General features: G+C 44.1%; 8 protein-coding genes and 1 pseudogene across 26 annotated transcripts; 5 read left to right on the forward strand and 4 right to left on the reverse strand.

Annotated features, from left to right (window-relative positions):
• Positions 1–3,528: 3,528 nt before the first annotated feature.
• Positions 3,529–8,294, forward strand: LOC129833173 (zinc finger BED domain-containing protein 4-like). Its single transcript, XM_055897532.1, has 3 exons — positions 3,529–3,645; positions 4,209–4,553; positions 4,671–8,294. The coding sequence occupies exons 1-3, from the start codon at positions 3,609–3,611 to the stop codon at positions 6,281–6,283; spliced, it is 1,995 nt and encodes a 664-aa protein (XP_055753507.1). The 5' UTR covers positions 3,529–3,608; the 3' UTR covers positions 6,284–8,294.
• A 2,216-nt stretch (positions 8,295–10,510) lies between these two features.
• LOC129833174 (gamma-crystallin M3-like) lies at positions 10,511–11,439 on the reverse strand. The gene is made up of 3 exons (XM_055897533.1): positions 11,376–11,439; positions 10,950–11,189; positions 10,511–10,795 (listed from the first exon to the last, which is right to left on the reverse strand). Exons 1-3 carry the CDS (start codon positions 11,400–11,402, stop codon positions 10,520–10,522), a joined length of 543 nt encoding a protein of 180 aa, XP_055753508.1. The 5' UTR covers positions 11,403–11,439; the 3' UTR covers positions 10,511–10,519.
• An 11,665-nt stretch (positions 11,440–23,104) lies between these two features.
• Positions 23,105–154,840, forward strand: LOC129833175 (protein TANC2-like). 5 transcript variants are annotated; one of them, XM_055897535.1, is made up of 29 exons: positions 23,106–23,484; positions 53,592–53,693; positions 88,791–88,887; positions 108,949–109,131; positions 127,693–127,841; positions 129,598–129,793; positions 130,318–130,557; positions 138,369–138,494; positions 139,730–139,765; positions 140,194–140,475; positions 141,294–141,415; positions 143,255–143,486; positions 143,686–143,930; positions 144,122–144,325; positions 144,490–144,821; positions 145,020–145,128; positions 145,250–145,372; positions 145,469–145,705; positions 145,915–146,100; positions 146,191–146,284; positions 146,381–146,514; positions 146,674–146,797; positions 147,017–147,192; positions 147,406–147,538; positions 148,164–148,193; positions 149,043–149,134; positions 149,252–149,398; positions 150,368–150,468; positions 150,977–154,840. In XM_055897535.1, the coding sequence occupies exons 3-29, from the start codon at positions 88,824–88,826 to the stop codon at positions 152,943–152,945; spliced, it is 6,066 nt and encodes a 2,021-aa protein (XP_055753510.1). In that variant the 5' UTR covers positions 23,106–23,484; positions 53,592–53,693; positions 88,791–88,823; the 3' UTR covers positions 152,946–154,840. The 5 variants fall into 5 exon arrangements, with proteins under 5 accessions (XP_055753512.1, XP_055753510.1, XP_055753511.1 ...); XM_055897537.1 differs by lacking the exon at positions 139,730–139,765 and having other exon boundaries at positions 23,105–23,484; XM_055897536.1 differs by lacking the exon at positions 148,164–148,193.
• A 70-nt stretch (positions 154,841–154,910) lies between these two features.
• On the reverse strand, positions 154,911–166,337 carry LOC129833176 (transmembrane ascorbate-dependent reductase CYB561-like). Of its 2 annotated transcripts, none has more exons than XM_055897541.1 (6): positions 165,913–166,337; positions 164,767–164,980; positions 162,627–162,725; positions 160,561–160,664; positions 160,197–160,354; positions 154,911–159,267 (listed from the first exon to the last, which is right to left on the reverse strand). In XM_055897541.1, exons 2-6 carry the CDS (start codon positions 164,975–164,977, stop codon positions 159,072–159,074), a joined length of 768 nt encoding a protein of 255 aa, XP_055753516.1. In that variant the 5' UTR covers positions 164,978–164,980; positions 165,913–166,337; the 3' UTR covers positions 154,911–159,071. The 2 variants fall into 2 exon arrangements, with proteins under 2 accessions (XP_055753516.1, XP_055753515.1); XM_055897540.1 differs by having other exon boundaries at positions 164,767–164,984.
• Positions 166,338–194,943: 28,606 nt separating this feature from the next.
• On the forward strand, positions 194,944–278,535 carry LOC129833177 (histone deacetylase 5-like). Of its 4 annotated transcripts, none has more exons than XM_055897542.1 (26): positions 194,944–195,126; positions 209,739–209,985; positions 226,606–227,551; positions 254,876–255,162; positions 255,332–255,476; positions 255,720–255,828; positions 256,162–256,295; positions 257,382–257,513; positions 258,519–258,631; positions 261,503–261,622; positions 265,178–265,415; positions 266,600–266,805; positions 266,967–267,269; positions 269,799–269,952; positions 271,170–271,303; positions 271,540–271,660; positions 273,568–273,617; positions 273,851–273,958; positions 274,195–274,250; positions 274,472–274,559; positions 274,692–274,909; positions 275,079–275,197; positions 275,524–275,657; positions 275,848–275,932; positions 276,055–276,220; positions 276,433–278,535. In XM_055897542.1, exons 3-26 carry the CDS (start codon positions 227,401–227,403, stop codon positions 276,470–276,472), a joined length of 3,411 nt encoding a protein of 1,136 aa, XP_055753517.1. In that variant the 5' UTR covers positions 194,944–195,126; positions 209,739–209,985; positions 226,606–227,400; the 3' UTR covers positions 276,473–278,535. The 4 variants fall into 4 exon arrangements, with proteins under 4 accessions (XP_055753517.1, XP_055753520.1, XP_055753519.1 ...); XM_055897545.1 differs by having other exon boundaries at positions 269,829–269,952; XM_055897544.1 differs by having other exon boundaries at positions 261,506–261,622.
• A 4,859-nt stretch (positions 278,536–283,394) lies between these two features.
• Positions 283,395–298,194, forward strand: LOC129833179 (protein LSM12 homolog A). The gene is made up of 5 exons (XM_055897547.1): positions 283,395–283,562; positions 294,842–294,975; positions 295,646–295,755; positions 296,316–296,442; positions 296,546–298,194. Exons 1-5 carry the CDS (start codon positions 283,436–283,438, stop codon positions 296,636–296,638), a joined length of 591 nt encoding a protein of 196 aa, XP_055753522.1. The 5' UTR covers positions 283,395–283,435; the 3' UTR covers positions 296,639–298,194.
• A 6,368-nt stretch (positions 298,195–304,562) lies between these two features.
• Positions 304,563–307,240, reverse strand: LOC129833180 (slit homolog 2 protein-like; annotated as a pseudogene).
• A 2,811-nt stretch (positions 307,241–310,051) lies between these two features.
• LOC129833181 (myocardin-related transcription factor A-like) lies at positions 310,052–357,619 on the forward strand. Of its 6 annotated transcripts, XM_055897553.1 has the most exons (19): positions 310,164–310,253; positions 311,184–311,333; positions 312,144–312,194; positions 323,384–323,580; positions 336,147–336,212; positions 346,394–346,449; positions 346,599–346,674; positions 346,900–347,115; positions 350,630–350,907; positions 351,053–351,306; positions 351,418–351,583; positions 351,684–352,130; positions 352,254–353,066; positions 353,212–353,421; positions 353,528–353,644; positions 354,008–354,157; positions 354,264–354,353; positions 354,499–354,556; positions 354,657–357,619. In XM_055897553.1, exons 4-19 carry the CDS (start codon positions 323,421–323,423, stop codon positions 355,250–355,252), a joined length of 3,753 nt encoding a protein of 1,250 aa, XP_055753528.1. In that variant the 5' UTR covers positions 310,164–310,253; positions 311,184–311,333; positions 312,144–312,194; positions 323,384–323,420; the 3' UTR covers positions 355,253–357,619. The 6 variants fall into 6 exon arrangements, with proteins under 6 accessions (XP_055753524.1, XP_055753525.1, XP_055753528.1 ...); XM_055897552.1 differs by lacking the exon at positions 311,184–311,333 and having other exon boundaries at positions 310,165–310,253; XM_055897549.1 differs by lacking the exons at positions 311,184–311,333; positions 312,144–312,194 and having other exon boundaries at positions 310,052–310,253.
• Positions 357,620–367,259: 9,640 nt separating this feature from the next.
• On the reverse strand, positions 367,260–465,404 carry LOC129833182 (protein shisa-8-like). Of its 6 annotated transcripts, none has more exons than XM_055897556.1 (6): positions 462,464–465,404; positions 421,187–421,302; positions 384,871–384,987; positions 375,764–375,901; positions 369,036–369,113; positions 367,260–368,837 (listed from the first exon to the last, which is right to left on the reverse strand). In XM_055897556.1, exons 1-6 carry the CDS (start codon positions 463,003–463,005, stop codon positions 368,257–368,259), a joined length of 1,572 nt encoding a protein of 523 aa, XP_055753531.1. In that variant the 5' UTR covers positions 463,006–465,404; the 3' UTR covers positions 367,260–368,256. The 6 variants fall into 6 exon arrangements, with proteins under 6 accessions (XP_055753531.1, XP_055753530.1, XP_055753533.1 ...); XM_055897555.1 differs by having other exon boundaries at positions 367,260–368,840; XM_055897558.1 differs by lacking the exon at positions 375,764–375,901 and having other exon boundaries at positions 367,261–368,837; positions 462,464–465,400.
• Positions 465,405–510,358: the final 44,954 nt, after the last annotated feature.

Below are 510,358 nucleotides of genomic sequence, written 5' to 3' on the forward strand. Positions count from 1 at the left end.
AATTAGAAGGGTTGAAGCCAAGGGGTGGGGAGCGTCTTTAAAGTCTACAGAGAGAAGTGCGAACAGGTATAGAAAACACACACATAGTTGACAGTTACAGAAGAGCAAAATGAGATAGTCTGTAAATAACTAGCAATAGCATGAAGCCCACTGAGATGGTTATACACACTCAGGAAATAGATGAAACCACACCCGCCCCTACCAAAACAAGTCACAAATTGCCCTGCCCCTTGATCCTGGTCAATGTGTCAACAACTATCTGCAAATTATGAGCATTCAGTAGTTCACACACCAAGTAGGACACTGGGAAGACAGGCAGCACTTAAAGTTGATGGCCCTAGCTAGCAAAAAGACAGTACTAGACACCAGATAAAGACAACATTTATAATTATCACTCCTGGAGATATCAGGAGTTATCTAGAAATAGAATGAAGCACTTGACTCTAATAGGTAAAACCATGTTTGAAGGGTTGTGTACTGTGCTCAAGTGAGTCATGTATGGAATAGCACTGCGTAGGCGTATCTCATAGGTTATTAGAGTATGCAATAAAAAAAATAGGATTTTGATAGCGCAGTGAGGGTGGGGGAGATTGGTCCTCAGAGGGAACCCTGAGCGCTGCCTCCCGAACTTAGCCTTAAGATGCTTTTGGGAAACTGCCCAGGTTAGTAGAAAAATATAGGGCAGCGTTTTCCATTAGCCAATCTGTAACATTGACTACAGAGCCATCATATATCGGCCTTACAAGGCGTAGCTTTAGGGCATATCCATCTAAAAGGATCCGTGAGCACCAACATGAAGTTCATAGGAGCATATCAAATTGGGTGTCAAATGAAAGCTACACTACATGGCCAAATGTATGTGGACACCTGCTCGTCAAACATCTCATTCCAAAATCATGGGGGTTAATATGGAGTTGGTCCGCCTTTTGGTGCGATAACAGCCTCCACTCTTCTGGGAAGGCTTTACACATGATGTTGGAAGACTATTGCGGGGACTTGCTTCCATTCAGCCACAAGAGCATTAGTGAGCTCGGGCACTGATGTTGGGCGATTAGGCCTGGCTCGCAGTCAGCATTCAAATCAAATCAAATCACATTTTATTAGTCACATGCACCGAATACAACAGGTGTAGACCTTACAGTGAAATGCTTACTTACGAGCCCCTAACCAACAATGCAGTTAAAATCTGGATAAGAATAAGAAATAAAAGTAATAAAAGTATAATAATAAAAGTAACAAGTAATTAAAGAGCAGCAGTAAAAAAAATATATATATATTTTTTTATTTAACCTTTATTTAACCAGGTAGGCAAATTGAGAACACGTTCTCATTTACAATTGCGACCTGGCCAAGATAAAGCAAAGCAGTTCGACACATACAACAACACATAGTTACACATGGAGTAAAAACAAACATATAGTCAATAATACAGTGAAAAAAAAAATAAGTCTATATACAATGTGAGCAAGTGAGGTGAGATAAGGGAGGTGAAGGCAAACAGATATATGTATAAATAAATAAAAATATAAAAGGCCATGGAGGCGAAGTGAGTACAACACAGCAAGTAAAATAAAAACTAAAAAAAACACTGGAATGGTTGGTTTGCATTGGAAGAAAGTGCAAAGTAGAGACAGAAATAATGGGGTGAATAACAATAGCGAGACTATAGCGAGACAATGTGCGGGGGGCACCGGTTATTTGAGGTAATATGTACATGAATGTAGAGTTATTAAAGTGACATTCATCAATGATAACAACAGAGAGTAGTGTAAAAGAGGGGGAGGGGGGGGGCAATGCAAATAGTCTGGGTAGCCATTTGATTAGGTGTTCAGGAGTCTTATGGCTTGGGGGTGGAAGCTGTTTACAAGCCTCTTGGACCTAGACTTGGTGCTCTGGTACCGCTTGCGGTGCGGTAGCAGAGAGAACAGTCTATGACTAGGGTGGCTGGAGTCTTCCTCTGACACGGCCTGGTATAGAGGTCCTGGATGGCAGAAAGCTTGGCCCTGCCTTGCGGTCGGAGGCCGAGCAGTTGCCATACCAGACAGTGATGCAACAAGTCAGGATGCTCACAATGGTGCAGCTGTAGAACCTTTTGAGGATCTGAGGACCCATGTCAAATCTTTTCAGTCTCCTGAGGGGGAATAGGTTTTGTCGTGCCCTTTTCCCGACAATTCATCCCAAAGGTGTTCGATGGGGTTGAGGTCAGGGCTTTGTGCAGGCCAGTCAAGTTCAACCACATCGATCTCAACAAACGGTTTCTGTATGGACCTCGCTTTATGCACGGGGGCATTGTCATGCTGAAACAGGAAAGGGTCTTCTCCAAACTGTTGCCACAAAGCACAGAATCATCTAGAATGTCATTGCATGCTGTAGCATTAAGATTTGCCTTTCCATAATAATGCATTTCTGTATAGTACAGATCAGGGACCCATGATGTAATTCTGTTACCTTAATACCGTTACCGGATGTAAATCCACTTCACCTACTGTAATTCAATAACCAAAATAGATGTTTTCAAACTCAAGGTGTCATGTCATAGCTGACATCCCATTCTTTCTGCAGACATCTTTGAATTTTAATTCAGAGCAGATATATATTTTTTAAATCTGGTCGCATAAAAAACTGGGGGAGATTTTACCATAATTCTGTTACTTTGCATCTGCACAGTTATTCCAGTGAATGTGCTTTTGTGAAATGTTCTGTGCAAATTGTTCAAAGTTGTCCTTGTGCATAGAATTGTATGGTTTGTTAAACTTTGAAATCAATGATTTTTGTTTGGAATACATTTTAAAGTGAAAAATCTTAGTCAAAGCCTAGCCTAATTGCCCAGCCTATATGGTCTGGGATGAGCGGACCCAGCACATAGACTAACTGTGACAAAAGTTTACAATATAGACTGTCAATAGATGTCAATAAATGAATAAACTTGAAACTAAGATTTGAAACAACTTTTGCTAATGTTAGAAAAGACACTGGGCACGTTTGAGTAGTAAGGCGAAAGACAAGTCAAGAAGTGAAGTCAGGGGAGGCGCATCTATCACATCTGAAAGTTGGACACTAATGTGGTTTTCAACAGCAAGGCTCAGATCAACATGTAAGTGTGAATAAAGAAAGTTTTCTTGACAATGTCGAAATAAACGTTGTTCCAACCCCCATATTACACCCACAAACTGAAATCATATGTGTGTTCATTGTACAATCAATTACTGTTTCAGTCATGTCTTTGGTCACATTCAGGTGGGTTAAACAACAACACTGTAATGACTGGTTGACACGAGAGCCGCCCATAATTCATGCGATGGCTGCAGGATGAAATTGGTGAAGAGCAACTGCAGAAACTTGCTGTCGACTGCAGTCAAAACTTAATGACATTTGATCACATTATTTCTGTAAAGTTCATGCAGTCGACATGTAGGCGCAAGTCGGACAATGTTATCCCCATAATGTAACTCACTTTGAAAGGCGGTGACCATCGGACTTGACATGAGCTCGAACGCAACCACTCAATCGGTAAAAACAGCTGGCAGTAAACCGGTTCGAAAATTGGAGGTGACGTAATTCTGCGACGTACATCATCAAATCGCGCGCTCAGAAGCACACAGGGCTCAATGACTATATATTTTACATTACGAATAATCAAAGAAGGTAAGTTAATATTTGCAAACATGCACTCCTGTTGTTTTACAATAAAATGACGATGCCAAACACAGACACTACGCTAGCTACTTGTCCGACATTTACCTTGTCCAGCAGACCCAAGCCTTGCTCAACATACCCACACAGCTAGCTAACGTTAACTAGTTACTAGCACCATAGCAATAGAATGGATCTCTATGGCTAGTACAGACCGGACGTGTGAACCCCATCATGTCAGCTGAAGGTGTAACGCTATGTGACTTCCAATCCTGATCTTTTTATTTCATTTTCTGCCCTGTTTGAAGTTTATGTGTCTAGCCAACTAGCTAGCTACACACAAGCGCTGTTCAGATTCGTAGAAATGTAACGTTAGCTAGATTTCCTGTTTTTCCTTCGTATTGTAAATCACGCCCACTACACGTTGTCTAATAACGTTACCCTATGCTCACACAAGCCTAATTTTTGCACCTATTGTAACAGTTGTTTCCCATCAGCAACCAAAATCATTTCGATCTGTTTACTACATTGCTGCGGCAAAATGATTGAAAAGTTGTTTCTTTTTTATTTTGCAGGTCCTACGATGACTGAGTTTAAGAGAGCCTTCTCACTGGTGTGGGATCACTTCACTCTAGTGACACCCAATAAGGTCCAGTGCGCCCTCTGTTCACAACGGCTTAGCTTCAACAAAAACACTTCTGCCATGTTAAGGCACCTACGATCAAGGCACCCAAGCGAGGCTTGGTACAGCAACTCAACATCTGGGGCCCACTCAAGCACAAGCAACTCAACATCTGGAGTCCACTCAACGTTCTCAAACTCAATAATTAGTAGTTCTGGAGTCCACTCATCGTACTCTGGTACTACAGGACTAAACTCAATGTTTACAAACAATGCTGCTGCTGGACACCACATCCAAGGTATGTTTCCTTTAGGATTGATAGTTTTCATCCTGTTTCAATCAATTATTATATTTAGATTAGCATTAATTGTACATCTAATTCAATTTGAATTGATTATACTGTTTAATTTCATAGTCAGGACCACCAGACAAGAGGACCTGGATGATGCCCTAGTCAACATGTTGGTTAAAGACACCCAGCCATTTTCAGTAGTCGAGGAAGAGGGATTCACTGCTTTCATCCAAAAGCTAGACCCAAGCTACAATCTTCCAAACAAGCAAGCACTGAAGAAAATGGTGGGGTCTCGGTGTGAATTCATCAATGATAATGTTGTATCTCAGATGGTAATTTCTGACTTTGTCAGCCTGACTTCGGACATGTGGACATCTATAGACAAGCACAGTTACATTTCAGTGACAGGGCATTTGGTAGCAGAAAATGCCCAGTTATCCACTTTCCTCCTTGGGATTTCTAAGCTGCCTGAAAACCACAAAGTTATCCACATTGAGGAGGCCAAAAACCAACTGGTGGCGAGCTGGGGCCTCCACAGCAGGGTCGCTGCATTTGTCACAGAGAACAGCGAAAATATGGTAGCCACGGTTCAGAAATTAGGAATCCTCCAGTTGCCCTCTTTTGCACACGTCCTGAACCTTGTGATTAAGAGGTCCATGGAGTCTACTTTGGAGCTGCAGGACATCCGCTCCCAAGCGCGGGCTATCGTGGCTTTCTTCAAGTCGAATCAGAACGCAGAGATGAGGTTAGCCGAGGTGCAGGGGCAGCTAGGCAGGCCGGAGCAGAAGTTGATCCAGGAAGTGGACTCGAGATGGAACAGTAGCTTTTCTATGCTGGAACGCATCTTTGATCAGAGGGAGTCGGTGGCTGCTGCTCTCAGCACCCTGGACACGGACATCATCCCTCTGGGATCTGCTGACTACGAGGTCATCCACCAGTGTCTCGGAGTGCTGGGTTCCTTCAACCAGGCCACAGCTGAGCTCGCCTCAGAGAAACGCGTCTCGGCCTCCAAGGTCATTCCTCTTGTCCGGATGCTGAAGATAACCCTTGAGAAGAAGCACGGGGCCATCATACACCCTACGGCTACACAGCTGGCGTCTAACCTGCAGAGGGAGCTTCAGGCAAGCTGCAGTATGGTGGAGACCGAGCAAATCCTGGCTCTCTCTGCTCTCCTAGACCCGCGCTTCAAAATGTTGGCCTTCGGGAACCAAGGCTACGCTCAGGAGGCGGTGAAGCTCCTCACCTCCGAGTGCGCCTCATTAATCCGGATAAATCCGGACAAGGACGACATTCTACCGCCGTCCACCACCGGGTCAACGACACCCTCCCCGACATCACCCCACACCTCCTCCTGGGCAATGGAAACCGCTTCCATCTCCATGGCAACATCTCCGTCTAAGTCCCACGATGGGGGTCTGTGGGAGATGTTTGACAGTAAAGTGGGCGAGACACAGAGCGTCCAGAGCAGCACGGCGGATGCAGCGGTTGAGGTACAACACTACCTCAGTGACCCGTACCTGAACCGAGTGGAGAACCCCATGCACTACTGGGAGAAGCACTCCAAGGTGTACCCGCACCTGTTCCAGCTGGCTCGGAAATACCTCAGCGTTCCCGCCTCGTCTGTGCCATGCGAGCGCATATTCACCAAAGCTGGAGATGTGTTCAATAAAAAGAGGAGTTGCCTCAGTATGAAGGCTGTAGAGCAGATAATGCTGTTGAATAAAGGTCTAGTATAGCACAAGCAGCATACTATCCACAGTGCTTCTCATGCTGTTTGGCCTGTATGTAACATAGGACTATTAAATATACCGAATGCATTGTAATGTATTCTTCCTGGTTTGTGTATAAAGTATGTTAAAATGGCCTTTTTTTTTTTTTTTAAAGAGAAGCGGTCTTACATTTACATTTTGAACATTTGTCAGGAGGCCATTTGACCACTAGAGGACAATGCTGCACTGCCTAACAACCTTGCACACTTGGGTGTACGTTTATGGCTCTCAATTAAATTTTATTTATTACTGGGTGGACTGAATTAAATATTGCCATAATCACCATAAGTGTTAAAAAAATATTTTAAAACATTTGTAAAACTCACTGAATACTATTTTGCATTGTCATGTAATCGTGATGGTTGTTGTGCAATTTATGTTATTTCACATTCATATCACCACGTATGGAGTTCTCTTGATGTTTTTTGAGTGCTTTTTAAGGTCAAGAAAATATTATTTAACTTCTGATGGTTTATCCAATGCCTATTGATGCAGGTGGGGATGATGCTAAATGGCATTTTCATTGAAGGTACAATAGTGATGTATGCAAGTCAGACAAGGATGTCTGTAGCTGGTATACGACTTACAATTGACACTTACAAAGGGCAATGTGCATTTGAAAAGGTTCATGCTTGAAAATTATGGGGGGAAATTGCTTGGAGGCATTCCACAGTTTTTTTTTATTTCACTAGGAAAGTCAGTTAAGAACACATTCATATTTACAATGATGGCCTAACCCAGACAACACTGGGCCAATTGTGCACTGCCCTATGGGACTCCCAATCACAGCCAGATGTGATGCAGCCTGGTTTTGAACCAGGTATTGCAGTGATACCTCTTGCACTGAGATGAGTCTTAGATCATTGTGCCACTCGAGAGCCCAAGTTTGAATTGACAACAGGTGAATAAATGAAGTGGTTGCCAAGGAGACCTCAAATGGCTACCCAGACTATTTGCCAATGGAACAGTTGTTGAGCCAGTCATTAAAAAGTAAAGAGCACACATTAATACTGGATTTTCAATTTACTCTTAAAACGATACATATTTCACTGTAATATGTAAGCTCAATGGGAAGGCCACTGTAAAATGTGTACAAGGATACTTAGCATTTTGGTTGGGGTGATAAGTTTTTACTATGAATTTTTTACTCTGAATCCTGTTGAGCTTTTGCCTTTCAGTCTTATCAGAGATACTTCTTGTCGAGTTTTTGCCAATTTATTTTATTTTTATTTATTTTACCGTGTAAGTTGACTGAGAACACGTTCTCATTTGCAGCAACGACCTGGGGAATAGTTACAAGGGAGAGGAGGGTGATGAATGAGCCAATTGTAAACTGGGGATTATTAGGTGACCATGATGGTTTGAGGGCCTGATTGGGAATTTAGCCAGGACACCGGGGTTAACACCCCTACTCTTACGATAAGTGCCATGGGATCTTTAATGACCTCAGAGAGTCAGGACACCCGTTTAACATCCCATCCGAAAGACGGCACCCTACACAGGGCAGTGTCTCCAATCACTGCCCTGGGGCATTGGGACATTTTTTAGACCAGAGGAAAGAGTGCCTCCTACTGGCCCTCCAACACCACTTCCAGCAGCATCTGGTCTCCCATCCAGGGCCTGACCAGAACCAACCCTGCTTAGCTTCAGAAGCAAGCCAGTAGTGGTATGCAGGGTGGTATGCTGCTGGCCAATGGTGTGCCTGATATCACTGCAGCAAAATCTTGTTATTCCACGCATTTTTAGGTTTTCTCCCTAACACCCACGATTTTGTGGATTGAAATAAGCTCTATTTTGAGCTAATTTTCTTTACTTGGACTGAGAAGAAGTACACAGTTTTCCAATGAGGCGAGGCCATTAAAACATCATCATATGCTTTGGACCCACAATCAGTTGCACGGTGGTGATTTCAACTAATGGAGCATGTCCTTGTGTTTTGTATGTGAACACAAAAACAATTAAATTGCCAATGAGAGCTTTTGGAAGTCTTCATGAAATGTAAAAAGAAAATCAAAAATATGTAACGTGTAGCGCAACCACAAACAGGCTGTCATAAGGATTATGTTGAAAACATACAGAGGGGGATGTTCTCCATGAACAATTATCGTTCTATGACTTACAACATGAGCTTCATAGAAATCACACCAATATTGCTAATGTTACATATTTTAATATTAGTAATAAAATGCCATTTAGCAGACACTTTTATCCAAAGTGATGTACGCTACAGTGAGTACATACACTTCGGTATATGTAATCCCTAAGGGAAACAAACCTAGCGCCACAATATTTCCAACTGAACCACACAGGACCAATAATATGGCTGGAGGGTAATTTATCAAACTGAAGTCTCTATTTTAGTCTTTTGTGGCTTCATTTACATGTATTTACTTCAATGCTTTTTGACAGTAAATACGTAATGCAAAAACCAAAATGTGCACCCAGGTGGGTCCCAGGACCGAGTTTGGGATACCCTGGAAGAGGGTAGAAGTTAAATGTTAGGCATATCTTTCAGGTAGAAATGAAAACAACTATTAGGAAATAGACGTGTCTGAATGATGATGATGAATGCCCCCTTAACATCAGTTATCGAATGGAAGGTGTCAATTGTATTATACTACCGGTCAAACGTTTTAGAACACCTACTTATTCTAGGGTTTTTCTTTATTTTTACTATTTTCAACATTGCAGAATATTAGTGAAGACATCAAAACTATGAAATAACACAAATGGAGTAACCAAAAAAATGTTAAGCAATCAAAATATATTTTATATTTGAGATTCTTCAAATAGCCACCCTTTGCCTTGATGACAGCTTTGCATGCTCTTGGCATTCTCTCAACCAGCTTCATGAGGTAGTCACCTGGAATGCATTTCAATTAACAGGTGTACCTTCTTAAAAGTTAAGCCAATCAGTTGTGTTGTAACAAGGTAGGGTGGGTGTACAGAAGATATCCTTATTTGGTAAAAGACCAAATCCATATTATGGCAAGAACAGCTCAAATAAGCAAAGAGAAATGACAGTCCATCATTACTTTAAGACTTGAAGGTCAGTCAATACGGAACATTTCAAGAACTTGGAAAAAAATTTAAAGCGCGGTCGCAAAAACAATCAAGCGCTATGATGAAACTGGCTCTCATGAGGACCGCCACAGGAATGGAAGATCCAGAGTTTCCTCTGCTGCAGTTACCTCTTCATTAGAGTTAGCAGCCTCAGAAATTGTGGCCCAAATAAATGCTTCACAGAGTTCAAGTAACATTCACATCTCAACCTCAACTGTTCAGAGGAGACTGTGCGAATCAGGCCTTCATGGTTGAATTGCTGCAAAGAAATCACTACTAAAGGACACTAATAATAAGAAGAGACTTGCTTGTGCCAAGAAACACGAGCTTTGTGAGAAGCCGTGTGGGTGAACGGATGATCATGTGTATTTCTCACCGTAAAGCATGGAGGAGGAGGTGTTATGGTATGGGGGTGCTTTGCTGATGACACTGTCTGTGATTCATTTAGAATTCGAGGCACACTTAACTAGCATGGCTACCACAGCATTCTGCAGAGATACGCCATCCCATCTGGTTTGGGCTTAGTGGGACTATCATTTGTTTTTCAACAGGACAATGACTCAACACACCTCCAGGCTGTGTAAAGGCTATTGTACCAAGAAGGAGAGTGATGGAGTGCTGCATCAGATGACCTGGCCTCCACAATTCCCCGACCTCAACCAAATTGAGATGGTTTGGGATGAGTCGGACCGCAGAGTGAAGGAAAAGCAGCCAACAAGTGCTCAGCATATGTGGGAACTCCTTCAAGACTGTTGGAAAAGCATTCCAGGTGAAGCTGGTTGAGAGAATGCCAAGAGCATGCAAAGCTGTCATCAAGGCAAAGGGTGTCTATTTGAAGAATCTCAAATATAAAATATATTTTGATTGTTTAACACTTTTTTGGTTACTACATGTTTCCATATGTGTTATTTCACAGATTTGATGTCTTCACTATTATTCTACTATGTAGAAAATAGTAACAAATAAAGAAAAACCCTTGAATGAGTAGGTGTTCTAAAACTTTTGACCGGTAGTGTTTATAATTGGCCTATATTATATCATACCTACATATGTAAACACAAAACACCAAATATTGAAATTATGTAGAACACTCAATTGTTATGGATTACCAATCACTTTTATTTGGTCAACATAACATATCTAGCACATATCAGTGATACGCCTCATGCTCATGATCCTCATGCCACTCAAGCCCATATCCCTGAAGTTCCTGTACTCTCCGGGCCTCATGTAAATCATCCTGCCTCTGAAGTGGGGCTGCTCGTACATCAGCCAGTGGCCATCCATCACGTTGCAGGACTGGCAGTCGGACATACGGTAACGGTCCATGATGGAGTCACAGTCATCCATCATCTCGTGCATCTGACCTCCGAAGTTATCTCTCTCGTAGATCCTCATTCTGTAGGATCCTCTGTGCTGTTAGTAGGAAATAAGAATATGTTGAATGAATTACTGAATACATCAGACTGTTGAAAAGCTCACAGAGCCAATATGATTTGTGTGATTATGGACTTCACAAAGCTACTTGGAGTGGGGCTGTTAACAGCAGACTAAATATCATATGGCCTACCATGGGGATCGTGCGGCAGGACCTGATATCAGTCATTCCCATCATACTCTGGAAGTCAGAGTACTCTCCCCTCCTCATGAAGTACTGGTTTCCCATGTAGTTGTTGCGGTCGTAGACCATGAAGCAGCCGCTCTGAACCCTACAGGAGTGGCACCTGCTCAGGTAGGAGGACATGTCAGCGCAGTCGCTGCTGCACTCATAGGAACGACCCTGGAAGTTCCCGTCCTCGTAGAAGACGACCTGAAAATAAAAAAGGATAATTTCTAGGAATTAAAATGTTTTATGAAACAAACATTTTTGAGACATTTGCAATGCTATTCAGTCACACTTCAACTTTAATGTTGTAGTTGGGGGTGCTAGAGCACTAGAGGTCTTTTACATTACAATATATGAAAATTAAAGTATATATTTTGGTTTTAAACTTACCCTGCCCATGTTCATGCTGGTGGACATGTTTGCTCACTGTGCTGCTGGTTGCTGCTCCTGAACTGATTCCTACCTGGTTTAACCCTTTCTTTTATACCTGACCAAACCTAAAGAATTCCAATTCCATTGTTCAAACCCCTGACCCAGCAACATGCTATAGAAGCCTGCAGAGGCCATTGAGGTTACGTCCACATTTCCAGTGACTGGATCCCTCAGTGTCTTTAGAAAGACTGTTTCTCAATTGTCTGTTTCTCAAACAAAGTAACCTATAGCCTTTTGAGAGTTTACAACAGCTAGTAACAGCCTTGAAATTGAATGTTCTCCATACAATACATTGCACAATACTTCCCTACGTTTTGTTATATTATTTTATTAAATATTGGTGATACATGGCTCAATGTTATATTGTAAGCTCATTTTTAAAAGACATTTAGCAGAAATCACATATATTGAATAGAGTGAAAATCTGGGGTTAACCTTTTAGGTTAAACTATGTATTATTACTCATCTTTGATTCAGTGTGCTGATTTAACCGTTCGTAAACCTCAGTGGACTTCACGTAGACTGACATTCCTAACCAGTGAATACATCATCAAAAGTGAGTTGTTACTTAACTAACATGTATGGTTCATAACACGATACTACAGAAATTGTTACAAAACTTTCAATTGTATTTAAAAAATATTTCAAATACATACATTTGTTAATTTCTCTTGATTTACAAAAACTAAAAAGAAAATAGTTAACACTTATTTTAAAGAAGCCTTTATAAAGGGTTTATAAAAGGGTATGTAACTAGTTAATAACAGTTAATAATACTTTATAGACTGTTATAATACTTTATAGATTTTGCAGTATAGTTAATTCGCACACCATTTTACTCTCTGCCCCCAAAAGTCCATATTAAGATAGTTTTTACAATATTGATGTTATGAATACATAATATTTTCCCCTGATCTACATTCTGAGCTCATTTAGGCAAAGCAATCATACACATACACACACACACACACACACACACACACACACACACACACACACACACACACACACACACACACACACACACACACACACACACACACACCTCTCTACTAATCCATCTCTATTAACCACTCCCTTCTTAGATATCCCACCACTTTCTGTTAAAAATGAAAACAACTATTGGGAAATAGAAATGTCTGAATGATGATAATGAATGCCCCCTAAGCATCAGCTATCGAATGGACGGTGTCAATTATGTTAAACTACCTGTCAAAAGTTTTAGAACACCTACTCATTCAAGGGTTATTCTTTATTTTTACTATTTTTAACATTGTAGAATAATAGTGAAGACATCAAAATTCGGAAATAACACATATTGAATCATGTAGTAACCAAAAAAGTGTTAAACCAATCAAAATATATTTGAGATTTGAGATTCTTCAAATAACCACCTTTTGCCTTGATGACAGCTTTGCACGCTCTTGGCATTCTCTCAACCAGCTTCATGAGGTATTCACCTGGAATGCATTTCAATTAACAGATGTACCTTCTTAAAAGTTAAGCCAATCAGTTGTGTTGAGACAAGGTAGGGGGGTTATACAGATCCCTAACACATCCCTATTTGGTAAAAGACCAAATCCATATTATGGCAAGAACAGCTCAAATAAGCAAAGAGAAACGACAGTCCATCATTACTTTAAGACATGAAGGTCAGTCAATATGGACATTTTCAGCATTGCAGTCGCAAAAATACTTTATAGACTGTTATAATACTTTATAGATTTTACAGTAAAGTAGTTCATTCACACACCATTTTATTCTCTGGCCCCAAAAGTCCATATTAAGATAATTTTTACAATATTGAGGTTATGAAAACATACTATTTTCCCCTGATGTACGTTAAACAATCTGGGCTCATTTAGGCAAAGCAATCACACACACACACACACACACACACACACACACACACACACACACACACACACACACACACACACACACACACACACACACACACCTCTCTACTAATCCATCTCTCTATTAACCACTCCCTTCTTAGATATCCCACACACACATTGTGATGACAGAGAAAGGCATGCTAGAAGGGATATCTGCCATTGCCTGCATCTTTCACATATTCTCTGTGTGGGCTTTTTATAGGGTGGAAATATTCTGCTTTGCATCAAGTACCAACTATTTTTAACATCGCACATTCCCAAGATACTTTGGAGTACCAGGCGTGTTGCATTGTACCGCGGAGTCTGGGTTACCAGCTGGGAAGGTTCTTATGTAAAAACACCCGCCTGGATTGACCCGGTGCTAGGCACCGATCCAGTTAGAGATCCAGTATATAGATACTGTAGATATTTACAGGTGTGGTGTGGAGCTAAATTTGTCACCTATTGTTTTGCTATGCCAGGTCAGGTCATCACTCTACTGTGCTGATAAAGGCCTCATGCAGTCCTTCCTCTTCCTCTGAAGGGGCAGTTAGTTCACTACTAAATCAATTATTTGCCGGCCAAAAGCAACATTCTTCCCCAGTAAGGTAATCGTTGTTTCTTTTTTGTTTTCTTTATTTTTATGATCTCTCTACACATTGCACAATCAAACAATAGCTCCATACATGATTTTCCCTCTCAAACAGAACCCCATGTTTGGATGTGGAGCTTGATGTCCAGATAGGCTTTTACAAGAGCCTTTTCATGGACCTGACTGACTAACATACAATTGGTTGAATTTGGTGGAGGTTTTCGGCACCTGTTCCTCTTCATGCCAGTGGAGGCCAGCAAAGGGTCACCACTTCTCTCCTCCTGTCCTGGTATAGGGATGACAATTGTCCTCTTACCTTCCTACCACTGACTGTAGTCAAAACTGAAACAAGACTTCAATGGTAAATGTACTGTACCACCAAACAATCAGTGGTTTGAACCTGTCTAATAGATGCATTTACACAGACACTACTGTATGTGTAGAGGGAAAACACCAAGCATTCAGAAAGTACAGCCCTGTAGATAATTCACTATTCTCAGTGTTGATCCAAAAATAAACCCAAATCCACCTGGCTGCTGTCCTGACATTTGCATAATAATTGTTATCAGTGTGAAGTCAGCCGTGCCAATGGAGACTGGGTGGTACCTAGAAAGGGTGTCACAATTACCACACCCTCACTTGTGTGTGTTGACCCTCACTTGTGTGTGTTGGCATCTCGCCCTTCAATGAGACAGACGCCCACATCCTACCCCCCTCCAGGACCCTCTTCCACTGAAGCTAATGGTCCCCGTCGTCTGTACCGTCAAACTCCATATGCTGGTCACCATGGCAACAGGGAAGTGGCATGCAATAGCCCACTGTCCATGGGAATTCCTCCTTTTAATGGTTCGCTTGCCAGAGACTCACGTCAGCACCACTAGTCCCTAGCAACTAGTTGCTATGCTGCCCCGTTGCCATGCGGTGAATGACATGTTTTTTAACAGTTGGTGGTGGTGATGATCACCTCTCCAACAAACAGAATCACACATGCACTGAGCACACACACTGTCATTATTGCATACCATTCAGAAAGAAGACACCTTGTGTAATGGATGTGAAATGGCTAGCTAGTTAGCGGTGGTGCGCGCTAATAGCGTTTCAATCGGTTACGTCACCCGCTTTGAGACCTAGAAGTAGTGGTTCCCCTTGCTCTGCAAGGGCTGCGGCTTTTGTGGAGCGATGGGTAACGATGCTTCGTGGGTGACTGTTGTTGATGTGTGCAGAGGGTCCCTGGTTCGCGCCCGGGTCGGGGCGAGGGGACGGACTAAAGTTAAACTGTTACACTTGCCCCTCTTTATTCTTGTGTCACAGTAGCAAGACAGCAACTAAAGTTCCACTGATCAAGTTGAGAAGACACAAAGTGACTGTGAGAGACTTTATGGACCAGCGTGCAGTATGACCTGACCTGACACTCTTCAAATGAAACCATTTTTGCATGCCTTATTGGATGATTTGGGGAGAAATCTAGCCTCCTCTCCATTCACACTGAAATGACACAAGGTTGTCATGATGAAAACCGTAGTAAATAAATAAATCATATGGTCAAGAACTGCATTCACAATGACCTTCACAATGGCAAAGTCATATGCCTACACAGGCTACATAGTGCATACCATACCAATGAAGATACATTTAAGGACAAGATTTTTTTTAAATAACAAGACAGTGCCTGCTGAAGAGAGATGATTTAGCAGTTATACCCATTTCAATCACAACTTTTGATGTGACACTGATGGCTGGCCCAAATTCCTCCAAAACAGATATACCAGAGTGGGATAAAATGATTAGCAGGATCAATTGGCATGTGCCCCCAGTCTCTGATGGTGCTTACCTGGCATGGACCAATAGGAAGGATGCTGCCTGGAGCTCAAAATAAGCCTTCTATCTCCAGCACCCACAAAGGGGGGCTCCACCAATGTCACCTCAACCACCCCTGAGGTTGGTTCTTCCAAGGAAGAAAGAGAATGCCAACAGGATACGCAACATCCGAAACTCCCCAAAATATTCAACCTCCCTTCTGCTATCTTGTGGCTAATTCTGCAAAATGTTGTATAACCCACTCAGTTCAACATGAAGAGTAATGTTGTCATGAGAGTCAACCTGATTGAATTGAACTGATTTAATTTTCCTGATTAAGGGCACACAGCCTCAATACAGTGAGCAAAAGTAATCATAAGCATTTACTAACTAGCTCCTGAAGCTAGGAGACCTCTTGTTCCTCTACTCATCTGATAGACATGCCTTAAATCCCCTAACTAGATATTGGCATTAGATCAATAGTTTATGGGAATGTTTACATCAATGTTTTAAGATTTATTTTCATAGCCCTTAAATCTGACATAGAAACATGACAGATGATGTTAGATACATGACAAATCATTGACAAATAATGAATCAAACTGTGCTTGAGTGAGTCTTAAGGTTTGTTTATATTTTGAGCCTGTTACCAAGGCTACCGTACTGTTTAATCATGGACTCAGGAGAGGTTCAACAGGGGACAGGAAGGTAACAGCAGCAACCTGCTTTGCCATGTTGCTTTGTTGAATCCATCCAGGGAGGGCTGGCAGGGTTTCCTCTCCAGGGGCCAGGGCAAAATAAATGAACTGGGCGGGCTAGATTAATAGATAGTCAGACACCCAGGGAGATCTGACTCGGAGAAGGGGATGAAACGTGCATTCTTGCAGAAAGGACATACAATTTATATTATTGCAGTAGTCCCCGATACCCACCTGTGGGACCTAATGGCGCTAAAAATGGAAATGCTGAAAAAAAACATAGACCTTAAGAACGTGTGTGTAATGGGACTTGGGGTCTGGAGCATGTGTAATCTGTCCTGTGATCAAAGGAACCAACAAATGTAATGTCACGACTTCTGCTGAAGTCGGTTCCTCTCCTTGTTCGGGCGGCGTTCGGCGGTCAATGTCGCCGGTCTTCTAGCCATCGCCGATCCACCTTTCATTTTCCATTTGTTTTGTCTTATCTTCCTGCACACCTGGTTTACATCTCCTACTAATCACATGTGTATTTAACCCTCTGTTCCCCTCATGTCTGTGTGGGGTATTGTTTATTGTCAAGGTAGGCACGCTTCCGGCTGGTTTGCGCCGGGTTTTGTTTTATTACCCGTGCTTTGTGGCGGCCGGTACTGTGTACTTGGGTTTTGTACTTTGCTCCCTCTTCTTGTTCTTTGGGCATTTTGTGTTGTGACGCGGTTGCGTTCTGTATTATGATTGCCTAAGTAAAGTGCTTTGTCCATTCATCTCTGCTCTCCTACGCCTGACTTCCATGCACCAGCTACACCCACCTTTGACACATAAACAACTTCATCATTTTGTGTGTTGCAGATGTGTCTCAGAGGAATGGAGAGGCCTACTGTGTGTGTGTTGTGTTGTGTGAGGAGACTTACATGTAATTCAATTTGGCCTCAGGTTGTATTGATGTGGGAGGATGGGTCGAAGATTCCTTAAACAGCCCATTCAATTTTTCATCAGCGTTTGCCTTTTCATTCCACGCAGGTGGAAAGTGACATTTTGTTAGGGCTCCCTTAACTAGATATATGGGGCTCGTGACCTTCTCAGGTCTTACTTTTATTAACAGAAGCAACTTAAAACAATAAGTCAATGTCAACCGACTGACGTTGATGGAACGGCTGCCTACTGCGTGCTGGCAGCCATTGTCTGTTGAGCGGAGTTGGACTCCAGGAAATTCTAGTATCAATTTCAAATCAAGATAGGTTGAATTTTGGACCTTTTACAGTAAAACGGAGAACAATCTATTGAAATCTACAGGGAAATGCACAATGTTTAACATATCGAACAAATAATATTTAAGTAAGCACAGTTTATTCCCTGTTCTCTCTAAGTCACTACCATGTTATGGGTGTTTTTATTTATTTATTGTAATTATCTGCCTGCCTGGCTCCATAATCACATTTAATGCATTCCTCTTTTCTATAACCTGTCTCTGTACTTGGCTATACTCCAGGTTATAGAGCAGAGATGCAAATGATGCATTGACATCGTAATAAACAGAATTTGACACATTCAATACAATGTTTTGGGTGTACAGAAATGTTAAGACATGTTAGTGTAGGCAGCTAACAAACAGCACAGCTTGGTAATCATAAACACAATTTGAAGGTGCTAAGAGCTGGTTTGGGACTTTCACAGAGGAACTGGTCATCAGTCTAAAGCAAGAAATGGTTTGGAAACACTGTGGTAAAGCATTAAAATCCCATCCATTCTCTCAGGCCAGTTCAAAGCCTCAGCCAGCAAACCCGACTTATCAATCACCGCTGTTTTATTCAATTAAGCATTGGCACCGAACAACTGAGAATCTAATCTATTTTGCATTAGGCTTTTTTCTTACTTTGTCCATTACTTTGGCCCGGCACAGTCTTTTGACTCAACACATTGCATTTTAAAAGGAATGTGTCTTTGTAAGTCTGTGTTCGCATGTAAATCACAGATGGAAGGATGTGTGTGGATACTTTGACCAGACATGTCACATGATTCACTTGATTTACATAAAGAGTAAGATTGTAGGCCACGGTATTGTCAACGGTTCATTTGTGTGCTGAAGAACTGGTTCAGTGGGTTTGCAAAAATGGCTTCAGTCAGTTATAGTGTCTATTTTTTTGGACAGCATGGCATGTGTGTGGTCCTTGGAGGACTTACAAAAATATAATAAAGGCATTCTAGAACAGAACTATCTTTTGTTTGAGTCCACTGAGAGGGAATAGGCCATTGTTAGGTAATTAATGTCCAACCCCAGATGTATTTCGTACACTGTGTTCCCATGAACGATTGGCATCTCTCAAACATAGTCCAGAGACCAAGAGAAAGGCATTCCCATCTCTGGTTTGTGATAAGGGACTCATACATTTGCATTATGATGAGAAGATAGCACAGAAATGCATCCCAGCCTCATCTGCATGTCTCTCTTCACCTTACCTCTGGGTGGAGGCCTTCAGAAACCGTTGTTTGATCAGCCCCTAGGACTGATCCAGATGTTTTCATTCTTTCCAAAAATAAATCATTTGATTTCTGTCTTTTAGATCTGTAGGCTACACTTGGCATAATTTCTCTACCCTCATTATCTTATCACATTCATTCTGGTAATATATAATAAGTAAGAGGTAGTTGAATCAAAAGAAAAAGCAAATAGTTAGGAAATAGTTAGCTTAATGTTCCAACTTGTGACTGGCAAAGCAAGCATTTCACGGTAAGATCTACACCTGTTGTATTCGGCGCATGTGACAAATAAAGTTTGATTTGATGGGTGAAAGGATGTTCATTTCTTAGATTGTACATGGTAGTATTCCATCTCTACAGTATGTGGGTATTGCAATATGTGAGTATTATAGTATTTCCCACGCAAAGATTCACAGAGATTACACACTTCTAAAGCAGGAGAAAGCAAGGTATGTGGATCTCAGACAGATATCATCATCTTCGCTATGAGAAATCTCCATGACAAGTCAAAGCAAGGATGAACCAGAAGTCAAATGAATGCCTGTATTTATCAAGAGGTAGCTTTCCTAGACAAAACAAAGCTCTGAAATTGCAGCAGTGTGTGTGTCAGACGAAGCCAGCATGACCCATTCCGAGATTGGAGACACTGGCTACGTAACCCACCAGACCTCCCTCCACTTGTGTAAATAACCTCAATTACATAGCAGGTTCTATGTACATACAATGCTGTTACTACAGAGTTATTCTGTAAGTAATGTACATTTGATTGACATGACCTTGTATTTTACAGTGGGTTACTTTGACAATGCTGCATTCATAACCAAGTGGGAAGGTGGAAATGACCAGTTGTGAAGTTGTAAGTACTAGTTGGATGCGTGCACATTTTTTTTTATTTTTATTTAACCTTTATTTAACCAGGTAGGCTAGTTGAGAACAAGTTCTCATTTGCAACTGCGACCTGGCCAAGATAAAGCATAGCAGTGGGAACAGACAACAACACAGAGTTACACATGGAGTAAACAATAAACAAGTCAATAACATGGTAGAAAAAAGAGAATCTATATACAATGTGTGCAAAAGGCATGAGGTAGGCAATAAATCGAAATATTACAATTTAGCAGATTAACACTGGAGTGATAAATCATCAGATGATCATGTGCAAGAAGAGATACTGGTGTGCAAAAGAGCAGAAAAGTAAATAAATAAAAGCAGTATGGGGGTGAGGTAGGTAAATTGGGTGGGTAGTTTACAGATGGACTATGTACAGCTGCAGCGATCGGTTAGCTGCTCGGATAGCAGATTTTTAAAGTTGTTGAGGGAGATAAAAGTCTCCGACTTCAGAGATTTTTGCAATTCGTTCCAGTCGCAGGCAGCAGAGAACTGGAAGGAAGGCGTCCAAATTAGGTTTTGGCTTTAGGGATGATCAGTGAGATACACCTGCTGGAGCGCGTGCTACGGGTGGGTGTAGCCATCGTGACCAGTGAACTGAGATAAGGCGGCACTTTACCTAGCATAGCCTTGTAGATGACCTGGAGCCAGTGGGTCTGACGACGAACATGTAGCGAGGGCCAGCCGACTAGGGCATACAGGTCGCAGTGGTGGGTCGTATAAGGTGCTTTAGTAACAAAACGGATGGCACTGTGATAAACTGCATCCAGTTTGCTGAGTAGAGTATTGGAAGCTATTTTGTAGATGACATCGCCGAAGTCGAGGATCGGTAGGATAGTCAGTTTTACTAGGGTAAGTTTGGCGGCGTGAGTGAAGGAGGCTTTGTTGCGGAATAGAAAGCCGACTCTAGATTTGATTTTGGATTGGAGATGTTTGATATGAGTCTGGAAAGAGAGTTTGCAGTCTAGCCAGACACCTAGGTACTTATAGATGTCCACATATTCTAGGTCGGAACCGTCCAGGGTGGTGATGCTAGTCGGGCGTGCGGGTGCAGGCAGCGAACGGTTGAAAAGCATGCATTTGGTTTTACTAGCGTTTAAGAGCAGTTGGAGGCCACGGAAGGAGTGTTGTATGGCATTGAAGCTCGTTTGGAGGTTAGTTAGCACAGTGTCCAGGGAAGGGCCGGAAGTATACAGAATGGTGTCGTCTGCGTAGAGGTGGATCAGGGAATCGCCCGCAGCAAGAGCAACATCATTGATGTATACAGAGAAAAGAGTCGGCCCGAGAATTGAACCCTGTGGTACCCCCATAGAGACTGCCAGAGGACCGGACAGCATGCCCTCCGATTTGACACACTGAACTCTGTCTGCAAAGTAGTTGGTGAACCAGGCAAGGCAGTCATTAGAAAAACCGAGGCTATTGAGTCTGCCGATAAGAATATGGTGATTGACAGAGTCGAAAGCCTTGGCCAGGTCGATGAAGACGGCTGCACAGTAATGTCTTTTATCGATGGCGGTTATGATATCGTTTAGTACCTTGAGCGTGGCTGAGGTGCACCCGTGACCGGCTCGGAAACCGGATTGCACAGCGGAGAAGGTACGGTGGGATTCGAGATGGTCAGTGATCTGTTTGTTGACTTGGCTTTCGAAGACCTTAGCTAGGCAGGGCAGGATGGATATAGGTCTGTAACAGTTTGGGTCCAGGGTGTCTCCCCCTTTGAAGAGGGGGATGACAGCGGCAGCTTTCCAATCCTTGGGGATCTCAGATGATACGAAGGAGAGGTTGAACAGGCTGGTAATAGGGGGTGCGACAATGGCGGCGGACAGTTTCAGAAATAGGGGGTCCAGATTGTCAAGCCCAGCTGATTTGTATGGGTCCAGGTTTTCCAGCTCTTTCAGAACATCTGCTATCTGGATATGGGTAAAGGAGAAGCTGGGGAGGCTTGGGCGAGTAGCAGCGGGGGGGGGGGGGGGGGGGGGGGGGGGGCTGTTGGCCAAGGTTGGAGTCGCCAGGTGGAAGGCATGGCCAGCCATGGAAGGCATGCTTTGAACTCATTGAGTAACGCTGATTGGCTAATGGCCAACAAACTGCGTCAAGCATAAACTAAAAGTACAACTATCATGCTTGTAAACAAATTATAGTGTTCAAAAACCATTTTTTATAAATAATATTTTGTTGTTGCATTTAACTGCTGAAAATTCTGTTGTCGAGGTAGCCTAATTTTCTTAGTAGGTTAGGTGAGAGGTCAGCATGTGGGAGAAGTCGGAGCTCAGGGATGATAGAGTTGGAGGAGCGTTCAAGTGGATTTTTCCCAGTCAGTATTTTGTAAATACCAATAGTGTGCAACTGCAGCCCGCAATATGGGGCATTCCTTCATGTGGGCTTTCCTGCATCTGCAGGAACACCCCCCCCCCCCGATCATCACTCCCGCCTACTGGAGTCCTCCTTGCTAGCTAGCGGGTAAACAGTGTCCGAACAGAACACCATGTGCTAGCTTACTAGTTAGCTTGCTGCCTGCTGTGTTCCGGAGAAAACTGTGCCTGACAGGCGGGGGCGAAGGACACTGTCTACCGGTCACCCCCGCCTCCCGCTAGCAGAGCAGATGGGAGGCTAGGGTGACAGCATGTGCTAGCTAGCTTTCTAGTTAGCAACACTGTGTGCTAGCTTGCTAGTTAGTTAGCGCACAGTGTTGCGCTTGCCTCCTGTCTGCTGTGTACTGGAGAAAACTGTGTCCGACAGGCGGGGGCGAAGGACACTGTCTACAGCACAGCGTACGGGAGGCTAGGGCGACACCGTGTGCTAGCTAACTAGCAAACGTAATAGTTAGCAACACCGTGTGCTAGCTTGCTAGTTAGCTAGCACACGGTGTCGCCCTCGCCTCCCACCTGCTGTGTACCGGAGTCCTCCTTAGGACTTGCTGGCTAGCACACAGTGTCCTTCACTTCCGCATCCCGAACACCTGCCCTCGCTTTCGTCAACAGAACTGCAGGAAAACAGTGCCCGCTGTCTACCACTGTTGTATGGCTAGCTAGCTACCATTGTCGCCCCCCCCCGCCCCTTCTTCTGTGGGGTTTATCGGCAGCTGGTATCCAACGTTATTGTGCATTAACGCCACCTACTGTATTGGAGCGTCCCTGCCTCCCGCCTGTCCTAACTTAAAAATGGACCAATAAAAGTATAGAGAGGAGTTCCTGTAGATTCAGGAATGCCCACATGCAGGAACGCCCCCACACTGTGGGCTGCAATTGCACCCTTCTAAATACCACCTTCCCACTTGTATTTGAACGCAGGATCTGAGCACCCGCCCCCTCATGAATAATTCAGCAGCCCCTCGCGCCTCATGCTACTGTATGAGAGCGTTTTCAACACACACAAACATCTTCGTAGCAATGTTTGGTTCTTCTCATGCTGTCGCGTAATGAAATAGTTATTTTTTCTTTACTGGGTGGTTATTATTGGCGGCAAATTGAGCGCAATTCCGAATTTTTTTCCTTCCTCAAAACCTGGAGTAGGAGGTACCTCAGTGGGAGAAGGACGGAACGATCGAATACGTCGAATCTTTACGCACGCTCGCTCGAAAAGTCTGTGTTGTGGTCCAGCTGCTTACTGGAAATCTTGCTGAAACGTTAGCTAGCCGTTGCACTGACGTTTACATACGAACTGACACGGGTTTAATGGTCAGTGGGACGTTCTTGCCTCGGCTTATTTGACAGTGGAGGAGGTGAAATAAAATCAAGGTACGTAACAGCGAATGACAATTATAAGGTAATCTTACATTTGAAACACGAAATTCGAATGAGTTGGCTGAATAACGTTAGTCCTAGCCAAATAATGTGATGTTCTTTAGCGTTCGGTGTCTTCTGTGCTGCACTGTCTTAGCTAGCGCTTGCTATATATCCGCATCGCAGAGTCCCAAGCATCTATTGTATTGCAGGTAGCTAGCAAACTAACATAGTTAGCATTCGCTATTTGACAACCATGTTCTTTTCGAACATGTTTTTTACTGTAGTTATATTTAGTTGGACTACCTAAAGCCACACAGTGAACAATGTGGTCATTCAGTTACACAAAGAAACCCCTTTTGTGTATTTCTTATTGACGAATATCCCATCGCCATACGCCTCAAACTGGCTTACTGGACATCTTTGAAGTTAGAATGACAGCTACCCCCCCGGCTAACGTTAGTTAAATAGAGAAGCTGTGTAACGTTATTAAGAGTCATTATACCCTTGATGAATTATACCATGGCATTTGCTGAATTACTTTGTAAACCAAATGTATAAATTATTAATTTCTGTGCATTCAATGTCCTAGCACCAGTTTACTTTAAAATGCATGGAGGTTGTGAATGCATTACTGCCATGATGGGTTGTGTGTTAATTATATTTCCAGTGGTGACAGAACTGTTTCCCAAAAGCATCTTAAAAGAGATATGTAAAAATAATAATAATCTTCATAATCTCTAGCACCAGACCAACATCAACATATGTCAAATGGCGTGTTTCTATGTTTTCTTGATGTTCGGGTGGTGCTGGAGATTATGAAGTTGAACAATTTAGTAATGGCCCTTTAAGGCTAAATTCGTCGTTAGAACCTTCGTAGGAGCATAGTTAAATCTCTGAGTTGTTTCCCAAAACCTTCCTTAATAACGTTGCGCTTCAAAACGATTAATCTAACATGCTGACCAGACCGCATGTGTGTCTGCGCTATCGCGCGCATGTTTATTTTGTCCATTAAACATTTATGGCAATTTAGAAAGCCTATGTAAATTACGATCGACAGAACGGCCTTAAAAAAAAAATGACTGCCGTTTTGGGCTCTAAAATTTGTTTGATCTCCATTGTGAAATCTTTTATATTTTGCTCTAAATCGAGATATTAAATATTGATCCATTCTAACTACTACATTTGTGGTCACACAGGACCACGTGCTGACACAGAACTATTACGGACTGGCAGGCCAAAGGGAGGCTCACACCCTCATGCATGCACTTTGCATGTGCACCCAGCAGCGTTGGGTTGACTCTCTCAGGCAGGATGAAATCGACTACATCGGCCATGATCCTTTGCTAGTTACTGCCACTTTCACCATGATCCTTCGCGTTTTTTTTGTTGCCATTCAGCCCAATTCAGCAGTCTGGCGCACTTAAAATTCAAGTACTTCTGGCTTCATGCGTCATCGGGAGTTTTGCATAGCAATACACGGATGATGTCAGCTCTTACTATCTACTGGTTTTAATGTCTATGCAAATGATTGACAGGTGGAATGCACGCTCAACAGTGAATTCACCTGCGCACATGCTTGATGGCTTGACCGTGTGAATAGACCTAGCAGCTGAGAATGCTTCAGTAGGCTACTGTACAATCATTCTTTGACGTTCAGTGATCAATTATTCACTCAAACGACTCTGCGACCTCCTTTATTCCCAAAACTTTTCCTCAATCACTCGTCACAACTTTTCCTCAATCACTCCTCAATCTTTCTTGAAGTGACCGTTATGGATAGGCTACCTACAGTAGAGTAGTCCATGGACACTGACACAGGGACCCACTATTTGGGTTTGTTTACTTATTCTGCTAATCCCGTTTCCTAACAGCAGTCTTCAAACAGCATGGTCAAAATGAGCTAGCCTAAAATCAATAAGATGAGGTGAGTTTGTATTTTGGGTGAACCATCCCTCTAAACATATTAAGCCCCCTTTCTCCTACTTATAAACATTGTTGGGTCATGAATCAAATCCTGTCAGACAGCCTACTGGCTAGGCTATTTTAACTAAAACACAACCCAGATTAAATAATCACAGTTGGCCAGTGCCTCCAGGGTGAGATTTCTTTATGACTGACATGTAGCAATTTCTTTGTAACTTTCATTTACATGCCGGAGGGCAGCTGTGGAAAAGTGATTAGGGAAATTGCTGTGCAGTCTGGGTTCTAGGGTTGGGGGCTTTATCAAGGTACTTCACAGAAATAGAGCCAGCTGCAACAGCAGACATCAGCAATGATGAAATTGTCCCAGATTGGGCTGTCTGTTGAGGAAATAACAAAATCATAATTATGTTCAGTCAATTGATTTACCGGCAGGAGTGGCTGCTTGGCTCTTTATGATGAATGAGTATGGAAGGGCCTTAGCAAAACAACAGTGAACTGGGACCCCACTAGACCAAGTGAAAGGTTTTATGACATTGACTTACTTTTATTAATTCTACCTTTTTAACATGCAATGAGTGAAAATATTTTGTACGGGCTGCTGGGGGAAGCCAATTAGATCTGACCTAGAATAAATGTGACTTTGGCAAGTAACCTACTTCCAGCAGTCCTGAGCAGTGTAATTTCTCGAAGGTGCTAGTCTTGATGCCATAGGCCTACTTGTATACGGGAAAACAGGGTAAAAAATATATATATATAAAATAAAGAAAATAAAGTCTTTATTTTATATATATATATTTTTTACCCTGTTTTCTCCTCAATTTTGTGGTTTCCAATTGGTATTTACAGTCTTGTCTCATCGCTGTAACTCCCGTACGGACTCGGGAGAGGCGAAACACAACCCAACCAACCCAACTGCTTCTTGACACAATGCCCACTTAACCCGGAAGCCAGCCGCACCAATGTGTCGAAGGAAACGTCGTGCACCTGGCAACTGTGTCAGCGTGCACTGCGCCCGGCCCCCCACAGGAGTCGCTAGTGCGCGATGGGACAAGGTGTGCCGCCCCATGGGTCTCCCGGTCGCAGCTGGCTGACAGAGCCTGGACTCTAACCAGGATCTCTAGTGGCACAGCCTGAGACAACTGCACCACTCTGGAGGCCCTCCTACTTGTATACTTACAGGTTTACAAGGTTACCTTAGTTATGTTGAATATACAACATCTTAATTATTTTTTTCTAAGCTTATTGCTCTAATAAGCTCTTCTGACTGAGGTTAAATGGGGTTTCCTTAAATGTCTGAAGAGAATGCAGTCTCAGGAACACCTCTCCTGTGAAGAGTGCACTACCACTAACACCTGGCTGCTACCAAGATATACCGCTATGATGGGAAAGTAAAGTCAACACAACTAAGAATGTTGTGCCAAGCAATTTAATGCATCGTTTTAAAAATGTCTGAAACCATTTTCCAGTAGAATGTTATGAAACAATGTAAGATTGATTTAGATGTTTTTAATACCTCCGATGCAGCCCAATCATTTAGCCTAGTAGAGTATTTGATTGATAAATAGCTTCTTTGCACAACATTATTAAGGGGGGAAATGTTATGGATTTGTTCTGGCTTCGTTTAGGTGAACCTTGATTATTAAAAACAGTCACACAGTGTTGTCTGTCTGCAGTCAGATATGTACATTTATGTCTGTGCCTGGTGAGCTGCTGACTCTCGCATGTAGTAAATCCCCATAACTGCCACACCTCCAAAGCTTAGAGGAAAACCTGAGCTGCTGCCATGCCTTTACTGCAGGGTCATTAAAGGCCATGCCATGAAGTGAAGCTGCATTCACTAACACCATCTCAATTCATCCCTTTGCTCCCAAGCCTCCCACTTCAGGTTTATCTTACTGGCTGCCTGTTTGTTAGACTCACGCACACCTTTCTCCCTTTGCTTTGATTGGGGTGCGATTATCAATGGTCACAGCTGTTTCACCTTTTGGTGTTTGCTGCAGCGAAAAGATGGTTGAGAATCTGACATGCAAGTAGATTTTCCTCTTGAGTCACATTTGGAGATGGCATATTGCTGTGCTCAGCGCAGTATGACGGACTGTATGTTCGAGCAGCAGGTTTGGCTTGTCCTACTCTTCCGAAATGGGCTTTCAATATGTTTGGCTGAATACTGTTATAGGACAGTCTTTTTCAGATGTTTTCCCATTTATGTCATTTATTACAGAATGTTATTACAGAATTGGGTGCCTATGCATCCAAACTATGGAAAGGCGATAGACGTCTCTCCTTAAAAATGTTTGTGTGGAATCACAACAAAGGGATTGCAACTGACTGTAACCATCAACATAACCTAAAGAGGTCCTTCAAGTTCAAAAAGCAGCAAAGTTGTTGTAAGTGACTGTTTTTTTGTAGTTGAATCCAGGCCAACTTGTGAGAGCCTGACCCCCTGACTCTCAATTACCCACAACCTCTTACAGGTGGGCTCTCTCTGCTGTCGCCTGGCTCTTATCTCCATGCCCAACTTTACTTTTTACAGGACACAATTCAGCTGGCCCCATAGACAGAGTAGGAGGGGGGAGGTTTTAGGCATCTGGCACTTTTTCTCTCTCTGGTCTAGGGCTATGCAGCATGCATTCCTGTGGGCTAGATTTAATTGTCAGTGCCACTCAACTAGTGCTAATAATAAGGAGACAAACGAGGAGGCTTAAAGTTCCTGTTGAGACCACACATCAGGGTCAGTAATGCTTTGTTTGCTTTGGCTGTGTGTGTGTGTGTGTGCGCGCATGTCTTCCGTTTTTTTGTTTCTTTTATGTGGGCCAACGTCGATCTGGTTCCAAGATACCAACAGACAAGACTTTTGGTTACAATGGCGTATTATTTCCTGATATCGAATCCTGAGTCACCATCCTGAGGAGAGAGAGAGAATGTTTGGATTATTTGGGGTTACTAAAGCACAGACCAATACCCCTCCCTTATAATAATATCATAAGAACTGGCCCTAGTCAACCAAACTCGGTTTCTTGTTTCAATTGCCAAAGATTTTTATGTTGCCACACAGTCAAGGTGGCATTTCTCAGTAGTAGAGATGACCAGGGACGTTCTCTTGATAAGCGCGTGAATTGGAAAATTTTCTGTCCTGCTAAACATTCAAAATGTAAAGAGTACTTTTGGGTGTCAGGGAAAATGTATGGAGTAAAAAGTACAATTTTCTTTAGGAATGTAGTGAAGTAAAAGTTGTCAACATTTTACTTGGGGGTCATGTTGTGGATTTCAAGAGAATGCTGAGTTACCTTGCATGTTGACATATAAGTGGTTCCATTGTATCCTCTCCTTCCTCAGTAAGCAATATCAAAACAACTTGATTTGAAGAAGTGTTGACTTGCACCATAAGAGCTCAGCTGAATGATGGGGGGAAATAATTCAGCTAGCGTCAGACAACCAAGTCTCTGGTGCAGTGCAATTTTGTTTTTAGCAAGAGTGAAATAAATACATCCCTCTATTTATTTTTCTCTTCCACAGCAGTTTAATTTAAATGGACCACTGAACAATACTGTCTACACTACAGCAAGCAATGTGTCACCTGCTTTCAGAGGGGAAAAACAGCTGTGAATGCAGCTGTTTTCACTGGACCGCAGCCTTTGCCTAATGGAATGGATTTGTAAATTCTCATAAATGTTATCAGTGAGGGATGACAGCAGTCACTCCAGGAAGCGGCCCTTGTCACCTCTCATCATCAGGAGGCCAGTGTGATTCAACCATGTTGAGGTGACAAGACTGCCGGCTCCATCATGGAATTAGCCTAATTTACATCAGCTCAAACGTTCACATCTTTCAGTTTCACAAATAATCTGTTTGCTTATATTCTACTTTTTGAGACCAATTTCATCCAAGTTTCCTCATTAACAAAGCCATAATTGTTCTCCTTTTGTCTTTTTCCCATGTTAAAATTAAGCCGACTCAAGCTCAGGATTAGAACAAAAATAAACGGTATTGTCATCTGGCATATGTTGCACCTAGTACTGCAGGTAGACTGAAGAGGAGTATCTTACAGATCCTTTCTGGCAACCTCACCCCCAGGTTTATTCAGTCTCCAGCTCAGACTTCCAGGACTCCACTGAAGTCCCCGTACATGTCGTCTCCAATGGAGCGTGCCACCAGGGCCTTCTGATCCGATCAGATGGCTGTTTTGACACCATTCCTCCCTTTTCTATTCCCCTCTGAGGCCATCATCTCGTTCCCGCCATTCATGCATTGGTGCCACCTCGTCTTCAGAGACCTCGTACATATACTGAACAAAGATATGATTGCAACAATTTCAATGATTTTACAGAGTTAGTTCATATAAGGAAATCAGTCATTTGAAATACTATACATGTACATGTAGACTTGGGGTGGAAGCAGTTCAGGAGCCTTTTGGAAGAGGTGTTGTCGTGCCCTCTTCGACTGTGTTGGTATGTTTGGACCATGATAGATCCTTAGTGATGTGGACACCGAGGAACTTGAAGCTCTCCACGGTCAAGACTGTTGTATCAACATGACTACTTCCTCTCTGATTTAAAAAAATTTCATTAGAGAATGACATCCTAGCTCAAGTCCTGCGTTTTCTCACACCAGAAAGAAATGGCTAATATGACTATGTCTCTAATAATATCTCAAGCTAATCTGGCTCCTGCTTGTGAGTAACGAATGACTGAGGGTACTGTTTCTTAGCTCAATTGCAGCCACTGTTTCAATAGACATGGTCCTGCAGATCCACCATCTGAACTCAATACAAAGGAGTCTGAGGGAAGAACAAAAGGGACAGGTCTTAAATTGTCGTCATCGGTCTTTCTAAGTTGTTACATTGGACAGTTCCCTCCATTTTTCTTTTACCAGACATATTGCTTTCACCTATGAGCACATTTGCCCGAGGGGGTACAGATTGTGATTTGCATGGTGGTTGGCATTGACATATTTGAATATGTCGCTTGACCAGATAGGCTATGTTGGATATTATTAAAAAAATTCCTGGAGTGCATAGAATTTGCTTCTAGGTGTATATTGGCCTAGCCTACATTTGAACTGAAGCACTTCAGTGCCTTCCTTTCCCCCTGCACTTGAAAATACAGCCTCTCCATGGCTCGGAATTACTTCCATTTGAAAAGCTGATTTATAGATAATCTGTCATTGATTTCATAACATCATGCACCGGGTAAGGCTGTGTGTGTGCGCACATTTTATGTGTTTTTTTATTTTTTGAGGCTACTCAGACGCTCCGCTTCCTGGTAGAACCAATCAAGACTGACCATTAAAGAGCAATTTCTCACAATGCAGTGCATTCATGTATCTGGAGGCTACAGTAATCTGTGATGATTGGTCGTACTCAGTATGAGAACACAATCAGTTTTGAATGCTGTTCTAGAGAAGCATCTAATCCAATAGCCTATTTCTCTTTTGGGTGTAAGTTTCAACCTCTAATATCTCCATTTGTAAATATGTTCTCCAAATGGGTAATTATGAGCTCATGTATTGATTCTTTCATCTGCACCTCTCTAATTCTCTCTGACGAATAGGCCTGAACAGCAAGCATTTAGCCCATGTTTGTTGGTGTTTGCGGTCTTCGAAATCTGAGCTTTTCGACCTTCACCCACCTTTACATCCCCTTCAACCTTCTCCTGAAGTAACAAAATAAAAAACACTCCTCAAGACGGCCATGGTTTATTTTCCCCTCCAGTTTTATAGAGTAGAACCTGAATATCTGTTTTCAAATCAAATTGTATTGGTCGCGAACACATATTTTGCATATGTTATTGCAGGTGCGGCGAAATGCTTATGAGTCTAGCTCCAACAGTGAAGTAATATCTAACAATACAATACACACCGTTTCAAAACACTGGCTGGAATATAAATATACTCTTTCCATGACTTAGACTGACCAGGTGAATCCAGGTGAAAGCTATGGTCCCTTTATTGATGTCACCTGTTAAATCCACTTAAATCCGTGTAGATGAAGGGGAGGAGACGGGTTAAAGAAGGATTTTTAAGCCTTGAGACATTTGAGACATGGATTGTGTATATGTGCCATTCAGAAGGTGAATGGGCAAGACAAAAGATTTAAGTGCTTTTGAAAGGGGTTCAGTAGTAAGTGCCAGGCACCCGGGTTTGAATGTGTCAAGAATTGCAATGCTGCTGGATTTTTCACACTCAACCGTTTCCGTGTGTATCAAGAATGGTCCACCACCCAAAGGACATCCAGCCAACTTGACACAACTGTGGGAAACGTTAGTCTACATGGCTAGCATCCCTGTGAACCGCTTTCGACACCTTGTAGAGTCCATGCCTCAATGAATTATGGCTGTTCTGAGGGCAAAAGGGGTTGCCACTCAATATTAGGATGGTGTTCCTAATGTTTTGTACACTCAGTGTATACAGTTGAAGTCGGAAGTTTACATTCACCTTAGCCAAATACATTTAAACTCAGTTTTTCCACAAATCCTGACATTTAATCCTAGTAAAAATTCCATGTCTTATGTCAGTTAGGATCACCACTTTATTTTAAGAATGTGAAATGTCAGAATAATAGTAGAGATAATGATTTATTTCAGCTTTTATTTCTTTCATCACATTCCCAGTGGGTCAGAAGTTTACATACACTCAATTAGTATTTGGTAGCATTGCCTTTAGATTGTTGGGTGAATTTTGGCCCATTCCTCCTGGTCGAGCTGGTGTAACTGAGTCAGGTTGTAGGCCTCCTTGCTTGCACATGCTTTTTCAGTTCTGCCCACACATTTTCTATAGGATTGAGGTCAGGGCTTTGTGATGGCCACTCCAATACCTTGATTTTGTTGTCCTTAAGCCATTTTGCCACAACTTTGGAAGTATGCTTGGGGTCATTGTCCATTTGGAAGACCCATTTGCGACCAAGCTTTAACTTCCTGACTGATGTCTTGAGATGTTGCTTCAATATATCCACATAATTTTCCTTCCTCATGTTGCCATCTATTTTGTGAAGTGCACCAGTCCCTCCTGCAGCAAAGCACCCCACAACATGATGCTGCCACCCCCGTGCTTCACGGTTGGGATGGTGTTCTTCAGCTTGCAAGCATCCCCCTTTTTCCTCCAAACATAACGATGGTCATTTTGGCCAAAGAGTTCTATTTTTGTTTCATCAAACCAGAGGACATTTCTCCAAAAAGTACGATCTTTGTCCCCATGTGCAGTTTCAAACCGTAGTCTGGCTTTTTTTATGGAGGTTTTGGAGCAGTGGCTTCTTCCTTGCTGAGCGGCCTTTCAAGTTATGTCGATTATAGGACTCGTTTTACTGTGGCTATAGATACTTTTTTACTCGTTTCCTCCAGCATCTTCACAAGGTCCTTTGCTGTTCTGGGATTGATTTGCATTTTTCACACCAAAGTACATTCGTCTCTAGGAGACAGAACGCATCTCCTTCCTAAGCAGTATGACAGCTGCGTGGTCCCATGGTGTTTATACTTGCGTGCTATTGTTTGTACAGATGAACGTGGTACCTTCGGGCGTTTGGAAATTGCTCCCAAGGATGAACCAGACTTGTGGAGGTCTTGGCTGATTTCTTTTGATTTTCCCATGATGTCAAGCAAAGAGGCACTGAGTTTGAAGGTAGGCCTTGAAATACATCCACAGGTACACCTCCAATTGACTCAAATGATGTCAATTAGCCTATCAGAAGCTTCTAAAGCCATGACATAATTTCTGGAATTTTCCGAGCTGTTTAAAGGCACAATCAACTTACTGTATGTTAACTTCTGACCCACTGGAATTGTGATACAGTGAAATATTCTGTCTGTAAACAATTTGTGTCATGCACAAAGTAGATGTCCTAACCAACATGCCAAAACTATAGTTTGTTAAACAAGAAATTTTTGGAGTGGTTGAAAAACGAGTTTTAATGACTCCAACCTAAGTGTATGTAAACTTCCGACTTCAACTGTATGTAGATAATGGTGTGTATGGACAGTATATGAGTAGAAAAGGTGTGTACGGCAGTAGTTATATAGGATGAGTGTTTTACCACTAGACATCTGTTTCCTTTTGCAGATAATCAGAAACTGATATGATCCCCAAACAGACAGCTGTTATAGTTTTCGGTAGCACCGTCCGGGTATCTGCTTTGTTGGTCCCCTGCAGGATTGAGTTGTATAGAGCAGGGCAGGACGATACGTCTCTATATTACAGAATACGCTGCACTATGCTAGACACAGTGCACACATGGGATTCTTGTCTGTTCCATGAAGGAAAACCATATCATAGTGCTGAAGACTGGATAGAGATAAAATGTCTTCAAATCAGGTTCATTGAGTGGATGCGCCACCAAGCCATCCTGTTTTAAGGTTTAATGCCTCACATGGGCATGGAACCTAATTGCTTTATACGGCGGCCTTGCGAAAGCGGACACCACTTTTAGCCCATTACCCTGCATAAAATGGATGATTTTGCCTCCTTTCTTTTCTCCCACATCTACATAATGTGACCATTTGTGCGTTGTGCTAGGAGATGGCCTTTTGTTATGCATTAGGCTAACACAGTGCTATTGCTACCTCTGATTGTGTCCATATACACTGGTAACCCACAGTGACCACTGCTCCCCATTCCCTGCCCTCATTACAGAGGTAATATAATCAGCCTCTGTCCCCTGAGCACACAGCCTTCCATACGTTTCTCATCAGCTCATTCCCACCAAGCCTTCCATAATCCTCCAGTGATCATTGACTTTGAACTACCTCCAACGAGCCCATGTGATCAGCACGGTCCTGTTTATTATGCAGGTTTATGGGGGAGTGAGCTCCACCATGTCCCCATTCTGTCGCTTCCGCTGGAGACGGGGAAGGAAAAAAGGAGACAATCTACTGAAATTCAGAGTAGAGGGAGGATCTGGGCTCTTTCAGAAGCCTTTGTTTTTTATTGCTGCATTTCTCTCTTAATACCATCTATACCTAACACTAGATTACAGAAGAGTGGTGGTTTTAATCTAGGCTATATAACTGCTATTGCTAACGTATGTAGCGTCTCCACCGTTTGTCTATATGAACGGAGGAAAGCCAGCCAGTATCTCCTACTGGTGGAGTGGAGCAGTGACCTCCCACTGTGGGGCTGGTGGATTCCTGCACCCTGCTGGATCATTAATGAGATTGTAGCAGAGAAAGGGCAGTGACAGGGAGGGGGCCAACATACAATACCCAGACAGAGAGACAGAACAGAGAGTGACAGAGAGAAGACTGGCAAATATGGACTGAAAAGAATGGGAGAGGGGTTAGGAGGGAGAGAGTAAAAAGAAAACAGTCCCAAAAAACATGGTGGAGGAGATGGAGAGCTTAGTGCTGTAATGGAGGTTCATGGGCTGAGTTACAATTGGCCTACACTACATGGCTCTTTAAACAGTGGAGACTTCTCCTCCATAGACTGCAGGCAGGTCTGACCACAGCCAGCCCCATAGGCAGAACACTATCTTAAAGTATTCACCAGGTGTTTATACAAGAAGACACCCTTCTGTGTGTCACCTGTTTCTGCTTTAGGGTGTGGCCCTCCTACAATAGGAGACAAATATAGACAAATATAGGCTTTGCCCTCTGTTTACTCTACCTGTTCCTAAAACCGGCTTCTGGTGCACTGCACAAAGAGGCCTATGTTGTCCTTCTACTGTTTACGTAACAGCTGCTACTTTTATCAGTAATTTATTCCCTGTAATAGCCTATAGCCTACTTTGAAAGAAATCATACAGATTTCAAAGAAATATATATATTATTAATTAAATAAATAAAATTGGGGTGCAAAAAAAAAACATGGACGGTTTTGGTCCGTGGGCCGCCTGCTGCCGATCTCTGGTAGAGATAGGCATACACCTGCTGCCATTTCAATGTGACATAAAAGGAAGCTAGATAGTGGATCATCATGACATCGCTGTTAGTCTGAGGGAGGCTCACATCTGGAGTTCCTCCTGTTATCACAATCAGGGATCTCACCTGGGACTGCAACTCGGATGGATGGATGGAGATTGCTGCCAGGCAGATGTGAAACTCCAGCAGGTTCGTCCCAATCCAGAAAGAGCTACAGCAGCAGTGTAATGCATGACCACGATGAGAGCTCTCGGATTCTTGTCTCTCAGCCTGGTGGGATGATGGCAATGGCTTTAGGAATCAGCCCTGAATCACCCTTCATTCATCTCCAGGGTGGTTTTCGATAATTTCTCAATCAACTGGCCCGCGGCCGGTCTGCCCAATCAGCTCTGAATCACCAGGTTTTGTAGCTCTGGGATACAGAGTGCCACTGGTGCATTTCCTTCTCTTCTGGATCAATATACTGTTGTTATGAAAGTTACCTCCAATGAATATCCTGCTTGTATTTATCAGATCCTGGTCTTGGAGGCCTGAGGCTGAGCTTAAGATGTAGGTCAGCAGCATCAGCATTACAGTTTGAAGAGATATTTTCCCAAGACATGAAACCATTATGTAAATGAGGTATGGTCAATTCATCTGAAACAGCAAAAATTAAAGCAGGAAGCACCAGTGACTTGGTCTATAAAAAAATGGTCAGATGAAGCAGATGCTAAACTACAGGACTGTTTTGCTATCACAGACTGGAACATGTTCTGGGATTCTTCTGATGACATTGAGGAATACACCACATCAGTCACTGGCTTTATCAATAAGTGCATTGAGGACGTCGTCCCCACAGTGACTGTATGTACATACACCAACCAGAAGCCATGGATTACAGGCAACATTTGCACTGAGCCAAAGGGTAGAGCTGCCGCTTTCAAGGTGCGGGACTCTAACCCGGAAGCTTACAAGAAATCCCGCTATGCCCTGCGACAAACCATCAAACAGGAAACGCGTCAATACGGGGCTAAGATTGAATCATACTACACCGGCTCCGACGCTCGTCGGATGTGGCAGGGCTTGCAAATTATTACAGACTACAAAGGGAAGCACAGCCGCGAGCTGCCCAGTGACACGAGCCTACCAGACGAGCTAAATCACTTCTATGCTCGCTTCGTGGCAAGCAACACTGAGGCATGCATGAGCGCATCAGCTGTTCCGGACGACTGTGTGATCGCTCTCCGTAGCCGACGTGAGTAAGACGTTTAAACAGGTCAACATACACAAGGCTGCGGGGCCAGACGGATTACCAGGACGTGTGCTCCGGGCATGTGCTGACCAACTGGCAGGTGTCTTCACTGACATTTTCAACATGTCCCTGATTGAGTCTGTAATACCAACATGCTTCAAGCAGACCACCATAGTCCCTGTGCCCAAGAACAGAAAGGCAACCTGCCTAAATGACTACAGACCCGTAGCACTCACGTCTGTAGCCATGAAGTGCTTTGAAAGGCTGGTAATGGCTCACATCAACACCATAATCCCAGAAACCCTAGACCCACTCCAATTTGCATACCGCCCAAACAGATCCACAGATGATGCAATCTCTATTGCACACCACACTGCCCTTTCCCACCTGGACAAAAGGAACACCTATGTGAGAATGCTATTCATTGACTACAGCTTAACTTTCAACACCATAGTACCCTCAAAGCTCATCACTAAGCTAAGGAACCTGGGACTAAACACCTCCCTCTGCGACTGGATCCTGGACTTCCTGACGGGCCGCACCCAGGTGGTGAGGGTTTGTAGCAACACATCTGCCACACTGATCCTCAACACTGGAGCTCCCCAGGGGTGCGTGCTCAGTCCCCTCATGTACTCCCTGTTCAGCCACGACTGCATGGCCAGGCACGACTCCAACACCATCATTAAGTTTGCAGATGACACGACAGTGGTAGGCCTGATCACCGAAAACGACGAGACAGCCTATAGGGAGGTCGGAGACCTGGCCGGGTGGTGCCAGAATAACAACCTATCCCTCAACGTAACCAAGACTAAGGAGATGATTGTGGACTACAGGAAAAGGAGCACCGAGCACGTCCCCATTCTCATCGACGGGGCTGTAGTGGAGCAGGTTGAGAGCTTCAAATTCCTTGGTGTCCACATCAACAACAAACTAGAATGGTCCAAACACACCAAGACAGTCGTGAAGAGGGCACGACAAAGCCTATTCCCCCTCAGGAAACTAAAAAGATTTGGCATGGGTCCTGAGATCCTCAAAAGGTTCTACAGCTGCAACATCGAGAGCATCCTGACCGGTTGCATCACTGCCTGGTACGGCAATTGCTCGGCATCTGACCGCAGGGCACTTCAGAGGGTAGTGCGTACGGCCCAATACATCACTGGGGAAAAGCTGCCTGCCATCCAGGACCTCTACACCAGGCGGTGTCAGAGGAAGGCCCTAAAAAATTGTCAAAGACCCCAGCCACAGACTGTTCTCTCTACTACCGCATGGCAAGCAGTACCGTAGTGCCAAGTCTAGGACAAAAAGGCTTTTACTTTTACCCCCAAGTCATAAGACTTCTGAACAGGTAACCAATGGTTACCTGGACTATTTACATTGTGTGCCCCCCCAACCCCTCTTTTACACTGTTGCTACTCTCTGTTTATCTTATATGCATAGTCACTTTAACCATACATCCATGTACATACTACCTCAATTGGCCCGACCAACCAGTTCTCCCGCACATTGGCTAACTGGGCTATCTGCATTGTGTCCCACCTCCCGCCAACCCCTCCTTTTACGCTACTGCTACTCTGTTCATCATATATGCATAGTCACTTTAGCCATACCTACATGTACATACTACCTCCAATAAGCCTGACTAACCGGTGTCTGTATATAGCCTTGCTACTCTTTTTTTCAAATTTATTTTTACTGTTTTTTTTTTTCTTTACTTACCTACACACACACACCTTTTTTTCGCACTATTGGTTAGAGCCTGTAAGTAAGCATTTCACTGTTGTATTCGGCGCATGTGACAAATAAAATTGTATTTATTTGACCAATCAGGACCTGAATATGACTGCACTTCACAATTTAACACGTTCATCAATTTTTTACGTGGTTATTACACATTGATTACACTCACTCGTATTTCATATGTCACAACGATTCATCGATACGTATGCTATGATGCTGGTAAAGTTGTCTCACATACCTAAAGTGCTGGTCCCAAAAAATAAGCTAGCTAGCTCATGGATGCAAACAATGTTCTTCCCCAAAAACATAGCAAAATGATCTGTTTCAGTAGCTATAGTTAGCTAGCTAACTATATATCTAGGTGTCATCATCTAAAATAACCCTAATTTATAAGACTGTTCTCATTTGATTAATGGTGGTCGGACCCATCTATGTGAAGCTAACCACAATAAGGATTAGCCACATTAGTGGACTTTGCGGTTAGCCTTCAAAATAGAAGTATGGTATAATTTGCTGTGATATACTTACAGAGCTCAATGCAACTTTAATCAGAGGCCTTTATCACATTCATCACTCTTCTTGCTCACTGTTGTCTCGATTACTGTTTGTTATGCTTACTTTCAATCAGCTAGGCCCATTTTCTATCATTGTCACACTCCCTGTTAAATTTGTCCACAAAGCTTGGAATGAAATAATTGCTCACATAAAGCTGACTGAAAGCAGTTTAGATGGGAACATTTGTCTGTGGTTTTTCAGGTCTGTATTTACAGTTTCTAAAGGGTCTCTTGGAAGACCAAGCCCTCTCAGGCACTTAAGACCTATAGATACCATGCGCAGACCTGTAGGATGAGTCATACAGTGGATTTTTTGTGTGTGTGTGTGAGTGAATGTAGGACTGTCTATTGTCTACATAAGTGCAGGAAACACTGCCTGATAAGTAAGAAAGATAAATTAATAACCTGGGCCAAACCATGCCCCCGCACTCCACAGTGAGAGAAATCATAATGTTCCTACCCATGTCGGTTTCCTGGAATCTGTTTATAAAACAACCTGCTCCCTGTCTCTCTTTAACTCCTCTACCCTCCTCTCATTTCCTCACCATCCTCTCTTCCTCCTCCTCCTTGTGGGCTGACAGTAATGGAGAGAGGCAGTCACTCTGGTTTAAAACCACCTCCAAACAGAGAGATGGGGATGAAATGAATATTAGAGGAGAAGGAGAGGTAGACAGAGAGGACACCACCGGTCACAGGCTGATCCTTCTGCCTGGACTGGAATCAGTAGGGTAATAGCCAGAAGGGACCTGGAAGACACCAGCATGGAGCCGCTGCAGCCTGTACTGGAATTGATCTCCCAATTTATTTAATCTCTGCTTTATGGTGCTGGCTATATCAACCCTGGGTGAATTTGCTGATTCTGCAGCGTGCTCAATTCATCAACACTGTAGTCAAACAGCTGACCAATCTCTGATACGAAGACGTATTAGTGTTTATCTGTCTTTGCCAGACCGCATTGAACCTCTTTGATATGACAATACATTAACTTTGAGAGTATGCATTTATCATAACTAGAACAGAGAAACGGAGGGCGCTACCGCAAGCTGTCACTAGGAATCTTTGATGGCTTTCTGTTGTAGGCACAACATATTTTTTGATAATGTGCAAACACCCTTAGGCTTATGTGCGTTATGGGGGTACATTTGTTTTGGCTTTTTCGTAGCTGTGTGTAATGTGTTTTACTGGTACGACAAGAGAAAGACAGACATGCAGTATCTGAAGCCAGCACTATAAACAACACCCTGTTGGCCCTCAGACACATTGCTCCAATAGAAGCAGAGCATAGACATGGCGGGCAGCATATCTTCGTGTGTGTGAGAGTGCACTTTAACAAGATGGTAAACCTGAAGTTTCTTACCAAGGCTTACAAGCAGCATTAGCCCCAGGGCAGATAACAACATCTGGAGTGGCTCAAGTCACCACTCAAAGGCTGCCTTATATTCTCTCTCTCTCTCACAAAACAGTAGCTCATAAGAAGCTCTAGCTATGGTTCTGGTCAGGGGAATCGACAGGCTAACATGAGGCCAGGGCTTTTTCATTTGGTTTTTACTCGCTTCAGGCTACATCCCTAATTTTCTTGGCCATTGTTCTCTGAGCACGAGTGAGGGATTGTTCAGCATTGTACCCAAGGGATTTTAGAGCTTGGTTTAACTCGGAGTCAAAAAATAAAATTATACAGGAGGACAAATGATCTGTTATGAAGGCAGATGGATGGAGCCTTCCAACCAGGCAGACACAGAGGGCCCTGATGATATTCTCTGGCCATACATAATAGCTAGGCCTATTTCCATTGATATGTAAAAGCGGTTTTGTCCTGTTTTGGAACATAGACTAGTATTAGATTAGTATTACTGTTGCTTTGTTCCCTCAGCCACTAGCATTGGGCACAGGCTAAGAAGGCTTAGAGGCGCGATCCTATCATCCCTACTCTCCTCTTGTATGCAGAGATTAGCACACTGACACACATTGGTGGCTTGCCTCGTTTCAGCTATAAGCTCAATCAATGAGGGCTGTTTACCTTGACACACACTCCCCTACGTATTTATTTGGACAGTGAAGCTAAAACATTTTAATTTGGCTCTGTACTCCAGCATTTTGGATTTGAGATCAAATGTTTCATATGAGGCTACAGTACAGAATGGCACCTTTTATGTGAGGGTATTTTCATGTATATCTGTTTTAGAAATATCATAACCTCCTCTGTTATTGTTAATGGTGCGGTTAGCATGTCTTGGGGGTATAATTTTGTGTCTTTCGCACTCATCATTATTCAGGATTCATTCATTTATTTATTGAACCTTTTTTTTAACTAGGCAAGTCCGTTAAGAACAAATTCTTATTTACAATGACGGCCTACCCCGGACAAACCCTAACCTGGATTACGCTGTGACAATTGTGCGCTGCCCTATGGGACTCCTAATCACGGCCGGTTGTGATACAGCCTGGAATCTAACCAGGGTCTGTAGTGACCCCTCTAGCACTGAGATGCAGTGCCTTAGACAGCTGCGGCACTCTGCATTCATGATTATAGCATCCACATTAAGTGTTCAAAAACATATTCTATTCACAAAAAAGTGACTCCAAAATGAACAAACTTCAAATGAATCTAACAAGTTTGTAGAGTCACAAGCTTGATGTAGTCATTGCGTGCTAGGAATATGGGAGCAAATACTAAACTTTCAACTATTTTAATACACATTATAAGTGAATTTGTCCAAATACTTATGACACCTTCAGAAGGTCAAGTGCTTTCATTTGTAAATGGTTAAACAGATATGTATGAAAATACCCTAAAATAGAAGGGGACATTATGTACCCTCATATGAAACATTTGATCTCAAATCCAAAATTAAAGTTTTTGCTTCGCTGTCCAAATAAATACGGAGTGTATCAACAGAAATGAGAGGCACTCAAATATAGAAAATGGGTTGCTGGAGACTGATATTGCAGCTTTCACTCTTGCTGATGTGCAAGTCTGCGCTATCATAGGCCATTTATTTATAGACATATTAGCATAAGATATTTCAGACTTCATGGCTCTTCTCAGAATGGTTTAAACATTAGAATCAAGGCAGATGATGTGATTTATGTGTGCCATTTTGGAGGCATAAATATAAATTGGATTAGGCCTACATTTTCCTCTTAGACAAAATGCAGTTAAACATCATCCTGGACAGAATATTAGAGATAAATGTATCTTCATCTTTATCGGTGTCTCTAGACGTGACACCGGCTCCCATCTTTAAAGCCTTTTCCTCAGGGGCTACAGAAATGTAATTTTCTTCTGAATATCTCTTTCTCTCTCTTCCAATCTCTCTCTCTCTCTTCCGGATGGTGGATTTTGTCCTTGCTAGGGCACAGGGCTCTCCGCAGTTTCAGCACAGCACACGGTGCTGGCTAAAAATACCTCTCCGCCACTCTGGTCCAGCATCCAATCCTCAGCGTGGGAGTGGGAAGAGAGATGGAGGGAGAGAGAAGCGGTAGAGGAGGAGGAGAAGAGGGTGCGATGGAGGGAGGGGGAGTAGGCTGTGTTTCGCTCTGGGTTGCACCGGAATAGAGACACCAAAGCACTTCCAACGCAGGAGCTCCACAGCCTACTCTGCTAAAGCTCTCCTCTCCGTCAGCCAGAAGCTTAGGTCATTATAGATGTGGGAGTGGAGAAGGGATTGGCCACTTCCATGAACAAGTCAGTTTACACTGTGGATGTGATACAGGCTGTTACTTTAGTGCAGCCATGCAATCAAAAGGATGTTCCACACATGCTTTAAAACTAACTTATGGGACTCCCAATCACGGCCGGATGTGATACAGCCTGGATTCGAACTAGGGACTGTAGTGACGCCTCTTGCACTGAGATGCTGTGCCCTGTAGTGACGCCTCTTGCACTGAGATGCTGTGCCTTGTGTGTTTGTTAACTTTTTATGTGTGTTTGTTAGCTATTTAACTGTACTAGAATTATTTCAAAGGACACTAAAATGTTAAATATCGGTTATCAGTATCGTCCAAAAATGTCATATCGGTGCATCACTAGTCAGTCTTTAGGTGCCTTTTGGCAAACTCCAAGCGGTCTGTCATGTGCCTTTTTACTGAGGAGTGGCTTCCGTCTGGCCACTCTACCATAAAGGCCTGATTGGTGGAGTGCTGCAGAGATGGGAGAAACTTCCAGAAGGACAACCATCTCCACAGAGGAACTCTGGAGCTCTGTCAGAGTAACCATAGGGTTCTTGGTCACCTCCCTGACCAAGGCCTTCCCCGATTTGCTCAGTTTGGCTGGGCAGCCAGCTCTAGGAAGAGTCTTGGTGGTTCCAAACTTCTTCCATTTTAAGAATGATGGAGGCCACTGCGTTCTCTGGGATCTTCAATGCTGTAGAAATGTGTTGGTACCCTTCCCCAGATCTGTGCCTCGACACAATCCTGTATCAGAGCTCTACAGGTAATTCCTTCAACCTCATGGCTTGGTTTTTGCTCTGACATGCACTGTCAACTGTGGGACCTTTTTATAGACAGGTGTGTCTTTCCAAATCTTGTCCAATCAATTTAATTTACCACAGGTGGCCTCCAAGCAAGTTGTAGAAACAACTCAATGATGATCAATGGAAACAGGATGTAACTGATCTCAATAACAAAGGGTCTGAATATTTATGTAAATAAGATGTTTCTGTAAAAATGTCTAAAAACCTGTTTTCGCTTTGTCATTATGGGGTATTGTGTGTAGGTTGAAGTACAATTTTTATTCCATTTTAGAATAGGCTGTCAAGGGGTCTGAATACTTTCTGAAAATACTGTATATTAATTTCAGAACAGGTTGAAATGCATGAAACATTCATGGACTAGATAGCTGTTGCTAGCAGTTTGTCCTGGGAGATGAACATTGGGTTATTTTACCTGATCATGCATATGGTCCCTTTTTTTAATCTGGTTATTCTTTATACACCGAGAGAGAAGGACAGGGGGCCTCATGGGCCGACGCCTGCTAATGGATGGGCTAATGAGTTGTTAATTGACTTTGAGGAAAGGATCCTACTTTCCCGCTCCAATCTAGTGCCATCTCCAGGAGAGCACCTGCTCAGCAGTTGTCCCCCTGAGGTTACTGTGGGTTTCATTTGGAGAATGGACCTACAGAAGACATGCCAACCATATCCCCATGCTTTAGGGGCAAAGGAAATGGATAAGGTACTTTTTCCAGGAGATTAATTAGACCTAGTAAAATCTCTTAGCAACATTGGAGCTCAGCTCCAGCTCAATCTCATTTTTAACCATCACTAAAGCTCACTGTGTCTGTCTACCACAGAGTTAACAAAGGTCAATGTTTTTGAAGATATCATCCATTTCCCTTTCCCTCCATTATCCTCACATTTACAGTGAGAAAAATGACAGTGTTTTAATGGTTATTTTATTTATATAACCTAAAAGTAGATTATATTTCTCTTGTCTATTTAAAGAAGGAAAATGCTTGAGCAATCAAAGGGAAAATGAAAAACCATGAATATCTTACCACCGTTATTTTTGGTTTGTTTGTACGCGCTAGCGTGAACAATGCCTTCTGGGGATGGTGGCAAACAAATTGTCATGCAAATGAGAGAAACAAGTTCATACACCTCATCTCATTCAGTGGGTTAGGCCTCACATTAGGGGTGTGAACGTTTAAACGTTAAAACGATTTGACGAAATCGGGAACTTTAACGTTAAGAAAAAACTCAAACCTTTTTTTGCCCACCCCCACAAAATTACAATCACAGTGCAGTTATCACAACTTTATTTTCCTTGTTATAGCCTAACTAGACGATAGGCTATAAAGGGCTGGGGAAAGTTGTGTAATTTAAATAAAACCAGAGAGGAAGAGGTGAACTTGGGAGGCATGCAAGACAGATTACCAAGACATATGCGCTCCGCGTATTTTCTCCCCCCTACTTTTTTGGGGGACGATTTAGATTGGCCTAGTGCATGGTTCTCTCTCCGTCCCTTGCTAGCTCGCTATGAAAGATGCAAGTGTTTTGATTAGTTGCTGTACTTCCGTGAACACTCTCCTCCTTTCCAAAAATATGGAATTTAAGAGTCGATTCCTAGTGGAATCTAATCTTGACACTCTGAAATGGGAGTCGACGTGCAAGGAGTCAACTCTCCACCACTCATTCTTAACAGTTGGGAAAATGGTGGCGAAAGGCAAGCGACAGCAGCAAAGTCCAATATGGCAATACTTTGAGAAGTTAAATGAGAAGGAAACGTAAACTTTGTGTTGGAATTGAGGTACAGTAATGGTAGTACAGGTGCAATGCTTAACCATCTGAAATGGATGTACATTTTTCATTTGACACATCCCTAACACACACACACCCAGTCACGGCCACAGCTTCCCAACATGTGTGCTGCTATCTTGGCTCACAGTGCTACAACTCTCTATAGAGCCATGCGTTGGATTGCTGCACTAATAACCAATCCCTGTGTGTAAGGTCATCCATCTTGTACTGTCGTTCTCCCGGTATGTCCCTGTGTGTGCAGAATGGAAGCATGCACGGGTCTGAAATACAAAAGGATTCTGTTGAAGAAGCACATTATGTTCTTGAGATCAGGAGATCACACTCTGGAGGAGGTTGCTTATCCTGTTCCACAGAAGAGCCACTGAAATACTTACATTTGGAATGGTGGCGAATAGGGCTGGGAATGGCCATGGACCTTACAATACGATATTATCTCATATACTTGGGTGCATGATATGTTTTGCGATTCTCACAATTCTATATGTATTGCGATTCGGTACTGTGATTTTTATGTGATTCGATTTTCCAAACATATTGTTCACCTTGTGTCTGCTGCAGATGGACAAGAGAGCCGTGAAAAAGTCATTTTTGATCAGTCATGGAAATAAAAGTGCTGTAAATAAATTGTCTCCCTATTGTAAAAAGAAGATAGAGAACAAGCTATGAAGGAAAAATACTGGATTTTTGGTGCTGGTACAGCCAACTAGCGCAAAAATTATATTGTGATATTCTCAAAATGATACAAAATATCAAAAATAATATCCCGATTATGTTAATGTATTGATAACCATCACTAATGGCGTAACAGTCGAAGCCTATATGAAAATAATTACATCTATCATGGTTTACTGATACCAAAAACCATTACAATAGGCTGTTTTAATAACCTGGATAACTTCAACCTCGAGGAATGAAGAGAAATCAGAGAAATCATGACGCTCCAGTTTAGATTAACTGAGAGATTGTTCCTTATGGGGGAGGGGGGGGTTATTTTGAGATTCGTCAGTAGAATCCGCTTTTTCCATCTAAGGGCTTTGCATGTCAGGAAATTAACATCTCCCACTTGGAGGGATATCATTATTTTGTTTTGTCTTAGCGTGTGTGGCTTTAAGCCTAGTGGTTAGAGTTGGGTCAGTAACCGAAAGGTTGCTGGATCGAATCCCTGTGCTGACAAGGTAAAAATCTGTCTTTCTGCCACTGAGCAAGGCAGTTAACCCACGGTTGCCCCGGTCGCCGACGACGAGGATGTTGATTTAAGGCCGCCCCCCGCACCTCTCTGATTCAGAGGGTTTGGGTTAAATGCGGAAGACTCATTGAGTTGTACAACTGACTAGGTATCCTCCTTTCCCTTTATATGGCCAGTAGATTTCTTGGCAGCCTCCCCTTTCTTATGCAGCCAGTCTTCTCCCTGACCCAGTTGTCAGACATAGACCATCAGGTGTGAATCCCCATCCTCTCACACTTCCTGTGGCAACGTCTGACTACTGGCGTGTTCTTCCACCATCCAACACCGACTTACTATCCCCTCAGGCTATTCAGAGCAAGACATGTCAAAGTTCTACATGCTTCCTCAGACGTCTTAAACACAGCACCTATGACTTTCCTCATCCTTGACTGCTCACACTGAGACTTCAGTCTCGCCAGGCAGAGTGCTACTCCTCACAGTCCCAAGGGACTGACTGTGAAATTGCAATTTTCTGCTCTGGTGGCACGCCGATGTGTAATTGACTTAATGAGATGGATTTTGGAAGGGATGGTAAAGGATGGGGGATGGCTAATTTTAAAGTAGGTGCCAGTAGAGCTCCTCCAGCCCAAAGAAGGCTCTTATCTCATCATACTCTGGTCCTTCTCTGGCACATCCTGACTTCTTGACCCACAAAGTAGTCTCACGCTATTCATAATTTCTAGGGTCCTATTGTCTACTTGACGTCTTTGGACTGTTGGTCTTGAGGATCACTCAAGGAATGACCCAAGTCCTCAGGATAGACCAGGGATTTATGTTCAGTGTTTGGATATGCCGTCAGTCATGGGACGTTTTTGGTCTGAACACCTCACTGCAAATTTGAGACTGGATTTATGGAGATATCAGATGCATTTCTGACCTCAGATTTTTTTTTTTGCTGTACACTGGAGAACTGGCAGCAACTCAAGACCCCACAGATGAAGGTCCAGGTCTCTGCTTAGGCATCAGCCTTATAGGCATGAGGCAATTCACTGATTTTGAGGTATCTAAATTATGGCTTTATATTAGTTCAGAGCAAACAATGTGTTGTTCAGCAACTCCTGAAATGATTTGTTTATGATGACAGGTGCCATATGCTATTGGAGCTATTGGAGAATTACTGTTGCCCTGATGGGTACCTTCAAGCGCACGGTTGGTATTTTCTGTGTTAACAGTAATTAAGTTTGCTACTTGCATTCTGCTATTGCTGGGTGTGAGAGAAAGATGCTTACTAGTTTTTAAAGTTTTTTATGTAGTTTTTTTTTGTGGGATTAAATTTGCAGGACTGAGCTGTGGTAACTCTTATACTGACAGCCTTTCTCTAGGGGTTTGAAACTACATCTAGCTTCACAACCACAGTGTAGTTAAACGTGGTAACACTAAAATGGTTTGTTTTTGTGCTAGTATTTTAATAGCAAGCTAGGTAATGTTCTTTCCAAAAACAAAACATTTAGAGAATATAATGAGGCATAACTTTATGCAAAATTAAGTAGTTATTATTGGACTCTGAGAGGAGCTCTTCCTTGATTACATCATAATGAAACCAAAGGCACTAAAAAACAGATGGATATAATGCACAGATCCCACTGTGCCACAAGAGACAATGATCTGGGAGAAGGGAGGCATGGCTAAAATGTGGGTCTAAGCCCAGGAACAAGAACCCCCTGCTGGGAAAGACTGAGATTAAATGTGCTCGGTACATACAGACATGGAAAGCTGGTGGAGCGACCGCAGGAAGGTCGGTCCTGACTGACAAATCTGACAGGCGTAACCCTTGGCTCTGTGTTGGGTCCTGGCAGAATGCTAAGAGGATGGAGGACTGGGTGTCTACCTGTCCATTCTCCTTCCCTTCTTTTCTGCCTGTCCTCACGCATCAGCCCTGACAGTTTTTTTTTTTTACTGACCACAGAAAGAACCGGGCTGGCTTCTTTCCAAGCCCTTCCTGCCCCTCTGCCTGGGGTGTTAACCCTGCTAAGCCCCCCTGGCAGGGGCACAGCAGGAAATGAGAGCAGATCAGGCTGCTTTTAAGGGAATGAGAGATGAAGTTGGATGGCTGGGAGGGGTGTCAGGGGGAACATGAGGGGGTAGGAGTGGGGGGACCAATGTTATTTCATACTAAGGGACAACAAATGCAGTCTGCCGAGGGGGCAGTGTGTACTGAATAGCAGCGGTGCTCTGAGGAGGAAGAGAATCTGCTTCATTGAGTTTCATTCTGTGTGGAATGAGTCTTCTCTTATTTGTTTTCTTGTCTGGCTGTCACCTCCGGTCTGATAGCCAAGAAGGCAAGCAATAAATTAAACCCGTTTGAAAAGAAAATCATACAGTCAGAACATGAAAAATAGAATGAGGACCCAGAACATTCTGATGGCTCATCTCTCCAGAGATATTAAAGCTTAGTGTCTCTCTCTGTCCACCACAAATATTTAGTTTTGTTTTTAAGTTGCACAGAAATGATACTTGGCTGAAGTGACTGCAAACACTTACTGGTCTGATTTGGCCATGGTGACAGCAAGGAGGGGGTTTTGTACTCCCCTCTTCTTCTTCCCCATATATTTTTATCCATGTCATGCTTGTCCTCTGACCTTCTGTTGCCCAGTGCCCTTAACACAAACAAAGAATGGCCTAAATATATATAATATGGGTAGCAAGTAGGGGGGCAGGCATTGGGGCAAGTCTCCTGTTAAGAAGATGCAGGACCATTTTTTTTATAAGACAAAAGATATCTATAAATATCAAAATGGTCAACCAGGACACATCGAGGGCCATTCAAATCTGAAATTCACTTCCTGGAGAAAAGGATGCAAGTTTTTGGTGTACGCTACAGAGCATACTATCCTCTCATTGCAAACATGAATGGTACACAGGATGCATTCAACAGATATATTCTATGACCCATGCGTTGTGGGTTATTCAGTAGTGTTTAGGATGAATATCCTAAAGATGCAGGCTGTCCGACTCCCACTCCACATCATCTTGTAATCAAGATTTTGATCAGCTCGAAGACAGATGGTTTGCCTGAGAGCCCCTCCCCCCTTCCCTTCCTCCGATCCTGAGCTCCAGAATGCGTGTCTAGACCAGAGTTATCCAGACTTAAGGAATGACACCCACCTCCCTCTCTCACCCCCCCTACTTCACTGAGCCTTGGAGTCACCATGGAGTTGGGGTCATCCATCTAGCACTCGAGCTGTGCTAAAATTAGTGCAGCACTTGGGAAACTTAAGCTGGCAAAGTGCCATGTCATTGTGCTCTACTGAAACTGTGATATCTACTGTATCTACAAGGTGTTGGGTTTTTCAGATCCCTCAAAACGAGCCCAAAACGGACTGTTTTTAACACATGTATCTAATCCTGGTAACATCTCATTACTGAGCTGTTTTTTGTATCAAAACACAAATGGACTGCTAAGTTTTTTTGCAGCGTAAAAGATCATCCCGGCTTCATTTCACAAAAAAGACATCCAAATGTAGGCTAACCATTGCTCATCTTCTGGAGTGCCACATAATGCTACATCTGGGGACCAGACCAGATACTGGAAACAATTGACTCTTTGCCTCTAACTTCTCCATTCTTCAGTAAATGTCCCCAGTAAGAATGAGGATCTGAATGAGCATCTATTCACTGTTGGCTGTGTGGTTTGGTTTGCCGTACCTCATTATCCTTCTCTCTGCATACCAGTATACAACTCACTTCAGCCAGCTCTACTCTGAGGAAGCCACAATCGAGGCTTTCATACCGTAAGTGCAATACACACACTGCCACCCAAACGTCTGGAACTAAAGTTCTTTTCAGAACTCTGTGTAGGAGTATGGTGAGGATGCCCACGCACAAGGAGGTTTGGGTGTGGCAGCCCTAGAACAGCCTCTAGTCTCCTTTACCTCAGGACTGCTGATGACAACTCAAGAACTGGATAGCCTTCCATAGCCATGTCCCATCTCGTGATGTTAAATTAATTAGCTAGTAGGCCTACATTTGATATGTAGTACGAGTTGACGCTGCTTTTGTAAGAGTTACTTGATTCCGTTGTGAAGAGACTGTGACTGGAGTTGCCACACTTGACTGACTGGAGGTCTTGTGTGCCCTGTGGTCGAGAGGGGCTCTGTTAAACACAGGACAAACAAACACCTCAGAGCTTCTCCAGTGTGGAAATCCCAGTGCTGTGCTCAGCGACTCCAAACCCTCACCCCCTTCTTTCCGATCCTGTCGTTATGGCAGCGCGACCCTGCGGCTGTGCTCCCTTCTCAAATCCCAGGGATTTGAGCAGGATTCATGTGTGTCTGTATCTCACAGCATGTCTTTTGGGTGTGTGTGGGTGGGTGGAGATTTTTTTTCTTCTCCTTTTGACTTTGTCCATTGTGCTGTGTGGCTTGTCTCGTTCTCTGTGGTTTCTTTGAGCATAGCGTTTGTGTGTGCTTCCTGTGTCTTCAGGTGTGTGTGTGTCTGCCCCTTCATCTGGGTCTTTCATCTTCATGTGCAGCCTGTTTTATACCTTCCCCTCGTTTCTTTATCTCCACTCCACTCCTCCTTGCTCTCGCCACCCGAATCTCCCTCTCTCTCTTTCCTATTAGCTCTTCACATAATGTCTGTTTTGTTCAGAGTGCCCAGCGACTCGTAGCCAGGATTTGCATGTGTGACAGATCCCATATTCTCTCCTCCCCGCCCGGGGACAACACCCGCCAGAGCATGTAGGAGTCAAGGGCTGCCCTCTCAGACAAAGTGAATGATCTCTCTATCGCCTCTCAATCCTCCCCCAGCAATTGTCGCCCTCTCATTCAGCTGAATAGGGACCTGCGGATCGCAACCCGCCAACACATCGGCCATTTTGTGGCTCGAGTAAGAATCAGTATGCATTGTCAGTGAGTATTGGTTGAAGCATTCACTGTAATATGGCTAACTCTGGCCCTGCTATTGTCTGGTGGTGGATGGATGATGGTGTAGGCTACTTGAAGTTACGCTGCCAACCAGTTGTACGCTGTCCAGAATTCAACTTGATACAACTCAATTATCCAAGCACCTTCCTTTCCTTTGTCTACGCTGATGTGTGGAGGTGAAAGCAAATTTCCAATAACTTTTAGGCTAAATCCTTTAATCTTTCCTGCTTTTTAAATTCAGTCAGAAAGCTACTTTAGACTATTGAGATGCATCCTCTTACTTTCATTCTCTGGTTTGGATGACTGAACTGGCTGGCTGTGTGCTGGATGGCTGAACTGGCTGGCTGTGTGCTGGATGACTGAACTTGTGGGTGATGTAAATTCCCCTAGTCCAGTGTGTATGCTTTCTCTGAGTGGAGGGGCTCTAAGCTTACTCCCCCAGCCAAAGACAAATAACTTAACTGGAAAATCACGCCATTCCCCTAGTGGATTCAGGGTATTGAATAATATCCCTCCGTGTCTACCTGTGCATGTGTGTTTGTGTCTCCTATTATGTCACTTATTTCTTGGGGGAAATATCTCTTCACTTTGACTAGTATTGGATCACTCTGCACTGTCAACAGCTATAACAAAGGCACTTCTCTCTTGCTCTGTCCTCACTCTTTTCTCTCTCTCCCTTCTGCTCTCTGCCTCACCTGGCCAGTTTAATAGCAAAGAGCACTGCTAAATATTGTTTGAATTCGACTAGTACCTGAATGCGAAAATACCACATCAATTCCACATGAGATGTCAGCCAGTACAGTTTGTGCACGCCTCTTGAGTCTGAGCATTGTGTTAGTCTTCCACATGTAGGTATATTCCCCTTGACCATACATGTGTAACGCAGCCTTTCTTTTGTTATCATAAAAGGCAGTGCTGCAAGAGATTGGGACCTTTGATGCCTTGGGGGAAATTAAGACATCATAGAGGATGTGCAACTTTCTTGCAGTTGAGCAGGTTCGGGTGTCGCTTACTTGAAATCCCTTGACTCGCTCCAGTCTACCGGGCTGCTCCTCCGCTTCTCAGCTGTCATCTCTGGTGTTTTGGCTATAGCTCAGTCGTATCAGTATCACACACCACAATAACGTACGGGGCTTGTGTGTTGCATGCACAAAGGAGCCTAGCGTTGCCCGTAAGTTAACTTTTAGAAAACTGAGGTAAGGCCCCTTATGTCTCCTCTTGTGCGGAACATTTGGCGACTTTCCATGCGCTGTAACAACGTACCCAAACCGTCCGCGCGCCATCGTGCACAAATTGATTTTGTCCCCCCACACCAAACACGATTAAGATACGCAGGTTAAAATATCAAAACAAACTCTGAACCAATTTATATTAATTTGCGGACAGGTCGAAAAGCATTAAACATTTATGGAAATTTAGCTAGCTAGCTTGCAGTTGCTAGCTAAATTGTCCTATTTAGCAAGCTTGCTGTTGCTAGCTAATTTGTCCTGGGATATAAACGTTGAGTTATTTTACCTGAAATGCACAAGGTCCTCTACTCCGACAATTAATCCACGCATAAAACGGTCAACCGAATCGTTTCTAGTCTTCTTTGGACTTCATATGGCGATTGGCAACTAACTTTCATAAAATGTGTATTACCACCACCGACCTCCATTCGTCTTTGTCACCCACGTGGGTATAAGCAATGAGGAGATGGCACGTGGGTATCTGGTTCTATAAACCAATGAGGAGATAGGAGAGGCAGGACTTGCAGCGCGATCTGCATCAGAAATAGAACTGACTTCTGTTTTAGCCCTTGGCAACGCAGACGCTCGTTGGCGCCCGCGAGCAGTGTGGGTGCAATAATTGCATGTCTAAATTTATTTTGTAACGCTCGCGCATGCGACGTGAGCGGTGTAGTCAGCATGTAAGGGGTCAAGGTGCGCCTTCGAATGTTTTTTTTTAATTATAAAAAAATAATAAAAAATGACATGAACACAAAAATGGAGGGAGGAGAAAGAGTAAAATAACAAAGGATGTCCAGGAACGGGGCCAGAATGTTGAAAAAGGATTCTGACAGATCTGAGTTTTATTTTCTTTATGATGTTTTTCATGGCTCAGCCTTGGCAGAATCTCTCCCTCTCTTTTCCCAGGGGAGGAGTCAATCAATCAAATGTATTTATAAAGCCCTTTTTACATCAGCAGATGTCTCAAAGTGCTATACAGAAACCCAGCCTAAAACCCCAAACAGCAAGAAATGCAGGAGTCTGTGGTATGTGTCCTCATCCTGACTTCACCATGTGTTACTGTGCCCCATATTCATATGAAGCTAATGTCTTAATTAAAAATCCCAAACTCCTATGTTGTCTGCTTTGCAGTCTGAGAATATAAACTTTAATCGAAAATGAGACTGTGTTATTCAGTGAGCGGGTTATGCAAAGGTTGGATGTAATGCTGACTGTTGACACTGAATCACGTACTGATGTTTTCCCTTTTGCAGGATACACCAGAGTGCATCAGTTGGGAGATGGGAGAAGGGCTTAGGCTTGAGCCTGTCGCTGCCCCACCCGTCTCACTGTGAGGCCATTGTCTCCCACTCATGGTAAGTCCCCACAGCCTACATCCCAAAAAATTTTTTTTTTCATGTGATGTGTGCGTGTCATGTGCTATTGTTTATATGTCATGGTATACCACAGAAAAAGTCTGGGGACAGTCGCTACAAACAATGCCAGTTTTGTCTGAGCACAGGGACAGTGTTCATGACTGTGAGAAACTGAATATCTGGTTGAAGTTGGTCCATTGTGAGTAGCCTAACTGTCCATCAAACTGTCAACTCTACAAAACCACGTTTTACATTTTTGATAGGAAAGCAACAGCAGGGTATGGCCCCATTTTATACGGTCTGGATGAAACTGTTCAACTTCTATAAATGTACATCCTCTCTCAGGTCCAAACTTCTCTTTCTCTACACTGTTCCAACTACGACCAAGAAATGTCAGAAGTTCCCAGATAAAACTGTTGGCAGAGGTAAGGTAGGCAATGGTAGAAGTTCCCCAGATAGAACTGTTGGCAGAGGTAAGGTAGGCAATGGTAATAGTTCCCCAGATAGAACTGTTGGCAGAGGTAAGGTAGGCAATGGTAGAAGTTCCCCAGATAGAACTGTTGGCAGAGGTAAGGTAGGCAATGGTAGAAGTTCCCCAGATAGAGCTGTTGGCAGAGGTAAGGTAGGCAATGGTAGTTCCACATGTGTTGCAGTTTTATATTCCTCGTGAAAAAGAATGTACTATTTTTTTGCATTTAATCCCAAAAACACTTTTCAATTCATAGAAAGTTACATTCTCTACAGAAACTTCAATGTCAATTGGAAAATTGAAGATACAAATTGGATTTGCTAAACATCTGATGCTGGAGCTGTCAAATGGGTCAGTTGTATATCCAGCCATATACTTAGCATGTGTACATTTGTGAGAGATGGGCTATGTCATTTACATGTACCTGTTATTTCAAAACAGCAGCAAGGCAGGTACTTAACAAAGCTCTCCTTTCAATGTTGCTATAGCCACAAGCTAGAATTCATTGTCCTGATTGGTGACATTGTTTTGGGAACAACAAAATCCAGTCATGTTGCTAATTGATGGGAAGGAAGCAACAAGTGACTGATCAAAACATCTCCACATCTCGCTGCTCACGGATATCAAACGACTCCAATAACGCACAAAACTGCATGGAGCAACATCCAGAAAGACTAACTTCCACCAGGAATTGCCACACATCCCGTACTCGTTTAATGCAATAAAGCGACACGTGAGACCCAAACAAAGCCAGCCCTGTGTTGAGCTCAGTAGCTATCTCCCTAGCCTCTCTTTAGAGAACACTGTCTTGTTTTCTTCTCACAGAGCTGAGGCGAGCATCACCGTGTCCGCTCAAGGCTCATCTAATTATCCAGTGGCCGCCCAGCCGTGAAATTGGCGTTTGGCTGTGAAATTGAGCCAGTGTGGCTGGAGGAGACCGTGGCGTTTTGAGAGACCGTCGCAAGGTCCCTTTTTCTTTAGAACGGACAAGGGCTGGGCGAGGAGGAGGAGACAACGAATGGCGTATCCAGCCCGGCCAATTCAAGGCGGCCATAATGAGCATAACAACAGCGAGGGCAGGCGCACCACAGTGGATTAGCAGAGGATTATTACCTTTGATCTGTTATGAAGAGGGAGGAGCTAGGCGAAGGGCAATTAAAGAGAGGCAGCCAACTGACTAATTTCTTTTGTGGCTGTTGTTAAGGGGAGTAAGAGATACTGTGCTGTTCGCATAAGACGTGATGGTTGAATGGGGTAGTGTGAAAGAAACCGACAGGGACTGGATTTTCATGGTGGTGGTGCATTTGTAGATGGAGATCCATAAAACAAAGACTGTTTTGAATGGTTTCTGGGGTATTTCTATCTTAAATTAATATGTATTAATGTAACAATTCTGATTTCTAGAGGCACTTCTTCTTTTTTTTTAATTCTTTTTCCCCCCCCTTTCTCCCCAATTTTCGTGGTATCCAATCGCTAGTAATTACTATCTTGTCTCATCGCTACAACTCCCGTACGGGCTCGGGAGAGACGAAGGTCGAAAGCCATGCGTCCTCCGAAGCACAACCCACCAAGCCGCACTGCTTCTTTAACACAGCGCGCCTCCAACCCGGAAGCCAGCCGCACCAATGTGTCGGAGGAAACACCGTGCACCTGGCCCCCTTGGTTAGCGCGCACTGCGCCCAGCCCGCCACAGGAGTCGCTGGAGCGCGATGAGACAAGGAAATCCCTACCGGCCAAACCCTCCCTAACCCGGACGACGCTGGCCCAATTGTGCGAACCCAGAGACTCTGGTGGCGCAGTTAGCACTGCGATGCAGTGCCCTAGACCACTGCGCCACCCGAGAGGCCCTCTAGAGGCACTTCTGTAGTAGGCCTATGCTTTATATAATCATACAGGCTAATGGAGAGAATAATTGGGAAAGTCTTTCACTGTGTATTTTCAGTGACTTGTTTTATTGACATGTCAAATGAACAGACAGGCTGGTGCCTAGCTAATTGTTTGACCATTTCTTGGGGATTCCATAATATTAGGATGTAAACCTCGCTCATGATTTGCTTGTGGTTTGATCTGTTTGTTACTCAAAAGGACATGATGGGGCATGGAGGGATGAAAACATTACTGATGTTTTATGAGAAGGTTTAGAGACTGACCTAATGCCTTTTTAAATGGGTTAATAATGACTTCTCAAACAACCTTTACAATCAGGTAAGTGTGATAGATCCCTAGGGTCCACTTCCATGGATAAAATCGCTCCATAAGATTTTGTAACCCATGCTCAAGTGGTCCAACTCAGCGCCACTGCTATATACCTTTCCTTGGTGAGATAGCTTCTGCATTACTTATACTATTAACCTAGTAAATACTTTTGCTAATGTTCATGAAAAGTATCAGAAGGACTATTAATCTGCTCGGCAATTAGCATTTAAAAGCCTTTAAAACATTCTGGCACATTAAAATAATTCAAATCGGCCGTCGAGAACCACTGCGGTGTCTCACTTTCGAGCACCGCTGTGTTTAAGGTGTTAGCTCACCACCTGTGATCAAGTGACTAAGCTATTGTGTGTTATTTTAAGCACAGGCATCTGTTTCTCAAATGTCTGCTGTTTTTAATTGTCTTGAAGCAAGTCAGTTTGCTTTTATGCACATGAATTCATTTAGACGTAACAATTCTGCCCTTCGCTGTTGTCATGAGCAGTTCAATTTAAAATGTTTTCAAACCAAATAATCTTCACCTATGACCTGCGTATCTTGTAGGTAAAGTACATTTTCCCGCCCCTGTATGATTTGCAAAACAAGCCGCCCTTGACACATACTGTATTCCCCCAGCATGATTGTGCTGTCATGTACATTCACTACAACTAACAATTTATTTAGCTCCGATAGCTAATTAGACTGTCTGCATGAGGCCTGGTCTGTTTGCTGAGACCCACTCAGGCGTTGGAGTGCTTATTAGTTATCTGTCTTCTTGTGGGTCTGGGTGGACAGCAAACCAGTTTGGATTGACAGAGCGCCTCAGCCCTCGTTGTCCAACCGTTTACCTCGTGTTATTGGATACTCATGTCATTGGATGCTCACACTGCCACTCAAGATTAGACAGTCCTTCCAGGTCCAGCATTAGTGAGATGTCACTCATTGGGCCGGCAGCAACATGAGCAATTATCATGTTGTTCTTTTAGTTGCAAATCGGAGCAGCCCAAGCCACGGTTAAACTCCCTGCCTCTCACTTCATACAGCAGGCACATTACAACTCTCGTTCCCTACATCTGCCCTCAGGGATAGGAGCTCATGGCGGACATTTTGTCAGACAATTCGTGCCATCATGGCCGTTGACATAGTCACAGCCCTCCTTCTCTTTCTCACACATCTTTCTCTGTATTTTCTCTCACCTCCTTCCATCTCTCACTCTACTTCTCATGATGTAACTCGCTAGTTCTCGGTCTCTGTTCTATCATTCCTTTTTTATTTATTTTAATATCCTCCCTTTCTCTCTCTTTCTCTTCACGAAACTTAACTGCACAGACACAAGTAAGGTGAGGAGGTGGAGGAGAAGTGCAGAGAGGGAGAACGAACATAAGATTGGTGTTACAGAGTGCCCTGTTTCCCATGGTCAGGAGGACTGCGTGTCTGAGTACAGCAATAACCGTAAACAGGCTTTGTTCGTCCTCATGTATTTTTTTGTCCTTTTTTGTATATATTTCAATTTTATTTTCAATCTCTTTTCCATTTTAAATCAATTATACCTTCCGGTAACCTGTCTATTTTTTTATTTATTTATTTTTTAATTTTTTTAGACCTTATAGCCAGAACCACCTAGCCATCAGCAGCTAACCAGCTAATTAGCCACAAGCTATTTAGTCATTGCTAGCTGCCTTTACCTTCTGCACAGATACCAGCCCTTTTTTTTAGCCTTGATAATACCTGCCAGCCTACCAGTATCAGACTGTTTCTCCACTACAACGCCTGATTCCTGCCGTAAACCCTGGACCATTACTCTTGGTCTTCACAGCTAGCTTGCTGCCACCAAGTGACCCAGTACCGAAGCTAGCCCTGAGCCAGGCCAGGCCCACATCCCGGCCTACTCAGTTGTTCACCCGGACTCCACCCAAACACGGCTAGAATCCACTACTCCACCGGATCCTTTCCGTAAGCTCTGGACCTCACCGCTGCTACCGAGTGGCTATAGTGGCTAACGCCCCTGCCCCGACACTAGCACCAGTTAGCCGTGAGCCAGGCGCATCTCCCGGCTAGCAAACTAAATTACTACAACTACAATACCTCTTTGGCCATCTGGCTTGGATCCTTTGTCGACAAGGCGCCCCGCCGCACCACCACGACTGGTCTGCCGACTAATTACTCCATCCGCTGTGCCTTCAACCGGCCTCTATCGGACGTCGGAGCAGACGCTTCTACTAGCCCCGGTCTGCTAACTTTAAACGCTGTGTCGCCCGCGTGCTGGCGTAGTAGCGACTACTCCGCGGCTCACCTGTTTCATCTATTGCTGTACCCTGGACCCTATGATCACTTGGCTACATAGCTGATGCCTGCTGGACTGTCCATTAATCATTACTCCATTCTGTTTATTTTTGTTTATCTGTCGGCCCCAGCCGCGAACTCAGGCTCTGTGTGTAGTTAACTGACCCTCTCTGCCCATTCGTTGCCATTTTACCTGTTGTTGTCTTAGCTAGCTCTCCCAATCAACACCTGTGATTGCTTTATGCCTCGCTTTGTCTCTCAGATGTCAGTATGCCTTGTATACTGTTTAGGTTAGTTATCATTGTTTTAGTTTACAATGGAGCCCCTAGTTCCACTCATCATACCTCCTTAGTCCCACCTCCCACAAATGCGGTGACCTCACTCATTATAACCAGCATGTCCAGAGTTGCAACCTCTCTTATCATCACTCAGTGCCTGGGCTTACCTCCGCTGTACCCGCACCCCACCATACCCCTGTCTGCACATTATTCCCTGAATCTATTCTACCACGCCCAGAAATCTGCTCCTTTTATTCTTTGTCCCCAACGCTCTAGACGACCAGTTTTGATAGCCTTTAGCCGTACCCTCATCCTACTCCTCCTCGGGTGATGTGGAGGTAAACCCAGGCCCTGCGTGTCCCCAGGCACCCTCATTTGTTGACTTCTGTGATCGAAAAAGCCTTGGTTTCATGCATGTTAACACCAGAAGCCTCCTCCCTAAGTTTGTTTTACTCACTGCTTTAGCACACTCCGCCAACCCTGATGTCCATGCCGTGTCTGAATCCTGGCTTAGGAAGGCCACCAAAAATCCGGAGATTTTCATACCCAACTACAACATTTTCCGTCAAGATAGAACGACCAAAGGGGGAGGAGTTGCAATCTACTGCAGAGATAGCCTGCAAAGTTCTGTCCTACTTTCCAGGTCTATGCCCAAACAGTTAGAACTTCTAATTTTTAAAATGAATCTCTCCAGAAATAAGTCTCTCACTGTTGCCGCCTGTTATCGACCCCCACTCCCCCTCTGCTCCCAGCTGTGCCCTGGACACCTTATGTGAATTGATCGCACCCCATCTATCTTCAGAGTTCGTTCTGTTTGGTGACCTAAACTGCGATATGCTTAACACCCCGGCAGTCCTACAATCTAAGCTAGATGCCCTCAATCTCACACATATCATCACGGAACCCACCAGGTACAACCCTAAATCCGTAAACATGGGCACCCTCATAGACATTATCCTGACCAACTTGTCCTCCAAATACACCTCTGCTCTTTTCAATCAGGATCTCAGCGATCATTGCCTGTATCCGCTATGGGTCAAACGCTCCCTAAAACACTTCTGCGAGCAGGCCTTTCTAATCGACCTGGCCCAGGTATCCTGGAAGGATATTGACCTCATCCTGTCAGCTGAGGATGCCTGGTCGTTCTTTAAAAGTAATTTCCTCACAATCTTTGATAGGCATCCCCTTTCAAAAAAATGCAGAACTAAGAACAGATATAGCCCTTGGTTCACTCCAGACCTGACTGCCCTTGACCAGCACAAATACATCCTGTGGCGGACTGCACTAGCATCGAATAGTCCCCGCGATATGCAACTGTTCAGGGAAGTCAGGAACCAATACACGCAGTCAGTCAGGAAAGCAAAGGTTAGCTTTTTCAAGCAGAAATTTGCATCCTGCAGCTCAAACTCCAAAAAGTCTTGGGACACTAAAGTCCATGGAGAACAAGAGCACCTCCTCCCAGCTGCCCACCACTGAGGCTAGGTAACACGGTCTCCACCAATAAATCCATGATAATCAAAAATTTCAATAAGCATTTCTCTACGGCTGGCCATGCCTCCCTCCTGGCTACTCCAGGCAGCTACTCTGTAAAACCTGGACCTGTACAAATCAGCTGGGCTAGACAATCTGGACCATCTCTTTCTAACTATCCGCCGCCATTGTTGCAACCCCTATTACCAGCCTGTTCAACCTCTCGTATCGTCCAAGATCCCTAAAGATTGGAAAGTTGCCGCTGTCATCCCCCTCTTCAAAGGGGGTGACACTCTAGACCCAAACTGCTATAGACCTATATCTATCCTGCCCTGCCTCTCTAAAGTCTTTGAAAACCAAGTTAATAAACAGATCACTGACCATTAACAATCCCACCGCACCTTCTCCGCTGTGCAATCTGGTTTCCGAGCCGGTCACGGGTGCACCTCAGCCACGCTCAAGGTACTAAACGATATCATAACCACCTTCGATAAGAGACATTACTGTGCAGCCGTCTTCATCGACCTGGCCAAGGCTTTCGACTCTGTCAATCACCGTATTCTTATCGGCAGACTCAATAGCCTTGGTTTCTCTAATGACTGCCTCGCCTGGTTCACCAACTACTTTGCAGACAGAGTTCAGTGTGTTAAATCACACAGTTCTGACCTAGAATATGTGGACAACTATAAATACCCAGGTGTCTGGCTAGACTGTAAACTCTCCTTCCAGACTCATATTAAACATCTCCAATCCAAAATCAAATCTAGAATCGGCTTTCTATTTCGCAAAACAAAGCCTCCTTCACTCACGCCGCCAAACTTACCCTAGTAAAACTGACTATCTTACCGATCCTCGACTTCGGCAATGTCATATACAAAATAGCTTCCAAACTCAGCAAACTGGATGCAGTCCATCACAGTCCCATCCGTTTTGTTACCAAATCACCTTATACCACCCACAACTGCGACCTGTATGCTCTAGTCGGCTGGCCCTCGCTACATATTCGTCGCCAGACCCACTGGCTCCAGGTCATCTATAAGTCTTTGCTAGGTAAAGCTCCACCTTATCTCAGCTCACTGGTCACGATAATAACACCCACCCACCCGTAGCACACGTACCAGCAGGTATATCTCACTGATCATCCCCAAAGCCAACACCTGATTTGGCCGCCTTTCCTTCCAGTTCTCTGCTGCCAGTGACGGGAACAAATTGCAAAAATTGCTGAAGCTGGAGACTTATATTTCCATCACCAACTTTAAACATCAGCTATCTGAGCAGCTAACCGATCGCTGCAGCTGTACATAGTCTATCTGTAAATAGCCCACCCAATCTACCTACCTCATCCCCATACTGTTTTTATTTACTTTTCTGCTATTTTGCACACCAGTATCTCTACTTGCACATCATCATCTGCTCATTTATCACTCCAATGTTAATCTGCTAAATTGTAATTCTTCGCTACTATGGCCTATTTATTGCCTACCTCCTCATGCCTTTTGCACACACTGCATATAGACCTTATTTTTTTCTACTGTGTTATTGGCTTGTTTATTGTTTATTCCATGTGTAACTCTGTGCTGTTGTTTCTGTCGCACTGCCTTGCTTTATCTTGGCTAGGTCGCAGTTGTAAATGAGAACTTGTTCTCAACTAGGCTACCTGGATAAATAAAGGTGATATAACTCAAAATAAACAGAGCCGCGGCACGAAGCAGATTAGTTTTTTCGAGGCGGTCGGGTACACAGTGGAAGCGTTCGTTCGGCGGGGTCTCGCCTGATGCAGACTGCAGCAGATCTGTCAGTGGCGTTGTTATTTCACGTCGTTGACGTGACTGTTTAGTTCATGGGTTAGACATATGTACTATCAAGAGGTTTATGCACTCAGGTGTGTAGTAGTAGACTCCCACGAAATATACACACTGTAGACGAAGCCCCCCCATACCAGCACATTTACAAATGGATGCCATTTCCCCCCTCCTGTTTGATCGCTTGAGTGATGAAGCCAATGTAATCCCGCTACCGCTCTTTTCAAACCCTCTCATCACCCTCCATACCCACAGCCCTTATGCATCTATAGGCCAATCAACACCCCCTAGGGGAGGTATAGCGATCCCCTGAATTCCCTCATTTCATGATACATCTTTCCTTTCAGTGCTCACAAAGAATGTACTTTCTCTACATCAAAGTTGTCCAAGATCAGTCACTATTCTAGGTCTCTTCTACTGCTCCTTTCTCCAACTGCCCCTCCCCATCTCTCTTTCTGTTTTTCTTCTTACCTCTTCTCGTCCTCGTGCATCATTCTGACCGGCTGTTTTTTAAGCTGAAACCTTGGCTTCTGTTCCTCCCACACTCCCTGTAAACTCCAGAACACAACTGTACTGAGAGATGGTCTACCAGGCTGCAGAGAAGAACATATTGTTTTCTGAGAACCTGGGCATTCTGTTACGGATTAAACGGGTCTGATGTGGATGATGTTGGTTACATTTGTTATTGATGATGATGATGATGATGGGGATTGAATATACTCTCTGATCTCTACCAGTGTATGGGTACAGAAATATCCGATTTGACAACCCATTGAGCCCCTAAAGCCTCCTCCACCTGAAAACATCATTTCCAGCAGCGAAGAGGAATAATCGAAATCTATGAATAATTTAAACGAAAAATAGAACCCTATCTGTCAGATATTTTTTGTATTTCCTTCTAATGCCCTCGTGTTGCAGCGGATTGAATCAGCCAGTGGCTTGTGTTAATAGTCAAGTCTTACTGACAGACCTGACATGCATTCCTACAGCCCATCTAGTACTCCTCAAAGACCTCTCAATGGAGTGTCCTCTGTGACTCCCACTAACTTGATCTGCTGGTCGGTCACCTGTGCCACTACTACTGTTTCAGTGCCACTACTTAACCCCTATAACCAGTGCTTCATTTGTAAATCGGGAGGTTCCGGAACACATAGTGAGCGAGTGAGGGTGGCCCCCAACCTCACTCGCTCACTATGTGTTCCGGAACCTGATTATCCGGGGGGCTCTGAGGTACCGTAGCAGCGCAGCAGACAAACAGCCAAGTAGCCTGCTGTCTACGGTGGTGAAATGTACAGCACTCTCCAAGGTGCTGATTAATTCAAAGCATTTTAGACATCACTGCAGTATGCCCACATACTTGAGTATAGCTGCTGGGCTTACACAAGTCCAAATTTCTTATAGCCTAATTTTCTAGACATCACTTGACACTGCAGAACACCTGCCATATGCACACATACTCAGCTGTGGGGCTTACAAGAACTGACTTTCATATCATTTTCAAGACATCAATATAGCAGTAGAACAAATAACAGAATATAACTTCAAATAAAATAAATCACTATAGGCTTCCTGCCTATGTGATAATATGAAGCACATATTCAGATTACCTTCACAGTACAGGATTTTTTCCCCCCCTACCTTAGTTTTCAAAACCTCCCACAATGACTCTCCCAATGTCAAGTTCATTTAACTCCTGAGGGTCATTTTTTTGCGCAAAGCCATGAGTGGGCCAGTGGCTGTGACGTTTAGCCTCCTTCTAAGGCTGTTCTGAAGTCTCTGGCTGTAGTGTTAACTATAGTTTTTATTTATTTTTATTTTATTTTACCGTTATTTTACCAGGTAAGTTGACTGAGAACACGTTCTCATTTACAGCAACGACCTGGGGAATAGTTACAGGGGAGAGGAGGGGGATGAATGAGCCAATTGGAAGCTGGGGATTATTAGGTGACCAGGATGATTTGAGGGCCAGATTGGGAATTAATCTGGGCGTCTCTTTAGCCTCGTCTACAAGGCTTGCTGCCACCAAATGCAACTTGGTTCGGGCATGTCCAAAAAACTTTTCTGTGGGCTCTTTGTTTTGTTGTTTTTATTTACTGTACATTCCACCCACTATATTGTTAGTTTAATCCCTCAACTCATTTCTAGACACAAGCTCAGTACCTTTTTGCATGTTGTCCAGCCCAACTTTTTAATTCTGCATGACAAGCCAGGGGTTATACATTTGCTTGTTCTTAAACTGCAAATTGCACCTGCTCTGAGTACTTTGTTGGTGGTTGCACTGAACCCCCCCCCCCCCCCCCAGCTCCCCGTCTAGGCCTATTAGCTAGTGGAGGTGCCGGTGGTGATGCTCCTCTTCTCTGGCACTGACTGTACTCTGGCTCGTTCTGGCTTCGATTAACCATCTTTTTCAGGATTTTTGGACTTGAAAAATGTCATCAAACTCGATTGCCTTTTCTTATCCGTTTTTTAGGGAGACGACTAGCCTAGGCTACGTAACGTGATTACGTAGGGACCTCTTCACTAGCTGACCACCACTACCAAGACCTTCTGTGTCAAGATCAGTTAATTACCCAACCAGCCCTCCCCATAACCTCGATGTACAAATAAGAGAGCAGGTCTGGAATCAGTTTGTTAGAAGAGGATGATTACATGGTTTTTACATGGTCTTTCTGGGGGTGGGATAAAATGAAAAGGCAACTTGATTTAGGCTAGACGTGCCGCTAGCGGCACACCTCGACAACATCCTGTGAAATTGCAGAGCGTGAAATTCAAAATACAAAAATCGTGATATTAAACATTCATTCATGAAAAAACAAGTGTCTTACATCGTTTAAAAGCTTAACTTCTTGTTAATCCAGCCGCTTTGTCAGATTTTCGAAAAGGCTTTACGGCGAAAGCATACCATGCGATTATCTGAGGACAGCGCCCCGCATACAAAAGCATTAAAAACATTATCCAAACCAGCAGAGGCGTCACGAAAGTCAGAAATGGCAATAAAATAAATCACTTACCTTTGAAGATCTTCCTCTGTTTGCAATCCCAAGGGTCCCAGCCACATAACAAATGGTTGTTTTGTTTGATAAAGTCCTTCTGTATATACCAAAAAAGTCAGTTTAGTTGGCGCGCTTGATTCAGTAATCCACCTGTTCCCCTCGTTCAAAATGCATATAAAGGAATCCCAAAAGTTACCAATAAACTTCATCCAAACAAGTCAAAACTTTTCGAATCAATCCTCGGGTACCCTAATATGTAAATAAACTATACAATTTAAGACGTGGAGAATAGTATGTTCATTACCGGAGATAAATAACAACGTGCGCGCCCTCATCCACGCTCGCCACAAGACTACAGTCAAAATGAGAGCAACCTAGAAAAACTACACATTTCTAGCTCATTTTTCAAAAACCAAGCCTGAAACCCTTTCTAAAGACTGTTGACATCTAGTGGAAGCTATAGGAACTACAATCTGGGAGGATTTCCTTTGAGTTCCCCATAGACAGCCATTTCAATGGGTGGTGCCCTCAAAAAAATAATTCTGGATGGATTCTCCTCGGGTTTTCGCATGCCACATCAGTTTTGTTAAACTCAGACATTATTTTTAACAGTTTTAGAAACTTCAGAGTTTTCTATCAAATACTAGCAATCATATGCATATCCTAGCTTCTGGGCCTGAGTAACAGGCAGTTTACTTTGGGCACCTCAGTCATCCGAACTTCCGAATACTGCCCCCTATGCCTAAGAAGTTAACACGGATTGCTTTCATTAGAATGTCTACATTGCGAACAGTGACACAATTAATAAATATTGAGGTACTGGATCCGGGCAAATAGGTGCCGGAACAAACAAAGTAAAATCCGAGAGGTGCCGGATCCTGTTTCGTCAGGATCCGCCTGAAATTAAGCACTGCCTCTAACCCTTTATCTTGGTCAGGGTTGTCTCCCTATTAGTCCTCTCTGTGACCACAGGGAGTTTGTGGTTGTTGACATGCTCGTATAGATCTACTCGTAGGTGGAGAAGGAACACATTTTACCAGGTAGAAAGGCATTGACTTCACATCAAAGGACATACAATGGCAGCTAGAGGATCCTGGGAAGCTCTTGCAAGATACAGAACTTTTGTTTAGTTCCGCATCATAGTGGTAAAAGTAATCTGTTTGTACTCAAATAATGTTTAGGCTAGCTATGAATCCAAACAGTCCTTGTATCTGTGTGGTTTTTGGCACACTGTGTCTATTCCTGCCAAAGACACTTCATTTTTGGATCAACACATGGTTTGCATTAGGAGGTCCAGAAGTGCCAGTGTCAAGCAAGGTTGTTTATCACCAAATGAAGATAGCTTGGCTGTCAGGTAGCCTAGTTGCTATGTCCAGATGGAGACACACCAATTCTGTACAATCAGTTATTCCAAAATCTAGGCTCCTTCTCCTTTTTCAGATTGGAAAAGAAGTCATTCGTGAAGGCTTCTGGTTGGTATTAGCATGTTGTAAGTTTTAACATTAAAAGTAAGTAGTCCCCCTCAGTGTTGTCTTTAACACTTCTGAGTAGGGTACTTTGTAAACAATGTAGCATGTATTTAGCACTTAGAAGCTCATTAGTGAGAAGTTAATTTTGGAAATTGTGCCAATTTCTCCCTGTTAATTTTTTTGTCCACTGGGCAAGCATTTAGTAGCATAATATTTCTTATTTCCTTACCCCATGTAGATTCTGGATCTTATGGTTAAGGCTAATTAATTGATGGCTAATTAGCTTTGTGTTAGCCTCTGAGAATTGACCCTCACTACAACAATGTGTTACCAGGAACCCCCAGACTCATGAGTGATCGACCAAAAAGCAAGGCCCTTTCTGTACCCCGCTGCCTCTTTTCGACGAGCTTAATGTTTTAGTGCTGCTTAACTTTAATTAGAGGTGCTGGCTGGCCTCATCTGGTTCCACTCAGTCACTCCTCTGTCGCACAGCCAGACAGAGCCAGGTCTCTAATAGCAATACGGGAACAGCAGTGAAAGGATGCGATGCGTTTTACGTGCAAACATATTATTATCCCCCTGCCTCGTGTTTTGAATGTGTTTGTGGTTAGCCTATTGTTTGTTATCCACACAAACCCGCACCCATGTTTGGCCTGTAGAAGAAAGAGTCAAATTCTCAGTCAATAAGCCCTTAAAACTACGGTATGTGGGGGTGTGTTAATCTGTTTTGGACGGTTGCTCCCTCACCTCTGAACCATGGTTACCTTGTCTGACTGCAAATGTAATTAGAAGCAAGTTAAATGCAGTTTCCTAAGCAGAAAAGCCAATTCTGTTTCAGAGAAACACAAGCGAGGGAAAGCTGGGGTTATAGTTTTAGCAGTAGATGGTTTGCCTGTGGACAGACGTTTTTCTCTTTCCATTTCCTGAGCTCCTCAAACTGTGCTTAGTGTGTTTGCAGGGCTACTGGACAGAGAACGGAAATGGGGGATTGCTTTTGGAAACCAATTTCACCCCTGCTCCGCTGACAGGAACCCCCCATAGTTTTCAGAGATCCTTGAATAACGGCTTCACTTGCTGCCACACTCTTTTCATCATGTCAGTGGCCTACTTGTTGCTCCACACAGACATCTTGTAAACATGGTTGTCACTCGCATGAGCGGCAGTGTTCAAAGCAGACCCCTCACTAATTGCTAATCACTAAAAGAAAGGAACCTATTTTCTTTTGACTTCAAACCATTCTTGTTGGTAGGCCACAACCATAGTAAGTGCAGCGAAGACGGTCCTTATCCCATACTGTCATTTGTAGAGGTCGACCGATTTAATCGGAATGGCCGATTTTAATTAGGGCCGATTTCAAGTTTTCATAACAACAGGAATCGGTATTTTTGGACACCGATTTGGTCGATAAAAAAAAAAAAAAAAATGTTCTTAGCTGACTTGCCTAGTTAAATAAAGGTGTAAAAAAAAATATATACACTTTTTTTTTTAAACATTTTATATATATATATATATATATATATATATATATATATATATATATATATATATATATAAAATGTTTAAAAAAAAAAGTGTATATATTTTTTTTTACACCTTTATTTAACTAGGCAAGTCAGTTAAGAACACATTCTTATTTTCAATGCCGGCCTAGGAACGGTGGGTTAACTGCCTTGTTCAGGGGCAGACAGACAAATTTTTACCTTGTCAGCTCAGAGATTCAATCTTGCAACCTTACGGTTAACTAGTCCCACCTTGTCAACAGCCAATGAAACTGCAGGGCACCAAATTCAAAACAGAAATTCCATAATTAAAATTCCTCAAACATACATGTATTTTACACCATTTTAAAGATACACTTGTTGTAAATCCAGCCACAGTGTACGATTACGACGAAAGCAAACCAAACAATTATGTTAGGTCAGCGCCAAATCACAGAAAAACACAGCCATTTTTTCAGCCAAAGAGAGGAGTCACAAAAAGCATAAATATAGATAAAATGAATGATCTTCATCAGATGACACTCATAGGACTTCATGTTACACAATACATGTATGTTTTGTTCGGTAAAGTTCATATTTATATCCAAAAATCTGAGTTTACATTGGCATGTTATGTTTAGTAGTTCCAAAACATCCGATGTTCTTGCAGAGAGCCACATACATTTTCAGAAATAGTCGCAAATGTTGCTGAAAATACAAGTGTTATACATGGAATTTTAGATCCACTTCTCCTTCTCTGACCGCTGTGTCAGATAAAAAATTAAAAAAACTTTACTGAAAAAGCAAACCATGCAATAATCTGAGTATGGCGCTCAGACGACAAATCAACCCAAAGAGATATCCGCCATGTTGGAGTCAACAGAAGTCAGAAATAGCATTATAAATATTCACTTACCTTTGATCTTCATCAGAATGCACATCAGAATTCATCGGAATCCCAGTTCCACAATAAATGTTTGTTTTGTTCGATAATGTCCATCATTTATGTCCAAATTCCCCCTTCGCGCGTTCAGTACACAATCTAAACTCGCGCGTGCAAGTGCAGCGGAAAGTACGGACGAGAAGTCCAAAAGGTTATATTACAGTCCGTAGAAACATGTCAAACGAAGTATAGAATCAGTCTTTAGGATCTTTTTAACATAAATCTTCAATAATGTTCCAACCGGAGAATTCCTTTGTCTTCAGAAATGCAATGGAACTCAAGCTAACTCTCACATGAACGCGCATTGTTAGCTCGTGGCACTCTGGGAGAGACCTTACTCAATCCCCTCTCATTCGCCCCCACTTCACAGTAGAAGCATCAAACAAGGTTCTAAAGACTGTTGACATCTAGTGGAAGCCTTAGGAAGTGCAACATTACACCATTTCCACTATCTTGGATAAGCAAAGAGTTGAAAACCTACAAACCTAAGATTTTCTCAGATTTTTGCCTGCCATATGAGTTCTGTTATACTCACAGACATCATTCAAACAGTTTTAGAAACTTCAGAGTGTTTTCTATCCAAATATACTAATAATATGCATATCCTAGGATCTGGGCCTGAGTAGCAGGCAGTTTACTCTGGGCACGCTTTTCATCCCAGATGAGAAAATACTGCCCCCTACCCAAGAGAGGTGGTTGATGGTTGATGATGGTTGATGATATTACTAGTTTATCTAGCGTGTCCTGCGTTGCATATAACCGATGCAGTGGCATTCGCGAAAAAGGACTGTCCAACGTGTACCTAACCATAAACATCAATGCCTTTCTTAAAATCAAAAGACAAGTATATGTTTTTAAACCTGCATATTTAGTTAATATTGCCTGCTAACATGAATTTCTTTTAGCTAGGAAAAATGGTGTCACTTCTCTTGCAACAGAGTCAGGGTATATGCAGCAGTTTACACAGTACACAATACACAGAAGTATATATTTTTAAACCTGCATATTTAGCTAAAATAAATCCAGGTTAGCAGGCAATATTAACCAGGTGAAATTGTGTCACTTCTCTTGCGTTCATTGCACGCAGAGTCAGGGTATATGCAACAGTTTGGGCCGCCTGGCTCGTTACGAACTAATTTGCCAGTATTTTACGTAATTATGACATAACATTGAAGGTTGTGCAATGTAACAGGAGTATTTAGACTTATGGATGCCACTCGTTAGATAGAAAACGGAACGGTTACGTATTTCACTGAAAGAATAAACGTTTTGTTTTCGAGATGATAGTTTCCGGATTCGACCATATTAATGACCAAAGGCTCTTATTTCTGTGTTATTATGTTATAATTAAGTCTATGATTTGATAGAGCAGTCTGACTGAGCAATGGTAGGTACCAGCAGGCTCGTAAGCATACATTCAAACAGCGCTTTCGTGCGTTTTGCCAGCAGCTCGTTGCTGTGCTTCAAGCATTGCTCTGTTTATGACTTCAAGCCTATGAACTCCTGAGATTAGGCTGGTGTAACCGATGTGAAATGGCTAGCTAGTTAGCGGGGTGCGCTCCAATAGTGTTTCAAACGTCACTCGCTCTGAGACTTGGAGTAGTTGTTCCCCTTGCTCTGCATGGGTAACGCTGCTTCGAGGGTGGCTGTTGTCGATGTGTTCCTGGTTCGAGCCCAGGTAGGAGCGAGGAGAGGGACGGAAGCTATACTGTTACACTGGCAATACTACAGTGCCGATAACATCCAATAGTCAAAGCTATATGAAATAAAAATCATATATAGAGAAATAGTCCTATAATTCCTATAATAACTACAACCTAAAACTCCTTACCTGGGAATATTGAAGACTCATGTTAAAAGCAACCACCAGCTTTCATATGTTCTCATGTTCTGAGCAAGGAACTTAAACGTTAGCTTTCTTACATGGCACATATTGCACTTTTACTTTCTTCTCCAACACTTTGTTTTTGCATTATTTAAACCAAATTGAACATGTTTCATTATTTATTTGAGGCTAAATTGATTTTATTGATGTATTATATTAAGTAAAAATAAGTGTTAATTCAGTGTTGCAATTGTCATTATTACAAATAAATGAAAAAATCGGCCGATTTAATCGGTATTGGCTTTTTTTGGTCCTCCAATAATCGGTATTGGCGTTGAAAAATCATAATCGGTCGACCTCTAGTCATTTGTTTAAGCTGCTGAAATACACACACTCATGTGGTTCTGCTGCAATCAGGCTGAAGGTTCGGTCTTCTACTTCATCTTTTGGGAGGCCTGAAATAGTTAACATTTAACCAGGACTCGCCTCGCAACCACAACCTTTCCAGAGCTCACTGCCATTGGGTTCAAGAGTTTTGCCCATAGCCAAAGTGGAGGCTGTCTCACGTAGAGAAGACTCATCCTCCTGATAGGGTTTGACATGTCTCTCGGGGAATGGACACAACCTTTACCAGGCTGTAGGAACCATCTACAGACCCTTCTCTACCCTTGCATTTCTTCTTTGGCTCAAGGCCTAATGGAGGAGCACATCAGACTGACTTACGTCTAAATTATGCATCCATTGTTCTCTGATTACAGAACGGCTAGGGAAGAGATTCTATGCCAAGTCATCCTCAAATGAGACGAGACATTACAGTATTTCCAATGTTATAATTAGCAAGTAGCCTAGCATCTGAACATTTGACAGATTCCATCGTCACCGTAATAAGACACAGCAGTGATGAGAAAGGTCCTCTGTATTCCAAAGCTCCCGATCTGCACATTATCGACAACACTTGCATCAAACCTTTCATTTTTAATTTTCCATTTTCTTGTTCTTTAAAAATATATATTCTCTCTCAGCCCTCTCTTGCTCCATTTACTACTCTGACATTACATGAATACAGGCTATAATGCCACGCAAACTGCCTCAAATTGGTTCCCTTTGATAAGTTATTAATTTAAAGGTTTTTTACATTCTTGTAAATCAGTTCATATTCTGGTATACAGTATAGCATGAGGGTCTAACGCTGCTATACACCTAGTTTCTCACTCATGTCAAGTGTTGTGGGAATCTTTTTGGGGCGATCTTACAGGCGTCATGGATGGTAGGTTATCACCTTAAGGTCAATGTCTGCTTTCCCCCGTGGAAATATAATTAGCATAATAAAAAATTGTCAGTTTACATTGGATGCATCTCAATCCACCGCATCTGCCAATGTCGCACTTATGCAACTGCGGTGAAAGGTGACAGAGCTAGTGGTGTTTGTCAGACCATGAGACATCCCTAAAATCGGTCTTCTCACAAAATCATCTGTAGCGTATGAACAGTTTGGCCTACACACTAATATGAGCCATCTGTGGAAAGGTGATACTCTCACGAGGACGTGAGTCTAGGACGTCCACAGGGCTCACAAGACTCATCTGAGGTAGAATTTAGAATTTGGAAGCATTTAAAGAGTTTGTTTAGTGCCAAAAAGAAGGGGTTAAATACATGTAAAAAAAAAACAACAACTAAAAAACAATGTTTCCTGAACTTTCAGATATAGGACAGACACTTCAGAACAAACTTCCTTTAGATTTTTGGGAGGGACTGTTGTTCCATGTAGTGAATCTGTTATTCAATGCGTTTGTATGGGCTAATAGCAGTTAGGCCAAACATTTGTTTTCATCAAGTTTTTTTAACATATTTTTTGGGATACTTCAAGGGGTCTTAAAATTCCAAATCAAATAGCAACGATTCCATACAGCTTAGTAGTACCCCCAGCTTAGACAGGTCTTAGACTCTTATGAGTTATACACAGAGCATCTCTCTCTGTCTCTCTGTCTCTGTCTCTCGTTCTCTCTCTCTCTGTCTCTGTCTCTCTGTCTCTCTGTCTCTCTGTCTCTCTGTCTCTCTGTCTCTCTGTCTCTCTGTCTCTCTGTCTCTCTGTCTCTCTGTCTCTCTGTCTCTCTGTCTCTGTCTCTGTCTCTGTCTCTGTCTCTCTCTCTCTCTCTCTCTGTCTCTCTCTCTCGGTCTCTCTCTCTCTGTCTCTCTCTCTGCCTCTCTCTCTCTGTCTCTCTCTCTCTCTCTCTCTCTGTCTCTCTCTGTCTCTCTCTCTCTGTCTCTCTCTCAATTCGTTTCAAATCCACTACGGTTATTTGTACTTCGAGTGTAAACTGCTAAGCCTGTAATAACAGGGCCTACGTCTTTAATGACGCGCTTGACAACAAAAACTATTCTGGCTGAAAATGAAATGTTCTATTGTCTGCACACTTCTGAGGCATCTCCATGGCGATGTCACATTTCATCTGCACCTCATTGTTGGTGACATTATAGCATTTCATGATAGGATTCTAGAAGCCCCACAGGAGTTATAGTGTGGTTGTGAGGGACACATAGTGACACGCAATGTATTATCCTTGATATTTTTTAATGAAACACTTACAGTGCAGCAATCAATGTCACTCTGTTTTTACAGTACAGGACTCGGCTACTGCAGATCTGTTGATCTCCATCTGTAGGGCCACTCTGACAGGGGTAAAGATGTTGCCAAATGGCTTTACAAGCTGTCAACTCAATACATACCATAGCACTGTAATGTGCGCAGTGAAGGTGGTTTTTACTTTGCTACTGTATCTGATAGTGCTGTGCTCTGCCAAAGGGTGCTAGACTGGTTGGTGCCAGACTCCAGGGTGCTTTATCAACCTCTTTTGTCATATGCTGGAATAAGGCGTTTTATAGCACATTTTGTGGTAGTGGTTTTGTGTTGACGGCTTGATGACACTTTAGTGGTTGAAGACGCTTTGTGTTACCACCAGACTGCTTAGAGTTCTGAACATATGGCACAGAATTTCCCCTGCCGTGCTCCGTCTCGCCTTACAGATAAAGATCTAAACGGAGGAATACTAAAAACCATTCAATGCTAAATGGAGTTATATTGCCCAAAGTGTGTGGTAAGTCGAGCCATTCTTTGATAACAGCTGATGATATTATTATCTTGTTCTGGCCAGTGCTGCTGGCCTTGCCTTGCTCGGCCGGGTCTAGCTTAGCTGGAACAGGGTGTTGGCTCAACAAGTCAAGCCGCTAAATAGATCACAGCTGAGCCACCAAAACACACCTTCACATTGAGGATAAAGCAAGTGACACTTGGGGAGTCTGAAAGGGAGCAGAAATTTACTGCCGCTATGGTCAGATCCAATGAGGTTGTCTACCTGTCTCCTGTCCTATCCTTTCTATCAGGGGCTTGTGTCAATCCAGACAGCCTGGCTAAAAGGACCTGTTTGCACTGCCTCCCAACATCACCAGCCCTACTGACTAGTATCCCAGTAGACACTGGTTTGGAATTACATTATTTCAATACGGTTTTGCCCTCAGGGAATGTGCTGACCCAGCATAATGTAAAATGCAGCTTTTTGTTTACCTCTCCCTAGTCACTACAGCACACTGCTGCCCATTTATCTTGCTAGACCAAATCACATTATACATCAACCCAGATGATAAAAGGCCCATTCCACATTTTATTCCAAACCCCTGGTTGTCTTGGGGAAAATTTATATTTTTTGTTCTGGTGTAATGAATCAAGACAGTATTATCGATAGCCCTGGATCTGCTGGTTTCCCTGAAGAAAATAAAGTAGGTCAGGCTTCAGAAAATGATGCATTGATTCTGGTGACTGTCCATTTACAGCCATTAGCCACGGGGGGTGGGGGGTTGTTACTCCAGATTAGTTATTACACACATCACCTTGAGGCCACTGACTCCCTATAAACTCGCTTGCGTCTTCACAAAACTAACATCCTCGTTGACTAAACAATTAAGTCTTACTTTCTTTGTTTTCTTAGAGCTAGATTACATAATCTAGTACTGGTAAATTACTGCGAGCCATTAATGCTTTCTGTCTCATTACTGTTATACAGTAATACTGTTAAATTATGTCTAATCCAGGGGTTCACTACACCCACCACTATTGTATTTGTGAGATCAGAGTACGGGGAACCTTCAACCGTCAAGTGTTTCCCGATTTGGTTTTAGGACGTGGTCTTTACTTCCATGTTCTACATCCGCTTGACCGACTGTATCATAAGGGAGTGCAAAATACCCTCAGACCCCCCCATACATTCACATACACACTGCCATACTCCCACTCTCCTGAAGGATATCCTGTCCTTGTGTGTTAGAGGAATGGCCTCATCAAAGAGGCAGCTGTGCCGGGTCTTAGCAGTGTGAAAGGTAAAGAAAACACACAGCAGTTTGATTCAGCGCCAGGCCTTCACCCACTTAGGCTCAATTCTGAATGCATTATGTCAGGATTACAGTGTCTAAAGCCCTCAACCTCCTGCCAACGACGTCGGCACCGTGTTGTATCTGTTAATTGTACTCAAAGTATCTGAATTTCTTCCTGTACGATTGATAGAGCTCTGATTTTCACCCTTGTGTTGTGGCGATGGTAGGTTTAAGCGTATCGCTGCGCCATCCTGACAGCATGTTTAATGGTATAATTCCTCGAACTCTCTTTAGCTGTGTGCTTGGCTGAGAAGACAATGATGCAAAGCAACAATCTTGTCTGGGTGGTACAGACTAAGCTTTAAATGGCTTCCCCCTCGGCCCAGCCAGACACACCTAAATAAAACACTGTCCTCTCCCTTTCATAATCCCATGGGTGATTTTGCAGTCCTTTGTCATGCAAAGCGGAGGACAAAAGCACGTCAGAGGAATTACTCCCCTCTAAAGACCTGGAGCAGCACTCAGGATTCAGGTGGATGGCCAGGGATAATGGAACTAACTTGTGTGGATTTGAAACAAACAGAGAGAGACAAAAGAGCACACCACACAAAGAGAAGGAATGAGACTTCTTGGAAAGTGCCTACACTTCATTAGCTACTTCAATTGGCTATAAGTGTTTGTCGGTCACAAGTTTAGCGGTTCAGAACCTGAAAGGAAAAATGTCATTAGGGTGTCTCATACGTACATGGATAGATGGGTGAACATATGCATGAATAAATGTAATTTCTTATCCTAGTAATGGAAAATATAGTTTTTATCAGAGCCAAATAGAAAGTTGGGCCAATGTGCTTTCTTAATTATTATGCATTTACATTACACTTCAGCATTTTATGGCAGCCATGTTAGTGGCCCATTAACATTACATGGGGAATATTTCAACAATGCTATGTCCCTGAATGTCTAGAAATAGTCCAACATTCAAAATTCTAAAAGTTGGCCTAACTCTATATGGCTCTGGTTCTCATCTGGTGTGTTTACTCTTGCTAAACAAACCTGTTACAGACATGGACATGCACACACATTCATATACAGTGTAGCCTGTATCTTCCTCCATTTTAGAGCAGTCTGGTACCACTGTTGCTATGCAACCATCCACTGTCGCTAACTGATGCATTATAATTAGAGTTTCAGTTTGAATACAATCATTATCGTCCCCTGGAATTGCCTTGCTGGTGTATTTGTATTCCGCCGAAAGGTTGTGCCACGGTAAGTGTGTTATAAACACACCCTGCCCCCCTTCTGCCCATCTATATCTACTGCCATCCACTGCTTTGTAGAAATGCACCAGCTCATGCTCTGTCAGACATGCACTGCTTTCACATTGCAAGGAAAAGAGAGGACAATACAATATCTTGTGGCGTGAGAAACCTATCACAAGAATGGTGTAAAGAGGCTTTTTTTGGGTTGTCATGAAATGTCTCCACAGTCGGAAATATATTCACGGCGGGGCATCTTCCCAACAGGAGCCTTCCCGTGGTGAAAACAGCAGCGCAGAACAAACCCATCAAAACGTATTAAACCAAGACATTCTCGGTTTCCACCCCCTGCCATTTTGTTTGCCACAGAGGCTTGCTCTCCTGCCATTGTAACTGATTACTCTGAGACCTCACAAGGTCGGGGAGCAAAAAGCAGCTCCCCTCCGCCTGCTACAGTAGTCAGCTGTTACCATGTCAGGACTCAGGGGGCATGAGGTGCACAATGCTGTCACTGAGAGAACGACGGTGTCAGAAAGCTGCGTGCTGACATGACATGTGTCCCTGTGAGTAAAGAATGGGTTTGACATGTCACATGAAATGCTTCGGCAGGAAGATAATGTCATTACAACTGTCAGACATTGTCATCTACCAGAGTATGAGTTAATCACAACAGCAGGAGGATTACGAGAGTTCTTCCTGTTGGAGCATCAGGAGCTGGAATGTCCGATATTGTTGACATTTTTCCCAGCCCTCCTTTTGTTTTCTGTAGTCTAGACAATTCTCACCAATACCTTTGCTTTGGGGAAGGATGTGATACTGATGCTGGAAGATAAACTGCCTATTCTAAGTCCTTGGTCATGTACTAACATCATTACCTGGCTAGAAGGCGTTGAGACTAGGGGTGTGAACTTTTTAAACGTTAAAACGAAGTTGGAATTGTTAATGTTAAGAAAAATCCCTAACTGAAAAACTGTTTTTAGTTCCCCCCCCCCCCACCCCTACAAAATTAAAATCACAGAGCAGTTATCACAAAAAATATTTAATGTGTCATAGCCTAACTAGACGATAGGCTATAAAGGCCTGGGGAAAGTTGTGTAATCTAAAGGTAGACTCACTCAATGCTATGAACTCGATGTAGAAAGTAAACCTCATAGTGGGTCAATTTCCACAACTAAGAGTGTTGAAGTGCGAGGTCAACTTCTCCAGGGTTTTGGTGCCCAGGCTACCATGCTGTGAATGGCGTCAAGATAACCCGGGCACATGCGCAGATGCTATGTGTGACTGTGAGAGCTAAGTGTTGCACCTGTACTATTGCAACATACAACTTTTGATTGCCGATAGATGGGCCGAGTACACGGTTATGACTGTCTGCCTGGTGTACGACTTGCCTATGCTGTGCCTTGCTAGCTCGCTATTAAAGATGCAAGTGTTTGTTCTTGGAAGTACAGCAGCTACTCAGTCTCCTCCGTTTAAAAAATAATACATCTTAGGAGTCGATTCCTATTCCTATCAAATCTTGACACTTAGAAATGGGAGTCGTCAACGTGCAAGAGTCGAGGAAACAATAATTTTGGCGTTGACTCTCTACCACTACGTCATCGTCGTTAACATTTGGAAAAATGGCAGAGAAAGGCAAGCGACAGCAGCGAAGTCCTGTATGGGAATACTTTGAGAAGTTAAATGAGAAAGAAATTTAAACTTTGAGAGGTGGAACCGAGGTACATTAATGGTAGTACAGGTGCAGTGCTTAAGCATCTGAAGGGGATGCACTGTGAAACCCAAACTGTTCCCTGGCAGCAGTGCGGCTGCATTGTGAATTCACATTATGAAAATGTCATATCGTTTTAACGGAAAACCAATAAAATAATAGTAGTTTAAACGTTAAGGAACATTTTCTATTTGTCACATTCCTAATTCAGACTACACATGGCTACGTACCAGAAAATCAACATGAGATTGCAGAAACTGGAGTTGTCGTTAGCAACTTGATGTCCCTCTAAAATGACATTCTCTTATCAGCTTTACTGTTGCTCACTGGATCAGGGCCCAAATCCCTGCGCACCTTGATCTTCCCCAGAGCTCATTCAAAAACCAAACACAGGAAAAGGTGATATGACCAGTACTGTAAATTCTACCGCTCTTCGTTTCCCCTCCCATTTCCCTGGACTCTGCACCCGCAGCTCATTTATTGTTTAAGGTTCCCGCAGAATAACAGTAGAGGGCCATTTGTTGTTCCAGTGTGGTCCTCAAGCCTGTGGGCTCTCATTCACCACCTAGTGGCTTCAAAGGTGGAAGTGTGAAACTTGATATCACGATGAGGAGAAGGCAGAATCTCAATATGTTCAGGCTCTTCTCTCCCTTCATCTCCTCTAAAAAAAGAAATAGAGCATTCGTACCAGTGTGGTACGGTAAATGTGTTTCGCTTCAGCTATTGTTAGTACAATGGAAAATGTCTGCGTTCTTCAGAGCCGTCATCAAAAGACCGTAAATATCCAAAAAGATACAGTAGAGTGTCTTCTAGTTAGATGAAGCAAGTTATATTTAGACACTTCCTTACTGCTATTGTTGTCATAACTTTGGTAAATTGACATCCTTGTTTTTATGATGGTTCTCTGCAATGCAGATCAAACTGAAACTTTGCACGCCCATGTTATACAGCGGCTGTAGCTGGGCTGGACGCAGGAATGCAATTATGTGAAATGGACAAAAATCAAAAGGATAGAGATGTGAGATGTTGGAGCTCTTTGAAACCTAACCGAACAAGCACACTCAGTTATTTTTGAAGAAGTGAACCCTTTGATCGCATGCTCTCCATTAAGCCTGCACAACTCAGTGTGCTCTAGTCTACAGAGACAACACCCCAAGTCCCCCACCTAGTTGGGGAGCCCTGTATTGTAGAATAGTCGATGCAAGTTGAGGCCTCTCTGCCATCATATCTCTCCGCAAAGATGTGTATAGTAACTGCTACAGTAAGGTTAAGATTAGATTTAAATTGCTTTCTAGTGTAAACGTCAGCACATTGATTCTGTATTCAATGGTATTTATTTTGGGATAACGATAAGATGACTTCATCCGTGTTTGGTTTTGTGCACAAGTCAAAGATGACAGATAAAGGAGAAGAGGCAGCATTACCCCATTTGTACAATACCTGAACCTTTGCACTAAAGTGTTTGTACACCCCCCGATGACACCCACCCCATTCAGTGCATAGAAACAGAATAACCCATGAGCTCAAAAAGCAAACTGCGTCATGTTGCGACATGCGAGACCCTCCAAAGGGAACAGATCATACGACACACCACAGTGCCTCCTGGGCGTAACAATGACCTGCCATTTTCGTGGGGCGAGAGGTCAACAGTGACATCTTGTTTTCAGAGCTCAAAAAGGCCCCCCCTGGAGAGAGAAATGAGTGGTGTCAGTGCCAGGCTGTTGTCATGGGGATCTCTGATATCACAACCTGACACACGGCCTTGACACGCTCTGCCTCTACTTACAGCACACTGTGGAGGCTGTCCTTTGTTACTTCCTTTATCCTGAACTACTCCTCTCAGTTGTAACACTAAACCATTTACTGTTTTGGATTGCCTTCACAATGAACTAATTTAACACCATCAAAATGGTGGAGGTAATTTATTTTCATAACTTGTATTTGTAATGAACATATTCATATAGAGGAATGAGAGGAGGGACGAGGAGAGTAAGTGTATTACGTTGATTTAATGCTGGTTCTCTTTCTTGGCTTTCTACCAAGCCTCCTGTAAAGCTTCATACTGCACTACCTCCTCCCCCTCTAATGTTATGAGCCGGTGCTTCTCTCCCGGTCTGTTGAAAACAAACAACTTGAGATTGCTGTAACACTCCTGTTGTACTCCCTATGTTCTGCCGTGGGAAGTGGATTGGCAGTGTGAGACGGTCATGCTGAGATAGCAGCTGGGTACTGCAACACACACTGACTCTCTCTCCCACTGCTGTCACAGTCTCTCTGAATCACTTGTGCTTGTGTGGTACACCGTTTTAGGACAGGTAAGCTAGCTAGTTAGGCTAAATAGTTAGATATCTGTTAAGGAAATGTGATTTAAAAGGGAGTACTGTACAGAGCACTACAAGAGCATAGATAGTCAAAGCAATATGCAAGGTTGTGATGCAGGCAGCATACTGGCAAGATCATGACCTTATTTTTCAGAGTCCCTGGGATCCAGCTAGTCACAAACTAAGCTAAATTAGCCTATATGTTTCACTGAGACAACAGTATGTAGCACTCAACCACAAAAATAGGCTTTCAGGGCTCATCTTCACGAGGAAAATCACATGGCTTAAAACTTCCTCTTCAACCAGGGAGGACCCATTAATTTTGATAATATCATATATATTCACATTAGCCCCTGACCCATGATAGCGGATTATCATAAATACTTCTCACCTCTTGTAGACCAATAAACACAACATTGCTCCACAGTCTGTTATAGAAGTCAGATTTGAGTCTGGAGTATAAAGGTCTTATTCAGTGCCTCCCAACTCTGAGATAAGGGCTATATAGAGTTTCGGAAAATGGAATCCTTGAGCTGAAACTAATTTTCTCTCTTGAGCAATTGCAGTATTGAAACCAAAAGCTTTCATCCCATCGATTAGAGGTGATTGTTAGTCACCACTAATGTGCCCTGTACAAATGTGGTGTTATCAGAGATGTAGCAAATGTGTGTGCACTTCACAGCACACTGGCTTTTGTGCGGACTCCCTGTGCTTCTTCTTATTCTTAATAGTTTTGGATATACTAGTCTCCTCAGACTGGAAAGAATCATATTTTTAGGACATTCTGAGTTCAGCATCAAGTCATCCAGCGTACTCAAAGAAAGCGGGGCAGGACTGCAACTTTTTAAAGGGAGAGATGGGGGATCCTGTCTCAGGGTTGTAAACTTCTCTATGTTTGACATGTTTTATACCTCGTTCAAAAATTATTAATATTCTCCAAAACCAAAGCCTTACTGAAAAACGTACTGTGGTGAGTCTGATGTGAACTCGTTGTGCAATACCATCCATTCCATTACTTTCGTTTACTTCAAAGTCCCTGCGGTTCTGCAGGAGTCCATGCCCTCACTCGGTCAAGTTTAAAGCTCGTTTTCTCTTCCCTCGCCTTTTCGAGTGCAGTAGAGCTCGCTATGCCTGACTGGCAGGCAGGTAATGATCGGCGAGCCAGTAAGCCAACTGTTCAAACCAGGCAGTGGTATCGACCACTAGCTCTCCATGGGGGGAGAGATAGGTGGTGTCAGGCGGAGCATTGTCTGGCCCTGAGCTAGCCTCTTCTAAAGCGCTTTCCAATTAGTGTGAGAGGAACAGAGAATTCCATAATCAGGTATAGAGTGGGAAAGATGTGATGTGAGTTGAGCCTAATCTGAAAGGCTGTGTGAGGGGAAAATCTACCCCCCCCCCCCCCCCCCCCCCCCCTCTGGGCAGGGTCTCCAGAATGCTAAAGTGGTGCAGCGGCACGACTGAAATGGACATCTGAGCGGTTGCCAGTGTGCGTGGCAGCTTAGAGACAGATCCTATGTAGGTTTAGCCCCCATCCCTCCCGCCACTCTCCTTCTGCTTGTCCGTTAAAGTGGGGGATTTTACCATGGAGTTGGATGGGTTGTTTTTGTTTCTTTATTTTGTGGGGGTCTAGTCTGGAACGAGGGGGGATTTTGCTGCTGAAACTCTTTTTCAAATATATTTTAGGTAAACATGCTAACAGTGTCCCTTGATTATCATTCGAAAATGTTTGCAGGTGGGCACATAATGCCCTACAACTATCTTCAATCATACAGGTTATCTGATGGTTTTGCCGTGGCCTTTGTGATGTGGTAAAGGAGCAGATATGTTGAAAAACCAACAATGACTAACTTTAATGACTGCCTAAACGGACGGTTCCGATGGGCCTCTGAGCGTGATTAGTTGATGTTGTAGCGTGTATTTGTTAGGATAACAGGGAAAATTATGTCCACTTCTAAAACCTCCCCCCTTAGTTTTCTACAGAGGCCTGTTAAAATATGTACCCTTTCAACCAACGTGGTAGTACTATACACCTCCCTTCACTTTTCACACCCATATCAGCCATGTTTTGTGGCAGCAGCAAATCCTAAAGAATAACAGTATTTATTGCACTATGGAGCAGCGGTGAAAACACAGTCAGCCCGGTCTATTGCCGTTGGTGCTACTGCAGCACGCGAGTAAGCCTCTGAGCAGGCCAGGCCATGCAGCACTGGAAAGATCAAACCTGCCCAGTTCTAAGGCAGTCTTAGACAATTCTTTCAGCTCCAAGGATGCTCTGTGCCCCTCAGCATGGGCTGTGTGGATGGGTTGTTGTCTGAGTGAACACACAATAGCGTTGATGAAGGTTCAGCCTCCAATCGCCATTTTCTCGAACATATGCCTTGCATCTGTGATCAGGCCTTCAAGGGGAGGGAAGAAGGGGCTGCTGATAGCATGTTGCTGAGCTTTCAGGGAAGATGCTTCCTTCTGTACCGCAAACAGACACATAAATACACCTCTGTGTTCAAGCTACCAAACAAACAAGCAGTCTGGTTATGGTCTTAGATTGCTACTCTCCTTGCATGTCAATTACCAGCCACTCATTTTCACTCGCCCAAATGTATCACTGTTAACTTTTCACTTGTTGGGACAGATTGTCAAACTAGCACCTTCTCTTCTCGGATGCTATGCCATTTGGATAAGGTCACATCGCGTCCTAATCTGGATTCAGCGTCAGCTCTCATTTCTTGTCCCTGTAGCCTTGTCGACGACAGGTGCCCGTCTCTGGCAGGCCCTGATGCCGGGCCTGTTTTTCTGCTGACGCTGTCAGCGTAAGCCGCGAAGCTGCTGTGTAAGGTCATGGTGGAGGGCTGCTTCGCCACGATGCGGCTCATTAATTACACAGTACCAGGCTCCAGTGGGCACCCGGGCACCCTTTTCCTTCCCCACATGAAGAGCATAACGGCAAGAGGAGAGAAAAGGCAACACATACGGCATAGACTTGGCTAGGAGGACCATGACATCACATGGCAGTTGACTTAAAGCCTAGACGGCGCTTGGAGGTGTCGAGGTGTGCTTGTCCTGTGGGGCACCAGGTAGTGTTCTTGTAACGGGAGGATTGTGTGAAGTGCTTCTGAATGGCTTCAAGCAGTGTGCTTCTTTTGGAGGTTGCCAAGTAATTTCCCTCCTTCCTCCCCACTCTTCCCCTGTGAGATAGGGAAGGAGGGCTGGGTCATTGGATTGTTGTATGAGAAAAATGGTTTGATTTACTACAAAAATGTGTAGATTTTCCCTCTCTCCACCTACCACCCACCAACCCATGTGTGTTGCATTTGCTGGGCTTCTGCCATAATCAGGCCTGACTAATACCTTGACAAGCATGCCGCTAAAGGCACTAGGCGATTGTAATGTACATAATATACATACATGTACATAAGTAGACTGACAAATGACTCAGTAAATGCACAATGCAAATTACATTTAAAGTAATGAAATCACACATATATACACTGCTCAAAAAAATAAAGGAAACACTTAAACAACACAATGTAACTCCAAGTCAATCACACTTCTGTGAAATCAAACTGTCCACTTAGGAAGCAACACTGATTGACAATAAATTTCACATGCTGTTGTGCAAATGGAATAGACAAAAGGTGGAAATGCGCTACCAGGAGACAGGCCAGTACATCAGGAGACATGGAGGAGGCCGTAGGAGGGCAACAACCCAGCAGCAGGACCGCTACCTCCGCCTTTGTGCAAGGAGGTGCACTAGCAGAGCTCTGCAAAATGACCTTCAGCAGGCCACAAATGTGCATGTGTCAGCATATGGTCTCACAAGGGGTCTGAGGATCTCATCTCGGTACCTAATGGCAGTCAGGCTACCTCTGGCGAGCACATGGAGGGCTGTGCGGCCCCACAAAGAAATGCCACCCCACACCATGACTGACCCATCGCGAAACCGGTCATGCTGGAGGATGTTGCAGGCAGCAGAACGTTCTCCACGGCGTCTCCAGACTGTCACTTCTGTCACATGTGCTCATGTGCTCAGTGTGAACCTGCTTTCATCTGTGAAGAGCACAGGACGCCAGTGGCGAATTTGCCAATCTTGGTGTTCTCTGGCAAATGCCAAACGTCCTGCACGGTGTTGGGCTGTAAGCACAGCCCCCACCTGTGGACGTCGGGCCCTCATACCACCCTCATGGAGTCTGTTTCTGACCGTTTGAGCAGACACATGCACATTTGTGGCCTGCTGGAGGTCATTTTGCAGGGCGCTGGCAGTGCACCTCCTTGCACAAAGGCGGAGGTAGCGGTCCTGCTGCTGGGTTGTTGCCCTCCTACGGCCTCCTCCACGTCTCCTGATGTACTGGCCTGTCTCCTGGTAGCGCCTCCATGCTCTGGACACTACGCTGACAGACACAGCAAACCTTTTTGCCACAGCTCGCATTGATGTGCCATCCTGGATGAACTGCACTACCTGAGCCACTTGTGTGGGTTGTAGACTCCGTCTCATGCTACCACTAGAGGGAGAGCACCGCCAGCATTCAAAAGTGACCAAAACATCAGCCAGGAAGCATAGGAACTGAGAAGTGGTCTGTGGTCACCACCTGCAGAATCACTCGTTTTTTGGGAGTGTCTTGTTAATTGCCTATAATTTCCACCTTTTGTCTATTCCATTTGCACAACAGCATGTGAAATTTATTGTCAATCAGTGTTGCTTCCTAAGTGGACAGTTTGATTTCACAGAAGTGTGATTGACTTGGAGTTACATTGTGTTGTTTAAGTGTTCCCTTTATTTTTTTTGAGCAGTGTATATATACTACAGTATCTACTGCTATCAACTTCCTTTTAGCTTTGCTCGTTTAATTGAACACGTGTAGAAAAATTTGTTTTGCTCATTGTGAGTTCCCTCCTATACCTGGCACCTGCTAGAACAGACACTTCCCGGCGGGGAATGAAGATGTAGCTCTGCCCGTCGAGATAAAAACGTTAAAGGAAGTCTGTTCGGCTCAGAATGGCTGCCTTTGTTTAAGCCAGTCACCCTCGCTGTGCTTTAAGTCCGATCTGGCTCGCTGTGCGGGTTTTTTTAGACACTGAGAGAGAGTGAACCAGAGGAACTCTGGATTGTATCGAACCGATTTAATGGAGTCAAAGTGAAGGAGGCTGTTGGTTTTTATTTCTTCTGCCACGTCACGCTGCTACAGTCATGAGGGTGGTGGTAAAGTAGAGGAGCGAAGCAGAGGCTTCCAGGAAATGGCACCAGGGAGAGCCGACTGCGGTCAGACCACTGCCACAGACCCCCTGTGGGGGAGAGAGAGAGAGACAAAGGGAGGGGGGTCTGAGTTACAGTTGAAATACACATATGGAGGGTACATGCACTGTTAGCAAAAATTGAGAGAGTGCGGAATGGAGGACAAAGAGAAAGAAGGAGATGAATAGACCATGTCTAGAAGAAACCAGACACTAGAGATTGAAAAGAGGATTGACTGGAGTGAGAAAACGGGGGGGAAATGAGGATTTGAAGAAAACATTGGAAAAGAGAGGCTACAGGTGTGGGGGTGGAGGGAGAAAGGAACAGGATAGGGTAGGAGAGACTAGGTCGGGGGAGCTTCACACTGGCTCGTCTTTGTTGATGTTGTTTGGCATCGTGGGCTGCCAGAAGAAGCCACAGGGTCCAGTGTCTCGCTGAGTCATTCCCCAGCTTTAACATGGAACATCTGTTACTGTACAGTTACCTTCCCCCCCAGCGTACAACACAAAAGCACCAAGCCAAACTAAAACTACATTCTCCCTGCAACAGAGTCCTCTCCCTTTGACTCTGGCACTGACTGGCTGACACCAGTTGAAAGAGTTTTTAAAGGTCTCTGGTTTTCCTCAAATATCAGGAACACTCCTGCTGCTAATTGCCTCTATTTGGTGTGCGCTCAGCTCAGGACTGGTTGTGTGTCAGATAGGCTTAGTCGATACACCGTATACCGGGGTATTTCTCAATACCTTTAACTATTTTTTTATTTTTTATATCCATTTCAATATTTGTTGCTACTTTTTAAGGAAATACCTGCAGTCAATTTGTGCAGTACTTTAGGAAATAAAGAAGATTGTGTTCTTCATTTCACCTGTTACATAATTTTTCATTATGAAGCTTACCGTTAGTCCCCAGTCACATGGTGTTTGTTTACAAGCACACCACGAAGAGAGACCGGAGCCTTGTGAGTCACTCACTGTTGTACAGCATTGTGCCAGGTGATCTAGTTACAGTATGGAACTCACAACTAAATGTTTGCCAGCTAGACATCTTCTACTATTAAGTTAACTGTCTAGAATTTGCTGAATGCTCTGCATTTGGTTTGCTAATTTAATAGCTAGTTAGCTACAGTATCTAGTGGTTAGCTTCTTCCAAAATCAAGCTTTGCTTGGTAACAGCAGAGAATCCCCTCCTGGATCAAGAGCCTTGTGGTCTAATAGTTTGTTTTGTGCGTGCAGCAAACTGTGAGTTACTTGAATAGTTTAGGTCAAGAGACTGTATGAAATGTTAGCATTCTTTATGGGATGTTACATGTACTTGTTAGCATTGCTAACCTTTTGGAGTACAGAGTCTCAGTGGGGTTTGAAAACAGCGCCCCTTGTTCAGTGGCGGTATTACCGAATATCCAGGTATTGCTCAAGGTCAGTATGAAGGTATGACAATTTGGATACCGCCCAAGCCCAGTGTCGGCTCAAAAAGCGCCGTGTCTTCTGCCTCGACCTGGATTAGGCGTGGTCGTAGTTCTCCATGTTTGACACCTTGTGTGAAAAATGTATGACATTAGCCAAACACGAGAGAATACCTGAAAAGCCAAAATGGCTAATCCAAACTTTCTAAAGATGAAGTTGAAGAGGATAGGTATGAGAGGGAACCACAGTCGGCTCTTTCTAAAAGCTGTAATGTGACCAAAGAAAGCAGAGGATTTTAACAGCGTGGTACCAAAGATTCCCAAGACACTAAACGCGTGGGTCTACTCGATACTTAGTAAAGGGATTGCTGTTCGAAGCTCAGGCGGCATTTTAGGCCGCCTCTATTTGCTTTGAGGAGAGCCAATGTTTCCACTCATTCCACAACTGCCTCTTTCTCCTGCTTAATTATCATGCAGCGTGGCAGCAAGAGAAAGGAAAGGCAGGCGGACACAATCTTTTTCTCTCTCTCCTTTTATCTCTGTTGGTCTTTCTCTCATATACTCACACAAAAGCACCCGGATGCAAGCTAAAAAGAAGCTCAGAAACATACATATGCACTGATACTACTTTGCACATTACAAAGACACAAAAGAACATGATTTCAAAGCCTGTTGAATAAAGGTACACCTATACGTTACACACCAGTAATTATCAGTTGTATGGGTGTGAACGTTGTTTGACGTAGGTACTAAAATATTCCTTAAGTAATTCAGTGAAGCATGACAAATCTCATGAATGAAGAGTTATTATAACACACAGGAAGGAACAAAATCTCCCCCACCAGGCTGCTAATGTTGTATTCACCTCATCCTCATAGAGACTACGAATATGTCAGTATGTAGAAGAGGATGAATAATTTACCTGTGCGAAATTGCTGTTCTTGTTAAGTACCTGAATTCTGTAAAACCATTTACTAGGTGACAGAATAGTACAATTTACCTTCTGTGCCGTTGTGATGTTCTGTGGTGATCTTTCTGGAATTTGCAACATCTTTACCTCATCTGCCCCTTGCACTATCCCACCACTTGCAATTTAAATCAAATCAAATGTTATTGGTCACATACACATGGTTAGCAGATGTTATTGCGAGTGTAGCGAAGTGCTTGGTGTTTCTAGTTCCGACAGAGCAGCATTATCTAACAAGTAATTGAACAATTCCACAAGAACTACCTTAATAATAATAAGTAAAGGAATGGAATAAGATTATATACATATAAATATATGGATGAGCAATGACCGAGCGGCGTAGGCAAGATGCAATAGATGGTATAAAATACAGTGTATACATATTAGATGAGTAATGCGAGATATGTAAACGTTATTAAAGTGACTACTGATCCATTTATTAAAGTGGCCAATGATTTTAAGTCTGTATGTAGGCAGCAGCGCCTCTGTGTTAGTGGTGGCTGTTTAACAGTCTGATGGCCTTGAGATGGAAGCTATTTTTCAGTCTCTCGGTCCCAGCTTTAGATGCCAAGTGAATACTGCTGACAACAAATAATAACCAACATCAGTAAATATAGCCTACATTAATAACACTCCCTTTTTCTTCTGCAGATTTCTCTATAGCCGCTGCAGACCGGTGCAGTCATGTTCAGGAACAGCTTGAAGATGCTGCTTGGCGGCAAGTCCAACCGCAAAAATCGCAACAGTGGTAAGTCAGTCTGACCAGTGTTGTGTATGTGGTGTGTCTGTCTGTATGTGTGTAAAGCTTGCCACTCACAGTTTAACTATGTGCTTCAATAATACAACATATGACTTACTAACTGTGGTTATTGCCTGCTATTGAAGTCACAGATCTACCAGTGATGTCTCTCTTTGCTGCGAGGAACCAAGTCATTAACCTAAGCACTTGCCTCCTTTCACAAGTTGGCGTCTGCCTAGCTTTTTTTACGCTGATAAAACGTGACTCGCGGTACAGGAGGCATTGCGCTGCGGAGTTCAGAACGAGATACCTGTGACTACACAGCTATGGCACCCTCTCCAGGGACTAGGAGTGGAGCGTGCCACATGATCAGTAGAGACGTGAAGCTTGGTAAAGTACGTCTTTGGGATGCAGCTGGTTATGTTCACGTCTTTATAAATCGGTGCAGCTATACAGTACACCCCAAACACTCTCTTCTCTTACTCAAGTTACTCATCTCCCAGAAACGGAGGTTTGAGGTCATTCACAAAGGGTTTCAGTCCCCATGAAACTGGAGACGGATTGTTTCCCACCATTCGTTCCTTTTAACTTGAAGAAACTTTATACGAATGTAAGTTACACGATTCTGTTACTGCCTTTGTCTGGGTTAGGGTTAGGGTTAGGACATGTTTTGCAGTTTCGTTACAGTAGTTCCTACAGGCTCAAAATGTTAGCAACATAAAAATTAGGGATGCACGATACACCAGTGAACATATCGGAATCGGCCGATATTAGTTAAAGATGCCAACGACAGTATCTGCCCGATGTCTAGTTTAACGTCTGTGCAAAACCGATGTCAAAGCTGACATGCATACCTATATAACGTAGGTACATGACGTAATGATGCCACGTAAAATGTTGTGCTACACGTGCAACAGAGCATTCTTAACTTAGCCAACAATGTCTGATGTGTGGATTGAGCAGTCAAGAAGTCGAGCATCATTTGAAAGAGTAACAACATTTCAGCGAGACAACTCGAAGGTGAAATCCATTAAAGCCAAGATAATGGGATTCATTGCCCTTGACAATCAACCGTTCTCTGTCGTGGGTGATGTTGGCTTTCGCTGACTGGTCAAGCACCAGTACACACTACCAAGTGCGCAATTTTTCAGATATTGCCCTACCGGAATTACACAGTAATAGCATTACTGCTATTAGCTTCACGACTGACATTTGGACCAGCGATATCAGCCCCATGAGCATTATGAGTGTGACAGCACAGTGGGTCGACAAGGATTTCGTACTGAGGAAAGCCGTATTTCCTGCTCATGATTGTGCTGTTTGTCATACCGCTCCTGCCATTTCAATGGCATTTGAGAAAATGTTTGAAATTTGGAAACATGAACACACTCCTAGCTCCATTCGAACAACTGACTGGAGAAATAAGATCATAAACTGCGCCTGCAGCAGACGGGATACCCTCTGTCATGGCATTGAATCGCCTGCTCAACAAAACTGCCCACACAGGCTGTGAACCAGCGATTCAGTGGCATTCGCTCTTTACTGTGTCGCCACCATGCTCGACGCCATGTGCAAGCACCGCTACTTCGATGCAGACAAGAAACGTGAAATGTTACATACACAGCTGGACAAGATGGAAACGGACACAGTGACAGTGCCACCGAGGAAGAGAGGCCACGGACAGACACAGGTGAAACTTCACTGCTGGACATGTATGATGAAATCCTGGTTGAGAGTGAAACGACTGAACAAATTAACAACGAAACAGCACAGCAAGTAAGTGAAATAAATAGGTTTTGATTATGTTTTACTGACAATGGAGACATGCGTAAATGCCAACAAAATAACTTTTTGATGTGTGTGTGTATAACCTTTTATTTAACTAGGCAAGTCCGTTAAGAACAAATTCTTATTTAAAATGACGGCCTACCCCGGACGACGCTGGGCCAATTGTGCTCCGCACTATGGGACTCCCAATCACTTCCGGATGTGATACAGCCTGGATTCAAACCAGGGACTGTAGTGACGCCTCTTACACTGAGATGCAGTGCCTTAGACCGCCTGTGTGTGTGTGTGTGTGTGTGTGTGTGTGTGTGTGTGTGTGTGTGTGTGTGTGTGAAATATTTAACTGTACTAGAATGCTGAAAAGGCATCACTTGTAAAATGTGTTACATTGTGCTCTAGGTTGGACAGTATTGCCAATGGCTTGAGGAAGTAAAGTTGTACCACCATTGGACTCTTATCATCAACTGAGTTGCTTTTCCTCAGGACTCGAGATTCACTGGTGTACATATCTGCTACAGTGTAGCAGTAGGTTCTTTAGGCTCATAAACTGACCTCCTGAGAGAACCTGAGCCAACCAAATACACAGTAACAAAGTGTTTTAAACCATGCCACAGTGTCAAGAGACCCTCTGTTCCACACAAGCCCACACTGTGTCCACTCTTGACACGTTGTCATTTCAATTAAGCTGAAATGTTGCTAATAGCCACCATTTAAAGGGCCAGAAAAGTTTTCAAGGCAGGGGTCCAGCCAGCGATAGTACCTTACGTTTATTTCCATGTCCCTGTAAGTTGTTGAAGTTGCTTATAGCAAAGGCTGTCTTCGTGGCAACGTGCAACCTCAGTCATGACTGTGTTCTGCACCTCAGTGGGGAGGTGTGGTAGATCTTGGCCACTACTCGTCGGGTGTATATGTTTTTCTTCCTAAAGCCAGCGCTGAGAGGAAAGTGTCTGGCTCTACACTATGTTTACCCTCGGAACAGTGCCACCCCAGTGTGTTCAGAGCTCCTCCGTTCCATCCAAACAGAATGAGAAACGTGACTCGGCAAACGGGCTAGTCCATTCAGAGCGGCAAGTGTAGTCCAGGCTCTAAATCTGAAGCATTGGTTTTCCTGTTTCATAACCTCTCCCTTTATCCAGGGTAATTGCGCTAAAAGCCTGTGGTATCTGTTTTACCAGAAAGCCATTTTGGATTTCCTCAGTTACTCGTCTTGTCAGAACAAAGATGGTTATGAAAGGCCATAGAGGGCTAATTAGGGTAATATAAGGTTATTAGAGGTCACAAGATACTATGACTGTGTACCACAGAAGTCTCATGTTGAAGGGCCCGAAAATGAACTCATTGGCCTTATACTCTTGAGGCAGAAAGTACTTTTGGAATACTGTTGAAATAGAGAGAGATCGCAGTTTACAATTCAAACAGAAGAAGGTAATGCACTGTGGGAGAGGCCAATGTGGTTTTGTCGTGGGCTGGCAGAGGGTAACAGGCAGGGGGCGATGAGGTGGGGGGGGACACGGAGCCAGAGGTGTTTGGGCTCTGTACCAAGCCTGGCGTTGATGAGGTGCACTCCTGTCTACTCATTTTCTCTCTTGAGATGTTAGGGGCTCAATCATAGCCAGCTGTTGACCATAATGCTGTACTGCTGCCAACATCGAGGAGCATTTAGAATACAAGATTGTTATGTGACACAGAATCTAACGTGACACCAAACTACCACAACAGTTGGTCTTGGTAAAGCAGTCTTTTTTCCTCCAAGGATGGTCTGTTTAAAATTTCCTTGGGATGCAGTTGCTGCTTTTCTCTTGTTGTTTATATGAAAGACCCCCCACTAGTTCTGGCAAATCATTTATGACTAGCAATCTCTCTTCCCATGTCCTTTTTTATTTTGTTAGTTTCAAAGACATATTATAGGGTTTGTATGCTGCCTCCCTCAACCTGTACGCAAATGAAAGGGAAAGGGGGATACCTAGTCAGTTGTACAACTGAATGCATTCAACAGATATGTCTTCTGCATTTAACCCAACCCCTCTGAATCAGAGAGGTGCGGGGGGCTACCTTAATCGACATCCACGTCATCGGCACCCGGGGAACAGTGTGTTAACTGCCTTGCTCAGGGACAGAAATATATATTTTTTTTTTTACCTTGTCTGCTCGGTGATTCGATCCAGCAACCTTTCGATATCCTCAGCATATGTTTGGCATAAATTAAATCCAAGCAACCAGCACTTGCCAAGTAAACATGAACGATCTCACCACACTGGAAAACACATGTCACCTTGGGATTGATGGTTACTAGCCTCCAGATTCCTTAACCTCTTGGATAAGAATCAAAGCTGACGTTAGCGACAGCCAACTGCAACACTGTGCGATATCGTGTGCAGAGCGAGGGAAAAAACGTGATCTCCCAACGCTGCACAGACTGCGGTAAACATTTAGAACATGTCATAACACGTGTAGATTGTAAGGCAGATCCGCGGGGTTTCCTGGAACAAGCCAAGGCAGTTCTGTATTCAATGGTTATTTCTACACTGCTGTAGAGCTCAGTGTTAAAGTTGTCAGACAATTTTTTTTTCCCAAGAGTAACTGCCTCACCTCACCTACCCCTTCAGAAGGGGTAGGTAGTCACCCACTATATACCACTATATACACATTCTGGTGGATGCTGATTCCTCTCCAAAATGCAGCATACGACTACAGCACTGGGACACGCGGTGTGCTATGGCTAAGCAGCTTGTATGGATGCGGATGATGGAAAGGGGCCAGGGGATGTGTGTGTCAGCTGCAGCAATCTGAGTTTGCTGGCTAACGCCGCTCAATGGCTCTGGTGACTGTCATTGCCAGCCAAACCGTTGTGCCTGTCCCAGCACCGCCTGCTAATTGCAAGCTTTTTTGTCAGCAGCGTCAATGAAATCCAATCAAATTTAGAGGCTCATGCAACCGAGACCAATCAGGCGCAGAGCCACGCGTTATGTAAGGAAGCTGTGCACATCGACAAAATTAGAGATTTTCACGGCAGCTGTGGACCTTAGTTACTAGACAGGCTGTCCCCGCCCATCATCCCCACCATGGCCATTCATTACTTCCCGTTTGGTGATGAGGTTATTTTCCACAGAATTTACTTTACCTCTTTAAATAGCACTTGTGGGAATGATGGTGCTGAAGCCGGCAGCTTGTCAGGTATGATTTACAACCAAGACATGCAGCTCTACTAATGGTTTCTGTTCTGAGGTGCACCATGTTAACATTGTCTGAATCAAACGCATGATATTTTATCCAAAGACTTATCCTCCTCTAAATGATTGTGCTAATGGAGTTGATTTTTGTAATTCAGTGTCCTCGTGTTTGCCCAACAGAGGCTGTAGTAAGACTATTGGACACATTTTATTTATTTTCTCTACCAAATCTCAGGCGCTAATGCGTTTATCTACCTCACTCTTATCAGTCCACACTTCCCCTGATCTGCTTCTCTCCAACTCCCTGATCTGCTTCTCTCCATGGTTCTCTCTCTCCGTCTCCCTGCCCATGCCCGCTGACAGGCTCTGGCCCACTGCCCAGATCCTGGGTGGACGCCCATCCAGACAGGTTCCATTCATCTGGCGGAATGGCTGGCCCCCACCTACATTCCTCTATCCCTCCTACCTCCCACTAGCCGTCTCTACCTCCCCAGCCCTACTCCCCCCCCCCCCCCCCGAGTTCCTGCTGCCTGTGAAAAGAAAGCATCCCTGGAGCGAGGCCAGGAAGATGGGGGCTACTGTGCGGCTCAGGCGCTGCCTGCAACACTACAGAGGGGCTCAGCTGTAAGACAACCTCACTACCCTTCCTCTTCTCCCATACATCACATCAGTCTCTCTCTGGGGTACCCTTCCTTCCACCTTTGTGTGTAGAACCTTTAGATCCCTTGGAATGATGAGTGAAAACGTAGAGGGGTGTGGGGATTATAGGAGCTGAATGCTTTTCAAACACCAGGTGATGCTTCAACACAGGGATCACCTTATGTAACTTGGCAGGTCATCATAGCTTGCTCAAATCCCCAAATGAGCAAGCTACAGGAAAGGACAGAGGAGTGTACTGCTCACTGCAGTCAGTCTATAACAGAGAGAAACTATATTGTAAAAGAATGGGTTTCATGAAAGTCAGTGCCAGCTACATAAAATGGGAGGACTTAGTACAGCCTATTCCCCTGCTAACAATGCCCTCTCTGGGCAGTCTCTACCCTGGTACAATCTTGCACCAAAGAGGCTGCACCAGGAGTCTCCCATTCTAAACCAGTCTAATCTCAGTTCAGTAGTAACGGACACTGACTCTGGCATGGAACTCTGCACCAGGAGTCTCCCCTTCTAAACCAGTCTAAACTCAGTTCAGTAGTAATGGACACTGACTCTGGCATGGAACTCTGCACCAGGAGTCTCCCCTTCTAAACCAGTCTAAACTCAGTTCAGTAGTAACAGACACTAGACTCTGGCATGGAACTCTGCACCAGGAGTCTCCCCTTCTAAACCAGTCTAATCTCAGTTCAGTAGTAACAGACACTAGACTCTGGCATGGAACTCTGCACCAGGAGTCTCCCCTTCTAAACCAGTCTAAACTCAGTTCAGTAGTAATGGACACTGACTCTGGCATGGAACTCTGCACCTGGAGTCTCCCCTTCTAAACCAGTCTAAACTCAGTTCAGTAGTAATGGACACTGACTCTGGCATGGAACTCTGCACCAGGAGTCTCCCCTTCTAAACCAGTCTAAACTCAGTTCAGTAGTAATGGACACTGACTCTTGCATGGAACTCTGCACCAGGAGTCTCCCCTTCTAAACCAGTCTAAACTCAGTTCAGTAGTAACGGACACTGACTCTGGCATGGAACTCTGCACCAGGAGGCCCAGTGTGTGACTGATGTTACACCCAGCCCTCCATGTGACTGATACAGTCATTAGAGACCTAATCTCTCCTTCCTTTCCCCAGTCGAGGCTTTACGCAGTGTCACGTGGCTCCGAGGCTGCAGACGATCTGCCCCAGTCTCGCTTAGCTCACTGGTTTATCAATGTCATCAACCCTAACCTCCTCACACCCAACCAGTAGCAAAGGGGTCTTAAAAGCCCTAGCGAAAACTGACCGAATGGTACCCCTGTAGATTTGTTTCAAATCTGTCTCCACGATTTATATAGAGGTGATTCACACTTGTGTTGTAGATGATTCAGATCTGTCTCCATGAGTTGTGTAAGTGATTCAAACTTGTATAGTAGATGATTCAGTAGGTGGAGACCAGACAAGCTGCTGTTGTAAAAGTGTTATTCCCCTTCTCTATTGGTAAAGGTAGATGTTGCCCTTAACCACAGATCTAGGATCTGATTAGGAGGATTAAGTCCTTTTGCTAGGCAGTTTACTTTGCTGTTGTACTATTGACTCTGATGCCAACTACCTACCATTGTAATCATGTGGTCTGGTAGGATGCCTATAGTTTTCAGTAGGTTACGCATGGCCAGACTCCACAAATAGCGTCTTTGTGTGGTGTTGATGCATTACAGGTTTATAGGGTTGTTTACAGCACTATAAAGCTCCACCATCAGCTTGTGTGTGTGAACCTGTCCTCTTTGGAATTCAGCCCCGTGGGAAAGTGTCACCTCAGATCATCGGATGGAACTCTTCATGGAGTTTACAGATGGATACGTATGCAATCCATATTCACTTTGTGCACGTACACATGCTAAAACACATGTTATCGCACAGACACACACACACAAACATAATCAAAGAGATGCACACATGCGCAAATTTTGTAAGCAAGGGAACTGTCATTTATACTCACATTCAGTGTATAATGTTCACAGCAGACATACTCTGTGTGTTCATCACCATTGTGCCTGTACAGAAACAACCTCTCTAGTTCAGAGGAAGAGCGACCTGGAGAGGAAGGAAAGGCTTCCCATTTTAAAATAGCATTTCTTCTCAACACCTCTGGATACCCGGAAATATGTTTTTTTTAACCTACTACCACTCTGTAGTTCAGTAGAACTATATTCCTATTCACGGCTTTTCTGAATGTGCCCTCACTTGGATTGAAGGTTGTGTTCACAAACACCGTTCCCTTTGATGTGACAAGTTGTTTTGGGAATAATCATGTTTACTTGATTATGCCTGTGTGGGTGGGTCTATCTATGTATCGGAGTGGGCTTACATAAGGATGCATGGATCAAGTATGTGTCTGTACTATTGTCTATATAATTATTAGGATTTCTGTGTTTTGTGAGTGTGATGCTTTTATGTGGTTGTTCAAGGAGGACATTGCGCCTTTTAGAGCTTCCGAGTGTTTTCTATCGCTATCGAGTGGGAGAGGGAAGAGAGGGAAGGAAGGAAGAGGAGGGAGGGCGAGTTTGCCCGCCTGCCTGTTCCTGTGTGTCTGTCCTTGTGTGTGTTCCTACGCGTTGGCCAATACCTGGCACTTGCTTTCAACACTGCAGAGCTCACTCTCTGTCTACAGCTCTCCATCTCTCTCTCTCTTACTCCTCTCCTCCTCTTCCCTCTCCTTTTTTATTCCTCATCATTTGTGTGCCTCTATTGCCATATCTCTATGCCACGTCCTTCAAGTAGTTTACCATGGTACAGGATTTTACTAGCTGGAGACGCAGACTTTTTCTACTAACTGAGGTGAGACTGACTCAAGCTTTACCTGGCTAGGGTACTTACATAGGAGGGTGGAATCTAGGGGCGGGGGGACTCTAGGGGCCATAGAGAAGGGACAGGTAATTGTGGTCGGGTTCAGAGAAGTACGTGTTTACTGCTGAGACTGCTGGGATGACTGTCCTTTAGCTGCTCTGTGATGCACAAACCTCTGAGTACTAGCTAGCTAGTCTAGCGCTGCCCACTGGATGTCAATCAGGATGACTGACAGTTCTGATCTTTTCAGTGTGGTTCTATGCTATGAAATGCTTCTCTCGGTTTCTGATTCTGCCTCATGTACTGCTCTGGTTTTCTCGCTCCAGACCATTATGCACCTGCTCCCCCTCTCTCTCTGGTGTGACAGGTTATGGGCGGGGAAGGGGCTGGGGTGTGTAGAACATGGAACGTCTCTCACACAGAGTTGTGTGAGCTGCATGTATGATTTCTCTCTCTCTCTGGCGAGTCACAGGCAGCCTAATGATGCGAAGTAGCCGTTTCCTCCCCTCCCTAGCAGCACAGGACTCCTGCAGATAAAGGCAGAGCACACACACACATACGCGTTACACACATACGCGTTACACACAGACGCGTTACACACTCACACACTCCCACACACACATACTGAGTATACAAAACATTAAGTACACCTGCTCTTTCCATGGCATAGACTGACCAGGTGAAGGCTATGATCCCTTATTGATGTTACTTGGAGGAGATGGGTTAAAGAAGGATTTTTAAGCCTTGAGACAGTTGAGACATGGATTGTGTATGTGTGCCATTCAGAGAGTGAATGGGCAAGACAAAATATTGAAGTGCCTTTGAACAGGGTATGGTAGTAGGTGCCAGGCACACTGGTTTGTGGCAAGAACTACAACACTGCTGGGTTTTTCACAGTCAACAGTTTCCTGTGTGTATCAAGAATGGTCCAACACCCAAAGGACATCCAGCCAACTTGACACAACTGTGGGAAGCATTGGAGTCAACATGGGCCAGCATCCCTGTGGAACGCTTTCGACACCTTGTGGAGTCCATGCCCCGACGAATTGAGGCTACTCTGAGGGCAAAAGGGGAGGGGAGGGTGCAACTCAATATTAGGAAGGTATACAATTTACTGTCTCACACGCATCCAATCACATACACACACTCATCCCATCAACATGCATTATTTTTCACTCACACACACCCCTCACCCTCCCATGCACAGTCCCACACTCTCATTCTCACACATATTCCCCCTCTCCTTTTCTGTCTCTCCCCTCAACACACACACACATCCCTCCACTGTCAGTATATCTCGCCCACTCTGGGTTCTCGGGAGGGAGGGAGAGAGAGATGCAGGGCACAGTGGGATCAGGTTGCTCTGCTTGTGAAGTTTCTCTGCTGCTCTTCTTATTCTGCTTTAACTCTGCTCTAATGCCTAGCAGCAGGGAAGCACTGATGGCTTCTGAATAGAGAGGAAATGACTTGCTTTAAAATCATCACATCATTAACCACCCAGAGAGAAAATACAGCTAATGGTATTGTTCTCTTCTGGCCAATCCATAGCCCAGTATGAGTGTGTAGAGTATGCGGGTAATGAGTATAGTGGGTGGCTGGTGAAGGTGGGCATGGTTGAGTGTTTGCTGGGGGCGGCTGGTTAGATAAGTGTCCACCACACAGTACAGTGGCTCAGCAGAAACATTACATTCCCAAACTGTTCTTGCGCTTGTACTCCCACAACATTTCTGAGTGATTCCTCACAAAACCCAGACAAAAAAAGACCATGATTTGGAGAATTTTCACAAAATGTAAGCCATAGAATAGTCCTTTGGAGAAAAGATTGTTGACATACACTACCACTCAAAAGTTTTGGGACACTTAGAAATGTCCTTGTTAATGAAAGTAAATCTTTTTTTTTTCCATTTTAAAATAACATCAAATTGATCAGAAATACAGTGTAGACATTGTTAATGTTGTAAATGACTATTGTAGCTGGAAACAGCTGATTTTTAATGGAATATCTACATAGGCGTACAGAGGCCCATTATCAGCAACCATGACTCCTGTGTTCCAATGGCACGTTGTGTTAGCTAATCCAAGTTTTTCATTTTAAAAGGCTAATTGATCATTAGAAAACCCTTTTGTAATTATGTTAGCACAGCTGAAAACTGTTGTCCTGATTAAAGAAGCAATAAAGCTATTATTCTTTTAGACTAGTTGAGTATCTGGAGCATCAGCATTTGTGGGTTCCATTATTGGCTCAAAATGGCCAGAAACATTGAACTTTCTTCTGAAACTCGTCAGTCTATTCTTGTTCTGAGAAATGAAGGCTATTCCATGCAAGAAATTGCCAAGAAACTGGAGATCTCGTACAACGATGTGTACTACTCCCTTCACAGAACAGCGCAAACTGTCTCTAGAATAGAAAGAGTAGTGGGAGGCCCCGGTGCACAACTGAGCAAGAGGACAAGTACATTAGAGTATCTAGTTTGAGAAACAGGCGCCGAACAAGTCCTCAACTGGCATTTTCATTAAATAGTACCCGCAAAACACCAGTCTCAATGTCAACAGTGAAGAGGCGATTCCGGGATGCTGGCCTTCTAGGCAGAAGTTGCAAAGAAAAAGCCATATCTCAGACTGGCCAATAAAAATAAAAGATTAAGATGGGCAAAAGAAGACACACTAGACAGAGGAAGATTGGAAAAAAGACAAATCTAAGTTTTAGGTGTTCGGATCACAAAGAAGAACATTCGTGAGACGCAGAAAAAAATGAAAAGATACTGGAAGAGAGCTTGATGCCATCTGTCAAGCATGGTGGAGGCAATGTGACGGTTTGGTGGTGGTAGTAAAGTGGGAGATTTGTACAGGGTAAAAGGGATCTTGAGGAAGGCTATCACTCCATTTTACAACGCCATGCCGTACCCTGTGGACTGCTCTTAATTGGAGCCAATTCCCTCCTACGACCCAAAGCACAGCTCCAAACTATGTAATAACTATTTGAGAAGCAGTCCGCTGGTATTCTGTTTATAATGGGGTGGCCAGCACAGTCACTGGATCTCAACCCTATTGAGCTGTTGTGGGAGCAGCTTGACCGTATGGTACATAAGAAGTGCCCATCAAGCCAATCCAACTTCTAGGAGGTACTTCAGGAAGCATGGGGTGAAATCTCTTCAGATTACCTCAACAAATGGACAACTAGAATGCCAAATGTCTGCAAGGCTGTAATTGCTGCAACTGGAGGATTCTTTGACGAAAGCAAAGTTTGACGGACACAATTATTAAGGCCTTACCCAGACTCCATAGTGTTTCATCTCTAGGTGCTACAAAGCAAACATTGGTGTCATATGAGTAGTATTTTGATTTCAACATTTGATTGCTATATATTGTTGAACATAATATATTCTACCGGCATTTCAAAGTTCCAGAGTAGGATCTCTCCTACTTTTAGAATTAGGATCCAATATGTAAGCATTAACAACAGAGTGAATATGAAAATTAGATTCTGCTGGTGATTTACTGGTTGTGCAATGATACAAGTAAGAGGAGGGCTGGATTTGTTACCTTGCCTACTGTGGCAATGTCTCTGTATTAAATGGGCCATACTTCAGAACTAACAGAGATCCCACTCTAGAACTTTGAAATGCCCATAGAGTATATTATGTCTGGGTTTTGTGAGGAGTTATCTTCTGTTACACTGATACTGTGTCCGTGTCCCATATCATCTGTATAATAATGTTGTCACAACTTTGCTTTAATGTTCTCACATTGTATCTCTTGGGTCCCGCTAACTCCATATATGTAACATCATGGTACACAAGGTCACTGTGACTCGCTTTTCCTCTCCTCCTCTTCTTTCCCCTCTTCTCCTTCTCCTCCCCTCAGTGAATTATGTCGACGCTGCTGGATTTATGGGCTTTATCATGCAATGCCTGCCGCTGAGCACAGCAGGCAGCACACACTGTGGATCCACACAGCCTCTCACAACATTCATCAGCTACTTACCACCCCTGTTTACAGCAATACAGGCTCATGAAGCTCTATGAAGCTCAAATGTCTCCCAATGTCATCCTTTGAAGCACAGGATTGCTCCCCCTGTCATTAAGCCATGGTTTCATCGATACTCCCAGCAACATGTTGTAGTGTCCATTGAGGCAACCATCTTATGACACTGCATGATACCATCGTCTACACCTCTGCCATTAGCTTTAGACTGTTGCCTGATGCCTTCGATTTAAACTGAATGTCTGGTTACTTCCCTCGCAGTGAATTTTTAGGAACAGGTCAGGTCGTTGGGAAAACCTCTGGGCCCTATTATAACCTTGTCGTTTTCATTGAAGTAGGATAAACAGTGCCCTGTTAGCAAAGCCTAGCTTGTAGCAGACGCCACCAGATGAACTTTAGCATGCTTTGTTTGGAGAGAGAGCCCAGTGGAGCACTTGATGAGAGACAGAGGGACAGAGAGGAGGAACAAAAAAGAACCGATAGAAAACAGGAGTGGAGGAGTGGTGGCTCACAGCCCGGGGTTTTGTCTTGTCTCCTCTCCTCTATTTTCTACTCCTCTCGCTGGCTAACCTACTCCCTCATGCTCTCGTTCACACACAGCCCAGAAACATACACGCACACACAGCCCTCCCCTTGACCAGCCAGAACGCTGAATTATTCAACAGCGCAAGACTACGCCCAAGCATTGCTTCTTTCTCCAGGCCAGAAACACACACAGAAACCTTAACTAGCATCTCTTAGCAAGTCGCAACTGGAAGTGCGTGTTTATAATGGCTGCTAGGCTGTACAAGGCTTTAACATCTGGAACCATGTGGAACACTTAGCTCCTCACATGCTCCAAACAAGCAGGCAAATATTCCCCACAGCAAAGAGAAAACAACAGATGATTTGGAATTGTATGTTTAGTTATGGTATCTCAGGTCTTGTTTCCCCCATGTATAATTAATTCTATTTAGAGAGAAAAATAATGAGTATTTGAAGTAACAAAATAAGCCAGGCAAGTAAGGTTATAGTACGGTACCTCTAGCTAACTCTCGGCTAGGAAAAACTCCAGGCCCTATAAGTCTGGTCTATCGCCTCTGTGTCCCACTCAGAGGGACTACTATCAAGACCGCTAAATAGCTATTCAAATGACTAGCTGCAATGACTCTTTTTAGCACAAACTTTCTTGCACTGACTCTATGGACTCACACTTACAGTACTTACACTGACACCCCAACACACGACATACTGTATGCCCACACACACATAACATGCGCAGCACGTGCATACTGACGCCGCACACCTGCATACTGACGCCACACGCTGCTGCTACTGTCTTATCTATCCTGTTGCCTAGTCACTTGACCCCTACCTATATGTACAGTACATAGCTACTTCAATTACCTCGTACCACTGCACATCGACTCGATACAGGTTCTCCCTGTATATAGCCATGTTACTTTTACTCGTCATTATTATTCGTTAGTCACTGTATTTATTTTTCCTATAATTTTTCATCTTTAACTCTGCATTGCTGGAAAAGGACCCGTAAGTAAGCCTTTCACTGTTAGTCTACACCTGTTGCTTACGAAGCATGTGACAAATTATTGGATTGATTTGGAACTGGAGGAACACAGCTGGTCACCTTCAGCTCAGAGTAGACCAAGGTCAGAGCAGACATTTGTCTTCGTCAGGGGTCTCTGGCCCTGTTCAAATAGCTATAGGTTCACTCCTAATGTGCAATTGGATACATTAAGTGTAAACCCCTACTTCAGAGTACAATTCATAAGTCCACATAATTAGAATAGATTGTCTTGCATACTCTAGCTATGACTGGTACATGCATTTATTATTAAGTTCTAAATCATTTTAATTTTACATGTCTGATTAATGACTTCTTTCAGACACGATGTACACATACGTAGGGTATGGTTACTGCCGGTATTGGACATTTCTTAGAAGAATTCATTCAAATGTTGGGTTCACCCATTTCAAATAGAGACTTCCTGCAGTTTACTAGTATCACATTTACAGTTATTGAATCCCACCTGTCTTGTAAATACGTCATACATAAGGCTTCCACAGAGCCCAGAGCTCCTTTATTGCCTAATTAAGAGTGTGAGTGAACACCCTGTCACTAATGTGTCCGCTTCGTGGATGTCAGGGCCGCTCTCATATTGATCCATGTGGTGTGTCTCACCAGACAAAGTGGAGAGAACTAGAGAATGTCTCTGAATATTAACCTAGCCTAAATGATGTGAAGAGGCACCAGGCATGTTGAATTATTCGAAGTGCCAGAAAGTAACCATTGATACCCCACTATAAGTGTGTAAATAAACTACTAGGTGCCAGCTGAAAAATAGTGTTACCAAACAATTCTTCCTGCCACAGCCCAGTTTCAAGCTGCGACCCAATGTAATTGGTTGGGATCCACCATGTGGGAAAGGCTGCCATAGGGTAGCCTTTCCCACAGGCTCCCAAGCACGTCGGTTGGTTATAGGCAACAGCCTTTAGGGAAGGCTACATGACACCACAGGATGGAACATGTGTTCCCATGACACAAGCAGCTGTCGTAACCGCCCCCTCTGCGCCGTGTGTGTGACTAGGGAGAGTTGCGTCATGTACGTGGCTTTATGCCAGAGCACCGTATGGCGTTCCACTTTCTGCCAATGGCTCTCTGTGGTCCTACTGTTGGCTATGGTGTTAGCATGCTATCATTAGCAGCCATGGTGTTATACTATGATGTTAGCATGATAACCCCCCCCCCCCCCCCCCAGCTGGTGTTGGGGTGGTTGTTCCCATGAATTGGGACTTTGGGCAGTGCCACACAGAGCAAGTTTAGGCCATGCTTTGGGCTTAGGACCCAAGCTGCTGGGTTTTGCGTGGGGGGGTAATGTACTAGAACAATTGTTTTTCAACATGCTGAACCTGATATAATCAAACCTACAGGAGAAATTTGTATGGAACTTTACCAGTCAACCCATATTGTAGGTAATTAGCCTAGATAATTTATTTAACTTGTCCATAGACAACATGGAAATATTTGTTAAATTGTGAGGTTTAGGTAATTAAAAATGATAGGATCAACGTTTCTTTATTTTCTTCATCTTTACTTTCTTCCTCGTTCTCCCTTTCTCTGTCCTCCTCTGCCTCACAATGCTGCTCTCCCCGTGCTATGGTAATAGAGCAGAGAGAGGGAGAGTTGAATGACGTGGGATGATGCTGTAACCCCTGTCCTGCGCTCTATTTCAGACTCAAGGACACTAGGCAGATCGGTACTCAGATTTTAGTGGAGTGATTTTTCATTAGGTGAGCAGTCTCTCGTAAATTGAGATCTCTGCCGCTCTCTATCACTACTCCCCCATCCTGTGGAGTCATTGTTTTCAGGGCTGTGTGTGTGTGTGTGTGTGTGTGTGTGTGTGTGTGTGTGTGTGTGTGTGTGTGTGTGTGTGTGTGTGTGTGTGTGTGTGTGTCAGGACCGCAATGTCCTAACACTTCACCTTAATGTCCTGAAAAGGTAGAAAACCTAACTTTTTTTGAAAAATCAGGTCCTGAATTTGTTCAAATGCTATGTTAAGCTTAAGGGTTAGGGTTTTGGGGAATCAGGTTAGGGTTAGTTTAGGGAAAATAGTATGTTTAATGGTGAAAAGATATTATGCCAAAATGTCCTTACATTTCAACAAAAAGTGTGTTTGTGTGGAACACAGTGCATTATGGGCCTTGGTAGTCCTCCTCATGCTGTTACACGGAGGTCAGCTAGGCCTAATTCTAATGCACATAAATTCATCTGACAAAACCAATACTAAAAGAGGAAATGTGTGACAATGTTTAGGCTACACAACACAAACAGGCAACCAAATGATCAAATGCATGAACAAACACTCACAAACTAGCCTCCTTTCCACCACTTTCAACTGCTCACTCTTTGCTGTCATTTGCCTGTAGTTTGTCAGGGTGACTGAACGTCCTGTCCACTGTCACCCTTTTAAAATTCACTCAAAGTAAATATTTCCCCATAATCACTTATCTAGTTAGGATCAGATAAAACAACCTCAAATCTTACCCCTAACCATTAGGGACATTATAATATAGCTGATCCTGGAACATTCGTTAGGGGGAAAGCTCTCCTGCCACACCACTCTAGAGTCCCTTTGATCTCCCTGAGAGGACAGAAAACACCTCAATCACAGCTAGTGTTTTAACACTGTCATACCGCAAATCCGATTTTCCCTGACATCCTTTGCCATTTGTGTGGTGGGTTATTGATCAAAGCAGTGTATGAATTCCTTCACACAGTCGGTTGCGGTTCCGCTCCGGTGACACTTTTTACCACTTTTTACCTCCTTCCCTCGTGGCATTTCTCACTGGTGATTAGTTTGCTCCCTCCTTGCTCTCCCAGGCTTAGAGCTGCCTGCCTGGGACTCTGAAGTCATTTAGTGACGGGGTGCATTTCCTATCATGTCTCTGCATTCATCCATTCGGGTGGTTAAGGCTCTTCCTACACATTGTGAGAGAAGCTCCAGAAGGCATTTTCATGTGGCGCAAAGGGTGTGACATTTTACCTCCGCAGTAAAGTTAGAGAGTGATTATATTAGTTGCGGACATGGGCATGTGGTGGAAATTGTAGTCTCCATCTCACCCATCTCCTTCAATATCTCGCTCTCTCACGTCATTCACTCAGTCACTCTCTCACTCACACAGAGACACACACACACCACATGGCCCTCCCTCCCTCTTGTGTAACTGGCCATCCGTCCACTCGGTCCATCTGTTGTTTGGAGGCCGAGCCGTTCGGAAGACGAGCTCAACACAACAGGCCAGCTTCCTGTCTGATGCCATCTGATGCACGTGTGTGTGTGTGTGTGTGTGCATGTGGTCCCTTTTACTTTACCTTCCCATGCATATGTACTGAAGAGATCTACAGTAGTAGCAGCCTTAAATAACAGAACATGATGGGCACAGCTTCCTCTCCTCCTCTCTTCCACTCCTCCTCTCATCCTCCCTTCCTTTCCATCTACTGTTTCATAACCAGAGGAGTGCAACCGGAGCTCAAACACTAAAGACAGTTTTTGCTCTCTTTCTTTCTTTCTCTTTCTTTCACCCTCTCTCCCTCAGGGTCGTATTAACTCTAATCTCTGTCACTAGAAATGCAATACTAAGTGTCTGGACCAACCCTCCCCTGTTCAATGTGCATTCCAGACACATGGCTCACTTTGCTCATAATCTACAGTACGATCTCAAAGAAAATAACTTGTGGAACTCATCGTTGTATCTCTGTGATGGTGTGGCCTATTGTATCAATTCATCTGGTGGTTATGTAGTGCTGTCAACTTGGACATTTAGCATGGTGTAGTGTACATACAGTCATCGCCCATATCTGTGTGATATCTCCATACCTTTAACTCCATCACCCTAGAGAGACAGTCATTGCTGTTACATACCGGTAAGATACACTTGGCTCCCATAAGGTTAAAGCTATGCTCTTTATTACACTTTTGCAGCACTGCAAATTCCCCTGGCTGGCAGATTACCTTTCGTGACATTGAAGGGCGTAGCGGCATCATCCGTATCTTATTCCCCCTCCTCTGCCTCGGGCACAGGGACTGATATACTGTCTGAGGGGCCAGAGGGCTAGGAGGGGACACATGACGGGAGGCCTGTTGTGTGTGTATACGACGATACAGTATTGCTAGCATGCCTTCAGTTACCCTACAATGTGCCATTAAGCAGAGAGAATAACTTTTACCTGGAAATGGAGACCTTCACTTCCGCCTCAGACAGCAAGAGCTACTCTGATGAACAGACTGAGCAGCAGTCTCACTCTGCCGTACTATGTCTGTCTGCAGCTATAGAAAACACTAAGCAGCAGGACTACCTACACATGGCCTTGTTTAGTCTGTGTAGACCAGTCAGGTCACATCCAGACACACACCAACATACCTAGAACTATTCACATCAACATGTATCAGATACACCAGCACACACATTCTCTCGCTCTCTCTCGCTCTCGCTCTCGCTCTCATTTTATTTTATTTTTATATATATATCAGTGTGTCCATTTATAGATCATCAGGGATAGAGATCTCTGCTAGTGGCTTATCTCATTACAGCAGCACCGTAATAACATTACCAGTTTAATTGGCTGTGAATTGAAACGCCCAGAATGGCATTTCACCCCCTAACACCACCCCTACCCCCTTTCTCTCAGCCCTCCTCACCATACCCACTCCTCCTAGTGATGTAGAAGCGGTTAGATTAGAGTTAGCCAATAGGCACAGATCCAGACGTAGATTGAGAAGGTGAAAGGCATTAAGGCTTCTGGGAAGGGAGTGGCAGGTTGTTGATGCTGTACGCAGGATGACTCATACAAAGTCTGAAAAGACATCTAGCACAGTCGAACACAGACACACTTAGTCACATCACACACAATTAAAACATCAACAGACGCAAATTGCTAAAACATAATCCAAGCGTGGTGTGTGTGTCTGTACTGTGTATTCCAATCAAACTGCTGTTCCTCTGTGTATAGAATTGTCTGTCACAGCCTGTTTTCACCTTGCTACCCACCTTCCCCTCTCCCTGTCTACTAATACATGTTCATTAGTGTGGCCTTGTGCTGTGTCACATGGGTTTCCAGTGTGACACACTGCTGCTGGTGTCATCAGCCAGTGTCACTTGGTGTCATCTTCAGTGTCCCCGTCTGAGGTGCCTGTCACCTGATATGGTGGCAATCAGGTGCTTCTTGACTGAAGAGTACTGTGATCCCTGACATTATTCATGTTAATTCTGTCCCGTCACATGAGGGAAAGGGGGATACCTAGTCAGTTGCGCAACTGAATGCCTTGAACCGAAATGTGTCTTCCGCATTTAACCCAACCCCTCTGAATCAGAGGTGCGGGTGGGCTGCCTTAATCCACGTCCATGTCATCGGTGCCCACGGAGCATTTGTTGTTTGGGGGTTAACTGCCTTGCTCAAGGGCAGAACAGCAGATTTTTCCACCTTGCCGGCTCTGGGATTTGAACCAGCGACCTTTCCACTAGGCTACCTGCTCTTGCCAGTGGAAACATCTAGTGTGCTGTAGAAAGAAGGAGAGGGAGGATAGAGTGATGCCACATTCAGTCTTTGACTTTTATTCTTGATCAATTGGATACATTTTTACCGATCATCAGTTTCTGCTATGTTTGGATATCTGATACAGTCAGAGCTATTGAATGTTCCAGCTGACATTTTCTGTCACTTTAATATGTGGTAGGATGACATTCCAGCATCCCTAGTGGCTGTGCTATCCTACCCTATCCTAATTAGCCGGCTGTTTCACTACCAGACAACAGGCAGGTGTTTGTCTGGGAGAGAAACAAAATGGACCCATCCGTTAACACTAGGATGACAGTTGCAGAGGATTGCCAGCGTGTATGGTGAAACTGCAGCCTGAACTGCGTCTAAAACTGGAGGTGTTGACACGGCGGAGATGATACTGAGGGTGCTGTTAATGAAATGTGTCAGCGAGCGATGTGTGTGTGTCTGCACTATATTGTGAGTGGTGATAATGTAAAATGTCAGTGTGTTGGTTTTAGGTCTCTTGTGAACAGTAGTTGATGTCAAATGACTAATTCTGTCGCTGTGTGTGAATGTAGTATACATGACTATATGACACCTCTCTGTCTCTCCTTCCCAGGCGGCAGCTCCACAGAGGGTGACGGGCTGTTTGAGGGCGACTACGGGGGGCCTCCTCTCCCGGTGACCGAGGGCATGCAGCACATCCGTATCATGGAGGGCGTGTCACGCTCGCTGCCCTCCTCCCCCCTACTCTCCCACCAGGCCCTCAACATGAGACTGCAGCCCACCAAGAGGCTCCCAGGTAGTTACTCAACCACTGGTCCTAGTTCAGTTTTGGTCTGTAGACTCACTAGGGGAGGTTTGGCATAAACAAACTTACTGCTGTTCTTAGTTCAGTACTACTGCGTGGACAAAGCGAGAATCATCAAGGAGCCTTGTTTGGTGCCTGTTACATGTAGATTTGGTATTGAAGGTGAAAAGATGGTTGCTTAACGCTGACGACATCTCCCACTTGATTCTAACTCCATTTGAACTGTATTCAGGGTCTCAGGAGTCAGACATGTCACACTGAATTACATTTCTGGCCAGTTCATCCTATCCAAGTAGCACACTGTGGCTCCCAGCCCCTTTGAAGATGAACCAATTAGATTCACAGAGGGCTGCTCTCCTTATATCACAACCAACACTTTCATATTATCTGAGAATTGTCCCCACAATACAGTATGCACTATCCTCCTAAGTCTGGTTGTGCCCCCCTGCTGACTCCTCATTATGGTACTGAGATAATGCCCACTGGGTGAACGAGGACCTGTCACCCCCTCGCTGAGCCCCTCTCTTCTTTACCATTCCACTGGGGTAAACTCATACCCCCCCCCCAACAGGATGGTTATGTTAATGCCAGGGGAGCGGCTGTGTGTAATTCCGAGGGAGAGGAGAGATGGTGTGTGTGATGGGGATAGGAGTGGATAAGTGATGGTGTGTATGAGAAAATGAAGTGTGTATGTGCGAGAGAGAGGGAGGTTTTGATGGCATGTCATGTGAATGTGTGGCGTGGGAGTATTTGTCTATGGATAGCAGGGTGCATCGCAATATGACTGAAAGGTGGGAAAGTGTGTGACAAAGAGACTGGCATATTTGGTCCTGGAAAAGCACTATAAAAGTACATATTATTATTATAGCAATGTGTTGGTTTTTTATATTTCAAGTGAGGGATTTCCATGAGAAGCTCTTGTTAGTTCTTGTTTGTCTGAACTAGTTTTCCTCAGTATTATTCATCTCCCTGCAATGTCATAGTTAAGAGGCTTTCAAGAAGCCCAAAAGTTATCCATGTCAAATACTCCATCCTTCTCACAAATAAGCGTTCAACGTAATAAGGGTGGAGTTGGCCCATCTTCCATTTTAGCCCCCATAACCCTACATCACTTACCCCACCCCCGATTAGTTCAGAGTGCATTGTGGGAAATGCATAATGTTACATCTCAGCGGGAAGCTGTGGCTGTTAAAGAGGCTGGTAAGCCGACTGTGACATCGCTCCTCGACACTGTCTGGCCCAGATAACATAACAAGGCGTCTCTCTGAAATCTGCTCCATAGATGGCAACAGGCCACCATTTCACAAGCTGGCCATCAAAACAGGCGAGGACCACAACAGGCTTGTGAAGATGAAAGGCTCTAATTGGATAGTTATTTTCAATACAGCTTCTCCACCAAGATAAGATGGAGCTCACAGTGTAGTTCTCTGTTCAGGCCACCAGGGTGTACTAGTCTGGGTTTTCCCTTTTCTTTATCACTCTCCCTTTTGCCTCTTCCATCCATCCTCAGAGAGGGCGAGACAGCCGGTGAATCATTATGTGGTGGGAATGTTGCGGTGGTGGAAAGCACTCTTAATTGTCCACCAAACATGTGTGAGAATGTCAAAGAAGGGTGTGACGTGTATTTGGAGGAAGTGGAGCAGGACACAGATCTGAATATTAATATACAGTATATGTCTTTAATTTCAACATTCTCTCTCTCTAGCTCTCTCTTCTCTCCCCCTGTTCCACTTCCTCTGAATCCACCAGTTATTGGCAGGCACCCAACATCTACATTTTTTCCTGACCCCTTATCAAGACTCATTGTTCCACTCCAAACTGTTGTTTCTGTTGGGCTTTCCCCCATAAACACTCTCCCTCTTTACAATGACTTGTTTTCAATTATGTTTTGTAAATGTCATGGCGGCTCCCGAGTGGCGCAGCGGTCTAAGGCACTGCATCTCAGTGCTAGATGCGTCACTACAGACCCTGGTTCGATTCCAGGGTGTATCACAACCGGCCGTGATTTGGAGTCCAATTGGGCCAGCATCGACCGGGTTAGGGTTTGGCCGGGGTAGGCCGTCATTGTAAATAAGAATTTGTTCTTAACTGATTTTCCTTTTTAAATAAACATTAAATAAAATACAATTGTGTGATATTGTGTGTTGCATGTAACCTTTTCCCACTCGTGGGAGTGTGTGTGAAATGGTTGCTGCCTGCGTCATACATAACTGATATGAACTGTTTAAGGATTGTTAGGGCATGGAAGGCTTTCTCTGCCGAGTAATGTATGTTTGATTATTTAATAAACATACAGTATGTGACCTGAGAGCTCAGTCACAGATATCATTCATTTCATCTGGTATTTATTTGTTCAAGTCGTTTTGTTGTACATATACTATCCTATATCTATAGGGATTGTTTGACGTTTGGAATGTTTTGAAATGGTCTTGTTAGGCTCATTGTCTTCAGTTTAGCCTATATTAGGGCCGAGCACCACTTTGTATTCGATGCATTGTAGATGGAGCAGTTGTGCCGTAGCCATTGTTAGGAGTTTCATTTTGCCTTGTTTTCAATGTCTGTTTATCTGTCTACGGCTTTCTGTATCCATCTGTGTTCGACAAACATAAAATAGCCTAGTCATATTCTCAAATCGTATTATCTCAAACTACCTCCCATGCGTCCATATCAAATCTAGCTTTATTCTCTCATGCGTGTCCAATATGCGCTGGTGGACTTAAGATAATATCATCTCTTAATGTCTTTGTCCTGGGTCAGGCCTGTTAGGGAGGGAATTAAACAGTGATTACTGATGAGGTTTTAAGTGGAGCAGCTCTCACTGGACACCAGCAGGCAGCTGAGATGGATGGATCCTGATAGCCAATTGGATTTCCTATCCGTCTCACACAAATGTTTTCGAGGCATTATTCCTGCATTTTTCACCCTGGAAACGAAAGGGTTGGCTATATGGCGTGCAAAGACACGCTAATGATGGCAATCAATGGGAAAGATGCCTCCTGCCAGGGACTGAATATTGGCTTTTGACTTCTTAGCCCCTGAAGTTGACCCCATTGCTTGAATTAAAGGCTTTGTCTGTGGTTCTGTTTTGACACAGAGACACACACACAGATAGAGGAGAAAGAACCGAGATAGAACAACATTGTTTTGACTATTTAAAAAAAATCATTCTTCTTACCTCCCTTCCATGAGGAATCTTATAACCACTTACCTGACATGACTGGAATCGGTGAAAACAAAGCTGAAGCTCCTTTTTACTTAATGTTTGATTACTTCAAGCTAGAGAAGAAGGATGGATGCACAGAGTATGTATCTAAAAGAGCTCAAGAGAGAGAAATGAGAGCACAAAGAAAGACCTGTAGAGAGTGTGAGATTCAGAGATAGTGGGTGGAGAGAGATGAGGAGACAGGGAGAACTACTCACCCGGACACCATTAGTGGAGCGGCCGGTTCGCTAATCCAACAGTGTCTGAGCGGAATCAGGGCTGGAGATTCAATTATGAGCCTGGCAGCCAGTCAATAGGCGTGTGGTGCAGACCGCTTGAGTGCTCCCGCTGTTGGTGGCAGTCGGTCACTATGGTGTCGCCGTGTAGCCTAGCCATTCTACTCCCCTGGGAGCTGCCAGACCACACTCAACACAGGCCTGGGTGCCCAGAGCGTGGCAGTGTTTCCCCTTAGTCTAATTTAGGTGGGGCGAGCCTCCCCTCGTAGCTATGCTGCTGTTCCCATTTTCATGTTGCCATCCACCTAAGGAAAAATGGTATTGGGATTTTGATTTGAATGTTCTCTACTCAGTGGTGGTCTATTAGGAATAATCCCTAAAGATAACCTATTGCTATGGGACTGATTAAGTGCTTGAGGAAAGTGAATGATGAGAGAGACTAAGAGGGGTGTCATGTTCCTTAAATAACCACATTACACTTTCTAGTTAACTATCTTTGCCCGGCTCTCTCTTCCCACCTTCCTTCCTGTGCCTGCCTTTGGCTATAGCGTTTAGCGTTCAGCATTGTTTACTCTCTAATTATTGTCCTTTACACCCCCCCCCCCCCCCCCTGTTTTACACCTCCCCCTTTCCTTCTGCCTTCCACATTGTTACTGTGACAACAAAGATCAACGCAAACTTCTTTTGCTGGATTTAGACATCCACTTCCTTCAAAGTATTCATACGCCTTTTTCCACATTTTGTTGTTACAGCCTGAATAAAACATATATTACGTTGAGACTGTCACTAGCCTACACACAATACCCAATAATGTCAAAGTGGAATTATGTTTTTAGAAATGTTCACTAATTAATAAAACATGTAAAACTGAAATGTCTTGAGTCTAAGTATTCAACCCATTTGTTATGGCAACTCTAAATAAGTTCAGGAGCCCTGTTTGGAGTAAGGCGCTAAAGTAAAACTGCAAAGAAATTGGAAAATAAATTAACTTCATGTTCTCAATACTAAACGTTATTTTTGGTGCAAACACGTCACTGAGTACCACTCTTCATATTTTCAAGCATGGTGGAGGCTGCATCATGTTATGGGCATGCTTGTCATCGGCAAGGACTTGGGAGTTTCTTTTATGATAAAAAGAAACAGAATAGAACTAAGCCCAGGCAAAATCCTAGAGGAAAATCTGGTTGTCAGCTTTCCAACAGACTCTGATAGACAAATTCACTTTTCAGCAGGGCAATAACCTAAACCACAAGGCCAAATATACACTGGAGCTGCTTACCAAGACGACATTAAATGTTCCTGAGTGGCATGAGTTACAGTTTTGACTTGAAATCGTCTTGAAAATGGCTGTCTAGCAATGATCAACAAACAACTTGACAGAGCTTGAAGAATTTAAAAGAATAATGTGCAAATATTATACAATCCAAGTGTGCAAAGCTCTTAGAGACTTAGCTGTAATCGCTGTAAAGGTGATTCTGTGTTTTGACTTGGGTGTATATACTTATGTAAATTAGATTTCTGTATTTCATTTTCAATACATTTGCAAAAATTTCTAAACATGTTTTCACTTTGTCATTATAGGGTATTGTGTGTAGATGGGTGAGGGGGGAAAAACGATGTAATCCATTTTGAATTCGGGCTGTAACACAACATGTGGAATAAATACTTTCAGAAGGCTGTATACTTGTTGATTCTCTCTCTCCCTCATTTACCCATGCCCTATACAAACACATACTCTTTTACCACCACCACACTAACCACCACACTAATGACAGCAGGCTCTGGAAATAAAGGAATGTTTAGAGGACGAGTTCCTTTCTACCCCCCCACCTTTCCCTCCATCACCGGCTGGGGGGGTATGACGTGATTGGAGGGATGCTACTGCCTCACTTCCTGCCTCGCCTCCCGTCAGGTGACTGCCATTAAACATGCTCTACTCCTCTCCCTCTCTCTCATTCACTCCCTCTGTGTCCACGTCACACGTCATCTGTGAAGGGACACAGAATTAGGCTTCAGTTTGAGAGCAGAGGAAAGACGCTGCTCAGAGCTGAGGATTGGTTTGAATGGAAAGTTGATTATCCTCCTCTCCCAGGGTTGTTTGTCAACAATTCATGCAGAACGGAAGAAAATGTGGGTTTTATTTTCTCAAGCTTTACTGAGGGAAGGATTTAGTTAAATGGTGAGAACCCTTCCAATAAGTCTGCTTTTCTCTTCTCATTCTATCTCTCTCTTACTCTGGAGGGCAGTGTGTGAGGAGATGCTGTGATTTTTATTTGAATATGTTATAATTGCATGTTTGTTGCATGACTTATGTATGTATATTTCTCTATGACTGTGTGTACGTGTGTGTTTTATAGAAAACATACTTGTGTCTGGGTCTTTGCAAGATAATATACTGTAGTCAATAGACATTCAGAGAAGCCACCACCTCAACCCACAGGTGTATTCCCCTGGGAAATCCTATAGCCAAGCCAATGAGAACCGGTGTGGGCGGTCATGGCAACTCGGGACACACTCTGAGGCACCTTTCGGTCGTCAAGGAAACAGCTTACATAAGAAGAACCCACGCGGAGGAAGGAAGTCAGTGGCACCCTCAGGGACATGGGCAGCTGTCACTCTTTCACACACGTAAACGAACAGTCAGTCCTCGTTAGGGAGACTAATCACGCTACAGCATCTCCGCCACTACTCCATATCATCTCAGATGTATCAACAGTGACACATACTACTGGCAGCAATGGACTGACCAGATGGCCACGGTCAAATGTAAAGAAGACTGTCCCAAAGGAGGTTTAATAAGAAAGAAATGGGCTCTTTATTAAAGTCTAATGCTCAGACAGAACAAAATGCAGACAGTAAGCAGGTTTACGTCCAACCTTTTTTATGCAAGTAAAGTACATGTCGTGAAAATAAATTTGTCAGTAAACTTTCCAAATGTCGGCAAAACAAAATACGCTAGACAAACTGGGATCTGTTTGTGTCGGTTAAGTTAATTATGTGAGAAATGGAGGATTAAATATATTTTTATGTAATAACCATCATATCGAAGTAAACTTTGATTCTTACGATGATATGTTGTGGTCCTCCCACTACGACTGGGCAGTTTATTAGGCTACAGATGAGTTAAGTTATGATGAACTTGACAGGGTGGTGAGCTTGATGCTTCTTTCCAATAAATATCCAGAGTCTTATTCTGGTGACATGATCATCGATGATTGGCTGCCGTTTGACAAATAAAGCGAATCAAGCTCTTTGGTCCATAATAATCTCATCCTGTAGGCTATACCCGCACTGTATCTGCAAGCTGATGGCTAGAGCACACGTGCCAAAACCAGAGTGGAAACATTCGCTATATAACACATTTTAGGAAACACATCAGTAGAGTATAAAATGCAATAAAAACCCACTTAACTTGTACTTTCTATTGGGTACATGGGAATTTAACTGCAAAAGTTATTTTTCTGTGCGCTACGTCATCACGCACAGTGTTTTATCTGCAACAAGTCAATTTGATGGAAACATCTCTGGTGGGAAAATTTGCATATTGTTTTTATGCAGAGTTTAGAATATTTGCATGAAAATCTGTCGACTATTGGATGGAAACCTAGCTAGTGTTGGTCATTTTGCCACTGTGGAGGTCATACCCAACTGGGGTCTTATCACAATGTCATCTGTCATCTTTTTCAGCAGTCTAACACTGTATTTCAGAGTGTTGTGGAGTATTGCCTGTTTTCCATTGTTCACCTTATTGCTTTGGTCGATGAGGGTTTCGTAGTCTTCAATTAGTCTTCTCACTGTAGAAACTAAATCTGCAAAATGCACAGTAGATATTCTGGTATTTAAACTTGACACTTTTTACTCTTGCATTCCCAGGGACCCTATTGGAGATAGAAAACCATAGAAACAGGCCTCTAAAGTCCTATTGAAGTCATACAGCGTGCTATTTATGCCCAATCATAAATTACAATAGGTTTGCCCCGTTTTCCATTATTTTTCTTCAACTTTGTTTCCTGTAAACATTATTGCTATTTAAGAGAGCGTCTATGTCATTGTCACAGCATCCATTTCTTATTGTTATTGTTGTGTTCGGTTTACATAGCCCTGCAATACCCCGTAAATGATGACTCTCATTGTACCAGCCAGGGCTGTTCAATATGACCTGTTATTGTTTTTGTAATATGACCTACCAGAGCTATTCCCGCTGAATGTCTTGTGCTGGTGTTAGTTGCTCTTGTACGTCAACCCAACTAAGCATGCCAGCTAATTGGATAATAACCGCAACAATAGCATTGGACTAATCGTCTGCACTTGCCATCTATCACCGAGCAGGCGCTAGTGACTACTCGCTTGTTAGCGCTTCTCTCGTACTGTAGCATGTATGCTAGTGAGCGTGTTTCTACTGTATTTACGGAGGCCATTATGGCGTTGCACAGTCCAGTACACAATATGGCGGTGACCCTCACAGTCAACTAGCCTGATGGATGATCCAATGCGGGAGACTTCACCTCGTAGCCACCTCTCGAGTAATGGCTCAGTAATGGGATGTGGGGTGTTACCGCGGCTCACATCCCAGGCCTCTTGGAGATGAAGGGTCAGCGTGTGACAGCGGAGGTGTGTGTAGATGGGATTGTGATAGATTTGCTGGCCATCACCGCCATTTTTTTTTTTATCTGCCGTTGTGAATGAGCAATGCTAGATCAAAGAAGTGGAGTTGCTTTTGCGGTACAGTAGCATCATGTCTGCTTTTATGAAGTGCTTTGTTTTTGTCATAGTGTTGTTTCTTAGGATTCAAGACATTGGGTTTGGCATTCAGCATGTCTCGTGGCTAATTTGATCCTGTAGCCCAGTGCAGATGGCAGGTTCTAATTGTGAAATCTATTCAACCCCACCAGTTCCTGTTAATGAATGATCAAGACAAGACTCCTCTTACTCCTAGAGTGTATTATGGATTCAACCCACGCTCTTCCATCTATATTGAAGAGATGCACGACATATGATAAAATATGTGCTGGGCTACATGTACCTATGCTGACATATTTATTCAGAGACACTGGCTTTTTAATCCATCTCTCAACTATGTCTTGACTATAGAAGTCACAAATAAGGAATATCCTACTCTCACACACGCACGATTGCACACCTGACCCGCTACTCGGACGGCCTGTGGGTGCTGTGCAGACCGCTCGCTCACAAACATATTTTCTTACTCTGTAATCTCGTTAGCAGGATTTATGAATCCATCATAGTGACAGCCCATCCCCCTGTAGAGGAGGGTATTGTTAAGCCCCTTCTCTTCCTGGAAAGTGCTGCCGCTGAGAAATGTCATATCTGTCCCTGGAGGGATTTTCTACGCCCGTGATGCACTTACACCATCTTATTAATTCCCCTCGTATTGCCCCCATCCGCTAACCAACACTCTCCTCCTTTCCTCTCATTGGCTTCCTTTGAGTGCTCCAGGGGGAGACCAAAGGGAACTGTAAGCATAAGCTTTAATGGAAGGTGTGTCCTTTGGCGTTCTGGGGCGATGGGGAGGTTCTCTCTGGGCTTGACAGCTGGTGGCCAGAGTCAGCATCTCCATCCAACGAGGAATAGCCAGGAGAGAACAAGGACGTAGCATTGTTAGCAGTGGTTTTTGTAGTAGTGCCTGCGATGTGACTGGTTCAACTCTTTGTGCTCTGCACCAGTGTATTCACTGTTCGGTGGGCTTATGTAAGTTGTTGTTGCATGCCAGAAAGTGGTTCTTAACCCAATTCTCTGTCTCTAAATATCTCACCATGTAAATAGAAATGCAACATCTGGCATTCAGATCTCCTTTTTTGTGATTGTTCAGCTCTTCAGCCATAATGAGGTAGTGCTATTGCAGAGAATAGACACTAAATATGTTATCTTGGGAGTATTAAACAGATTTCTCACATGTCGTTGCCAGACCTTTAAGCTAGGAGAGAGCAAAGATGACAGACCGGATTTGTCACCTTGAAATGTGTTGGTTAGAGTGGAGCATGGAGGAATGTGCCAATCCATCAGGAAGACGTCTCCATGCTGTTCTAACCTGAGGAATGATTTTAATCCTAGAATGACACTTCCTTGGAAAACAAGTAACCCTTTTCACGGTCCTCTCAGTAAACACATTGGTTGGTTCAAAAGCGAGGGGAAGTATCACTTTTTAGTGGATCCTGAGGAGAATTGTCTCACCCACTCCAAGAGTAGTGTTTTTACATGACAGGACTATGTTGTCTTCAAGCTGCAATCAGTTTTCTGGCAACGTTTACCTCACAGAACCTCTCCTTAAACCCCTGGAAGGAGTTGAACTCCAGCTAAACTCAAGCAAGGGACCTTGAAACAGCACATAGTTCTTTGTTAGCTTTTGAGGAGCGTGGCTCCTCTTGCCCAGACAACTACTGTAGCTCTCATGCCAGATTTCACTGTCTTTTTTCTGGCCTAAGGATGATGGAAGTATATGAGCTCTGAACACTTTGAAGTCCTGCCCGGGGGGGCGGGGGTAAACCATATTGCGGTGTTCTCCCATGTAACGAATGACAGCTCGTCCCAGCAGACAGACGGTTTGAGAAATGTTGTATACCCAAGAGCAGATCTCCAGTCAAACTCCAGAGTTCACTGATCATTACATTTACATTTAAGTCATTTAGCAGACGCTCTTATCCAGAGCGACTTACAAATTGGTGCATTCACCTTATGATATCCAGTGGAACAACCACTTTACAATAGTGCATCTAACTCTTTTAAGGGGGGGGGTTAGAAGGATTACTTTATCCTATCCTATGTATTCCTTAAAGAGGTGGGGTTTCAGGTGTCTCCGGAAGGTGGTGATTGACTCCGCTGACCTGGCGTCGAGGGAGTTTGTTCCACCATTGGGGTGCCAGAGCAGCGAACAGTTTTGACTGGGCTGAGCGGGAACTGTACTTCCTCAGAGGTAGGGAGGCGAGCAGGCCAGAGGTGGATGAACGCAGTGCCCTTGTTTGGGTGTAGGGCCTGATCAGAGCCTGAAGGTACGGAGGTGCCGTTCCCCTCACAGCTCCGTAGGCAAGCACCATGGTCTTGTAGCGGATGCGAGCTTCAACTGGAAGCCAGTGGAGAGAGCGGAGGAGCGGGGTGACGTGAGAGAACTTGGGAAAGTTAAACACCAGACGGGCTGCGGCGTTCTGAATGAGTTGTAGGGGTTTAATGGCACAGGCAGGGAGCCCAGCCAACAGCGAGTTGCAGTAATCCAGACGGGAGATGACAAGTGCCTGGATTAGGACCTGCGCCGCTTCCTGCGTGAGGCAGGGTCGTACTCTGTGAATGTTGTAGAGCATGAACCTACAGGAACGGGTCACCGCTCCGCTATCATTTTTCAGGGATTCATACAGTCTACATGCCTTAAAGTAATTGTCCAGTGAAAATCGGACTTTTAAAAGTTAATATTCTGTGAACTTACAGTGCATTCGGAGCCTCGCGAGTGACGCTGCGGTCTAAGGCACTGCATCACAGTTACTACAGACGCAGGTTCGATCCTGGGCTGTGTCGCAGCCGGCCGCGACTGGGAGACCCATGAGGTGGCGCACAATTGGCTCAGCGTCGTCCTTGTTCGGGGAGGATTTGGCCGGCCAGGATGTCCTTCTCCCATCGTGCTCTAGCGACTCCTGTGATGGGTCGGGCGCATGCACGCTGACTTTGGTCGCCAGTTGTAGTGTTTCCCCCGGCACGTTGGTGCGGCTGGCTTCCAGGTTAAGAGAGCAGTGTGTCAAGAAGCAGTGCGGCTTGGCAGGGCCTTTCCAAATCATGTCCAATCAATTGAATTTCTAAACATTAGAAAAAACCCACCTCAAACTTGTATCTCAAACAGACAGTTTCAAAAATGCTCACTATTTCCTCCATAGAGGAGGATTAGCTGGCCAATTGGCAGTCTACTCGCATTAATACTTTTGATGCTCAGTATACGCCCACACCGCTCTGTTGTTGGGGTACACCCACACCCTTCCAACACAGAAAGCTGCTTCTTAACAAACTTAGTTAAAACATTTAGGAAGGAAAACTATTTCACTCATTGTAATGAATTATTATAGGTCATAGTTCATAGAAATCTGGAAACGCTGGACAGTTACTTTAGAAAGAGAGTAGAAAGGACTGCAAAAGCACAACTGGAATACTTCCTTCTTGTATCATTCTGGAGAGGATGATGTCTCCTAACTACATTTACATTTTAGTCATTTAGCAGACGCTCTTATCCAGAGCGACTTACAGTAGAGTGCATACATTTTATTACATTTTACATACTGAGACAAGGATATCCCTACCGGCCAAACCCTCCTTCTAACCCGGACGACGCTATGCCAATTGTGCGTCGCCCCACGGACCTCCCGGTTGCGGCCGGCTGCGACAGAGCCTGGGCGCGAACCCAGCCCAGCCTGGGCGCGAACCCAGAGACTCTGGTGGCGCAGCTAGCACTGCGATGCAGTGCCCTAGACCACTGCGTCACCCGGGAGGTCACTGTTGCCCAATGGAAGCTTAAAGGAGAACGGGCTTTGACCATTAGCTGATATTCCTGTCTGTTTTATTCCCTCATCCATTTAAACATTTTCTTAGGAAGCTGTGTTTGTCATAAAGACATGGCTCTCACTCCAAATGACACTCTCGTCTGAAACAGCTTCCCCACAGCCCAGAGTGTGATTCTCTTATAAGTCTCTCAACTCTCTCCAGCTCCACATAATAGGCCAAGATTTGATGTACTGGCTGGAATCTCCAAAAGCTGCCCGGTGAACTCAGTCTTCACATCTGCTTGTCAAGAAACAAACCGTGGAAGGACTCACTTTGTAATCACTTGTCCCATCTATAAATATTCCTACTATTCTCACATTGTGAAAGCCGGACAAAAACCTGCTGTGGTCAGAATACTGCTACATTAAAACTCAGGGAGCATCTATTCTTAACAGTTTGTGGGCATTCCCCTTTCTTTTCACATATCAAAGAGACAGACATGCTTTAGTTGGTTGCTTTTGTTTTTCAAACCACAGTTAATGGAATGTATGCTTAAACCACAGTTAATGGAATGCATGCTTGAATTGCCACTAAAATGTCTTAAACTTTTCACTTTGAGTTTCATGTTTCCTAATTACTCCCTTTGTTATCCCCACCCTGGGGCAGAGAAACAACATATTTTTGTTTGAATTCCGTGTCTGTTCCTACTAATTTTATACTTTTTTCAAGAGTTGTCTCTAGGCTTGTTGCAACAACATTTATAGTTGCCCTACTTGTGTGTTAACTTATACACATACGCAAACTCCATCAGATGACACCCAGTGCTTACTGTAAGTGCAGCTGTTGTGGCTGGATATAGATGTCTTGGTAAAGCTAACAAACAGCAGGTATGGTATCTTGTTGCATAAACATGACAAGGCCATTCACTGACCCTACCAGACATGCAGGGATGACAGATTGACCATGTCTTAAAAGAAGTGACACATGACCCACCCTGACTCCGACACCCCCTTGTCCGCTGCAGACGGCTCTCGGGGAGGCAAGGTCAAAGGGGTGATGACCCTGGGCCCCTCGTTTTACCGTCCCCGTGACTCAACAGAGTAACTACCCTCCCCCTGCACAGCCTGGGTTGACACTTCCCATAAGCATTACCATCTGTGCTCTGGTCCTCCTCTTCACAAGCCAGCCCTCTCTCTCTTTCGCTGTCTGGTTAGTGGTTCCCTCTCTCCTATCTGTGGCTCCCTGCCCTTTTTCTGTCTGTCTTTCTCTGTGAATGTATGTGTATGGTTGTGGGACCATTTTTGGAGGGGAGGGGGGGTCCTCCCATTCCAGAATTGGAGCTTTCACTGTGCCAAGAATACTGACCTGGATATGCATTGCTTTGGTAAGCCTGACCCCTTCGGTCTGTCAGGACCTGATCTGTCTGAGTGAGAGAGCGCGTGTGTGTGTGACGTTTCTCCCAACTTTAACAGCACCTTTTCATAAAGAAAGGCAGAGAGCAATGCTGAGGTTGCTGAATGAGTTTGGTGGTTTCTGGCTGGCCTCTCCCTCCTTTCTTCCCTTGCTCTGTGGTGTTTGGACTCCAACCCTTTCAGACTCCTTATGATTTCTGTTGAAGTCTCAGCCAGTGGTATTCTCTGAAGCCTTACAGAACAACCAAACCGCCAGCGCAGGCCTCGCCTCCCCCCGCCACCGTCCCGTCCCAGCTCCAACGTAGGAAAAAAGAACCAGGACAAAGCAGCCCAGCTCATTTTACATCAGACTACTGGAACTATACAGACCATCTTAGCAAGGGCTGCTTTTCCGCTCATTGTGGGGGTACAACACTCTTACCTATCATGGATTGCACCGCGTCAATGAGGAATGTCCGCACAGGGGTGAGGTGTTCGCGACAAAAGTGTTTGCGGCGGCACGGGGAACAGGGTTGTGGAGGGGACGCTATGGCAGCAGGAGTCGGTCATGCCTCCTCGTTACTCCAGAGATTGTTGTCGGATATCTGCTGTTTGTCCCATGGGCACACCTCAGAGCTGCCTCGCATTGAGACAGGCCACACTGGAGGAAGTGATGGACAAGAAATGGAGAGAGAAGGAGGAGGTGAGAATACAGGGAAGAAGAGGAGAGTTATTGAATGAGGACAATCGCTGTCTCATTGTCCATCGCAGCTCATTCAAAGCTCTTCTTTCTCTCTCTCCCCACCTGACTCCATTAGACGATCCATAGTAGTACTCAATGATTGACAGCACGTTTGACTAATAACCGCTCACTGTGTTCTGTAGTTCGCAGGCCTCGTTCCTCCCCTCACCAGAGCAAGGTATCAGTGAGAGACAGGAGGGTGTGGATGATAAGGAGGCATCGCATCTGTCTGTAATAAACATATATTTGACCTCCGTCATTATCGCCTCTGTCAGCTCATTACATTTGATCCATTGGAATGCCTCTGTGTGGAGTGTGTGTCACGATGAGAGATGGATCAGAGGCATTGCTGAGGTGTCATCCGTCTCGATTAAGGGATATTTAGTTGGAGATGTGGAGACATAAATGGAGGGAGATCACAGCATAAATGGTGTTCAGAGAGAGAGAATTTTTTTTTTACATGTGGATAGTGTCTCTAGAGAAGGAAGAATATTGTTTTGAACTGAGATTTTATGTAATTTCAGTTCATTTGTGCGATATTGAGTACACAGTTTAACTGTAACACAGATGACTGTAAACAAATGATAGGTGGTTTGTTAACTCTTGCTGGCACAGGAAGTGCAGCATTTAATTGTTTAATTGCTCAAGTTACTGTCGCCACAACTGCTTTTAATACTGTCTCCAACATATGTTGAGGGTATTTATTCCTGGATCTCCATACAGATAGACCCATCTCATTCATCTCCCAGCCTTGCCTCTCATCCACCACCACCACCCTCCCCCAGAACCTCTGAAGCCACTCCACTCTGTGCAGCTCCACTAACTCAAACCAGCTTGCTGACTTATTTTCGGACATGTACTTTCGGAGCATAGCGCTTACGGCATTGTGATCTTACCTCCCCTATAAGTCTGTCTCTCTCTGTCTGCGTCTGCCTGTCTTAAAAATAAAATGTCAACTCCGACTCTCCACCAAAATTGTAATCCAAACAATGGGTGACCTGCCAACAAGTTCAGTATGTGTTGTTAAGATGACCCGCCACTCAAACTGCTACCTATGATGGCATTTCATTTTCAAAACAATTCTTCTTTTTTTTCCAGTTGCGTTACAAGATAGTTGTGATTTGTAGAAGTACAGTAATGATTGCTAAGCATTAGGAACCTACTCCAGAGGAGTTGGAAACAATGTGTCAGTGCCTTAGGAATGATAATAAAATTATTAGATTAAGGGTTCGTGGCGTCAGTCAGCGTTCTGTAGCTATTAAATGCACTGCTGTGTGGTGGGGAGTTCTATTTCAGTGCAACGTAAGCTTTTTTTCACATGCTGTTTCAAAAGGCTTTGTCACTACTGGCCTTGGAAGGAGGGGTCTACTTCCCAGGGGCTTTGCCATTCAAATGTTGGGGTTGAAGCCTGACCACCTCTGCCAGCTATGATATCAAATCAGTCATTGGTTAATATGCCGTCACTCAAAAACCACTTAGCCAATTGCTATCGCCTCTCCTGTTTTGAGACCGTTGCGCATTACAGCTGCTGAGAGAGAAGGCATGAGGTTTCCTCAACCTAACTGATGTTTTTTTGTTGTTGCCGTAAACACAAACAAATAATTAACGGTGTCTCTTACGGGAACCATGCTTGGTTAGAGTAGAGCTTGCTCGGAGATGGAGGAGGCGGGGACCAAGGTACTTTGGGATGTTTACGAGGGGTCCCCATGGGTCTTGTATCCCAGACTGGAATGACTTTAACATCTGAGCTGAGGAGATGCTACTGCTGTTATTTTTTGGATTAACTAGTGAGGAAAAGGGGGGCGTCATGGCAGACCAACAGAACATAGTTAATTTAGCTGTTGTGACCCTCCGCTGTCCAACTCCCTTTACTACAGACATGGCCAGTCACTAGTTAGCACAATGTTGGGCAGCTCATGAGGATGGGTTCTGTCAATGCACTATATTGCCATTTCTGAGGTTTCTTGCAGTGACCCAAGCTTGGCCTAAACTTCCCAGAACAAGCTAGTTCCCGTCTGCAGTGTGTTCTCGGGACCACTGTAACTGTGTTATCCTTGGCAGATGAATGCAACAGGGGTCATTCAAACAGGGATAACCTGTTAGTCATAAATCCATCCACCTCCCCTGCTCTCCTGTTAAAATTCCTGTTGCTGAAATTACCCCCCACCTCTAACCCCCGTCAGTCTCCAGCCCCCTGCAGCCAGTCTGACCTATTTAATGGCCACTGTCTACATCTCTCTCCAGGAGGGGTTAACAGCGCACTCTAGTATAGATGTGTGTTCATGTGTGTGTCTCTTCTGTTCTAGGGGGGGACATTAAGTGTCCATCCTAGTAAGGATCCAACGCTATTCAGTTATAAAGAATGTCATCGTTAGCGGCTGTACTGCTTGAGAAACCTCTAAACAGACATGTTTGATGAACAACATTTTCCAGCCATGTGCCTTGTAGAGATTTACTGTCATAATGGTGTCAGTGGTGGGATCCAGCAGTAATTATAGTCCACCAGTGGAAGAAAGACAGAGGTCTTGAGAGGCTGTGCGAAAGGGCTAGAGCTGGAGAGAGAGATGGAAAGAAAGAGAGAGACGCCCTCGCGCAACCAGGAGCACATTCCGTAGTGCACTGATAGTTGCCATGACGACCATCTGCATTATTGTACTCCTTCAGCAGGGTGAGATTCTGTGGCGTGAGGGAGAGAAAGGAGACCCACCAGAGCACTGTAATGTACGTGCTTCTTTTTCAGGTCCATATGTTTCATCCTGGTGAACGATAGCTGTGATCATACAGTAGTGTCAGGATTTGTATGTGTTTATTATAACAATTCTGTGCCATTTTTAGGCTCACATGTTCTGAAAGAAAAGATAATCTCTAAAGAGCTGTTCTATTTTTTATGTGCTTGTAGTTGGCATATTTAGATCGAGAGAATACATTAAAATGAAGATCAATGATTCTATGCAGTCTCTTTTCTCAGCTGTGGTGCCATATCCCTCTCTTAGGCATAGGTGACTAATCAGCCATTTTATAGCCAGTGTGTGTGCGTGTAGGTGTGTGTTCCAACAGTGACAGTACTATGATGTGTTAAGTAAATAACACTCCCACCACTCTAGAATGTCCACTGCTGGTGTATTTCTTAGATTTGTTTTGAGCCTTTAGAATAAACAAGTGCCTGTCTGTCTGTTGCCATGTGTGCCCATTGTTGAGGGGTTTTATTTTGACACAGCGGAGTAGTCGACACGCAGGGTTGTCTCCATTGATACAAATTGAAGGTCTGTGGTGGTGTAGGGGCGGTGGCTGGTGGCCACAGGTCAAACGGACCAGGTGTCCAGATGGCCGTCTCCTGTTTTTATTGGTTTCCGCTACTTCCTTTGACCTGCTCATAGGACCAACAACATGTTGTCAGAGCAGCAGAAAGTGTCACCTAGCCTACTCCTCTTTCTCTTCCTTCTTTCTCTCCGCTCCACTCCTTCAATGAGACGGGGCGTTGGTCCTCTCCCATCTGCCGTCTTTGTGTTGGACTGACTGCTGCCTCATTTGGGTGCTAAACACATAGTGATGATGAGAGCCATTCTAGGGTTTTCTATTGGCTCGGAGTGCAGACTACACTGACGCTTGTTTATGCTAATACACCTGTCAGCTAGTTAAATAACATCACAGAGGATTAAGCACATTAACTTGATTGCCTGTTGTAATATGAACATGCTGTTTAATCAAGAAGATTAGCCAGATTGTCCTTAGCATTAAGAGATGTGAAAGAGGGGGATATTGAAGCAGGGACAGCTCCTATTTGAACACAAGCTACTAATACGTGGCAGACATTGTGCTTGGAATGCTCATGACCGACCCCTTAACAGTGAGGCGAAATGAAGTCATCTCCCAGACTTATTTTTGTGGAGGGGTCCTGGTCTGAATAATAGAAATGGGTTCTTAATCCTTCCAAGCCCTCCCCTGTTTATTCCGGTCTCCCTCAGTGTCCCAGAGCCAGTTTCTCTCCCCAACTCTGTGCTCACCTCGCTCCATCCCTCTGCTTCTCACATACTGTAGGATCGATGTACAGTCCACCCGACGTCCTCCCGCAGGGGATTGTGGGATAGCTTACATTTTTTGTGAAGGACAGATTGATCGCCAGGGTGTGTAAGGGACAGGAGCTTCCTCCAAGGGGATTTGTTGTAGAAACTGTAGTGTTGTGTCTGGGGGAATTGTTACGAGCTCTGTACATTAATCTCTAAGTTATGTGTGTTTTGTGGTGAGAGATTTGGTGGTTGTCTTTGGTGGTTGAGCAGTGCACATGATTCTTTCAATTCAACTAAACTGAGAGCAAGCCAACGGCTCTTTGACTAGATTAAGGGGTTGCCTCATTATGGTTCTGGATTGAGAATTGATCCCCTCAGGCTTAATCTGCTGCAGATCAATAGATATTTCTTCTGGTATCTGTATCGCTGTACTGCGGTGTTGACCTGAATCCTTTCTCGCTCTCCCTCCCCATCTCCATCTCTCCCTCCATCCCTCCAGGTGAGGAGAGCCAGGAGCTGGGCCCCCCTCCCTCTGTGGACGAGGCAGCCAACACTCTGATGACGCGCCTGGGCTTCCTACTGGGAGACAAGATGAACGAGGGACAGCCGGGCTCACAGTACGACATGGACGACCACGACGACAGCCAGGTAGGTTACACACACGCACACTACACACACACTAGAGTACAGTAAGAGCATAGACGAACACGACCACGGACCGGTAGGTTACACACCCTTCTGTCATGCACTGTTACAGTATATTATTATTAGTTTGTCAATACTTTGGAGTCTTTAAAGACCCATCATGGCATCAGGATACAAAGTGCAGGCTTTCCCCTAGATGAGTGGTACTCCAATAGTCACTACTGTAGGTGGCCAGCACACAATGTGGTCCAGCTTATAAGGGCCCCACAGCTATAGAAGCACACCCCAAATCAGTGGGATGTGCAGATCACTTTCCAAGGCCTCTTAAGCTTCGGAAGCAAGTGTACCATTTTGTAGATTACGTAATTTGTTTACTGCAAACTCAATGGCCCCTGACACCACTATGCGCTGGCTCAGAAGATGTTTGTGAAGATCAATCCTGTGAGTTATGGATAACCTAGCTCGGAGTGAGGGGCGCTAGGCTCTCCTTCACTCCTGCAGAGCAGAACCAACATACCGTAACCTAGGGCAGCTGAGGCCCAGGGGATGGTAACCCGCTACCTCGGTCGTGAAAACTGCCCGCCACATCCTCTTGTCTAAGCAGTGTGCCTCCACAGAGGCCTATCCAATGGCAGAGCCAACGGTGCTGGAGCGACTCCGCCTTAAAGCCTGACCCACTTTCCACACTTCACACGTTGGGTGCACCTTAACTAGTGCCTTCCACCTCTGGTGTCCTTCATCAGCAATGATCTGGCCCATTTTGCCTTTATCGGTCTTTCTGATCTGTTGAGATGAGTGGAAGGAGACGAGGAGAGCTTGTTTAGACTATTGAGATGCACCCTTTGTTCTACACAGCTCAGCAGTATGCCTTTGGTTCGGTCTTTCGTGCCAAACTGCAGTGGTAACAAAAACCCAGCCCTGGTTTTCTCAAGTCCCAGTTTAGAGGCCTGCCACTCCCACGCAAGCAGTCTGGGTAGGCTAGGTGGGAGGGAACCTCCCGTTCTATATTCATTTCTACGGAGCCTCCCTAAACACATCAGAATCACAGCAGAGTTGTTATCATGACCAAGGAGCATTCCATACTTGGATGCCCTTTGTCTTGCGCCAAACCTTCCCTAAGAAGTCACTCACGCCTCTGCTCACATCCTGGTCTCCTGTGAATTTCTATGCTATTCTGACTAATCTCCCGATTTATTTTCAAATGACCAATGTCCAAATCAATTCGTTTTTCATTTAGAGCCAGGGCCATGGATAATTGATGAACAGATTGTCTGGAATAAGAATCCAGCATGCCCGGAGGTGGGCCTGCCTCTCTCTCTCCCTGCCCCTGCTCAATAGATCAAAGTATAACTGGATCTATTCTACTTGCGTGGCTCACTAAACGTATTGATATTCTACTGAATTAGAATTCATTAATTGCAAAAAATGGTTCACTCATGAAAATAATTGCATGAGTCATCAAAAGATATTAAAAAGAGATGACTCTACGGTTACACATGCACTGGAATAATATGGCAGGCAAGGACTGTATCAATGATTGCTGATCCTAGCATTCTTTCTCGTCTTGTCGGTCTATGGTGTGTGCGTGCGTGTGGGTGCACGTGTGTGTAGGCTACTTTGTACATGTGATATGTCAACTGGTTGTGCCTTATCATCATTTAATCATGGCTAATTTACCTGATCATTTCTCATGGGTTGATGCAGTCCGGTGTATCACTGTATTTCAGTATAGACCTGACCCTTCCTCCCTCCCTACCAGGGCATGATGTCAGTGACCCAGCGGATCAGCCCCTGCTCCAGCCTGGCCAGCAGCACAGCCTCCCCCCCTGCAGGCAGCCCCTGCTCCACGCTGCCCCCCGGAGGGGCCTCCGGGAACCACGCCTCCGGAGACTGCGCCTATGGTTCCATCACCAGCCCCACCTCCACCCTGGAGAGCAGGGACAGCGGCATCATCGGTGAGGGACAGACGCTCACTTATTTTGTGGAAGTTATGTAATGTTTCCCATGTATTTCCTGGCATGCCAAACGTTTACACTGAAAGCCATGTTTTCTGTAACTTTTATTTATTTATTTATTTTATTTCACCTTTATTTAACCAGGTAGGCAAATTGAGAACACGTTCTCATTTACAATTGCGACCTGGCCAAGATAAAGCAAAGCAGTTCGACACATACAACAACACATAGTTACACATGGAGTAAAACAAACATACAGTTTGATATACTCATGTTTTAATTCTTTACATTTTGGAAAAGCCAGGTGATGGGATTAGCTGCATTTAAATATGTTTGCTTTATATCCTTATGGGCTCTACTGTTGGGAGATTTTCTTATTGTTATAACATTTACTTTGAGGTGTGTAATTGAATGAAGAGTAAACTCGCCTTGCTCCATGGGCCTTAATCAGTTTTAAACTAAGCAGAGTCTCTAAAGAACTGTAACACGGCTTATATTTGTCTAAATTACCTTTTATCTGACAGCCACGCTGACCAGCTACTCTGAGAATGCTGACCGGGGTGGGGGGAAGCACGGGGACGGCTCGCGGGGTAGCCTGAAGCTGTGGCAGACCCAGAAGTGTTCGGGCACAGACTCGTTCCTGTACCGCGTGGATGAGAACATGGCTGCCTCCACCTACAGCCTGAACAAGATCCCAGAGAGGAGCCTGGAGACGGCCCACTCCATCCCCTTCTACCTCATGCCCCGGCCCAACTCTGTGGCAGGTGAGTCACTGTTCCAGCCACACCTCTTGTTTATTTGTTTACCACATTTCATTGCACACTTTTAGGCCAAAGTGGCATACAAATGAATGTGCCGCTAAAGGTAGGAGATTCATTACCCTTTGAAAATTTGGGTCTGTTCTATATCAATTTCCATTCAGACAATGACCTGAAACTCAGAATTAATTGAAAATCCTTATAGGGTTTGGCTATATTACTTTCATAAATGTGTGATATCTAGTTACCAAGTTGGAATTGACCCCCTTCTCAGCATCTGAGACTGACTGAGTGATCCCACCTCATTTAGGTGCTCTTATTTAACCCCCTGTGCACCTCCGACATTAACTTTAATGGGAATAGGGAACGTTAATATTCTCACAGTACCTGGGGGTGGGGGTGAATACCGCGGATGCCAGGATAAAACATTCCTTCAGGGTGAGGAAAGCCCCACAGATCCCCCTGAAAGTGTTCAAACATGTGTTTTCAATGTCCTCTTTATGTCAGGGCATATAAAAGCAGCATAGCAAGCTGGTTCTAAAAAAGCCTGTAGCTCCTCACATCTGATTTGGCCTATCCAGTGGGATGAATGGAGCTGGGCTAGCAGTGTTTAAGGGATCGATCATACAGGGGTTTACGTTGTTTGGCCTTTTTCTTTTGACTTCTGACACATGCCCTCTAAGAGGCCACTGAGAGGAGTGAAGTGCAAACAAAGCTTATTGAAGAGTCAGGGAAGGAAGCTGGGCATGGTGGGAGAATGGGGGAGGAGACAGATATAGGACAGAGAAAGGGAAAGGAATAGAGATGTAAAGAGAGGGAGACAAACTCATAGAGGAATAAAGAGAGAAAGGGCTACCCGCAGACGGATATACAGTAGGGGGGACACTGATCAAAGGAGAAAGAGGAAAAGCAACAAAGACAAACGCATATAGGAGAGAAGGGGAGAATGTGTGGCATAGATTCCAGTCATCAGGACAGTAAGATGGAAGGAATGAGCAACATTAGTTTAGTGGAGAGAGAGGGGAGTCTGCGTAAGAAAGATGGATAGGGAAAAGGAGGGAGGATAAACCGGGCATGGAGAGGCTTGGCCCAGGCAGCACTGAAACATCAAAGCCATGGGCATAGTCCTCTGGTGACTGGGGGGAGAGACGGAGGGGGAGATGGAGAGAGAGAATCACAGAGAAAGAAAGATAGGAGGGAGGCACCCTGGTAACGAGGGAGCGGAGCGAGATAAAGAAGTGTGAATGTTGGAGAGAACGAGTGCGGCGCCCCAAGTCCCCCACTGCAACATTCAAATCTAATTGTATTAGTCACATGCGCCGAATACAACAGGTGTAGATCTTACAGTGAAATGCTTACCTATGAGCCCCTAACCAACAATGCCGTTTAAAAGAAAATATGAATACGAAATAAAAGTAACAAGTAATTAAAGAGCAGCAGTAAAATAACAATAGCGAGACTATATATACAGGGGGGTACCGGTACAGAGTCAATGTACGGGGGTGGTTAGTTGAGGTAATATGTACATGTGGGGAGAGTTATTAACCTGTCTAGGACCGGAACCCCTCTCCAACAGCCAATAAAATTGCAGGTCGCCAAATACAAATCAACAGAAATCTCATAAATCAAATTTCTCAAACATAAAAGTATTAGGCATCATTTTAAAGATAAACTTCCCGTTAATCCAGCCACAGTGTCTGATTTAAAAAATGCTTTACAGCGAAAGCTCCACAAACGATTATGTTAGGTCACCACCAAGTCACAGAAAACCCAGCCATTTTTCCCGCCAAAGAGAGGAGTCACAAAAAGCCCAAATAGAGATAAAATTAATCACTAACCTTTGATGATCTTCATCAGATGACACTCATAGGACTTCATGTTACACAATACATGTATGTTTTGTTCGGTAAAGTTCATATTTATATCCAAAAATCTTATTTTACATTGGCATGTTAGATTCAGTAGTTCCAAAACATGCAGTGATATTGCAGAGAGCCACATGAATTCACAGAAATACTCATAATAAATGTTGATGAAAATACAGCTATTATACATGAAACTTTAGATCCCGATCTCCTTAATGCAAACGCTGTGTCAGATTTCAAAAAAAAAATACGGAAAAAGCATAATCTGAGAACGGCGCTCAGAGCCCAAACCAGCCAGAGAAATCTCCGCCATGTTGGGTAGTCAACATTATTCATAAATAGCATTAGAAATATTCACTTACCTTTGATGATCTTCATCAGAATGCACTCCCAGGAATCGCAGTTCCACAATAAATGCTTGTTTTGTTCGATAATGTCCATCATTTATGTCCAATAGCTTCTTTTGTTAGGGCGTTTGGTAAACAATCCAAAAGCGCGATCTGGTCCATTTGGACGAAACGTTCAAAAAGTTATATTACAGGTTGAAGAAACTTATCAAACTAAGTATAGAATCAATCTTTAGGATGTTTATATCATATAAGTTCAATAATGTTCCAACCGGAGAATTCCATTGTCTGTAGAAATGCACTGGAACGAGAGCAACCTCTCAAATGAAAGCGCGTGACTGAGAACGAGGCTGTAGGCAGACCCCTTAGTAAAACAGCTCCCATCCGGCCCCCCTTCACATGAGAAGTTAGGAAGTGAAAAATAACCCATATCCCACTGTGTATTCGATAGGGGTGAGTTCAAAAACTACAAACCTCAGATTTCCCATTTCCTGTTTAGATTATTTCTCAGGTTTTTGCCTGCCATATGAGTTCTGTTATACTCATCATTCAAACAGTTTTAGAAACTTCAGAGTGTTTTCTATCCAATACTAATAATAATATGCATATATTAGCATCTGGGACAGAGTAGGAGGCAGTTCACTATGGACACGCTATTCATCCAAAAGTGAAAATGCTGCCCCCTATCCCAAACAAGTTAAAGTGACTATGCATAGATGATAACATCAGAGAGTAGCAGCTCTGTAGAAGAGGGGGGGGGGGCAATGCAAATAGTCTGGGTGGAAATTTAATTAGATGTTCAGGAGTTTTATGGCTTGGGGTAGAAGCTGTTTAGAAAACTTTTGGACCTTGACTTGGCACTCTGGTACCGCTTGCCGTGCGGTAGCAGAGAGAACAATCTGTAACTAGGGTGGCTGGAGTCTTTGGCAATTTCTAGGGTCTTCCTCAGACACCGCCTGGTATAGAGGTCCTGGATGGCAGGAAGCTTGGCCCCAGTGATGTACTGGGCTGTATGCATTACCCTCTATAGTGTCTTGCGGTCGGAGGCCGAGCAGTTGCCATACTAGGCAGTGATGCAACCTGTCAGGATGCTCTCGATGGTGCAGCTGTAGAACCTTTTGAGGATCTGAGGACCCATGACAAATCTTTTCATTCTCCTGAGGGGGAATAGGTTTGGTCGTGCCCTCTTCACGACTGTTTTAGTGTGCTTGAACCAGGCAGGTAGCCTAGCGGTTAGAGCATTGGGCCAGTAACCGAAAGGTTGCTAAGGAAAAAATCTGTGGTTCTGCCCCTGAACAAGGCAGTTAACCCACTGTTCCTAGGCCGTCATTGTAAATAATAATTTGTTCTTAGCTGACTTGCCTAGCTAAAATAAAAATACTTTTTTTTTAAAGTTAGTTTGTTGGTGATGTGGACACCAAGGAACTTGAAGCTCTCAACCTGCTCCACTGCAGCCCCGTCAATGAGAACGGGGGCGTGCCCGGTCCTCTTTTTCCTGTAGTCCACAATCAACTCCTTTGTCTTGATCACATTGAGGTTGTTGTCCTGTCACCACACGGCCAGGTCTCTGACCTCCTCCCTATAGGCTGTCTCGTCGTTTTCGGTGATCACTGTTGTCATCTGCAAACTTAATGATGGTTTTGGAGTCGTGCCTGGCCGTGCAGTCATGAGTGAACAGGGAGTAAAGGAGGGGACTGAGCACACACCCCTGAGAGGCCCCTGTGTTGAGGATCAGCATGGCGGATGTGTTGTAACCTACCCTTACCACCTGGGGGAGGCCCGTCAGGATGTCCAGGATCCAGTTGCAGAGGGAGGTGTTTAGTCCCAGGGTCTTTAGCTTATTGATGAGCTTTGAGGCCACTATGGTGTTGAACGCTGAGCTGTAGTCAATGAATAGCATTCTCACATAGGTGTTCCTTTTGTCCAGGTGGGAAAGGGCAGTGTGGAGTGCAATAGTTTTTATCATCTGTAGATCTGTTAGGGTGGTATGCAAATTGGAGTGGGTCTAGGGTTTCTGGGATAATGGTGTTGTGAGCCATGACCAGCCTTTCAAAGCACTTCATGGCTACAGATGTGAGTGCTATGGGTCGGTAGTCATTTAGGCAGGTTACCTTAGTGTTCTTGGGCACAGGGACTATGGTGGTCAGCTTAAGATGTTGGTTTTACAGACTCTGACAGGGAGAGGTTGAAAATGTCATTGAAGATACTTGCCAGTTGGTCAGTGCATGCTCGCAGTACACGTCATGTTAATCTGTCTGGTCTTGCGGCCTTATGAATGTTGCCATGTTTAAAGATCTTACTCACATCGGCTGCGGAGAGCGTGATCGCATAATCTTCCGGAACAGCTGGTGCTCTCATGCATGTTTCAATGTTATTTGCCTATAAGCGAGCATAGAAGTAGTTTAGCGTGTCTGGTAGGCTTGTGTCACTAGGCAGCTCTCGGCTGTGCTTCCCTTTGTAGTCTGTAATTTTTTGCAAGCCCTGCCACATCCAACGAGCGTCAGAGCCGGTGTAGTCTGATTCGATATTAGTCCTGTATTGATGCTTTGCCTTTTTGATGGTTCATCGGAGGGCATAGCGGGATTTCTTGCAAGCTTCCGGGTTAGAGTCCCGCTCCTTGAAAGAGGTAGCTCTAGCTTTTAGCTCAGCGTATGTTGCCTTCTGGTTGGGGTATGTACGTACGGTCACTGTGGGGACGACGTCATCGATGCACTTATTGATGAAGCCAATGACTGATGGTGTACTCCTCAATGCCATCGGAGGAATCCTGGAACATATTCCAGTCTGTGCTAGCAAAACAGTCCTGTAGCTTAGCATCTGCTTCATCTGACCACTTTTTTATTGATCTAGGCCCTGGTGCTTCCTTTTTTAATTTTTGCTTGTAAATGGAATCAGGAGGATAGAGTTATGGTCAGATTTGCCAAATGGAGGGCGAGGGAGAGCATTCTCTCTGTTTATTGTGGGAGTATAGGAAATAATATGAGCTACAATCCTTTGGCCTTCGGGACTTTGTGGTGGTAGCTGGGGAATAGGCCGCCACAGTTCCTCATCCAATTGGAGGCTGTGTTCTGTTGGACGCCACCAAAATGAATCTAGGGATAGATGTGATTATGTTCTGCCCAACATAACTCAGTCCAGTTGCAAGCCTGGAAGTGATAATGGGACAACTGTCATATCAAATATGACAGTATGTCAGCTTATAAATACAGCCCTAGCATGTGGCATCTTGTAAACTGGGGACATTGTGACATGGTGGATTGAATGACTGTATAGAAAGCTTTGATCATCACACACACGCCACTGACAGGAGAGGAGTGATTCAGTGAGGGTCATTGCTCAGCGGGAGCAGGGGAGCACTAGGTAGGGATGTTCTGGTCTGCTGTCCTGCTACACGCCTCAGGAGCAGAGCAGGGGCAGCCACCCACACTGGGCTCTGAACGAGAAGCTCTCTGCTCTCACTCCATATATCCTCTCTTTCTTTACCTCTACCTCGCTCCCTCCCCTTTCCCTCTAGCTTGTCTATTTTTCTCCTCACCTCTCCTCTCTCTTTCCCTCCTCCTCCAACCACCTCCTCCTCCATCTCTACCTCCTGCCTCTCTCGTCTCCGTCTGCTCTCTTTCATCATATGTAGTCAAGCTCACTTTCAAAATGGCTCTGATCTCCTGGTTCAAATGCACTAGATTACTCCAACTGACAGAGAGACTACCTTATGAGCCTTGACATTCTGTTCTGCAGAAACGCACGCCTTCCTCCCACTTTCCTTCTCTCTCTCTCTCTCCCAGCACATCTCTCACATAGCAATGACTATTAAAATTACATAAAACACAAACCCAACTCCACCTAAGCAACGTGGTAGAGTGTGAAAATGTTTCCATAGCTCCACGTCAAGCCCTATGAGCTATGGCAATGGCTACCCCCATGGACATTTATCATTGATTATGTTTTAAATATGTACAGTACCAGTCAAAAGTTTGGAAACACCTACTCATTCAAGGGTTTTTCTTTATTTTTTACTATTTTCTACATTTTAGAATAATAGTGAAGACATCAAAACTATAACATAACACATATGGAATCATGTAGTAACCAAAAAAGTGTTTTACATTTGAGATTCTTCAAATAGCCACCCTTTGCCTTGATGACAGCTTTGCACACTCTTGGCATTCTCCCAACCAGCTTCATGAGGCAGTCACCTGGAATGCATTTCAATTAACAGGTTTGCCTTTAAGTTAATTTGTGGAATGTCTTTCCTTTTTAATGCATTTGAGCCAATCAGTTATGTTGTGACAAGGTAGGGGTGGTATACAGAAGATAGCCCTATTTGGTAAAAGACAAAGTCCATATTATGTCAAGAACAGTTCAAATAAGCAAAGCGAAACAACAGTCCATCATTACTTTTAAGACATGAAGGTCAGTCAATACGGAAAATGTCAAGAACTTTGATAAGTTTCTTCAAGTGCAGTTGCAAAAACCATCAAGCGCTATGATGAAACTGGCTCTCACGAGGACCACCACAGGAAAGGAAGACCCAGAGTTTCCTCTGCTGCAGAGGATCATATATTATTATTTGTATTATTGTTTCACTTGTCTTTTTGACCTGCACTGTTGGAGCTCTGAGCTTAAGAATTTCACTTTACCCTGCAATTACGTCTGCGACCCTGTGCGTGTGACTAATAAACTCATCTAAAATCTAAGTCTAATACAGCTGCTCGCCCACACCAAGGTCCCTGCAAACCACCGTAAATATGAGATCCCACTCGCCACATGCCTGCTACAGTTTTAGCTGTATTGCAGTGGAAAGGTAGTAGTCCGGGAGGGATCGTTGCCATAGGTAAAACATCACGGGTTGCAGTTTAGGTGAGTGGTGGGTAGAACTTATTTTCTTCCATTTAATTGTTGTTAGCGCCAGCTAGCGCAGTGGTTCACAACTTTGTGGTATGCAGGGTTTTATTGAAGCCCATTAAAAAAACAGGATTAGACTCTTTTCCTGACAGGAAGAAAGGAGGTGCGTTGTCAGTCCCTTCCTGTAGCACGAGGTTATCTCTGTCATTCTCCATAAAGCTCTTATCCTAAAGCTAAAAACTCTTTATTGCATTTATCTTCCTACTCTTTTTTTTCTCCCTATTGAGAGACAGTGGTTTTTGGGACAACTGGAAGAGCTCCAGACTTGGGAATATTGTTAAGAGAGAGGGGGACAACTAAACAAACTATCTGGAAAAGGGGTCGTCCGAGGAAGGAAGTGTGTTTGGTGTGTATGAGGTCACACACTTTCACACAGGCTCACACACACATACACTCTACCACGCTATAGCTACACACATTAGTTCACATTAGTCTGGGACACTGACAGTTTTAAACCACTTCTGTTTGCTTGGGGTTGGATCTCAAATGGGTCTGGTTCGTAGTGGATCTCAATGGTGAGGTATGGAACTGATATGTTTGTCTATTTCCAAGGGTGTCTGTCGTTAGCATTAGCAATTTAGCATTCAGGTTTAGGCGGTTCAGTGATTCCTGACTTAGTTTGACTAACTCTGTTTTCTTCTCTCTCATCTGTTGCACACACACACACCACACACACACACACACACACACACACACACATTAGCCACGAGTTCGGCCCACCTGGAGGACCTGGCCTACCTGGATGAGCAGAGACACACTCCCCTGAGGACCTCCCTCAGGATGCCCCGTCAGAACTCTGGGTCCGGGCGCTCCGGACACGACCTCAGAGGTAGGCCTCATATCATTCTGGGTGGGGGTGTGGGGGATAAGTGGGCTGGTTTAGGATCTGAGTGGGCTTGTTTAGGATCTGAGTGTGTGGGATACTGGTGCGGTGGGGGGGGGGGCATTTTGGGGTGTGGGTCAGGGAGTGGAGTGGAGGTCGGGTGATTTAGGGACTGGGGTTGTGAGGGGTAATTTTGTGGTGTGTGCTAAATCTGCTTCATCTTCCTATTTACTCCCACTCTACCTTGACCATGCCCAAAATCTGTCTAGGGGTGTGTGTGTGTTTGAGAGAGAGATTGTGTGTGTCTTGGAGTATACATGTAAGTCAGTGTGTTAGTAAGTATGATTTGTGAGTGAGTGTATATCTGTGTAGACATACTTGGTGCACTCTGTCCCTCTAAACCCCTATATTGGGTGATGCAACCCTCCCTTTGGGCCTGGTACACCACACACACACACGCGCACACACACCCTGGTACACCTTAATCCGTCTCCCCTCCCAGATCAATGTTATCGACCTTCGCTCCTCACCACTCCCTGGCTCATCTGTCACTGCAGGGGTCCTGTCTGAGGTCCCATCACTCATGGCCAAGGCTTTATAAGGCTTAAATCACACTCACACTAGCAAAGACACACACACACTGAACACACAATGAACACGCACAAACAGACTTGCACACACACACACACACAAGTGCACACACCCTATCTTTCTCCAATTCTCTATACCTCTCCCTCTATTCCTCCCTCTCTATTCCCCACGCTCTCTCTGACTGTATTTTTTAGCCCCCTGCCTGCCACACTATCATGCTTACCACAGCACTTTCTCCCTAAGATCAGACCACACCGGGAATGAAAACTCATACAGAGATATCACGTTACCTTTGCCTTTCTTACTCCTCAGTACAGAACTACTGGACATGCACATTCTCACAACCTCGGCTCTGAGGCATGTACAGAAAACATGGGCTCCAAGAACAAGAAATATGCTCAAACGATATTTGTACGTGTCTGAGGCTTCATCCTAGGATCAGGGATGAAACATTGGGTGTGGCACCCCACCACCCTGCTCCCTCTCTCTCACCATCCCCTCTGCTCTGCTAGCTAGCTGCACCAACCCTCCCATCCATCTTCCCCTTTCTCCTCCTCTTCCCCTGCCCTTCCATTTCTCTCTCTCTCTTTCTCATGCTTTGTCTCTCTCTCCTCTCTTGCGTTGTCTCTCTCCTCTGTCCTCTGCCTCAGCTTCTGCTTACAGCCATGCCTGGCAATCTAACTCACGTAAGTGATGCTCCTCTCTTTCTCTTCTCCCATTATAAGGCATTATACTGTTCTACATCAGTTAATGCCACGTTATAATGATGTGCTTATTAAACTAGTGGTGCTGTATTAGTACAATATCCCTCTACTACAATATGTTATCTAATCCCCTGTCCCCCGCTCTGCTAACCATATGTACTTGGTATATATGTATATATTATGTATCTACCCATACACTAAGTAATTCTGTTTCATTATGTAGTTCTTAGTATGAAGCCCAATGGTGGCGTTCACCCATGGTGTGTGTTATTTTGATGAACATCCCCCTCTATGGGTGACAAGCTGACGTTGCACTGAGGAAATGACAATGACAGTGCAGTGGACTCTACACATCAAGTCCTGTGTCTTTTTCCTCACCTATAATCTGTCCCCTTCCCCTCTCTCTCCAGTACGCTTTGCCCCCTACCGCCCCCCGGATATCGCCCTCAAGCCCCTTCTGTTCGAGGTGCCCAGCCTGACAGCTGATTCGCTCTTCACCGGGAGGGAGTGGCTCTTCCAGGAAGTGGACGCCCGTCTTCACAGCGACGACTCGGCAGCCAATCGAGGTGTGGTTGTCGTGGGCAACGTGGGCTTCGGCAAGACTGCCATCATCTCCCGTCTGGTGGCACTCAGCTGCCACGGCAATCGCATGAGGCAGATCGCCTCGGACAGCCCCCACGCCTCGCCCAAACGTACGCTTAGACCGTCCTACAGGAGTGTGTGTGTATAACAATGATCCATGCTGGCTGCTGCTAGAAGAGCCTGTTGTACTGGGCAGTGGTGGAAAAAGTACCCAATTGTCATACTTGAGTAAAGGTATAGATACCTTAATAGAAAGTGAAAGTCAACCAGTAAAATACTCATTGAGTAAAAGTATTTGGTTCTAAATATACTTAAGTATCAAAGGTAAATGGAATTGGTAAAATATACAAAGGTAAAAGTATAAATAATTTCAAATTCCTTATATTAAGCAAGCCATATGGTACCATTTTCTTGTTTTTAAAATGTAGATAGCCAGGGGTACACTCAGACATAATTTACAAACGATGCATTTGTGTTTAGTGAGTCTGTCAGATCAGAGGCAGTAGGGATGACCATGTGTTCTCTTGATAAGCGTGTGAATTTGACAATTTTCCTGTCCTGCTAAGCATTCAGCATGTAACGAATAATTTTGGGTGTCAGGGAAAATGTATGGAGTAAAAAGTATATTCTTTTTGGGGGGGGGAATGTAGTGGAGTAAAAGTTGTCAAAAATATGAATAGTAAAGTAAAGTACAGATACCCCCCAAAAAAACTTAAGTAGTATTTTAAAGTAATTTTACACCACTGGTACTGGGCATGTGTCTTAAGATGCGTATAAAAAGTATCCTTGTGTCTGTGTAAATAATGCAAACAGTAGATGCACTCAACTTGATCTATAAATGTACTTCTCCCTTTTTCTGTCCCCTCACTTGCTCTCTTCCCTCCTTTCTCTCTCTCCCCCCCTCTCTCTCACACTCTCTCTCTCTCAGATGGGGAGACCCTGCCCCTCACCCAGCCCCAGCACTCCCATGGCACCCTGGGGGGCAGCTGCCCTGGCACGCCCGAGATGAGGAGACGCCAGGAGGAGGCTTTACGGCGGCTCGCCTCACAGGTACAGTACAACTACACCACCACACCACGGCTGCATCTCAGTAGTCTTAAGTACCATTCAAAACCCCCTGACCAGCTGGGTGAATCCTTGCTAAGAGGTACATGTCTGGTTTACACCATGTTCTATTTTTATTTAAATGTTCTACAACGGTGTGCCTTACTGAACGTGGCCCGGATTCAATTAACTGGTCATTGAGACATTGCTAAGGGGGGAGGTGTGTTGATGCTGGTCTGAAGTCAAAGCCTGCACATCTGCTCCTTTGTTCTTCAGTGTCAGCAGCTCTTTCCTACAGTGTCCGGTCTAGTAGCTGTCTCTGCCCTCTAACCTCCTTGTGGCCTTGTCCTCTCCCTTCTCACTCTATTATTCATTCTCTCTATCCGCTGCCACTCTTCTCTCATTCTCTCTATCCGCTGCCGCTCTTCTCTCATTCTCTCTATCCACTGCCGCTCTTCTCTCATTCTCTCCGTTATCTGCATTCCGTTCGTTCTACATCCATTTCTCTCTCCTTTTCTCTCTCCCTATGTCCTTAACCCATCCTGTCTAGCATCACTGATGCTAATGTCTTCTTTTATTCACTTAGCACTCTCTCTCTCCCTCTTCCTTCCTCCATCCACTGTCAACTCCTGCCATCCAATCCGGCTCCTCACGCCGTTGCTCTTTTTCTCTCTCTGTCTATCTCTCTCTCCATTCCATTTTCATGACTGGTGGTGTTGTGCAGACACAGCAGAAAAACAAAGGAAGCTCTCACTCCCCCCTTTCTGTCTCTTGTTGTCTCTCTCTTGTTTCCTCTGTCTCTCTGTGCTATGGCCTAATGAAATATGCATAGGCCCAGGGAGCACTGTTCCAGCCGAGCCATTAGATCCCGTTAGCGGCCACATGCATTCTTAATGATAGTCTGCTCCAGTGGTTGACCCACACACACTTTCTACACATACTTTACACTCACACTTTACACTTTACACACACCCACACTGCACACAACTCTACCACACACAAGCATCACAAATACTATACACATCCCTGTGGATGTCAGTGGCCAGAAGTATACGGCTATGAATCTGTGTATGATCTTCGGAGTGAAGCTCTCTAATCTAGTCTGAAATGTTCCTGAGGGAAGCTTTACGTTGGAGCCAGTCTGTGAAGGCTGCTGGCTTTCTTCAGCACTCCAAGTCCACTCTATCCAAGGCGGCGCTGTATTATACTATACATTCAACTACAGATCTAGGATCAGACTGCCTAACCTTATCCAACAAGGGGGTTAAAAATAATCTGATCCCTGACCATTTCACCACCCCCAGGGTCTTAGTGCCAGTCAACTCCTCTGACACACTAGAGACAAAGACCTGACAGTCACAACAAGCTACACAGCAGTCATCACTCTTCAATGAATAATGTAACATGGTATTGTTTTTCAACAATATTTTAATGTAGCCTCAATCAATAGCTGTGCTTCAGCTTTAACTCTCTTGTGTCATAAAGATAATAGTGGTTAGTTGGCACAGAATGTCACCTAGGCCTGTTTGGTTCGTGTTTTATTTGATTGTTACGTGCTGAAGATTCAAGACTGAATAGATTTGTGTGGGTTGATTTTCGCCCTCTTCCAATCATTTTTTTTTTGTCACATACACGTGTTTAGCAGATGTTATTGCGTGTGTAGCGAAATGCTTGTGGATTCAGTTAAATGTACCTCTCTCTTTGGAAAAATAAAGTGGGATAATCAGAGATATCTAGATAAAATATAAAATATTTGTTCAATTTCAATGGTATCACCTATATAAAAGTAATCTTTTTTTTTAAATCTCCGCCACCCCACTCACTTCCACTCTCTATCGCCCCCAGGTGGTGGCATACCACTACTGCCAGGCGGACAACGCCTACACGTGCCTGGTGCCAGAGTTTGTCCACAACGTGGCGGCTCTGCTCTGCCGGGCACCCCAGCTCATGGCCTACAGGGAGCAGCTGCTACGGGAGCCCCACCTGCAGAGCACCCTCAGTCTGCGCTCCTGTGTCCAGGACCCCCTCAATGCCTTCAGGAGAGGTGTGCTGGAGCCCCTCGACATCCTGCACAAAGGTCAGGGGTGTTCAAGGTTTTATGGAACTGCATAGGAGCTGTGCATTTGATAACTTGTTATTTTCTCTCAGGGTTTGGGCCAGGTCCATTCATGTTTTCAAAAATAAATAAAAAATAAATGCCCCATCTCAGTAGCTAATAGTCAATTCTTTCCACTCCTTGTCCTGATAAACAACCTTGTTGTCTTTGTGTTCATCAGAGAGGAAGATAGCATGTGAGGAGGACCTGATCATTCTGGTAGACGGGTTGAATGAGGCAGAGTTCCACAAGCCGGACTACGGCGACACCATCACCTCCTTCCTGTGTAAGACCATGGAACGCTTTCCTCCCTGGCTCAAACTGGTGGTCACCGTCAGGACCTCCCTACAGGAGATCACACATCCCCTCCCGTTCCACCGTATCTCTCTTGACCGCCTGGAGGAGAATGATGCCATAGACCAGGACCTGCAGGTAGGGTCTGACATCTTTACTCTCTGAAAGTCACCTCTCACTTCAACCTCAATCATTGTAGTAAAAGTAGTCAACCGTGATTTAAAACGATTATCATCAACTATTGTGATAAAAGCAGTCATGGTGATAGTATTACCCCCTCCCCCTCGAGTTATCATGATGCTGATCTCCTTTCTCTTCGCGACCTGCAGGGCTACCTGCTGCAGAGGATCCAGGGCAGTGCTGAGATCCAGAGCAACGTGTCTCTCAACGGGCGTCTGGACAACGCAGCCTTCGCCAAGCTGAGCACCCACCTCAAGGCCCTGAGCCGCGGCTCCTACCTCTACCTGAAGCTGACGCTGGACCTCATCGAGAAGGGCTATCTGGTGCTCAAGAGCTCCAGCTTCAAGGTGAGTCGGTGTCTCGGTCCTGGAGCTATATACTGTATGTCTCTCAAGGTTTTTGCTTGTGTTCCATACTCTGCCTGTTTGTGTTTATCTCTCTCTGTGAAAGTTCATATGATGTTTCCTTACAAAACTGACCCGAGGTGTTTCTCCATGCCCCCTCCCCCCAGGTGGTGCCGGTGAGCCTGGCTGAGGTGTACCTCCTGCAGCTCAACATGCGTTTCCCTACCCAGTCGTCCTTCGAGCGTGCCCTCCCCTTGCTCAATGTGGCCGTGGCCTCCCTCCACCCCCTCACGGACGAGCAGGCGTATGGGGCAGTGAACGCTGGTGCCGTGCGAGGCCCCGCCCTGGACTGGGAAGATTTCCAGGGGAGACTGGAGCTGCTGTCGCCCTTCCTGGTGCGGAGGAGGGACGGAACACGTATGTTCACACACCCCTCCTTCAGGGAGTGGCTCATCTGGAGGGAGGACGGGGAGAAGACCAAGTTCCTCTGTGACCCGAGGTAAGGAGGCACTGGTCCACAGAAAGGAACAAACAGACCCTCTGCAAAGCCAGCGTGTACCTGGAACATTAATGTTTACAGCTTGAATTTGTGGAGCTTTCTGTTCTTAATTTCTCTCCCTCTCTCTACATCTATCTTTCTCCACTTTCCCTCTTTTCTTCCTCCCTTCTCCTCCTCGCCATCTCTCTGTCACTGTAGGAGTGGCCACACGCTCCTGGCCTTCTGGTTCTCACGTCAGGAGGGCAAACTGAACCGGCAGCAGACCATAGAGCTGGGCCACCACATCCTCAAAGCACACATCTTCAAGGTAACGACACACCACCACCACATCACTACAGCATGCTAGCACACCTCCAACATCTGGGTCAATGGGTTCTACCCACTGTGCAGTAACACTGTTGTTGATATTACTGTTATCTTCTCCACAGGGCCTGAGTAAGAAGGTTGGGGTCTCCTCGTCAGTCCTGCAGGGGCTGTGGGTCTCTTACAGCACAGAGGGGCTCTCCACTGCTCTGGCCTCACTGAGGAACCTTTACACACCCAACATCAAGGTACTGGACACACTCACACCAGCAGTGGGCTAACCAAAGCACTATTGCATTAAATGTTTGGTGTATTGGTTATATGTCTGACACTCCTCCCTCTAGGTGAGCCGTTTGTTGGTCCTAGGCGGCGCCAACGTTAACTACCGTTCTGAGGTTCTGAACAACGCCCCATTGCTGTGTGTCCACGCCCACCTGGGCTACGCGGAGACAGCCGGCCTGCTGCTGGAGAACGGAGCACACGTAGACGGGGAGTCGGACAGCGGCCTCACCCCGCTGGGCTACGCCGCCGCCGCTGGACACCTGTCCATCGTCACTGCGCTCTGCGCCTGCAAGGCCAAGGTCAGGGACCAACCACCACTACTGTGCATACTGTCACTTTGGCAGTTGAGGTTTATTACAACAGCAGTATGATGCATTTACACAACACGATATAACTCTCTGCCAGCCATGTTGGAACCTACTGGGCAAAATGTACCAATAGGTCTTTTTGAACAGTGTCTGCATGTGACGTCTGTGTGTATAATGACACTCTCTTTCCCTGTGTGTAGGTGGACCACCTGGACAGGAACGGTCAGTGTGCGCTGGTGCACGCTGCACTGCGAGGACACCTGCAGGTGGTCAAGTTCCTGATGCAGAGTGACTGGAACCCTGATGGACAGCCCCAAGGAGCCTTCACCAAGAGTCACGCTGTCCAGCAGGCCCTTATAGCAGGGGCCAGCATGGGATACACAGAGGTACACACGCATGTGCACACACACACACACACACACACACACATACACACACCGTACACACACTAAGTCTGAATGTTGTCTCCTGTACAGATCTCCTCTTACCTATTGGACCTGCCAGAGAAGGATGAGGAAGAGGAGGAGCGAGCACAGATCAACAACTTTGACACACTCTGGGGAGAGACTGGTACGTGTTATTTTGGTTTGTTTGTGTATGACTGTATCAAAGTCTGTCCAATGCTTTTACCCGCACTGACTCTGTCTTCCCCCTCTCCCACTGTAGCTCTGACTGCTGCAGCAGGCAGGGGGAAGCTGGATGTGTGCAGGCTGCTGTTGGAACAAGGGGCAGCGGTTGGACAGCCTAACCGCCGGGGCATCGTGCCTCTCTTCAGCGCTGTGCGCCAAGGACATTGGCAGGTGGGTGGGCACATTTGAATTTCGCACCCATTTATTATTTCAAGTTACAAAGCCATACAACTTGAATTGGAAATATTAAAAACTACTGGCAATGATAGAGAACAATGGTGACAAAAAATACTATCGAAGCTACATACTATTTGGTTTCTTCCTCCTCAGATAGTGGACCTGCTGTTGAACCACGGAGCTGACGTCAACATGGCAGACAAGCAGGGCCGCACACCCCTCATGATGGCCTCCTCAGAGGGCCACCTCGGCACAGCAGAGTTCCTACTGGCACAAGGTCAGAGTTCAGTTCACCCTCAACATCACCACCACCCACTCTACTACTCTCATTGGTTCAGAGTACCTAGTGTAAAAGTGTAGGTTTGACTTCCACATGGGCAACATGTAGCAGACATAAAGTATGTGTAGTATTTAGTAATGGACAAAAACAGCTGCCAAGTGGCCATGTTATGACCCTGGCTGCCATGGAAACATGACCTTTAACCCGCTCTTGCAGGTGCGTCTCTGGCCCAGATGGACAAGGAGGGTCTGACTGCTCTGAGCTGGGCGTGTCTGAAGGGCCACATGCCATTGGTGCGCTGCCTGGTTGAGAGGGGCGCGACCACCGCCCACGCCGATAAGAGTGGACGCACCCCCCTGGACCTGGCCGCTTTCTACGGAGACTCAGAAGTGGTAAGTGGTCGCTGGTCGCCACGTTGATGACCTCCCCATGGCAGAGCAGCACGGAGAAAGTTTTCACTGTTGTTGATTGGAATAAGTACCTGAAGGTAGAATGCTCTTCTGTTCTTTCTCTCCTCCTCCTCTTCATTTTCCCCCTCAAATTTTCTTCATCCTTTAAACTCCCATATTCCCTCTCTTATCCCCCGTCCGTCCGTCTGTCTCCAGGTGCAGTATCTGGTGGATCACGGGGCGATGATAGAGCATGTGGACTACAGTGGGATGCGACCTCTGGACCGGGCCGTGGGCTGCAGGAACACCTCTGTGGTGGTGGCTCTGCTCAAGAAGGGAGCCAAGATGGGTACGAACTGACTAGAGGTCACTAGTCACACACAGATTTAAAAACACTGGTGTATAGGACTGTCTTCTAATTTTGCAATATTGTTCTACATTAGCTTCAGTGGTTTAGCTACAACTTTAGTCACTTATAGTTCTATTTAATATACTGGTTTTTCCCCTCGGTAGGACTATAGTGGCCATTGACTCCTAGAATGTTGTCAACTACTGCCTGAATCTCTTCCCTATGTGGTTTGGTGCTCACCAAGGCTTCACCATGCCTTCCTCCCCAGGCACCACTAACCCCCCCCCCCCTCTGTTTCCACCATGTTTATAATGGTGGATGTGAGGCCCTTCCCTCTGCTCCTACTGCCGCTGGCATTGCTGTTGCACCTTTTTCTTTTGCTGACACACTTTTTTGGCCACAGCTTCTCACTTCTGCCTCTTTCTGTTCTTTTCTTCATCTCACTCACTCCCTCCTCCCTACTCACTCACTTTTCACTTTCTCGCACACACACATACGCACACACTCTCTCTCTTGGTTCCTCTTATTGGGTTGGTTCCATTATGTTTCCTCTCATTTCACCCACCTAACTCCCTTCTCTAACCTGTCACTCATAACCCTGGCTCCGCCCCCTCTCCGTAATCAGGATATCAGACTCTTCCCAGTCGACCCCGAGGTAACACAGTTTGCCCTCTCTCTATATACATCTCTGGTCTCACGCTCTCGTCCTCTTTTTTTTTTTACCCTCCTTTCTCTTTTATATGTGGCTTTGTGAAGTGAGCTAACCATTCAAGTCATCCACTGCCCGATAAGAGATTGTGACACAAACACCACAAGGCCCACAGTCCATGCATTCCCCCTGCTGGTGGGAAGCCATAAATGCATGTGAACCCCCTCTGCTCTGGCATGGCTTGTGCTTGCCTGTCCCCCTTACACATAGCATGCAGAATAACACAGAATAACTCTGGCTAATAATAAGATATTATTGTGTATTCATGTTGGGTGAGATTGGCATTGGTGAATAAATAAGTTGATCGTTTTCCCAGTGGCTTTACTAGAGATTAAGTTATTGATTCTGTACTTGAGTCAGATCCTTCCTGCACCAGGTATGACATCAATATCTATGTATCCATCTGTTAGTTGAGCGCTTAAATGGCACATGCAGGGGCAAAGAAACCCCAAACCTGTCTGTCTCAGTAAGTCACGCCATATTTATCTTGGGTAGAGCTTCATCATCATCTCGACCTGTCAACTGGTTTCGCTCCACTCCGAGGTGAAGTTACCCCTACATCTAGAATCAGTTTGCTCTCTCCAAATGCTAACGTAAACCATTACTGGAGGGGAAAAACAAAACAGACCTTAGATCAGCGTCTAGGGGCAACTTCACCCTACTCCTTTCTCTCTTCTACTTCTCATTGTCGGTCCTTTTACTCTGAGACATGCCCCATCTTCCTGTCATTGCCACCCTCCTCTCTCCTCTGGTCTCTTCCCGTTACCCATCATGCCCTCTGCTGTCTTCCACCAGGTCCGGCCACCTGGGCCATGGCCACTTCCAAACCCGACATCATGATCGTCCTGCTCAGCAAGCTGATAGAGGAAGGAGATGGCTTCTACAAGGTCTGCCCTTCCTAGAATATAGCAATATAGCACAGTGGTCATTGAGGGTTACTGTTGTGGTGCCAAACCATGCTAGTCTCGCCTTTCTAAGTGTTTTTTCTTCTACCCGTCCTGTAGAAAGGTAAAGTGAAGGAGGCGGCCCAGCGGTACCAGTACGCCTTAAAGAAGTTCCCCCGCGAGGGCTTCAGCGAGGACCTCAAGACCTTCAGAGAGCTCAAGGTGTCCCTCCTCCTCAACCTGTCCCGCTGCCGGAGGAAAATGAATGTGAGTGACACCCCACTGCACCCTCTTATAGCTCCTCATCCCACCTGGCTGTGACTGGAGCTGCTTTTTTTTGCTTACACTCAGCAGCATTACCATCTGCAAGGTTTACCAAGACATTACAATACAAAACAACTTTATTATCCCTCATTGGGATGTATGCTTGTTCATTGTGCTTACAATACAACGATATTTAGCTCTTCTGATAGAGTATAAAACCGCACGTGGATTTAAGCAGTGTAAAAATATTGGTTTCAAAAGGTTGATGACAGCGATATCATTGTGCAAAAATGTACAGTAGATCAGACTTCAACATAATAGCGGAAGGTAAATCTCCCTCAACTGTAGCCTCATCTAACCTAGGCCCATATCCCTGCATCTTCCATTCCCTCTTATAGTTTGCTTGGTTTTGGTTTGTGTTTGTAGCTCTGGTAACTTTAGAGGAGGTGCAAAGGGAGGTTGGTTTGGGTCAGGGCCATAGTGGCCAGGTGAGGTTCTAATGACAGAGCAGTGCAACAGCGGTTTCTGTGTGTGTGAATGTGTGTTTGTCTTTTGTGTTTGTATGTCTCTGAAAGTCTGTGTCCTCTGTTTGTTCATATCAATGTTTTTAATTGCTCAATTTACATGGTTTCGTCATGGGCTCGTGTATTATTTTTTATTTGTCAGTGTTGTACATTTGTCTTTCAGTTTTTTTTTCTTGGGTGTCTTCTATCTGAACCCAAGTTTCCATCGATCTCATCGACTCAGTTATTCACTTCTGTTTTACTCTTTATGGTTATATGTATGGCTGATACAAGACTCCTGAATGACTCATGTTTGACTCTGTACATGGTTCTATGTACGACTCATCTATAACCTTTTTTCCATTAAATCTCTTGACTCATTTTTGACTCACCTCTGACTCATTTCTGACTCATGTACCGCTCCACGCGTGTCTCTGTGAATGACTGTCGGCCCTGTTGTTGCTTGCAGGACTTTGGGATGGCTGAGGAGTTTGCTACCAAGGCGCTAGAGTTGAAATCCAAATCGTACGAGGCCTTTTACGCCAGAGCCCGCGCCAAGCGCAGCAGCAGGTAACTGTAGCGACGGGGAGAACAGGGAGGCGGAGGCCTAGCGCAGAGTGAGCTCAGCCTTAGGATCCAATTGGGCCCTCTCATGTCACATGATCACCAGGTTTCCAATGCGCTGTAGACAGATGACTACAGGGGAACATAGAGTTCATGAGTATTTTGGCCATGTTTTTCACCCTATGTCATGTTCAGTGGTTTTTATGTCTGCTTACACATCCTGTATCCCCTTAGCCCTATGACTTGTTCATTCTCTTGCTCATTGTCATGGCTAATTTTTTTATGTTTTAGTGTAAGAGTGTACTTTGTCTGACTACTATGTGAGGGCAAGTAGTTTGAACAGTTGTGGTGTTGTCATTTTGACCACATGCTACTCCCTCACGGTCTTTGGTTTCATGCTTAGTCGTGCTCATATCTGTACCACCTCTCCTGCTCCTCCCTCATAATGCTTTCTCAATCTCCCTCTTTTCTCTCTTGATATTCCCCTCTTCACCCCCTCGTGTATCCACCTCAGGCAGTTCCACGCAGCCCTGGAGGACCTGAATGAGGCCACCCTCCTTTGCCCCAACAACCGGGAGATCCAGCGCCTGCTGCAGAGGGTGGAGGAGGAGTGTCTTCAGTTCGAGGAGCAACAGGAGCTGGACCCTCCCCCATCCCCTCCCAGAGAGCAGGCCGCGCCCCCTCCCCAGTCCCTGGAGCCCCGCCTGGAGGACATGCAGCCAGTGCAGGACCTGTTGGACGAGGACTACCTGGAGCAGGACCTGGAGAGCCTCCCCATGGGCATGACTCCCGAGCCCCGCTCAAGCCCCTCTGGCCTGCCCCTCATCCAGAGCCTGCCCCCCTCCCCGGGCCACCGCAACTCGCCCTACCTCTCCGGAGGCCCCTCCATGGTCCAGGCTTTCGAGCTGCCCCCTAGCCCCCCTTCCATGTCCTCCCCCACACGCCAAGGCTACCAGTCCACCTCCCCATCACTTTCCCCGACGCACCAGAGCTCCCACTACCGGCCCAGCCCTCCACACACCTCCCCAGCCCACCAGGCTTCCGCTATGCCATACAACTTCAGCCCACCACCTTCGCCTCTCCGCCGGGGGCCTCAGTACCGCGCCAGCCCCACCTCGGAGAGCGGAGGAGGTCTGTACCGGCCACAGTCGGCCTCAGCCCGCTACCAGTCGGAGCAGATACCCGGCCGGCCGAAGTCTCCGCTGTCTAAGATGAGCAGCCAGCGCTCCTTCCAGCTGCCCTCCCAGCAGCAGCCTCCCCAGCAGGGCCAGTGGCTGCAGCCTGCCAAGGCCCAGATCGTACGCACCAACCAGCCCAGCTCCGCTGTGCACTCCAGTGCTGTGCTGGGCACCAGTGCCTACAGCCAGATGGCCCACTCCATGAGCACCCGCCTCCCCCCCGACCTGGCCGAGCTGAGGGACGGGGTGAATATATACCCCAGTGCCCTGGAAGGGAGGCCCACGCTGCAGGTGCAGGCCAGCCTCAGTGCAGGAGCACTGTACCAATATGGTGGGATCCAGATGGTCCCAATGGAGGATGAGCTCCCCCAGCGGCCCTCCTCAGCTTACCGGCCTGGAGGTCTGCGCTACGGCCAGGCCCCCCAGATCAGCCGCAGCCAGTCAGCAGCGTACTACCCTGTCTCACCTCAGATGGAGATGGAGTTAGAGATGGAGCACCAGGCGGCGCTGGGATCACCGGAGAACCCCCACGGCCTGCGCCGACCTGTCAGTGCCACCAGCGCAGAGCCAAAGCCACACGCCCCCACTCCCCGGCCCCTCATGCACTCCCAGAGCGTAGGCCTCCGCTTCTCCCCCTCCAACACGAGCCTGGGTGGGGTCTCTGCAGCTAATCTAGCCCCAGGCTTCCGGGGCTCCACCTCGGCCCAGCAGATGGAAATCCCTCTACAGCTGTCCTACGAGGATGGTAGCGTCTACTGCGACGACCTCTCGCCTGTGTCTCCTCCGCAGGGCAGCGACATAAGGGTGGTGGGAGGGACGTACCCAGACAAGGCACTCCGCTCCAGAAACACACCTTTCATGGGCGTTGTCGACAAGACGGCGCGGACTCACCAGTACCTGCCACCACAACCGCAGACAATAGGGCGCTCCTGGGCCATCTCTTCCCTGGACACGGTGGTGACAAGCTCCGCCACGTCTCCAGGGAACATTGGCCCCCAGCATGGCTACAGCCAACAGCCCAGCCTGGGACACATCGCCTACTACAACCGCACCAACAACGCCCACAACGGACACCTCCTGGACGAAGACTACTACCAGCCGCCAGCTAACAGCTCACGGGATGGCAGGGCAGACGGCATGGGCCGTGTGAGCCAGGCGCCATCCTACCCAGACGTCAAGGTGGCCCGGACGCTGCCTGTGGCCCAGGCCTACCAGGAGAGCGAGTACATGCAGCACTCCAGGGACAGGCAGGGCCCTACGTCCCCTATCAAACCAAAGAGACCTTTCGTGGAGTCAAACGTTTAGGGAGGGACTGAGGGAGAGGACTGATAAGCCTGCAGATATTTTGATTTGCAATGACTTAGAGACAACCTCAAGGGAATGTGATGAGACTGGGAAGGCAACACCTCTGCAGACAAACACATTTAAACTCTCCTCCCATCTTCTTTGCCTCTGTCCTTCACAGCCATTTTCTATGGATGAATACAAGAAAGCCTAAAACTGCAGTTTGCCAGGTGAATCCAACACCTCCAGTACTCCAGAATAGGTTGGCCTTCTGTTTGCAGAGTAGTTTGTATAGTCAAAGTGGAGGGGGCAGGGATGATCCACAACTTTAGGAACTAAAGCCTGTAGGAGGACTAATACCACACACCCTGACCTGGAAACCTCCAGATCTCAAGCAGGGGAGACTGCTGCCTGCCGTTTTCTCCCTGCCCCTGAATGCCTGTCCTGGGATGGTCAGACTCAAGTCCAAACTCTCAATGCCTTCTTCAGAACAACTCAATAGAAGGCCGCCCTTCACTAAGATGACCATGTTCTCTGCTGTAAATGTGACTGAAAAGAGACTTCAACATACTTGTACATAGGAAAAGCAACAAAAAAAAGAAAAGTAATATTTATCATTTAAGTTATGTTTGTAAATACATTATATATATTATTTCCATTGGATTGTATTTTTTTTCCGCTCAAGAAGTGACATGCAGCAGGCTTTGTGAAGCTTTTGGGAAACTGGCATTTTTTAATTTCCAATAACTTGAATGTTTCCTTTTACAGTTGAATTATCTCTACCAGACAAATCTGCAGTTATTCAAACATAACACTGTACTACATACACTTTTGGCCACTAAAGGGTCAAAGATGTTGGCAGCATGCACACATGACTTCAAATGACCGAAGTGGTCATTGAAGGACTATTTTCATCCGTCCACAAAATGCTTTCCATAAAACAATGGTTACACTTTCTTTTACAGCGCATTTTCATGAAACTAGATAAGTTTTGAAAAAATACACTGAAGAAAGTCGTGTCAAGACTAGGCTACATTACATGGTTGGACTAGATTATGATCTATCTATACAAGGTTGTCAATTGTGATGGATTTCATACAACACAATTACAGTGCAGTTTACTCACCAGTTTGGTAACGCCCTTTATCCCCTACTGGCACTTAGTATGAACAACAATCAGTTAAACAGATACTTCTCTTACAAGAACATATGAACCCCTTATCTGTGAAGTTTACATTTTTATTTACTGTAGTCTTCATTCTTGTCTTTGTTACTTTAAAATGTCAAACATTTAGGCTAACAGTTTTATTTGTATTTATTTATAATTATTTACTGTGTATTGGTGTGCTTGGTAATAGGTGGAGCCTCTGCGATCGGATTGGTTCATAAACACTCCAACCAGGAATTTGAAGGAAATTAATGAGCCAGTTGATTGGATGCACCGCTTGTTAATATCAAAAGTTAACCCTACATCTGAGCCTGTTGCAGGAGGGACTTATCCCTACAGTCAATACCCTCTCCTGTCTGGATTAACACCCAAAATAACATTTATTTTTAATAGTTTGTGTAAATAATTGTACATGCTGTGCTGCATAGAAATGCATGTTTGTTCTCTGCTTACTCCCATGCTGATATAAACATGTAATATTTGGAGAGGGAGGCAGAGTACAGGGTGCAGGAACTGATGGAACAGCCATCTTTTTTTTCTCTTGGAAGGAGAAGGCATTTTTCCTTTTTTGTTTTTTTGGGCTTGCTGAGCAGAGTTCTGTAAATTGTCTGTATATGTGAGTTGTGGTGTTTTGAAACGAGAAGGTAATAAGAAACATGCGTTTTTAACCCAGTTAAGCGATTGTAAAATGTACTTATTTAAAAATGGTTACCACGTCAAAGAAAATAAATGTGGGTCGGCTCTTTTAGCTTGTTCACACCATCAGTGGCGACGTCTCTTAAACACATTGACACAGACTATCAAACAAAGCACACCTATTGAGTCATGCATCTTTAATAAGTGATAGGAAGGCAATATAGGTTTAATAATTGTCAGTCAGCAGTGCCTATTGTATAGAACAGGTTTCTAAGTGAAAAGAGGCAGCGATATTGAATCAAGTAATCTTAGTTAAATTATTCTTCAAACTGATTAAATATTAGGACAAGTAGATGCTTTGAACAAAGCAAATTACAATACATTCATACACCAAAACCATTGACTGTTAAATACAATTAAATCCAGTTTGGCACAAATACTATAACTCCCTTCTATTACACTAGCTCTGAGCATTTTACATTTAACACCACAGAAGCATAAAGATCTTTACTGAATACCAAATCGACCCCTTAGCCCAGATACAAATGATTCTGTAAACCCATATTTTGCAAATCAAGAGATCAATTGAGCTGTTTGTTTTTTACAATATTACAGTTTTTTCCAATTGCTAACACACTAAAATGACATGCAAAGCACAATTATTAAAACTGACACACAGAGAGCAGAACCTCTTCAAGTCTAAACACATTTTCTGCTTTACACACATTTTGCAATTCAAAATGGCACTTTTTAAATGCACTGCACACGGTTCTCTGCATAAGACACAATCTGACATAGTCACGTTTGCCATTTTAAAACACTGCCATTCAAAATGACACTACATGAGCTAATTGGCCAATACATGTGCCACCTGGCCAAACACCTCAATGGTTAATTGTTACCACTTCAATCAGGAAGTAAGCACTATGAAAAGACCACAGGTGAGCACCTTTTGTTTTACAACAACAATGGGAAGCCATTGCAGAGAGAGGAAGAGGGAGGGTGAGAATGAGAGGGGGAGGAAGAGTGAGAGGTAGGGGTAGAGCTGGTAGAGGAGTTCATGGCCAAAGAAGACAACTTTCAAATGGAATCAGAGCAACATTAGTTGATCATGTCATCAACCATGGGCTGACAATGTGAGAGGCTGGAATCAGAGCAACCTTAGTTGATCATGTCATCAACCATGGGCTGACAATGAGAGAGGCTGGAATCAGAGCAACCTTAGTTGATCATGTCATCAACCATGGGCTGACAATGAGAGAGGCTGGAATCAGAGCAACCTTAGTTGATCATGTCATCCACCATGGGCTGACAATGGGAGAGGCTGGACAGAAAATGCAGCCCAACTTGAGCCGTTTTACTGTCGTCTGTGTCATCCGGACATTTAGACTGGAGTACAGGTATGTAACCAACATTTCTTTCACACTATGTAGTACACCCCATGTCATAGTGTATCAGTTGGGTGACACCTGTTTACTTCATGAATGGCTGATGTCATACACTAACTGCACAAATTTCCTGTAGAATTTACTCTACTGTGGGGGAAATATCTTTAGACTGCATTGTCCAACCCCTATATTTTTGTTTTTCTAAAAGGACAGAGAGCAACCATGGTGGAGGAAAGGGCCAAATGTTCACCGGGGTACAGGAAGCTGCCATTGTAAACTTGGTTTTGGAAAATAATGAAATCAGATTACGAGAAATTCAAAGCCACATCATCCAAGACAACACCATATTCAACGAGTCAGTCTGTCCACATTGGCTCGCATTCTCAAGCGAAACCAAATCAGAATGAAACAACTTTATAAAGGTGCCGTTTGAGAGAAACTCTCAAAGAAACAAAGAGGTCAGACGAGCATATGTGGATGTAAGTACAATATTGACTGCAGTACACTACACACAACACTGTTTCCCAGTGTACTGGATAACACCATATTGACTGCTTTTGTTCTTAGGGAGTACTGGAAATGGATGCTCATGCAATCCCACATAAGTTCATCTTTATAGATGAGGCTGGGTTCAACCTAGCAAAGACCAGAAGGGGGAGAAACGTCATTGGCCACAGAGCCATTATAGATGTTCCTGGCCAACGTGGTGGGAACATCACAATGTGCGCTGCCATCTCCAGTACGCATGGTGTCCTCCACCGTCATGCCAACCTTGGACCATACAACACAGCCCATATTCTCACATTTCTGGACAGACTCCACAACGTTCTCATACCACCAGAGCGTATGAATGATGCAGACCATCAAAGAACCAGGTACCTTGTAGTATGGGACAACGTGAGCTTTCATCGTGCAGCCCCAGTCCAAAACTGGTTTGCTGACCACCCACCATTTCTCGTGCAATACCTCCCACCATACTCACCATTTCTGAACCCCATAGAATAGTTATTTTCGGCATGGCGGTGGAAGGTATATACGACCCACAGCCCTTTGTGCGCATACCTCTTGTGCAGGCTATGGAAGAGGCATGTGATGAGATTGATGTGGGTGCGATTCAGGGATGGATAAGGCACTCAAGGCGCTTCTTCCCTCAATGTCTGGCAAGGGAAGATATTGCCTGTGATGTGGACGAGGCGTTGTGGCCAGACCCAGCTGTGTGGCAAGATGCTGCCTAATTATTTTTCTTGCCTCTTGTCTTTTCTTGTCTGCATTTTCCTTTTTCAGTTTACTGTTTTGTGAGCATATTTTTGTTCAGTCCAATGTAAATATATCTGCTGTGCATATGTTGCACTGACTTGTTTGATGAAAAAAAACACAAAAAAAACAGCATGTGTGTATTTCTGTGCACCTGAAGAATTTTCTACAATTTGAACTATTTTAGTATTGTGGCAAAGCATACTAAAGATGAGTGCTTTTCATTATGCCCAACAGTGTATGTAGTTGGTTAGACAAAAGTCTGGTAATATGGTGTGCCATTTCATGCAAACATTTGATTTTGATAATGCTATATGTAGTTTTGGTTGCAGTGCTTCGTTAAGTATTTTGCAAAATTGTGTTTTAGCAATTGGGAAAAACTGTAAGATCACAGGATTTTGAGTAGGCCTACACCTTGCCCTCTATAGGTCATGACTACTTCTACACTGTCATAGTGAAACACAAAGTAACTAAGATAAAAAGTGATGTCTGCATATCACAAAAGAACATGCATTTATTTGACACTTCTCAATATAACTGACCACATACCTATACTGCAGTCGATTTAACACAATTAACATTTAAACCTCCCCACCTTGAAATATCTTCCATCCTTCAAGTGTGATCAAAATTTGCCATTTTACAGATGCTTTTTATCCAAAGCGACTTAGTTATGCGCGCATACATTTGATTTCATTTTTTACATATGGGTGGTCCCGGGAATCGAACCCACTATCCTGCAAGCACAAAGCTCTACAGAGTATCCTAATCACTTACTTTCAGTCTTGAAAAACATTTAACCTCGATTGAGAATTTGATTGGGTAATTTTGTTTTGAAATACCCAATGCTAAGATTTAATCCAATTGCCAAGATCTGATCTGAAAAACTGGGCCCTGAAACTATTGGATAGGTGGTAGCAGGTTTCCCAACTCTCTCCTAGAGACCCCCAGAAGTTTCAATTGGCACACCTGATTCAAGTAGCCATCAATCCTTTGACTAATTGAGTCAGGTGTGCTTTAGGGTTAGACTAAAGTATGAAACTTCCGGGGGGGGGGGCCCGGGGAGACTGTTGGGGAAACCCTGAATCAATGGTGAAAATTCAACCCAGCCAAACATAAGGAATGGTGAAGAAATTGCTTCAAGAGTGCCTAAGTGTAATTCAACCCCAAAAATCCAGGCATCGTTCAGTCACAACTTTGCACATCCTTTTGGTCCTTTATCATAAATTAAACACTGCCAACAGATTAATTCAATATTTTGTCACAACGAACTGCAACTACTTCACAAGCTTGGAAGTCGAGTTTGTAATACTGGAAGTTACTTCTTGTTAAACAAAGTATAACCCTACTGCCCTAGATGAAGGCATGACACATGGCGTTGTCCTCACTGAACATATAGCAAAGGCTATTTTAGTTTATAGAGCCCTAATATGGCACTTTTGTGATGGCTAATCTGTGGCAGCAATCAAATACAATGGTCAAATCAGTCCTGTCATACCTCCATTTCACCACAAGGGGGTGTAGAACAGCTCTTGATGTGACATGAAATAAAGACAGCATATCAGCCAGATCTCCAGCTGGTCCTGGAGAGATACTGGGTGTGCAGGCTTTTGTTCCAGCCCAGCTCTCATACACCAGCTATTTTTATTTTTATTAAAGCCTGAGCACACAGTAGCTTTTCAGACCAGAGTGTTTCCTGGTTTAAGGTGAGGTGGGGCTCCCTCCCCCCTCAGTCAGGGTCTTAAAGTGCACAGATAAGGCCTCCTCCTCTGGGTGCGGGGGTCTCCTGAAGTCCTCCCGTGTCACCACGTAGCCTACCAGAATCCCAAATGCTACTAGCAGCAGTCCTAGCATGTTACCAAGGATCCCCTCTGGGACAAACTGTGAATATGTGTGTCTGGGAAGAAAGAATATTTCTGTATTATATCGTGATACAGTACATCATCATGTGAAAAACACTTGTAAAGAATCATTAGTTAAAATATTTCCATGTGACTTATCAAGAGGATCTTAAGCATAACATATGGCACCAAACAGGAGAATGAGTCATAATGTGTAAAGACTCAACACCATTAAAATCCATGTCTGACCACATTGTCATAAAGATAGCCCAGAAAGCCAAAGCCCAGCTTTAACCAAACATACCCTGTACAATAATTAACTCCCCTATGATTTCGCAGGGTAGAGCTGGGCAAAGTAGTATCACTTCAACATCATCCAAAGTGACTGACTTGAACATCTGGCACGTCTCTTAACAAATGCCTTTTTTTAACCCCGTTTTCATGGTATCCAATTGGTAGTTAGTCGTCTCATTGCTGCAACTACCTTACGGACTCGGGAGAGGCGAAGGTCAAGAGCCGTGCGTACTCCGAAACACAAGCCAAGCCGTACTGCTTCTTGACACAACGGCCACTTACCCCTCGGAAGCCAGCCATACCAATGTGTCAGAGGAAACACCGCACAGCTGGCGACAGTGTCAGTATGCACTGCACCCAGCCTGCCACAGTAGTCGCTAGAGCACGATGGGACAGGAACATCCCTGCCGGCCAAACCCTCCCCTAACGACACTTTGCCAATTGTGCGCCGCCCCATGGGTCTCCCAGTTGCGGCTGGCTGCGACAGAGCCTGGAATCGCACCCAGAATCTCTAGCGGCACTGATGCACCGCCTTGCACCACTCGGGAGGCCCACCAAATGACTGCACCCAATAATTATGTGCATTTCTGTATTTTAGCATACCACTTAAAATCCCTGCCATTTGTATACATTTCTTAACTGTACATGGTGGTAGGATATTGGAACTGAGCCCCTGCATAGTAATACTCACTGGATACTGAAGAACAATTTCTCTGAAATGCCCAGTAGGCAGGTGGCTAGGGACATGGCGAGCATGGCCAGGCCAAAGAAGACATGTAGTGGCAGGTACCAGCTCCGCAGCGCCATTAACGTCCCAGGGAAGAGGAAGAAACCAAGCCCCATCAGCCACTGAGGGAGTAGAGGACCAATGTTATTAAACAATTATGCCTATTAGAATGTAATATGAGAGCTACTGCCTGTATACGGCTAGGTTCTCAGTGCAAACAGTACATTAATTGGAATTCTGATACAAAGAAAAAGTTGAAATTATTAGCTTGGTTTTTGTGTGTGCACGTGACTGCATGTGTGCGTGCACAGGAGAAGCGAGGGCTGACCTGTACACAGAAGAGAACAAAGGTGAGCATGCCACACCAGCTGTGGAGGGAGTACATGTTGGGGATCTTGTTATGATTATGGAAGTCAAACACAGCCACGATACCTGGGGAGATACAATGATACATGCTGTCAATATTTCCCATTCATTTTATATAGAACAATGTTGATCAATTATGACTTAGTACATAATCAATGAATGTTACTCTTTTGTGTTTTTTTACCTGCCTCCATGTATGGATATGAGGGCATTTACATGACCCTGCTTGCAAACCAAGTGTTTCTCTGAATCAGTAAGGATTGCCTGAAGCCAGATTGCAGCGTTTTAACTGATGACCGGTTTGGATACACCTGCCTGTTTCCATGACTACGCCAGACCGCAGTACATGACGCAGGCTACTGTGATTCAGCTTTACACTCCCATGCCGCACCACTGATTCGTGGTTAGCATGCGCAGTCTTATCCTATGTTACCTATGTTCATAGCCTACTACATTCGTACATTTTCTTACCTTGCCAGTACCCTTATATTTTTGAGGAGCCATGCCATCACCATTAGTTTCTCCTCACCATCTCTTAGCTAACTTGAACTCACAAAATAATGATGATTCGTGCGTCTACCCTAGCTGTGGGTCTGAATTAGAGGTCGACCTATTATGATTTCTCAATGCCGATACTGATTGGACCACCAAAAAAAGCCGCTACCGATTAGTCGGCCGATTTTTATACATTCGTAATAATGACAATTACAACAATATGAATGAACAACGAACCCTTATTTTAACTTAATATAATACAAAGAAAATCAATTCAGTCTCATAATGAAACATGTCCAATTTGGTTTAAATAGTGTTGGAAGGTAAAAGTGCAATATGTGCCATGTAAAAAAACTAACGTTTAAGTTCCTTGCTCAGAACATGAAAGCTGGTGGTTCCTTTTAACATGAGTCTTCAATATTCCCAGGTAAGAAGTTTTAGGTTGTAGTTATTCTAGGGCTCTCTATACCATTTGTATTTCATATACCTTTGACTATTGGATGTTCTTATAGGCACTACAGTATCGCCAGCCTAATCTCGGGAGTTTATTGGCTTGAAGTCATAAACAGCGCTGTGCTTCAAGCATTGCTAAGAGCTGCTGGCAAACGCAGTGAAGTGTGAATGAATGCTTAATAATTTCTGTTACATTGCACAACCTTCAATGTTAAGTCATAATTATGTAAAATTCGGGCAAATTAATTACGGTCTGTTAGAAATTGTCTTCACACAGTTCGCAATGAGCCAGGCGGCCCAAATTGAATGGATATACCCTGACTCTGCTTGCACTGAACGCAAGAGAAGTGACAATTTCCCTAGTTAATATTGCCTGCTAACATGAATTTCTTAACAAAATATGCAGGTTTAAAAATATATACTTGTATTGATTTTAAAGCATTGATGTTTATGGTTAGGTACATTTGTGCAACGATTGTGCTTTTTTCACAAATGCGCTTTTGTTAAGTCATCTGTTTGGCAGTTGAAGTAGGCTGTGATTCGATGATAAACAGGCACTGCAACTCAGGACATGCTAGTTAACCTAGTAATATCAACCATGTGTAGTTAACTAGTAATTGTGAAGATTATAAAAAACAAGATAACTTTAAATGCTAGCTAGCAACTTACCTTGGCTCCTTGCAGCCACAAGGTCCTTTTGATGCTGCACTTGTGTAACAGGTGGTCAGCCTGCCACGCAGTCGCCTCGTGGATTGCAATGTAATCAGCGTCCAAAAAGGCTGATTACCGATTGTTATGAAAACTTGAATTAATCAGCCAACCTCTAGTCTGTGACTGATCTGGCCCTAGATAACTTATTTATGACCCTCCGATAGATAAGTCCACTTGTTTGCCCCACCACGTAAGACATGTCATATATATATATATATATATATAATATATTAAACTAGCTAGGTTAGGCATTTTCCTTTTATACACAATAGCTACGAATTTAAATTAGTTTAGAATGTTTGGGTTCAAGGGGAAAGGGCCAAAACAACAAGTCTTGCCCTTAGACACAGACACCCACACAGGCCTTACCCACTACGCTGATAATGAGGGCGAGAAGGTGGAGCACAGCATGGAGAACCTTGACGTTGCGTTTGCTTTCATTCCTAAATACTCTGTACACCAGGATCGCTGTGAGAGACAAACAAGGCCGGTTAACATTCACATAAGACTATTCAAATAGAATCATTTCCACAACATGATAATAATAATAATAAAGTCAAGTCTGTCTAAATATAGTGGTCAGACTTGAAAGTTCACAGGTAGTACATGGAATGTAAATTGTAATAACATGATTATACACTAATTTGAAATAAAACAGTTAACCTTCAAACATTGCTTTGGCACCTTAATCTGCTGTAACCATTTAAAAGGTTAGTCATTACTTTTGTCATAGTACCATAATCACACCCAACATGGCACCAAGGGCAATAACAGGTATGATGCTACAAAAGAAAGGGTGAATCAAGGTAGTTATGGGCGTGTTTTAGTCCCAGTGAGCTTCAGGTTAAGGTGAGGCTTTGAGTCTCGCAGAAGTCATTCAACAAGACCACTATAATGCATTTTCAAACACTTGACAAGTAGCTGCCACCAAGATAGGGTTGGTTAGCATAAAAATGTTACAGAAATGCTATAAGAACACAAACTGTTCAACTGAGTTCTTGTATTACAATTATTAAGACATTAACCTTGCAGAAACACTGAAACAATGTTCCAGGCATAAAGCATTTGCTGTGTGCCTCCCGATCCCACTAAGGACAGCTGGTTCCCCTGGAGGGTGTACTCATCACAGCTCCAGTTGGACTGACCGCTCACACTAATGGCTACGAGAACATTAGTTTAATGTCCTAATTCAATTGCTGTAGCAAGGTTAGGAATCGAAAGGCTACAGACTTAACTTAATAACAAGCATCTGTTTTATTTGACACCACAAAGGAGATTTTATTTGTTATTGTCAGTGGCTGAATAACTTATTTTCCTCATTACAATCACGATTCAGGGACCAATGGAAAACTCTGAAAACTTTTGCTTTCATTGCAACTGTTTTCCAGTAAGTGTTTATCCTAGTACTATTTATGGGAACAAATCCCTGCAAAACTCATTTCTCACACAGAGGGGGAAAAACAACAGCCTAGAAACAAACAAAAAATAAAGTCTCGGCTCCTCCCACCCTAATAGCATTAGGGATGTATTCCTGTTGCAGAGTGTGCCCTTAGGCCTGTGCCCTGTGTAGCATTAGCTTTGCATCACACTAATGCAATAGGTCAGAAGACCCCTAGGCTAACAGAGCAGACATCAGAGAAGACAACTGCCATTGTGGCTCAAAGACACACTGTGGCTTCAGCTTCCCTCTGTTCATTTACCTCCATCTCTCCATGCTACCAGTAAATCAAATTGTTTTGGTTGCATACACATTTAGCAGATGTTATTGCGGGTGTGGCAAAATGCTTGTTTTCCTAGCTCCAACAGTGCAATAATATCTAACAATACACACGAAACTAAAAGTAAAATTAAGAAATATTAGGACTAGCAATGTCGAGTCCGGTGTGAGTAAGATACATATATGTAACGGATGTGAAATGGCTAGCTATTTAGCGGGTACGCGCTAATAGCATTTCAATCAGTTACGTCACTTGCTCTGAGACCTGAAGTAGGGTTTCCCCTTGCTCTGCAAGGGCCGTGGCCTTTGTGGAGCGATGGGTAACAATGCTTCGTGGGCGACCGTTGTTGATGTGTGCAGAGGGTCCCTGGTTCGCGCCCGTGTCGGGGCGAGGGGACGGTTTAAAGTTATACTGTTACATATACACCCGTCTCAACATTGTATATAGATATATGTATGATGATGTATAGACCGTATATGGATAGAATATCTGAATACATTGATATTAATAGTATATGTACAGCAATAGTTAAATAGGATACGCCTCGACTAGAATACAGTATATACATATGAAGTGGGTAAAACTGTATGAAAACATTATTAAAATGACCAGCATTCCATGTCTGTGTACATAGGGCAGCAGTAATGAGAGCTACTTTATTACTCTACATTACCAATTCAATCACTGGGACAATGAGCCATTAATTGAGGTGATTTATAAAAATGTGTTATAACTAAATTGCTGGAGGAATGGTTTTAATTCTAATTTTAGTTGGTTTAATTCTACCCTACCATCTCCATAGAGAAAGACCAGGCCCAGGACCATGCAGAGGGGATGTACATTAAACTCCTGTCCCGAACCGTCCCAGGCGTAGCCTCCGTGATAGCTGCCCATCCACACGCCCGTGATCACCACACAGGCCAGGCCCAGAACCTGAGCCCCCCCCACACACCACGGGAAGGAGCCCAGGCCTTGCAAGGCCCGCTGAGGGCTATCTTCCATGGTCTGTCTTGAAGGGATAGAAAAAGGGAGAGAATGATGGTTTAGTCCAGTGGCTCAAAAAATTATAATGATGACTAGTTTCCTGACTTTTTGACTGAACCAACCAGGAAAATCTCCAGGCCCATGTTAAGACCCACCTATAGCTTTCTGAAAAGACCTTTGACTCATGGCTGAACAATCTTTACCTAGTCTCTTACCAGTCACCTCCCTAAAAGAGTCAGAGAAACAACCAAATATTCGATCAGTCTAGTCATGTCTCTGGGATTGAGATAAACATTAGCGTCCTTTCCTGCGCTGCTTCTGGACTCATGTGATGCTGTGCATGTGAGACTGCAGAGCTCTAAACTGGGGAAACTTTACCACATCCATGTGAAAAACACTTACATGACTAGGTGTTTGCTCTTCAGTTGAATAACAGTTTGTTAAAGGCTATGAGTATGACAAAGTTATCAATGTGATTGTGTATTGAGTTTAATATTTGTTATAGGAGTAGGACAGCGTTTTTATTCAAAATGTGTGTATTCAGTTAAAATTGTGTTGCTTAGCTTACACCACCTTGTTTTTTACTAGATGATATACAACTAGGGACGAAAGTTACTCTCATAGGTAAGGGGAACTTATGCAGCAGGTTAGGAGAATTAACCTAGTAGGTTAGAATAAATAGGTTAAGAAAAGAGTTAACGTTAACTAAAATGCTCTCCTAACCTGCTACGAAATGTCACAACCCTTATTTTAGGCTACTGATTGGATTTGAGCTGGATGCATGTCAGAAACAACCAAATATCACGCATGGTGTGAGAAATGTGATTAAATGTACGCAAACTATTGACAAACAAAACACTATTTATAGGCTATCCTCGACTATAATTTTGGGTACCACACGTCTAGGAGCTCTATCCTATCCTCATCCTCATGGTAGTACATGTTCCACTTACCGTTTGATCCTCAAATAACCTGCTTTCACAGCAAGTCTGAGAATGAGTGGATATCCTTGTTCCGTTCCTTTTGTGTTTTGGACTGGTTCTTAGATACGCCTACAATTTTCGTAGTAACCTCATTACTAAAGAAACACCATAAAGTCCTATAGCCTAGGCCTGCCACTAAATATTTCACAATAAGCTTTAGCTTTATCTTACTCGCTCCAGAAAAAAGTCGCGGGTGGGTGGATCTGTCTACTGGTCGTGACAGAAACAGTGGCGCAGCTAAACGTTGAGTTGACAGAGAAATACGTTATACACTCCCCCTCCCTTCAATTAGCATCAAACGTAGAGGAGGGAGGAGCACAAACAGCCTTCAGAGAGGATGATGTCTGGCACCGCACTGACGAAAATGTCCAAAGGTCTATTACCTTGGCTACTCAGAGCGTCCTTGCAGATGCAGACCCGGCATTGAATCAGAACAACCCATTAAAAAGGCATAATGACCAATTAGTTGACTGCTTTAACTGACACTGATGCATATTGGATAAAGATGGGCTGTGCGATCTTGTCTGCTCGTTTAGACAGACAGACCAATTCTGAACTTTTTTAACTAATTGGTCTTTTGACCATCAGATCAGCTTTGAAAAAGAGTTGACGTGAAAAGATCGGATGTGATTGGTCAAAAGATCAATTAGTGGAAGAAACTATCAGAATTGGTCTGCCTGTGTAAACCCAGCCTAAATAGCCCAGCGCTAGATGTTTATGTTGAACAATAAAGATGCAGGAAAGAACTGTTTATTTAATTCAAGTAGGCATTTTTAACATTTCAAAGTAACTACTAACATTTTTGCCCATGCTGCATGTGGCTATATCCATCCGCCAATACAGGACTATTAAAGGCCTACTTTTATTACGATTTTTTTTTATATATATTTTTTTTTTATTGTAGTTTTATTATGATTTTTAAGTGGGTGCTGCAGCACCCTCAGCATCCATACTTCCTGAGGCTATGAACCAATGGTAAAATATGGTGGTAGATCTTTGATGTTATGGGGCTGTTTTGCTTCCACTGGACCTGGGGCCCTTGTTAAGGTCAACGGCATCATGAACTTTACCAGTACCAGGACATTTTAGCCAAAAACCTGGTTGCCTCTGCTAGGTAGAGGCCAAGTGGACCATCCAGCAAGACAATAACCCCAAGCACTAATTAAAATCCACAAAGAAATGGTTCATTGACAACAAAATCAACATTTTACAATGGCCATCTCTGTCTCTGGACTTGAACCCAATTGGAAACCTGTGATTTGACTTGAAGAGGGCAGTCCATAAGAGCAGAGGAAGGATATCAAGGATCTGGAAAGATTCTGTATGGAGAAATAGTCTAAGACCCCTCCCAACATGTTCTCCAATATCATAAAACATTTTAGAAAAAGGCTCAGTGTCATTATCCTAGCGAGGGGAGGGTACTAGAGTATTGAAAACAGGGGTGCCAATAATTATGACTCCAATCTTTTTTAGATTATGCCACTTGTTAAACACTTTTTTTTCTCTGAGCAACTATATTATTATAAATTAAAATGATTTCCAAATTGTTTTGAGCATACAATACAGCCTAGCTCAGTATTTGTTGCTCATTTTTATCAAGGGTGCCAATAATTATGGACATGACTTTATCTGAATAGTTTGGCAACTTAATCTGCTAGGCTTAATGTTGAAAATCTAGGTTTAGCCCACAAATCGGTGTAAAAAATATTTAGTCTGGTTGCATAATATTAATTAGGACATTTTGTTAATTAAAGATAGACTCATTGATGTTGCCACAAGCACAACCGATATTGAGATGAGCGAGATGCAGACTTCTCTCTCACGCAGTCACACAGTATCTGCGCATGTGAGAAGTTGAGCCTCGCGCTCTTAGTTGTTGTGGAAATTGACCCACTATTCTGTTTACATTCTGCTGAAATTGACCCACTATGCTGTTTACATTCTACATCTACGTCATATAGCTGAGTCTACCTTTAAATCACACATCTCAGCAAAGCACCACACCAAAACACTCGGTGGCAGAACTTGGACGCTCCGCTTGTGAATATACCACTTCCCCAAATTATCCATAAGAGGGAGACAAAGACTTCCGGACTTCGTGACCAAAGGCTGCGTTACGCTTGATAGTTCACGTAAGGAAATTTGCCGTAGACCTAATGTGATTTCCCGAGTAGGCTAATATAGAAGCAGACACTTTCAACGTTTTGTAGTTAAGCAAAACTATGCCCTCAAAATAAGGCCTCATTAAATACTTGTTATTGTGTTATTAAATAATTTTAATGTTAACATATTCACTTAGAATCTCACTTGGAGAAGGCCACAGGATTGAAAATGGATTAATGCAACAATCAAGTTGCATTCATCCATGTCTCTGTCACTAACAAAAACAGTCATGGGTGGTAACTCTACAAGTTACTCGAAAGGCAAGGCACTCTGGGAACCCAGGCTTTACACTAAGTAAGTAAGTAAGTAATTTAACACTGAAAAATGTGGACCCATACAGACACTCAGGGTTGATTTAACACTGTGGAATTTGCTGTGTACTCATTTTGCCATGGGGCAGAGATATTTGTTTTGCAGTTTTACAGCAAATTTCCTGCAATTCAACACATTTTGCCATGGGGTGGAGATAAATGTTTGCAGTTTTAAAGCCAATTCCTGCAATTCTACACATTTTGCCAAGACGTATGCCATGTTGATGATATCTGAGGGAGAGTGAATAACAAAATCAGTCAGGGCCCCTAGGCACATGCCCTGCCTGCACGGTCGGTATTCAGTCATGGTTACTACAAGTTTAGATAGCTGGCTAGACTCATTTATATATCGATTAAACAGAACACAACCACATTTCTAAATTTCACTTTGTGTATTCTACTATTGTAACTGTAGGTTAAAACCCCTACGTAGTAAAACGTTTTTTGTAAGAGTTATTTTCTGGTAAGCAATTGCTTATGTCGCTTATTCCTGGAGCCGGCCCTGCTGCTCTTGTCCAGAGGTCTGGGTTATTCTGGCATAGTCCGTTAGAAACTTGTCTCTGTATGCTACCACAGGAGCCACGGTTCAAGTCCCCAAAATTTGAGTAGCACGTTGGGTTCATTAGACCTATTGAGCCAGGTATCAGAGAAGTGATATTGCGTCACGGGGAACTAACCATTGTAGCCTATGTGAAGGTTGCACTCTATGGTTGATCTCCCTCTTTAGTAGGCTAGTGTGCAGACAGACAGACTGATCATTCCCACACTCTGTTGATTGTTCTAAAAAACTATATTTGCTGACCGTATCATGTACTGTAGTGTAGATAGTCATAAATGGGATGGTACAAAATAGCCAACTTTTGCTTTACTGAAACTCAATTTACGTGTCTATCCAATGTTTGACTTATGACATAATTTTACTTTATGTTCTAAGTGGGGCACATTTCATATTTCAATTGAAGATGGCTCTCTCTCTTATTAGGTGTGTGGATGAAGGCACTATCACCATGATGCCGAAAAAAACGAATAAAGAGACAAACATCAGTAAGTTAACTAATAGCCATTTGGTTCCTGTTTGAACTTTTTTACTTGTAATGGAATGAAAATGAAAGGTGTAGAATGAACATGCACATACTGCATACTGTAAGACATACATCAACATGGCTATAGGTAGAGTAGGCTATGGTTACTCCCCCCAAAAAGCTGTGACCAACGTGCCTTATCAATCTCTCTCGTCTTTGTAGCGGTCACATGACCATAAACATACAAAAAAGCCTGCGGCAACGTCATTCTACCGGATATATTATGAAAGAAAGGTACCAACACATTGTTGAATGATCCCAAAGGTTTAGACGGTGTTTGTCAGGCTTAACACATATGAAAAAAGTAGGAGCATTTATAGACGCATACACTACTCCACTAAACTAGTCACAAAATTTGTATTGTCAGCATTTAAAATGTATGGTCTTACGAAGTTGTCAGACAGCTTTTACGGTACTTTATCTGTCTCTATTAAAAAAGCTTTCTGGGTAAATTCATTTGAATCTAAAACATTTTTTGTATATTCAGTTAACCATTAGGGATCTGCTGCATATGGTGAGAGGCATAAAGTACTTGGTGGTAGTGTCAATGTCATCCCTCCCATGGCTGACTAGGAGGAGCTAAAGGAGAACACATCAGCGGAGAGTACGGACCTAGTCACTGCCATTGCTGAACTGAGCTGAACTGAACTCCATTTAACAGAACTCAAGCTGTTCAAATAGCTGAACCTCTCTCGTTTCCTGTAAAAAGTCCTCCCTCCAGGGCTCGAACAGCAAAGCATCCCTAATTTCCAGTGAGGAACTAGCAATGGTCAGACCTCTTAGCCAGGGCTCAACCAGCAGAACTCCTCCGTATCTGTAAAAGAGCCCTCCCACCAGGTCTCAATCAGCAGAACCTCCATGGTGTCTTGTGAGGAACAAGCTGTGGCCCTCCCTCTCAGTAAGGGCTCTAGTCACATCTCCCTGCACTCAGGAATGAGATTGATATTACATTTTCCCAAGCTTCAGCCATGGTTCAACCAGCAGAACCTCCCTGGTCTCTGGAAAATTGCCTTCCAGCCATGGCGCTACCAGCAGAACCTCTCTGGTCTCCCTTAAACAGAACTCTAGCCATTCAAACAGCCACACCTCTCTAGTCTCTGTAAAAGAGCCCTCTAGCTGTGGTTCAACCAGCAGACCTTCCCTGGTCTGTAAAAGAGCCCTCTAGCCGTGGTTCAACCAGCAGAATCTCCCTGGTCTGTAAAACAGCCCTCCAGCCAAGGCACAACCAGCAGAACCTCTCTGGTCTCCCTTAAACAGAATTCCAGCCATGCAAACAGCCAAACATCTTTCATCTCCTGTAAAAAGTCCTCCCACCAGGGCTTAAACAGCAGATCCTTCCTGATTTCCAGTGAGGATCTAGCAATGGCCATACCTCTTAGCCATGGTTCAACCAGCACAACCTCCCTGGTCTCTGGCAAATATTCAGACAGTAGAAATTAGATTAAGGGGCCTCCCGGGTGGCGCAGTGGTCTAGGGCACTGCATCGCAGTGCTAACTGCGCCACCAGAGTCTCTGGGTTCGCCCCCAGGCTCTGTCGCAGCCGGCCGCGACCGGGAGGTCCGTGGGGCGACGCACAATTGGGCTAGCGTCGTCCGGGATAGGGAGGGTTTGGCCGGTAGGGATTTCCTTGTCTCATCGCGCTCCAGCGACTCCTGTGGCGGGCTGGGCGCAGTGCGCGCTAGCCAAGGGGGCCAGGTGCACGGTGTTTCCTCCGACACATTGGTGTGGCTGGCTTCCGGGTTGGAGGCGCGCTGTGTTAAAGAAGCAGTGCGGCTTGGTTGGGTTGTGCCTCGGAGGACGCATGGCTTTCGACCTTCGTCTCTCCCGAGCCCGTACGGGAGTTGTAGCGATGCGACAAGATAGTAATTACTAGCGATTGGATACCACGAAAATTGGGGAGAAAAGGGGATAAAATAAAAATAAAAATAAAAAAAATAAAAATTAGATTAAAATTCCTGGTTCCTGTATTGGTGGCTCCATTGCAGCTGCTTGTTCAGATCATAGCAGCCCTGTGCAGGAGCTTCAGACAGCTGTGGAGATGGCGTCATTGCAGTCAAGCAGAATCACTGGATCTCCCCCCTATGATCATTGAGAGCATTGAGGCTCCCCTACTCCCTTTAAAGACTCATCTTCCACCAAGCTTTATGTCAGCCACTCCAGGAGCATCCCTCTTGGAGAAGGTATGGTGGATTCAACATTTGAAAATGTCATCTCTGTGTTAAGATTTCCGGGGACTTTATCCTCAGCTCTGTTGGTTGAAGAACAGGATGACCATTCTTCTAATTAGTCCACCTCTTTCAGTCAGAACCCACCACTCTGTGTGTCAGTTGGATCCAAACTAGGCTCAGCAGTGAGGATATCCTCTCAGGTGAGAGAGCAGTCTCCCAGCAGAACAAAACCAGAGTCCTGGAGGTGGTGGAGAAGATGCAGAGGCAGCTTAAGGACACTGCATCAGAGCCCACTATTAACATATCATCATCTCAGGACTCGCGTCTACCAGCTGCCATCTGTACAGTCTAGTCATGTATAGAGGTCAGTCAGAAGGACCTGAAGGCAGAGCAAGTGAAGGGAGTGCCATACCTCTAAATGCCTGAGCTCCTCAATTGACCAGCCCATTCAGAGACAGTAAAGAATTAATAGTGAACTTGTCTGCTGTGGCTCAGAACATAATCAGTTCTGTTTACCTGAACCTTGCGCTGATATCCTGCACTTGTGAGCTTAAAGGACTGGATAACCAGTTAAGACGCAGCTTATCATTGGCCAAGCCTCTGACACTGTCAATGTGTGAGGCAACAGCATTGACACCACTTGTGCTGAATGTCAAAAAGGAGATGGCTACAGCTGTAGTGAGTCAACTAAAACATTTATTGAGTCAGGAAGTTATTTCTGTTTCCCGGATAGACCTGAGACAAGCATTGAGAGCGATCCTGAAGAAGACAAAGGAGTATTCTGCTCTTAAAGGCCATGATATGGTTCTCCCTGATGACACCAATGACCAGCTTATTGTCTCTATTGTAGGTGTCATCTATCTTGAGCCGTGTCACAAAATCAGCCACAGCCTCAGCCCATTTGAGGTTGAGCTTGATGTGGTTCTCCAGGAGTTCCAAAATCCACTCTCAAAGTCTGTATTGTGTGTGGTAGAGTCCAAAAAAGTGCCACATAACCAGAGGAAGTCCACTCCTGAACCAGGAAAGCTGGAACAGTCACTTTCCTTTGCCAGCGGGAGCAAGTCTGTTTGCTCTAAGAGTGATGATAGTGAGGTCACAGGCCACTATAACCAACTTCTTGTGAAAGTTGTGGATAAACTGATGAGGAAAATGCTCATACAGGGCCTCAACTTTCCTGAGTGGCACATCCAAAAGACCACAAAGCTGACAGAATAAATTACATTAACTAGTTTCAAAGGTTTATCCTTTTCTGGAGAAAGATATTTGGGATCTCCTTTCCCTGAACCAAGTCAAACCAAATGGATCAGCAACTCAGTTCTGGCCAATTATATTCACCCAGACCAGCTGCCTGAGAGGGCCGGCAAAGCCCTCGAAGTGGATAAATTATCTGATGCCACAAAGACCAATATCCTGGTTGAGATGTCACTTAACAAAATCGAGTCTGGCAAGACTGCAACAATCAGAGAAGACCCTTAAGTGGTAGTCAAAATCATCACAACGCTGCTTCTGAGGATAGAATCGGACACAGAGACCATGCCTCTCAGTGATGAGGCAAGGATATGGTGATCTGTGTGCTGCAGGTTCTCTTGGGCAATCGAGAGAGAACCTCTGCATTGGAAGTTACCAAGAAGCTCCAGCTGCTCTTCTGTCACCCAACCAGCATCAGGATTGTAAGCAAGCTCCACAGAGAGCTGGAGGAGCACCAAGTGGTACATATCGAGACAAGGATATTATTGGCAGGCTTTTGACGCAACTTATGCCCCAGTCCAAGGATAACTTGTCAGACTGGACCCTGGTGGAAGACGTGGTAAAAAAACTTGCAAGTGCTGCGTTTATTTATACATGTTTATTTAACCTTTATTTATTTATTTAACCAGGCAAGTCAGTTAAGAACAAATTCTTATTTACAATGACAGCCTACACCGGCCAAACCCGGACGACGTTGGGCCAATTGTGCACCGCCCTATGGGACTCCAAATCACTGCCGGTTGTGATACAGTTTGTGTAGGTGAGAGTAATCAAAGCAAGACCAATGTCTGCCTTAGGGCAATGGAGATATTCGAGTTTGTGTTGTTTGTGCAAAAGAAACTGCTCAACCTGTCACGCCTGCTCCCGCCCTCCCTCTCTGGCTCTCGAGGGCGCCAGGCTGCCCTTCATTACGCACACCTGTCACCATCATTACGGGCAGCAGCGCTCATTGAACTCACCTGGACTCCTTCCCTTTGTTGATTGCCCCGTATAACTGTCTGCTCCATGTCGGTAGCCATTAAATGTTCACTCCCTGTACCTGCTTCTTGTCTCTATCAGCATCGACCCTTACAGAATGCAGACACCACTAAAAGAAGCACCAGGGAGTTTTGGATGGTGACGTCCGGGTGCCGTCACCGAGGGAACCCGGGGGTGCCTCAGCTAGCTCGTCAAGATTCCGCGCCTTAGCTGGCTCGAGAGGTTGTCTTGCCCCACATCATGCTTCAGCCAGCCCATCAGGCTCCCATGCCTCAGCCGGTTCGTCGGAATCCCACGCCTCAACGGGATCATCGGGCTTTCACGCCTCAGCAGGATCGTCAGGCTCCCATGACTGAGCCGGCTCGCCAGGCACCCACATCTCTGCCGGGTCGTCGGGCTCCTACGGCCCAGTCGGCTTGTTCAGCGGCCATGCCTAGGCCGGCCCGTCAGGCTCGCCCAGGTGGGACGCTGGGTGGCGCCCTTAGAGGGGGCGGGTACTGTCACGCCTGCTCCCGCTCTCCCTCTCTGGTGCTCGAGGGCTCCAGACTGCCCTTCATTACGCACACCTGTCACCATCATTACACGCAGCAGCGCTCATTGGACTTGCCTGAACTCCTTCCCTTTGTTGATTGCCCCGTCTATAAGTATCTGCTCCCCCGTTTGTTCCCTGTGTCTGCATTAATGTTGTTATGTGTTCACGTCCAGACTCTGTCCTGTCCTTTTCCATGTCCGTCGCCCTTAAATGTTCACTCCCTGTACCTGCTTCTTGTCTCTACCAGCGTCGACCCTTACACAAACATTATGGTACAGAGGATAATATAAAGGACATGATGTCACACAGGGCTCCATTGGATGAACTTGTACCCATCCTCCTCAAAAAGATCCATCCAGGTGATTGTAATGCTGACACCTATGTGAAAGAGATGAAGTTGCCCACAAGTTAAATAAAGGTTAAATTAAACATACTTTTTTTTAAAGAACAGAGCTCAATCTCATCACTCTGGATGTGATTGATAAGACTCACGACCTGCTCACCAGAAATCCTGATGTTGTCATTGTGGAAAAGGATAACATTATCCTGGAATCCTTCCTTGACAAATTGGCCTGCAATATCCAAAGCACCTTGCTCAAGAGGGCAGGTTCTCAGGAGGCTATCCAGCAAGCACCAGCAGAGAGAAGACTGGCTGTTTGAGGCCATCCCTGAGGTGTTGATAAAATAAGTCCAAAGTCATGATTTATCTGTGTACCAGACTACACTGCCACGTGATAATGTTGCAACAATCATCATGGACAACACTGAGGTGCTAGCTGTCCTTGCACCCTCAGAAGGCCTCAGGACTTGAGTTAATGTATGAATCCATGATCATCAACGAATTGGAGCAGGGAAAACCACATGAGTTGCTCCGTGCGAAGGAAAGACAAGTATACAATTTAAAATTCAACTCCTTTTACAATTCAATCAGACTTTTATATTCAGTATAATCTCACAGTCTAGAGTGAGTTTAGCCCTTTCTGACCAACCAGAGGTGGACATGATGATCAGGAGAAATATGTGCCCAGGGGGAATAAGATGTTTCAGTTAGACAGTATAGTGAAGATGGATCTCAGTGCTATGTAGTGGCGACCCGTCATTCAGGGCAGGTTGGGCAGGGGATGCCTGTTTTTGTCACGGCCGTCGTCGGAAGGAGACCAAGGCGTAGCATTGTATGCGTACATTCTATTTATTAAAGAATGAACACTGAACAAACTAACAAAAATAACAAAACGACACGCTATACAAATGAGGGCTGACAGGCAACTCTCAGACAACACAAAAATTCCTTGATGCCCTTCCAGACTCCTTCTGCCTACCCAAGGACGTTGGAGGACAAAAATCAGTTAACCACTTAACTGAGGAACTCAATTTAACCTTGCGCAATACCCTAGATGCAGTTGCACCCCTAAAAACGAAAAACATTTGTCATAAGAAACTAGCTCCCTGGTATACAGAAAATACCCGAGCTTTGAAGAAAGCTTCCAGGAAATTGGAACGGAAATGGCGACATACCAAACTGGAAGTCTTCCGACTAGCTTGGAAAGACAGTACCGTGCAGTACCGAAGAGCCCTCACTGCTGCTCGATCATCCTACTTTTCCAACTTAATCGAGGAAAATAAGAACAATCCAACATTTCTTTTTGATACTGTTGCAAAGCTAACTAAAAAGCAGCATTCCCCAAGAGAGGATGGCTTTCACTTCAGCAGTAATAAATTCATGAACTTCTTTGAGGAAAAGATCATGACAATTAGAAAGCAAATTACGGACTCCTCTTTGAATCTGCGTATTCCTCCAGGGCTTAGCTGTCCTGGATCTGCACAGCTCTGCCAGGGCCTGGGATCGGGAGAGACACTTAAGTGTTTTAGTACTATATCTCTTGACACAATGATGAAAATAATCATGGCCTCTAAACCTTCAAGCTGCATACTGGATCCTATTCCTACTAAACTGCTGAAAGAGCTGCTTCCTGTGCTTGGCCCTCCTATGTTGAACATAATAAACAGCTCTCTATCCACCGGATGTGTACCAAACTCACTAAAAGTGGCAGTGATAAAGCCTCTCTTGAAAAAGCCAAACCTTGACCCGGAAAATATAAAAAACTATCGGCCTATATCGAACCTTCCATTCCTCTCAAAAAAAATTTAAAAAGCTGTTGCACAGCAACTCACTGCCTTTCTGAAGACAAACAATGTATACGAAATGCTTCAGTCTGGTTTTAGACCCCATCATAGCACTGAGACTGCACTTGTGAAGGTGGTAAATGACCTTTTAATGGCGTCAGACCGAGGCTCTGCATCTGTCCTCGTGCTACTAGACCTTAGTGCTGCCTTTGACACCATCGATCACCACATTCTTTTGGAGAGACTGGAAACCCAAATTGGTCTACACGGACCAGTTCTGGCCTGGTTTAGATCTTACCTGTCGGAAAGATATCAGTTTGTCTCTGTGAATGGTTTTTCCTCTGATAAATCAACTGTGTATTTCGGTGTTCCTCAAGGTTCCGTTTTAGGACCACTATTGTTTTCAATATATATTTTACCTCTTGGGGATGTTATTCGAAAACATAATGTTAACTTTCACTGCTATGCTGATGACACACAGCTGTACATTTCAATGAAACATGGTGAAGCCCCAAAATTGCCCTCGCTAGAAGCCTGTGTTTCAGACATAAGGAAGTGGATGGCTGAAAACTTTCTACTTTTAAACTCGGACAAAACAGAGATGCTTGTTCTAGGTCCCAAGAAACAAAGAGATCTTCTGTTAAATCTGACAATTCATCTTGATGGTTGTAAAGTCGTCTCAAATAAAACTGTGAAGGACCTCGGCGTTACTCTTGACCCTGATCTCTCTTTTGACGAACATATCAAGACTGTTTCAAGGACAGCTTTTTTCCATCTACGTAACATTGCAAAAATCAGAAATTTTCTGTCCAGAAATGATGCAGAAAAATTAATCCATGCATTTGTTACTTCTAGGTTAGACTACTGCAATGCTCTACTTTCCGGCTACCCGGATAGAGCACTAAATAAACTTCAGTTAGTGCTAAATACGGCTGCTAGAATCCTGACTAGAACCAAGAAATTTGATCATATTACTCCAGTGCTAGCTTCCCTACACTGGCTTCCTGTTAAGGCAAGGGCTGATTTCAAGGTTTTACTGTTAACCTATAAAGCGTTACATGGGCTTGCCCCTACCTATCTTTCCGAGTTGGTCCTGCCGTACATACCAATACGTACGCTACGGTCACAAGACGCAGGCCTCCTAATTGTCCCTAGAATTTCTAAGAAAACAGCGGGAGGCAGGGCTTTCTCCTATAGATCTCCATTTTTATGGAACAGTCCCCATGTGAGAGACGCAGACTCGGTCTCAACCTTTAAGTCTTTACTGAAGACTATCTCTTCAGTAGGTCATATGATTGAGTGTAGTCTGGCCCAGGAGTGTGAAGGTGAACGGAAAGGCTCTGGAGCAACGAACCGCCCTTGCTGTCTCTGCCTGGCCGGTTCCCCTCTCTCCACTGGGATTCTCTGCCTCTAACCCTATTACAGGGGCTGAGTCACTGGCTTACTGGTGCTCTTTCATGCCGTCCCTGGGAGGGGTGCGTCACTTGAGTGGGTTGAGTTACTGACGTGATCTTCCTGTCTGGGTTGGCGCCCCCCCTTGGTTTGTGCTGTGGTGGAGATCTTTGTTGGCTATACTCGGCCTTGTCTCAGGATTATAAGTTGGTGGTTGAAGATTTCCCTCTAGTGGTGCGGGGGCTGTGCTTTGGCAAAGTGGGTGGGGTTATATCCTTACTATTTGGCCCTGTCCGGGGGTATCTTCGGATGGGGCCACAGTGTCTCCTGACCGCTCCTGTCTCAGCCTTCAGTATTTATGCTGCAGTAGTTTGTGTCGGGGGGCTAGGGTCAGTTGGTTATACCTGGAGTACTTCTCCTGTCTTATCCAGTGTCCTGTGTGAATTTAAGTATGCTCTCTCTAATTCTCTCGTTCTCTCTTTCTTTCTTTCTCTCTGAGAACCTGAGCCCTAGGACCATACGTCAGGACTACCGGGCATGATGACTCCTTGCTGTCCCCAGTCCGCCTGGCCTTGCTGCTATTCCAGTTTCAACTGTTCTGCCTGCGGTTACGGAACCCCTACCTGTCCCAGACCTGCTGTTTTCAACTCTTAATGATCGGCTATGAAAAGCCAACTGAGATTTATTCCGGATTATTATTTGACCGTGCTTGTCATTTATGAACATTTTGAAAATCTTGGCTCTCTCTAATTTTCTCCTTCTCTCTTTCTTTCTCTCGGAGGACCTGAGCCCTGGGACCATACGTCGGGACTGCCGGGCGTGGTGGCTCCTTGCTGTCCCCAGTCCGCCTGGCCTTGCTGCTGTTCCGGTTTCAGCTGTTCTGCCTGCGGTTATGGAACCGCCACCTGTCCCAGACCTGTTGTTTTTCAACTCTTAATGATCGGCTATGAAAAGCCAACTGAAAATTATTCATGATTATTATTTGACCATGCTTGTCACTTATGAACATTTTTGAACATCTTGGCATAGTTCTGTTATAATCTCCACCCGGCACAGCCAGAAGAGGACTGGCCACCCCTCATAGCCTGGTTCCTCTCTAGGTTTCTTCCTAGGTTTTGGCCTTTCTAGGGAGTTTTTCCTAGCCACCGTGCTTCTACACCTGCATTACTAGCTGTTTGGGGTTTTAGGCTGGGTTTCTGTACAGCACTTCGAGATATTAGCTGATGTACGAAGGGCTATATAAAATAAACTTGATTGATTGAACTACACATAGACAAGAACCCACAAACACCAAAGGGAAATGGCTACCTAAATATGATCCCCAATCAGAGACAACGATAAACAGCTGCCTCTGATTGGGAACAATATCAGGCCAGCATAAACATACAAATACCTAGACCTACAAAACCCTAGACATACAAAACCTCTAGACAATACAAAAACTAGCTTATCCACCCTAGTCACACCCTGACCTAACCAAAATATAAAGAAAACAGAGATATCTCAGGTCAGGACGTGACAGTTTTGCATGTTATTTTGGCATTAATACGTGTCAAAAACTTTATTTGTCACATGCGCCGAATAGACCTTACTCTGAAATGCTTACTCATAAGTCCTTAACCAACAGTGCAGTTCAAAAAATTATTTAAAAAAGTAACACAATAAAATAATGTAAATATTCCGGTGGCCATTTGATTAATCACGTATCAGTTTGCAAACAATGTAAAAACTTTTTTTTAAACCATTGAGTTAATAAAGCCACATACAAACATGGTCTCTCTTTTGCTTTCTTGAATAATGCAGCTCCAAGACGCAGCTGTTTCAGCCTAGCTCAGTGCTTTCTGTGCTGGTGGGGCAGCCAGTGGAAAATACAGAGTGTAGGGGTTGGTAATGTTCTCTATTAGTGCCTTGTTTGGCTCAGTGTTCTGTCACTCATGGGGACACTACGTCACCTCAAAATCTACGGGGAGAGCTCGAAAATTAAAGCCCCATGGGCGCTGCCATAGTTACATTAGAAGTGCCCATCCAAGAAGGCTCAAGGTCATTGGCCACAGATAAAATTACGTAAAATTATGTTATATCTACAGTTGATTTGATTGGACTCATCATGTCAACATCATACCTTCAAAATCTTAGCTAGTATTCATCATCATGAATAAAGTCGACAATCTACTGGCAAATCCTTTTAAATCCTTGTCATGTGAAGAGAAAGTATAGATAAAACGTATCGGTGCTCGTCGGTGAGTTCAGGGAACTTGGGGAAAAACTGGGAAAATACATTTTGAATGGTCATCGAACTCGAAATTGTAAATCGGGAACTCGGGCCTCTTTCTAGAGCTATGACCTGAAGATCACTGACATCATCATGATTCAACCTTGTTTTTTCAGAGTTCCCAGTTGTCTTGAAAGCACCATAAATCCAAAGACTGCAAGACTTTTATGACAAAGTTTGATGACAAAATCTGCCAACGAAGGACCGCCACGCCACCTTCCTGTTCAAGTGAGCACAGCACAACAAGGCGAGTCCAAAGATATCTTGTATGCTTCTGCATAAATGATGTAATATGCCAGGGAGATATGTATTCTGTAGCTAAGAAAGTAATACTAAGTGTATGTTGTGTAGAAAGCTGTTAATCACCCTAATCATTTGGTCTATTGTCCCCTCTTAATTTCACCTACTGTTCTGACTTGGTGGTGCACATGTAGCCTACAGTATAACCTGTTTTAGAGAAATGTAATCATTGAATATTGTAAGAGCTTTCATTGTCTGCTTATATGCCCCTTTATTTATCCTACGGTTCTGACTTGATGTACATGGAGAACACTGTAAGAACGGCCCATGTTCTGAATTCTGTCACTGTACATTTCAAAAGTGCTGAACAAATAGTTATATTGACTACGCCCATCCTAGCTTGCTCATTAATGTCTTAATCAAAATTACGTATTGTCTCTTATCCGCTTGTAATCCCCTTATTCCATAGTTTGTACATCTCAGTTTCCAGTAGAAACCACATTTGTTTAAGCAAGTCAGCCATATCAGCTATGTTTTTTCAAAAGGCAGTAAATTAGGCTGAATTAACTGTTTCGCTGCCAGACAAGGCTCCGCTGATAGCCAGGTGTAGCGGTGGTGTAACGATCGTCGTATCGAGGAGAAGGAGAAGACCAAGGTGCAGTGTGGTAAGTACTCATAATTACTTTTAATGAATACTAACAAAACAACAAAAACGATAAACGAACAGTTCTGCCAGGTGAACATACACTAAACAGAAAACAACCACCCACAGCACACAATGGAAAATAGGCTACCTAAGTATAGCTCCCAATCAGAGACAACGATAGACAGCTGCCTCTGATTGGGAACCATACCAGGCCAAACACAGAAATAGACAACCTAGACATACAACATAGAATGCCCACCCACATCACACCCTGACCAAACAAAACATAGAAACATACAAAGCAATCTATGGTCAGGGCGTGACAGGTGGTAAGGTGTTGGGACTGCTGTCTGGAGAGCTTTATTGAAGCCCTAACAGTTTGTGGGCACTGTTTGTTACCATTATAGTTCAATTAAATGTTTTGCTTTGTAATGTGTTGTGCAGTGTAGTGGCTTTGTTGGCATGCACTCCCACCAAAAAAAATTGTTTACCCCACCAAGATTTACATGCTAGATCGCCACTGGTGCTATGTACTCACACTCCACATGTATGAACTGTGACACTTTCTTCCACTTCTTCTCAGGCAAAGAAAATAAGTCCCATAAAAACAGGGAAATCCGTGGGTTCTTCAGGAAAGCACTGAAGACTCTGAGACGCTGCGTCACCTATGGCTGTGTGGCCCACTTTTTTGTTTTACTTTTTATTTTACTTTCTCCAGCATTTTTCTTCATCTCCACTATTTATTTTCTACAATTTCATTATAAATTGCCCCAAGTGTTACCAAATTTCAATGAGGCTTTGATGGTGAAAATGTACCCAAGATTTAAGTCCAGCTCTTATCTGAAAGGTGGCTTTGAGTACTCAACACTCCCCATGATTGGCGGAGGCGGAGAAAAAGGGGCCGGAGGGCAGGCTGCCTTCTGAGAATTCGTAGGCGATTGATTAAACTCCCACTTCCTTCCATTCTGCTAGCAAACGTGCAATCTTTGGACAATAAAATAGATGACCTACGCGGAATATTAAACTACCAACGGGACATTCAAAACTGCAATATCTTATTCTTCACGGAGTCGTGGCTGAACAACGACACTATCAACATAAGCTGGCTGGTTATACACTGTAACGGCAGGATAGAACAGCGGCGTCTGGAAAGACGAGGGGCGGCGGACTATGTATTTTTGTAAATAACAGCTGGTGCACGATATCTAAGGAAGTCTCACATATTGCTTGCCTGAGGTACAGTATCTCATGATAAACTGTAGATTACACTACCTACCTAGAGAGTTTTCAACTCTATTTTTCATAGCTGTTTACACACCACCACAGTCAGAGACTGGCACTAAGACAGCATTGAATGAGCTGTATTCCGCAAACAAGAAAACGCTCACCCAGAGGCGCTCCTGGTAGCCAGGGACTTTTATCAGCATGTTAAATGTGCAACCAGAGGGAAAAAACCTCTGGACCACCTTTACTCCACACACAGAGACACATACAAAGCTCTTCCTCGCCCTCCATTTGGCAAATCTGACCATAATTCTATCCTCCTGATTCCTGCTTACAAGCAAAAATGAAAGCAGGAAGCACCAGTGACTAGATCAATAAAAAAGTGGTCAGATGAAGCAGATGCTAAGCTACAGGACTGTGTTGCTAGCACAGACTGGAATATGTTCTGTGTTTCCTCCGATGGCATTGAGGAGTACACCAAATCAGTCATTGGCTTCATCAATAAGTGCATCGATGACGTCGTCCCCACAGTGACTGTATGTACATACCCCAACCAGAAGCCATGGATTACAGGCAACATTTGCACTGGGCTAAAGGCTAGATCTGCCGCTTTCAAGTAGCGGGACTCTAACCCGGAAGCTTATAAGAAATCCCGCTATGCCCTCCGACGAACCATCAAACAGGCAAAGCATCAATACAGGACTAAGATAAAATCGTACTACACCGGCTCTGACGCTTGTCAGATGTGGCAGGGCTTGCAAACCATTACAGACTACAAAGGGAAGCACAGCCAAGAGCTGCACAGTGACATGAGCCTACCAGACGAGCTAAACTACTTCTATGCTCGCTTCGATGCAAATAACACTGAAACGTGCATGAGAGCACCAGCTGTTCTGGAAGACTGTGTGATCACGCTCTCTGCAGTCAATGTGAGTAAGACCTTTAAACAGGTCAACATTCACAAGGCCACAGGGCCAGATGGATTACCAGGACGTGCACTGCGAGCATGCGCTGACCAACTGGCAAATGTCTTCATTGACATTTTCAACCTCTCCCTGTCTGAGTCTGTAATACCAAAAGGTTTTAAGCAGACCACCAAAGTGCCTGTGCCCAAGAACACTAAGGTAACCTGCCTAAACGACTACCGACCCGTATCACTCACGTCTGTAGCCATGAAGTGCTTCGAAAGGCTGGTCATGGCTCACATCAACACCATTATCCCAGAAACCCTAGACCCACTCCAATTTGCATACCGCACCAACAGATCCACAGATGATGCAATCTCTATTGCACTCCACACTGCTCTGTTCCACCTGGACAAAAGGAACACCTATGTGAGAATGCTATTCACTGACTACAGCTCAGCATTCAACACCATAGTGCCCTCAAAGCTCATCAATAAGCTAAGGACCCTGGGTCCTCGCTCTGCAACTGGATCCTGGACTTCCTGACGGGCCGCCCCCAGGTGGTAAGGGTAGGTAACAACACATCCGCCATGCTGATCCTCAACATAGGGGCCCCTCAGGGGTGCATGCTCAGTCCCCTCCTGTACTCCCTGTTCACTCATGACTGCACGGTCAGGCACGACTCCAACACCATCATTAAATTTGCCGATGACACAACAGTGGTAGGCCTGATCACCCACAACAACGAGACAGCCTATAGGGAGTTGGTCAGAAACCTGGCCATGTGGTGCCAGGACAACAACCTCTCCCTCAACGTGATCAAGACAAAGGAGATGATTGTGGACTACAGAAAAAATAGGACTGAGCACGCCCACATTCTCATCGACGGGGCTGCAATGGAGCAGGTTGAGAGCTTCAAGTTCCTTGGTGTCCACATCACCAACAAACTAACATGGTCCAAGCACACCAAGACAGTCGTGAAGAGGGCACGACAAAACCTATTCCCCCTCAGGAGACTGAAAAGATTTGGCATGGGTTCTCAGATCCTCAAAAGGTTCTAGAGCTGCACCATCGAGAGCATCCTGACTGGTTGCATCACTGCCTGTTATGGCAACTGCTCGGCCTCCAGAGGGTAGTGCGAACGGCCCAGTACATCACTGGGGCCAAGCTTCCTGCCATCCAGAATCTCTATACCGCTGCTACTCTCTGTTGTTATCATCTTTGCATAGTCACTTTAATAACTCTACCTACATGTACATATTACCTCAACTAACCGGTGCCCCTGCACATTGACTCTGTACCGGTATCCCCCTGTATATAGTCTCGCTATTGTTATTTTACTGCTGCTCTTTAATTACTTGTTACTTTTATTTCTTATTCTTATCCATAGTTTTTTAAACTGCATTGTTGGTTCGGTGCTCGTAAGTAAGCATTTCACTGTAAGTTGTATTCGGCGCATGTGACTAATACAATTTGATTTGATTTGATGATTGAGTGAACCACTTCATTCAGGCATATACAGCTTCTAAACCCCTACCATTAGGAAGATTGATTGACAACTTTGACTCCTATGGTTAGGTGAGCTGTTAGTTGATGCCTTTCTCCCCATACCTGTGGAATTTATTGATGCATGCCCTTTTAAATTTCAACAACTTTTTTGACATTCCAATTTTTATGATAGGCAGGAAGATTTTTTTGACCTCGAGTGGATATATGCATGGGAGTCGTACCTTCCCATGCATGTATCCACTCAGAGATTTTATTTGAATGATTTGCCCTTTTAGTATTTCTGCAAATTATTCTATTTTTCTGTAGATTTTTCTGGATAGATTTGTTCTTTGAGTAAATTGTTGCCTTCTAGAGTTTGTCTTTGAGTTATCATTTATGTTATTTGGTAAGTTATGTTATATTTTATAGGTTAAGATTGAATGATATGAATATGTAAGGGATCATAGAATGAACAAGAAATTGTAGGATTATTATAGGATTATTTGTAGGTTTATATGATAATTCAATGGCCAATATACACTGAGTGTACAAAACATTAGGATCACCTTCCTAATATTGAGTTGCATCCCCTTTCGCCCTCAGAACAGCCTCAACTTGTTGGAGGCATGGACTCTACAAGATGTCGAAAGTGTTCCACAGGGATGCTGGCCCACGTTGACTCCAATGCTTCCCACAATTGTGTTAAGTTGGCTGGATGTGCTTTGGGTGGTGGACCATTCTTTATACACACAGGAAACTGCTGGCACATGCTACCTTACCCCGTTCAAAGGCACTTAAATATTTTGTCTTGCCCATTCATCCTCTGAAAGGCACACATACACAATCCATGTCTTTAACCTATCTCCTCCCCTTCATCTTCACTGATTTAAGTGGATTTAACAAGTGACATCAATAAGGGATCGTAGCTTCCACCTGAATTCACCTGGTCAGTCTATGTCATGGAAAGAGCAGGTGTTCCTAATGTTTGTACGCTCAGTGTAGTATGGCCACAACAATTGTATTCCAACAATTCTAAGAGTGCATTGTGTGGAGTGATGCAAGAACAATATAAAGAGTTTGAAATGCCATTCTTTAATGTCAACCCCAGTAACTTATGTGTACATGCTTATGTGTATGTTAGCTAATCTATAATAACCAACAATAACCTCACAAACTGATCATGTCTCTGTTTTATTATTTATAGTGACACACCCTAAAATATCCATTAATACACTTGAATATTGATGTCAGTAAAAGTAATATATGCATTCTCACACTTTCTGTTTTTCCTTTTAATTTCCTGTCTCACAACCGGGGGTGGGAGGGTATGAGAGTAACGGAAGATGACATTTGAGTATGACTCGGTAACGGCATGACTCATTTATGACTCACCGCTCGTTGCTTTGTTTACAAATTTAGCTGTCCAGTGTCCATTCACAGTTTCACACACAGGAAATAAACCAAACCTCTCCTCATATCAGCTCCTCTGACAGCTCCTCTGACCCTGAGGCCAAAGGCAGGGCAGAGAGGGATGCAGCAAACCTGCACGCACACCCTGAATGACATCTAGACTAAAAAGGTCTCTGAGGTTAGGAATGAGCCCTGCAAGCTCAGTGTATTGTGTGTGTGTATGTGTTAGAGAGCAAGAAAAATACATTGGTGGTTAATATACATTTGTGGTAAGAAAGGCAAGAAGCCCTTCTCATTGGTGAAAATTGTGCCACGGTTATCAAAATTCACCTGGAATGTCTATGAATATGTTAATGAAAACACAAAGTCTGCAGCGAATGCTGCCTATGAGTAAGCCTACTCTGCATTTGCGGATGACGTGACAGCTCTCTGTTTTCAGTGCACACCGACTCTAACCCGTGGCATAGCAAGTGCAGTATCACCATGGTAACAGGCTCTTCATCACTGTAAAGTGCTGGGGTAAGTGGTGACTGGCTAGAGCTTGGGGAGAATGATCACCAGAGACAGTGTTGATTGGAACCACAGACAAGATATCATAAACATACCAAGTCAAGGGTTAAAGAGGCTGCGACTGGCAAAGCATAGAAATAGTTATAATCAATGCATAAAAGTTATTACAGAACCCCCTTTAGATTTCTAAATGTAAAAATTTCCAAAACGCTATATTCACCAAATGTATTGAAAATTAAATACAGAAATCTATCATTTTCATAAGTATTCACACCCCTGACTCAATACTGTAACGGCTGTTGTCGGGAGAAGGAGAAGACCAAGGTGCAGCGTGGTAAGTATTCATAATACTTTTAATAAATGCGAATACTTGAACAAAAAAAACAACAAAACGACAAACGAACAGTTCTGCAAGGTGCAATACACAAAACAGAAAACAACTACCCACAAACACAGGTGGGAACAGGCTACCTAAGTATGGTTCTCAATCACAGACAACGATTGACAGCTGCCTCTGATTGGGAACCATACCAGGCCAAACACCTAGAAATACAAAACATAGAACAAAACATAGAATGCCCACCCCAACTCACGCCCTGACCAACCAAAATAGAGACATATAAAGGATCTCTAAGGTCAGGGCGTGACAGTACCCCCCCCAAAGGTGCAAACTCCGGCCGCAAAACCTGAACCTAGCGGGGACCCTCGCCACCGACCCCGGACTGGGGAGCCTAGCAGCGGGCCCCGGACAGGAGGGAAACTCTGGCAGCTCCGGACAGGAGGGAGACTCTGGCGCCTCTGGACTGGCGGCCTTCGTTGGAGGCCTCGTGCCATAACTCCTCACTGGAGGTTTCTTGCCATAGATCCTCACTGGAGGCATCGTGCCATGGATCACCACTGGAGGCTTCATGCCATGGATCACCACTGGGGGCTTCGTGTCATGGATCACCACTGGAGGCTTTGTGCCATGGATCATCACTGGAGGCTTTGTGCCATGGATCATCACTGGAGGCTTTGTGCCATGGATCATCACTGGAGGCTTCGTGCCATGGATCATCACCGGAGGCTTCGTGCCATGGATCATCACTGGAGTGGAGAGACACACAGGAGGCCTGGCTCTGGGAGAAGGCACAGGACTCACCAGGCTGGGGAGACATGCCGGAGGTTTAGGGCTTAGCACAGGCACAGAACTCACCAGGCTGGGGAGACATGCAGGAGGCCTTGTCCTTGGCCGAGGCACAGGATGCACTGGGCCGTGGAGGCGCACTAGAGGTCTCGAGCAACGAACCTGCACAACCTGTCCTGGCTGGATACCCCCTGTAGCCCGGCAAGTGCAGAGAGTTGGAACAGGCCACACTGGGCTATGCTGGCGAACCGGGGACACCCTGCGTAGGGCTGGTGTCGTATAACCCGGGCCGAGGAGACGCACTGGAGACCAGCTGCGCTGAGCCGGCATCATCCCTCCTGGCTTGATGCCCACTCTAGCCCGGCCGATTCGAGGAGCTGCGATGTAGCGCACCGGGCTATGCGTGCGCACTGGGGACACTGTGCGCTTCACCGCATAACACGGTGCCTGCCCGGTCACTCTAACGCCACGGTAAGCACAGGGAGTTGGCTCAGGTCTCCTACCTGACTCCGCCAATCCCCCCGTGTTCCCCTCCCCCCCAAAAAAAAATTCTGGGGCTGCCTCTCGTACACGTTACCTCGAGCCAATTCCTCATAGTTTCGCCGCTCCGCCCTAGCTGCCTCCAGCTCCTCTTTCGGACGGCGATACTCTCCTGGCTGTGCCCTGGGTCCCTTGCCGTCCAATATTTCCTCCCATGTCCAGGAGTCCATTCCACGCTGCTCCCTGTTACCCCGCTGCTTGGTCCGTTTGTGGTGCGTAGTTCATTAACGGCTGTTGTCGGGAGAAGGAGAAGACCAAGGTGCAGCGTGGTAAGTATTCATAATACTTTTAATAAATACGAATACTTGAACAAAAAAACTAACGACAAACGAACAGTTCTGCAAGGTGCAATACACAAAACAGAAAACAACTACCCACAAACACAGGTGGGAACAGGCTACCTAAGTATGGTTCTCAATCAGAGACAATGATTGACAGCTGCCTCTGATTGGGAACCATACCAGGCCAAACACATAGAAATACAACACACAGAACAAAACATAGAATGCCCACCCCAACTCACGCCCTGACCAACCAAAATAGAGACATAAAAAGGATCTCTAAGGTCAGGGCGTGACAAATACTTTGTAGAAGCACCTTTGGAGGCGATTACAGCTTTGAGTCATCCTGGGTAGCTCTGTATCAGCTTTGGGGGAAAACAATTTTCATTCATACAGTACCAGTTAAAAGTTTGGACACACCTACTCATTCAAGGGTTTTTCTTTATTTTTTCTATTTTCTACATTGTAGAATAATAGTGAAGACTTCAAAACTATGAAATAACACACATGGAGTCATGCAGTAACCAAAAAGTGTGGAACAAATCAAAATATATGTTATATTTCAGATTCTTCAAAGTAGCCACCCTTTGCCTTGATGACAGGTTTGCACACTCTTGGCATTCTCTCAACCAGCTTCACCTGGAGTGCTTTACCAACAATCTTGAAGGAGTTTCCACATATGCTGAGCACTTGTTGGCTGCTTTTCCTTTACTCTGCGGTCCAACTCATCCCAAACCATCTCAATTGAGTTGAGGTCGGGTGATTGTGGAGGCCAGGTCACTCTCCTTGGTCAAATAGCCTTTACACAGCCTGGAGGTGTGTTTTGGGTCATTGTTCTGTTGAAAAACAAATCTCTCACTTTGCACAAACCAGATGGGATGGCGTATCGCTGCAGAATGCTGTGGTAGCTATGCTGGTTAATTGTGCCTTGAATAAATAAATAAAGATCACAGACAGTATCTCCAGCAAAGCACCCCCACACCATCACACCTCCTCCTCCATGCTTCACGGTGGGAACCACACATCCGTTCACCTACACTGCGTCTCACAAAGACATGGCGGTTGGAAGCAACAATCTCAAATTTGGACTCATCAGACCAAAGGACAGATTTCCACCAGTCTAATGTCCATTTCTCGTGTTTCTTGGACCAAGCAAGCATGAATGTAACGGCTTTCCTCCTCCTCTTCATCAGAAGAGGAGGAGCAGGGATCGAACCAAAATGCAGCGGAGTTTGTAGACATGATTTATTAAAGGAAAAAACACGAACTCGACTATACACTAACAAAACAAATAAACGGTGTAGACAGATCTGAACGACGGACTCACAATAACACACGAGAACGCACGAACAGGGAAAAAAGCCTACACATAAATGACACTGAACAAACAAACCGAAACCAGTCCCGTGTGGCGTAACGACATACACAAACACAGGAGACAATCACCCACAACGAACACTGTGAAAACACCTACCTAAATATGACTCTTAATTAGAGGAACGCCAAACACCTGCCTCTAATTAAGAGCCATACCAGGCAACCCATAAACCAACATAGAAACAGAAAACATAGAATGCCCACCCAAACTCATGTCCTGACCAACTAACACATATAACAAACTAACAGAAATAGGTCAGGAACGTGACAATGAAGAACAAAATTCCTCAAATGAGCTTTTAACACGGCACACCTTTTAATTGAAATGCATTCCAGGTGACTACCTCATGAAGCTGTTTTTATTTTTTACATTTATTTCAAAAGGCAAGTCAGTTAAGAACAAATTCTTATTTACAATGACAGCCTAGGAACAGGGACAGAACAACAGATTATTACCTTGTCAGCTCAGGGATTTGATCATGCAGATCAACGCTCTAACCACTAGGCTACCTGCCACCCCGTTGAGAGAATGACAAGAGTGAGCAGAGCTGTCATCAAGGCAAAAGGTGGCTACTTTGAAGAATCAAATATAAAATATATTTTGATTTGTTTAACACTTTTTTGGTTACTACATGATTCCATATGTGTTATTTAATAGTTTTGATTTCTTCACTATTATTCTACATTGTAGAAAATAGTACAAAAACCCTGAATGAGTAGGTGTGTCAAAACTTTTGACTGGTACTACATATATATATTCAAATAAATATGAATAAATGTAATTCATCAGGGCTCAGCACCCCTTCTTCCTGCGGCTATATTTCCCAATGATGGAGACCACGGTGCTCTTTCAACACTCTAGAAATTGTTTTATATTGTTCCCCAGATATATGCCTCAATCACAATCCTATCTCAGAGATCTACAGACATTTCCTTGGACTTCATGGTATAGTTTCTGCACTGACATGTATTGTCAATTGTGGGACCTTATATAGACAAGTGTGTTTCTTTCTAAATCATTTGAATAAGCCACAGTTGGATTCCAATCAAGTTGTAGTGACGTCTCAAGGATGACCAAAGGAAATTGGATGCGCCTAAATTTGCTAAAATTTCTAAAAACATGTTTTCACTTGTCATTATGGGGTATTGTGTGTAGATGGGTAAGATGTATTTATTTTTAATAAATTTTGAATTCAGGCTTCTTCATCCATTGATCCTGAGAGATAATGACCAAAAATATGGCTTAGTTTTCTTTATTTACTTACCCCGCAGCCAGCATTAGCATTGCTGCTTGTGAAAAGCATGCCCAAATCCTCAGTCACTTCAAACCAAATGTTATGGCCAGGTATGTGTTATAGGAACACAAATACCATTAAAAGTTGCACATATAGAATATTAAAAGATATTAAAGGAATTCTGGTATTCATATAACATAAAATTTTTCGGAGAATACACACTATGTGTACATTCAGAGGGTAGCTGTTTTCTGTTTTACAGTTCTACCAATTATTCATACCACTGACAGACTTTTATAGTCTTTTTTGATGGCAACTAAGAGTATATTTAAGGTCATTTTGATTTTGTACATAGTCATACCTAGTTATAACCAGTTGTAACCATAGGCGAGTGCATATGTTGCTCCATCGCTGCAGGTGATCTGTCTATCAGTTCAAGATCACTCCAACAGATCCCCCTACACCCTCTGAGGATATGTAAAACCTAATAGTATGTCCACAAAGAAACCTGAAATGAAAATATATATTTTTTTAGATTTGCCAATACAGCTGTCTTTATAGATTCAGAGCATATCTGAGTTCTGTACTGCAGTTCTATCAGGTATTTTTGTTTTTGTACACGGTCATATGATACGTGGTATAAAAAGTACAATCTTAGGCGAGTACATGGGGAGCTATATCTCTTCAAATGATCTGTCTAGCTGGTCAAAATCTCTGATACAGGTCCCCCTCCACAAGTATGATAACTTGTTGTTATGTCTCCAGAGAAACCTAGATTTAAATAAATGTCCTATCTATCAAATCCCTATAGGCGGAATTGGGTGTTTTTTGCTGGGGTCAAAATGAGCCCAAAGGACTTGAACTTTGTCAAAGTCCAAATTCATACATAAACACTAAACAATGATTTAGATTGATTAAGAACAAGTCGATTGAGAAAGTCCTGAAAATGTGGAAGAATTTAATGAACCACATTTGAGCTATGATAAAAAATATACCTCTCAGTAGTTTTAGGGTTAAGATGACCACACAAATTGTAAGTCACTTTGGATAGCAACATCTGCTAAATGACTAAAATGTCAAATGTACATGTTTACATACAGATCTTATATTACTATATTGATTAATTTAAACAAAATTATATTGATGTCACAAACGTATCATTTGTAAAGATAGTTCTTTATGAAACATGTAGTTCTTTGTTACATTTGACTCTGTAAAACCTGGCAGTACTACTAGAGTGAGGAAGATGTATAGTGTTTTGCAAAAGAAACTATTATTTTTCTCTCTGAAATGAAACAATCAAGTGATGAATTTCAAATAAATACATGTCTGTCATTGAACAACCCCATGCCATGATTAGATAGTGAAAAAACATAAAACGTTTTTTAAACAACAAAAGCTAATTTAACAACATTTCTGAAAATGGATATAGCGTTTTGGAAATAAACTTTTCATATCAAGAGTCACTTAACCCTAGTCATGAATGCCTGAATCTTGACTGAAGCTTGTACAAACAATCACAACATCCATCTAACCATTCCTTGCAGCTGTTGTACTTAGATATGCAAATGACATTGAGGCATATATTGCTATGCTTTAGCATTGTCTCATTCTCTTCATTCTTTAGGCGATCAGAGTACACACTGTGCATGACTCGTTCTGCATGACATGGAGTTTTGATTCCAGATTCCCTTATCCTTTCTTCTGGTAAGGTCACCTGCTGTAGATTGGGACAATAACTTGACTGTAGGGCAGGGGTGTCAAACTCATTCCACGGAGGGCCTAGTGTCTGCAGGTTTTTGGTTTTTCCTTTCAATAAAGCCCTAGACAACCAGGTGTGGGGAGTTCCTAACTAATTAGTGATGTTAATTCATCAATCAAGTATGAGGGAGGAGCGAAAACCCGCAGACACTCGGCCCCCCGTGGAATGAGTTTGACACCTGTGCTGTAGGGGATCTCTGTAGGTTCTATGCTTGTAATGTGGAAATGTAAGATAACTAAAGTTATATTTATAACCCATGACATTTTCATTGATTATAATGTTGATATATAGGTCATCATCTGTATATCATAATGAGTACAACCACTGTCATCCTATCCGTACCCCATTGTACCCCCGAGTCCTACGGAATCGACACGCTATCTGATGTAAGACAATGCATCTACCCATATCTCTCTCTCTCTGTGCAATCATAATGAGGTAATGATGAGTCATTGCTACTGTGTCTTCATATCTCTCTCTATATTTCTCTCTCTCTGTCTCTCTCTTTCCCTCTCGAAGCAATCTCATCCTTATTGTCCTTCATAGGTAGAATTAGCTGGCTATTTTCCACTGAAAATGCAGCCTCGAATCTCTCCAACTACTTTGTGTGACCTGACAAATCAAAAGCAGGCAAATACATCATCAAATCCAAGACACCTGTGGGTCAGGCCAACATGAGTAAAAATCCCTGTCAGAATATACCGATTTCCTCTATTTTCAACTCTTCTCTCCTCCACTCCCTTCGCTCTCTTTTGCTGTCAGACCAGTGGAACAAACAGGATTGCTGTAAGGATGAGATTGACATGTGCTTCGAGAGGGAAAGAGAGAGACAGAGAGAGAGAGAGAAATATAGAGAGATATATGAAGACACAATAGCAATGACTCATCATTACCTCATTATGATTGCACAGAGAGAGAGATATGGGTAGATGCATCGCTTTTAGCCTGTTTTGCAGCACTGCCTGCGTTATTTTTAGCTGCTATCTTGTCTTTCAACGTGAATCTATCGATCCCACCTCACCATGTTCACACAAATGGCCTTTTCTGACGTAAGAGAGGCAGCAATTGCTGGCTCCCTGGGAGGCATGACGTCCTTTCCCACCTCTGCATGAGGGTTCACAGTACTGTAAATATTGGTTTGTGACAGACAGACTGACGAGACCCGACTTATGAGCACACAGGAAACCAAACAGTCACAGTGAGAGTGTAGGGCAATCTCTCTCCTTGTGCAGTAAGACAGTGTACTATGTGGCCAGAATAGAGAGTTTGAGAACAAGAGTTTGCATGTATAAGGTGACATCACCGTGCAAATGCAAGGTCTACCACACTTGGGCGAGTGAGATTAAGTGTGTGTGAGAGAGAGACACAGACAGACAGACGTCCACCAAACTACCAGGTGTGAAACAGGGAAGAGACTCATTTGGTATAGAGCAGACCTAACCCACTCCATTAAATTAATCAAAACATAATTTTACATCTGGTTAGCAATACTAATTAGGGAAATGATCTCTAAAAAGAAAAACATCCTCATGTGTGCTACCTACATGTACCAATAGAATCCACATACTATTTATTTATTTTCCCTTTCTTACTTCAACTATTTGCACATTGCTACAACACTATACATAGCCAGTAATAGAAATTTAAATGGCTCTATTCTTTTAAAGCTTTTACTGTTCATTTTTGTTTATGATCTATTCCACATGCTTTGGCAATGTAAACATGTTTCCCATGCTCTAGTCTAGCATACTCTGTTACTTGCTGTTCTGAGTTACTGTATATCTAATAGGGGCGCCCAAGATCCCCATTGATAGCCTTCCCAAAAAGATGCGCTGCACATTCTGCGCAACCAAGATTTTGGTAGGAAACTTGCAGTCCTTTCCTACTCGGGCCGTGGTAGTAGTGTCTGCGACTGTGTTGGGTATCTGTCCTGCTGTACTGAGTTACTCATTGGGTGTATAATCTATTTTTAGCGCCAACAGATGGGGTCACGTGACAGGGGACAAACGTCATTAATGTTGTTGGTGGAGGAGGTGAAAATATGGAGGAAAGAGAGTTGTAACAGGGAAAATTAGACATTTCACCCCCAAAAAAATATTATTAAACCGATCAAGAAGTGTAACGGTCGAAGAGGCATTATCCAAGCAGTGAAAAAGAGATCGACAATCAGGTACGTTATGTTTGCGGGGAGATAATGTATCTTTCGTCTACTGCTGGTAAATGTTTTTATACCGCGATATTTTCATCTGATGCGTTTGGTTACTCCTGGCTAGCTAACAAGCTAGATAGCTGACAGAACGCTATGAAGTTTTGATAGCTAGTTTACGTTAGCTAGCAAGCGAAGTTGCTTTAGCTAATGTAAATGTGCGCGAATGGATTGTTCTGATTTGGAAAATGTCAAGTTAACAAACTGACACATAGTATTGGCATCTGATTTAAAGCGTCAGTTAGCCAGGTTGTAATGTTCCCAGACGTCTAGTTAGCGTGCTAGCTAACGTTAGCTATCTGGAAGTAGGCTGCTGATAAGCTAACGTTACTAACGCAGGCTAACTTAGCTATCACATTTGAAAAATGTTTTTTAGGGTGGGTGCTAAAAGCAGTACCGCAGCCGTCGGAGCCCTCCATGGCAATTTGTGTCCTCCATGTTTAGCAAATTTTGTTCGAGTTGAAATAACTAGTTAGTTTGCCTCTTCTGGTAACCCCCATTGCAGTCATCAGCAAGTTTGCGACGCCGCATTTTTTTAAGGTGATGGTGCCACTTGAGTTTGGGTCCCACTCCTTGCTAGTTGTTTCTATTGGTGTATACAGTTAATATGCCAAACGTGTGTGTGTGAGAGAGCGAGGATCCCGCACAGTCAGTAGCCTGTGTTTTTGCATATTCAATATATATGTTAATTAAAATGATGAGCTGCAACAAACACTGAAACTGGACAGTTTTCTCAATCTCTTCATTCAAGAACTCAATCACGGAAACTCTTACTGACATTTGTGGCTGCTTTGCGGGATGTATTGTTTTCTCTACCTTCTTGCCCTTTGTGCTGTTGTCTGTGCCCAATCATGTTTGTACCATGTTTTTTTTCTGCTACCATGTTGTTGCTACCATGCGTTTCTGCCGTGCTGTGTTGTCTTAGGTCTTTATGTCGTGATGTGTGTTTTTTGTCCTATATTTTATTTTTCATTCCAGCCCCTGCAGGAGGCCTTTTGGTAGGCTGTCATTGTAAATAAGAATTTGTTCTTAACTGTCTTGCCTAGTTAAATGACATTGACGCCACTAGTTTTACTGCGTAAAATAAAAATGTGGATGAAAAGGGAAAATATAATGGCTTAGGCCAATTAATGCAATATCAGTGCCTTCCTTGCCCCCCAAAATAGTAATTTGCATTACTGGAAGCACCTTTTATGCCTAGATAGTGAAGTACAGACCGGTAGGTTTCCTCCTGATGTAGAGATGTCTGAATAGTTTCTCCATTTATGGTCAGTGTCGGTTATCACAATGGATTGTATGCTAGCGAAGGCAAAGTTGTGTTTTTACAGTTACTTTCATGATAGTCATAACTCTTATGAAAGGAACATGACATTTATCAAAGGTAGGCTTAGATACTCAGTGTACAAAACATTACAACACCTCCCTAATATTGTGTTTCACACCCCCTTTGCCCTCAATTTGTTGGGGCATGGCCTACAAGGTGTCAAGTGTTCCACAGGGATGCTGGCCCATGTTGACTCCAATGCTTCCCACAGTTGTCAAGTTGGCTGCATGTCCCTTGGGTGGTGGACCATTCTTGATACACACACAGGAAACCGTTGAGTGTGAAAAACCCAGCAGCGTTGCAGTTGACACTCAAACCAGTCCCCCTCGCACCTACTACCATACCCCGTTCAAAGGCGCTTAAATATTTTATCTTGCCCATCCACTCTCTGAATGACACATGCACATTCCAAGTCTCAAGGCTTAAAAATCCTTCTTCAACCTGTCTTCCCCCCTTCATCTACACTGATTTGAAGTGGATTTAACAGGTGACATCAATAATGGATCATAACTTTCACCTGGTCAGTTTGTCATGGAAAGAGCAGGTGTTCCTAATGTTTTGTACACTCAGTATATATTCTACAGTGGTTCCAAAGTAAGATTTTGATTTGAGGCTTGTTCTGTGCATGTGCACGCTAACATTTTACCTGCAGGCCACCCTAAACCCTATGAAAAGATGTGGCTTGTGGTTTTGGCTCAAGTCATTTGGCAGTCTTGCACAGCTCCATTGTGCAGAAGTTGGATGGAGCCAGAGGTCATGGAGAAGGATTTCCTCCAGAAATGAATGACAAATGCCTGTCTTTGATTAAGTGTCAAAGATTTGCTAGAGATCAGTTGATTGACAGAAATGCTGCTTCCCACGTGTGTGTGGATGCCTCTCACAGTCCTCGAGTGGCCTTGCAAGTGTCCTTTTTCATTAAATTGTTAAGTCCTTGTGCATAGAGTTGTACGGTTTGTTTAACTTTAATCATTGGATTTTGTTTGGCATACATTTTAGTGTGAAAAATCTAAGCATCGCTGTGGAATTGCCCTTCTTTAACCTGTTGAGGACAGAGGGCGCTGTTTTCACTTTGGGGGAAAATCGTGCCCAATTTAAACGGCCTCGTACTCAAATCTTTCTCGTACAATATGCATATTATTATTACTATTGGATAGAAAACACTCTAGTTTCTAAAACCGTTTGAATTATATCTGTGAGTAAAACAGAACTCCTTTTGCAGCAAACTTCCCGACAGGAAGTGGAAAATCTGAAATCGATGCACTTTTCTAGGGCCTGCCTATTAAAGTCCTTGATATTTAAAAGTTTAGATGCACTTCATACGTCTTCCACTAGATGTTGACAGGCAGTGAGAGAAGAAATGGAGTGTGTAACCTGATCTGGTGTCGAATAATAGCTCTCGGCATGGCGTGTCACCAGTTTCCTGTTTTCTGGAGCGCGCGAGAAGGGACCTGGATTTGCCTTCTGATAAGCTGTCGTTATGGACGACTAATATCTCCGGCTTTGATTTTATTTGATACATGTGACAATATCATCGTAAAGTATGTTTTTTCAATATAGTTTAATCAGATTATTGAAATTTTTTCGGGAGTTTTGCCGTGTTCCGTTCTCTGAGTTTGTTGACGATGGAGAGATTCGCGCCACTTGGAAAGTGTGCTTGCTAAATCGAGAAGGAAAAAGGCCGTTCTAAATCCAAACAACGATTGTTCCCGACAAAGGACCCCTTGTACAACATTCTGATGGAAGATCATCAAAAGTAGGACCCATTTTATGATGCTATTTCATACATCGGTCGAACATGTTGTACTAGTCGTTTGCGCCCAGATTTTGGGTACTCTCTCGCTATACCTAAGCTGGATGTCGTAATGAAGTTATTTTTAGAATTCTAACACGGCGATTGCATTAAGAACTAGTGTATCTATCATTTCCTATAAAACATGTATTTTTTTGTTATGTTTATGAATAGTTATTTGGTCAGAATATGTGTGTCAGAAAAATATCCGGACGTTGTGGGAAAAAGATGCTACGTTAGCACAATGTATAACCACTGATTTCAGCTCTAAATATGCACATTTTCAAACAAAACATAAGTGTATGTATAACCTGATGTTAAAGGACTGTCATCTGATGAAGCTTATCAAGGTTAGTTAAATTATATAACTTGCTGGTTTATTCGCTATCGCTAACGTGCCTATTGCTATCGCTAACGTGCCTTGATGAATGAATGCGGTAGTGTGGTAGGCTATTGTAGTAAGCTAATATAATGCTATATTGTGTTTTCGCTGTAAAACACTTAAAAAAAATCAGAAATATTGGCTGGATTCACAAGATGTTTGTCTTTAATTTGCTGTACACCATCGATTTTTCAGAAATGTTTTATGATGAGTATTTAGGTATTTGACGTTGGTGTCTGTAATTACTCTGGCTGCTTCGGTTCTATTTATGACGGTAGCTGTGATTGTAGCTGCAATGTAAAACTGATTTATACCTCAAATATGCACATTTTAAGAAACAAAACATAAATTTATTGTATAACATGTTATAAGACTGTCATCTGATGAAGTTGTTTCTTGGTTAGTTTGGTTGGTTCTTGGTTGGCTTTGTGCATGCTACCTGTGCTGTGAAAAATGTCTGTCCTTTTTTGTATTTGGTGGTGAGCTAACATAAATATATGTGGTGTTTTCGCTGTAAAACATTTTAAAAATCGGACATGTTGACTGGATTCACAAGATGTGTATCTTTCATTTGCTGTATTGGACTTGTTAAATATTTCAAAAAAATATCTTTTGAATTTCACGCTCTGCCTTTTCAGTGGAATGTGGGAGGAGTTCCGCTAGCGGAACGCCAGAGCCAGACAGGTTAACAGTCACTCCAAGTAAATGAAGAACCACTGGCTAAACCATCTCTAGCATCAGCTTTTTTGCTCAAGGGTTGTCTTGTCACACACTCCTGATTTCTGCCCTCTTGGCTATCAGATAACCCTAACCTGATCTTCTTTGCAAACATCTGGATACTTTTTGGAACACATCTGCATGTGCCCAGTTGAATTACATGGTGACAGATTAAAACAAATGTATTTATTTCACCTTTATTTAACCAAGTACGCTAGTTGAGAACAAGTTCTCATTTACAACTGCGACCTGGCCAAGAAAAAGCACAGCAGTTCGACAACAACACAGTTACACATGGAATAACCAAACAGACAATAATAGAGTAGAGAAAATAAAAATCTATATACAGTGAGTGCATGGGAGGTAAGGCAATAAATAGGCAATGGTGGCGAAGTAATTACAATATAGCAATTAGACACTGGAATGGTAGATATGCAGAAGATGAATGTGCAAGTAGATACTGGTGTGCAAAGGAGCTAAATAAATACAGTATGGGGATGAGGTAGTTGGATGGGCTGTTTACAGGTGGGCTATGTACAGGTGCAGTGATCTGTGAGCTGCTTTGACAGCTGGTGTTTAAAGCTAGTGAGGGAGATATGGGTCTCCAGCTTCAGTGATTTTTGCAGTTCGTTCCAGTCATTGGCTGCCTTTCCTTCCAGTTCTCTGCTGCCAAAGGAGGAATTGGCTTTGGGGGTGAACAGTGAAATATACCTGCTGGAGTACGTGCTACGGGAGGGTGCTGCTATGGTGACCAGTGATCTGAGATGAGGCGGGGCTTTACCTAGCAGAGACTTGTAGATGACCTGGAGCCAGTGGGTTTGGAGACGAGTATGAAGCGATGGCCAGCCAACGAGCGCGTACAGGTCGCAGTGGTGGGGGATATATGGGGCTTTGGTGACAAAACGGATGTCACTGTGATAGACTGCATCCAATTTGTTGAGTAGAGTGTCGGAGGCTATTTTGTAAATAACATCGCCGAAGTCAAGGATCGGTAGGATTGTCAGTTTTATGAGGATTTGTTTGACGGTGTGAGTGAAGGAGGCTTTATTGTGAAATAGGAAGCCGATTCTAGATTTAATTTTGGATTGGAGAGGTTTAATATGAGTCTGGAAGGAGAGTTTACAGTCTAGCCAAACACCTAGGTAGTTGTCCACATTTTAAGTCAAAACCGTCCAGAGTAGTGATGCTGGATGTGTGGGCAGTGATCGGTTGAAGCACATGCTTTTAGTTGCATTTAAGAGCAGTTGGTGGCCACGGAAGGAGAGTTGTATGGCATTGAAGCGCATCTGGAGGTTAGTTAACAGTGTCCAAAGAAGGGCCAGAAGTATACAGAATGGTGTCGTCTGCATAGAGGTGGATTAGAGAATCACCAGCAGCAAGAGTGACATCATTGAAGTATACAGAGAAGAGAGTCAGCCCGAGAATTGAACCCTGTGGCAGCCCCATAGAGACTGCAAGAGGTCCGAACAACAGGCCCTCCGATTTGACACACTGAACTCTATCAGAGAAGTAGTTGGTGAACCAGGCGAGGCAATCATTTGAGAAACCAAGGCTGTTGAGTCTGCCGATAAGAATGTGGTGATTGACAGAGTCGAAAGCCTTGGCCAGGTCGACGAATACGGCTGCACAGTAATGTCTCTTATCGATGGCGGTTATGATATCGTTTAGGACCTTGAGCGTGGCTGAGGTGCACCCAGATGTCAAGACTTAAAGGGTCACACATTGAGATCCCATGTTCCATAGGGGACCTCTTCCTTATGAGGAAGGATATAAGTAACGTTTGCCTCAGACCATGGCCACTGAACAGTATACATTTTAAATGTGCTTTCTCTATGTGGGTTACTAATGTCTATTTTTTTTCATGTGTATCTTTTATATTGATTGCCTGAATTAAACTTGATGGGTCGAACTTTGCTTCTCTGATCTCGGACACCCAGAATTTAATTATTGCTGTATGTACTAACGAGACTAGCAAAGTTTTCATCCCTCTAAACGGAAACTCTCAGCCAGTTTGGGCTAGTCTGTGCCATCCCACAGGCTGTCGACAGATGCTGCTGCTACTACTACCATTGTTTTGTTACGTACATCTGTCCATGAGAGATTAGGCCTACACCTTCACGAAGTAGGTTCAGCACATAGAGGTTGTAAGATAAGCAACTCTTATTTTATTTTTTAAAGACAGTTCATCAATGATGTGAAGCAGAGTCACTTGTCCAAATGAATCACACAAGGTGTTGAAAAGGCTATTGAACAGCCCTGCCCATGCGCTGCCCTGAAGATACAGGGCCTTGATGTTCGCCTATTCTGTTTGCAATGCAAAAATGCATGGACACTTTGTAGCCTAAAGACTGTTTTCTACAGTGTATGAATCAGTGTGAAGCAAAAATAACCTCAGCTGTATGTTAATGATTGAAACATGCTTGCTGCTGAAATAATTTTTTATATCTTGGAAATCTGGTTACCAGTGTTGATCGGATAAAACCCACAGTTGACAGCCTCCATCCCAATATTCTGTGCACGTTTACAATACTACCCCCCCAGAAAAGCCTATTCTTGGAGAAATGGGCATGTGACTTAGGCTAAGTGTTGCTGGTTCAAATTCCATAAGGAATAGGTGCCAGCCTCCTACCCTTGAGCAATGTGCTGACCCAAAATTGTTTTGATTGTATCATTTCTGTGAGGCACTTCAGTGTTGGGGAAAAATCATTTGACTGAAATGAGTAAATTTGGTGTCTGGATCCTAATGAATCATCCTTGGACCAGTTATAAGACCATTGCCTAGACATGCTTCATCGGACTACATTTTTAATCAACTAACTAGGCCTATCTCTCTCTGCAATTTTAAGTGAACAATTTAGCTTCAAGTTACGTTAAAGGTGACATTGAGAGCCTGCATGTTCTCTATTTTGTATGTAAGGTGTGGTGTCAAGGGGAGATGGGGCCATTTCGTCCCTGCTAGTGGGAAAGGCGCTGCTGAGTGCAGTGTCCCTCCTTTCTCCTTGAGAATCTGCTGGTCGCTCTCTCGCCTTGACTTTGAGGGCTGGATGAGGGGGATGTGCAGCAGCAGCACATATTTTTGCTGGGTTAGTGAGTGTCAGACGCCATCTTTGGTTCTGTTTATAAGAGCACAAACAATCCTCCTTATGTGGTTCTGATTTTGGACCAGACCTGACTCAGTGCCACAGGCCTTTCTGTTGCATTGCCGGAAGGCCATTGCATTCATAAATGCTATGCAATAAAGTTGACCGCAGCCAATTTAAACATGAAGCACATTTGATTGTTGCAAATTGATTTGCTCCTGCTTAAAGCTCCCCCTGCAATTCTTAGAATTTCTTGCTGTACAATTTCTGTGCTTCATATGTTGAACCATTTTAAGTAGAGGTCGACCGATTATGATTTTTCCACACCGATTATTGGAGGACAAAAAAAGCCGATGACGATTTTATAATAATTATAAAAAATAAAAAAAATGTTATATATATATATATAATCACACACACACATTTTTTTTGTAATAACGGCAACAATACTGAATGAACACTTTTATTTCAACTTAATATAATACACACACAGCTCTGAAGTGACAATGATACTGAAGCGTCTGCTTAGGAGACAAATACTCTCAACTGTTTGAATAAAAATAGAGTTTAAGTTACATGTGATGAATGTTGAAAACAAAAACTGTCATTTCTATATGCAGGAAATCCTATTTTAATAATGGGCATGGTAAGAATTGACGACCAAAGTGCGAGTCATAATTCCCATGACACCTTCTAGCAAAATCTGAAAAGCGGTTCCTTCATTTATTCCATAGGATATTTTTTAGATTTACCTAAAATAAGGTCTGTGTTTCGTGTAGGCTTACTTCACCGTGCCAATTGTATAACTGTGTAGATATCCATAGGACAAGGTAACTCTGATCAATATTGGCTAATTATAAGCGAAGATCAATTTTTTTGTAGAGTAGATTTATGAAAATATGTTGACAAACATTACCTTATCCTAGTGAGATTTACACGGGTATCAAAACGTCGAGGCGGTTTAAGCATGCACAAAACACAGACCTTATTTGAAGTAGATCAAGACATTCTCTATGGAAGACATGAACGGTAAAATAACGAAGGAACCCCTTTCAAATTCAGCCGCAAGTTATTACAGGAATTATAACGCGCCGACTATTTCTCTCTAAACCATATACTTTTGACTAATCCGGAAACTATCACCTTGAAAACAAAATGTTTATTCCGTTCCGTATTTTATCTAACAGGTGGCATCCATGAGTCTAAATTTTCCTGTTACATTGCACAACCTTCAATGTTGTCATAATTACGTAAAATTCTGGCAAATTAGTTCGCAAAGAGCCAGGCGGCCCAAACTGCTGCATATACCCTGACTCTGCGTGCAATGAACGCAAGAGAAATGACACAATTTCACCTGGTTAATATTGCCTGCTAACCTGGAAATCTTTTAGCTAAATATGCATGTTTAAAAATATATACTTGTGTATTGATTTTAAGAAAGGCATTGATGTTTATGGGTAAGTACATATTGGAGCAATGACAGTCATTGATTGTTTTTTATAAGATAATGTTAATGCTAGCTAGCAATTTACCTTGGCTTACTGCATTTGCGGCACAGGCAGGCTCCTCGTGGAGTGCAATGTAATCAGTGTTAGAGCATTGGACTAGTTAACTGTAAGGTTGCAAGATTGGATCCCCCGAGCTGACAAGGTTAAAAATCTGTTCTGCCTCGTTCCTAGGCCGTCATTGAAAATAAGAATGTGTTCTTAACTGACTTGCCTAGTTAAATAAAGGTGTTAAAAAAATAAAAAAAAAACGGCAAATCGGCGCCCAAAAATACCGATTTCCGATTGTTATAACTTGAAAACCGATTAATCGGTCGACCTCTAACCTCGGTCGACCTCTAATTTTAAGTCATGGCTTCAAGCAAAGGCTGATACCAAGGTCTGAGGACAGCATGTCACTTAGCAGCACTTCCTGGCTGTTGGAGGGTCAGGTATTTTCAGTGATAATGCAAGGAGGCGGAGAACTCCACTTAGGCTATTATCCAGATGAGTCTCCGTGCACCGTCACGCAGTCGAACTGCAAAGGGTAAAAAAGAAAAGATGAGCTGATATTTTTATCCCCATTCACACGTCCTTAGGATAATGCAGCTGGTGAATGCGGCTAGGCCAGCAGTCGGAGGTGGTTAAAGGTAGTAAATACCCTGCGACAAGGCATCCCATTATCTCTGTGACACGGTTTCTATAACCAAGCTTCCTGTGTATGCCGTGATGAAGCCAGACCCTTGCCGGAGCATGTCATCTGACCGAGTGCCTTGGGATCCTGCAGGGGGAGAGTTGCTTACCAACTTCTGGAATATCACACAGAGAGCCATTTGCTTAGCCCCATACCACACTCTAGACACGTTTTCAGATTTAGCTAACATATTGTATGCAATTAGAGGAAATGTCATCCTCCGTGGGTGTACAGGAGAAAGGTTAATGGCACTTAGTCCCTAACTTTAGAAAGGCTGCATAAAATTAACAATTTCAAAAAAGTATAATTTCAATTTGAGATGTTTCTTGCAATTGGTGCAACAATGCCTTCCTGTCACAAATTGGCCTTGGTGATTCTGGTATCTAAACGTGTGAGTGACTAAATTTACATGTTCTTGTCGTTAGTTTAATCCTCATGACTGTTCCCAGATAACCTTACAAAACCCTAGAGAAAAATGAATATATTTAGCCGATGTGCTGACAAGAGGCCAGTGTTAAACCGGAGGGGATATCTGAGGAGAGTAGTTTTAAGAGCATTAAACGATCAGCGACGTGTTTGGGCACGACGCCTGAGAGCCTTGCTTCAGTGCGGAGGGCACAGGGACGGCAGTACTGCATGGGCTTTCAGTGCTAACCCCACTCCATTAAATCATACGGCTTAGAGGCGAGACTTCCGCGACTGAGTGGGACTTGGATCTGCTTTCCAGGAATTACACTCCAGTAGTAATTAGGGCTGGGCGAAATGGCCTAAAAATCATCTTGATTTGTTCACGTTTATGGCCGATTTAACTTTTATTTGTGCGTGTACCAGTCAAAAGTTTGTACACCTACTCATTCAACAGTTTTTCTTTATTTTGCCAATTTTCTACATTAGAGTAATAGTGAAGACAAACTATGAAATAACACATGGAATCATGTAGTAGCCAAAAAAGTGTTAAACAAATCAAAATATAGTTTATTTGAGATTCTTCAAAGTAGCCAACCTTTAATGACGACAGCTTGGCATTTTCTCAACCAGCTTCACCTGGAATGCTTTTCCAACAGCCTTGAAGGAGTTCCCACACATGCTGAGCACTTGTTGGCTGCTTTTTCTTTTCCTCTGCGGTCCAACTCATCCCAAACCATCTCAATTTGGTTGAGGTCGGGTGATTGTGGAGGCCAGGTCATCTGATGCAGCCCTCCATCACTCTCCTTGGTCAAATAACCCTTACACAGCCTGGAGGTGTGTTGGATCATTGCCCTGTTGAAAAAAAAAAGAAAAATAGTTCCAAAAAGCGCAAACCAGATGGGATGGCGTATTGCTGCAAAATTCTGTGGTAGCCATGCTGGGTAAGTGTGCCTTGAATTCTAAATGAATCACAGACTGTGTCAACAGCAAAGCACCATCCCACCTCCATGCTTCACGGTGGGAGCTACACATGCGGAGCTCATCTGTTCACCTACCCTGCGTTTCACAAAGACACTGCGGTTGGAACCAACAATCTCAAATTTGGACTCATCAGACCAAAGGACAGATTTCCACAAGTCTGTCCTTTCTGTTTGGGTTTCTTGGGCCAAGCAAGTCTCTCCTCCTTATTGGTGTGGTTTAGTAGTGGTTCCTTTGTAGCAATTTGAGCGTGAAGGTATGATTTCACGCAGTCTCCTCTGAACAGTTGATGTTGAGATGTCTTACTTCAACTCTAGCATTTGTTTTGGCTACAATTTGAGGTGCAGTTAACCATAATGAACTTTTCCTCTGCAGCAGATGTAAAACAAAGGAGATGGTCGTAGACTACAGCTCCATTACGGGCTTGAGAGCAGGTTGAAAGCTTCAATTTCCTTGGTGTCCATCACCAACAAACTATCATGGTCCAAACATTTGGCATGGGTCCCCAGATCCTCAAAGTTCTACAGCTACACCATCGAGAGCCTCCTGACTGGTTGCATCACCGCCTGGTATGGCAACTGCTCGACCTCAGACTGCAAGGCACTACAGAGGGTAGTGCGTATGGCCCAGTACATCACTGGGGCCACGCTTCCTGTCATCCGGGACCTCTATACAAGGCGGTGTCAGAGGAAGGCCCTAAAAATTGCCTAAGAATCCAGCCACCATAATCATAGACTGCCCCCCCCACCCCCCATTACCTTGACTAACCTGGCGCTCCACACATTGACTTTGTAACGGTACCTCCTGTATATAGCCTCGCTACTGTTATTTTATTGTAGCTTTTAACTAGGTTTCTTTTTACATTTTATTTAACTTCAGTTTATTTTAGAAAATCATTTCTTAACACTTTATTGTTGGTGAATGGCTTGTAAGTAAGCATTTCACTAAGGTCTACACCTGTTGTATTAGGCGCATGTGACAAATACAGTTTGATTTGAACTCCGAGTCTTCCTTTCCTGTGGTGGTCCTCGTGAGAGCCAGTTTCATCATAGCGCTTGATGGTTTTTGCAACTGCACTTGAAGAAACTTATCAAAGTTCTTGAGATTTTCCGTATTGACTGACCTTCATGTCTTAAAGTAATGATGGACTGTCGTTTCTCTATGCTTATTTGAACTGTTCTTGACATAATATGGACTTTGTCTTTTACCAAATAGGGCTATCTTTTGTATACCACCCCTACCTTGTCACAACACAACTGATTGGCTCAAATGCATTAAGAAGGAAAGAAATTCCACAAATTAGCTTTTTAAGGCCTCATGAAGCTGTTTGAGAGAATGCCAAAAGTGTGCAAAGCTGTCATCAAGGCAAAGGGTGGCTACTTAGATGAGATTCTTATATAGATAGATCTATATATAGATCTATCTATATAATGATAGATATATCACTTTTCTTTGGTTAATACATGATTCCATATGTGTTATGTCTTCTACTATTCTACAATGTAGAAAATAGTAAAAATAAAGGAACCCTTGAATGAGTAGGTGTGTCAACTTTTGACTGGTGCTGAAAACAGTGTCTCCCTATTTTAAAAAGAAGATGGAGAACAAGCTATGAATGAAAACTACTGGAGTTTTGGCACAGACAACTAGCACACCCTTTGTTTGCTTGTATGGGTTACTGTTTGCCATCTGTGTGCATTTAAAAAAAACAGTAAACAGATGTACAATTTCAGTATGGAATTATCATTTAAAGGCACGCTCTGATATAGACTTCCAACATTAAACTAATATTTGCAGAAGTGGCAAATCTTTACGTCATTATCAGTCACCCAAGCCTTACTTGTGTAAAATGCCACATTTCTGAGCCTCAGTACCACTTTGGTCAGAGGTTTCTGTGTAGAATATATAATTTACTGTAGTGCAGCCCTATGGTTAGATTAGGCACAAAGACTATCCAGTGTTTGCTGAAATGAGGAAGCTGGTGATTTAAATCTGGTTGATAATGGGGGGGGGGGGCCTGTCTGGCCACGTCCTGCCCCTGCAGTTGCTCCCTCTGCCCAGTAGGTGAGGCCGCAGGTCCAGGGAGGGACACTGTCCAAAATACAGGGTGACCCAAGTGGGCTGTGGAACTGCCAGGACTCCTGTAGGATGCAGACCCAACAGCAGCTGCAGAGCAAACTGAGATGAATGGGGATTAAGCATAAAGCAGGCACTTTGTTAGACCTTTTACAGTGTGGCGTAATGGAGCCAACATTGCACGTTAAGGATTTAACCAGGAGGTTGCATGTTCAAATACCCAAAAGTCACCGCTGTCTATTAATGAGAGAGACATAATTGGCACTGCGCCAGTGTTCATCCAGCTGTGTGAATGCAGAAATATGTAAATTTGTATAATGTAATTTGCTCTGGATAAGGTCTGCAAAGTGCGTGAATATCCTCTTTGTAAAAACAACTAACATAATGCACATAGTAATTTGCACCCATTGTATTGCTTGTGATTAGGCTACCTTGACAGGAGTTTATTGAAATGATTTAGAATATTTGCTCCTTTGTGTTAAGGTGAAACGGCGCCCCAGCGCATTTATTGTTTTTGATTTGTTGATAACTGAGGAGAGGAGCATCTAGCATTGCAACAAAAACAATGTGCAGTACCTCTGCTCTTATATCGTGCATGCAATGTCTGAGGGAAATTAACTGTCAGTTTGAAGTAACTTCTGTTTTAATATCGCAAACGGACGTGGCATATTCACCAAGTACGGATTCCAGCGTTTTTAAAGGCTAGTTAGAATAAAGAGAATATAGATTTTCATATTTATCTTGGGCAGAACCCTGGATGGATGAAACCAGACCTCCCATGGTGAAATCCCCTTGTAAAAATGTATGACATGGATATAATAGCTATACTAGAGATCTAGGAAGCAACAACTAAGGTTTTATGTATTTTGCGACCTAAGAAATATACCATCATACATAAGCAGGGAGAAATTTACACAAGTAATTTAGAATGTGTGTTTTCACATTCACACGGTGATGAAATTACTTAGTAGCCTATTGATTTAGAACAGAGGCCCAGCTTAAAAAGATGGCACATATTGACACTGTCCATTTGTCCACTCACCATGCTCAATGACCCCAGGTGAGATTGGGGGTCAGTATGGGTATTGCAGCGCTATGCCTCTACTCCTCCATCCCCAGGGGGAGTGTGGGTATTGTAGTGTCTCTCTTGTGTCTGCAGACCCCAGGCTGCATGACTCATTCCATTAACAGCTCTGCGAGTGCTTTTCGGTGGAGGCAAACTGACTCCCTCACCTTCCCCACTCAAAGCAAAACAATTTTCCACATTTCAGACACTGTCTTTAGCAACTAGACTTTTTTATGAGTTAAAAAGAAATTGTTTTAATGGTAGTCTGGAGTGGAATAATATAAAATCATTGGTCATCTCTGTTTATCATGGTGGTAGTTGGGGAGGGAGAGTTGCAAATGGAGGTAGCCCAACTCCTTATTTTGGCCTGTGCGTAACAACTAATCTTGACTGGCAGATCACCTACTCTGTCATTGCCTGACTAAGCAAAATTGGAGTCAAACTAACATTACTGAATTACTTATGACTGAATGAATGCTGGCTATGCTATCGGCAGTGGCCAGGAGTGTGAGGAGTTATGGATACCAGGATCCTTGACCTGCAGCTGGCTAACTCTTGTTCATTTGTGACTATTGCAGGGGGATTGACTCGAAGAAGGGGAGGAGCCTACTGATCCACCATACCTCTGGACCAAAGTCATGGCCGACTCCGAAGACCCACTTTAGAACCTTCAGTCCCTTCCCAAACACAAGCAAATACACACTTGCCTAAGGCTTTATCATCCTAATTCTTATTACCTTCAACTTGACTGAGTTTTGGAACAACAAAGATCACTAACACAATCATCTCTGGCTTCTCCGTTCATCATTTCTGCCAACACCACAGGTAAGTCTGGTTTTCTTTCCTCCAGCTTTTTTCCCCTTCATGAAATGCCAAAGAAGCCCCCTCAGGGCATGAACTCCCCTCAGGGCATTACTCGTGTGTTGTGATTTCCTTGAGTAATTTACAAGTTTGTTTGACGACAGGAAACCAGCATCTCAAAGTCCGGTGCTTTATGGTGGCTGTATGGTTCACCATTGAACTTGTACACACATGATTACTTTTATCATAAAGAAGTTGGCAAACTGGAGTGATAATTCTGAATTATCTCCAGTAGTAGGATTTGTTTATGGGTCTCTTAAACAATATAATTTTTTTTTTTAGGCTTGCTCTCATGATTCCAGTTGAAGTTCCTCTACACATGGGCTATCTTATATCAGAATAAATCCTAACAACAACAACCTGTGGATTCTCTTACTGGCTGCTCTCTTCTCCAATCTCTTTCTGTCTATATTTAGAACCGCTGACGACTGACCAGACCTTTAGTAACCTCCCATCCCCCTAATGACGTCTTTGAATGTCACTGGGTGCCGTGGCAACCCTGACTGCTCTGTGAAAGGCCTGGAGGGTTGTCTGCTCATTGGACAGTACACTAGAGCGAACATGACTGATGTTTTTTTTTTGTGCAATTAATGAGTCGTGTAAGTAGCTTATGTGTGTAGCTAGTATCTTCGGAGATATATAGTGTGCGTGTTGTGTGTCTTTCTTTTTAATAGCATTTGAAGCAGTAGGGCAGGAAAGTCTTCCGATCTGTATTTTGTTTATCGTTCATTACAATAAGTAGCCTATAGTAGGGAAATATGAAGTTTGAAATGAAATACCTTTTTCTAATACAGTGCCTTCAAAGTATTCATATCCCTTGATTTACTCCACATTTTGTTTGACTGATTTCAAAATATATATTTCATAATTTTTTTTTATCACCCATCTACACACAATACCCCAGAAGTGTTCGCATTTTAACTATATAATTTGTCTGTCTACCCGGCGGACCTTGAGATCTGTTGCTAAATTGAGTGCGCCCATGGCGCTGGCCAATCTGATAGCTCAAATCAGTGCCTACAAGTTTGATACTAGCCTACGTGAGACTTTTAAACATGACCAGAGAGAGACTGTCAAATAATACAGCAGAGGTGCTGTTTTTATAAGTGAGTTCATGTTTACATTTTTTTTTATTCAGCACTGTCACATTTTTATTCAAAACTATTACAAAACATACAACTCCTACTCGCGCTGCAATGAATGAGTAGCCGAGTGTATAGATTGCCTTGGGTTTTTATTATTAGCAGTTTGTCGTGTCTATTTGAATATTTCACTTTCTCTGGTCATAGGAACAACATTCATTTGTGCTTGAGGCAGATGTGGTGGGACTCGAGTTTCACCATCAGGTGGAAGACTGTGTCCCCTCTCCTCCGGTGAGACTGACCAGAGAAAGGAAGGAGAGAGGGACCACGAGAGGCTGACCCTCTGCTGTTTTTTCCCTCCCTCCGCTGAGATTAATGCTGTGTTCAAAACAGCTAGGAACTTGGACATCTACAACTTCAATGCGCTCAAGCCAACTGGGAACTCGGAATAAAACGAGATCTGACTGGGAAAAATATTGTGTAAAAAAAAAAAAAAAAAAAAAAACGGTCATCCAACTTGGAATTCCAAGGTAGAAACTCTGGCATCTTTCTAGAGCCCTGACTTTCCGACCTGAACATCACTGATGTTGTGATTTTTACGTTCACAGTTGTCTTAATTACCATCAGATGCAGGTAGCTTATCTGTCCAGTAAAATATTCTAAATATTTCAATTTGTTCTCTGCTGTGGCTCGCAAGTGCAACACCAAATGATGATCTATTTTGTTATCAAAGTTCGAGTTTTGAAATATAATGTGGTCTGAGAAGAACAATATTGGCAGGCCAGGCATGTAGCCAATATGCTGTGATAATGTATTAGGCCTGTCTACTGGACAAACCTGATTCCTACAGAAAAGTTTTTATTAGGTTAATGTTAAAAAAAAAATATACAACTTATATTTTTTTTAAACATTACTTTATCACAGCATACCTTTTTTTAATGCAAAGTGATCTTAACTTGAAGGTTGGTGACCATGGCCTCAATGACAAAATGAGAATGTGTTTTTAGACATTTTATTGAAAATGAAATACAGAAATATTACATTTACATATGTATTCACACCCCTGAGTCAATACTTTGTGGAAGTACTTTTGGCAGTGATTACAGCTGTGGCTTTCTGGGTAAATCTCTAAGAACTTTGCACACCTGGATTGTGCAATATTTGCCCATCCATTCTTTTCAAAATTCTTCAAGCTCTGTCAAATTGGTTGTTGATCATTGCAAGACAACCATTTTCAGGTCTTCCCGTAGATTTAAGTCAAAACTGTAACTCGGCACCTCTGGAACATTCACTGTGTTCTTGGTAAGCAACACCAGTGTAGATTTGCCCTTGTGTGTTAGGTTATTGTCCTGCTGAAAGGTGAATTCATCTCCCAGTGTCTGGTGGAAAGCATACTAAACCAAGTTTTCCACTAGGATTTTGTCTGTACTTGGCTCCATTCCGTTTATTTATTTTTTAATCCTGAAACTCCCCAGTCCTTAATGATTGCAAGCATACCCATAACATGATGCAGCCGCCACTATGCTTGAAAATATGGAGACTGGTACTCTGTATATAGCCTTGTTATTGTGTTATTTTTTACTTTAGTTTATATGGTAAATATTTTCTTAACCAACAATGCAGGTTTGTAAGTAAGCATTTTACAGTAAGGTTGTATTTGGCGCATGTGACTTTTAAAATTTTATTTATTGGATTGGATTTGCCACAAACAACATAACGTTTTGTCTTGAATACAGTGTTTTGCCACATTTTTTGCAGTATTGCTTTAGTGCCTTTTTGCAAACAGGATGCATGTTATGAGATTTTAAATACTGTACAGCCTTCTCTTCACTCTGTAATTACTAACCTAATTGACAATGTTGATCCATTCTCCATTTTCTCCTATTACAGACGTTAAACTCTAACTGTTTAAAAGTCACCATTGACCTAATGGTGGAAATCCTTGAGTGGTTTCCTTCCTCTCCGGCAACTGAGTTAGGAAGGATGCCTGCATCTTTGTAGTGACTGGGTGTATTGACACACTATCCGAAGTGTAATTAATAATTCACCATGCTCAAAGGGATATTCATTGTCTGCTTTTTTTTTTTTTTCACATCTACCAAAATGTGCCCTTTGCGAGGCATTGGAAAACCTCTCTGAGTCTGTTTTGAAATTCACTGCTCGACTGAGGGACATTTAGAATTATCTGTGTGTGGGATACAGAGATGAGGTAGTCATTCAAAAATTAAATTAGATGCACCATGCAGAAATCGCTCCACCTTTTCCTGATTGTTAAAATTCGAATTGTTTGCATAATTTCTGTTTGTGACAGAGTCTAGTGTAGAGAATCATTGTACCATTTTATTATTATTATTTTTAAATCACAAATATATTTTCCATAACAGTATTGTATTTTCTACTGTTTGAAGATAATGTGCAAAAACAGGAAGCATAGAAATAACCTGAATTTGTTCGTTTCTCCCAAAAAGTTACATATTGCAGCTTTAAACACTTATTGCACACAGAGCGAGTCCATGCAACTTATTATGTGACTTGTTAAGCGCAATTTTACTCCTGAACTTAGGCTTTCCATAACAAAGGGGTTGAAATACTTACATTTAAGACATTTTTCCAAAAAAATTGAAAAACACCTCCACTTTGACATGATGGGGTTTTGTGTGTGTAGGCCAGTGAAAAATCTCTATTTTTTTAATCTCAATTCCACCTCGACAACATCCGGTGAAATTGCAGAATGCCAAATTCAAAATAAAGAAAGTCATAATAAACATTAATAAAAAATACAAGTGTTATACATCGGCTTAAAGATTAACTTCTTGTTAATCTAGCCGCTTTGTCAGATTTCAAAAAGGCTTTACGGCGAAAAATCGCATGGTATGTTATCTGAGGATAGTGCCCCGCTTACAAAAGCATACAAACATTTTACAACCAAGTAAAGGAATTACAAAAGTCGGGTATAGCGATTTAAAATTCATCACTTACCTTTGAAGATCTTCATATGGTTGCAGTCACAAGAGTCCCAGCTACACAATACATGTTTGTTTTGTTCGATAAAGTCCCTCTCTATATCCCAGAAATTCAGTTTTGTTGGTGCGTTTTGTTCAGTAATCCACTGGCTCAAAGGTGGTCAAAACATGCAGACGAATACAGCCTAATAGTACCGGTAAAGTTCGTTGAAACATGCCAAACGATGTTTAATTAATCCTCAGATTGTCAATTGTCTAAATAATCGATATTTCCACCGGACAATAGCGTATTCAATAGAAAGGAAAAAAATGAAGGGTGCGCAATAGGTAATGCTCTGCATTCTTCCTCAGTCCACTGAGAGAAAGGTCTCATTCTTCTTCATTTTTTAGAAAACAAGCCTGACGCAATGTCTAAAGACTGACATCTAGTGGAAGCCATAGGAACTGCAATCTGAGTCCTAACCCAATAGATACTCTATTAGCATTCAATTGAAAATACCCACATAAAAAAAAATCCCACTTCCTGGATGGATTTTCCTCAGACATTATTTTAACAGTTTTGTAAACTTTGGAGTGTTTTCCATCCAAATCTACTAATAATATGCATATCCTAGCTTCTGGGCCTGAGTAACAGGCAGTTTACATTGGGCACGCTTCTCATCCAGATGTCGAAATACTGCCCCCAAGCCATAAGAAGGTAATTGAGTCTGTAAAACAACAAAGTGGAGAAAGTCAAGGGGTGTTTAATATCAATACTCTCTAATGTTACTGTATGTGGGATTTGTTAATGGGACAATTGATGGCTACAACCATCAAACAAGTAGTAGTAGTAGGTTTAAAGGATAAAAAACAGGTACACATTAGCTAAACTTAGCATTCTATTTATCATTAATTCAGGTAATTTATCGCAATATGGATTTTTCCCATATCGCCCAGCTTTAGTGCTTTGGTTGGGCATATAATACATACAATCTCCAATAGATGAGCCCTCCGTCACTGGGCAAAGACACAATCACAGCCATATTTATAATCTCAGTTTCTTTGTATAATGAGTTAAAACTAAGGGCCTCTTCATGTTCCTTTTGAACATGCTTGTTTCCAGAAAGGTTTTGACTCCGTTCCAATGTGAGTGGCAAGTTCCTATCTTGACTGCAGGAACATATTGATTTGCATCAATCAACACAAGCTAAACAAGCCGCTTACAGACATTCTCTGTTTTCTTTCATTGTTTGACCTTTCTCACATTGTTCCCCCCCAATTTTTTATAGGCTAGCCTATCAAGGCATTCTTACATTACCATTTGTTATGATCAGTAGACCTTTCCACTTGCACAGTTCCTGTCATCCTGTATACGGGTTGAAAATGGCAGTTTGTCATTGATAAGCGGATTGGAACGCAGTGGTTGTAGAGTAACATGCTATACATGACGTCAGAGCTCAGATTCTATGCTTCACAGCACGGTATCGGTTTTGACTGACAGCTATTCTAAACTTGAGCACAGTGCGTGACAAGTTTCTCTCATCCCGCACGCTAAAGGGCTGCATTTACATCCAATTGTCTGGGTGAGGGGAAACGCTGTAGATCGAGAGGAGTTGATGTGTTCTGAAAGATGAGACATTGAGTGTTTTTATAATGCCGCTTTGATGTCATACAAGCAAACCAAACACCTGTGAGTCCAAATGTGCATTTCACATTTCCATATCATAAAACTCATGTCATATACCGTGTCAACGTTTTTGATCACTATGTTTGAGCCAAAGGATGACATGCTGACTGAACTGGCCGTGTTGCGAGCTTTGCATAATTAATTGAGTAGAGAACACGCAATTTTTGTATGAGTTCAAAATTGTACAAAGATATCCAGCAACAAAGAAAAAATGACCATATGCATTTCTGGTCAAATAACAACCCAATGTTTATCTCCCATGTTTCATGTGTGTTGTGCTCGGTCCCCAAATTAATATTGTTAGTTCACCTGCGTGTCATGCACGCGTCTGATCGGGATAGACAAAATCAACATGCAGACGCACACGTGGAGCCGGTTTGGCCAAGGTGTAATACCCTGGGTTGACCTGAACAGAATGAGCCTAGGTTTGTCGTATTGTGAATTTACCGCGGAACACTAACTTGAATGCGCTCATGATTACATTCTATGTGCACCAAAATTGCAATCTGTTTGTCTGAAGTGCCTTTTGAAAGCCTAACACACTAAGATTGTATTTTATGTTGGCAATATAATAAGCTTTCAAATGATGCCTCCCTGACCCAGATGGGGATTTATATTTACACGTTTTGGGATTGCGTAAACAACAACCGTAATTGTGTGAAGGTGGGGATGCAGGTCTGTGTTCCAAACAAAAAACTACAAGTGTGCTTGCCTCAGTTCCTCAATGGCAAAGCTAGGAAAGTTCAAAAAAGCACCTCTATAGTTGAAGGCTCTTTCCTTGTCATAAAAGTGCATGTGGAGAGGTGTGTGGACACTAGTTAGACCTCACTCAAACCCTTCTTGCACCTACTGCAATGAATATTCTTATTATGTAACTGAATGTATACAGAGTATTTTCAGATTTCGTTATTGTCAAATGCTGTGAAAAGTACAGTAAATGTACAAAAAATCAACAGTAATGTTTGGATTCAGACTTGGTGAACTGTTTCCCATCCTTGTCAGTGTTCTATTTCAATTGTCTACCATGGTCATGAATACGTTTTTTTATATTTGTTCTGTTAGAAAAATGTCAATTTGTCCCTATCCATGTAGGCCTTTTGCCACAAGTTTAAGGGGTGACCAGTTGCATATTCCCCAAAAATAAAAAACATTGTCAAGTTCAATTTATTTTTCAATTACCTGATTTTCTAAATGACTTCTGTATCAATTAATATTCCAAATCATCACTTATTTGTAACTCCTCCACATTTCTATGGCTATATTTAGCGTACACTATTTACAATATGACTCGCATCTTAATTGGAATCTCATTCAAGGAAGTAAATAGGGATGTCAATAATGCAGTGTGAAATATTGACAGTTCCGCCGCTTAGAACTCCAAGTGCGGTAAATAAAGTTTTTAGGATAAAGCTATTTATTATCTGAACATTTATTTTAATAAATAAAGGTGTTAGCTGCTTCAGCAGAACATTGCAGAGAATGAGTCATCACTGCGTTCTATTTGAGGAAATTGAATCTCTGACTCCTCGTGTGTGTGTATAGCTTCTATGTGTGTGAGAATTTGCACAGTTGTAGTAAAAGTGAACCTCTTTCTGCTTTGATGTCAGTCAAAAATTAGTTAAGATCTATAATTTATCTACAGTGCATTTGGAAATTATTCAGACCCCTTGACTTTTTCCACATTTTATGTTACAGCATTATTCTAAAATTGATTGAGGGGGGGGAACTCTACACACAATACCTCATAATGAGAAAGCAAATAAATGTTTAGACATTTTTTTTAATATATATATTAATCACATTTACATAAGTATTCAGACCCTTTACTCAGTACTTTGTTGAAGCACCTTTAGCAGCGATTACAGCCTCGAGGCTTCTTGGGTATGACGCTACAAGCTTGGCACACCTGTATTTGGGGAGTTTCTCCCATTCTTCTCTGCAGATCCTCTCAAGCGCTTTCAGGTTGGATGGGGAGCGTCGCTGCACAGCTATTTTCAGGTTTCTCCAGAGATGTTCAAGTCCGGGCTCTGGCTGGGCTACTCAAGGACATTGGGAGATTTGTCCCGAAGCCACTCCTGCGTTGTCATGGCTGTGTGTTTAGGGTCATTGTCCTTTTGGAAGGTGATCTTTCGCCCCAGGCTGAGGTCCTGAGCTCTCTGCAGGTTTTCATCAAGCATCTCTCTGTACTTTGCTTCGTTCATCTTTCCTTTGATCCTGACTATTCCTCCAGTCCCTGCTGCTGAAAAACATCCCCACAGCATGATGCTGGCACCACCATGCTTCACCGTAGGGATGGTGCCAGGTTTCCTCCAGACGTGATGCTTGATATTCAGGCCAAAGAGTTCAATCTTGGTTTCATCAGACCAGAGAATCTTGTTTTTCATGGTCTGAGAGTCTTTAGGTGCCTTTTGGCAAACTCCAATTGGACTGTCATGTGCCTTTTACTGAGGAGTGGCTTCCGTCTGGCCACTCTACCATAAAGGCCTGATTGGTGGAGTGCTGCAGAGATGGTTGTCCTTCTGGAAGGTTCTCCCATCGCCAGAGAGGAACTCTGGAGCTCTGTCAAGAGTGACCATCGGGTTCTTGGTCACCTCCCTGACCAAGGCCCTTCTCCACCGATTGCTCAGTTTGGCTGGGCGGACAGCTCTAGGAAGAGTCTTGGTGGTCCCAAACATTTAAGAATGATGGATGCCACTATGTTCTTGGTGATCTTCAATGCTGACTTTTTTGAGTACCCTTCCCCAGGTCTGAATCGACACAATCTTGTCTCGGTGCTCTACGGACAATTCCTTTGACCTCATGGCTTGGCTTGGTTTGCTCTGCCATGTGGGACCTTTTTATATAGAAGTGTGTGTGCCTTTCCAAATCATGTCCAATCAATAAGTGGACTCCAAGTTGTAGAAACATCTCAAGGATGAACAATGGAAACAGGATGCACCTGAACTGAATTTTGTGTCTCATAGCAATATGTAAATGTTGTATATTTTTTTTTGGGGGGGGGGTTGTGTAGTTATAAAATACAATTGAATTGGTCACATGCTTCGTAGACAGTGGGTGTAGATTAACAGTGAACAGCTTACTTACGGGTCCTTTTCCAACAATGCGGAGTTAAAGAAGAATGTGTATGAAATGGTGATGTGAATAAAAAGAACAAGTACAAATAACATGGCTAAATACAGGGAGTAACAGAACCGAGTTGATATGCAGGGTTATGAGGTAATTGAGGTAGCGATGTACTGTATGTATAGGTAGGGATCAATTGACTAGCAGCGGCTTATGTGGTCTATAAAGTATTAGTAATGGGGGGGAGAAATCAATCGTTACAAATCACAATATTATTTTTGGACGATATTGATATTTGACTCAAGTATATATATTTTTCTACTGTAGGGAGTTAGCTAGCGCTAGTCGTCTGTACCTGCGCCAAAACTCCTGTATTTTCATCCTATAGCTTGATCTCAAGATTATTTTTTAAATAAGCCAATGTGAGCCAATGTTTTTAGCACGTTTATTTCCCTGACTGATAAACTAGTTTTCATTCTCTCTCGTCTCTCTGCAGCATACATATAGTGAGCCATATGTTTGGAACATCAAATTTCAATACATATAGAATCAAGCATTTCGCTACACTCGCATTAACATCTGCTAACCATGTGTATGTGACAAATACAATTTGATTTCATATAGAATCATGATAATTGCAATACATATGCTATTGGCATCTAAGTATTGTGATAATATCTTATCGAAAGGTCCCTGGCAATTCCCAGCCCTATTGGTTAGGTGGGCAAAGAAGCATTTTTGACCAAATTGGGAAATGACAAACTCATCCTCTCTGTATTTCGCTAACAGATAATTGCAAAAAACAATCTCTAACCGTTAGTTTCATAATTACCATTATATTGATAGGGGAGTTCCGCTCAGTAATATAGATCACATTTGACGTAAACCTCAGTGCTCTGACACTGTTGGTGTCAGTTCTACATTTGCGTGCCCTGACGACAGGGCCCGGTCCTCAGCGGGGCAGTTATGATGCACCTCTCTCACAGTAAACTCACCCACTGAGGAAGTGTGAATGGGAATGTCTCGTAAAGGATTTCCATGGAGCTGAATCATTGGAGGCCTTTCCTGCAGTTGCTTGCAGTCAGTCTCTGGTGTTTAAAAAATAAAATAGCGTCAACTGAAGTTGTCCTTCAGTCTTGAGAATTCTCTAGAATTTTCCCAGATTCAGGTGGAATAAGCTCCAGAATATGACCATTTGTCTTTCGCACTGTTGAGGAGTCGTTGATACAGCCTAGCCCAGGGCTATTCAACTATATTCTTACGGGGGCCAGATGTGTTTAAAGAAAATAGGAAAAAAAGTGAATTGCAGGCAGGCCAGACATTTTCCACATGCAGTTATTCTTCGGAAGAAATGCATTAAAAAGCAGCGCGTGCCCACACACCAATAGGGCACTTTTCTTAAAATGAAAGTGGAGGGTGCTCAACCAATGTAAGTTGAGGTGCAACCCAATTTTTTTTTTTTCTCATTGTAAAGAACAAGGCGCAGCGCTCGCTTACGATTTTAGCTACTAAAAGATACGGATCCGCCCCCCTTTTTTAAAATTTTATTATAATTTTTTTTTACTTCCAATTTTCCTCTAAAATGACACCCAACTCTAACTGCCTGTAACTTGGGCTTTGAAGCAAGGATATGCATTTTCTTGGTACCATTTGAAAGGAAACACTGAAAATTGTGGGAATATAGTAGAATATAACACAACAGATCTGGTAAAAGCTTACACAAAGAAAAAACCAAAATTTTTGTACCATCTTAGAAATGCAAGAGAAAGGCCGTAATGTATTATTCCAGCCCAGCTGCAATTTAGATTTTGTCCACTAGATGGCAGCGGTGTATGTGCATAGTTTGACTGATCAAATAAAGCATTGCATTTGTTAAATGTGGTATCAAGACTTCCCAAATATTCCTAATTTGTTTATTAATAACATTTCATGTTCAAAACTGTGCACTCTCCTCAAACAATAGCATGGTATTCTTTCACTGTAAATTGGACAGTGCAGTTAGATTAACAAGAATTTAAGCTTTCTGCCAATATCAGATATGTCTATGTCCTGGGAAATGTTCTTGTTACTTACAACCTCAGGCTAATGTTATATGTTAGCTCAACCGTCCCGTGGAAGGGACACCGATCCCGAAGTTTTAAAAAGATTATTTTAAGTGATTATTTAAAAATAACAATCTGAAAACTAAGCATCTCAATAAATAACACAAACATATGTCAAATCAGGTAATGCCAAAATCCGGTCTGAAGGAAGTATTCTTTGAACTAATTTCCCTCAGTCATTAGGTGTGTTTTATATATTTATTTTTCTCACACTCCCTTCTAACGAGTACTTGTGAGTCTCCGAGGAAACAGAAGGCACATGTGTTGTGGAGTTCAGGAATGGGGTCATAATATTTTATAGTTTAAACTGTTCAAATGCTAGAGCCAAATTCATATGAACAAAAAATTGACACTAGAAACTACACTATAGACAACCACCAAAGTACTTGTCATTTTGGCAGGGATTGTTTTTGCAGGTCTTTTTTAATTAATGTTCAACATTGATCACAGGGCTATATTAATAAATGGGCTGTATCTGGGCTGCCAGTAGAATAGCCCTGGCCTTAAGACTGCAGAGAAATGCAGTCTTGAGACAAATTTCAGTTAGAGCCCAGCTTGATCCACAGCCCAAGATTTACAAAACCTCAGTTTGTTCAGCGTGTTTTGCCTCCCTCCAGGTTTCTTGCAGGTGAGGGTTGTCTATTTGGATTGGTTGGCTCTTAATTGGGTCAAGCCCAGCTTACGCCAAACACAGAGGGCCTCTGTCAAACAAAGTTAGCCGCCAAAGTCCTTGACATTAACTACGCAAGTTCATCCTATGCCCAAAAAATGTACAGAAAAAAAAAAACGTTGCGGCCTCTCCCCACCCCTCCATTTGCCTCAAGCTAATATAAGCCCAATGTACGTCAGGAAGCCAGAAAGATACATTCACCTATAAATAATGGGGGTGAGTGGAGAGGAATGGTAGGAGAAGGGGTTGGATTTTTTTCTCTACTCTTTTCTCCAAAACAGATACCGAGCTGGATCCCACTCTCCTTTTGTCAGGTGGGCTTAGAATTCTCACAAACTGCCTTTTAGCCAATTGTAGTCATGGTCGTTTGGAGTGGCAGGTGGTGCATCCTGTCTATTCACAGCTTAGAGAGCCACAGCTGATCGGAGCTGGTCCGAGCTGGTTGCCCAATGGGGCAGCCCAGTGGCAGAAGTTCAAAAAAGCACCTGGCTCTTGTCAATATGCCAAGCAGCAACTGTCTTTAAATTGGATCATGGATTCTCTGTCTTTAAGAGAAAGTTAACTTCTAATTAAGACTGACTTTTTCATTTTGAATCTGTGTTTGCAATGCATTTCATCGAGGCTTGTGGTCGGAGCTACTGGTTAAGGAGAAGGAGGATGCTTCTTAATTTGCATACATCACTATAGTGAAGGATATTTACCACACACGCACAGTTTGGCTACACGTTTAATAGGGAGCATTTTAGTTGGCACGGATGGAAAGTCCTATCACATCTGCTGTGGTCCAATGGGGACTGGAGAAAGACCCTCTTTGATGGGTCCCCGGCCAAGTTCCTCATAACCATTTGAGTTTAAAATGGCGCTGTGACCATCTGAGAATAAAGTGGCTAACATAGCCAGGAATGGCAGATTCTTTTTTTATTTGCGATTCCTGGTGCAATGTCATCCATTGTTTCACTCCAATCTGAACACAGCAGGCCATTAACAGTTGTTTATTAGCCTAGCTGCTGCCCTTGGTGGAGTCACAGACAATATTATGATAGAAGTGTTATCAATTGCGCCATTTTATTCTGAATCATTTGGCAGTATTGTGTATATATATATATATATACTGCTCAAAAAAATAAAGGGAACACTAAAATAACATCCTAGATCTGAATGAAATATTCTTATTAATTACTTTTTTCTTTACATAGTTGAATGTGCTGACACAAATTATCAATGGAAATCAAATTTATCAACCCATGGAGGTCTGGATTTGGAGTCACACTCAAAATTAAAGTGGAAAACCACACTACAGGCTGATCCAACTTTGATGTAATGTCCTTAAAACAAGTCAAAATGAGGCTCAGTAGTGTGTGGCCTCCACGTGCCTGTATGACCTCCCTACAACGCCTGGGCATGCTCCTGATGAGGTGGCGGATGGTCTCCTGAGGGATCTCCTCCCAGACCTGGACTAAAGCATCCGCCAACTCCTGGACAGTCTGTGGTGCAACGTGGCGTTGGTGGATGGAGCGAGACATGATGTCCCAGATGTGCTCAATTGGATTCAGGTCTGGGGAACGGGCGGGCCAGTCCATAGCATCAATGCGTTCCTCTTGCAGGAACTGCTGACACACTCCAGCCACATGAGGTCTAGCATTGTCTTGCATTAGGAGGAACCCAGGGCCAACCGCACCAGCATATGGTCTCACAAGGGGTCTGAGGATCTCATCTCGGTACCTAATGGCAGTCAGGCTACCTCTGGCGAGCACATGGAGGGCTGTGCGGCCCCCCCGAAGAAATGCCACCCCACACCATGACTGACCCACCGCCAAACCGGTCATGCTGGAGGATGTTGCAGGCAGCAGAACGTTCTCTACGGCGTCTCCAGACTCTGTCACGTGCTCAGTGTGAACCTGCTTTCATCTGTGAAGAGCACAGGGCGCCAGTGGCGAATTTGCCCATTTTGGTGTTCTCTGGCAAATGCCAAACGTCCTGCACGGTGTTGGGCTGTAAGCACAACCCCCACCTGTGGACGTTGGGCCCTCATACCACCCTCATGGAGTCTGTTTCTGACCGTTTGAGCAGACACATGCACATTTGTGGCCTGCTGGAGGTCATTTTGCAGGGCTCTGGCAGTGCTCCTCGTAATCCTCCTTGCACAAAGGCGGAGGTAGCGGTCCTGCTGCTGGGTTGTTGCCCTCCTACGGCCTCCTCCACGTCTCCTGATGTACTGGCCTGTCTTCTGGTAGCGCCTCCATGCTCTGGACACTATGCTGACAGACACAGCAAACCTTTTTGCCACAGTTCGCATTGATGTGCCATCCTGGATGAACTGCACTACCTGAGACACTTGTGTGGGTTGTAGACTCCGGCTCATGCTACCACTAGAGTGAGAGCACCGCCAGCATTCAAAAGTGACCAAAACATCAACCAGGAAGCATAGGAACTGAGAAGTGGTCTGTGGTCACCACCTGCAGAATCACTCCTTTTTTGGGGGTGTCTTGCTAATTGCCTATAATTTCCACCTTTTGTATATTCCATTTGCACAACAGCATGTGAAATTTATTGTCAATCAGTGTTGCTTCCTAAGTGGACAGTTTGAGTTACATTGTGTTGTTTAAGTGTTCCCTTTTTTTTTTTTTTTTTTTTTTGTTGAGCAGTGTGTGTGTGTGTGTGTATGTGTGTATATATATATATATATATATATATATATATATATATATATATATATAATTACAATGTTTGCTTTGATTCTATACATTGATGGTACGATTTGAAAATGTTAAGTTGCAACTTTATTTTCATGCACATTTTGTCCTGCTGGTTAGTACTTAGCCTAGCCTGTGTCGTGTCTTTGACTATGCCAGATTAATTGCTATGACATGCTATTCTATAAAATAATTTGTCCGTAATTAATGTTACCTGATTGAACTAATCATGTAAATATTAATTAACTAGAGAGGGACACCACGAAAGAATATTTATAGAGCTGTTATCTTTCAAATAAACTCTTAAAGAGTTAGTAATAGTTTACATCCATAGCAGTCACCTTAATCGTCAGTTTATTCAGTCTCATCTGAAAGTTGTAAATCCTTGATTATCTGCAAGAATCCTGGCTAACAAGTTGAATCATCAATACAAAATTGGGTTTAATTATTTATTTACTAAATACCTAACTAAACACACATACACAATTAAATCACAACTTGATCACAAATTACGTCATACAGAAAAACGTCCCTAGCGGGCGGAATAGATATGACAGCTTGTTACACAAAGGAAAGGGGGGGGCTGGGTTTTAGTGAAAGAGCGGGAGACTGGAACATAGGCGAAGCTGTGTTATCGTAAATACAGTATCTTATGCATTCTAAATTACCGCCCATTTGAAAAAGGAAAATGCAATAAATATTTACTCTGAGCTGCGCTTCAGTAGGTTGGTGGTAGATGGAAGACCGTATCGCCAACCCGAGTCCTCTGTCCTTTGAAGAATGTCTCTGGTGCCTTACTGGATACGTTGGAGTAACGTTGTGTGTAGTAGACGGGATACTCGGACTGTCCTTCCTAACCTGCGTTTGTAGCAGCTGTTGCTAACTCAACGGCTAGGAGATATCACTTCTGTAGTGAATACGAGTTCAAAGTTCATACCATTCACAATTAAAGTCCATGCTGCTGTTGGCTTAGTTCTGTAGTTATTATCTGATCCATTCTGACACCGGATCGTCATCCTAGCGTACCCGGAACAGAAAGTTATATTCTTGTCAATGGCTTTTATAGTGGAGGGAGAGGTGTGTCTGAAAAGTTTAAAACCCATGCCTTTTCACAGGGGCGGGCCACTGTGAGCAGAGAAACTTTTGAAAGCCCAGATCTCTCATTTGGAAGCTAAAATTACATTTAATCTCTTCACAAATAATTTCATATTCAAACATTTGAATTAAACAATTCCATGTGAATCCATGACGTTAAGACTTTCCACAGTAGAGTTTGTCATTCTATCATTGATGAGAATGTGTCAGAGGGCAACCGAACTGACATAATATACCTTAAGTACCACCACATATGTTCAGTTGGTCGGATTACCAGAATATAGTTCATTTCCCCCCACCTTCTGATGTCCCCAGAATCTCCATGTTAACCAAGGGGTTTTCTTATGTCACATCAGTTATATTAATGAGAGAGAAAAAGGGGGAAAGAGGTATTTATGACTGTCATTAACCTACCCCCACTGCCAATGTCATGACACCTGTAAATGTAAGCCTAATGGCTACTCATCCATATGCAGGTATCTCATGAAATAACTTTTTAACATAATCTGGTGTAACAAATTGTACTACACTTGACATCTGTGGACAGATTGCTTCAGAGTCTAACCCACTTTGTGTTGGTGGAATGGTGACCCGAGTGAGCTGCTGATGCAGTTAGCCTCGATAATAATTACTTAGATTTACCCCTAATGTGCAGAAGCATTTGGTGCTAGCAAAGCTTTACTGATCACTTGCAGGATGTGAGCGTTTATCTGACTTTGTCTCTGCCTGCATTAGCCATTTTGCGTGTCTGTCCTCGCACTTCAAGGTTCCAATGGTGGCACTGTACACCCCCCCCCCACCCCCCCTTTCCATCAGCAATCCCCCACCCCCATCTGCACTGGGAACAGCGCTCGATTGGCTCAGTGCTATTTGAATGAACAAGGCCCCCTCCTTTCCCTCTCCTCTCTCTCCCTCCCTGCCTTCTCAAACACCCTCGCTCTCGTCTCTATTTATAGCCCTAGCCCCGCCCCTCCCCTGCCACTCGGCAGCTATTTCCAGCCGCCCTGAGCAGCCCAGTCTGTATACTCAGTACCGCTCCTCTTCTACCTCTGTGATCTGCAACACAGCAGGGGTGGGGGGGGGGGGGGGGGTAGAAGTTACCACAGAAATAAACGAACAAACGGGAAAAAAACAAAAGGAGATTTAGGCTAAGGGACAACCCCTTTTTTTGGAAAGACGCTGCAGATTTTAATTTGTGTACCACTGGTTGAGGTGATGGGTGGTTCTGACTGCTTTCTCCTCTGTGGCAGATGCAGAGTGCAGCAGCGCTGCCTTTGTGCAGAGAACAAGGAGGAGGAGGACACGCTGCAGTAGGAGGAGAGTCTAGGAGGTTAACATTCAATGCCGTCAACAAAAGTCTACCTCCCGAGCACAGTCTACACAACCTCCTAGTGATCTATTTTCAGCTTCTCACTCTCTCCCCCTCTTCTGTATCTCGCTCCTCCTTCTCACTCTCCTCTCGCCATTCGCTGATCTCTCCCGTGGCGCTCTCAGATCTTCGCCGACACCGTGACAGCCAGTCTATTGAGCTGACTGTGTCCACGTCTACTCTGCTTGCGACACAGACGACTGGTGCTTTTTGGATGAGATTCACACTGACTTTTTTTTTGTGTTGCCTGCTATTTATTTTCCCCAGCTTGACAGTTTTTCATGCGTGGTGTTTTGAGAAGGCTACGTAACTCCAAGAGGGCGGTGTGTATTTTAACTTTGCTCCTCTGAGTGGTTCAGTGCTGGTCTACTCGACTGGCCAAACTACTTGTTTTGTTTCTTCTGTAGCCTGTGCTGGGAACAACTCTCACTGTTCACCTGGAGACACTACAGTTCTATTTGAGCCATGGAACTTCAAGGATCTCTCTCCTTCATCAGTTGTTTCATCTCTAGAAGAGGAATTCTGGAGTTTTCTTTAAAGATCTAAGAGGGATTTCGTAGTGTTCACCTTCTCATCTGGCTATAGGTTTTCTCATTTTCTGCAACTGAAACTTGCCTGGATAGTGGTTGTTTTTTTTGTGTTCCCATATGTATTGGAAGGACACCCTTGCACTGGCATGCTTTTAAGGCCCACTGTGCCGGGGCTGTGCGCAATGTTGCAGACCATCTATGAGACCGAGTCCTGCTTCTCCTCAGACGCCGTGTCCAGCAGGGAGCAACCTCTGGAGCTGCTGCCCCAGTCCCAAGTGTCTGCCATGCCCAGTGCTGGTGAGTCATACAGGGGGTTGAGGGCAGGGGAAGGGTGGGTGCATGTCTGAGCACCTGAGAGGATGTCATTTTTTTGTAGGACTGTTGTGGTGGTGTTGTGACTAGAGGTGTAGTGTTTTTGTCTGTCACTCCATGTTATTGTTGAAGCTGCTTTTGAGGGAAGGAATTTTTAAAAGGAATGCATAGAAACCGACTATGGCCACTCAAGTTTTGGATTCAGTCTTTTACAGCTTCTACGTCCTAGTGTGCGCTGAAAGGGGGGATAGATTTACTGCTCACTCGTGCTTAAATCAACAGAGCGGAACGGCTTTAGAGCAGCATGTGGGTGGTTCTCCTTCTCTTGCATATGCTCCCCTTGTTTACCCGACACCTGTTCAAATAAGTGGATGTGCGCATTTCCTTTGGTTTTCTAACCTTCATGAATTGTCCCGCTGGCACTGACCTTGGTACGGTTAATTTGTGAAAAACATGACCTGGTAATGGTGATTTTAGTCATGTTTTAAAGAGCTATTAGAATCTGGGACAGGACCTTTTTGGGGACTTTACCTGGTTTGTGTTTCCCTGTAAAATAGGTCATAGATGGATGGGTAGATAATAGGCTAGGCAAAGGCTGTTTAACTTCTTACGGCTGAGATCCCGTTAACGGGATCGATATGACAACAGCCAGTGAAAGTGCAGGGCGCCAAATTCAAACAAATCTCATAATTAAAATTCCTCGAACATACAAGTATTTTACACCATTTTTAAAGATACACTTGTATCTAATCCCACCACAGTGTCCGATTTCAAAAAGGCTTTACGACGAAAGCACACCATCTGATTATGTTAGGTCAGTACCTAGTCACAGGAAAAAACAGCCATTTTTACAGCCAAAGAGAGGAGTCACAAAAAGCAGAAATATAGATAAAATTAATCACTAACCTTTGATCTTCATCAGATGACACTCATAGGACTTCATTTTACACTACATGTATGTTTTGTTCGATAAAGTTAATATTTATATCCAAAAATCTCAGTTTTTATATTGGGGCGTTATGTTCAGTAATATTTTGCTTCCAAAACATCCAGTGATTTTGCAGAGAGCCACATCAATTTACAGAAATACTCATTATAAATGTTGATAAATTTAAGTGTTATGCATGAAACTTTAGATAAACTTCTCCTTAATGCACCGCTGTGTCAGATTTAAAAAAAAATATTTACCGAAAAGCACACCATGCTATAATTTGAGTACAGTGCTCCGAGACCAAAACATTATAAATATTCACTTTGATCTTCATCAGAATGCACTCCCAGGAATTCCAATTCCACAATAAATGTTTGTTCGATAAAGTCCATTTATGTCCAAATACCTCCTTTTTTGTTTGCACGTTTAGTATACAAATTCACGATGTGCAGGCCAGACAAAGTAAAAAAAAATCCATTAGTTTGTAGAAACATGTCAGACGATGTATAGAATCCATCTGTAGGATGTTTTTAACATAAATCTTCAATGTTTCAACCGGAGAATTCCTTTGTCTTTAGAAAGGAAAAGGAACGCAGCTACCTCTCACGGGCGCACGCCTGAGTGAGCTCATGGCACTCTGCCAGACATCTGGTTGAAACAGCTCTCATTCTCTCCCCGTTCACAGTAGAAGACTCAAACAAGGTTCTAAAGACTGTTGACATCTAGGGGTTGCCTTAGGAAGTGCAATATGACCCCATAGACACTGTATATTGGATAGGCAAAGACTTAAACCTACAAACCTCAGATTTCCCACTTCCTGGTGGGATTTTTTCTCAGGTTTTTGCCTGCCATATGAGTTCCATTATACTCAGACATAATTCAAACAGTTTTAGAAATTTCAGTGTTTTTTATCCAAATCTACTAATACTATGCATATATTAGCAACTGGGCCTGAGTAGCAGGCAGTTTACTCTGGGCACCTTATTCATCCAAGCTACTCAATACTGCCCCCAGCCATAAGAAGTAAAATAAGGTATTTCCTATTACAACAATGAGCATGCATGTTCTATCATGTCAAGGACTATGCTGAAGATTAACTACGCCTCCTGATGTTCTCCCCACTTTACTGCAGCAAAGTATTTCAGGATTTGACATTTAGTGGGTCAGCAATTTGGGGGGATACATTTGACATTTCAGTCATTTAGCTCAGTTAGTGTATTCATCTTAAGATGGCTAGGTTGGACAACCACATATCATATAGTACATTTTTCCTCAATGTAGCTATCAGCAAAGTCGGCGCTAGTAAGGGGGGAAAAAAGTAGTGAGTGAGTTTACAAAATGCACCAAGGCTTTTCTGCTCCCAGACTGTCTTGACACCTTGTACTTTAATTCTGTGAAAAGTTTTAGTAACTTTAGGAGAATTTCCCTTGATGAATTGTGAGGTGCTACTGATGGTGTTTTTGCTCAGGTTTGTAAATGCCAGCCTGTTACAAAAACTGTACCCTGTGAATGGAGGTCTTTGTTGCCCACTGAGACGCAGTAGACAAGCCCTTAACATGTTTATTAAAAAGCTCCACCATCAAGACAACAGGAAATAGAAGCAATGCCAGGTCCTTTGATCGGCTCAACCAGGATCATAAAGTGACGGGGACCTGACCTGCGGCAACAATGGTTACCCTCCACCGGAAGCTTCCTGGCTGCACCTGTTTTAGCAATGTTACCATTGCTCTGTCCAGACATATAGGTTTTATGATGATCCAACCTCACACGATGTCAGTGGTTTCCTTATATGATAAATCTGATAGCCTAATATGGGCTTTGTAAATGTTACTGTTTCTCCAGACATACACTACCGTTCAAAAGTTTGGGGTCGCTTAGAAATTTCCTTTAAAAAAAAAAAGAAGGGCAAAGAAAATTTTCCATTAAAATAACACGAAATAGATCAGAAATACAGTGTAGTTCATGTTGTGAATTTCTATTGTAGCTGGAAACGGTGGAATATTTTTTTTTAATGGAAAATCTACATAGGCATACAGAGGCCCATTATCAGCAACCACTCCTGTGTTCCAATGGCACGTTGTGTTAGCTAATCCAAGTTGATCATTTTAAAAGGCTAATTGATCATTAGAATACCCTTTTGCAATTATGTTAGCACAGCTGAAAACTGTTGTCCTGATTAAAGAAGCTATTAAGCAGACCTTCTTTAGACTAGTTGAGTATCTGCAGCATCAGCATATGTGGGTTTGATTACAGGGTCAAAATGGCCAGAAACAAAACTTTCTTCTGAAACTCATCAGTCTATTCTTGTTCTCAGAAATGAAGGCTATTCCATGTGAGAAATTGCCAAGAAACTGAAGATCTCGTACAACGCTGTGTACTACTCCCTTCACAGAACACCTCAAACTGGCTCTAACCAGAACAGAAAGAGTAGCGGGAGGCCCCGGTGCACAAGGCCCGGGTGAGCAAGAGGACAAGTACATTAGTGTCTAGTTTGAGAAACCGACGCCTCACAAGTCCTCAACTGGCAGCTTCATGAAATAGTACCCGCAAAACACCAGTCTCAACGCCAACAGTGAAGAGGCGACTCCGGGAAGCTGGCCTTCTAGGCAGAGTTGCAAAGAAAAAGCCATATCTCAGACTGGCCAATGAAAAGATTAAGATGGCAAAAGAACACAGACACTGGACAGAGGAAGATTGGAATAAAGTGTTATGGACAGACAAATCTAAGTTTGAGGTGCTCGGATCACAAAGAGGAACATTTGTGAGACGCAGAAAAAATTAAAAGATGCCGAGGAGTACTTGACGCCATCTATCAAGCATGGCGGAGGCAATGTGACGGTCTGGGGGTGGTTTGGTGGTGGTAGTAAAGTGGGAGATTTGTACAGGGTAAAAGGGATCAAGGAAGGCTATCACTCCATTTTGCGACGCCATGCCGTACCCTGTGGACTGCTCTTAATTGGAGCCAATTTCCTCCTACGATAGGACAATGACCCAAAGCACAGCTCCAAACTATGCAATAACTATTTAGGGAAGAAGAAGTCAGCTGGTATTCTGTGCTGGCCACTCCATTATAGTCACCGGATCTCTGTTGTGGGAGCAGCTTGACCGTATGGTACATAAGTGCCCATCAAGTCAATCCAACTTGTGGGAGGTGCTTCAGGAAGCATGTGGTGAAATCTCTTCAGATTACCTCAACAAATGGACAACTAGAATGGCAAAGGTCTGCAAGGCTGTAATTGCTGCAACTGGAGGATTATTTGACGAATGCAAAGTTTGAACACAATTATTATTAATTGTTATTTCAATTTAAAATCCTTTTTTTTTATAACCCTGTCAACTTCTTGACTATATTTCCTATTCATTTTGCAACTAATTTCATGTATGTTTTCATGGAAAACAAGGACATTTCTAAGTGACCCCAAACTTTTGAACTGTTGTGTATGATAATCCAACCGCAAATCACTGACTTTAAGGCTATTGGGCTCCATAACTGGTGCTGACCATTCTAATCGGCTAGAAGTGAATCTATGCCTTTGCTCAATCCATATGCCCTGATGTATTGAGACTAATCTGCCATTTACTCCATGATGTGAACTGTGGTTATATAAGTAGCAGACGTACAACTGTCTACCCTATACCTTTTAATGGCTTGCCTTTGTTTCTGTGCCTGGTGTATTTGTTTGCGTGTGTAAGCTGCATGCAGTAAGCTGTTTTGTCACTGGAGAAAGTGTCTCATCAGGTGGTGTGTGTTGGTTTGACTATCACTGTGGACAACAGATGGCTCTGATTTTAAGCGGGTATTATAGTTTACAGGGAAAGACTTTGTGTGCGACTGACACACAACCAGTGCAGTAGACTCTTGCTGCATATGGCAATTTATTTGTTTTTTGTGTGTCATTTTTACCACCTTTTTCTCCCCAATCTCGTGGTCACGATCTTCTCCCTGCAACTCCTCAACGTGCTCAGGAGAGGCGAAGGTCGAGTCATGCGTCCTCCAAAACATGACCCGCCAAGCCGTGCTTCTTAACACCTGCTCGCATAACCCGGAAGCCAGCTTGCAGGCGCCCGGCCCTCTACAAGGAGTCACTTGAGCGAGAGGAGTCAAGTTAAGTCCCCCCCACCGGCCAAACTGTCCCCTAACCCGGACAATTGTGAGCCGCCCTACGGGACTCCCGGTCACAGCCGGTTGTGGCACAGCCTGGGAACGAACCCCAGGCCTTATTGACGCCTCAACACTGCGATGCAGGGCCTAAGACCGCTACTCCACTTGAGGCCTGGCAATATTTTGTATTAATCAAACCTTGATTTAGATAATGGAAAAGCAGCACTTACTGCTGCAGATCAGAGGGAATCATTTGGGATTAGATGGATTACAGATTTGCAACTGAATGGGTGACTGAATGAATTTGCAGCAACCAGATACCTGGCCCTGTCAAACCTGCCATTCTGTTTCAGACAAATCACACTGACATTCTTCAAAGAAAAAATCAATGATGAGGGAACTCCTTAGTAGGGTGGCAATTACAGCTAGGTGATAAGTGAGCTAAATAAACTAGATTGATTTGTCACTGGCTTGCTCTCCTGAAAATCCTCCTGTAATTATATTACTTACGGAGTTGTCGACATGTTTATGCACACAAACTAGGCTACATGTCCTGTATTATAAGAATAGGCACCAGAAATGTCATTGTGTGTTAGAAGTAAATTTAAGAGATGGTAAGACTTTTTCAATATTTACTGTATTTCAAGTGATTTAACAGTAAACAGTACATTCTTCAGCACAACAATAACTCTTCAAATGTTTGTCACGTGCCGAATGCAACAGGTGTAGACCTTACCGTGAAATGCTTGATTACTTACAAGCCCTTAACCAACAATGCCGTTCAAGAAATGGAGTTCAAATATTTACTAAATAAAAAAAAAATCTAAAATTAACAAATTACATAACAATATCGAGGCTATATACAATGGGGTACCGGTACCGAGTCAATGTGCGGGGGTACAGGTTAGTCGAGGTAATTTGTACATGTAGATAGGGGTCTAGTGTCTATGCATAGTTAATAAGCAGCGAGTAGCAGCAGTGTAAAAACAAAGGGTGGTCAATGTAAATAGTCCGGGTGGCCATTCAGATTTAATTGTTCAGGAGTCTTATGGCTTGGGGGTAGAAGCTGCTAAGGAGCCTTTTGGTCCTAGACTTGGTGCTCCAGTACTGCTTTCTGTGCGGTAGCAGAGAGAACAGTCTATGACTTGGGTGTCTGGAGTCTTCCTCTGACACTGCCTAGTACAGAGATCCTGGATGACAGGAAGCTTGGCCTCAGTGATGTACTGGGTTGTACGCACTACCCTCTAGCACCTTACGGTCAGATGACGAGCAGTTGAGGATCTGGGGATCCATGCCAAATCTTTTCAGTCTCCTGAAGGGGAAAAGGTGTTGTCGTGCCCTCTTCACGAATGTCTTGGTGTGTTTGGACCATGATCGTTCATTGGTGATGTGGACATTAAAGAACTTAACTCTCGACCCGCTCCACTACAGCCCTGTTAATGTGGGCCTGTTCGGCCCTCCTTTTCCTATAGTCCACGATCAGCTCCTTCGTCTTGCTAGACTTAGTGGCTAGACTTGGGAGCAGCATACACTTGGAGATCTGACACTTGGAGATCTGATATAGCTGATATTGGCTTGGAGGTCTAGATCATCATTAGGCTATATCATTGTAACACACCATGTGAAATCACTGGCATGCAAACATGAATCTGTTTCTCCCTCCTGGTCATTTCACGTCAACATGATGACTTTCAGTGATCAGCCTGTGACTTCATTATGTTATCTCCCTCTTCCTGCAGCTGGCTGTCACCACCCTCCACTTTGCCTTGTACATCTGTACAGTGGTCATAGTTCTATTCTCACTGGATGAGGTAGAACATTGATTTGTTCCAGTTTCTTTGAATGATGCTGCGGTGATGTCAACAAGGGATTGATGGGGCTTATATGGGGCCAAGAACAAGGTCGCTAGGCCACAACACACTTTCAGTCATGCCTTTTGACCAATTGGTTTAGTGGCACAAGGTGCCACAGTTATGCCTCAGTCACTAGTCACTACCTTGTAATTGTTCACTGCCCTGGTCCTCCTTTGGCCCATGTGTCACAAAGTGATCACAGTAATCACAAGATGCAAATTATACATAGTTGAAAAACATTCTTCTCAAAAAGACTGTCAATTAATCAGGCTGAGAAGGCAATAGGCTGGTATTGAAACTTGAGTTGAGTTATTGCCAACTCTGACTGTTGCAATCCAGCTATACAGATGGAGCCCTTTTTTAAAGCCCTGCATGTTCTGAGGCTCTGGGCCGGTTGCTACGTCAAAACGGTTTTGGAGTTTGCAACCCTCACTGCAACAGGGACCTGTAATTATGAGCAGGCAAGTGCAGACATATGCGTCGGTACTGTGATCCAACCAGGAATCACTAGGGCCTTTCATGTGGTCCACATCCTTATTGAGATGGAATGTTTGATAGTCCCGTTTACACCGACAACCCCTTTCTGAAACAACCCATGATCCCACCATTAGCCCTCATTCTTCCACACTATGCAGGGAAGGTACTAGGCTTGGCTGGTTCCTTGGATATGATGGTTGGTAGTTTGAATGGTAGCTAATTTAGTAGGTCTAACCTTTTTAGAAGTCCTTGATTTAGTTTCAATTTGCCATGCTCAAATTAGATGTGCCTTGTGATAGGCCTAATTTAAGGGGTTGTCTTAAGAAGGGGTTGTCTTATAAAAAGCCTCTTGTCGTTTAGTCATACTCTGCTTGATTTGTTGTGGTCCTTATTCTGACGGATCCAAAATGGCTTAGTCCATTCAAACCGCATTATGAATCATATGGGGCCTTGGGTAACAGTTATTTATGAATTTTGAATGTTCTGTGTACGTTTTCAGTTTCAAGATGGATGCAAGAGTTATGTGAGGGGTAAAAATGTATGGAGGGACTGACTGCAGAGCAGGCCTGCTGTGTTCTAGCTGCTATAGTCTCCACAAGTAGAGGACCTTTGCTACCCACCAACAGTGATGTGTGGGGGAATATTCACAGTATTATTTGAGTACTAAGTTTTTCTTCCTAGAGGCTGCTAAATTAAGACAAACTTAAATATAGCATTGCCCCCCCCCCGTCCCCCGTCACCACCAGGGCTTGTCAACCCGCAGCACTCCCCCCTCTTATGTTCCAGTGCTATAATGAGCGCCCAGGCATGTCACGCCTGTTTACCAGCCCCGTGCTGTGCTCCCACCCATGTCTGGGATGGTGGAGTTGGTGGTGTGTGTGTGTCTGTACATGCGTGGTGTGTTCCCAGACGATCATCTCTTACCTTACCTACATTGCCACCTGCCCTGCACTCCACGATCAACGGGACATGTCACAGGCACTGTCTTCACCTCAGCTGGCTGTCATGAAGCATTACCTACTGACCAACAGTCTCTAACAACCTTCGCTCTAGATATGCTATGTTGTTGAGCTGACTAGATTATAATTAGACATAACGTAATAAAAAAAGGCTTATTGTGTAACTTATTCCATCTGTCTTGGTCAAATAGAGGTCATATCTGCTGAATCCTTTCTCTTAATCAACTAATTTCTGATTTTTAGATTGTGATAGGCCCGTAACTGATCAGAAATCCTTAAACATCAATAATAGGAATGTACAAACATTTTATCCCATACTAATGCTAAAAATATTGTAACGCTCGTCGTTGGAATGAGAAGAGGAGGACCAATGCGCAGCGTGGTAAGTATCCATTTTAATAAGAATACTAGAACAATGAACAAAAACAATAACCCGACAAACGACCGAAACAGTCCCGTATGGTGATAACAGACACGGGAAACAACCACCCACAAAACACAAAGAAAAACAGGCTACCTAAATATGGCTCCCAATCATAGACAACGACTGACACCTGCCTCTGATTGGGAACCATACTAGGCCAAACACAGAAACAGACAACCTAGACATACAACATAGAATGCCCACCCACATCACACCCTGACCAAACAAAACATAGAAACATACAAAGCAATCTATGGTCAGGGCGTGACAGTCGACTCTTCTTACCTGATATTATTACTGGTAGTAATTAGAGTATAGTTCTATTATGGCAGGGGGGGTATATTTAGAGGCAGGATATTATTGCAGAAAAGCAGTCGTGTGAGTGCAACCGTTCAAAAGTTTGGGGTCACTTAGATATGTCCTTTGTTTTCCATGAAAAGATACATGAAATTAGTTGCAAAATGAATAGGAAAGGCATTGACAAGGTTATAAATAATGATAAAAATAAATAAATAGTGTCCTTCAAACTTTGCTTTCGTCAAATAATCCTCCAGTTGCAGCAATTACAGCCTTGCATACCTTTGCCATTCTAGTTGTCCATTTGTTGAGGTAATCTGAAGAGATTTCACCACATGCTTCCTGAAGCACCTCCCACAAGTTGGATTGACTTGATGGACACTTATGTACCATACGGTCAAGCTGCTCCCACAACAGCTCAATAGGGTTGAGATCCGGTGACTATAATGGAGTGGCCAGCACAGATAGAATACCAGCTGACTTCTTCTTCCCTAAATAGTTATTGCATAGTTTGGAGCTGTGCTTTGGGTCATTGTCCTATCGTAGGAGGAAATTGGCGTCGCAAAATGGAGTGATAGCCTTCCTTGATCCCTTTTACCCTGTACAAATCTCCCACTTTACTACCACCACCAAACCACCCCCAGACCGCCACATTGCCTCCGCCATGCTTGATAGATGGCGTCAAGTACTCCTCGGCATCTTTTAATTTTTTCTGCGTCTCACAAATGTTCCTCTTTGTGATCCGAGTACCTCAAACTTAGATTTGTCTGTCCATAACACTTTATTCCAATCTTCCTCTGTCCAGTGTCTGTGTTCTTTTGCCATCTTAATCTTTTCATTGGCCAGTCTGAGATATGGCTTTTTCTTTGCAACTCTGCCTAGAAGGCCAGCATCCCGGAGTCACCTCTTCACTGTTGGCGTTGAGACTGGTGTTTTGCGGGTACTATTTCATGAAGCTGCCAGTTGAGGACTTGTGAGGCATCGGTTTTTCAAACTAGACACTAATGTACTTGTCCTCTTGCTCACCGGGGCCTTGTGCACCGGGGCCTCCCGCTACTCTTTCTATTCTTGAGACAGTTTGCGCTGTTCTGTGAAGGGAGTAGTACACATCGTTGTACGAGATCTTCAGTTTCTTGACAATTTCTCATTTCTGAGAACAAGAATAGACTGACGAATTTCAGAAGAAAGTTCTATGTTTCTGGCCAGTTTGACCCTGTAATCAAACCCACAAATGTATTTATATTTTTTATTTCACCTTTATTTAACCAGGTAGGCTAGTTGAGAACAAGTTCTCATTTACAACTGCGACCTGGTCAAGATAAAGCAAAGCGGTTCGACACATACAACAACACAGTTACACATGGCATAAACAAAACATACAGTAGAAAGTCTATATACAGTGTGTACAAATGAGGTAAGATAAGGGAGTTAAGGCAATAAATAGGCCATAGTGGTGAAATAATTACAATATAGCAATTAAACACTGGAGTGATAGATGTGCAGAAGATGAATGTGCAAGTAGAGATACTGGGGTGCAAAGGAGCTAGATAAATAAATAAATAAATACAGTATGGGGATGAAGTAGTTGGATGGGCAATTTACAGATGGGCTATGTACAGGTGCAGTGTTATGTGAGCTGCTCTGACAGCTGGTGCTTAAAGTTAGTGAGTGAGATGTCTCAAGCTTCAGTGACTTATTTATTTATTTATTTGGCAGTTTGTTCCAGTTATTGGCAGAAGAGAACTGGAAGGAAAGGCAGCCAAAGGATGAATTGGCTTTGGGGGTGAACAGTGAAATATACCTGCTGTAGTACGTGCTACTGGAGGGTGCTGCTATGGTGACCAGTGATCTGAGATGAGGCGGGGCTTTACCTAGCAGAGACTTGTAGATGACCTGGAGCCAGTGGGTTTGGCGACGAGTATGAGGCGAGGGCCAGCCAACGAGAGCGTACAGGTCGCAGTGGTTCGTAGTATATGGGGCTTTGACAAAACGGATGGCACTGTGATAGACTGCATCAAATTTGTTGAGTAGAGTGTCAGAGGCTATTTTGTAAATGACATCGCTGAAGTCGAGGATTGGTAGGATGGTCAGTTTTACGAGGGTATGTTTGGCAATATGAGTGAAGGATGCTTTGTTGCGAAATAGGAAGCCGATTCTAGATTTAATTTGGGATTGGAGATGCTTAATGGGAGTCTGGAAGGAGGGTTTACAGTCTAACCAGACACCTAGAATATGTGGACCGCTACAAATACCTAAGTCAGAAATGTCCAGAATAGAGGTCGACTGATTTTTGAACACCGATAGTGATTTATTGGGGGACCAAAAAAAGCCGATACCGATTAATCGGCCGTTTAAAAAAAAAAAAAATGTATTTGTAATAATGACAATTACAACAATACTGAATGAACACTTATTTTAACTTAATACATCAATAAAATCAATTTGATTCAAATAAATAATGAAACATGTTCAATTTGGTTTAAATAATGCAAAAACAAAGTGTTGGAGAAGAAAGTAAAAGTGCAATATGTGCCATGTAAGAAAGCTAACGTTTAAGTTCCTTGCTCAGAACATATGAAAGCTGGTGGTTCCTTTTAACATGAGTCTTCAATATTCCCAGGTAAGAAGTTTTAGGTTGTAGTTCTTATAGGAATTATAGGACTATTTCTCTCTCTACGATTTGTATTTCATATACCTTTGACTATTGGATGTTCTTAAAGGCACTTTAGTATTGCCAGTGTAACAGTATAGCTTCCGTCCCTCTCCTTGCTCCTACCTGGGCTCGAACCAGGAAGACATCGACAACAGCCACCCTCGAAGCAGCTTTACCCATGTAGAGCACGGGGAACAACAACTCCAAGTCTCAGAGCGAGTGACGTTTGAAACGCTACTAGCGCGCACCCCGCTAACTAGCTAGCCATTTCACATCGGTTACACGAGCCTAATCTCGGGAGTTGATAGGCTTGAAGTCATAAACAGCGAAGAGCTGCTGGCAAAAGACACGAAAGGGCTGTTTGAATGAATGTTTATGAGCATGCTGGTGCCTACCATTGCTCAGTCAGACTGCTCTATCAAATCATAGACTTAATTATAACATAACACACAGAAATACGAGCCTTAGGTCATTAATATGGTCAAATCTGGAAACTATCATCTCGAAAACAAAACGTTTATTCTTTCAGTGAAATACGGAACCGTTCCGTATTTTATCTAATGGGTGGCATCCATAAGTCTAAATATTCCTGTTACATTGCACAACCTTCAATATTATGTCATAATTACGTAAAATTCTGGCAAATTAGTTCGCAACGAGCCAGGCAGCCCAAACTGTTGCATATACCCTGACTCTGCGTGCAATGAACGCAAGAGAAGTGACACAATTTCACCTGGTTAATATTGCCTGCTAACCTGGATTTCTTTTAGCTAAATATGCAGGTTTAAAAATATACTACTGCGTATTGATTTTAAGAAAAGCATTGATGTTTATGGTTAGGTACACGTTGGAGCAACGACAGTCCTTTTTCGCGAATGCGCACTGCATCGATTATATGCAACACAGGACGCTAGATAAACTAGTAATATCATCAACCATGTGTAGTTAATTAGTAATTAGTGATTATGATTGTTTTTTATAAGATAAGTTTAATGCTAGCTTGCAACTTACCTTGGCTTCTTACTGCATTCGCGTAACAGGCAGGCTCCTCGTGAGGAAGGTGGTTATAGCGTTGGACTAGTTAACTGTAAGGTTGCAACCCCGAGCTGACAAGGTACAAATCTGTCGTTCTGCCCCTGATCAAGGCAGTTAACCCACCGTTCCTAGGCCGTCATTGAAAATAAGAATGTGTTCTTAACTGACTTGCGTAGTTAAATAAAGGTGTAAAAAACAAATCGGCATCTAAAAATACAGATTTCCGATTGTTATGAAAACTTGAAATCTGCCCTAATTAATCGGCCATTCCGATTTAATTGGTCGACCTCTAGTCCAGAATAGTGTTGCTGGGTGGGCGGGCAGGTGCTGGCAACGGTTGGTTGAAGAGCATGCTTTTAGTTTTACTTGCATTTACGAGCAGTTGGAGGCCACGGAAGGAGAATTGTATGGCATTGAAGCTCGTCTTGTTTGTTAACACAGTATCCAAAAGAAGGGCCAGAAGTATACAGAATAGTGTCGTCTGCGTAGAGGTGGATCAAAGAATCACCAGCAGCAAGAGCGACGACATTGATGTATACAGAGAAGAGAGTTAGCCCAAGAATTGAACCCTGTGGCACCCCCATAGAGACTGCCAGAGGGCCGGACAACAGGCCCTCAGATTTGACACACTGAACTCTATCAGAGAAGTAGTTGGTGAACCAGGCGAGGCAATCATTTGCGAAACCAAGGCTATTGAGTCTGCCGATAAGAATGTGGTGATTGACAGAGTCGAAAGCCTTGGCCAGGTCGACGAATACGGCTGCACAGTAATGTCTCTTATCGATGGCGGTTATGATATCGTTTAGAACCTTGAGCGTGGCTGAGGACCTTAGAACGGCAGGGTAGGATAGATGTAGGTCTGTAGCAGTTTGGGTCTAGAGTGTCTCCCCCTTTGAAGAGGGGGATGAACGCGGCAGCTTTCCAATCTTCGGGGATCTCAGACGATACAAAAGAGAGGTTGAACAGGCTAGTGATAGGGGTTGCAACAATTTCGGCAGATCATTTTAGAAAGAGGGTCCAGATTGTCTAGCCTGGTTAATTTGTAGGGGTCCAGATTTTGCAGCTCTTTCAGAACATCAGCTATCTGGATTTAGGTGAAGGAAAAATGGGGGAGGCTTGGGTGAGTTGCTGTGGGGGGTGCAGGGCTAGCTTTGCTAGCATTATTGCAAAAGGGTTTTCTAATGATCAATTAGCCTTTTTAAAATGATAAACTTGGATAACACAACGTGCCATTGGAACACTGGCGTGATGGTTGCTGATAATGGGCCTCTGTACGCCTATGTAGATATTCCATAAAAAATCAGCCGTTTCCATCTACAATAGTCATTTTCAACATCGTCTGCACTGTGTTTCTAATCAATTTGATATTTTAATGGACAAAAAATGAGCTTTTCTTACAAAAGTTTGGGATCACTTAGAAAGGTCCTTGTTTTTGAGTGCGTGAGGTCAGGTGATATTGTACTATAGACCTCTATGGAGCCCTAGATTCCCCAGAGTTGTGTGTGTGTGTGTGTGCATGTGTATAAGCCCAAGAAATGTTTCCCTATGAATTTTGGTTTCCAGACCAAACCTGGATACAACTATTGATGCTCCCCTCATAGCATTCAAAAGCCCTGGACAGGTCGGATACAAGTATGTGCAGTTTTCCCCGACATACCCGGGACGGGAATGCAGGACTACCTCAATAGGAAGTGTCCCATGGGTAGCGTGGAGGGGCAGTGGGTGGGGGGTGGTGCACTGATGCGTTCATCCTGGCTGACACGTGAGACACCCTGGCGGACCCGCTGTCCCCAGACTCTCGTTACCCACACAGAGTCCTCCGCCGCGGTGCCAGGGAACTCCAGTTGGGACTCGATCTGCTCTCCAAATATTGATTCATGCATTTGTGCTGAAACTGTCGCTGAGTGGAACTCCCACTGGGAGGGACCAGGGTCCTCTCAGCACCTTTTGCCTCCTGCATGTGATCCCAAGGACTGTCTTTTTTCATATCTGTTTGAAGGGCAACTGTTTATAAAATGTGTATCCAACAGAGCGAGAATGTTAGGGTGTGTTGTCTGCATCTGTTATTGTGGTGTCGGACAAATTATCTTGGGCGTCCGAGGTTAGTGGTTTGCAGCAATTGACTACATTACAAATCACTGTGGTGACTATTCAAAACCAAATGGTTTGGCATTTATATGGGTACGTTCCATGGGCACCCCAGATGCCAATGAGGGCAGAATGCTTTGAATCCAGCAGGAGGTGGCACACACTTCAACTTCTCTTGGTTCTTGTCGCCAGTACACTGGTATCACGTGTTTCTGTGTGTGAACATGTAACTTGATCCTGCAGCAGACTCCACTGTTGTGGCTGAGAAGCAGAGGCCACAGGGGTTCTATTTTAGCTCCGAGAAAGTCAGACTTCATTAAAGGCTGGCGCTATTTATATCGCTGACAAATAAATTTGTGTGAATCCTGAAGGGGCCCATGATCACTGCTTCGAGCCCAGGGGGATTTGCGAGGGGGATGGTGCCCTCTTTTGAGCCGATGGGCAGCTGAAGGACTTTCTCTGGATCAGGCCACAATACACACCCATTAATATCAAGAAGCCTTCACTGACTATCTTGGCTATGCCCAAGAATTTGTTTTTAAAGTTGAGGTCTATGCTATATGAATAGAATGTTTCTATACAGATGTTTTCCTCCCTTAAGAGACACCAGATTTTTAAAGAAAAGGATGCGCTTCAAAACAAAACAAATTCACTGTTTCAGGGATTTTCTTTGTAAAATGTACCACTGCTAATACGCAGCTGCAGCTTCTGAGGGATCATATTATTTCGAAATAATCACGTGCGTCACTATAAAATGCTGGTCTGTTTTCTTTTTTATTTGGGTATGAGGAGCTCTATTTCAACTGGGATATATTCAAACCGAGCCAAACCCTCCCCTACCGCTAAAAAGCGGTATGAAATGAATTCCGCACCACACATAGAAGTTTACCCAGAAAACAACATTCCTCTCATGCAAGCGTTTGACGTCAATGCCGGAACATTTATAGAACATGTAAACAGTGGCGGACTCTCAGGTCAGTGCTTAGCGATGACATTTCATCGTCTCAATGTTTATTCTTTCCATAATCCCCCCCCCCCCCCTTTTCAAAAGGAAGGCTATCCCATGTGAGTAACAAATCAACCCTTCAAGGATTGTATCCACCACCTTGTGCACCAGAGTGTGTTTGTGTATGCTGCTTCATTTGAATGGGACAGTGTTTGGAGTGTGCTGGAGTAGGGTGCCTTATGTCCAGGGATCAACATTCTGTATGGTTCAGGTAAAACAGAGACAACAACAGGGAGCTGTTTGCTGTAGGAAAACTCTCAGAATGCTCCCAGAATTTTTCTTTCAAATTCCTTAGTCTGGGTGAAGGCCTGAATTTCAGCTAGCCATGTCCCCATCGCGTGACTATCCAGGCAGAAGCACTCTGTAATCCGCTCCAGGCCCAATATGTTCTAACATCCATGCATTACTACATGGCGATCAACAGTTGCATACCAAAGGGAGAACCAAAGGAACAGTCAAGCTACTGGGTAAATGTTAGCTTACATGCAAACCATAGCAATAAGTTATAGACTGTCTCTCCTCCCAAGTGTCTTTTTTGGGCTTCCTCAGAAAAAACTACTAGTTTCTTGTTTTTCCAGAGCAAGGAGCTACCCCTGCAGAAGGCCTGCCAAGGCTTTGGAGGTTCCTAAGGCACATAAATCACACAGGCTATTTACAACCTCCTCTACTATTAGCATCAGGATGAGGCTCCGACCGCTATAGGACTGTTCCAAAGGACGTAAATATAGGCTATCACCCTGCCTGTGCTCTCTCCTCGTCTTTCCCACTTTTTAATCTGGGCACCATTTTTGTCCAAACTGAACAGATCAGGCCAGCTTCTGTTTCGAGCCTCCTTCTCTTTCTCCCCTCTCTCTCTCTTCGCCGTGTGTGGCTAACAAGGAGAGGACGCAGAGCAGATTTGACAGGGCAGCCTACCTCATGTTGCTTTGTGCTATTTCTGGAAAGCAATACTCATGCTTTTTTTCCCTCTGCGTCTTGCTTACTCTCTCTTGTCTTTCCAAAGTGTAGTTGGTGTAGCGTTGCTAAAGAAAATAACCATGACGTAAGCTGCACCCTCTGCAAAACAGACTTAAAAAAAGAGAAGGGAAAGAAAGCTTGTAACAACTCGAATAATAAATGGCTGCACTTCAGACTGTACGTTCCTAGCTGAGTGGAATGATCGATCAGTCGGCATGAGGTGGCACATACGCTTGACTATTGACACAGCCATGTGTTTGACTCATGGACAGAGAGGACACAACAGTGATAAGTATCGTGCTTAGCTATACTAATCCTAATAAAACTCTTTAAGAAAGAAGACCTGTACTTTTTGCAGAATTTTGGAGTGTGTGCAGAGGTTGACCATTTTGTCAAACAAGCAGATTGTACTTTTATTCCAGCACACTGTGTGCCTAGCCATTGTCACCCCCGTTTTTATGGTGTGATAAGCTTCGCCCATGTTTCAGTGCGGTCTGAGAGCCTAATTAATGCACAGTCCGCAGGGTGAGCATGTTTTTATTTTTTTGTTTGTCTTTCAGGTCCCTCCCAGGGCCTCCCACCTTGCTAGTGCCACTCCGCTGGCCACTGAGTCCTGTCTGATAGAATAAAAACCAGTGTACCGGCATGCACTGAGCTCTGTTCGGTGACATTGGTGGCGATGGTTCTGCACCTCAGTTTCTGGATTAAAGAGTGAGTCTCTTGACACAACCACTGACTAGAATGAGGGCAGCCAAGGAGAGTTCCTCAGTCCTCTCACCGACATGCTCTCCGTTCACCCATGATTCTCTCTCAATATAGCATACCAGTCGTACCATCTGGACCTCCTTTACCTTGGAAGCATGGGGAGATAGAGCGACGGGCTATCATAGCTGAAGGGGTGAGGTTTAGTATCTTGGGCAGCTGGTCATTGCAGCACTAGCTTAATGAGACCACAAAGGCAAGATCCCCCACAAGCTTATTACTCTGGTCCTGGCTGGCCTGTTAAATCCATTCTGTGATTAGACAGGGGACTAAGTTTCTGATGTTTATATTTAATCACCATAAAATCCCCAGTACACACACCTTGGAAACCAACAAACCGTTCTAATATCTGTAGGGTTGTAATGATCGGTCCCAATTCAAATGTTTTAAGATACGATTGCATCGGTTTGCGGACCCGAAATCAAACCAAATGTAGCATGCGTCGGTCAGAATGTTTTCCAACGTTACAAATAGCTGATTAAATCTGCTTAAATCTATGGCAAGACTTGAAATGGTTGTTTTGCAATGATCAACAACTAATTTGACAGAGCTGTAATCCCTGCTAAAGGGGATTCTAACGTGAATTGACTCGGGGGTGTGAATAGTTATGTAAATTTAAATTTGCAAACATTTCTAAAAACATGTTTTCACTTTGTCATTATGGGGTATTGTGTGTAGATGGAATACATTTTTCTCACACATTTTGAATTCAGGCTGTAACTTATTTTTTTAATATATGTCAAAGGGTATGAATACTTTCTGAAAGCAGTATCCAGTATCTCTGGTTATACTCACGACCACCGGTCGTTGCACATCAACCTAGCGTTACTGGTGCAGACTACTCCACATACTAGCTAGGTCTATTCCCCATACTAGCTAGGTTCCTTCGGCAGGGCATGCAAACCATCGATATTTGGCTGTGGAGGCATGATCTAATCGTACAGGGCACGTGATCCTTTGAATGTGTTGGGGGTGATGAAACATTGGAGCCACATTTTCAATGAAGCGAAGAGGGCGGCGGGCGTTTTGCACGTGAAGCTTGGCAAAAGTGGGCATGATCTGTTGACAATTGTAATCCAAACCCAACCTTAATTTACTCGTGACGCACTGAGGTTCCAAACTCCGTTTTAGACGACTGATTTTTATGACAAATTGTCCTATTTACACTTTGTAGTCAATTTTCACACTATAATAAATGTTTCTGACTCTGTTTTCAAAGGGATTAGTTGATTTTTAGGGGCAGTCGCTCTTTGTGTTTTCCACATATACAGATATAGCTAGATCAAAGCCTGTACTCTGCAAGGGAATGCCATATTCCCTTTTGTAGCTGCCTCTGCAGCATCCGCATCCAAGACGGAGATAGCAGGGATGGGCTGGAAGCTACAGAGCGAGCAGCAATCAAAAATGTTGAAAAACCCAAAATAGAAGCGTGCGCTTTTAAAAGCGCAGTGTGTTGCTACCCCCCCAGTGCATTATTAATCCAGGGTTATTTATAACCGACATTTTTCGCAGGCAGACTTTGTTCAGTCGCTGCTTGTGTCTAATCTCTGCTGGGAGTGAGAGAGAAAGGGAAGAGCGAGAGATGAGGGTCGGGGGCGCTCTGAAAATGGAGGAGAAGAAGGAACGGATTGCAGGTGTAGGGAGAGTGCCGTTGGCTCCAGCTATAGATGGAAGCAGATCTGGGCTATACTATGGTGCAGCCATTTTGATAGTAAACAAAGGGGTTCCTCGGACAAGTAAATGTACTGTATCAATTGAAAATGTACGTACTTATTGCATGACAAGCCGCAACTTGAATCTAATTGAAGCCTTTTACAAGAAGACCAAAAGACACTTCTTACTTACTGACATGTTTATTGGGGCTACCGAGTGACTGCTTCCCAGTGCTAGAGGCGTCACTACAGACCCTTGTTCGATTCCAGGCCGGATCAAAATCGGCCGTGATTGGGCGGTGCACAATTGGCCCAGCGTTGTTAGGATTTGGCTGGGGTAGGTCGTCATTGTAAATAAGAATTTGGTCTTAACTGACTTGCCTAGTTAAATCAAAATAAAATTGCCAAACACAGCAGGGGTTCCCACTTGAACCCCTGGAGTCTAAAATGCTTGTGCATCCACTTAGCAGCAGCGTGCTCGTCTATTGGCTGAATTTAATGGTTTGCATAATTCATGACGGCAACAAAATTATCTCATTGATACTTTTCTTTGATCCATCCAATCAACGACCAGTCTGACAATCTGAACAGGGGACAGGGGCACCCTGGATGTCAAACTCGTTCCACCCTTATTGTACTCCTGCTTTGCCCTCCTGGCTTGTAGCTCTCCTCTCCTCCGTCCTTGTCTGGCTAGGGCCTAATTAATGTGATAATTTGATTAGGAAGAAAGATTTCCTCTGGCCCTCTCTCCAGAAGACTCACATCCTCCACGTTATTGGAGGAAGAAGGGGCAGAGGAGGCATAATCCATGCTTTTGTGTGACAGCGTTTCGTATAACTAACGGCTTTGAGTGGAGGTTTAAAATGACGCCCAGCTCTGTAAGAGCGGGAGTGGTTGGCATAATTAGGTGACACCAAGCTCGCAGTGAAGTGTGTAAGCTAGAATACTCCCTTGGGAGATGGATCGTTCTGTCTTATTTGGAAAACTTTGGTTGTCGTACATAAAGGCTGTGGCAAACCAGTACAGCCATCTACTGGTCTTCCTCTCCCCAATGATGGCACACAAAATAAAGCATTTAAATAGACCCTTTTATTCAGTCAATTGCACTGCACTGTAAGGCCTCTCATCAGTCGTAAGAGTGTTGAGCATAGTTTCAATATTAGGTCTACTCGTGTTGCCTGTTGGCAAAGGCAGGGATACTGAGTGAATACAGTATGTTTTGATTTTATCACAGACTAGATACAGAGCTGTAGCCAAGTTAAAACATTGAGCTAACCCTAAATCCTGCATACACTCCATCTCCCTCTAACGTGTGTGTGTGTACATACACACACAAACCCACACCCTTTATGCAGACAGCCATCATCATGGGGGGAGAGGCAGGGGGAGTGCTATTTTTAGACTCATTTACAGGCGATTACAGTAATCCATGGAGTAAAATATAATCTGATGAGTACATTTGAGTGCTCTGTTTCCTGGCCCTCCCCCAGGGTATCTACCCTTTCATTGATTAGGCCTAGTTGGCTTCCTTATCCAGAAATCTCCCTCCCACCTCTTCCTCTGTTTCTGCCTTGAAACACCACACAATGCAATACCTTTGTTTATTTTTAACGAGGAGGTACCACCCCACCCCTTGCCTCTATTTTCACCTTGTCAGGTTGCGAACACACTGTAATATGTTTTTTTTTGTACACTTTAAATTCTGAGGTAGCTGTTTCTCCAAGAGCATTCTCCTTGCTTTCTTTAATTGTTGTTTAAGGACTCGCATGGCAAAGAATAGAGCTTAGTTACAGCAAACTTAGAAATGACCATACATCTCTGGTTATATCATAGAATTCTTAGAGGAAAATTGTGATTTTTAATTTAGGATAAGGTGAGCACAAGCAATACTTAAACAATTCCTGGTGGATACTGTTGCGGGATAGTGGGTAGCCTAGTGGTTAGAGCGTCAGACTTGTAACCGAAAGGTTGCATGATCAAATCCCTGAGCTGACAAGGTAAAGATCTGTTGTTCTGCCCCTGAACAAGGCAGTTAACCCACTGTTCCTAGCCGTCATTGAAAATAAGAATTTGTTCTTAACTGATTTGCCTAGTTTAATAAAGGCCAAGGATTTTACAATCAACTTTTTGCCTCATTTAAAAAGAAAGATCCAAATTACTTTTCTTTTTCTTGGCTGTGTTCAAACTGTGTGACTGAACGTCCCATTTCTGACCAAAAATAGACTGTTGGTTCCTCTTATCTTTTTCTTCCCTCCCTTTTTTTGTTTTGTCTGTTTTTTTTCTTTTGAAGTAGACTTCTGAACCAAAGTTGAACCCAGAAGTTTAGCAACTGTCTATCTAGGACAAGGTGGTGGAGTTCTTGGGTGAGAAATTAACGCCTCAAGCATGTAATCGCCTCGATAATCAATTGGGCTAGGAAGAAATGTATTATTCATCTATTGTTAACCATGCAGCACCTCATAGAAAGTGTTGCTGTATCTTTTGCTGCAGAGTTAACGCCACACCTGTTTGGCACATAGCTGATTTGCTATGGGACTGATGGTAGTTCCTTCCTCCTCAGATGCAACTCCCCTGTGAGTTCTCCTGGCGGCTGTTCCCTCGTTTGATAATTTGGGCCGATCATCAAAAAGTATCTTTCCTCAGACTCCCTCTGCTCACTGTCTCGAAACAGAGTGGAGCAGGCATCACCAAATGATTCCTTTTGAATTCACAGCCAGACAGTGTCATTAAAGTATTTTGTGTGCCTACAAATTCAATGAGGATTTGAACACTGCAAAGGAGCCCAATACCTCTGTGCACATTGCACCACTCTGACAACAACCAATCATGTCACACCAATGTTGGTGTAATTGAGCACCTTTGATGGCTTTTACAAGTAATTATTGACATACAGATTTCAGATTTGTAAATTGAATGCAAGGCCTCGACTATCATTTGGCATACCTGGTACATCGCAATAGGCACTCTCCCTTTGGCTCATTCATTCAGTGCCTTCTCCCCTATATTCTTTCTGACTGAGGTGTTTTGGGTGATCGATGTTAAGCTCATTTGGTTGGTTGGCACCCAACAACCAAAGTTTTCCTGGCGACTTAAGAAAGGGACGCAATAATGTCAAATGGCTGACACACACACACAATTGTCTGGAAGGTTAAATTTAGAAGCCGACTGATAAAGGATAGTAATCTTATTTGGAATAAGCCGAAAGCTTCCGCCAGACCTCCAACAGAGATATTGGATCATTACCCTGTTGGTTAACTCTGCACGCTCCAATCAGCTAGCTCTAAGGTGAAAATCCTTCCTAATGCTGTGACATACAAAGTGAATGTACACCGAGTATACCAAACATTAGGAACACCTTCCAAATATTAAGTTGCAAGTATGCTATTCTCTGGTCTACCTCGGAGGCCTAAGCCTCTGTGGACTAAAGTACTAGAGGCAAACTGCTATTGTGATTAACAACTGTTATTCCACTTTACCGTTATCGATATCCATTTTATTTTCCCTGTATTAGCATTCTTGCAATATTAATGGGTAATTGGGGGGGGGGGGGTTACATATCGCAAAATTATTCTTTTTGGACAATATATCGATATTTGTACCTGTGCCAAAACGTTGGTGTTTTTCATCCTATAACTTGTTTTCCATCTTTTTAAAATAGTGATCTAACATGTTTTCAGCACTGCCAGATCAATTTTTTTTGTGTGTGCTCTCTTCTGTCTGCAGCCGATGTATAGGGTGGGCTGCACCAACATGGATTAACTCTTATAATCTTGTTGCATCAAGTTTTTCAACCTAGTTTTAAGATAATCATAGTTACATTTAATCCTTCTTCTAAACTAAGCTTAATTTGGACTTTAAAACAAGATCTAATGTAATATTGTTGTGCCATTGTTTTAAAATAACTGTTAAACTTAGTTTAGGGATTAAATCAAAACTACCAAAGGAGGAGGTTTTAAGTTAATCAAATGTCATTGTATGTGCTTTATTATCAGTGTGATACATTTTTTTTCTCATGTTTGTTTGACTCAACTAGCAGGCTCACTCTTTGACTGTGGCAGGTAGCCTAGCGGTTATGAGCATTGGGCCAGTAACCCGAGTCGACTAGATGAAAAATGTGTCTGTGCCCTTGAGCAAGGCACTTAACACACATTGCTTCTAAGTCGCTCTGGATAAGGACGTCAGCTAAATGACATTTGTGGCCTGCTGGAGGTCATTTTGCAGGGCTCTGGCAGTGCACCTCCTTGCACTAAGGCGGAGGTAGCGGTCCTGCTGCTGGGTTGTTGCCCTCCTACGGCCTCCTCCACGTCTCTTGATGTACTGGCCTGTCTCCTGGTAGCGCCTGCATGCTCTGGACAATACACTGACAGACACAGCAAACCTTTTTGCCACAGTTCGCATTGATGTGCCATCCTGGATGAACTGCACTACCTGAGCCACTTGTGTGGGTTGTAGACTCCGCCTCATGCTACCACTAGAGTGAGAGCACCGCCAGCATTCAAAAGTGACCAAAACATCAGCCAGGAAGCATAGGAACTGGGAAGTGGTCTGTGGTCACCACCTGCAGAATCACTCCTTTTTTGGGGGTGTCTTGCTAATTGCCTATAATTTCCACCTTTTGTCTATTCCATTTGCACAACATCATGTGAAATTTATTGTCAATCAGTGTTGCTTCCTAAGTGGACAGTTTGATTTCACAGAAGTGTGATTGACTTGGAGTTACATTGTGTTGTTTAAGTGTTCCCTTTATTTTTTTGAGCAGTGTATTTATATCAGCCCTCTGATTGCAATTAGGAGCAAAACGTGCCGCTCTGTTTTGGACCAGCTGCAGCAACTAGATCTTTCCTTGCAGCGCTGGACCACAAGACTGGACAATAATCAAGATTAGACAAAACTAGAGCCCTGCAGAACTTGCTTTTTGGAGTGTGGTGTCAAAAAAGCAGAGCATCTCTTTATTACAGCTAGACCTCTCCCCATCTTTGCAACCATGGAATCTATATGTTTTGACCGTGACAGTTTACAATCTAAGGTAATGCCAAGTAATTCAGTATTCTTAACTTGTTCAACAGCCACACCATTCATTACCAGAATTAGCTGAGGTCTAGCACATAAGGAATGATTTGTACCAAATACATTGCTCTTAGTTTTAGAGCTGTTCAGGACCAGTTTATTTTTGGCTACCCATTCCAAAACAGACTGCAACTCTTTGTTAAGGGTTTCAGTGACTTCATTAGCTGTGGTTGCTGATGCGTATATGGTTGAATCATAATCAGTATACATGGACACACATGCTTTGTTTAATGCCAGTGGCAGGTCATTGGTAAAAATATTAAAGAGTAGAGGGCTTAGAGAGTTGCCCTGCGGTAGCAGAGCACTCGTCTGAGTGTGCCAGAGCGCAGAATAACTAATGAATTGACACTCAACACTCGTTGAATGTAGCCGGTGTCAGTAAACATGGGCAAAAAGCATAATTAAATGGTTGCCAGCAGCACAGAGTCACCAACACTCTGGATAACATGAACACAGCCTAACCAGCTCTGCTAGGGTGAGTAAAAAAGTCAGTGAGGTGTTCTCTCATTTGTGCCTGGAAGTAGCTAGCAAGCTAGCCAACATTAGCCAGTTAGCTTGGGTGCTTGAGTGCCGTTGTGTGGTCAGAACGCTCGGATCAACCCTACTCCTCGGCCAGAGCGAAACACTCTGAATTTACGATTGCCCAGAGCACACTCTGGCACTCCAGATTTGAATTGAAATACACCTGTAGTTTAGTGTTTTACTAATCTAGTCTTTAAAAAGTAAATGGTGCAAAACATCTGCTTAATTATATAAACCTAGTTAAAAACTTTAGATTAGGTCTAATCTAAGATTAATTTCAACCATGAGTAAGCAATATGTTTGGAACATCAAATCACAATAAAATCACAGTATCGAAATGCTGTGTGTGTGAATCACAATACATATCGGCACCTAAGTGTCGTGATATCGTAAGGTCCCTGGCAATTCCCAGCCTTATCTGACCCTAGATTTAAAAAAAAAAAAAAAGAAATTAATAAATCTTTAACGACATGCAACTTTGATGAAAAATAACTGGTTTAGTTCTCCAGGCTTGGAGGTCCACTCATAGATGCCGTTGCATTCAGAATCAAACTCACAAAGCAGTGCTTGTGCTTTTCAGCTAGTGCTAGCTGCTCCCTCAGTCTCCCATTTATTTTTTCCACAGTAGTTAGCCTATCTTTTCTCTCTCATCTGGTCACTGAGTGATTTAACCATCTGTGACACGGAATCGGCGCCTTCTCATTAGGTCCTAGCCTACAGCTGGGATCCAATACTCTACATCCACCAATGCACGGACGGCAGTCAACCTCTTTACCCTTGACCATTGTTGCAGACTGAGCGCTTCTCTGCCTGCCCACTAATCTCTTCCATTGTTTTTTTCTGCATTTGTTTGAGATGTTAAACCTTAGTGTCTTGTCCTACTCAGTTCTGACCCTGCACCAATGTCAAGCCTTGTGACCATTGAAATGAGGGTTAATGAAAGGTGAAACAAATGGATAATGGAAACTGTCGGGAGCATTGGAAGCCAACTTGGGGCACACAATAGCCCATTCCAATCCCTGATTTCTCTGTCGACTTAAGGTCTAAAACAGTAGCGTGGCCCTTGCCAGGTGGCTGTGCTTGCTTGTCTGTTTGGCAGCAGCACTTGCCAGGTGGCTGTGCTTTCTTGTCTGTTTGGCAGCAGCACTTGCCAGGTGGCTGTGCTTTCTTGTCTGTTTGGCAGCAGCACTTGCCAGGTGGCTGTGCTTGCTTGTCTGTTTGGCAGCAGCACTTGCCAGTGGCTTTGGGATGCTGTGCGTTGTTGCCAGCTCTGTGCTTAATGTATCAGAGACAAAGCTCCCGAAGTGTCGTAGAGTGCCCTGGCTCTGCCCTCGTCCTGGTCTTGGCTTCTGCCCTCGTCCCGGCCCTGCCTACTGTGGTCCTCCCAGGTTATGTAATGGTGTGCCCTCTTTGTATCGATAGTTGCCCTGGCTATTTTTAGCAAGGTCCGCTCCCATCCCTACCGTTCAATACTGTCTCCTATTGAGCAAAATGCATACACCGACACACTAGTATAGAGTTACCTAGCGTGATACAGATGGATGGATTCCTTGTAATCCATGGTGATAACATGCTCCATACAAAATGAATAACTAGTAAACCATGAATTGTTACTCTTCTTCATCAGCTGATGACGTGATGACTCTGTGCGTAACGCTAACAGTCGCACGGAAACACTCCAAGATGCTCCTTCAGTCATTGAAGTATGTACTGTATAAACGTACATACTGTGATTTAATTATTCAGCAACCACATAAGCACTCACACGGAATCATACTTTTAAAATTGTACACTTAAACACTCTCCTAAGTGTTCTTAATACAACATGCACCCTTCACACTTTTGCCAGCAGAGAGAAGAACAGACCCCAAACTTTATTCCTCCTGATGTGTGTGTACTGCACGACAGTAGTGTGTCCAACTCCACTGAACTCTGTCATCATGGTGGAGTTATGCAATGGCTCCAGAGAGAGCTAGCATGCCAAACATTATTGAACTCCTGGTCTGATTTCTGAAAGCAGTAATACACTGAAAGATGGACCCGGTCGGTTTCCAGGGTCACTCTATTAGATGGGACATATTTGTCCTTATAGAAACTGGTTGTCACTGCAATGATTGTCTCTATAACTTACTCGGTGTGCCCTTGTTGACTTCACTCAGTGAGATACAGTAGATCTGTGCCAAGCCTCATGGCTAAAAGACATATGTATTATGTTAGTCAAACTAAGTTAAATGTCATTTCTATCAAAGGGAATTACTTCTCAGACCTTGAACTTTAACCTCACCATTTCCGCAGTATCAGAAGATTTTTTTGTTTTGTTTCTGAAAAAAACTATATTGAACTGCTGTACTTAGTCTTTATTTGTGGTTTATTTGATCACCATTTAACAAACTTTTCTTATTCTCTTTGTCTGCTCCCCTCCTTTACCTTCTGTCTCCCTCTCTTCTTGCCCTCCTTTACTCTCTCTTCATTTCCTTCTGTCTCCTTCCCACTCTCTCTGCTCTCCACCCCTTCCTCCAACTAGCTGTGGAGGTGAAGACAACTCTCCCCTCGGGGATGCAGAGCCCTGTGGGCGGCAGTGAGCAGGGTGTTGGAGGTGGAGGCGGTCCCGTGGACCTGAGGACAGATCCCAGGCTGGGACCCCTGGGTGGAGGGGTGGACCCAGCCATGAGGGAGCAGCAACTGCAGCATGAACTGCTCCTCCTCAAGCAGCAACAGGAGCTTCAGAAACAGCTTCTCTTCGCTGAGTTCCAGAAGCAGCATGAGGTGCTGACACGCCAGCATGAGGTTCAGCTGCAGGAGCACCTGAAGGTAATGGGGATACGCTTTAGGAAGGCTGGTGGGTGGGGGGGCAAGGGTTGGGGTTAGAAACGTCTTTAGCCACACGCCACTGGACCGATCAGTTAGTTTCTGACAGTCAGTTTGAGCTTCATTTGACATTCCCTCTCTCTGGCTTTCGTTCCCCCTGGCGTCCCTGCAGCAGCAGCAGGAGATCCTGGCGGCCAAGCGGCAGCAGGAGCTGGAGCAGAAGAGGAAGCTGGAGCAGCAGAGGCATGAGGAGCTGGAGAAACAGAGGCTGGAGCAGCAGCTCCTCATGCTACGCAACAAGGAGAAGGGCAAAGAGAGTGAGTAGTACACATAGAGGACACACACTCACACACTGAGCAGTAGATATCTGGTGTATGTATGAAGAGAAGCTTTCAGAAAGTAAACAGTGAAATATACGGTAGCTATGTCTTATCAGACACTTTTACTTAATAGAGTGATACAGTGCTGCTGTTATTGCTCTAGTTTAGATCATCATACTCCATAGCTGTTGGTCTTTGTTAGAGTTATAATAGCTTTGTGTTGATGGTTTGTTCCGGAAGGTGCCATTGCCAGTACGGAGGTGAAGCTGAAGCTCCAGGAGTTCCTCCTGAGCAAAAAAGAGCCTGGCACACCTGGCGGACTAAACCATTCCTTCACCCATAAATGCTGGTGAGCCTAACCATCAACATCTAATTTGAGTTCTGAAGCTGGCTAACGTTAGCTGGCAGACTGGCCAAGAGCCATGGAAGTTAATGGTTAATGAATATGGAGGAAGGGCTATACCTTAGCTAGGACGCTTAGAGCTCCTACACTGATGCATTGACCCAGAGTGAACTGTTAAAAAATACTTGGAACTCCAGAGAGTGGTATGTCTTGTTTGCCTTCCTCAGGGAGTGTCATGCCAAATTGATAAAGAGGTTTTAATCTAGTCAGAGAATGTCTTGTCTACATCACAAGTAGTATCAACTGAATCTGGTGTCTTACCTGTTATGGCTTCATCAGGGGGGCCCACCACACCTCTCTGGACCCCAACTCCCCCCCTCAGAGTAACACTCTGGGAACGCCGCCCTCCTACAAACTACCCCCGCTACTGGGGTCCTATGAGGGCAGGGACGATTTCCCTCTCCGGAAGACTGGTGAGTGGATGCACTGTGCATGTGTGGTTGCAGGTCTGCATTACTTTGAGGCACCTACCCATGTCTGACAGTAGGTATGTGTGTACATTTTAGTGTTTCTCCTTTGCTGGTATGAGTCAGAATGAGTCACCACAGCAGCAGTGTTGGTGAAGACTGGTGGGCAATAGCTAGACACATACACACTCACTCACGTAAATAATTAAGCCCACCCACAGACAAGCCGATGGAGTGGGGTGGTTCACTAAATGGAGATTGGAGACTTTCCAATGAATGTGTTTTAGTCCAGCAGTAAGCTTAATCTGGGTCTGAGAAGCTGACCCATGACACATGCTTAAATATATGCTTGCTGTGTGTCTATCCTGAAGGATCCCATGGATCTAGATGTAATTGTATTGCGTGTTGTTGTTTGGTATTGTTTCCATAGACTTGTTAGCTTGTGCTTACTGGGAATTATGACTGAAAGGCATAACTGAGTGTGTGCGTGTGCATTCTCCTTCCTTCAGTCTCTCTGATCGTCCTCACCCCAAACTTTTTGATTTCTAATCAAATGAAAGCCATACTAAAGCCCATGATGTTATCAGAGCTGAAGGTCTTGGCTGGTCTACGTAGGTGGGGAGAGTGTGACGTCCAGTGGAAAGCACCGCTATTGGAGGCTAATTAAATTAAACCCGGGGCTTTTGCTTAATTGCCCCAATTCCTATTTTTTCCCATACCTCCTTATTGGTTTATTTGGATCCCCATTAGCTTTTGCCAAAGCAGCAGGTATTCTTCCTTGGGTCCAATCCCTCTGTTTTTATTTACTTCCATTAGTCTAATTTTGGTCTGTCGTTCATTGCATCAACAATGAGCTGAAAAAGCAGTTGTGTGAAGGAGGGGTTAGTTGCAAATGGACGTTTATTTCAGTCTTAGTGTCCCCAGTCAATAAGATGTATAAATAGCCCCATTTGGAGCCGTTCATAGTACTTTTGGATAGACTCTGTATGAGCTGTTGCTCGTTTATGGTTTTGTTGTATGTCTTTTTCATTTAAACTCACCTCTCTCTCGCGCTCTCTCACATCTCTTTCTCTCACGCGCTCTCTCCGACAGCCTCCGAGCCCAATCTGAAGGTGCGTTCGCGGTTAAAGCAGAAGGTAGCTGAGAGACGGAGCAGTCCTCTGCTGAGGAGGAAGGATGGGACAGTGATAAGCACCTTCAAAAAGAGAGCCATCGAGATCTCTGGTGAGAGCGCGCACACACACCATGCATTTACACTCTCATTCATTATGCATTTACATACTCGCATACAAATACATTGTACACTCTTCAACTGGAATTCCACACCCTGTGCCATTTCATAGTTGTAAACCAACCCCAGTGAGAAGCATCTGGTTGAGTGAACCATAAACCATCTAAAATCACACCCTACTTAACATAAAACAGTCATTTCAACTCTGGCCTGATGGTAAAAGTAGACATCCGGAGGGGCCGCGGCACTCTACACCTCTAGCTCATTTCCCAGAAGGACCTAGTTACATAACCCACTTAGCCAGGTTGGCTATATACACATGCCACACAGTGCCTTTACAGACCTAGTACTGGAGCTAGCTACCATATGCTAGGTTTAAGGGTTTGCACTATTAGCTTGTTTCCATGTCACGGGCAACTAGTATGTAAACATAGGAGATAGTATAAATGCTGGTTGTTCTCGAGACCACAACAGAAGCTATGCTTATAGAGGCTTTTGATTTAACTCGCCCGTTTCATCTGCTAATGAAAGCGGAAGCTTTTCTGGGACTAAATATAGGGACTTATTGGAGGCAAACAAAAATAGCAGGGACTATAGGGTAGGATGTAGATTAATACGTAAGGCTTGAATAGGACAAAAGGGGATGGGTTTGGGGGGGTTAGCTGGCAGGGAAAAAGGGAACAGGGTTTTTGGGATCGTTCGGATTGGGACTTAGAATGTTGGCCTCTTGAAAGTCAAAGAAACGTCGGGAAGTCCTTTTTCCTAGTTCTCTGATTCCATGTATATGTTACCAATGATGGTCTATTCTGTTTCTACCTTTCTGTATACTCATAGAAAACTGCCTGATAAAACCTAGACATTTCTCTTCACACATTTGTACAGTTTGATGCAAGCCTGGAGAAAGGCTGTACCACACAAGGGTTTTGGCGGTGGTGTCTGTCTGTCTGGGATGCTGCATTGGTTCTGTCTCTGAGTGGCCTGTTCCATTGTCATTGCAGTGTCCTCCATGTGCAGCAGTGCCCCTGGCTCCGGGCCCAGCTCGCCCAACAGCTCCAACAGCGCCATCGCAGAGAACGGCTCCAGCGGCTCTGTCCCCAACATCCACGCCGAGGTAAGAGAGGGGAGGGCTGTGGGAGGATGCTAGGAGGGCCTCGCCTCTGCAAAATATAATTCTACCTTTTATGGAACTTTATAACCCCTGAAATGTGTGTTGCTGTTTGTCTGTTTTGATGCATTTTTATAACACACCATGCAAAATCCATGACCTATAGCTTGGACAAAAGGTTGTGGTACCAGGGACCAACAGAGTGCATGCTTTATAAAATGTCTCATCACATTAGAAGCATTAGTATAAAAGTGTTAAAAGACAGACTCAAATGGAACCCATTCTGATTGGGAAAGGGGGATACCTAGTCAGTTGCACAACTGAATGCCTTCAACTGAAATGTGTCTTCCGCATTTAATCCAACCCCTCTGAATCAGAGATGCGGGGGGCTGCCATAATCGACATCCACGTCGTCAGTGCCAGGGGAACAGTGGGTTAACTGCCTTGCTCAGGCGCAGAACGACAGATTAAAACCCTTGTCAGCTCGGGGATTCAATCCAGCAACCTTTCGGTTACTGGCTGAACTCTCTAACCACTAGGCTACCTGGTGACTTGGTTTAGTTTTTATCAACACTGCTGTTAGTTATAGATCAAATGCAATGGGGACTTATGAGGAGTGTTACATGACTAGGTAGACTGTGTTCTTTAGGGCTAATAGTAGCTTATTCTTTATGCTTGTATGGTCATTGTGCTTGGATGAATTGTAAACTAGGGCGAGAGGATAGCGGCTGACTGCAGTGAATAAGGCCTGAAAATAAGCTTTGGTAGACTAGGGGGGGGCTGAAGGTTGGTCTGATGCACACTGAGCAGCAAGTGGCCCCAGGAACATCTTAACCTTGGGAGAGAAAGAGAGAGCAATGACGAGGGGATGTAGGAGGGAGAGAGAGCTAGCCATAGCGTTCTGAATGACTGCTATCCTCCATTTTGATAATAAAACCTGATCATTGTTAATTTTGTAAGACAAGATAAATATAGGCCTAGCTGCCTTAGCTATTTCATTGCAGAACATACTGTAAGTTCACTGATCAGAACTACCAGTTCTTGTCCCTGTGACTTGAGTTTTTCCTGGTAGTCATGCTACTTACAGAATAGCTGTAGCTGGAACACTATAGCCCTCAGGTGCTCTGTCTAACTCTCCATATCCACCTCTTCAAATATCTGTTTTAGAAGACCTGTGTTTTAATCGATAAATGTGTTTTCTATTTGGTAGAACAGGATTGATGATTTGAATTCAAATGAGCATTTGTCCTCTCATTCAGACAGCTCTCAACACTCAATTTACAGCTATCTTCCCCCTGCCATTTTATAACACCCAAAAATACTTCTTCTCTCAAAGTAGGCCAACAAAAATAAAAAGCATTAGTCAATCTCCGAGACCATTTATTTTCCCTACCCTCCCTCCCTGAAAATACTTGATTACTGCCATTCTCTCGAAGCGGAGAAACAGTCGACCGCTGATGACATAAGTGCCTTGTTAGCCTGCTGTGTGCAACTTTCCAAAATAGCCACCCCCATCAAGAACGTTATTGCGTCATCGCCGCCCCAGCAGATCCGGGCTGATAAATGGTCAGACGCACACAGAAAGGAGAGCGTGACATTGTTTTAACAACAAATAGGGCAGTTTGCCATGGATCAACCCCTTGTTTGTGATGCATCGTGACTTTTTCCCCTGATTTTCCCTGTTTCAAATCGGGATTCTGCTGAGTCAGTCTTCCCCTAAAAACGTCATTATCAGTGAGAACCTGTGAAGAAGGCTGACACTCGCTGGGGGGAGCTTAAAAAGAGAAGGGCCCTTGTTGAGAAAAAGTAAAGGCAGGGAGAAATATGGCTTTGTCCAAATACCCATATTGCGTTCTAAATAGAATGCTTTTTGGGTATGTGAAAATAAATTAAAATGTGCTTTTTTTTATTATGCTTTAATTAAATTCTAGGATGTAATATTTATTTCGGCTTTTCGTCGAATAGAAATCGCTGCACACTATTGAGGAAGAGTATCGTCTTTTTGCTTTCAAGGTGTGTTTGACAACAGCTGATAATCAGAATATGGCCTACTAAAATGAACAACTGGCAGGGAACAAGTGCGATTGCACATTAGATGATGCCTTCTCATAATGGATGATTAGTATGTTGATATTTGTTGATTATGGCATACGTTTTTACTAAAGCGTACGTTCTAAATTGTATGTAGTACTATTAGTACACAGTATGTATTTTTTGTAAGTAGTAGGCAAGCCAGATTTTGGACACAATCTATAGTATGTGGGGTTTCTGTACAGTGTTAGCCAGGTGAAGTCTAAATGGCAAGTTACAAAAGCTCCTGAAATGGTACTAGCTAGCACACCTGCACAAACATCAAATAACAGCAGTTTGTTCAAAGGGAACTGGAAGCCTCGGCGGCCTCTGGAGAGAAACATGTTGTGCGAGCTGAAAGAATGAGTCACACTATGGTTAGAGCTCCTGTCCTATCTGTTTATACTGCAGAGGGTCAGAAAGGAATCCATCTTGTGTTCTTTCTTCCTCTCTCTAGTTGTTGCTAGGGTAGATTAAATATACATGCACTGATGGGATGTTTTAGTGAGCCGGAAGACTGTCTGTCTCTCTCCCTCTCTGGAAAACCCCTGCTGGTTGTCTCGCTTGCTCCTCTTCTGTTCGCTCCTCTTCTGTTCGCTCCTCTTCTGTTCGCTCCTCTTCTGTTCGCTCCTCTTCTGTTCGCTCCTCTTCTGTTCGCTCCTCTTCTGTTCGCTCCTCTTCTGTTCGCTCCTCTTCTGTTCGCTCCTCTTCTGTTCGCTCCTCTTCTGTTCGCTCCTCTTCTGTTCGCTCCTCTTCTGTTCGCTCTCTCGCCCTTTCCCTCACACACTTTCTCTCTTTTCTGTGCAGCAGCTGCGGTCCCTCCACCAGACCCTTAACGCTGATGGGACAGTCAGTCCGCTGAGCCTCTACACATCCCCCTCACTGCCCAACATCTCCCTGGGCCTGCCAGCCAACTCGCACCTCACCGTGAGTACTAGACTGAAATTCTGAACACCACAAACTAGGGATAGGCATCAGTACTCGAACGGATGTAAAAACGCCATCTTTAACCAGAGATCAAAATGTTGTCTTGAAGACGACGTTAATTTGCTTTGACTCTAGTGTTCCATTTGTACATGTGCATTTGCGGGGCACAACAAAAAGAAAACCAAGCCAAGCATCACACAGTTCTTCTCCCTAAATTCCCTTTCCCCTCCGTGTCTCACTCACTCAATTGCATTTCAACCGCTCCCGCTACACACATGTGCTGAGTGCACACACAAGCTCCCGTTAGGCCTACAGAAACAAATACATCTAACTGATGGGATACACAAGCTTCATTCCTTGCCAAATGACGACAGTTTTATCACAAATTCTTAATGGACTGCTTGGCTGAAGTAGGGAAATATGTTCCAACAACGAGCATTACAGTTTTGGAAAGATTGTGTCTTGTCTATTTTCCACTTATGGTACTTTGTGAACTACTAGTGCCATTTAGAATTGGTTAGCCTAGGCTATAGCCCCCCTAAACCTTTTTATCAGAATCATTAAGTCTAGGCCTACTCACCAAACAGATATCATGGCCGTAATTCATCCCCATGCAGTGTTCAATGTGGAATTGTTAATCCATTTGGAAAATTCCAAAGAACAAGCTGAATAAACAAATTTGAATGTCTGTATATCGAAAAGACAGATTTTGGTTTGCAACCCTGAAAAATTATTTCACCTCGCCAAATTGAGCCCCGTTTCAAATTATCACTCAGAGAATAACTGTTCCAGACGTGAGATGCGTATCACTTTTTTTTTTTTTCATTTGGAAAAATATTCTGTTATGTTATTTTACATGTATTTTTTAAACAATAAAATGGGTCTCTTGATTTGTGATAAGGGTTTGGGAAATAAGAGCATTTTGCCTGCTGAAAAAACAAAACAAAGCTATGCCATTGCACAGATAGGCTTCTACAAGCAAGTGCCACTGCTGAGGTTGCTGCCTTTTTGAAGATTGTGTTCCCGCGATATAATATAACCAGTTGATATTACGGTTTCAATAAATTAACTTTAAATAGCACTTTTTTTATTGTCTGAAAAAAATACACACACACACACACACACACACACACACACACACACACACACACACACACACACACACACACAGTTGAAGTCGGAAGTTTACATATCTTAGCCAAATACATTTAAACTCAGTTTTTCACAATTCCTGACATTTAATCCTAGTAAAAATTCCCTGTCTTAGGTCAGTTAGGATCACCACTTTATTGTAAGAATGTGAAATGTCAGAACAATAGTTGAGAATTATTTAATTTAGCTTTAATTTCTTTCATCACATTCCCAGTGGGTCAGAAGTTTACATACACTCAATTAGTATTTGGTAGCATTGCCTTTAAATTGTTTAACTTGGGTCAAATGTTTCGGGTAGCCTTCCACAAGCTTCCCACAATAAGTTGGGTGAATTTTGCCCCATTCCTCCTGACAGAGCTGGTGTAACTGAGTCAGGTTTGTAGGCCTCCTTGCTCGCACACGCTTTTTCAGTTCTGCCCACAAATTTTTCTATAGGATTGAGGTCAGGGCTTTGTGATGGCCACTCCAATACCTTGACTTTGTTGTCCTTAAGCCATTTTGCCACAACTTTGAAAGTATGCTTGGGGTCATTGTCCATTTGGAAGACACATTTGCGACCAAGCTTTAACTTCCTGACTGATGTCTTGAGATGTTGCTTCAATATTTCCACATAATTTTCCTCCCTCATGTTGCCATCTCTTTTGTGAAGTGCACCAGTCCCTCCTGCAGAAAAGCACCCCCACAACATGAAGCTGCCACCCTCGTGCTTCATGGTTGGGATGGTGTTCTTTGGCTTGCAAGCCCCCCCCCCCCTTCCTCCAAACGTAACGATGGTCATTATGGCCAAACAGTTCTATTTTTGTTTAATCAGACCACAGGACATTTCTCCAAAAAGTACTATCTTTGTCCTCATGTGCAGTTGCAAACCGTAGTCTGGCTTTTTTATAGCGGTTTTGGAGCAGTGGCTTCTTTCTTGTGGAGTGGCCGTTCAAGTTATGTTGATATAGGACTCGTTTTACTGTGGATATAGATACTTTTGTTCCGGTTTCCTCCAGCATCTTCACAAGATCCTTTGCTGTGGTTCTGGGATTGATTTGCACTTTTTGAACAAAAGTACATTCATCTCTAGGAGACAGAACATGTCTCCTTCCTGAGAGGTATGACTGCTGCGTGGTCCCACGGTGTTTACACTTCCGTACTATTGTTTGTACAGATGAACGTGGTACCTTCAGGCGTTTGGAAATTGCTCCCAAGGATGAACCAGACTTGTGGAGGTCTACAATTTTTTTCTGAGGTCTTGGCTTATTTCTTTTGATTTTTCCATGATGTCAAGCAAAGAGGCACTGAGTTTGAAGGTAGGCGTTGAAATACATCCACAGGTACACCTCCAATTGATTCAAATGATGTCAATTAGCCTATCAGAAGCTTCTAAAACCATGGCATTATTTTCTGGAATTTTCCAAGCTGTTTAAAGGCACAGTCAATTTAGTGTATGTCAACTTCTGACCCACTGGAATTGCGATACAGTGAAATAATCTCTGTAAACAATTGTTGGAAAAATTACTTGTGTCATGCACTAAGGGGATGTCCTAACCGACTTGCCAAAACTATATTTTGTTCTCAAGAAATTTGTGGCGTGGTTGAAAAACAAGTTTTAATGACTCCAACCTAAGTGTATGTAAACTTCAACTGTATGTATGTGTGAGGCAATTTAGCAATTAGGATTTGTTATCTGTAATGGTTATAATAAATTAGCCATAGCTGCTGTTAGTTTCTAATTAAACAGAGTAAAAAAACTCACGGACAACTATGATAAGCTCAAACAAGGTTTATCCACCCAATGAGTCAGACAGCTGAACAGATATATGTATATACATGCATACATACACCCCAATTTAGGTGAAGTCTGCTCCTTTCCTCTAAACATTACATATTTATTGCTATGCAGGAAGTTAAGTGATGTGGGTAATAAACTGTTCTGTCTCCCTGACCTCGACCCCCATTCCTCACTAATCTACAGCTCTTCACCCTTACCAGTGACCGCAACCACGTGCTTCCCTTTCCTTAACTCAGTACATTCCAAGCCCCTAGCTCATATCCAACCTTACTTGACTACACCATATACATTCCTCCTACAGATAACTATTAACTTCTGGTGTAACAACCAGACTGTGGCCCTTCTCCTTTCCATGGGATACTTGATGATTAACAATATTTCAAGTTTAGAAGTCAGAACCTGTCACTGTTGGCATAAAGATAAATGTGCAATTTTTTCCCCAGTGCTGACCTTGTGTTCTAAAAATAGCTTCTTAAATGTTTTTTTAAGTACTTGTAAATAAACTGCCTGAACCTGCTCCATTCCACTGAGTTGAGGTAAAATAGACACCAGCACACACTCCCCTAAACCAGAGTTGTCCTCTGATGTAGACATTCTGACTTAGTTAACCCCCCTTCCATCCTCAGGCCAATCAGAAGCTGTTGCAGGAGGCGGAGAGGCAGGCCATCCAGACCATGCGTCAGGGTGGGGCTCTGACGGGCAAGTTTGTCAGCACCTCGTCCCTGCCGGCATCATGCCTGCCACCTGGGATGCAACACGACTTAGACTCCACCCAGGCCCCCAACAGCCACAGCAGTCACTCCTCCCTACTGCAGCACGTCCTCCTGCTGGAACAGGCCCGCCAGCAGAGTGCCCTCCTCTCAGGTACATCTACCAACATATATTTATACTCTTATCCCCGCCAGCAGTGCCCTCCTCTCAGGTACATCTACCAACATATATTTATACTCTTATATTCCTGCCAGCAGAGTGCCCTCCTCCTCTCAGGTACATCTACCAACATATATTTATACTCTTATATTCCTGCCAGCAGAGTGCCCTCCTCCTCTCAGGTACATCTACCAACATATATTTCTACTCTTATATTCCTGCCAGCAGAGTGCCCTCCTCCTCTTAGGTACATTTACCAACATATATTTATACTCTTATCCCTGCCAGCAGAGTGCCCTCCTCCTCAGGTACATCTACCAACATATATTTATACTCTTATATTCCTGCCAGCAGAGTGCCCTCCTCCTCTCAGGTACATCTACCAACATATATTTCTACTCTTATATTCCTGCCAGCAGAGTGCCCTCCTCCTCTTAGGTACATTTACCAACATATATTTATACTCTTATCCCTGCCAGCAGAGTGCCCTCCTCCTCAGGTACATCTACCAACATATATTTATACTCTTATCCCTGCCAGCAGAGTGCCCTCCTCTCAGGTACATCTACCAACATATATTTATACTCTTATCCCTGCCAGCAGAGTGCCCTCCTCTCAGGTACATCTACCAACATATATTTATACTCTTATCCCTGCCAGCAGAGTGCCCTCCTCCTCTCAGGTACATCTACCAACATATATTTATACTCTTATATTCCTGCCAGCAGAGTGCCCTCCTCCTCTCAGGTACATCTACCAACATATATTTATACTCTTATCCCTGCCAGCAGAGTGCCCTCCTCTCAGGTACATCTACCAACATATATTTATACTCTTATCCCTGCCAGCAGAGTGCCCTCCTCTCAGGTACATCTACCAACATATATTTATACTCTTATCCCTGCCAGCAGAGTGCCCTCCTCCTCTCAGGTACATCTACCAACATATATTTATACTCTTATATTCCTGCCAGCAGAGTGCCCTCCTCCTCTCAGGTACATCTACCAACATATATTTATACTCTTATCCCTGCCAGCAGAGTGCCCTCCTTTCAGGTACATCTACCAACATATTTATACTCTTATCCCCGCCAGCAGAGCGTCCTACTTGCAGGTAAATATAGATAAATACGTACAGCCTCTTCTGAAACACATCTCTCTGACTCTTCCTCCCTCCAGTCCCCATGTACGGTCAGTCGCCGTTGGTGACAGGGGAGCGGGTGTCCAACAGTATGCGCACTGTGAACAAGCTACCACGCCACCGGCCCCTGAGTCGCACACAGTCTGCACCCCTCCCCCAGAGCCCCCAGGCCCTGCAGCAGCTCGTCATGCAGCAGCAGCACCAGCACTTCCTGGAGAAGCAGAAGCAGTACCAGCTCAACAAGGTAGGGTGCACTACAAGAAACACTACAGTATTAGAGGTTATGGTTGTGTTTGCAGGTAAAAAAAAGTATTGTATGCCATTTGCCTGGACTGGACTGGGGGGTGTAGTATACTCTACATGTGGCAGCAGTGATTAACTCTCCTTATCTGTCAACCACACCAGATTCTGTCAAAAGGGGTGGAGCTTCCTCGCCAACCACCCACCCACCCCGAGGAGACGGAGGAGGAGCTCACAGAGACGCAGGAGATGCAGGAGGAGGGGGCGGGGTCTGAGCGTCTGGGGGAGGGGCGTCCTCAGGAGCAGAGGCTCCAGAAGGAAGAGTCGGGGGAGACGTCGCCCCCTTCAGAACGCCTGCTGACCCCCCTGAAGGGCGAGAGCACAGAGAGCGATTTGGAGGATGAGGATGATGAAGACGAGGCCATCGAGCTGAGGGAGTGTGATGAGGAGGGCGTACCTTACGGCCAAGTAAATACTGCATTTTTTAAAATACATTTTGCATTTAATTTGACTTTGACAGAGAAAAACAAAATGTATTGCCTTGTAAGTTTAACACTAATTAAGATGACTTTCTGTAAGAATATCATCAGAGAGCCAATAAGAGCTTCAAATTGTTTATTTATAAACCATAAGTTTTATTGTCTTTCTCTGTACTATGATTAATTCTGCTCAAATCAAAGCTTATTGGTGTTATAGCGGGTGCAACGAAATGTTTGTTACTTGATCCTAACAGTGCAGTAAAAATATTCAGACCACATTCGTTGTTGAACTTCCCAAATCTGTTCCGGTGACGTCTGTCTGTGATTACTAACCTAGTGACTTGATTCGTCATTGTACCTCTTATAATGGGCCATTTATGACTTGAAACTGTCTAGCATGACAATCACTCCAGGGAGGGGTGTAGATTGCAGAAATTACCTACCAAAAGATCAGTAGCAAATGCTATGCAGTTGAAAAGGTAGGAACGTCATCATTAGCGATGTGGCTACATAGATTGTCGTTCACACCCAGTTCGAGTGGTGGGTTGAGTTTTGCGGGGGCCTGGTGATTTAGAAAAGGGTATCCCCTCTGAGGGCAGAGTGGCTGCGCTGTGCGAGGCATCATCGTCATAGCTCCCTACAGAAGAGCGAGAGCCTTAATTCCCACCCACCTGTGAGTCATCCATTGCACTTAGCAGGAAATAAAGGAACAAGCTCTCCAGAATGAATCGCCTGCAGTTCTTTCACAAATTACCAAGAGGATAAGCGGCTCCAGTTAAAAGTTGTTAAACAAAAGTTGCGAAAGGGCAAGTGGACGATTTAAAAAAAAAATCTATATATATATATATAACCAAGATGGATTGAATTTGGGTTTAGCTGTCATTGGCCGAGACAGCTACTCTACTCAGTAGTTGATGACATGCATCCTCATCAGCACCTCATACACTTTTGAGGACCTAAACATTATAATATAATACAGTAAATGGCCACAGTTGGCAATGTTGCTGTTGGTTAACATATTTGGCTCTAAATTATGGTCATTGACAGCAATTAATACGTAACGTTAAAAAGAGGTGAAAAGAATGGACGTGTTTTGTGGTCACGTTCCTCTAAGAAATGCTGTTTGTGCGTTGGAGGGAGGAAGAACCAATGCAGCGAGGGAGATTATAAAATAAACCTCTCTCCTACTCCCACACACCATTGAGAAAAAATATCAGAGGAGAGAAAAGCATCAGAATTCAGGCGGCGTCTTCTCCCCCTCAACGCGCGCTCACACACACTCCCTCCCCTGCCCTTGCTGCTTTTTTCTCATTTCAGTGAATGGGCTCATCTGTGACTCATCTCTCCTTGGTGAATCATTCCCCTCACCCTTCCCCCCCCCCCCCCCCCCCCTCCCCCTCTCTTCAACATACCAGCCCTTTTCTCCCCCCTTTTTCTCCCTGCACTTTACACCAAATCATCTTCCACCAGGGAGCTAGGCTGCTGCAGTACTATTTCTGTTGTGACGGGCTAGGGGGATAGAGGAGTTTTTAGGGTATGGGGGGGGGCATAGGGAGGGAGGGAGCAGGGGTGTATGCAGTCATTCTGTAGAGACGACATCCTCAAAAACCTATTTTGGCATTCGAGTCAGTGACACGGAAGGGCCCCCCCCCTCCCTGCACACACACACACACCGCCTCCCCGCTGAACTTTTTTTTCCCCCTCTGACTCTGCTCTACTTGTCTGCTGTGGTGCCTTGAATACAAATGGATCTGAGCCGCCCTGTGCAATGGTAAGAGAGATGGAAAGAGAAAAGACAGTGAGAGAGACGCATAAGAGAGCCCGCATTGCCTTAGGATCTCTCGTTTAAAAAGGGGTTAGCAAGGTGTGGGCCTGCCGGACCTGTGTGTGTGCGTCCGCAAGTGTAAACTCAGCTCCCATCTCAAGGTCTTGAAACAAACCGTCCGCAGTTTTAAAAAAGATGCACGTGAACCTTGTCATTTGATCTGTTAGAAGGAGCATCTGTCGCGTTAGTTTTTTCCTAGAGCTCACACAACTCCTGTCTGGATGTGTGGTGCTTCTCCCATTGACAGAAAGCAGAGCCCCGTTAGCTCAGCCACTGTTTACAGCTGGGGAATTGTCAGAGTAGTCTTTTGGCTGTTGGGAAGGCTCGGTCCTTGTCCTGCCCTGCCTTTTGAGGCTCGTATGGGGATACGTGTTTGCCTTTGGGTTTCTACCCAGGGCCCATGTTTAGTCTATAACAGGCTTAATTTAGCTCCACCTCCCTCGCATTTTCCCCTCGTTCCATTGGCCTGAGGTGGCAGATTCAGTTTGCAGCTATTGTGAAATGTCACTTCTCTCTCAAGGTTGCAGTATTTCTATCTGATGTAAACAATGAATGCCACAGAGCTGATTTTATTTACTAAGTCCATTCCCTCACACTGAAGTCCAGGCAGTGTCTCATGATGAAAGACATTATTCAAAGCTTTAGTTGGTATTCAAAATTTCTCTGTTATTTTGTCCCCGATTTTCCGACCAGCATCACCTGCAACAGCTCAATGTGTTCCAGGCGTCCCTGTCCATTTCGGGCATGCCTCACAGACCTCTGGGAAGGGCCCAGTCCTCCCCTGCCACTGCCAGCGTCAAGGGGGCTCCCATGGGTGAGGTCCCCATCAAGCACCTCTTCACTACAGGTACGGTTCTTTGGTTTTTGGAACAGATGACATACAAAGTGAGACGATCAGGACCCATTGAACAATATGAAAGAAACTGCCTCAACTTAGTTATCTATCCGAATCTCTAATTTTTTGCCATAGTGGTAGATAGTAGAGCTTTAGCAATGAATCCCCATTAAACTCTAACGAAAGCCATTGGCCTTAGAAAAGACACTTTCAGAAAACAAACACTCCCCTAGCCAGTCCATGGTCAAATGGCCCTGCAGAATAGGATGTGTTGACTAAGTCAGTGGTTCCCAAACTGTGGGGCGTAGCGAGGGGTCGGCAGGTACTCAGTCCGGCTTTCAACTTACTCTTGAAAGTTGTAATAGTACAATGCACAAGGTGCAATTTCGAAATTGGGTAGTGTATCATCAGTTCCTCTCGTCATGTCAGTCATTGCATACTTTAGAGCTATTTATAACTTGTCAGCTAATGTTTTTTTATTTCGTTTTTTTTTAGGCCATAGATATTATTGTAAGTTTTTAGTCATTCAAATATCACGAATACTCATTAGACATGGCAAAATGTATACAATTGCCCCAAAAATTGCTTTAAAACTGTATTTGTCTTTGCAACCAATAGCAAAATATGTAGAATTGCAGGAAATAAGCTTTAAATAGACATGGTTGCCTGCACATGCGGGGAGGGGGGGGCACGGGGTGTTCCCCAATGCTGGAAAGGGGCCCCCCTGAGTGAAAGTTTAGGAGCCCCTGTACTGAGTCCAATAAGGGCTGAGGCAAGCAGCCTGCCTGGGTGTAATTATTTCAGCAGAGAAAATAATAATAGCGAGAGCCTGCAGGGTTGGATCTGATGAAACCAGGATGGCAGGATGACATGGAGCCATCCTCCACCATGGAATCATTAACGTCTCCAACAGTCCTAACATGAAAAAAGCCATTAGAGATGATGGTCTTATTATGCTCTGACCTGCTGGGTTATGAACGGTGTGGTCACCATTTGTTCTGAGAGAGAGAGAGGTTGAAGAGCGGTTGCCCTGTGGTTGGTCTTCTTCCTACCCTGCCTTGAAAAGCTACATTTTCTCCTTTCCATCTTTCTCTCTCTTTCTTTCCCTTATCTTTCTCTCTCTCTATCTCTCACGCCATCGCTTTCTTTCCATCTGTCTCTTGCACTCTCTTTCTCGCCCTCTCTGTTTCTCTCGCTCCACTCTCTCTCTGCCTCTCCGATCATCTCAGGGTTGGTGTACGACACCTTTATGCTGAAGCACCAGTGTATGTGTGGGAACACCCACATCCACCCAGAGCACGCCGGCCGCATCCAGAGTGTGTGGTCCCGGCTGCAGGAGACTGGGCTGCTGGGCCGCTGTGAGGTGAGGGCTCCCTGCACACTACAGCTAGAATGGCAACCAGCTCCGTTCCATATTTCCAAAGATAATTTCTTCTCAGTAACTTAAACAAGAGTGGTAGCTATATGTGGAGATGAGAATAAGCTTTATCCATTAGTTCAAGTTCATTTTAAAAATCACTTCCCAATTAGCAATACAACATAACCCTGAATGAAATTGATGTATTGTGTGCTACGTGTGTTTTCCTTTACCGTGTACAGAGGATTCGGGGAAGGAAGGCCACGTTGGATGAGATCCAGACTGTGCATTCAGAATACCACACCCTACTGTACGGCACCAGTCCCCTCAACAGACAGAAACTAGACAGCAAGAAGCTCTTAGGTGCCTAACCTCATCTCTTCATGTCTTTACTCCTCAGATGATATATTTGTGTGTGTGTGAACGCATGCATGTGTGTTTCCCTAGCCATTTTCCTCGAATGGTGGAAACAAGATTTGCCCCAAGCATCCTTGAAAGTAGTGACTGCCCCTCTCCCCTCCATCCACCCACACACTCACACGCAGTCAGGTGGATTGTTTGAAGGCTTAGCTCCCCTGACAGGCGCAGGGGGGTATTTTTAGACCTGCTGGTCGAGGGGAAAGGGCCCCAGACACCCGTCCACCCCCGTCTGGGTGACTCATAGCTAGGCTGGGTCTCATAGGAGGGGGGGGGTTTGACTAGATCAGCTGCAAAACAGCACTGCAGCGACTGAGTCGTCGACTACGCACACACACACACACACACACACACCAAAGTGAGTTCACTCTATGTGCGGTGCTGAGCAGAACAGGACTTGCAGACATCGATGGTAAAAAACAAAACAATTATACAGTGCATTCGGAAAGTATTCAGACCCCTTGACTTATTCCACATTATGCTATGTTACAGCCGTATTCTAAAATGGATTTTAAAAGATTTTCCTCATCAATCTACACACAATACTCCATTATGACATTTTTGCAAATGTATAAAAAAAAGATAACTTGTTTACATAAGTATTCAGAGCCTTTGCTATGAGACTCAACTGAGCTCAGGTGCATCCTGTTTCCATTGATCATCCTTGATGTTTCTACAACTTGGACGGAGTCCACCTGTGGTAAATTCAATTGATTGGACATGATTTGGAAAGGCACACACCTGTCTATATAAGGTCCCATATTTGACAGTGCATGTCAGCAAAAACCAAGCCATGAGGTCGAAGGAATTGTCCGTGGAGCTCCAAGAGAGGATTGTGTCGAGGCACACATCTGGGGAAGGGTACCAAAAAATGTCTGCAGCATTGAAGGTTCCCAAGAACACAGTGGCCTGCATCATTCTTAAATGGAAGAAGTTTGGAACCACCAAGACTCTTTCTAGAGCTGGCCACCCGGCCAAACTGAGCAATTGGCGGAGAAGGGCCTTGGTCAGGGAGGTGACCAAGAACCCGATGGTCACTCTGACAGAGCTCCAGAGTTCCTCTGTGGAGATGGGAGAAACTTCCAGAAGGACAACCATCTCTGCAGCACTCCACATGTCCAATCAGCACTCCACCAATCAGGCCTTTATGGTAGAGAGGCCAGACTGAAGCCACTCCTCAGTAAAAGGCACATGATGAAGGATGAATGGAGCGAAGTACAGAGATCCTTGACGAAAACCTGCTCAGGATCTGACTGGGGTGATGGTTCACCTTCCAACAGGACAACGACCCTAAGCACACCGCCAAGATAACGCAGCAGTGACTTTGGGACAAGTCTTTGTGGCCCAGCCAGAGCCCGGACTTGAACCCGATCGAACATCTCTGGAGAGACCTGAAAATAGCTGTGCAGCGACGCTCCCCATCCAACCTGACAGAGCTTGTGAGGATCTGCAGAGAAGAATGGGAGAAACTCCCCAAATACAGGTGTGCCAAGCTTGTAGCGTCATACTCAAGGCTGTAATCGTTGACAAAGGTGCTTCAACTAAGTACTCAGTAATGGGTTTGAATACTTATGTAGACAAAAAAAAGGTTTTTGCTTTGTCATTAGGGGGTATTGTGTGTAGCTTGATAATAAAAAAATAAAAAAACATTTAATCAATTTTAGAATAAGGCTTTAACAAAATGTTGAAAAAGTCGAGAGGTCTGAATACTTTTCGAATGCACTGTATCCCGAGCATCTTGGGAAAAGAACTCCCTGCTAAAAGGTGTGTGATAAAATGTTGAAATATAGCTAAATAGTGTTTTACTTGTTTAAACTACAACCTAACCTTTGCTCCCTGATTGGCTCCTTAAGGTCCAATCAGTCAGAAGATGTATGCTGTGTTGCCCTGTGGAGGCATTGGGGTGAGTCATCCATCCATCCATTTAGAATGGAGTTACATTTGCATTTTATTTAGAGGTAGAGATTCGATTATACAGTATCAGAAAATGTCATGCAGTTTAATTGTAGGATATTCGTTCAACATAAGCAGCACAAAGCTGAGCATTACATCACCTACAGCAGTGTCATCATGTTATCAGTGTTAAAATAATTGTAGCAGGGTGGGGATGAGTGTGTTCTCTATTGCCCTCTGCAGGTGGACAGTGACACTGTGTGGAATGAGATGCACTCCTCGGGCGCTGTCAGAATGGCTGTTGGCTGCGTCATCGAGCTGGCTTTCAAAGTGGCCGCCGGGGAACTGAAGGTAACATTACCAGCCTCTCTCCGTTCCACTACTGTTTGATTGAAAGTTGTCAGGGGCAACCTTACACCTTAATTTAAAATGAACAATATGTAATAATCATGTAATATACCCTGTGGGTTTGTTAATGGGTGGACACAGTAGTACCCTGATCAATAAGCACTTAATCACTTGTTTTTGTTGATGGATATGCCTACTCAACATTTTCTCACAAACTGTTTCACTCCTCTCCATTTCAGAACGGCTTTGCCGTGGTGCGCCCACCAGGCCATCACGCTGAGGAATCCACTGCCATGTGAGTACACCCAGGGAATCATGGGTAGAGCCGGGGCAGGGGAGTGGCTAGGGGGCTTCAAGGGAGTTTGTTTCAGTTCCATAGAGACATGACGTGTGCGATGGTTGATACAATAATTGGTACAAGCGTCCCTTTTGAGTAGCTACTGGGCAGTGCCCTTAAACAATTTCCCTGTTTCTGCTGATAAAATAAAAATGGATGTCTTTTGTGTCTGTCTGCAGGGGCTTCTGCTTCTTCAACTCAGTGGCCATCACAGCCAAGCTGCTACAGCAGAAACTAGGAGTGAGCAAGATACTCATCGTGGACTGGGTGAGTGGGTCGTATGTTGTTAGCGAGGCCCTTTATGTGCTAGTGTTGTCATGATACCAAAACATATACCATACGTTATGTGATCAATGCTGGTCATGTATTATTGTTCACATATCCATTCTCTGTGTCCAGGATATTCACCATGGTAACGGGACACAGCAGGCTTTTTACAACGACCCCAACGTACTTTACATTTCCATGCATCGCTACGACGATGGAAACTTCTTCCCCGGCAGTGGGGCTCCTGAAGAGGTGGGGGTTGGACCTGGTGTTGGCTTCAACACAAACATCGCTTGGACAGGGGGTGTAGAACCGCCCATGGGGGACGTGGAGTACCTGACTGCCTTCAGGTGAAGAGACTGTTGGCCATTAGCTGAACGAGCAGCAACATTGGCACTGATCTTTCATTCATATGAACAGGCTCTGCTTATTTAGCAATTTGCACACTGCTTAGTTCTTGCAGATGGTTTGGAAACGTAAGAAATTAAAATGTCGTTCTCCATCTTGTCTGTTATACAGGACGGTGGTGATGCCCATAGCCAACGAGTTCTCCCCCGACGTGGTCCTAGTGTCCGCTGGGTTTGATGCCGTGGAGGGCCACCAGTCCCCTCTGGGAGGATACAACGTCACTGCTAAATGTAAGTTGAACATTACTCCGTCTTTAAGTGTCAGTTTTTCTGCCAAGCCTTTTCCATAGTGTGTGCTTTTATAGGAGGGTCCCCTAGCTAATTGTATATACACTACTACCCCCTGCTGGAAGAATAGTATTTAAACACTAGAAGAAAAGCCAGAGACTCCATAGGAATATTGAAGTACCTCAATTATTTCCTATCATATGGGGCCTTTACTTCATAAACCTGTACAAAACTAAAATTCCCGTGCAGACCTCTCCTATTTACATCAATTCATGATTTACTCAGATTATACTCAGTACAGGATCAGTACAGTGTTGAACCATCCTCAGGTTTCGGCCACCTCACCAAGCAGCTAATGAAGCTGGCGGGGGGACGTGTGGTCCTGGCGCTGGAAGGAGGTCACGACCTCACGGCCATCTGTGACGCCTCCGAGTCCTGCGTGGCGGCCCTGCTCGGCGATGAGGTATGACATCATCTGCTATAGGAGGGGAGAGTGGCGTGATGTCACATACACTACATGCCATTTGGTAGAGATGGATGTAATTGTTCAGAGGAAATTCTTTGTTTTTACATCCCAATCTGTCGATCTCTCTCTCTCTCTCTCCCTCCCTCGACACTCTCTCTCGCACACTCCGTCTCACCCTCTCTGTCAGTTGGACCCCCTGCCACAGGCTGTCCTGCAACAGAAGCCCTGTCCAAAAGCTGCTGCATCTCTGGAGAGGGTCATCGAAATACAGAGTGAGTTAGTTCGCTAAAATTAAAATGATCAATGTGTTTTACCTGCACATATGCACTTAGTTGTGTTTGCGCAATGTGTATCACGTCACCCTTAAAACTGACACGACTCTCTCTCCCTGCAGGTAAACACTGGAGCTCTCTCCAAAGGTTGGCTCCCACGGTGGGCGAGTCCTTAATGGATGCCCAGCGGAGAGAGAAGGACGAGGCCGACACGGTCACTGCCATGGCATCGCTTACCGTGGATACTGAGCAGGCCGCCGCTTCCACCGTCTCCACGGAGACCAGCAGGTAAACACCTGCACCATTCACTCTTTTGGGGATTTTATGTGGTTTTGGAATTACTGTTTTTGAGATATCAGATTCATTCACAAGGCCGTGGACCTGAAGTTTCACTGAGACTTATCATATACATTTTGCCCGACCTTCGTTGGTAAGGGCTTTTATTTTGGCATGATTTAAGTGGCTAATGTCATGCCGTTTCCTATTTGGTGTACCTGCAGGTCTACAGAAGAGCCAATGGAAGAGGAGCCTGTCTTGTAGGAGGAAACGGAGAGTTGTCACGACAGCGCAACACCTTTATCTCCATGTCCTTCGGCACTAGCCTTCTCCTGTCATCCTCTCCTCTTTCCAGCTCTCGCCTCACCTCTTTCCATTTTCTGAGGAATGATGGACTTGTGCTAGCCTCCCTTTCCAACTCACTGAGGTGAGTTTGTTAAAGTGTGTGTGTGTGGGAGAGTAGAGGCGGGAACACACACACACTGACCTAAAGAGGGCAACGGCGGATATGCGTGATTGGTGGAGAAGCAGGAAGAGGCGGGACCTTTTGAGGAGCCTGTGTGTCTTGCTTTTTTCTTTGAATCTTTTTTTGTAAGCAGAAGGCAGTGGATCCAGGAGGGTACCTCGGCTATGAGGCCCGAGAAGCTTTGTACATTTTTTGTCATACTTTATACTTTTCAGGAACATTAGAACTGAAAAAGCCAACAAGCAGCAAAAATATTTCAACAGCCACAAATACACTCAAACACACCCGCATTATATTATACACACTAAGTTCCCAACAGTGGAACAACAATGGGGTTGTATCAATGAATAATGCTCTTCCTTTCAGAGCATGCGTACCTCTGTTCCTATTTTGTCTGTCGTTTGGTATTCTCGTGCGTCTATTCAATAATCTGTTCAAAGAAGCACACAAACATATATGATATGTATATTCCTTTCACTGTATCCGATATCAGCTGTGGTTGTGGAGTGGAGGTCGAGCTGTGGATCCTGCCAAGGGCAACTTACTGGCTGAAGGAGACAACATCTCTCCAATACAGCCTGAAGCCTCAGCTCCCTCCACTTTGTATGGGACAGAATGCATTTTGAGGTGGTTTTACCGTTCTACTTTGTTTGGACTATCAAAAAAGGACACATGCATACCCACAATCAAATTTACCGCTTGGTGCAATGGAAGCCCATGGATTGGACGAGGAAGGATTTTGTGGAATAATGCTTGGATTATAAACTTTGTCTCACGCTTGCTGCTGCGACTGGGAGACTTGTGGTGGTCACGAGACTGGAGAAAGACGTTTTTAGAAGAACTTGGTGCCTTTATATTAAATATCCCTGTTAACACCAACTACACCACCACTTAGCAGATCACAGGACAGAAAGACAAATCCACACACTTGTTACTCTCATGTCTGTTTTGTTTGTATATTTGTTTGCTTGTTTGTTTCTTTCAAAATGCCTTAATTTCCTTCAGAGAATGCACCATTTTAGCTATCTCCGCAGAGAGAGCAGAGATAGGATTCTTCTATGTCCTCTCTTTCTGGGTTTGTGTAATACTCTAGGTCAAAGGTCAGTGTGGCCTTAACAACTGAGTTTTTTTTGCGTCCTTTATCAATCCCGACCCGTACATATGCGGCTGACAGTATGATTGTGAGGAAATTTGAACGCTACAACGACCAACTTTGTTTGCTATGTCACTTCCTGTCACTTGTAAATACTGCATCCTGTTCTGCTCTGGCAAACCCCTCAACCTGAGACGGTTCAATAACGAACTCAATTGTTTTTCCATTTATTTAGAGAGGAAGGACTGAACTTGGTCACTTTTTTTTTAAACAAACGTTTAAATTTGTCAAATATAAGATGTATACGAATAATGACAATAAGTGTTAATCCAATCAAATTGGATATGAATATTACATTTGAGAAGAGTAAAAAAAACTAAAATGTCATGTTAAAGCCACCTCTAAGCACACATCGTGTTAGTTTTGCTATCAATGTTTTGTCCTTTTTTCTAAGTGCCATTTGTTTTATCCACACAAAAAAAAAGACAACAGAAATTGTGATTTGGTGATATGTGGATCGATCTCATTTGGCAAATAACCATGAGCAAGCACCACTTAAGATGTTTACACTGCAATACCCCAATCCCTCGAAACTGTTGCCCACTTGTCAGCTGTCATAAACCCTTTGTTTGACTTAGTGTCCAGGTGCTGTTTTATCTGGTCTCCGTTGTTGTCATCAATATTTATATTTCTCAATCAATGAAAAGTGTTTGCACTTGACACATATGATCAAACAAATTAAATACTAAGATTTCTTTGGAAAATATATTTTTCAGTGGGAATTAGCACAATCTATCATCATGCTTGAGGAATTCATACAAATCAAGTATATCTACTAGAGAATGGTAACCGACACCTCCCTTAAAGACATGCTTTGGAAATTTGGCGACTACGGAGTATTTTTTTAAACTTCCCGCTTTGGGCTGGATGTGTCAATGTGTAGTTCATACATGCATAATCTATGAGCAGAATTACTGTTTTACCTCAATTAGCTACGCATTCCCTAGTTTAAAAGCCACTTTTTGGATGCTGTGCTGCGGCATTTTCCTTATATTTTCCCCCCACTTGGGCCAGCCCCCTAGTAATTTGAGTAGAACCAATGAGCTTCTGCCCCTCGCCAGCTAGCGAAATGTACATGGTACACCTACAGCAGAGAGAGATCAATGACATGGTGCACATATCTGCACATATGTGACGTAATACACAACTGTTGGGGGCCACTTTTTGCTCGTTAGCACAACTTTCAGAACTACCGGTTAAAAAGTATCCAAAAGTACCGGAGAATCTCTTTAACCAGCATACTCTCAGATAATGTGTGGTGCAGAGCTTGTCTACATTGATCATTTTCTTTTATTTCAAGCAATGTAACAAAACACTGACCAAGTCTTCTGCATCTGTCCTCTTTATTGAGGTAAAAAAAACTATCATTAAGGAATAGGTTATTTCTATAGAGTTTTTCCCTGTAATCATATATTTAATTCTCTACCTGTCCACTCATCATCGTAACGTACTTTTGTCCCTTTGTCATACAACTGTATATTGAACTTATCTACATACTGTAATAACTATACAGTGACGATGTTTTCATGAACGTTAAATGGGTGTCAACGCCTAACTCCCTCACAAGTTACCCTTTTTCATATGAAACATAAAGGGCTAGCCTAGTTCAATCCAAAATGTAAGTTTTATTAGAGGTGTTCAGCCCTGTCATTTGTCTGACTTTTCCATGTTGTAATCTCAAGTAGATCAAGCGTTATGCTCCAATCCCAAATGAATGGGAAAGTTGGACACTGGCACTGTCTAAAATGTTGAAATCAGATCATCTTTCCCATTTATTTGGGATTCAAGTGTACTGTGCATTCGGGAAGTATTCAGACCCCTTGATTCCCCCCCCCCCACATAATGACCAAGCAAAAAGTGGTCTTTTTAGAATTTTTGCAAATGTATCTAAAATAAAAAACAGCAACACCTTATTTACATAAGTATTCAGACCTTTTGCAATGAGACTCGAAATTGAGCTCAGGTGAATCCTGTTTTCATTGATCATCTTTGATGTTTCTACAACTTGATTGGAGTCCACCTGTGGTAAATTCAATTGATTGGATATGATTTGGAAAGGCACACTTTTGTCTATATAAGGTCCCACAGTTGACAGTGTATGTCAGAGCAAAAACCAAGCCATGAGGTCAAAGGAATTGTCCGTAGAGCTCTGAGACAGGATTGTGTCGAGGCACAGATCTGGGGAAGGGTACCAAAAAATGTCTGCAGCATTGAAGGTCCCCAAAGAACACAGTGGCCTCCATCATTCTTAAGTGGAATAAGTTTGGAACCACCAAGTCTCTTCCTAGAGCTTGCCGCCCGGCCAAACTGAGCAATTGGGGGAGAACTGAGCAATTGGGGTCACCTCCCTTGGTCAGGGAGGTGACCAAGAAACCGATGGTTCCTCTGTGGAGATGGGAGAACCTTCCAGAAGGACAACCATCTCTGCAGCACTTCACTAGTCAGGCCTTTATGGTAGAGTGGCCAGACGGAAGCTACTCCTCAGTAAAAGGCACATGACAGCCTGCTTGGAGTTTGCCAAAAGGCACCTAAAGACTCTGACCATGAGAAACAAGATTCTCTGGTCTGATGAAACCAAGATTGAACTCTTTGGCTTGAATGCCAAGCGTCACATCTGGAGGAAACCTGGCACCATCCCTACGGTGAAGTGTGGTGGTGGCAGCATCATGCTATGGGGATGTTTTTTGGTGGCAGGGACTGGGAGACTAGTCAGGATCGAGGGAAAGATGAACGGAACAAAGTACAGAGATCCTTGATGAAAACCTGCTCCAGAGTGCGCTGGACCTCAGGTTGGGGTGAAGGTTCACCTTCCAAGCACACAGCCAAGACAATGCAGGAGTGGCTTCAGGACAAGTCTCTGAATATCCTTGAGTGGCCCAGCCAGAGCCTGGACTTGAACCCGATCGAACATCTGGAGAGACCTGAAAATAGCTTGAGGCTCTGCAGAGAAGAATGGGAGAAACTCCCCAAATACAGGTGTGCCAAGCTTGTGCCGTCATACCCAATAATACTCAAGACTGTAATTGCTGCCAAAGTTGATTCAATAAAGTTCTGAGTAAAGGGTCTGAATACTTATGTAAATGTGATTTTTACGTAAAAAAAAAAATAGGTACAATCTAAGAACCTGTTTTTGCTTTGTCATTATGGGGTATTGTGTGTAGATTGGGGGGGGGGGGGGGGGGGGGGGGGTGGAAACTATTTAATCAATTTTATAATAAGGCTGTAATGTAACAAAATATGGAAAAAGTGAAGGTGTCTAAATACTTTCCGAATGCACGGTATAGCTGGATCTACTTAACCAATGGTGTGGGACTTGGAATCATGTTGACATTAGAGCACCTTTTGAGGTCTGAAACTTTGAATGGTGAGTGAACTACACCTTTTACGTCATAGCTCCCGTTGTCATACCGACCATGGTTTGCTCTTTCTGTGTTCTCCAGTGGTACTACTTCACAGGCGGAGCACATGTGACCTGATGTCACAGAAAAAACAGGCATTCGCCATTTGACCGAACTCTAATCACAGTGTTGTCACAATCATGTCACCAGGGTAGGAATTGAAACACTCTTCACTTGCAAAGTTATTGGTGGATGCCACTTTACTCACATATGTAATATACACAGCAGTTCCTACTTCCTTTTACATGTGGCTATGGTGTATGTGGGGGGGTGCTTGCAGTACATGGGACTACTGTGACCTTGTTTTGTAATGTTTTGATGTAGATCATTGACCATTTGAGATTTGGTGCAAAGTTTTGTACCTCCACCTTGTATGGCATATATAAGGGTTATTGGGCTGTCCCGTGGGTGAGATGGCATATGACAGATTACCCTTTTTCTTTAAATGAACTGATGTGTGTTTTGGAGGTCAGAGCTTTTTTCCTGTGGGTATGTTGGAGGGGCAGCAAAAAAAACGACACTCAAATCAAGAAAGTCTACTCAGAATAGAGGAATGTTTTTGTGTGTTGCCTTAGACAAAACAACTACTACAAGTGGCAACCATGCAAATATGTTCTGTCTAAACAGATACTGGAAGACGTCCAAGTCTGTGTAAATTATATCGACTTATCCACCATTGAAGATAGCTTTATTGTTGCTGCCACACTATTTTGCTATTCAGTAAATAATGTATATTTATTGATATTTCATACGTTGTGTATATGTAGTGACCTATGATCATCAAGGTTCAAAGAGTAATTGTATATTTTTTGACTTTGGAAAGAGAAGTGTGTCTCTTACATTGTGTCCTTCCACTGCGCTGGTGTTTCAATCTCCACTTTCTGTGGTTGGATGTTTGAATATGTGACCGTCTTTTACCTTATATTTTAAATATATTTTTTCTCTCTTCTGGTCATAACTAATGCAGACGTTTTGAATTGATCAAAGCACATTCCTTAATTTCATGTGTTCTTTCAAATGCTTTCCTGTGCGACAATACAAATGTGTTTATACTAATTGCTACTCACGTGTATAACTGCATATATGTGTACACATGTGCAATACACGCTATTTGAACAATCTATTACTGTGACTATTATGGATGAAAATCGCTGTCCCTAAGAATTCTTTTCATGAGTTGCATTGTGCACAACGCCACCTTGTGGGTTAGCAAGGATCTTAAAGGGAATGTTGAGTCTGATTACTGTTTTATTTCAGGTTTTGTGTACATTTTAAAGCCCTTTTTTATTACTCATTGTAATGTTGTGACATCCTATTTGAGTATCTTTTTTTTAAAAGTGGGCCTGTTAGTTGTCTGAAACTCAATAAAGCGATGCACTGCTCCAATACAAAGAGGAGTAAAAATATTTAATTTACAGTGTTGGTTGTGGGATAACATGCATGGCTTTGAATAGTAAAGTCGATGAGAGTGGTTATTTTAAAATATTTATTTTCAGTTTTAAAATGGATTTCCTGCAATTGTACACATTTTGTCATGGCTTATGACATGTTTTATATGCTATATGGTGGGGACCTGTGCCCAGTCGGTAAGGGAAAGTGCCCAGTTGGTAATCGGGCTTGTAACAGGCAAGTCAAAAGCATATCTTTAGGACTGTCCACTCCACATATACATTTATGGTGGAAAAATAAGATGAATGTGAAATGCCAACTGCTTGGATGTTTTACTATTGTGCTAGTGATGGAGGAATGTGTATGGTCAAAGCAACACTCAAATTCAGTCTCCAAAAAGTGTGAGTGAATTAACGAAATGTTTTTATGCATAGGCCCACTCAACAATATTGCAACATATTGAAGTACTATTGCAGCTGTTCATGTGCTAGTGTGTCTAGTAGTCGGACTTGGTAACTGGTTGCAGTTATACACGTGCCGGGTTCAACCAGTTAGCAAGTCGGACATTAATTTCTTTGACATGGAAAAAACGTATGACTTTAATTGTGGCGAGAAGGACTTCTAATATAATATTACTAGATCAGGACAATTAAAGGTCCATATCGGTTTAACTCTGATTACACTTCCATGGGCGGCCCAATTCTCCACCTCATGACTGATTGATAATCTATTACACGCCCATCAACATTCCCTATCAATAGTCAGTGACGCCAAGGCGTATATGTACGTAACTCTGGCGCTCCCGTTTCCTGGCGGAGAAGATGGCGGCTCCTGGACCGGGGGAGTATTTCAGTGTCGGGAGCCATGTCTCCTGCCTCACCTGCTTGGGGCAGCAATTGCAAGGAGAGGTCGTTGCCTTTGACTATCAGTCCAAGATGTTGACTTTGAGTATCCTTTTTACAATTTTCCGTTGTCACTAAATCGGTGGTCTTCCAGGCTGCAAGGGGCCTGGGGGTAACTGGTCGCTCTTGCCAAATTGAGATCCGCGCAAGCGTAGTCAAGAGACTAGCTAGGGAGCTAACTAGCTTACTCTTGATCAAAACGTAGCTAACCACACGATTTAAATACTGTGCGTTCAGTTACTTTAAACCTTGTTACTTTCTATTTCATGCCAGGTATGGTAAGTTTAGAATCTGTATGATCTTGAGTTAATGTTTGTTGTTAGCCAGCTAGCTATCGAAGTTGGCATGGTATTGTGCCATTATGCTAGCTAACTTGCTAACACAAGCTATTGTGGTCAGCGTTAGCACAGTCAGTCCTTGTATGGGTCACTATCTGGCAGCTCCAAGGGGCGTTATGCCTGGCAAATTCTTAGTAACAGTTAGCTCTTTCTAGCTGCATGCTAACTAGCAAACCACGCTTAGAATTGTATTATGCTCTAAAACAATGGTTATTTAAAGAACGTTATTGATGGCTAGTCATGTAATGATGTAGCTAGCTACCCACCCCAAGTTAGCTTACGTTGTCGAAACTGACACGCAAGGATTCATCGGTGACAGTTTAGAAAGGAGTGACTGTCAAGTTCTTGGGTTAACTACACAAGCTAACGTTAGCTAGTAGTGCGGTAACTGCCTACCCAAGTACTTTGACCCGTGTCAAGTGTTTTGTAGCGGCTTGAGAAATACATTAACGTTAGCTATATGCATGTTCATAGCTGTAGCTATATTGGAAGATGTGAAATATGTTATGTGAATGTGCAGACTTGTATTTTATAACAATTTTTTTTATTTTACCTTTTATTTAACCAGGTAGGCCAGTTGTAAATGAGAACTTATTCTCAACTGCGACCTGGCCAAGATAAAGCAAAGCAGTGCGACACAAACAACAGAGTTACACATGGAAAAAACAAATGTACAGTCAATAACACAATATAAAAAAGGTCTATATACAGTGTGCAAATGGCGTGAGGAGGAAATGCAATAAATAGGCCGTATAGTAGCGAAGTAATTACAATTTAGCAAATTAACACTGGAGTGATAGATGTGCAGATGATGTAGAAGTACTGGTGTGGAAAATAGTTTAAAGTAAATAACTATGTGGATGAGGTAGGTAGATTGGATGGGCTATTTACAGATGGGCTGTGTACAGCTGCAGCAATCGGTTAGCTGCTAAGTTAGCTGATGTTGGATTGGAGATGCTAAATGTGAGTCTGGAAGGAGAGTTTACAGTCTAGCCAGACACCTAGGTATATGTAGTTGTCCACATATTCCAAGTCAGAACCGTATAGAGTAGTGATGCTGGACCGGCAGGCAGTGATCGGTTGAAGAGCATGCATTTAGTTTTACTTGCATTTTAAGAGCAGTTGGAGGCCACAGAAGGAGAGTTGTGTAGCATTGAAGCTCGTCTGGAAGTTATTTAACAGTGTACAAAAGGGCCAGAAGTATACAGAATGGTGTCGTCTGCATAGAGGTGGATCAGAGAATCAGCAGCAGCCAGAGCGACATCATTGATGTATACAGAGAAGAGAGTCGGCTCAAGAATTGAACCCTGTGGCAGCCCCATAGACTGCCAGACGTCCGGACAACAGGCCCTCCGATTTGACACACTGAAGTCTGAGAAGTAGTTGGTGAACCAGGCGAGGCAGTCATTTGAGAAACCAAGGCTGCTGAGTCTGCCGATAAGAATGTGGTGATTGACAGAGTCAAGCCTTGGCCAGGTCGATGAAGGCGGCTGCACAGTACTGTCTTTGATCAATGGCGGGTATATCGTTTAATACCTTGAGCGTGGCTGAGGTGCACCCGTGACCAGCTCAGAAACCGGATTGCATAGCGGAGAAGGTACGATGGGATTCGAAATGGTCAGTGATCTGTTTATTAACTAGGCTTTCAAAGACTTTAGAAAGGCAGGGCAGGATGGATATAGGTCTGTAACAGTTTGGGTCCAGAGTGTCACCCCCTTTGAAGAGGGGGATGACCGCGGCAGCTTTACAATCTTTAGGGATCTCGGACGATACGAGAGGTTGAACAGACTGGTAATAGGGGTTGCAACAATGGCGTCGGATAGTTTTAGAGAGGGTCTAGCTTGTCTAGCCCAGCTGATTTGTAAGGGTCCAGGTTTTGCAGCTCTTTCAGAACATCTGCTATCGGGATTTGGGTGAAGGAGAAGCTGGAGTGGCTTGGCCATGTAGCTGCGGGGGGTGCAGAGCTGTTTGTTGGGGTAGCCGTAGAGATGCTTATTGAAATGATTATCGTGGATTTATCAGTGGTGACCGTGTTTCCTAGCCTCAGTGCAGTGGGCAGCTGGGAGGAGGTGCTCTTATTCTCCATGGACTTTAGTGTCCCAAAAATTTGGGGAGTTAGTTACAGGATGCACATTTCTGTTTGAATAAGCTAGCCTTTGCTTTCCTGACTGACTGCGTGTATTGGTTCCTGACTTCCCTGAAAAGTTGCATATCGCGGGGACTATTCGATGCTAGTGCAGTCCGCCTCAGGATGTTTTTGTGCTGGTCGAGGGCAGTCAGGTCTGGAGTGAACCAAGGGCTATATCTGTTCTTAGTTCTACATTTTTTGAAAGGGACATGCTTATTTAAGATGGTGAGGAAATTACTTTTTAAAGAACGACCAGGCATCCTCTACTGACGGGATGAGGTCAATATCCTTCAAGGATACCTGGGCCTGGTCAATTAGAAAGGTCTGTTCACAGAAGTGTTTAACTTGTTATGGATACGGGGCAGCATTTTCACCTTTGGATGAATACTGTGCCCAGAGTGAACTGCCTCCTACTTAGTCCCAGATGCTAATATATGCATATTAGTATTGGATAGAAAACACTCTGAAGTTTCTAAAACTGTTTGAATGATGTCTGTGAGTATAACAGAACTCATATGGCAGGGTAAAAATCCAAACAGGAAGTGGGACTTCTGAGGCTGGTCGATTTTCAACTCATCGCCTATTGAAATCCCAGTGGGATATGGATCTGTTTGCACTTCCTACGGCTTCCACTAGATGTCAACAGTCTGTAGAACGTTGAATGAAGCTTCTACTGTGATGTTGAGCCGGATGGGAGCTGTTTGAGTCAGTGGTCTGGCAGAGAGCCAGGTCCTGGTCATGCGCATTCCACATGATATCGACTTGCGTACTTCTATAGACACAAAGGAATTCTCCGGTTGGAACGTTATTGAATATTTATGATAACAACATCCTAAAGATTGATTCTATACCTAGTTTGACAAGTTTATTCGACCTGTAATATAACTTTTTGAAGTTTTCGTGCGAAGTTCGCCTGAACCTGCACAAGCGTTTGGATATGTGTACAAAACGTGCTCACAAAAGTAGCTACTTGGACATAAATAATGGACATTGCTGAACAAAACAACAATTTATTGTGGAACTAGGATTCCTGGGAGTGCATTCTGATGAAGATCATCAAAGGTAAGGGATTATTTATAATGTAATTTTGTATTTCTGTTGACTCCAATATGGCGGAGAAATGTTGTTTCTGAGCGCCGTCTCAGATTATTGCATGGTTTGCTTTTTCCGTAAAGTTTTTTTGAAATCTGACAGCGGTTGCATTAAGAACAAGTGTATCTTTAATTCTATGTAAAACATGTATCTTTCATCAAAGTTTGAGTATTTCTGTTATTTGATGTGGCTCTCTGCAATTTCTCTGGATATTTTGGAGGCATCTCTGAACATGACGCCAATGTAAACTTAGATTTTTCGATAAATATGCACATAATCGAACAAAACATACATGTATTGTGTAACATGATGTCCTATGAGTGTCATCTGATGAAGATCATCAAAGGTTAGTGATTCATTTTATCCATATTTCTGCTTTTTGTGATTCCAATCTTTGGCTGGGAAAATGGCTGTGTTTTTTGGACTTGGCGGTGATCTAACAATCATATGTTGTGTTTTCGCTGTAAAGCATTTTTTTAATCGGACACGATGGGTAGATTAACAAGATGTTTATCTTTCATTTGCTGTATGGGACTTGTTAATGTGTGAAAGTTACATATTTAAAAAAAAAAAAGACATTTTAATTTCCCGCACTGCCTTTTCAGCGGAATGTTGTGGAGGGGTTCTGCTAGCGGAACGTGTGTCCTAGAAAGGTTATTGAACATTTATGATAAAAACATCCTAAAGATTGATTCTATACATAGTTTGATATGTTTCTACGACCAGTAATATAATTTTTTTGAATTTTCGTCCGACCTTTCCGCTGGAAGTTGCACGCGTGTTTCAATTTGTTTACCAAACTCCCTAACAAAAGGAGGTATATGGACATAAATGATATACTTTATCGAACAAATCAAACATTTATTGTGGAACTGGGATTCCTTGGAGTGCATTCTGATGAAGATCATCAAAGGTAAGTGAATATTTATAATGCTATTTCTGACTAATGTTGACTGTGCAACATGGCGGATATTTCTTTTGGCTGGTTTGGGCTCCGAGCACCGTACTCAGATTATTGCATGCTATGCTTTTTCCGTAAAGTTTTTTTGAAATCTGACACAGCGGTTGCATTGAAGTTTATCTGAAGTTCCATGCATAACACTTGAATTTTCATCAACATTTATAATGAGTATTTCTGTGAATTGATGTGGCTCTGCAAAATCACTGCATGTTTTTGAACTACTGAACATAACACATCCAAAAATCTCATTTTACATTGACATAAATATGCACTTTATCGAACAAAACATACATGTATTGTGTAACATGAAGTTCTATGAGTGTCATCTGATGAAGATCATCAAAGTGTTAGTGATTAATTTGATCTTTTTGTGACTCTCTTTGCCTGGAAAAATGGCTGGGTTTTTCTGTGACTTGGTGGTGACCTAACATAATCGTTTGTGGAGCTTTCGCTGTAAAGCATTTTTGAAATCAGACACTGTGGCAAGATTTAACGAGAATTTGATCTTTAAAATGGTGCCTAATACTTGTATGTTTGATTTATGAGATTTCTGTTGACGTGTATTTGGCGCCCTGCAATTTCATTGGCTGTTCCGCTAGCAGAACCCCAGTCCTAGACGGGTTAACCTGTCTAGGATCAGCGTGGCGCTAGCGGCACACCCCCCCCCCCCCCCCCACTGAAAAACCAGTGCCGCGAAATTCAAAAAAAATATTTTTTTAAAATATTTAACTTTCACACATTAAAGTCCAATACAGCTAATGAAAGACACAGATCTTATGAATCCAGTCAACATTTCCAATTTTTAAAATGTTTTACAGGGAAGACACAATATGTAAAGATGTACATCTATTACCTAAAAACACATTAGCATAATCCACCATCTTTTATTTGTCCACCAACACCAGTAGCCATCACCAATTCGGCTAAACTAAGATATTTATAGCCCCTAACCAACAAAAAAACTCATTAGATGACAGTCTGATAACATATTTATGGTATGGGATAGGTTTTGTTAGAAAAAAGTGCATATTTCAGGTATATGGCATAGTTTACAATTGCACCCACCATCACAAATGGACTAGAATAATTACAATGAGCAACGTGTTTACCTAACTACTAATCATCAAACATTTCGTAAAAATACACAGCATACACGAATCGAAAGACACAGATCCTGTGAATACAGACAATATTTCAGATTTTCTAAGTGTCTTACAGCGAAAACACAATAAATCGTTATATTAGCTTAGCACATAGCAATTAGCAGCCCAGCATTGATTCTAGCCAAAGTGAGCGATAAAAGTCAACATCGCCAAAAGATATTAATTTTTTCACTAACCTTCTCAGAATTCTTCCGATGACACTCCTGTAACATCACATTACAACATGCATATACAGTTTGATCGAAAATGTTTATATTTAGCCACCAAAATCATGGTTAGACAATGTGAAATGTAGACAAGCTGGTAAAGAAAACGTCCTTGCGCCACTTAGACAGTGATCTACTCTTATACATAAATACTCATAAACGTGACTAAAAAATATAGGGTGGACAGGGATTGATAGACAATTTAATTCTTAATACAATTGCGTTATTACATTTTTTAATTTATCCTTACTTTTCAATACAGTTTGCGCCAAGCGAAGCTACGTCAAAAAACATGGCGTCCTAAGCCACTAAAATGTTTCGACAGAAACACGATTTATCATAATAAAAATGTCCTACCTTGAGCTGTTCTTCCATCAGTATCTTGGGCAAAGGATCCTTTCTTGGGAGAAATCGTCTTTTGGTGGAAAGCTGTCCTCTTGCCATGTGGAAATGTCAACTACGTTCGGGATGAACTGAAAAGCGTGCCCAACTTTTCACATCGTTGCAAAAATAAATGTCCCAAAATCGCACTAAACGGATATAAATTGCTATAAAACGCTTTAAATTAACTACTTTGTGATGTTTGTAACTCCTATAACGAGTGAAAAGATGACCGGAGAAATATAACAGGCTAAACTAACGCTTGGAACAGGAGAGGGTCGGTGTCTTCCACGCGCGTTACGCAGCAAGAAAAGACTTGCTAGCTAAAGGTTTTTTTCATTTGTAGGGCCTGTGAACGAGCAATCGAGCCCGTTGGAATCGTCATCACGTAAAGGCATCCAGGGGAAGACGTAAGAAGTGTCCGTATAGTCATAGCAACGACAGTGCCCGTTTAAATGACTTCAGAAAAGTGGCCAACGTTTCTCAAATCTGACTCCATGTCAGGGAAATTGCTGTAGAATGGGCTCTGTTCCACTTAGAGACAAAATTTCAACTCCTATAGAAACTATAGACTGTTTTCTATCCAATAATAATAATAATATGCATATTGTACGATCAAGGATTTTGTGGGAAGCCGTTTAAAAAATTAGCCACATTAGCATAAATAGTCTAAACAGCGCCCCCATCCCCAACAGGTTAAGGGAGCATTTGACCGCGGACTCATAGCAGATGCAGGCAATGAGGCAGTAGATTGCAACTCCTCCTTTGGCAGTTCTATCTTGACGGAAAATGTTGTAGTTGGGGATGGAAATCTCAGAAATGTTGGTGGCCTTCCTAAGCCAGGATTCAGACACAGCAAGGACATCAGGTTGGAGGAATGTGCTATAGCAGTGAGTAAAACGAACTTAGACATGAGGGATGTCGATAGGATAAAGCCAGGTGGATTCTTTTACAGGCAACATTTGGAGAAGACCTCATACAATATCCTGTCTGGCTCTGGCGTTCCGCTAGCGGAACTCCTCCCACATTCCACTGAAAAGGCAGAGTGCGAAATTCAAAAGATATTTTTTAGAAATATTTAACTTTCACACATTAACAAGTTCAATACAGCAAATGAAAGATACACATCTTGTGAATCCAGTCAACATGTCTGATTTTTAAAATGTTTTACAGCGAAAACACTACATATATTTATGTTAGCTCACCACCAAATACAAAAAAGGACAGACATTTTTCACAGCACAGGTAGCATGCACAAAGCCAACCTAACTAACAAGAACTAACCAAGAAACAACTTCATCAGATGACAGTCTTATAACATGTTATACAATAAATCTGTTTTGTTCGAAAAATGTGCATATTTGAGGTATAAATCAGTTTTACATTGCAGCTACAATCACAGCTACCGTCAGAAATAGAACCGAAGCAGCCAGAGTAATTATAGACACCAACGTCAAATACCTAAATACTCATCATATAACATTTCTGAAAAATCGATGGTGTACAGCAAATTAAAGACAAACATCTTGTGAATCCAGCCAATATTTCCGTAAAAAAAAAAAAAATGTTTTACAGCAAAAACACAATATAGCATATTAGCTTACTACAATAGCCTACCACACTACCGCATTCATTCATCAAGGCACGTTAGCGATAGCAATAGGCACGTTAGCGATAGCGAATAAACCATCAAGATATATAATTCGACTAACCTTGATAAGCTTCGTCAGATGACAGTCCTATAACATCAGGTTATACATACACTTATGTTTTGTTCGAAAATGTGCATATTTAGAGCTGAAATCAGTGGTTATACATTGTGCTAACGTAGCATCTTTTTCCCACAACGTCCGGATATTTTTCTGGCACTTTTTCTGACACACATATTCTGACCAAATAACTATTCATAAACATAACTAAAAAATACATGTTTTATAGGAAATGATAGATACACTAGTTCTTAATGCAATCGCCGTGTTAGAATTCTAAAAATAACTTCATTACGATATGCAGTTTACGTTATGGCGAGAGCGTGCCCAAAACCTGGCCGCAAACTACTAGTTCACATGTACGACAGATATATGAAATAACATCATAAAATGGGTCCTACTTTTGCTGATCTTCCATCAGAATGTTGTATAAGGGGTCCTTTGTCCAGAACAATCGTTGTTTGGTTTTAGAACGGCCTTTTTCCTTCTCGATTTAGCAAGCACACTTTCCAAGTGGCGCGAATCTCTCCATCGTCAACAAACTCAGAGAACGGAACACGGCAAAACTCCCGAAAAAATGTCAATAATCTGATTAAACTATATTGAAAAAACATACATGTGACAATATCATCGTAAAGTATCAAATAAAATCAAAGCCTGAGATATTAGTCGTCCATAACGACAGCTTATCAGAAGGCAAATCCAGGTCCCTTCACGCGCTCTCCACAAAACAGGAAACTGGTGACACGTCATGCTGAGAGGTATTATTCGACACCAGATCAAGTTACATACTCCATTTCTTCTCTCACTGCCTGTCGACATCTAGTGGAAGACGTATGAAGTGCATCTAAACTAATAAATATCAAGGACTTTAATAGGCAGGCCCTAGAAAAGTGCATCGATTTCAGATTTTCCACTTCCAGTCAGGAAGTTTGCTGCAAAAGGAGTTCTGTTTTACTCACAGATATAATTCAAACGGTTTTAGAAACTAGAGTGTTTTCTATCCAATAGTAATAATAATATGCATATTGTACGAGCAAGAATTGAGTACGAGGCCGTTTAAATTGAGCACGATTTTCCCCCAAAGTGAAAACAGCGCCCTCTGTCCTCAACAGGATATAGGTTGGGTGAAGTTGATGTATTATACACATCTCTTGCACACTAACTTGTGCTTTTAGCCCAGCTAAATTCATTTTCAGGCCTGCACAGAGCACTGCTTAGAGAAATAGACAGTCATGAAAAGTGCAAGATTAAGTAAGCCATTTGATTTGGACCATTTGCTCACACATACATTGCAGAGCACTAAGAATTCTGTTTGCCTGGTTGTGCAGGCCAATCTTTCACCTCTTCCTGGTATAGGACAGAAAGGCCCAGAGCCAGACAAATCTGTGATAGTGGAACAACTGCAGCCACAGCCAGGGGAAAAAATGTGATGTATGTGTCTGTCAGTCAGCTGTTATCACACTGCATCAGCATTGTGGATTTCAACAGTGTGCATTCCATACCTTCATGTTCCGGTGGATGTCAAACAGGTCTCTATTACCTGGCTGGAAGGTAGTACTGCCTCAGAATCCTCAGACTAGGCTCAGTTGATCTTGTTAAATTAGAGGCATTTTATCAATGTCAGTTGATGAATAGCCCGGAGTACAGATCTACAATGTTAAGTTTGTTAAATCTAGTCTACTCTTTTGTGGATGTTGTGAGATGCATTGAGGGTGTTTCCCCAATGCTAAGGCCCAGGTCAAAGGGGATAAGTCACTCTTCAAGATGTGTATCATGTAGGCCTATTCACTTGAGATAGTTTGCTTATGGAAGCCCTCAGTGTGACATGTTTTCAGGGTGACACAATCGCATAGTATAGTGCAGGGGGTAAATAAAGCTTCAGTCAGTCATACCCTCAATTCAGTCAGTCATACCCTCATGGCATGTTATGTTCTTTCCCTTAAGGCGGGTGAGTCACTGAAAGGTCATGTCAGACAGGAAATCCACAGCCCTCTATTACTGTTATGGAGGAAGTGCAGCAGCCATAAAATGAAGGATTGTAAACCTGAATGAGTTCAGCTCTGAGCACTTTACCTCTGTCTGCCTTTAATGGGAAAACGTGTCTAACCATAGTAAAGACAAAGGCCTACTTCCCAAACCTTTACGCATATCCAACCTGCTTTTATTAGGAAAATAATTAGCTTGGCTCAGGTTTGAGGGTGTTTTCGGGAAATCAGTTGAAGGGCAAGTTCTGTGCTGCCTTCGGTTGTTGTGTGAGGTCACAGATAGTCTGTGAATTTTGTCTGCCACCAGACTATAAACCGTGTCTCAAGGGCAGTGAGCAGGCTGCTACTAGATAGTATCCTTTGAGCTTTCATAACAGTTGGGTGTTCGTGAAGGCTACTCTTGGCAGTTGTGCTTAGTAAGCCTACTAGACAGATAAAAAATTGGCTATTTGCCCTCTTTCGCTCCACAGTATTTCTGATAACCACATGATGAATTGTGGCTCGTTCGTACCCAACCTCCTCCCTTACAAACGATGCATTGGACTCTTTGTCCCCTCACTTAAGTTAGTGGAGTTGAAAGGGGATCTGCTGGTGGAGTGCATACACCTCATGCCGTCTTCAAATCAAATGTATTTGTCACATGCTTCGTAAACAGGTGTAGACTAACTGAAATGCTTGCTTCTTAACATCTCCTTTGAGAAGTTCTGAGTGAGCTTAGTTGCTGGTGGTTTGACTGCTAAGTCCTGAGCTTAGCCTATGTTTAGAACTTCTGTTCTGGGTTGTAACAGTCTGTATTGTTTCTTGGGCAAGAGGCTGTTCCTGGACTGCTGTGGTGAACCCTGGACCTGTTTCCTAGGTTATGGGGATGCATGATCCCAGGATGTTCTGTTGTGAGGAGGCTGAACTTGAATGGCAGAATAGAGGGGGTGGGGGGTTGAAAAAGAGGATGTTCCATCAAAATCCAAGCAGAACACCTGGCAAAGTTGGATTGGTGCTGTGCTTGGATTTTGTGTTCTACTAGAGTACCATATTTTGTGCTCACTTAGGCCTATTTGGTCAGTGGTTCACTATTGAGCGACTAAATTGCACTATTGTGACTAGCTGCATTATGCCATTTAGAATGTGTGTTCTGACTTCTCCCTAAGCTCAATAACATAACAATTTTAGTGATTTACCTCAGGTCTGGCATAGCCTAATGTTTTGTGGAAGAAGTGATAGAATTATGATTCCAGCTGATCCATTGTTTCCCTCACATACAGGTCCTGCATGTATATTTAGTCAAATGCTAACTGCTGCTAATTTGACCTCCATTCTGAATGTGTAGTACAGCCTATTTGCCTTGACCCACTGCCCTTTCAGAATGCGCCCCCTCCAGTGGAAAGGCAAACGTCAGCGACGTGGTTCTGATTAACTTAGCCTACGTGTCTGAGGTGGACATCATTAATGACCGCACTGAAACTCCTCCTCCACTAGCATCTCTGAATGTCAGCAAGGTAAGACCAGCCAATCACCACTCCTCACACCCTTCTTGACACATCTCCTTCTCATACCAGGTAGTGACGAATCATCGGACATCTGGTCATTTTGTCATTAGCTTTACCAATAAGTCCTGCACTTCCTCACTCGATTCAGCTAATTTTGGTTCAGAGTCAGACTAAAGACTGTAATTTGTTTAGGCCAGCTGATTATCCTAGTTGAATCAGGTGTGGTTTTGCTGGGCTGGATGAAAAACCTGCACACCCCATTGGTTTTCAGGACTGGAATTGGGAATCCCTGTCCCAACACGGAGTCAATGAATTGTATAATTTTGGGTGCTTTCACATGTTGATCGGAACCATATGTTTAACCTGAATGGATTGTTTGTGTATTTAAAGAATGAATGGCTATTGTCTTGCCCCAAAAAATCTTGAAATGTTCCAGCACCATATCATTCAACATTGGTCGGCATCAAACAAAACCCACCTGTTCCACATTTGACTAAAATTATCAGTAAGCGGTTTCTAATATTTATTTGTATTGCTAACGGGCGGAAATTCCTTAAAGTTCCTTTCAATGCCAAATATAACTTTTTCCTTTTACATACTTTAACTTCCAAGGGCTTATGGGGTTCTCAGTTGTAAACAGCTCTAACGTTTTGGTTCTCCTTTTCCAACACGCCTGCAGCTTGCCAACAGAGCACGGTCGGAAAAGGAAGACAAGTTATCCCAAGCATATGCAATTAGTGCTGGAGTCTCTGTGGAGGGCCAACAGCTATTCCAGACTATACATAAAACGTGAGTATCGTCTCTTGTTTCTAATACTGGGGCTCTGCTGCATCCATCTATAGAAACATCAGTTATTTACTTACTTTGACGGTCCCCAGTGGCCAGGAAAGACTGTTTTAAAGAAAATGTGCTACCCATTGCATTTAAATAGTCTCGTTGGATGTTGAAATTGCCTTCACTGATTAATTGACCAGTTTGAATGCCAGTCTTTGATTCAGTAATGTTTTAAAACCTATCAAATAGTATGCATTCCTTTATACCTCTTGGTTGTAATGCGATTGTAGTGTTGATCCCTGATTTGGCCTAGACTACAGTGAGTGACCTATGACCTTAAGTCTTACAGTACCAACACTGATTGACCAATTTCTGATCTAAGCTGTTAATTCTGTAATGTTCTTTTGTTTCATTAGTTTGTATATTTTCTTCAGTTGTTGCTGTTCGATATGCAACTGTCCGCCATTCGATACCTGCTGCATGGAGTCATCTGTCTAAATGTGTGACCTGAAACCTTTAACCTCAGTACCCTGACTGAAGGTTTTTTTTCTAAAACATTTTCCTTCTCTCTGTAGCATCAAAGACTGCAAATGGCAGGAGAAGAACATCATGGTGATGGATGACGTGGTCATATCCCCACCTTACCAGGTGGAGAACTGCAAAGGCAAAGAGGGTAGTGCTTTAAGTCACGTACGCAAAATAGTGAGTGCCTTCCCACCATTCATTCACTATTGAAGGGAATACAGGAATGGCAGTACCAGAAAGTTGATTGAGGATAAAATGTTACTCGTCTTGTCCCCTGCAGGTGGAGAAACATTTTAGAGATGTGGAGAGCCAGAAGTCGGTGCAACGGCCACAAGCACAGCAAACACAGAAAGACTCCACTTTATCATCTTGAGCCGGAGGTTCAGTCCGGATAGGGGGTGTGGGAGGGGCAATTGGTTGGGGGAGGTCAGAACGGCAAAGGAAGTTTTGGTTTGTTCTTTTCTCTTCCCCTCTCTTCAACATCAGACCAAGGCCAGTGTTTCCCCCCCCCCCCCCACACACACCTCCATCAGAGGTGTCCAACATTTTGAACAGAACAAAAGGGGGTTCCAACCGAGAGGGAAATATCCAGTTCATTTTTAAAGATAATCTAACAAAAGTAATCTCAATTTGCCACCATTCCCCACCCACACTCCTCTTCTTGACCTCTTACCTTCCCTTCTGTTTCTTCTCTCCTCCTGCCATCAAGCCTGCTCCTCACTTCCATTTCACAGAGAAAAGTCACTTGATTTCTGTTCATTGGTTGATCTATTTTCTAGTCCTTTTTCGTAAATTTCAAGAGTAGAAATTTATGGTAAGAGATAATGGACCTTTTCTAATATTGAAATACTGTTTTGACAAGAACACAAATTTTAATAGCTTTCTTGAAAGCACATGGTTATTTTTTTAATAGCTGACTGAAAGGATGCCAATAGTGACGCCGTGTGAATGGGATGAATGGGAACTCTCACAATCTTACAAACATGTACCCAGTAGCTTATTGAAATTGCCTCTACTGGGTAAATACCCTCTACTGGGTAAACACTCAAATTGTGTTAACATTGTTAAGCTGACATAAAATAGACTTGAAATACCTCCCCCAAATTGTCCTTTCATAAAAAAAAATACAAGTTGTAAACACCCATTTGGTTCTAGTAGCTTGAAATATTTTCATGAAATGCGTTCATTTTTTCCAAACAGACATTACTGTCTGCTTTTACCCATAAGCTCTTGCTGCTTGGTCCCACCTGAACAAAATTTTATCTTTTTCTGTGTATAGTTTTAAGTCTGGAAGCTAAAGATGAAGGGCATGTGTTATTTTAGAGTAGAGGCTGGACTGTTTTCCTCTTCCCTTTCATCCTTGTCCCTCATGGTCTTTGATTCTACAATACAGTACCTCTTCCACGATGGGACCACATTGAAATCCAGCTCCTTTCTTACATTCTCCATCTCCCACTCCTATTGTCTACCGACCATTGACACACTTTGGCAGGTGAAATCTGCTCTTCCGCCCGACTCAATGCATTCCTCCCATGTTCGAACAAGAAAAAACAAATTAAGTAACCAATTGGCCAATATCATATGGCGTGCCACTGAACCGTGTGCGATGAGATCGATCTCAGTTCTGTATGGGATGCTTTGTATTCACTTTTGGAAAAAATGTACTTAAAGATATCTTGCCATGTTTGAGACTGGGATGGGGAGCAGGGTTCCCAAATGGCCCAAAGGCCCCTATCCCAGCCTCGTGTTTATAACAATGTAGCCTGATTGGAGGCTCGGCCAGTGGGGTTAAGTTGTGACAGGCATCCGCGTTGTTTACCCGTCCACCGTGTGCTAACGAGGCTGCCGTTGCCAAGGTTTCCTTCCCAGTATTTTATTTTTTATTTTTAAATAGCTAGTAACATGGAAATAAAAAAGAAAAAAAACGAAGTTTGCAATTTGTCACGTTTCTTTTTTGGTCTTTGGTGTTCATGGTTTTCTAGTAGTTGATGTAGCAATCAGTCTTTCGTTCACACTCATATCAAAACATTCCTTTCTCAGGGAAAAGGAATTCATCTTCAACTCTTTATTGTTTTGTTAAATGCATTATTTCAACGTTTTATTGAGCTGGATCATCTGGGATGGATGAATTGCTCACTTAATGAATGAAATAGAGTAAGCCTGCCTACCTGTCATGAGAAATTGAGGGCTTCTACGGGCATTTGTGGGCTACTCCACATAATCAAAAATACAAGGGCGATTCACTCAACCAATTAAAGGAGCCTATTCTTCCATATAGAATGGCATGCTTAGTCACTCATATTGACTTCTTTTTTTTTTACCTCAATGAAATCATTAATTCAGGCTGAGAATAGTTTTCCATTGTCCAGGACTCAATGTATAGAGGCGAAACAGATCTGAAACCGTACCCTACACATGCGTTGGTCAGCAGGACAGTGTATGATTCTATTATTCACAGCAAGTTTCCCATTTATCACCTTCTAGAACCCCTCCAGGCGCAAATAATTGTCCATCTATTAATTTGTGGTCTAACGCTCAGATGGTGTAGCAACTGGTGGTATGATGTTAAACTTGTTGAGAAGAATATAGTTTCAATGGATGCCTTAGATAAAGAAAATGCTGTGGTGTGGCAAGTTTGGAATATTGGTATGTTTGCAAAATGTATGTATATATATTTAAAAAATACATTTACACAAGTATTCAGATCCTTTACTCAGTACTTTTTTTTTTGAAGCACCTTTGGCAGCAATTCCTGCCTCGAGTCTTCTTGGGTATGACGCTACAAGCTTGGTACACCTGTATTTGGCCAGTTTCTCCCATCTCTGCAGATCCTCTCAAAACTCTGTCAGGTTGGATGTGGAGTGTCGCTGCACAGCTACTTTCTGGTCTCGAGATGTTCGATTGGGTTGAAGTCCGGGCTCTGGCTGGGCCACTCAAGGACATTCAGAGACTTGTTCCGAAGCCACTGCTGCGTTGTCTTGGCTGTGTGCTTAGGGTTGTTGTCCTGTAGGTGAACCTCCAGTTCCTGCCGCTGAAAAACATCCCCACCGCATGATGCTGCCACCACCATGCTTCACCGTAGGGATGGTGCCAAGGATTCCTCCAGGCGTGAAGCTTGGCATTCAGGCCAGAGTTCAATCTTAGTTTAAATCAGACCAGAGAATCTTTAGGTGCCTTTTGGCAAACTCCAAGCCGGCTGTCATGTGCCTTTTACTGAGGTTTCCGTTTGGCCGCTCCACCATAAAGGCCTGATTTGTTGGAGTGCTGCAGAGATTGTTGTCCTTCTGGAAGTTTCTCCCATCTCCACAGAGGAACTCTGGAGCTCTGTCAAGAGTGACCATCGGGTTCTTGGTCACCTCCCTGACCAAGGCCCTAATCCCCCGATTGCTCAGTTTGGCCGGGCGGCCATCTCTAGGAATTGTCTTGGTGGTTCCAAACTTCTTCCATTTAAGAATGGATGCCACTGTGTTCTTGGGGACATTCAATGCTGCAGACATTTTCTGGTACACTTACCCAGATCTGTGCCTCGATACAATCCTGTCTTGGAACTCTACGGACAATTCCTTCGACCTCATGGCTAGGTTTTTGATCTGACATGCACTATCAACTGTGGGACATTATATAGACAAGTGTGTGCCTTTCCAAATCATGTCCAATCAATTGAATTTACCACAGGTGGATTTCAATCAAGTTGTAGAAACATCTCAAGGATGATCAATGGAAACAGGACGCACCGAAGTTCAATTTCGAGTCTCATAGCAAAGGGGGATGGGGGCGCTGTTTAGACTATTTATGCTAATGTGGCTAATTTTTTAAACGGCTTCCCACAAAATCCTTGATCGTACAATATGCATATTATTATTATTATTGGATAGAAAACAGTCTATAGTTTCTATAGGAGTTGAAATTTTGTCTCTAAGTGGAACAGAGCCCATTCTACAGCAATTTCCCTGACATGGAGTCAGATTTGAGAAACGTTGGCCACTTTTCTGAAGTCATTTAAACGGGCACTGTCGTTGCTATGACTATACGGACACTTCTTACGTCTTCCCCTGGATGCCTTTACGTGATGACGATTCCAACGGGCTCGATTGCTCGTTCACAGGCCCTACAAATGAAAAAAACCTTTAGCTAGCAAGTCTTTTCTTGCTGCGTAACGCGCGTGGAAGACACCGACCCTCTCCTGTTCCAAGCGTTAGTTTAGCCTGTTATATTTCTCCGGTCATCTTTTCACTCGTTATAGGAGTTACAAACATCACAAAGTAGTTAATTTAAAGCGTTTTATAGCAATTTATATCCGTTTAGTGCGATTTTGGGACATTTATTTTTGCAACGATGTGAAAAGTTGGGAACGCTTTTCAGTTCATCCCGAACGTAGTTGACATTTCCACATGGCAAGAGGACAGCTTTCCACCAAAAGACGATTTCTCCCAAGAAAGGATCCTTTGCCCAAGATACTGATGGAAGAACAGCTCAAGGTAGGACATTTTTATTATGATAAATCGTGTTTCTGTCGAAACATTTTAGTGGCTTAGGACGCCATGTTTTTTGACGTAGCTTCGCTTGGCGCAAACTGTATTGAAAAGTAAGGATAAATTAAAAAATGTAATAACGCAATTGTATTAAGAATTAAATTGTCTATCAATCCCTGTCCACCCTATATTTTTTAGTCACGTTTATGAGTATTTATGTATAAGAGTAGATCACTGTCTAAGTGGCGCAAGGACGTTTTCTTTACCAGCTTGTCTACATTTCACATTGTCTAACCATGATTTTGGTGGCTAAATATAAACATTTTCGATCAAACTGTATATGCATGTTGTAATGTGATGTTACAGGAGTGTCATCGGAAGAATTCTGAGAAGGTTAGTGAAAAAATTAATATCTTTTGGCGATGTTGACTTTTATCGCTCACTTTGGCTAGAATCAATGCTGGGCTGCTAATTGCTATGTGCTAAGCTAATATAACGATTTATTGTGTTTTCGCTGTAAGACACTTAGAAAATCTGAAATATTGTCTGTATTCACAGGATCTGTGTCTTTCGATTCGTGTATGCTGTGTATTTTTACGAAATGTTTGATGATTAGTAGTTAGGTAAACACGTTGCTCATTGTAATTATTCTAGTCCATTTGTGATGGTGGGTGCAATTGTAAACTATGCCATATACCTGAAATATGCACTTTTTTCTAACAAAACCTATCCCATACCATAAATATGTTATCAGACTGTCATCTAATGAGTTTTTTTGTTGGTTAGGGGCTATAAATATCTTAGTTTAGCCGAATTGGTGATGGCTACTGGTGTTGGTGGACAAATAAAAGATGGTGGATTATGCTAATGTGTTTTTAGGTAATAGATGTACATCTTTACATATTGTGTCTTCCCTGTAAAACATTTTAAAAATCGGAAATGTTGACTGGATTCATAAGATCTGTGTCTTTCATTAGCTGTATTGGACTTTAATGTGTGAAAGTTAAATATTTTAAAAAAATATTTTTTTTGAATTTCGCGGCACTGGTTTTTCAGTTGGGGGGGGGGGGGTGTGCCGCTAGCGCCACGCTGATCCTAGACAGGTTAACCTCCTAAGGATTAGCCCCTTTCTTAAAATGTTTGCCTAAAATGACATACCCAAATCTAACTGCCTGTAGCTCAGGCCCTGAAGCAAGGATATGCATATTCTTGGTACCATTTGAAAGGAAACACTTTGAAGTTTATGTAAATGTGAAAGGAATGTATTAGAATATAACACAATAGATTTGGTAAAAGATAATACAAAGAAAAAAAGACATATCATTGGTTAGACTTAGAACCAACTTCAGTCTGGTCCATTTGCAGTTCCCTCTGACAGATTCATATTTCTCTAAAGACAAAATGGTCCCACTTCCAACTAAACACAACTTATAAAGGCTTCATAAGCACTACATAAAGGCTTAACAAATCATCTATAAGCATTTGTCATACTCTTTAAATGGTGTATAAACATACATAGTGCATTATGTCACAATTGGAAATGAACCCTACAGTGGAAATGGCTATGTCACCCTTAATACACCATTTATAGAGTATGACAGTTACAGATTATTTGTGAAGCATTTATGTAGTCCTTATGAAGCCTTTATGTATGCTCAGTGGTGTAAAGTACTTAAGTAAAAAATACTTTAAAGTACTACTTAAGTATTTTTTGGGGGTATCTGTACTTTACTATTCATATTTTTGACTACTTTTACTTAAATACATTTCTAAATAAGATATTTTACCTTTTACTCCATACATTTTCCCTGACTACCCAAAGTACTCATTACATTTTGAATGCTTAGCAGGACAAGGAAATTATGAAATTGACGCACCTTTGAAAGAACACGTGGTCATCCCTACTGCCTATGGTCTGGCGGACTCACTTGGTGTGCCCCTGGCTATCCATACATTTTTAATACAAGAAAATGGTGCCGTCTGCTTTGCTTAATATAAGGAATTTGAAATTATATTACTTTTACTTCTGACACTTAAGTATATTTTAGCAAGTACATTTATTTTTGATACTTAGATCTAAAACCAAATACTTCTAGACTTTTACTCAAGTACTATTTTACTGGGTGACTTTCTCTTTTACTTGAGTAGCTTTCTATACTTTACTATGACAATTCGGTACTTTTTCCACCACTGTGTATGCTCTACTTTGTACATTTGGGACCGACAAAATCATCTCAAATGTTGGATTTGGCGCCCCTATCCATCAACAGTTTCCACAAAATGTAATTTAAATAGTTTCATGCAACGTGTGGCAGAATTGGGGAAACCAGAAATGCCCTCCTGGCTAATCTTCAACAGCACATTAGATCCATTACCAAGAATGAACGCATTAGAAAGCTTAAAGGTTCACCAAAATGACATATTGGTTTCCTTACCCTTTAAGCAGTCTATGGACAAGGTACGACAACAGTCCATGCTTTGGTTTAACTGGCCACTGATTCAAATGCTAACTTTTTAGTATTTGTGGCACAAATCCAATGCAAGTCAATGGTTCCTATATTAGCATTTTCACACTTTATGTCCAAATCATCCTATTGTATCTGAAAATGTATTGTGTAAGTCAAGTCACTTACAGATTATTTGGGTTGTGGACATGAAGCTAAGGTTATGATTCGGGTTAGGGTTGAACTGGGATGTGGACACAAATCTAGGGTTAGGGTTGTGGTTGAGGCTAGGTTAAGTTTGAACTGGGGTGTTGAGGGTATGAAGCTAAGGAAATCCTCTGAGTTGATTATGAAGACTTTAATGTCATAAAATCCCATACTATTTTCTCTTGGCTAAATTAGAGGTTTCATCAGAGACATTGGCATCTGGTTTCTGTTGTGCAATATGAGCGAATGGAATTGAATTATGTAACTTATACCTTTGTCCTATGTTCTTAAGTAAAGGATGAGAGCTAGTTTGTATTAAAGCACCCTACGTCAATCTCATTGATCTGTCTGCACTGGGTTCTGCCAACAAAAACATTGTGGTAGTAGACGGTTATTATGCCATTGTTGTGTCATATCATTGTTATCTGGTTCATCTGAAAATAGCTTTGGTCACATGTCTCCATTGCTGAGTCGCTTCTCCTTATCCAGATCCATTTATAAGGCTGCTGAGCAGAAACAGCATCAGTACCGATACAGGTTCAATTTCTGGACATTATCCTCCTCTTAGATAAGGTCTGCCCAGGGGATTTGAGCTGGGTGGCTGTCTGTTTTCTACCCGTTGCAGTCCGTTTCCTCTCGTTTTTAATCACAGCCGTAATCTGCTGATGTTACGCTGGAGGCCAGGCCCATATGCCACATCATTCTCCCTGTGACCTGGATTCAAGCTTTTTAAACCCTGCACCAATTTGTTTCTGGCCAAAGACCGGTGTCAGAATATGAAATCCTCTATGTCCTTTATCAGAGTCTAATGCAAAACCGCGCACTTCCTAAAATGAAGTACTTCAAAGTGTTTCAACTGTGCTCTATTTCAATATCACCAAACCCACAGGAATATGATGTGGTTGTGGCCGAGGTCCAGCTTCTCCAGGCTGGCGGCCAAACCCACAAGCAAAACGTATGTTACCAAACGCACATTTTCATCTGAAAGGGGAGAACATTGTCACATCATGGCAGACCAAGATAGATTGAAACCGTCTTTAATCTGCGTGTGAGCTGGAATAGTGGTGATTAATTGGTGAATAATCTGACACTGACTCAAGCAGATGTTGATTATCTAAGGGAATGTTTAACTCTAGTGCAGTGCATGGAACAGGGAAAGTGTCGACCCGTATACTCAAATCTGGCAAAGATTTAATCCAGGTACATCACAAGGTAGAGTCAAAAAAAGAATCATACTTTATTACCATCTGTATACAATAAATTCCCTATCAAACCTATCCATGTGTTAGAAGATAATCATTCATGAGAGAAAAATAACTACTGTATTAGGCCTACATTTGAAACATGACACCCATGTTCTCGCAACAGTGTGCAGAAATGGAATAGACATTGAAGAGAAAATGTTGAACAGAAAAGACAAACACTGTACTGGTGTTTTAAGAAAGAAATGAACAGGGTAAATTGTAAGCAGTCAAACACTTCAGGTAGGTCTTAAATGATACACCGAAAAATAATGACATCCAGTCCTCCAGTTCCACAAGTCACAGACTTCTAGATATATCATACAAAACTGCTCATACTCTAAAATATTGTTTCTCAGGCTCTTGGAACCAGACTGGGCCATGCATTATGACCATGATGAAGTAGAATAGAGAATGAATGCCTCCAACAAGTTCAACTGAATGTTAAGGAGCAGTCTGTGGTGTGTTATGAACCCTCACAGTCAGTTTGTTGCAGATGGGAAATGGCCCCTTTCTTTTTTTTTCTTCAAACATAAAATGACCAGGGAGCATGGTGTAAAATGTGATCCTAGATTGGTGAGGGAAAACGCATCTATCGAACTTATTACACACTCAGTGTCCCTGCCCCATGACAGTCACCTCTCCTGGGTCTGTGACTCAGCATCCCAGCTCTTACCGCCATATTGGTTCTTCTTGCGGGTGTGCTCGGCCATGACCACAGCTGCCAACACAGTCACCAGTACCATTACGATGATGACCAGCACGGTGGCCGTCTCTGCCATGCACAACTGACTGTCCACCCACGCCAGCGAGACGCCCGCCAGCTGCAGAGGCTCGTGGCACGTCACGTTGTGGTAGTCGTCAAAGTGGCGCACTCAGCAGCTTGCTGAAGACCCGGTGCAGGTCGCAGTCGCAGTTCCACGGGTTGCCAGCTAGCTGCAGGTGGGTGCCCGGCCGAGTGGAGGCTCAGGAATGCCTTGAACTTAAGGTGCTGCAGCCGGTTTCCCTCCAGACCCAGAAGGGTGAGACTGTGCAGAGGAGCCAGAGCCACTGTGCCAATGTTGTTCTGGCCTAGCTGCAGGGCCTCTGGGACGGGTAGCATGGACAGGGAACCATGGCGCACAGCTCCCAGCTGGTTGGCATGGAGGTAGAGGTGGCGCAGGCGAGACCGGCCCCGGAAGGCTCCTGGGTGCAGAAGGTGTAGTTGTGGCTGAGTTCCAGCTTCTCCAAGCTGGAGACTTCTAGCCACTCAAGGGTGTTGTGGTCCAGCCGGAGCTCCCAGACCGAGGGCAGACTGTGGGAGAAGTCCAACGGCAGCCGGCGCAGCTTTTAACGGCTCATGTCCAGCTTCTCCAGAAAGGAGAGGGAGTAGAAGGCCTGGAAGAGGAGTGTTCAATAAATTATGAACATGAAAAAGTAAAAATCGGTAATCATCGGCATCAAACCCTCATTTCCACCATCAAATCCGTATGCTAAACTATGCCACTAATGTTATCTAATGCATAGGCTATCGCAGTGTTTCTCGATCCATTACTAGTGCTGGGCTAGACCAAACATATACACAGTAGGTCCCCCATGAGTATATGACATTATATGGGTTTCGCATGTGTTACCTCGGGCTGCAGCAGCTGGATTCCACTGTCAGACAGCACCAGGACCCGCAGTGACCAAAGTCCGGCAAAGGCACGGCTCCGCACTTCCATCAGCAAGTTGCCACCCAGGTCCAGCAGTCAGGTGCCATGGGAGAGACCATGGGGCACTTGGAGGAACCCGCGCGCTCGGCAGTCCACCAAATCCGAGTGTTCGTAGCAGAGGCAGTGGTGAGGGCACTCTTTTGAACGTAACACCGAAGACAGCGCCAGCAGCAGCAGAGCAGGAAATAACATATTACTTGCAAAAATGTGCACCTAAAGTGCTTTATCACGACAAGGCTTGAGGACGTTTGGAGTGGAGTATCAGAATCCAGATATCTGAGGAATATCTGCAAAATAAGGCAAACAACCATTAGACTTATGGTTTGGAGATACAGTATCAAACGCTGTCGCTGAGTAGTGAGTATTCGGTACGATAGAGGAACATGTACATTTAATAGCTCTGAAAGCTGTAGGCTTTTAATAGCTTGAACTAGTCGACATCTCTAAAAGACGAGATGGAAAACACTCAGAATCCGTTACTGTACACAATACCAGCAGTGAGACGGTTGCGCGTAATGTTTTACGCGTAGCCTACTTTAGCAGTTTTAAATTATACGAGCTGTGGGTATTGTTGGCAAATGCAGAAATACACAATTACGTTTTTAAATACGTTACCAAGTAAATAAAGGTTACTTTTTTAAACCGACAAAACAGCAAGCCTATCCAACTAACGATACCAGCAACGGTAAATAACTCGTAAGTAATTAAATTAAACAATACTTTACCTACAATATTTATAGCCAATCAACAATGAAAAGCGCTGGTGCCGCATCAGTAAACTAACTCCTGCATCCTCATCTCTCTTTATCACGCTCCCTCCCGCTTTTTCCGTAGAGATCTAATCCACAAATCTGCCCTTCAGATGTTCCCATCTAATAATTGAGTTTTTGTTTTAGTACTTTAGTCCCCCCCCCCCCCCCCCCTCTATTTCACCTCAATTTATCCATAGTAGAATAAACATCCCAGTTACCAATTGAAGACCCCTCGTTTATCTAATATGAAAAACTGACGATGGAACATCTGCCCTGCAATCCCCCAATTTTAATATTACACAATGTAGTTTTCGTGAATTTCTTCTGAACAAATGTCATTGCTTCGTATTAATCACATTTACGCAGAGGTTACATGGTGCATCCATCAAACTGCGTCCAATAGTTATATACAGTGAATTAAGGAAAGTATTCGGACCACTCCACATGTTACGTTACGTTTGTTATGTCTTATTCTAAAATTGATTAAATAAGTCTTCAATCTACACACAATACTCCACAATGACAAAAGAAAATACATTTTTGCAAATGTATTAAAAAATAAAACTTCATTTACATAAGTATTAACATTCAGGGGATAAACTACAGTAGATGACTATATCCAAATATTGTTTGATTTGCTTGCCTATAAGTAAGTGATGACAGTCGTCCGACTGATAACTTTACCAGGACGAGGACCTACCAATGTCAAGCTCTTTTCAAAAGCCTAATCTCTGATGATGCAAGTTAAATTACATTTTTGCTTATTATTTTATTTCACCTTTATTTAACCAGGTAAGCTAGTTAAGAACAAGTTCTCATTTACAACTGCGACCTGGCCAAGATAAAGCAAAGCAGTGCGACAGAAACAACAACACAGTTACACATGGAATAAACAAGCGTACAGTCAATAACACAATAGAAAAAAAATAGTCTATATACAGTGTGGCATGAGGTAAGGCAATAAATAGGCCATAGTAGTGTAACATAACTTTAGTCCGTACCCTCGCCCCGACCTGAGCGCGAACCAGGGACCCTCTGCACATAACAGTCACCCACGAAGCATCGTTACCCATCGCTCCACAAAGGCCGCGGCCCCAGTGCAAGGGGAACCACTACTTCAAGGTTTCAGAGCAAGTGACGTCACCGACTGAAAGGCTGCTAGCGTGCACCACCGCTACCTAGCTAGCCATTTCACATCGGTTACATTAGCAAAGTAATACAATTTAGCAGATTAACACTGGAGTGATAGATGAGCAGATGATGGTGTGTAAGTAGTGATACTGGTGTACAAAAGAGCAGCAAAGTAAATAAAAACAATATGCGGATAAGGTAGGTAGATTGGGTGGGCTATTTACAGATGGACTATGTACAGCTGCAGCGATCGGTTAGCTGCTCAGATAGCTGATGTTCATCTAGCTAACTACATACAAAATGGTTATATAACATTTATTTAACAATCCCTTAAACGGCACATAGTTATCAATGGTTTTAGCGGAGATGGGGGTCTCCTTGCAGTTAACACATGAGTCAATCTAAGTAACATAATAAAAATTCCCCATAAAAATCTGTCAGTTTAAACTACAGATATCACTGCATCCGCCTATGTCGGCCTTCCACATCTGCATTGGAAGGTGGCTGAGCTACAGCAGTGTTTGCCAGACCCTGAGACATTCTACACTCTATGGAAAGGGGAGACTCTCACAAACATGATGGTGTTCTCTGTTTGGCTCTACCACCCACACAAGTGTCACGGGACTTGTTTGAAGGTTACACATACAAACAAATGGAGGTAGTTTTGTGGCAACAAAAATAAGGGTATAAATGTCTCCAAAAATAACACATATCTCCTGAGCTTTCTTATACAGTAGCTCCTAGATGTAGGACAGGCACTTCAAAGCCTTGTTCCTTATGATGCATTTTATGACTGTCTTTTTTTGTTGCCATTTATGAACGTTTTATTCAATGTGTTTCTATAGGCTATAGTAGTAGTCCAAATTACATTTTTTGTCAAATCTTTTTTTTAATCTTTTTTTTTTATACCTCAGGGGTCCTAAAATTCCAAATCAAATAGCTAAATGATCCGTGGAATGACCATCTTAAAACAATTCCATATGTTAGCTTAGTACTTAGTAGGACAACTCCACACAGGCATCTGTGCCAGCTCCCAATTGACTCCGATTCCTTGAAGAGCTTTCCTTGTCCCCGAATCGCCCAGAATGAACAGCGCTTCCCACTGACGACACGTGAACTACGCACACAATCTGATTCCAAGGGCGTTTCCCATCTCCTCAAAAGTATCTCTGTAAGAGTCGAGGACATGCTTTTCCCAGTGTGTATCTGTTGATTTAAGGTTACTTTGGTTTTGAAGATTGTCTCCATCTAGTGGGAAAAAAGGAAAACCGTAATGTCCAGAAAATCAATAGAATCAGTGTATGGGTGTATTTATGTGAGGATGGTTTGTGTTAAAAATGTGAATAAACTTTGTATTTTTACTGTGGTGCCAAACACCAAAGGTGTCATCCTAATAATGGAAGTAGATCAAGTGCAGGTTGGAACACTTACTAAATATGGTTTCTGCAAACATCTGGCCTTTAACGTGAGAATCATTGGTTAGAGCTGTATGATCTTTGCTTGAGCGGAAGACATAGGGATTTAAGAGGCATTTTAACTGCTTTCAACCCTAATTCTGTACTGATGTTGGTGTAGAGACAATTGATATTGTGGGCCTGGAATGGGATGTGTAATATGTATAGGACTTTTATTTTGACACGCGTTCGAAATAGTTCATATAAGTACAACCACAATTTTGTTATATCATTTGGGCAAAACAATTGAATGCAAACAAATAAATAATTAATTATATTTTACTGCTGTAAGATATATCGATTATTAAGATATTGTCCATAATTGTTTTCCTTATTTTATCATTTCCACTTAAAGACTACAGGACAGAACTCTTATTCTGAAGGATTGTTATTCTTGCTGGTTTGACATTCGTTTGAGTGAGCAGTTTGTAAGGGAATGTTATTAGCTAGCTATCTTTAACAACGGTCAGTAAAGTATCGATTTGATTGAAGACCAATGGAAATGCGACGAACATGTCGACCATAACTTTTCTGCCGTCACCACTCGAATGTTCCATACCACCAGCACTGCAGCAGCGTGTTTCTCTTGCGAGGTGAGTTGAACCGCTAATGTTAGCAACAAGGTTAGTTATCAGATAATCGCAATCAGACTATGGAACTGGCTAGTGATTTGGTAAATTAGCTAGTTTAGCAACAGTGCACCCACCTCTGGCTACGCGGGGCTAAAATCTGGTTTATGGCTGCTACACTGGCACGAGCCACGAGTCTATGTGGTTAGCATCTAGCGAGTGTATTACGTAATAGTTACAGCACAATTACCATAATGGTTAGATAGCTAACGTTACGGAACTAGTGTGTGGTTTAACGGCTATCTACCTAGTTGTCAATCACAATGGTAGCCTAAACACTCACCACTGCTAACGTGACTTGCTAGGTAAGACATTTTGACATCTGGCCTTATCGTTTTTCAAGATTGTCATAGCTATATGACCAGCACGGTCAAATAATCACAGTGGTTATAGAGGATGCAACAAGTAAAGGTGAGTTGGTTTTTCCATAGTCGAGCATTCAGAGGTCGAGACAGCAGGTGCAGTAGAGGTAGATGTGTAGCTAGCTAAGTATAAATATTTCAACTATATGGCAAGCATGAATGTCTGATTGAACTTGTTTGTGGCCGCACAGCTCGTTCTAGCTTATCACATATTCTGCGTGGTGTCGAGTAGTGATGGGCATTGAGCCTGCTCATTGGCTCGGTTCATGTAAAAGAGCCGACTCAGTTGGCCCCCAAATGGCTCTTCGTTCAAAATACTTAAATTGACCTAGAACCATGAAAAAAAGAGAATCTTCAATGTAAAGCCAAAAGGGTAGGCTACCATAATGTGAAATGCACGTTCAATACATTTTTACCGGGACAAATTATTAGATGGCCTGTAAAACGTTTTTTTACGCACTGAAGATCAGCGTCGACCAGTTTGACGCGCTGTTTACACTGTTTACCGGTATTATTACTGTTGTCGCCCTAGCCCCTTCTTTGAGAGGACGGAGGCGAGCATCCAACGTTATTGTGCATTAACGCCACCTACTGTACTGGAGCGTTGCCGAATCCTGCAGATGCAGGAATGCCCATATGCAGGAATTGCAGAATGCAATTTCACCCTTCTCAACTGAACTGGGTTAGTTAAGTAATAATGCACGAGGGGGTGTGGTATATGGCCAATATACCACAGCTAAGGGCTGTTCTTATGCACGACACATTGCAGAGTGCCTGGACACAGCCCTTAGCCGTGGTATATTGGCCATGTACCTCAAACCCCTGAGGTGCCTTATTGCTATTTTAAACTGGTTACCAATGTAATTAGAGCAGTACAAATACATGTTTTGTCATACCCGTGGTGTACGGTCTGATATACCACAGCTGTCAGCCAGTCAGCATTCAGGGCTTGAACCACCCAGTTTATAAATTAGCATTAATACTGCCTGTAAAAAGTGGAGCGGGCTAGTGTTGTGGATTCACATCCTGCCTCTTATCTTTCTCAAGGCTTAGATTTGTGTCGATTTGGCTAAAAATATAAACCTATCCTTGCGTCATATGTCTAGATTTTATTTGCCTGCCATGACATAAGTGCTTCATATTTATCTGGCTCACAGATAACCCTATTCAGGCTCATCCTCTGCACTTGGCCTACTTTTTCTATTGTCAGTGCCTATGAACAGGTGGATTATCTAAATGCTGTATTATACTTATGTGGGGTGGGTCTACCTAGCATCTGATCTCTATCAAGCTTGAGCTTTGAGTAAATAGGAGACCTGAAAACGGCCTGCTCCTTGGACATGAATTAGGATCTAAAATAAATCTTATCTAAGGTTTAGAGATTAAGATAATTATGTAATCTGTTTACATGTTGTAACAAATCTATCTCTTTATCTCTCTTTTATCCTCACTACCCCTCCCTTCTCCTTTCACTTTTTCACAATGAGAGCAGCCCCATTGAAATGGAAACACCCAAGACCTTGTTAAACAGGAAATAGACCAGGTATGCTATGCACAAACGCCTCTCGTAATCTCACGATTACACACTCCAATTGGTTGAAGTGTTATGCTCTATGTTACTGCTGTCATCATCATGTTGCTGTGCCCGTGCTGTGAATCCCTTTTCTTCAACCATGAAGGTCTTGTTAGTTTGTTTTCCTCTAGTTTTTCATCTTCTTTCATCTCGTCCACTTTCTATGAATCATGGCTTGAGTTCATTTAGCTCATCCATGTTCAGTTCATATCTCACTTCAAAGTGGACAAGATTATAGGTAGTTGAAATACAATCTGAATCTTGGCATAGAAGTGTCAATCTCTTTGAATCCTAATATTTCATTACTGGGGCTGAAACTTGAAACAGTTTGATTGATATATTGCACTGTACACCTTGTACTGTGTTTGCACTAGAGGTCGACGATTATGATTTTTCAATACCGATACCGATTATTGGAGGACAAAAACAGCCGATACCGATTAATCGGGCGATTTATAAAAATAAAATAAAAAGTTTTTTAAATATATATATATGTATATATATCATACACACACACACACACATTTTTGTAATAATGACAATTGCAACAATATTGAATGAACAATGAACACTTTTATTTTAACTTAATATAATACATAAATACACACACACGCACACATCTCTGAAGTGACAATGATACTGAAGAGTCTGCTTAGGAGACAAATACTCTCAACTGTTTGAATAAAAATAGAGTTTAAGTTACCTGTGATGAATGTTGAAAACATAAACTTTGATTTCTATATGCAGGAAATCCTATTTTAATAATGGGCATGGTAAGAATTGACGACCAAAGTGCGAGTCATAATTCCCATGACACCTTCTAGCAAAATCTGAAAAGCGGTTCCTTCATTTATTCCATAGGATATTTTTTAGATTCACTTAAAATAAGGTCTGTGTTTCGTGTAGGCTTACTTCACCGTGCCAATTTTATAACTGTGTAGATATCCATAGGACAAGGTAACTCTGATCAATATTGGCTAATTATAAGCGAAGATAATTTTTTTTGTAGAGTGGATTTATGAAAATATGTTGACAAACGTTACCTTATCCTAGTGAGATTTACACGGTTATCAAAACGTCGAGGCGATTTAAGCCTGCACGAAACACAGACCTTATTTGAAGTAGATCAAGACATTCTCTATGGAAGACATGAACGGTAAAATAACGAAGGAACCCCTTTCAAATTCAGCCGCAAGTTATTACAGGAATTATAACGCGTCGACTATTTCTCTCTAAACCATATACCTAATCCGGAAACTATCACCTCGAAAACAAAATGTTTATTCCGTTCCGTATTTTATCTAACGGGTGGCATCCACGAGTCAAAATTTTCCTGTTACATTGCACAACCTTCAATGTTGTCATAATTACGTAAAATTCTAGCAAATTAGTTCGCAAAGAGCCAGGCGGCCCAAACTGTTGCATATACCCTGACTCTGCGTGCAATGAACGCAAGAGAAATGACACAATTTCACCTGGTTAATATTGCCTGCTAACCTGGATTTCTTTAAGCAGGTTTAAAAATGTATACTTGTCTATTGATTTTAAGAAAGGCATTGATGTTTATGGTTAAGTACACATTGGAGCAATGACAGTCATTGATTGATTGTTTTTTATAAGATAAGTTTAATGCTAGCTAGCAACTTACCTTAGCTTACTGCATTCGCTAACAGGCAGGCTCCTCGTGGAGTGCAATGTAATCAGGTGTTAAAGCATTGGACTAGTTAACTGTAAGGTTGCAAGATTGGATCTACCGAGCTGACAAGGTAAAAAATCTGTCGTTCTGCAGAACGTTCCTAGACCGTCATTGAAAATAAGAATGTGTTCTTAACTGACTTGCCTAGTTAAATAAAGATTAAATAAAGGTGTAAAAAAAATTAAAATAAATCGGCGCCCAAAAATACCGATTTCCGATTGTTATGAAAACTTGAAATCGGCCATTCCGATTAATCGGTCGACCTCTAGTTTGCACCATAATAACATTAATGCTAGGAATAAGAACCCACTTTCTGAATTAGTAACTGTTCCACACACACTGTTATGTACAAGTGGTACGTAAACACAAACACAGCTGGACTAGTTTTGGTTTGCTAATGCCATGTAAATGATCAGTGTGTTCGTTGTGGATATGATTGACAGTTCTGTCTGTAGTGGAACTGGACAATCTGGCAGGGATTACGCACATGTGTAATTAAGACGTCGGGCAGACTCCGTGGCATTGTGACTCAGTGACATCATCAGAGACAGCAAGTCCTCCGGCTACTCCCAACAGGGGCCTAGGAGGAAGGGCTTTAGACTGCCATGCTGTCTACATGCTGCCCCAATGGTCCCATGCATCACAACAAATAGTGAACCCTAAAACCTGATTTGAATTATTTCCCGACTGTGAAGGAAAATAAGTGCGGATCACGTGGTGGTGGCGCAGGACCTTTTCTGTCTGAACATGAGGGAAGCAGAGAGGCCGGGCTGTCATTGCTTTGGCAGGGGAAATGATTAAGGTGTTGAATCTCAGACCGTGCTCTTCAAATTCAGTCCAGCTTGTTCTCAGTAATGAATAGTTCAAAAAACTGTCCATGGTGAAGAATTGGGAGAGGAGGGTTTACAGTTAGGCAGTGTTGTGTAAAGTAGGGGACATGGGGGCTTTGGGTGTTGTTAGGCTAGTCTTTTTGGGCCAGTCAGAATCGCACAGCTTTTAACATCAGCTTTTAACATCAGTTTTTTCTCTCACCCCAAAAACCTGACCCTGCACTTTCTCACAGAATATGAAGCTTGTTTGAAATAGAAAGTGAGAGCCTGGGTGTTTATTTGTATTTCATAGGTAGGTAGGCAAATGCCTGTGTGGAGTTGGTTTCAGTCTCCTGACATGATAGCCTTTATCTCCAAAAGTTGTATTGGTAATAAATGGTCTTGAAAGATAAGCTCTGTCTGTTGCAGTTGCTTTGCAAATCAAGAAACAATCTAAAGATCTAGGATGATCCTTCTAGAGTTCTTAATGCTAGAATGAACATTAGGCTACTGAGTATTAACCTGGCAGGGGATACACTACTGTAAGTCTATACCATTAAGACCAAAGCAAGAATCCCAGGAAATAAAACTGTTCAGCTGGTGAGAGTTCTGATAACAGGAGAGCATTACAGTGTAAGCTCAATGCTCTGCGTCTTGAGATCAGTGTCTATCAAATGAAGGGATTTATCTGGGTTCCAGGTGGAGAAAGACTCCAAAGTTGGGTAAATATTGGGAGAAATTATATGAACAAGATACAGGAGCAAAATAACACATAGCTAGCCTAATATGCTGAAATGATTAGGTAAGTCACATGTGGTCATGTTGAGGGAGGCTGTAACTCATTCTATTAGTGCTCAGTACAGGCTACAGGCATGGCGTGCTGTCATTCTAAGGGAAAGTAAAAGTCCCTCTCCAACAGCAGATGACCAAGATCCTTTATAATAAACAAAACGGCCCTCTGAAAGTACAGGATTAAAGTGTGTCTGTAGGATCTCTGGGTATGTTGTTGTTTTGAATAATTCTGGGTTTGTTTAACGTTTCTGTCAGCTGTTTTGTCTCAGTAGGACTTCTACTCTGGGCGACTGACTGTTTCCCAACTGGTTGTCAAGTCAACATGGTTTACCTGGACAACAGTCCAGTGTCTTATCATTCTTATGGCTCTTCTAGTTATTGTTCTGTTGTCTTCCGTTATCGTGTATCATTGTATCTATCACAAGTTCACAACAACCCTTCAGGTTACCATGTCACTAGCGCTTCCTGGACGGTCCCTGCGGCATCTTTTGGCTTAGTTAAATATTAGCGAAACTATTTCCATTTAATTATGGACAGTGTTGATTGTTTTGTTAGAACTGAATAATCATAAATGTATTTGATTAAAGCACTCTGTGTAATAGCTTTCTGGGAAATTACAGGTGTCAGTCACTCTTATAACACTCGTCAGCAGCTGACTTGACTTGTTTCATTTTAACCAAGTGTGACAGTTTGTAAAAGATGGATAACTCATTTTCTGCTCGCTACTAATAAGCAGCACCCTTTCAGCACATAGCCTAGGCCTAAACCTAAACCTGCACTTTTTACTCTCTGTTCCAGACGTCCTAGACGACCAATTCTCATAGCTTTTAGCTGTACCCTTATCCTACTCCTCCTCTGTTCCTCTGGTGATGTAGAGGTGAATCCATGCCCTGCAGTGCCTAGCTCCACTCCTATTCCCCAGGCGCTCTCTTTTGATGACTTCTGTAACCGTAATAGCCTTGGTTTCATGCATGTTAACATTAGAAGCCTCCTCCCTAAGTTTGTTTTATTCACTGCTTTAGCACACTGCCAACCCGGATGTCCTAGCCGTGTCTGAATCCTGGCTTAGGAAGACCACCAAAAACTCTGAAATCTCCATCCCTAACTACAACATTTTCAGACAAGATAGAGCGGCCAAAGGGGGCGGTGTTGCAATCTACTGCAAAGATAGCCTGCAGAGTTCTGTCCTACTATCCAGGTCTGTACCCAAACAATTTGAACTTCTACTTTTAAAAATCCACCTCTCTAAAAACAAGCCTCTCACTGTTGCCGCCTGCTATAGACCACCCTCTGCCCCCAGCTGTGCTCTGGACACCATATGTGAACTGATTGCCCCCCATCTATCTTCAGAGCTCGTGCTGCTAGGTGACCTAAACTGGGACATGCTTAACACCCCAGCCATCCTACAATCTAAGCTTGATGCCCTCAATCTCACACAAATTATCAATTAACCTACCAGGTACCACCCCAAAGCCGTAAACACGGGCACCCTCATAGATATCATCCTAACCAACTTGCCCTCTAAATACACCTCTGCTGTTTTCAACCAAGATCTCAGCGATCACTGCCGCATTTCCTGCATCCGTAATGGGTCAGCGGTCAAACGACCTCCACTCATCACTGTCAAACTCTCCCTGAAACACTTCAGCGAGCAGGCCTTTCTAATCGACCTGGCCCGGGTATCCTGGAAGGATATTGACCTCATCCCGTCAGTAGAGGATGCCTGGTTATTTTTTTTAAATGCCTTCCTCACCAAAAAATAAGCATGCCCCATTCAAGAAATTTTGAACCAGGAACAGATATAGCCCTTGGTTCTCTCCAGACCTGACTGCCCTTAACCAACACAAAAACATCCTATGGCATTCTGCATTAGCATCGAACAGCCCCCGTGATATGCAACTTATCAGGGAAGTTAGAAACCAATATACACAGGCAGTTAGAAAAGCCAAGGCTAGCTTTTTCAAGCAGAAATTTGCTTCCGGCAACACAAACTCAAAAAAGTTCTGGGACACTGTAAAGTCCATGGAGAATAAGAACACCTCCTCACAACTGCCCACTGCACTGAGGATTGGAAACTCTGTCACCACCGATAAATCCACTATAATTGAGAATTTGAATAAGAATTTTTCTACGGCTGGCCATGCTTTCCACCTGGCTACCCCTACCACGGTCAACAGCACTGCACCCCCCACAGCAACTCGGCCAAGCCTTCCCCATTTCTCCTTCTCCAAAATCCAGTCAGCTGATGTTCTGGAAGAGCTACAAAATCTGGACCCCTACAAATCAGCCGGGCTAGACAATCTGGACCCTTTCTTTCTAAAACTATCTGCCGAAATTGTTGCAGCCCCTGTTACTAGCCTGTTCAACCTCTCTTTCGTGTCGTCTGAGATTCCCAAAGATTGGAAAGCAGCTGCGATCATCCCCCTCTTCAAAGGGGGGGACACTCTTGACCCAAACTGCTACAGACCTATATCTATCCTACCCTGCCTTTCTAAGGTCTTTGAAAGCCAAGTCAACAAACAGATTACCGACCATTTCGAATTCCACCGCACCTTCTCTGCTATGCAATCTGGTTTCAGAGCTGGTCATGGGTGCACCTCAGCCACGCTCAAGGTGCTAAACGATATCTTAACCGCCATCGATAAGAAACAATACTGTGCAGCCGTATTCATTGACCTGGCCAAGGCTTTCGACTCTGTCAATCACCTCATCGGCAGACTCGATAACCTTGGTTTCTCAAATGATTGCCTCGTCTGGTTCACCAACTACTTCTCTGATAGAGTTCAGTGTGTCAAATCGGAGGGCATGTTGTCCGGGCCTCTGGCAGTCTCTATGGGGGTGCCACAGGGTTAAATTCTTGGGCTGACTCTCTTCTCTGTATACATCAATGATGTCGCTCTGGCTGCCGGTGTGTCTCTGATCCACGTCTACGCAGACGACACGATTCTGTATACTTCTGGCCCTTCTTTGGACACTGTGTTAACAAACAAGACGAGCTTCAATGCCATACAACTCTCCTTCTGTGGCCTCCAACTGCTCTTAAATACAAGTAAAACTAAAAGCATGCTATTCAACCGATCGCTGCCTGCACCTGCCCGCCCATCCAGCATCACTACTCTGGACGGTTCTGACTTAGAATATGTGGACAACTACAAATACCTAGGTGTTTGGTTAGACTGTAAACTCTGCTTCCAGACTCACATCAAACATCTCCAATCCAAAGTTAAATCTAAAATTGGATTCCTATTTCGCAACAAAGCATCCTTCACTCATGCTGCCAAACATACCCTCGTAAAACTGACCATCCTACCGTTCCTGTTTATGACTTCAAGCCTATCAACTCCCGAGATTAGGCTGGTGTAACCGATGTGAAATGGCTAGCTAGTTAGCGGGGTGCGCGCTAATAGCGTTTCAAACGTCACTCGCTCTGAGACTTGGAGTGGTTGTTCCCCTTGCCCTGCATGGGTAAGGCTGCTTCGAGGGTGGCTGTTGTCGATGTGGTCCTGGTTTGAGCCCAGGTAGGAGCGAGGAGAGGGACGGAAGCTATACTGTTACACTGGCAATACTAAAGTGCCTATAAGAACATCCAATAGTCAAAGGTATATGAAATACAAATCGTATAGAGAGAAATAGTCCTATAATTCCTATAAGAACTACAACCTAAAACTTCTTACCTGGGAATATTGAAGACTCATGTTAAAAGGAACCACCAGCTTTCATATGTTCTGAGCAAGGAACTTAAACGTTAGCTTTCTTACATGGCACATATTGCACTTTTACTTTCTTCTCCAACACTTTGTTTTTGCATTATTTAAACCAAATTGAACATGTTTCATTATTTATTTGAATCTAAATTGATTTTATTGATGTATTATATTAAGTAAAAATAAGTGTTCACTCAGTATTGTTGTAATTGTCATTATTACAAATACATTTTAAAAAATTGGCCGATTAATCGGTATCGGCTTTTTTTGGGGGGTCCCCCAATCGGTATCGGCGTTGAAAAATCATAATCGGTCGACCTCTAGTTCAAAGGTTGTGTGAACTCAGGCTTCCCATGCAATGCTTCTCTGGTGACCTCTCCTTCAGCTTGAAAAGTGTGGAATGGTGGCGCTCCCTTGTCCTGACAGCATAATATGTTCTTGTATGTGCTCCAACAGTTGTAGCTAGATTGTGTTAGGGTGGAAGCCTCTGGAACATGGCTCGAGTGGCAGGAAGCTATTGTTGTGATTTTGGTTCACAGAGGGCAGCTGTGTTAATCCGCCCATCGGGCTCAGGTTACTGCCATGTTGACTTAAAGGTCCTGCACAGTCATCCCATTTCCCAAGTAAAAATAGCCTGTTAATGACCAAAACATGCTCAGAATTTAATACATTTTACCTTCTCTCATCTATAACAATCAGAAAGCCTGGAAGAACTGTGAGTGGGCAGGGAGTTTATATTCATGTGCTCTCCTTGACTGGCAGCTCTTTCAAACATCCCTGTGTACATTGCCAGGTAACAAGGTAAATGGGCCACAAGTTATTGATGACTAGGTAAACAATGGACCACATGTCATTCTGAGCCTAAACAGTATGCACCAACCAATTTTCTCAGCAAAATGCTCTCATGTTTGACAGAGCTGACCATGGACTGTTGAATATCAGCAGCAATACACAATTGCGTTTCTATTGTTTTGTAACTAATTACAGAATACAGTTCACTGATACACTTCACCAGAATTAGTAAAGCCTGAGTCACCTTAGACATAAGGGGAATGTACATGAAAACAGCATACAATAAGTATACTGTACAATTTATTGGTGCCCTTGCATTAGCATTATAAAGGAAAATATGTTCAGAATTGTATGTATTGATCAGATGTTTATTTGATTATTTACAATAGGCCAGCATAGCTGAAATATTGATCAACATGAACACTCATGAGAAATAAAGGTGATAAATAATGGTTAGACGTCATTTGACCGGGCAGACGGGTTTAGCCGTGCACTTCTTAGTGAAACTTTTCAGTGTTTGTATTTGTAATTTCGGTGTGCCTGAAATGCTCTATATTTGAAATGAATAACTATGACTTACAGTATGTTGGGTCTGGCTTCACAGGATATCCCCCTATTTCTTGCTAAAGCCGATTTAGTATCATAGCATTCCTGCTACGGTGGATGCCTGGGAAGCAGTGCAGACAGAGTAGATGTTGGAATTTCTCAAATGTCTGATTACAGCTTGATGAGTGGAAAGATAAAGGAGATGGAAATTGAAATAATACCCCACGTCACCCCCCCTAATCATCATGATTAGCCCCAATGACACAAGCTACATTAACTGTAAGACAACAACCAACACAATGCAATGTTAAAAATATGATTTACAGAGGTAAATTACAAATACTATAGATACTGTAGGGGGTTTAGGGATGGAAGAACAAAAAACATATAGTGACTATCAGGTGTGTTACAGAAAATATACAGTCAAAACAGCCACAGTTACAGCCACCGTGTCAGACTCCTCAACCTCTGTTACATACATTATGGTCAGAGCTTGTTACATCCACTGATCCACTGTCAATGATGGTACAGCAGTCGTCTTCAGGATTAGCTTCCTGGCAAGATCCATCCAATGTTCTCCCCAATTGATAAAGCAACTTGATCGTAATTTTCGGTGCAGCCTGTCCCCCTGAAATGAAAAGCAACCACTGCTGTCAGCTGTCTTCATTCTTCTGAAAATAGTGTAAAGTTAAATTAACACTGGCATCCAGCCACAACACAGTGTGCTTTTTTCCAGCATGCTGGTAAGTAGCTTGCTTGCTAAAAGTTACAGTTGACAAGGATTATGTATCGTTCTGCTTAAAGCTATTTTACAGTTTGTAAACAAAGCCGTATGATGCGCTCATGTGATGACTGTTCAGGTTTTACATATTTAAATTAGTTAAGATTATAAGACTACCATAGGTGTATGACATTTCCAGCTTTACGTGAAGTTGCATAAAGCTGGTAGTAAATCCTGCCTCCTGGATCCAAGCATTTGACATGGGGGGAGGTAACCAGTAACTTTATGATCAACTTTGTCAACGTACCAGCTAGTCATTTTTCATAATTGGGTCAACCTACTATTAACTGGTTTCATCCAAATATCATCACATTTTCACTGTTCGCAACCTTTTAAATTGCATTCAAACAGCCATTGATAAAATGCAATTGTGTCCTTAGCTTATGCCTGCCCATACCATAACCCCACCGCCACCATGGGGCACTCTGTTCACAATGTTGAGATCAGCAAACCACTCGCCCACAAGCCATGCGGCCCGGTATAGTTGAAACCGGGATTCATCTGTGAGAGCACACTTCTCCAGCGTGCCAGTGGATATCGAAGGTGAGCATTTCCCCATTGAAGTGGGTTTACAACACCAAACTGCAGTCAGATTAAGACCCTGGTGAGGAAGAAGAGCATGCGAATGAGCCTCCATGAGACAGTTTCTGACCGTTTGTGCCGAAATTCTTCAGTTGTTCAAACCCACAGTTTCATCAGCTGTCCGGGTGGCTGGTCTCAGACAATCCTGAAGGTGAAGAAGCCGTATGTGGAGGTCCTGGACTGGCATGGTTACGTGTGGTCTGCGGTTGTGAGGCCAGTTGGACGTACTGCCAAATTCTCTAAAACGACGTTGGAGGTGGCTTTTTGTAGAGAAATTAACATTCAATTCTCTGGCAACAGCTCTGGTGGACATTCCTGCAGTCAGCATGCCAATTGCACGCTCCCTCAACTTGAGACATCTGTGGCATTGTGTTGTGTGACAACTGCATATTTTTGTGGCCTTTTATTGCCCCCAGCACAAGGTGCACCTGTGTAATGATCATGCTGTTTAATCAACTTCTTGATATGCCACACCTGTCAGGTGGATGAATTATCTTGGCAAAGGAGAAATGCTCACTAACAGGGATTTGAGAGAAATAAACTTTTTGTACATATGGAACATTTCTGGGATCTTTTATTTCAGCTCATGAAACATGGGACCAACACTTTACATGTTGTGTTTTATATTTTTGTTCAGTGTATATATAAAACACAGAGATATCACCTTTTTGACTGCACTGGGCCTTTAACCATGGGGTGAGGCATTAAACAAGAAGACAATGGATGGCAATGTAACACTATGCAAAGCGTTGTATTACAGTAGATTGCACAGCAGTAAAATTAACTGCTGCACCAAATTCTGTAAAACACAGCTATTCAGCTATGCTGCTGTTTTACCTGCTGAGAAAACTGCAAATAAGTTTAACAATGAATGAATGCATTATGAGTAAAGCACACCACATGACTAATGCAAAAATGGCATGTGGATACTGCATTCCATCAAGTCATTGATATTTAGTGTAGGAGACCATATCGGTACACACTGCTAAGTGACAGATTAGCTGGAGGAGCACCTTTGTGGCCCATCAGTAGCAAGTTGAGCTCTCATTCCAAGGCAATGTCTGTTTTAGGCTGCTCCTCTGAATCCGTTAGCATGTGATTTCGTCAATTTCTCTGCATTGGGTGGTGTTTATGTAAGACGTTGCCATGGCAAGGAGCTGGTCCTCTGCAGTATTGGCTGGGCCCAGTGTTTCATCTGCAGTCCTGCCTGTTATGGTGGGTTGCCATGGGGATGGGCTTGTCATTCTGCAGCAAGACCCATTAACCTATTGGATTAGGGCTCATACACTCTGTCAGGCTAGTGAACTGGAGGGGAGCCCCGGGAATGTGTCAGGCAGGTGATGTAAGGCAGGAAGCAGTTGGGGATACAAGTAAAGGAGGGATGTTCTAGCCAGTTTAGTAAGATGGTGAGAGTTCTAGGCATTTTTGATGAATGTGTTATTTTGTTTATCGCTCAGGTCTGTCCGTCAGCCACCCTCTGTCCCCCCTGCGATCATGGAGGCCCAAGCAGGGGAGGAGCCAGGCCCAAGTGGTTCGGCTCCTGCATCGTCTGACTCCGCCCCCAGCCCACATAGCGAGGCAGTGACCAATGAGCTGCAAGAGCTGTCGCTGCAACCCGCCCCCAACCTGCTGCCCCTTAGAGACCGGAAAAACGGTGAGTGCACGTTCTGATTCCAGGCAACTGCCATCAAGCCCGCTGATGAGATTAAGCCCCCGGTGGACTGATGCTATATGGTGCGAAGACCATCCACTTTCATCAGAAAGCTACTGGTATGAACTGTAGAAAATGAAAACCAAGACTGCAGCTATGAAGTATGGACAGGTTACTCAGTCTGAGGCTCTGTGTTGTGTAAACACTTCTATAATGTAGGTTCAACTATAGAACTGTAGAACCGTTACAGTTTGCTCTCATACTTCCTATCACTTGGCACAGTACCCACAGTGGTCTCTGGTCAAAAAGGGAGAGTTGTATGGCAAAGTTGTTAGAATTCCAGCTGAAAGAGCTCAATGAGGGGGAGGAGAGTAGTATCTTACCCATGTGCACTCCGGGTCAAAGGGTACCTGGAATGCAGTTTGCGAAAGTGCACTTGAGGAAGAGGAGTAGAAGCTGGTGTGCAGGAATAAAAGCCAGCTGAACTTGAGCTCTCATTAAGTCGTGAGGAGGAAGAGCTTGTGTATGAAATTATTTTTTACAGACATGAGGAAAATAGGAACGTGTGTGTGTGTGTGTGTGTGTGTGTGAAAGTCTAAACATGGGGGCTACTCTCTCCTTTTCAAATCAAAGTGTATTTGTCACGTGCGCCGAATACAACAGGTGTAGTAGACCTTACAAGTGCAATTTTTAAGTAAAAAATACGTATTAGGATGAACAATAGATTAGTAAGGAAATAAATAACAACAGTGAAAGACAGTGAATAATAACAGTAGCGAGGCTGTAACAGTAGCGAGGCTATATACAGGCACCGGTTAGTCGGGCTAATTGAGGTAATATGTACATGTAGGCACGGTTAAAGTGGCTATTAATATATGATAAACAGAGAGTAGCAGTTGCGTAAAAGAGGGGTTGGTGGGTGGCGGGTGGCGGGACACAATGCAGATAGTCCGGGTAGCCAATGTGCAGGGGCACCGGTTAGTCGGGCTAATTGAGGTAGCATGTACATTAATGTATAGTTAAAGTGACTATGCATATATGATAAACAGAGAGTAGCACAGCGTAAAAGAGGGGTTGGGGGGTGCCATTTGATAAGCTGTTCAGAAGTCTTATGGCTTGGGGGTAAAAGCACTTTGTTCCTCCAAACCACACCAGCATCCTAAACCACAAGCATCTCAGCGAAGGGAATCTGTGAGACAAGCAAATTTTAAAAAGAGCAGCATGCTATCATGAGCAATACAAGTCTGAGTTAATCGTGTTCACTTTTTCCACTCATCTCACCCTTTCCACTCATGCTATCATCAGATGCTGTGTGAGTTTACATAGTTAACATTTTATTACCGCAGACAAAGCAGCAAACTGCAGCTCTAACTTTGCGTGTTATCCCCGAGCGTACACGCCCATGCTCAGTGTTGTAGTAGTGAACTACATGTAGTTCAACTAGTCATTTAACTCCGTTTTGCAGTAGCTTGGTGGTAGTTGAACTCAATTCATAACTTTTTTTGCCTTGAGGCTAGCTACTGGAACTACATGACTTTTTCAGCTAAAAGATAATATGGGTGAAATAGGCAATTTCCTTTTATTTTTTGGCATCAGACCTGTCTAATTCTCACTTGAAACACAGTTTGTGTGTTTAATAGGCTAAAAACATTCTGTTAACTTCTTGCAATTTGTAGTCTGATATTTCAGATTTAGATATGATTATTTATCACAAAGTATTTTGGATGTAATTAACCTCTTGTTCAAAGTAACTTTAGTTCAGTAAACTATATTTTTCTTAAGGGTAGCTTTAATGTAGCTTATCTTCTTCCAGTGTGAAGTAATTGGTAGCTTGGTAAACTATATTTTCAGAGTAGCTTCCCCAACAATGTACATGCTCAGTTATTTTAGGAATTCAGAGGTTACATACTTGTCCCAATATTTCACTGAAGTGCAGGCAGCTCAACACGACTGTTTATTGACTTTGCCAAGGAGGAGGACTGAGAGATCAAGTGTGTAGTGGTTGTCGAGGTACTGCACTCACACCCAGACCGCAGTTGTATTCCAAACACAGCAGGGCTAGACACTGCTGCCCTGACACTGTGCTCTACTCCACTCTGATCTCCATCTTGCTCTGTGAATGAATGTTCACCAATGGATAGCATGCTAATTGGGGTGTATGGGTGTCAGTGTACGTTTGCCGATAAGCATGCACACACAGGCTCCATTATGAGTGAGCATGCTCTGCACCTTTAGTCTGCTGTTCTGACAGGTGAGGGGAGGAGTGTGAAGTGTCTGTAGGGAGTCAGGTGTGATGAGGTGCCTGGGTCGTGTTTATTGGTCACGACACACCAGAGATAAACGTTTCCTAGTGGAAAGCAGAAATCTGTGCTCTAAATGAACTAGTTCAGCTAGTTCCTCCACGTTTAAAAATGTTTTTGTCTCCTGACACTGTTCCACACAGAGCACTGAGTTGATTCTCAACATAGACACACAGACACACACACACACACACACACACACTGGACGTCTGTTGTTGTTTTTTTTTTTTTGAATATCTGAAACGTACAATATACTTGCAGTGAAGCCCCTCAACAACTACATCATACCAGTCATCCAACAGACTCTCATTCAGAGCGACACACAGAAGCATCCAGGGTCAAGGCCCTGCTCAAGGGCACGTTGATAGATCTCCCACTAGGCCAAAAAACGTGAACCCGAACCCTCCGAGACGTCTGTTTCCATGGAAACAGAAATGTCTTCCTGACGTTTATCTGAAACACTCATGCTCGAGGAGCCTTACGTAGCAGAGAATAATAATTGATTGATGTGTGTGTTTTTCTATAATAGTGTGGGTGTTGGCATGTGGATTTTTGGATATTAGCAGCCGACAGTTATGTTCTTGACGTAGATATATCCTCAATTCCTTATCTGTTCATATTTTGATATGTTTACACATCTATGGTAATCAAGGCTGTCAAACGAGAGAAGGGAGAACAGAGATTAATTGAAGGGAATGATGGGAAGGGAGGAAAAAGATTATAAACAAGGGGCAGCAAAGAGCGAGAGAGATGAGATCAAGAGGCATATAAAGTCCACTGCTATGAGTCTAAATGTGTAATTTTTTTTATCAACTGTGAAATATTTGTGGAAAACCTTGACACCTGAACCATATAGCTGACCTCATGTACTGTGAATGTGATTGACCAGGAATAAGGGACGTGACGCACGTGACAGTAAGGATGACTGCACGAAGAGTTCATAAGAGATAATCACCCTGAAGTCCTATGAACCCTACTTGCTCTTTCATCTCTGGCCCTGAACACATGCTGCCAGATGTACACAGCAGCTGGATTGAACATTGTGGACCACTAAAAATATCAGTGTTGTTTGAGATGATACACGCTGCCATCTTGTGGCTGACAGAAACACTTTAACTGGCCATACAGCATTAGAGGAAGGACAGGGAACTGAAGTACTGTGGCACATCACATGTACATTGACATTTGCATGTATGCCACATGTCCTATGTATCAGGAGATGAGGTTCATTTTCAAACCTTGGACGTTCTCTTAATGTAATCGAAATGTCTTTTTCAGTGTTAACTTGTGTTTTTATGTGTTCAAATGCACTGAGGATATTGAACAGGTTCTAGATCCTTAACACAAGATATGTGTCGAGTCAGGTTGTGTGTGTGCAGGGATATCTGTGAGTAACCCTAGCTGCCGTCTGCACCAGTGAAGGGTAGCTGGATATAGCCCCCATAGCCAGCTGGCCTACTATTTAAAACAGTCAGCCCGAGGGGAAGGCTTGGTGGGGGGCGCTCACATTCTGGAGCCCAGGCCCAGAGAGAAGGAGTTAATTCGAGACTTGTTTACCGCACACCTTTCACCTGAGTAAGACCTCGATGAAGAGGTGTGAAGGCAGCAGCAGTAACTGTTTGAATGTGGACTCCATCTTGTTTCAAACACTGTAGGCCCACCAGATATTGAGATGCCAGGGCCCAGTTTCCCAAAAGCATATTAAGTTCATCGTTAGAACCTTCGTAGTAGCATGGTTAGATTTCCAAGCTGTTTCCCAAAAGCCTTGTTACTTAAGTTGCACCTCAAAACGCTCTTTATTTACCGACTGCCTCATACCACTCTTAACAGCTAAGTGCGTCGTTAGATGCTTTTGTTCCCCTTCTGCTTCACTTTATACCCAGATCTCCGCTAGACATAGAAAAAAGATGTTTATCTGTCTCTGACCGCCGATAACATTGGAACAAAGTTGACTACAAATACAAAGTTGCCAGTGTTTTTGTAATTGTTACAAACAAGTGAAGGATAAGAAGATGCTTCAAATGAAAACGGAGATGCATACAGGGCTATATATTGAAATCGTATTGAGTTCTATTTACAGTAGCTAATTGTAGGCTTTGTAATTTTTGACTCAATATATTTTGATGTGTAACAATGTGCGCAATTATATGCCCAAACTGATTTAGTGCATTATTATCGGGTTAGCATTAGAATAAGCCGCCTCATTATTTGCAGCCAAAATGTGGTAATATATCTCTCTAGGAGCTGACCCATCGTCAGTATTGTGAAATAATTAGTATGTTAATGTAAGATTTGAATGGAGAAAGCTGATCTGAGAGCAGCGCTGCCTTTCTTTCAATCTTATCACTATTGCCACATGCGCCAACGACACACTTAGCGAATGTTCTCTCTCTGTGGTGTTTTGGGAATCTCATGTTAGATCTTCTGCCGTTGTAGCGATTCATCGTTAAAACACTCATTAGTCTAGTTTCCATCGCTATCGGGAAACCGGACCCAGGCCGGTATCGGTTACCCTAGCGGTTTCCTCTTGGTCTTGGAATAGGAGGTACCCTGATTACACGCAGTGAATGATGACAATTATCAGTGTCTGTTACCTCTGGCTCTGAAGATCATAATTTCTCCTCAGCGATGTCCTAGCACTTCCATTTAAAGACCCCCCCCAAGACTGCTTCTAGGAGATGTGATTATTTTACCTCCCTGTCTGAGGGTGCTTGGTCACACCAAACCTGCAGGCTAAATGCATCTTCTGGGGTTGGTTATGAAACAGCTGGTAGGTGAACTACCCCTGCTGGAACTACCAGAGGTCAACTCTGTATACAGTTTCCTTCTTTCAGAAGTCATAAGGCTTCAGTACTTTATAAGCATGTACAGTAGGATCGGCAAGTAGCCTCACAGAAGAGTGCTTTTCTCTAGCTATTTCGTGTTTTCCTTATCAGCAAGGAATTGGTTGGATTGTTTGGCAATAGCGAGAATTGATTTGCATTTATTATCGGGCTATGGGCTGATTTTGACCCTAGATTCTTAACTTACAGTTCATTTAGCAGCACCCACCTGTAGCACGTGCTCCAGCAGGTATATCTCTCTGGTATACCCCCAAAACCAATTCTTCCTTTGGCCACCTCTCCTTCCAGTTCTCTGCTGCCAATGACTGGAACGAACTACAAAAACCTCTGAAACTGGAAACACTTATCTCCCTCACTAGCTTTAAGCACCAGCTGTCAGAGCAGCTCACAGATTACTGCACCTGTACATAGCCCATCTATAATTTAGCCCAAACAACTACCTCTCCCCCTACGGTATTTATTTATTTTGCTCCTTTGCACCCCATTATTTCTATCTCTACTTTGCACATTCTTCCACTGCAAATCTACCATTCCAGTGTTTTACTTGCTATATTGTATTTACTTTGCCACCATGGCCTTTTTTTGCCTTTACCTCCCTTATCTCACCTCATTTGCTCACATTGTATATAGACTTCTTTTTCTACTGTATTATTGACTATGTTTGTTTTACTCCATGTGTCACTCTGTGTTGTATGTGTTGAACTGCTTTGCTTTATCTTGGCCAGGTCGCAATTGTAAATGAGAACTTGTTCTCAACTTGCCTACCTGGTTAAATAAAGGTGAAATAAAAATATTTTTTTTTGACTTTGACCATGTATAGTTCTGAACATAACCATCACTGATCTAGTAGTCAGAAGATGCCCACAGGGAGCTCTATTTCAGTCTGATTAACATGGATTATGACCACTTTCACTGAAACAGCAGAATGCAACTTGAGGTATTTTGGATATGCTTAGAGCCCATGTGAGTTATTAGCTTTTCCTATCATCACTATTTATGACACACACACACATATGACACACACATCCTGAAAGCAGGATTATCCCTGCAAGCATATGGTTGGTGCCTTATCTGCAGCAAGGGGGATCAGTCTTGATTCATTTCCCCCTTCCTTGTCAAAGTGAGCTTTGCCTGAGGATTGTGCATCCTTATTCCAACGTTTCTCGCGCACACACACAGTTTGTGGGCATCTGTAAATAGTCTCTTATGCTCACCTTTATTGTGGCCGGTTCTCTAAAGCCATTACACAAATCTGTTCTAAAACGCAAAGTGAATGCCAATAATAATCAACAAGAGCTTCCCTGGGGATTTTCTCTACCTCACATAGTTCTTTGTTATGACCCCCAGGCTAGTTCCAGACTTTATTTTAACTCACCTGATCCACCATTATGTGAATACAAATGGTAACTTGGCAGTACACACAGCTGTAGGATACATTTCTGTTTTTAAATGTCTGTTTTGGCAGTTTTTTTGTACTTCATCTTCAGAAAATGATTTTAGGGCTTTGATTAGCATTGATGTTTTAATGAGAAGTGGCAGACCAAAACGTGTTTCACATTTTAAAGTTCTCACTCTCTGTCACTGCCATCTTTTATTAGCAAATGTTTTGCTTACGAAAGTCAAAACAGTGAAGACTGAATCCGTCAAAGACCCAGCCTTGGTTTCTGTTTGGGGATCTGTGGTGGCAGTTTCTTCCCTGGGGCCATTATGGTGTCTGTCTATCTCAGGGGTACTGTGTGGGGCCATTATGCTCTCTGTCTACATCAGGGTACTGTGTGGGGCCATTATGCTGTCCGCCTACATCAGGGTACTGTGTGGGGCCATTATGCTGTCCGCCTACATCAGGGTACTGTGTGGGGCCATTATGCTGTCTGCCTACATCAGGGTACTGTGTGAGGCCATTATGCTGTCTGCCTACATCAGGGTACTGTGTGGGGCCAGTATGCTGTCTGCCTACATCAGGTGTATTCAAGTACTATTTGAAATAGTAATCTCCTAGGGGGCAAAGGTCCGGATGGATATTGTCATTTATCGGCGTAGTAACAAACCTCCACCTCGCAACCCATGTGACCCCCAAACTGTTCACAACCCTCTTGTTGGCGTAAAGAAAATCTTGCAGTTTTAAAGCTAATTTCCCACAATTCTACACATTTTGCATGGGCCAGAGCATTTTATTTTTTAGTTGTTTAAAGCAAATTTTCTGAAATTCTACAAATGTTTCCATGTCTTATGTGTGTTTTATATGATACCAGGGATAAAAATCCAAATAACTTCACAGATCTTCATTGTAAAGGGTTTAAACACTGTTTCCCATGCTTGTTCAATGAACCATAAACAATTAATGAACAAGCACCTGTGGAACGGTCGTTAAGACACTAACAGTTTAGACGGTAGGCAATTAAGGTCACAGTTATGAAATCTTAGGACACTAAAGAGGCCTTTCTACTGACTCTGAAAAACACCAAAAGAAAGATGCCCAGGGTCCCTACTCATCTGCGTGAACATGCCTTAGGCATGATGCAAGGAGGCATGGGGACTGTAGATGTGGCTAGGGCAATAAATTGCAACGTCCATACTGTGAGACGCCTAAGACAGCGCTACAGGGAGACAGGACGGACAGCTGATCGTCCTCGCTGTGGCAGACCACGTGTAACAATACCTGCACAGGATCGGTACATCCAAACATCACACCTGCGGGACAGGTACAGGATGGCAACAACAACTGCCCGAGTTACACCAGGAACGCACAATCCCTCCATCAGTTCTCAGACTGTCCGCAATAGGCTGAGAGAGGCTGGACTAAGGGCTTGTAGGCCTGTTGTAAGGCAGGTCCTCACCAGACATCACCGGCAACAACGTTGCCTATGGGCAAAAACCCACCGTCGCTGGACCAGGCAGACTGACGAGTCGCGGTTTTGTCTCACCTGGGGTGATGGTCGGGTTCGCGTTTATTGTCGAAGGAATGAGCGTTACACTGAGGCCTGTACTCTGGAGCGGGATCGATTTGGATGTGGAGGGTCCGTCATGGTCTGGGGTGGTGTGTCACAGCATCATTAGACTGCGCTTGTTGTCAGTGCAGGCAATCTCAACGCTGTGCGTTACAGGGAAGACATCCTCCTCCCTCATCTGGTACCCTTACTGCAGGCTCATCCTGACATGACCCTCCAGCATGACAATGCCAACAGCCATACTGCTCGTTCTGTGAGTGATTTCCTGAAAGACAGGAATGTCAGTGTTCTGCCATGGCCAGCGAAGAGCTTGGATCTCAATCCCATTGAGCACATCTGGGACCTGTTGGATTGGAGGGTGAGGGCTAGGGCCATTTCCCCCATAAATGTCCGGGAACTTGCAGGTGCCTTGGTGGAATAGTGGGGTAACATCTCTCAGCAAGAACTGGCAAATCTGGTGCAGTCCATGAGGAGATGCACTGCAGTACTTAATGCAACAGGTGGCCACACCAGATACTGACTGTTACCTATGATTTTGACCCTCCTTCTTTGTTCAGGGACGCATTATTCCATTTCTGTTAGTCACGTCTGTGGAACTTGTTCAGTTTATGTCTCAGTTGTTGAATCTTATGTTCATACAAATATTTACACATGTTAAGTTTGCTGAAAATAAACGCAGTTGACAGTGAAAGGACGTTTCTTTTTTTGCTGAGTTTATATTTATTTATTTTGTAGTCTGCATCCATGGCCCGTATTGACCCCGTTCTGGGACCGGATCCGGACCGCAGTCCACCAGTTGAATATGGTGCGTCTAGATTGTGCACAAAGCTCACAGGTGTGCACTCTTATGTTGTCACTAATGAGCAGAGGTCCCAGGTGCCAAGGAGGAAGTATTTGATTGTGGTTAGGAGGAAAAGGTTTAGCTGAAGTGTGTCGGTGTCTGTCAATGGCGGAGTGAGTGGCTGCAGCAACAGCTGTGACAGTGCTTGATCACGGATTCACAGGCATTTGACACACACTCACAGACCCACACACTCACCTCACTCACTCGTCTTGCTGCAGTAGATACTGGCTCTTGAAACTCATAGCAGCTGTACATTTCCACTGCAAGCCAGTGTTTCTTATTTTCCATCTTTTTCATTTGGTTTTGTTTTTTCAATGAGATTTGGGCATTCTGAACTAGAAAGAGGAGAGGTCAGTGAGGACACAGTTGGGTATAGCACTTTATATGGACTTTTGGAAAACTTCAATCTTCTCATGATTTGTCACTTGAACGAGGACCGTTGATATTCTAATGCTCTTATTTTGGTCCATCGGGCGACATCCTGCATTAAATATTTAGCAGAATCTCTGTGACTTTTCCAAACGATATCACAAATGTGATAATACATATTGACTGGACTGAACTGAACAGAGAATTCTATTTTTGGACATTATTTGATGGGACCACCGTCTTTCAGTAATACTTATTTATTGTTTTGAACCTGATCACCATGCTGGACACCAACACGTCCCTTCACACGGACCCCACCTCTTTTGGGCACCCTCCAATCAGCAACAGCATGGATAAGCAACGCATACGATTGGAGTTAGAACGGCGGGCTTGTCAGAGCCTGAGGGAAGGTGGGATTCATATTACGCACACACACACACACACACACGCACACATACACACAAACTCTTTATAATATGAGATGTGGAAGATATGGTTTAATTGATATCTTTGTTTGGTTATATATTTTTTTTAACAGATATTTTTGATTTAGCATTATTATTCTTACTCTTCCTACTTAGCTTTTGTTTCATAGCTCTCCATAAAACACTCCCAGCTATACAGTTGAGTTTTTCTCAGTGAATCGTGTGTATTGAGTTATGCTGCCCAGGCCGGCTGAGTGGGTGTCTGGTGTCTTCTGGGCTGCTGGTCAGGTACTAAGTTGACCTTCTGGCCCCGGTACAAATGGGGCAGCGCCAGGACTCTGTGCCCAGTGGACAATGCTCAGGCACCTGTGGGTGCAGCCAGGGCCGTGACACCAACTGAGTTGGAGCGAGAAGAGCCTGAACAGACTTAGTCGTGACACACTGAGAATCTCACACTGACTTTTAGAGAAACATAAATGTGCTGTGAGGCAGATACGCTGGCCCACTGAGTTAAGGTGAGAAATACTGAGACTGATGAAGATACTGTGGTGTTTAGTGTGACACACAGAGACCGGTTTAGATACTAAGACACAGATGGACGCTGAGGGAAAACAGGGATAGGCTTGAGACACTGAGATGGACTTGGAACCATTGAGACAGACTGTGATTTACCGAGAGGTTTTGCACCGAGACGTACAGTCTTTCAGAGACACTGTACAATGTGGTAACCCACAGGCACCTGCCTTGGCAGCCGGTTTGACTTCAGAGTTTCAAAGGTGGATAGCATACCTTGACCCTGATTGAGGAGGGTGTCTGTTCACATGTGTCCCCTCATTCAGCCAGGCCGAGCCCAGGCCTTAGATTTCTGCTTCGGAGCAGTTTGAGTGTCGGGTGATTTACAGTAATATTCCCTGTAACTCAACAGGCTGGGCTGGGCAGAGAGATAGAGTTCCCAGATATTACAGTGTGGTACACAAATAGAAACCAGCAGGGAGAGGATGGGTTTCATCTCAGGGTTGGGATGGAGGGAATGGAAGGTTTAGAAAATATTCTCAAAGAAGCAAACGATTGAATAGGCGATTGTAGAAAAAGTGCACCGGAGGTTTTGAAATGACCCACAGAGAAAGGTAACAATACATAAATTGAGCACAAACGGAGTTATGGAGAGTGACAGGTGGTAGGAAAAATGTGAAAAATGTAATGTTCTCGTTTACATCACATTAAGTGAGGTACTGAGAACGGTAATGAATTCAAATTGTGGCATTTCAGAGTGAGCATTTGCCTAGAAAATATTCAGTATAAGCACCTGGCATCATTCCCCTGTCAGTCCTTGGCACAACTAGCAAATCATCTGCCACTGGAGGAGTGTCTGTGTTTGTGCGCCCCCCCCCCCCAGTAAGCCCATTTAATCTGGTCTCCTGTCGAGGGGACTATTGGGAGTCCTACGTCAAACGGACGTATAAAAGGAAAGAGGCGACAGCCAGGACTGTGAGAAATGTGGACGCTGGTCAGAGATGTGAAAAACTGCAGAGGCTGAGCTCAGAGAGACGGGAGACCATGAGAAAGAAGTCCCACATCGCCCACACTGCTCTCACTCTGACCTATTAGTCAGTATGCTTCCCTGTGGTTCACATGTAGGCAGCAGACCAGCTACAAACACAACTACCTCAGGAGGTGCACACAAGCATCACTTTGTGTACAGTACAATGGACTGGTCCAACAATCATACTCTCACACATGAACACCAGGCCACATACTGTATGGCTATGTAGTATACTGTAACTGCTTAACTTCCCCTCGCATGTACAGTATCACATCTCTAATTTCATGAAAACTGCTTATGCGCATACTGAGATGTAGGTTTACTTTACCTCACATCTGACAGGAATCACTTACATGAGTCCACTCAGCTCGCTGAGGCTGAAGTGTAAACACTGGATAGCAATGATGATGTGATGCAGAGAACATGGTCTCCATCACTAGCTTTCTGTGTTCCTTCTATAGCACAGGTGTCAAACTCATTCCACGGGGGGGCCGAGTGTCTGCGGGTTTTCGCTCCTCCCTTGTACTTGATTGATGAATTAACATCACTAATTAGTTAGGAACTCCCCACACCTGGTTGTCTAGGGCTTTATTGAAAGGAAAAACCAAAAACCTGCAGACACTAGGCCCTCCGTGGAATGAGTTTGACACCCCTGTTCTATAGGCTTGGTCCAGCTGAGATTAGGCAGCTGTTAGCAAGACACATTTATTCATGTCATACACATTTAGTCAGTACAGAAGTGTTACCATTTATCTGTACATATACTCCTCTCAATAGAACACCTCATTCTATTTTGAAATGTGAGTGGTGAATGTGGGCCTTCCTGTTTTTACAAGAAGTCCTCTGTGCATTAGCATTGTTCAAGCCATGCGGAAGTGTCGCTCTCTCTATCTCTCTCTGTGTGGTAGAAGTTGTCAAAACGCGACAACCTGGCTGCTGTTTGAGTGTAGAAACAGGAAGCGCGTGTGTGTGACAGGGACCATCTGCCCGCTATTTCTCCTCTCTGCCTCTGATGATAACTTCTGTATCGGCTGTCAGACGACTCTGTGGGAGGGAGGGAGCGAGGACCAGAAGAGCAGTGAGTAGGGTACTCTTCAACTCTTAGCTTCTACCTCCCAGAAAGATACACTATATTAATTTACAGCACGGCTGTAACCGGCCTTGTATTTCCTCCCAAGGAGAAGAGCACGTAGCGGAAACTGACTGTAGGGCCTTTGGGTTTTCACTATTGGTTGTTGCCCTTGCTGCTTCTGTCTGTAGTGTACTCACCTGGCCTCTTGCTGTCCCTCTTATGCAGTGCTCCAGCTCAAACTCCAGCAGAGACGGACCCGTGAGGAACTGGTCAGTCAGGGGATCATGCCACGTAAGTAACACTCTCCCGATAGTTTGTTGTCCTAACCTCACGCCCATAAGAATCAGTAAAGCTACTCCATTGTAGTCACCTCACTTGTTTCATAACAGGCACTTAATATACAACCGTATAGTATCTTACATGGCTTTCAATGCTTTGCTTCATGTTCTAGAGATCCTGATGATTATGCATGTGGTTAAATCGTCGCAGTCTTTTTTCTGAGAAATGTCGTTGTCAGTCTTCAAAGCAAAGTGGATCGAGCTCCTTCCTCTGCTTCTGACTTTTGAATGCTAAACTAATTTATTGTGTACTGGGGTCTGTGCATTTAATTCATTGCCACGTTTAATTTTGAGCTGTTACACTTGTTATTTTCATTGCACAGTCAATGAATGTTTACATTGCTAAGATAGACTTCCTCTCTGTTTCACACTAGTTAGTTCCAGGAACCTTTTTTTAACCCATTTACGTCCTCTAACTATATTTAGTACAATATCAGACAACGCCACAGAACACATTCTGTTTGATGTAAAATGCATGAAATTTGGTGTCAACATAGTACATACAGATGACCTGTTCTAAGCCCAAATATGCCAAATATATGATTCAACTCATTGTTTGTGAACTACGGCTGTTTCTGTATTGTACTATGGACACATGGGGTTACTGTTTTTTACACATTTCATGAATAAAGTCATGTAAATATGTTCAGATTATCAGATCTTAAAAGTTGTATAGATTGCCTAGACCTCATATTAGGGATGCACGATATATCGGTGAACATATCGTAATCGGCCGACAGCTAAAAATGCCGGTATCGGCCAATGTCTAGTTTAACGCCTGATGTACAAAACCGATGTCAAAGCTGACGTGCATACCTATATAACGAAGGTACATGACGTAATGACGCCACGTAAAATTTTGCGCTACACATGCAACACGGCATTCCTAAACTAGCCCACAATGTCTGATGTGTGGAGCGAGCAGTCAAGCAGTCATTTGAAAGAGTAACAACATTTCAGCGAGACAACTCGTAGGTGAAATCCATTCAAGCCAAGATAATGGAATTCATTGCCCTTGACAATCAACCGTTCTCTGTCGTGGGTGATGTTGGCTTTCGCCGACTGGTCAAGCACCGGTACACACAACCAAGTGCGCTATTTTTCAGATGTTGACCTACCGGATTTACACAGTAATAGCGTCACTGCTATTACCTTCACGACATGCATACTATGGAACGCCGTTTGGGTCTTTGCGTGTCAAAAAAGATAGTAGCACCGTCAAAGCTGAACAAAAAAGTCAGCGAACACTGACCATGAACGATGTATTTACAATACCACGTTGGTAATAAAGCATAATTTGTTTGACCACAACTTCTGGGGTAGCTAGCTTTAGCTTGGTACCTAGCTAGCACCAATACAACCAGCCTGAAAACAATGACCAGTAAAAACTGCAGTCATTTTCATTATTCTTAGCAATGATTTAGGAATCCTTGTGAGGAAGTTTTAGCTAGGTTGCCACTTTGTTGTTCACCTATTGAACTTCAGTTCATGAAAATAAATAAATAGCTAGCCAGCTACTTAACGCTGTTGCCCAAAGCTAACGTTATAAGCAGCCAGTCAGCTAGCTAACGTTATAAGCAGCCAGCTTCGTCTGGTTAGTGAGGATTAACCGGACCGGGTTATGTGTTGTGAAGCTAGCCACAATAAGGATTAGGCACAATAGTAGAATTTGCGGTTTGCCTTCAAAATAAAAGTGTCATTGACAGTGATACAAATGAATACAAGTAGTAGAATTATGCCTTTTATTTTGAAGGCTAACCGCAAAGTCAACTTTTGTGGCTAATCCTTATTGTGGCTAGCTTCACATAGATGGGTCCGACCACCATTCATCAAATAAGAACTGTCTTATAGATTAGGGTTATTTTAGATGATAACACCTAGCTATATAGTTAGCTAGCTAACTATATAGCTACTGAAACAGATTGTGTTATTTGACGTGTATCTTTTTGACACGCAAAGACCCACACGGCTTTCCATAGAAATCCTGGTTGAGAATGAAACGACTGAACAAATAAACAACGAAAGAGCACAGCAAGTAATTGAAAAATATGTTTTGATTATGTTTTACTGGTAATGGGGACATACGTAAATGCCAACAAATTAACTTTTTTGGTCAGTTGTTTGTGTAACCTGTTATTTAACTTGGCAAGTCAGTTAAGAACAAATTCTTATTTACATTGACGGCCGGATGATGCTGGGCCAATTGTGCGCCGCCCTATGGGTCTCCCAATCACGGCCGAATGTGATACAGCCTGGATTCAAACCAGGGACTGTAGTGACACCTCTTGCACTGAGATGCAGTGCCTTAGACCGCTGTGTGTGTGTGTGTGTGTGTTCACTATTTAACTGTACTGGAATGCTTACAAGGCAGCAAAAAAAATATATATGGTTATTGGGGGGTTTTTGCAAGGAAAATATTGGATATCGTTATCGGCCAAAAATATAATATTGGTGCATCACATATACAGTGGCGAGAACAAGTATTTGATACACTGCCGATTTTTCAGGTTTTCCTACTTACAAAGCATGTAGAGGTCTGTAATTTTTATCATAGGTACACTGTGGGAGACTGTGGGAGACTGAATCTAAAACAAAAATCCAGAAAATCACATTGTATGATTTTTAAGTAATTAATTTGCATTTTATTTCATGACATAAGTATTTGATACATCAGAAAAGCAGAACTTAATATTTGGTACAGAAACCTTTGTTTGCAATTACAGAGATCATACGTTTCCTGTAGTTCTTGACCAGGTTTGCAGGGATTTTGTCCCCACTGCAGCAGGGATTTTGGCCCACTCCTCCATACAGACCTTCTCCAGATCCTTCAGGTTTCGTGGCTGTCGCTGGGCAATACGGACTTTCAGCTCCCTCCAAAGATTTTCTATTGGGTTCAGGTCTGGAGGCTGGCTAGGCCACTCCAGGACTTTGAGATGCTTCTTACGGAGCCACTCCTTAGTTGCCCTGGCTGTGTGTTTCGGGTCGTTGTCATGCTGGAAGACCCAGCCACGACCCATCTTCAATGCTCTTACTGAGGGAAGGAGGTTGTTGGCCAAGATCTCGCGATACATGGCCCCATCCATCCTCCCCTCAATACGGTGCAGTTGTCCTGTCCCCTTTGCAGAAAAGCATCCCTGAAGAATGATGTTTCCACCTCCATGCTTCACGGTTGGGATGGTGTTCTTGGGGTTGTACTCATCCTTCTTCTTCCTCCAAACACGGCGAGTGGAGTTTAGACCAAAAAGCTCTATTTTTGTCTCATCAGACTACATGACCTTCTCCCATTCCTCCTCTTTAGATTCCGTCTCTCACAGTTGAAGTGTACCTATGAAAGAACTTACAGACCTATACATGCTTTGTAAGTAGGAAAACCTGCGAAATCGGCAGTGTCTCAAATACTTGTTCTCCCCACTGTAGATGTATATTATATACACACTGAACAAAAATACACTATATATACAAAAGTATGTGCATCGTTGCTGACAGGTGTATAACATCAAGCATAAACCGCTATACAATCTCCATAGACAAACATTGGCAGTAGAATGGCCTTACTGAAGAACTTTGACTTTCAATGCGTCATAGGATGCCACCTTTCCAACAAGTCAGTTCGTCAAAGTTCTACCCTGCTAGAGCTGCCTCGGTCAACTGTAAGTGCTGTTATTCTTAAATGGGAACTTCTAAGCGCAACAACGACTCAGCCACTAAGTGGTAGTTCACACAAGCTAACAGAACGGGACCGCCGAGTGCTGAAGTGCGCAGCACGTAAAAAATAATCTGTCGTCGGTGAGAATGCTACTTGCCCGAATGCATAGTGCCAACTGTAAAGTTTGGTGGAGGAGGAAAAATGTTCATGGTTTGGTCTAGGCCCCTTAGTTGCAGTGAAGAGAGGTCTTAATGCTACACCATACAATGACATTCTAGACAAATCTGTGCTTAACAGTTTGCGGAAGACCCTTTCCTGTTTCAGCATGATAATGCCCCCATGCATAAAGCAAGGTCCGTAAAGAAATGGTTTGTTGAGATCGGTGTGGAAGAACTTGACTGGCCTCCACAGAGCCCTGACCTCAACCCCCTCGAACACCTTTGGAATGCAGACTGGGAGCCATGCCTAATCACCCAACATCATCCCCAAGACCTCACTAATGCTCTTGTGGCTGAATGGAAGCAAGTCCCAGCAGCAATGTTCCAACATTTAGTGGAAAGCCTTCCCAGAAGAGTGGAGGCTGTTGTAGCAGCAAAGGGGGGACCAACTCCATATTAATGCCCATGATTTTGGAATGAGATGTTTGACGAGCAGATGTCCACATATACAGTGCATTCAGAAAGTATTTAGACCCCTTGACTTTTTCCACATTTTGTTACGTTACAGCCTTATTCTAAAATGGATTAAAACAATTGTTTCCCTCATCAATCTACACAACCACCCAATTTATTCAAAATAAAAACTGGAAATATCTAATTTACATAAGTATTCAGTCCCTTTACTCAGTACTTTGAAGCACCTTTGGCAGTGATTACATCCTCACGTCTTCTTGGGTATGACACTACAAGCTTGGCACACCTGTATTTGGGGAGTTTCTCCCATTCCTCTTTGCAGAGCCTCTCAAGCTCTGTCAGGTTGGATGGGGAGCGTCGCTACACAGCCATTTTCAGGTCCAAAAAGTGCTGTAATTTCTTAACAGTTCATCTGATATGGATGAAAATATCCTCAAGTGAAAGCTCACAGTCTGCACTTTAACCGTATAGTCATTTGTATCATTTCAAATCCAAAGTGCTGGAGTATAGAGCCAAAATAAGAAAACATGCTTCACTGTCCCAGTAATTACGGAGGGCGCTGTATATACAGTACCAAGAATTAAGATCTGATCATTTGAACAAGACATTAACCCCATGTGTCCAAAGGCTAAATATAGTACAATATCAAAACATCATATTGGAGACAAATGCTTTGGCCGGTAGAAAATGTCCGTCAGTAAGCTCAGAGAACAAGTGTACCAAAGGAAATTGTACATTTCCATTATGGGCATGAATGGTTTCAATCTGATTGGGTTTATGAGTAATAAACCAGTATCAGACATGTTTTTCTTTGGCATTACATTCATTGAGGATGCATGATCCTCCTCAGTCAGGGTTTTGAACCGCCAATAGAATGCTTTCTCTCTTCACTTTCAAATCCCTGTTTGGCCCAGTAAAGGAAATGCACATGTACTGATGTTACTCTCTATGCATTGCAAGTTGTTCATATTTACAGTACACTGCCTAGTATTACAGGAACAGAACACTATTATAAATTGCTCACATATTTTCCGTGTTCTGTAGGGAACCACACAAGGGGTAGGCCTTATGGTTTGACACAGACTACCTTAGTGTTTAGACAACTATTTAACAATGCCTATTCTCCATGCTTTTGGAGTATTAGAGAAGAAACCAATTCAAATCTACTCCTATTAGTAATGTTGAGGCAAATGGTGCCGTTGAATTTAGTCACACTCTGTTCAGACCGATGTGTGTAGTGGTTGTCAGACTTGGCTAGAGTAGTCATTTGAGTTGTCATCTTCAATGTCTTCCATCCTTGGGCACTCTTCATGAACCTTTGCTGGTAACAAGTGAAACGGCACACAGTGTTGTGTGCAGCGGGATTGAATTCAATGTGCGGCCATCACAAAAAAGGCTTGCATTTCCTTCTACTACTAACAGCCTTGATACGTTAGAATATTTCTTTACTGTGCTTTCCGAGTGGTTAAAATGCAACAGTGTTAAACAGTCACAGTAGCAGCTTTGTTGGGATGTATTGCTCAACCTTATTATATCTGCTATTGCTGCTTCTCTTTTATGTTTACTTCTCCTTTCTTACGTTGAACAGAAGAGAACCCCAGTCTGCATGGGGCCAGACTAAGCAACAAGGCCAGGGTCTCATTCAACATAAGAGAGGGAGGATGTTGGAGAGAGTGCAGAGGGTGTGAGGAGATGGCAGAGAACAGTGGAGGAGAGGAGAGGGTGTGAGGAGATGGCAGAACAGTAGAGGATAGGAGAGGGTGTGAGGAGATGGCAGAGAACAGGAGAGGGTGAGAGGAGATGGCAGAGAACAGTAGAGGAGAGGGTGTGAGGAGAGGGTGTGAGGAGATGGCAGAACAGTAGAGGATAGGAGAGGGTGTGAGGAGATGGCAGAACAGTAGAGGATAGGAGAGGGTGTGAGGAGATGGTAGAGAACAGTAGAGGAGAGGAGAGGGTGTGAGGAGATGGCAGAACAGTAGAGGATAGGAGAGGGTGTGAGGAGATGGCAGAGAACAGTAGAGGATAGGAGAGGGTGTGAGGAGATGGTAGAGAACAGTAGAGGAGAGGGTGTGAGGAGATGGTAGAGGAGAGGCTGTGAGATGGCAGAGAACAGTAGAGGAGATGGTAGAGGAGAGGGTGTGAGGAGATGGTAGAGGAGAGGGTGTGAGGAGATGGCAGAGAACAGGAGAGGAGAGGCTGTGAGGAGATGGTAGAGAACAGGAGAGGGTGAGAGGAGATGGCAGAGGAGAGGGTCATGTCTCCTGACTACTTCCTTCGCTCCCCCTCGTTCTCTCGCTTCCCTCCTGAATACATAATTACCTCCTAGGTCTGAGTATCAGACCATACTGCAAAATAGGTCCTCCTTGCTGGTACTGTCAGTGTGCAGACAGCCACTTCTCTTTCCCTCCATTCCCTCTTACATTTTTGGTGTACTCCACTTTGTATGGAATAGGGTGCCATTTGGGACACAGTCTCTGTTTTATGCAATCCCAGGGTGGCACCACTCCATCCAATCAGAGAGCAGTCAGGAAGTGGTCTCATGTAAAACCAATGTTTTTGTTTGAACCACAGAAAAAGTGAAGCGCTAAATGAGTGTTAGTGATCACTGCTGACAGGAGGACTGGTTCAATCGAAGGCCTGCAACATTTTCTACTCACCGCCTCAGAGATGCGTACACTACATGACCAAAAGTATGTGGACATACTGCTTGATGAACATCTCCTTCCAAAATCATGGGCATTAATATGGAGTTGGTCCCCCTTTTGCTTCAACAGCCTTCAATCTTCTGGGAAGATTTTCCACTAGATGTTGGAAAATTAATGTGAGGACTTGCGTCCATTCAGCCACGAGTATTAGTGATGTCGTGCACTGATGTTGGGTGATTAGGCCTGGCTCGCAGTCGGCATTCCAATTCATCCCAAAGGTGTTCAATGGGGTTGAGGTCAGGGCTCTGTGCAGGTCAGTCAAGTTCTTCCACACCGATCTCGATAAACCATTTCTATGGAACTCCTTGTGCATGGGGGCATGCTGAAACAGGAAAGGGCCTTCCCCAAACCATTGCCACAAAGTTGGAAGCACAGAATCGGCTGGAATGTCATTGTATACTATAGCGATAAGATTTCCCTTCACTGGAACTAAGGGGCCTAGCCCGAACCATGAAAAACAGCCCCCGGCCATTATTCCACCTCCACCAAACTTTACAGTTGGCACTATGCATTGGGGCAGGAAGCGTTCTCCTGGCATCCACCAAACCCAGATTCGTCCGAAGGACTGCCAGATGGTGAAGTGTGATTCATCACTCCAGAGAACGCATTTCCACTGCTCCAGAGTCCAGCTGACGCTTGGCATTGCGCATGGTAAACTTAGGCTTGTGTGCGGCTGTTCGGCTATGAAAACCCATTTCATGAAGCTCCCGACGAACAGTTCTTGTGCTGACATTGCTTCCAATGTCAGCTACGCGCTTCAGCACTCGGCGGTCCTGTTCTGTGACTTTGTATGGCCTACCACTTCGCGGCTGAACCATTGTTGCTCCTAGACTTTTCCACTTCACCATAACAGCACTTACAGTTGACTGAGGCAGTTCTAGCAGGGCAGAAATCTGACGAACTGACTTGTTGGAAAGGTGGCATCCTATGACGGTGCTAGGTTGAAAATCACTGAGCTTCTCAGTAAATCTATTCTGCTACCAATTTTTCTCTATGGAGATTTTATACACCTATCAGCAACCGGTGTGGCTGAAATAGTCCACTAATTTGAAGGAGTGTCCACATACTTTTGTATAAATAGTGTTCAGGCAATTGCGTCTTTGTCCAGACCAACATTAGCCTGAATGTGCACTGTTGGGTGGATAACATAACATTCTAGGACATTGGCTAACAGTCATATGTTTGCTTACGCACATTGTTACGAGTGTATGTAAATGAATTACTAAGTCAAGATAATGGGATTTTCCATAGCGTATACTGTATGCGCTAAACTAGAAAACAGTGAAGCATATTCAGGACGCGCACACTCATGTCTCTGTGGAGAGAAATTTAGATTTTTGCAATTTGAAGCATTTGTCTAATTCTAGATAACAATGAAACGTATTGTCAAGCCTTGAATTACAGGAATCAAAATAACCTTTAAAATAGAATAGATACTTTATTGTCCATTTTGGACAGTTTAATGACGGTTGATTGTTGTTTTATATGATTTGACATGAGCTGTTTTTATTAGATGGCTGTTATAGCTAGTGATATCCCATACTGTGTATTGAATTAAATAACAATCATGTTTCTCATGGTTGGAATCATTTAACAATATTTGTGCGACTGCATGCATGGTTAGCCGGCTGTGGTGTAAGGGTGTGTTTGTGTCACACTGTGTGAAACTGGGCTATAATAAGCAAACCTGGTGATATCCTACCTTACATGTTATGTATATCCACTTTAAGACATCGCGTGCTGCTACTAGTAAAACTGCAAAATAGACGTGATCCACACACCATCATGCATGAAACACTCGTCCTCACGCTCACAGATGCACTTATTCTGCATTCATAAATCCATCACGGTCCGTGATGTTTACAAGCTTAGCCACAGATACAGACACAGTCAGTCCATTTAGGAGCGCAGGGAAGGACTGAAGAATTCTTTCCCCATGTACATTTCTTCAGTGGCGAGTGGTCAGGATGTACAGTGTTTTGCTCAAGAGGCCAGATATATTTTTCGCGGTCATGTTGGTTGATTATTTGGTGAAGGAAGGTTCAGGAAACACTTTCAACAATGAATACCTAATTAACATTGCATTAAAGAAGATTAGGGTGCTATGCTATGAGAATGTGAGAGCAACAACAATTATTGTTTTATCTTTCATAAATTCAATTAGAAGGTGTAATGAGGGTCTATTTGTTCAGCCCATACTTCTTGGTTACATACTGGGGTGTTGTGACTAGAAGGAAGGGGAGGAAGCCAAACAGGAAGTGAAAAAAGAGAGTGAAAGTGGGGTTCATGTACAGTTAGTTGCAAAGACACACCCAGCATCAGACTAAACACGTTCACTTCCACTATAAAAACACAACAACAGACTTCAACCAGATGTAAACTACTCAGGATAACACCTAACTCTCAAAGGCCTCCTGACTTCAGATCCTGGAATGGCTCTTTGATGTTGTCAGCACAATGCCTCGATAATAAAGGGGGCTTTGCTTTTTACTGGTTGGCTCTCCTCTGTGTCTTTCTCACTTAAACACCCACAGCCCCCGAGAGCCGCCCCCTTCCATTACAATAGTTGGATTTTCAAATCAAACCCAGAGGAAGAATAAACAAACGTTTGAGATGGCTGTAGCTTAGCAGGGCCGTTACATGTTATAACTGCTACGTAGCAGTCCCTCTTGTACCCTAACAGCAGGGCAGGGGTAATGTGGGACTGAATATCTAGCTAGCACTCTCTTTATCGCTGTCTCTTGTCTGCTCTGACTGCAGAAGCAGGTTACATGTCACTTCTCCCCACAGAAACAAGCTACTGAAGGTACCTATATGATAGCTCAATATACAATACATGCATTACTCTATAGACCGGGAAGCAACATCTAGTGGCTGGAGTAATTCTCAAACAGTGGAAAATCACATTCAGGGAGAACCCTTCGATGTCTCCATTCCATTCCCACCTTGTGACTGTCAGACCATGAAAATGGAAACATGAATGACTAGAGGCATACTCATATGCTATTGGTTTTGAGGACTCAGGTGTAAAATGTAAAGTACATTATGGAGTCATTGCCTGGTACCTGAGGACATAAGTTTCTAGCCACTTGTTTTTTTAACATCAGCATGAACATACACTTTGCCCTGTTAATGTCTTCTCTTTCTCTAGCGCTGAAAAGTCCAGCTGCCTTCCACGAACAGAGACGAAGTTTAGAGCGAGCGCGGGTGAGTTTCTCTTCATACTCCTCTCACTCTTTGTGGTGTCTGTCAGATGAACACTTTTAAACTGACCCTCAACGGTGAACTGTTTAAAAAGTGAATCATTTCTCCCCTTCTCTCTTCCTCTTTTCTCTTCCTCTTCTCCCCTCTCCCAGACTGAAGACTACCTAAAGAGGAAGATCCGAAGTCGGCCGGAGAGGTCGGAGCTGGTCAGGATGCACATTCTGGAGGGTGAGTTTCTCAGACAGCGCCCCCTCCCTGAGCCTTAGGGTGCTGCACCTAAAAAATGTAGGCTACAAAATAAATTCCCTCAATTGGTTGCTCTTCCATTCCATTAGCTGATATTGAGTGCCATAACTGGTAGCTGTGCTGTGTGCTTTTACCTTCGTTTCTGCATCATTACATAAGCATTGAAGTTGAAACTCACAGCTTTGATTTCCTGGTTCCCTGATAAAGATCACGTGCCTGATGGTTGTTGGCTGGCTAACCCGCTGTGTGCTGTGTGTTCAGAGACGTCGGCGGAACCCTCCCTTCAGGCCAAACAACTGCAGCTGAAGAGGGCCCGTCTGGCTGACGACCTCAACGACAAGATCTCCCACCGGCCCGGCCCCATGGAGCTCATTCACAAGAACATCCTGCCTGTACACAGCAGCATCAAACAGGCCATCATAGGTAACTAAAGCAGCAGCATCAAACAGGCCATCATAGGTAACTAAAGCAGCAGCATCAAACAGGCCATCATAGGTAACTAAAGCAGCAGCAGCATCAAGCAGGCCATCATAGGTAACTAAAGCAGCAGCATCAAGCAGGCCATCATAGGTAACTAAAGCAGCAGCATCAAGCAGGCCATCATAGGTAACTAAAGCAGCAGCATCACGCAGGCCATCATAGGTAACTAAAGCAGCAGCATCAAGCAGGCCATCATAGGTAACTAAAGCAGCAGCATCAAGCAGGCCATCATAGGTAACTAAAGCAGCAGCATCAAACAGGCCATCATAGGTAACTAAAGCAGCAGCATCTAACAGACACAGTACCACTCCATATTATGTAGCCACACTAGCAAATGAGCTCTCATGATCACTACACTAGTCTATTTCAACAGCATCAAACAGGTTCTTGTAAGAAGTCCACCATTCCACAAGCCCAATGTTTCCAATTGCCATAATTCACAAATTCGCTCACTAGCGTGACGTGAACATCTGCTGAATAAGCAAAAATAGTCCACCCAGTGAAACTCTATATGAAGGTTATCAGGAACAGGTACTGAATACAATCTCATATGAACTCTGCTCACATCGGACCCAGTCACACGGCATATAAATACTGTGCATCTGTGTGTGTATGTGTGTATGTACAGTGCGTTCGGAAAGTATTCAGACCCCTTGACATTTTGTTACGTTACAGCCTTATTCCAAAATGGATTCAATAGTCCCCCCCCCCTCAATCTACACACAATGCCCCATAATGACAGCAAAAACAGGTTTTTAGAAATGTTTGCTATTTTATAAACAAAATAAACTGCAATATCACATTTATATAAGTATTCAGACCCTTTGCTCAGTACTTTGTTGAAGCACCCTTGGCAGTGATTACAGCTTCAAGTCTTCTTGGGTAGGACACTACAAACTTGGCACTCCTGTATTTGGGGAGTTTCTCCCATTCTTCTCTGCAGATCCTGTCAAGCTCTGTCAGGTTGGATGGGGAGCGTCGCTGCACAGCTATTTTCAGGTTTCTCCATAGATGTTCGATCGGGTTCAAGTCCGGGCTCTGGCTGGGCCGCTCAAAGACATTCAGAGACTTGCCCCGAAGCCACTCCTGCGGTGTCTTGGCTGTGTGCTTAGGTCGTTGTCCTGTTGGAAGGTGAACCTTCGCCCCAGTCTGAGGTTCTGAGCGCTCTGGAGCAGGTTTTCATCAAGGATCTCTCTGTGCTTTGCTCCGTTCATCTTTCCCTAAATTCTGACTAGTCTCCCAATCCCTGCCGTTGAAAAACATCCCAACAGCATGATGCTGCCACCACCATGCTTCATCGTAGGGATGGTGTCAGGTTTCTTCCAGACAGGATGCTTGGCATTCAGGCCAAAGAGTTCAATCTTGGTTTCATCAGACCAGAGAACCTTGTTTTTCATGGTCTGAGAGTCTTTGGGTACCTTTTGTCAAACTCCAATTGGGCTGTTATGTGCCTTTTACTGAGGAGTGGCTTCTGTCTGGCCACTCTACCATAAAGGCCTGATTGGTGGTGTGCTGCGGAGATGGTTGTCCTTCTGGAAAGTTATCCCATCTCCACAGAGGAACTCTGGAGCTCTGTCAGAGTAACTATTGGGTACTTGGTCACCTCCCTGACCAAGGCCCTTCTCCCCGATTTGGCTGGGCGGCCAGTTATAGGAAGAGTCTTGGTGATTCCAAACTTTTTCCGTTTAAGAGTGGAGGCCACTGTGTTTTTAGGGACCAGAAATATTTTGGTACCCTTCCCCAGATCTGTGAATCGACACAATCCTGTCTCTGAGTTTTACGGACAATTCCTTCGACCTCATGCCTTGGTTTTTGCTCTGACATGCACTGTCAACTGTGGGTCCTTATATAGACAGGTGTGTGCCTTTCCAAATCATGTCCAATTAATTGAATATACCACAGGTGGACTACTATCAAGTTGTAGAAACATCTCAAGGATGATCAGTGGAAACAGGATGCACCTGAGCTCAATTTCGAGTCTCATAGCAAAGGGACTGAATACTTAAACAGAAATACCTTATTACATAAGTTTAATACATTTGCAAACATTTCTAAAAAAGTGTTCTTGCTTTGTCATTATGGGGTATTGTGTGTACATTGCTGAGATTTAAATAAAATGTAATCAATTTTAGAATAAGGCTGTAACGTAACAAAATGTGGAACAAGTCAAGCGTCTAAGTACTTTTCGAATACGCTGTGAATGCACTGTATGTGTGTTAAAATGTGAGAACCTCTGCTTGTCCATCCTGGCCATCTCCTCCTCCAGCCAAAATGAACATATTGATGTTCAAGTTGGTATTCTCCCACCATGCCCATCTAGAAGGGCCTTGCCTGCCTTCAGATGCTTCAAAACTGCTGCTAAGAATGGAGATATCATTCTTAACCTTAGATATGTATTTACGCACATTCTGTAAATTCATGACTGATGAGCAGGGGCCAACCTCATTGCCCACCTCCCCACCGCGGGCCCCTCATGGGCGCAAATTATATTAATCATACTAATGTTTGTTCGCATTTGTGCGTTCACGGTTCACAGAAACATGTTGATTTCAATTTCACACAACACTATCAAATGTGAGTGTCAGTTTGTGTGTGTGGGTGTGTGGTTGTGTTTGTGCACGCATCAAGACATGACTTGGCACAGTTGGTTGGATTAGATGTAAAGGAAATGTATTGCCACACCAGAGTTCACATAACAGTCTCTACTGTGCTGTTAAACCGTGAGATAAATGAGATGATGGAAACTGCATTGATTGCTGTGAAGATGAATGTAAACATGTCTGAGCGTCAGGTTCCAGCATGGTTCAATCTCAGGGGATTTCCCCGGCTGTCGGTGGCTCTTAATAACAACAATCAAATTACAGGCAGTCATATCCACACAGAGAACAGGGACATGACTTCAACCTGTGCTGCTTTCCACACTCTCCGCCACACACACACACACACACACACAAACAAACGGCGGTGCAAAGGGGAAGCCATCACATGATTGGTTCAGGAAGAGAATGAATCAAACCCCATATTGGTTATTAATCATCTCCCACTGATGGGAAATTAATAGCCAACGGTGCTCGCTGAGCGCTCCAACTGCCTGCCGTCAGTAAATAAAAGATCCATAATAGTCTTTATCAAAGGCGTGGGGATGTACCAGCCATTTACAATGTGATGATAAAGCCCTGGGCCCAGCAGGCCTCCACCTCCTCCTGCTGCCACTGCAGGAACCTCTGTTGATGCTGACTGACTGACTGGCTGCTGAGAGGAATGATGGCATGGCTAATGTTGACACACAGCCTGGCTTTTTATTTTTTACATGGCTCTCTCACACTACATCACAACAACGATGACTGAACTGTCACTGGTGGCTCATTATTCTACTTTCTCTAACTGTTTATCTCCCTATTCTTTCCCTCTTCTCTCTTTTCACTCTTTTGTTCTGTCTTCTCTTTCTCTCCCTCAGAGACGGACTTCCCCAAGGTTGCTGGGGAGATATCCTCCTTTGATGAGGACAGTAATGATACTCTCTCTCCTGATCAGCCCATTGGTCAGGAGTCTCCACTCGGCCACGGCCCTCTGCCCTCTCCCCCCGACGCCCTAGCTTGCAACAGCACCCCCACACAGTTTCTCACTCAGGTTCCTCCGCCACCCCCTCCTCTTCCTCCCTTCTATGGGCCCTGCCAACCAGTGAAGTTGAGCAATGGGACAGCAGTTCTGAGAACCACCCCTGCACTGATCAAGGTTAGTGGCAGCTGTCACAGCTAATTATGAGTATTGTACCAAAGCCCATTGTATTTGTATTATTTGTTTAGCATTACTTCTGTTGTTAACAATAGACTAGTCTAGTGTTTAATCCACTACGTCTCAATGATCTTTCCCCCTGCAGTCCCAGCCAAAGCCCACCTCAGAGCGCCCCCCTCAGCGATCCAAGAAGCCCAAGGACAACAAGCCCAAGGTGAGGAAGCTGAAGTACCACCAGTACATCCCCCCGGACCAGAAGGCCGACCACGAGCCGCCCCCTCAGCTGGACTCCACCTACGCCAAGATCCTCCACCAGCAGCAGCTCTTCCTCCAGCTGCAGATCCTCAACCAGCAGCAGCAGCACTACAACTACCACACCATCCTTCCTGCACCGCCCAAGTGAGTGAGTGTGTGTTTGCGCGTGTGTGTATACAACTGTTTCACATACCCATCAACTTCAGCCTGTATCCTATCCTATCATGGTTTTGACTCTCGTTATTTTCTCTCCAGACCACTAACAGATCAACCACCTCCCACCAATGGCCCCTCTCCTTCTCCGGCCATGCCAGCCCCCTCGACATCCTCCTCCAGTCAAAGTGCACCAAGCCAGCAGAATGTCACACATGTGGGAGGGGCCACAGCAGGTTGTTTGCCTCCTAACCTGGACGACCTGAAGGTCAGTAAAAGCCGTTGCATTTATCAAGAGTTGACTGTGTTGACAAAACCAACTGTGTGTCTAAACATTTCACATTCTGACTACTTCTTTTGTCCTCCAGGTGGCTGAACTGAAGCATGAGCTCAAACTGCGGAGCTTGCCTGTGTCAGGCACCAAGAATGACCTCATCGAGCGGTTGAGGAACTACCAGGCCCAGCAGAACAGTCGTGGTAGTGCAACAACTACAACAGCAGGGGGTGCCACAGGGTCAGGGGCCGGAGCTTCCAAAAGCAACCACCCAACACAACAACAACAAAAACAACTACTAAAACAGCAGCAACAGCAACTTTCCCAACACCAGGCCCTGTCCTCTGTGGTCCACCAATCAGGAGATGCAGGTGTGGTAACCTTGGCAACCTTCCCGTTCATGACCACTGCTCCACAGCAGATCATGCACTTTGGCAGCACTAGCTCCTCCCCGCCTGTCTCTCCTGCCCCCTCGGAACGCTCGCTAGCTGGGATGAGTCCAGATGAGACGAGCTGTAATGGAGACGCATTTGGGGAGATGGTAAGTCTTCTTTCTATATCAGATGTGTCCTTACTTTAAAAAATATATATACGTTTTTATAGTGCCCAGATATCAGGTTTTATGGTTTGAATCTTGAGAGACTACTTTTCTCTTTCCAAATAGGTAAGCTCTCCCCTCACCCAGCTAAGCCTCCATCCCTCCCCACAGCACCGTGGCACTATCAAAGAGGAGTTGAGTGGCTCGGCCCCAACAGCCTGCCAGCTCTCCATGGCTGCTCTGCAGAAACGCGTGCAAGTAGCACCCCCCTCTGTGAACAAGGACCAGATGCTGCAGGAGAAGGACAAGCAGATCGAGGAGCTGACGTGCATGCTAAGGCAGAAACAGCGGCTGGTGGAGACCCTGCGCATCCAGCTGGAACAGGGCAAGAGAGGGGGCCGGGACGCCCCCCCAGAACCCCTGGGCCTTGTCAGGGTGAAGGAAGAACCCCCAGACATCCCCAGCATCCCCTCCACATTTTGCCCCATTGCCCGCTCCCCGACCCCTTCCCAGTGCCACATGGAGGTCACCAAGATGACCATCAAGCAGGAGGTTGGAGATGTGGAAGAGGCCGTCGAGCCGTCCTTGGAAGCCCCACCTCAGCAGGTGCAGCTGGAGCAGATCCAGGCACAGCAGCGGTCGCAGCTGGAGCAGCTGAAGGTGCAGCAGACGCAGCAGATCAACGCGCTGCAGCTGGCACAGCAGCAGGCCCTGCAGCAGCTGCTCCTACAGCAGAACCAGCAGAATCTGCAGAAACACCGCTCACAGCAGAGGAAGAAGAAGTCCCACAAGCAACAGCTCAAGCAGCAGCAGCAACAGCTACTGTCCCAACAACAACAGCAGATACAATCAAAGAACCAACAGCTGTTACAGTCAAAGCATCAACAACAGCAGATATTGCAGGCACAACAACAACAACAGCAGCTGAAGTCACAACAGGTCAGTGGCAGTCAAAACAACTCAACGGCTAGTCACAACAAGATCTGCAGACAGTGACAGCAAAACAAATGTGATCCCAGTCAAAATAGTCAGTGTGTCACCTTGTGTTTGTCTTTCGCTGACTAATGCCTTTGGTCTCTTCCAGGTGTCTCAGATGTTCCTCAATCAGCAGTCACGCTCCGCCACTTCCTTCCCCTTGGATCTCCTCAAGACACACTCCACACCTACCCTGGTGACAGACAGCAACGGCAACCATTTCCTCATCGCACTAACCAATCACTGTGCCGAGAGCCAAGGTAGTGATACGCCACAAGGCACTCCACAGGGAAAAGCAACCAATCACATCATACTGCAGGTAAACATTTAAATCCCTCTTTCACTCAAACCTAATGTTTTTTTTAGGGACTCCTTGTGCTGCTTACTTTTCTTCTCACGCTATTTCTCTCCTTGGTCTCTACCAGAGACTGCAGTCAACTCCCACCAAGCTGCCCAGCCAATCCCCTCTTCAGTTGTCCAGCGGTGACACCCAATCAAAACCGAAAACTCAACCAGGCCTTGTGAAACAGCCAACCAGAAAGGTAAGGGAACGTTTCTAAAAGCCTGAAATGTAGGATGTCCATTGAACAGCAGTGAATGGAGCCTCAATTATGGTGGTGACTGGCTTCTTGATAATGTCCCATTAAGTGAGAGAGTCATTCGGAAACGCCTCGGTGACTCCAATAATCGTCTGTTATGTGAATTAATGATGTAAACCCTGTAATACACTGACAGCATCCTTGATATATAAGAGCTGATAACTAATGTAGTGTAATAGTGATTATTATTCTGGTAATTACTGTAATGATATTCCTCATCTTTGTGATTTATGTTTTAAATTCAGAATGAAGCTTTCAGCTCATTTGCATCTCAGCTCATTAAGATTTATCTCCCATTTTGCTTAGGGACAGAAGGCGGGGCTGCAGGTGTCAACCAATCACTCCCCAGGGGTCGCTCTCTCCTTCTCTGCCCCGCCCAATCTCCAGCCTTTCTTCCCCAATGATGACTCCTCCCCTTCTGAAAAAGACGCCTCCCCCTCTCCTCCAGCTCAAACGGTAATTGTGAACTTGTTAAAACCTGTACTGTAGTTGCAGTTCTTTAAAGGGACAAGTTAATAGTATACATTTTTAAGACATGAGAACATTGTTCTATTTCCATCAGGAGGATTTGAGTCCAGGTCTTGACCATGAACCCCTGTTCAGCCCTCCTTCTCCCAAACAGACGCCCTCCCCTAACCCACCGGATGACAAGGTAACCCACGCCGCCTGGCTGTTTCTATGTTTGTGTCTCAGAGGTCTCATTATGGACAACCATGCCAAGACTCTTGCTCTTCTGTATTCACCTCAACTCAGTTGCTGTGTCAGGTTTTACTATTCTCCATGTGTCTTGCTCCCAGGATAATGGATCCACCCAGCATATGGACGATCTCTTCGACATCCTGATTCAAACAGGAGGTGAGTGTTGAATGCCGATAGAAGAAGAGCTCCTTCTGGTTTCCGGATTCAATATTTGTCTCCTACTGGTTGACATTTCTTCTCTCTCCTCCTCTCCCAGAAATCTCAGCCACCTTCAAACCAGCGCCCGACCCTTCCCTGGCACGACTGCGCCCCAACACCCCTTCCCCTTCCCACTCTCAGGCCCCCTCCCCTCTCCAGCTGCAGCTCCACTTCTCGCCCCCCACCCCTCCCGAACCCGAGACCCCCCAGCCAGGCACAGGGGAGGAGGAGGAGCTGCAGGCGCCGGCCACCGTTGATCAGGACGCAAGCAACACAGGAAGTGGACGTCTGGAGGACTTCTTGGAGAGCACCACGGGCAAACCCCTCCTGGGGGTGGAGCCTGGCGGGCCCCTGACCCTGATTGACGACCTTCACAGTCAAATGCTAAGCACCCCCAGCATCCTGGACCACTCATCCTCGCCCATGGACACCTATGAGCTGTCGGGCTACACGGCCAACCCCCCTGGCCTGGACTTCGGAGACCATGCCCTGGACAGCATGGATTGGCTGGATATCACCATGGGAGGGGCGAGCAACGAGATTGCAGGGCTCGCCCCACTGGGTCCCCTGGGCCCCCACACGCCCCCCAGCGTCTTCTCAGCGGACTTTCTGGACAGTTCAGACCTGCAGCTCCACTGGGACTCCTGCTTATAGCCCTGGACCGTCTTATTGTCATCCACACGGATAGATGCTGATGTTACGTTGTCAACTCTTTCTCTCTTTTCTCAACGCACGGTACAACGACTCAAAAACACACTGGCTCTACTGCACTCTGAACTCAGTCCCTCTTACTGACTAACACTTTGATAGATGTCTTATGTGTATACCCTTACGTTCTATAAGGCAGGCCCTCTTACACACGTAGCTTATACAGCAATACCTTTGTTAACAAACCCAGTGGACCGTAGTTGATGATGCTCCATCTGAGCCAGTCAGCAGCTTACCGTAGCTACCGATCTGGACTATTGTCTACGTTTATTATTGCCCTTAGTAGTATTAGTAATACTATGGAGATATTGTAACAATGTTGAACCAGTAATGTGAAAACAAGACAATAATCACGTCTGTCTAGCAGCATTAGGGTTAAAAAACCACAACCTACTTATTTTCATGAGAACTTTAGAGGAGATGATCAGGGGAGCCAAGGTGAAGGAGAATCAAGTAGCTATTTGTTAGCATGAATGCATGCAGGAGTCAGACCGTGGCTCCAGTGTAGCGGTCTGGTGACCGCAGCTCTGGCTGAGTAGGAGAACTGCAGGAGGAGCCTGGTACAGAGGAGAGACCCACAGATGGTGATATTTGACTATGATGTATTTTTTCCCATAATATGGGATGTATTTTGGAATATATTTGAAAATGCCAGGAAACATGATTTCGTGTTTTAGAACACGTGGTCTTACACGCTTAGCTTTAATAATATTGCTCTAGACCATTATGACAGACGTGATAGGATTTTATATATTTGATAAAAATGAGAACCTGCTTTAACAGAGGTATTGCTGCTACGTAGTGTACTTGATCTCCCTTGGACGTAGGTTCATTTTCATAGACGCGCTGAACTATATGTCAGCCAGTACTGTAGCTAAAGTAAGTTAGGGTTAAGAGATTGCAAAGATGGAAATGTTTGTTTCATTTCAACCTATATAAGCAACTAAGTATGCAGAGATGACCTGTTTCGTGTATACTGTAGTCCACTCCATCATTTATAGTGATGCCTGCTGAACCAGGAGCCACATTGGTGAATCACGAATGCTGTGTTATTATTTTGGGGGCCCCTTAACATCAGGACTGTATTATTATTCATGTACTGTATCAGTACCTTTGCCAAACGTTTTATTAATAAAGTCCTCCCTATAAATTCTTGCCGTAATATAACAATTTAGACACTGAAAATGTATTATAATGCACAGTTATTTTTTTGACTTGACAGTGTTTTTCCATTTTAGGCAATGGAGCACTACGAAGTACACGGTTTACTGTGACAAATTCTGTCAACAGTGTGAACTCTGTATCTGGAGTTAGAAAACCATTTTTTTTATTTTATTGAGCCTTATTTTACTAGGCAAGTCAGTTAAGAACAAATTCTTATTTACAGTGACAGCCTTTCCCGGCCAAACCCGGACGACGCTGGGCCAATTGTGTGCCGCCCTATGGGACTCCCAATCACGGCCGGATGTGATGTGAACACTGCACCCACACACGTGCACATGCTCAATTTTGAGCATTGCTTGCTTGTTTGAATGTATTATCCTTTTCATGGTTTGTTGCATATCACCACAGACATACATTCAAGATATGCTTCTGTGGTGGGGGTGGACAGGCAGTTTCTGTCCAGTATATCCTCCTCTTTGACTTTGCCCTCATGGTGGCCTGACTGGTGCTGTTGAATGGAAAACCCTCCATGGTAGAGGGATTGTAGACCAGTCAGCCCCAATCTGCTGTATTAGGGATTCTGAAATGTTCCATTTTAAGTTGTCAACACTTGAGGGATTTGGGGATTGCTCTGGGGAGGGAAACTGGTTGGGCTTCTTCATGATTTGGACATTTTTATTATGTATTTTCTTTTTTTTAGAAAAGTAATTGATTACATTTAAATTGGATAAATTGTGGTTTACAGCGTGGATGTTTGGGGGCCACAGCATGGAATGAGGGTTGGAGATGAACATTTTGAAAGCGGATACTGTGAAGTAGTCATTTAGCACCAGAATCGCCCTAGAGCAGGTTTCTCCAACTGGTGGCCCGTGTCCCGAATTTGGGTGATTTTTATTTAGCCCCCCAAATTTTCTGAGCAAAATATAATACAATATATAATTGTTTTGTTGGACATAAAAGACGAGCAAATCTGCTTCGTTATTTTAATTTTGGAAGTCAGTTCCGAAGAATTCCCATGCATAAGAGAGATACAGTATGTGTTCATATACAAATGTATGCAAGGTTTGAAATGATTACATCTGTTTTGTCATATATTTGTAAATATGTTCCAGCCCCCTGACCATCTACTCAATAAAAAATTGGTCTGCAGCTAGTTCATGATCCCTGCCCTAGAATGACCAAGCTACTGTATTACAACTAGCCCATAGATATAGACCCTGCTTTGCAACTGCCCACTTTCATGTGTTCACTTTTCTTTGTCTGTGTGTCTGCAGGTATACTGACAAGGAGGAACACAAATGTATATACAGTGGGGCAAAAAAGTATTTAGTCAGCCACCAATTGTGCAAGTTCTCCCACTTAAAAAGATGAGGCCTGTAATTTTCATTATAGGTACACTTGACAGACTATGTGACTATATGAAATCCAGAAAATCACATTGTAGGATTTTTAATGAATGTATTAGCAAATTATGGTGGAAAATAAGTATTTGGTCAATAACAAAAGTTTATATCAATACTTTGTTATATACCCTTTGTTGGCAATGACAGAGGTCAAACGTTTTCTGTAAGTCTTCACAAGGTTTTAACACACTGTTGCTGGTATTTTGACCCATTCCTCCATGCAGATCTCCTCTAGAGCAGTGATGTTTTGGGGCTGTTGCTGGGCAACACGGACTTTCAACTCCCTCCAAAGATTTTCTATGGGGTTGAGATCTGGAGACTGGCTAGGCCACTCCAGGACCTTGAAATGCTTCTTACGAAGCCACTCCTTTGTTGCACGGGCGGTGTGTTTGGGATCATTGTCATGCTGAAAGACCCAGCCACGTTTCATCTTCAATGCCCTTGATGATGGAAGGAGGTTTTCACTCAAAATCTCACGATACATGGCCCCATTCATTCTTTCCTTTTACACGGATCAGTCGTCCTGGTCACTTTGCAGGAAAACAGCCCCAAAGCATGATGTTTCCACCCCCATGCTTCACAGTAGGAATGGTGTTCTTTGGATGCAACTCAGCATTCTTTGTCCTCCAAACACGACGAGTTGAGTTTTTACCAAAAAGTTCTATTTTGGTTTCGTCTGACCATATAACATTCTCCCAATCTTCTTCTGGATCATCCCAATGCTCTCTAGCAAACTTCAGACGGGCCTGGACATGTACTGGCTTAAGCAGGGGGACACGTCTGGCACTGCAGGATTTGAGTCCCTGGCGGCGTAGTGTGTTACTGATGGTAGGCTTTGTTACTTTGGTCCCAGCTCTCTGCAGGTCATTCACTAGGTCCTCCCGTGTGGTTCTGGGATTTTTGCTCACTGTTCTTGTGATCATTTTGACCCCACGGGGTGAGATCTTGCGTGGGGCCCCAGATCGAGGGAGATTATCAGTGGTCGGTATGTCTTACATTTCCTAATAATTGCTCCCACAGTTGATTTCTTCAAACCAAGCTGCTTACCTATTGCAGATTCAGTCTTCCCAGCCTGGTGCAGGTCTACAATTTTGTTTCTGGTGTCCTTTGACAGCTCTTTGGTCTTGGCCATAGTGGAGTTTGGAGTGTGACTGTTTGAGGTTGTGGACGGGTGTCTTTTATGCTGATAACAAGTTCAAACAGATGCCATTAATACAGGTAACGAGCGGAGGACAGAGGAGCCTCTTAAAGAAGTTACAGGTCTGTGAGAGCCAGAAATCTTGCTTGTTTGTAGGTGACCAAATACTTATTTTCTACCATAATTTGCAAATAAATTCATTAAAAATCCTACAATGTGAATTTCTGGATTTTTTTTTTCTCATTTTGTCTGTCATAGTTGAAGTAGAAGAAGAAAATTACAGGCCTCATCTTTTTAAGTGGGAGAACTTGCACAATTGGTGGCTGACAATACTTTTTTGCCCCACTGTACAATTTGTATCTTTGGATCATCTTTGTATACATTGTTTTATTTAATGTTTTCTCAAAAACCTTACAGGACTCAGTCACAGCAGCCATCGTCCTCTACCCTTACCTCTTCAATGAAGATCCAAGGGGCTTCTGGACACTTGTCAAAACTGAACTCTTTCAATAAGCAGTTAATACCCCCCCCCCCCCCCCCAAACGTTTTAAGGAACCGTTAAAAGATTATTTGAAAGCACACTAGTTCTACTCTTGTCCCTCCCATATTGTCCCTTTCGTTTAATTAACCAATCTGGAAGCCCAATGAATTTTCCGGCCAATTAGCAAAGTTAATCTGTTTTAAGCTTTTATTTTCTCAGTGAAGAAGTGTCCCGTCTTTCCAGTTCCTCTTGCTACTTTATTCCTGACTGTAATTAAAAATGAAACAATAGTGTGCAGGTCTCTGAGTATTGAGTAAGGTACTTTATTTCTGCCAACTAATTGAAAACGTCACTCGAGACCCCCCGCCGCCCCATCCACCCACATGCCCCCTCCCATCCCGCTTAAGTTGTTCCGGATGTGTCCAATCGCAATGAATTCCTCTGCGTTTAATTCATTTTCTGCACTGAAATAGTCCATCAGGTTTTATGGGCTGTCCATCCCCACCCACTACTCCATCACAGATCACCCCTCTTAAACCATACATATTGATTAGGGTCACTAGTGTTTTATGAAGTGGTGGGGGTGCCTACCTTCCATTGTTGGGGGATTGAAGCAATCTCTGGAATTAATTTGACAAATGACAATCCTCCGGTTGACATTATTGGGGATAAAAGAGTCCTGTAGAGGTAGAGCTGCAAATTGAGTTGATTGACGGAAGTACAGTACAGACTTGGAAGGGAACCAAATCCTTTTTTCTTTCCTGCATTACCTCTTCTGGCCAACAGGGTGTGATGTGACCTTCAAGTAAAGGGTGCCTGATTTCCTTCCAAATGGGAGAATAGCAATGCAGGTGGACTATGCAGCTCTTCAGGAGTGCTCAAATTTAATTGAGTTTATGAAACGGTGGATGGGAAGATCGATGGAGCCCATCCATCTAATGTACTGAGGTCGCTGTCGATGCCCCTCTGCAGACAGACAGACGGTGTCCAGCCGTTCACACACCATTACGGCCCGAGTGACTGACCATTACAGAACCACCACACCACTCAGAGCACAGAGCCTGCATATGTCAGTTGCTTGACCCGTGTCTGCTCTTATCTATTTCTCATTGTCCTCCGTGTTTTCCATCCACACACTTCCCTCTCTCTCCCTTTTCTTAAGCCTGTCGTTGCAGCCTGGGACCTTCCTGCCTGTGCACTGACAGCTGCTGTGTGCAGACACTGAGCCAATGAGATTGATGGAGCTGTCGCTGGCCTGCAGAGTGTGTGTGTGGGCGTGTGTGTGTGTGTGTTTGAGTGCCAGAGTGTATGACGTGAGTGTGTGTGCGAGAGCATATGTGTGGAGAGGGAGGTTTGAAAGGCTCGATATCCTCCGACTGCAGTCCAAGCACCCCTTACTGTTGTGCCAGACTGTTGCCTGTCTCAAATCCCCTATTCTGCTCCCTCCCCTCAGGCCCAGCCGCCCCTCAAGGCCCCCCATTCTTGCAGCACAGTTAACAATCAATCAGCAGTATTACAATCACAATGCTGGTTCCTCATGTGGTGGGCTTATCTCTCTCGTAGTCAGCTCTCTCCGGTTTTGCTGTCGCTCTTGTCTCTGTCTCATAATCTAGTGCTGTCTGTCTTTGTCTCTCTCGTGTTCAATTCCTTTGGTTCTGCTTCCCTCTTTCCTTCTGGAAATGTCACATTCCTTTTTTCCCCACTTCCATTCTTCCTGCTTCTTCTTTCATTGTCCCGTGCTGTCTTATTCTTGCTTTTTCTTTTCCTCTCCCATAGCTTTATGATTTATTAATTTCCTTCATTATGGACTGCATTCCCTTTTTAGTGTTCATGGTCTCCCTTATCTACACAGCCTGGTCTCATAGACTATGGGTAACATAGTAAATGTAAAGCCTGGAGACTGAAATTAGTATGATATGATGTGTTTGGTATGTTTACGTAAGACAAGAAACGAAAGGGAGGAAGAGTGAATGGTCAATCCGGGTGGATGGGTGGGAGTATAATGCGACCGTCTAGCAACCCAAAGGTTACGTGTTCGAATCTCATCATGGACAACTTTAGCATTTTAGCTAATTTGCAACTACTTACTACTTTTGAGATACTTTGCCGCTATTTAGCATGTTAGCTAACACTTCCCCTAACTTTAACCTAACTTCTAACCCAGACTATTTGCATTGCCCCCCCCCCCCCCCCCCCCCCACCCTTTTGCATTGCTTCTATTCTCTGTTTACTATCTATGCATAGTCACTTTAACTCTACCTACATGTACATATTACCTCAATTACCCTGACTGACCAGGGCCCCCGCACATTGACTCTGTACCGGTACCCTCTGTATATAGCCTCGCTACTGTTATTTTACTGCTGCTCTTTAATTACTTGTTACTTTTATTTAGTATTTTTTTTACTTATCTATTTTTTACTTAACACATATTTTTCTTAACTGCATTGTTGGTGAAGGGCTTGTAAGTAAGCATTTCACTGTAAGGTCTATACGTGTTGTATTCGGTGCATGTGACAAATTTGATTTGAACACCTAGTCTAGCGAACTTTAACTAGCTAGCTAATGTTAGCCACAACAAATTGGAATCAGTAACATATCATACGTTTTGCAAATTCGTAACATATTGTACGTTTTGCAAATTCTCTTTTTTTACTCCCTGTCTGGCAGACACTCACACAAACATGCCAAGACACAAGGTTTCTCTGACCATTTAATTTTTTTTTATCAAGTTCATACAAAGAACACTTAGTAAGGTTTCCTCTAAAAAGAGATGGTTAAAAAGCCAGACAATAACTTTGACCTTGACTCTTCCTCAAATATTGTAATTAGTGCTGTAAAAATGGAAACAATCTTCATCATTATTGTCATTATCATCATCGTCATCATCATCAATGATAACCTCTTTTAAAATGTAAGTAAACAGCTAGGGAATGAAAGGACCCTGTTGATGCTAGGATGGTGTCTTAATGAGAATGATTGAATCTGCATAGAACTGAAGTGTAAAGGTTGGGTGGGAGGGATTTTTAATTTCCCTCATATCAATGTCCCCTGTCTTTGTGGAATTAGCTCATTGGAACTCTCCTATCAACTGATCTGCTGCCCAAATGCAACATCCTGTAAACCTTTAGTGTAGTTATATTTACGCTCTATAATAGGAGTGTGCTGCTATGTATTTCAGAGTCTTTTAACCTGAACATTTAACATTCCTAATTCTGGACATTGCCTCAGGTTGTCCACTACTGGAGTGGGAGGATGTGAGAGAGAGCGAGAGAGGGATTTGGTTTGTGGCGTTTGGCTCTTTGCTCTCTCTGATGGAGTCAGTCCAGACCCTGGAGACATATAAATGAAGTCAAACATCAGTGACAGCTGGCCTGGGTCTCCGTTTGGGATGGGGTGGCAGAACAAAACAAATGCAGTGCACTATGAGAGAGGGATGCCCAGATAAATGCTGAACTCATGGAGAACATGCCCAGACCAAAGTGTTTTTTTCTTTTTCTGTTGACAGTGCCTGTCTTCCTTATACAATGTGAATGATAGCCTCCAAATTAACATAAAATATGCTTTTCATTTGTCTTGCCTGTTCTTCTGGAATTGTATTTACTGTGTCAGTGTGTACTGTACTGAGTGCATGTGTGTTTGTGTGTACACATTTATTCACATCATGTAGGCCTACACATTTTTCTAGACATTAAATATACATTTTTAGCTCCATTTCTCGTGGCCTTTAACTATGAATAAAGAACTGCATAATCAAAACCACATGTAAACAGAGAACATAAGAATACCTGCAACAACAAAGATTATTTTTAGATGTCAGGGCAGTATAATTAGTACAGGCCCGTCAGCTAAATGAATATCATTTCTGGTCAAAACATGCACTGTTCCAGCACCTTAATGAACTTGTATCTCCGTTCTATCTAGACAGCCTGGGCATATTAAGAGGTGTCCAAACCAATTTTCGGATTCATTTAAAAGCCATGGACCTTGAATATAAATCAAATTAGATGACAATTTCATTCAAAACAATCCAATTTTACATTTATAATTGGGCTATTTCCTTGACCAAGTCTACAGGAATGGCAAAGGTACTCGATAGATGCTTGGTTAAGGACGTCAATTAAAATCCTCCCTATGGTTTCTTCCTTGTCTTAAGCGTTTACGCACCACTGATACTGCTTCACGGTGCTGGGGAAGAGGTTGGTATGGCAGCTTAATGGTAAAGAAATCTTGCTGACAAGAGTACCAGTATTTGCCCTGCTTTACAGAGTGGAGTAGGGGGAAGGGGGGACTTTTAGCTGATAGAACGAGGAGTAGGCCTCCCCTCATTAGCCTCGCATGTTGTCAGATAACTTCACATACTCGAGGGGTCTAAAACGCTTCTGCCAGCTAACAACCCAGAGAAACAGATTCAGCCAAATCGGAGATATCAGAACAAATTAATTTGGACACCGCAATCTGGGTGACCCAAACACTGGTAGCTCTCAATGCAAAACAAGAGAAAGATGTGTTTTTCTTGTTTAAGTCTATAAAAAGCCCTTATATAAAACAAGTATTTAACCATTTTTACAGCAGACAAGTGGTACAATATATATACACAAGTACATAGCAATCAAAGGTAGTCTACTACCAAAGGTATGGAACAAATGATTTGCAGATATAAGCTGCACAGGAATCACAAATCTTCAATCGTCATTGTTAACTAATGTGTTGCCAAAGCACTTGAATACAATGCATTTTTGACATGAATACATGAGTGTATGTACCATACATAGTATCCGAAAAAGCACAAGCTTCAAACACAGGACGTTTTCTGTTGGGAAGGAGTGTGTGGCCAGTTTTGAATCTGAAAGCACTTCATCTCTCATCAGTCAAACGCTACTTTTTTGAAAGAACTTCCAATCCGAATACAGTACAAAAAAAATCATACACAATATATTGCTAAGGATGAAACCCAAGTATGTCTACCAGGTTGCATTCAGATAACCTGTTGTAGAATAGTTGCGTTTAAGGAAGTTTTACAAAGAACAGTCATTCAGCTCTTTTAGGGTGCTGTATATACAGTGTAATCAGTAGAGATTGAGTATGCACACTAAATTGATGGTCCACAGTCTGACATTCCCACTGTGTGCTATCAGTTACGTGTACTCAATTTCTCCTGATAAGAATTGTTTTGGTCCAGCACCTACAACCACAGAATGGGTGACTGTGAGATATACATGGCTGCTCTGTCCTGCTCCTCGTCCAGTGTTGAGAAACTGAGGCAAAACTTTGGGCCAGTAAGCCTTCGACAGCATTAATTCACTTTTGACTAACACAGACTGAGGCAATCCAAAACCAGCGGGTTTACTGTGACAGTATTGGTGTAGGATTCACTGTACAGAGGCCTGCGGCAAAAAGAGTCTGGCATACCTGTACGCCAAAAAGGCCCTTCACTGGGTAAATGATACTCAAGGAGGGTGTCACTGTATAGAACAGTCAGCAGTGTTTGTCTCCTATGAGTCAGATATACCTGCGGGTCAACATTCGCTCAGCACTAGGATGGGAAGAAGAGGGATATTAAGGTGGAATCTCAGCCAATTACAGTGCTTCGTTCTACTATAGGAGGCAAGCCAAGGCGCCATCCTGGTGCCTCGCTAGCTGTCAGCTTGGCCCCAGGCTGTGTTTGTCCTTGAGGCCTCACAGAGACTCACCCTCCTCATGGAGACTCCCTGGAGCCTGAAGGATCCATGTGTCACAACTTCAGCATCGTTCAGCTAGCATTAGCAACACTATCCTAGTGCCTGCAGCCTGTAGAGCTCAGCTGGGGTTTCAGAGGTGTCCACTCTTGCAGGCCAGCCCTGATAACAGCTTGTAGGTTTGTGTTTTCTTTAGTATGGCCTTGCTGGAATTGTGTCTGTAAAATAACATTTGAATCCGTCCAATAGTAAAAGGTCATGGAGAGCTAATCAAGCTTTTTTTCTGAGTGGATAGGGTTCTCAGAGTTCTGATTCGCTAATGCAACTTCCTCTGCCGGAGAAGCGCAGGAGGAGAGAGAAGAGAGAATAAAAATAAGCTCTGTGAATAGCTCAGTGGTCTGGTTTCTGAGAAAATAGTCCTAAATATCTTTCAGAAGAGCCTGAGATTGCAACAACAACAACAAATCTGGGTCCATGCAGCTCTGCCTCCACCTCAGCTCCCCACATTTAAAGGACTCCAGAATGGTCCAAAGACAGACTCCAGAGAGAGGGTTTGCAGATAGATGGGTACTTATTGCTTTGCAGACAGAACATATTGCTTGTTACTTGCACACATCCATTGCTTGTTCACAACCACTAATGCATCCTGAATGATAAAGGAGAGAGTCCATAGAATACTTTGTATGGCTGGGCTGTTAAGCTAAGAATCATTGTGTGTAACCCCCCTCGTTTACGAATTGAAGTTGGAGAAAGCTAAATGGTGACCGTGCATGCTGCATACGGTAGCTATGAGTGCAGATGTGCATGATGCATATTTATACATGTAATGTGCATATCCCAACACTTCTCTATTTCTGATTTACTTTTATTCAACCATGTCATAAGAACAACAACTCCACGTGGGTCTTATGTACATTACATAACAGCTTTAGAAATCCTGAAGTATGAACCGTGAACAGATCATTCAAATCCCCAATGAAATGTAACATAAGCATTAACCCATAATTGTCTCCAATAGCCAATTCCAACATGAATGACTCCATCGGCTGCACGTAGTTTAAATCAATTAAAATGTCATATATTCCATATCATGCTGCTGCATAGGCTACAGTGAAACCACTTGGTGTCTGTCCGTAACACAGAATGGCTCGACAATAGCAGCTGAATGAATCTCCAAATCATTTAACAGTGTAAAAGCCCTGCTCCACTCAATGCATGCCTAGTGTGTGAGCGTGTGTGAGGGCCTGCCATGCTGGGGATTGGGTATCATTAGTTATGGCTGCACCCCCTGTGAGGAGGCATGGTGTCCCCTGGCTGGGAACAGCTTGGAAGACCATGCAGGGGTTGGATGCTGGAGGCTCCCACCATAAGTCAAGCCCGCTGGGGAAAGGGGGTCTGGTGGAGCTCAGGAACAGGCTGGAAGCTGGTTGGTGGGGAGGAGCTACAGTAGCAGCAGATGGTGAATGTCTCTAGTAAACACGACTGACTTGCTGCCATCCGTTGATACGGTTCCACCTGTCTGGAATACGCTGGGCGTAGGTATGCACTGCGGCGTAACCTGTTTACTTAAGATAATACATTAAGCTTGAGGTTTGGGCTAAATTGCAGGAGAGTCCACTGAAACGTACGGTGAAGGACGGCGCTTGTGTGAACTTAGACGTATCAGATTTCCATGCAAATATTGTACCTTGCGGTCAAGTGTAAAATGATAATGAGCCAAGATGAGTTGCTTGCTCTCCTGTAGCTTGACTATTGGAAAAAATCCTTGTGGTTGGGAAAGACTTACTGTAATGTCTATGTTTAGCCACCAGCTTCAACCCAGCTGCATTTAAAGTGACTCATTATACATATAGATGAACCATACACCTGCATTCAACAAAATTATCATATTAAAGCCTATTTTAATGTTACAATAATATATGCATGCATCACATGAATTGCTGCCAGTCTAGAAGACATACTTTAATAAAATACTCTGTGTATGATTTTCCTTCCTGACTGACCTTCGTGCATTCATGTTTGGATAAATTCTTCAACAGCAAGCCAAAGCTAAGATAAAATAAAAAAGCAATGACCTTTACTTCACAACTACAACTTCCCACCCTTCCCACCCTTGCATTGCCTTTGGCACCATATTACCCAGGACAGACACGGTGACCTGTCCTGCCCTCTTGCAGGCGCCTATTGTCCCTTGCGATTTGCGTCTGGCCTCTGCTGAAGCTTCACTAACACAGACAGTTCCATTTAACACGACTGTGGTGACCTTGCTGATACCTGTGCTGTTTGCCCTTTCCGATGCATGTGTCACCGATTAAGACAACAACAAACAACACAACGCTGAGAGACGTGGACGCTGACGATTCCCAGGGAGTCTCCAGACACAACCACTGTGTGAGATTCCCCAGTTTTGACGACCAGGGGGTCTGAAGTTTCAGGGCTCTTCTCCAGCAGGTGACGAACAGGAGGTGCTTGCCGTACCAAACCTCTGTCCAGCTTAGTTCCTCATCCCTTATGCTTCAGGATGAATAAACAAGCACCTCCTTTCCCGCTGTTTCTCTCTCTTCCTCTCCCTCTCTCTCGCTGGTACAGATTTGCCAGAATGGTATCTCACTCTGTTCTGGATGGAGGGTGATGGGAGCTGACAAGACAATGGCATTGTCACTGCTGTTGTTCAGGGTCCTGGAGGTGCTTTACCCATGTGTACCACTCTGACAGGCTGCAAACAGTAGGAGAGTGTGTAAGTGTGTGGGGGGGTAGGGATTTGTAGAGTAGTGGTGCCAGGGGGAGCAAAGAGGAGATTTACCAAAACAAAATCGGGAGGACGCTAGGACAGAGAGGGAATTTAAAGGAACCAGGTCTAGAGAGAGCGAGTCACTTCATGTGATTGATACCTTCCGTTTTTGGGTGTTACATTATCAATAACAAAGAAAACCTGCAATTAAAATAGCAAAAGAAGATTGCCTGTCCCTGTTCATCCCCCCAGCCATCAACACGACATTGATTCGTACAAAAAGCTCTCGCTCCCAGGCCTTACTCCCAGTCCTATAGACTTTTTTCTTGCTCTCCTGCTCTCCAAACGTTCATGTTCAGACTGTGACCTCTGTCTTGCTGTTGGTGGGCAGCCCCTTGTTTTTGGGGTGCATGTGGGGCGACTGTCCATAGCCCAGGGGCTGGGAGAAGAGTTCTGGGAGCGTCTCAATGCTGAACTTCCGCTTGTTGGAGTAGGCCTGCCGGCGGCTGTTGGGCTGTTGATGTAACTGCTGTTGATGTTGTTGATGTAACTGCTGTTGATGTTGTTGATGTAACTGCTGTTGATGCTGTTGATGTTGTTGATGTTGCGGATGCTGCTGATGCTGCGGATGCTGCGGATGCTGCTGCTGTGCCTGCCCGATGTGGGAGGCCGTTGGATGCTGGACATGGCCTTTACTGGGGTCCCAGACTTTGAAGGCTGAGCTGGAGGTAAGCGGGTGGGTGTTAGTCTTGGAGATCTTGGGTTTGGGGAGCTGGGCGGCGGTGATGGTTATGGCCAGTGGGGCGTGGATGTCTGGAGGGGGCAGGAAGGGCTTGTCCTTGTGAAAGGCGATGGGCTGGAAGGTGGGGGGCGAGGAGTGATGGCGGGAGTAGTCCACCATCGGGTAGCCCTTGTAGTAGTCTCTTGCTGCCGTATCTGCTGCGAGAAAGGGGAGGAGACAAAGGTGGGGGAGAGAGAGAGAGAGAGAGAGAGAGCGAGCGAGCGAGCGAGAAAAGAATGCGGTTAGTGGTATAGAGGTCAAAATACCTTACAAATACCTTTAATCTTTTCCTTTGACATGGCATCCACTCAACCTGTGGGTCCATAATGAGTTATATGGGTCAGAATATCTACCTGGTACCCCCAGAGACCTCAACAATGTCCTCCTTTGTTCAGATACAGTAAGAGCTCTGTTATCCAGTGGCCAAACCCCTAAACCAAGTTAAAACAAACAAAACAACAACAATGAAAACCTGTAAGGATCTGCTGCACAAGCATCTCCTCCTTAATTTATCATGCTGTAAAGACAAGTGTGATTCCAGGCAATTACATTGTACACATTGTAATAGCAGTGTAATAGACTCCATCATACTGTGGCTGTAAAATATGCTGGAATAGAAGAGCACAGATTAATAAAATTCACTGAGTTACCCCACTCATATCACTTCAATAGCTTTGAACCTCATCCAACCTCTCTGTTTAAATTAAATGTACACATTTAGGCAAGTTATACAAGACATTGTGCCCCTTTCTGGAGGCACTTGTATGCTGTTCTGCTGCCAAGGGAAGAATTAAGGTGAGACACCTCTCCCCCTGCGTTAATCCCTGTGCCGTTGGCTGTGTATTATATACCATGAAAGGAACCCGTAGCCTTACACCATCATCCCTAAACCAGCCAACCTGTCAGGTAAACCTAAAATGACATGGAGGTAGAGCTGCACAGTGTACAGCGGCTTACACCCACAGGGGCTTGGTTCTCTGTGTGTGTGTGTGTGTGTACTTGAGAGGGGGGTTAAAAAGCCTGAAGCCCCGTACCGTTAACGTTGAATGAAAACAAATAAGAAAAAAAAGCAACAGCAACTGGCGGATAAGCTGGAGTCTTGAGGGGAGTAAAAATAGAGCGGGTTTAGTGTGTCGTGTCGTATTAGTGAGGGAGCCCTGAGTGCTGCTTCGTGAGGTCACAGCCGCTAACCCCTCAGCCCTCAGACACTAACAACCTTGTTCGCCTCACTGTTGTGTCATTTTGTTTTTTTTTCCCTATTTTGTTGGTAAAAATGATCATGGTTGTTGTTGTTTCTTTCCCCCCTCTCCCTCAGCGTGTGTGTGTGTGTGTGTGTGTGTGTGTGTGTGTGTGTGTGTGTGTGTGTGTGTGTGTGTGTGTGTGTGTGTGTGTGTGTGTGTGTGTGTGTGTAAGTGTGTGTAAGTGTGTGTAAGTGTGTGTGTGTGTGTGTAAGTGTGTGTGTAAGTGTATGTGTGTAAGTGTATGTGTGTGTACGCGTGTGTGTACAGTTGAAGTCAGAAGTTTACATACACTTAGGTTGGAGTCGTTAAAACTTGTTTTTTAACCACTCCACAAATTTCTTGTTAAACTATAGTTTTGGCAAGTCGGTTAGGACATCCACTTTGTGCATGACAAGTAATTTTTCCAACAATTGTTCACAGAGATTATTTCACTGTATCACAATTCCAGTGGGTCAGAAGTTTACGTACACTAAGCTGACTTTAAACAGCTTGGAAAATTCCAGAAAATTATGTCATGGCTTTAGAAGCTTCTGATAGGCTAATTGACATAATTTGAGTCAATTGGAGGTGTACCTGTGGATGTATTTCAAGGCCTACCTTCAAACGCAGTGCCTCTTTGCTTGACATCATGGGAAAATCAAAAGAAATCAGCCAAGACCTCAGAAAAAAATGGTAGACCTCCACAAGTCTGGGGCATCCTTGGGAGCAATTTCCAAACCCCTGAAGGTACCACGTTCATCTGTACAAACAATAGTACGCAAGTGTAAACACCATGGGACCACGCAGCTGTCATACCTCTCAGGAAGGAGACGCATTCTGTCTCCTAGAGATGAACGTACTTTGGTGCGAAAAGTGCAAATCAATCCCAGAACCACAGCAAAGGACCTTGTGAAGATGCTGGAGGAAACCGGTACAAAGTATCTGTATTCACAGTAAAACGAGTCCTATATCGGCATAACCTGAAAGGCCACTCAGCAAGGAAGAAACCACTGCTCCAAAACCGCCATAAAAAGCCCGACTACGGTTTGCATCTGCACATGGGGACAAAGAATGTACTTTTTGGAGAACACCATCCCAACCGTGAAGCACAGGGGTGGCAGCATCCTGTTGTGGGGGTGCTTTGCTGCAGGACGGACTGGTGCACTTCACAAAATAGATGATATCATGAGGGAGGAAAATTATGTGGATATATTGAAGCAACATCTCAAGACATCAGTCAGGAAGTTAAAGCTTGGTCGCAAATGGGTCTTCCAAATGGACAAAGACCTCAAGCATACTTCCAAAGTTGTGGCAAAATGGCTTAAAGACAACAAAGTCAAGGTATTAGAGTGGCCATCACAAAGCCCTGACCTCAATCCTATAAAAAAAATTGTGGGCAGAACTGAAAAAGCGTGTGCGAGCAAGGAGGCCTACAAACCTGACTCAGTTACACCAGCTCTGTCAGGAGGAACGGGCCAAAATTCACCCAACTTATTGTGGGAAGGTTGTGTACTAATTGCATACTATTCTATTCAGCACATATTGTATAGTAAAAATGAAGCATGCCATGCCATGCTTATAAACATATTACTTTTGGTACGTTCAAGACAACTGGGAATTCGGAAACAAAATTAGCTCACACTGGGAAAAATCATGACTTCGTGATCTTCAGGTTGGAGAAGTCAGAGCTCTAGGATGACATCCGAGTTTCTGACTTGTAATTCCGAGTTGGCTGACCATTCAAAATGATTTTTCCCAGTCGGAGCAATATTTTTTGTGGGAGTTCCCTGTTGTCTTCAATGCACCATCAGTTACGGCTTCACATATGAACCGGAAAGGATCGTCTGTAGCCCTCACTCTCCATCTTTAGAGGATGCATGCACTCAAAGACTTGACCTCTATTGGTTGAGCTAGCGAGCTATAGATAGACTACTCATGATGATGTATTGCCTGTTTGTTTTTTGCTTTTGATGCACTTTGAGATACTATAAAACAGATTTTTTCAAATACTCAAACGGCCTACTATTTCGGACACAAGTATGAGTATTCGGACACTGTGTTTGTGTGTGGACCCAAAAAAATTAATTAAAACTTGTTACAAATAATGGAGTTATGCATGATTCACCGAATGATATTTTGAAAGAGAAAGTAAAGTACATTAAGAATATGTTTTCGTTTCAGTCTCCTCCATCTCCACTAACCGAAGCTAATTGTATGGATTTCTTCCTAATAATAATGTGAAATTAACATATGTACAGAAAGACTCATGTGAAGGCAAAATTACAGAGGAGGAACTTCTTGATGCAATTGGGGCCTTTAAGGCTGGGAAAACTCCAGGGCTGGATGGCATACCAGTGGAAGTATACAAAACTTTTTGGGATATACTCAGAGTACCATTATTAGCATGTTTTAACCACTCCTATATAAATATTAGATTATCAGACATGCAACAAGAAGGTCTGATATCATTATTACTGAAACAGGACCCAAGTGGTATATATATAGATCCAGTCCATTAAAATAATTGGAGACCTCTTACACTTCAGTGTTGTGATGCAAAAATCATAGCAAAATGCTTGGCGCATAGAATTTTAAAAGTATTGTCAGATATTATTCATCCTAATCAGACAGTTTTTTTTACATGGACGATACATTGGAGATAATATAAGACAAGTACTGGAAACAATAGAATACCTGGGACACCAGGCCTGGTTTTCATAGATGATTTTGAAAAGTCTTTTGATAAAGTACGACTGGAGTTTATATATAAATGCCTAGAATATTTTCAATTTTGGGGAATCTCTTATAAAATGGGTTAAAACTATGTATAGTAACCCTAGGTGTAAAATAGTAAATAATGGCTACATCTCAGAATGTTTTAAACTATCTAAAACAAGGTTGTTCACTCTCGGCATATCTATTTATTATTGCCATCGAAATGTTAGCTATTAAAATTAGATCAAATAATAATATTAAGGGATTAGAAATCCGTGGCTTAAAAACTAAGGTGTCATTGTGCGCAAACCACAATTAGAGTCTCTCCACGGCCTCATAGAGGATCTAGATACTTTTGCTATCCTCTCTGGATTAAAACCAAATTATGATAAGTGTATTATTATTATTATATTACGTATGGGATCACAAAAAAAATGCAAATTTTACATTAACATGTAGTTTACCAATTAAATGGTCTGACGGAGATGTGGACACACTCGGTATACAAATCCCAAAAGAAGGAAATGATCTCACTCCAATAAATTTTTATAGAAAGTTAGCAAAAATAGATAAGATCTTGCTACCATGGAAAGGAAAATACCTGTCTATTTGGGGAAAAATCTACCTGATTAACTCTTTAGTCATGTCACAGTTTACCTATTTGATTATGGTTTTGCCTACACCTAGTGACCTGCTTTTTAAATTATACGAACAAAAAATATTCAATTTTATTTGGAACGGCATGCCAGACAAAATTAAAAGGGCCTATTTATATAACGAATATGAATTCGGAGGGCAGAAATGATTAAATATTAACACAATACAAAAGTTATTAAATCCAAACTGGTTCTCTAGTAAATTGGTAAGAATGTCTCATCCTATGTTGAAGAAGGGCCTTTTCCCCTCATTCAGATTACATCTGCTCACTTTCGGTTGTTTGAAAAGGAAATAATCTCCAAAATATCATTATCTTTTAAACAAGCCTTAGAAAGTTGGTTGCAATTTCAGTTTAATCCACCTGAAAAGACAGAACAAATAACACAACAAATATTGTGGTTAAACTCAAATATACTAAACCATATTTTTCGAAGAAATGTATAATAAAAGTATAATTTTAGTGAATGTTATCATAAATAGGACTGGTGGAGTTGTCACACATACAGCTAACACAGACATATGGACATGTCTGCTCTACCCAAAATTACAACCAATTAATTGCAGTATTACCACAAAAATGGAAGAGGCAAGTAGAAGGGGAAAAAAGTAAGGAACTTGTATGTCGGCCTTGTATTAAAGAACATAAATGGTTAAAGAAAAGTGTGATAAATAAAAACATATGGCAATTTCATTTAAGGACTAAAGAACTGACAGCTGTGCAATAAAAATTGCAAAATAGTTGGGAAGAGATTTTCGATGTACCCATTCCATGGCACATGGTTTATAAATTGATACGCAAAACAACGCCGGATTCAAAACTTCGAATTTTTTCAATTTAAATTACTATACAAAATTCTTGCAACCAATAGAATGTTATATATATGTGAGGAGGCAGAGTCATTAGATCATTTATTTTGGTATTGTCCATATGTAGCTCGTTTTTGGTCACAGGTATATACGGTCACACCATGGTCACAACATACGGGGTCTGTAAAATGTATACTGTATACAGTGGGGCAAAAAAGTATTTAGTCAGCCGCCAATTGTGCAAGTTCTCCCTCTTAAAAAGATGAGAGAGGCCTGTAATTTTCATCATATGTACACTTCAACTATGACAGACAAAATGAGAAAAAAAAAATCCAGAAAATCACATTGTAGGATTTTTAATGAATTTATTTGCAAATTATGGTGGAAAATAAGTATTTGGTCAATAACAAAAGTTTATATCAATACTTTGTTATATCAATACTTTGTTATCAACCATGGGTTGATACATTTTATTTCCATTGATCATTTTTGTGTGATTTTGTTGTCAGCACATTCAACTATGTAAAGATGTCACGTTCCTGACCTATTTATGTTAGTTGTTATGTGTGTTAGTTGGTCAGGACGTGAGGTTGGGTGGGCATTCTATGTTTTCTGTTTCTGTGTTGGTTTTGGGTTGCCTGGTATGGCTCTTAATTAGAGGCAGGTGTTTGGCGTTCCTCTAATTAAGAGTCATATTTAGGTAGGCGTTGTCACAGTGTTCGTTGTGGGTGATTGTCTTCCGTGTCTGTATGTTATTTCGTAGCACACGGGACTGTTTCGGTTTATGTAGTCTGTTTCCATTTCGTGCGTTCTTCGTGTCTATGTAAGTTCTCATGTTTAGGTCAGTCTACGTCGTTTGTTATTTTGTATCATTTCAAGTGTAGTTCGTGTTCGTTTTTCGTCTTGTTTAATAAATATGTGTTCAACCTTCGCTGCGCCTTGGTTCCCTCAATACTCCTCCTTTTCCGAAGATGGAGAGGAGGAGGATCGTCGTTACAAAAGAAAAAAGTATTTAATAAGAATATTTCATTCATTCAGATCTAGGATGTGTTATTTTAGTGTTCCCTTTATTTTCTTGAGCAGTGTATTTACCCCCAAAAAATATGGGGGATTGGAAATGATGCAGACAATTACATTGATGGAAGCAACAATCTTTCCACAATATTAAGCTGATCCACCCCTTTTTTTTAATTATGGAATTTCTTGTGGAAGAACGGTGTTGCATTCCACCAATAGAGTTCCAGACACTTCTAGAATCTATGCATATTGAAGCTGTTTGTCACGTTCCTGACCTGTTTTCTGTTGTTTTTGCATGTGTTTAGTTGGTCAGGGCGTGAGTTGGGGTGGGTAGTCTATGTTATGTGTTTCTATGTTGGGTTAATGTGTTGCCTGATATGGTTCTCAATTAGAGGCAGGTGTTTGACGTTTCCTCTGATTGAGAACCATATTAAGGTAGGCTGTTCTCACTGTTTGTTTGTGGGTGATTGTTCCTGTGTCTGTGTCTACCACACAGGACTGTTTCGTTTGTTAGTTCGTTTAGGTAGTCTGTTCCTGTTTCATGCGTTCTTCGTGTTTATGTAAGTTCTTGTTCTGGTCAGTCTACGTCGTTTGTTATTTCGTAATCAATTCAAGTGTTCTTCGTGTTTCGTCTTTCATTTATTAAATTCATTATGTCTACATACCTCGCTGCGTATTGGTCCTCAGATCCTTCTCGCCTCTCTCTCTCGTCTGAGGAGGAGGACGACTTAGACTGCCGTTACACTGTTCTGGAAGCTGGTGGTGGCCCAAAGCCCTATTAGGTTCTTTATTTTGCCAGTTACCTGTACAGTGGGGCAAAAAAGTATTTAGTCAGCCACCAATTGTGCAAGTTCTCCCACTTAAAAAGATGAGAGAGGCCTGTAATTTTCATCATTGGTACACTTCAACTTTGACAGACAAAATAAGAAAAAAAATCCAGAAAATCACATTGTAGAATTTTTAATGAATTTATTTGCAAATTATGGTGGAAAATAAGTATTTGGTCAATAACAAAAGTTTATATCAATACTTTGTTATCAATACTTTGTTATATACCCTTTGTTGGCAATGACAGAGGTCAAACGTTTTCTGTAAGTCGTCAAACGTTTTCTGTAAGTCTTCACAAGGTTTTCACACACTGTTGCTGGTATTTTGGCCCATTCCTCCATGCAGATCTCCTCTAGAGCAGTGATGTTTTGGGGCTGTTGCTGGGCAACACGGACTTTCAACTCCCTCCAAAGATTTTCTATGGGGTTGAGATCTGGAGACTGGCTAGGCCACTCCAAGACCTTGAAATGCTTCTTATGAAGCCACTCCTTCGTTGCCCGGGCGGTGTGTTTGGGATCATTGTCATGCTGAAAGACCCAGCCACGTTTCATCTTCAATGCCCTTGCTGACGGAAGGAGGTTTTCACTCAAAATCTCACGATACATGGCCCCATTCATTCTTTCCTTTACACGGATCAGTCTTCCTGGTCCCTTTGCAGAAAAACAGCCCCAAAGCATGATGTTTCCACCCCCATGCTTCACAGTAGGTATGGTGGTGTTTGGATGTAACTCAGCATTCTTTGTCCTCCAAACACGACGAGTTGAGTTTTTACCAAAAAGTTATATTTTGGTTTCATCTGACCATTTGACATTCTCCCAATCTTCTTCTGGATCATCCAAATGCTCTCTAGCAAACTCCAGACGGGCCTGGACATGTACTGGCTTAAGCAGGGGGACACGTCTGGCACTGCAGGATTTGAGTCCCTGGCGGTGTAGTGTGTTACTGATGGTAGGCTTTGTTACTTTGGTCCCAGCTCTCTGCAGGTCATTCACTAGGTCCCCCTGTGTGGTTCTGGGATTTTTGCTCACCGTTCTTGTGATCATTTTGACCCCACAGGGTGAGATCTTGCGTGGAGCCTCAGATCGAGGGAGATTATCAGTGGTCTTGTATGTCTTCCATTTCCTAATAATTGCTCCCACAGTTGATTTCTTCAAACCAAGCTGCTTACATATTGCAGATTCAGTCTTCCCAGCCTGGTGCAGGTCTACAATTTTGTTTCTGGTGTCCTTTGACAGCTCTTTGGTCTTGGCCATAGTGGAGTTTGGAGTGTGACTGTTTGAGGTTGTGGACAGGTGTCTTTTATACTGATAACAAGTTCAAACAGGTGCCATTAATACAGGTAACGAGTGGAGGACAGAGGAGCCTCTTAAAGAAGAAGTTACAGGTCTGTGAGAGCCAGAAATCTTGCTTGTTTGTAGGTGACCAAATACTTTTTTCCACCATAATTTGCAAATAAATCATTAAAAATCCTACAATGTGATTTTCTGGATTTGTTTTTCTCATTTTGTCTGTCATATTTGAAGTGTATCTATGATGAAAATTACAGGCCTCTCTCATCTTTTTAAGTGGGAGAACTTGCACAATTGGTGGCTAACTAAATACTTTTTTGCCCCACTGTATATTGCTCCTGAAACTCAATATCATCAAACCACAGACCAGTCTGGAAAAAGCTAGATTTCTTGAAGATCATAAAACATTCATTACCTTGACAAAACGATCAAAAGGTGGAAATTGTTCTTCAATACAGAACATTATAGCACTTACTCTGTGTTGTTAAGGAAAGTTCTCACTTCTTCCAAAGGAAAAAAACTACAGATGTATAACGCTGCTTTAAATGGCCTAATCACTGCAATTTCAGGAAATTATTTTAACGCGAGGCATTAAACGGCTATTATGCTGATAATGACAGTGCTCTTAAAAGACCTGCTTTCATGTTGTGGCATGTGCCACGTTTGGCAAGTCATGGGAGGATTAAATGGCTATGTTGCCAACGCAACTGTATACAGGCATGTGTTTATGCATTCTAAATATTCTAAAAGGATAAGCAGCTTGATTCCAGCAGACCATGTGACAGTGTAAACCCTGTCACATGGCTTCTCTAAAGAATAGCAGTCTAGCAGGTGCCAAGTCATTCATGCTGAAGACATCCATTGATCCCCACACCACAGCCATTTTGAGGCCAAGTAGGGGTGTGCTGTAATTAGCCAAAGGAAAAAAATGACAACAAACAAAATTGTACCAGACTAGACTGACATTTTAGCTCTTTATCCTTACTAGTGATGCTCGAAACCCATGCTACCCAACTACTACTCTTTATCCTTACTAGTGATGCTCGAAACCCATGCTACCCAACTACTACTCTTTATCCTTACTAGTGATGCTCGAAACCCATGCTACCCAACTACTACTCTTTATCCTTAATAGTGATGCTCGAAACCCATGCTACCCAACTACTACTCTTTATCCTTACTAGTGATACTCGAAACCCATGCTACCCAACTACTACTCTTTATCCTTACTAGTGATGCTCGAAACCCATGCTACCCAACTACTACTCTTTATCCTTACTAGTGATGCTCGAAACCCATGCTACCCAACTACTACTCTTTATCCTTACTAGTGATGCTCGAAACCTATGCTACCCAACTACTACTATGCTTGCTAAGAAAGATTTGCACGAAAGTGACCTCGGGGTTGCAGCAGCATGCGTTTTGTCACGGGGAATCACTGACGTTCTCGGCCGACTGCACAGGAAGTGCACGGTGAGAGAGCATATGCACTGAAGGCGGGGGACCAGCAACGAGCCCTTGCTGTCCTCTCCGTCCATTTCTCGCCTTCTCCATCACTTTTTCGCACTACCCCTTTGTGCCCTATCAGAAATTCTCAGGTCGTTAGTGTTTAATTAAGATACAGGGCTACAACTACATCCTGGTCCACGGACCTGCTGGTACACCTGGCAGAAGTTGGCTGACGCCTGAGCCAAAGCCTCTGAACTACACTCTGTCCTCTCAATGACTTTGCCAACACAGCGAGTGGTGACGTGCCGTGTTGTTTATTGGCTTGCTGGGGGGTACAATCACGTGTGAAGAGATGAGAGTGCTAAGCCTATATCTCAAAGGAGCTGCTGTGTGTGCCCTTATGAGTGTGTCTGTGTGTGCCCTTATGAGAGTGTCTGTGTGTGCCCTTGTGAGTGTATCTGTGTGTGCCCTTGTGAGTGTGTCTGTGTGTGCCCTTGTGAGTGTGTCTGTGTGTGCCCTTGTGAGTGTATCTGTGTGTGCCCTTATGAGTGTCTGTGTGTGCCCTTGTGAGTGTCTGTGTGTGCCCTTATGAGTGTCTGTGTGTGCCCTTATGAGTGTGTCTGTGTGTGCCCTTATGAGTGTCTGTGTGTGCCCTTATGAGTGTCTGTGTGTGCCCTTATGAGTGTCTGTGTGTGCCCTTATGAGTGTGTCTGTGTGTGCCCTTGTGAGTGTATCTGTGTGTGCCCTTGTGAGTGTATCTGTGTGTGCCCTTGTGAGTGTGTCTGTGTGTGCCCTTGTGAGTGTGTCTGTGTGTGCCCTTGTGAGTGTGTCTGTGTGTGCCCTTGTGAGTGTGTCTGTATGTGCCCTTATGAGTGTCTGTGTGTGCCCTTATGAGTGTCTGTGTGTGCCCTTGTGAGTGTCTGTGTGTGTCCTTATGAGTGTGTCTGTGTGTGCCCTTATGAGTGTGTCTGTGTGTGCCCTTATGAGTGTGTATGTGTGTGCTCATATGAGTGTCTGTGTGTGCCCTTGTGAGTGTGTCTGTGTGTGCTCTTATGAGTGTGTCTGTGTGTGCCCTTATAAGTGTGTCTGTGTGTGCTCTTATGAGTGTGTCTGTGTGTGCCCTTGTGAGTGTGTCTGTGTGTGCTCTTGTGAGTGTGTCTGTGTGTGCCCTTGTGAGTGTGTCTGTGTGTGCCCTTATAAGTGTGTCTGTGTGTGCCCTTATAAGTGTGTCTGTGTGTGCCCTTATAAGTGTGTCTGTGTGTGCCCTTATAAGTGTGTCTGTGTGTGCCCTTATAAGTGTGTCTGTGTGTGTGCGTTTGTATGTGTCCCTGTACCTCAATGCCTTTCCATGTGTCATTACCATTGTTTAGAATCTCAACCTGAATCTCAACCTGCTTGTCTGCTTTTGTGTGTGTGTGTGTGTGTGTGTGTGTGTGTGTGTGTGTGTGTGTGTGTGTGTGTGTGTGTGTGTGTGTGTGTGTGTGTGTGTGTGTGTGCGCGCGCGCGTGCGTATTTGTGCGTACGCATGTGTGTGTCCGCAAGTCTGCTCCATTCATGAGGAAATAAGTGAAATACCCAGAGGTGTAGAGAGACTCCGCTCTCTTAAGATCAATGGATTCAAATGAGATGCAGAGATGTAAATGCAAAGCAACTGCCCGTGGTAATGCACCAGCCGTGAGGTGGGCCCTTCTTAAGGGCCCGATGAGCCGGCATGCCAACCTGCTGTGCAAGAGGACCCGTGCCCCGGCTGGCACCGCGGATGGCAGCCACGCCATTGTCTGTACAACCTACAGCTATGTGTGTGTGTGTGAGTGTGTGTGTGGTGTGTATAGTGTCTGTGTGGTGTGTATAGTGTCTGTGTGGTGTGTATAGTGTCTGTGTGGTGTGTATAGTGTCTGTGTGGTGTGTGTGTGTGTGTGTGTGTGTGTGTGTGTGTGTGTGTGTGTGTGTGTGTGTGTGTGTGTGTGTGTGTGTGTGTGTGTGTGTGTGTGTGTGTGTGTGTGTGTGTGTGAAGTGTGTATAGTGTGTGTGTGGTGTGTATAGTGTGTATGTGGTGTGTATAGTGTGTGTGTGTGTGTATAGCGTGTGTGTGGTGTGTATAGTATGTGTGTGGTGTGTATAGTGTGTGTGTGGTGTGTATAGTGTGTGTGTGTATAGTGTGTATAGTGTGTGTGTGTGTGGTGTGTGGGTGTGTGGTGTGTGTGTGTGTGTGTGTGTGTGTGTGTGGCATCAGTATGTATGTGTGTTTGAGTGTGAGTGCGTGGCATCAGTATGCATATGTGTGTGTGTGTGTGTGTGTGTGTGTGTGTGTGTGTGTGTGTGTGTGTGTTGTGGTCAGTGTCCTGTAAGTATGTGTGCTTTTGTGTGTGAGGCCATGGGGCCAGCCAAAGGGGACAGCTCTGACCCATCAAGACACATACTCTCAGTCACTCAACAGGGAGCCATGTCACCCACTATCCTGACTGCCTGTGCTTGAGCTACAGGCAGGGTTACTGCACCATGTGTCTGTGTTCCATATGTGTCTGTATTCCACATGTGTCTGAGTTCCACATGTGTCTTGGGGGAGATGTAGTAGCATCAGTATGTGTATTAATGAGTTAGTCATGATAGAGTAGGGCAGTGGATGATGTGTGGGAGTAACATCATTGTTGTTCATATACAACATACATCCTCTACTTCAGGGCTGCCCAACCCTCTTCCTGGAGATCTACTGTCCTGTAGGTTGGACTGAAGACCCACAGGACTGTAGATCTCCAGGAAGAGGGTTGGACAGAAGACCCACAGGACGGTAGATCTCCAGGAAGAGTGTTGGACTGAAGACCCACAGGACGGTAGATCTCCAGGAAGAGGGTTGGACAGAAGACCCACAGGACGGTAGATCTCCAGGAAGAGGGTTGGACAGAAGACCCACAGGATGGTAGATCTCCAGGAAGAGGGTTGGGCTGAAGACCCACAGGACGGTAGATCTCCAGGAAGAGGGTTGGACAGAAGACCCACAGGACGGTAGATCTCCAGGAAGAGGGTTGGACAGAAGACCCACAGGACGGTAGATCTCCAGGAAGAGGGTTGGACAGAAGACCCACAGGATGGTAGATCTCCAGGAAGAGGGTTGGGCTGAAGACCCACAGGACGGTAGATCTCCAGGAAGAGGGTTGGACAGAAGACCCACAGGACTGTAGATCTCCAGGAAGAGGGTTGGACTGAAGACCCACAGGATGGTAGATATCCAGGAAGAGGGTTGGACAGAAGACCCACAGGACTGTAGATCTCCAGGAAGAGGGTTGGACTGAAGACCCACAGGACGGTAGATCTCCAGGAAGAGGGTTGAGCTGAAGACCCACAGGACGGTAGATCTCCAGGAAGAGGGTTGGACAGAAGACCCACAGGACGGTAGATCTCCAGGAAGAGGGTTGGACTGAAGACCCACAGGACGGTAGATCTCCAGGAAGAGGGTTGGGCTGAAGACCCACAGGACGGTAGATCTCCAGGAAGAGGGTTGGACAGAAGACCCACAGGACGGTAGATCTCCAGGAAGAGGGTTGGACTGAAGACCCACAGGACGGTAGATCTCCAGGAAGAGGGTTGGGCTGAAGACCCACAGGACGGTAGATCTCCAGGAAGAGGGTTGGACTGAAGACCCACAGGACGGTAGATCTCCAGGAAGAGGGTTGGACTGAAGACCCACAGGACGGTAGATCTCCAGGAAGAGGGTTGGGCTGAAGACCCACAGGACGGTAGATCTCCAGGAAGAGGGTTGGGCTGAAGACCCACAGGACGGTAGATCTCCAGGAAGAGGGTTGGGCTGAAGACCCACAGGACGGTAGATCTCCAGGAAGAGGGTTGGACTGAAGACCCACAGGACGGTAGATCTCCAGGAAGAGGGTTGGGCTGAAGACCCACAGGACGGTAGATCTCCAGGAAGAGGGTTGGACTGAAGACCCACAGGACGGTAGATCTCCAGGAAGAGGGTTGGGCTGAAGACCCACAGGACGGTAGATCTCCAGGAAGAGGGTTGGGCTGAAGACCCACAGGACGGTAGATCTCCAGGAAGAGGGTTGGGCTGAAGACCCACAGGACGGTAGATCTCCAGGAAGAGGGTTGGGCTGAAGACCCACAGGACGGTAGATCTCCAGGAAGAGGGTTGGACAGAAGACCCACAGGACGGTAGATCTCCAGGAAGAGGGTTGGACAGAAGACCCACAGGACGGTAGATCTCCAGGAAGAGGGTTGGACAGAAGACCCACAGGACGGTAGATCTCCAGGAAGAGGGTTGGGCTGAAGACCCACAGGACGGTAGATCTCCAGGAAGAGGGTTGGGCTGAAGACCCACAGGACGGTAGATCTCCAGGAAGAGGGTTGGGCTGAAGACCCACAGGACGGTAGATCTCCAGGAAGAGGGTTGGGCTGAAGACCCACAGGACGGTAGATCTCCAGGAAGAGGGTTGGGCTGAAGATCCACAGGACGGTAGATCTCCAGGAAGAGGGTTGGGCTGAAGACCCACAGGACGGTAGATCTCCAGGAAGAGGGTTGGACAGAAGACCCACAGGACGGTAGATCTCCAGGAAGAGGGTTGGACAGAAGACCCACAGGACGGTAGATCTCCAGGAAGAGGGTTGGACAGAAGACCCACAGGACGGTAGATCTCCAGGAAGAGGGTTGGGCTGAAGACCCACAGGACGGTAGATCTCCAGGAAGAGGGTTGGGCTGAAGACCCACAGGACGGTAGATCTCCAGGAAGAGGGTTGGGCTGAAGACCCACAGGACGGTAGATCTCCAGGAAGAGGGTTGGGCTGAAGACCCACAGGACGGTAGATCTCCAGGAAGAGGGTTGGGCTGAAGACCCACAGGACGGTAGATCTCCAGGAAGAGGGTTGGGCTGAAGACCCACAGGACGGTAGATCTCCAGGAAGAGGGTTGGACAGAAGACCCACAGGACGGTAGATCTCCAGGAAGAGGGTTGGACAGAAGACCCACAGGACGGTAGATCTCCAGGAAGAGGGTTGGACAGAAGACCCACAGGACGGTAGATCTCCAGGAAGAGGGTTGGGCTGAAGACCCACAGGACGGTAGATCTCCAGGAAGAGGGTTGGGCTGAAGACCCACAGGACGGTAGATCTCCAGGAAGAGGGTTGGGCTGAAGACCCACAGGACGGTAGATCTCCAGGAAGAGGGTTGGGCTGAAGACCCACAGGACGGTAGATCTCCAGGAAGAGGGTTGGGCTGAAGACCCACAGGACGGTAGATCTCCAGGAAGAGGGTTGGGCTGAAGACCCACAGGATGGTAGATCTCCAGGAAGAGGGTTGGGCTGAAGACCCACAGGACGGTAGATCTCCAGGAAGAGGGTTGGGCAGCCCTGCTCTACTTGATTACTCACACATGTTTTTCACACCTTTCACACAGTCACACCGTTTTCTCATGTTTCACACAGTCACACGTTTTTCTCATGTTTCACACAGTCACACCGTTTTCTCATGTTTCACACAGTCACACCGTTTTCTCATGTTTCACACAGTCACACGTTTTTCTCATGTTTCACACAGTCACACATGTTTTCGAGAGCAAAGTATAGGCATGTTATAATTAAGCAATAAGGCCCAAGGGGGTGTGGTATATGGCCAATATACCACGGCTAAGGGCTGTTCTTAAGCACAACGCAACTCAGAGTGCCTGATACAGCCAGCCATGGTATGTTGGCCATATACCACAAAACCCTGAGGTGCGATACTGCTATTATAAACTGGTTACCAACGTAATTAGAAGAGTAAAAATAAATGTTTTGTCATACCCGTGGCCAATCAGCAAGTGTTTTGTTTATGTGTGTGTGTTTATTTGTGCGTACACATGTGTGTGTCCGCAGGACCCTACGGCTGTCTGCTCCATTTATGAGAAAATAATAAATGAAATACCGTAGAGGCTTATAGGGCACCAACCTCACAGTTTATAATATACATTAACATACATTAACATTATATAACATATAACACTCTGTTCAATACTGGAGTATCACAGGCACTGTGTCTCACGTAATAATGACGGCAGTTCTCAAATGCACATGTGTAGAAATATCCAAATGCATAAAATATGTCTATATTATTTATGTTTGCATGAGTGGATAGGTTTCAGTGCATTTATGTCTATGTGAACTGGTCTGTTGATAGACAGTGCGTGTGAAAGGATGTCTGTAGTGAGTGGTGAGTTGCTTACCCACAGCCTTGAGGGAGGCGCACTTGTTAAAGCCCAGACCAAGGTTGTTGTGAGGGTGGGAGAGCGCCATCGCTGGACCCAGGGGTGAGAGGGCAGCGTTATTCAGGTGGTTGTGATCTGAAAGACAGAGAGAGGGAGAGAGGGAGAGAGATAAAGAAAGCAAGAGAAGAAGAGAGAATGAACTGCTGTTACACCCTAATTAGTCCATGTGTACCACCATGTGTACCACCATGTGTACCATCATGTGTACCACCATGTGTACCACCATGTGTACCATCATGTGTACCACCATGTGTACCACCATGTGTACCACCATGTGTACCATCATGTGTACCACCATGTGTACCATCATGTGTACCACCATGTGTACCACCATGTGTACCATCATGTGTACCATCATGTGTACCACCATGTGTACCATCATGTGTACCACCATGTGTACCACCATGTGTACCATCATGTGTACCATCATGTGTACCATCATGTGTACCACCATGTGTACCACCATGTGTACCATCATGTGTACCATCATGTGTACCATCATATGTTCCACCATGTGTACCACCATGTGTACCATCATGTGTACCACCATGTGTACCATCATGTGTACCATAATGTGTACCATCATGTGTACCATAATGTGTACCATCATGTGTACCACCATGTGTACCATCATGTGTACCACCATGTGTACCATCATGTGTACCACCATGTGTACCATCATGTGTACCACCATGTGTACCATCATGTGTACCATCATGTGTACCGCCATGTGTACCACCATGTGTACCATCATGTGTACCACAATGTGTACCATCATGTGTACCACCATGTGTACCATCATGTGTACCATAATGTGTACCACCATGTGTACCATCATGTGTACCGCCATGTGTACCACCATGTGTACCATCATGTGTACCATCATGTGTACCATCATGTGTACCATCATGTGTACCACCATGTGTACCATCATGTGTACCACCATGTGTACCATCATGTGTACCATCATGTGTACCATCATGTGTACCACCATGTGTACCATCATGTGTACCACCATGTGTACCATCATGTGTACCATCTTGTGTACCGCCATGTGTACCGCCATGTGTACCGCCATGTGTACCACCATGTGTACCATCTTGTGTACCATCATGTGTACCATCATGTGTACCATCATGTGTACTACCATGTGTACCACCATGTGTACCACAATGTGTACCATCTTGTGTACCATCATGTGTACCACCATGTGTACCATCATGTGTACCAGAATGTGTACCACCATGTGTACCGCCATGTGTACCACCATGTGTACCATCATGTGTACCACCATGTGTACCACCATGTGTACCACAATGTGTACCATCTTGTGTACCATCATGTGTACCACCATGTGTACCATCATGTGTACCAGAATGTGTACCACCATGTGTACCAGAATGTGTACCACCATGTGTGAGTAATGCTTAATGACCTGTATATTTATGCATCTACTCTGTGCATAGTGGGGGCTGGTGGAGATAAGGATACATACTGAGAAAAAAATGTGACCACACTGTACTTTGTAATATTGAGGCGGTCAAATATCCTCCCCTACACTAGAAAAAAAATGTGCTATCTAGAACTTAAATGGTTCTTCGGCTGTCCCCATAGGAGAACCCTTTGGACAACCACTTTTGGTTCCAGGTAGAACAGTTTTGGTTCCAGGTAGAACTCTTTTGGGTTCCATGTAGAACCCGTTCCACAGAGGGTTCTATGTGGAACACAAAAGGGTTCTACCTTGAACCAAAAATGGTTATCCTATGGTTACAGCTGCAGAACCCTTTTGGAACCCTTTTTTCTAAGAGTGTATAGGAGGCATAGTGGCTAAAATCCTGTCTTCCGGACATCAAATAGTCTATTTCCCAAAGGTGTTTTGACAGGCACTACAACCACAACACAACCACAACCACACAACAAGCCCACTGTACAGTACTAGCTATAACTATACTGTGTCAAGATTGTTGTGACCCAACATTAACCCTCATTCAACCAGACCCCCACAGTGGTGCCCACTGGGTCACAGTGAATGGGGGGTTAAGGACGCTAATGTGGCCTAGTGGTTGCAGTCCCGGATGTGGCGCTCATTGGCGTGCATGAGCACCGCCTCTCTATCTGCCCCGTGGCGGTGTAAGGCCGGATGGTTTGTTGTGGTACACACAGGCAGAGCATCGACATGCAGATGGAAACTCTTCCCAGAGCCATACATTTAGAGAGTTATGCCAACTTTTAGAATTTTTAATATTGTTATAATTCTAGACATTACAAAGCATTGTTGAAATATTCCATATGGTATATTTAGATTGTACATCTTTTTTTGTTTTTGTTTTTAATAACTTGTTGATAGATTAACTGTAATATCTGGTGGTGACCCACGGAGTTGCAGGACTGATGATGTCACGTCTAGCTAGCTTGCTAATATGATTTGAATGATGCAGCAACACCAGATCAACACCGTCTTACTTGCGCTTTTACAGTCGCTGAAGCATCACCCAGGCGGGTGCTACATTTCAGTATTGGACCATCTAGTCTATCTACCGAGGAGGAGCTGTGACTATCGAAGACGACTAGGTTCCCGATGAAGAGCTCTGTGGCCTGTCAGTCAGATGTCTACCTCCCTGCCTGGCTGTACCATCTATGCTCCCTCCTCATAAGATACTTCCTTTTCCAAACTGCCTTTCATCTAAAGCTATGGAAGACAATTTTATTTATGTGTTTATTTCATGTAAAGCTTATGTTGTTCTTGTCTATCACTGTTCTGTACTTTGTCATGTATTTGTACGTTTTATGTGGCCCCAGGAAGAGTAGCTGCTGCATGTGCAGTAGATAATGGAGATCCTAAAAAACGAAACGAAACCATCGCCCAACAACTGCCAGATCCCTACATTTGTTTTGTTAAATCGTTTTTTGTTTATTTTGTTTTTAAAGGGACTTTGAGATTATACCTGGAATGAAAAACCCCATATGAAATAAATGTATTATTATTGATACCATGGCATTGTTGAATACTCCTTTCTGATTGGCTTGAAGGGCATTCTAGAGTGTGCATTATTTAAATGATAATGCCCAAAAAGACAGTGTTTGGAGGATATATTGGCACAGGTGTTGTTAGGCAAACCATGCCAATATATCCTCCAAACACCAGCTCCGAGGGCATTATGACTTTTATACAACGGGTTACCAACATTTTCAAATAATGATTGACATATTTTCATTCAAAACGTTATTTTGATTAATTTATTCATACTATTTCATCCTTCCACAAGATATAATCCCGACACAAATCTAGGGTTGCTGCCCAAGCCAGCTGGTCCTTCATTCTATCGGCCCAGTTGTTCAGTCTTTTTGTTCTGTATCTATGGACATGACCCAGTTGTTTGTTCTAAATGTTCCATTGCAATACTGGCTGGCAATGTTATTTTTCCTTGCTTGCTAGCTAGCCAACTCAGGCTAATTTACAGTCACGTCAAAAAATACAGCCAGAATAACAGGACATGAAATCAAATCAAATCAATTTGCATTGGTCACATACACATGGTTAGCAAATGTTATTGCGAGTATAGCGAAATGCTTGTGCTTCTAGTTCCAACAGTGCAGCAATATCTTACATGTAATCTAACAATTCCACAACAACTACCTAATACACACAAATCTAAGTAAAGGAATGGAATAAGAATATATACATATAAATATATGGATGAGCAATGACAGAGCGGCATAGGCAAGATGCAATAGATGGTATAAAATACAGTATATACATATGAGATGAGTAATGGAAGATATGTAAACATTATTAGTGGCATTATTAATGTGACTAGTGATCCATTTACTACATTTTACATTTACATTACATTTAAGTCATTTAGCAGACGCTCTTATCCAGAGCGACTTACAAATTGGTGCATTCACCTTATGATATCCAGTGGAACAACCACTTTACAATAGTGCATCTAACTCTTTTAAGGGGGGGGGGTTAGAAGGATTACTTTATCCTATCCTAGGTATTCCTTAAAGAGGTGGGGTTTCAGGTGTCTCCGGAAGGTGGTGATTGACTCCGCTGACCTGGCGTCGTGAGGGAGTTTGTTCCACCATTGGGGTGCCAGAGTGTACTTTTATTAAAGTGGCCAATGATGAAGTCTGTATGTAGGTAGCTGTGTTAGTGATGGCTGTTTAACAGTCTGATGGCTTTGAGATATAAGCTGTTTTTCAGTCTCTCGGTCCCAGATTTGACGCACCTGTACTGACCTCACCTTCGGGATGGTAGCGGGGTGAACAGGCAGTGGCTCGGGTGGTTGTTGTCCTTGATGATCTTTTTGGCCTTCCTGTGACATCGGGTGCTGTAGATGTCCTGGAGGGCAGGTAGTTTGCTCCCGGTGATGCGTTGTGCAGACCGCATCGCACCTCTGTAGAGCCTTGCGGGTTGTGGGCGGTGCAGTTGCCATACCAGGTGGTGATACAGCCTGACAGGATGCTCTCAATTGTGCATCTGTAAAAGTTTGTGAGGGTTTTAGGTGACAAGCCACATTTCTTCAGCCTGCTGAGGTTGAAGAGGCGCTGTTGCTGTTGCGCCTTCTTCACCACGCTGTCTGTGTGGGTGGACCGTTTCAGTTTGTCTGTGATGTGTACACCGAGGAACTTAAAACTTTCCACCTTCTCCACTGCTGTCCTGTCAATGTGGATGAGGGGGTGCTCCCTCTGCTGTTTTCTGAAGTCCACGATTATCTCCTTTGTTTTGTTGGCGTTGAGTGAGAGGTTGTTTTCCTGACACCACACGCTGAAGGCCCTCACCTCCTCCCTGTAGGCTGTCTTGTCGTTGTTGGTAGTCAAGCCTACTATTGTTGGGTTGTCTGCAAACTTGATGATTGAGTTGGAAGCGTGCATGGCCACGCAGTCATGGGTGAACAGGGAGTACAGGAGGGGCTGAGCACGCACCCTTGTGGGCCACAGTGTTGAGGATCAGCGAAGTGGAGATCACCACCTGGGGGGCGGCCCATCAGGAAGTCCAGGACCCAATTGCACAGGGCGGGGTTGAGACCCATGGCCTCAAGCTTAATGATGAGCTTGAAGGGTACTATGGTGTTGAATGCTGTGCTATTGTCAATGAACAGCATTTTTACGTAGGCATTCCTCTTGTCCAGATGGGATAGGGAAGTGGCAGTTTGCAGTGTGATGGCGATTGCATCGTCTGTGGACCTATTGGGGCAGTAAGCAAATTGAAATGGGTCTAGGGTGGCCAGTAAGGTGGAGGTGAAATGATCCTTGACTAGTCTCTCAAAGCACTTCATGATGACAGAAGTGAGTGCTACGGGGCGATAGTTATTTAGTTCTGTTACGTTTGCCAACTTGGGTACAGGAACAATGGTAGCCATCTTGAAGCATGTGGGGACAGCAGACTGGGATAGGGAGAGATTGAATATGTCCGTAAACACACCAGCCAGCTGGTCTGCGCATGCTCGGAGGATGCGGCTAGGGATGCCGTCTGGGCTGGCAGCCTTGCGAGGGTTAACACATTTAAATGTCTTACTCACGTTGGCCACGGAGAAGGAGAGCCCATTTAGCTGCATTTGCGTTTGTTTAAGCAGTTTTCTAGTGACATTTATTTGGATACATCCATAACAATGAGCTAATGATGCACAATTTTGCCTGGCATAGAAAATGTGCTCTTTCGTCAGGACACTGTTGCTCAGAGGCGCTAGCCAACAACACAACTAACGCAATAACTTCAAACTGAAGATGGAAAGACAGCAAACTAGCTGCACTTAATTTCGTTTGACCAGTTTTTTATTGATAGTTCTTTGTATATATCAATAAAAATGATGCTGATTCATGATTTCGACTTGCTGAGAAAAGCTGCATGCCTGCCTGTCTCATCCCGACTCATCCTGACACGTTCATTACTATGGGACAGCTGGAGATCAAATGTAAATATTGAAACAATGTTGCAAATGTCGGAGAGACAGACATCAAGGTTAATACAAATCTCCACTGTTGAAAACAAAATGTTAGTCTAAACGAAATGTGAGATAATGTCTAGATGTTTTTAATAGCGGAGATCAAGTTTATAAATTGCCTGGCTGGGCTGATGAGACAGTGGATTGCGCAGTCAGATGGAACAGAGTAAATAGGCATTTTAACAAATAGACAGAGGCTGTGATATATTGGCCATATATCACAAACCCCCGAGGTGCCTTATTGCTATTATAAACTGGTTACCAATGTAATTAGAGCAGTAAAAATAAATGTTTTGTCATACCCATGGTATACGTTCTCATATACCATGGCTGTCAGCTAATCAGCATTCATGGCTCGAACCACCCAGTTTATAATACCCTATAATGCACGGTAGAATTCAAAAGTTCATTCTTACGTTCTTATGTTTGAGCTGCTTTTGAAAGCAAAAGTCAATTGAAAACATTATTGGCATTGTTAAATTCGATGTTCATAATTGCAAGCTAGAACTTACGGTTTTGTTAGCAAAACTAGCAAGTCTGTATTGTTTGGTTGCCATAGTAACTACTGTAGTTACAGTTGAAATCAGAAGTTTACATACACTTAGGTTGGAGTCATTAAAACTAATTTTTAAAACTCACAAATTTTTCAACCACTCCACAAATTTCTTGTTAACAAACTATAGTTTTGGCAAGTCGGTTAGGACATCTACTCTGTGCATGAGTAATTTTTCCCAAAATTTTAATTTTTCCAAGTAATTTTTCCCAAAATTGTTTACAGACGGATTATTTCACTTATAATTCACAATTCCAGTGGGTCAGAAGTTTACATACGCTAAGTTGACTGTGCCTTTAAACAGCTTGGAAAATTCCAGAAAATTATGTCATGGCTTTAGAAGCTTCTGATAGGCTAATTGACATCATTTGAGTCAATTGGAGTTGTACCTGTGCATGTATTTCAAGGCCTACCTTCAAACTCAGTGCCTCTTTGCTTGACATCATGGGAAAATCTAAAGAAATCAGCCAAGACCTCAGAAAAAAAATTGTAGACCTCCACAAGTCTGGTTCATCCTTGGGAGCAATTTCCAAATGCCTGAAGGTACCATGTTCATCTGAACAAACAATATTATCTAAGTATAAACACCATGGGACCACGCAGCCGTCATACTGCTCAGGAAGGAGATGCGTTCTGTCTCCTAGAGATGAACGTACTTTGGTGCGAAAAGTGCAAATCAATCCCAGAACAACAGCAAAGGACCTTGTGAAGATGCTGGAGGAAACAGGTACCAAAGTATCTATATTCACAGTTAAACAAGTCCTATATCGACATAACCTGAAAAGCCGCTCAGCAAGGAAGAAGCCACTTCTCCAAAACCGACATAAAAAAGCCAGACTACGGTTTGCAACTGCACATGGGGACAAAGATCGTACTTTTTGGAGAAATGGTCTGATGAAACAAAAATAGAACTGTTTGGCTATAATGACCATCGTTATGTTTGGAGGAAAAAGGGGGAGGGTTGCAAGCCGAAGACTACCATCCCAACCGTGAAGCACGGGGTGGTAGCATCATGTTGTGGGGCTGCTCTGCTGCAGGAGGGACTGGTGCACTTCACAAAATAGATGGCATCATGAGGGAGGAAAATTATGTGGATATATTGAAGCAACATCTCAAGACATCAGTCAGGAAGTTAAAGCTTGGTCGCAAATGGGTCTTCCAAATGGAGAATAACCCCAAGCATACTTCCAAAGTTGTGGCAAAATGGCTTCAGGACATCAAAGTCAAGGTATTGGAGTGGGCATCACAAAGCCCTGACCTCAATCCTATAGAAAATGTGTGGGCAGAACTGAAAAAGCATGTGCAAGCAAAGAGGCCTACAAACCTGACTCAGTTACACCAGCTCTGTCAGGAGGAATGGGCCAAAATTCAACCAACTTATTGTGTGAAGCTTGTGGAAGGTTATCTGAAACGTTTGACCCAAGTTAAACAATTTAAAGACAATGCTAACATGCTAACAAATACTAATTGAGTGTATGTAAACTTCTGACCCACTGGGAATGTGATGAAAGAAATAAAATCTGAAATAAATCATTCTCTCTACTATTATTCTGACCTATCACATTCTTAAAATAAAGTGGTGATCCTAACTGACCTAAGACAGGGAATTTTTAATAGGATTAAATGTCAGGAATTGTGAAAAACTGAGTTTAAATGTAGTTGTCTAAGGTGTATGTAAACTTACGACTTCAACTGTATTTAGTAAACTTGCTAGCTACTTCAGTGGATGTTGAACACATTTCTACTGGCAAATGTGTTAATTATAGGAATTGTATAAAAGGGATAATCAACTCGGGGCTCTGTGCCTTCTCTGGAAAATAATGCAACTCCAACACCTTCCACGTTGTTTATTATTTTCCATAGAACGCATAGCCCCTCGTTGATTATTCCGTACGTCATGTTAATGGTGAACTAACACGGCTGCCACAAAATGTTGAAGTGTCATGTAAATGTATCATAATGCTCATTCTAGACATTCAGTTACATGACATTGTTTAAATATTTCCCATGTAATGTTAATGGGGAGCTAACATGGCATAGAATACATAAGGTGGAATTTTGAAATTTGGTTGTGCATCAGCAGTCACTCAAATAGCCCATGTCAACCCACGAGCCACTGCAGCACCTCATAATGAGTAATGTGGCCCCCACCCCAAAGTTGCCCATCCCTGTTCTGACTCTGCCTAATATTTTCTGGCTATGTGGAGCGGGAAGCCAGGGGTCAAGTGGAGGTTCAGGGTCAATGCTGTGTGTGTTCCATCAGACACACATACAAAAGACATGTAGCAATTAAAAAACAACTTTTTGTATCCACTATGTTCATCTGTTCATAATGGTAAGGTGACTGCCACACAAGCATAATCGAAATTGCACCACAACTGCCCTAATACGGTATGTTCAACAGTGACATTTTTGTATGGCTTGTGATTTTAAACATTCTGTAAGTGGAACATGCCATACACAATACCGGTCAAAGGTTTTAGAACACCTACTCTTTCAAGGGTTTCTCTTTATTTTTACTATTTTCTACATTGCAGAATAATAGTGAAGACATCACAGCTATGAAATAACACATATGGAATCATGTAGTAACATATGGAATCAAGTATTAAACCATTTTATTTTGGGATTTGAGATTCTTCAAATAGCCACCCTTTGCCTTGATGACAACCAGCTTCACCTGGAATGCTTTTCCAACAGTCTTGGAGGAGTTCCCTCACATGCTGAGCACTTGCTGGCTGCTTTTCCTTCACTCCGCGGTCCGACTCATCCCAAACCATCTGAATTTGGTTGAGGTCAGGGGATTGTGGAGGCCAGGTCATCTGATGCAGCACTCCATCACTCTCCTTCTTGGTAAAATAGCCCTTACACAGTCTGGAAGTGTTTTGGGTCATTGTACTGTTGAAAAACAAATGATAGTCCCACTAAGCCCAAACCAGATGTGATGGTGTATCGGTGCATATGCTGTGGTAGCCATACTGGATAAGTGTGCCTTGAATTCCCAAAAAATCACACACAGTGTCACCAGCAAAGCACCCCCATACCATAACACCTCCTCTTAAATGCTTTATGGTGGGAAATACACATGCGGAGATCATCCGTTCACAAAGACACGGCTGTTGGAACCAAAAATCTCCAATTTGGACTCCAGACCAAATGACAAATTTCCACCGTCTCTTCTTCTTATTGGTGTCCTTTAGTAGTGGTTTCTTTGCAGCAATTTGACCATGAAGGTCTAATACACACATTCTCCTCTGAACAGTTGTTGTTGAGATGTGTTTGTTACTTGAACTCTATGAAGCATTTATTTGGGCTGCAATTTCTGAGGCTGGTAACTCTAATGAACTTATCCTCTGCAGCAGAGGTAACTCTGGGTCTTCCATTCCTGTGGCGGTCCTCTTGAGAGCCAGTTTCATCATAGCCCTTGATGGTTTTTGTGACTGCACTAGATGAAACTTATCAAAGTTCTTGAAATGTTCCGTATTGACTGACCTTCATGTCTTAAAGTAATGATGGACTGTCATTTATCTTTGCTTATTTGAGCTGTTCTTGCCATAATATGGACTTGGTATTTTACCAAATAGGGCTATCTTCTGTATACCAACACTACCTTGTCACAACTGATTGGCTCAAACGCATTAAGAAGGAAAGAAATTCCACAAATTAACTTTTAAGAAGGCACACCTCTTAATTGAAATGCACTCCAGGTGACTACCTCATAAGGCTGGTTGAGAGAATGCTAAGAGTGTGCAAAGCTGTCATCAAGGCAAAGGGTGCTATTTGAAGAATCTCAAATATAACATATGTTTTGAATTGTTTAACACTTTTTTGGTTACTACATGATTCCATATGTGTTATTTCATAGTTTTGATGTCTTCACTAGTTCACTAAAACTAAAGAAAAACCCATGAATGAGTAGGTGTTCTAAAACATTTGACCGATAGTGTACACTGAACAAATGTGACAGGCAGAGGCTTGTTCACTCTGGCCCTCTCCTATTTTCACAGCAAATGAAACCCTGCAATTCTCAAGTTCTAGTAGGCTCACCAATCCAGTGAGGTGATGCTGGTGTTCAGGCCAATGACAAGAGAGGAAGCTAGCTAGCGTGACAACAACAGCAACCTGACCTGAGATGACTGACAGTTGCCCAAATGTAAGCACCAGAGGGTGACAAAAAGGTTAAATGTGTGTGTCGGTTTAGATACATCTTTGCAACTCAGAACATAATTGATTCACACATTATTGTCAGACTCTCTGAAAGGTTACTAGTCATTGGATGCTCATTTAAGTTATATAAAGCTATATAGTTACTGTACATGGCTGTTGTGTGTGTCCCTGGTGAGGACATTTTAAAATAGTCACTAAATATGTTTCACATTTCAGTGAATAGATAGAATGATAACTTTTTGTAAATTAACCATGTGTGCTTCCAGGTCATTATGTAACATAATGTACAACATGTTTGGAAGGCATTGTTATGCCTAGGTCACTTAGTGGCACGAAAAGTTACCAAACACAGAGCAATACCGTAGCCCTGGATGGGGTCTGAATCGTCCGAGAGTTGTCATGTATCGCATCAATGGAAACCATGCAAGGAGATAAGAGGAGTGGTAGAAAATAGCGGCGAGGGAAGGATGACACTGAAATTGACTGATTGAATTAGAAATGAATCTTCACGTCCCCGTGTAATTGATATGTGATTATGACACTGAGTGAGCCGTGCACTGAGTGAGCCGTGCGGAAAATTGACTGTCTTTCGTGCCACAGTGCACCACTGCTCTACACTCCACTCCACCCCAAGGAGAATAGTGAGACTGGCGCCGGCCACCAAGGCTCCCTCGCTCCCTGGCTGATGAGCTGTGAAGCGTTTGATTCTGGCGAGCAGGACATTTCCCACCAGTTCTCCCTCTCAAGAGGGGTCCGTCTCTCTGCAATCCCAGCGGTCATCTGAGCTGGCACCCCTAATGAGCTCTGTCTCTCACAAAGATTCCCTCGGAATCCCTTTCCCTCCGACTGAGGACTCTGGAATGCACTTCGACTGTCCTGCTGACCAGAGCTATGCCCCACTCGGAGTCTTCCCAGCTTGGGGCTTGTTAAATCCAACTTTTTTTCATTATTCTTTTGTTTGTATCTTAATTATTTATTTATTTTGACAGATTAAAAGTACATTTACATTGTAATACTACTGACAGCTAACTTTCTAACTCCGCCCATAACTTCAGGACTTTAGAGCATTCACAGAAGACATGAATTATTGAGTCATTCTTAGTTTTTCACTTAAGACATGACTCTGCCGTTATGCCGTTAAATCCAACTCTGACTAATCAGCAGTGGAAAGAGGAGAGGCCAAGAGAGAGAGGGGAAGAGAGATACAACTAGAGAGAAAAAATCAACTAATTGCATTGATGAAAAAAATCCTTGGCTTCTGTCCAGTTTGACCACAGGGTTATGTGCTGGTGACATGGGGTGGTGGGTGGTGGTGGTGGTAGTCGTGGTGTGGATGGAGCTGGACACTGTGTCCACACTGTGTGTGATGGCCATCTGTGCTGCAATGATGGGGTTGAATATCCACGGATATGAGAGTGTCTTTTTTTTAACAAAGTTTGTGCGTGGGTTCCTTGAGTCTGTGCGCACAAAACAAGGTTTAAAGAGAGTGTAAGGTTTTGAAGTGGGTATGAGTGTGAGTGCCTCTGCGAATAAGGATTTGTATGTTGATATGCATTTCAAATTGTGTGTGTGTGTGTGTGTGTGTGTGTGTGTGTGTGTGTGTGTGTGTGTGTGTGTGTGTGTGTGTGTGTGTGTGTGTGTGTGTGTGTGTGTGTGTGTGTGTGTGTGTGTGTGTGTGTGTGTGTGTGTGTGTGTGTGTGTGTGTGTTTGTGTGTGTGTGTGTGTGACAGAGAGCGAGATAGAGGGGGAGAGAGAAAAGACAGAGAGTAAAAGAGAGAGAGAGTGCAAGGGAGAGATTTGGATTTGTGTGTGTGTACACATTGTGAATGAGTCGGAGCTGGTGTGCAGTACACTGCTGGGTGATGGCCTAATTCAGCAGGGCTGAACTTCAAAGGGCTCTAGTGCTGCAAGGGCTTCAGCAGAGATGCCACTGACATGGCTCTGAAACACAGAGACAGAGTAGGGGGCGAGAGACTGTGCACAACACCATCAATAGATTAAATACTGATATCGCAGAGCAAGAGGCGTTTTACACTTCATGAGAAAAGATGAGAGATTGAGCAGACAAGCAAGTGAAAGGGAGAGCATGAGAGAGAGAGAGAAAGAGAGAGAGAGAGAGAGAGAGAGAGAGAGAGAGAGAGAGAGAGAGAGAGAGAGAGAGAGAGAGAGAGAGAGAGAGAGAGAGAGAGAGAGAATGGGGAACTCCACAGGGAGGATGTTAAAAAGACAGAAAGTGGCGGTAAGAGAGACATCTGTCACTGGCAGGCTGTTCTGCCATGTTGCAGCAATGGAGAGACCCCCCCCCCCCATAAACAGAAAATATGCTTCACTTAATTTAAATACATCCCTCTCCCTCTCTCTTCCTCAGTCCACCCCACGCTCCATCTCTCTCTTCCTCTACCCCACTCGCCATCTCTCCCTCTCCCTATCTTTCTTTTCATCTACCCCCTCTATACCTCTCCATCTCTCTCTCTCTCATCTCTCTCTCTCACTCCCTGCCTCTCTTGTTCAGCTTCACAGATCTCTTTCCCCCTATAGCTCTCCCTCTAGTGCAGTTTGGTGCAGTAAGCTGATTAGCCCTGAAAAGCGTTCACATGCCCTTACACTGCAGATTAAGACACCTAGCCGTGAACTCTTGTGCTGTGACAAAATGACCCTGCCTCTCCTCTGAACTACAACTGGGGCACTGAAATCACAGTTTCTCACACTCACACACGCATGTGTGCGCACACTCACATACATACTGTACACGCTTTGTCTCTCTCTCACACAGACACATTCTCTTTCTCTCAAGCACACACACATGCCTAGTTTTCTAATCTTACAACTAAAACTCAAGTAATGAAATCACTCTCTTTCTCACATAGACATATGTTACTATCATTAGACTCTCCCTTTCTGTATACTGAAATTACTCAATTTAAACTCACACAAATGTGGCTTGGGTTTGGCAGCTGAAGTAAGCCCTCCCTATTTAAACATGAGAAGATTCTAATTTCCAGAGCGCTAAGTACCCTGCCTGCCTGTACTTGTGATGGAGCGTGCATTGGGCCATCTGTTGTGCTCACGTGAAAAGCTTTAAAGGGATGTGTTTGGGAGATCAGCCATTCCTTTCTACTGCTCATTCTCACTCTCTAGCTCTTTCCACATCACACTGTCTCATCCCACTCTCTCTCTCTCTCTCTCTTTATCACTCTCACTACCACTCCCCACTTCCTTCTCTATTTATTTTGTTATTTTTTTCTTTTTCTTTGTCTCTTTTTTCTTTTTCTTTTTTATTTTTTTTATTTTAGGACCATCGCGAGTCAAAAGTCATCAGGGCTGTGCTGAGACATCTTTCTGTGCTACAGTTAACAATGTACACAACACATACATGTATAGTTGCAAGGCTATTCTCATGTGTAGACCTACTAAGCAACCAATTCATTTTACACTGGTACATCTGATACATAGATTCAGTTTATTATGTACAACACCCCGTTCATGAAAATAGTTCACTCCTAAAGACAGTGAGTCACGTGGCCATGGTTTGCTATAAAAAGCAGGCAGACAGGCATTCAGTTACTGTTTGATTGAATGTTAGAATGGGCAAAATGAGTGACCTAAGCGACTTTGAGCGTGGTATGATCGTCGGTGCCAGGCGCGCCAGTTCCAGTATCTCAGAAACGGCCATCCTGGGCTTTTCACACACGACAGTGTCTAGGGTTTAACGAGAATGGTGCAACAACAAAAACATGCAGTCAGCGGCAGTCCTGTGGGCGAAAACAGCTTGTTGATGAGAGATCGAAGGAGAATGGCAAGAATCATCCTATCTAACAGGTGGGCCACAAACAGGCAAATAACGGCACAGTACAATAGTGGTGCTCAGAGTGGCATCTCGGAACGCACAACTTGTCGGTCCTTGTCACGGTTGGGCTATTGCAGCAGACGGCCACACGGGTTCCACTCCTATCAGCTAAAAACAAGAAGTGTCTCCAGTAGGCACGCGATCACCAACAAAAAAAAACATGGCAGAGTCAGGTTTTGGCATAAGTAGCATGAGTCCTTGTCCCCACCCTGCAGGGTGTCAACGGTACAGGCTGGTAGCGGTGGTGTAATGGTTTGGGGAATGTTTTGCTGACACAAGTTAGGTCCCTTGATACCAATTGAGCAACGTTTCCATGCCCCGACGAATTCAGGCTGTTCTGGAGGCAAAGGGGCCGGTACTATTTGGGTGTACCTAATAAACTGGCCACAGAGTGTAATCAATAACTTCCTAAGATCCTATCACTGTGAGTAAGATAATGTGCTTATCTGAATACATGACGTGGTTGAGGGTATCCCACTGGGCACAGACGTCAGTTGTCAACTAATGTGAATTCAACATGAAATCAGCAAAACATTTCTCTACGACATTGGATTTAGGTTAAAAGTTGGGTGAAAAAATACTAAATTCCCTTACTTTTATGACTTTTTGCAAACCCAATCAGTTTTCCAAGTTGATTCAACGTCATCACATAGATATTTGTTGTTGAAATGACATGGAAACACAGTTGATTCAACCAGATTTTCCAGTGAATCTCTCCCAGATAAAATTCCCTTTGTAATAAGTGAGTCTGCCATCTATCGATCGATCGATCGGGAAGGGAACCTTATACGATCTATCGATCGATCGAGATGCATAATTCACCCTGAAAGTAACAACACACCGAACCTCCGGGTGCTCCCTTCTAAGTTCAAAGGACTTAATCATTTAAAATAAGTAATTGAATTGCACAATCATCTCAAGCTTCCCTTACTGATTGAAGTTTCCTCCTTAACTATCTGGGAAAATATGCGTACTAAAATAAATTAACTATTTGCCACCATCATACTAACTTTAGAGTGGCTTATGCTACTTCCTGATGTTCAGCCAATCAGGAAGAAGCAGTCTGTTGTTTACCACCGGCTGAACACCATGTGCAACATCAGGAAGTAGCATTAGCCACTCTAAAGTTAGTATGATGGTGGCAAATAGTTCATTTATTTTAGTACGCATATTTTTCCAGAAAGTTAAGGAGGAAACTGACGCCCTTGCAGCCTGAATTGAGGATGTTTTATGTACGAGCCGGGCGCCAGGGGACATGAGTGTATAGCCGGCTGCATACATTCCAGTTGGACGCAGATGACAAACGTCATAAAAGTAATAATAGCGCCATCTGCCGGCCATTTAGTCTACGCAGGATGTATGTCGCAAGGCCAGGGCAGGTAGGTAACTGCAGGGCATTAATCAATTATTGATGAAGAACACAACTTTTCATTGGCCCTAGAGTGCAAAAAGTCCTACGCCCTTGGGCTAACCCTGTTTATACCGACAAGTAGGATAGCTAGCCAAAGTAGCACAGTGTCCTAAGGGTAATGCAGTCAGTTTCAGACAGAAATAATCTATCATTTTAGATGAATGTCAAATGTCTACTTGATGTCATGCCAACATCATTTGGCGACAGATACTTTAATAGAGGATAATGAGAGAGTCATTTCAGGGCAAAAAGACTCAGAGGACATGCTTCCTCCTAATCTTCTAGAAGTTCTACAAGCAAGAAACATTGAGCTGTTAATTCATTATTCATGGTTTCACACAAGAAGAAAGAGCAGTCAGTGTGCATATTAATGTTTCTATTAAATATTACTAGCCAGACCTTTGAAGGCAAAGGAAAGTACTCGGGGTGGGGAGGTGTAAAGTGAATTAGAGAGAGTTTTGCAGTACCCTATGTAGGGCCTACTACACAACTTGTTGGTGGTGATGGCGGTTTTCTACTCCACGAATTGTTCAAATGGGCTGTCTAGTGTTCACAGTGTAAATTGTGAACGTGGTATATTGTTATATAAGAGCTGTCAGCTCTCCTTTGCCTTTTGGCTCGTCTCATTGGCGGTGAGTTGGAAATGTTTTGTTGTGATGTAGTTTGATGCTTAATGGTAGATGACAGTGATATGTGGTGTCTGTGTATAGGGTAACCCTCAGTCGAGTAGTTTTTGTTTCCTCCTATTGCCCCCTGCTTGTTAGTGAGGGCCTTTCCCGCTGCTGGCAATTGCTTCTCCATAGTAACAATTATGTCACTGTCACACACATCCAGCCTTTCATAGCCACATTCACACACACAACACCATAGAGAAAGAACACGCACACAAACACACACATCTAAAAAGAATGACAGTGTCATGGTTTCTTTAAGATCACTAGATCTCACAGTCTGTACACAAATCAAACTAATTTATGTAGAATACAATTTGACAGTCATAGATGAAGCTATGTTTGTTTGCTGAACAAAATAGATAAGCCTAATATTACATTTAGTAATACAATTGTTGACAATGTCATGCCACTACCACTTGTAATTCTGTTGGTAAGGGCAGGTAACAACACAACACATCTGCCACGCTGATCCTCAACACAGAGGCCCCTCAGGGGTGCGTGCTCAGCCCCCTCCTCTACTCCCTGTTCACTCATGACTGCACAGCCAGGCACGACTCCAACACCATCATTAAATTTGCCGATGACACGACAGTGGAAGGCCTGATCACCGACAACAACAAGACAGCCTATAGGGAGTTGGTCAGAAACCTGGCCATGTGGTGCCAGGACAACAACCTCTCCCTCAATGTGATCAAGACTAAGGAGATGATTGTGGACTACAGGAAAAAGAGGACCGAGCACGCTCCCATTCTCATCGACGGGGTTGCAGTGGAGCAGGTTGAGAGCTTCAAGTTCCTTGGTGTCCACACCACCAACAAACTAACATGGTCCAAGCACACCGTGACAGTCGTGAAGAGGGCACGACAAAACCTATTTCCTCCTCAGGAGACTGCAAAGATTTGGCATGGGTCCTCAGATCCTCAAAAGGTTCTACAGCTGCACCATCAAGAGCATCTTGACTGGTTGCATCACTGCCTGGTATGGCAACTGCTCGGCCTCCGACCGCAAGGCACTACAGAGGGTAGTGCAAACGGCCCAGTACGTCACTGGGGCCAAGCTTCCTGCCATCCAGGACCTCTATACCAGGCGGTGTCAGAGGAAGACCCTGAAAATTGTCAAAGACTCCAGCCACCCTAGTCATAGACTGTTCTCTCTGCTACCACACGGCAAGCGGTACCGGAGCACCAAGTCTAGGTCCAAGAGGTTTCTTAACCGCGTCTACCCCCAAGCCATAAGACTCCTGAACATCTAGTCAAATGGCTACCCAGACTATTCACATTGCCCCCCTCCCCTCTCCACACCACTGCCACATCTCTGTTGTAATCTATGCATAGTCACTTTAATTAACTCTACCTACAGTGGGGCAAAAAAGTATTTAGTCAGCCACCAATTGTGCAAGTTCTCCCACTTAAAAAGATGAGACAGGCCTGTAATTTCCATCATAGGTACACTTCAACTATGACAGACACAATGAGAAAAAAAAATCCTGAAAATCACATTGTAGGATTTTTTATGAATTTATTTGCAAATTATGGTGGAAAATAAGTATTTGGTCAATAACAAAAGTTTATCTCAATACTTTGTTATATACCCTTTGTTGGCAATGACAGAGGTCAAACGTTTTCTGTAAGTCTTCACAAGGTTTTCACACACTGTTGCTGGTATTTTGGCCCATTCCTCCATGCAGATCTCCTCTAGAGGCTGTTGCTGGGCAACACGGACTTTCAACTCCCTCCAAAGATTTTCTATGGGGTTGAGATCTGGAGACTGGCTAGGCCACTCCAGGACCTTGAAATGCTTCTTACGAAGCCACTCCTTCGTGTTTGGGATCGTTGTGATGCTGAAAGACCCAGCCACGTTTCATCTTCAACGCCCTTGCTGATGGAAGGAGGTTTTCACTCAAAATCTCACGATACATGGCCCCATTCATTCTGTCCTTTACGCGGATCAGTCGTCCTGGTCCCTTTGCAGGAAAACAGCCCCAAAGCATGATGTTTCCACCCCCATGCTTCACAGTAGGTATGGTGTTCTTTGGATGCAACTCAGCATTCTTTGTCCTCCAAACACGACGAGTTGAGTTTTTACCAAAAAGTTATATTTTGGTTTCATCTGACCATATGACATTCTCCCAATATTCTTCTAGATCATCCAAATGCTCTCTAGCAAACTTCAGACGGGCCTGGACATGTCCTGGCTTAAGCAGGGGGACACGTCTGGCACTGCAGGATTTGAGTCCCTGGCGGTGTAGTGTGTTACTGATGGTAGGCTTTGTTACTTTGGTCCCAGCTCTCTGCAGGTCATTCACTAGGTCCCCCCATGTGGTTCTGGGATTTTTGCTCACCGTTCTTGTGATCATTTTGACCCCACGGGGTGAGATCTTGCATGGAGCCCCAGATCGAGGGAGATTATCAGTGGTCTTGTATATGTTACATTTCCTAATAATTGCTCCCACAGTTGATTTCTTCAAACCCAAGCTGCTTACCTATTGCAGATTCAGTCTTCCCAGCCTGGTGCAGGTCTACAATTTTGTTTCTGGTGTCCTTTGACAGTTCTTTGGTCTTGGCCATAGTGGAGTTTGGAGTGTGACTGTTTGAGGTTGTGGACAGGTGTCTTTTATACTGATAACAAGTTCAAACAGGTGCCATTAATACAGGTAACGAGTGGAGGACAGAGGAGCCTCTTAAAGAAGAAGTTACAGGTCTGTGAGAGCCAGAAATCTTGCTTGTTTGTAGGTGACCAAATACTCATTTTCCACCATCATTTGCAAATAAATTCATAAAAAATCCTACAATGTGATTTTCTGGATTTTTTTCCCTCATTTTGTCTGTCATAGTTGAAGTGTACCTATGATGGAAATTACAGGCCTCTCTCATCTTTTTAAGTGGGAGAACTTGCACAATTGGTGGCTGACTAAATACTTTTTTGCCCCACTGTACATGTACATACTACCTCAACTAACCGGTGGCCCCGCACATTGACTCTGTACCGGCAATCCCTTGTATATATTGTTATTTTTTACTGCTCCGCTTTAATTACTTGTTACTTTTATCTCTTATTCTTATTTGTATTTTTTGAAACTGTACTTTCGGTTAGGTGCTCGTAAGTAAGCATTTCACTGTAAGGTCTACACCTGTTGTATTCGGCGCATGTGACTAATACATTTATTTGATTTGACTTGTAATTCTCATACAGTCCCTGGTGAAATGATGCCGGTTATCCATGTCACTGTGTGTCTGTCTATGTAAGGTCATGGATGTTTGATAGTACCGTTGTTAACCTTTCATGCTGTCGCCATGACTGGAACATGCTACTGTACTTTGAGCTGTGAGCTTCACAGACGTGTTCTGGCTAATTGTAGGCCTGCTGTGAGTGTATGGGCAAACGTGCAGAGCTAAAGCTACAGATGAGGCGGAAGAAACAAGCTCTCCATCATACTATCCCCAGAATGTGTGTGTGTGTGTCGCCAGAGCCCATCAGAGGATTAGCTCATCTGTATTCGCTCAATCTGGCGCCATAATACATTAACTACACTGAAGTCAAATATAAACGCAACATGCAACAATTTCAAAGATTATACTGAGTTACCATTCATATAAGTAAATCAGTCAATTGAAATATATTCATTAGGCACTATTCTATGGATTTCACTTGACTGGGAATACAGATATGCATCTATGGGTCACAGATACAGTTGAAGTCGGAAGTTTACATACACTTAGGTTGGAGTAATTAAAACTAGTTTTTCAACCACTCCACAAATTTCTTGTTAACAAACTATAGTTTTGGCAAGTCGGTTAGGACATTTACATTGTGCATGACACAAGTAATTTTTATAGCAATTGTTTACAGAGAGATTATTTCACTTAAAATTCCCTGTATCACAATTCCAGTGGGTCAGAAGTTTACATACAGTAAGTTGACTGTGCCTTTAAACAGCTTTGAAAATTCCAGAAAATTATGTCATGGCTTTAGAAGCTTCTGATAGGCTAATTGACATCATTCGAATCAATTAGAGGTGTACCTGTGGATGTATTTCAAGGCCTATCTTCAAACTCAGTGCCTCTTTGCTTGACATCATGTGAAAATCAAAAGAAATCAGCCAAGACCTCAGAAAGAAATTGTAGACCTTCACAGTCTGGTTCATCCTTGGGAGCAATTTCCAAGCGGCTGAAGGTACCACGTTCATCTGTACTAACAATAGTATGCAAGTATAAACACCATGGGACCACGCAGTCGTCATACCGCGCAGGAAGGAGACGCGTTCTGTCTCCTAGAGATGAACGTACTTTTGTTCAAAAAGTGCAACTCAATCTCAGAACAACAGCAAAGGACCTTGTGAAGATGCTGGAGGAAACCGGTACAAAAGTATCTATATCCACAGTTAAACACGTCCTATATCGACATAACCTGAAAGGCCGCTCAGCAAGGAAGAAACCACTGGTCCAAAACCACCGTAAAAAAAGCCAGACTACGGTTTGCAACTGCACATTGGGACAAAGATCGTACTTTTTGGAGAAATGTCCTCTGGTCTGATGAAACAAAAATAGAACTGTTTGGCCATAATGACTATCATTATGTTAGGAGGAGAAAGGGGAGGCTTGCAAGCCAAAGACCACCATCCCAACCGTGAAGCATGGGGGTGGCAGCATCATGTTGTGGTGGTGCTTTGCTGCGGGAGGGACAGGTGAACTTCACTAAATAGATGGCAACATGAGGAAGGAAAATGATGTGCATATATTGAAGCAACATCTTAAGACATTAGTCAGGAAGTTAAAGCTTGGTCGCAAATGGGTCTTCCAAATAGACAATGACCTCAAGCATAATTCCAAAGTTGTGGCAAAATGGCTTAAGGACATCACAGTCAAGGTATTGGAGTGGCTATCACAAAGCCCTAACCTCAATCCTATAGAAAATGTGTGGGCAGAACTGGAAAAGCGTGTGGGAGCAAGGAGGCCTACAAACCTGACTCAGTTACACCAGCTCTGTCAGGAGGAATGGGCCGAAATTTACCCAACTTATTGTGTGAAGCTTGTGGATGGCTACCCCAAACGTTTGACCCAAGTTAAACAATTTAAAGGCAATGCTACCAAATACTAAGTCAGGTTTGTAGGCCTTTTTGTGCTTTTGGAAATTTTCTGGAATCTTTTATTTCAGCTCATGAAACATGGGACCAACACTTTACATGTTGCGCTTATATTTTTGTTCAGTAGACATCAGCTCTGGTACGAGAGTTGGTGTTCAAACCCATCCTGTGTTAACCAGTAGATTCAACATTGGAACTTTTCTTTGTTCTATATTACACACACACACACACACACACACACACACACACACACACACACACACACACACACACACACACACACACACACACACACACACACACACACACACACACACACACACACACACACACACACACACACTGTCTGATTTGAGGCAAAGCCCTCAAGCATGTGCAAGGCGTGTACACTCTGTCTGCGCAACCACCCACCATTGCAAACTGTGATTGATGTACTGCAGACGCATTAACAGACAGCCCAGTCTTTTGACCTTCAAATCACCTATCTCGCCATCCCCCCTATTTCTGTTCCTGACTTGGTATGTTCTGGCTAGAACCTGATTTGTCTGGTGTCGGAATGGGTCACTGAGCTGGGGGGCTTGGGGGCTGGGGCAGGGGTTAGGGTTTAACAAGCCCCCATGCAGATGATATACCACACTGTACACTCTGCTCGTGTCTGTGTGGAGAGAGGGAAAGGGTGAGAGCCTCATTGTGAGAGAACTGCGGAATAGCACAAGGCATAAAAACGTGTACTGGGAGAGGGACACTACATGGAAAAAGGGAGAGCAGATGGCTAACAGAGGCATTTAAAAAGAAGAACACTGAGAGAAATGTATATCACAGTGTCCAGCTGCTCTCTTGTCACTGAGAATAACGATCACTCTCTTTTCATGTTTTTCCCCGTGTTATAATGGTTCTCTTCTCATACTGTGCTTCTATCCCCCTCTCCCTCTCTCTCTCTGTCTGGTGGATGCTCAACCTGTCTCTATTTCTATCATGCTTTCTCCTGGACTTACATGTCTTTCTCTTTTGACCTTTCTCCATCTTTCACATCTTTGTTATCTCTGTCTTATTTTTTGTTATCTATTATCAATAACAGCTAGTTTTCAGTTTCCCACTCCACACACCACTCCCAGACAATCCTAGCTAAATTTTTGCTTGAGAAATTGCTCTTAACTAAGAAGCTATTTTTGTTTCTCTTTGACCATTTTAATTGAAAGCAATCACAGTAGGGTGCTTAATTGTTACCCAGAAATGATTTGATATGGTGATAAAAACAGCTGCATTGAGCCTTTAAGGCTCTGATTTGTGGATTCTGTCACATTTCAACAGCTGGAATCGCTGCTCCATCTCATAGTGAGGCTTGGGACACAGGCTCTGTGCACTGCATAGTAATTACATGTGTTTAATGTCTCTAATGAGGTCATTGTACAACTGTTGTCTTTCTAACATAACATTTGTATTTCTTATTATGCATCCTTGATAATAAAAATTAGAATGAGGCATGCAATTTAGATAAACCTTCATATCATAAAAATGAATGGTACATGTTTTTACAACATCATCCTTACTTAATTCCTACAGCTGCTATAATAGCACTATTTTTCTGACTTCATATGCCAAGGTCTTGCCCGTGACATTTTTAATCAGTGATTCAGCTCCCTTTTGACGAAAGCAGATGAAGTGTACAGCTGCAGGGTTTATTACAAAACATAGGCCTACACATGTCTCAAGTAAAGACTCCCTTGGAACCTTATATTGCCTATCCACATGCTCTCACACACAGAATGATACTAAGGTACATAGATAGAATACTACATGAACTCACACTTAATCTAACACTCCTTGCATGTGGCAAATACATTCACTCTCACAAACACAGAGGCACACACATGGCACACACACCATGACACACAGGCACGCCACCCTTTACCATGCTTGACATTTCACCCATTTCGCACCCACCACATGTAAGCTGTCCAATGACATTTAAGCAGCACTGCAGCAGAGAGCGAGGACAGAGAGAGCGAGGGACAGTGGGGAGAGGGGGGTCGAAGGGGTTTCCAGGGGTCTCTTCTCCAGAACACTGACCAATGGCTCTATAAATTCTGTCCCCCTCATTTCCCTAAATGTTCCATGCCTCCCTCTCCTAACCCTCCTGCATGGTCTTCCATACCAGTTTCTATTACCTCTGCCACTCTTCATTCTTTGCTCTTTATTTCTATTTTCTTTCCAATTTTACTCCCTTAGTCCCTCTTTGTTTCTCACCTTCTTCTGCCACCTCACAAACCCTCCCCCCTCCATCTCTCTGTCTCCCCGTATCCCTCCTAGTCTGTCAAAGCAACATTTCTCCATCTCTTTATGTTGATCTCACTTTCTTTGTTACCTCTCTCTCATCCTCCGCTCTCTCCCTATCTGTCTCCCCACCCTCCTCTGTGTTCAGATGAATGATTGAGAGGCTCCATTCGACGACAGCCGCAGGATTGGAGCGTCAGTCAACAGGAAATTCTCACTCCTCCCTTGCTGTTGTCAGATCACTGGGAGGCCAGGGCCTCTTTGATCCCCCATAATGCTGCCTGATCGTGGTGTCAGCTCCGACTCTCTGCAAACACCTCTCTAGGCACTGTGTGCTAAGATCAATACCACTTCCACGAGGGGGCTTCTCTCCCTGCACCAACTCCTCCGAGCGCTTGCATGGCTCAGAGATTTGACATCTGAAAATCCACTCTCTGTACACCCTTATCAAAACAGTGGAAGTCTGAGTAAGCACACTCTGTAGTTTAACACTGTGCCAAGTGACTGTGTTTGACCCTGGCTCTCCGTGTGTCACCAATGACTCTTGCTGTTCTGTCCCATGTGTTTTGACAGGTAGCCCCTCTTAATCACCTTCACCTTGGACAAGACTGTCTGGTAAATACAATCATGGCAATGAATGTACTGTAACACACCCTTCCTAGGGGAGTCTAAGCACCAGGGCAAGCATGGGAACTATCATTCCGGTTGTGGTTTTGGAGACCTCTCCATCCTCTTCTCTTGACTTAAACCTGGGTTGTCCACAGGCACTTCCTTTGTTCCAGAGCTCTAGTGCTGTAGCAGAGGCTTGTTGACAAATGATGTCTGTCTCTCACACAGCAGTGCACATGCAGCACTTTGATGGACTCCCACTGCATGGGTTCTGGAGCAAGCCCTTCCTGTCACTCTCCAGTGATGGATGGATGGGTCCTGGACCGTGGTGCTGTATGCTCCAAACATCACTCTCCCTATAACTGGTACCGGGATCGATCATTCTGGGCCTCAGGCACTGAACTATAACCTCCCTGGTGGTGACTGTAGGTGCACAGTCTAGACAGGACTAGGATCTCATGAAAACTGCTAAAAGTACCATCAGCATGAGAGAAACAGATGCCCTGTTACAGTTTAAGTTAAGGTCACAGTTTCTTTCATTCCCCCATGTGGCCTCCAACCAAGTCCGCCATATTTTCAATGGGCACAAGATGCTGTCGTGACAGACATTTCTGCTTTTTTCCTCTTACAACTTGGTTGCGCAATCTTTACCCATGGTTAAGTCTAAAGGGTCTCTGATCCGTTCAGACGTCTTAATTAGGGGAAGCCAGCTATGACGCATCGTAAGCCGTGTGCACTGGCTTTTAGTTATGGGATTGCTTCCGATCAGAAATGTTTCAGCTACAGAGATAAACACAGCAGGTATTTAAACAGGAGAGTAGATCTATTAAAGCACACAGTGTGAGTGACCTTCAACGGAATACATTATCTGATCATCTTGGTTCTTCACTAAGTTCTGCTCTCATGTTGAGCCATTAAGTGGTCTCACTTTCTTTTACAATGGGTAACATTATGCCTGATAATGACTCTCAGGCTGGACATGACTCTGTCTAACACAGAACAATTTGTGGTGTTTATTACGGGAACATGCTGTGACCTTGAAATATACACTGAGTGTACAAAACATTAGGAACACCTGCTCTTTCCATGACATAGACTGACCAGGTGAATCCAGGTGAAAGCTATGGTTCCCTATTGAGGTCACTTGTTAAATCCACTTCAATCAGTGTAGATGAAGGGGAGGAGACAGGTTAAACGTGATTTTTAAGCCTTGCGACAATTGAGACATGGATTGTGTTTGTGTGCCATTGAGGGTGAACGGGCAAGAAAAAAGATTTAAGTGCCTTTGAACAGGATATTGTAGTAGGTGCAGGGAACACCGGTTTGTGTCAAGAACTGTAACAGTTTCCCGTGTGTATCAAGAATGGTCCACCACCCAAAGGACATCCAGCCAACTTGACACAACTGTGGGAAGCATTGGAGTCAACATGGGCCAGCATCCCTGTGGAATGCTTTCGCCACCTTGTAGAGTCCATGCCCCGATGAATTGAGCCTGTTCTGAGGGCAAAATGAGGGGGGAGGGGTGCAACTCAATATGAGTAAGGTGTTCTTAATGTTTTGTACACTCAGTGTATGTTGAGGATTCTGCCACTTGATCTTCAGCACACATCCAATCGGAAACACATCACCCCACTGGTAATGATGGGCTTGAGACTTGCAGGGGTTAGGTGGACACTGTAGACTCCTTTTGGCTCTGGAGGCTCATCTATGAGAGGGTTAGGTCTCATTATGACGGAATAACAGAGCCAGAATGGAGCCACATCCCCACTCAACTGCCCGGAAGCCATAATATCAGTACGTCAGCAGCCTGGCTTATCCCAGTAATTTCAAGTATAGCCACACACATCTCTGAGGGGCTCAGCTTCCCCCCTATCAGCTACACACAGACACACTGGGTCGACGAAAAGCCTGCTTCAGCCCAATCACCATTACAGCCCTTTTAAGGTCAAGCTAAAACTGTGTCAATCCATAACTGTTGGAGCCCAAAGCTACAGTGGAGAGGGGGGAGGAGGCGATAAGGTTAATGCATGTCTATACTGTGCCCATAGCCCCATATCCATAATTTGTCTATATTGCATCACTTAAGACTCTAGAGTGTCATCCGTAGCCCATAGTGTGAGGTGTCCTTGAGATGACAGAGTGAAAGTTCCCCGGGTGCTGGATCTACGCAATGCAAATCCCCTCAACCACAGCTCAGCGGCAGTGCATTACTGTCAGTCCAAATCCTCAACAGGGTACTGAGAGACGACCCAGCACTGGTCCAGGACCTGCTGCTCCATGCTAATCTACACCTCATTGGCTGAGAGGGTATCCAAATAGAACTGACTTAGGGCCACTGTCTGTCTTAGCTGCACTCCAAGCCCTGTGCACTCTTCATTATTATCCTATTCCCCTCTCCAACCCTCCTTAAACTGCACAGTCTAGCCTGTTGAGATGTAGCAGAAGCAACCAGCCTGCAGACGCCCCTGGGCAGGACTGAAGGGGGAGGAAGAGGGGAGAGATTGAGGGGGAGAGTAGGAGGTCTGTGGCTTTGTAAAGACAGCTGGGGGGGTCAGAAGAAGAGCGCCAGAGGCGTTGGAGAGAAGCTGTGCTGTGATCAAACACATCTGCCTCGTTTGACACATACGAGAACACACACATGAACACAGCCAGGCAGCCAGTACATCAACACCAACTCACAAACACAGTAATGGAAGTTGAGGCTTCTGTCATACAAACACTAACAGGCACACTCTGACAGAACAAACACCAACAGACACACTCTGACAGAACAAACACCAACAGACACACTCTGACAGAACAAACACCAACAGACACACTCTGACAGAACAAACACCAACAGACACACTCTGACAGAACAAACACCAACAGGCACACTCTGACAGAACAAACACTAACAGACACACTCTGACAGAACAAACACTAACAGGCACACTCTGACAGAACAAACACCAACAGACACACTCTGACAGAACAAACACCAACAGACACACTCTGACAGAACAAACACCAACAGACACACTCTGACAGAACAAACACTAACAGGCACACTCTGACAGAACAAACACCAACAGACACACTCTGACAGAACAAACACCAACAGACACACTCTGACAGAACAAACACTAACAGGCACACTCTGACAGAACAAACACCAACAGACACACTCTGACAGAACAAACACCAACAGACACACTCTGACAGAACAAACACCAACAGGCACACTCTGACAGAACAAACACCAACAGGCACACTCTGACAGAACAAACACCAACAGACACACTCTGACAGAACAAACACCAACAGACACACTCTGACAGAACAAACACCAACAGACACACTCTGACAGAACAAACACCAACAGACACACTCTGACAGAACAAACACCAACAGACACACTCTGACAGAACAAACTCCAACAGACACACTCTGACAGAACAAACACCAACAGACACACTCTGACAGAACAAACACTAACAGACACACTCTGACAGAACAAACACCAACAGACACACTCTGACAGAACAAACTCTAACAGACACACTCTGACAGAACAAACACTAACAGACACACTCTGACAGAACAAACACTAACAGACACACTCTGACAGAACAAACACCAACAGACACACTCTGACAGAACAAACACCAACAGACACACTCTGACAGAACAAACACCAACAGACACACTCTGACAGAACAAACACTAACAGACACACTCTGACAGAACAAACTCCAACAGACACACTCTGACAGAACAAACTCCAACAGACACACTCTGACAGAACAAACACCAACAGACACACTCTGACAGAACAAACACCAACAGACACACTCTGACAGAACAAACTCTAAGGGGGCTTTCACACCAAATTGATTTGGAGTGGTTACCCCCGTTGGTTTGTACTGGTGTTAACACTATCCATACTAGGGAGTTCACTAAACAACGCACCGTGGCTCACTCAAAAGGATGGCCTCAGTCCTATTTAATTCCTAGTGTGGTGCGGTTCACTGCAGGTGAGAAGGCAGTCTGGACCAAACACAGGAAAAGAACCAGAGGTGAGCGGTACTATTGGTTGTTTGATGAAATGCACACAGTACCAGCTGTGGCTGCATAAATCATTCTGTGATTAGCAGCGCATTTATGAGCACATCCGATGCAACTTGGGGGAGACCGGAGCTGAGAACAGCCTATTCACGCCGCAGTTAGAGCGGCTATTCCACTGTTTCCTCCCGCATGTTGTTCGAAGACCAAAGTGAAAGTAATAGGAAGTTTGGGACACACAAGTTATTCTTCTTGATAATCAGAGATGGAGTTAACATGAGCATTTGTGTCCAATAAACAAATGACATGCATGAACACATGGTTTTGTTTTGGCATTTTAGTTGTTTGAAATTTGGCAATGTGAAAACAGCTGGACCAAATGAAAAAAATGACAGTGTAACAAATAATCAAACCCTGATTCGAACTATAGGCCAGAACTAACAAACACACTCTGACAGAACAAACACTAAAAAACAATGACAGAATCACAAACATGACAGCATAAAGGTAGGTTGACTCAAGTACACACGAATGCACAAATACTGTACATACAGTACATTTGGAAAGTATTCAGATCCCTTGACTTTTTCCACATTTTGTTACATTACAGCCTTATTCTAAAATGTATTAAATCGTTTTTTCCCACATCAATCTACACACAATACCCCATAATGATTTTTTTGCAAATGTATAGAAAATAAAAAACTTTAATATCACATTTACATAAGTATTCAGACCCTTTACTCAGTACTTTGTTGAAGCACCTTTGGCAGCGATTACATCCTCAAGTCTTCTTGGGTATGACACTAAAAGCTTGGCACGCCTGTATTTAGGGAGTTTCTCCTATTCTTCTCGCAGGGCTCTGTCCGGTTGGATGGGGAGCGTCGCTGCATAGCTAATTTCAGGTCTCTCCAGATGTTCGATCGGGTTCAAGTCCGGGCTCTGGCTCGGCCTCTCAAGGACATTCAGAGACTTGTCCCAAAGCAGCTCCTGCGTTGTCTTGGCTGTGTGCTTAGGGTCGTTGTCCTGTTGGAAGGTGAACCTTAGCACTAGTCTGAGGTCCTGAGTGCTCTGGAGCAGGCTTTTCATAAAGGATCTCTCTGTACTTACATCTTTCCCCCGATCCTGACTATGGGGCTCCAGAGTGGTCTAATACACTGCATCACAGTGCAAGAGGCGCCACTGCAGTATCTGGTTCAAATCCAGGCTGCATCACATCCGTCCCATAGGGTCGGTGCACAATTGGCCCAGCGTCATCCAGGTTTGGCTGGGGTAGGCCATCATTGTAAATAAGAATTTGTTCTTAACTGACTTGCCTAGTTAAATAAAGGATAAATAAAACTAGTCTCCCAAACCCTGCCGCTGAAAAACATCCCGACAGCATGATGCTGCCACCGCCATGCTTCACCTTAGGGATGATTCCAGGTTTCCTCCAGACGTGACACTTGGCATTCAGGCCAAAGAGTTCAATCTTGTTTTCATTTAGACCAGAGAATCTTGTTTCTGATGGTTCGAGTCCTTTAGGTGTCTTTTGGCAAACTCCAAGTGGGCTGTCATGTGCCTTTTACGGAGGAGTGGCTTACGTCTGACCACTCTACCATAAAGGCCTGATTGGTAGAGTGCTGCAGAGATGGTTGTCTTTCTGGAAAATTCTCCCATCTCCACAGAGGAACTCTGGAGTTCTGTCAGAGTGACACCTCCCTGACCAAGGCCCTTTTCCCCCGATCGCTCAGTTTAGCTGGGCAGCAAGCTCTAGGAAGAGTCTTGGTGGTTCCAAACTTCTTCCATTTAAGAATGATGGAGGCCATTGTGTTCTTGGGTACATAATTTTCCTGCCTCATGATGCCATCTATTTAGTGAAGTGCACAAGTCCCTGCTGCAGCAAAGCACCCCCACAACATGATGCTGCAACCACTGTGCTTCGCGATTGGGATGGTGTTCTTCTGGCTTGCAAGCCTCCCCCTTTTCCTCCAAACACAATGATGGTCATTATGGCCAAACAGTTCTATTTTTGTTTCATCAGACCAGAGGACATTTCTCCAAAAAGTACATTCTTTGTCCCAATGTGCAGTTGCAAACCGTAGTCTGGCTTTTTTTATGGTGGTTTTGGAGCAGAGGCTTCTTCCTTGCTGAGCGGCCTTTCAGGTTATGTCGATATAGAACTCGTTTTACTGTGGATATAGATACTTTTGTACCAGTTTCCTCCAGCATCTTCACAAGGTCCTTTGCTGTTGTTCTGGGATTGATTTGCACTTTTCGCACCAAAGTACGTTCATCTCTAGGAGACAGAACGGGTCTCCTTCCTGAGCGGTGTGACGACTGCGTGGTCCCATGATGTTTATACTTGCGTATTATTGTTTGTACAGATGAACGTGGTACCTTCAGCCGTTTAGAAATTGCTCCCAAGGATGAACCAGACTTGTACAGGTCTACAATTTTTTTCTGAGGTCTTGGCTGATTGATTTTCCCATGATGTCAAGCAAAGAGGCACTGAGTTTGAAGGTAGACCTTGAAATACATCCACAGGTACACTTCCAATTGACTCAAATGATGTCAATTAGCCAATCAGAAGCTTCTAAAGCTATGACGTCATTTTCTGGAATTTTCCAAGCTGTTTAAAGGCACAGTCAACTTAGTGTATGTAAACTTCTGACCCACTGGAATTGTGATACAGTGAATTATTAGTGAAATATTCTGTCTGTAAACAGAAAAATGACTTGTGTCAAGCACACAGTAGATGTCCTAGCCGACTTGCCAAAACTGTAGTTTGTTAACAAGAAATGTGTGGAGTGGTTGAAAAATGAGTTTTAATGACTCCAACCTAAGTGTATGTAAACTTCTGACTCCAACTGTACACCCCCTCCGCCCATCACCATTCCCTTTTTTTCTTGTTCTGATTTCAATGTCACACTGATGCTATCGCTCTTTCCCTCACAGACTGCCTCTGCAACATGCAAATTACACATGCTCCACAATTGCAGATCCCCCTTATCTACAAAGAGAGCAGGAACAGTGCCAATATAGAACTTGCACACAGTCCGCCCAGCCAAGATTATTCAATGCAGTATTGTCCTCTGAACGTGTTTGTTTAGATAACGGTTAGCCACTGTAGGAGCAGGATCAACTTCGTCATCACTACAGTATCAGCGTCATCAACAACATCAGGGACATTGTCTTCATCGTGTTCAATAACAGTAGTGTAATTGTCGTTATTGCCAAAACATTAACAAATGATGAATGTTGAGATCGGTCTGTTCAAGCATATAGTAAAGCTTAAATAATTAATGGTGCAGTTCTAAGGAGTTTAGACCAGTCAGTCTCCTGCATTGTAATGAACCATTAGCTCTGTCCATGGTGCTCAAACACAGCTCACAGACAGCAGAAACAAGTGGGATTAGGATAGGCTAGCCCTTGTGCTTTGTGCTCTCTCAATCATGCTCTCTTTCCATCTGTTAACCTCTCACTTCCTGCTTTCAGTCCCTCTGTTTCTGTCCTTACCCAATTTCCTCTCGTTCTCTTCATGTTCTCGTCTTTCTCTCTATTCCCCAAAATCGATATAAAATGTCCTCAGTCTCTTTATTTGTCATTCTGTCTCTGTCTCTTTCCCTCCGTTGTTTCACAGAGGAACACGCATGGCCTGTTCACTGGGAGCTGTTTGACCCTCAGGGCAGCTCTCCACACAGAGCAGCTCTGTCCAGCTGTCCCACTCACTGCCATGAGAATGCTCTCATACAACACACACACATGCACACACAGACACACACACACAGACACACACACACACACACACACACACACACACACACACACACACACACACACACACACACACACACACACACACACACACACACACACACACACACACACACACACACACACACACACACACACACACACACACACACACACACACACACACACACACACACAGGCCTATAGTACATATAATACATGCCAAACACTCTAACATAGACACCCTCACACTCACAGGAACACACAATTCCAAATGGAATTCCATCATAACTCATGTAGATACCTATACACTGTAATTACCAGCATATAGCCACTCACTGACAAGAATAATACACACATGCACAAACTTTATAATTCCCTACCAACGTTGGCCTCACATATGGTACATACTGAGCTGTTCAGGGAACAGTCTCAACACTCCGCACGGTATATTCAGTTGTTATTGCAAAGGCACTAGAGCACACTTGCACACACACACACATACTGAACACACACATACACTCTCTGCCAGGATTGTCCTCTAACCCCATCCTCACACTCTCAGACGCTGATCTAGATGCAGCCTTGACCAGATCATGTCAGATAAAGCACTGAGATTACAGGGCAGAGCAGTATGGGGTGGAATAACAATAATGAAAACATGTGCGGAGCCAGAGTTTTACACTCTCATCCACCTCAGTAGACTAGGCAGCACCTGTAAGTCCTCTCTTTAATGTTCATCATGACACAATATCATACCCTAGTCAATGTCCTTCTTTCATCTGGTATTATTTGATTCGTTTCTTTGGATATGGATATGGATCCATTGGTCAATGGATATGTCACCCCATCATTACTGTCTCTCTCATCTTTTTAAATGTCTGCATTTCTTTTACCCTTATCTATTACAATCCCTACATTCCCTCATTTCCATCCCATTCTTTTACATTGTCATTCCTGTCTTGCCCTCTCCTTTGATATTTGTTCCAGAAATCCATCTCCCCCTCTTATCTTTCTGCCAAGCTCCTCCTTCCCTTTCTTCCACCTCTTCCTCTTCCATCCTCTGCACTCCATCTTTCTACTTCTACCTGCCCCCCTTTCTCACACACATGCTCTCTGTCCCCATCCATCTCTTTCTCTCTCTCTCTCTCAAATGAGCCTCTTCTCTCATCTTGCTTCATCTCCCCCTCTCTCTCTCTCTCTCTCTCTCTCTCTCTCTCTCTCTCTGGTCTGTGGTTCTTAATGAAGGTCGTGCGGGTGGTGGCAGGTTGTGGTTGTGTGGCCAGCGGGGACACCATGCTGAGAGCTGGGGGGGGGGGGGGGGGGCACACAGACGGGTCTCTCTGGCCTCCACGCCCCACTGTATCAGCCCCCCACAGACCACTTAATTAAAGACTCATTTAATGGTCAACGCTAGTCAGAGACAGGAGAAAGGAAGGCGAGATGGGGGGTGAGTGTTGTTTGGCAAAATAATAAAGAGTGGAGATGAAGGGAAGGTGGAGACTGATGGGTGTAGGTTGGCATGAACGTGACAGAGAAAGGAATTGTTGCAATAGCGTGAAGATGAAAGCAAAGCTTGTGTGTGTGTATGTGTGTGTGTGTGTGTGTGTGTGTGTGTGTGTGTGTGTGTGTGTGTGTGTGTGTGTGTGTGTGTGTGTGTGTGTGTGTGTGCGTGCGTGCGTGCGTGCGTGCGTGCGTGCGTGCGTGCGTGCGTGCGTGCGTGCGTGTGTGTGTGTGCGCGCTGGAGGGGAATGGGGTTCAGAGGGATTTGAGGGGATCTAATTAGTAAACAGATGAACTGCGTGGTGCTATATCAACAGGTCCCGGACCAGAACAAAGATAATTATACCTTCATTAAAAATGACCAGCCTGTCCCTGCACTTCCGCTCAGCCATGGAGGGAGACAGCAGGGTTTTCTATGGAATTGAGCCGTCCTCCTAGCTTAATAACAAGTGTCTGCATGCGTGCGCGTCAAATCAAATTTGATTTGTTGCATGCTTCGTGTAGACCAACAGTGAAACGCTTACTTACGGGCAAGATATGAAAAATTATTGAAAAATTGAAAAATAATAACACAAGGAATAAATACACAATAAGTAATGATACCTTGGCTATATACACAGGGTACTAAAATACAGTCGCTGCCAAAAGTTTTGAGAATGACACAAATATTAATTTTCACAAAGTCTGCTGCCTCAGTTTGTATGATGGCAAATTGCATATACTCCAGAATGTTATGAAGAGTGATCAGATTAATTGCAATTAATTGCAAAGTCCCTCTTTGCCATGCAAATGAACTGAATCCCCAAAAAACATTTCCACTGAATTTAAGCCCTTTCACAAAAGGACCAGCTGACATCATGTCAGTGATTCTCTCGTTAACACAGGTGTGAGTGTTGACGAGGACAAGGCTCGAGATTACTCTGTCATGCTGATTGAGTTCAAATAACAGACTGGAAGCTTCAAAAGGAGGGTGGTGCTTGGAATCATTGTTCTTCCTCTGTCAACCATGGTTACCTGCAAGGAAACACGTGCCGTCATCATTGCTTTGCACAAAAAGGGCTTCACAGGCAAGGATATTGCTGCCAGTAAGATTGCACCTAAATCAACCACTTATCGGATCATCAAGAACTTCAAGGAGAGCAGTTCAATTGTTGTGAAGAAGGCTTCAGGGCGTCCAAGAAAGTCCAGCAAGCACCAGGACCGTCTCCTAAAGTTGATTCAGCTGTGGGATCGGGGCACCACCAGTACAGAGCTTGCTCAGGAATGACAGCAGGCAGGTGTGAGTGCATCTGCACGCACAGTGAGGCGAAGACTTTTGGAGGATGGCCTGGTGTCAAGAAGGGCAGCAAAGAAGCCGCTTCTCTCCAGGAAAAACATCAGCGACAGGCTGATATTCTGCAAGAGGTACAGGGATTGGACTGCTGAGGACTGGGGTAAAGTCATTTTCTCTGATGAATCCCCTTTCTGATTGTTTGAGGCATCTGGAAAAAATCTTGTCCGGAGAAGACAAGGTGAGCGCTAGCATCAGTCCTGTGTCATGCCAACAGTAAAGCATCCTGAGACCATTCATGCGTGGGGTTGCTTCTCAGCCCAGGGAGTGTGCTCACTCACTGTTCTGCCTAAGAACACAGCCATGAATGAAGAATGGTACCAACACATCCTCCGAGAGCAACTTCTCCCAACCATCCAGGAACAGTTTGGTGACAAACAATTCCTTTTCCAGCATGATGGAGCACCTTGCCATAAGGCAAAAGTGATAACTTTGTTCCCCGAGCCATAAAGTGGCTCGGGGAACAAAACATCGATATTTTGGGTCCATGGCCAGGAAACTCCCCAGACCTTAATCCCATTGAGAACTTGTGGTCAATCCTCAAGAGGCGGGTGGACAAACAAAAACCCACAAATTCTGACAAACTCCAAGAATTGATTATGCAAGAATGGGCTGCCATCAGTCAGGATGTGGCTCAGAAGTTAATTCACAGCATTCCAGGGCGGATTGCAGAGGTCTTGAAAAAGAAGGGTCAACACTGCAAATATTGACTCTTTACATCAACTCCATGTAATTGTCAATTAAAGCCTTTGACACTTATGAAATGCTTGTAATTATACTTCAGTTTTCCATAGTAACAGCTGACAAAAATATCTAAAGACACTGAAGCAGCAAACTTTGTGGATATTAATATTTGTGTCATTCTAAAAACCTTTGCCCACGACTGTATAATTCTCAATTCTGACTGCCAGAGTCTGCAATAGTCTGTTGTACCCTATTCAGAGTTAGTAGTGTCCTCATTAGTACATTGAGCACTAAAAGAGCCCTCGTGAGAGTGCTTGGAAAGCGTTGCTGGATCAGTTTCCGATATGCTTAATTACACTGAGAGACATCTCCTGTACTAACCCCTGTGCTCCCAAAGAAACAGGCTTACCGTTGTTGCTGCGCAGTGACCTGCCAGAGATCCCATTGGTCCCTATGGGGTGGTGACCCCCGGTACCGTCCACTCCGCCCACCTCGCCGGGCTGCTTCAACAACTCTGTCAAGGCCCTGCAGAGAGAAAGACAAGTGTTAGGTTAAAGATCACCCATCAGTAGGACGAGAGAACATTGTGTCAAATCGATTGAGATCACCATAGAATAAACTCCTTCTGCAACAGCTAATCAAATGGAAGTGTGCTGCCATCGTTTCCTAATCTGTGTGATTTGATCACAATAAAATCCCTCTTATATGTGATGTCCATTGGTGTGTAAAACAAACGCTTTAATCATAGTGTAGTATAGTACTGACTGCTCGAACTTTTCAAAGAAATCGGTTGAATTTAAATGGTACATCAATCAATCAATCAAGTTTATTTTATATAGCCCTTCGTACATCAGCTAATATCTCGAAGTGCTGTACAGAAACCCAGCCTAAAACCCCAAACAGCAAGCAATGCAGGTGTAGAAGCACGGTAGGTACCTGCTGACAGCTTAGCTGGCTAGACATGAGCCCCGGACAGTAGGTCAGTACTGTTGTGATGGGAAAGAGGGTTAATATGTAGATCATGCTGACAGACTGAATGACAGCAGAGATAGACAAGGACTAAGTCCCGAGGCCATGCTGAAATACTGTCTCTCTGTTTTTCATGCTTTTCTTTTCACTTGTTGGGTTTCTCTCTAAAATGCCCCACCAGTCACCCATTCAGCAGTACACAAACAAACACTCTACTCCTTAACTCATTACCACCAGTTAGTGCCTGTCTTTCTCACTCATTCCCTCTGTTCCATCCGTCTTCTACTTGGCTAAAGCATTTCTCTCTCTTTCTCATCCTCTCTCTGTTTTCTTTCTCTCGGGCATTGCTGAGGGTGCTGTTATAGTGGAGTGCTGGTTGTTCCACCTTCTCAACACAGCTGTCAGCTCTCTGAACCCGTATTCTAACCCCCCAGGACTGTCACATCTCCTAGCTAACGTAAAGATGTAAAGGGATGATGTGATTTGATGTGAGAACATTGCAAGACTTTCCAGAAAAATTCCCAGAGCCCTCTCTTAGGCTCAGACATTACAAGGGCAAGGAAATGTTTAAGCCACGATGGCAGCCAAGTGCCCTGGCGAATCCCATGCACAGATACATTCCCATGCACAGCCAATTGTGATCTGTCTCTTTTATCATAAGAACCTGGGAAAGTGTTGGACGAGCCAGTGTTCCTCAAACACAATTCTCGGGGCTGACAGAACTATTTCTCTGGGTGTTGTTTCAAACATTACGTTCTCTCTGCCAGAATGTTGCAAAGGAAATTGTGTTAGATAGCTCTTCCAATCCTACTGCAGTGGTCAAATGTCAGCTACTTAGATTTAGAAAACGCAATTTTATGGCTTTGTACATTTCAAAAAGCCCTTGTAGTTTGTCACTGAAGATGTTCATTGAGGCATTAGTATGTTTAGTCTCTCTCTCTCTCTCTCTCACGCTCTCTCACTCTCTCTCACTCTCTCGCTCACTCACACACTGTGCCACTTTGTTAAGAGAGGGGGCAGCATTGTTTTCAGGATTCTATACATTACAGGGGTTATCTTGAGGTTGCGTCAGATAGGGCCACAGATGAGAGATTCATTTGCAGTTTAATGACTTAAAATAGATTGTGTGCTGTAATACAAGAAAGGAAATGAATCGATTAATGAATTAAAGATAACCATAAAGTTTTGTGCCCCCTCATCAGCAGTAGTGTGTCAGCAGAAAGGAGAAAAGTGAAAGTTTAAGTTCGACCTGAGGGGCTTTAGTGTATGAGGCAAGATCCTGGAAATTCTTGAGGCTGGTTGGTCGATCCTGATGATGATGACTTCTGTAGTACTGCAGTGTCTGAGGTTTCCACAGGGTTGACTTGTCAGTTGCTTTGAGGGACATTTGAAGGGAACAAACACGTGAAAAAATTGACAGGTGGAAACTCAGCACTTACTGGGCCGGTAAACTTCATAATGGTTACAAATCGAAAGAGTTTAAAGCCTCTGTGCAAATGTGTTTTTGGCGCACCAATTAAATATGGATGGTAATTACATCAAATGGATTTCACAATCTATCCATCATCTTCTCAACCAAGCGCAAATCTTGGCTGTGCGCAATCATTGATTATTCAGTGGTTTATAGAAAAAGATGATCTTAAATCATGTTCACACAGCATGTCAACTTAAGGGGAAACATGTTGCCCTTAATTAAACCAGCACAATTCAGTAAAGTAATTATTACGATTGTCTTGTATTAATTAGAGATGTATAAGCCTGTAAACCAGCCTTCTGAAAGTCCCCCAACTAGGTCCTCACACTACATGAAGCTAATGAACCTGTCTGTGCTGTCCACACATAGAGGGAGCACTACAGAAGCCCCTAGAGGTCATGTGACGTGTGAAAACGTCTCCGATCATTGAAACACAGCTATTCTAGGAGAGGTGAGGCGAGGACTTGTTTACGCCACAAACAACTAGATTGAATGATTGAACAAAGGACATAGACTCAATTATTTAGAACGATTTTACACTGAGTTAAGTTTGTGAGTTGCTTCACTCATTGATGGATGCTACAGTGTAGTGCACGCAGGTTTACAGAGTAAAATTAATTAGACTGTAATAATGTCTGATACTCAAAGCTGGATTCCTCTGGTATTGTTCAAGCATGAATCAAATTATGCTAATGATAACTTCTGTTGTGATTTCAACCATCTGTAGCTACTTGTTTAGTTTCTTGCTGATGCACTACACAAGAACAAAGGCATGAGGCAACGCTACTTCTATTCCTTTTCTTAGATCACTTATATTCAATTACAAACGGCGCTGGGATCGGCATGAAGGTCCTGTTACTCTGAGATTTTATCATCATCCTAGTGGAGGCAGTGGGGGTTCAGGTTGGAGTTGAGGCCTATCTCCTCCGCACTCCTTGTGGGTGGTAAGGATGAGGCCACTATCTCCTCTGCACTCCCTGTGGGTGGTAAGGGTGAGGCCTGCCTATCTCCTCCGCACTCCCTGTGGGTGGTAAGGATGAGGCCACTATCTCCTCTGCACTCCCTGTGGGTGGTAAGGATGAGGCCTGCCTATCTCCTCTGCACTTCCTGTGGGTGGTAAGGATGAGGCCACTATCTCCTCTCCACTCCCTGTGGGTGGTAAGGGTGAGGCCTGCCTATCTCCTCTCCACTCCCTGTGGGTGGTAAGGGTGAGGCCTGCCTGTCTCCTCTGCACTCCCTGTGGGTGGTAAGGGTGAGGCCTGCCTATCTCCTCTCCACTCCCTGTGGGTGATAAGGGTTGAGGCCTATATCTCCTCTGCACTCCCTGTGGGTGGTACGGGTGAGGCCTATATCTCCTCTCCACTCCCTGTGGGTGGTAAGGGTGAGGCCTGCCTATCTCCTCTGCACTCCCTGTGGGTGGTAAGGGTGAGGCCTATCTCCTCTCCACTCCCTGTGGGTGGTAAGGGTGAGGCCTGCCTATCTCCTCTGCACTCCCTGTGGGTGGTAAGGGTGAGGCCACTATCTCCTCTGCACTCCCTGTGGGTGGTAAGGGTGAGGCCTGCCTATCTCCCCCGCACTCCCTGTGGGTGGTAAGGATGAGGCCACTATCTCCTCTGCACTCCCTGTGGGTGGTAAGGATGAGGCCTGCCTATCTCCTCTGCACTTCCTGTGGGTGTTAAGGATGAGGCCACTATCTCCTCTCCACTCCCTGTGGGTGGTAAGGGTGAGGCCTGCCTATCTCCTCTCCACTCCCTGTGGGTGGTAAGGGTGAGGCCTGCCTGTCTCCTCTGCACTCCCTGTGGGTGGTAAGGGTGAGGCCTGCCTATCTCCTCTACACTCCCTGTGGGTGGTAAGGGTGAGGCCTGTCTATCTCCTCTGCACTCCCTGTGGGTGATAAGGGTTGAGGCCTATATCTCCTCTGCACTCCCTGTGGGGGGTAAGGGTGAGGCCACTATCTCCGCTCCACTTCCTGTGGGTGGTAAGGGTGAGGCCTGCCTATCTCCTCCACTCCCTGTGGGTGGTAAGGGTGAGGCCTCTCTATCTCCTCTGCACTCCCTGTGGGTGGTAAGGGTGAGGCCTCTCTGTCTCCTCCACTCCCTGTGGGTGGTAAGGGTGAGGCCTATATCTCCTCTGCACTCCCTGTGGGTGGTAAGGGTGAGGCCTCTCTGTCTCCTCCACTCCCTGTGGGTGGTAAGGGTGAGGCCTCTCTATCTCCTCCACTCCCTGTGGGTGGTAAGGCCACAATCAAAGTGAGTGGTGTTGTGTATTAGTTCATTACCACCAGACAGCTGGAGCCCACTGAGCAGAAGAGGCCTGCTGAGCAGAAGAGGCCTGCTGTAAATTACGTAAATTGCAGAACACTTTTGCATGTTTGTATCACCTTTACTGTCCACTGCTCTGGGGTATGTTTGAAACCCTTTGTTCTTGACACTGTAGTGTCTGAATCACCACCACTGTCACACCAGGTTAGTGTGTTTTTACTTGCCTCTACCATCCACCACTAGCTATAGTGTTTGTTAATACACTTTGTCTTATTTCTACGTGGGGTTTTATCTGTGGCACCCCACCTCGTGTTCAGTCCCCCGGGGTTATTATGAGGACACCCTACCGAGTCACCCCCAAATCCCACTGAGGGTGTGCTGCCGAGGCTAAGTGTGGGTGGGAACTTGAGCTACCAGAAAAGTTTCCCAAACAAAAAGATAAAATAAACCCTCCAGCGCAGAAAACTCATTCTGGACTGCATGGTGCGACAATGGCTTGGTTCACATTATTTCACTCCCTAAGCGATTTGATTTGATTTGAAGTGCCATCACAGTGCCCAACAGCCAGCTTCACTCACCAGGCGTGAAAGTTTAGTCATTTTGTACACATTCCTCATCTGTAGCTCTGCTCTTTCTTTGTCTTGGTGTTCTAGGCTGACAGAACCAACAGCTCTCCCTAAACTGTCTCCCTTGATCAATAATTCAGGCTGTGTCTCCCTGGTGCTCGCTAAGGGAGGGATGTAGTAGCAGAATTGACACCCTATGTTTTGGGTACTGAGTCTCCCGCCCCCGGTGCTCAGAGCCAAGTACCCTCTCACCCAGGGAGGCTGACGCTGTAGCTACCACTGCCAAATAGTGAGCCCCAGCACTGTTAGTGCCTGCAGCTGCCTGCCACTGTCTCCCCTACTTTGGTATTGGACGCGACAGCTGCCAAATAGTGCCTCTTAGCATGGCTGTGTGACTATGCCAGGATATGTTTATGTTTGTATTTGGGTGGGTGGGCATTACTGTGCTGTCTGCAGTGGCCTAGTTCCCTTCTGAGGAGTTGTGTGTGTGCACTGTATGTGAAATGGGTATAGTTCTCCACAACACACACAAACACCATTTGTTACACCCTTCATCATTTCTTGCATGAAAAGTAATTCCAGCACCTCATTCACATTCAACAGTTGGATAGGCTGGACTCTGGAGGAGCACCTCTTAGATCAAGCTAGGCTTTGGGCAAAGATGTCATGGGAGCTAGGGTTGAATATTTTCCCTGTATTTTACCAATGTTCCATTCTGGGAATAAATCACTTTTCTCCCGGGTAACCCGGTGTTATTCAAAAGCATTATAAAGCATATAAATAGGCCTATGTCTGGATTTGATTAGTTTGGTAGAAGATTCAAGCCTGATTCTACCTGAGCCTGATGAGCCATACATTAAATGAATTTAATGAGCACTACATTAACGACATTTAATGAGATCAAAATAAATGTGCCGTTAACCAATACATAGGCCTATATGATATAGACTACTGCTCATTATGCACGACAAAAAAACGTAAAAGCCCATAGATGGCTGTATGCTCTCTTGGGTAAATAGATGAAACTAGCTCCAGTAGCTAATCTTTTTGAGTGTGAACTGTATTACTGTACTGTATTTGATTATACTGTATTATATGGACTGGAATTACGCACATCATTCAAACCATGATAAAGCAAGGAGAGAACATGCAATTCTGGTGCAGCACATCTGGCCTACAAAGTTACAAGTATAGGCTAGCGAAAATGATTTAAATGTCTAAATATAATAGGGCCTATTAGTATAATTAGTAGGCTGATGCATATATACCATTCATAATATTTCCCCTAATGTTATTATCCTACTTCCTCTTTCTCTCTCTATTGTTACATCATTCTTTCATCACTTTCAACAGTTAAATGGAATATGTTTTGTTGTCCTTATCGTCATCATTCTAATGACGTGCTTGAATAGTATGGGACTAGAATTAAATGCAGAAGGCTTTCACCTCTATTCACAAAGATTGAATGTTTATGGGTCTGAATAAATAACTGCTATAGCCTACCGCCATCGCTCGTTCGCTCTTCTTTCAAACTATCCATGAATTCTATTGGCTAGTGTATTTAACATTCAGCTAACAAGAACTTCGAATAGTCTATTGGTATAAGAAATGCAAAAAAATTAAATAATGTCCAGCAAGCTCTTCTAGTGTAGCTTTTCCTGCATGGGACTCCAAGAGCTATGGAGTGGAGTTCAGGTGTGTGTGTATTGTGCAAGAGAAAGAGGCTATAAGTTAGAAGCTTATTATGCATAACCCATCATTAATTAGCTAAATGGAAGGCTGATGCTGCATTGAATGTGTTACTTGAAAGAGGTAGGCTATGACATCTATATATAGGGCTATATATCAATCTACAACAGGATGATCTATTTTGGATGCAATTTGAATGGAGTTGATGGAGAGAGAATGCGAGAGAGTGCTCGCATGCACACTGATTTAAAAAGCAACGATATTTGAGTGTTTTAAAACTCTGCAGCTGCAAAACATTTTTTTTAAAATCTTTACAGTAAAAAAATAAGGTATAGTAAAAAATACAGTAAAGCCAGCTAGAGATGGGTAAATTAGACACGTATTCAGTTTTTATACTACTGTAGCAGAGACTATGCTGCAGCAAATGAAGGCCTACCTGTCACAAGAAAAAAAGTGACCATGATTAGATGCTAGGTCTACATTGTGAACTGTGCTCAATACTGAGATGTGCTGTCCCAACCCTGAGCGGGGATGATTCATCATGCAGAGGCCGTAGAGAAGCCAGATTTAGACATCGCATATAATTGAAGTTCCATTTCACGCATGCTTTTCATAAAAATAATTTATTATAATTTACTTGTTTTTCACAGTTATTTATCCCAGGAAAAGGGAGTGGTTTTGGGCAGTAAATTGTGGTAACCGGGTTCCTGCCATTCAACCCTAATGGGAGATAATTCATTTCAACCCCTGACTCCTACTCAAATGAATGTTGGGTCTTTAGGACACACAGACCCTCTCCCAGGGATACAGTCATCCCATGAGGACACACTAAGGTCCACATGGCCCTAATACTGTCTCTATCTAAGTGACGACACAGACTGACCATCGTCTGACCATCATCCCCATGACAACCTGCCCCAGCACATAGCCTTATCGCTTCATGACCCATCATCAGCTCTATCACACACAGGCCATCCATCTCCACTGTATGGACAAGCGATCAATGCCCTGACATTTTCCTATGGAACTGTTCCAGTCCCACACTGGCCGTGTCATATGTAAGATGTCACTGTATATTACCGACCTACCACGGGGCTCAGGGTTTTGATGACTTAACAATGACATCGTTCCCTTCGCCTTGTCAATGTAATGGCCCTGTAATAGCCTTCCGGCATGTTAGCGGTCGAGGCTAACGGACCTGTTTTTGACCGCAGGGACACATGGCATAGTGGCCATTTGCTCTGTTGAGTGCTGTGGCTGTTTCCCGTTCCCTGTGTCCGGCCCGCCTGGTCCATCCCTATTTCGTAAAGCCCATTTAAAGCCGATTGTCAGGACATTCTGGTGACTTGTCAGGACATTGTGGTCCTAATAATGTAGGAAAACACACGCACACGCACACGCGCGCACGCACGCACGCACGCACGCACGCACGCACACACACACACACACACACACACACACACACACACACACACACACACAGGTCACTCTACATAAGCTCATAGCTTGCACACACACACACAGATGGGTATACCGCTCCCAATACATAAGATCAAAGTATTCCAATGCATGTACAGAGTTAGGATACTCTCAGAATACAGAATGTCACAATGTTTATTCAAATACACCCACCCATATGAGTACACTTTCCTCTAAGCACTTTACCCAAAAGCCAAAATAAACACGTCAATGCTTTTCACGAGCAAGAAAATAATCTCCTCCCCGCAGTGCAGAGTGAAATCAAATGATGTATCTTATGAGCCCACACATTCAGCCTAGCTGAGTGAAGGATGACTCCAACTTTCCGCCATTATTAATGCATGGGGGCTTGAATGGAGCCATGTGTCGTCTGCGGATGGCCATGTGGGACTGAGGCCACTGTCCGTCACTTCATGTCAGTCACTGCGCACTGAGTGTACTTTGGTGTTCAATAACGCTCTATTGGAAAATAAGAGACCTTAGACAGTGATTCACTGACAGCCAGGAGCTCGTCTGATTTGTGGATCTACTCAGTGAGCAACAGCAAACCAACAGAGACAGTGAGGGGTTGAAATATTGTTTCCTGGGGACATACACTGCCATCCATCTTTTGAGGCTTTAATACAGAAACTGTACAGAGGAATCCATGCGAGGGCACAGCCATTATGGCTCTGATGTGGACACTGTGTTAACTAACCTCCAGACGAGCCTCAATGCCATACAACTCTCCTTCCGTGGCCTCCAACTGCTCTTAAATGCAAGTCAAACTAAATGCATGCTCTTCAACCGATCGCTGCCCACACCTGCCCACCCATCCAGCATCACTACTCTGGACGGTTCTGACTTAGAATATGTGGACAACTACGAATACCTTGGTGTCTGGTTAGACCGTAAACTCTCCTTCCAGACTCACATCAAACATCTCCAATCCAGAATTAAATCTATAATCGGCTTCCTATTTCACAACAAAGCATCCTTCACTCATGCTGCCAAACATACCCTCGTAAAACTGACCATCCTACCGATCCTCGACTTCGGCGATGTCATTTACAAAATAGCCTCCAACACTCTACTCAACAAATTGGATGCAGTCTATCACATTGCCATCCGTTTTGTCACCAAAGTCCCATATACTACCCACCACTGCGACCTGTATGCTCTCGTTGGCTGGCCCTCGCCTCATACTCGTCGCCTAACCCACTGGCTCCAGGTCATCTACAAGTCTCTACTAGGTAAAGCTCCGCCTTATCTCAGCTCACTGGTCACCATAGCAGCACCCACCCGTAGCACGCGCTCCAGCAGGTATATCTCACTGGTCACCCCCAAAGCCAATTCTTCATTTGGCCGCCTTTCCTTCCAGTTCTCTGCTGCCAATGACTGGAACGGACTGCAAAAATCACTGAAGCTGGAGACTCATATCTCCCTCACTAGCTTTAAGCACCAGCTGTCAGAGCAGCTCACAGATCGCTGCACCTGTACATAGCCCATCCGACTACCTCATCCCCATACAGTATTTATTTATTTATCTTGCTCCTTTGCACACCAGTATCTCTACTTGCACATTCATCTTCTGCACATCTACCATTCCAGTGTTTTAATTGCTATATTGTAATTACTTCGCCACCATGGCCTATTTATTGCCTTACCTCCCTTATACTACCTCATTTGCACGTGCTGTATATAGACTTTTTCTACTGTACTAGTGACTGTATGTTTGTTTATTCCATGTGTAACTCTGTGTTGTTGTATGTGTCGAACTGCTTTGCTTTATCTTGGCCAGGTCACAGTTGCAAATGAGAACTTGTTCTCAACTAGCCTACCTGGTTAAATTAAGGTGAAATAATGTTGTTTTTTTTATATAAAAAAAAAACTGTACTCAGAGATGCAAACAGATTAATTACTTTTAAGGCCTCAATGCAGAAACTGGGTTTAAGCATGGACGCAGGTGCAAATCCATAATGGTTCCAGTGTGGAGCAGTCATGCACTGTCACGACTTCTGCCGAAGTCGTTGCCTCTCCTTGTCCGGGCGGTGTTCGGCGGTCGACTTCACCGGTCTTCTAGCCATCATCGATCCATTTTTCATTTTCCATTGGTTTTGTCTTGTCTTCCCACACACCTGTTGTCAATCCCATTTATTACCTGTTGTGTTTTTAACCCTCTGTTTCCCTTCATGTGTTTGTCAGAGATTGTTCGTTGTCAAGTGTTGTGTTGTTTGTGTATAGGTGTGCGATGGGTCTTCGTACCCAGATTTTGTATTATATTTTCCGTGAGTGTTATGGAGCTAATTACTGGGACTTTTATTAAAGTACTCCATGCTACACTCTATTTTGACTCTCCTGCGCCTGACTTCCTCTGCCACTTATACACGCCGTTGTGACATGCACAATCTTCTATTTACCTTCTGTGGACACCCACCTGCTCACACATGCACACACGCACACACACAAACGCACATGCTCACACAAACGCACGTGTTCATAATCATTGATTCTGTGTGCACTTCACACAAACATCGCCAATGTACCACTTACAAAAATACACCAGCTGTAGACCTATGAAGTCATTAATGCGTACACACACACACACACACACACACACACACACACACACACACACACACACACACACACACACACACACACACACGTCACTCTACATAAGTTCATAGCTTGCACACACACAGATGGGTATACCGCTCACAATACATAAGATCAAAGTATTCCAATGCGTGTACAGAGTGAGGATACTCTCAGAATACAGAATGTCACAATGTTTATTAAAATACACCCACCCAAATACCAATATGAGAGGGAGAAGTAGTGTAAGCATACTCTGACAATGCAGGACAAATCAAATTGTTGCTTCTCATTTTTCCTAATAGCAAAAACATGCCTTATCTGTACTACTCTTTCTACATGAGTGAATGTGTATCTACTGGGTGGGTCCCATCAATGACTGCAATTTATCAACCTGTCCAACCTCTCTCTCTCTCTCTCTCTCTCTCTCTCTCTCTCTCTCTCTCTCTCTCTCTCTCTCTCTCTCTCTCTCTCTCTCTCTCTCTCTCTCTCTCTCTCTCTCTCTCTCTCTCTCTCTCTCTCTCGGTCTTCTATGCAGTCCTTGAGCTATGTTCACTGAGTGTATCGGTATGCTACAGTCATTCAGCAATTAAATTGAGTATCCGTCCTCTGTGTGACTCCATTCCCCTCATAGTGACTGATTGGTATGGCAATAATATTCATGCCTTGACAAATGAGTTTAAAGAGACAATAACAGAACGCCACAGGAGAGAAAATGTAGCCATGAAAAATTAACATCCACCAGTAACCTCTGATAAAATGCCAATTAACCTCTATCTCCTTCTATAGTTAATCTCCACTTTCCCACAGACCCTCCCTCTCTCTCCCTTTCTCATGCTCTCTCTCTCCCTCCTTCCCTGTTACGTTTACTGTTTAGCTGCGCTCAGCTTCACCTGTCAGCTTGGATCAGGGCTCTGGAGCAGCAACATGACAAACTGGCCTCTGATTCACACACACACACACACAGGACATTCTTGGGCAAATCTCACTCACAGACAAACACACACTCACAGATTTGGCCTTTTACACACAGAAACATACACTGGCTTAAAAGGTTGTCCATTTCTACAGAGGCCCACAGAGACATAGTTTTAGACAGATGTGGAGGCAAACTGTAGCATCTCTAAAGAGTTAGACATATGCATACCTGCATTCCTACATTTTGTGCACATATTTTGTGTACTGGCATCTACTGTATACTGTAAAACATACATTTAACAAGCAACGCATAAAGTCAAGATGTGTGAAGGCAGCCGGTACATTTTGTTCTATGGCAGGCATGGCCACTCACAGCCAGGAGATCATAAATCAATCACGTTAGTGCTATAAAATGCTAATATATGCACTATCCTGCTAATGGGGCTGAACCAGCTTTACCATACTCCCCCACTCACTCTGTCTGTTTGTGTCAAATATCCCAGAGCACACCCCCTCCTCTATATCTACCTCTCTCTCACGTGCGCTCTCTCTCTCTCTCCCCTCTCTCTCTCTCTGCCATTCCCTTTTCATCTCCTTGTCCCTCTCTTTCTCACTCCATCTCTTTCATATTATCCCTCGTTCTTTCATTTCTTATCTTTCTCTCTCCTTCCTTTCTCTCTGCCTCTCTTCCTCTAAGTGATGACTGTCCCACCTGCTAAGCTGTTGATAATGTATCCCGTCATTAAGGGGATTTATGGCTTGTCCCTCCAGGAGCATGCTGACATCTCCCACTCACAATCAATACTCCTTTATGCAGTCTTCTCGCAGGGCTGTCCCACTGTTTACCCAAACACATCTCTGCGTAGCCAGGGTCAGCTCACACATCCTCTCACACCCACACCCAAATATTCAACCAAACAGAAACACACTTACAGACAGCTAAACCAAACTGGGCCGAGGCCAGTCCAGCCAAGCCAGACAGAGTCATTTGGACCAACGGTCCCCAAGCTCATAAAGTGGTGGCCAGCCCAGCATGTCACGGCGGCCCAGACAGCACATACACAATTGTCAATTGCTCTGCGTCACACAGAGCGAGGGATCACGTTTAGAGCAGTGGTTAAATAAAACAGTGCTGCTGGCAGGGGAGGAGTTCATATGCTTAGTGACCTGTTGTAATGCAGAGCATCCATCTGTTTGCTGAGGAGACCTGGTGTATTTGTATTTTTGGTGTGTGTGTGTGTGTGTGTGTGTGTGTGTGTGTGTGTGTGTGTGCGTGCGTGCGTGCGTGCGTGCGTGCGTGCGTGCGTGCGTGCGTGCGTGCGTGCGTGCATGTGCTTTAATAATGTGCGCGTGACGACTGTGTACGTAAGATGTCCAGTGATTTAGTGTTAAGTGTGTTTTTCTTCCTGCGTGTTTTTGTGTTTGCCCCCGTGTCAAACTAAGTGAGCACATCATACACTCATCGGTCTTCAGGGCTGCAGACGTCAGAAAGAGTTTTGGTAGAAAGCAAAGAGACACACATTACATCAGAAAAGAGAGGGGAAAAAGAGCCACTCAAAATGGGAGGGGAAGGAGGGACTTGTTGATTTTACACGTGCCACAGTATTGTCTGTTCATGTTTGTGGTGGTGAGGGTATTTGGAGCAGATGGAATGCACTGGGATGAGAGAAGGAAATGATCATGTCTGTTGAGCCACACAACAGACACTTCCTTTTTCTGTACAGACTTGTACAGTCTTTGCACCTGCCAAAAACCGAGGATTGCTTTTGAATTGAAGGCTGCTGCATCTAGAGGAGGACGGCTCTCAGACGTGTGTGAATAGGGTGGTGTGGAAGACAGAGGGCTTTTTTGAAAAGTCTCCCACTGCCAGAGACAGAGCAGCCCTCCTCATGGTTTATCATTATATTTTCTGCGGAGGGCAGATCTATGTGCTCCGAATGCGAATGCCCCCCAACACATGTCAGGGTGACTCACATTCCTTTTGATGCCTTGTGAACGTAAGGGGGATCTGGGTAGAAAGGGGGTGAGGGAAGGAGGGGTTGAGGGCGATGGGGGAGAGGAGGGGGTTAGTCACATTGAGAGCCGGCAGCAAAGGACACAAGATGCACAACAACTCTTTGGTAATCAAAAAGCATGTGCTTTAGCTCTGCCAAAGAGAGGGAGGAAGAGGAGGAGGAAGAGGAAGAGGAGGAGGAGGAGAGGGAGGAGGTGTCCTCTGGGCTTGATCTCTTATACAGATGTAGGATATTAATTTGAGCCAGTTTGCTACAGCAGGAAAACAATCCTGCAGTAACAGGAAATGTGAATTATTATGTGGATTATAATGAATGGACATTTTTGTAGAGGTTAATACATTTTTCGTAAGGGGAGAATCAAGTCTGAAATTTCAAAGTGGAAATCACAAACTTCAGAAACCTTTTTAAACCTCAAATACACTACAAGTTTGACATGTTCTCCTGCAACAGAGTGATCAAATTATTTACGTCCTGTCAACTCTCCAATGGTGATCTCCCTCTCTCTCGTTCTATTCCCTTCTCTCTCTATCCAGTCCTCTCTCTCTTCTTCTCACTGAAACCAAGTCCCACGTTATGTAACACAGTATCTCTACACGCTCTTCCATTTAAGGATCAAACAGAAGCATATGCACAATGGGGTTGGCCATGGTGCTGTTGGGGTGGGGGGGTGGGGGGGTCGTTGGTGTAGTTGTACTTGGTCATCTACTCCTGATGCAGAATCTTAGTTTTCATGTCGCTTCTCATTGACTTCTTATTTTTCATTGGGCCAATGGGAGCATTGTATTGTGTCCTGTGTCTAGCTCAAGGGCACATCGTCTCTCTTTCTTTCTTTCTCTCTCTCTCTCTCTCTCTCTCTCTCTCTCTCTCTCTCTCTCTCTCTCTCTCTCTCTCTCTCTCTCACACACACACACTCATACACATACAGTAGCTATCAGTGTGGGAACCCTCTGTCACTGATCTGACTGTTGTGTCATTGTGACACTGTGTCATTGGCTACATTGATATGGCCGCAGAGTAATTAGTATGCGTAACAGTATTGACAGTACCACTTTTGCTGAACGCCACTGTGTGTACAATGTACAATGCACTTCCGGAGTAGGAAAGCAGTATTGTTTATGGCGTGTGAAGGGCAGTGTTTACATGGTATTTTGAATTAAAAGAGTCGAGGTAGTAGAGTTAGTATCATAATGACAAATCATTAAAGTGATGAAAAGGGATGTACTTCTGGTAAGTATCTTGCAGATGTATTAGAATATAAAACTTGATTAAAAATACATTCCTGAACGCTGCTGAAACCCATGGGCCCTGTGATTTTGAGTTGACCCGTGCATCACTATTGAGGAGGTGCTTAAGGATTTAGGTGCAGTGGTGTACAGTGTATTTAATCATTATCACACTAAGGAAGTCTTAATCGTCATTAAGAGCCTTGAAACAGATGAAAGAGTGATTAAGATCAGAGAGATGGTGTTTTGACCCCTTCACTACGTTGAGGATCTAAGAAGTGTATCAAGTTCCTTTTAAACTGAATCCACAGAAACAGATGCCTCCGCCCGCCATTCAGATCTCATAAGATACACCATTGGATGGAACTGAGTGCTATTTTTAACCACTTGGATCCCCCATGCTAACGCTTGATTGTCCAGACCTCCTCCATTTGATATAGGAGATATTAGATATAACCTACCTCAAACATAAGTGCCCCCTGGGTGACAAGGGGCCGTCTCTGGGAGCGTCTCCAGACCGGCTGGAGAGACTATGATTAACCAGGGTTGTCTGCACCAGCCGTGGGTTTGCCTGGCCATCAATCACAGTGCACCAAAGCCTCAGCAAACATCGGAGTGAGATCGTGAGGGAAATCTAGCCCAGTCAAGATGAATGACTGCAGCATTCCAGCGAAAAAGTGAGAAACTGCCGGGGTGATTATACCAGACAGACGGGCGCTACTCTACAAGGCCTTTTGAGAGTGGACATCCGCATTCAGGTGAGGCTTTAGGCCTTGAAAGAGAGATTTTGTTGAAGCCTAGGTGATGTAATGTAACTGGAAGCAGAGAGGTACTTAGGTTTTCAACAGGGCCCTTCACTTACAGTTATGAAAATATTTCTCAATGTGTGTTTTACAGGCCATGCTCTTCTTTCATTCTGTACATTTAGCTTGAAATGAGAACACGGTACAATGGACAAAAGATAAATCAGTACCAGTGTACAGATCTAGCCATGGCTGGTCCTACTCCGGGGTCGTTATTCCCTGCAGTGGGGTCAGTCAGTCTCTGGTCTCCCTCCACCACAGCAAATTAACCCTAATGGGTTTGTCACTGCAACCATTTACACGGCATTTGGTCTTAGAAAGGCCTTCAGTCACACTGCGGTCCCTAACACCACCGAAGAGTTCAGGATGAATGAGCAGTGGAGGAGCGGAGGGAACAAGGGGAAGGGAGGGAGGGAGAAATAGATGAAAGGAAAATAAAGAAGCACGCTGCTTTGCCCGGTTCTCCCTCGAGGCCCGAGCAGAGTTTCACTGATACTCATCTCGCTCTTGTTTTTTCTTGTGTCTGCTGTGTTTTTTAGGCTCTAGCCGATGGTGTGAACGATAAGGGCCTAGGTGATTACTGAGAGGATGGAGAGAGGGTTGAGGATGGATGGGAGGGTAAACTGATGGGTTTGGGGTTTGCTGGTCCGATAAAGACTGAGGCTCCGATAGTGCTTGGTACTGAGTCCGCTCCAACAAATCGCTACAAGTTAGCTGTTGATGTTCTGTCACTGTGGCTTGGGCACTGTGTCAATCCTCCCTGGTCTTGCCCATTACCCGGCCCAGTCGAGTGTAAACAGGACTCGGGCTGTACTGCATGTCCCAGCCCCCGGTATACACAATCATATGCACTCTCTACACACACACACATACACACACATTGCGGCAGTTTGTAGTCCTCACTATTTGCAAAGCCTATACTGAATTATTACTGTAGTGTTATGTGTTACTATGCACATGTCCCATCTACTCAAACGGCTTGTCTCACAACGAAAAATACAGTATTTTAGCAGTTAGTCTCTAGTTACATAAACAAAAAGCCTACTATCAAGAGTTATCTACTGACTTCAAATTCAAGTCAAAACCACGCTGTAGTACAGTTTTAGTACACGTCATGTCTTGTATGTGTCTATCTATGGTGTGTTAGTTTGCCTTTAGGATAATGTGTGTGAGAGGTAACTTTGGGATAATGCAGCAACAGTTGAGCTGCGGTCCTCAGTATTCTGCAGCTCTCACTTTAAGGCTCTGCACTGGGGTACAATGGACAAAAGATGTGGTGTGGCCTTCTAAGTGATGTCACTCCCACAAAGCATGGGATGTGTGGTTGTAAGATAAAACGTTCTGGGGTTGTTTCTGTATAAAATCTCGGTATAGTTAAACTGGGAGCATTTAACAGTGTCTAGCAGTGGAGGCTGCTGAGAGGAGAACAACTCGTAATAAAGGTCCGGAACGGAGCAAATGGAATGATACCATTCCACCTATTCACTCCAGTCATTACCACGAGCCTGTTCTCCTCAATTAAGGTGCCACCCCCCTCCTTATTAGTGCTAGCAGACAGTGGATTATTTTGAGTTTGATTTTATTGGACTATAACACATTTTGTTTGTATTGTATGTTCACGTGTGTGTGTATGTGTGCAAAAGACTGTAACTAATGCCGTGCACATAGCACATCTGAGCGTCCCTGCCTGCACTCATTACCTACACCCTGGAGGCGGTCCCAGTCCCACCGTATCCAGGACACACCTAATGCAAAATCCACTTTGGAGCAGCAGCCTCTCCCATCTCTCCTGACTACTTTATGGACCGTTCCCCCGACCTGATCTGGAGCGACAGACAGCGCACAGGGGGCCACCAGAAAGGGGTGCGAGAGTAAAGGATAGAGACATTGGATGAAGGGAGTGAAAGGAGAGAACAATTCAAAGTGAGGAGTGATATACCAGAAAAGGCTAAAGGAAAAGCCTAGGGACCACCTGCTGTCAAAAGTGTTTTATCAGTGTGTGTGTGTGTGTGTGTGTGTGTGTGTGTGTGTGTGTGTGTGTGTGTGTGTGTGTGTGTGTGTGTGTGTGTGTGTGTGTGTGTGTGTGTGTGTGTGTGTGTGTGTGTGTGTGTGTGTGTGTGTGTGTGTGTGTGTGTGTGTGTGTGTCGGCATATGAGTTTGTGTGCATACATCAGGGCTTGACATTACATTTTTTTAGTAGGACAGATTTTTGAATTGTTCAAAAGGTCAAGTAAAAATTATTTTACATCATTATATGATGCTAGGAACCACTTTACAAAATAAAATGCATTCCAATCTTCCTTACCATAGAGAATAAGACAAAAATGTAGGCTATTGGCTTCTTTGCATATTGAAGCCTTTCTCAAAATACAACAGTGCCCCTTTAAGGCTCTCCTGGAGGATGGTTGGCCACACTTGGAAGCCTATAAAATTTTGCAACATTACGATTACAACCAGAGCTCGAAATTAAGGACAATAGAAATATGTCTACGGTTCAGACTCTGGGACAGTTTTGGGATGAAAGATCCAAAAGTCATACAACCACTGCACATTAAGAAATGTAAAAAAACAATGAGGCTTATGAACAGATCAGACCATTTATCTTAAAATGTTGATAAAGTTGTATTTCTTCATTTTATAAGCTCAACAATGAGCACATGACTAGGCTACGTGTGAATGTTCCAAAATGCAACCAGGAAAACACTGTTCTCAAAAGTGCATGTGACAGAGATGAAAATATCCATTAGAAATGAAGAAAGAGGGGAGCTCTGAAGATGCTGACGGATCTGGCTGCTCATGGCTAGCTGACGGATCTGGCTGCTCATGGCTAGCTGACGGATCTGGCTGCTCATGACTGGCTGACGGATCTGGCTGCTCATGGCTGGCTGACGGATCTGGCTGCTCATGGCTGGCTGACGGATCTGGCTGCTCATGGCTGGCTGACGGATCTGGCTGCTCATGGCTGGCTGACGGATCTGGCTGCTCATGGCTGGCTGACTGATCTGGCTGCTCCTGTCTGGTTGGCGGCTCTGGCAGATCCTGTCTGGTTGGCGGCTCTGGCAGATCCTGTCTGGTTGGCGGCTCTGGCAGATCCTGTCTGACGGACGGCTCTAGCGGCTCCTGTCTGGCTGGCGGCTCTAGCGGCTCCTGTCTGGCGGACGGCTCAGTGGGCTCATGGCAGACGGGCGGCTTTGCAGGCTCATGGCAGACGGGCGGCTTTGCAGGCTCATGGCAGACGGGCGGCTTTGCAGGCTCATTGCAGACGGATGGCTCAGATGGCGCTGGGGAGACGGATGGCTCAGATGGCGCTGGGGAGACGGATGGCTCAGATGGCGCTTGGCAGACGGGCAGTTCAGTCATTGCTGTGCAGACGGCAGACTCCTGCCGGCTGAGGCGCACTGTAGGCCTGGTGCGTGGTGCCGGGACTGGTGGCACCGGGCTGGGGACACGCATCTCAGGGCTAGTGCGGGGAGCAGGAACAGGGCATACTGGACCCTGGGAGCGCACATTAGGCCTAGTGCGTGGTGCCGGAACTGGTGGTACCGGGCTGGGGACACGCATCTCAGGGCTAGTGCGGGGAGCAGGAACAGGGCATACTGGACCCTGGGGACGCACATTAGGCCTAGTGCGTGGGGCCGGAACTGGTGGTACCGGACTGGGGACACGCATCTCAGGGCTAATGCGGGGAGCAGCAACAGGGCACACTGGACTCTCAAGGCGTACTATAGGCCTTGTGCATGGTACCGGTACTGGTGGTACCGGGCTGAGGACCCGCACATCAGGGCGAGTACGGGGAGAAGGAACAGTGCGTACAGGACTCTGGAAACACACAGAGGGCTTGGTGCGTGTTGTAGGCACTGGTGGTAATGTGCTGGAGAAACGCACCACAGGGCTAGTACGTGGAGGAACAACAGGGCTCTGGAGACACCCAGGAAGCTTGATGCGTGGTGTAGGCACTGGTGGTAATGGGCTGGAAACACGCACCTCAAAGCTAGTGCGGGGAGCAGGAACAGTGCGTAAAGGGCTCTGGGGACGCACCTTAGACCTAATACTTGGTGCCGGAACTAGTGGTACAGGGCTGGGGACATGCATCTCAGGATGAGTGAAAAAAGTAGGAACAGGACACACCGGGTTGTGAAGGTGTACTGGAAACCTGGTGTGTATAGCCGGCATCAACTCTTCCGGAACTTTAACACGAGTTTCAGGCTGAGTACGAGGAACTGACACAGGTGGCATCGGACAGCTAATACGCTCCTCAGGAAGAATGCATTGCATACTCTGCCAAACCAACAGCTCTCTCTCTTCACTCTCCTCCAATTTCGTCAACAACACTTCGAATGTCTCATAATCTCCCCTTCGTTCACTCTCCTCCAATCTGTCCAATAACTCCTCGACACACTCAGACTCACCCCTCAACTTCGCCGACTGCTCCAAGTGCCCCCCTCCAAAAAAAATTTTGTGCTGTCTCTTGGGCTTCCTCCCGTGTCGCCGTGCTGCCTCTATCTCTGCCTTGGGGCAGTGATATTCCCCTGGCTGTGACCAGGGTCCTCTCCCGTCTAGAATTTCCTCCCATCTCCAGAAATCCTGTGTAGGTAGGTCCTGTTGCCGCCTTCCATGCCGCTTGGTCCTATGGTGGGTAATTCTGTCACGATCGTGTGGCGGATTAACGGACCAAAATGCAGCAGTTGGAAAATATGCCATCTTCTTTTATTTTAACACGAAGATGAACACGACACAAAAACACTTTAACAAAACAACAAAATAACAAAACGACCGTGAAGCTACAAACGTTGTGCACATACAAACAGGCTACAAACGTTCTTACATAGACAATTACCCACAACCAATGAGAGCCTATGGCTACCCTAAATAAGGCTCCCAATCAGAGACAACCGAAATCAGCTGTCTCTAATTGGGAACTCATTCAGGTAACCATAGACTCTCCTAGATAACTAACCAACATAGACAACGCTAGACATCTACACTCAACACAAAACCATATACTACACCCCATAACCCCTTTACCAAATAAACACCCAAAACCAACAAAACATAAACATTCCCCATGTCACACCCTGACCTAACTAAAATAATAAAGAAAACAAAGAATAATAAGGCCAGGGCGTGACATAACCCCCCCCCTTGAGGCGCGAACTCCGGGCGCACCATACACAGTCTAGGGGAGGGTCTGGGTGGGCTCCCCTCCACGGTGGCGGCTCCGGCTCTGGTCGTAGTCCCCACGTCACCACAGTACCTAACCACCTCCTAGGCTTCCTCCAAACGACCCCCCTCCACATTAACCCCATTGCATTAAGGGGGAGTTCCGGACTAAGGGACAGCTCCGGACTAAGGACCAGTACCAGGGTAAGTGGCAGTACCAGGGTCAGGGGCAGTACCAGGATAAGGGGCAGTACCAGGGTAAGGGGCAGCACCAGGGTAAGGGGCAGCTCCAGGGTAAGGGGCAGCTCCGGACTGAGGGACTGCAGCTCCGGACTGAGGGACTGCAGCTCCGGACTGAGGGACTGCAGCTCCGGACTGAGGGACGGCCCATGGCTGGCTGACAGATCTGGCTGCTCATGGCTGGCTAACGGATCTGGCTGCTCATGGCTGGCTAACTGATCTGGCTGCTCATGGCTGGCTGACGGATCTGGCTGCTCATGGCTGGCTGACGGATCTGGCTGCTCATGGCTGGCTGACGGATCTGGCTGCTCATGGCTAGCTGACGGATCTGGCTGCTCATGGCTAGCTGACGGATCTGGCTGCTCATGGCTAGCTGACGGATCTGGCTGCTCATGGCTAGCTGACGGATCTGGCTGCTCATGGCTAGCTGACGGATCTGGCTGCTCATGGCTAGCTGACGGATCTGGCTGCTCATGGCTAGCTGACGGATCTGGCTGCTCATGGCTAGCTGACGGATCTGGCTGCTCATGACTAGCTGACGGATCTGGCTGCTCATGGCTAGCTGACGGATCTGGCTGCTCATGGCTGGCTGACGGATCTGGCTGCTCATGGCTGGCTGACGGATCTGGCTGCTCATGGCTGGCTGACGGATCTGGCTGCTCATGGCTGGCTGACTGATCTGGCTGCTCCTGTCTGGTTGGCGGCTCTGGCAGATCCTGTCTGGTTGGCGGCTCTGGCAGATCCTGTCTGGTTGGCGGCTCTGGCAGATCCTGTCTGACGGACGGCTCTAGCGGCTCCTGTCTGGCTGGCGGCTCTAGCGGCTCCTGTCTGGCGGACGGCTCAGTGGGCTCATGGCAGACGGGCGGCTTTGCAGGCTCATGGCAGACGGGCGGCTTTGCAGGCTCATGGCAGACGGGCGGCTTTGCAGGCTCATTGCAGACGGATGGCTCAGATGGCGCTGGGGAGACGGATGGCTCAGATGGCGCTGGGGAGACGGATGGCTCAGATGGCGCTTGGCAGACGGGCAGTTCAGTCATTGCTGTGCAGACGGCAGACTCCTGCCGGCTGAGGCGCACTGTAGGCCTGGTGCGTGGTGCCGGGACTGGTGGCACCGGGCTGGGGACACGCATCTCAGGGCTAGTGCGGGGAGCAGGAACAGGGCATACTGGACCCTGGGAGCGCACATTAGGCCTAGTGCGTGGTGCCGGAACTGGTGGTACCGGGCTGGGGACACGCATCTCAGGGCTAGTGCGGGGAGCAGGAACAGGGCATACTGGACCCTGGGGACGCACATTAGGCCTAGTGCGTGGGGCCGGAACTGGTGGTACCGGACTGGGGACACGCATCTCAGGGCTAATGCGGGGAGCAGCAACAGGGCACACTGGACTCTCAAGGCGTACTATAGGCCTTGTGCATGGTACCGGTACTGGTGGTACCGGGCTGAGGACCCGCACATCAGGGCGAGTACGGGGAGAAGGAACAGTGCGTACAGGACTCTGGAAACACACAGAGGGCTTGGTGCGTGTTGTAGGCACTGGTGGTAATGTGCTGGAGAAACGCACCACAGGGCTAGTACGTGGAGGAACAACAGGGCTCTGGAGACACCCAGGAAGCTTGATGCGTGGTGTAGGCACTGGTGGTAATGGGCTGGAAACACGCACCTCAAAGCTAGTGCGGGGAGCAGGAACAGTGCGTAAAGGGCTCTGGGGACGCACCTTAGACCTAATACTTGGTGCCGGAACTAGTGGTACAGGGCTGGGGACATGCATCTCAGGATGAGTGAAAAAAGTAGGAACAGGACACACCGGGTTGTGAAGGTGTACTGGAAACCTGGTGTGTATAGCCGGCATCAACTCTTCCGGAACTTTAACACGAGTTTCAGGCTGAGTACGAGGAACTGACACAGGTGGCATCGGACAGCTAATACGCTCCTCAGGAAGAATGCATTGCATACTCTGCCAAACCAACAGCTCTCTCTCTTCACTCTCCTCCAATTTCGTCAACAACACTTCGAATGTCTCATAATCTCCCCTTCGTTCACTCTCCTCCAATCTGTCCAATAACTCCTCGACACACTCAGACTCACCCCTCAACTTCGCCGACTGCTCCAAGTGCCCCCCTCCAAAAAAAATTTTGTGCTGTCTCTTGGGCTTCCTCCCGTGTCGCCGTGCTGCCTCTATCTCTGCCTTGGGGCAGTGATATTCCCCTGGCTGTGACCAGGGTCCTCTCCCGTCTAGAATTTCCTCCCATCTCCAGAAATCCTGTGTAGGTAGGTCCTGTTGCCGCCTTCCATGCCGCTTGGTCCTATGGTGGGTAATTCTGTCACGATCGTGTGGCGGATTAACGGACCAAAATGCAGCAGTTGGAAAATATGCCATCTTCTTTTATTTTAACACGAAGATGAACACGACACAAAAACACTTTAACAAAACAACAAAATAACAAAACGACCGTGAAGCTACAAACGTTGTGCACATACAAACAGGCTACAAACGTTCTTACATAGACAATTACCCACAACCAATGAGAGCCTATGGCTACCCTAAATAAGGCTCCCAATCAGAGACAACCGAAATCAGCTGTCTCTAATTGGGAACTCATTCAGGTAACCATAGACTCTCCTAGATAACTAACCAACATAGACAACGCTAGACATCTACACTCAACACAAAACCATATACTACACCCCATAACCCCTTTACCAAATAAACACCCAAAACCAACAAAACATAAACATTCCCCATGTCACACCCTGACCTAACTAAAATAATAAAGAAAACAAAGAATAATAAGGCCAGGGCGTGACATAACCCCCCCCCTTGAGGCGCGAACTCCGGGCGCACCATACACAGTCTAGGGGAGGGTCTGGGTGGGCTCCCCTCCACGGTGGCGGCTCCGGCTCTGGTCGTAGTCCCCACGTCACCACAGTACCTAACCACCTCCTAGGCTTCCTCCAAACGACCCCCCTCCACATTAACCCCATTGCATTAAGGGGGAGTTCCGGACTAAGGGACAGCTCCGGACTAAGGACCAGTACCAGGGTAAGTGGCAGTACCAGGGTCAGGGGCAGTACCAGGATAAGGGGCAGTACCAGGGTAAGGGGCAGCACCAGGGTAAGGGGCAGCTCCAGGGTAAGGGGCAGCTCCGGACTGAGGGACTGCAGCTCCGGACTGAGGGACTGCAGCTCCGGACTGAGGGACTGCAGCTCCGGACTGAGGGACGGCCCATGGCTGGCTGACAGATCTGGCTGCTCATGGCTGGCTAACGGATCTGGCTGCTCATGGCTGGCTAACTGATCTGGCTGCTCATGGCTGGCTGACGGATCTGGCTGCTCATGGCTGGCTGACGGATCTGGCTGCTCATGGCTGGCTGACGGATCTGGCTGCTCATGGCTAGCTGACGGATCTGGCTGCTCATGGCTAGCTGACGGATCTGGCTGCTCATGGCTAGCTGACGGATCTGGCTGCTCATGGCTAGCTGACGGATCTGGCTGCTCATGGCTAGCTGACGGATCTGGCTGCTCATGGCTAGCTGACGGATCTGGCTGCTCATGGCTAGCTGACGGATCTGGCTGCTCATGGCTGGCTGACGGATCTGGCTGCTCATGACTAGCTGACGGATCTGGCTGCTCATGGCTAGCTGACGGATCTGGCTGCTCATGGCTGGCTGACGGATCTGGCTGCTCATGGCTGGCTGACGGATCTGGCTGCTCATGGCTGGCTGACGGATCTGGCTGCTCATGGCTGGCTGACTGATCTGGCTGCTCCTGTCTGGTTGGCGGCTCTGGCAGATCCTGTCTGGTTGGCGGCTCTGGCAGATCCTGTCTGGTTGGCGGCTCTGGCAGATCCTGTCTGACGGACGGCTCTAGCGGCTCCTGTCTGGCTGGCGGCTCTAGCGGCTCCTGTCTGGCGGACGGCTCAGTGGGCTCATGGCAGACGGGCGGCTTTGCAGGCTCATGGCAGACGGGCGGCTTTGCAGGCTCATGGCAGACGGGCGGCTTTGCAGGCTCATTGCAGACGGATGGCTCAGATGGCGCTGGGGAGACGGATGGCTCAGATGGCGCTGGGGAGACGGATGGCTCAGATGGCGCTTGGCAGACGGGCAGTTCAGTCATTGCTGTGCAGACGGCAGACTCCTGCCGGCTGAGGCGCACTGTAGGCCTGGTGCGTGGTGCCGGGACTGGTGGCACCGGGCTGGGGACACGCATCTCAGGGCTAGTGCGGGGAGCAGGAACAGGGCATACTGGACCCTGGGAGCGCACATTAGGCCTAGTGCGTGGTGCCGGAACTGGTGGTACCGGGCTGGGGACACGCATCTCAGGGCTAGTGCGGGGAGCAGGAACAGGGCATACTGGACCCTGGGGACGCACATTAGGCCTAGTGCGTGGGGCCGGAACTGGTGGTACCGGACTGGGGACACGCATCTCAGGGCTAATGCGGGGAGCAGCAACAGGGCACACTGGACTCTCAAGGCGTACTATAGGCCTTGTGCATGGTACCGGTACTGGTGGTACCGGGCTGAGGACCCGCACATCAGGGCGAGTACGGGGAGAAGGAACAGTGCGTACAGGACTCTGGAAACACACAGAGGGCTTGGTGCGTGTTGTAGGCACTGGTGGTAATGTGCTGGAGAAACGCACCACAGGGCTAGTACGTGGAGGAACAACAGGGCTCTGGAGACACCCAGGAAGCTTGATGCGTGGTGTAGGCACTGGTGGTAATGGGCTGGAAACACGCACCTCAAAGCTAGTGCGGGGAGCAGGAACAGTGCGTAAAGGGCTCTGGGGACGCACCTTAGACCTAATACTTGGTGCCGGAACTAGTGGTACAGGGCTGGGGACATGCATCTCAGGATGAGTGAAAAAAGTAGGAACAGGACACACCGGGTTGTGAAGGTGTACTGGAAACCTGGTGTGTATAGCCGGCATCAACTCTTCCGGAACTTTAACACGAGTTTCAGGCTGAGTACGAGGAACTGACACAGGTGGCATCGGACAGCTAATACGCTCCTCAGGAAGAATGCATTGCATACTCTGCCAAACCAACAGCTCTCTCTCTTCACTCTCCTCCAATTTCGTCAACAACACTTCGAATGTCTCATAATCTCCCCTTCGTTCACTCTCCTCCAATCTGTCCAATAACTCCTCGACACACTCAGACTCACCCCTCAACTTCGCCGACTGCTCCAAGTGCCCCCCTCCAAAAAAAATTTTGTGCTGTCTCTTGGGCTTCCTCCCGTGTCGCCGTGCTGCCTCTATCTCTGCCTTGGGGCAGTGATATTCCCCTGGCTGTGACCAGGGTCCTCTCCCGTCTAGAATTTCCTCCCATCTCCAGAAATCCTGTGTAGGTAGGTCCTGTTGCCGCCTTCCATGCCGCTTGGTCCTATGGTGGGTAATTCTGTCACGATCGTGTGGCGGATTAACGGACCAAAATGCAGCAGTTGGAAAATATGCCATCTTCTTTTATTTTAACACGAAGATGAACACGACACAAAAACACTTTAACAAAACAACAAAATAACAAAACGACCGTGAAGCTACAAACGTTGTGCACATACAAACAGGCTACAAACGTTCTTACATAGACAATTACCCACAACCAATGAGAGCCTATGGCTACCCTAAATAAGGCTCCCAATCAGAGACAACCGAAATCAGCTGTCTCTAATTGGGAACTCATTCAGGTAACCATAGACTCTCCTAGATAACTAACCAACATAGACAACGCTAGACATCTACACTCAACACAAAACCATATACTACACCCCATAACCCCTTTACCAAATAAACACCCAAAACCAACAAAACATAAACATTCCCCATGTCACACCCTGACCTAACTAAAATAATAAAGAAAACAAAGAATAATAAGGCCAGGGCGTGACATAACCCCCCCCCTTGAGGCGCGAACTCCGGGCGCACCATACACAGTCTAGGGGAGGGTCTGGGTGGGCTCCCCTCCACGGTGGCGGCTCCGGCTCTGGTCGTAGTCCCCACGTCACCACAGTACCTAACCACCTCCTAGGCTTCCTCCAAACGACCCCCCTCCACATTAACCCCATTGCATTAAGGGGGAGTTCCGGACTAAGGGACAGCTCCGGACTAAGGACCAGTACCAGGGTAAGTGGCAGTACCAGGGTCAGGGGCAGTACCAGGATAAGGGGCAGCTCCGGACTGAGGGACTGCAGCTCCGGACTGAGGGACTGCAGCTCCGGACTGAGGGACTGCAGCTCCGGACTGAGGGACGGCCCATGGCTGGCTGACAGATCTGGCTGCTCATGGCTGGCTAACGGATCTGGCTGCTCATGGCTGGCTAACTGATCTGGCTGCTCATGGCTGGCTGACGGATCTGGCTGCTCATGGCTGGCTGACGGATCTGGCTGCTCATGGCTGGCTGACGGATCTGGCTGCTCATGGCTAGCTGACGGATCTGGCTGCTCATGGCTAGCTGACGGATCTGGCTGCTCATGGCTAGCTGACGGATCTGGCTGCTCATGGCTAGCTGACGGATCTGGCTGCTCATGGCTAGCTGACGGATCTGGCTGCTCATGGCTAGCTGACGGATCTGGCTGCTCATGGCTAGCTGACGGATCTGGCTGCTCATGGCTAGCTGACGGATCTGGCTGCTCATGACTAGCTGACGGATCTGGCTGCTCATGGCTAGCTGACGGATCTGGCTGCTCATGGCTGGCTGACGGATCTGGCTGCTCATGGCTGGCTGACGGATCTGGCTGCTCATGGCTGGCTGACGGATCTGGCTGCTCATGGCTGGCTGACTGATCTGGCTGCTCCTGTCTGGTTGGCGGCTCTGGCAGATCCTGTCTGGTTGGCGGCTCTGGCAGATCCTGTCTGGTTGGCGGCTCTGGCAGATCCTGTCTGACGGACGGCTCTAGCGGCTCCTGTCTGGCTGGCGGCTCTAGCGGCTCCTGTCTGGCGGACGGCTCAGTGGGCTCATGGCAGACGGGCGGCTTTGCAGGCTCATGGCAGACGGGCGGCTTTGCAGGCTCATGGCAGACGGGCGGCTTTGCAGGCTCATTGCAGACGGATGGCTCAGATGGCGCTGGGGAGACGGATGGCTCAGATGGCGCTGGGGAGACGGATGGCTCAGATGGCGCTTGGCAGACGGGCAGTTCAGTCATTGCTGTGCAGACGGCAGACTCCTGCCGGCTGAGGCGCACTGTAGGCCTGGTGCGTGGTGCCGGGACTGGTGGCACCGGGCTGGGGACACGCATCTCAGGGCTAGTGCGGGGAGCAGGAACAGGGCATACTGGACCCTGGGAGCGCACATTAGGCCTAGTGCGTGGTGCCGGAACTGGTGGTACCGGGCTGGGGACACGCATCTCAGGGCTAGTGCGGGGAGCAGGAACAGGGCATACTGGACCCTGGGGACGCACATTAGGCCTAGTGCGTGGGGCCGGAACTGGTGGTACCGGACTGGGGACACGCATCTCAGGGCTAATGCGGGGAGCAGCAACAGGGCACACTGGACTCTCAAGGCGTACTATAGGCCTTGTGCATGGTACCGGTACTGGTGGTACCGGGCTGAGGACCCGCACATCAGGGCGAGTACGGGGAGAAGGAACAGTGCGTACAGGACTCTGGAAACACACAGAGGGCTTGGTGCGTGTTGTAGGCACTGGTGGTAATGTGCTGGAGAAACGCACCACAGGGCTAGTACGTGGAGGAACAACAGGGCTCTGGAGACACCCAGGAAGCTTGATGCGTGGTGTAGGCACTGGTGGTAATGGGCTGGAAACACGCACCTCAAAGCTAGTGCGGGGAGCAGGAACAGTGCGTAAAGGGCTCTGGGGACGCACCTTAGACCTAATACTTGGTGCCGGAACTAGTGGTACAGGGCTGGGGACATGCATCTCAGGATGAGTGAAAAAAGTAGGAACAGGACACACCGGGTTGTGAAGGTGTACTGGAAACCTGGTGTGTATAGCCGGCATCAACTCTTCCGGAACTTTAACACGAGTTTCAGGCTGAGTACGAGGAACTGACACAGGTGGCATCGGACAGCTAATACGCTCCTCAGGAAGAATGCATTGCATACTCTGCCAAACCAACAGCTCTCTCTCTTCACTCTCCTCCAATTTCGTCAACAACACTTCGAATGTCTCATAATCTCCCCTTCGTTCACTCTCCTCCAATCTGTCCAATAACTCCTCGACACACTCAGACTCACCCCTCAACTTCGCCGACTGCTCCAAGTGCCCCCCTCCAAAAAAATTTTTGTGCTGTCTCTTGGGCTTCCTCCCGTGTCGCCGTGCTGCCTCTATCTCTGCCTTGGGGCAGTGATATTCCCCTGGCTGTGACCAGGGTCCTCTCCCGTCTAGAATTTCCTCCCATCTCCAGAAATCCTGTGTAGGTAGGTCCTGTTGCCGCCTTCCATGCCGCTTGGTCCTATGGTGGGTAATTCTGTCACGATCGTGTGGCGGATTAACGGACCAAAATGCAGCAGTTGGAAAATATGCCATCTTCTTTTATTTTAACACGAAGATGAACACGACACAAAAACACTTTAACAAAACAACAAAATAACAAAACGACCGTGAAGCTACAAACGTTGTGCACATACAAACAGGCTACAAACGTTCTTACATAGACAATTACCCACAACCAATGAGAGCCTATGGCTACCCTAAATAAGGCTCCCAATCAGAGACAACCGAAATCAGCTGTCTCTAATTGGGAACTCATTCAGGTAACCATAGACTCTCCTAGATAACTAACCAACATAGACAACGCTAGACATCTACACTCAACACAAAACCATATACTACACCCCATAACCCCTTTACCAAATAAACACCCAAAACCAACAAAACATAAACATTCCCCATGTCACACCCTGACCTAACTAAAATAATAAAGAAAACAAAGAATAATAAGGCCAGGGCGTGACACCCTTAAAGGAAAGGTTCACCCATTTTGGATATTATATTGTTTTTGTTCATCTCTGAGCTATGTTCTATCGATTTCCTGGGTCATTCATGTTTTCATGTGAATTGGCGTTGAAGCATGCAGGAATCTGTCCGGTATGACATAGCACTGTGATAAAGTTGCTCTCACTACACTGGAAGTTAATAGGGATACGACTTTTAGATCGTGAAATCGTCTATCATACATGTCAAATTTCAATATTGGCCAATATCATAACTCGGGAGGAAGTCTTCTCTCGAACAAGCCATTGATCATATTTTTGCAATATTCCTACCTCGAGAAATTAGTAATTTAGGGTCAAGCACATTTTTCCTAATTGTCTGCCTCTTTAGTCTAGGGTGCATAGAAAGGAGATAGGAATCCAATGTATGGCACCCCACCCAGCAGAATATCGACCAATCGCGTTCACGTTGTCATGCTGCGTCACGTGGTTGCTAAGCTAATCGTCACGCAATCCCTTCTCAAAGCCAGTGTACATGTCGATGTGCCTATTTTCCCCGGCAGTAAATAATGTCACAATTCCAAAGCTATACGATATTACAGATAGCAAGTTCATTTTCTCACATATCGGAAAATATTTGTAATGTTGAACCTCTTGTTGACAAAATTTGTGCTAATATTGGGTTTTTGAGCTAGTGCCCAATAGACTCCCATTCACTCCTTGAGGGAGAGCACTCCTTGTCCCAAAATCACACAGAATGCATTGTGCATCCATTGAAGTAGCATGGACAAAGTTTCCCATCTCCTCAAAAGTATATCTGCCGTTGCAAATGTCAGACTCCACTCTGAGAGGCACATCGATCTGCAGGTTGAACATGGTGAGATTGTAGACTCGTAAATGTATAGTGCAGTTTGTTTAGGTGACTTTAGAGCTAACTATCTACTTTGCATGCTGATATTGTCTTTGGTATTATTCTGTGTAGCTGTATTTGCTAGCCAGCCATCCCATAGAGCGTTGCATTTTGGATTTTGTAGTCAACTTGAGATGCTACAGATTTCAACAATGTTTTTCCATGTTGATACAGACCTTTTTATAATACCAAAATGAAACATTTGTTCTCCAAAAGATATTGCTCTTAAGTATGAGTGTTATTTGACACTGTACATTAAAGGAAGGAGTGGTTTTGGATGAATTTTTTCTTTTAAGGAAATGTCTATTATGTCTAGTTTGGTAAGATGTAGATATATGTGTTTACTGGCTATCATTAGGCACACATTTTGAAGAGAAATAAGTGAGCAGATTTTTTGTTTTTATTCAATAAAAACTGACACTTTTTAGAAAGGGGGCATTTTGCCCCACTATCAGCGCAAAACGCCCCCTGAAAACTAGTGTGTTAAAATCTATTTTACAAGTTTCATTTTGGATTTAAAAGTCTAGGTATCTTATTTTAATGAAATTAATAAAATATTAGAACAAAATTACATTGCACATCTCACTGTTAATATCCTCACTATTATGAGTTTTTATTTGATTATTTTTGATCTTCCTGTCCAAATCACCCTGAAGTATCTCAAAATTGATTGTGTAACTCAAGTAAGTAACTTATAGTTGATTTGGACATGATTTGAAAAATGCTAGTGTACGTGCCATTGACTTGCATTGATTGCCCTAGGGGATATTTTTCTAAATGACAAAATATTAGATCAATGGATCTCAATGGTTTCTCAATGGAGTGAATTAAACAGTTGAGATGAAACAGAGGACATTTTTAGTTGAGCAAGACTAGTGGCATCCACTGAAAGTGTTAAATAAACATTTACTGACAGTAAAGTTTTTTTTGTGAGAATTACAGGGGGGGGGGGGGGGTTAACTCCACACCATCCTACTAACGTGACTAGGATTATGCCTTTTGACAATATAATCACCTTGATTTGAAAACCAATGGAATATGAGAAAAATGCTGGTTTCACTGGCATATTAAGTAAATGTTTATAAAATAATTCCCTCAACAATTCTACATCAGTTTATGTCACAAAGTGCTGTACAGAAACCCAGCCTAAAACCCCAAACAGCAAGCAATGCAGGTGTAGAAGCATGGTGGCTAGGAAAAACTCCCTAGAACATGAAAAATAGATTTGAATATTATTCCAATGTTGGCCTCTTATCCAATTCTGATTGGAATAATTAATTGATATTGTGATCTAAAAAAAAATGTACTTGTCCATGTCACGTTCCTGACCTATTTATGTTAGTTGTTATGTGTGTTAGTTGGTCAGGACGTGAGGTTGGGTGGGCATTCTATGTTTTCTGTTTCTGTGTTGGTTTTGGGTTGCCTGGTATGGCTCTTAATTAGAGGCAGGTGTTTGGCGTTCCTCTAATTAAGAGTCATATTTAGGTAGGCGTTGTCACAGTGTTCGTTGTGGGTGATTGTCTCCTGTGTTTGTGTATGTCGTTGCGCCACACGGGACTGGTTTCGGTTTGTTTGTTAAGTGTCATTTATGTGTAGGCTTTTTCCCTGTTCGTGCGTTCTCGTGTGTTATGTGAGTCCGTCGTTCAGATCTGTTCTACACCGTTTATTTGTTTTGTTAGTGTATAGTCAAGTTCGTGTTTTTTCGTCTTGTCATTAAATTCATTATGTATTCAAACTCCACTGCGCCTTGGTTCAATCCCTGCTCCTCTTCGGATGAAGAAGAGGAGGACAGCCGTTACAGTCCATTCGGACAACTTATCTACACTGAGTATACAAAACATTAAGAGCACCTGCTCTTTCCATGACATAGACTGACCAGGTGAATCTAGGTGAAAGCTATGATACCTTATTGATGTCACTTGTTAAATACACTTCAATGTGTGCCATTCAGAAGGTGAATGGGAAAGACAAAAGATTTAAGTGCCTTAGAACAAGGTACATCGGTTTGTGTCAAGAACTGCAATCCTGCTGGGTTTTTCACGCTCAACAGTTTCCTCTGTGTATCAAGAATGGTCCACCACCCAAAGGTCATCCAGCCAACTTGACACAACTGTGGGAAGCATTGGAGTCAACATGGGCACGCCTTCGACACCTTGTAGAGTCCATGCCCTGACGACTTGAGTCTGTTCTAAGGGCAAAAGGGGGTGGAGTGCAACGCAGTATTAGGAAGGTGTTCTAGGACAAGTGTTGAGCCCTGATACATGTTAGCAACCATGTCTTCATAGGTATATGGCTGGTGTATTTCTGTAAGGGGTGCATTGCCAATGTTACGTGAAGTGCACACAGAATCAATTATTATGAACACGTGTGTTTGTGTGCACATGTGTGCATGTGTGAGCGGGTGGGTGTCCACAGAGTGTAAATAGAAGGCTGTGAATGGCTGCTCCTCACTGGAACCAGTTTTTGCACTCAAGCCTTAAGTCGTTCACCTGTTGGCATCTCTGAGTACAGTGTTCACACCAGAGCCATAATGGCTCTGCCCTCGCATGGATTCCTCTATAGAGTTTCTGTTTTCAAGCCTCAATATATGGATGGCAGTGTATGTCCCCAGGAAACAATATTTCAACCCCTCACTGTCTCTGTTGGTTTGCTGTTGCTCACTGAGTAGATCCACAAATCAGACGAGCTCCTGGCTGTCAGTGAATCACTGTCTAAGGTCTCTTATTTTCCAATAGAGCGTTATCGAACACCAAAGTACACTCAGTGCGCAGTGACTGACATGAAGTGACGGACAGTGGCCTCAGTCCCAAAGGGACGACAAGGCCAGCGGGCAGACGATGCATGGCTCCAAACAAGCACCCATGCATTATTAATTGGAATAAGTTTGGTTCTTTCTTCGCTCAGCTACACCGAATGTGGGGGCTCATAAGATAAAGAATTTGGTCTGACTCTGCACTGCGGGAGGGAGGTTATTCTGTTGTTCGAGAAAGCATCAAAGTGTTTATTTGGGTTTTTGTGTTAAGTGCGTAGTGGAAAATAATAGGGCATAGAATGTTGTTTTACATATGCATCAGGGACCTCTGTGGAGAAAGAGATGACGATATTCATAATGTTAAATCTCCTGTTAAAGACTATACTGTAGGAATATACTTCACATCAATAGTTGCCCTTTTAATTTGTGAAGGCAACCACGCATTGTTTTCTCTGTTTTCAAATATTTGAATATTTTTTTCTGTCCTTCAAAGCTGGCATTGGTTTTGCCTGATGACTCACCCTGAATTGAATTCCACTGCTCTATCGATCACTACATACATTCAGTTTGAAACCTCCATCCTAAAGTCATTTGTGTGACTTCAAAATGAGGGGCATTGTACAAAACAAATTAATCAGCGATTGGATCGTCTCTAACAAGTCTGACCAATCAGAGTATCAAATTTGATAATGTCATCATGTAGGGCGGCTCTGGCCCAACCCATCGTTGTCTGGGACCAATCAAAGCGGTCAGAATGTGTTTGCATTCTAGAAATCGTCGGGGAGGGAGGCAAATCCAGACTCATCGTGGAGAAGAAACATCCGTTGGGCAGAGAGATGTGGATGGGTAGCCAGGCAACCATTGGCTATGAATGATCAAGAGCAGTGGTGGGAATTGTTAGAATAGTATTCTAAGTATTGGCTGTTTAGATTCCTGGTGGGTCAGGCTGCTGCCGTGCCCTTGAGGATAACACCTCAGCTGAATTGCTCAAGGTGAACATCCAGCCGCATTAATGGAATAGCCTATGTGAAGGATTTAAACAGGTGAGTCACTCAATGGTAGGTAAAAGCATCTTGGAAGCACACAGGACATGAAATTACATTTCTTAATGCTTGAGACAGAGCTGAAATATTTCACCCTTCAAACTATGAAATGTTTTGTCCTCGATGAGGGACTAAGCCTGCTGTGCTGCACATACATGAGCAACCTGCTATAAACGTCAGGAGCTAATGGCGTGGGCCATAAATCCCCTCCAGTTCGATATCTGAATCTGGAGGGAAACGCAAAGCACTCTCTCCCCGCTCATCCACATCAGACTAAGCCATGCACAAGATTAGCTGAGTTGAAGTTGGCTTGGCACATTAATAATTCTCTACCCGAACCGGAATCAGCGCATTAAAGGACATGATGCATGTTTTATATCTCTGTGCAGCATTTCACTGAATGTGTGCTGGAGACTATGAGGCTCGCTATGAGGGAACAAACAAACACATGTACCCACTCAGGAGCCCTGGTGCAGGGGAACTGTGGTGCAGGGGAACCGTGGTGCAGGAGAACCGTGGCGCAGGAGAACAGGGTAGCAAGGAGGCCTGGGATGCGGTTCAAACGCAAGAGGTTTGAATAAAAATGGTGAAAGAACTACTGAGGGAATGATGGGATATGTGTCTTGCAATCAAAGCAAGCAGTGGTACAGTGATGGTAAACTCTCCCAAGCTGAGCAGTACTAGGCCTATAAAAACACTATCTCACACAAGTACAGTATCAGTCAAAGGTTTCGACACACCTACTCATTCAAGGATTTTTCTTTATTTTTTTACTATTTTCTACGTTGTAGAATAATAGTGAAGACGTCAGAACTATGAAATAACACATAAGAATCATGTAGTAACCAAAAAAGTTTTAAACAAATCCAAATGTATTTCATATTTGAAATTCTTCAAAGTAGCCACCCTTTGCCTTGATGACAGTTTGCACACTCTTGGCATTCTCTCAACCAGCTTCATGAGGTAGTCACCTGGAATGCATTTAAATTAACAGGTGTGCCTTGGTAAAAGTTAATTTATGGAATTTCTTTCCTAAGTAATGCGTGTGAGCCCATCGGTTGTGTTGTGACAAGGTAGGCTTGGTATACAGAAGATAGCCCTATTTGCTAAAAGACCAAGTCCATATTGTGGCAAGAACAGCTCAAATAAGCAAAGAGAAACGACAGTCCATCATTACTTTAAGACATAAAGGTTAGTCAATGTGGAAAATTTCAAGAACTTTGATAAGTTTCTTCTAGTGGAGTCGCAAAAACCATCAAGGGCTATGATGAGACTGGCTCTCATGAGAACCGCCACAGGAAAGGAAGACCCAGAGTTACCTCTGCTGCAGAGGATACGTTCACTAGAGTTACAAGCCTGAGAAACTGTAGCCCAAATACATGCTTCACAGAGTTCACAGAGTACTTCACAGACACATCTCAGCATCAACTGTTCAGAGGAGACTGCTTGAATCAGGCTTCATGGTCGAATTTCTGCAAAGAAACCACTACTAAAGGACACCAATAATAAGAAGAGACTTGCTTGGGCCAAGAAACATGAGCAATGGACATTAGACAAGTGGAAATCGGTCCATTGGTCTGATGAGTCCAAATTTGAGATTTTTGTTTCCAACCGCCGTGTCTTTGTGAGACGCAGAGTAGGTGAACCGAGGATCTCCGCATTTGTGGTTCCCACCGTGAAGCATGGAGGAGTTGGTATGATGGTCCTTTGCTGGTGGCACTGTCAGTGATTTATTTAGAATTCAAGTCACTGTAACGGCAGCCTTCCTCCTCTTCGTCTGAAGAGGTTGTGTAACAGGGATCGGACCAAGACGCAGCGTAGTTTGTGCTCAACATATTTAATTACGAAAATACTGTGAACACTACACAAATACAAAATAACAAATGTGGCAAACCGATACAGTCCTAGCTGGTGCAGAGAAAACACAAAGACAGAAAACAACCACCCACAATCCCCAACACAAAACAAGCCATTTATATATGATTCCCAATCAGAGACAACACAAATCATCTGCCTCTGATTGAGAACCATATTAGGCCAAACATTGAAATGGACAAACAAGACACACAACATAGAATGCCCACCCAGCTCACGTCCTGACCAACACTAAAACAAGCAAAACACACAAGAACTATGGTCAGAACGTGACAGTACCCCCCTCCTGAGGTGCGGACCCCGAACGCACCCCCTAAAACTCAAGGGGAGGGTCTGGGTGGGAATCTGTCCGTGGTGGCGGCTCCGGCGCAGGACGAGGCCACCACTCCACCATTGTCTTTGTCCCCCTCCTTAGCGTCCTTTGAGTGGCGACCCTCGCCCCCGACCTTGGCCTAGGAATCTTCACCAAGGTCCCCACTAGATTGAGGAGACAGCTCAGAACAGAGAGGTAGCTCAGGACAGAGAGGTAGCTCAGGACAGAGAGGTAGCTCAGGACAGAGAGGTAGCTTCGGACAGAGAGGCAGCTCCGGACTGAAGGGCAGTTCCGGACTAATGGCAGCTCATGACTGAAGGGCAGCTCATGACTGGAGGGCAGCTCATGACTGGAGGGCAGCTCATGACTGGAGGGCAGCTCATGACTAGAAGGCAGCTCATGACTGGAGTGCAGCTAATGACTGGCAGGCAGCTCATGACTGGAGGGCAGCTCATGACTGGCGGGCAGCTCTGGCAGCTCCTGACTGGCGGGCGGCTCTGGCAGCTCCTGACTGGCGGGCGGCTCTGGCAGCTCCTGACTGGCGGACAGCTCTAGCGGCTCGGGACAGACGGGCGGCTCTAGCGGCTCGGGACAGACGGGCGGCTCTGACGGCTCGGGACAGACGGGCGGCTCTAATGGCTCGGGACAGACAGGCGGCTCTGACGGCTCCGTACAGACGGGCGGCTCAGATGGCGCTGGGCAGGCAGGCAGCTCAGATGGCGCTGGCAGGCAGGCAGCTCAGATGGCGCTGGGCAGGCAGGCAGTTCCGACGGCGCTGGGCAGGCAGGCAGCTCAGATGGCGCTGGACAGGAAGGCAGCTCAGACGGCGCTGGGCAGGCAGGCAGTGCAGGCGACGTTGGACAGACGGCCGACTCTGACCTGCTGAGGCGCACAGTAGGCCTGGTGCGTGGTGCCGGAACTGGTGGTATCGGACTGGAGACACGCACCTCAAGGCTAGTGCGGGGAGCAGGAACAGGGCACACTGGACTCTCGAGGCGCACTATAGGCCTGGTGCGTGGTACCGGCACTGGTGGTACCGGGCTGAGGGCACGCACCTCAGGGCGTGTGCGGGGTGAAGGAACAGTGCGTACAGGGCTCTGGATACGCACAGTAGGCTTGGTGCGTGTTGCCGGAACTGGAGGTACTGGGCTGGAGACACGCACCACAGGGAGAGTGCGTGGAGGAGGAACAGGGATCTGGAGACGCACTGGAAGCCTGGTGCGTGGTGTAGGCACTGGTGGTACTGGGCTGGGGCGGGGAGGTGGCGCCGGATAGACCGGACCGTGAAGGCGTACTGGCTCCCTTGAGCACCGAGCCTGCCCAACCTTACCTGGTTGAATGCTCCTCGTAGCCCGACCAGTGCGGGGAGGTGGAATAACCCGCGCTGGGCTGTGCTGGCGAACCAGGGACACCCTACATAAGGCTGGTGCCATGTACACCGGCCCGAGGAGACGCACTGGAGACCAGATGTGTTGAGCCGGCTTCATGGCACCTGGCTCGATGCCCACTCTAGCCCGGCCGATACGTGGAGCTGGAATGTACCGCACCGGGCTAAGCACACGTACAGGAGACACTGTGCGCTTTTCCGCATAACACGGTGTCTGCCCGTACTCCCGCTCTCCACGGTAAGCACAGGAAGTGGGCGCAGGTTTCCTACCTGACTTCGCCACACTCCTCTTTAGTCTCCCCCCAAGACATTTTTGGGGTTTCTTCTCGGGCTTCCAGCCACGCTTCCGTGCTGCCTCCTCATACCACCGCTCCTGGGCTTTAGCTGCCTCCATCTCTTCACGAGAGCGGCGATATTCTCCAATGTTAGCCCAGTGTCCTTTACCCTCCAAAATTTCCTCCCACGTCCAGGAGTCCTGTGTAGTGGGCCGCTGCTGCTGCTGTCGCTGCTCATAGCCACGTTGCTTGGTCCGAGTTTGGTGGGTGGTTCTGTAACGGCAGCCTTCTGGTCTGATGAGTCCAAATTTGAGATTTTTGTTTCCAACCACCGTGTCTTTGTGAGACGCAGAGTAGGTGAACCGAGGATCTCCGCATTTGTGGATCCCACCGTGAAGCATGGAGGAGGTGGTGTGATGGTTCTTTGCTGGTGGCACTGTCAGTGATTTATTTAGAATTCAAGTCACTGTAACGGCAGCCTTCCTCCTCTTCGTCTGAAGAGGAGGTGTAACAGGGATCGGACCAAGACACAGCGTAGTTTGTGCTCAACATATTTAATTACGAAAATACTGTGAACACTAAATAAATACAAAATAACAAATGTGGCAAACCGATACAGTCCTAGCTGGTGCAGAGAACACACAAAGACAGGAAACAACCACCCACAATCCCCAACACAACAAAAGCCACCTATATATGATTCCCAATTAGAGACAACACAAATCATCTGCCTCTGATTGAGAACCATATTAGGCCAAACATAGAAACGAACAAACAAGACACACAACATAGAATGCCCACACAGCTCACGTCGTGACCAACACTAAAACAAGCAAAACACACAAGAACTATGGTCAGAACGTGACAGTCACACTTAACCAGCATGGCTATAACAGTATTCTGCAGCGATACGCCATCCCATCTGGTTTGCGCTTAGTGGGACTATCATTTGTTTTTCAACAGGACAATGACCCAACACACCTCCAGGCTGTGTAAGGACTATTTGACCAAGAAGGAGAGTGATGGAGTGCTGCATCAGATGACCTGCCCTCCACAATCACCTGACCTCAACCCAATTGAGATGGTTTGGGGTGAGTTGGGCAGCAGAGGGGAGGAAAAGCAGCCAACAAGTGCTCAGCATATGTGGGAACTCCTTCAAGACTGTTGGAAAAGCATTCCAGGTGAAGCTGGTTGAGAGAATGCCAAGCGTGTACAAAGCTGTCATCAAGGCAAATGGTGGCTACTTTGAAGAATCCCATATATAAAATACATTTTGATTTGTTTAACACTTTTTTGTTACTACATGATTCCATATGTGTTATTTCATAGTTTTGATGTCTTCACAATTATTCTACAATGTAGAAAATAGTACAAATAAATAAAAACCCTTGAATGAGTAGGTGTGTCCAAACTTTTGACTGGTACATCACACTTACATTTTTTATCTTAGAAACATGTCCAACTTAGAAAGTATGAATCATCAATTTCACAGGTAGTTTACTACACTTTCAACAATAGAATATCTGATAACAGAAAGCTGTTATTAAAATGTGTGCTCATCTTACTCTAACGTCCATCCATACTGTGCTATAGTATACACCATTCAATAACATTCAGCTGTTGAAAGGCATTTTGAATGAATAAATCAATTACTCCTTGAATGCACAACAAAACACCAGACATATTCTGTTACACTGTAAGAAAGCTTTACCGCAGGATGCACACACACAAGTACCACACACACACAGAGTGAGAAGCAAATTCTAGATACAGTACCCCTGTGATGAGCCACTCACAGCACAACTAAAGAGATTGGCCTTGAATGACAGTTTCCCACAGACACCTGTCTCCTTCCCTCTAATATATCTCAGATCTAAAGGCCGTGCTTCATACTAGTGATCCTACCCTTTCTGATATCAAATCATATCAATCTATTCTCTTCAACTTCGGCTCAAGAGATTCATTCAGGAAAAGCTGAAACACTTTGGAAAGTCATAGTTTAATAAAGTATGTTTTTGTTCAAGTAACGTAATTAAAACTATCCCCAGGCATCTACAATGTTTGTGTGCGTGTTTTAGCCGTCCACAACCTTGAAATTGGGCTCTCAGTGAATCAATGGGCCCAGTGACTGGGACAACTGGCTGACTGACCTGATTGGGTTTCTCCCTGCTGATCAATAAGATACCACCCTCTGCCTCTCTCTCTGTCCCCCTCCCCCCACTCCCCGTCTGTTGTAGGATGGCAGGACGCCTTCATCGAGACTCGTAAAAACAATCCTGCGCACTACGGTAAATCAGGGGGAATTATGGCTGCCCAGCCTCGCGCTCCAATGGATTGCCTTTCCATTCCCCCCGCCTTTGTCATTGGGCTCATCAATACAGCAGATGACTCGGGTATTGGAGGCTCCTGTCTCTCTCTCACCCCCTCAGCCCTGCAGTTTGTCTCCTCTGAGAAAACAGAGCCTGCGAGGGTGTGACAGGGCCCTCTTTTCTCTCAATAATAATACTGGTGTGGTTGAAGTCCCCCTCCCCCCAATTGAGAGATCCGGTAATCCTTGTATTAACGCCATCCCTGTGGTCTCATTCTTAACAACCAATAGTACGGCCAGTCACACCCAGCCCTCCCTTCACTTTCGCTGAACTAGAATTAGCCCTTGGCAGTGCGCCAGCCAGCGCATGTCAATAGTCCACCAAAAAAAAACAGCTCCGATTCCCTCACAGTGTACTAGAAGCGATAGTCTGGGCTCTCCATAAATAGCTTTACGCAAACACTCCATGTTCACACTTATTATCGCTTGTAAGAGCACAACCACATCCACCCTGTCCCCAAGCTACCCCGTCCCACTGGCCCATGACCCCTGCTACTCTCTTACCTAGAGTTGGTCATGTCTGTCTGGCCACCTCTGCTCTTCTCCAGGCCCAGCTTGGTGAAGATGCCCACCAGCACCATGATGGCCACCACGCCACAGATGATGTAGACGATCATGTGGGTGCGGTCTCGGTCGGGCTCCTCCTGCACCTCAGTGACGGGGGCCGCCGGCTTGCCGGTGTTGGCCCAGACGGGCGTGTCGTAGTTGGAGCAGGACTCCTGCTCCAGGCTGTGCACCTTGAACTGGCAGCAGAAGCGGTAAAAGCAGGAGCCGCAGCAGAACAGGTAGACGCCCGCGTTGCAGTTGAACGGTGGGTCCCATTGGCCCATGACGTCATAGTAGCCCCGGCAGCGGCTGCCTATCATTGGGATGGTCTGGTCCTCTGCTACCGGAGTGACCAGCGTAGCCTCCGGAGAATCAGAGGTGGCTGCCGTCTGGTTGGTGGCCTGGGCATCGGCCCCAGCCTCCCTAGTGTTCTGGCCCAGTGAAGTGAAGCCCAGCAGAAAGCTGAAGGCGAGGCAGATGAGCACAGAATGGGCAGCCATGTTTGATACCTGTGGATGCTGCTTCTGTTCAGTTGCTGAAGTGTCTCAAAGCTGGTGCAGGCCAATAAACACCAACTTCAGAAACGCAGGCTTCTTACTGGCCCAAAAAAACTGACATGGAAAAATAGCCTTTTAGGTATTTCACACACTAGAGATTTGAAAAGGAGTTGAGAGCTTATGGATTAGCCTATATTCATAGCAGCTGCCTGAAAGAATAAGAGCTTTCAATTACCTTGCTGAGAGTTATAACTGCACTCAGTTACAGGGGGCTCAGTGTGAAGTAATAAATTGCCATTAAGAAGGGGGATGAGCAAGTAAGTGTAACAAACTAACCTCGAATCTCAACCTTCTCCTCATGAATGAGTCCCCAGTGATTCAGTCCCAGACTCAGACACACTGTTCTGGCAGCGTTGCAAAAATACCGCCCTTTTCTACCAAATGTCGATAGCAGATGTGATCTGAAATCTGGAGCACCTCCAGTTTAGGAGGTGTCACCCAGAAATGAACTGGCCCGTGGCATTTAAAAAAAATCTCCCCCCAATAGGAAAAGTGTTATCTGTAAACCAGAGAGATTTGGAATCCCAACAGCGCTAGCGGAAAAGCAGATTCCTCAAGGATCCAAGGTCCTTTCTGTAAACGTCTTCATTTAGGAGAGGGAAACACAGATTTTGATAATTGCCCTGCCAAGCATTAATCAATGCTGAAGAGGGGGAAACGGCAAAGCACTGGAACTTCTAGATAATCCACTTGTCATAATCTATAAATATGGGAGTTGTTGATATTCCCCTCTCAGATTATCTTGCCTCGAGCAACTGCCTGGTCTCCACCTGAATGTTCATTTGATTCTTTGTTATTTCTCTTGTAGCCATTTTTAATCCCTTTGCTAAGTGGAACATGATGCTCTCATTCCTTTCCTTTCCAGATGTACAATTCCAGTTAGATGTTATTCTACAATTGGTCTTCAATATTATATTATGCCAGAAAGAAAGGTATGTTGGTTTTTGTTTCCACCTCTTCTAGCGAAAGCACAGCCTGCAGTTCTTCAATATTGTCCTATGAGATCAAAACTGAAATGATGATTTAGTCCAGATTTAAAAGCAGTCCTCAGCACCTGAGGCAGGCAGCCTTTATCACAGACGCTCACACTCACGCACACATGCACACACTCTCACAGACACAGACACACACATTCAAATCCATAGGCGACAGCACTCCGTCAATGTCAGTTTGGCTTAATGGGTTTAGAGGGATGGGGGTCCAGTCACTCTCTGTTGTTGTGGGTTTCTCTTGGTGCTGTCGGATCGGCTCCACACCACACCTGAGAGGGATTCTAAAAAGATGGGGTCACCAATACAGCTCTGCTACCAGACAACTAGAACCCCACAAGTGCTACCAAGCAGGGGATAGGGGAATGACAAGGGCAGCGTGCTGAGAAATCCCCCCAGCCTGTGGAGTCTAGTCCAGTCCTCCCTAGTCTAGATTTATGAGAAGCTGACTTTTGAGCGAATATGCGGGGTAATTACATTTCTGCGTAGTGTCCCACGTCTTTACTGTAGTCGATCGCTAGTTGCTTTATTTGTTTTGGTCCCTTCCTTGTTTTCTTTGTCTTCGTTTATTTACCAAGACTCCATAATCCCTCTCTGCTGCTTTTTTTTGTTTCTTGCTCTCTGCTTTCTTCTGTCTTCCTCACTTACCCTCTCCCTCTTTCAGACACAACTAAAGAGCAGGCTGTCTGCCGTGTTACTGCTAGGAATACAGGAAGGTGATACTGAGCCTGTGGAATGCGGTCCATGCGTTCAACACACCCAAGCCTCAACTCCCCAGCCTGTTCCAAGGGCAAAATAACTGGAGAGGCGACAACAAAAGGCAATGCAAAATCCTGTTTTCAAGAAGCCTTCAAAAATGGGACTGCAGCAAAGCTGTTTGTGTTGTTTGTGGTTTTTTATCACGCTCATTTGCAAAAAGCATTAATATGCAACAGTTTTACCAAATGCTGCACATTAAAGCAGTCTTCCAATTGTTATGCAAGGGACCTCAACACAGTCCTTCCCCAAAAGCAGCTTCTGTGAAAACAGGCATAATTTGATATATATGTATAGGAATTTTAAATATATATCACATGTATGTGTTTTCTCTGTTTCTTTGCTCATGGAAATCTCCAACAGAAATGGGATGAAACAGGATAACCAACAGCAGTAGGATGCTTTTTTTCATTCCATCCCCTCTTTGTTTTTCCATCAGAAGTGTATTCCTCTGTTTTCCTTGTCCCTCGCTCAGAGTGGCTTTATCCCGTCTTCCGTTGATGTTGCACTACTGTGCTCTGGCAGGACTAAATGCTCACAAGCTCTCTCCCTCGCTCTCTCTCTCTCGCTATCTCTCACTCGCTCTCGTGAGCGAATGAGCGCACCTCTCTTGCTGACTCCCCCTCCCCCCTCTCTGTCACTGACACCCTCCTCCCTAGGCTGTGTCCCATGTTTTTTGTACTCTCTCCTTCCAAATCTCTCTCTTTACATCTTTCCCCATCTCTCTTCCTTTCTCTCATTCTGTTCTCTTTTCTTTTTTTATCCCCTCATTTATTTTTACCTCCTGTCTAACCTTTTCTGTTTACCTTGCCTCCATCCTCTATCCCTATCCATCCCCCCCCCCCTCTCTCTTTTTAAACCCCCCTCGGTTCAACAGATGAGTGCAGTGGTGCTGACTGCATGTGTCCATGTGTGAGCGTGATTGTGCTAATGCCTATGCACCCCCCTGGTCTTTATCTGAGCATGTCTCTAACATGTGCTGCAGGATTTGATTTAGTGAGGGAGTGAGAGAGGAGAGGGAGGGGAGAGAGCAAAGGAGAGTGGAATGAGAGAGAGAGAGAGAGAGAGAGAGAGAGAGAGAGAGAGAGAGAGAGAGAGAGAGAGAGAGAGAGAGAGAGAGAGAGAGAGAGAGAGAGAGGAGGACATAACATAACGGAACAGGGACTGGAGCGCAGGGGGGAGAGAGGCGGGCGGCTTTGAAAGGGAGGATAGGGAGAGGAATTATTAGATTGCAGGAGGGATGGTTTGGAGGGGGATTAAGGAAAGGAGTAGGAATAGATGGAGAGTGAGAGGGAGCAAGCCAGGTAGTAGAAGAAGGGGAAGATAAATAACAGACGAAAGTGTGAGAGACAAGGAGATAATTGAAGGCTAGGAAAAGGATATTCTGCAGGAAAGGCAGAGAGCAAGGCCTGCGAGATTAGGATGAAAAGAGAGGGACAAAGAGAAAGGAGAGAGAGATACAAAATTGTATGAATTTGGAATAATCCTTGATTTAATGTTGTACATGAACTAGATTTGGTAGAAGAAGCGCCGTTGGGTCTTCTTCGTGTGTTCTAGGCGAATATGCATCCTCATCAGAATACATAGCAAAATAGCGAAGGGATGCTGCTAAATATTTTATTCTGTTTCAAAGCTGTAGACATTATACTCCTTTTGAATATTCATATTTTCCTTTTTTTCTGTTATTTTGTTTAATTTCACTGCCCCATCTTCTCTCTCTCTGTATATCTGCATCTCTCCATCTATTTCTTTCTCTCTTTGAGCTACTGTCATTTCGCCTACCCATCACTATTCCCTGCACAGCATCTCCTTCTGTCTAACCCTTACCAACCCTCTTTTCCCAAATTCACTTAGGATTTTTGGCAGAGCGCATACAGACATACACACACTAAGGCACTCTGGCACACACACATGCACACACACACACACACACTCCGCAACGTGCAGTCATATACCCTCTTTCTCCAAGTCTCACATCTCCTCCATCTCATCCACCTCTCATTAATATTTGTTTTCTTCTCTGACTTCAAATAAAATAAAATAAAATACAATTTTATTGGTCACATACACATGGTTAGCAGATGTTAATGCGAGTGTAGTGAAATGCTTGTGCTTCTAGTTCCGACCGTGCAGTAATATCTAACAAGTAATCTAACAATTTCACAACAACTACCTTATACACACAAGTGTAAAGGAATGAATAAGAATATGTACATATAAATATATGGATGAGCGATGGCCGTGCGGCATAGGCAAGATGCAGTAGATGGTATAGAGTACAGTATATACATATGAGATGAGTAATGTAGGGTATGTAAACATTATATAAAGTGGCATTGTTTAAAGTGACTAGTGATACATTTATTACATTCAATTTTTAATTAGTAAAGTGGCTAGAGATTTGAGTCAGTATGTTGGCAGCAGCCACTCAGTGTTAGTGATGGCTGTTTAACAGTCTTATGGCCTTGAGATAGAAGCTGTTTTTTTTTTGTGGCTGTTGTCCTTGAAGATCTTTTTGGCCTTCCTGTGTCATTGGGTGCTGTAGGTGTCCTGGAGGGCAGGTAGTTTGCCCCCGGTGATGCGTTGTGCAGACCGCACTACCCTCTGGAGAGCCTTGTGGTTGTGGGCGGAGCAGTTGCCGTACCAGGTGGTGATGCAGCCCAACAGGATGCTCTCGATTGTGCATCTGTAAAAGTTTGTGAGTGTTTTCGGTAACAAGCCAAATTTCTTCAGCCTCCTGAGGTTGAAGAGGAGCTTCTTCACCACGCTGTCTGTGGGTGGACCATTTCAGTTTGTCCGTGATGTGTACGGTGAGGAACTTAAAACTTTCCACCTTCTCCACTGCTTTCCCGTCGATGTGGATAGGGAGGTGCTCCCTCTGCTGTTTCCTGAAGTCCACGATCATCTCCTTTGTTTTGTTGACGTTGAGTGTGAGGTTATTTTCCTGACAGCACACTCCGAGGGCCCTCACCTCCTCCCTGTAGGCCGTCTCGTCGTTGTTGGTATTCAAGCCTACCACTGTAGTGTCGTCTGCAAACTTGATGATTGAGTTGGAGGTGGGCATGGCCACGCAGTCATGGGTGAACAGGGAGTACAGGAGAGGACTGAGAACGCACCCTTGTGGGGCCCCAGTGTTGAGGATCATATTGCCTGAAATTGCATGCAGTAAAAAAGTATGCTGTTGATAAAGATGTCAGGCAATGTTGCTATTCTGTGAAATATTGCACTCATGTTTACTGCTGCCTACAATTATCTATTGAGATGGAGGAGGGAGAAGGAGTGAGGGAGGAGTGGAGAGAGGGAAAGATGAGATGGATGGTGCAGCAGAAAGATGGGATGATAGGAAATGTCTCGGGGGGGGGGGGGGGGGTAGAGGGCAGAGAGGGTACAGGCTAGATGAGAGTTCTCTCTATAATCATTTTATTATTTCCGTTCACCGGGTCTGATAGCACCCCTGTGGCACTCATATTTCTTTTAGCCTGGTTTTGCCTTTGCAGCACACATTGTACCAATCTGCTCCCATCAAAAAAAAAAACTCCTAAACAGAGAGTGGAGAGCTGTTCCTGTTGCATGCTGGATCTCCCCCTCTCATCACTCTAAATAAAATATGAATGTCAAAATATATTACATGTCATCATCATTCCTTTTTCCATCCCTCTGTATTCATCTCGCTCCCTCCACCCGCTGTCCCCTATGTCCACTATACGGTACCTCTTAATCCGCCCCATCCCCTCTCTCTCTTGTTCTCTCTTTCTCTCTCCCCTTCTCTCTCCCCTCTCTCCCACTGTCTCTGTCGCTCTCCCTCCCTCTGTCTCTGTCACTCTCCCTCCCTCTGTCTCTGTCGCTCTCCCTCTGTCTGTCTCTCTCTCTCTCTCTCGCTCTCTCTAGCCAGGGACAGAACATCAGTCCTATAGTCAGTAACTGTCACTCACTATAGATTTGTTTTGGTTCTGGTCTCTTGGATGTTGGGTGCGAGAGGAAGAGATGACGGGAAACAGATAGATAGAAAGAAAAAAAACAAAGAGAGACGGAGAGATGGACAGGTGGAGAAAATTGAGAAAAAGAGGTGGGCTGAACCCAACTCTAATGACTTAACTTAACTGCCTACAGTCTAGACCAAGAGAGAGAGGAGCATATTGTCTGGTTTAGAGGCCCTAGCTGCCAGGCCGAGTTCGGGGAGGAAACAGTGGGAGTTTATTGCCTAAAATACTGTTACGTCTGGACGCTGATTGATGTCTTTGGCTATTCTACCATTTTTCCTGATCGCTCTGATACCGATGCGAGCGAGTGCCCCCCCCGACACCCACGCCATTGACTGTGGGGATAGACATTGCACACCCAGCATTGATCTGGTCCACTCCAGACATTCATATCTTGTTTGTTTTTTGAAGGAGGTTGTGTCCCTCCTAGGACGATTGGAAGGAGGGGTTGAAAGTTAGAGGTGACATGGATATAGTAGATGGAGATTGTGAATAGCTTACCGTTACATTCAGAGCACTTCCAGTATTTGTTCATTCCTGTGCATGCGAGAAAAAGTGTTTGCGTGTAAACGGATGGTGTGTACATACCTTTGTGTGTTTGTTTAAAGACCGGATTTGCCCTATCGTTAGGAGTATTTGTTCTTATTAACAAGAGAGCTTTGTCAATGGCTGAGAAAGTCTCCCATGGTAATGAATGGAGATTTAATTCCTTTGCTAAATGTATACACTCTGGATAAATCCCTTCCGCCCACTTATTGCCAGTACAGAAATGTGCGACAGGTCAGGCCCATTTGCTCTAATATCTCAGTCATCCGGCCCAGTGTTTTTCCAAAGGGAAAGACTGGGCCTTGGAAACCACCCAGAAAACCAATCTGTTGTGAAAGGTGAGGGAATTTATTCAGGTTGTAAGATAATGTGGGACAAAAATGTATTGTACATCTTGCATTTTTGACCATTAACCTTGAAGAAGTTGTTAGTATTATTTGTGGTTGTTATTATACTTCAAGCTAATTGTGTGTAATTAACCTTTTGTTTTGTAGCAATTCTTTTGTAAAAGAGTATGTTATTAAATCTTTCAAAACTCCCATCACTTCCTGACATCTCATCATCATTGACCCTTTGCATGTTCACTCTCTCTGTCCACCCTTTTCTCTATATTTCAACCAACCATTAATACGTTTTATCCCACTCGTCCCCTCCGTCCCTGACCCAGCTCGATGAGAACAGTGCAGTGCTAATGTATTGCAGTATTGATGCACCTCGCCAGTCAGTCAGTCAGTCTCTCGTCACTTATAGAGTGGACTTACCTCCCGGCCAGGCCATGAGATCTGTCTGTATCCGTCTCTCTCCTTGTGGTCTTACTACCCCTGCATGGCTGGCCCCATCAATGGTGTTGGCCTCAGTAACCCATTCAGCCAAACAGAGATGGGATCTTTCACCAGCCTCCCCACACACAGAGAAAGAATGGTCAGAGAGGGCGAGGGAGAGAGAGGCCCAAGGTGGCAGTGGAGATAGGAAGGAACACACAGGGAGATGGATAGAGAGAACAGCACGGGAGCAAGAGGAGTTCGAGACACGGGCAGAGAGAGAAAGCTGAGAAAGAGAAAGAGAGATCAATAAAGTGAGATTGTTATTTTAGAGATATAAGTCTGTGCCTATAGCAGCTCCATCAAGACGGGCTCTCAAGCCCTGTGGCCAGAATAGCACTGCTACTGAAGCGCTTTGACACAGCATGGGGTCATGACACAATGTAACCCTATGTTTGCCACAGGACAACACCAGATCTGGGTGTCTGCCTCTGCCACCCTGGCACCATTTAAATACTCTATGTCTGCAGATTGTATCTGCAATACGGCAAACGTATCTGTGCAATATGCATATTATTCATCTAGAACTTTTTGAATATGTGTTTTTATAATTGCTATTTTCTTTTTTCTGTTGATGTTTTACATGATTTATTTTGACATGCATCACTGGCCTGTTTATGGGCATAATGTTTGTGTTTGTGTGTTACTGGATTAGTCTATTTGAGTCAGATTTCTTGTTTTAGTCCTTGTGTCTTAAGCTGGTTGATGACTCATACATCTCTGACAGTGCTGTGGCTGGTGACATCACACATATTTTCCCGCTGCTGCTGTAGGCTGTTTATTTTGCTCTGATAATTACAGTACAATAACTGTTTCATGAACTATAATAACTGGCGGTTATAGATGAGTAATCAAACACTTCAAGGGTCAGTCTGTGTTACCAGTTAAAGGGGGGGAAAGATTAGTCCTCACAAACACATTATAGTATAAGAGAAATGTATATAAGTCAAGGGGTAAAATATTGAAAATGGAATTTCAGGGGTATTTTGTTTTTGATTCGCCCTAGTTTCTGAAAAGTCAAGTAACAAACTCTTCCTTCTCTCACATAAGCCGGTCCTTATATCACTCTCTCACATATCCTTATATCACTCTCTCACATATCCTTATATCACTCTCTCACATGTCCTTATACCACTCTCTCACATATCCTTATATCACTCTCTCACATATCCTTATATCACTCTCTCACATATCCTTATACCACTCTCTCACATATCCTTATATCACTCTCTCACATATCCTTATACCACTCTCTCACATATCCTTATATCACTCTCTCACATATCCTTATATCACTCTCTCACATATCCTTATATCACTCTCTCACATATCCTTATACCACTCTCTCACATATCCTTATATCACTCTCTCACATATCCTTATATCACTCTCTCACATATCCTTATATCACTCTCTCACATATCCTTATATCACTCTCTCACATATCCTTATACCACTCTCTCACATATCCTTATATCACTCTCTCACATATCCTTATATCACTCTCTCACATATCCTTATATCACTCTCTCACATATCCTTATATCACTCTCTCACATATCCTTTTACCACTCTCTCACATATCCTTATATCACTCTCTCACATATCCTTATATCACTCTCTCACATATCCTTATACCACTCTCTCACATATCCTTATACCACTCTCTCACATAAGCCGGTCCTTATACCACTCTCTCACATATCCTTATATCACTCTCTCACATAAGCCGTTCCAGCATTTCTTGAACTTTAGAAAAAAACATCTTAATCTATTTTGGGATTCCTAAGGAAGTCCAACAGTTTTTATCTAATGGTTCACTTTTCACTTTTCACTTTGAAATATTCCAAATTAGGCCAAATAATTCATTCAGTCTATTGAAATATTTATTCTAAGTTGAAAACTTCCATTCATAATTCACATGGATAGCCATGTTTCGATTGAAAAATGTGTGCAATAAGTTGTGATGGTAAGATAAAATCATACACTTCGTCTATGTATGTGGTGTCAGCATAGGGAGTGAGGGCATCTTTGTGCTAAGCTAAGCTGTTGGACTTCTGAGTTCCCCCCCCCCCTTGGGTTGTGCCGTGGCGGAGATCTTTGTGGGCTATATTCGGCCTTGTCTCAGGATGGTAAGTTGGTGGTTGAAGATATCCCTCTAGTGGTGTGGGGGCTGTGCTTTGGCAAAGTGGGTGGGGTTATATCCTTCCTGTTTGGCCCTGTCCGGGGGTATCATCAGATGGGACCACAGTGTCTCCTGACCCCTCCTGTCTCAGCCTCCAGTATTTATGCTGCAGTAGTTTATGTGTCGGGGGGCTAGGGTCAGTTTGTTATATCTGGAGTACTTCTCCTGTCTTATCCGGTGTCCTGTGTGAATTTAAGTATGCTCTCTCTAATTCTCTCTTTCTCTCTTTCTTTCTTTCTCTCGGAGGACCTGAGCCCTAGGACCATGCCTCAGGACTACCTGGCATGATGACTCCTTGCTGTCCCCAGTCCACCTGGCCATGCTGCTGCTCCAGTTTCAACTGTTCTGCCTGTGGCTATGGAACCCTGACCTGTTCACCAGACGTGCTACCTGTTCCAGACCTGCTGTTTTCAACTCTCTAGAGACGGCAGGAGCGGTAGAGAAAAGCCAACTGACATTTACTCCTGAGGTGCTGACTTGCTGCACCCTCGACAACTACTGTGATTATTATTATTTGACCATGCTGGTCATTTATGAACATTTGAACATCTTGGCCATGTTCTGTTATAATCTCCACCCGGCACAGCCAGAAGAGGACTGGCCACCCCTCATAGCCTGGTTCCTCTCTAGGTTTCTTCCTAGGTTTTGGCCTTTCTAGAGAGTTTTTCCTAGCCACCGTGCTTCTACACCTGCATTACTTGCTGTTGGGGTTTTAGGCTGGGTTTCTGTACAGCACTTTGAGATATCAGCTGATGTACGAAGGGCTATATAAATACATTTGATTTGATTTTATTTTATTTGAGTTAGCAATGCTGTACCCGATGCACGCTAAGATAGCACTAATGCTAGTTAGTATTAATTGACTTGTGAAACTGCCTCTAACTTCCTTCATACTGGACACAGAGTCATAAAAACAGTATCCACAAGTTTATCTGACTCTATGGAACTATCCCTTTAATACACTAACTCCCTATGCTGACACCACATACATAGAAAAGCTTGCAAAGTATATGATTTTATCTTACCATCACAACTTATTGCACACATTTTTCAACCAAAACATGGCTAACCATTTGAATTATGAATGGAAGTTTCCAACTTGGCACACATATTTCAACTAATATCAACACTTAAAATGAGTTTTGGAGAAATTGTTTACCTTCTGCAAGTTTCAGGAATATTGGCTCGTGCCTTGTAATTCTGTTACCAGAAACCCACATACACTACATGATCAAAAGTATGTGGACTCAAACTTCTCGACTTGTCGAACTTCTCATTCCAAAATCATTGGCATTAATATGGAGTTGGTTCCCTCTTTGCTGCGATAACAGCCTCTACTCTTCTGGGAATTCTTTCCACTAGACGTTGGAACATTTCTGCGGGGACTTGCTTCCATTCAGACACAAGAGCATTGGTGAGGTCGGAATCTGATGTTTGGTGATTAGGCCTAGCTTTGTGCACGGGAGCATTGTTTATGCTGAAACAGGAAATGGCCTTCCCCAAACTGTTGCAACAAAGTTGGAAGCATAGAATCGTCTAGAATACCATTGTATGCTGTAGCGTTAAGATTTCCCTTCACTGGAACTAAGGGGCCTAGCCCGAACCATGAAAAACAGCCCCAGACCATTATTCCTCCTCCAACAAACTTTACGGTTGGCACTATGCTTTGTGGCAGGTAGCGTTCTCTTGGCTTTCGCCAAATCCAGATTTGTCCGTCAGACTGCCAAATGGTGAAGCGTGATTCATCACTCCAGAGAACGCGTTTCCACTGCTCCAGAGTTCAATGACGGCTAGCTTTACACCATTCCAGCCACGCTTGGCATTGAGCATTGTGATCTTAGGCTTGTGTGTGACTGCTCGGCCATGGAAACCCATTTCATGAAGTTCCAGATGAACAGTTTTTGTGCTGACGGTAGTGAGTGTTGCAACCGAGGACAAATTATTTTTACACGTTACGCGCTTCAGTACTCGGCGGTCCCGTTCTGCGAGTTGACTTGTTGTACAGATGGCATCCTATGATTATGCCACATTGAAAGTCACTGAGCTCTTCGGTAAGGACATTTTACATGGCTGTGTGCTCAATTTTATACACCTGTCAGCAACGGGTGTGGCTGAAATAGCCGAATCCCCTAATTTGGAGGAGGGAGAATAATAAAGTAACAAGTAATGGTAAACCTACCAATCAGTTAATGTGATTTGTGTGTTTATTAGTTAAATGATTACAACTCGTAATTAAGTGATTAAAACTCGTAATTACTACAACTGAATTGGCTACAATGGGAAATCATAATAGTGACAAACCACTGATGGGTCACCTGCAACTGTCCTCCCTTCCACTGGCATACTGTTATGTTCAGCAACCCCTCCCTCTCTCTCTCTGCCTCACTCTCTCACTCTCCAGTTCATCTCACCTCTCCCAGCTCTTACTGATGCCTACCCATGAGCCCCCTCTCATTGCCAAAATCCTGAACTATCCCTTTAAGTCTAAACTATATCTTACTCAAGAGACTTGGATAACTGGACAGATTCCAAATATATACATTTGATCTGTCTTCTAAACCATGGAAGTCTTATCGAAAAATGCATATGTTAGGTTTAACAAAGCATTCATGTTGAATTCATATGATTCTCTTTACTGTCAGTAATAGCTGACCTATACAGCTAGCCTAGCAACCCCACAGTTACACCTCCTACCTTGAACGTCTTGAGTTACCGTTTCAGTTTCATTTCCACATTGAGGCTGAGGACAGGTTTGGTCCTCCTGTCATGGTGACCGCCGTGTCAACAGAAAGCTGTTGATCAAACCTGATATCCCTCCATAGAGTACAGACTTTGTCATACATGTCACTACTCCACTTAATTTTAAAAGGAGCCAGTCCAGTGGTCCCACATGTTAGACGAGCTGCTCTCAGGTGTTCAGTATGTCTGGTTACAGTCACATGAATATCATGACCCCCCTCATGAATATCATGACCCCCTCATGAATATCATGACCCCCCTCAGGGATGTCATCTCATCCTGAAAGTGAACAGGAATGTAGCCAGCCAACATGTGTTCATGGATACAACCAGTAATTGAATGTGGAATATAGATGTAGCATGAATAGAAGTGATGAGTGTAGTGTATAGTGCTGTTTGGAATTGAATATTGACACATCAAATACTGATGTGAATATCAGAGTATTACTCGTTCGATCTATCATTTGGTATAACCTACCTACAGACACAAAAAGGAGAATTGCAAATACACATATGGACGGTCAGACATGAGGCGAGCACATTGACACTTCTTCAGATTCAAATGAAAGTTCATGTACAATACAGATACACGTACTGTACATACAAAGTCTGAATACTCAATAATCAATTGCAGGAACAAAACCTATCCACAGCCATAACACACACACACGCACGTGCACGCACACGCACATGCACGCACACGCACACAGACACACACACACACACACACACACACACACACACACACACACACACACACACACACACACACACACACACATACACACACACACACACACAGACACACACACACTCATACTACTGCTGCTTGACTGGTCCAAACAAAACACAATACCATATCTTGCATTCCGACTCAGTCTCCCCTGGTTGTATTGATCTGGGTTAAATTCAGCAGTAAGCATGTGTGTAGCTTACTTCACCCGGTTAACCCCCTCAGGTCAAACCCTTACTGACTCTTCCAAGTTCTGTAAGAAATGTTATTATATCTATACATTATAATTCTACCGATGATTACAAAAGTACAATGATTAATGTTTTGCTTTCGCTTGAGATTAAGAATCAGTGATAGACCTTGCAAGTGCATGAAAAGGTGAACTGTACAAAGTCATAAGTCTGTGTGTTGAAACTCTACTTTGGGTAACAGATGGATAAAGGGAACCAAGAGTTCCTGTTGTTGCTATGTTCCAGTCTTCTGCTAGCACATGATAGCAATAAGGGGAAGAGTGATTGGGAAACTAGCTGCCAATAACACAATAAGCTGAACTCTGCCTAGCAGAGACATCTTTGTAATAGAAACTATGAATTTTGAGCTTATATGGTATTAAAGTTAAGGGACACCACCCCGGGCAGGGTGATCCTCAGTAGAGGATAAAAAGGGAAAACAAAATGTTTTGTGCTGTGTGTTACTTGCAAATTACTGTAAGTGTATACTCCGGCTAGCAATCCTTATTAAACAAACTAACCTCTGATCAAAGAGGTTTCCTGTGGTCTCTTGTATAACAGGGCAGAATTTCCCTTACAGGTCAAACGGTGTGTCTCCAGCCTCTCGTTATTCCACCACTACATCCCTGACGAAAATTATGTCTGTGGAATTCATTTACGGCGTGATTAGAATGTATTAATATAATCAATACAGTATTCTTTTTCATAATCATTCATACTAGTATTGTTATGGAAGCCCACTGGGCACACACTGGTTAAATCAATGTTGTTTCCACGTCATTTCAATGAAATTACGTTGAACCAACGTGGAATAGACGTTGAATTGACGTCTGTGCCAAGTGGGAGAAGTCATTATCAATATTGACGTAAGTGACTGGTGATTTAAAGCAAAAAACAAGTACTGATTTTCCAGACTATTTTCTCCAAGAGCCTCCACTTCCAAGAGTGCCCAATTATATGGATGAGCAAGCTGCTGGCATTTTACTCAGAAAATGAATGCGTGGCTCTTGGTAGAATGACCCCTCTGCCCATAAAATGTAGCTGCTATGTGTGTGCTATCTACTTAGCCCCAGCTTTGTATTGATGTAGACTTTGGCTAAATGTATATGTCATGTGTTTCTATGACAGACCTGTCAGATAGGGTCAGCAGATCAGTCTGTACCTCTGCATCTACACTTGAACCAACTCTGTTTTCCCAGGAACGTCTTTTTTAATGAATCAGTGTGTTACATCAAATGAACTAGTAAATCATTCACCAGGCACAGTATAGTATGTTTTATGCTACAGTAGATGCAAACATAAGAACAGTGTCTCTCTTAGCCTTGGACACTCACAAATGCATAGCAGTGGGATTGAATGTGATTCTATTTGACATTTGTTTAAAAGCTCCTGGTAGGAAACCGTTTAAGTGAACAAATACCACAATATTTTATATTTAGCTTGGGGAAAGCTAAACGATGAGATCAGTTGTCTGCTACACCAGTGTCAGGGAACAAGTTACTGAGTTTACACCAGCACCAGGGAACAAGTTACTGAGTTTACACCAGCACCAGGGAACAAGTTACTGAGTTTACACCAGCGCCAGGGAACAAGTTACTGAGTTTACACCAGCGCCAGGGAACAAGTTACTGAGTTTACACCAGCGCCAGGGAACAAGTTACTGAGTTTACACCAGCGCCAGGGAACAAGTTACTGAGTTTACACCAGACCCAGGGAACAAGTTACTGAGTTTACACCAGCACCAGGGAACAAGTTACTGAGTTTACACCAGCACCAGGGAACAAGTTACTGAGTTTACACCAGCGCCAGGGAACAAGTTACTGAGTTTACACCAGCGTACCAGGGAACAAGTTACTGAGTTTACACCAGCGCCAGGGAACAAGTTACTGAGTTTACACCAGCGCCAGGGAACTAGTTACTGAGTTTACACCAGTGCCAGGGAACAAGTTACTGAGTTTACACCAGTGCCAGGGAACAAGTTACTGAGTTTACACCAGCGCCAGGGAACAAGTTACTGAGTTTACACCAGCGCCAGGGAACAAGTTACTGAGTTTACACCAGCGCCAGGGAACAAGTTACTGAGTTTACACCAGCGCCAGGGAACAAGTTACTGAGTTTACACCAGCGCCAGGGAACAAGTTACTGAGTTTACACCAGCGCCAGGTAACAAGTTACTGAGTTTACACCAGTGCCAGGGAACAAGTTACTGAGTTTACACCAGCACCAGGGAACAAGTTACTGAGTTTACACCAGCACCAGGGAACAAGTTACTGAGTTTACACCAGCGCCAGGGAACAAGTTACTGAGTTTACACCAGCGTACCAGGGAACAAGTTACTGAGTTTACACCAGCGCCAGGGAACAAGTTACTGAGTTTACACCAGCGCCAGGGAACTAGTTACTGAGTTTACACCAGTGCCAGGGAACAAGTTACTGAGTTTACACCAGTGCCAGGGAACAAGTTACTGAGTTTACACCAGCGCCAGGGAACAAGTTACTGAGTTTACACCAGCGCCAGGGAACAAGTTACTGAGTTTACACCAGCGCCAGGGAACAAGTTACTGAGTTTACACCAGTGCCAGGGAACAAGTTACTGAGTTTACACCAGCCCCAGGGAACAAGTTACTGAGTTTACACCAGCACCAGGGAACAAGTTACTGAGTTTACACCAGCGCCAGGGAACAAGTTACTGAGTTTACACCAGCGTACCAGGGAACAAGTTACTGAGTTTACACCAGCGCCAGGGAACAAGTTACTGAGTTTACACCAGCGCCAGGGAACTAGTTACTGAGTTTACACCAGTGCCAGGGAACAAGTTACTGAGTTTATACCAGTGCCAGGGAACAAGTTACTGAGTTTACACCAGCGCCAGGGAACAAGTTACTGAGTTTACACCAGCGCCAGGGAACTAGTTACTGAGTTTACACCAGCGCCAGGGAACAAGTTACTGAGTTTACACCAGCGCCAGGGAACAAGTTACTGAGTTTACACCAGTGCCAGGGAACTAGTTACTGACTTTACACCAGTGCCAGGGAACAAGTTACTGAGTTTACACCAGCACCAGGGAACAAGTTACTGAGTTTACACCAGCACCAGGGAACAAGTTACTGAGTTTACACCAGCGCCAGGGAACAAGTTACTGAGTTTACACCAGTGCCAGGGAACAAGTTACTGAGTTTACACCAGCGCCAGGGAACAAGTTACTGAGTTTACACCAGCGCCAGGGAACTAGTTACTGAGTTTACACCAGTGCCAGGGAACAAGTTACTGAGTTTACACCAGCGCCAGGGAACTAGTTACTGACTTTATACCAGCACCAGGGAACAAGTTATTGAGTTTACACCAGCGCCAGGGAACAAGTTACTGACTTTACACCAGCACCAGGGAACAAGTTACTGAGTTTACACCAGCACCAGGGAACAAGTTACAGAGTTTACACCAGCGCCAGGGAACAAGTTACTGAGTTTACACCAGCACCAGGGAACTAGTTACTGAGTTTACACCAGCGCCAGGGAACTAGTTACTGAGTTTACACCAGCGCCAGGGAACAAGTTACTGAGTTTACACCAGTGTCAGGGAACAATTTACTGAGTTTACACCAGTGCCAGGGAACAAGTTACTGAGTTTACACCAGCACCAGGGAACAAGTTACTGAGTTTACACCAGTGCCAGGGAACAAGTTACTGAGTTTACACCAGTGTCAGGGAACAAGTTACTGAGTTTGTCATCTAAATTGTTCAGAGACAAAAACAAAGAAAGATAGAAAGAGAGGGGGGCCTGAATGGAAGGTGCCTCTGTTTAATTAGTGGTGGCAAATTAATTAGAGCCAGAATAGGAATTAATTAGCAGTGAAAACCGCTATAGAGAAAGGGCCATAAGGAGTGACTGGATGTCCCAGCATACACTGGCAGTGAATGAACGTGATCCCATTATTTTGCAATTAAATGTATTTTCCTTTCTGCATCGCTCAACTTTGTGCAATTAGTCAAAATATCTTTTAAGTAGCGACTGTTGTTTTTTCGTAGTCTTCGACCGGATTTACTCCAGTCAAAGTTGTGTGTGTGTGTGTGTGTGTGTGTGTGTGTGTGTGTGTGTGTGTGTGTGTGTGTGTGTGTGTGTGTGTGTGTGTGTGTGTGTGTGTGTGTGTGTGTGTGTGTGTGTGTGTGTGTGTGTGTGTGTGTGTGGCTCTAAAATGCACCATCATTTTTGTGTTTTGTTGTATTTTTGCACTTGCAATTAAAAAAAGCTACATTTGAAAAAGCAGAATAAAAGTACATTAAATTAAATTATATACAGTATATATATGTTTTCCTGTTTTGCATGTTATTTTGGCATTAATTATCATTTGTTTAATTAGTGGTGGCAAATTAATTAGTGACAGAATAGGAATTAATTAGCAGTAAAAAAGCAATATAACGAAAGTGCCATAAGGAGTGACTGGAGGTCGGAGCACATACTAGGGTTTTGTCACAGTGAGTGAACGTGATCCCATTATTTTGCAATTAAATATATTTTCCATTTATGCAACGCTCAACTTAGTGCAGTTAGTGTACACTCCACCACCTTCCTTCAAACAGCTGTGAAGTAGTGACTGTTTTATGTAGTCCTCAGCTTGATTTACTCCAGTCAAAGTTATGTGTGTGGCTCTAAATTATTCCAGAATTTTTGTGGTCTGTTGTTGTTTTAGTTTTATTTGTGCAATCACCGTGCCCCTGAGGCGCACTTGCAATAAAAAGGCTACATTGGGAAATTCTGATGTTTTAAATGTCTCGACTAAAGGTTGAAAAGGGAGGGAGGGTGGTCATTTTAAGGTCTCGCAGATTTTAAAGGTTTTTAAAAGCTATTTAGTGCCCAGTGCTCAAACCTCAACTATTTCTGGATAGTTTTATACCCATTATATTCGTCCAACAGGTTGTGTGTAGTGAAGTGAATAAGCTTCAGTCACAGGTCCGCTGCTCAGCTCTGTCACTGGGGATCTGGACCTGATGGTAAAAAGTGCAGTTCCTCAAGTACACCACACCATACCACTCACCATAACATCATAATGGGTCAATGATTTGGGCCTACCCACACCTTTTTATTGGTGTTCTTGACAGAAGCAGTGGACGACTGTACCGTCTGCCCTTCACAGTGTCACGTGATTGGTAGTGGCCCTGGTAACTGTGGAGTTGTCACCGTGGAGACCAGGAAGAGGTGGTGGGAAGAGGGTTAAGCCCCAGAGTATTTACCCAGCCAGCGGGGGAAGAGGAAGAGAGGAGAGGAAAGGAGAGGAGAAGAGAAGAGATGTAAAGAGAAACGAGGAGAGGAGAGAAGAGAGGTCAAGAGAGTGGAGGGAGAGAACAGAGTTGAAGAGAGTGGAAGCAAGACAAGAAGAAAATAAGAGAAGAGGTGAGATTGTGGCACAGGGAGCCAAATCTGGGGTCAACCCTGATTGCATAACACGGTGGATGGGCATCGATTCTTCCAGCAGCCTGTGTGGAGTCATGCGCGCTTCTCATCCCAACCATCGAACAGACAGGCCCAATCAATGCTAATGACAGTGAATGTACAACACACATCTTATTTTGACACAAACGTCTGATGATAATCCCATACTGTGAGATGAAATGGGACGGGAGGTTGTATTCTAAGCACCGACTAGCAAATAGGCCTGTGACTCAGTAACACAAGGTTGCAGGTTGACTTCCCAATTTGGATTCCCCAGATTACCTGTGTAGATTACCTGTGTAGATTATCTGTGTAGATTACCTGTGTAGATTATCTGTGTAAACTCCTGTGTGTGCTTGATCAAGGTACTTTTTGGGGATGGCCATGGTTAACATTCAACGGTAAACTGTCACAAACCACTTTGCCTTGGAGAAAGGTGCTGCCAGCCAAACAGCGAGTGGATAATAATAGAGTATATCATAGAGAATATATTTGCACCCATACATCACCGTGAGATAAGGTCGTCTGCTAAGAGTCTGAATAATGATCATAATAATGCGATGCGCTGCGGCTGTTTTTGAAGCTTAAAAGCCAAAATAGGAGCACAGTCTCGTCGGGGATAGGAGGGTAGAGGGGGGCGAGATGATCTGTTGGATAGCTTTACCGTCTGCTCAGAGCTGCAAAATGCTGGTTCGCCAACATCCACCCCCCCCTGCCCGCCAATCCCCTCCAACCTGAAAACAATAGCGCAGCTGCTAAATTTAGAGCCCCTGTGTTTTGTCTCCTCTCTTCTAAGACACATTTCAGTTGAATGCATTCAGTTGTACAATGGACTAGGTATCCCCCTTTCCCTTTCTTACATTTCCCCTCTCTTCTCTCGCTCCCATTTTTTCCTATACCTCCTCTCTCACCTCTGATCACACTTGTTTCTCACTTCCCACCTTCTCTGACTATCTGTTATGGAGCTCTTGTTGTTATTGTTATCTTCGTACTATTTGCCGGCAGCAAGGCTCTTTTGGGGTTATGTGTGAATGCAAATTGTGTTGATTAGTGTTTTTGATCCCCCACTCATTCACTGTCCTGTTATTATGCTTCCCGTATCTTTGTGTGCATCAGCATTTTCACTGTGTGTGCTGCTGTGATAGGATGTGATAGGATGTGATAGGCTGTGATAAGCTGTGTGTGTGTGTGTGTGTGTGTGTGTGTGTGTGTGTGTGTGTGTGTGTGTGTGTGTGTGTGTGTGTGTGTGTGTGTGTGTGTGTGTGTGTGTGTGTGTGTGTGTGTGTGTGTGTGTGTGTGTGTGTGTGTGTGTGTGTGTGTGTGTTTGTTTGTTGCTGGATAGCTGTCGATGTACATCGATTTTTGGGCCATGTCATTAGCATTTTGTTTGTCTGCATGAGAGCAGGAGTCAAATAATTGTATGTTCTTAAATGCTGCAGCTTAATTATAAACTCAGCAACAACAAAAAACGTCCTCTCACTGTCAACTGCGTTTATTTTCAGCAAACTTAACATGTGTAAATATTTGTATGAACATAACAAGATTCAACAACTGAGACATAAACTGAACAAGTTCCACAGACATGTGACTAACAGAAATGGAATAATGTGTCCCTGAACAAAGGGGCGGGGTCAAAATCAAAAGTAACAGTCAGTATCTGGTGTGGCCACCAGCTGCATTAAGTACTGCAGTGAATCTCCTCCTCATGGACTGCACCAGATTTGCCAGTTCTTGCTGTGAGATGTTACTCCACTCTTCCACCAAGGCACCTGCAAGTTCCCGGACATTTCTGGGGGGAATGGCCCTAGCCCTCACCCTCCGATCCAACAGTCCCAGACGTGCTCAATGGGATTGAGATCCGGGCTCTCGCTGGCCATGGCAGATCACTGACATTCCTGTCTTGCAGGAAATCACGCACAGAATGAGCAGTATGGCTGGTGAAGAGCACTTTTTGCCAGTCCTGTCTGGTCCAGTGACGATGGGTTTGTGCCCATTGGCGACATTGTTGCCTGTGATGTCTGGTGAGGACCTGCCTTACAACAGGCCTACGAGCCCTCAGTCCAGCCTCTCTCAGCCTATCATGGACAGTTTGAGCACTGATAGAGGGATTGTGCGTTCCTGGTGTAACTCGGGCAGTTGTTGTTGCCATCCTGTACCTGTCCCGCAGGTGTGATGTTTGGATGTACCGATCCTGTGCAGGGGTTGTTACACGTGGTCTGCCACTGCGAGGACGGTCAGCTGTCCGTCCTGTCTCCCTGTAGCGCTGTCTTAGGCGTCTCACAGTATGGACATTGCAATTTATTGCCCTAGCCACATCTACAGTCCTCATGCCTCCTTGCATCATGCCTAAGGCATGTTCACGCAGATGAGCAGGGACCCTGGGCATCTTTCTTTTGGTGTTTTTCAGAGTCAGTAGAAAGGCCTCTTTAGTGTCCTAAGTTTTCATAACTGTGACCTTAATTGCCTACCGTCTGTAAGCTGTTAGTGTCTTAATGACTGTTCCACAGGTGCATGTTCATTAACTGTTTATGGTTCATCGAACAAGCATGGGAGACAGTGTTTAAACCCTTTACAATGAAGATCTGTGAAGTTATTTGGATTTTTACAAATTATCTTTGAAAGACAGGGTCCTGAAAAAGGGATGTTTATTTTTTTGCTGAGTTTATATGGTTGCTTGGCTATGTTGGTTCGCCACAACACCACCATCTCCTGCCTGTTTTTTTTTTTTTTGATCTTCAATTCCACAATACAAAGACACCCCACTCTCCATCTCCTTCTCTTAACCTTCCTCACCAAACCACCCTTGCTCCTTCACCCACCAAACCACCCTTGCTCCTTCACCCACCCAAACCTTCCTGCTTAAAATACCAAGCTGTAGTTTAGCGCATTATATTTTGATGCTATGGTAATAATCAGAATAACAAGCGTGGAGGTGATAGCTGAGTCTGAGCCGCCAGTGTTTGTGACTTCAAACGGCCTGCGCCGTGGGAGAGACGCATGGAAAACGGCAGTCTTATCGCCGCCAGGAGGTTGCTGGGAAGGGAACCCACTGCTCCACTCACACGAGGATCAGAGGACTGAGAGTCAGAATGTTCAGCGCTGTTCTATGTTCTATTCTGTTCTCCACATAACATGTAATGTATATGGGCTGGATTGTTGGTTCATACTTTGGTAGGCTGGGACTGGGGACGTGTTGAGTTATTTCTGGTTTCCTGTGTGCTCTGGGGAACACTCATTAACTGCTTATAAATGAGTTTGAAATCGTTTATTAACCATGACATAACTGTTTACAATTAGTATATACACTGAGTGTTCAAAACATTAGGAACACCTGCTCTTTCCATGACATAGACTGACCAGTTGAATTCAGGGGAAAGTTTTGATCCCTTATTGATGTCCCTTATTGAATCCACTTCAATCAGTGTAGAGGAAGGGGAGGAGACAGGTTGAAGGAGGATTTTTAAGCCTTGAGGCAATTGAGACATGGATTGTGTATGTGTACCATTCAGAGGGTGAATGGGCAAGACAAAAGATTGAAGTGCCTATGAACGGGGGATTGGTAGTAGGAAGAACTGCAGCACTGCTGGGTTTTTCACACTCAAATGTTTGACTCATTAGTGCATTAGTTCTCTAACTGTAATGGCTGTAGATTGCTAGTGTATATTGACTCAGTGTGTAGTAACCATGTCTTTCTATCTTCTAAAGGCATGATCAGTAGAACACCTGCACAACAGTATCCATGGCTGCATGTTTTGTGTACTGATTGGTTGGCATATGTGTTTACTTGTTGTGGACAGCAAGTACCAGTGAGTTGACACAAAGAGCCTGGTCTGCTGACGCATATATTGGAAATCAATTCTGTGCATGCAAGCCACCGACAGCCCTCTGTAATATCCCTGTTACTGCAACTCCCTGGAAAGGAAAATGCATAATTAGCATGCAGACATTAGTCATTATCGTTTTACCTAAACATGGTTGATCAATGACCCTACTTATCTTGTGACCTCTTACTTGAGGGTTATCCTGAAAACTTTGCTGACATAAAATTGTCTCAGTTGCTTTTCAATAAAAAGTGAATTGACATTGAATGAATGGATGCATGCCCACGTTCAGGATGCTGACTATCTACAATAGGTTTAGTCAGGTGATTCGCTTTTTCCATGACTTGATCAATGCAATGAGTACGTTTCCTGTAATATAAAGATGTAATGAAATACTACCTGTGGTTTTGGTTCTTGTTTTAATAATGTCTCATTTAATCTGTTGATAAGCGATTCCACTCTGCCATGCTCAGTCTAAACATTAGCTATGGCGAAGACGTAACACTTCCCGTCCCATTTGGGTACAGTGAGACTAAGACTGCTGAACTAATGAACTTCTCTCACAGAACTTCCTTTCTTATCTCTATGCAAAGCGGAAGGATTTAAAGGGGCCTTTCGTCTTATGTCTGTGACAACGGTCATATCTATGATGTCAGATGGGATTCAGTGCTATTGTTGAAGAGGGATTTGATAATGCCAGTGTAACACATAAGAAATCGTTCAAACGTAATTTCCTCCTTAAAACGGTGTTAGCAGTCACACAGTGGTAACAAGATCAACGCTTCCCTGTGTCTTATTGAGATCATTTATCTTCAAGCAACGAGTTACTGATTCTTAATGCAACTGCAACCACCTGTATCTTAAAAGGTAATTATATCCACTAGGGCTGAGAAATACTGTCAAAACAATACGATATGAAATATCGTCAACAATAATATCCCGATATGTAACTGAATCCATTTTCCTCCATCACCAATATCCACAATTATTGATATCAATTAGCTATTGCTAGTGCCCAGAGCTGCCGTAGTAAGATACAGTATCAAAACCCTGACAATGATGCTTTGAATTCTAGTTGTGTTTTTCAGTTCCGTCATGCCACCTGTACCATGAAAGGATTTGCTGAGCTGTGAGAGATGAGCTCTTGGAGGACGCCGGGCCCCCCATCGGCCCTCCCGGTTGGGGTGTCTCCCCAATTACTGTGGTGCTGGTGAGGACGGCCTACACCTGGCTGGTGTCTCAGTGAGTTTTCCCTAGTCTTCATCATCGGTACCCAGAGTACATTAGAGGTGGTGAGAGGCTAGCAGGGCAGAGGTGGAGGGTTGGAGAGAAGCGGTTTTAGAGCCGCACTGTGCCACTCCACACGGGGCCTCTCTCTCTCTCGCACACAGGCTGGCAGGTGGTAGAAACACAACAATAAAGCCCTGTGCCATGTTAGTCCTGAGAACGCATGTCATGGCCTCCCCATGTAGACATAATAATAATAGGAATAATACATATTAAGTGCTTTTCACGACACCCAAAGGTTCTGACAGGGAGGGAGTTCCAGAGTTGGGGCGCTGTACTGCTAAAAGCCTGTTTTCCCATGGAGCGGAGCCTGGTAGGAGAGATGGTGAGGAGGCCAGTGTCAGAGGAGTGTAGTGAACAGGCGGGAGTGTAGGGGTGCATGAGGTCAGTAAGATATGTGGGTGCCAGTCCATTGAGTGCTTTGTAGGTGAGCATGAGTAATTTGAAGATGATCCTGTATTGAACTGGGAGCCAGTGGAGTTTGATAAGAGTGGGGGTGATGTGGTCCCGAGGTCTGGTGTGTGTGAGTACTCATGCAGTTTTGAGTATGTGCTCAGTGTTTTGGCGGGGAGTCCGTAGAGAACGGCGTTGCAGTAGTCCTAGGCGTGATAAAACAAAGGCGTGAATGAGGGTTTCAGCAGTGGGGTCAATGAGAGAGGGTCTGAGTCGTAAGATGTTTGTCGTTGTTAAGTTTTAAAAAGTTCTAAGTAGCATGTCCTTTATCACTCTGTATCTCTCTCTCACTCCCTATACTGTATGTCACTCACTTTCTCCAGGCTTCCTCAGACTGTCCCCTCTCCTTCCATCTTACTATTAATACCGCTCTCTTTACCCATTTCTATTTGTCTTCCTATAACTGTCTTTCCCTCCATCTTTGTTTGCGCTCTGGCAATAGGTGTGCTGTGTGCTGTGTGCTGTGTGCTGTGTGCTGTGCCAGTCTCTGAGACTGAGGGATTTTGCTGTGTGTGTGAACCTGCCTCCAGTGCCTTGGAGCGAGTGCATCTGTTGTGCTCAGGAACTATAAAGAGAATAATGGATACATTAAGGGAGATGGAGAGAGAAAAAATAAGGGGGTGTTAATTGTGTTTTACGGGTTGGGGGTGCTGTTAATGGAGGGGGTGTGGAGGGGGAGAAAATAGATGGAGAGGGAAAGAAGGGAAGAAAGAAGGTGGAGAGAGAAGAGGTGGAGAGAGAAGGTGGAGAGAGAAGGTGGAGAGAGAAGAGGTGGAGAGAGAAGAGGTGGAGAGAGAAGAGGTGGAGAGAGAAGGTGGAGAGAGAAGAGGTGGAGAGAGAAGGTGGAGAGAGAAGAGGTGGAGAGAGAAGAGGTGGAAAGAGAAGAGGTGTGAGTCCAATCATGACGGAGGGAGAGGATAGTGAAATGGGTGAAGTGGAAAGGCTCATTGCGGTAGTGATTTCCTGTGCGTGTTTGGCAGCAGGCATCACTACTCAGTCACATTGTCTCTTAGCTTTCGGCAACACTTGAGAGGTTCCTCTCTGGCCTGTGAAAAAATATTAGAATTTGAAATTGGGGTTCTGAGAGGAAAAGGTTCTGAGAGGAAAAGGGAGGAAATGAAGGAATGTGTAGAAGGAGTGAGAAAGACACATACATAGTGAGGTCCATACGCTTCCACACATAGCCAGACAGTACACACCATACCTTGTACATACACTGTATATGTTCCTGTTATTGTGTATCTAGACAAGCAGACATGAACAATCATTTACTACTTCTGTTTCTCTGAAAACTGTAAGCGGATCTTTAACTCTCGGCACAGAAAGTGTTTTAGAGGAGGGTCCAAAATCTGATTGACAGTAATCTGCATTCTCTGTTCCACATTCAGCTTTAATAAGTCTCAACAAGAGCTTGTTGTTGCCCAGAGTGGAATAGTTGCTTAAAAAATTAGGACGGTATGCAAACAGGGAGCCATCTTAAAAGCATTTCTCTGTTGAACATCAGTGCTTCCACACTTGACAATGCTGTCATGTTGTAGGGTTTCAGTAAGCCGTGGTCTGAGTTCAACTGAAGGAGCATCCTACTAACGTATAGAGCTGGAGGAGCTGGAGGGAGCACAGCTTCTACACAGTACTTCACATGTCAAGTGGGACTTCCGCTTCCCACGCCATCACTAATCCCACAGCCCTCTGCCAGGATCCTATGGGAGCCAGAGTGGACATCAGTTATCTGGCTGAGTGGAGGTACACCTGGATTGTCGATGACGTCACATGACTTAATGGGGGTCTCTAGCATGATTCTCACTGGAAAGATTGATAAAATATGAGGTCAAGAGATTTCATGGAATGAAAAGGATTGGCATTATTCCACATCAAACACTTACTGTAGGAGTCCAATGAGCATAAACGTGTGTTTTTCAGAGGAAAACATCTGTGTAGAGAGAGATAGAAATATAGATTGAGACCAACAGACATAGATATCAGAGAGGCTAAATGTGGAGCATTGTGTGTGTCTCTCTAGGGGGTGCGTGGCTGTAGAGGGGGTGGGGTCTTTTTGCTGAGCTGAGGGAATTCAGGGAGACATCCAGAAACAAATGGGAGCTGTCACCCAGCATATGATGCTGCCTCTGCTGTTTACCAAGGATGGGGAGAGATTGATGGTGAGGACATTAAGGCATTCTCTCTCTCTCTCTCTCTCTCTCTCTCTCTCTCTCTCTCTCTCTCTCTCGCTCTCTCTCTCTCGCTCTCTCTCTCTACCCTCTCTCTCTAAATCATTATATTTCTCTTCCTCCATCTTGTTCCTTTATATCACTCTGTGTATTGTTAGAATAGGTAGGTTGAGGGTTTCAGGTCAAGTTGGTTATTTTCTGTGTCACACCCACTTGATAGCTAACAACTCTCTGTATCGTACCTGTGAGTGTATTTCCATGTTATTTACTGAGCATTCAACCAAGGGAGGTGAAACAACCTCATAACACAAACATTTCAAGTAAGATTATAGTAACAAAGGCTAAAATAAGAAAGTACAGTAAAAAATTTCAAAAGACACAAAAGTTCAAAATGTCAAAGTATTCAAAGAGCAATATTAAACTAAATATGTTAAATCCAATGTTTGAAAGGAAAGGATGGAGATGAAGCAAAGTTGTAGGTTTGTGTCCACCACCACATGTGATATGTGTTGTGGATTGTAGCACCCTGTTCGTTAGGGGTCATATACTCTCACATTAACTTAGCTTATAGGCTTAGCAGAACACAGTCATATTACAAAGCTCTAGAGACAAAGCACTGAAAGAAAAACAAACTGGAAATATGCCCTTAAGTAAGCTCTCTCACAGAACTTCATCCTAGAGCATCACTCTAGTTTATTACAGGGAATAACAAGATATATGTAATGACATCAGAGACGATGAAGGTAATTTAGATGGTTGGGAAGTTGATGTTATTGATGATTTCGAGGATCTTTACAGGATGGAATGAGACAGTAGTAAAGCAGTAGTTAATCATGAATAAGAGAGAAGTCATACTCATCCTGGCAGAGAGTCACAGGTAGACAGAGACAGACCTGGGCATAGCTCCTGTTTGTCACACGCCCTGATAGCCACACGCCCTCAGAACCAGACGGCACTCGGACTGATCCTATTTGTGTGTCTAAAGGTCAGTGCTGTCTCCACCGTAAGGCTGACCTAGATACGATTGGACCTTACGCGCGTGTGTGTGTGTGTGTGTGTGTGTGTGTGTGTGTGTGTGTGTGTGTGTGTGTGTGTGTATGTGTGTGTGTGTATATGTGTGTGTGTGTATATGTGTGCGTGTGCGTGTGCGTGTGTGTGTATATGTGTGTGTATATGTGTGTGTGTATATGTGTGCATGTGCATGTGCGTGTGTGTGTGTGTGTGTGTGTGTGTGTGTGTGTGTGTGTGTGCGTGCTACTTGCATGTGTGTCTGTATAATCTTGTTTAACATTGTGTTTCAGGCAAAAGTAAGAGAACAGACTCACAAATTGCAGAGTGCCTGACCTACATTGCTCTCAGTGGCTGCATAAGCAAACACACACACACATGCAAGTACACACTTGCAAATCTCAGACATGCTCAACAGTTTAATAATGATGCCAGTTTCAGACAAATCCACCCGTCGTATTAAGACTGTGGATTAGATGCTCTGTAAGCCCTCTCACCAGGCTCCTGATCTTTTGGGTGGTTTAATGTATGAGTTATAATCTCAGCACACATACACACATATACAGAGAGAGACACACATACATACAAACACAGATGTAGGATCTCATATGATCACTCTGTTGCAAGAGAACATTCCTGCAATGCAGGAAATGCAAAACGTGCAGTGTATTTGAGGTTTAAAAAGTCTTCTGAAGTTTGTAGTTTCCACTTTGAAATGTCAGACCTGATTTTCCCTTGTATCAACCTCTACAAAAATGCCCATTGATTATAATCCACATATTAATTCACATTTCCTGTTGCTGCAGCATTATTTCCCTGCTGTAATAAATTGACTCAAATTAAGATCTTACATCTGTAGAGACTTGCAGAAACATAAACACACAGCCCACCTATGAATGTGTCATTCCTGCTGACTCTCAGCAGTAATTAGAAGCCAGGGAGACAGCCAGGTAGTGGAGGTTATAATGGGCCGGGGCTATTTTCGTTTCCTCTGTCTGTCACGTTAACAATGCCGTCAGCCCGTCAAGCACTGCAGTCAGGTCGAGGTGGAATTAAAATGTTCCTGCCCCCTTGTCTTCCCCATTCCACCTCCCTCTCCCAACCCATCTACCCCCCCCCCCCCCACTCCACCTCACACGTTATCTCTCTTCCATCTTTCTTCTACCACTGTCCCCTCGTTCTCTCTCTCTCTTGCTCTCTCTGCGTGGAATTGAAATGACATGGCGTCAGCATTTACATTCCATGTACTGTTAGTATCTTTGAAGACAGTAACACGATGCACTTTAGTAGTTTAGAGGAGGCAAGATTATGGCGAATTTGTATCTGTGGGGGGGATAGTAGAGTTGTTTTCTCAATTGGTGTAAGGGGGAGACTTTAACCAGTCTGTAGCAGCACATTTTAATCAGTTCATATCAATGAAAATAAAGTAGCACCCTCTAAATATGCTCCCAACAATTCAATGGGTACACCTAACCAATGTTTCGGCATGCAGTGCCTTCTTCAGTTCTTATCAATCCATACATCTCAAGCTGGATATGAGAATTAGGTATAAGCTTTCGAACAGAGTAGGCCTCGCTCCGGCATTGCAGAGATATTTCAGCATGATATTTGCCACTTTAAACTGTTTCTGTCATTTTAAGCCAGATGATATTGACCCTGAGGCTGTCTGCCTGTCATTCTCCTAAAAGGGACTTGAACAGATTCAGCACAACAAGAATAATCTTTAAACCCCTTTCTCACCCAGATTACATTTCACACTCTCATCATCATCAGCGGAGGTGGCATATTTCTAGTCAGAAATAACGACAGCTTGCACACGCTACAACAAAGCAGAACATCAACGCTGTCTATGTCACCCCCATAAGGAACATGAAGGCCCACACGTCAACTCCAGCTGCAGCCTCCCAGCTCCTCCCTGTGTGTGCGGGTGCGTGTGTTGTAGACACACTGGCGTGCTTTGACGTCACTCTCAGAGGGGCTATGAGGCCCCCCACCGATTCCACCCAATCGCATCAAAGCTCCTGGAGATTTACTTTTGGCTGCTTCACGGCGTGTTGTCTCAGCCCGGCCTCGTGGTGCTGAGAAGCTCTGGGGCTGGATGTAGTAAGTGTGTGTATGCGAGTGTGAATTTGCATACAGGGAGACAAAGTGGGCGTGTAAGAACTTGTGCATGCAGTGTGTGTGAGCATGTCACCTGAAGAGGTAAGGAGCTGTTCGAAAGAGAGTGAAAGATTGAAGGAGTTGTGAGAGAGGGAGGTGAGAGATGGAAAGTAGAGCAATGGAATCGGAGAGGGTAGTTGAGGAACTGAGAGGAAAGGGGAGGGAAGAGAGGAGAGTTAGCAAGATAGTGTGATGGAGAGAGAGGGAGGGATGGAGGGGGAGATACTGTAGAGACGGAGAGGGCTAAAGAAGCTGACAGCTCAGCCCTCTTTTCTATGTTTCATGCCACTGAGTTAATCAGGTGTCTCCTCTAGCAGGTTAGTCCTCTGAGAGTTTTATTCACAGGGCTCAGGCAACACGGATTTCAAACCCAACCAGACTACCGCCACACCTTCCACCCTACAGTATGTGTGTCTGTATGAATGCACTTACACTAGTGAGCACTGGTATACTTTTAAGAATAATGTAGTCGTGCAGGACTCTGAGGTTCAGCGTGGGCTTCGATAGCTTTAGTCAATGGTGATTGTGTAATACTTGTGAGGGTATCTCTCGGATGCTACAACTGTGATATCTATTCACAATGAATGAATATTGGTCTTAAATGCCTACACAGTATACATTTTTATCTTGATATCTATACACCCGCATGTAGTATTCTAGAACCTGTCAGCTAGTTGTCATGACGTTGGCCTGATGGGGGAGGTTTATGACCCCCATAAATACCTTTCCCCTTTTTCCTCTCCCTTTCTCTACCGATGTGACTATTGAAAATCACTTTGTTAACATGGAGAGTCTGGTGACATCTAAATGGGAAACGGAACCATATTTCGGTAATCCAACCAGTTGAAAATATGCGTTGGGACTTAATGAATATGATTTCAGTTCAGTTGGCGTCTGAGACATGATTACTGATGAAAGGACGACAAACTGTATCTTGGAAAGTCTACACATTATAGTTATCAGATTCACACGGAATTGTTGTGCAATTTAAACGTTTAAATATGAAACTATTTGTGAAAAGATTAAATTAAATTTTAGCTTCTTAATGAGAGAACAGTTGGTCACAGAGTAAACTCTGCCCATGTGAACAGACAGTGTGTCACGTTCCTGACCTGTTTTCTGTTGTTTGGTATGTGTTTATTGGTCAGGGCGTGAGTTTGGGTTGGTAGTCTATGTTATGTGTTTTCTATGTTGGGTTAATGGGTTGCCTGGTATGGCTCTCAATTAGAGGCAGGTGGTTTTCATTTCCTCTGATTGAGAGTCATATTAAGTTAGGTTGTTCTCACTGTTTGTTTGTGGGTGATTGTTCCTGTGTCTGTGTAATCCACATGGGACTGTTTCGTTTGTTCGTTTGTTTTAGGTAGTCTGTTCCTGTTCTTGCGTCCTTCGTCTATATGTAAGTTCGTTTGTTTCAGGTCTGTTGCCTTCGTTTATTGTTTTGTAGTTTGTTCTAGTGTTTTGTCAGTGTTTTCGTCTGTTCATTAAAGTCAGTATGTATTCATCACCCGCTGCGCCTTGGTCCGTTAATACACCACCAGACGAACGTTACAGAATCACCCACCAAACCCGGATCAAGCAGCGGGTTAACGGACAGCGCACGAAGCAGGATTTCTGGTCTTGGGAGGAAATCATGGAAGGAAAAGGACCATGGGCTAAAGTTGAAGTGAATCGCCGCCCATGGGAACAGCTGGAGGCAGCTTGGAGAGCGGAGGAAACCGGAGAGAGGAACCGGCGTTATGAGGGGACGCGTCTAGCACGGAAGCCCGAAAAGCCCGCAAGTACAACCCAAAAATGTCTTGGGGGGGGGGGGGGGGGGGGCTAGAGGTAGTGGGTCTAGGGCAGGTAGGAGACCTGCGCCCACTTCCCAGGCTAACCGTGGAGAGCGGGAGTACGGGCAGACACCGTGTTACGCAGTAGAGCGCACGGTGTCTCCTGTACGTGTGCATAGCCCGGTGCGGGTTATTCCACCTCCCCGCACTGGTAGGGCTAGATTGAGCATTGAGCCAAGTGCCATGAAGCCGGCTCTACATATCTGGCCACCAGTACGTCTCCTTGGGCCGGCTTACATGGCACCAGCCTTACGCATGGTGTCCCCGGTTCGCCTACATAGCCCGGTGCGGGTTATTCCACCTCCCCGCACTGGTCAGGCGACAGGGAGCATACAACCAGGTAAGGTTGGGCAGGTTCAGTGCTCAAGGGAGCCAGTACCCCAACACGGTCCGGTATATCCGGCGCCACCTTCCCGCCCCAGCTCAGTACCACCAGTGCCTACACCACGCACCAGGCTTCCAGTGCGTCTCCAGAGCCCTGTTCCTCCTCCACGCACTCTCCCTGTGGTGCGTGTCTCAAGCTCAGTGCCTCCAGTTTCGGCACCACGCATCAAGCCTCCTGTGCGTCTCCAGAGCCCTGTACGCACTGTTCCTTCTCCCCGCACTCGCCCTGAGGTGCGTGCCCTCAGCCCAGTACCTCCAGTTCCGGTACCACGCACCAGGCCTATAGTGCGCATCGAGAGTCCAGTGTGCCCTGTTCCTGCTCCCCGCACTAGCCTTGAGGTGCGTGTCTCCAGTCCGGTACCACCAGTTCCGGCACCACGCACCAGGCCTACTGTGCGCCTCAGCAGGTCAGAGTCGGCTGTCTGCCCAACGCCGCCTGCACTGCTCGTCTGCCCAGCACCGTCTGAGCCATCTGTCTGCACAGTGCCGTCTGAGCCATCTGTCTGCCCAGCGCCGTCTGAGCCATCCGTCTGCCCAGCGCCTTCTGAGCCATCTGTCTGCCACGAGCCATTAGAGCCTCCCGTCTGTCCCGAGCCATTAGAGCCGCCTGTCTGTCCCGAGCCATTAGCGCCGCCCGCCAGTCAGGAGCTGCCAGAGCCGCCAGCCAGTCAGGAGCTGCCAGAGCCGCCAGCCAGTCAGGAGCTGCCAGAGCCGCCATCCAGTCAGGAGCTGCCAGAGACGCCAGCCAGTCAGGAGCTGCCAGAGCCGCCAACCAGTCAGGAGCTGCCAGAGCCGCCAGCCAGTCAGGAGCTGCCAGAGCTGCCCAACAGTCATGAGCTGCCCAACAGACATGAGCTGCCCAACAGACATGAGCTGCCCTCCAGTCATGAGATGCCCTCCAGTCATGAGCTGCCTTCCAGTCATGAGCTGCCCTCCAGTCATGAGCTGCCCTCCAGTCATGAGCTGCCCTCCAGTCATGAGCTGCCCTCCAGTCATGAGCTGCCCTCCAGTCCGGAGCTGCCACTCAGTCCGGAGCTGCCACTCAGTCCGGAGCTGCCACTCAGTCCGGAGCTGCCACTCAGTCCGGAGCTGCCACTAGTCCAGAGTTGTCCCTCTGTCCTTAGCTACCTCTTTGTCCTGGGCTACCTCTTTGTCCTGAACTACCTCTCTGTCCTGAGTTGTCTCCTCTATTGTAGAGGGGCGTTGGTGAAGGTTCCTGGATCATGGTCGGGGGCGAGGGTCGCCACTCAAGGGACGCTAAGGAGGTGGACAAAGACAGTGGTGGAGTGGTGTCCTCGTCCACCGCCGGAGCAGCCACCACGGACAGATGCCCACCCAGACCCTCCCCTTGAGTTTTAGGGGTACGCCCGGAGTTCGCACCTTGAGGGGGGGTTCTGTCACGTTCCTGACCTGTTTTCTGTTGTTTGGTATGTGTTTATTGGTCAGGGCGTGAGTTTGGGTGGGTAGTCTATGTTATGTGTTTTCTATGTTGGGTTAATGGGTTGCCTGGTATGGCTCTCAATTAGAGGCAGGTGGTTTTCATTTCCTCTGATTGAGAGTCATATTAAGGTAGGTTGTTCTCACTATTTCTTTGTGGGTGATTGTTCCTTTGTCTGTGTAATCCACATGGGACTGTTTCGTTTGTTCGTTTGTTTTAGGTAGTCTGTTCCTGTTCTTGCGTCCTTCGTCTATATGTAAGTTCGTTTGTTTCAAGGCTGTTGCCTTCGTTTATTGTTTTGTAGTTTGTTCTAGTGTTTTGTCAGTGTTTTCGTCTGTTCATTAAAGTCAGTATGTATTCATCACCCGCTGCGCCTTGGTCCGTTAATACACCACCAGACGAACGTTACACATTGGTTGTAAACTATGAAACATGGCCCTCTCTCCCAACCCTATATAAGCCCCTTTACAAAATTGTAACTTTCTGTTCCGAGGAAGTTAGAACGACGATCCTACGTTAAAAGGGCTCAGATAATAACCTAACAAAATTAGCATCGAATTTCAACGTGAAGATGACGGTCAACACGCCGAAAGGATGAATTTTGACTATACCATCCAGAATATAGCATGAGTTGTCTCCCAAACATCGTCACCCTCCAGTGACTCACTTTCAGAGCGCTACAAATTAATCATCCATCATCTTACTGCGCCATTTGCTTATTTGTGTGTTTGTATGTGGGTAGGGGAATTCTTGATTTAATTATTTTCACATCAACCTCTTGTTGACAATGTTGTACCACATCCACAGCTGGGTGTCATAAGCGTTGCATAACCTTAATGTAAGCTAGGAGCTATACTATAAAAGGGTTTTCTTACATAACCAGTCAATGGCTACACTTGAGTTATCCTGCACTTTTTTAGGTTTTTAGTCATTGACACTGGAGGGCATGTCGGGTTATGTCTGTGAGTTATGAGTTATTTCTTTCTGCATTGCAATGTCCATCGTCTGGTAAAGTCTAACATATGGTATGATCGATGGGGGTGGATTGTCACCTTGGTATAAGGTGTCGGGAGACAGGCGCAGGAATGCGTAATATTTTTTTTTATTTTACCCATATTATAGCGTGCCATGTAAAGGCACGGGGACGAAGAACATACAAACACGTATACAAAACACAGGGTTGAGACCCAAACAAAAGAGCGAGGAGTACCTGTAATAAATAAATAAATAAGGAATACCTAGGATAAAGCAATCCTTCTGCCCCCCCCCCCTTAAAAGATCTGATGCACTATTGTAAAGTGGCTGTTCCACTGGATGTCATAAGGTGAATGCACCAATTTGTAAGTCGCTCTGGATAAGAGCGTCTGCTAAATGACTTAAATGTAAATGTAAATGATAAATACACAAGCGTACAATGATACCACACGGGACGAGACCTGTAATCATCTGCTCAATACACGCGGCACGAAATCCAAAACAACAAAGCACAGGTACTCACACGACCAACGGACATTGTAACAATTATCGACAAGACCATGGTGAACAAAGGGCACACTTATACAATACTAATCAAGGAAATGGGGACCAGGTGTTCGTAATGACACAGTTCCGGAGGGATCCGTGACATGGATTGGGCATTAACTCATAACTTATTTTCTTCAGTAAACAATACTTAAATAGATGCTACAAGCAGGGATCCCATAGTGGAAATACATACTTTTTTTAAAGGACAGCACTTTCTGGGGTTTCATTGAGTTCATAATTTCTTTCATAAGAAATGTCCAAACAATCTGGACATGTTCAGCTTGCCACAACCTCAGCATGTGTCTTTTAAAATACAATTGAACATGTGTTATTGAAATACAGATCAACATAACATGACTTTTAATGGATCAACATACCATGTCATGTCTTTATGTCATCGTGTAAATCATATTCCATGGGCATGTACTGGTAGAATTTCAAAGGAGTTTTTCAATGTATTGTGACATGGAATCAACGTGGAAAAAACTTTGGATTTGAAAAAAGTAATCATCCGGTACTGTTTTCATCTAAGCATTGAAATTAGGGTAAAACTTAAACTTAAATACATTGACTTAAAGGGGAACTGCACCTGCTGATTTGGCCTTGTTTTTTGCCTTGCTCCTCAAGAAATGCTGGCGGTCATGACAGAAGTCAAACGTGAGTTGGTTTTGGGGGTGTGGTTTGATGTGGGTGTTTCTTGGGTGTCTCCTTTCCACCACCAAGACACACCCATCTGTCAGGACTTTGGTCGCAGCTGTTCCCCACACTCAACCGCAACAAACAAACCTCCTGCAGGTTGAGTTCAATAACTACAGGCAGAAGTATGGTGAGATGAAGGAAGCTTTGAATAGGTCAGTAGCCTACAGAGTAAGTGTTTTTATAACTTTCAAATTTAGTAACACGTCCGTGTAGAATAAACAACTCTTGATATAGTACCATTGAAGCAGTATTCTGCTAATATAACAATATGCACATTTCATCTTTCATTGTCATTCCCAGCCAACACAGATACCGTGCCTATCAATATTTTGTCTGGTGGTAATGTGGCCACTTTGGCAAACGTGTCAGAGTGGTCATACCTTCCTGTGTGGTGTCCCGTATACAACAGGAATTCCCTGATCCTGGTGCAGAATATACAAGGTTTCTCCCTCCCCATATTGACTGATACCATTACATTCAATCATTAAAATAAGACAATACATGTAAAAGTTGTCTCTAGTAAAATGTCAATTCCGAGTGCCAGGTCTCTCTCCATTCAGAGACATCAGCATCAAGCGTGTCTGTCAGTCTGGACTTCACAACATCATCTTGCAAGTCTCTATGTGCTGGCTCCATACATGTTTATGTGAACACATACACACATTGTCACTGTTCTATTACCAATGTCAGGATAGGTCGATCTGACACACAAACTGGTACTATGTTGAAGTTTGAACTGGTCAGATAAAACCTACCCAATTATGGTGTCCACATCAAATGAGTGAGGCTGCCATCTGGCTAAAGCATCTCCAGTCCATCTGTAGAAATAGGTAGAGTTGAGACAGAGTTCATCAGTGACACATGGACTGAAAAGGGGGTTGCTATTACTGGACATTTGTGCTGTACTGTATGTGACCCCTGTTTCTTCAAGCAGTTTTGTTATGACTTTAACTACGCTAGTACTAATATAGTACTCATAAGACCTAGGTTCTATCAGGTGGGGCCCATATAGGTGAGTACCAGTAATAGACAAGGTGGTGTTCACAGGTATCATGTAGGCCTACAGGACACTATGTGTGTTACCATGAGTCAGTATGCCCATGAACGATACAGAGGGAAGGTATGCCAGAATATATACCATAAGACTGTATATGTACCATGTATAGAATAATGCGGTGGATCCACCTAATAAGCATAAACACGTTAAAGGTTATAACTGTGTTATTGTGAAACTATATGATAAACCCACACAATAGCAAACACAATTACCTTTTTCCTCCATGTTAGTGGAATTTATTCAAACTTAAGATAATGGTCAAAGAGAAATTAGAATGTAAAAGCAAAAAATGTAAGGATATAGCAATTATCACAAAGGACAATGATGTCACGATCGTCATAATAAGCGGACCAAGGTGCAGCGGGAAATGAAGACATCTTCTTTTATTAAAGATGACGAAACACGAAACAAATACTTTTACAAAACAAAACAACAAACGACCGTGAAGCTACAAACGTAAGTGCATACACAAGCTACAAACGTTCAACATAGACAATTACCCACAAACAGCTAAAGCCTATGGCTGCCTTAAATATGGCTCCCAATCAGAGACAACAATAACCAGCTGTCTCTGATTGAGAACCAATTCAGGCAATCATAGACTTCCCTAGACACCTACACTGAACACTAACCCATCTACTCTACTTAACCCCCTAAACCATACAACGCCCTAGACAATACAAAAACACACAAAGACAACCCACCCCAACTCACGCCCTGACCAACTAAATAAATAAAAGAAAAAGGAACAATAGGTCAGGAACGTGACAAATGAACACATTAAAAAATCAACAGTATTTCAAATGTACAACCGTATATAAAATATGGATGAAACTCTGTAAAGAGGTGAAACTGGGAGAACACGTACTGTAGCTAACATTACTTTCTAGAACCCTAGAAATTGAAGCTAGTTCAAAACTGGTAGAAATATTATTAAAAGATAGCAAACTTAAAACATTTGATAGCTCTTAAAGTTTTACAAACAATAAAAACCATTGCTGCGCCCGGAAAATAATATGAAGAAGTTTGTCGCTTGTCTAACAGTAGTTCTGATTGTATTCTCAACTCACCATCATATACTTTTAATGTGGGGCTATGACAGTCAATTGTATTCTCAACTCACCATCATATACTTTTAATATGGGGCTATGACAGTCAATTGTATTCTCAACTCACCATCATATACTTTTAATGTGGGGCTATGACAGTCAATTGTATTCTCAACTCACCATCATATACTTTTAATGTGGGGCTATGACAGTCAATTGTATTCTCAACTCACCATCATATACTTTTAATATGGGGCTATGACAGTCAATTGTTTTCTCAACTCACCATCATATACTTTTAATGTGGGGCTATGACAGTCAATTGTATTCTCAACTCACCATCATATACTTTTAATGTGGGGCTATGACAGTCAATTGTTTTCTCAACTCACCATCATATACTTTTAATGTGGGGCTATGACAGTCAATTGTATTCTCAACTCACCATCATATACTTTTAATGTGGGGCTATGACAGTCAATTGTATTCTCAACTCACCATCATATACTTTTAATATGGGGCTATGACAGTCAATTGTATTCTCAACTCACCATCATATACTTTTAATGTGGGGCTATGACAGTCAATTGCAAATTAGTCTGACATCATTTATCTTACAGTATCTCACCACCACTAATGAGATGAGCGTGTTTGATACATGTCACGTCAGAGCTTCTCAAAGTCAGGGGGTGTGGTCGACAGTGCACGTCTCTCCTCTCACATCCAACCTGGATCGATATTCGTTTTTAATGCAGACGGGAGCACTGAATCAGCATACCATGAGTTTAAATGCTCGGCGGGAGACGGCACAGTATTCCCGTTGAGTCAGGAACCAGAACTCCTCCATAGTGACCTGTGTATGGGTGGTCTGCAGCATTCGGTCACATGACAGCTCGATCAGCCATTCAATTTCACTTACCTGCATGTCAACTGAGGCAGGAACAGAGTCAAACGCATTTTGCTAATTCAGTCACTCACCTGTATAATTTTGTTGTATTTCCCCTGCATGCTTGAATTCAGTTTGTTCAGTTTCCCAAATATGTCTGTTACATAGGCAAGAAGACACATTTTCTTTTAATTACACAGAAAGTCAACAGTCAGTTTTTTTTACATCCATAACGAATGACAACAGTTCCTCTCTCGAAAACCACCAAGCCTCGCTTTGAAATAGAACATTGTCATGCTCTGATCCCATATCTCCACATAGTTTTGCGAACAGGAGTGTGCAATGTAGTTCACAAGCAAAGTTCTGCGCTCAGCTCTTTTGCCACCAGTTGCTCCCGGTGTATCCATTATAGCTCAGTGGGTGTGTCATACAATGTGTTCATATGGCAGAGGGAGACACATTCATAACTAGAGTGCAGAGTCCTGCCCACTGTCCCGTGATAGATGGAGTCCAATCTGTGCAAAAGCCCACCATTCGATCTCATGGAATCTGTATTTTTCGTAAATATAGCCATGCAGAACACTGAACATCCCCTGTGCCATTTCATGCTCGGGAATCGTGAGAGAACGATATGTCCTCGTGAATAGTATCACACAACATGTAGCAAACAAAAGTCAATACATGGGCATCTCGGCCCTGACATCTAACGTCCATTTGGAGAGCATAAGCTGGGGAGTTTATGAGTTGTTCAGTCAGTTTCCTCTGACTGAACAACTACTGAACTGTAGGTTCCCTTGAGGATGGTATGGCGATGTATGTGACTTCTTCACCCCAGCCAGCTGAATGACCTCCTGGATGAGTCTACTTTGAAAGTCTCTGTCCTGATTAGAGTTTATGTGGCAGGCCATAATGGACAAAGAACTTCTCCCAAAGCACCCTGGCCACAGTTCTGGCTTTCTGGTCTTTAGTGGCAGAAACTGAAAAGGGCCGTAGATGCTTTTGATGACGTGTCTCCATCCTCTTTTTAGGTTGTATGGTCTCACTGTCATCTTCACCAGTCAGCTGGCCAATGGGAAGCAGGTGATCTCGGTAGTGTGTCCTCATAGGTCCGTCTCTTTTGGGCTGTACTTAATACGTGGACAGTCCAGGTAGCCTCTGCACTATCACATGTGATTCAGGTTTCCACCTGTTGGCAATTTTGTGCTTTCCTGGGACTCCCAACGACACGATCGCCAGGCTGGAGCTCTTGATGTCTCACCCGTTTGTCATATTTTGTTTTATTCGCCATATTTCTGCTCAAAGCTACTTTCGAGGATAGTTGATAGGCTTCCTTTAGCTGTTCCGTTAATGTGGACCTGTACTTCAGGTAGTCTTGGTTGGAGCTGCCATCCGGGGCGACATAGAAGCACAGATCAATGGCAGTCTAGCCTTCCACCCAAACATCAGGAAGTAAGGGGAGAGTCGTTTCGGGTGCAGTTGTAGGCAATTGCTGACTCCATGTGGATTTTTGATTGGATCCAAGAGTTCCATGTATATTGAGCAGTGTGCGATCGAATCTCGCCAGATGTGGGTTCCCTTGAGGATGGTATGTCAATGTATGTGACTTCTTCACCCCAGCCAGCTGAAGGACCTCCTGGATGAGTCTGCTTTAAGTTAATGTGGGAGGCGATGTACGTGACTTCTTCACTCCAGCCAGCTGAAGGACTTCCTGGATGAGTCTACTTTGAGTTTATGCAGGAAGGCAGGCCATAATGGACAAAGAACTTCTCACAAAGCACCCTGGCCACAGTGCTGACTTTCTAGTCTTTAGTGGTGTAAGCTTGGGCATAGCGAGTGAAGTGATCTGTCACTACGAGGATGTTACTGATGTTCTTCGTGTCATTCTCCAAAGAGAGGAAGTCTATACACGCGAACTCTAGGGGGACCATAGTGGTGATGTTCACTAAACCTGCTAATCTAGTGGGCAGTGTCTTCCGCTGCACACACCATGCACATGACTTGCAGTGAATCTCAATGTCTCTGGACCTGAAGGGCCAGTAGAACCAAGCCCGGGCTAGATCAAGAGTCCTCTCATAGCCTAAATGCCCCATATCATTGTGGACCGAATTCCTGACCACGGCTCTGAATTCTTTGGGGAGATCCAGCTGCTTTCTCTTGACATGATTGGGGCCTCTAGGGCAGCGGTTCCCAAACTAGCGGTCGCGACCCAATGTGAAGTCACCTGATATGAAAATTGGGTCGTGGAGAATTTCCAAAAATCTTGAAAAATATATACAGTGCATTCAGAAGTATTCATATCCCCTGGACTTTTTGTTACGTCACAGCCTTATTCTAAAATGGATTCAATAAAACATCTCATCAATCTACACACAAACCCCATAATGAGAAAGTGAAAACAATTGACATTTTTGCAAATGTATTAAAAACAAAACAGAAATACCATTTTTACATAAGTATTCAGACCCTTTGCTATGGGACTCGAAATTGAGCTTAGGGTCATCCTGTTTCCATTGATCATCCTTGAGATGTTTCTACAACTTGATTGGAGTCCACCTGTTGTAAAATTCAATTGATTGGACATGATTTGGAAAAGCATACACCTGTCTATATAAGGTCCTACAGTTGACAGTGCATGTCAGAGCAAAAACCAAGCCATGAGGTCGAAGGAATTGTCCACAGCGCTATGAGACAGAATTATGTCGAGGAACAGATCTGGAGAAGGGTACCAAAAAATGTCTGCAGCATTAAAGGTCGCCAAGAACACAGTGGCCTCCATCATTCTTAAATGGATGAAGTTTTGAACCACCAAGACTCTTCCTAGAGCTGGCCGCCCGGCCAAAATGAGCAATCAGGGAGAAGGGCCTTGGTCAGGGAGGTGACCAACAACCAGATAGTCACTCTGACAGAGCTCTAGAATTCCTCTGTGGAGATGGGAGAACCTTCCAGAAGGACAACCATCTCTGCAGCACTCCACCAATCAGGCCTTTATGGTAGAGTGGCCCGACGGAAGCCACTCCTCAGTAAAAGGCACATGACAGCCCAATTGAAGTTTACCAAAAGGCACCTAAAGCCTGAATGTCAAGCTTCATGTCTGGAGGAAACTTGGCACCATCCCTACGGTGAAGCATGGTGGTGGCAGCATCATGCTGTGGGGATGTGTTTCAGCGGCAGGGAATGGGAGACTAGTCAGGATCGAGGAAAAGATGAACGGAGAAAAGTACAGAGAGATCCTTGATGAAAACCTGCTCCAGAGCACTCAGGACCTCAGACTGAGGCAAAGGTTCACCTTCCAACAGGACAACGACCCTAAGCACACATCTAAGACAACGCAGGAGTGGATTCGGAACAAGTCTCTGAATGTCCTTGAGTGGCCCAGCCAGAGCCTGGATTTGAACCCGATCGAGCATCTCTGGAGAGACGTGAACATAACTGTGCAGCAATGCTCCCCATCCAACCTGACAGAGCTTGAGAGGATCTGCAGTGAAGAGTGGGAGAAACTCCCAAAATACAGGTGTGCCAAGCTTGTAGCATCATACCCAAGAAGACTTGAGCCTGTAATCACTACCAAAGGTGCTTCAATAAAGTACTGAGTAAAGGCTCTCAATACTTCTGTAAATGGGATATTTCAGTTTAATTTGTAATTAATTAGCAAAATAAAACGTGTTCTTTGTCATTATGGGGTATTGTGTCTAGATTGATGGGGGGGAAACAATTTAATCAATTTTAGAATAAGCCTGTAACCTAACAAAATTGGAAACAGTCAAGGTCTCTGAATACTTTCCAAAGGCACTGTACATATACACTGAACAAAAATATAAACGCAACATGCAGTTCAGCCAACTGAAATACAGTAAATGAATTATACTATATATGGATTTGCGCAAGACTGAGAATACAGATATGCATCTGTTGGTCACAGATACAGTACCTTTAAAAAAAAGTAAGGGCTGGGGCGTGGATCAAAAAACCAGTCAGTATCTGGTGTGAGAAACCTGAGGAGTGGGACAACATTCCACCAGCCAGATGAACTCCATGCAAAGGAGATGTGTCACGCTGCATGAGCTTCCTCATGCAGCACAACATATCCTTCGAAATAGAGTTGATCCAGCTATTGTTATATGTACCTAATAAGTAGAAAATAAGCAACAAATAATGTCAGTTTACATATTATGTTTTACAATTGGGCTATCAAATGTATCAAAGTAATGAAATGGGTTACCTTCTGTATTTGTACAAATGATTATCCCGTGAACGCTGTTGCCACTGAGAGGGGAAGGTTGCTGGCTGGATACTCGCCAACATGTGGCTGACCGTTACATTCATAGGAATGCTCACAGCGAGGGCATGTCTGCATGATGCTGATGAGGGCCCCATTTGCTGGTCTTCTCTATGCTGCATGTTTGGCTGCAAGCTGGACATCTCTCGAACAACTGCAGCAGGCAATCATATAAGGTGATGTTGACTGGGAGGACCTGTGACAGGGTGATATAATAAAGCCTTTCTCAAACCATGGTCTGTGGATTGGTGCTGGTCTGTGGCGGTATGCATGCCTGTCAATGGTGTGCGTACTGGTAGCGGAGTCAGGTGCAGGAGAGCAGAGAGTTGTGAACAGGCGCACACTTTATTGAGGCAGGAGAAACCAACAGACAGATGCCACTGCGTCAAAACCCCCAGCCAATTGGCAAAAGTGCAAAACGCTCAAACAGTCACAAAAATGATGTTCAAACAAATAAACATACCTCGTGACATAACACGGAATATTCGAACACCAGTCTGGCGTGTCAAAAATTACATGTAACACAAAAAATATCACACAAAGACATGAGGGGGAACAGAGGAATAAATACATGCAGTGTGATTGGGAAATGCAAACCAGGTGTGCAAAACAAGACAAAACAAATGGATCAATGAACAAATGGAGCGGCGATGGCTAGAAGGCCGGTGACATCGACCTCTGAACGCCGCTCGAACAAGGAGAGGAGCTGACTCGGTGGAAGTCGTGAAATTGCCGGTCCGCAGCATATTTGTCTTGAATATGATTGGGAAGTTTTTTGGTCCACGTCATAAATAAATACATGTATTTACATCAAATAAATGCTTGCTGTAGGCCTACTTGCGCAATGCATGCTGCAGTAAAAAAATTGTGTTGCCATAACTAAGTATAGCTACACCAAACACACACACAAGCTAGCCCTTCTGAGCAGGCTGCACGCTCTCAGTCTCCCTGGATTTGTTTCAAATGACAGCTGCCTGCCAAAACCGGTCTGTGTGATATGTCAGACTTGCCTCAGCAATGATGCTATGAAGCCATCGAAAATACACAGAAATGTATAAACAAACCATCCACGTCTCATGGATAAAGCAGACGGTTTTTCTTTTACAAAAAAAGAGATGACATACCAAACAAAAATGCTGCACAATAATTTCACAGACTATGAGAATTTACTGAAGGCTTCATACTCTCGCATAGCATTTTCCAAGTGCCAGGCTCCTTTCAACATAGTTGAAAAGCTGGTCATAGCCTCAGTCGTGGATGCTTGTCGAGAGGTTTTAGGCCCAACTGCAGTTACGAAGATCAGCATCATCACACTTTCTAATGACACGTAGGATCCAGGATATGGCAGATGATATGAAATCACAGGTTTTAAAAAGAACTCGCACATCAAATTGGTTTGCAATCCTATTAGATGAGACAACTGACATTATAAATGCCCGCTTCTTGTATATATTCGATACATACAGTATATAAAGAATTTATTTGTTGCAAAGTGTTGCCTCTGAATACAACCGCAGGTGAAATATTCTGTCTTCTGAACGAGTACATAACGAGGCATGGAATACGGTGGGACTGTTGTATCTGGATCTATACGGATGAGACTGCTGCTCAGCCTATCCATGCAGGGATGCGCACGTGTCATTTTCCAAACTCAGCTCAAACGATAAATTAGTAGATTTCCTTGACAAAACAATAAAAACATTATTTAGTCATTATACACAATCACATGATCTGTGCTGTCAATAAAAACAATGTAACAACTGAATCTTTATAATTATTTCTATATACGTTATTAAAAACGTTAAATAGTACAAGATGTTTGACTCACCCAAGTGGGGCAGCGGTCTAAGGCACTGCATCTCAGTGCTAGAGGCGTCACTACAGACCCTGGTTTGATCCCAGGCTGTTGAATCAGGATTCCCATAGGGCGGTGCACAATTGGCCCAGTGTTGTTCGGGTTAGGGGATGGTTTGGTCGGGGTAGGACGTTATTGTAAATAAGAATTTGTTCTAAACTGGTGTGCCTGTCACTTGGACGTCAAACGTCAGAGGGATGGAGGAGGGGGACACTCAACGTGTTTGGGCGTCTGGAGAGACAGAGTGGATAGAGGCATTTTCGATATGTTCCCCCTATTCTCAATTCTGGCTGACGAGAGTGATCTAAAAATGGATCACATCTGAGCCAAACTCAGCTCAAATTCTAGGATTACTTTCCCTCACAATCTGATCCACACCCAGGAAAGCAGTGGATGCATAATCCGTTCACCAGCACTGAAGAGACTCACAGCTTGTCACCGGTTCTTGAGGATAAACTATTGGAACTTTCCTGTGACCAAGCCCTGAGCCCTTGCTTTAATGAGATGTGCCTGTCCATATTCTGGCTGTTCAGCAATGGAGAATACCCGCAACTCAGCGAGATGGCAGTGAAGACCTTCATCCCCTTTCATTCTACATTCTTAAGATGTACCAGCTTCTCCTCTCTTGCTGCAACCAAAATCAAAATGTTTCAGCAGACTGGCTGTTGAAAACATCTTGAGTGTCCCTCTCCTCCATCGTGTTGGTGTCCAAGAGACAGCCACACCAGTTAACTTCTCTGGGATATGTGGGACGCTAACGTCCCACTTGGCCAAAAGCCAGTAAAAATGCAGAGCGCCAAATTAAAATAAATTACTATAAAAATCATAAAATCACACATGAAAGACACCAAATTAAAGCTACACTTGTTGTGAATCCAGCCAACATGTCTGATTTCAAAAAGGATTTACGGCGAAAGCATACCTTGCGATTATGTTAGGTCAGTACATAGCCACAGAAAAACACAGCAATTTTTCCAGCCAAAGAGAGGAGTAACAAAAAGCAGAAATAGAGAAAAAAATAATCACTAACCTTTGATGTTCTTCATCAGATGACACTCATAGGACTTCATGTTACACCATACATGCATGTTTTGTTCAGGAAAGTTCATATTAAGAATCCAAAAATCTGAGTTTAGGCGGGACGCTACTGTCTCACTTGGCCAAACGCCAGAGAAAATGCAGAGCGCCAATTTCAAATAAATTACTATAAAAATCAAACTTTCATTAAATCACACATACCAAATTAAAGCTACACTGGTTGTGAATCCAGCCAACATGTCAGAATTCAAATAGGCTTTTCGGCGAAAGCAAACGATGTTATTATCTGAGGATAGCACCATAGTAAACAAAGAGAGAGAAGCATATTTCAACCCTGCAGGCGCGACACAAAACGCAGAAATAAAAATGTAATTCATGCCTTACCTTTGACGAGCTTCTGTTGTTGGCACTTCAATATGTCCCATAAACATCACGAATGGTCCTTTTGTTCGATTAATTCCGTCGATATATATCCAAAATGTCCATTTATTTGGCGCGTTTGATCCAGAAAAACACTGGTTCCAACTTGAGCAACGTGACTACAAAATATCTCAAAGGTTACCTGTAAACTTTGCCAAAACATTTCAAACTACTTTAGGTACTTTTTAACGTAAATAATCGATAAAATTGAAGACGGGATGATCTGTGTTCAATACAGGATTAAAACAAACTGTAGCTAGCTTTCTGGTCACGCGCCTCTAACAAACAGTACACAACAAGTGACCCTCGTTGAGGATGGCCGTACTTCTTCATTACACAAAGGAAAAACCCTCAACCAATTTCTAAAGACTGTTGATATCCAGTGGAAGCAGTAGGAACTGCAAGAAGGTCAATTAGAAATCTGTATTCTCAATGAAAATCCATTGAAAAGAGAGTGACCCCCCAAAAATAACTCTGAATGGTTTGTCCTCGGGGTTTCGCCTGCTAAATAGGTTCTGTTACACTCACAGACATGATTCAAACAGTTTTAGAAACTTCAGAGTGTTTTCTATCCGAATCTACTAATAATATGCATATCTTATCTTCTGGGGATGAGTAGCTGGTAGTTGAATTTGGGTATACTTTTCATCCAAACGTGACGCCTAAACTCAGATTTTTGGATATAAATATGAACTTTACTGAACAAAACATACATGTTTTGTGTAACATGAAGTCCTATGAGTGTCATCTGATGAAGATCATCAAAGGTTAGTGATTCACTTTTTGTCTATTTCTGCTTTTTGTTACTCCTTTCTTTGACTGGAAAAATGGCTGTGTTTTTCTGTGGCTATGTACTGACCTAACATAATCGCAAGGTGTGTTTTCGCCGTAAATCCTTTTTGAAATCAGACATGTTGGCTGGATTCACAACAAGTGTAGCTTTAATTTGGTGTCTTTCATGTGTGATTTCATGAAAGTTTGATTTTTATCGTAATTTATTTTAATTTGGCGCTCTGCATTTTTACTGGCTTTTGGCCAAGTGGGACGTTAGCGTCCCACATATCCCAGAGAAGTTAATACACTATTGTAGTCAGACATGAGTTAGCTAGTACCACCATGCAAACTTGGATGTAACATAGGGGTAGACGTAACAGTTTCTCCCATTCTTCTCTGCATTTCCTCTCCAGCTCTGTCAGGTTCGATGGGGAGCGTCGCTACACAGCTATTTTCAGGTCTCTCCAGAGATGTTCGATCAGGTTCAAGTCTTGGCTCGGCTGGGCCACTCAAGGACATTCAGAGACTTGTCCCGAAGCCACTTCTGTGTTGTCTTGGCTGTGTGCTTAGGGTCTTTGTCCTGTTGGAAGGTGAACCTTCGCCCCACTCTGAGGTCCTGAGCACTCTGGAGCAGGTTGTCATCAAGGATCTCTGTACTTTTCTCTGTTCATCTTTCCCTCGATCCTGACTAGTCTCCCAGTTCCTGCCGTTGAAAAACATCCCCACAGCATAATGCTGCCATCACCATGCTTCACCGTAGGGATGG

Source organism: Salvelinus fontinalis, chromosome 34 (assembly GCF_029448725.1).
Source record: "Salvelinus fontinalis isolate EN_2023a chromosome 34, ASM2944872v1, whole genome shotgun sequence".
NCBI classification, from domain to species: domain Eukaryota; kingdom Metazoa; phylum Chordata; class Actinopteri; order Salmoniformes; family Salmonidae; genus Salvelinus; species Salvelinus fontinalis.

What these genes read in the sequence shown, in the direction of transcription:
- LOC129833173 (XM_055897532.1), top strand. Translation starts at nt 3,609, where the DNA reads ATGACTATATATTTTACATTACGAATAATCAAAGAAG. An exon ending in ATTACGAATAATCAAAGAAG is followed by an intron (nt 3,646 to 4,208) that starts GTAAGTTAATAT and finishes TTTATTTTGCAG; the next exon opens with GTCCTACGATGACTGAGTTT. An exon ending in TGCTGGACACCACATCCAAG is followed by an intron (nt 4,554 to 4,670) that starts GTATGTTTCCTT and finishes TTAATTTCATAG; the next exon opens with TCAGGACCACCAGACAAGAG.
- LOC129833174 (XM_055897533.1), bottom strand. Translation starts at nt 11,402, where the DNA reads ATGTCCACCAGCATGAACATGGGCAGG. An exon ending in CCAGCATGAACATGGGCAGG is followed by an intron (nt 11,190 to 11,375) that starts GTAAGTTTAAAA and finishes TTTTATTTTCAG; the next exon opens with GTCGTCTTCTACGAGGACGG. An exon ending in CCTGCCGCACGATCCCCATG is followed by an intron (nt 10,796 to 10,949) that starts GTAGGCCATATG and finishes TCCTACTAACAG; the next exon opens with CACAGAGGATCCTACAGAAT.
- LOC129833175 (XM_055897535.1), top strand. Translation starts at nt 88,824, where the DNA reads ATGTTCAGGAACAGCTTGAAGATGCTGCTTGGCGGCAAGTCCAACCGC. An exon ending in AAGTTCCTCTGTGACCCGAG is followed by an intron (nt 144,822 to 145,019) that starts GTAAGGAGGCAC and finishes CTGTCACTGTAG; the next exon opens with GAGTGGCCACACGCTCCTGG. An exon ending in TCAAAGCACACATCTTCAAG is followed by an intron (nt 145,129 to 145,249) that starts GTAACGACACAC and finishes TCTTCTCCACAG; the next exon opens with GGCCTGAGTAAGAAGGTTGG.
- LOC129833176 (XM_055897541.1), bottom strand. Translation starts at nt 164,977, where the DNA reads ATGGAAGATAGCCCTCAGCGGGCCTTGCAAGGCCTGGGCTCCTTCCCG. An exon ending in CCTCATTATCAGCGTAGTGG is followed by an intron (nt 160,665 to 162,626) that starts GTAAGGCCTGTG and finishes GTATCTCCCCAG; the next exon opens with GTATCGTGGCTGTGTTTGAC. An exon ending in AAATTGTTCTTCAGTATCCA is followed by an intron (nt 159,268 to 160,196) that starts GTGAGTATTACT and finishes CTTTCTTCCCAG; the next exon opens with ACACACATATTCACAGTTTG.
- LOC129833177 (XM_055897542.1), top strand. Translation starts at nt 227,401, where the DNA reads ATGCTTTTAAGGCCCACTGTGCCGGGGCTGTGCGCAATGTTGCAGACC. An exon ending in GAGAGCCATCGAGATCTCTG is followed by an intron (nt 257,514 to 258,518) that starts GTGAGAGCGCGC and finishes TTGTCATTGCAG; the next exon opens with TGTCCTCCATGTGCAGCAGT. An exon ending in GCAGAGTGCCCTCCTCTCAG is followed by an intron (nt 265,416 to 266,599) that starts GTACATCTACCA and finishes TCCTCCCTCCAG; the next exon opens with TCCCCATGTACGGTCAGTCG.
- LOC129833179 (XM_055897547.1), top strand. Translation starts at nt 283,436, where the DNA reads ATGGCGGCTCCTGGACCGGGGGAGTATTTCAGTGTCGGGAGCCATGTC. An exon ending in GTCCAAGATGTTGACTTTGA is followed by an intron (nt 283,563 to 294,841) that starts GTATCCTTTTTA and finishes CTGCCCTTTCAG; the next exon opens with AATGCGCCCCCTCCAGTGGA. An exon ending in TAAGTCACGTACGCAAAATA is followed by an intron (nt 296,443 to 296,545) that starts GTGAGTGCCTTC and finishes TGTCCCCTGCAG; the next exon opens with GTGGAGAAACATTTTAGAGA.
- LOC129833181 (XM_055897549.1), top strand. Translation starts at nt 310,174, where the DNA reads ATGTCGACCATAACTTTTCTGCCGTCACCACTCGAATGTTCCATACCA. An exon ending in TGAAACAGCCAACCAGAAAG is followed by an intron (nt 353,645 to 354,007) that starts GTAAGGGAACGT and finishes CATTTTGCTTAG; the next exon opens with GGACAGAAGGCGGGGCTGCA. An exon ending in CTAACCCACCGGATGACAAG is followed by an intron (nt 354,354 to 354,498) that starts GTAACCCACGCC and finishes TCTTGCTCCCAG; the next exon opens with GATAATGGATCCACCCAGCA.
- LOC129833182 (XM_055897555.1), bottom strand. Translation starts at nt 463,005, where the DNA reads ATGGCTGCCCATTCTGTGCTCATCTGCCTCGCCTTCAGCTTTCTGCTG. An exon ending in ACAGACATGACCAACTCTAG is followed by an intron (nt 421,303 to 462,463) that starts GTAAGAGAGTAG and finishes TTCTCTCTGCAG; the next exon opens with GGCCTTGACAGAGTTGTTGA. An exon ending in GAGGACCAATACGCAGCGAG is followed by an intron (nt 369,114 to 375,763) that starts GTATGTAGACAT and finishes AACTTGGTTTAG; the next exon opens with GGGTTTGGCCACTGGATAAC.